The sequence below is a fragment of the Argiope bruennichi genome, chromosome 1 (assembly GCF_947563725.1).
Source record: "Argiope bruennichi chromosome 1, qqArgBrue1.1, whole genome shotgun sequence".
Taxonomy (NCBI): domain Eukaryota; kingdom Metazoa; phylum Arthropoda; class Arachnida; order Araneae; family Araneidae; genus Argiope; species Argiope bruennichi.
In genome coordinates this window covers 66,531,916-67,012,166 of record NC_079151.1, presented here as the reverse complement: position 1 = coordinate 67,012,166, position 480,251 = coordinate 66,531,916, and the positions used below count along the sequence as shown (strand labels likewise).

Here is a 480,251-nt window from a genome sequence, read left to right as displayed (position 1 = left end):
ACTGTAGATAATCATTTATTTCTATTATTTGGAGCAATAAATTAATATTATTTATTTTGCATATACAATTTTTTCGAAGCGTAAAATCTATGCGCATCATAAATTAAATTTTGAAGAAGCATAACAGAATCGTTGATTGTTAAAAGTCTAATTTAATATAAATAGAGAAGAGACGAGCGTCAAGTACACTAATCTCATGTATGCTGAACAGTTTTTATAAGCACACCATGCGAATTCAGAAATGCGAACTGGATTTGTTTTGTAACTTGGGAAAAAGAAGAAAAAAAAGGCCGATCTCTTTTTGGCAGTTTTTATTAAAAGCTCATTTTATAGTTAATTTATTTTGAAATAGTTAATTTTCCATAGTTTTCGAAAAACGTGATAAAAAAATTTAATGGTATTAAATTCGTTTATATTACTGATTAGTCGCCTCATACGATTAACTATTTCTCAGAGAATAATGATTATATTTGGCTTTAGATAAATCTTTTGAATACTTTGACGTCTGTGATGCCTCCAAATTATCGTACGCTAAAAAGTAGTGTTAATTTGATTAGTTGAATTCAGTTATGCTTATTGTGTACACACCTATTCCCAATGAAGATAGTCCTATAACATCATAGTGCTATTAAAAGTGTAAATATCCGGCTCATCTATTTTCTAAATTTAGCGATTTTGTAATTTTTTTTATCTGTCTTTTAATCTACACAAATTAACAAAAGCCTTCTTTAGTTTTCAGCTGTGGAAGAAAATCACATGATTAAATATTTGATGCAACAATGAAAGCGATTTGAATTTCAACGCAAAAATATAAGCTATCGTGGAAGCTAAGCATATATATATATATATATATCAGTTTAATTTTTTTTATTAAAAAAAAAAAAATCTGAGGTGTACTTTACTACCCTCCAAGTGCCAAATTTGGTAGCTGTAGGTCAAAAGATCTGGCCTCTACATATGCACATTTATTTTTATTATTTGTAGAGATAAATATAAAAGACAGATATTATATTATGTTCATATTTATCTTGGAAATGCTATAATGTGTATTAGTTTGTAATGTTCATTATTTAATTAAAAATAACATTTCGCTGTTACATAAAAATTATCTCAAATTTTCTTTCTTTGAGAAGTAGAACGTAAAGATGAAAGGTTGGGGTGCTGCTTTATATAAATTCTTTTTTTTTTAATTATGTCTTGGAAATTGTTCAAAAAAATTTCAGAAAAAGGTGAGAGAGTATTCTTACCAATCAAAAGAGATACTGCTTTAAAATTAAGAAACGGCCAAAGTAAACATTACACTCTCCAACAATTCTTCCGAAAAAATTAACTGAGGTATCTGCCTCTGCGAAGGTCGACTCTCTTCAAAACCAAGAATGTTGTATTAAAAAAATGAACAGGGAGGGTGAAAAAAATGTCCTATCTGGGAAGCTGGCTGCTAGAGAAAAAAAAAGTCCCTCCCAATTTCCGGTTTACCGCAAATGAGAGAGAGCAAAAATAAAAGGAAAGAAAAGCAAAACCAGCCGCAGTGTGTTACTTTCTACTTGAAGAGGAGAGAGGGAGTCGCAACGAAAGAGAAAGAACAAGGTCAAGGTCCCTCACCTTTCGAAGCGAGATCACGGGGATAAAACCGTAATAAAATATGTCGAAAAATAAATAAAAATCTCATCATCAGACGATGATGACCTACCTACCTTTTCCCTCTGCTTCTGCCAAACGATTTCCGCAACCGCGTCGTCCTCTTCTTCCAACGGAATAATGAGTCTGGAGGAAGACCCGTTATCATGGTGGGGGAGGGGAATTTTACTTTTATTTTATTCATTTAATTTTTAGCCGCTCGGTGTTGTGTTTTTCTTTGAATGGGGGGGGGCAGGCTTTGAAAAGGGTGATGAAAGGGTTCTGTCTCACGTGATCGAAGGGCGCGGCCTTCCAAGATTTTCGAATTCCATAAAATGGAGGGGAAATTATAGTCACCAGAAAAGGAAGTCCCCCCCTTTTATTTTTATTAAAAAGAATCATTTTTACTGCTAAGACATTGAATGATCGGGCTGATTTTGATCTCTACCTCTCTCCCAGGTAGAAGAGTGATTAAACCTTGTTTTGCGCTCACATTTTTGCACCTGTGGGTTTGGAATTTTGTTACTAAGTTTCGTTGCTATGGGATCCCAAGTCATCCTACCGGGAAACCAGTTTTCGGGAGACCGAAGCGTCCTTTCATATTTCATCCATCTTCCCGGTGATGGAGCGGTATTAAGTTCTCGGGAATTTGCATGACGTATGCGAGAAACGCCCCGTTTTCTCTCTCCCTCTTCCCCCCATGAACCTCCCCTCCGAACCCCCTTCTATTATTCCGTAGCAGTACGTCAGTGGGGAGGGTCCTAGTATTCGGCGCCATCTGTTATTCAAATTTCTAAATTTCTATTCCATAGTCCTCGATCTGCGAGGAAAATAATTTTAAATTGTTGTAATAAATCAAAATTGTAACGGATGCATAGAATATTTTTCTCATTTGATTGACTTCGAAGTCTAAAAGCTAATTTTTTATATATGTGTTGTTTGTGTTTGAATTGTACTTTCAGATATAATTTAGATATAGTAAAAATGAAAAAAGGTTTTATTATTTCTAAGTGATTTTGGTGTTGCATTTCTTGTTAAAGAACTAAATAAATATTCAGTATTTTTTTTATTTGAAAAGTTATACAATATTCAAGTTGTCCCTTTGATTCAATCTCTAAGAGTTTTAAACAGTAGTGACACCAATATAAGATTATTGCTGACTAAATGAAAAGAATAAAGTATAAGGTATATTACAAGTTTCTGTAGCAACTGAGGCACACAATACATTAAAAACAAGATAACAATCTAGCTTATTTTCATATGTGTATACTAAATTATTAGAGTCGGATGTGCATGATACTATTATTTTCATCCATATATATTAAACTAGTTGACTGAGATTAAATATTTGAAAAAAGTGTTAATTACAGTAAAAAATCGATAACAGAATTATTTGTATCACTTGTTATAATCTCTGTTACAGCAAGGAGTTTCAATTAGGATCAGATTTTATTTTTTTATGTAAATAATTAGACAAACAGATTTCAAAAAAAAAAAAAAAAAAAAAAAAGCACGCTCAACCGTTTTTCTTATAATTAATGATTTCAACTTCTATTAAGTTTCAAGTAAATAGTCTTTTCCTTTGGCATTATATAATGCTGCAGACTGCTGTTACATAGAAGTAATAATTTGAATTTTAAATGGCAGTCCAAGACAATTATTTTCTGATGCGTATTTGTATAAATCTAGATTTAAAATAAATAAATGTTGCATTCATTTTAGATTTGGAGAACTATTTTTTCTTGCATTTTTTTTAACAATTATATTCAATACTAGGGGGCTCCGCCCCCTGCTCGCCAACCCCCAGGAACTGTTAATGCAGTTCCGCTCGGATCACTTCGCGATCCCAGCTCGCTTCAGTCGCTCGCCATCTACTAAACCACTTTAGTCTTGCAACAAATATATTCAGATTCAATTTATTTCAAAATATGATAAAATAATGAAAGAAATAAAAAATGTAAAGCAAAAAGTACCCTCACAAAAAGCACCTGCAACAAAGTTCTTTGTAAACACAAATAACCTTTCATTTAAATACCTATATACATCCACCAAACAAACAAATTTTTTAAAAAAATTGTGCTTTTCTCTCAATTTTTCAAATTTGTGAACTATACCATAGAAACAAAATAAAAAATTTGATATTTACAAAAAAAAAAAACTTTTGCTTTTGTCACAATCGTTTAAATCTGGAAGCTACACACTGCAGAAACAGAATAAAAAATTTGATATTTACAAAAAAAAAAAAAAAAAAAAAAAAAAAAAAACTTGTGCTTTTGTCACAATCGTTCAAATCTGGAAGCTACACACTGCAGAAACAGAAAAAAAATTTGATATTTACAAAAAAAAAAAAAAAAAAGTCTGAAAGCAGCTATATTCAGATTCAGTCCATTTGGAAACTTTCGCTCCGTACACATAAACATTTAACCCTGTCTCGTTCATTACGATTGGATCTTCTTATGAATGATTTTTGAGCATTTGTTAAAAATATTACAAAGGAAGAAGAAATATTAAAATTTTCAATAATTCATGCTGCAATTTTTATAATAACCTATAATGTATTTATCCTGTAATAAATTTACGGATACCCTGAATTAATAATTACTAAAAACAGAGTCAATATAGGAGGTGTTTTTTTTTTTAATCTTTTATTCACTTGAAATCAAGGGAGAGTGACAGATTTAATATAGTGCATAGTTAGAAAAAATATAAACAAGTTTTTTTGATATCTTGAGTCACAACAATAAAATCACTGTATAAATTGCAATTAAAGAGAGGGAAGGGAATTAGTTTTGGTGCTATTATTATTCAGTGTTCATCTTATTAATCTATTAACCAATTTCCATTCCCTGCTACTGATTTGTCTATCCAGTTAATAATGGGATTTTGTTTAATGTGTGGTATCTATCTGTGTTTTGTGGTTGGTAAAAAAGCAGTTACAGAGACGTGCGAAAATAAAATAGAAAATGATAGGAAAAAAACTTATGCTGGGTCTTATTCGAAAAGTATAAAAGGAAGTAAGAAATTAGGAAAAATAACCACATTAAAAATATATTTGAACATGAGAAATATTATTTTCTCGAACTTATCGTTGTATGGACGTTTCCAAAATGATGCTTAATAAAAGCTTCTTATTAAAAATGAAGAAGTAAAGATATTACTATAAGCGAAAATATTTTACCTGAAATATCTGTATAAGTAAAATTGTTTAAGCATGCTTTTTAAAACTAAACTGTCTATGAACTTGTTAATTCTATGAATAATTTGTGGCTATCGTATATTTAACCGTGAATAAAAATGAACTAGAATGAGTTTTATTTATAGTTTTAGTTTCATTTTATTTATAGATTTAATTTTTATTAAAAATAAAGAAATTATCGACGAAGTTCTTTATAATTTTGTCAAATCTCATAAAATGCAGATTGTGCTTTTTTTTTTTTCCCCCTCTTTCTTTCTTTATCTATGCAGTTGCATTTCTAACGGTTTACAAACCAAATTTTTAATTTCTATTCAGTTCTGATTAGCAGATAAAGGACGACTGCGATATATAAGAAGCGTTTTGATAGAACTTAAAAATTCAATAATATTTATAAACAAAATATGCAGGCAGTCAATCTATAGTATAATAAACGAAATATTAATAAATATTCATATATATAGGATTGTGGAAAAAATTTTCTTTCGGTGGTTTTTAAAATTTTATTGATACAGCCGTCATTTTCTGAGAAGCTACAAACAATATTTAAAAATTACGCCACAATTGATTTGATAACTGTAACCTTTATCATGTTGTGTGTGCGTGTGTAGTCAGTTAGTTATCTAAGATGAAATCTTATGCGTATACTATCATAAAATATTTTATATTATTATTTTTTTTTATCTATTTATCTATTTTTATCTATTATTTAATACAAAATATCCATTTGGAGTTATTTAAAAGCATTGGTACAAAATGTCGTACCTTTATCACGTTGTAAGCTCTGATCGATTCCATTTTTGTTGCACACCCGACTAGTTTATTAATTCACTGTCGATTGATCGTCATCATTATTACTGCATTAGACAAGCAATAAAAATGCAACGAATATCTTGAATAAATCTTAGAGTACTCTAACTGCTTTCTCTGCTGCTCTCTTGGGATATTTAATTATAGATTTTTATTTTTTTATAAAAGTGGGTTCTGGTTAATTGTCATGAGTTCTACGCTTGTTATTATTATTATCTATTAATAATTTGATGTGGAATATTTCTGTTATTTTTTAATACTTTCACATTGTTATGTATCTGGCAACAGCCAGATTAGAGAAAGGAACTGTTATGTATCTGGCAACAGCCAGATTATAAAAGAACCGTCCAGGCTGTGTGACGCGCGCCTGCTTTTTTGCCTTTTTGTTTCCCGTAGTTCTTAGTTTTGTACTTGTTCGGTGTAGTTGTTGTTATGCTCGTTCGTGCCTGTGCATCTTAATACTAATAAATGTTCTTTGCGTGTATGTAAAACGAATCGTATCGTCTCTCGGTCTACCTAGCATACATGACAAAAGAGTTGGCGACGAGGATGGGATCTTCGAACATTAGTTTTGAATCTTATGATGCGTCTGTGGAAGACTGGTCCAGTTATGTGGAACGTTTAGAATCTTACTTCGTTGTTAATGGGATCGAAGATAAAATGAAAGTCCCTGCTATTTTAAGCCTTATGGGAGCAACAACGTATAAATTGTTAAAGAATCTAGCCACTCCCAACATTCCTTCTGAATTGACTTATCAAGATATCGTAAAATTACTTTCGGAACATTTGAATCCTAAACCACTGGAGATGACAGAACGGTTTCGTTTCTACAAGAGGAAGCAATTTGAAGGTGAGTCCATTGCAAATTATTGTGCCGAATTTCAAAAAACTGTCGATACACTGTAACTTTGGGAACAATTTAAGTACGATGCTTCGTGATAAATTGGTGATGGGTCTCAAAAACGAAAATATACAGAAAAAGCTGTTAGCAGAGGATAAGTTAACATACGAAAAAGCTAAGAGCATTGCATTCGCAATGGAATCTGCTCAGAGAGATGTGCGTGAAATTCAGAATCAAATGGTATCGATAAAAAAATTACATAGTTCGCAAGATAAAACTATCAAAAAAGATTTTTCTAAATTTAAGAAATCTGAACCTACAAAGAAGTTTGATAAATCTCGGAAATGTTACAGATGTGATAGTACTCAACATTTAGCTCACGAATGTAAGCACAAGAACACTCAGTGTAGGAATTGCTTAAAGAACGGGCATTTGGCAAAAGTCTGCCGCTCAAAACGTAACGAAACAGTTAAACAAATAGAATCTTGTTCTGAAACTGTACCAGTTAATAGCGTTAAATCACCACAACATGCAAGGGATAAGATTTTATTAGAAATTTTTGTTGAAGGGAATAAGTGTTTATTTGAATTAGATACTGGTGCTGCTATTAGTTGTATGAATGTGAATGAATTTAAGAAACTTTGTCCGGATGTAGCCATTAAGCCTACCAAATTATTGCTTAGGAATTTCGATAATTCTATGATAACAGCAGCTGGCCAAGCAGTGGTGCAAATTCAATATCAAGATCAAATTAATACAGAAACTATTTATTTGGTACATGCAAAAGTAAATGCAGTTTTTGGTCGTGAATGGTTGAGAAATTTCCAATTAGACTGGAGCTCAATTAAAGCAGTTCGGGTTGGAAATTGTAATTCTCGAACCAATAAATTAAATATCTTGCTTCAAAAGTATGAGAACATTTTTTCTCCGGGTATCGGGAAACTGGAAAAGTTTTGTTGCCGTCTTCAAATGAAACCTAATTACAAACCGGTATTTTTTAAACCTCGACCAGTACCATTTGCTTTAAAAGAAAGAATAGAAACTGAACTTAAGAGGTTAGTTGCAGAAGACATCATTGAGCCGGTGACATATAGTGAGTGGGCTACACCAATTGTTCCTGTTATCAAGCAGAATGGGAACCTACGAATCTGTGGTGATTATAAGGTGACTATCAACCCGGGACTAAAAATTGAGCAATATCCGTTACCCCGTATCGAGGACATTTTTGCTGAACTGGCAGGAGGGGAGTTCTTTACTAAAATCGACTTATCTGAGGCATACCTTCAAATGTTAGTTGATGAGCGGGACCGACATCTATTGACGATCAATACTCACAAGGGTTTGTTCCGTTACAAGAGAATGAATTATGGTATAGCCTTAGCTCCGGCAGTGTGGCAGAGAGCCATTGAACAAGTTTTATCAGGCATCGCGGGGGTACACGTATTTTTAGACGATATTACCGTAACGGGGAGAAATGATCAAGAGCATTTTGAAAGGTTAGAATTAGTATTACAGAGACTAGAAGAATATGGTCTCAGAGTAAATAAGCGGAAAAGTGAATTTTTTAAGAAATCTGTGAATTATTGTGGTCATATAATTGATAAATTCGGCCTCCACAAAACACAAGAAAAAATAGATGCAATTACGAAGGTACCAGTTCCAAAAACTGTATCTGATTTGAAGAGTTTTTTGGGTTTAGTCAATTACTACGGAAAATTTATTCCCAACTTATCTACTCGTGTCGCTCCTTTCAATAAATTACTGCAGAAAGGTACTAAATTTTTGTGGACTGCAGAATGTGAAAAAGCTTTCAAGGCATTGAAACAAGAAATTGCTTCAGACCGAATTTTATGCCATTATGATCCTAAGTTACCTCTTGTATTACAAACTGATGCATCACCAGTTGGAATAGGAGCAGTTTTAAGTCACATTATGCCAGATGGTTCAGAAAAACCAGCAATGTTTGCATCAAGGTCATTGACTAAAACGGAACGTAATTATTCGCAGATAGACAAGGAAGCATTGAGTATCGTATGGGGAGTAAAGAGATTTTATCAATATTTATTTGGTCGACATTTTGATCTCGTAACCGATCATAAACCCCTAGTATCAATTTTCGCACCTAATCGTAGTTTACCATGTCTATCAGCAACACGAATGGTTCATTATGCACTTTTTCTCCAAGCATTCAGTTATACAATCAAGTATCGAAACACAAAGAATCATGGCAATGCAGATGCACTTTCACGGTTACCACTAGCAGTTGACAAGGGCTGTGAGTACTTGACTGAAGCAGACGTGACAAATATTTCGCAAGTTGAATTAATGCCTGTTACAGCAACCGACATAGCTAGAGCTACTAAAACTGATAGGAAATTGTTCGAACTGTATGAAAGTTTAAAATCTGGAACTGAATTACCTGTGCCTTGGAAAGGTAGAGAATCTGAATTTTCATTGCAAAATGGATGCATAATGTATGGTCATAGAGTATGCATTCCTGAAAAGTACCAGAATCAAGTTTTGGAAGAACTTCATGTTGGACATCCTGGAATTGTCAAAATGAAGGCCTTAGCTAGAAGCTACTGCTATTGGCAAGGTATGGATGCCAGTATAGCCAATTTTGTTCAGAACTGTTCAGCTTGTATCGCAACGAGGAACGAACCAGCAAGGATAAATCGACATCCGTGGGAATGGCCAAATGGACCTTGGCAAAGGATACACGTTGACTACGCTGGTCCTTTTATGGGTAAAATGTTTTTTGTAGTCTCTGATGCATATTCGAAGTGGATAGAAGTCATTCCGATGAAAAATATTACAGCTAGTTTTACAATTCATCATCTTCGTATTCTTTTTGCTCATTATGGAATTCCCTTAACTTTGGTTAGTGATAACGGCGTAAGTTTTACTAGTTACGAATTTCGACATTTTTTGAAACTGAATAATATTAAACATATAACTTCAGCACCTTACCATCCTGCTTCGAACGGACAGGCAGAAAGAATAGTGCAGTTGTTCAAAGCTTCGTTGAAATCCAGTAGAGGTGATTCTGGAGATCTAAATGTGAAATTACAAAGATTTTTATTACAGTATAGAATAACTCCACATTCACTCACGGGAGAAACTCCGAGTGCCTTGTTTTTGAAGAGATGTATTCGCACTAGGCTTGATCTTTTTAAACCAAATTTGAGAGACAAAGTTGTTCAGAAACAGAGTTCGAGACTTAACACAGAATCTATCTTGCGTGAGTTTCAGGAAGGGGAGAAAGTAGCCGTAAGAAATTATTCCGGACCTAACAAATGGAAAATTGGAACAATTATAAACCGAGATGGAACTTTGAGTTATAGCATACAAGTTGGAAATGAAATTTGGAAGAGACACGTAGATCAAATAAGGAAATGTGGGAAGTCGATTGAATTATCCCAAGCTGATACTGAAATTCCAATTTACGATAAAGAATTGAATTTTCCAGATGAGCCAGTATCCGATGATGTTGCTGAATCGGAACCGCCTGCACCTGTACCTGAAGTTGTCCCTGAACCTAAGGATGTACCTGTATCTGCCACTCCAAGTGATGAGATGCCACCTGGGCCTGTACCAGATGCTTCCGGAAAGCCGAAAACTGATGTACCACTCCGACGCTCAACCCGAATCAGGAGACCTCCAGAGAGACTGGTCCTGTGACTCTATATTTTGTCGGGGAGGAACTGTTATGTATCTGGCAACAGCCAGATTAGAGAAAGGAACTGTTATGTATCTGGCAACAGCCAGATTATAAAAGAACCGTCCAGGCTGTGTGACGCGCGCCTGCTTTTTTGCCTTTTTGTTTCCCGTAGTTCTTAGTTTTGTACTTGTTCGGTGTAGTTGTTGTTATGCTCGTTCGTGCCTGTGCATCTTAATACTAATAAATGTTCTTTGCGTGTATGTAAAACGAATCGTATCGTCTCTCGGTCTACCTAGCATACATGACACACATAATGTTTCGTCAAATTTTATGCGTCGAATTTTTTTTTATTTCCTTTTATATTTGTGTCATGCATTCTATAATAACTTAAAAAATATTCTACTCATTTTTATTATTATTAAAACTGCGCAGTTAGATTTGATTGAACTGTCAAACCTTAAGTTCTTTTTCATTTGCTTATTTAAGTTCAAAAAGAAGAAGAAAATTGCCACTTTTTTTACATAGTTAAAAAAATAGCAATTGTAACACCGGTGTTTATCTTTCTCTCTAGCTTTCTGAATTTCATACGTGTTTTATTATTGAAATAGCAAAGAAATAGTTTTAGAAATCTGAAAACTAATGTTATTTAAATAATCAACGCAACCCGGGCAAGATAACTTTTCCTCATATGAATCACTCGATTTCAAGATCATCAGTCATTTTCATTTTTTGTTAGCGCTTTTTCATTACTGTTTTACCTGTGCTGCTGGGTTTGGGTCCAACATTCTGGGGAGGATATTCGAATTTCATTTTGCCTACCGCGGACTGAACCTTTCTTTTTTTATGAAGAAGTGGCTTTTTCTCACGCCTCCTGATGGCGTTCTTAATGTCGGGCCACATTAGACCGGTCTCCGGCGCCCATCTAGCGCCTAATGGCCGCCCATGTGGGGCACATTTTTAAGCTCTGCCCATTTTTTCTCCAGCGTCATTATTGTTCTTATTCTCGGTTTTGTATCCTTTCTTTTATGGTCATTAAGGATATCAGGGTTTGGGAAGTATCTCCCTTTAGCATCTCTAAATGAATGTTATGGGATTTTGTTTTCCTATCTATTGATATGCGATGTCCTATTTGCTTATATGCAATATACTAAAATAACAAATTTTACAATTTGTTACTTTCTAATTTATATTTTTTCCCTGCGTGTTATTTTCTTTATATGCATTGCTCAAAAGTACAAATTTTGGAATTCGTAACTTCATCATTCGTATTTGATATCCTTTTGTGAGTTGTGCTTTGTTATATATTCTTCCAAATTAACTCCAACGTTTCTTATTCCAAATATTAAATCAAATCTTGGCTCATATTTATTTTGTTTAGAATAAATTGTGTAATGCATAATTTTTCTATGCAATAAATAAGTTTTATAATATTCTTTTGGACATTTAAATATAGAAGTTAGATTAAAAATCTTGTTTTATAATTATTCTTTCTTTTAAAAATAAAAAAAATCATAGTTATATACCATAAATAGTTTGAATTAAAGCTCTATAATTCTATGAATTCATTTAACATCATTGAAGGTATGTTTTTAAATTCCAACATTATATATATGTATATATATATATATAAATCAGTAAAGGGAATAATTTCTGTCACTTTATTCTTGTATCATGATGTAAATTGACGTCTTTTTACTATCGCTTATTCCCTGTACAAATTATGTCTCCCTGGAAATATATATATATATATATATATATATAGAGAGAGAGAGAGAGAGATTATTTTGACATTGAAATAGAGCTATAGTAGTCCTTGTGATAGATATCAAAAATAGCAACATAAATTTTCTTTTAATTCAGGGCCTAAAAATGATGTTTCATTTTGTTTTTCACCTTCCTTTTTGTACATTCCTATAAAACAGAAGAATGTATATCTTGTAAAATATACAAAAGGGAAGCATACAAATTTTTTAGTTTTTTTTTTATTTAACAAAGATAATAGAATTTTTTCTTAGTCATTGATCAGTCAGTGGATGACAATTCCATTAATGACGAAGCAGGAGTTGAAACTTTCCAAAAAATTCCAATTTCCAAATTTCAACATATCACGTCCAGGGTACACCACGATGTTCAGTCAGTGCATGACAATTCCATTAATGACGAAGCAAGAGTGGAAACTTTCATAGGTTTTATTTTCACATATATATTTACACGGACATTTCTAAGGTACCACATAAACACAAAAGACGGGAGAGAGAGTACGTACATGTCGCCTCGTCGGCGTCTCGAATACATCTGGTTAGGGGAACAGAATTTCCCCTTTTCTCCACCGGAGGGAATCAAAACTCTAACAGTCATATTTATCAAATTGATTATAAATTGATGATATAGCCTAAAATTTTAATTTTAAGTAGGAAATGCTTAAACTTCAATTGATAAATAACTTGCTTGTTGAATCACGCTCTTGCTTTAAGATGTCCATATAAAGTAGCTGAGTAGAAAGTAGAAATATTCAGTTTTTATTTTTTTAATATAATGTAAAGTCTATTGTAACGATTTTATAAATCCAACTTTAGTATGTACTACAGAGTATATTACAGAAATTACATAATATCTTAAAGGTCAATCCATTAAATATTTTTTTTTGTTTCAATTAAAAAATTTAATTTATCACAGTAAGAAAATAAAACTTTAAGCTAAAAGAACGATAATATATTTTTTATATAATAAGTTATGTTATTTTACAACATTGTATTCTTCTGAAATTAAATTCAGTTACTATAGAATTAAAAAAAAATTTATTAATGTATATTTTAAACAAATAAAATATTGAATATACAAAAATAAATCAAATCTTTTTACCTTGATCTGCAACTGAAAAAAATTCCTATTATTCCTACTATTTTTAGCTGAGATGGAAACAATTTCAATTTTATTATTCAGTCATGATATTACTATGGAGAAAACTTTAAAAATGAATTAGGTTTAGACAAGTGATTCGGCAACTAAATTTGCATAATTTAAAAGAACGATTTTTAGATTTGTAAAATTTATTTTTATATAATAATATTGTTTAAAATTTTTGGGGGAAACCGCCGCAAACTTACTTAATTTTAAAATTTCAAAAAAAAAAAAATCGTTCTCATGCTGTTTTTTCCTTTTCTTCATTTTTACCAATTTTAGTATTTGAACGTCAAATGGTTTGGTGTGTAGAGAATCAAGACACAGGCACACATTTTCTAGAGACATAATATGTAGTATTTGGGATGTAAGGTTTTAAAATACAGTTTCGCAACAGTGAACAATAATATTTGAAATTTAACTTCGTATTTGAAAAATAAGTAAAAATAAGGTGGTTGCATTTGATTTACAAAAAAAAGAAAGTAATATCTAATATTGTAACTATTAACCGTCATTCCTTTATCCGATTTAAAATAAGAGCATTCTTAAAAATTAAAAAGTGAATGCCATTTTTTAAAATTGGATGATGGGAAACTTAAAAAGTGGAAGAGCGTTTCAGATTATGATCTTATTTTTCTAATTTAGCTTTTAATGATTTTGTTCGCAGTTTTAGGAATACAGCGCCACATTTAAAACTTTTACAAGATTAGTACAACTTTACTTATAATAAAAACAAATATGTGTGTGTTAGCATTCTACAAGCTACACCATTTGACCTAGAGCTTTTAAACTTGACACATATATGCTTTGGGAGTGGGAATGTGCAATTCGGAGTGATTTTTAAAAAAAATTAATTAATAAGAAATTAGCGAAATTTTGATCCTTTTCGACGATAGCTTTCTAAACTATAACAACACAAAAATGACTTTTAGATTATCTTAAAAATTCAAAAAATTATCTTTTCAATGATACTTATTATTTTTCCGTATAATTTATTGTTATTATTTTTAAACAATTTTTTAAAAATATTTTTAATCTATTTCATACAAAATAAAAATAAATTTAACATGCACTAGCACATTATACTTGTGGAAAAAAAAAAGGCTTTTATAAATGTGTTGCCATAACGTTGATGAAACCTCAAATTAAAAGATTTAAGTTAATTCTCAGTGCAAGCTAAACCTAGAGAAGTTTAAATTTTAGCACGTGTCTGTATGAAATAATATAAATATGAAACATGATATTTTCTAGAAAAATAAATACAACAAAAAAGGTTTCTGTGACGTTTAAAATATTTGTATTGTTAATTCAATAATTCACCACGGTGTGAGACTTTAAAATGAGAGATATGAGTTATATATGAGAGATAGATATGAGTTATATGGCTATTGAAATCTGTATTTAAAATTATTTTGTTAAAGAAGCCACTAATACAAAATTACATAAAATATTTAATTGACTATTTTAATGTCAATTAATTCTGACGTCCAGCTAGTCATCAAGAGGGGCTAGTTATCAATGATATTAATGTATATTGAATGTTCCAATTTTTAAGTCCTAACATTACGTATGTCGATCATAGGAATGGAAACATCGTCATCATCATTGTCTTGTAATAATAATTTTATTTTGAAAGGGGAATTAGTGAGATTGCAGCATGAATTGCATATCTGATTCATTAAAGAAGGAGAAATAGAAGGGAGGGGGAGAAGAAGAAGGAGAAATAGAAAGGGGAGGAAAACGAAAAGAAAAAAAAGAAAGAAAATAAATTTTTAAATCTTTTTGCTTTAGTGATGGAAATTTGAATAATTCTTCACGGATTTTTTTTCCCCGATATATGATGACAAATATGTAAATATTGAAAATATGAACTAAATGTGAAAAAAATTATTGACTCTCAAAAGTATAATTTTGCCTTAAAGCATATTTTGCTGAATCACTCTCTTTTATATGCATTTAGTAAAGTAAAATGGAAAGGAAATTTTTCGATTAAATCTTTAAAAACGATATGCAGAACGAACAAAAGGATGAATTGTGAAATATGAATGAAATAAATCCTTCCCTCGATTTCCGCTATTGACTAATGTTTCGAACCTACGTAAAATGCGTTCGTAATTTTTCAACGTCTCTCTTTTTGTAACAGTCATTCCTAATTATTAGGCAGTGTCAATCAAGCGTTATCTATTTAGTTCACAGCGGCTTGATTAATTACTTTCCGTAATTGATTTCTGCGGGATTAACCCACTATTGAAGCCTTCTTTAGACGGGAAAAGTGAGGAGGAAAATTATTTTTGAAATCGAACACTCGGTGCTTCAAGGTGGCTCATTTAAATTACATTAAACTACCATGGAGGTGTCCAATCAATTGAAATCACAAGGAAATGCTTTTTAAAAATTGCGGACGTGTTTGATGCAATCCCTTTTATATACGCGCCACGCCTCTGGCTCTTTTTGATTCAGAATAGGAGAGAAAAGCTTGAGTCAGTAACTTGAAGAATATTTTAAAAGAGATTAATTTCATTATTTTTTTCCCTCTGTTGACGCCACAAGGTTATATTTTTTAAACATATGATACACCCACTGAGCCTGAATCACTTTAAAATGCAATAAATCTGTGTTGATTTACACAATACGAGTGAAGTGGTGTTAAAAGTGTAAAAGAAACATATTCAGACATAAACAATTCTTATGAATTTTAAAATAATCTTTACATTTCATATTATGTAATAGTTATGATCCATTTTTATAGGAAAAACTTATTTTCATTCTGTTAAATTTAAGAAAATGATTTTTTAAAAAAAGAAAAAAGTTCCTTTCGGCAAGTCAGGTTCCTTTTTGTTTTAAGTGAAATGCTATTTATATTGCTCATATATACACTGACTTATAGTTGAATTTAGCATCGGAGCCGAGACTACCACAAAGGCGTCGTTACTTCGGTGAACTAGGAACCGCAAAACTTAAACGTATATTACAATGTTTTTATCTGAGAGTAGGTTTTTCAACTTTTGGCAACTAAAGCAATGTTTTTGCTTGATTTGAATAATATGAATTTTTTTCACACTCGAATTTTTTTTTTTTTTTTTTTTTTTTTTTGTAAGGAAGAAATTTGAAAGTAGTAAAGTCGCATGAAAAGTTAGTTAATGAAGTATTTGAAAAAGAAAAATAAAGAAATTAAAATGTAAGCAAAATATTTTAATACTTTAAATCGTTTTCTTTAATTGATTCTTCTAAGTTGGCTATATTCGTTATTTGTTCTGTGTGGTATTATTCTCACTCGTTCTATTATTATTATTCTGTGAGTTATAAATTCTTTTTGAAATCTCTTCTCCTTAAAAGAAATGGTGAATAAAATGTTCAGCACCATTCATCACCTGTATTAATATTTTCCCACCTTGCAGAATTTTTCATTTTATTCATGCTGAGTATGAAAATGCTATAATCCTCTAATTATTACCAGCTGTAGTCAGTTTGTATGATATCAGTAAATCGTGTTAGTGTTATGCATTTGATACCTCATACAAATATCAGAGACAGGAATATTTGCTTCCGAAAAGTTTTCAAGGAAACGAGATTATGCACAGCAAATAATATGCTTTTTTTTTTTTTTTTTTTTTTTCATTTTAGTATAGTATTAAGATAGAGATGTATAGGCTGATACTGTAAATATGTCAAAGAAAGTAAAATGTCTGTAGTAGAGCTTAAAAACTGTCAGAAGACTGGCGTTTCAAATGTTGTATATCTAATATTATGTAAATACTAATTTGTACAATCGAATTTTACGAGAGTAAGTATAGCAGAATCTAGATTATCCTCGGGTAATTCAAAACTCAATTAATTATAAATAAAAGTTTAAATTAAAACTTATTTTTTCTCGACAAGGTTTCCCGAAATTGTTTATTTGAAATTATTAAAATAAGTCCGCAAGCACTGGCACTTATTAACATTTTATTGAACTCAAAAATCAATCACAAGCATGAGGATTCGGAAATATTATTTATTTTCTTTAATGACTTTTTACAAGGCTTCGTAATGTGAAAATCGGCTCCGGTGCCGACTTTGATAGTTTTTTTGAAAAATTTGTTCATAAAAAAAAATGTGTGATGAAGTTTGATTTTCTAGAACTTTCAGTACTTTACAGATTTATAGACAGTCGGATAATTAACGTACTATCGTGTTTAAATGAATACAGTCCTTTTCCTTAAGAACCGAACATTGCTATTCAAATAGCAATACTCTCACGGGACATAGTTTCTAAAATACATTGTTTGAATTTTGCACAGTTCTATAGATATTCAGAATTGATGCTGTCGAAGTAATTGCAAAAAAGTTGTCGGCTGCTGTTTACATATTATATTGTTTCTGCAAATTTGTATTTTATGACCAAATAATTTTTTCAAATAACCTGTTAACAGAAACCTGAAAGAGCTTTGCTTGATTGCAACGATTTGTTGTTTGGTGCTATTGTATAAGGAGGTTGTAATGGTATCGATGAAATTCAATCTGAAATTTACTGAATATATATATGTAAACTTTTTAGATAAATTATAAACTTTTTTAGTGCCTTTTAAAAAATAACTAATTAATTTCGTTTAGTTAAATTTATTTACATTCAAATCTTATTTTGAAGCATATCGCATATTTTTGGATTAACGTCAAAATTTTGTCTCGTAATTACTTAATGAGGTCATTACCTAAGCAGGCATTCTCTCTTCAAAATTATAGTCTACTCACGCGGGAATACATAAGACCTTTGAAGTTAGAATTGAACATGCCTCAGGCCTACATATGCGGTAGATCTTCCGTTAAATTCGGTCTTGATTCTGATCCTGAACCCAAAACACTGTCACCACGACCAATACAATACATAAGTTGAATGTGAATTTCCTAATAAAACATCATTATTACATTTTTTTTATACCATTATTAAATGTTAAAAAGACGGGGGGAAAAATCAGAAGGGTGGAAATAAGGCATTATTTATACACATTCGTTGTGAAAGTAGTAGTCTAAAATAATTTGTTCCTGCAAAGTGAATCCGCGGTTTAGTAATATTCCCGAGACATCATAAAAGGGTAAAAGATTTTCTTGTTAAGTCGGGTATGGATTGATACGTTCTGCGATTCTGATAAAATATGTTATATGCATCAGTAAATGTTTAAAAGTTATTGCGCATCCTCAAAAGGAACGGCAAAGAAAAAAGTCTTAGAGGACGCTCCATTATGTAAGAATGAAATGGTGACGAAATTTCTTTTTCTCTTGGTTCCCAAGAGCCAGAATGGCAAATGCCCACAATATATAGAAACCGATGAATATTCATTTATAATTGAAGGCGCTCTAAACAATGCCCGGAATGCTGGACCGCATAAATCCGTCCCTTTCTCTCCGCGGCACATTCCACTTTTCCTTCATAATGACGATCAACTTCAAATATTCCGAAATTGTCTCTCGTTCCTCGCTCGCTCCTCCCTCGCGTTCTGCTTTAACGCGCTGCTTACATACTTGGGCCAGATTTTCGGGAGGGAATATTTTTGGATGTTAGTTTCATAGGAACAAGAGTTAAGATGTAATTCATTCCAGAGATGAGAGATTTCGGAAGGTCTCGTGCCAAAATCTCTTTATTTCATCCTCATGTATAGATGGACGCAATGAATGTGAGAAATCTTAATGCAAGTGTGAATTGCATTGGCGTTTCGTGGTTTTGAAATTCTCATTTCACTCCTAAGTAAAAGATGTGAAGTGATTAAGATAGGTACTTTTTTTTAGTGCAAAATACTGTTTCAGTTTTGTTTGACGTATGGTTAAAGTTTAACTGCTGTTTCATTAATTAGAAAAAGAAAAATGGATGCTATTATGGAAATAGTTTTAGCAATTCAATCTTTATTATACAAAACAATAATCTCCCGCTATACAGTGTTAAATAGAACAGAAGGCTCAATAAGTCAGCTCCTCTAATAGTCCGAGATCTTGTGAAAGGGGAGGATAGAGATGAAAAAGAAAACAAGTAATAGAATATACATTATTCCTTAGCACAATTAAAAAAAAAAAGATTTTGAATTTGATGATTTTGAATCTGATATTTATTATTTGTGATCTAATTTTTTTAAATATAATTTGATATATTTTGTACAGTAAGCATACATTTTGCTATTTATTAAAATACGTTATTTTTAATGAGCGTCACTAATTTACTTTTCCGTTAACGCTAAAGTCTTTGAATATGATATCTATCGGATTACCGACCGTTTACTGTACCTTAAAATCCGACCGAGAATTTTCATTCGAAGTGACCATTAATTAAGATTTTACAACACTTAGAATGTGCAGCCATAGAATCTTTTAAAAAGTAATTCAAGCATTTTATTTGCAATGTAACTCGGCGAATTCGCTACTAAACTTTTTCATGAGCAAGGAGTTCATGTAATTTTTTTTTATTTCATATAGCTCAAGTTGTATTGAAAGAGACAGAAATTTGCGTAACCAAACCATCATGTCGAATTCTCATATTGAAATATACAATTATTAAGCTTTTAGTGTCGAAAACCGGTAAAATAATAGAGGTGTTACTTCCTATACTTTATGATAAAATAAATCTTCAGTTTCATTTACAATGTGTTGTTTTTTCTTGTACTAAAGTTTAATTTTGCCAAAAATAATTATTTATACCATAAAATTACTTCTTAAAAATTTAGAAGCTATATTGTCTGCAATCCATTCGAGGAGATAAGAATATTTAGCTCATATTTTTGTTTAATAAGACTTTTGATGTCTTACGATTACTTGGCAAAAGTTTTAAAAGCTTAGATTTGGGAAAAAAGTATGTATTATTATTTTCATGATATTTGATTGATGAAAGCAGCTTTTGAAGAGAACGTGCACATATCCAGCATGTTTGGGACTGTTACCTTTGTTTGTCATGATTATGGTGAAGAACTGGGTAAGAGGATACATGATTCTAAAGTGAAAAAAGTGCTATTATTTATGATTTCCAAGAATATAAAGATTTTATTTCTGATGATTTTTTTCATAATTGGAAGTTTGGAAAACAATGTTCTTGAAGCTTATAATGTATGATGCATGTAAAGAGATCCCGTACTATTTTAGAGGATTTTTTTCCTCCCCCTCTCCCTTCATTTATTAGGTTGTTATGCGAAAATAAAACAGCTTCTAATTTCTATAAATCTCATTAAAATAAATTACTTTTTCATTTCTTATTATTATTTCATGTAACAGAGAATGTCTTTTAAGTTTTTCTCTGAAAATTCTTTACGAATACTGCTGTTACAATATATCTTTATAGATAAGTAGGTTAACTGCTTAATAAAGATATTTGAAAGTTTATGATCAATCGATATTTAAGCATGCCATGTTAATGATCATGTCCAAATGTCGAAAATCAAATGTGATTTGCTCAATAAACACTTGCTAATTTGACCATAACTAATACTATTAAGAATTGCCACATTCTCTCAATATGTGCGAGAGAATCACAAGTTTGAAAATTTCATTTCTTTTCAAAAAGGCCTCGTTCACTGCCGTTAAGATCGAATTGTGCTATTTTTAATATGCTACTTATTTACAAATATTTCTCGCAACAAATTAGTCTTAACGTTTGTTGTGAAAAGTTTATGGAATATGTTCTCTCGACTCTTTAGGTAATTTAAAATTGCTTAAGTGATTTTAATGATATTTATTGTAACTGACATAATATTTTAGCTCTGGTAATAACATATTTATGATAACTATAATTTCAATAAATGGCGACTGAAAATTTCTCTTAAGATTTCTTTTCTTAAATTGTTTGAACGATTTCTTGATTTTGATTTTTTCGAATAAAAATTTTATTTATTGGGGAGAGTTGAGTAGAAAAAAAAAAGCAAAAAATAAAAGGAAGAAGAAGAAAGAAAGAAAGAAGAAAAGAATGAAAATGAATAATGAATGTAATACTTCGTATTATTAAGTTTTTATTTTGATGTGCACATTATTTCAGGCAGTAATAAATTCTGGCTATCCATTTTAAATGGTTTGTTTCTTTGATCTTTGAGATGAAGATGTTTTTAAAATTGTATTTCCAGAATGTATTAATTCCATTTTATTTTATATGATAATGTAACTTAATCCATTAACAATTTCGTCAAGCCATTTATGCTACCATTATAAAAGACAATTATTTCTGTTATCTGATATTAAGATAATATCGAAATGAAGTTAAAACAGAAATCATTTTTCAAGTACAGTAGAAATCCATTATCAAGATCGGTTTGAGAGGAAAAGGAAAGAAATCCCTGGATAAAAACGATTAAATATAGGGATACACAATTCACAAATAGTGATATTTTAATTTATTATATATAAAAATTGCTGTTTCTAGTATTCATTAAATTAATCGTTATAAACAAATTTCGGTTTTTTCCCCCCTTTAAAAATGATAAATTTTTTCGACCTCCTCGGAAAATGCGTTTCTAAATTATCATAAACATATTTATTATATAAATATAATAAATAATTAATTATAAATATAATAATTAAACAATTATTATATAAATATAATTAATGCCATTGAATAAACCCATCATAATGTAAAATGTTGTACTTTTTCTATGACGAGTATACTCGTCAAAAACAGTTAACTGGTTAATCTGCAATTCTATGGCTGGTGTGGTGTGGAGAGGGAGGTGCCATCTCCGGTGCCGTCCTCGTCATCTGACCATGGTTCAAAATTACGAGGTCCGTCCCAAAATAGCTCTAGCGTTTCTTTAAAACGGGACATTAATATAACTAAACCAAACCAAACTGCAATTCTATGATAGAGTCAAAATTTGACGGAAATTCGAACTTATAATGTATATGGGATGTCATTAAGTTACTTTTTGACAATAATCACTTTAGATCATTTTCCCCCCATCATTACAACTTAAATGCATATTTTTTATATAAAATTTTTTAGCGCTATGCATATCGTTAAAAGCGAGTAAATTTTTAGGATATAAGTGATGTCAACAATTCGCAGTGTAATATATTTCTCTGAAATTATAAATGAAATTATGCTTCTAATGTCAAAAATCAGCATTATGTCAGATTGCATTATTTTTTTCTTTTTGTAGTAGGGATAAAAAATAAAAGTATTTTTATTATGACATTTCTTTAACTAGATGTTATTTCTTCTAATTTTGCAAATTTGTATTGAGTTATCCATCGAAAACTTTAATCAAAATTCTTCTAATTCCGTCAAAAGAACATTGCTGTTTTATTCGAAATGGTTTTCCGCTTGTTATATCTTTCTTGTTTTGCTGTTCCTTTAATTAGAAAATGAAGCAGTTTTACTCTAGGATTTAATAAATATTTTTAAAATAAAATTGCAGTTTTTATTTATTTTGAAAAGCGAAACACTGCACTTGACATTCAGAGGTTTGTCAAATGCATTCATGATGTGACATAAACAGTTTGATTTCATTTTCATCGTTTTTTCTCTTTTTTCGTAATACTCGATTCGAACGTCACTGTTTTTACGTCTTTTCATGAACTTTCATATCTTATCTAAAATTTAATGATCATCAGATTTCTTATTTTTAAAACTAGAAAAAAAAAACAATTTGTTTCGGTTGTTTAACTGTTTGGAATTTTTTGGCAAAAAATTGTCCAAACGTGAAAGCAAGAATTTTATTTGAAAGATGTTTTTAAAAGATTTTTTTTTTTTTTTTTTCGTTCTCTAAATTGTTTTTAAAATTCTTACAGGCACTGGATGACACATCGAATGCAAATACACCTGTAACATTCATTTATTCCAGTTACGGTCATCTGTGTTTAGTCTGCCTTTTCTGAACAAGCAATATTAATTACATTATAATACTGTTTTTCTAGGATTTGTTTAGTTTGGCTTAATGGTTAGCATTGGTTATTTAGTTTAATTACTAGCATTAGTATTAGTTTTGTTTGAGTTAGTCTCTCTGTAGAACATTCCAAACCCATAAAAACATTGCTGTTGTTCTTGAATGTTGCGATTCCGCAGTTTTATTATTACTGTGCGATGTCATCTGTCCTTCCTGCCATTAGATTGCAAACTCTATCTCGTGACGAAAGATCAGGGTTTTTTTTTTTTTTTTTTTTTTTGTTTTTTTCTCTCTCTCTCTCTCTCTCGTTTCTTTGATGATTAGGTTAACGACTGTTTTCTCAAAGAAATGTAATGATCTTTATCTGCCTCTGGTTGTAATGCTTGCAAATTTTCATGCATGCCATACTGTTAAGAACTTTGTCACTTTTAGTCATCGAAAAATGTTGGAAGCAATATATTTTTCATAGAATTAAAAAGTACCAGTAAAAAAATATTTAATTTCCTTTTTCCATGATTAGTTACACTATCAAAGAGCATGATGTCGTTATGATCTTTATAACTGGCGGTAGGCTAATAAAGTCCATATTTGTCATGCTAATAAGAACTTTGTTATTTGGTCATCAAAAATTTTAGAAGAAAGATCTTTATCATTATGCATACATTATTATAAGAGAATCTTTTAATATCCTTTTTTTTTCAGAATTGACATAATTTTGGATTTAGGATTCATATCTTTTTCCCTGTTTTGTCAAACATCTAGTGGCAGATTTAAGTATTTTGTGGCCATACGTAGTGTGCCATTTTAGGCGCACTACATTTTATAAAATGGTCAGTTTAGTTCGATATTTCCACATTTTTTAAGTTAATCAACATCATTTATTTTAGGTTAATTTTTTATTTTAGCAGCTCTATGAAAACTCATATGTTTTTCTTTCTTTATTATAACTGTTAATTGTGCAACATCCATGTTTGTACATTACATTATTTTAACATATACTCAATGTTTATTAATATTATAAAAACGCGTAAGAATCTGATTTATTTATTTCAGCACAGTTCAAATATTTTGTAATTCATAAAATGTTCATTTATTTTATTTTATTTAGTTGGCAATTAGACTAATAAAGTTTTTTAAAAAAAACATAATTGCTTGTGGTGCCCTCTGTCCGACGGAGTTGGGTACCTGTCTAGTCTGAAACCAACCATCATGTACTGTTGAAATGCGCTAACATATTAATTATATGGAAAAACCATGATTAGAAATGTTCTTATTAAATTGTTGCTGTGGCAGATGAGTATTGAAGTAATTCAATATTTTGTAGCAAAATCTTTAGCTGACATGAAAAGTAATCAAAATAATTCCGATTTGCCTGAAATAGGATAAAATTGAGTTTCACTAACATCTAAATGATTGAGTTCGAAATTATTTATAATTAATCAAATATTGAAGCCAAAAATATCGATCAGAAATTGAGAATGAAATATAACACAATTCATCGATGATAAGTTAGTTATCTTTCATTCATGATCAAAATATTTTACATATACAAATGCCATGCATTAGCTAATCATTACTGAGATTCAAACTTCAAGAACAATAAAGTATCTTCCCCCATACACTAGTGAAAGAAACAATGATATCCTTGCACAGATTGTCATCCTTCTGTTTTTATGTTTTACTGGGCAGTTACCATTGTCCACAATCGTCCCACTTGTGTAGATTCTGCAGAATGACTCAGTCGTAAAATTATCTCTGATAAATGTGGAGCAGTTTGATGGCTCTTATCTCTGTCTCTTTGTTGCTATGAGCTTTTTTGAAACGTCGTACGCTGTTGCTTTTGTTCAGTGATTATCTGCATTATTCAATTCAGAATATCTTGATCCTAAAATATAATATGTTTAACGTTAGAATAGCAGAATGACTCTTAACTAACATAACTGGACGAAATAAATTGCTCAATTAAATAAAGGAAAAAGTTTATTTTATTTATGAATATGATATTAAACTCAAGGTGTCAAACTCTATTACAGTAAGGATCAAATAATCAAAATTTCAGTATATGTGTGGGATACAGAAAAATAAAAACTTTAAGGTAATGTCAGCGAGTGAATTTTACATGAAAAATCTTCACAAGCATCTCTAGATTATAATTTGAAATAGGAAAATGTTGCTTGTAAATTATTTAATCGAATTAATTTATTTTGATCAGTTTATTTAATAAGCACAATTCTTTGCTCTTGCCTTACTTTAAAGGACTAAGTTCTAATAATTAAAATAAATTATCGGAAAAGAATGCGTGTAGCCATCATATCTGTCTAAGACTTTAAGAAAACTAATTTGAAAAAAATTATTAATCCGTCAGATTGGCTAAGAGTAGAATGTGTCTCCGTCTTTCAAAAATTTTCGTTTATATAGAAATATAGCTTACTGGGTAGCGAAATATTCTGTGCTATGAAAAAATGATATTCTGATAAAATGATATTCTGTGCTATTGGTGAAAAAATGATTTGTAGATGTAGAATAAGTAGTAATCGGTCATTTGCGAATGGTGTTGTTTTCTATTAATAATTATGAACGATAAAGAATTTTAAAAACTGAATTATGAATTTATTTTATTGAAATATATTGTAGCACATTATATTGCTTGGCCACAAAGATATTCGTGGTAGGTGTTGAGTTTCATATCATCAGTTTAAAGAAAGCCAGTGTGAAGATCTTGACCCCAAAGGGCAAAGAAGAAAATCATTGATTCCTCATCATTATGTACTTAAATTCTCATGACTAATAATGTTATAAAAATTAATGTTTTCTCATTTAAAAAAACTAATTTGTACCATTGTATTAAAATTACTCAAAGAAAAATTATTTCAATATTTTTTTTTTTAATAATTCACCGGTTATGACTAGAAATACTTTAAAATACATTTGAAATTTGCTTAAATATAGCTGCTTCATAATGAAAAATTATCATTAGCATAAATAAAGCTTTTTTTTCCGACTCCAACGAATATTTGAATTATTGTGTTCATTTGGTATATTGCTAGATTAATCTGTATTGCATGACTCATAGTTTGTTGAGTGAACGTTTTTTTTTTTTAAATCAGTTTCTAGCTCGACGAATGAGCGGCGGTTTCATGTGATGGACAAATATCCTTGTAATGCCTATCACATGGAGGCAACACAAATTTAACATTAATGAAGTTAAACCCTGGTTGTAAATCAAACTGGATTAGTTAATAACGATTCACGCCCTTTGTCGAACATAACATAACCAAATATAAAAATGATATTTTTTTCAATATTTATTTTGTTCCATTGTATGTAAATTGCAAAATATTATTAATAATAATGAATACTATAAAATTTGGGAGAAAAAAATACATTAAGGTGTTAATAAATTCGCAACACTGAATTTTCCTCTTCATTAAACGCGTAGATAATTTTAATGTTTTCTCAATCTATGAATAGCTAGTTTTGATTTAATGCTCTAAATAAATTACTGCAAAGACGCAGCGTTCCATTTAAGATAATTTTCACTTCTTATTATTTTATAAATTTATTGGTATTTCCGTTGTATTACCAACGAAAGACTTGCATATTGTTTATCTCTTTTAATAATAAAGGATAATTGTTGTGTCTGTTTGTTGACGTTCTACAGGTTAAATCATTTCACGTAAGATTACCAAAATTTGGCACTTACAAATTTTGGATGGTGAGAATGTGCACCTTGAAGAACTTTTTTTTAAAAATTAGAATTTAATTAATTAAAAAGGAAGCAAAATGTAATTCGTTTTTCCGCGATAACTTTAAAAAATATTTCAGCATTAAAAGGATTTTCCTACACTGTTATAGTTTTTTTTTAAAACCTATTTTTTTATTGAAACCAATTTTTTTTTGGCATATAATTATTTTTCAATATTAAATTAATTTTAAAAAAATAATTTCAGCTTACTTTAATATATTTCATTGTTGAAGTGAAATTGCAAATCGTTTTCACTATTCCTACTAATATTTCATATTTCTTTTGTTAATGATCAAAATATAATGCATCCTCTATGTTGAATGTGTTTCTGTATGAGGCATGTTTTTAATATAATTTTTGATTATTATGGTAATTAAAGCCAAAGTTTAACTTTAGAAACAAGAAATGATGACCATTTTTTAATATTCGTAAATTTTTAAACATTTTTATTAATTACTCTTTTAATTTGACATTTTGCTTTTTCATTGTAGCCTGGGCATTTTTTTAACGAAAAAAGATGAATTTAATTTAAGAAAATTTTATTGAACATTCTGATATATTATGTAAATCATGACATATACTCAACAACTTGCGAACTTCAAAAAGAAATTCTGCTTTCTGTTTTTTTATTTATATATTTTATTTATATTTTTTAATGAGCGTGTTATGATTCAGCAAGCATATTACTTGATTAGTTGAAATTTAATCTTCCTGTTTCAAATTAAAGTACAAATTTTATCCGAGATGGTAGAAAATTAAGGCAGAAATCATTGCACAATGAGAAGAAGGTACAATGCTCTTAAATCTGACTATTACATGTCTTTCAAAATTTGAATTTTGAAATTATTTGTTGAGGAAGTCATTAATAATAAGTTAAACATAAAACATTTAATTGAAATTTTACGTAACCATTCATTCCGGCGAAACAGCTGGTTCGCCGGAAATATAAACTTAAGCTGGTTATAAGCTATAAAGCGCCAGCTGGTAAAATATGAGGTATTTTGAATTTAAACTTACAAAACATATATTTTTATCCGGTCTTTCAAGTTCTCACCCGTAAAAGTAAGATAAAACAAAAATGAATATAATAGGTGATGCCCATTACTAACCCACAATGATAAGAGAGACAAGTCATTCCTTCTGGAGTTGTCATGAAATCTTCTTTGCTTTGAAACAGATCCGCTATGAATATAAAGAAAGGGCGGTGATTTTATCCATATGCTTTTCATTTTGATAGATTTGTAAACTGATGAATGTTATTCCATGTATAAACTACTCTTTGATACGAACTTTTTTTAAAGTTACGAAATTAAATCATTATTCCAATTTAAACAGCTAAAGTCACGGATAAATCAATTATATAAACATTACTTCAAACACAACGGTTGCGATTGTGTGTGTCATGACACTCATTCTTTCCATCAAACATTTCACTCACATTCTAATTTTTATTGCCGAAGCAAACTTGAAATCAATGCGAAGTCATTTTAAAAGAAATCCCGTCTTTCTCTTCCAATTCGTTTTAGTGCAGCAATATTTCATCGACTTCCATTTTGTTTTTACGGCACTTCATTCATTCCCAACAATAGGTCGATCGAGTTGTAGATGCATTTACTTTAGGGAAACAAAAACACTCGAAGCAAGCGGGCAGGGCCCCCTCTCTGCGGAAGACCAATCAACTCGGAACTCGTGAAGAACGCCAAAATGACGCCCCGAGGAAGTCAGGTTCGGTGCCACTTGCCGAAACAGCAGCCAGCGTTAATTCTGAGGGACGATTGCATTTTTCATTGCGATTGCGAAAACCTTTTATTATTATTATTGGTGGTGGCTGCCGAAGAAATGAGCGCAGGGCTACTTGATGTTCTAATCAATGGAAACGTGATCTCAAGCAAAACACTGACTACCTTCCCCTGTACCCTCTGGCGTCATTCCATTCCATCGATTTGGTTTTAGAGAGGAAAGAATATTTTTGGAAAATCATGTCGATTCTTCGGGAAGATCCGAACGTGCAAAAATGTGCAGTGACGAAGATTTTCTCTTGGTCTTCTTGCCCCTGCATTTTGATGGCGTTTTCATTCCAGAAGCACCAATCGTGGCTTATCCTGTCCCTCCCGCAGCCTGTATCTGGAGCGAGCCGCTTTGAATTTTGTCTCGTCAGGAATAGTTAAAATCAGTTTCTTTCTTCGTCTCTTATCTTTCGGCTTTGGGAGTTTTAATAACACGGGCACTTGAATCTTGCCCTTCTTACCTGGTATCTTTTATGAAAGGCACTGGGGCTGGCTTGTTTCGTGGTCGCGCAAATTTTTGAATTAAGTATAACTTAAGTAGTAAGTAAGTAGCTTTATTATAACTTTTTTGTGTTTTGATTGGCAGACGTATTTGATTTGCTGGAAAATATGATACTATTATAAGCCTATATTGTTCATGAAGAAAAGGAGGAAACTGTGGACAAAAGGAGTGTGCATATATGCCAAGATATTCATCGTCTACCCCTATTATATTTTGTATGCTTTAGCATCTGATATCATCTTTCTTTATCATTTACTATCTAGCTTTACTAAAGATTTCTTATTGAAATATAATTAGTTCTCGAAGAATTTCGGAATTTTAAATAATTAATATTTTAACCACTTTTGCATTACCTAAAATGCAGCTTCATTTATTTGTATTCCTTTACAAAATTTTTCAAATTCTTTTGTCTTTTTTTTTCATGTTTTCATGCACAACTTATTGATATTCACTGCACCGAACACTTAGTGATCATATACTTTTTTTCAATTTCCGAGAAATATGATTTAAACTACTTTTCTTTTTTCTTTCTTTAAGACAAAGCTAAATAAATCTTCACACCACGTTGGGAACTGTAATATTTCCATTTAAAAGCATGTCTGTCTGCTTCGTTTATTTTCTTTTCCTACATGAAAAGTGGGGAAAAACCCTCTCTTATACATGCAAACACTTCATGGTAATCTTTTCAAATATGCTAATTATTTTTTGTTCAATTTACAGAAAATGTAATTTATATTTTGGTATTCTGCCTGAGATTGATATTTACAGGGTATATCCATAAAGTTGTGATAACTAGAAAAACCAATTTTGATTTTTGTTGATTTGAGAACACTGTAAATGAAATACGTCCTATTTCCTGAAGAGTTGATGTGTCATAAATTAAAAACTCCTGAAACTATCCTAATCCTATCTTGCATCTAAAATGCACTATTTTTTCCCTGAAAGAATTTTGTGACAAAGCTTCACAGTTATTGGATTTGTATTGGAGAGATTTCTTAATAGTGTAAAGTTATTAAATCTAGATCTGAAGTGATTCAGTTGAAAATGGTCTATAAAGTTAATACGACCAGTTCAACTAATATGACTGCCAGTCAGTAGGATATATAAGCTCTAAAAAGAGCTTGTATATTTTAATGAATCGAGTAAACTTTCCTCTAGACTATTTAGGAATCTTGGTTCCGTTGAAGAAGGATTGCATGTATAAGTCTTTTCTGCTATTAAATTTCATTATCAATGCATCTAGTTTGTTCCCATTGTTAGTAGGGTGTTAAATTAAGAGACTGAAGCTTCTGAAGGTCACCCTATTCCCACTTTTCATTTGAACACTATCTAAAATTGAATTCATAAATGCAGTGAAGAACCAATTACTGATTTACGATTTCGAGATAATTATTGAAAACTTTCCAAAATGTATGTAGTTTGCTCTGAAAAACTGAACAACATCTCCGAAAAATTGAACAAAAACCCAACAATTAAACAACCACTTTGGAAAACATGAAATGTCATTTTTTTAAATAGAATTGTTTTGTAAAAAATAAGTATATTTCAAAATGTGAGTTCTGAAATTGGTTTCTTATTACATAAATGCTTTCAGTGAAAAAATATTTTTTTTTTTCTTTCTTATTTCTGATGTAGTCTAAAAAAAGTTGCATTATTTCTCACACAAGTTTTTAAAATTTATCAGCTAATTAACAGCAAGAAGCTACTTTATATAAACATACAAAAAACATAATGCTTCTGAAGTGAAATACTATTCTGCACATAGGCACTTTGTTGATATTGGACATTTAATGCATACAAAAAGTGAAACTTCCACGTAGTCCGAAAGTTTTTTTGGTAATATTTCAATGTATCCATATGTATTAAAAAAGCCCATTTTCTCATTGTAATTACCTTAAATAAATGTTGGAACTTGTGACTGCTGAAACTTATTAAACGTTATTTGGATTTCTTTAAAAAAATGAGAACACATCAATACAACTGGCCTATCATGCTCTGACTTACACGTCGATCTGACAAGGCCAGGAGAGGACAAAAATACATATCCTTATCAAATATGAATCAAACATTGTGGAGCGAAATTCCGATCCATTATGGTAATAACTCCTTAATTACCTTCCGAAACGTTTTTGGGGGAAGATTACTGTATTAAAATTTTTTGGCTCTTCCACCATTTACATGTTTAAGTTGTCGGCGTAATGATAGCCTTCCATTTCGGGGATTAATAACGTAATCGAGGAGCCTTTAGTGCTTGCACAAAACCAGCTGCTCGAGTGGAAGAAAGTAAATTTTTATTGACAACTTCCTTTTTAGTCGCGGATCTTTATCGATATTTCTCGGACGGGGGCGTGGAACTGCGCTTTCTTTCGAATGGAAGGCAGCGTCTAATTGAGCTGAAAATATTTCCATAAATCAGATGACGGAGAACGTTTCTTCGGGAAGCAGGCCTCGCAATGGATCACAAGTTGAAATTTTCATGTGCAAATTTTTTATATTGTAAAGAACATGATGAAATGCAACTACTATTAGTGAATGAATGCACTTTATAGAATCTTGTTGATTCTCAGAAATATGTATTCACATTGTAATTTTGTCATAATAGTTCTGATTGAATGCTCTTCTTTATTATATACAACGTTTACATAATTTCTTGACAACAGCAGTTATTATGACTGTGTTTCGCGTGTTCATTTAAATACCTTTTTAAAAATTATAAGATTTAGAATAAAATTTTTTGAGCCTTTAAAAAAAAGAATAATTAGATTAAAACCCCCGAGGGTAGTTCTCCTAAACTTTCTCTTAACTCTCCAATAAATGTCTTATTCCTCTCCCCCGTCAAAAAATTGTGAACCATGAGTAAGGCCGTGTATGCCTAGCATAGCATTGGTGAAAAATAGCTAAATATAGATCTTTCACGTTAATCCAACATTTTTCCTAAAACTATCGTGCCAATATGCGTTTTGGACGCTTTTGTCACTCTTGAAAGCAAAATTTGATGTGAAACTGTAGTTGTAGTCCCTAGATCATATATAATCGGTTAAATTTACAGATTTAAGTTATTGTATTTACTTGCATTCGAAAATACAGACCGATTGACAGCCAACTCTTTAATAGATTTGGTTTAAAATTTAATAAGAATATGCATTTTAAATTTAGATGATAAATTTGTGCACCAAAATTTCATTTATATAGCTCTTTTCGTTTGGTAATTATACTGTTACCTTATATTCAAACTTCTGAATGGGTTTTGATCGAACTTAATAGAAATCTACAACTTTGGGCTAAAGTTTATATTAAAATTTTTTATTTCTCCAGCGCATTGCTTTTTTGAGTTATCTTAGTCATACTCAGGCAGGATGCCAAAAATGTGTTTTTCGAACTAGGAAAGGTTGCAACCTGGAAAGTCATCAAAATCACGAGCTTGAATATTTTTTGACAATTACGATATTTCATCTGTACTTCATATGTTAGAAAGTAATAGTGGCACTCTGTGATGATTTTACGTTTGGCTTATTAATTTTACTATCGCGTTGTAAGCTGATATTTTTTATCATATTTCCTATCTGTTCTTGTAAGCACTTATGCCTTTTATTTTTATAATTTATTATTATCTATTTGAGTATTATATATGAGACTATTAAATAAAAAAAACGCCAATAATCACACATTAATAGGCTCAATTTAATCGCTGTTCATCAAAGGTATGTGGTTAATAATATACAAGTTTTAGTATTCTTCATTACATGACATGGCACTAAGTGTTCATGCACGAGACTTTGCGAATACAACTTTAATGCGGAGGTGGACGGATAATATCTTTATTGGAAAGAATACAAGAAAATTTCGGGGAAAACACTCCCGCTAGTTTGATTGATTGCTTAATCTCATGGTATAGTGAAAAAAAAAAAAAAAAACAAGAAAGTATTTTGGAAAAATGCCCTCTCCCTTTGCGGGATTTATTACAAAACTCAAGAAAGCCCACAGTGGCCTAGTGATAAGTCTCAACTTCTAAGTTTTAAGAACCGATTCCACCTAAAGAACCACCACTGTGTAAGCGGGTGTGGTGTATGTTTAATCCGTCGGTGCGAAATGATCTCCCACTGGTTTGGCTCAGAATTTCAGAAAGGAACATGGAGGTGCTGCCTCATCGTCTGACCACGATTCAAAATTACTTACCAGATTTGTATATAAACTGCCTCAAAATAACCTAAATGAACTAAATCAAATGCACCCAACCAAACGAAATTCAGAATGGATATACAATTTTAGTTCAAGACATCATGCCGAATTTCATCCATCAAGTACGCTTTGATAAAATAATAGTATTCACAAACACGCAGACATTATTCATCAAAATCTTGATTCTGTTTGTTTTTTTTTGTTTTTTTTTTTGTATTTTAGAAAGAAAGCCATAAATGGAAAAATAATGAACGGAAACTTGGAAAGAGAGAGAGAATTAGTATTTGTGTCGCCTGAAAAGGTTATTAACGGAATATAATTAGACTTTTAAATTTAGTTTCATACGAAAAATATAGGAAATATTAGGCACAAAAAATAGGAGTAAGGTTTATTACCATTCAGACTTGAATCATTACTAAAGGAAACAAGTGAAAAAAAAAGAAAAAAAAGAACTGTGACTGCAGTATATGTCGTTTAGAATTGTTTTCTAACCCCGTGTTTAAACAAAAACGATTGGAACAGACATGAACATCACAGAATGAGTAGAGAAATAAGTGAATATTTGAAACTTAAAGAAATAATTTATCATTTATAATTAAAAGAAAATATTTAACCTTTTGAAACAAATAAAGGAATGATTTGATATGCTAGGTGTTAACTATAATCGGGGCCAATAAGTAATTTCTAAACCGTCAACGTTAGATATATTGTCCCACATAAAAAAATTTAGATGATATAAAAATTATATTTTACTAGTCACCTTCGATGCTTGGTCTTTCTATTAATAGCTGTATCAATTTAATAATGCCAACCAACTTACATGAATTACATCTTATCACACCAAATGAAAATATCATTTTGAATTACAATCGCACGATAAACATAAAGCATTTGGATTAGGTTCTAGTGGTGTGGGATTAGTTAATACATAACATTTTGCTATAAAATGCACTCTTACTTACAGGATTTTTAAAAAATATATTTAGCCAGATTTATTGTAAAAGTCTTCTCTATAAAAGTGATAAGGAAGAGGTATATTGTTTATTTATGTTGCAGCATGTAAATGTAATTTATTACGAGTAGCATGTAACCGATTTTCACTAACTTTTTTAACTATTAATGTAGTAACTACTGCCATTATTTATGCTGTCAAACTTATGCGATGTCTGGCTTTTCGATTCTACTCCTAAATTAATAATATAACAGATGATATTAATTAATTCATCCTCTGAGATCTTTGCAATAAATTGTGTCATAAGTTAATATTAAAATATGCAATATTTCTAAGAACTTTTTTTTTCTGCATAACTATCAAGTTTCGATCGCCAAAGCTTGAGTATGTATAAGATGGTTGTCTTTCATTTTTTTTTTTATTCTTTAAACTTATTTAATAAAAAAAATGTTTAATTGTATAATACATGAAATATATTCGTCATATGCCAATGAATTACGTTGTATTTATTCCGATTACGCTTGCGCGTCAAAAATAATCCTTTAAAGCTCAAAAAAATTGTCCAGTCTCTTAGAAGTACATATTGTGCTTTTATATATATTATGATAATTTCTGTGTATGAATTAACATAGTATATTAATGTATGGAAATATAATTTTTTTTTAAACTTGGTTTAATGTGGTGTTTGTTTTGTTTTTTTCGGCTGAAGTTATTTGGAGAAATTTTTTAAACGTTTTAATGCCTTATATATATATATATATATATATATATTGATAATGTTATGCAGACAGACTTGTTCAATGAAAATGAGAAATATATTCTGATTTTTCATTCTAAAAATGGAACTGTGTGGTTAAAAATAACTGTATATGAAAAAAAAAAAATTAGAATTCAATTTACATATTTGTGCCTTCCATGTCTGTTTCATGAAACAGCATATTCCACTCTCTCTCACCCTTTCTCTCTTTTTAAGTTCTAGTGTGTTATTTGTTATCAGACCATATTTCAATCCTACGTTGTATGGATCGAAAATTATCTACTTGCAGTTTCAAAATGAAAATTTATTTAAGAAAGCTAATCTTGAAGTCTCTTTAGAAGTCTCTCTTGCCCCCCCCCCCCTCTAATAGGTATAATTTGTCTATATTGTAATGTTTGAAATTTAAAAATTATCATTTTAATAAAGTGAAATAGCATTTTTTATTATAAAATTTTTATGGAATAATATATTAAGATTGATTTTCAATTCAATACAGTTAATCTTTTTATTAGAATGCTGATTTATTGCTCTACTTTTTTTAAAACCCAACTCTCCCCAATAAAGCAGAATTTATAATTATTTCCATTTAATTAACATTATATTGCGCATATTTATGAACACATGTAATATTTTACTTGCTATTGATTGATCTTACTTCCCTTGCTGCAGAGCACTCTTGAATTACTCTTTGCATCCGTAATCATATTGCATCTTCTTCTGCAACTCGTAACGACTTCAAATCAGACGAACGCTCGTTTCCTTTCGTTGTATGGAGTCATTTTTAAAACATAATTTATTCCTCTGTTTTTCTTTCAGACGCAGAAGCAAAACTTTCCCCGAGTCTTTTCTTTGATGCGAAGTAACAAATGCACTGCTTTGTTCTTCCTAGCTGATCATCGTCGAAGCTTTCAGAGTAATCCAGCTTGGATGCATAATTTCCTCTCGGAGTGAAGCTGTTGTTACCATGAGGAATTCTTGGATTTTCGAAAATGCAAGAAAAAAAACTCCATCCCTCTTTCATTAATCTTACAGAAGAAGGTGAATTTAATTGTTGTTTATAAATAAATGAGACATTTTTCTTCTGATCTCTGCGTGCAATATTGTTGCATATGAATATGTACTATCATCAGAAAATAAAGTTCTATAATTGTAATGTTTTACTTCCTACGCAAGTTTGAAATGAAACAGAATGGCAATGCTTTTTATCGTGTCTCTTTATGAAGCATGAGTGCATACATTTGCTTTCTATCATAGTGAACATTTTCCTCCTTTCCCAACGAATCAAATTTTTAAAAAATAAGAGAGCAGCATAAAAGGATGAGGTTTAAAGCTTTATTAGTCTGTCTTTATTCTATTTTTCAAAGTTGCTAGTAATGTTACAGTAACGATACTGTACACGCACACACGCAAAAAAATGTATTGAATATCGTCATACCGTGCTTGAATATCAATCTGATTAGTAAAACATCGAGAATCATTGTAAAATGAGGTAAAAAATATTTTTTAAATTATAGAAAAAATTTACAGAAATAAAATGGAAATCTCCATTTTTTTTAAATTTTTATTTTAAAGTTGTATAAAATGATTTTTATCTTATAATATGCTCCGAGAATATTAAAGAAAAACGTTTTTGTAATTGTCTTTATAGTTAAAAAAAAAACTAATTAAAATTTTGAAAAAATTTTCTTTACTCAGTACTCTTTACCCAGAATGAATGCCTAAAATTTTAGTTCAAAGACCAAAAATCTGCCTATACAGCATTTTGAACAATTTTGTTAGCACGCATGTTATAATTTACATATAGTATGCCAACCTATAAACATCATCATGTTAAAATTTGATTTTCAGTTATGAAGTATGAAATATGGTACCGAAATTATTTGAAAGAATAATTTGATTATCAAATGTATAAACTGCTGTTTTAAAATGAACAATAAAATGTGTGTATTAGGAGTCATAATCATAAGTCAAACGTAACTGCATATGACATCGATATTTAACTAGACTTTATGAGTGCTGCAACTCCCTTATTTCTTGCTGCGATATGTACAATGCAGTCAAAAATTAAATTTTCAGCCAAACTTAACGTGAATCAACATGAAATGATTTCATTATCCTTTTTTAAATCTTATTGTGAGTTTTATTACACACATTGCTTTTGATTTAATATAATTAATTTAGTTTAATTTTTATTTAATGTTACCCACAACGTGGAAACGCATGAAAATAGTGTTAGTAGAACGTATTTTTGAATGATTTTTTTTTTTTTTTTTTTTTTTTTACTTTTCGCATACGAAGTATCGAGGAAGTATTGTAATCGTCAAAAAATTCAAACTTGAGATTTTGACTAATCTATTGATTTCTGACCTCCCTAAGTTTGGAAAACACCTTTTTAGCATTATTTGCTCTCTCTGTGAACACGATAACACAAAAACGCTTTAACCTAGACGGCTGAAATTATTTGGTATATGGACTTACTACCAAATGTGTTGATTTCTCTCAAATTTTGAATGAAATCCATTCTCAGGAGGTCTGTCTGTCTAGCAGTTCGATTACAAGTTTATTCAGTAACTCCAAAACACAAAGAGGTAGATTCAGTGGCAACACCTGATACAAAATTTGGTATCAGGTGTTGCCACTTAAATATAGATTCTTATCAAATTTTGAACCAGATCTGTCGAAGTTTGACTATCTATCTGTCTGTACTTTCGTTTCCATGTCAATGCAATAATTTAAATCAATGAAATTCTGTATGTTATCTTCTAACTACAACTATAATTCTGTGTCAAATTTTGGTTTCATTCGGCAAAAAAGTTTTCAAAATACATATTCGCTTGATAGGTTTAGTAAAAATGTTAGTCATGCTAAAAATCCATATTTTATGACAATTATTCGCTAATACCTTGCAAGGTCTTTGCGGCCTTTATCCAATATCAATAATTTAATCCGGAGGGAGGAGGAAGAGGATATACCCTAATTGGAGATCATGCCGGAAAGTTTTAGAGAGACTATTCCCTCCCTCTGGTTTACATCACTGAAACGAGTTTATATATCACATGCGAGTTTTGTTTTAATTATCCTAGCTAGGGGAGATTCAAAAGTGCTGTCTGACTAATTGTTCCAGGTACAATTTTAAAAACTCTTTTAGACATATTAATCCGTATTTTACAATGTTTTGAAAATGGTTTGATTACTATTATTTGAAGATTTTGTGATGAAATGAATTACAGGTGGTTACGCCTGTCGTTTTATATAATTATAAGAAATGCCCTAAATTTTCAAAGAACTGATATATTCACAAGAGTCTGATATAGCAATTAAAATATTTTTAATCTAAAATTATATTTAACGACATAACATTGATGGACTTAGGCATTTTGCGCCTTAGGTAGTGTGCATAATGAGACTGAACTTTTATTAATTTAATTAAAAAAATAATGGTCAATTTAGTTTCATATTTCAGCTCATTTTAAATTTAATACGATATTAATATTTTACTTATATTATTATATTCTATGACTCTTAACTGGACGGCATCCATGTTTGTACATAATATTATGTAAGCAGATGTTTGGTTCTTATGAATTTTGTTATGATTAAGAGAACTCATTGAAGCAAGTGCTAAACTACCCATTAATACTTGTTAAAATGCTAATAAAGTCGTGATATTGATTTGTAATTCATAGAAAACGTATATTTTTAAATTTATTTATAAGATAATTAGGCTAATTACATCTTTTGAATCAATCTGCATGTGCCCTTCACCTCACCTCGTGGCCTCATTGGAAAATCCACCGGCGCTGAGTCACTATGAATAACTTACATAAGCTGTACGAAACTTTTTTTTTCTCCTGTAAAAAATAAAGGAAGGAAATGATCTATAATAATAAACAAGATTCGGTACTTTATATACTATACGTGCCGTTAAACCGATATATAAACAGGCAAAAATTGGTAATTGTCTAAAAGCTCCAAACCATTAAAGGTTTTTTTTTCTTTTGCAGTACTTTGAAAATTATTTAATCTTATGTTTCCATTTAATTATAAAGACCTGTAATAGGACTTAAATTAAAATTACTCAAATTAAAATTAAGTATACTGTTAAATTTAATTTTACAACATTGTTCTAGTAATATTCCTAACTAATTATCATTTGCAAATTATATTATTTTATAATTTTAAAAAAATGTAGTGCTTAATAATTTAAAAAATGATCGATCCCAATTTTTAAATAATTTAGATTGTGCCAAGAAAAGTTTTATAATTTTTTTCACAATTTTGTTTAAAATTACCTTTAAATTTCAATTGTGCGTGTTTTCATATGCGTTATACTAAAACCAATCACAATTTTTAAAAAGTGATCTGCAATCATGCGTTTTGCTATTTCAATCTGCCAAAATTTGTTATTTAAAACTAATTACATAAATATTAAACTAAAATCGATAAAAAATTTGGTTTTTGAATATTTAAAGGAGGGCAAGGGGCCCCAAGATTGACATTACCTGAGAGCTCTTAGGAGATTTAATCTAGTCTGAAGATATAAGTTGTTAGGGCAGATGATAATTTATTAAGAAGTACCATGTGTTGAAATCCAGTAACTTTTATATAAAATTTTCTGTCATTCTCATTATCCATGGCAAAATACTCTTAAGAAGATATGTAAATACAAACTCTGGTCATTATTGAAATCTTGCGCACAAAGCGACATGAATCATTGAGAAGTGTCCAAAACAGAAAGAGAAAGTTAGAGCCGTTCATAGCTTTAATGCTTATGAAACGGGGAAAAAATCCCACATTTTTAATAGTTTAACAGATTTACTGAGAACAGATTCGGAATGCTAACCGGTACGAAAACTTTATCTTAGTCAAAGTTGCAGAAAGATTTTGAAGGACACTGGAAAAATTAAAAGCTTGTATGACTCTCATTAAAATAGTTTTATCTTTAAAATAAGATAGCAGTATTTTTATATTTAAAATTAGATAACTTGAAAAAGAATCATCTCATTCATATCAAACGTAAATACTGTTAAGAGCTCAAAACATGAATAATTTACCGATTAGTTATATCAAAAGAAACTGACAATACGTAATTTTCCTTCTAATTGAAGTCATCGCATGATTTAACATTGATCCATAAGTTTAAAAGTCACAAAAGCTTAAATTATTTTTAGTTATTATAAAAATCACTACAATTTTGACTTCTACAGTTCCCTAGTTTCCTTGAGAAACTCCCATTATTCTTGCTTGTGCGCGGTTGTGGGCAACTTAGCTAAAACTCTAGGTTTAAAAAAAATGGAAGATGGGGAAAGAAAAAGAAAAAGATTGATCATGTTATTCTTGTCTTATTTGAAAATATGACATTCTCTTGTATTCATTCATAAAAGAATGTCATATTGTAAACATAACATTCTTTTACAATATGTCATCATGTGTCAATGATTTTTTTTGAGTTTTTATTCGTTTATATTGCTAACATTTAACCTTAACTTTCGTGAAAAAAAGCGAAACAATTCTAGAATTGAGTCCTTAACTCCTCGACCTACGAATTTACCGAACTTTCTAACTAGATAGCACAATTCTTCTGAGACATATATTGTTATTTCAATTCCTTTGATAATACAAGGAAATTTGAGATATTAGTGAGTTTTTAAGTGATTTTAGCTTTTAAATCACTTATTCTGCAGATTGAAAATTGAATAATTCGATGCGCATGTCTGACAAATTATTATATGCGAAGGGTTTAAATTTTTTCAACCATGACTCCATTTGTGAACAAAATAAAAGTTATTTTTTTCTTGTTTTCAATTGATGTAATTTTTAAAATACAGCATAAATTAATGACGGATAGAAATTCTTCAAACATTTTAATTTAGATTTAAACTATTTATGAATATTCAACCCAAGATGATTCTTTTAATTATTTCTTGTGATAACTATTGAACGAGTTTAAAGAAGCATTTGCTATCAATATTTTTTCATAGTTCAAGATATTCATCTCTAATGAAATCAGATTTCTGAAAAAGTGATCCAATTTGCGCCGAATTCAACAACAAACAGCCAAATGTTTATATGTCATGTTTTTAGTTGTAATCCTTGGAATCAGTTTACAAATTGGAAAGAATAGAAAGCTAATTTTCGTCTGAAAAAAATCTACTGCTACTATCTAAAATAAATTATACTAATTGCTCATTGAAACAAAATATTTAAATTCTTATTTTTTTGTTCCATTTTTTTTATCAGCTATAAAAAAATGAACCAAATCTGGAAAATGCGTAGGAATTTATTTTATTTTATATACTACGATAATTTTATTTAATGTCATACTTATGATTACACTGATTCGTAATTCGTATAATTATTTAACCTTCATAATTCTTGTTTTTTAAGTAATAAAAATACTGAAAATTCGAGGAAATTTTGCTTTTTTATCGTTTGATGCGTTTTGCTGTTTTTTTTTTGTTTGTTTGTTTATTCTTTTGTTTTGTTCTATTTTGTTTAACAAATACTTATTTTTATACTCTGTATTTTTCTTCTTTGTGTATTTCTAGTTCTCTCTCATTGAAATTTGAATTGTTCTGAATATAAACAATTTCCACAAGTTCTTTATTGCGTAAAAAACTGAAGTAGATATTTTTCTGCCATTACTGTACGTAACTTTGAAAAAAAAAATGGGGATAACAAAATTTGAAATTTCTTTTTCGGCACACTAATTTATATTTCATTTTCCTCGACTCTTATAACCAATTTCTAAAGTATTGTTCTTGGAATTTTCGTCGAAACAATTGCTTTTATAATCACTTTAAAATGCCATACGAGAAGTATCCCAAAAATTTCGCTTTGTTTCTGAAAATAATGGGATAGCAGATAACGCGAATTTGGAAACCAAGGTCGTAAGAAACTGGGCCCTCTATGAAATTCGATGCCCAAAAATAATGGACAGCCACGGAAATAACGGTTCTTGTGGCACACACCCGATAGTCTTGCTCTTTTTCTTTCCTCCTGGTTTGCTATTAAACCATGGAACAAATGAGTTTTAAATTTCTTTTAGGAGCGGCACCGACAACAGTGGATCGGGTGTTTTCATGTAATTATAATTTTTTGTTCCATGGCGACCTCCCTGTTTCTTTGGGGCCTTTATTACAGATAGAAAATCAATCTAGCCCTGAAATCCTCTTCGAAATAAAGATGTCATTTGTCAGAAAATCACTCAAAGTTTCCGTTTTCAAGCTTATTCCTTATTGCGTAATCTATAACGGATTCTGGAACAAAGCTAATAATGTGCAGGTGGATACCTATGTGATGGTTGGCTAGTCACTCATTTTTTGAAAAATAATCGTTAATTCTGAAATCAGCCGTATTAATGAAACAGCAAAAAGTTATTAATATAAGCTCTATACATATATAAGACCGCAACCATTTACCTTAATTCTCTATTATTTTTGTCTAACTTTATTTATATTACAATAAGAATATAGCCTAGATTTGATTTTTTTATTGGACTTTTTTCGTGTTGGACTTGATCACATTAATTCTAATGTAAAAGTAAGCATGTGATGTTCACTGGAACAGCAATGAAGAAAATTATGATTTATTTAAATTTTTGATTCTATGGGAACCGTTCACCAGAATTTTATCATCACTGTAATGAAAAATCATTGTTTAGAAGAAGAAAAAAAATATATCATTAGTCCAAAACACTATAGCATGTTCTTCCCCTCCCCCCTCTTACCTTTAACACTAGCAAACGCATGCGAGTGAAAGATTTAACAAAACAAGATGGAGTTGAATTTCATTGTAGAAAAAAATTTTTTTAATTGATTTTGAAAAATTTATTAAAATGGAGGGAAGATATTGAATGGGAATAAAACAGAATGTTTGAGAAAAGCTTTTTTTTTTTATGCTCATCTAAAAACGTAATTACTTTTTAATATGATAGTGTTTATAAGGTCGGATAATGTAAATTCTACACAAATGTTTTTTAAAAATTTGAATTGGCTTTTAAGTAATTAAAAACTAACCGAAATTTTAATCTTCTTTGATAATTTCACATTTGATTGAACAAGAAAGCCATTTTTTTTATTTGAAAGTTCAAAAAATATGTTTTTTAGTAATACTAATTTAATTCTCGCCAATTTTTTTCTTTTTGATTCCAATGCATTTTTTCATCATATTTTTAAATATATGTTACAGCAATGCTCTTCTATATTTTATGATTGTGCTTTATACTCACTTGCCTTGCTGCGTTATAAAATACATTTTTTGTGCACATTATCACTGCTACATAATTAAGAGTAAATTTTATAAGGAAAATGAAGATGAGGATGCAACCGCTTTTTTGGATTGGAAATTTGAATTTATGTTAAGTTTTTTACTTAAATATCTGCATTTTTAGTAGAATCGTTTTTTGAAATATATATTGATAAAAGTGACAAGAAAATGTGATAAAATTTGTAAAATACATATAATATTTTTATATAAAATTTATATATTACGACATCATGACATTCTCGCCAATTTTACGACGACGTTAAAGACGTACAACAAATGTTGGATACGCCACTATTTAAATAGTGCATTATTTGTTCCATTGCATCTACACCTCTCTTGTGTTTTACTATGAATTGTTTTACTATTACACTTTACATAAGTCATTTAAATAGGAAAAATTTGATATCGCTGAGCTTTTTGCCTGTATAGTACACAGAAAAAATGATCTATATATAAAAACATTTTTCAAGCTTCTTTTGAACAATTCTAAATTATTAAAAGCATGGTTTATGAAAATTAAAAAGTGTTTAAGTCAACATCATTTAATATGTTGAGATCTTTTAAGCACAAAACTTTTTTCAACATACTGTAAATACAGAGGCTCACATTTCCTTTTTCTTTTTTTTTTGGGGGGGGGCGATCTTGCGGTTTTAAAACTTATTTTTAAAAACATTATATAAACATTAAAATAGTTACTTCAACATTTTTTCCAGATAAACTTTCTTTTATCTATAAAAGTTACATACTGTAATAAAAATAAATTCAATATTTTTTTTAATTAATTTTCCGAGAAATTATTAAAAATAATTTCACACAAGTAAAAGAACGCTTAACTAAATTTTTTGGCAGACGATATTTTTTGTTATTTATTTTTATTAAAATGAAGATATATGTTAAATATTATTTACATTGAAATTATTATAACTTTTTGTAAATTTGTTTAGATTTCTATATCTGAAGTGAACATGGCCATGCGCTATAAAGTTACAAAAAATTCTAAGGAATTTAATCATAGAACATTTTAAAGATGATAAAAGAATCAGAGCTATCGGAAAACTTGTCATTCAATTGTGTTTGCTATTATACAGGGTGTTTATAAAGTCCCGGACCCATTTTGATGTTTAATAACTCATAAAATAATAAAGATAGATTTAAATTAATAACATAAATGGTTAAATAGACTCAAAAAGTTTCGTGACCCTTGTCAATGAACTTCCACGTGTGCCCCCTTCTTCGCACGGAGAATATCAAGTCGATAGTCAATTTCACGCCAGGTAGCAGCAAGCATGTCGACATCCACAGAGCCATTTGCGCACTTTATGGCGATTAACAATGCCAGAAACATGAAAGGAGGCTTCATCGGAGAACATTATGCTCTTCAGAAAATCAGCAGCATCTTCTATCCTCCTTAGCATATCTATTGCAAAGGCCATCCTCCTAGGTCTATCGTTCGGTTCCAAAACTTGAACAATTTGAACTTTGTATGCATGCAGTCTTAATTTTTTCTTAATAACCTTGTACACCGTCGAAATTGGCATATCCAATTCTGTTGCCGCTGATCTCACAGATATTCTAGGATTGTGTAAAAATGTCTCTCTGACACGCTCAACATCAAAATCACTTGTGCAAGGACGTCTGGAACGTTTCTTATCTTCGATACTTCCAATTTCTAGAAAATTCTTTTTCCACCGCAAGGTGCTGTTTTTGGATGGAGGATCTTTTTGGTAAATTCTTCTGAAATTTCTCTGTGCTTGCACTATCGATTTCATTTCTATGAACCACCATAAAATCTGTGCTTTCTCTTGTGGTGTATGCATTCTCCTTAATATCCGCTCGAATAAAACATCACATACAAAAGTACTACATAGAACAAACACATCAAAAGTAAACATAACATTGCAATAGTTGACAAAAACAAAAGAGAGAAAAATGCAATTAATAAGCAGACAATATTTAGAAAAATACAGATATTTAGACTGGAAAATGAAATTATCTGAAATTAACCACACACGCAGACGATATTTACAAAAGTAAAAATATTCAAACCTGAAAAGGAAAATATATGAGTTATTCCATCAATAAATGTCATAAGTGTGTTTATATCTTTATTATTTTATGAGTTATTAAACATCAAAATGGGTCCGGGACTTTATAAACACCCTGTATAACGACAGAAACTTCGTAGAACTATTGAAAAATGCATCGAAATCAGGAGCTTCTCACAAATTAAATACCAGGAATCGGAAGTTTATCATACATAAAGATTTTTAAAAAATCCAAGATTTAGTGACAGTTAGTTAGTTAGAAGACAAGAGAACTAGAAAAAAAAATTTCTGTAAAAATAAATCCTAAAATTGTTAGACGAAATATTAGATCATATGGATACAACAGTAGAATTGTCGGATGAAAATTTCTCGTTAATGTAAGAACAAGAAAATTACGCCTGGATTTTGCGTAACTCGTTTTAGGAAAAGATACATCTTTTTTGAAAATCTTCATATTTGTGAATGAATTAAAATTTAATATATTTGAATTTGGGGGGGGGGGGATAATTGTGTGAAAAAAAATCCAACGAAGAACTCAATCCCACAAATCTATTGCCAATTCTCAAACACCGAGGTGGAGGCGTACGGGAAATCATGGTAATTCCACCCAAATTATCGGTAGAAAAAAGCACGAGAAATGGTCTTGGAATGTGTTAGAAGATACATGGTGGAACATATACGTGTTAGAAGATGCCTTTTCACCTTCTAATTTCTCATTTTATTACAGCATTATCGGATATTGAAAGAAATAGAAGTTTTCCTTACGATTTCGGCACTCTAATTTTTAAAATGAAATTCTTTTTTAAAGAATTGTATAAAAACAATTTGCATCAGCAAATATTGTCAGACCTGCATTTTCTATTGCAATAAATCGTTTTTGTAATCAATTTATCCATTTTAAATCAGGATAAGACCTGTCGAATGATAAATTCTGTGTGGAGTGATTTCGTGCAGCATGGAAATTGGCGCTTGAAAATATTCCGCACAAAAAAATGCTTTACTTAATGGCTATTTTGAAATTTTTATATATACTTCGAAATTATATGCAACATATTTCAAATGAGATTTTCCAAAACGGTTCCATATCATTAAAAAAGACGCAAATTAACAACCATAAGCCATGACGCTGATTTAAAGAAGGAAATAGAAAATTATTTTGAGAATTTACAAATAATTTTCGAAAAGCACAAATTAATCAAAAAACGGATTTACGGTTTAGAAGAAACAATAGCAATGAACGCAAAAGTTTGCGCGGTATTACCCCCTATGACGGGTAATACCCGTCATAGGGGATAAATATGGTTTGACTAAATAGAATTGCTTTTACTTCGGATTTAATGATTGCACTAAAAGAATATTGAAAATTGATTAGTGAAAAATCATTACTAAATTTACTAGTACAAAACTCTCTTATGTGAATTCCCTCTTTCTCTCCTAAGTGGTTTGAGGAGGTTTTGCTTTTTCTGGTAAGGAAAATTTAATTTTCATTGAAAATAATATGAACCAAGTATACATTTAACCTGAAAGAAAACTTGAAAATATCTACTAAAAAAGTTGGAATTCAAATCGCATTCAACTTGTATTAAGTTAATGATCTTAAGAATACAGCCTTAAATGTCCGCTTATGGATATTGCATAACTTATCCGAAAGTTATCAAGGCCTTGCTATATTCACCAGATTCAAATCCAATTGAAAATGTGTTGCATGAACTGGAGAAAATAATAATAAATCGTCATACTCCTTCGAAAGAATAATGCTATATTAACAATGGAATGGAACAAAACTGAACATTATTACACACATACATACGCAAAAGAAAAAATCTTGTTGCATCCATGCGAAAATGTATTAAAAGTGTAATTTCAGCTAATGTGATTGTTTTTAACATTTTCTGAGTAAGTTTTTTTTTTTTTTTTTTCAAAAAAGGTATTGACTTTATATTTATTACAAGATTTAGATTTTATTATAGACTATATAAGATTATATGAAAAAATGTGAAGTAAATCCTTTAATATTTAAATCAATTAAGTAAGAGTTTAAAAATAAGAGGTTTAAAGAAATTTAAAACTAAGTTTCAAAAGCACAATAAGTTTCAAAGCAAATGCAAATTATGACAAAGGCTGAATTTTCACACAGCATAAGCCAGTAATAACAATCTTTAACTCCAACTTCAACAATGATTGATATATATATATAAATTTATCTAATTGTATATGTACTAATTGATATAAAGTCATTTAATGAACAAAAAAAAACATATTAAATATCAAATAAATTCTAAAAACATCTTTACAATTTAAATTAAGTTTATTCTAATAATGCTAACGAGCAGAAAGATTCTAAAATTAAAACAAATTTTAAGTACTAATAAAATAACAAAAAAAACCCCTACAGATCTAATATAAGAATTAAAATCATATTATTAAGGGGAAAAAAATGAAGCAATAAAGTTACGAACAGCAGTTGCTTGATACGCAATAAATTCTAAATTGAAATAGCACGGCGCACTTAATTTTTCTCATTTGAGCGTGAATAGATTCTGTCGTGCTGTTCTTTCTTTTAATATGCTCCGATGATTACATTTAATTGTGTCAAGTACTAAATGTTACCTTCCATATTCCATTTGTTTGTTTAGGGAAATAAAGATGAACATATGGAGCAATCATATTATTTCATACCGCAAACGATATTTTAAAAGTTCAAAATTATAATTAAAAATACAAAAGTGATTATTTTAGATATTTTAAATAGTTGGCAACTGATAATATTTTGTATAAATTCTTTTTGTAAATGGCAACTTCAACCTTCTTCTTTGCGATTCGAACAAAATTGATTTTTATAATACGTGTGTTCTATGTTTACAGTGCTTTGTAGAATTAATTTAACACTTCGTCTTCTATATCATAACCCGAATTCTGTCATTTGAAATATTCTAGATCGGGGAAACTGTGTTTAGGAAAATTAAGAAACTTCTCTTGAGGAACTCAAGTATTTTTACTAATTATTATTATTGTCGAATGATTCGAGTTTTGATAAAGCTTTTGAATTGCTTCAGCTGTGGTCTAAATTGGAACTTTCGATTGAATAGTGATTGAATCAGCCAGCACCAACCTCCGGATATTCGAACTCCAGCTGTAAAAATCGTAAATAACTTTGTTTCTGATGAGTCGGCCGAATGCAAAAGATTCATGATGTGAATAACCCATATGGATGCGGTAATTATTATTCTTTATCTTTAATAAACTTTTTAAGGTCAATGACTACGTTGGAAAGCCATTTTTTATTTATTTTTTGCGGAATCATGAAATTTTATTTAATATTTTAAACATTTGAACCGGTTATTTATAAAACTACTTGAATTTTGTTTCCAAGTCTATTTTTTGGTACTTTGGAAGTCGCACTGATTTTTATATTTGCATTTATAGTATGTATTTTAATGCTGTTTTACAGTTTTAGATGCTATTTTCTCAAATTCTAATCTTTGGTAGAATTTCTTACTAAACACTTCAGAAATTAAATTTAATGTATATTTTTTGTTCAGATAATGGCTTAATATTTTCTCTATGTTCTGCAGTTCCTGAATTATAATCTGTTCATCTAGAAATAATTCATACCTGTTTTAATGTTCCACAATGTGAAAAAAAAAAAAAACTTTTTTCAAAAAATCCTCATTATTTTTAGCCTAACCCCAGTGTTTCAAGAATGGATTGAAATACATTTTAAAGTTTAGTTCAGGAATTAGATAATATATTTTTTAAGCTATCAGCACAATTTTAAGCAAATCATTTGATAAACCTCTAAAACTAGAGGTTGTCAATTTATGCTTTATACTTTTTAGCCAAAAAAGCCCCTTATTTTCAATTTTTTTTTAAAAAAAAATGCCATTAAACATGTATAATATTTCTGTCGTTGAAATTTAATGATCATTGATCATTAAATTAAATCATTGAAATTTTAATTTCTGAACAATGCAAAATTTGGGAGATATACATGATACCTATAACATTCTTTCTCAAATCATAAGAGATAAGGGCTTTATATATATATATTGTATTCCCGCAAAAATGGTTTTTTTTTTTTTTTTTTTTGTTCTAATTTGTTGATGCTGTACAATAGTATAATTGTTTTCCCATAAGTCTATGTAATTTTTGAGATGAGCTCGCTTTAATTTTGCTGCTAGGTGTTGCTTAAATTGCCTCTTCGAGCAAAAAAAGGAAAGTTGCTGTTTTTTCTGTGTAGCTGTTAGGATTTAAATGTTCAGGGTTGACAAAGAACTTTACTGGATAACTGTAGAAGTAGAATTGGGCTACGATTTAATAGAACGAAAATTGATTATTAAAATCGAAGAAAGTTTCAGATATTTTTTAAACAAAGAATTTTTTTTTTTTTTTTGTATTTGAATGGACTATCTTAAAGTAGAATATTGATCAAATATCTACATTTGGTTATTTGGGTTTCTTTCTCTCAAAAAATAAGTTAATTAATCTAAATATAGCTAATTAGTCTTAAAATAGTTAATAGTCTTTGCAGCAAAATATAGGTTAATTTTGCTGCAATGAATATATGCGGAGTTAGACGGACGTTGATTTTTTTTTTTCCTAAGACAATCAAAACTAGCCACCTCTGGTAACCAATTGACCCAGTATTGACTTCTTATGCTGTTAATGATTAATTCTGGAATACATTAGAATGATACATTAAAAAAAGGAATTTTATTGAATCAATTTACTGTATATATTACACAATAAAAGCGGAAGAGAAAATCCTATCACGTCCTTGGTTTGGCAAAAAACGCGCTTGACTGTTTTGATGGATGGGATTGAATTCTATTAGGCCTTTTAAAAAGATTGTTACAGATAGTGTATTAAATTGAAAATATTAAAATTATGGGGAACAATTGTACAAAAGGGAACTGATATTATTGAAAATGTAATATTTTGAATCTTAAGATAATACAAAGAATATTTTTAAAAGATAATTATTTTGAAGGATATAAATATCAATTTCCATAGACAAATCATGATTACTTACTTGACAAGATTTAAGTCTATTTTTGCGTTCTATTAAATTTTCTGTTGGAAGTCTATTTCTTGATTTCTTTTATATCATTTTTTCTTCTAACTGAATGTACTTTTTGGTAATGCGACCAAATATCTTCAGAATATTTCTAATAATATTTTGCATTTCCATTAATTAGCTACGTTGGATTCAATGCAACTGTAAAAACGTTCGATACAGTCTGAAATTTGTAAGATGGTTTGTTTACATTAAAATGTTACCATTCGACATTAAGTAATAGTGCGTTAACGTTACATATAATACAGATCGAAAGTATTAAAAGTTCAACTATTTAATTTGAAAATTTCATATGCCAAGGTCTCTTAAATTATGGAAGAAAGAAAACTTACGCTGCGTGTTTAAATTTTGCATTCTTCAGTTTTTGTGAACGAAAATGTTAAGAAAATGATTCTGGTTTTAAGCAATTCTTAAAAATACTATTGCATGGTTATCGTGATTCGAATCTTGGTTTATTAATCACTCATTAAAGCTTCGTATTTATTTTGTAGTTTAGTTGTGAATTTTACAGTTCAAAATGAGGATTGTGAAGGAAGGTTTAAGAAACTATTTTAACCTAGGCGGCTGCACTGGGGGAGGGGGAGAAAAAGAATGCAAGTGTCCGTATCGATTGGAAGGATGCGACGCTCATAAAAGTACGAGTGAATTTGTGGATATGCATGCATAAAGATAAAATATATATGTGTGTTCCAGTCGAACTCCTTTACACCCCATGAACCATGATGAAAAATGCAGCCCAAATATTCACATTCGGCATACTTCGTTTTACTGCTAGCATAGAATTTACAGAAGTGCATGTCTTTATGCAAGCGAATGGAGATAGGCCTGAATTCCAATACGCCTTTGGTACGAATCCTGATGTTATACTTCGAATCATTCACAGAGAGTTCCAAATGGGTTGTAAGGTTGCTGCTTTCTCTACTCAACCTCTTTTTTTTTCTTTTGTTCAAATTTATATATATATATTCGAAATCAACGCATGCGTATTTTACACTCTTTTCTCAAAACAACATATCGTAAAGTGACATAAATGATAAAGCATAGAATATACATTGGGAATAGTTATAAAACTTTATATTTGATGGAATCTATGAATTAATAGCGAAATTTATTTATAAACTGTTTTAGAAGTCTCTCATTAGTGTACTTTCTAAGTGATTCAACGAGAAATTTAAGATGCTGTCATCTAAACCATATGAACTCATCATTCCAGAATTATCAAACGAATTGATGTTATCGCGAGAAATGAATGAATTAATAGTCATAATATTTAAATAATCTCAGAATAAAATTTGTAGTTTAAATGGAGAGCAAGGGATTAAAATGGTTCACTAAGTTAGGATTTTCTCTAAGTTCCCCAGAGAAAGGGTAAAGTCCTGAATTTTTTTTTATAGAACTCTATACATGTGTTCCTGATGCATAAAAGCTTTTCTTTTCTGTCTCTATTTCAAATAATGTACTGTGCCAACAAAATTTTAAAAAACAATCACGTGATTAATTTATTCAATTATATTCAAATAAATTTGAATAAAGGCTTTAAAAAAAATTCCAACTGTAGACTCAATTTCATGTTAGAACGTTAAAAAATTAGCTAATTTATGCACGACTATTTAGCAAGTAATGTGGCTACTTTTTTTAGCATTAACGGCGAGTATTTTTTATCGATTACTAAAGTTGACTGAGTTTTCTTTGTTTCACAAATGGATGAGCTTTGAAAGTTTAAATGCTTGCTATTAATGTTTCTAATGCTAGACATCAGTAAACAGAAGCTTGCGGTTAATATGTTCTTGTTGCATATTGATATATTTATGCACACGATTATCTGCTTTTTTAAAATAAACAATGCATTGAATGTAACATAACTGCAATTAAAAAAAAAAACTTCCGTGTACTTTAATTTTGATTTTTTTTTTTTCCTCGCTGTGAAAAATAGTAATTATCAGAGATCAACAATCAAAGTGTGCAAATATGAAACTTCTGGTACCGCGAATGTGGAGAAATGTTTAAGAAAAATAAAGAAACAACAACAACAACAAAAAAAGTATTGCAATAATGATTTATAATACATTTGAATAGTTATTTATATTTCAAAGAAAAAAATTATCCGTAGTATACAGCCGATAGTTTCTGCTGCTATATTAAAACTAATATGCGCAGCCGGCAGGATTCGAACCTGCGCGGGGAAACCCCAATGGATTTCAAGTCCATCGCCTTAACCACTCGGCCACGACTGCTCATGGTAAAACTGATGACAAAAAGATGCAAGCAATATTTTTTTTTCATTTACTGTACAGGTGATATGATAAAGTGAAGCTTTGTTTTAGATAAATTTATTTATCTTTGCTAAGGCCAAAAATTGGTCCCCCCCCCCCCCCTCCTTCCTGCTATTAAACTCTTACACTTTCTATAAAAATTGGAACAATCTCGATTATTAGTTAAATAATCAGGTCCTATGATCGAAAATCAATTATATATATGAAATTTCTCTCTCTTAGCCTGAAAATATCACCTAGATATCTCAAAGACGAACTAAGGGAGTTTCGAAGCTGACCTCCACCGAAAGTCAGGAGGAAATAGCGGCGAATAATAATAATGGGGGGGAGGGATTTGTATATACTTGCTGTATATACAAAAAGGAAACTCAAAAATGAACTTCAACGGTTAATGTAAAATAATTTGTTTAAGTATTATTTTTTAAGAATGCAATCTTTGTTAAATCTGTTAAGTGTAAAAAAAAGAAAAAAAAAAAAAATAGTAATTTGACGGGGTCAATAGGATGATAGATTAAATGTAAAAAAAAAAAAAAAAAAAAAAAAAGAGTGCAGGGTATATGAGGGAGGAGAACTTTGCTAGTTCTATCAAGGATGCAAAGTCATCTTGTTACAACCTTGCAATTTACGTACAATTCATTATTCGAATGTTTTCTCTGAATATAGCTACATTTTTAACCGACATTGAAAAAGGAGAAAGTTTGAAATTTCTGGAATTTATTTACAAATCAGATTAAAATGATCTCTTATAAAATACATGTTAAAAATTTTATTAAAATTCACATTTTCTATTTTTTTAAATAATTCCATTAGATTCTTTTAAAATTATGTAACGTTGTAAATTTAATTAGCTTTTCCATTCTGTTTCTTTTTTTTTAATAAAAAATAATTGTAGAAAAAAATGTTTCAAGTGAAATATTAGGCAAAATTTTTAAAAGGAGAGAGGAGATCATTTTTAATTCTAAAATATAAAATAAATTATCAAAGAAAGATTTTAATGTTAATTGAAAAGAATTCTCACTGCTTCCTAATATAGCATCGGTGGTTCAGTGGTAGAATGCTCGCCTGCCACGCGGGCGGCCCGGGTTCGATTCCCGGCCGATGCAGTTTTCCTTTTTTTTTTTTTTGCTTGTAAGAGCATTTTCAACCTTATTTCATCATTTGACTTCTATGTTTCGCACAGAAAAAAATGAAAAGTTTAAAACTAGTTATAAGTTGATAATAAAACTAAAAGTATGACTGTTTTTGTAAACAAAAAGTATTTCTTTTTATTTAGATTCATAAATTAACACATTATGACATTGCAGATTGTCATGGAAGTTTTGAGATTAAAGGACCAACTCTAAATATGTAAATTCATTTTATGAAAAAGCGAAATGTTTTCATTTGCTTATTTTTTTTAATGTAAAATTGTTATGTGATAGTATATATTCTTCAGGTTTCAAAATTAGCTTTACATATCGGTAATGAGATGAAATTCTCGAGGGGGAAAAACAATTTTTTTCATTTGAGTCTGTTTTTTTCTACTTATTTTTCTAGTCATCTTATTATCGTCCATAGCATCTTTACTTCATTAATGGAGCTGCTCATAAATTTCAATTTCACATCGCATATCGCAGACCCATTAGCTCAGTTGGTTAGAGCGTCGTGCTAATAACGCGAAGGTCGCGGGTTCGATCCCCTCATGGGCCAGTTGTATTCCTTTTACTGATTTCTATATTTCTCCAGCAATTTAGACGAACATGTACCTACCGCTTGACCTACAGCTACCAAATTTGATACATATTTACCTTGGAGGTCGGTAATGTGCACCTGGGTCCCTTTTTTTTCAATTTTTAATTAGAATTTTAATTATTAATTAAAAACTAACTTTCCCGCCAAAAAAATTCATTTCCCCACCTCCAGATGCCTAAGGCTTCAGTTTTTTTTTTTCCACGCTAATAAAGTTAGGCTTGATATTTTTCGACTGATTATTTCAAACGATGCTGTTTATTTTATTAATGTTTGATGCATTTAAAATTAAATATTGTTAATTAATCGTTCTTTCAGATTCATTCTGAAGTACTTTTGAATTAAAATAAAACAGAATAAAGGCTATTAAAAATTTCTAATCTGTAATGCATAGCGTTACCCTAACTGGAGTAGAAAAATTCACGCATTTGCGTTACCATAACTGGCGTTGAAAATTCACGCATGCGCATTGTGTTCTGATTTTGACAACTATTTTCAACGGATGCGGACTTGATTTTAATTATTTTTAAGTTAGTTGTATACTTTTGTAATTAAATCGTATTTTATAGTAGTTATATATATTTTTTGTATATGCTTATAGTTTTTACATCGTTTTTTAAGTAGTTTTTAAGCCTGTTTTCGACCGATTATTTTAAACGATTTATTTCCTTAGCGTTTGATGAATTTAAAATTAAACATTAATTAATCGATCTGCTCATGATTAATCTGAGAAAATTTTGTTGACAAATTCTTGATATATTACATAAATTAAGAAATTCTTTAGAGCCCATAAGGTTTAAATGCTCAGTGACTCTGTTTTCAGTAATCATATTATATTTAAAAAAAATGCTGTGTTTCAGTGAAAAATATCATTATATTAATTGCAGATTAATCATTTCCACTTTAATTTAAAGCATAAATTCTACGGGAGCTAACAGAAAATTAGATGCATATTACATTATGGCTGAGGGCTTTATAGTATTATGAGTGAATTATATGACTACCAAGATTTGAAGCTTTAAAATATTTTGATGAAGCTATTAAAGTAGGAATTACATAAAATATTTCATTATTAAAATTTTAACGAGTATTAAGATTGGCTAACCGGCTGGTCGCCAAAGGCGGCTAGTTATTAAATATTTCCATGTATAAATGAGAAAATGATACAAAGATATAAAACAATAAAACAGATGTTTTCAAAATGTATAAAACTTTCTCGAGCAGTCGATTCAAAATTCCATTATTTCTTCAAATAAGGAAAATAAAAATTAGAATACTTCTTGCATATAAAGGATGATTGTATTTCATTTACTGGTGTTGCAAAAGTAATTGGCGACGTGATGTTAGATATTAACCATCTTCTTTGTATTACTATTAAATATCTATACAACTATTTGGTTCCTCTCGACATGCCCATAACTAGTCAGTCGGCTGGACAATTATGAACTTTGTTCCCCTCTAGGAAACGTCATATTATTATGATTAAATAAAATTCATAATTATTTCTTTAACACAATTTATATCCTTCTAATATCTATCTATATGCTTTATTATTTCTAGTTATACTTGTTTTTATTCTTTGAGATATAGATGATTCAGGAGAAAATTAATACGATAAACTAAAATAAATTCAAAATTTTTTTTTGAGTAATGATTAATTATTTATGTAGGAAAAAAAAGTCTTAAATAAACTAATTATTTTTAAAATTTTTCGTCCAAGCGAGGAATTATCATTTACTGCTAATAATACCGTAATAACTATTTTGAATAGAATCTTAAGAATAATCTTTCTGTAACCACGGACTAAAAGTTTCAGTTTACAGTTCTGTTAAATTCTTTAATTCTTAATGTGACTATAAAACTCTGAAAATTACTGCCTCATTTCATGACAAGGAAAAGTAACATCATAACTCTTTATGTTCAAATCCAAAATGATTCTTTGTCGTTTTTAAGTGTAATATTTCATGATGAAATGTGATATACTCAACTCGTAGCGTTTAATAAATGTACTTATATACAAAAAAAATGTTTCCAATTTAATGAAATTATTTTGCTTTTATTACATCTGTGGTTAATTTAGTTTACAGTTATTTAATTTAGTTCATATGTTAATTACATTTATGAAAATATATATATGTTTATTTCATTATGTAAAACCTTTTTTATTTAAAGATAAACAGGCGTGGAGGAGGAACATTTAGAGGATATTCAGGAAATAGTCAATTTATTATCTATTATCTAGATTGCTTTGTAAAAATCATGACGATTTCAGCGCAGCGCACGAACTGGGAAGGCAAAAAGCAGGAAGAAGAGATCGTGAGAGAGTATTTTGAATTTATAAAGTTTCAAAAAGGAATTTGCTGATACTGCTTTTTGATCGTTGTGGGAAAATAAAAACTCGCGCAACTCATACGTCGAATAAAGTCAGGGTTGAAGTGATTAAGAAATTATTTTTAGAATGTAAATAATTAAGAATAATTACATGCGTATATTTTAATATTCTGCTGAATCCAATCTGACTAATCTAATATGAATTAAAGATATAAAATATCATCTTGAACAAGCGAATGCTATTAGATTCGATTGAAATCTCTAAAGGAGTGTTAAGATAGTGTTCAAAATTTCAGAATTTCCAACATGACGGAAGATCCAAAATTCTCAATTTCTTCCGCATAACTTTCAGAGAAACCAAATAATATTTATTTTGTATGTATGATTTTATGATAAAGATTTGCATCGTCTCTTTACATGTATGATTGTAGCCGTGTCATATTTCTGTGGAACCTTGCATGGGCATGATTATTGTATCATCTACTTCGTTTAGAATTACCATCGTATTTGATGTAATTAAAGACCTCAAAAATCTAAAAACTTGGTTTTAAATTTTTAGCCCAGTTATAAATGATTAAACCATTTAATATTAAAAATAGTTACTAAAATGTCGGTAGGTGTAATAATTTTAATTATATATATCTATATATATACGCAACAAAAATATAAAATTTTTGATTGGTTTAATTCTTGCACCCCTTCATTTCTATAAGGTTACTTATAATTAGGTACAAAAGAAAAGTTTTTTAAGTCTTTACTTAGAATGATTTGAAATATTTCAAATCATTCTAATTTAATACTTGAAGTCCGTATTTATTTTCCTTTTTATTTCTGTGAATAATTATTCATTGAAAACATAATTGTCAAAGTAATGTAACAAAATATTTTTTTAAAAAAATCGCATATAATATATATGTAATTTCCTTGGATTTGTAGTTTGCAAAATTGACGTTACGTATTTTCTAAACTAAATAATATAGCTCATTCTCATCCTTTATTAAAATTTTATAAATTGAAAATAATACAGTATTTTCCTTGATCACGATTGGTTTACTTGTTGATTAAAAACCGGTAGGAACAGAGTTCTATATATTTTCCTATTCTTCCAAATGAAAGTTGCTGAAAAGGAAAATAATGAAATATGAACAGCAATCTACAGGACTATTAAAATATTTTCTAAACATTTGCCTTATATTAATTTAAATGAATGAGAATTTTTTAAGAGGTTAACAATTCAGTTGGTTCGTTTAATATAAAAAGATGAATATAAAAATCGCTTTATGTATTTTGAATAGAAATTAGTTTGGGATTATCCAGAGCACTTACTTATTTTGTATCTCATCTGCCATCAATAGTATTTACTTAACGCGGGTGACGATTACTACATTGCGATTCATTTAAAAATTTTAGATGCATTTTTAAGTGAGCGACGATTGGATAACTGCTTGGAAAAAGATACACAATGTGTTAATCGCTAATAAGCGCGAGGAACTTTTCAAATACCCATTGCTTCTTTGTTACAATTCTTCAACTGAGGTCAGAAACTAGTGATACTGGCTTTCTAATAAGTTATCCTGCTTAAATTCGAAGACTCTCCACTTTCCAATACTTAATGTGAATATTTAATCATTAAGTTGATGCACAATATTTCGTTAACCCCAATTAAATTCAAATGTTTTAAGGTTTACGAATATGAACTGATGTAATCAAATTACGAGAAAAAAAAACTTTTGTGTAAAATGCCAAATTCATCGCAGCCGGCAGGATTCGAACCTGCGCGGGGAAACCCCAATGGATTTCAAGTCCATCGCCTTAACCACTCGGCCACGACTGCTCAAATTTTTGTTCTTGACAAAAGATATGAGCCATATGATAATTTCTTATGTTTACTCATTGTCCAGGTGATATCGTATCTAACGCTTACTTGAAACAAATCTAGTCCAGACGGAGGACAAATGAATAATTTCGTCTTTTTCCGCATATGAATTCTTATGTCATATTGGACATTGATTTTTGAACTGATTAATATTATATTAAAGTTCAAATGTTATTTTCAGTTCATAACTATTGTAAAAAACTTATAGTATATTGAAGATATCATACATATATTTTAATTCTATATATTATATAAGTATTAGCACAAAAAATGGTGTTTAAAATATAAAACGGAAGTATTTAAGTACTAATATAAACAGATATTTGGAAGCATTCCATCGAAATAAGATGTTCGCTAAAGAGCAAAAAATGTGAGCTACTATATTTTCAAATAAAACCAAGAAAATATTGTATCGTAAATAAAATTCTTCATATATCACATTAACCTCGTTTCATATTTGTATATTTTCTTTGTTTTTGACAAATTTATGATAATCAATAAACATCTTTTGCTTTAAGTTTCCTTGGTCTACCTTCAATGAAATGTGCAATATTTATTGAATCAGTATTAGTGAAACATTTCTTAATTTTTCTAATGTTTGATCAAGCAAAATATACTATTCTTGAAATCTTTCCTTGTATTCTCATATATATTAAGATTGATATTTCCGCAACGATTTGAGAACCTCCACTAGATTATTTTAGAAACTTCCAGGATAATAATATATAAAGTAATAAAAACACTAATGATGTGTGGTACAACTTCCTTTTGTTTTAAGAATAATTTCTGGACAATTTTCAACATTGCTTGAATAATGCATTCATTTCAATCAGAGGAGAAAATGATATGAAAATTCTGTACAGGTTTGGAAACAAGTTCAAGAAAATCATAATGCTTCATCAAATTTTTACTTTTCTCGGATATGAAGTAAACGAAGAGAAAATACAGTAATCGCAAAAAAAAAAAAAAAATCAACTTTCAGGTTTTGCGAAATCTCCACATCTGGAAAATGCACTTTTGGTATTATATCTGTTGCTTGTGAATACGATAACTCAAATATGCTTTTGAACTAGACTGATTCAATGGCATATATGGACTTTGCACCAAATTTGTAGATTTCTCTCAAAGTTTAAACGAAATCCTTAGAGGAAATTTCTCTTTCCGGTTGTCCGAATAAAAGTGATCTCTATAATTACAAAACGTAAAGAGTTGCATAGATTAAAATTTGGTAGACAACTTCAACTTCTAAAATGCATATTCTTATAAAATTTTGAACTAAATCTGTCTTAAGATTGACTATTTGTTGGTTTGTACTTTTTCATGCACGTAAATGCAATAACTTGTAAAATTAATGCAATAATAAAAAATGCAATTATTGCAATGCAATAAATTTGGTATGTGATTTTATGACTATTTCGTTTTGATCCAACGAAAAAAAGGCCTCCAAAATGCATATTCGATTTCCTTGTTCTTTTATATTCATTGGACTGTAGACCGGTAAAATTACCCCACTATATATGATTTGCCAAGATTTCACTGTAAATTCAGTAAAAATGCTAAATTCCCGCCAAAGATCTATATTTCGTAATTATTGTACGTCAATATCATGCAAAGCATTCAAGATCTTACTAAAGATCCACAATTTTATGTGGGGAAAAGGGGAAGTAGAGTAACGCCTTTATGGGAGAATATGTTAGAAAGTTTTGGGGAAACATCTTCAGCTGGTTTTATTAATAAATTTGATTTTTATATTTATAAATAGTCTTTATTTAATTATAGAGATGAAAATGTCTATTTCAATTGTTGCCTAAAGATTTTAGAAGAAAAAATATTTGCGCATTTGACTGAAATCACTTTGCCTTTTCAGAGATGTAAATCTTTTAAGTGAAATTGTAATAAAAATAATTATTGATTTTAAATCTAGTTCATATCTTTTCAGAGATAACGGACAACGGGATAGCCAGTTTTGAAATTCATTTTTTAACTAGTATTTTCTAACTGTTCTAAGTGAATTTCTTTGAATAGCTGTCAGTATTAGATAACATTTCTTCATTAAAATTGTTATTATTTTGTGATTTTCCCCCCTTTGATATGGAATAACTATTGGCCATGTAGACCTTCTAATTAAAATCTAGAAACTGTATAGATTTTGAGAACAATTTCAATCTTATATTTTGAAACTTGTCTTGATAAATCCCCCTCCCCCACTTTACTCTATAAAACAATCTTTTCACAAAAAAAAATTATTTTATGATCTAAATTTTTTAAAAATAAAGCTCATATTCAAAAAAATTCATCCAATTATTTTCAAAACATTTATCTTAATCAAGTTTCGATTTCCTCATCTCTTTGTTTCACAGTATTTTCCAACTTGTGTTTGCATAGTTATTTTTCTAGATCAAAATTCACACGCTATTGCATAATACTTTAAATATCCTTTTTTCATAAATATAGTTTCATGAAAAGAAATAATAATTTATAGTGAAGCGAAGTATATTCAAATTTCATTGATAGTAAAATTTTTCTTTCAAATATTATAATTAATATTCCTAAGAGTGAATTCCTATTAAGTTCCTTCCTTTTTTAATGTTACCATGTCTTTTAAACAAACATTTGGTAAATAAAAACAGAAAAGAGATGTTTGTGATTGCTATTAATTGTTAGTAAATATATATAACGATCGAGATATATCAGCAAAAGAACATTATTTTCTCTTTTAATATATTTCCTTTAGAATTATTCTCTGTTTATTAATCTTTATTTTCAATATTATTTTTTATGCTATTTGAATTATAAGAAATTTGCTGATTTTAATGAAGAATATTATCTGTTAGCTATTTTCTTTAGCTTAACTATTGAAGCTCTATTATTTATTCACATTTTCTTTTTTCATTTCATATTTTTCAGTCTATTTCTCAATCTTCTTACGGGCAAATGTGGTAATTTTGTAAATTGTTTGAGCGCGGACATGATCGGAGATTTCTCTTTGAAAGAAGTTATCTTATTTGATGTTTATTTTAGAAAGAAATTATTTTCTTAGTATTTCAAACATTTTATTCAATATATAACCAACGAAGTTTATTTATTTTCTGTTATTCATCGTTACTCTTTTGCATATTACAACTTTTAATATGAAATATAATTTCCTTTCGGAGAACATCAGATCAAAATCCGAATATTTTCCTTCATTTTTAAGGTTATATAACATAATCTATTTAATACGCAGGCTGAGAGGAACAGAATTTAAATAGTCTAGTGAAAGGACTAATTATCAGCAAAAACGGAGGAAAAAAAGATGTCGGCAAGGGCTAAATTTTAGTTTTGCATTGCAAACAAATAGCCAAAAAGTCTTCTTGGGCAGTTGCTGACTAACATTTATTATCAGGATCAGTAGTAAAAGCTTATATTTGAAATCTAATAATATATACGTCATATATTATTCTGTAAACATCTTATTTTCGTTTTGTACACTAAATCCAATAATAAATTCTTATTAAAATCGTATTTCAAAAAAATGGCAAACAAAGTGCCAATCAAGGAAGCTTTTAAGCATGCATGTACTTGATTCTTCTTCTGCATTTCTGTATATTGTTTAACAGTATTGTATCTATTTACTGATTGGCCTATTCTCATTCATATGATTGTGATGCAAGCTTCTTGTAACCTTCTTAATCCAAAGTTGATTTTAAAGCTGTTTGTCACAGTGTTTTTGACATTTCAGGATCTCTGCTGCTGTTTTATGCCCTTAAATTTATGTAAAAAATTTGCAGCTTTCACATTTTTAACTTATATGAAACTAGCAATTTTAAAGCACATTTATGATGTTATATTAAACTTTTTTCTGCTTTTTTCATTAACTTTCTGTGTCATTTTAATTAAAAGTCTTGCACAAGAAATAAGTATTGTACATATCCAAATTTCGGATTGTTAGAGACTGTATATTACGACCAATATGTTCGGGTTTCAAGTTCGATATTGTTTTTAATATTTTTTATTTACTAACAATAAATGCAAAAACCTAAATATAATTTAACAATTTCAAGAAAATTTGAAAATTACTGCTTCAGAAATCAATAAAAGATTCCATATATCTTTTTCACTCCATCAAAATGAATACTCTGCGATTGTTAAGAAAATATTTTGGTTACAAAAATGAATTAAGAAAAAAAAAAAAGAGCTTTTGTAGATAATAAATGATTTTCAATGTTGTTATTTTTTTAAAATAAGAATATTTTGAATACCAACAAACCAGTATTAATAAATAGTATAGGGGAAAAAAATAACAATGCTTATTCTCAAATGACAAACAACTTCAATTCGTCTTTGTTATTTATAAAGATGAATATGTGTGTTAGTTGGCATTCTACAAGACAAAACAGAACTATCTAGATTAGAACTATCAAAATTTGGTACAATATATTTTGAAAGATGTATTTCAGCACTTACGAGTAATGTTTTTGAAATTTTAATTAAACAACAATTACGCGAAATTTCGACATTCTTTTCATCATAACGTACAAAAATATTATAACACAAATAATTTCTATATCATCTTAAAATTCCAAAAATTCTTTTCAATGATTTCAATTTTGTTGCCAAACGATTTTTTTTTTTTTGATTTTTAAATAATTTTAAGAATATTTGGAACAATTTTTAAAATTTTATTTTTTTATTTAAAGTAAGTCTCTGTATAAAGAATGCATTTCATGTAAATATAATATTATTTACAAATAAAGTTTAAATTTGAAAGTAGAAGTTCCAGTCAAAATCTAAAATCAAAGTTTAGCTGAAATGACAGAATATTAGAGATAACACTTTGTTCCTTATTCAACACCATGAACAGAACTGTCGGTGCAGGGATTCCTAAATTGCACGAGTTTCATCTATCAAAATTTGATGTGTTTAACAAATTGTTTATAAATTTATTTATCGCTATTTAATATTTTTTATATAAATCTAAAAACAATTCATACATCAACTTACTTAATCCAAAAAGAAATTCCAAGTGAACTGGTCGAGACTGTTTGGTGTTATATATCTGAATGAACAACTAACGATATCTAAAATAGGATTTTTATTGCGTTTTCTGTACATAAATTAATTGGTCAGTGGCTATTTTCCAAATAGACAGCTACCTAGAATTGCTGGATTGAAAGAGACGTCTAGTAGATTGATTTTTCAAAAAAAGAAAAAAAAAAAAAAAAAAAATACAAATTTTGCCAATGATAAAAACATATTAGGATAATATTCATACTTTATTAAATGGAATTGGTCAGATTCCTATATGCTTCATTATAGTCACTTAATTATTAGAATATTAATAAAATCACATATCTACATCCATAATATCGTACAAATATGGATGCTGGAAATTCTGGAATTATAATAGATAAATAAAAACAAATGCATATTCATAAAGTTAACAAAAATAAGAAAATATTAGATTATAATAAATCATAGCTTGTTCAAAATGTGCTGAAATGGGAAATAAAATTGTCTTAAGAGGGATACCACAATGTGCATTCCCTAGGGCCGCAAGATACTGGCATCTGCCACTGAAATTAGCTCTTATTCTTATGAATAATTTGCAAAAAATATTCTTGACCTATTTTATAATGTCATTAGCTGCCCTTTTATAAACATTCTTTCTTTTATAAATCTCACAATCTCTTAGGAATGAAGGAAAATTAAAGAAATGTTCTTATAATGTGCATGCGTTTTTCTTTACTATACAAAAATGTAAATTTAAAGGTTTGCCGGACAGGTTTCCGAATACAAATTTATCCTTTTTGAATTTTTGACATCCGAACTTTGTGGCAATTTTCTGCATTTTATGCCTGTAATGATGTTGCTGAAATATATTTATCTAAATTAACATTTATGTATGCGTAACACTTTACGGCTTTCTAAAACGCTATTTGTAGCGAGCATCCGTTTCATAATCACAGCCTATGAATGCAGCTATTCTGGTTTTTATGACTTCCAAGCTCAACAGTATCCGTCCGTAATCTGGAACAAATTGAAAGATCCGAGAACATCCATTTTGCAATTATCTTTGTTTTAATGTCATCGTCTCGCATCTCTTTGACGAAAAACAAAACAGACACTCATCAAAAACAAAACAAAACCAACTTCACATTCCACTTCATTAGGATAACGGATTTTTCCCCCCCTTTCCAGCTTTAACAAGCACGGAAACGAGAGAAGGGGAAAAAAATGGCCCTAGAATATAAAAACATCTGTCGGGTAAGGGGCAAATTTTCCGGTCTGGCTAGTAGAAAGCCACCGTCCTATTTGAAGGGAGGGGAAGATGCTTTTCATCCCCTCTTATTTTTTTTTTTTTTTTGGAAGATCAATAGGTTTAAAAGGAAACTTCCGTTAAGTACAAAAAATTTCATCTTTTCCGTGAGCACTCAGTGAAGGCGAGCATTCCTTTCGTTGCTGGTATTCGGTGGCGGCGTTTGAAATGGGATACGTTGTATTAGTTAATTATCCAAATAATATAAACCAGTGTTCTTTTAAAAGGAAGATGCAATTTGGCCAGTGTTTGAAAAACAGTACTGGTTTGTTTAGTAAATGATAAATGCTAAACACAAACTTCCTTTTTACCTTAGCTTTTTCTCTCTTAATGAATATTAAAAAAAGAAAGAAGTTTGGATAAAATACCATTTGTTCCGTGCAACTATTTTTCAAACTTGATAATATAGATCAAAAGAATATTAGATTGGTGATAAAAATAAGCATGATTATAGTTTTTTTTTTCAAGAATTTTTATGCCCTTCAGTGTTAAATTATAGGAAATTTTCCCCATTTGTAACAACCAAAATCTAATTTTCATATTATGAATGATATTTTCAAATTGTCTGTCAATGAATATATAATCATTGCTTTACGACTGTCGATCTAAATAAATATGATATTCTATTTTTTCATTTCTTTATCATTCTTTGTAATAAGAATAATATATTTGATGATGAAAAATCCCTTTTTAATAATCGTGTTCTATTTTTCCAAGCTCTGAATTATAAATTTTTTTTTCTGTCATTTGTTTTGAAATAACATTCAAGTGTTCTTCGATGGAGCAAAGAGTACTAAAATATTACTTCCTAAGAAAGGATTGTAGCTGGGGGAGTGATTTACACTTTCGGTTTATTTATTTGGTCTTTCCCCACATGAAAGCAAAAAATTTAGCTGTAAATGCAGTAATCCATCAGTTTAGAGAATATTTTCATTGCAAAGTAAATTCAAGGTCATCTTTGTATTGTTGTCAATTCTAAATATTTTGACTATAAAGAAAAAATCTTTAAGCACTATAAAGAAAATTAATAATTTCTTAACAGAGATAATAAATACACATTCTAGAAGTTAAAAAAAAATGTTTATTATTTAGCTTTTATGCAATTGTGATACATTTTTGTCGTATCTGTTTATTTCGTTTTTAATTTCCAAGAATTTCCATATGAGACAAAATGGAAATTTGAAATGTATTATTGATTTTTTGTTGTTATTGTTAAGATATGCAGGCAACAACATTTCATAAACACTAAATTATCTAACATATTAGTCAATGGAAATAATAAGAGATATTTTAAATGTGTGTTAACCATATCACGATTTTATTTATCTATTTAAATTTATCAGTCTCCTTTAAGAACATATGAGAAATACATTTAAGAATAAAACAGAAAAAAGGAGTAAATGCATAAATAACATCTATATGGAGGGAAAAAACGATTAAAATAGGAAGTGTCATAAAAAAAAATTAAACACTCATCTTTTTTTTTTTGAAAGGATAGCTAGATTTTGATTTCAAGTAATTAAAATATATCACTTATCTATCATTTTTACTCATATTTTTAAAAAGTAATCAATACATATCTCCTGAATAATAACCTATAAATTTATTTACCATATAAAATCACACACACACATACATGCTTTGTATGTGCATCAAATATAAATTTAAAAAATACATTTTTTTTATTGCTGTGTTATTAAAAAAAAACACATTTTTAACTAAGAATTGCAATTAATTTAAGCTTACTTAGAATGACCGAATATCGAAAATGCAAGAAATAGAATAATCGAAAAGACGTTTTCCCTTGATATTTGAATTTTAGTTGTCTGGCTGTCATTTAAAATCAAAGATAACTCTAAACTGAAGTACTTATCACTTTTTCAGTTTTCTTGAAAAAGTTATTGATTCGCATCCTCTGAAGAGAGGTATTTCTATTGTTTGTGAAATATACTTTGTCTAGTCAATTTTTTTTCACTTCATTCTTTAAATATTCTTGTCTCACAAAATGACTATCTTTTTTTTTTTTTTTTTTAAGAATGAACTTTATTCTAGGATTTTAGAGAAATTTGTCTTTGCTATTGTCGTGCGTTAATAAAGCTGATATTTCAATCGAAAGCTTTCTATTATTAGCATCATCTAAAATGAAAGGATGTGCACCAAGAAAGGCGTTGTTGAAAAATCAACAGCGATTCAATATAATAGCTGGACGAAATTTATTTTTTCTCGAATTCTTTAGAAGCAATACTTATAAGAGAAATACAACTGTTTAGTACTTATTTGCATTTTGAAATCATATAGACTACAATAAAAATTGCATGAAGGCAGGGTAAGATTTTTTGGATTAGGAGTGGAATGGTTCAGTGAGTAGTGGAATAAAATGGCATTTTATGTTCTAAAACCATCTTGCTCTCTTTATTATTTTTATTATATTCTTTTTTTGACCTTACAATCTTTATCATTTAATATTTTATTACACTTTTTGCATATACTATAAGAGGGTGCACAAATCTGAAGCAATTGTCTGTTGTCCAGAGCTTAAACCTAATATTTTTTTACGATTGGCTAGTGTGTCAACAAAATATACGAATACTTATTGTTTACGTCTTGTACAAGATAATAAAGATTTAGCAACATAGCTTCTTCAAATATGTATATATTGTATTTGGATAAAGGGCCATCTTCACATACTGAGAAGAGTGAAAACAGCGGAAACTTAGAATTTCGCTACTTGTCTTTGGAACTACTACATGGAACTGACTGAAAGTTTTCACAGCGGCGTTTCGGCTGTGAGATGCTCATTTGCATGCCGTTCTATTCAATTATTTCAAAATATAATTTTTATTACAGAATTTTCAAAATATTACATTAAGTATAAAAACACCAAGTTTTTGATTTGTGAAATAGTCTAAGGGTTAAGCAAAAACTATAACAAAATATGTCGATTATGTATAGAGATATGCTGAAAAATGGAAACATTCATTCAATATTAGAATGTCTAAATTTCTTCATCTCATCATTCACCATCATTTTTTTTATGTCAAAGTTTTTTTCATGTATTCGTACTAATTCGCTCAGGATAATTTGAATTTTCATTACAAAGTTGGCATTGCCATTTTTAAAAGAAATAGCAATGCCAGATTATTTTTTTTTTATGTTGGCACACAATTTTATTTTAATGTGGATTGTATAATGAATTGTGCCTTTTGCATAAGCAAAAATTATATACACTTTTTAGAGAACATTTTTCTAAGATTATGGGAGTTTTTGGTTACAATAAGAGATAACTAGTTCAAGAGCAGCTTTTTTGATGAATTGCCCCTGCCGAAATTATTACATATATGCTTCTTAAAATGTCGATGAATAAATACGTTTAAAACTCCTGAAAAGTTTTTCCAAATTGATCTTGAACCTATCCTATAATAGAGGAATATCTTATTCGGTTTCTTATTTTCTCAACAATTGGAGTTCATTTAAATTCTAGAAGGTAATTTTATGGGAAAATTCCATTAAATTTCTTTGTTTTATTTTAACTGAAACGAGTTGTTAGTGATATCAATTTGAAAGGAGAAGCACCCAATATGCTTCAAATATAGGAAGTGTGAAAGATAATATATATATATTTTTAATATACTTGAATTTTTGGACTAACACCTTTCCTCAAAATTTTAGCATTCATCTCAGCACTGCTCTATAATATGTGTTTTAACTGTGTTTCAACTCCAAAGATGACTATAGTGGAAAGGTGGCATGCTTATCCTCAACAGACTTATTTGAATTAAATAAACATATCTAGACTTGAAGATTGAAATTGCTATAAATACAATGAATCCGCAATAGTAGAATTCAATTAAATAATGACACAAAATGTTAGATTGTAGTTGCCAAAAATTTATTCTTTTTTCATTCCTTTTTCTTGAAACTCTTTTAAAAAATCTGTTTTTTTAAAAGGGGGGAGGGGAAGAAGCTGATAACTCAATAAATGCAACTCAACTACAATGAAACATCGTAATTTTCTCTGCAAATTTCAGCTTATCGATAAAAATTTCAATTTTCACATTTCACAATTTTGCATACATTCGGACACTCTTAACTGTTGTATATTCCAAATCAAGTCCAGATTCGTCTTCAAGTGACCTTCTTCAGGACTCATAACATCTGAAATTAAAATTACTTTGTATATAGCAGTTTTACAAAAAAATTTATTTGCATTTATTATTGATTTTTGCATTTGGAATCGAATCGTTTGTAAAATATGAGAGATACGCTTAATTCCAAAACCTCGCTGTTCCTCTGATAAACTATTTTTTAGAGAGAGTACAAAGATTTTATTTCTAACTCACAATTTTCTTGATCCCACATTATTATGAGCTTAAATTTCTATAAAAACATAAACTCGCTTCACAATTTTATTGAAGGTAATTTAGGAAATTTGCATATACAACTTATGGAACCGTATTGCGGCATGTAAAAATAAACAGATGGCTTATGAACGAAGCGCTTGCAATATTCTCTCAATATTGCAACGCTTGCAATATGACAGAATATTGCAAGTGTTTTCTTTGGAACAAAACGTTTGCATTATTGAGAGAACATATATTTTACAATATAATTCTGAATAATAAAATTTTTATCACTTCCATTTTTAAGAATGTTAAGTATATATAATTTTCATCAGTTTAAAGAAAATGCATATAGGCATAGTTATAAACTAGACCCATTTGTCAAACATATTATGAAGGATTTCAATTTTTGAAATATAGTCCTATTTCAGAATATTTTTAAAATTAATTAGCTTTTTGGATTCCCAAACAATATCTTTTTATAATATTATAAAATTTTATTTTTAAATTTAATTTTTTTCAACACTGTAGAATTCATAATAAAATAAAGCAAACTGTGTTGAGTGCAAACCAAAATAAATGGACTCTATGTATTTAAAGATGTTCTATACATTCCAGGATACAAATATAATATTGCTCATTACAATATTTACTAAAAAATTTTTAATGGAAGATCTGAAGAGTCAACTAAATGTCTCAATCCAGGTTACGTACGAAAATGAAATCTTGAAATCCATCTTCTGTTATGCATTATTTCAAAAGATACATTTCAGATAATAGATTTCAAGATTTTTTTTAAAAAAATTCAATGTAATACAGAAGAACAACAAACATTCAAAATTTTGAAGGAAACAGTGTACTTCTAAGAACGAGTTTCCTTATAATATCTTTTCTAAAAAATTTCAAAGTATATATAAATCACTTTTCTTTTCTTTTTTTCCTAAAATTCATTTCTCCTCAATTTCATTTTAAGTTTTATTTCCTTTAACTTTTATGCTTTCAGTATTTAACATGTTGTTAACAATTTATTTCATTCTGAATTCAATTTACTTCTTTAGTTAAAGGAAGAATTCCGATAATATCTTTCATATAAGTTTTCATTATTTTAAAATCTGTCAGTTGTAACCCAGCAAACTTATGATTCAGTATTGTACTAGACAATACTTCTTGAATTTCGTGAATGAATGCGTTATCAAAATTTGTGTCAGTTAAATTCATTTTTTTAAATACGATACACCTCTATTTTTATCAAGTCGAGGTCCCGTGTATATTCTAGATTTGATTATTTAAGGCAGAGGAGAAAAATATTTGCTGACCTCTCTAGAGTAACCCACATAGATTTAATTGATAGTGTAATCAAAATAGTAATACTACTATATTATGTGAATGGATATAAATTTAGTAATAAAAAGTTCAATAATTTATAACAAAATTCAGCACGTATTATAAATTTCAATCTTGGTACAAATATCTATTTATTTACCGTAATATTTAATCTGTAATTCTAAAAAAACATATTAAGAAAAAAACATCCGGTAATTCGCTTTGTAAATAATTTTTTGTTTTAATGAATCAAAGCAAATTTACAAACGTAATCTGAAGTGGAAAAAAGAGTTTATAATGTTAAAATAACATCTGTTGTAAAAATGTGCTGTCTATAGAAACATTAATATGATATAATAACCATTATAATAATTTAATGTATTGATTATAGATTCAGATTGTTTTTCCTAACGGAGTAGACGAAAAATAAATTAGGAAATTGAAATAATAAAGTTCATAGCTGAATTAAAAATAGTAAATGTGAAAAAATGATATGTTAGTATGAATAGCGACTTTAATTTCTTCTTTACCAAGAATTTCAGGAGAGAAAAAAAATTTGATAGCTTTTTATTAGATGTATTATTTATATAAAAGATTAATAATATGTGATACATTGAATAATTTTCAGACTAGAACTTTTTTTCAATTTATCATTAGTTATCTTTAGCTTCTTAATCCTAATGAAATACTTCTCCATATTCCCAATTTTTCATTTATGTAAGAAAATAAAAATAGATAAAGCAATAATAATGGTATATAAAAAGAATTCTATTGAATACAGTAATTTCAAAAGTTTTGCATGCATCAAATTGTTGTCTTTTTTCCTGTTTTTACTTACTTAGAATTAAAATAAACTAAGAGATTTCACACTGTTAATTCCCCATAATTCTAATATGAAACTTGCCTTAAGAATTTCAGTTCATAATTTTATGGATTTTATTTTGACTTTTATTATGGTTTTTCCTTTTTTTTTTTTTTTTTCTGGAATAGCTAACATGAATTTAACTCATCTTTTAGGTATAGCTATAAAATGTTTATTTTTATAATTTCTTAATAAAATGAGTATAAAATGTTCTGGCTATTTTGAACAAAATTTAAAGATGCTGTTATATGAAAGTGTCACAATTTTCTGGATGAAATTTGCTTGGGTATAAAATTCTTGTTTTAATTTTTCTTCGTCGCCTTTTCATTTTAAACAAACAAAAAATATTTTAATAAGATTGCAAGCAGAACACTGAAAAATATAAATCGTATTTTTTATTCAAACGAGTTATTGGTTTATTAAACTGTAAAATTTTAAATTCAAACTGAAGTTCCTTTTTGATATCATTATCATAAAAAAAAATGTAGAAGGTGTGAAATAAGGTGAACCTAAATGGCAGAAGCTAGTTTGACAAATTTTTAAAATGTGTAACACAAAGCCCGAAACTGCATAATATATTTTAAAACCAATGTATTACTTTTTATTACCTAAGATAGAATCAATGGAACTTAAAAATCTTTTGTTCATTCAGTATTTTTTTTATTTTATTTTTGAACGTTCAAAACCATATAATTGTTGAACAGATAGAATTCTAATATAATTTTAATCTCAGTAAAATAAAAATAATATAGACAAATATAATAATTACTCTTTACAAGTATATTATACACCAGTTCTTAAACTGCTTTAATGAAGAAAACCTAAAAGAAATAAGCATTAAAAAAAATAATCATTCCGAGAATTTTTCAAATTAGTTTTCAAGACAATATTGGTCACACAATTGTTTAAATTTCATATGTCCAGAATTATTTAAAATCCTACAACTATGGTTTTTTTTTTTCAAGAAATCCAAGATAATTTAATTATTTAATTTAGCTTTTTAAAAGGATGGGAAGTTAGATCATAAGGATATATTATCATTTTTTTTATTTCATATTGTGTAAATTAAACATATTGAGAACAAAGAATCATATCTTGAATATATATCATCATGATTAAAAATAACCCTTATTTTTATGAAATTTGCTGATTATTTTGCTTTATACTTTAACTAGTAAATACCCTAAATGTATATTACTAATATACTATATCGAATTGAATTTTCCAACTCGTGCTTTTCTCTTTTGAGTTATATTACTAGGATTTTTTTAATTACATTTCCGTTTTTTACAGAAAGAAATACAGTATACTGTTTATTGAATAGTAAATAAAAAAATTTAAAAATACAGTATAAAAGATCAGCTACATTAAATAAGCATGAGGATTAGGAAAAATATTTGTAATAAGAAAACTAAAGTTCTCCCACTATTTATACAATATAATTATAAAAATGAAAATACATTCATATACTGATAAATAAAATGGCAAATAAAATTAAAGCTAATTCACAAATACCTTAAAAGTAAATCGATTTAGTGAAAATATTCGCTATTTAATTGGCTTTCAAACTCACTGGCAGCTAGCTAATCGGTTAAAAATAACACCCAAAATAATAAATTAAATAGCTGCGAAATTTTCCTTCTTTTGCTTCTGTTCATATTAAATGATCTATTGAATGTAGAAAAATATTACAAATAAATTTAGCTGTATGTATTTCATAAAATTTATTTCTCTTATTTTGCCTGAATTCTACGCTTCTTTCGTCCGCTAGATGGCAGTTAATTGTGACGCAGATGTGTCTGCGGGACCCTCAGTCAGCAGAGAATAATGACGAAAGTAAAGAAAAAAAAAGAGGGCATCTCGGGAAAAGAAACGAGCAGAGAAAGATTTATATTTTTACGTTAAGGAAACTGTTTATGTTTTGACCCATAAATATGCATCAGATTTTCAATAATTCCAAATCATGCAAAAATATGTAGCGAATCCTAATAAAAATCGACGGAATTGTAATTTTTTTTAAACAATGCATTTTTAAATAAGATTTATTATAATATCAGCAGAGGCCATTTGAAATATCATAATTTTATAACCTCCTCAAATTATTATTATTACAAAATTATTATATTAAATACAAAAAATTATCTCATTATGATAATTTATTTTTAATACAATAAATATTTCCACTTTTAAAGATTTAGTAAGTTTATTTACTCCCCACAAATTTCCGTAAGCAAAAAATATTAAAACATTTTTTTTAAATTAAGACAAGAAATTTAAAGACCCCAATGAAATATATTCGAGTTGATTTATGAAATGATATTCTGCAGAATTCTATTAAACTGATTGCTTTCCTGACTTGCATTAAGTTGGAGGATTTTTTCTTTATTGCTGTTAAACTTTTTTCTTTCTAGCAATAATTAATATAAAACATGTTTTGATTCAATGATATCAACTGATAAAACTTCGCCTGGCAAAAGAGACTTCATCAGATCTTACAGAAGTTTTAGTGAAAAAGTTTCATCCCTTCGACGAAGCAATCGTAGGACAACTTTCAGAGTGGAACCGATTCTGTGGGGCGGTCGGGCCCCTTTGTGGACGTCTATCGACAAGCGCGTGACCTTAGAAGTTGCCTCTCTTCCCATTAAGATGTCCCAGATTAGCAATGATGGTAGAGATAACACACCGCAAACCAATGTGCTGTAAAATGTAAAAGAAAATTTTTTCAAGCCTCTCCTTGGCAGTGGAGCAGGCGGAGTAATAAAGAGTAATATTCGCGATTTTATTACCGAAACGAAGAAATGTTGCAATAAGTTAGAGGGGCGTTTGTTCGTTCCTCTCCGCTAAGTTGGAATGGCAGCCATGAATATTTACACATCATTACAAAATTTTGCGCGAGAAGATTTTCCCGAGCTCGAATTTGAGCTTGTCCCTTTGCCCGTGCCGCGTATCTTCTGCGAGAGGAAACATCATCATTCATTAAAAGTGCGCCTCTCATTGGCTGATTAAAACCCTATCAAATTGTCTCCGACCAATGGCGAGTCGCCCGCGGTTTAGGCTGACTCCGCCCTCCTCCGTATTGATGCACATCACAATGGGGGGAAAACGCGGGCCTTTGCCCTTAAAGGGAAGTTGGGGGTGGAATCGTTATTTGAAATACGGCTTGTAACTCCCCTCTGAACTTCTATATTTCATTTATTACTTTTAATCAAATGACATTGGGTTCTGAACCGGGTATGGAAGGGCTGCCTTTTCTTAATGTCACGTTTGAAGAAATTTTTCAATGATTTCCTGGACTCCCCCCCCCCCCCTGCAAGGGTGAAATCCAAAACTTGTTCTGGATTCGGCATGCATTCGTTCATTTTATTCTTAACGACTGGAATGAGTTCAAAGTTAAGCTCTAAGCCTTCCAAGATCTTTTTTCGATGTAATCACCCGAAAAATACACAATTTAAGTCTTGACAATAGAAGTTCGGAGTTTTTCATACATAGTTCAAAAGTCAAATACTTGATTAATTGGGGTAAGACATTGTCTGGATGGTCGAAGAAAATATACGGAGCCCACTCTCTTCATTTGAGTATTGCATCGGTTACAGAATAAATACATCTTTGAAAAAGGAAACAAATGATTGCTTGAATTTGTCATTTAAAAATAATAGGCATTTATACAAATTTTCAAAAGTAACATAAATTCTTTTAGTGTAATTCATAATATTTATACATACTATAACTGTTTTGAGTATAAGTGAATGATCGTAAGAAAATTGTAAGCGATGTTTCAAATTAAGCATTCAAAGCAGTTCTTTATCATTTTTCTTAATTTTTCTCTTTATTTTCACCATCTTCAAACAATTATTCTAAGAAATTTTTTTTAAAAAAAATTCCTTAGAATAATTTACGAAGGCAATGAAAATTATACTATATTTAATATTAAGGACGCAAAAATTATTCAAAAGAGATGTCCTGATTAACTTTTTTTTGGCAATTAATACCCTTCAATTATTTTCAGTTATTTCCTAAGTTAACGTTTCACTTTTATTGTTATTTATACGGAGCTGCAGGAATTTATTTATAAAAATATTAAAGTTAAGGAGAAAAAAAACTTTTTTTTGTTTTACTTTTACCGGAATAACTATAATTCCGACCATGCATATAACTATTCCAAGTGGAATACCATCAATTCATGTGATGGTATCCTGCTCAAATAAATGCAATTCAGCAAATAACTCATTATTGTACTAAAATTTAATATTTTATTTATAAAATAAAAAATATTCATTCAGCAAATAGTACTTAATAAATCCGCAAGTTACTGTTGTTTCACATTCATGTTCAGCAAGCATATTGAAATGTTGCTAGAAATAATATAGGCGAAACATAAATAACGCCAAAACCAAAAAGCAAAGCATGTACGAACACATTTGTTGATATAATCATTAACTTACCACATTCATGTTCTTGCTCAAGAAGTGATTGTCTGTTTTATTTGCACCATTTAAATTGAAAGAGAGCTTGTCCTTTTTTTCTGAATTAATGGATTGTAATTATAATTTTTTAAAAAATTAAACCATTTATATTGATTTAAAAATTACATTTAAGGTTAACTATTAAGAATCTTGGAAATTAAAAAAAAATATTGAAAAAATTTTGATCAGCAAATATTATTCATAATTCCTATGCGTGTATCACTACTATTGCAATTGATGCACCAATTTCCAAGTTTTGAGAAACATTGTGGCAACGAATTTCTATTTGAAGTTTTAAAATTTGCTAACTATTCACATTTGATGAATATTTTTCCTTTTATTCAATAGAAAATCAAAATAATTAGTGAAATATATTTTTTATTACAATTAAGATTTCTGAAAATTAAAACATAAAAGCTATGATACATAAAATAATGTAATTTTTTTCTTCATATTTCTAAAAAATTGTTACATAATATTCAATTAACACTTAGAAGCTTTCTTTCAAATTTTTTTAAAAATTAAAACTTGATATATTTCATTACTTAACCAACCTTAAACTTAACAACTTAAATTCGAATCGAATTCCAATTCAAAGTTTAGACTTGGAATTTGGAATTAACATTATTTGGTCATTCTTGCCACAGGGAAAATCTAGAAATTGACGTCAAAACCAAATTTATTCATTTATATTTTTTAAAAAAAGTCACATAATACTAATATCTCCTTTTAAAGAAATAAATCTGTTTGAAAAATCTATTGTTGATTGAAATAATACGTTTTGTGTGCTTTATTGTTATTTTAATTTGTTGATTGTTTTTGGGATTATACAAATGTCACATAAGCAGCTTTCCCTTTAATATCTATAATGATAAAAACTACCGATAGCAGTAAAATATATTGTAGTCTATTACAAGACTTTTGAGAGCACTCATTCTTTTTAATCTGATAAATGATATATTGATGAATCAAATCCATAAGAAAATCTATTTTATTAATGCCAATTAATCATTCATTATCATTTTTTATGGGATATAGATAACGAAAGAACTTTTTTTAAATTATGTATTTTTTTTCATTCATTATCTAATAAACAATTACTTTCAGTTTGGCCGTTCACTGGATGGATATACGCAATCATGACAAAGTTAAACAAATTTTGTATACCATATTATTTTGTAAGAATTCACTAAAATATATATAATCTGAAATGTGTTTTGAAAATATTTTGTATGTTAGCTTATTTAATTTTACATTTTTATTCTCTTTTAGTATATTTTTTGTCATCAATTAGTAAAAACTAAAATTTAAATTAAAAAAAACCTACTGTTGCAATATAAAGTCAATTTCCATAATAGTTGCAGGAAAGTTATATACTTCAGTGATAATGCATTGACTTATATAAAGATTGGATTTTTAAATAAGTAGCGAGATGATTGTAAAATTATTTCTCATTTATTATGGAAGGAATAGTTGAAAGCGTTTCTGTACCAATGACAATATATATATATAGCGAATAACTATATATAACTGAAAACATTCCCCGAAATGTTAAATCAGTTTTATCAATATATCAGTTTTTATTAGCACATTTTTGAAAAATGTATTCATTAAATATGGATTTATTGATCAAAGACGAAATTAATTATTCAATTTCTATGAAGCATATTACCTACAAAATTATGAAAGAAATAAACATATTTGGTAATTTTTTTTAATTCTTCTTATACGAAGTAAGCAATTATAATTTTTGTACAATTAAAATATGTATTATATGATATCATAGGCAAATATTTCATGAATAAAATAGATTGGTACTTTAAGTGGATAATTCATCAGAAACGATTTAAAATTTGTTTACGTAATTCCATTAAATCTTGTGTAATTTGATTTGAAATTTTCTAATACTAGACATCAGAAAATTTTCAACGAAAAATAACAATTAACGAATAGAAGTAATCATCGAACTCTTAATAAACGTAAGCAATATTTTTTAACTTTTTTTACATTTGCATTTGTTTCCAATCCTATTTAAAAAATAATATTAAAAATTTCATTTTAATTTTTGCTTAACTTTTCGCATTGCATTTGAATCTTACCTATGTAATCCATTTAATTTGCGAATTATAAATTATTACATGGTATTTTTAGCAAAAACTAACTAATTAAAATTTTTTTATTAAATGTTGCTTCAGACATGCAAAGAAATAAAATAATAACTACGAATAACATCAATAAATATTGTGCCGTGAATCAGGATTCATCTGTAAAATATTTCAAAAAAGTTTCAGATATATAGACTGCTATCTCCCTCATCTCTTCTACATGTTATCGTTAACTAATAATTTTATAAATTTCACGTACGGTTTCAGATACGATTACAAATTATTTCAGGTTGTAATTGTAACAAGAAAGTACACGCATTCCAATATTTACAAAATAATAAATATTCTGATAGTTATTTCTTGGTTAAAAAAAAATTATATGCCTCTCCTGGTTGAATCGCATCAATTCAAGAATGAATCGTGGCCTGATATCTACCATACAATACCTATGCAAAGCAAAATATTTATTGAATTTCTGAAAGAAAGAGACAAAGATTACAAGTGGAATATAAATTTCTACATTCTAAATTATACTTCATTAACATTACCTTACGGCTATTATTTTACTTATATTTTAAATGCACTGCATTTTTTGAAAGGTTACTAAACAGGAAATTAAGAACTTTAAAACTCTATTCGTTGTTCAGGAAATGGGCGGTTTTAGAAATGGTAAAGAGAAAAAAAAAAAATTCTGAGAATTTAGCTTCATTAAAGGAAATTTCAAAAGTCAATTAAAAAAAAGAATGGAAACGTATTTGAAGCAATTATAAACTTTTTCATTGCAATAATTTCCATGATACAGAATTTGATGGAAAAAATAAATCTATTTTAAACCAGGTAAGGAAGTACCACACAGTGAAGTTTTTTAATCATGCTTTTAGAAGTCGGATTCCATAATTTTAAATTGAAAATGTTCATAAGTATTTTTAAAAAATGAAAAATTAAATTAATACATACACATAAATTTCTTTAAAGAATAAGCTAAGTGTTGCATTTTCCAAGGATGGAACAGAATTAAAAAAAAAAAAAAAAAAAAGGAAAAAAAGAGAATATAAATATGAGTTCATATTTTAATACTAAAAAAAGCGATTCCTACTTGAACTAAAAAATATATATATTTTTTTCTACGGATGATAGAAATTCTTTGTGCGCTACATTATATAGAAAAAGCTATATGCAAAATGAAAAATAAATAACTGCATGACGGCATAAAAAGAAATGTAAAAACTTGTATATACTATACATTTTGATCGTATTTACTTTTCAATCATCTACTTGTAGATAGCCATTTTGAATTTTATCTGCTTATATAAATTTTTCAATTTCTTTTTCGGTAAGAGAATTATTATAAACCGCATTTCCTTGTAGCCACTATTTTTGTTGTTTACCTCCAAGATATGAAATATATTGATTTTAACCCGAATATCTATGATGCTTTAGGCAAATAAAAGCTCTTTAATCTCACATTTTAAAATTCGAAATATTCTCAAACGTACTTTATATTTGCTGCGAATATTTGCACTTAATATTACACTTTAGAACATTTTCCCCTTTTGTCCAAATATAACTCTTAAGAAAGAAAATAAGCGTTTTATGAATGATAATGTATAATAGGTATCTGATCATAAACATCACAAATAAAAATAATATGAAGCTATTATTAACAAATTATAATTTTTTTTCTTTATAAACATGTGTTATTAAACTTTAAAATATAACAGAATGAAGTAATATTTGACCAAGCTTTAATCTAAATGATAAATTGAAATACATTCATATTTTGAATAAAAATCAAATAATTAATGACGATTTTCTTTACAAAATAGAAAAAATATTTACCTCTTGTAAAATAATGAAAACTTGCATTGTCATTCTTTATAAGGCTATTCTTTTAGTTTCTTAACTTTAATACATTTCTTTAATTAAAACTAGATTCCTTTTCTACAAAACAATTTCATTTGCAGGGAAATAATGAAGCCAACAATTTAAACATACGAATTAATTCGTATAAAAGGAATATTCTATATTATATTTGTACACCAAACTACACAGTTAATATTTGGATACAATACATTCTCCTTCTATATACATTCTTATCAAGATAATAAAATTCTTTGTTTTTCATTGAATCGGGATGATATCATCATCATTAAAATTGATAATGTATAAATGGAATACATACTATGAATAAATAGAAATAAAATCCGACATGTAAAAGCCATTTTGATCAAAATCACAGATACACTAACAGAAAAGCAAAAGTACTTTTACCTTACTTATCGTCACTGCAGCTTACACCAAACTAAGACACATGGTAAACGTTAATTTTAAGATATTTTCAAACAAAAACAGAGACAAGGGAATATAGTATGTTCGCTACAAACAGGATAATATAAATTTGTCTGGAGTGAACCCTCCACAACCTCTGTCCCCTTTTTTCCATTTTGGACTCGCTGTTCCCCCACTTCCCCCTCGCGAGGGAAGGATGTGCGAAGGGGCAAAAAAAACCCGGGGTTGTGCGAGTTCAGTGCCCCTTTTATCCTTTCACCCCGCTCATAATAATAATAAAAATGACCTTGAAACTCCCCCCGCTGGAGGAAGCAACAGCCGTCCTTTCCAAGGATGTACCACCGCCAGGAAAACATTTTTAGAGAAGGGCAGTTTGAATTTGGGGTTAGAATGACACTTAAAAACCGCCATTTTTTCTCCACTACCTTCCGTAAGTTTTGCAGGCAACCTTATTGTTCAATTGAAGTCAGCGTTAATATTATTCCGTTAATGAAGACCTCTGTTCAATATTTTTTGAAAAATACATTTTTATAAGCATGCCAAAGAAATTTTGAATAAAAATGGCATTTGCAGCAAAATAAAATAAAAAAAACTAATCATATCCCTTAATAATATTATTTAGATTCTAATTTCCATCAATCAGAATAATCGGAATTTCCAAAGCAAAATTTTTCGAAACCATTATAAGAATCATAAATCCGAAAAAGTTAAATTTATTTAGCTTATCGATTCTTTTTACAAGCCAAATATCTTTAATTCAATATTAAATGCATGTTGATATTTTTACAATTGCTTATTAAAATTTGTAACATTATGCTATTAACATATGTTTTTTCATAACATTTAGACGTAAATCAAATTTAGCTTACTAAAAAGTTAATTTTTGACTTAATTTGGGATTGTGGATTCTCTTTTAAATTGTTTATTATTTTGCCATGTTCTGAAAATAAGAGTAATTTAACATCTGAAAAAAAATATCTGAACTTTATGTCGTTTAACAATTTAAAAAAATCTTAAGAGCAATATAAAAAATACAGAAAAAATATTGCTAATTGTAAAATAACATAAAATTAAAAAAGGTAATTGAAATGTTGTATTATTTGATTAAGTATTTTTACGTTATGTAACAAAAAATAATCGTGTATTAAATGAACTTTATCACTCTGTAAAACAAATTATTGCTAACATATATTTTTTTGTTCTATTTTTCATTCACAATATTTTGTATTTTAAAACTCACGCTAATCACGATTTTAATAATGTGCCTTGCATATGCCGTTTTTGCATATGTGGCATAACGGATTTTTCACTTAGAATAGCTTTTCGCTAAGTATATTTTGAAACAAAATAAAATACCTAGATATCTTTCACTTTCCGTGTTGAATTTTTATTTTTGGTTCAATTTAATTGTTAAAAATTAAATAAGAAATTCTTCGTCACTGCATTTAAGATTATTAATTTTTTTAATGAAATCATTCATAAATGCATGGCATATCTAATTATGCCTTTTCAGAAATAACTATTTTTGCTATATGTGATGTCCACTGCAAAATGGTTAGAGAATATAAAAAGTAAATCTGTATTTCCTTTTTGTCAAATTAAACGTTTTCCCATGAAAAGTTCATTTAATTTCTGTGTTTGATTGCTACAAAGCACAAGTATGAATAATAATATATTACTATAATGACTCAAAACTAAGATTAATTGAATTGCTTGATGCAGTAACAAACTCGTAATTGAAAGTTAATTACTTAAAATTAAAATGCTTATAATTCCAAAACGAAAACAAATGTTAAGAATAAAAAAATGCCGGTGTGTACTATTAAAATGCTCATTATTTATTCATTTATTTCATTTCAATCTAAAAGTAATTCTAGTCTCAATTCAAATCTTACAACTTTGACAAAAGGAATTGCGAGTAAAATATACGCTTATGCATACATATTAAATTTTGTTATAAGAAGTAATGGTATTAATAAATTCAAAGATTAATTATATAATTTATTAAAAATCGGGGGAAAAATTCTACAAACGAGTCTAAAAATTTTCGATTTCTGAACTATTAAAAATCTTCACCCTAAAACAATGTAAATTTGCTTGTATTAAAACGACGAAACGTGACAATTTCTGCTTTGTTTCTCCATTTTGTGTCAATTTACATTGTGTCTTGCTATCTCACTTTAAAAGTAATATTGTTTCTGTCCGAAACTTGCCTATTATTTCCTATTATTTTGCCTATTTGCCTATTATTTTTTGGTTGGCTACATATATTTGATAAAACTTTGAGTTTTAACTGTACGTGTATCGTTACAATTTATCCTTTTTAATACTTGGCTATTAAAGAGTTGTTGAAGTTTTACAAACCTGAAGGATAAAAAGGAACTATCAGAAACTTCCAATTTTATCTTTAGTCGCATTATTTCTCTAATTTCACTTGAATGAAACTGGATCTCTTTTCATAAAATTTTACACAAGGAAAGTAATGACGCGCAATAAAAACAAAATTCAAGTAGAGTATTTTCATACTTTCTTTCGGTTAGTAATAGAAATCTATTAAAATTAATCATATATATCTTGTTCCTGATAATCATATACTTGGAAATTTTTCCAAAGAAAGTGCATAAAAATATTTTGGAAAAGTCTCTCAATTAAATATTAAGTTGCCAAGATGAAAGAGGGATTATGAAATTCGGTCTAAATATGAGGGTATCAGTTCGTTTTACGCAAATAGCTTCTCGGTTACTTAATTCATATCCATTATTAGCAACCATATAAAATATATTGAATCATTTTGCTAAATTATATTTCTTTTAAAAGTTGGTTAATATTATGTGCCATGCTTTATCATTATATAACCAAAGAACCTTCATAGGATTCAATGCTTGTCATATAAGAAATAAGTATTATTTTATTTAATTATATCTTTGTGTGATGCAATTTTTTAATACATATGGCATTGTCTTTGAAATATTGTTTGAAACACTTTTTCAATACAATAACATAATTACAAAGTTACTGAATACATTTTTGTTTTCACAATATCTTTCTAAATCGCCATCATTTGATATATTCCTGATAATTAACCGTAAATAGAATTACAAATATCTCCTTAAATTATTCCTAAAATATTAATTTATTATTATCATCAAGGCAGTTAGAGGAATTATCCATGATTGTATTTTTAATCAACTATGTATTTTTATAGGAAGCATTAAAATTGATATTTTTTGCTTAGGCATATACTAGCTCTATAAAAATGTAATAATTCAAAGTATTTGAGAAGCAAAAATAACATTTCTATTTGATAAAATACAATTTTTTGAATTCAAAACTCGCAATAATTTTGGGAATTGAAAGAAGCTATAACAGAATTAATCAATAACCAATTCTCTTATCCATTGCCAACTTATTTAGGCAGTGCAACCTCTTTTAAGCAGCCGCAACAGAACCTAACCGATGCTGGAAAAATCTTTTTGCAGCATTGGCTCAAAGATTTATCCAGATACAGTAAAACTTCAGTTATCCGAATCATTTTAGGGGGGGGGGGTAAGCAAACAATTTTCTTTTTACTTGTAAACATAAGACAGCAAAACAACCACCTTTGATACTTTTAAGCAATGATATTTTAATACATCATGTAAAGTACACAAAATGTAACACTGTTTTTGTAGTTCATACGTTAACACATGTCATTTTTATCTTTTAAGAAATATTTGTTTCGTCAACCAATCAGTTATCCGGATATTTGATTATTTGGCCGTGTCCATTTAATCCGGATAAATGGATATTGCTGTTATTGAATATCTTTTTTCAATCTTTACTTGATTGTGATACAATATATACTATCTGCATACATTGTATCATGTATACAATACATGATTGTGCAAGTATATATACTTGATTGTGATACAATTTATACTATCTGTATACATTGTATCATTTCCATGCATTCATTGCTGTATATATTTTATCAAATTCTACATAGATGTTGTAGTCTCTCCAAATTTTCCCACCACACCTAAGCAAGGACGTTAAATCCGCGGTATCAGATTTAACTGCAAATTAGGTCTCAAACGCCAATATCCTAATTCTAAGGTTACCGTGACTCTTATCTGTGTATCTGTTAACTGCAATTAAACTAATTAATTAAAAATCACTCGGATTATTTAAAATTAAAACACATATATGCAATTCAGAAAAACAAAATCAAGAAAACATTTTTTAAAAAACTACCTTACATATTATCTTATAAAAGCAATGCGTTTCATAGTATAATTATATATAATTATACTAAGAAGATATTCTAGTATAATTATATTAGAATTATATATTAGATTACTACAATTATACTAAGACTGCTAACAAGAGTGTCGACGATTTTGAAAATTCCAATGTTCTGTGAATGAAGTTTCAGATCATTATGTGCTGATATAGATGAACATTGCTCTGCAAATTGTATAATGATGTAGTAACCACTGTTTACTTCTATTTAATTTCTTGGTCAACATATTGTTCTTGTTTCTGTCGTTTTTTCCCTCTTTCCCATCATGCTTCGCCCCTTTTGTTGCTCATGTTTGATTATATCATCGCCAAGACAGGGCATGATGAAGACAGAATGGCTCTAGATATAATATCAGCATATATATATATTCTGGAGTTTTTCAACTATTTTTTATTCTTCAGAATTTTAAGAAAATAGCACAATTTATTATCTAGATGCTTTGTTAAAGCTTGGCACAGAGTACCGAATAGGAAGAAAGAAAGCGAAAATAAAAAGTGTGAAAGTATTTTGAATTTATCTAAATGCAAAAAGAAACAGTGTTGAAACAATGTTTTGTTTCTGTGAGAAAATAACTTACGTAGTTTAGAAGGTAAAGTAAAATCGGAGTTCCAGTGATTAGAAAATTATTTATAGAACATAGATAATTAGAAATAATTGACATATTTTGATTATAAATATTTGATATTTCCAGTTATAAATTTTTTTACTACATTTGATCCTGAAATGCCGTTTGTTTTTAAACACTGAGATATTTTAACTCGTATTTTTATTATTAATGTTAACTGAGAGATCTAAATCGTTTGAATACATTCTACCATTATAGACATTTCTTTTTGAATGAAATTTATTTTATTATAAAATTGAAATCTTTTCGATATATACTTAATCAAGTGTCACAAAGATGATTTCCATCTCTATTCATGCCAAATACCTTGCTTTGGTCAAGTCAATCAAGAGATAAGCAGAATATCTGAAATAAGAAACATTTTGAAAATATAATATTTATTGGAAATTACAGCAACAAAATATCTTATTGCATTTAAAATATTTATAATAACATGCAGTCATTATTACCATTGGGCATACTTAATGTGAGAGCCCACAGCAATTAACACATGCATTCTGAGAGTCAATAAATCGTATTATTTCAGATTTTTTTTCTCCAATTTGCGGCTTATTATTTGCTTTTATTTTCTAAAAATAATTTAGCGGAAAAAATGTCAGTTGATAATGTAATATCCATAAAAAAAATGTTTCTTTTGCAATAAAGTGCTGCTTGATTAAATTTTATTGCAGTTCTAACACAAGAGGAAAAACTAAAATATAATTTTCTTTAATAAAAATATTTTTTGCAATTTTTTTTTAATCTTTAAACTTTAAAGCCCATTAAAATGCTTAAAATTGTAAAAAAAAATATTTTAAAAACTTTACGATGGTGTAGAGAAATGCCTATGTGATAATATATCTTACAAATAAAAAAAGGAATAATTGTTGAATGTGATTCTCCACTTAAAATAATGAAGAAATCTCATTAACACACTAGCTTTTGGAATCGATTCTTCTCTCTCTCTCTGTCTAAAAAAATAGATCCTAATTGGCTATATATAAGAATAGTGTAACATTACAAAAATTTTTATGCATTTTTTTTTATCATTTAAAGGAGGGTAATTCTGGCTCAGTTTTGTCTAATTAACAAATTCCTTGCCTTCAGTTTAAATGTATTCAAATGAAATGTAATACTACTGAGAAAATACATATCGTTTTGTTTTTTTAAAAGAAAAAGCATAAAGATATTTCATTTTCTTAGAAATATATTATTTGAGAGCTTAATCCAGCTTAGGCATAACCATTCTTTCTGGAAAAGGATATTTTATAGGAGATGAAAACTCCTAAGCCATAGGTATTCAAAATAGAAAAATAAATGCAATATTATGTTTTTCTATAGCTTTGCATAATGCATAAAACGATGAGGTATTGTTCCATGAATTCCCAAAAGAATTTAAAAATATATTTATATGCAAAAAAATTATTTGATTTTCGTAATTTGATTTAAAGATAACTAGATAATTTCTAGCTTGGACAGGCTTAGACTTGTTTAGCAATTTATAGTGTCTGGTTCAATTACAATATTCCAGAACAACAATTCAAAATAAAATGTAGTAAAATGTATTATAGAACTGCTACGATGCGCTGGCCATAGAGCACGAATGTATGCATAAGGTATCCGTATAATCAAAAGTAGACTTATAGAAGATATTCTTAGATTTTTTTTTTAAATCACTGTAGATCTGTTGGAAATCCAAAGAATTTAAGGTGACTTCAGTTATTGCATAATTTGTATCTCGACAGATTTAAGATCGTTTTATATTGTTTCATTCATTTCCTCTTCTGCACTTCATAACTTCACACGAATCATTTGCAGTTGTTATTCATTTTTTTTAAAAATGATAATGTTTTTATTATTTGTAACTTACCCCATCCGACAAGCATGAACGTACAAAAATCTTTCATAATACTCTACAAAGCAGACTTTTGGATCTGGAGATACCAAATTTGGTTTTCTTAATTATTTTTTGGATAGTAGGCGTACATTAAAAAAGGATCTTTCAAACTTTAACTAAATTTTTAATTAAAAGTTAAGGTTTTTCCTGAATTCGTATTATTATATTTTACAAAAACTATTTTACAACACTTTAATTTAAAATATACTCTTTTCAATGATACCAATTTCATTTCCGTTCATTTTTTAAAAATTAAAAAAAAATATTTATACTTTTACGTATATATACTTTTACTATATATACTTTTTTAATATACTTTTTGTTGCTTTACTTACTTGATGAGTGTTATGATGATATTAGTGAATTTTTTTATGTGCACGTTACCGCTGCTTTATACGCAATTAAGGATAGATTTTAAAAATAGATACATTTACTATGCTATTTTTTTTCTGGCTAGAAGCTCGAATCTCCCCATCTCTCTTTTCTACGTCTTCACTTATACTCACTAAAGATTGTTGCTCTCTAACACCTGTAATGATTGCCCTCCTTTTCTTGGTTATTCTGTTTTTATGTAGCGTAGTATAGCTCAAAATGACTCTTGCACCAATAAGCTGAGTATTTTTATGAATACTCGCGTTAAATATACACATAAAATGTTGCTTTATAACACAGTAATAGAAATGCCATCTATTTGCACTTACTTACTATGCAGGCGATATTTTTGAGGCTACTTGTATTTTACGGATATTTTTTTTATGAAAAAATATCAAAATTCTCACGTCCTAATTCTTTGTGGACTTAGTCCTAATTTCTTCTCGTTTCTATTGTTTCTAAGAAGGTCAGTTATCTGTTAGTCAATATTGACATTCTTTTGAAATTATAAGAAACATATCTACATCCGTTAACAGAACAAGCAAACTTAAATTCCTTCTTAAACAGTTCATTATTTTTATAAAAAGTTGTGCTTGATTTCAGATTCGAATTATAAATAAATTTTAAATTTTACACAAAGGATCAAAGTAATAAAATAACAGGAATAAATATATTTAAAAACAGAAAATCAAGATTCATTTGTTGTCTTGATTAAGTAAGTCAAGACAAAAATTCCTAGCAAATGAACAAAACAAAAAAACAATACTTTGATTTTGTATCACAAACATAATGGCAAATAATTAATTAAAATGGAAACAGAAAAATATGTTTAAATATTTCTACATAAAATAGCACGAATGAAAATGTAATAAGTTATTAAATATTCTATTAAAAACTATATATATATTTTTTTCATTTTGCTAATACAATTTTCCTTCTTTTGGTTAAGTTAACATCACCGCATTTGATTTTCAAAAAAAAACAAAAAAAAAAACACAAACAAACTGTGCTACCAGATTGTAATTCCTGTAATTCAATTTCTTAAGAGCTCCGCAAATCTTCATTCTATCCCTTCAGAATAATTAAACACTGAAACAAATTAGGCAGTAACAGATTAAAAAAAACATTTTCTCTTCTGAAATAACTTATTGTGGATGAAACAAGGATTTCCAGCATTGGATTTTTCTTTTCTTTCTCTAGGAAGGGCGCATTTTTATTCCATGAAAAATGCTGTCATCTCATCGTTGTAAAAATCAATAAGTTTCTGATTTTTTTGAAAGAGAAACTATTTGCATACTTTTGGAACTTTCAGTATGAAAGTTCAGAAATACACTTAAAGGAAATATATTATAAAAGGTTAAAATAGTTGAAGATAATTCTCAATATTGCTTGTTATAGTTCGTTTCTTTCTTATTATTTTTATTTTAGAAATTTTGTGGCGAACAATACGATATCATACTATTACTTTAAATATTTTGTGAACATGAATGTATTTTACAGTTAATATAAAATATCTTTAAAAATGTAATGTTTTTTCTATACCCGAAATTTACCTCTATTACTTGGTGAATTTTTCCGAATTTAAAGACTTTTTAATGTGTTACTTAAAAAAAAATTGCTACATTTTTTTTCAATGAACCAGCATATCACCATTTTAATGCAAACAGTCCTCTTTTATGATTCATTTCGAATCTTTTTCGTTATATGAAAAAAAAAACAGCTTCTATAGTTTTGAAAAATTTACAATAAATACATAGGTACAGAAAAATTCATTTTAAAATTATGGTGTTACGAATAATATTTATGGGAGATGAATTTATAATGCGGATTTAAATCATTCATCTAAAGTAGCCAAGACAGTACACTGATTCTGCAATAATAAATTCTTTTCATTCAATTTTTTAAAAAAAATAATAGCATAGGAAGAACAGATTTTTTTCCTTGGAGCAAAGATGCGCGAAAGTGTTTAGCAGTTTTAGGCTAATATGGAAAATAAATAAATTTCAACTTTTTGCTGCTTGTAATGAAGGTTTATTACTTAGTTCTAGTTTCCTAAAGTTATTGTACTTTGGCATACATAATTATCATTACAATTTAGTGGTAGCATACATGCATTTACATAGTAACTTGTCCATTAGGCTGTTTGAACCGTTGTGTTATAATTAAGAAACGAGTTTTTTCGACAGTACTAAATATTTATTTATACTGAATAATTCACAGAAAATTTTAATATTTTTTTCATTTATTTAACAGAATAACTTTTCTTAAGATTCAAAAATATTATACATTTTTTTAGTGCAATTAGAATAAAATACATCCGCATGCTCTTTCCGTTTATACTAATGAAATGGCCTTCTGAAGTAGTCGTTAAAATTGATTTTTTTAAATAAATTTTCTGTATTAAAACTTTGAATGCTCTAGAAGAATGTTCTGAATTAGAAGAACTTCTCATTTAATTTTTATGCATCACTTATTGTCATCAAAAAGTTTAAATTAAATGTTTTTATAAGAAAATGTTGTTGCTATTTTTCGTATAAAAATATAAACATTGCATAGTTCGATATATTTAATTTAACAAAAAATTTGTTGCGTATTTTATCCTAAGCAATTTGTTGAATTAAAACTATTTTTTTTGACTAAGTTTTATAAAAACTTCTTACTCCATATGCAGAATTTTGCGCGATGGTTGAGACGAACTGCTAATTTTTTTTTATATATATCTCATATAAGAGAAATAAACGTATTGTGTGTTTATTAATCTTTTTTTGCATGTACGTAACTATAATTCTTTGGAATAATAAAAACAGTAATAGTGAACTTTTTCGTGGTAATCGAATTAATATTTCATTCGTTTTCATGTGCTGTATCACATAACAATGAACAACATTTATCTGTAAGCCTGTTATTCATTTAAATGATATACTCGAAATTTGAGTACATGCATAGTTTTGATAATTCAGAAAATAACATATTTAGTATATTAAAAAAAAAAAAAGGAGGATGAAGACTTTATTTTCTGTTCAAGAAAAAAAAAATCTTCAGCTTAGAAAAAGAAACCAAGTAACAAACAAAACAGTAAAACAAGAAAAGTTAATTTATAATAATATTTAATGTAGTGAAACTTCTTTAGTACATCGTTTTGGTCGATACCCGGTTTATTCTTATTTCTAACAATATTAAGAAATACAATCACATTGTCGAAAGTATTTGATAATACTTCGCCTACTCTGATGTTATGTCACGTCGATCTTTGCTTTTTGAATTCAAATAAAAACTGTTGCATTCGTTTTTTACATGTGACAGAGCTAGAGGAGGGCAGATTTTTATATAAACAGACTCCAACTTTTCTTAGTCTTATTTGGAGTGGTTAACAATCTATTGACAGATGGTGTAGAGAGGAATTATACCATAAGAAGAAAATAGTTGTCGGTGTTCTTTTCGTTAAAAAAAAGGTATTGCATAAATTCTATTCTCAGTGAATTAATTAGGTACCAAATTCAAACAATAAGGCAATCTCAACAAAACAAAATTAAAATTCAAGCAAAAAAAAAAAAAATTGATTGTTTTTTGGAAACTCGCATGAAGCAAAGATTATTGAAGTAGCGGTAATCATTTTAATTCATATTAGTTGTAATAAATTCACTATATTCACTACTGATAGCTGAATTTTATCATTATTTTCCTTGACTCAAAGCAAAGCAAAACAAAATACTTAAGAATGGTTTTTCTCAACCGTATGGGTATTGCAATAAAAATGTTTAATTATCTTTAAATATTGTTCAACTATTTAAACTTTGAATTTTTTTTTAACTTCAAAATGGTTTAAAATTATTTAATATTATCTGATTTTATAATTATAATAACTAAAGTGTTCATAAAATCATTTTGAAAGTAGACCTGCATTAACACATCGCAACACATCGAAAAATATTTATCATATTTTGGTCAAAAATTCGACGTAATTTTGAGACATTTCCTGAACGACGTATTAAAGAGGTTTTACTGAAATTGCAAATATAAATTCAGGTTTTGTGAAATTGCTCAACACATTTGTCTTCAAAGAAATTTCAACATCGATGCTGTTATTTATATTTGTCGGATGATACTTTCTGCTTTCCTTTAACTTACTGGTCTCAAACCTTTTCTCTTTTTTATTTGCTACACACTTCTGGCCATCCTTTATACAGTTACTTACTGGCCATCACGGTCGTTTCATGAAATGCCTATCGCAGGTGTAAATAAAATAAATGACGACAGTAGACAGCTAAATGGTATCAGACGACTGCTAAGTAAGATAAAAGACTGTGAAATAAGCAGGTTTGGGATGCTTCTAATAAATTTCATTTGCAAATCAAGCAGCTGCACTGCAAGAACAGCGCTAAATATTTTCCTGGAGGAAAACAACAGTAAGATAAAACGGTATGCGTTTCGAAGAAAGTAGTTGCAAGACTTTCAAACAAATTGCTGGTTTGATATCCTAATCCTTGATTTCATTTTGGCCATTAATAAAAGAAAGCATTTTCATGTTTTTACAAAAGGTATTGGTATCATTTTACCATGTTAATAGAATACCATAAAAAAAAGGTTAATTTTTGAAATTTTTTTGAAAATGTATTAAAAAAATGCCATTTCTGGTTTTGAGCATGAAATTGAAAACTTAGCTCGACCTAAACTGAAAAAAAATATCGATTTTTTTTAATCATTAAAATTTAACATTTCATTCAATGCATTCGTATTTCCATTTTTCATTCACATTTCAAAATGAATATCAAGCTAAAATTAAAATAACTATCTCCTAATATGATATCTAAGCAAATTAATTTAATTACGTATTGTAACGTGCTTATTTTACGTGCTTTATTTTTTTGAGGAGGGGAGGTCTTCTATTATAATTAAAACGGACTAAAAAGTAAAAAATAATTTATTCTAGTTCCACACAGATTTATAACTCTATTCGGATTCTTATCCCCATACAGATTACTCTGAAAATTTGTGATTGGGAAATATCGATTTTAAACTAATTCTTTAATTTTTTTACTAATTAAATTTAGTTTTTAATTTAAACTGACTTTAAATTAATTTAGTTACAGCCAATGAAAAAATATGTGCCAAACAAACAAGAAAGCAAGTTAATATTGCATTGTCATCCTCTTTTGAGCTATGTTTAAAGTTTCGAGACTAGCCCATCGGGAAATTACTTTGAAATCGATTACAAAATCGTGATAAAATATTATTGCTTTTTCTTATGAGAAGGAATGTTTTTTATAATAAAGTACACAAAAAAATTTTACAGTAATTATTTATACTTTTTTCTTATCAGAATTTATTACTTGAATGAAAGAAAAAAAAAGTTGTGTCCTACAACGTTATCGTTGCAGACTTTTATTCTATTTAATAATACTTTTATTATTATTTAGCATCATCAATATCCTTCATTAATATTCACATTTGTTAACAACATCCAATGTTGTTTCTATTTGTATCAGTTTCATGCAAATTTCTGCAAGGATTGGTGCTTATTGAGTTTAAGTAAAAATAATTGCGAATTGATTAAATGGAAGTAAAACTGACTGTAAATTAAATACCTGTGATTTCAAATTGTAAAGGAACCGTTGTTTAAGGGTAAGAAAAATTTAAAAATTTTTCAGGTGTTCTATTTAACAATAGAATAACTGTTCGGTTCCTCTCATAAATGACAAAATGAGCAAAACGCATCGATTTTTTTAAATTTTTTAATTAAATAATTTTTATTTACTTATATATATTTTTTATTTTTTGAAGAAAAAGATGATATAGGTGAAATGTTTTTGGAATTTGATGAAGGCACACTTCCTGGAAATGAAATTATGTTATTTGGAAATGCTAATGAATTATTTATTAGAAACTGAATGCGTATTTTTAAATATCGCCAATGAAAACAATAACATTAAAAATATGTAAATAGTGGCAGATAGAGTGAGAAGGCTTTGAAGTACTAAAAAAATGAAAAAAATCCATCATTGGACTTGGATTGATGGAATTCTTTGAGAAAATATACAATATCTGTGGTTAACCTCAAACATCAAGCTTTCAAAAATCAGGTCAAACGGAATCGTAAAATACAATGCTATGATGAAAAAAGAAAGATTGCATTTTCATTGGTAATAGCGACCAGATTGTGAAGAACATAAGAGAGTAATTGTAAAGACAATAAAACTTTACAATTTTGTACTAAATATAAACAATGTGTTTACTGAGAATGCATATTCAAGGCGCTTTGTATCTACGAAAAATTCTTTGACAATGAATTCAAAACTTTCATACAATTGTAACTACCTATTATTTAGAATTTTTTTTTCTCTATTTTTCTCCTAAAATTGGCACACTAAAATTGTTGAACTTTTTAGTTTAGAATTATTTAAAGTTATTAATCGATAAAGTTATGATATTATTCTAATTTTCTAATAATCATAATCTCAATAAATATAATTATCAAAACTGAACAAAGCAAATTTTTCTCTCTGAAACTTGTTTCTTATTTTCATAACAGCAAATAGAAGAATCATTTGAATGCTTTTTATGTTAATGTAGCAATTCATTCAATATGTAGTTGTGCACTTATGTTGGATAAATTCAGCGACCGTGATCCCTTTTAATTTCATCAATTTTTTGTAATTTATTAAACAGACGAATTAATTTTTAAAAAAATCGAAGCTTTCATTTTTATTGATAAAAGTTCTAGATATTAATTTTAATTTCTGAGTGCTTTTCAATTCTTTCTGAATTCTTTTATTCATTTTCACAGGTATGAATGAAACTCCTCCGTTCTGAAATGATTGCAAAAAAATACGATTTAGAATTATGTTATACAAATGTGCCAATGAATAATTCAAAATTTAAAATTACAGCTGGAATGGAAAAACACTTAGCTTTCAACAATCTAAAAACGTTTTCCAGTTGGCTGTTATGCGTGTATTCAATTGAGTTCAACTAGTGTTAAAACAAATGCGCAAAGAATTTCACAATCGAATTAAATGAACTGGTGTCTGTTTATGTTATTAAGTTCTTGGAGTATCCTATACTCATTTCTGAAAGATAACATTAAATAAAAATGTTTGAACAATGCTATATTGGTCCTAAATCTGTAGTAATAACAAGGATGAATACGTGTACGTCCGTATTGTGTATGTTGGCGCTTTATAAATCATATTAATTGACTTTTCTAAAATTTTAATTAAAAATTAAGATAAATTTTTGCATTTTCCCGTGACAGCTCTTGAATATATTATTGCAGTAAAATGAATTGTAGGGCAATAATATATTTTTTTCAAAATTTTAAAAAAAAATGTCTTTGTAAATATTTTTATCGTTTTATCAGACATTAAGGATTAAGGTTAAAAAATGGCGAAGAAGGATTCCATTTAATATCTATGTAGTTTACAAAACGAATAAAAAAAAAAAGTAAAGTTACAAAACCACGCAAGTAAGGTTTTTAAAGAGCAGTCAATAGTAAAACAAAAAAAAACAGTAAACGTTAAAGTTTACAGTAAAGTTACAAAGTTTCCACGAAATTCAGACGACAGATGAACGCACAATTTATATAATTTTGGTTTTTGATAGCGTTATGACGTCATAGGATTGCTTTCCATTGCAAAGATTCATGTACACATTAAAGGAATATATGTAATGCAATTAAGATAACACAATTTTAATGTTTAAAAATTTGACGGAATCGTGGGCATGACATTATATCGAAACGATTCGAACGAAATTAAATGCAGTATCCTCCACGAACTACTGATCGTTAAAAGTGACTAGTCGTAAATAAACGCCATCTGGCAATGATTAATAGCATCTGCAATGGCTTGCAACAGTTAAATGCTGGGTTTTTGTTAAAATTTATTTATACCGTGGAACGTAAATGCCAGCCGCATAAAAATGTAGAATCTGCGAATAAGCATACTTCTTTAACGTGCTTCAGCATTTTTCAGGTTAATTTACTACATGGGGCATGAAAATGCAACTACCTGAAATCATCTCCTCCTCCCTCTCCCTTTTTCAATCTGCAATTCTGAATTTCATTTCGAACCGTGTGCTTCATTTTAAAAGAATTTCATGTGCGTAGACCATGGCTTGAGTATGTTATGTTTCTTAATATGGCAAGAGCTACAAAAAAAAAAAAAAATGTTACATTATAAAATACAAAACAGTGACATTAATGAAATTTTAAAAGATTCACTTGGTAAAACATTGAATGCAACAAAAATGCTGAAGCATGATATTTTGAAAAACTTCAATTAAATGCGGTAAAAAACAGTTGTTTTTGCTTTACAAAATCGAGATGGAACATAGTATTTTGTTTACATACAAGGAACTGCCTGTCATGATAGCGTTTCAAAAAGCCTTTATTAAAATCAAATTCAGTTTCCTGATTTCATCTTTTTCGGATAATTATACACCAATCATGCCACGCTGTTTCAAAATTTCGAGACATTCGGTGAGCATCTCTGCATCTCTTTTCACAGCATCAAGGTCATACAAATAAAAACCGCAATTAAATTTTCTGCAAGGAAAGTGCAATTTTACAATGAAAAGAAAACGTAACCCTAGAAAACGTTTTTTTTTTTTTTGAAAATGTACGGAGATAAAAAAAATAAGGGGTGAGCCACATAAATCATCAACTTGGGTAATAAATTAGAGACTTTTTCTTCTGTTGTTGCTGCGCGATGTATATAAATTGTTTCCTTCGAACTCGTCACAAACAGAGTATTTTGGCAGATGCAATATATTACGTAAATTATTATTCCCGACGGCTGGAGTATAATCACTTCGTACCAAGAACTATCCATCAACGTTTTCTTGTTCATTGTGCGTCCAAGGAAACTCAAATTTGATTGGGATATAAGCCTTTGTTATTCTAAGAGGCCATTCTAATAACCATCTTCCGAAACAATGACGTCACTCTTTCACACATATCGACACACAACTCACTTTTAATGAAATGGAAAGAGAAAAAAAAAAAAAGGTACGCCAAATTTGTTTGGAAAAGACAATTTTGCCTTCGCTCAAGGTTAAGTGACGCTAGTTAATCAACAAAACACACACGTTATTTTAAAAAGTTAATTGATTTTATTTACTGACTTTCTGTCGAAGAAATTGAAATCTTGACAATGCTCATAAATTACTCCAAAAACACGGCGTGATATTATTTAGAGGAATCAAAATACTTTGATCACTCGTTTCAGAAACCAAAATTGAGTTTCTTTAGTATTTTTTTAAATATATCTTACTACGATGATACTTAACTGTCATTTGATAGGTAATATGCCTGTCATTTTTTAAAAATAAATTTATAAATTTTATTTCTGAAAGAATTAAAAACTGTATTTTTGACTTTTGTTAATTTTTTTAAGCGGAGGGGGGGGGGTAGGGAACTAATAATGAATGGAGCAAGTGAATCGAAATTATTGTTTTTAAAAATTTCTGAAGGGGAAATAGTATTTTTCTTTAAAGTTAGTCCGAAAAATAATGCAATAATAAATTTTAAAGTGTAATTCATAAAAAATTGTTTTCGGAACTGGATGTTGCCTTTTTTTAAAAATAAATTCGAGTAAGTCTCAATTTGAAGATTTCTTATGGGGAAAATTTTTATAAATTTATAGAGAACATATTTCTGCAGCGATAGACATTTACAATTTTACTGTGCGGTAGTTTCAAAATAAAAAACAATTTCCGGATTTTTTTTTTTTTTTTTTTTTCGTGACGGACTATACGTGATTCCCTTGAGTCTTTTGAGCTTATATTTTAAGGTAATCAAATATGTAAATATGTAAGTAAAAAGAAAATCAACAGGAAACCAATATTAAAAGTAAGACATAGGAGAAAGTAATATGAGAAATTTTTATCATTTTTTAAATCCAGCTAAAATTAATCTGTAGACTCGTGAGTATATGATTTGAAAGACGATGGTTGACTGAAAAGTTTGTATTAGTACTTATATATGATATGAAATGATGTAAACCCAATTCACTACTCAGTTATCTAATTTAATCATTTTAAGAATGGCTTCCAACTTAAAAATTTTCATGGTAACATTCTTTTACGGAAACAAGAATAAAAAATCTAGTTTTCTTTCATAGCTTTTTTTTTTTTTCCATTTTTATATTCGGCATCACGAATTACTAATTTATTAATCAATCCTTTTGAGGTATGCAGTCTTTATATTTTTATATACAATTCAAAATTTTAATATAATTTGGGGTTGTAAAGTATTTTTTAAAAAAATTGTAAATAATGTTGTGAACTTACTTTTCTTTTTCCCTGTTAAAATTTAATTTGAGCAAGAGAGCAGAGATGGACTCATTTAAACAAGTAGCTCAATAGATTGAACTAACTCTAAACAAAACTGGTTTCCATTTCTTTTCGTTCTTTTCTCTTTATTGCAGAAGGGAAAGCTATATTTAATTGATATTTTAACCACAAAATGCGCACGAAACGGAATATTGGCTTCGAAATTGCAGATAATGAACTACAATTTCAAAGCCAATACTATTTTTGTTACTGTTCTTCCCATATGGATGTTTAAGAAATTTTATTTCTGCCTTAGACAAATGGGGAATAATGATTGAGTTTCTGTAGCTTTCAAAAACTGCTTGCGAAACTGGTTTCTTACAAGCCAAAGAAATTGTATATAAGCTAAGCTGCAAGCATTAATAATAACAACCATTCACGTTTCCAAGTTCAAATAGCATATCATGTGTTTAGAATGTATAGCTATTATATAACCTTTCAATTAGATTAAAGTTGTTGTGTTGTACGCTGCAGCTATTCTACATTAAATATTGTTTTTGTAGCTTATAAATGATGTGTAGATAATAATTTGAAATTATAAAGGCTTCGTTGTTTTTGTTCTATAAGTAAAAATAATGCAAGTAGGCAAGACAGAAAAAATAATGATAGCAGACAGAGAGAGAAGGAAATATTAATTGTTTGAATACATTTCCTGTTCGCTACAGCTTAAGGTCAACAAGTGTTAATGACGCGCTACTGATATATATGATATACATTTCTCTCAAAGTTGCAACAAAATATAATCTAGAGAAGACAGATCGTTATTTAATTAGTTTACAGTATTCATTTCGCATTTAAATCCAAATACGAATTGCTAACAAGTACGAGTAATAATAGGCTTAAATTATCATTGCATAAAACATGAGGGTAAAATGCATGTAATTCGAAAAGTTTTATTATTATTATTATTTAACATTGAAGGTTAAGCTCTGTCATTGTATTCATGCTGTAATTTTTTTTTTTTACTGAGAACAAGTATTACATTATAAAATAATTATCAGTATTAAATAATTATTTGTATAACTTACACTAAATTATTGCGAAATTATCATACGAATCCAGTGTATAATGCGTGCTTAATTAGAATTAATGTTAAGGTTATAATTAAAAAAATTCTCTCGTAGAATGTTTCAATGGTATTTTAATAAATTAATTTAATTTCAATGACATTTTCTTACCTTAAATCGTTATAAGCTTCGGGCACCTTTCTTTTCTTTCAGTTTCTACATTAAATGCAAGTTTTGCTCTTGTTTGTAATCTGTACTCATCCATTTTAATCAACCTACATTAAAATCTAGTTCTTTTTTACCATCCAACTTCAAATTTTATGTAACCAAATATTGTAGAAAAAATATATTATAGCTTTATTCTTGCTGCTATTGTTTCGACTTTCCGTTGACTTATCCAATACAATTTGCATTCACACGCTAAGTTGCCTTGCAATCAATTGGCGAATCGACTATTTTGAGTTCCTGGATATTCATCGGGCTGATTACTATTATCCATAACACTTTTGTACAATAATGAGGAATGCAAGTGTACATTGCTTAAAAAATCGAATGGGAAGGTTGAGAATTAAATTCACGTGATCAAATACTGAACCTAAAATGTCTTATTATCGTACCATTTTCTTACATTCTTTGAGTTTTCCAGTTTTCTTCCGACACCCAAGAGAAACAGTTTGACTGATAAGCCATTTTTCTGATAAAGAACACATCAATACATTTGGTCGGGAAAGGAATTTTTTTGAGAACTGATGATGTCATTTGGCTATCGAAACGAATGCTGCTAAAAAATGGTATATCGAAAGCTGTGACGTTCTGAAATAAATGTTTTTGTTTATTCTCTAAATCTTATATTCTAAAGTATGAACACTGACTACATGCGGAAAAGAACTCAAAACGTTGCATTTGTTTTTTAACATTTTAATTATCTGAAACAAATGCCCTGAATGTCTTTTAATTGTTTATTTGATTTACAGATGTTCTGTTAGTTGAATGCAAGAATCCTTCCAATGAAGATCAATGTCATGACACTATCCCACTATTAAAAACGTTAATGTTCTTTTCATTCCTCTTCTAACTTTCGCGGTCGAGTAAATTCATTTTCTTATTCGTCTTGTAAACTTAACAGAGATTAAACAGAATTCTACTTCTTCGGTTTTTAACAACGGAAGAAAATCGCGCGATTAAATATAATGAACCAAGTAAATGGTTTGAATTTCCAGGAAACAATATAATTTATTGTTAGAAATTAAACTAAAAATATTTTTTAAAAACTACCAAAATTCAGGAAAAAATTTGCTTATAAATAAAATTTGTATCTTTAAAAATTAAATTTTTAAAATTTTGAAATGGCATACAAATTTTTTTGTGTACAATTATTTGTTTGGAAGTTATTACGTAAAACTCCTGCTAAAATTCTACTTAATTTTTAATTAATTAGAATTTAAAAAATCGCTTAAGTACACATTTTTAATTCTCAGCATTATATATGCTCCTAAATTGGCATCTGTAGGTCAACTGGTTTGGCCAGTACACACACATTCATATCTTTTATTAGTATAGATTTGAAAACTGTTATTAGAATTACCGACAAGTAACGAAGGAGTAAAGGATTTATACTGTAAAAATCCAATTAAGATGGAGACCTCTGTTAGACATATTAAATTAGAAGAGAGACTCGAACACGACTGTAGGTTCCCTACTACATAATGTATTCTTACATTATTAGTGGCCATAATATGAAATTAAGTAAAAATTTCATGAAAACTACTTTAAAATTAATTTTTTTTTAATTTTAAGAAATAAATGTAAAAATTTATAGTTCAAAATATATTATTTTATTTTAGTAAAATATTTAAATCTTTAATTCTGCTAAAGGGCAGAAAATAATTGGTTCTTAAAATCGGTATCAAGAAGAAAAAAAACCTTTATATTCTTTCCTAAATAGCAATATATTTAATAACAGTATATTAAAATTTCCATGATTCAGATGTAAAAGTCTAAAAACCATTTTTAAAATTAATAATCTAAAAATAAGTCAGTTGATCAAGGCAATTTTTTAAAAAAAATTATAAGCTATAGTCGGCAGCCCCACTGAATTAGAGCATATATGTTTCTTGTAGATTTTGCAAGAACTATTAATAAATAGAATAGTCAAAATTACTTTTTATTCAATTATGAAAGCATGCGACGGATAAGTATTAGTGTGAGAATATGTTCAAATGTATGTCATAATATTTCCGTAAAATGCGAGAATTAGATATTCCATCAACAATTGCTTCATTATAATGGGCAAATATAATTCAATAACTACTGCGTAAATTTTATTTGAATAATTATTGGAAACAAAACTAAAAATAAATAGTGCAACTGAAGCTGAATCTCTTATATCTATCTTACCAATGTTTTAACTCGTATATTTTATATTGCAATATAAGTACTTAGAGCCTGTTTTGAATCGCAGATTTGAGAACAAATGAATACTTTCTTAAACTTTAAATACAGAGATATTTTGGGAAGGGTAGAAGAGTGAAGTATAAGAAATGAACTTCAGTAATAGCAGATGACGGCCATTTTCACTATTTAATTTATATCAAATACAAAGAGATTGACTTCTCAAAATTTCCACAACGGAAACTGAATATTTTAAACTAGAAAACCCTCAATTCCGTTTCGTTTACTTAGAGGAAAGTGATCTGATAAGATATGCTTTTCTAACAAGAGATATTCTGTATATTCTATTCTATATGCGAGCTTTGAGCATTGTGAACTACTAGTTCCAGATTTTGTTGAATAACTGTGTTAAACACAATATAATCTATAGAAAGTCGATTGAAGCTCCAGCAAAAATAAGATGAACGTATTTAAACGAATGAGAGATTATTTTTGATTTCCATTTTGTTAAGAACAAGCAGTAAACTTATTTTCACTAATTTTTTTCTTCGCATTCAGCATTACATGAACTTTTATACTCATGCGTGATTTTATCATTTTCTTCTGTCTTTACTGTTCTCGTATGCGAAGTATACAAAAAGTAAACATTGTAAATGACAAAAAAAAAAAAAAAAAATCACATTTCCACATTTTAGATATTGTTAACACATTTTTGGAATTATGTCTATCTGTCCGTGGACACTATAACTTAAGAACGCTTTAAGTGAAACAAACGGAACGAATTGATATCGACTTCAAATTTACAGATGTTTATCAAATTTTGAGCGATATCCATTAAGATGAAATTTGTTTGTCCGGCTGTCCGAATATAAGTTAATACAATAACTACAAAACAAAGACAGCTAGTTAAATAAAGTTTGGTACATAGATTTTACATTTTAATTTGTAGATCCACATCAATTTTGAAACCAAATCCGTCAAAGGATTGATTTTTTGTCAGTCTGTATTTTCAGAAACATGTAAATTCGATAAATCAAAAACGTGATGAAATTTGTTATGTGACTTTGTGGCATCCATTGTAGTTCGGGGCTAGATTTTGATTTTAATAGATTTGAAAAAAAAAGTGGAAAATACACATTTTTTATTATTTTATATTAATCGCATCCAGCAATACATCGCCAAAAAAATCGTCAAAAACCACATCTAATGGGTTCATACGCAACGATAGCATACGATTTATAATACACAAGTACATTTATTATAGAGTGTGCGAGAAAGTTTCAGGCAGACCGTTCCCTCTGGTTTTGACATTTTCGTGATGTGTTTTTGAAAACAATACAGTGCCTCATTAGAGATGCAACAAAATTCCTATTTTGAGATAAGTCATATTATCATAACTCATTAAAATCACATCGCCAAAAGAGAGAGAAAAAAAAACTAGAAATGCAAAATTATTAAGAAAAGGTTTAAAATTACCAGTACTGAGAAAAAGGATGAAAATGAGAAGACACTCAAGCGCAGGCAAAACATGTGTTGGGGAGGATTTCCTTACAGGATTCTGATAACGAGTCTCATCCTGAATATGTGTTTTGTCCAGTTTTTTTCTGAGGACACTTATGGGGAGATGTGGTCAAGTTGCAAGCTATAGCCAGGTGGTCTCGTAAGGATTGCAATTAAAATAGAAGGTTCAGAATTAGTGTACAATTTTTATGCTCCTGTTTAAATATTTTTGCAGTACTGTCTTTCTATGAATATAAAAATAATTAAATTTATTTCAACTTACACTGAGAAGTTTCATAACTTTTTCTTTCGATTCCTTTTCTTGGTAATGTTTGAATTGATAAACATTTCACTTGGCCTTTACAAGTCACTATAATGCCAAGTTTGGGTACCCTACTTAGTACATTAGATAATTTTATTTTTGATAATTATCTTTATTAAATTTCTCAATGTAATAGTTTTTTTTCTAAATATGTTTCTTTTTTATTGTGAATGTCCGATATGAGACACTATCACATATTAATAATACCTGGTGACTGTCCAAGGCAACATTTTCTTATAACAGATCATTCTTTCTTATGACAAATTTCATAAAATTATTTTTTGGTTATATTTGAAAAGAATTTTGACTAAAAACCATAAACACTTCCAAACAGCTTTTGTAACCATTTTGAAAACTGAAAAGTTCACCAGGGGAATCAAAACAGCAATTTTTGAAAAAGTATTCATATTGAATAGTTTACTATTTATAGAAAATCTCTCTCTCGTATAATAACCCCAAACAGAACTATTTTCTTTTCATTTTCCAACCTCTTGGAAACATCCAAGCTTGATACTACATGGATGAAATTACCTGAAAGAGCTTTCGACTTGGTGGCGGATTTAGAAGTGTTGCGACCCTAGACAATGGTCACTTATGAGACTCCTTTTTTTTTAATAAAATGGTCAGTTTCAGTTCCATATTTCCATTTTAGCATATTTATTTTAGGCTAATATTTTTATTTTATTAGTTTTTTTTAAAAAAGGGCCTTTTTTTAATTATCTAAACTACCTGGCATCTACATCTGCAAGCAATATTATTGAAGCAGATGTTTGATTTTGTGATGATTCTAATACTAAGTTAGCGAAATGAAGCAGAATTGATTCAATTGATCAATTATACTGGATAAAATATTAATATTATTCTAATATTTTATCACTCATAAAATTTGTATATTTTACAAACTGTTTTATTTGGCAATTAGGAAAATGTTTTTTTAATCACCTGCTTGTAGCCTCTTTTCATCGTAGCAGCCCCAGGCGGCTACCTAATCTGCTTTATTGGAAATCGGCACTGATTAGACCGTACATCTAAAGGCCGCGTATGGAAGGGAAAAAAATTTAGGGCACACTGTTATACAATTGTTGAGGTCCAACTACTTTGACCTCAGGTACTTAACTAATCATGAGTATCTTTCAATTATGCAACATTCATTTTAACCTATAAAATAAGTATGCTCAAAAACCAATGATATAACAAATAATTCATGGAATATTTTTAAAAAATAAATTCATCGTGTTTATTAGTTCAGCTCATTTTTCCTGCCGATGAATCGTGCCCCTCCGTCTTGCCTTCCTTAATCGCAGGGCTTCATTTAGGGTTGGGCTAAATTAGCAGATGGTAAAAACATATCCCGCAAGCGAGGAGGCTCTTATCATTTATTATTTATCTCTTGATTGATTGTGTTTCCTTGTCGAGAATTGCATTTCGTTCTCTTTTTTACTCGAGCAATTAAGTTCCAGTTAATTAGCGGCGGACACGAAGAATTTGATCCTAAAGAGAATATTATCGCATTACGAAAAGGCACTTTTTGAGGGTAACCTTTAATGTGGATCCTTTGGGCCACACATTTTACGCAGCGTTTGATAGCTTTTAGATCGGGCGAATTTCAAATAAATCCCGAATGCTCGTGCATCTTCCAAATGTGCTCAATATTTTATTAAGCTAACTTGAACTAAACCTCAAAACATTTTCTTAATGGATCTTAAGATCAAATAGCATCAAAATTGCATTTGAACACACCAAAAATTTCGTGAATTGAAATGCAAGAATTGGATGTGGAAATTCAATTATCCACTTTATAAGTAGGGTAAATATATATAACTGATTGTTAGGGCTTTCCGTTGACAATAGAATATTTTAACAAATTTAGAGCTCTTAATTATCAATTTATGAAGTAATTTGACTAATGATTGTTTCACAGAGGTAAGCGCAATCTTCAAATTAATTTGATAAACATTAATTTTTTATTGCATAATATTTGCAATCCAGAAATATTAATTTTTATAGTTCTTGACTAAAAATTCATAATTTATTCGGACTAAAAAATGTAGTTCAGAAGAATAAAACGATTGTAATCGTCGTTTTATTACTATATTTAAAAGTATATATTATACATATAATATGTATATCTCCATTATGTATAATTGAAAATTAGCTACGCTTTAAAAATAACTTCCTAATTTTTCGATCTCCGTCTTTAGTTAACTTCAGACTTTTGATTTCAATTCTCAATAAATTATTTTAAATTTTAAAATTTAGAACATAAAATAAAATGTTATTTCAATTCTTCAAATGTCATAGGAAAAATTTCAAAAACGAGAGTGTCAAACAATACAAGATGAATAAATGCGCAATACAACTTTGAAGATACTGGAACAATTCTCTTTTCACTTTCTTGATAAGGAGCAGGATTTTTGTCTTTTTTGTAATTTTTGCGTATGCTTGAAGATTTTTGTGACGATTTTTTTTTCTTTTTTGTTATAGAAAATATTGCAATTTCACACCTTCTGTAGTATTTGAACTCACCAGATTTTGAAGACAGCTAACAGAAAAGTATTTCACTTATATTTGTAAAATAAACTTTTAACTTTGAAGATTAAATCACTTTTGATGAACTCCTTTCTCATATAATTTTTCGTTGATATTAATATACTTTTTTTGATACGATGGAAAACAGCCGAAATGATATTTTGAGTATAGGCAACTTAATTTAAAATCTTTACAGATGAATTTGCCGAAAACTGAAAACAATTTGAAGTTACTGATGAGGATCGAATAATTCAAAAATATTAGCAAGCGCAATTAAGACAATGGATTCAACATTACTATTTTTTTCTCGTCATAAACATAATCCTTGCGGCCTTTTCTAAAACTTGGATTGAAGAAGCAATCTTTAAGTCTTGCGTTTTTTTTTATTCTTTAAAATTTTGTAGACATTGTCCAATTTTTAGCTTTTGTCAAGATTTTTTTGTCCAAGTCGTGACGAAAGAACGGCGAACCAAGTAAGCAGGCAATAAGTATGAAAGAAAACGATATAAAATATTCGAAAGAAATATATATAAGATATTCGAAAGAAATATATATAAGATATTCGAAAGAAATATATATTTTTAAGGAATTTGCAAACCTCGGCGTTTTGATTCCCTGGGAAAATTAAACAACTCTTACAATTAACAACTCTGAAGTTAAAGTTAAAACGAAAACGGAGTTCGAATCTTTATTATTTGTGCTACGGATATTCTGTTTTAAGCAATATTTTTGCAGCAAGTCGATAAATTTCCTATGCTGAGCTTGGTGAATTAAAAGGTTTTTGGTTCAGGCAGTCAGTAATACAGTGGTCTGGTTGACACTTGTTTACCGAGACGCAACGAACGTACGAATATATGGCGAACCTATGGACTTTAGTCATAAATAGTACATAGCGCGTGGTTAAATTTTAAATTGAAGGAAGCTCAGTTAATATTAGTATGATAGAAAGTTGAAGTTCCTGAAAAATACCAAACTTGCAAACTGAATGGATCACGAATCACTCATGAGCCATTTCAGGAAATTGTTTATACAGTGAATCCAGCGTAACTCCTGCGTATTAGATGAAACCATCCAGACATCATTTGTTTAATTGTAGGTGAGCATACTATCAATTATGTTTCCGAGAGAGGAATGCTATATCATTCTGAGATATTTTCTAAAAGCATTATGTTGGAATTTTTTTATATAATTGAAAATAAAAAAAGCTAAAAAAATTTTAATGATACCATTTAAATGATCGTGAAATGTTTCCATAATTCTAATAACTCTTAAAAGATTACAGAACAAATTTTAAAGGATATTTCTCACTATTCTTTTCATTGTTGTCATGAAACTCAATTTCATTCTGTCTAATCGCATTATTGTAACCATTGTTTAAGCAATGGCCAACTACTCGTTTTTCTTTGACGCATTGACCTTTACGAAGATTTTCGTTTGCTTATAGTTGGATCTTATACACTTTTTAAAACTTATTTTTCAATTCAAATCCGTTGAATGAAGTTTTTTTAATTCATTTGAATAGTAACGTATATGAAATATTTACTTGCACCAACTTCGATTTGGTCTGTTTTATAATGTAAAGGAGTTTTGATATATATTTAATTAGGAAGCTTAAATTTCATTTTAATTTCGCGATTTTTATAATTCGGGTTCTTTTGCTATTAAACAATTGCTTTGAAAAAAATTTGAAGAAACATTAATTTTTCGTCAAATTTAATATTTAAATATTTTTTTCAAAAAAAAATTTTTTTTTAAATCACGTTTTATATATATATTTTTTTCGTAATACCGTTTTTGGAAATTTATTTATATTATCAAGTTATTTCGTTTAGTTCAGAGGTTCCCAAACTTTTTTTTCTCGTGGACCACTTTCTAAGTTTTACTATTTTCGGTAGACCCCCTGCTGCTACATTTCTACTGTATTCCCAAAACTCCTAAAAAATATCACCCTAAATTGGGGGTGTTAAGAAGAAAAAAAAAGTAGCACATTTTCTTGTGTCCTATTTATTAAAATAATACTTGTAGTTATACAAAATTATAAACCTTTATTATTACAAACAATCAACAATTAACAAAAAATCAATAATGAACTCTGAAATGTAAATCAACAATAAAAAATAGTCATACTTTTAATGAGACGGATGTACTTGATGAATTGACAGCAAATTATCAATATTTGGCTTCAGTTTTGTAAGAAGTAATCTCAAATCTCCCCGTTCTGTGATGTTCAACCTGCTACTTTTTTTTTGTTAACAGGTTGGTAACGGCACTAAAACTTCTTTTGACAAGATATGATGAGGGAAGAGCTATCAAAAATTTTCTCGCAATTTCCCACAGCCCAGGATATTTTTAAGAGATTTCTGCCTGTAGCCAAAATGTTTGATAGCCTTTTTTAAATTTCACCTTCAGTTCCTCTTTGGTGCTGAGCTCAAGTAGCTCCTCTTGTAATACCACATTCCGTTTCATCACATGGGGTTATGATCCATGGTTTTATTTCCATTGTCAGAATATCTTCAAATCTATTTTTGAAGTCATCGCAAGTCAATGCAAGCACAGCGCAAGTCGCATTTCATCCATTTGCAGGTCTAAACAAGCATCCCGGACGAACGGGCGCACGGGCGGCACTTTGCAAGTTTCGACATGTGGTGTACACTTGTACTATTATCTATTGTTCTATTCAATTCTGTGTTTAAACTGTCTCGAATATTTTTGAGTACCTAACTAGTGAATGATGCTACCTGCCTACGTTGATAGGTAGGCCAAAATATTTGTTCTTTATTATGAAAACCGGAAAATTTTTCGTGGACCCCCACTTACAACTTGTGAACCCCTGTTTTCTTTTCACATCTACGTGGACCCCTGTGTGATCTCCTATGGACCCCTGGGGGTCCACCTGGACCACTTTGGGAACCTATGGTTTAGTTTTTCAAAGCATTATTCTTTCATTCAGTTATGTCTAATCATGTAAATATTCTGCAACTTTTCAACTATAAATTTTTAATAGTAAAGTTTGCTGCATGTTAACATTTAAGTCAAAACAATATCTAATAAATTCTTTATTTGAAAGATAATGAAAATAGTAAATACTTTTTCACATAAATTAAGACTGATAAAAATGAAAAATATGAATTTAATTATAAAAATAAGTGCAAGAAATTAATATTAACAATAAAAAACGAAATTCATATAAAAATTGAGTATTTCTGTTGATTTCATGTAGATATTACTGAAGTAGTATTTTCATAATCAAATAACAATTTTTTTTAATTAACTTATACAAAATAGATAATGCCTTGGTTTGCAGATTTCACCTTTTAAGTTGGCGGGAAAGTGCATCCACATTTGCATTTGAATTGAAAATCGCCAAACAACCGACAAGATTAAGTTAGGAGCGAACTGTTCGTGAACCGCTTTCAACAAAAGTTTTTTTAAAATCCTATACGTTTTCGAATGACTACTGAAACCGATCAGCGCTTTGAGCTAACCTGATATAAAATACCTTGAATTTATTTTTACTTGCAGTTATGATAAAGCTTTAAAAACTACTACCGGTTTTAAAATAAAGGTTTGTGTAAACTTCCGAATATAGAAACTTCTTAGATGCATTTATGACTGTTTATATTTTGTTTTTGCATGCTTTTCAATGTATTATTTAAGTTTTTTCAAACCAAGTTAAATATCGCAGAAACATTATTCAGATTTTTTTTCCCAAACGTAATTGATTATAAATAAAATTTCCTCACAATTGCAAATATACATTTTAATATTGCAATCAATGTTTGTATGATCACTTACAAAAAAAATTGTGCAATGGAATTTTATAATTTTTGCATTACGAAAAAAACATTTTACCAGTTAGTTAAGCATATTAAATTTTAAAATATAAAACATTTTGGACCACTCATATTTCTATAAATATTTATTGTTAGATTAAACTAAAATCCCAATTATTATGACTTTTTTAAAATTAAAGTACTACATTAGTATTTTAATACAATTCATCTTTTCCTAAGTATAAAATTCTATGTTAGTATTCGAAAAAAGGAGTGGAATCTTTATTCCTGAAAATGTGATTTTAAGTGAGTTTTTATTTCAAAAAATTTTCTGTCCTGAAGATGAATCAAATATTTTTTTTTAATTTGAAGTCATTCAATTCTTAAAATACTTACATTTTTCAATAATGTTTCAAAGTAAATAATTATAAATGACACAGTTATCTTATAATTCGTTTTTCTTAAATAATATTGTGCAAGAAATTGCAGCTGTTCTCTGACAGCATTGAATTTTCATACCAATGTTTACACATAGCTCGACATAACAAACATGGAAATTACTGTTACGGATCGAATTCTTTTATCCTTCAGCCTTGATTCTGCTAAAACTGCTATAGAAAGCTGAAAGTATATGTGAAACAAGTAATCTTATATTTAATAATCATCATATTATATTTAATGCTTTAGTAATCATATATTAATAATCATTTTTTTAAAAAGCGTACCAGATCTTACATCACTCTTTCGGTCATTATTTTCACTAGTGTTTCACTGTATTTTCAAAATACAAGTTATAAAAATGCGTTTCATACATTGAGTGAATAGTCAGATAAGTTCAAAGTTTCTATATTAACTCTACGGACGAAAATTTCATCTCCACATAAATCAAAATAGTATCTGCTAAATAAAGTCGAGTTGTTGAGCGCTTATACATCAAACAAGTAGTTCAGCTGAATATGGTCAAGCGTTAGAAAACGCCGTTTGTATCAAAATGATACAAATAAATCGAAAATAATTTTTTAGATTCAAACCACTTACCGGTTTGCCTATTATGATGTTTTCAAAATGGAGAAAACCAGCAGTGATTTTCGAAAAATTAATCCTCGACTCGACAACAAGGCGTCGGAAGGCAGATTTTTTGAATAGGCAGACTAGGCAGCTGCCTGTTATTAGATTAGATTAACTGTCTAATCTAATAATCACCTAGTATTTAATAAGATCGCTAGAGTTAAAGGAGGGGTGGGTTAGTGGAAAATTATTATTAGTTAAGTTGGTAAATAAATCAATTTGGAAAAAATATAAATTCTATGAATTATAAAGTATTTGGATAAAAATGCTTTATAAAGTATAATTATTCATATTCCTATCTGCTTATTTTGTTTACTTGGTGTTTATAAATACTATGAAAAACTGAGCGTCTGCTAAAATAATATTATGTATAAACGTAATTCTGAGCAGTCATGGGCGATGTACATACATTAACAAAAATATCCTGTTACAAAACTATTAAAATAAAATTTAACGTAAAATGAATCAAACTGTTGGTTAAATGTGTTGAGAGGAGAATTAAATTGGCCTGTTTATTGAAAACAGAAGCCACATAATGTGTATCGCCTAGAATTGCAAAATGCCTAAATCCGCCACTGAATTGAAAATGGGAATGTTAAACATAATGCTGAACATTTCAGAAAGTCACCAAGAAACTGAACTTTGAATTAAAAATATATTCAAAGGCTTCAAGAGGAATATAGTCACTTTTGGTACATCAATTTTCGTTGAGAAGACAGGTGGTGTGCCTTTCATTCACTATACGAAAATATAATTTCGCTATGCAAAAATATAGTTCATTCAAGTCCTTGCTAATTGAAACAATTAGTCATCAAAATATTTGGAAACCTTTAATATCATATATGAACATCAATCTAATAATTAATAAACGGTTGTTTTATGCTCAGTCATGCTTTAACTATACATGCGCCAAAAGTTCTGCAACAAAAAAAAAAAAAAAAAAAAAAAATGTTCTTCCCTGAATAAATATTTCTAAATTAGAATTGTTAACATTGTTTCCCTATATGAAAAGATTGAAAAAAAATTGTGGGAATTCCGTGAATTTTCTAGCAGGAGAGCATGTACACCTACCAGTTATTAAATGGAGTTCCGGCAACTTATCCTTTCGACGAAATAGCCAAAATTAAAAACCAAATTGTCGATGGGAGACTGTTTCACAATGCTACTGATTGGAAGTTTGCATGTTTATCTTCCACAGGATGTTCTAACAAATGTTGAGCGATTACTATGCAATACTCAATGCGAAATCCAATGAGAAAAGAGGAAATAAAGCAATCATGTGTCGGAGAGCTCTTTCATAAGCGGCAATATTTATTTTTTAGGGAAAAGGCAGGATACATTTTTATGAGAAAAAGAATTCGTTAGTAAAAAATTGGCGGAAAACCAAACCATGAAAAAACAAGGAAAATGGCAATTTATGAATCGCGAAAACAATTTGTGTCACTTTTTATCTTTTCAGTTCAGAATTATTGATTACTCTTTTTCTGTGATGGCATATTCATTTTCTGAAACGTAGGCCCAAACGGAGTATTTTTTTCTCCCGCTTTCTCTTTGTTCTATTCGACGACGTCAAACAGTTAATCTCTTCCACCCTAACTATTAAAAATATTTCATCTCATTTTGCTGTGATCTACATCTTTTGAATGCGCTTTTGGCCTTCTATGAATTTATTTATTAAAGAATACAGAAAATTATGGAAATATCCTTTAGATATATTATCGGGTTGGGTGGAAGACATTTTTTTTAGTTTGAATATTAAAAACAAAAATTTATTTTGTAACATTGTTATTAATTTTATAAATTCAATCATGTGCTTCATAAAGTTTGCTGATTTATTAGCAAATTTCCTTGGTAATGTCATGAAAATTAATATTTAATTAGTAATAAGGATATTTGGCTGCAGTAGTGTTTTCCGAAACGAAATTAAATATATATATTTTAAGATATCTTTTTAACTTGATAATGTTTATAGGCTTGGCGTACTGCCTGCAAATTTTGCCACGAAAAAAAGGAAGGAAAAAAAAAAAAAAAAAGCGAAATGTTCTAGTTCAGACCGATCGATGTAGAGCTGCCAAATTTAGTAAGTAGTTACGTCGTAGACAATAATAGATGCTCATTAGATGCGTTTTTTTTTTTCTTTTCGAAATTTTAACTTGATCTTTTTATTAAAAACCTATCAATAGTTCATCACAAACTTTTTCTCTCAATAATTTTGAAGCATATGATTATATAAAAGCTCGCTTCACAGATTTTTTAAACTCAAAACATGAAATTTACAATAATACCAATTTTAATTCTGTATATTTTCTTCCCCTAATTTTAAGACATTTTAAAATATATTTAAAAACTTTACATAATATAGTAAGTTATAATATGTGTTATTAGTACTTTTCTGTGTTTAAATCTTTGATTTTTTTTTTTTTTTTTTGTCACACGACTTTCAACAAAGTTTGATCCATTTTTTTTTCTTTGCGTGCGCCCGTTATCTCTGGTATGTAATAAAGAGTAAAATTTAAAAATAAAATAAAAATGAGCGAATCAGGCCAAAAACGGTATAATGTTATGATGCTTTGAACCAGAAGTTTGAATCTCCTTTGATTTTTTTTCCAAGCACATTACGGGGTGAATTCTTATACAATAAAATTATTTGCTGTTATCTTAGAAGTCTGATGTACCAGGGGCGACATTCATTTCAATACCGCATTACAACTCACACTCAATTAGCTACACTTTAATGCAAGGAAATGGAAAATCGGATTATGGTTGATACCTAATTGTGTCAATATGTCCATTTAACCTTTATTATTTTTACTTCTACTGACAAAGTATGCTTTTACAGAACTTTACCGAGATAATGAAAATAATAGTTTCATCCGTTATTATTGGGCATTGTTACTATATTAAACATCAAAGTGATAGTACCTATTTCATGAATTAATAATTTGTACTAATATTGTACTAAATTTTCGTTAGTAATTCTATAGCATACAGAAATATTAAGCGATATGGAATTATAAGCTTATTCAAAGCCATATTAATGAAGTTTTAAGTTGGCTTGAGCCAAATGCTTGTTTAAGTACAGACCGACAGAAAAATCCCTTAGATGTTAGCTTTGTGAACCAAATTTTATTGATTTAGCTCTTTTTTGTAATTATTGTGTTAATTTATCTTCAGACAGATTATCGACAGCCAAATAGACATTTTTCGAACGGATTTCGTTTGATTCGATAGAAAACTAAAAATATGGTGTGAAGACCGTATACCAAATTTAATCTGTCTAGTCAAATATTTTGAGTTATTTTTGTCACGGATAAATAGAGACATAATGCCAAAAATGAGTTTTTCGAATTCAGGGATTTCTATAAAGTGAAGAATCGCCAAAATATCGAGTTAGAATTTTTTTGACAATTGCAATATATTTCATATAAGAGGAAATAAAAATATGATGAGTGCTTATAAATTCTTGAAATTTGAAATGATATATAAAGAAGCGACAAGTGTAAAAAAAAAACAAAAAAAAAACTCTTTAATTTATTGTATAGTGCATGGATATGTTTTTCTTTCTATACATTGTAAATATTTTAATGCAATTAACAAAGATGCAGTGTGCATAATGTATACAAAAATAAAATATAAAATAGTTGAGATTTAGCTATTTTTTAAATCCTTTTTTTTTAACTTAAAGATTAAAGAGCAAGTATGGGTTGATAATATTTTAAAATAATCGCCACCATATTTAGTGTAGATTAGAACAGCTAAAAAAACAAAAACAAAAAATGTAAATATGTGTTTGCTCCATAAAGTTCCATTTTTCAAAAACAGGAGATTATAGATAGTTTATGAAAAATTTTGCCAATAAAACTCCAGTCTGAGAGTTGTAGATCTGAAATTAATTTTTCAACTGTTGAACCATTAGAGGTAATAGAAAATTGAATAAATAAAAGGTTTCAAAAATGGATTAAAAGGGTTTTCGTAAACAAAACGAAATATTCTAAATATTAACAGTTTCGAACATAAATATCTCAACAATTATAAATTATTAGAGTTATTGGCAGAGCTACTCCTAGAAACTAGCCATTTTCGATTTACTTTAGAATCTATCTAAGGCTTAGATATTGGCTTTCATATTAAAATTTAAAATTTTTTAAAACAAGTAAATATTTCATATCGTCATAAGTTTTGCGAAACTCATAAATAAAGTAAAATCTAATCATTCAAGTCTGGTGCAATTTGACTGAACTTTGGCCTCGGACTATAAATATTTTCCATTTTTTCGCTGATTTTCATACACTTTTCATTTATATTTATTTCGGACTCGTGATATATTCTTTTAATCGATTATTTTACCTTAGGATTTTTCTTACTAGAGCAAAATAAAATAAAGGTTTGAGTTTTCAAAACCACAATGTAAATGAATGATCCTCTTTTAAACGACAAGTTTAAACATGGATCGTTTTAAAGAAATTTTTAATGTGCACATTTTGATAACAATAGAAGCTACAAATTATATATATATATAAACAAAGCGTCTTTTTAAAAATCTGCTTATTATTTCACTGCTAAATGTATTAAAACAAGTTTCTGGAACTAAATACTATGATTTTGGAAACAGACAAACAAATAAATGATCTTAAAAATCTTTAAGGAAATAATTTCACTCGTATAAGAAGTAATAAACTGATACATTAAGCAAGATTTTATGAATGTGTAGGTAGGTGAAAAGGTTACAATTCAATTTACGTCAGAGCTGATGCAGGAAAAAATTTACAAAAAAATTTTTTTTAAAGAAAGTTGTGTCAAATCCATGAAACACGAAGGAATTTTTCGCATTTGATTACAGGCTAAATTGAAAAAGACAAGCACCATGATGAATGGCAGAGAAAATTAATACCCAGCACATATGCATGTGGATAGCCTCCTTTCAGCAATTGCATGAACAGAACTTCAAAAACATGTTCCATACAATCCGTTGGAATTCTATGCATCTGCCACCTTATGAAGAAGAACTTAATCAAATTTCTAATTGAATCGATAAATTGCTTCTGTAATGACGGATGATGTGCGGGTCCGCATGTCTCTTGCTGGAGATTTTTCGCTTCTCATCATGGCAACGGAATTTGCCAAAAGTGGTAAAAAGAAGCTATAATCTAATTTTCCATGTTTTGCATCGGTGGACGCCTTAATGAATTGAAAGTAAATTCTCGAGTGTCATCGTGCGTTAATTAAGAGAAGAGCTTGATGGCAGTAAAAAGGTTGGAATGGAGAAAAAATCGGTCCGATTTTGACATACTTCTAATGCAACTTCATTTCCAGCAAGGAATTACTCTCCTCATTTCAATCTAATTTTAAGTTCCATACTGACGAAAAGTAATTGACATTGGAGGAATAAAATTAAGACAACTTTTCTCAATGCATAAGTAATGAACATGGACACATAAAGCAGAGAATCTGTTGCTCCAGCGTGCATTGATGGATAGAATGTGTAATATCTTTTCACTCATTTGGCAGTGAGTGGTTTCACTCTAATAGTCCTCAGGGAATGAAGTGGAATGGAGAAAATTATAGTTTAGTAAGGTAATTTTAAAAGTAAATAAAATATTTTATTTCTCTTATCGATATAAATATACAAAAATCATACTTGAGTCTTTTTTTTTTTTTGAAGTTAAAATTTCTAATCTTTATTTGAAAAGAAATTTTTGAAATCAACGACCGTAAATGATGTTACACAAAGATATCATGTCGATAGCATAGAACAAGGATATAATTTTCGTGTCCGCACATTTTTGTGAAGTTGTAATTCGGTTAAATAATATTTTTTTTTTTTACTAAATTTTAATTCATTTTAAACAGTTCTTTATTAGTTTTCATTCTAAAGCCACGGGACATGGAAATGCTCAACATTAAATTTCTGCATCACAAGCTAAAGGTTTACCTTCAAATGCTGTCGAATTCTGCTTCCAATTTTGAATCTCGAAAACAATTACATAGGTATTTTCCTATTAGTAGTGAGGATAACTAATAGCCAATTTGTCAACACATTAAAAAATTTACTAAACAATTTCATTAGATGATTTTCAAAAAAATTATAATTCTTTTAATGTGTTTGATTTAACCCATTCACTGCCAGCGAAATTTATAAACGCTTAATTTTACAGCAATTTCTTACGAGATATCTCGTAAATGGCAATGAATGGGTTAATCCTTGAAAATTCATACTTTGGATCAAAAGAGAAGTTCTTTTTTTCAACTGTACGTCATGTATTAAAAATTATTCTTATGTGACCATTAGCTAGTATTATATATTCTTTCGCAATTGTATCTACGTATGTTCAGGAATAATAATAATAAAAAAAAAAATCTGAAATAATAATAGCACCATATCATTACAAGTTTGAAATTCAGCATTCAGAAGTTTATCTTGGAATTTTACAGAATGCCAAAACGGGCCGACAGTGTATGAAAAGATTAATATTTCATACACTTTCTAGGTATTCTATAGAATTTCAAATGACAAACCGGTAAAGTATGGAATAGTTTATTTACTGACCCTTGTTTTTTTTATTTTTATGGAAATAAAATTAAGTGCATTTTAAAATAAAATCATTTCCTTTCTTGATACAACAAGTATGATTATATTAGATATTTCCATATTAGTAATAAGTAATATAATTAAAAGTAATTTGTATTAGTATTTTTTCTTTAATAAGAGAGGTATAAATTTTGTTTTTTACAGTTTTAATTTTTACTTGTGTTAATAAAAATTTGTTAATTGCACTACATTATTTTATCAAAATAACCTTTGTATTAAATAGAATTGAATGTCTTTCAGATTATAGCTTTTCACGATTTTTTTTTTCATATATTGGTTAAATAGCATTTGTCATTTCATTTCTTTGCATTATACACCGTGCTTAGGAAAAGTATAAAGTAATTCTCCTATTTCATACTTCGCCTAAAAACGCCAGGAATTCTATAAAATTCCCAAATACTCTATAGAATGCCGGCATTTCATATGTTGTAGGTAACCTATTTATGTAATGTAATTCATAACACCATTGAAAAGAGGGGGGGGGGGAGGACTGACTCAATTAGCATACATTCAGATAATTTCTGCGGGAAACGCAAAACAAAATAACATATCGATGGAAATGTTTCTCAGAGTAAGAATTTTTATATAAAAGTATTCCGACTAAGGTGAAACTTAGGGCATTTAGCAATTCACCCTTATAAAATAAACACGCAGCCGGCAGGATTCGAACCTGCGCGGGGAAACCCCAATGGATTTCAAGTCCATCGCCTTAACCACTCGGCCACGACTGCTTCGAATAAGCCCATAAAAATTTCTGACACAATGATAATTTCTAGTGTTTATTCATTGTCCAGGTGAGCTGAAAGAGATAAAATTGTATATCTTTTATGATCAAGAAAACCGACAATTTATACCTCATTTTTTTTTCCCCCATTTGAAATCTTATTTTTTTTATTTTAGAAAATGAACTGCTAGCTAAATGTCACAGATTAGCAATAAAAAATCAATTTTCAATTTTTATTGTGAACAATTAATGCTTAATGAACAATGAAGGATTTCTGGTTTATAATAAAATTTTCTTCATTGCTTTTGTAATATCTGGAAAGCGAGAGGAAAAATTACTTTTTAGTTTGTATTTTTGTGATCATTATCAATTCTTTTCAAAGAGCACTATATTAAAAACAGAAATATACAGCTTGCTGTGGTTAAAAAGTAACTAATGACAAAATTATGAATGTTCTGTCCAATATATGTACTTCAAACGAAATTGTGTATGAAGATTTCTTCTTTAATTATTATCGAAAATGAATAGATTTACAAGATCTTCATAATATTACAATGTTTTAAAGTAAAATAATTTTTTAGCATTTGTTATTTTGAATTAAAATAATTTTGTATTCTAACAAATGTTATTTTTCGAATGATTCGCTTTTACAGTTATAAAAACTTTAATGCAAGATAATTTGAAAATGTTATTAATCTCATTAACCATATCAAATATAACAAAAAATGCAAAGATTGTTATCTCATGTAATTTCCATTAATATAATTGAGAAATTTATAAATGTAATAATTTTTTTATTGTTTATTTATTCAACTATTTGTAATTTATGGAAATTCAATTAGCTATTTTTTAATTTTATTTTTGATGGATTCTTGTTGATTTCTTAAATATAGAAAACCGTTTTCGATACAATACAGAAGAACTGTTATTAAAGCATTACTATTATTTATATTGTTATTAAAATTGACAACGAAAAAGAATAATGGTAATCATTTTTTGATAAGTAGCGCATATTCCCCAAATGCCATTTAAACAGACCAAAAACTTGAGTTATGGCAAAGTATCCAATCGAATATATAATCAAGTAAAAATCTCAATGTATTTAAAAAAATAAAATGAAAACTTTTTCTGGCAACATGCGTTATCAACAAATTATCTACCGAACCGTAGTTTTAAAAAGTTCGTTATTTTTGCTAGCGTGCTTTCTACAATCTAACATGACTTTCTAAAATGAAAAGCACTCTTCTTTTTTCAATCGAAGTTTTATTTCAGGATTAGAAACATTATTTTTGCTAATGCCTGTTTAATATTTGTGAAAGAAAAACAATAACAGCAGAAGGAAAGTAAAGTTTGCAATTCAACTTTTTTAGAAAACGGATATTAGTTTTTCAATATCGAAATATTTTGAGGCGATGAAACATCAGAAGGATTTTAATTGATTTACAAATTTCAGCTCTCTGGTGCGTTTATTAGCAGCTTTTTCATTTTATTTCTTCTTAAACCAAAATATAAATATTGGTCATAGAAGCTTTTTCGTCGAAATTTGAAAAAAGGTTTGGAAAACTGACTGTTCAGAATTTTAATTTATACTTTAATGAATTTCGAGAAAAAATTAATAACTATTTAAATCACAAATTTTTGATATCAAAGTTAGAAACATAATTTATTTTCCTATCAAGTATTCAGCTTTGGGTCTTGGAAAAGCTAATAAACGGCAAGATATATTTGAAATCGTCACATTAGTAAATTGTGTTTAAAAAAATATGTTAAAATATGAAATAGAAATTAAATGAAACTTGTAAAATATAATTGTGCTTTGCATGACTCGTACAAGTGCGCAAACATTCAAAAAAGTACACATTTTAATACCCTGATATATAAAATATTATTTTTTATAGGTTAAATGATAATAAAGAATTGGAAATAGTCTTCCCGAAACTTCCTCGCATACTTTCCCAATAAAGGTCTAAAACCTCTCCTTACTCATAAAATTGAGGACTTTGGATACGATCGCGAACACTTTCACTGCGTTGGTGAAAGATAATTACGAAATATAGATTCTTTAGTGTGATTAAGCAATTTCACTTGAATATATTGCACAAATTAGTAATTTGAATGCCTTTTTTGCCTGTCGATTGAAATTGACAGATTTGTTTCAAAATACGATACGAATCTATAATTTAAATGCTAAAATTGTGAACCAAATTTCATTTTCCGACACTTTTCATTTCGTAATTATTCTTATCGTCTCACCATCAAGCTCTCCTCTATCACTTAAAGCTGGAAAGCATCATGTGATTATGACTCAACATGGCGCCATATAGGATATAGGAGCTCCCACATATATAAAGAAAATTTCTCGAAATTCAGATAAGTTAGTTGCCTGTTGTCTATCTTTGGAGATATTTTCCTTTTCCTTATTGTGAATTTATCATTTATAATAAAATCTGAAGCGAACTTTTATGAGGATTAAAATTCAAATTTAAAGGTAACTAACTACTTTGTATGATAAAACCATATTGAAAAATATTAGGTAATTATTTCAAATTCAGAACTTTCATTTTCAAAATATATCCAAAAATAAAATTTTAAAAAATGAAAATTCTTCGCTGAGAGAGTATAAATTGTAAAGATTATTTTTTTAATGTTTAATTTCTGAATCTTGAATATTGGACGCAGTTATGACTTAAAGAACCCTGGCATGCAATTATTTTACTATACTATATTTATCTATGGGCAATTCACTTTTCAATGTTGAAATTCTAATTCTTTGAGTATCTACTATATATAAGCAGATATGATTAATTTATTTTGAAAGAATGTATTAAAATTTTGTTTGCAATAATTTTTTTATTCAAAAGCAACTGCATATCAAACTACGTGTTTTGAAGATAATGCCTAAAAGCGTGTAATTTTAACACAATTGTGTGTATGCAATGGAATGCCTTTTTTTTCTTTTTTTTTATATTTACATATTATATCTTGTTCCAGATTAATTCGCAAGCTACCAAGATATGTTGCTAAAATTGTTAGGTTTTGTATACTAGTTCCTTTAGCGACCAACAGTTATTTTAATTTCAATGAAATCATTTAGGTAAAACTTTGTCTATGATACAGTCGAATTGTCAGATATTAAATATTATTTTAATTACCTTAGATTTGTTTTGGTAACCATTTAACCATTTAGTAGGCAATAACAATCCCATTATATCATATATCTTATTTGTTATAATAAAAAAAATCCCATACCATATTTGTTATAATAAAAAAATAAATATTGAGTTTGTCTATTTTCTAACATTTGATGTATTGTAGCGTGTTTTTTTATTCGTCTTGAACAGAATCTTTCTTCTCCAGCTTTTAACAATTGAAGAAAATCACACAATAAAACAAACATATTTAGAATAACAATATTATAGATTGTTGGAAATTAGAAAAAAACTATTTTTTAAAAAAAATAACAAAAATTTAGAAAACTTCTCATAATTTAAAATTGTATTACTGAAACGAGAAACTTTAAATTGTAAGATAGCGTAAAATTCCTTTTTTGCAATAATGCTACAGGAAGAATTTTTTGCCGAATGCTACAATTTCGCTACAGGAAGTTATCGCGTAAAAACATCAAATTTCAGCTTAATTTTAAAATATTTTTTTTAAAATCACTCCAAGGTGCACAGTTCTGTATCCCAAGATAAATATGTGACAAATTTGGTAGCTGTAGGTCAAATGGTCTGGTCTGTAGTGACACCTACATAGAGACAGACAGACTGGCAGACAGACAGAGAAACTCATTCACCTTTATTGTTAGTAGAGGTGAAGCTTGATTATTTTACCGCAATCCTAAGGTCGACAAAATAGTTATATCAGAAATTCGCTACAGGGTGTAATTCCCTATATATATAATATAGAACACGCTGCATATACATTAACGCTAAGTCGATGAAACCACAGAATACTTGGAAAATTGCAGAGATTTCCTCAGTTAAAACATTATTTCTTTCACAAACAAAAATAATTGCTTCAAGCAAAACTAAATTGTTTTAATCTAACAAAGCTTTGTTTGAACTTCATTAGAAACATTAAATATATATTTTTTCTTTTAAATTCGGATATATAATCAGTGAGTGCAATGTTTCAAAATACAACCAAGAGAAAGGCGACCGCTTTTGACCGTTCCTCGGGACTGAGTCATTTTCTGGAAGTTGAGAGTTCCAAGATATGGACTCGGTGAACAACTGAAGACAGGTGAGAAGATGAATGGTCGCGGAAAGAATCGATAATAGTACTTTCGGAAAGGGGGCGGCGGAAAGAGACAAAAGTATATTCGATACGCGAGAGGGAATCGAACAGCATATCAAAAGAACGTTTTCTTGGAAAATCACCGATGCATCACCTGGAAGCATCTGTTTTTGGGCGGAGAGATGAGTCGGAAGTGACGATTAAAATAATACCGAAAAAAAAATGAATTTAAAATAAATCTCAGGTGAAAGAAAAACACAAGATTGAACTCTGGAGACAAACATGAAAGTTTTATTACATAGCGCAAATAATCTTATTTTTTTTCTTGCACTCCCTTCCCGTTCATCAAAATGCCATTGAATACCAGTTGTATTTGCTCATACGAGGACTGGGGGAATAAAATATTTTTGATATTTTACTGCTTACCTTTTACTTAACACTTGAGGAATTTTATATTTTTCAGCTTATAGTCCATTAAAGCATGAATTTGAAATAATAACAAGAATACGCATCTAATACTTAATCAGAAGAAAATGTATGCAAATCTGTCAATATTCTAGCATAAATTATTTTCCATTTCAGTAGATGGATTTAACAAGCCATGACATTTGTTTCCCCCCTCTACTTTCTGAACTTTTAGTAATAATAATAAAAAGTGCTGTTCTGAAATGAAGAGAGGAAGTTACGTGCACTGGATGCAACTTATAAAGCGTCACTAAGCCTAGTTTATTTATAGCGTGCAATGTTAATTTCAAATGCATGAACATATCCAACCATCAACATTTTTTGCAAAATAAAAATCGATTAAAGTGGTTAAATTTCCAGTAATTTGCTTTCAAAGAGTTTGGTGAAACATATGATTTTGTAAGCGTAAAAATGAAATAAAGCTCCTTATTCAATTAAAAATTTTTTTTATTAATTTGGCATTTGCAAAGTAAAGATAATATAAAACAATATGTGATGTTCAGAATTCAATCTTTTTTTTTTTTTTTTTTTTAACTTATGTTAAAAATAAAAGTAAGATTGGCGTCTGAGACCAATACTTCCTAAACAAAAGCAGTTTTGATATTCAACGGAATATTGCTGATTAGAATTTCCATTACTTAAAATTTTTACAAAAATTAAGAGATTAGCAACGGAACGAAAATTAAGTATTTTGCAACACAGCTTTGTCTATTATTAAAGATGAATTATCAGTAGATAAAATCATTTAGAAGCTAAAAATTAATTAAATACGGCTAATAATTAATACGGCATTTTGGCTAATAATTAATTAAATACGTTCAAATTCAATTTCGATTTATTTTCTTTTTTAATTTTGCAGCCATCAGTTACAAATAAAACTTTTTAATGTTTAAATACATATATATCTGTCTTAAGAAGATTTGGGAGACACTATGTTAAATACTAAGCATTCTTTATTAAAACGTCATCAAATGAAAAAACGCTCATCCAAAAAAAAAAAAAAAAAAAAAAAAATGAGAGCATCCAACGCCTTTCTTATGATTTGGAATTGGTGGCAAGTCATCGAACGACTCACTTGCCGACCATCCCAAGAAGGTGCGCCCGCTTTGATGTGCACCGTTGCTTTTCGATTTCGGAAACTGCACTCTCCTCGTCTCAGCCATTAGACAGCGTCTCGTGTCCAAAAGGTGGCGTGCCGCGGCCTCCAGAAGGCGGATACTGATTCTGAGAAAAGATCGAGTTGGATATGTAAACAAATACCTGCAGATAGTCATTGTCTGAGCTTTCCGCCACGCTCCGATGACCACCTGTGATCCCGACCACGCGCTGGTGCGCGACTATCGCCAGATAGCTGCCGGATAATCTGTCCGGACAGCCGAAGATATACAAAGATACACATCTCTGGACGTGGATGAGGCTCGGCATTATTATGTGCCTCGTCGTCCGTGGAAGGAATGCTATTTTATTGCCCCGACCTCTTTTCCCTCTCCTTCCAGAGTTCAGACACAGGTGGATTATTTTGAAATTAAAAATAGAGTGGCGTAAAGGCTTTTGAAGTTTAGCATCCTCCACGGGGATATATTTAGTAGCAACCTCGACTTAACGTTGCATTCCTACGTGATGGAACTCGGAAATCATGTCTTCAACATACTTCGCTATTTAAACATATATATATATATATATATATTACTTACTTTCTCTTTAAAAAATATATTTTTCTTAAGGACAAACATTTTAAAAACTTGTATTATTAGCTCATTGCATATATATTCTCTATAATACAAACCAATTTTAAATCATCAATTTTTCCAAATGACTGTCAAATTCTAAAAGCTTTAATAACCTGATTATGCCTAATATAGATGAATTGGATCTTAGAAAAGTAGAAATAATAAATACTTATTTGAATATTCATTTTGAAGGGGTGAGAAACCCTAAATCTAACAATATTCTGGATTCCCTCCTCATAGCAGTTTATACCATTGAGTTTGTTATATGCATAACAAACTCAATTTTTTTACTCACACGATACTTGAATATAGTTTTAAAAAATTTCAGTTTAAAGACAAATATTGTGAAAGAAATACAAAAAGAGAAAATGTCAGCATAAGAGCTTCTACTCTAAGTCGACAATCTCTTTCAAAATGCGGATATGAGATATCTTGGGAATCTATGTAAAAAAATTGCTGTTTAAACTTCATTTTGTGTCATTCACATAATATAGAATTTTCTAATCCAAACAACGAAAAAATATGCATAATTTTTGTACATTCGAAAGTCAATTATTTTAATTACTCGTTTATTCCGGATTATCAAAATTTCTGTTTTGATAAGTAACTGTTCAAATGAATTAAAAGTCTGCGCCTGAATTCATGGTTTCCTTTCTTGCGTAAGCATACAGAAGTTAAAATAACGTTGCATTATACAAACGAAACCCTATTTTCAGAATAAAAGACCAGTGTATGGTTTGAATGGATGGAAGCAACTATTATTTTTTAAAAGAACAAATAAGTAACGACAAAATTTAAAAAAGAAGCGCACTATTACAAAATGTATAAACAATACAAAAATAATACAGTAGAAAAATGAAAAATACATGATAGATAATTAATAAAAAAAAAAAGGAGAAGAGGAGGGAGAATGTTAGGTTGTTGAATTTAAAAGTAAGTTGAAAAAGATTCGTGTTCAATGATGCTCATTTACAGCAAAATTAGTCGCATCCCACATGAAACGCATTGGAAGTCTATTATTTTCTATTGAGAATTTAGACAAGCTCGAAGACTTTTAGCAATCATCTTGTAGCATCGTGCATTAGAATTGAAATAACAGAAATATGTGCTAAATAATTTTTTTTTTTTTCATTTTCACGTATACAAAGTATATGTAATCTAGTCATTTTAATTGTAAAAATTTGGATTCAACAATTTCATCAATATAAATGCTTAAATTATGAAATTACTAAAATTCCTTGCATTGGTATTATTGAAACCTTCCATAAACCTAAGACGAACAAGTATATATGAAAGAATATAGAAAGATGTATAGAATATATAGAAGGATTAACAATGATACAGAAAGCCACAACTAAACTATTTAGATACTTTGATTTCGCTGCTTGTATGATCACTAGTATGTCACATACCCCTGATCTGTACACTCTCAATTTGTGTGCCTGTTTGTTATAACATCAAAAAAAATTTTTTTAACTAAAAATATTAAGAAAATCCTTGTAATTTATAGCCGAAATTCTGTCTCCTAAGTCTTCATGCATTATGATTAAATGTGAAGTTGATATTTGCAATCCTCAGTTTTCTACCACATGATACGTGAGTATTGTAAACGCTCTGGATTGATTTTTCTCAATAATCATATGCTTATTGGCAGACATCTGAATACTCTGGATTCTCAGATTTCTGGACAGCTTACTGGAGTTTTTATTAAAATTAACTTTTACCAAATACTAACCTTAGCATAACAATTACCAGTATGGGTGCTATGAAACTGGGCATAACAGTAACAATTCATTTAAAGCTATTAAATATTTTTGCTATTAAATATTTATATATTGCTTCTGAACACTTGGTTATACAGATACAAACGGTATCAGAAATTTGATAAGTTAATTACATTTTAGACATCTGCAGAGCTACTTATAATAATCGCATTGAATTTCATGACCCTTCTAAGAAGAGGAGATGCCCTCTTTAATAAAATTGGAATTTATAAATAATTATGTATAATTTTACTAATATAATGAAGATCATTATAACGGTAACAGTGTGTAGTTATTGTGAGACAGGAAATAATTTGCCTGACTAAAACAAAGGGAACATTGCTTTTCCTAGGCTTACGAACATTTCTATATATATATTTTTTTTTATTGGTCATATTGACGTAGCTAGAATAAAACAGAAAATTGTTTTATATAAGAAATTTTACAAGGGAAACAAAATAATTTTTAAGCCAAGAGGAACAACTTGACTAGTAAAATCATCGTATTAACTTATGGATTTCAAATTGCTAACATTAAATTTTAGTCAAGGAGTCTGATAAGGACAATATTTGTAGATGTATCGTCGATAATATGAACAGGCAGAAATAAGTGTCTTTACCCATGGTCGAAGATTGGAACATAACGAGTAACTCTTAACCATCCTTGCCCAAACATGTAGTTTCCCTTGTTCTGAAGGCTGCGAGCGACTCTTTATCTAATATCTGTTTCGCGTGCATCGACTTCTCTCTGATAAAAGCAATATTCCTTTTTCTCCTCCTCTTTTAATGTCACGGGGCTTTATTTTTATGTTTTTGAAACACGAAGGCTGGGCGAAGGTGGAATCGAATGCTTGTCAGAGCCTACGGGTTAATGATCCCTGCCCATGCTGGCAATTGTCATCTCTGACAGGGAAAAAGGAGGCAGGACAGATGCACGTGAATTTCCTTTTGGTTGCACGACAAAATACAATAATATGCAGATATGCTGCCTAATCAAACTACTTTTTTAACTTGAAGTCAGTGGAAGAAGTCCTATATTCGGAAGAATCGGGGAAATTAAACTACTTCACATTTTTTTGAGCAATGGAACCCAGCACAAAAGTTTAAAATGCTTTTTCTTTGGCATGAAGTTAATTCATGTTTATATGATGTTCATCAACTTAATTGCGCCAATTTAATTATGCAATCCATGCCGAGGTTTGCGAAGTTAGAAAAGCATCAAATGACATTTCGCTGTGTGATTTTGTGATTATGACATCGTATGAATTCACTCTTATTGGCATTTTGAAATTTATATCTCTATATTTCTGTGACTAGCGTAACCAAACCACGATGCAGGAAAAGATCGGATGATTCGAACTTCTTTGAAATGAATTCTCTCGACTTATAAGATTTCTATTTTTTCTTTCTTTCTTTTTCTTTTTACAAGCCATACTACATTATTCTTTTGAATACTTTTTTAATGAATTTCGATTAAAAAAATACATAATACTGCTTATCTAGGGATTTTAAAAATAAGGAAATATTTAAAAAAAAAGTTATATTGCTACATCTTTGTTTAAATATACGCAACTTTAATTTTATATTTATTTTATAATAGAATTTTTTAAATTTTAATTTAGAGATTAAATAATTTTTAATTAAATTTAGAGAGATGTCTTAGGATTATAACTTCTTATTCATTCTGGTAAGTAGTTTAAGTATAATAGCATTAATAAGCTAGAGGATATTTTTTTTTTGTTTTGAAACTAACAGCTTTTCAATTTTTTTCATATAAATTTATAAATTAAATAACTTCAAATCCTTTTTATAAATGTTACTTATAACTCATCCAAAAAAAAAAAAAAATATTTAGAAAGATTAGAAATTTTAAGGCGACAATTTTTTCTAAGCTCTATTGCTTTCCTACAAATGGTGAATTTATTTTGTGGAAGAATAGAGCTAAGCATATGTTCTCTAAAAACTTACCCCAAAATTGGAAAAAAAAAAAAAAGAATCAATATCTAAAAACTTTTTTTTGTTAAGGATTAATAAAACGTTTTTTATAGTTTTTGTTCTAGTTTGAATAATATCTACTTCCCAAAATAGTAGCTACCGAAATATTTCATGTCTTAAAAATAAAATTGTCAAGTTTTACTTTTAGAAAATTTAGCAATTTAAATCTGATTTAATAACTGAAACAAATTTTTATTTGGCGAATCAACATCTCATTTTGTCGTCTTTATTTCTTTACTTCATACTCTCAAGCGAAGAAACGGATTTAATTCGATATTTATTTAACTGTTTTTTAAAAATATTAGCGCTTGCAATTCGTTATAGTAAAATTTACCCATTAATATAATTTAATATGTAATTATTTTTGTGATGCATACCTCAAAATGAAAACAAATATTTCTCTTTTTCAAAAATTTCTAAAAAAATAAAATGTTAAAAAATTTAACTAGATTTAAACTCAACAACTGCTGCATCTTAAAAACATTAGAAGACATAATTGGTAAAATACACGAGCAATTATAAAATATCATTTTTGCCTAACATTTATTTTGAATTAATGGCATTAGTTCAATGAATTATGCATTTTGATGCTATCGTGAGATCATTAAATTTTGGCTCGCATTTAAATATCTAAGGAATTTAACACGTTTCAATGCTCTGCTAGTAGATTAGATACAATTTCGTAAAATCCTAAGATCCATTACCGTGAAAGAAACGCATCTTCGTGTAATGCTCATTATTTAAACTGCAATTCCTTGAATTTTTAAAATGGTTTTCGTTTAATGTAAAAATATGAATTGAATTATATTTTGATTAATGTGATTATAAAAAAAATCATAAATTACGCCAGAAAATGTTTTGTATTTCTTGAAATTATGTAGCTCAGAGAATGATGCCTGAAATCATTCTCTGAGCTACATCTGCTTTTGAAAACGCAAAAATATGCAATGATTTATTTTATCTCCGTTTTTTGTTTTTTAAATAAAAAAAAATTTTAAAAAACTTGTGCATCTGCAATTCTATTTCAAGTTCAAAAGCAAATTTTTGATCTTCCTTCATACAAACAGCATTAAAATAATTCAGCTAAATACGAACATAAATAATGCTTTTAATAGTAGTAGCATATTTATGTATAATTTGTAAAGTTACAGCTGTGCTAAACATGCAGCGTGTTATCTATGCTAATTATGCGGTATTTCTTAGAAATACCTGAATATATTTAAAGCTATAAAAAAAGTAATCCTTCCTTTCTAAAAAACGATTGAATAATTTTCAGTTAGATTCTAATTAATATTATTAGAAACATTTTTTAAATTGTTATATAATTAGATAGCTTTTTATTTCATAAAATTCAAAATTATTGGAACTTTTCAAACGTGATAGAACATCAGACTTTAATAAAAAAATCTAATTGTTTCGAAATTCTAACTGAATTCCTAATTATTTAATAATTCGTAATATAACTATGATAAATTCGATGTCTATAAAGTATTCAACAATTCTGAAATATTTTTATTCGAAAATTAAATTGGATAGCACTTTTTGATCTAGCCTTCCATTTATTGCATTCTAATTTAACCCTTCCTAGGGCCGTGGGAAGTATGCTTCCCACCAAATTTATCAATCTTTGTATGAAATTATGTAGGTTGGCATAAGTTCTGACAAATTCTTTTAGTCAAATTTATTTAAAAGCATTTAGAAAAATTTAAATTAAAAGCATTAATATCATGTAGTTAATTCCGATACAATATGGTAAATATTTTCGTCTTTAAACGTTTACCGGAGAGGTTTATTTGCCATATTTAAACAAAAAATCAAATTGAGCGAAGATATTTATTTATTTAAGTCTAAGCAATAAAATAAATCATTTATTTTTTTGCTTCTTATTAGACGGCTATATTGTTTGCTCGTACTTTGCTTGAAAAATATTATCTGTTTGCTCCGAATATGAATGAGATTTTGAAATCATAATTTCATTAGCAATTTTTTTTTATACACAGAAATTGAAACAAAATAAAAAGATGGTACTTAGCCAAATTTATTTTCTTAAGCGAAGACAATCTCGATTAGAAAAAAAAATCAATTTTATATGTTATTTTCATTTATATTGCATAAACAATGAATCTGAATTGATTTCTTCAAGTTTTTCTCATTACAAAACTTCCACTTCTAAACGGTGGTTTGTTAGTCAATTTTTCTAATCAGAAATTGTTTATTATTACCTTTATTTCGAAACAAACAATTTATTGCTGAAGTGGGATGTGTTAGGCCTGTTGGAATTCCAGGTATTGAAATTTCTGTAAATCCTTCTAAAAGAATTAAGCGTTGATATGTACTTGGATTTATCATTACATTTTCAAATAATATAATTTTGAATATTTATGATCATTATCATTACTATAATTTATTATATTATATAATTAAATAACTATTTTACTTTTTACTTTCTATAATTAGTTTAATTTCGGTGAACCTTTATAATCAGCAATTTTATTTTTATGCTTTAAATATACGTAATGCAATGTTATCAAAAACCTTCTCTGCATGAAAAAAATATAATTGGCTCTTTTTCTTTTCTTTCTTTTTTTTTTTTTTTTTTTTTAGAAAAATTACTTTATGTATTGATATTGAATAAAAAATTCTTTCTTTTCTACAACCTATTTAATAAATTCTGAATCATAAAAAAGTTAATTGAATACAAATTTTAAATAGAACAGAATATAAATGATATATATAAAATAAACATTAAAAAGAATTTTATTGGAGTCTTCTTTATTTCTCTCTCTCTCTCTATAATAAAGAGAGAAAGAACTCTAAAATATTTATTGTCGAATGATAACAATCAAATGTAAATAAACCATCGTACGAATTTTAGACTACTTCATCGAACGTTTTTTACAACTACATTGAATTCAACGCTTCGCTTAGCTAATTAATGGATCTATAAAATATAATTAGGAATATTCTAGAGATGATTCGACGTGTTATCAAAAAGTATATTCAATGGGAGGAATATATATATATATATATATATAAAATAAAGAAATAGATTTCAAATAGAGAATTTACTCCAGCCCAAAAATAGACTTAATCGTCACCAGAAAGTAATCGTTATGACATGACTACGGAAATCAATTTTTATATCTTCCAATATAATATCTTAAGACTCAAACAATTATGTTTTTAATGATATAAATTTTTATTTCTGTACAATTTTTCCTCTAATTTTAATATTTTAATATCAGTTTGATACTCTATCTGTAATAATGTTTTTAAAGGTTACGATGGAATTCAAGCTCAATCGAAAACATTCAATCGCGTGTTTTTACCAATCATAAATATAGTAGTAGAATTTTCAATTCCGCTTTTATATCGTTATATATACGCCTTTTAATATGCTGCAAACTCATTCAATTGAATTCGATTTTTCAATCATATGAAATAAAAATGTAAAATATTTTTTAATGTATTCCTTGTTACTGATTTTGCATCCTAAAAAATCAATCTGGACGATCAAACTGGTCTCCAAAGGCAGCTATTATTAAATATTTCAAATTCTTCATATTCAACTTTAATGAGCTGGTGTACGCTATTTACACTTTACTTGTAATCTATCCTATGTAGATTCACATATAATGTATCAGATTAACTTTATAAACATCGCTGTCAACACTTTTGAATTCTACTCGTCAATAGAAATAATCCAATTAATCTTTTCGCTCAAATTTTGCGCAGATCACCAGTTTAATGCAATTACTGATATTTTATCAGAACTATTTCATTATTGCTTAGAAAAACAGTATCATTATTCATTGGAAGTAATTAAAAGAATTAATTAAAAAAATTTTAAAAACACAATTCTTTAATTCCTGTGCTAAAAGGTCGAAATGTATGACTATTATGATTTGTCAATTTATAATTTAATATCATAAATTTTATGGAAACTTCATATCGATATTTTCAGAAATTTTTTCTCAAATGACATCATTCGTATGGAATCAAAATTCAATTCAATTAATCTATTAATTGATAATTAAATTTTAAAAATGCTGAAATAATGTACTATAATTAAAAATAGAAGTGTACAAAATTTCGAACCTCAAAAACATTTGGAAATGAATGAAAATTCGATTACAAAACATCTTTATGGACATAAAGCAAGTTAAAGTGTATAAAAATAATAAAAGTGTTCCATTTCGGATTATGTGGAATATCTAGACTTGATATTCAAAACAAAATATATAACGGTTTCAAATACTTAACTGTTTCACACGGAATATTTGTTGAAAAAAGAGCTTTAGGGCACAATATATTTACTCTGTTGAGACAAATTTTTTTTAACACATCACGTAATCAGTTATCCCGAGGAAATATAAGCGAGCATTTTTTTCCCATGATTTTTAGAGAATGTGAAGATTTAAATGAAATTGTAAGTAATGCTTAGGAATTGTCAAGAATTCAGCCTGCAAATATTCTCATTTCATTTTCCAACAAAAAGTGACAATCTCAAAATTTTTTTTTGGTATTTACCATTTTGTTTGGGCAGTGGATGCCGCTTAATATGATCATGATTAATGTAATCAGACGTTTTATATTATCAAATTTCTCTGGTCCCAAATCGACATATCCAAATATGCACAAATATTCTGTTTTAATAATTACCGATCCTTCATTTTTAGCAACGTTAACGATTGACGTCTGTAAAAAATTTCTCGTTCTTCTATCAAAGAAACTTCTACGAATCATTTTCCGAGTGGGAGAGATTTCGTATTCTTTTATCTGAACTAGAGAGGTCAAGATTAGTTTAAAAAGATAGCTGTGCTGCTAATTTTTGGTCTAAATATGAACAGCCCTAAACCATTGCTATTTGCAACTGAATTACGAAAGCAAAATGGATCAAAGAAAAGGAATTCATTTAAGTGTTAAAGATAAAATTGAAATTTTTAATAGGTATGAAAGTTCATCTGAAATGAATCAACACAAAGCTGGAGGGCAGTTGGAAATTTCAAAGCCTCTTCTTTGTAAAATTTTCAAAAATCTTTAGCTTTTTGAGAGCAAGACAGAGTAATAAATATTGACAATTTTGACAAGGACGGCAGTGTTGAAAAAAAATCCTTCAACGAAGCCGGAATGAGTTAAACTCTTGATATTTTGAAAGCGGCATATTTCAACAAGTTTTAAAAACAGTGCAAGTACGAACATTAAATAAGTAAACTTTTAAAAAATAACTGGCTATTTTTTATGATTTTTTTAATTGTTATTTTTTAAATTAATTATAGATAGCCCTGAGATAAGCGTTTTTGTACTTTTTTTTTAATATAATAAAAATATAGTTCATAAAAATATAAATTCAATCATAGTTACACAAAATTCTTACTTCCTGAAGTGATCGGATTAAGCAGTAGTTATTGTATAATTTAATTATTATTTTTTATTTATTCTTATTCTTTATTACAGATTTGCTTTCAAAATTTTTCTTAAAATTTATTTTATTTACAATAATTACGAATCTTTTTACAGCAAACTTTTTAACAGAACCATTGCCTGTAAATTATCCTGCTTTAACTATCGACATGACTTGCGTTAAAATATTTTTAATCTTTCAGTCTCTTTAACATGGTAGCATTAGAAGAACTATAAAATAAGCTGACTACAGTGGAATCTCCTTAACTGAGCATAATTTATTCTTGAATTTTACACATAAGGCGAAACACATGTTAAGTAAAACAATTTTCTCAGTTCAATAGGAATCCATGCAAAAAAAAAAAAAAAAAATTCCACTTCGGGGGGAAAAAAAAAAATACTCAAACAAATTTATACTATGTAATTATGCGTACTTTTTTCGCAGGAAAGTTGTCTATAGCGACGCTATTTGTCTTTAGCAATGCTTGAAAATTTGGCGAAAATGAGTCACGGCATTATCATTAATTAAATTTGTAGTCTGTATAGCTGCTACTTCATTAAGGCGATGCTTCACAGTGTACGATAATTTTAATAATAATTAAATGTGCGATAATTTTAAGCAATAATTTTCCATGCTTTCAGTTTCTCCCTTATTGCAGTGGAAGGTTGATGCTCTTTTACATCTATTATTCCATCTTCTTCTGACCAAATTTTATAACCAACGTTTTGTTGTTACAGAAAATATGGTTCTTCGGTAGTTCTGGATATGTTCTTCAGCCAGCTCCTAACTGTTGTTATTATCCATCTCTAGTCTCATAATCTTGGCTAAAAATACACTCTCGTCGATTAAGACTACATGGGCCCTTGCTAAAACCTTCGTGTAGCATTCCACAACGTTGTCCTGCCAAAACTTCTTCTACGGAGACATAAGGATTCTCCTCAAACAAGCGCTCAAACAGATTGAGTTAAATGTGATGTCAGCATGTGATGTCACGTCTTCTCGTCACTTTCTGCGAAACATCGCTCATTAAGAAAATCCCGTTTATTATGCGAATTACTGGTTATAAGAGCTGTTCATTAAGCGAGGTCTGGCTATATTAAAATTTCTTTTTGTTCTTAATATATCGCTTAAAACTGGGGAAAAATTGATCTACAAAACCTATCCTATTTCAATAGCAAAATGGCAACATTATTTGTTAAAATATCATGGTATAAAAAACGCCATAGATAATTCAGCATGGATGGTAATGGAGGTTCTTTATTTGTAAGCAGATAAAGACTTATTTTCGTGCGTCTGAAAGCAAAAACAAGAAACTTCACGAGAACAATATAAAAATTTAAAAAAAAAAAAAATCTCCTTAGAGTGCTCTATAGCTCTTGGAATTCGAGATGACGTAAGAGGAACGAAAAAAAAGCATCCCCTCGATCTCTAACAATTCATATTTCATTTCCCTAACAGATTTTTACAAACACGCGGCGATATTTACCTATCTTGCATCCGGCCCGAGGCTACTGCGATCGCAAAAACAGGGGAAGAACGCGCTTGCGTACAGATTAGAGAGGAAAGCGAAAGAAAAGCAGATGGGTTTTATCATTCCGCTGAGATCCGAACGATTTCGACTCGGGCTTCTGGCCGAGCCGGTAGCACAAACAGATCCTCTTCCTGTTCTTACGCGCGCGCGAGAGTGTGTATGTGTGAAGCTGTAGATCGAAGGCTGCGAGATTTTTTATTTTGCTATTTCTGTTTGTTGATTTTAGAAATATATCCAGAAATTTCTTTTGAAATCCTTAGAAGTTACCAGAATTCTTTTGCAAAGAAACCGATGTATGACCGACATTTTTCTTTTATAGCAAAAATAAATAGGATGTTGGTAAACACAGAAAAAAAAATCCTCCAATTATTTTTTTTAAAAAATTGAGTATTAAAATTTTTTTTTTGTTTTCTTTCTTGTATTTTATTGAAATGTTGGCTTCTGTTTCAGAAGCATGCAATTAAATTAAGAAACTTTTATGAAAATATTCTTCTTATGATGATTAAATCATACTGAAGTCATAAAAAAGGAAATTTTTTTAAATGTTTAGAAAAATTCATCATTTTTAAAAGCACATATTTTTCTTTCTCGCATTAAAGAGTGTATTCTACATTAATCAGATAAATCAGATAGACACACAACACACACAGGGTTTTGGCCTTACCTCCTTTATTTATTTATTTATTTTTCACTTAAAATGAATCGCCTGAATTTTGCAAGTTTCATCATAAATATTAAATTCAGCTCTTAAAATTAGAAATAAAGATATGAAATTATTTTTTAAAATCATTCTTTAGATAAAGACAGTGGCGGATTTCCAATCAGACAATCTAGGCAGCTGCCTCATGCCACTGAATTGAAATGGGGACCTCAGATAGTCTACTTGTGAAATAAATTCGTAAAAAATACTCCATGATTTATAAAATATTAGAGATGCGATAGATGTTTACATTGAATCATTAAGATCACAACTAATGAAATTGAAGTATAGTTAATTATTTATTTATGCATTTAATTTGTTATATTATATTCCACATGACAAGCTTGCAAAATAATAATTTTTAATCTTGAATTTACTTGATATTTACTATTTTTTATGATCTATCATAATAAAATAGTTTTCTGAAATCAATTAATAATCATGGTTTATTTTACACTCTTTTATTACTTAAGACTTCTTTCTCATGGTATGAATATTAACAAAAGCTAAATTTATATAACATATTCACAAAATTTCAAAAATAGAAAAAAATAATATAAAATGAGCCATTAACATGTTGATAAATTGAAAAATTTGTAAAAATATGAAAATAAATTGATAAGTTATTAACAAAAGACCCTCATAATAAATACTGGCCGGGTTAACAAAATGCTGGTCTACTAAATATGTCATTACGAGGAATAAATTATTATCTATTTTTGCAAATATATTATAATTATTATCAATGTGTCAAAAGCCATCTTCTCTGACAATAGGAAATCGTTGTTGCGTTTTCCCATCCCACTATAAATAACAGTGTATGAAATGAAATTCCTCAGATTTTAAATTTTGGAGATAATTAAAAGTCAAATTTTTACCTCAAAATATAAGTGATGTCTTAGAGTAATAGTGAGAAAATGAATTTCGAAATGTTTGAAATCAAAATAAGAAAAGATAAATGAATAAAGGATATTATGCATTTTATAATATCTTATTCCATAGAAAAAATGTGTAAATAAGCGATTCTGCATTTCGTATTTTATAGAAAGGTATTTAAACAAGAGATATTATAAAAAGAAAGTCTTGATTTAAGATTTGATTTGACAAATCATTATGATAAAACAATTAAGCTGTGACTTTTTTGATATTAAAGATATAAAATGAATTTTTCTATTCAAGAAAAATAGAAAATATATGGAGTAATGAATTTTTTTATTGATTCTCTGTCTATTCTTGACTTTTATATTCTTACAGATATTAGAATATTTATGCAAAAAGATAATACTCATTCAAGATTCGCTAGTTATTTTCGCAGCGCTTAGGGACTTTTTTTTCCTTTGTTAGTATTTTCAAATTTAGATCCTCCCTCCCTTTTTCTTTCTTTGTTGAATTCTAAGAATTAATACAGAATTCCGGATATTTATTGTGACGGATGAATTAAATTTTTTCAAGAAATTAATTTTTAAAATTTAATATGCGCAATTTTTTAAAAATGAAGTATTGGTAATTGAATCTGATAACCACAAGTTATTGCTTGCAGATAAAATCGAACTGTCATTTAAAATATTACTCAAAATTTTTTTCCTCTTTTTTGTTCAAAATTTAATTAAAAAAAACACCTTCAGATGTAATTAAAATTGGAAATTAAACATTATTAATTTAATTTAACTCGACATTGTATTTTAGACTGACATGTAACATATTAATTCCTTCCTTAATTATATAATTTGCTCAACTATGTATTTAAATGTTTAGAGAAAGTTTATATGAATTCCATAAACAATTCATGGGAAACTGGAGATGTTTATGGATTCTAAATTATTTTTTGACGAATTATAACGTATGTCAATGATTTAATTTCAGATTATTATTTGATGGACGGGTGACGTTCAAGCGCCATGTTAAGTTTAGCTGCTAACCATAAAAAAGTTACTCGAAGATAATTCCGAAATACTTAAACTATAGGATGAATAATTTTAATATTCTAATCTCTATAAAATCCCATAAAACAAGCAGGTTCTTGGAGCATTATTTAAGGATAACTGCAGGAATTAAGGCATCCAAATACAGTTATTCGCTACCAAGTAAAGAATAATACATTTTTTAAATGGGCATTTTAAAACCAATGCTTTAACATAATGGGTCAACATTGAAAACAATAGTTATGGTTATATAACAAAATGAGAATATTTCTTCTTGGAAATTCCGGCAAAAGAGAAAATAATTTTGACAGCAATATACATGATACACAATGTATAGTCACAAATCTCAATGTTAATTCAATAATAAGCTACATAGTACCTTCAATTGGATCATAGGAAATAAAGTACAAGGTCAGTTTTCCAAAGTTCTCATGCCGGGTCAAATGATAAATTTTCAATATAAATGTTGTTTGATCAATGAAATCACTGCAAAATAGATTAAAAAAAAATTTAGAATTCATTTTCAATACACACACATACACACACGCACACGCACACACACACATATATATAATATACATTCATTACATACAGAACATATAAGTTGAATATATTTTAATATATATATACATAATAACAGAATTCTGTTCCTTATTTGCTCATTTAATAAATTTCAAAGAAATATATTATTAGAATCAATAAAATAGTAAGAGAATTAATTCCAAAACTCAGTAGATAGCTTCCGGAATTCACTTTGCAGTGTGTTCTTCTGGATTAGCAACATTCTCAAAAGTATTTAAAAATGAAATACTCCAGCTTTCATGCAGTTTTTTTTTTTAAGAGAAGGAAATAAAATGGTTTTACAAGTAACACTTAAATTGTTTAGCAAGCATCTGGCTTCATAAATGTGTTAGAAAAAAATTAAAAAAAAAAAAAAAAAAATTTCGAAAGTTAAAACGCTTTTTTTTAAAAAAAGTTTACCTCTTTCTTTGATACTTGATTTAATTCTTTCACATTTTGAGCCTTAAAATGGCAATACATGGCACATTTATATTGTAGAATGCAGATTTTATTGGATCAGCATTATCATATGCCTTTTAGGAGAGTAGAGGAATGGATAGTTGCCTTATTTTTATGATTTTAGGACTATTTTTTTTGCTTTTTCCATGCGATTCAGTTGAATTTAAACAATTTGTATCTCCGCGAAATCACATATTTGAAGATTTCTTTAAATATCCAAATAAAAAGTTTTTTTTTAAACTTCCTATGTCATAAAATGCAATAATAATTCCAAATAATTTTTAAAATAACCTTCGTTTTTCTAATAAGATTTTAATTTAAAAATTACAAATGTTTATTGCAGTGTCCGAGGTATTTCATTAAATAGGCAGTTGACGATGAGTCTGTCAAATTGATTTTTTTTTCTTATACAAACATTAATTTAGAATGTCAACAATCCTAAAAAAATGACCTACAGTAATTTTATAAGCAAGATGTTTTAGGGTTTCTTTAATGCTTAACGATTTCTCAATAAAATGATTTAAACAGTTTTGGAGTTTTAACTAAAATGACATATATAATTTTCCTTCATTCATTCTTATTACAGAAATTAATAACAGAAGAAAAAAAAAACATATTTGAAGTAATGAACAAAACTTTCTCTGATAACTTTTCCAAAAGCAACTCATTTGGAATCGGTTACAAATATTCTTAATCCCTATGCACTTAATTTCAATTTTGAAGATTTTTAGACTATGACCTGAAACGTGTGTTTCGTCTAGATTTTTTTTAAATTAATAATTCATGATGTTAGCTGAAAATTTTTGAGAGAGTATGTAAATACTTTTTATAGCTAAAGATACCTTTTTCTCCCAATCCTCCTTCCCCCACATCCTGATGAAATAATAATCGGAAAAGTGTTAGTTAATATTAAATATTTTATTCAGGTTAAGCAGCTGAAGTAGGAAACAAGTATCTGAACTATCGACCGAATATTTGCCATTCGAGATAACTGCATTTTCACTTCGAATTTATTAGATTATATATTAAAACCATCATATTTTGAAGCCCTTGATTTTCTCCTATTTGATCCTAGTAATCGAATTAAAGATTGTAATTAGTTGTTGAAATTTGATTTCATATAGATAATCGGTTGTCTCACATTTCTAAATTCCACTCACAATATGACACCTGTAGTTCAATAAACTTAACATACGAATATAATAGAGAGAGATATCATTGTTTATCATCATTTTTTGCTTGAGAAGAGCGACATTATAACATATCACCACTTTCTTTGAAGATGAAACACTTCTGGATGAACGTCCAAGTCAGCAAATTTGCAGACATCCCTAATTAAAGTTAAAGCTCACGTGATGTTAGTTTAGTATTTTTTTATTCGATCGTTATTGCAATATCGAACTATAATAAATACTATAACAGTTTCGATTCAGGTACAGCGCATTATCATTTTTACTTTCTCAAACTAGTAGTATCGAGAAAATTTAGTAATCATAAAAATATTTCGAACTCGAGATTTTGTCCAATCTCCAGACTTATCTTTGGACAAAAAGAAAAATCTGGAGATTGGACAAAATCTCCACGTTTTAGACTTCTCTGAGTTCGAAAACAACATCTTTGGAAAATATTCATCTGTCCTCTATATGTTTAATAAAGATAACTCAAAAACGCTTTGAACTAGAAGGCTGAAATTTGGTATACGGTCTGTACACCAAATTTGAAGATTTCTATCAAATTTTGAGAAAAATCTGTTCTAAAGAAGTCCGGCTGTTCGAATATAACACGATATTCACAAAACGAAAAGAGTTAAATAAGATTCGGTACACAGATTTATCATCTACAGTGTAGATATCTGTCAAATTTTGAACCAAATCCAATAATGGGTTGACTTTCTGGTGGTTTGTATTTTCAGGAACATGTAAACACTATGCTTCAAAAACGCCATGATTTAAATAAATCAAATTTGATATGATATTTTGTGACTGCAAGAGCAGTTTTGTATCAAACTTTTGTTTCAATCGGTTGGAAAAAAAAAACGTGTCTAAAACAGAAATTCGATGTTTGGATATTAAAGTATGCTAGGGATTAATCGCCAAACGAATTACGAATAATTCACGACAAAAGTTAATATTTCGTAACTATTGTACGCCAATGCCACGTAAGGCGTTCTCTGGTAGGATAAGTGCATTAGAGAGTATGCGAGAAAGTTTTGAGAAGACCAGTCCCGCTGATTTACATTTGTTAAACACTGACTAAAATATGTGCAAGTAATGACATCGTAAACTATAACTTCAAATGACAGCAGTCAGCCTTTGGTGACCTCTGAAACCCTTACAGAACTTCATCAAACGTTAATTAGTGCAAATGCCCTGACCAATCTCATATTTAGAAAAAAATCAAGTTCAGTGAGTGACATTTATGCAATTCATCTTTTCATAACAGCTGAATGCTAAGTTAATGACCTACACATCGGCTTAGGCAGGTACAACACGTTCACACCAAAGTTAACTTCGGCCTTTCTATTGGGCAATCTGTTAAAGAAGCAAATTTTCTTGGAAGATGGATGAGCAGATTGTCTGTGAGCTAGTTGAGCGTGCAATGCAAAGTGATAATGCCATCTGGAAATTCAAGATTCTGCATCGGAAAGATCTGTTATGCTGGTAAAAAGGGTGCGTGATGATCAACGGATGTGGCTTCTTCCTAGCCTAATTCGCGGACATCCTGTGGTACTCGTGAAAAAGAAGGGATCGAGTATCCGGGCACGCAAGGGCCACTTGTTATTTGTAATACAATGTCCAGTTGTCTCACTCCAATCATTCGGGTGAAGTATAAAAAATTACACTTGAGATACGCTCTGTATTTAAATTAGAACTCAGATTTTTTTCATGCAAGTTATAAAGCATGAAATTGAGCAATAATTCTCTCCCTCTCTCTAGTTTTTTTTTTTTTTTTTTTGTAATGCAAGTTACAAAGCATGAAATTGAACAATAATTCAGATATAGCTCATTAAGTATAAAGATATTAAGCGTCATTATTTTCCTTCCCTGGCACCAAATATGATAAAAATTGGAAAATTATACCTGAATTATCATTCACAATTGTGCTGTTTTATCTCAATGCACTTGAAAATATAAAATGCTGAAGATATAATAATAACAAAATACTGTGATAAGAATTCAACCATTTATAAAGCTTGCTGTGAATGCAATTGTACAACAAAAGAGTTTAAGTTTGCACTAGTTATGGTATTTGTACTGTTCAATATCATTTATCTCTCAGTGGCTAATTCATTGATAGGATAGATTAACTTTTACAAAGGTAACTAAGCAAAAATCGCATGATGTTGAATAGTACAATAGTAATTAGATGCCAAAGATACTTTGCACATTCCATAGCAAGATCTTTAAGCCACCATGCAATTTATGAGAGAAAGACTTGAGCCCACGATACTTTTTTGGGGGGTGGGGACATTAAATTATCCAAGTAACTGAACTCTATTTATTTTGTTTTTCAAAATAAAACTGCAAACATTCCTTGATATTTTAGAAGAATCAGATACCAAGTGAAGTATTGTTATGCACACAGAAAAATCTCACACCACCATCTTTAAGAAAGGACATTTCGATGACTCTTTTGCACTCCTTGAGCCCTTCGAAGAGCTTCTTGAGAAGTAACTAAAATTAACTATCTAAGTCTCATTATAAATAGTAAACTAAAGCTCAATCAACAAATGAAAAAAATCCAGTGTAAAATTTATATACAGATTTCTATAATAGGCAGATTCTTAAACCGCTCAAATCTGATAAAGTGCTTGTACTCAAACAAATTTTAAGACCCCTAATGTATGCAACATGAATCTGAAGAATCGTTCCGCCAACAAATAAGATGAAAGCTGAAGTTATCAATTCAAAATTGAATACTTAGAATAATAACTAACTCATGTTGGCTCATTAGAAACCTGTAATCCGCTCAGATTTCAAATTTCAATCGGTTGAAAAATCTATAACCGGCACTTCTTTGGAAGGATTAAATATCAGCTAGCTGCCTTTGGCGCCGAGCCTATTCACACATATTATTGATATTTTAAGCTGTTAAATATCAAACATGGATTGCATTTCTTTTAATAATTTCACCTTGTTACTTGATAAAACTGAAGATCATGAATTTATTTGAATCAATCTACTACAAATTATTCTGCGTTCAAATAAAAAAAAAATGCATTTATTACAAAATAAGTAAAATACTACTTCAGAATCAATGTCCAAGGAAAGAAGATTTTTTGAAAATATTGCTGTAAATTGTGTATTAAATTAAATTTAAAAAAATTATTAAAGATAAAGAAAAAAATACATAGAATCGAATTTGATATCATTAGACAGGAAATGTTTTAAGTTAATGCAGAAATCTTTTTTTATAAAATAATAATTTAAGAAAATACAAAAATCAATTACCATAGGCAAGTCATAGTGATTATGTATTCTCGCATCATTTTTGTTGGTTACAGCTATGATATTTTTCTTTTCTTTTATATTTTATATATCTTTTGTTCTTTCCTTTAATGGAAGGGAAGTTTCAAAGCCCTCCTCTTAGCATTTTTAATGATATTTTTCTTTTATATTTTATATATCTTTTGTTCTTTCCTTTAATGGAAGGGAAGTTTCAAAGTCCTCCTCTTAGCATTTTTAATGATATTTTTCTTTTATATTTTATATATCTTTTGTTCTTTCCTTTAATGGAAGGGAAGTTTCAAAGCCCTCCTCTTAGCATTTCTAATGATATTTTTCTTTTATATTTTATATATCTTTTGTTCTTTCCTTTAATGGGAGGAAAGTTTCAAAGCCCTCCTCTTAGCATTTCTAATAATATTTTGCACCTCCAATAATTAGCTAAGGGAAATGTTGAATGAAGTGTAGCTGTAAAATTAGACAATGAAGCAGTAGGGTATTTCTTTACATTTGACTGCTGCAATTAAAAATAAGTAGTAAGAATGATTTCTGTGCTACATACGTTCACGTTATATATAACAAAACAATCTTTCTCAAAATATTTTATATTTTTATATAAAACACATGTGGTTCATTTTTCCTTCCGATATGTGAGATTTCTCCACACAAAACTGAAAATTTCTCCACTCAATTTCGACAAACTGAATAAATTTATTTCAATTCTTATGTCTCCGCATAATTTAATATATTCAATGTACATTAAAATTCTGAATTATTTTTATTATCATGTGAGAACCAAACATTATCATTGTTTTGGTTAGAGGGTTTTGAAACTCGAAATCGCGTAGGCAATGAATATTGAAGCTAGAAATCCCATAGGCAATGGATAAAGCACAAATGGAAATTTTCATCATCATCTTTTAATCGCATATATCTTAATACCTGCTTTTACCAGTATTGCTTTATTATTACGCATAATTCTTTGACAGCAGATGCGTTTTTAAAAGATTGGCGTGACATCATAGCAGTTATTTCATCTCAAAATCGGTCGAGCTCCAAAACTTTGTTTGCCAGTTGGAAAAATTGAAAATGAAAGTTTAAAAAAATTATCATTATATATCTATATCTATCTATCTATATATATATATATATATAATATACAGAGAGAGAGGGGGATAGAGAAGTCTCGTGATTATTTTAAACCGATTTAAACTGGTTAATGACTTAAATTAATTAGGACAAATAATGACTTAAAAATAATAATGCTCTCACATGATAACTTGAAATCGTAGATTTCATTTAAATTTTTCTCCAGTTTTGTATATTTCTATTTTCATAATATGACTTGTTCGAAGGTAGGCTTTCATCAGTTTTCTAAGAGGTATTCTCAATATATCCACCAGATGGCACTAGAGTGTTTGGTGACTTAATTAAATTAGGATATTTACAAACTCCTTTTTGGTTTTGAATGAATTTGATGATATTCTTATTTGTGTTTGTTAACACTTTTTTAAAAGTTTAAAGAAAATAAAATTATTTTTTTCAACTCTAAGATGTTTTAGATGCTATGCCCAATTCAGTACCTAAATATTCAAACAAATTGTTGGCATTATTTTACTTGTAGGCTGTTAAAACATGTAATTAATATTGATTTTTATTTCCCCCTATTAAAGTAACTATTTCAATGGAAGCAAAAAAAAAAAAAATGTTAAAAAAAAATATATATATATTGATTTTTTTTTTTTTTTTGCATTTTCCATAATGATTCTTTTGTAGAATATTTAAATCAATGACGGAGATAACTTTTTTAAATAAAGGAAGTTGGTACTTCTTTTATAATGATGACAACCAAATGTTGGCGTTTGCCAGATAATTAAAACAATAACTAAATGTTTTTTTTAATTATCTGGTGTGTTGAACGTATTATAACACGAGAAAATGATAGTTTTGGAAATAAAAATGTTTACTATAGCAACTGTATGAATCCTGCAGCTTTTTTAAATAACATTTTCTTTTTCTTTTCTTCGATTTATTCCTATATATAGTATGACTATATATAAAATATATAATATAGTATAAATATGATATAAAAATTCTCTATACAAATATGTTTGTCAATCTGAGAATATGTAAACATTCTTATTGAAAAAAAAGAGAAGTAGATAAATTTGATATGTAGATACAACATTAAATTTGTAGAGATATATTTATTTCTAGATTACTAGTTTTGTGTTGTTTGTTTTCTTTGATGCTTCAAATGGATGAAAGGCTACAATTTTTATCTCTCAGTCTGTATGTAAGTGAATACAATAGCTGTTAATTTTCTAACGAGGTAGGAAAATGTGATATGTGGTTAAATCAAAATTCCAGAATTGCCTGAAATTTTACATCATTATAAAATATTGATCCAAAATGCACGCTCGCTTCTGTTGATTATACGACATCGCCTTAGTAATACACAATGCCCAATACTGTCGAAGTATAGAGAAAGTTGTGGGGAGAACACTCCGGTTAAATAATCGAGGGAAGACCTATAGCTCGCTTTCAGTCACAGCCACATCCATCTCTCACTGATTGATATTCACCGCCAATTTCCAACTCGAGTTCTCAAACCCACCTCATATGCGACGTTCCCCCAAAGAACGGCTTCTTCCTCTACCTTTTCCTGAAAACTCGGCTCCTTTCAAATTTCTCCATCCTACCAAGAGTATTTCCTACGACTTCCTACGGTGATGTGAATATGCTGGGTCCCTCACGTGAAGCCAGACCTGTGCTTTTGTGCGCAGCCCAGCAACTAATGGAAAAGGAGACGGGGGTATTTGCGCTCCACTGTGTACCAGAGCTGGCGCCGACCCCCATACTGCGTCAATCCCTGGTTCCCCGCGCATCAATCATGCTACGCACGAGTTGTTATTAATAGCGTCCATAATTGACGGAGGTTCCTACCCTCCCCCCTTTCCGAGCTTAATTATAAGGCAGTGGGATACAATCCGTTGGCCAGGTGGACAGGGGGGAACAGCGATTTTTGGAACAGCTTTGAATCTTAAGACCTCCCCCCCCCCTTCTTGCCATCTCTTTGTGCATCATTTCAGATTTATAAGCTCGTTTTGAAGATATGCAGTTGTTTAACCCTCTCTTAGCCGAATTCGTACGTTTCGAGTTTGGACAACTCACAAATCAATTAGAACTGCTTGTTTCCACCAATGTTTGTTGTAGATCAAAATTACGAAAGGCACTGGTTGTTCAACATAATGTTTATTACTGGCTTTCTGGAAGTTTATGCTTTATTTGCTACAAATATTTTGAATGAAAGTCTAGAAAAGTTGTTATTGTTATTGAGAATGATGTATTTAAGCATTGTGTATTCAATATTTATTAAAAATTTTAAAATCAAAAGCACGTGGATAAACTGTTGCCTAAAATATTGTTTTTGATGTCTACATTTTGTAGAAAATATTCAAATGTTTTAAAACTAAAATACAACGATTGTGGGTAATAATTGATATCAGCAATTTTATGTGTAAACTGGAATTTTAATTGTATTTATTGCAACAAAAAATTAGACCAATTTAAATATAAAACTGCCTGCGCTAACACTGCTTGAAATTCATTGTTGACAAAAAATATTGCATTGGATATAATTAAATCAACCTCGATAATAAAAAAAGGACTCTTTCTTTATAATGGCAAGGTCATTAAATTTTATTTCTGAAATACAATAGTATGCTGGCACAGAAGGTAATAAAGAGTTTTTCAGAATTAAAATTAAAATTTTTTTTTTTTTGGAATCCTGTTGACAAAATAGGCCAAAAGCAATAAAAAGTAGAAAATTAGCTGTAATTTGAACGTTATGTGAGTGTAAAAATAATTATTTCTGAACAATATTTTTTTTATATAAATATCATACATTTTATGTGTCCTCCAATATAAACCAATTAATTATTTTTCAACCAATTTGCAAGAAATCTATTTTGACTTAAAAACCTTTATTTCAAAATGCATAATCAATGACAAATAAAGGGGAGGAAAATAGAAAAGAAGCTAATCAGCAGCTTTTCTAATGCAAATCATAAAACTAATTATAATAAAATATTTTAAGTGGGAAAAGATTTGAGATTAATCATCGATTAAATATTTTTTTTTTCCTTCTTCATTTTTGAATAACATTTATTTTACTATAATTATAATTGTCCTGTTACGCTGAAAAATTTTATAATATTTATATAGGCTGTTTACTACAATAGTTACTGATTTTCCAATTGTCCTTGTTTTTCAAAAGTTTAGGTTCAATGAATATACAACCTTGTATAAAAGCATATTTTTAATTTTCGGCAGAAAATTGCTATGTTAAAATATAAACTCGCAATTACCTGGAAATAATATATATTTATAATATAATATGAATTAAAACAAATATTGTTTTTTTTTGCCATAAATTATCCATCAAATATTTACTTCAAATAAAATTCAGTTTAATCAAAAAAAAAAAAAAAAGTCAAATTACTTTATATGAAAGGTACTGAATGATTTACAATACAAGATTTCCTCTTTTTTTTTTTTTTTTTTTTTTAAGTGAAGAACGAATTAACTATATCATTGATAAGAATAATTACAGAAGAAAACTACACGTTTATTATAAATTTAAAGGTACATGGATTTCCTTTTAAAATAATGAATGATTTTCTTATAAGTTACTAAGTTTTAAAAATAAATAAGTTTTGTCGAGAATTCTGCTTTGTATGTTTCAAACAAATCATTTATATGTCTAATTGGTAGTAACTGCTATAAAATAAATTGATGCTATTAACTTTACCATAATACAAAAATTTTATTAAAAAAAATTACTTTAGGTTGCACTTGAATTTCGTGTTTTTAAAATAATACTGCAAAGTCAATGGGAAAGAGAGAGAGATCAAAAGAAAAAAAGAGAAAGAGAGATCAAAACGTATTTTTAAAAAAACTAATTGAAAACTCATTATTGTCCACAATGATACTGACAATTTTTTTTAGATTTAACTTTTCTTTTTAAATTTGGTTTTAAATTAGAATGCAGAAAATTTTATTTTAGAAAAAAAAGATCGCATTATGTTAGCTTTCGTGCCATTGAGCACTTAAGCCAAAACCATCAATTATCGTGCATTTAATCCGAAGTAAAATTCCCCAAAGTGATATGTTTAATTAAAATACGTTTTATTAAGTGTGATTTTGAAAAAATATACGGAAGCAAAAATATTTTTAAACAAAAATAATATCTCATTAAATTAAATGTAGAAATGAAGAGTTGTCGTAGGTCCTATGTTGCTTAACAGCCTTTCTCATATGTTGTTCTCTGCAAATGAATAGCACTTTTGGGAGGGGGAATTAAATGCTGACTTTATTTTTTTAAATTGTGAAAAAAAAACACGAAAATATTTTAATGGAACTAAATAATTGGCTAATCATATGAAATACATATCAAATACATGTTTCGATTATAGAGGCGGACACCAGTCCATGCTCTTAACATTTATACTCTTTCTATTTATCTATCTGATTGAAAGGATATTGCTGTTTTTGGATGCTAAATGTTACGATTAATTTTAGGTCAATGGAAAGCCAGCAAGGATAAGTTTTCTCATTAGTATCTAACACTTTATTACAAAAATTTTGCACAATTTTTTTTCTCTTATAATACACTAGCGTAAGTGATTTCGTAATTTTTTTAATACATATCATGCAATTTGAGTTAGTTTATTGTAGTCCTATTAGCACAACAACGATTTTTGCAATATTAATAACATTATTGTTCGGCATTCAGAATATCGGACAATATTTTGCGCTAACATAGAATGAAAAAAAAATTAATGTGAAGATTGAGTCTCTTATTGTCAACCAGTTGGGTCCAAAATTTGATACAGATGTGTAATTTTTTTTAGAAATATGACTACATAAAAAATTTCATTTATGAAATTAATATTAATTTATGCTTACGCTTTGCGAGTTATCATATTCATAAACAGAACACATGAATGAAAAGATGGAGGAATACGGAACCTTTGACGGTACAGAAATGGATGTCGAATTGCAATTCTGATGATAAAACAACATGTCAAATTTCGTCTATAGGGTTCGTCATATTTATACATTATCCTCAGATACATGGTAGACAGATTTCATATAATTTACAATTTTGGTGTTAAGTTAATAATGTAGTAGAAATAATTTTAAAAAAATCATCACGATCTTAAATCTTTTAAACTGTTAGTTGATCGATTTTTTTTAATATAATAAATATAATATAATTTAATATAATAAATAATATAATAAATATTTAAATATATAAATTGCAGAAATCAACTGTTTATCTATACTTATAATAAAGTTCAATGTGTGTGTGTGTGAATGTCTGTGTGTTGGCGCTCTACAGGCCAGACCGTTCGACCAACAGCTACGAAATTTGGCACGTGTATACCTTGGAGGCCGAGAATGTGCACCTCGGGGTTATTTTTTCGAATTTATAATTAAAATTTTATTTATTTAAAAAATAAGCGAAATTGTAGCGTGTTTCTGCTATAACTTCCGAAAATACTACAGCACAAAAAAGATTTTTACATCAAGTTAAAGATCAAAAATTTATCTTTTAAATGATACCAATGTTTTAACCTCAAAATTAAATTTCTATTTTTAATTAATTTTTAAATAAATAATTTAACTATATTTTTCAACAATTTTTTTCGTACAAAATAAAAATAAAATTTAAGCTGCACGAGCACGTTTCGCATTCATGGGGAAAAAATTAGCTTTTTTCAAAGTGTTGCCATCACATCGATTAAAGCTCCATTTAAAAATAAATTAAATCTTTTTGGAAATGGAATCTGCAAAAATATGATTTTCGTCACGTGTCTGTAGGAAATGAAACAAATATGAAATATTATTTTTTTCTAAAAAATAAATTCAAGAACAATTATTTTATGATCTTTTACACTATCTGTATTATTAATCCAATAAATCAGTTTTATTTTAAGGCAAGTTTTGTTTAATATGAACAGGATATCCATTCAAATCAGGGCCACACTGCTAATTTGTAAACCTTTAGTAATAGACACAGATCTGCTAAAATGGTCTAAATGGAAAATGATTATATTTTATGTAACTTGATCCAATAAATACTCTAATATATAACGAATTTTTGATTTTACATAAAGCTTCTGCTGTGGAAATCACGTTTACAAAATGTTCTTGAAACACTAATATTTTAAATAAAGAATTAATTTCCAATCAACAAAATCAATCACTTAAACTGACTGATTTATAAAAATTTGAATATCACTATTCAAAAAAAAAAAAAAAAAAAAAAAAAAAGGATAATTTTAGATTTTCTATTGATCGTTTTAAAGAAAATACGCCAATCAGCGCGCAGGTTTCTCAAGATTAATTGGCCTTAGATTATGAAAATGTTGAGTTTTTCTAAATTTTTAACATTCAAAACTTCATAAATCAGTCTTAGTTAATCGTGGAAAATAGAAACATTCATTCATTTATTTAAAATTTGGTGTGTCCAGAATATTTCTCAGAAAATGATACCTTACTGCATAAAATTTAGACTTTATAATTTTTGAAATATATTTATAGGTCGGAACAAAATATTATTATTGATTTCATTTCAATCCTTTTGAAAGCAAAACTAAAAACTGAATTTTATGCTGAATCTGAGAAATTTTTGTTGAATTATTCTTTGAGATATTACGCAAATTATGAAAAATATTTTGTAGTTCACATAAGACTTAAATACCGAACGATTCTGTTTGCAGTACTCATATTCAATAATAATAATAATAAATAAATAACAACAAAAATGATAAATAAAATAAAACGCTTGGTTTCATTAAAAAATATCTTTACATTAATTGCAATTTCAGCATTTCCACTTTAAATTAAAGTTGAAGTTTTACCGGAAATGACAACAAATTAGCAAAATATATATAGTAAATTGAACGAAACTATCTAAACAACAGTATAAGTTTGGTATGACTATCAAAATTTGAAGATTAAAAATGTTTTGTTTGAGTAGCTATTAAGAGACAAGTTACTTAAAATATTTAATTGAAAATTGTAGCGAGCGGTGATACTGGTGAACCGGCTGGTCGCCAAAGGCGGCTAGTTGAATAATAATTTTATGTGTAGTTCCCACAACTGTAGATGAAAATTGTTCAAAAGTATTTATGTATTGATAAGTAAATTTATTTAAATTTCTTTTTTGATTGTAGCAAACTACTTGAATGAATTATTGTACTTTCCCATTTATATGTATACTTTGAATTGCAAGGTGCCTTTGTTACCCGAAACAGGCAGGAAATTCTAAAACTTTAAACAACCTTTCTCTCTATATATAGTACATACTTCCATAGTCAGAATCTTAATTTAAAAAAAAAAGACTTCGATTATAGAAAAGAAAAGGTGTTTTAATGCAACAAACAATTGACCATTTTTTGACTATTTGACATTTTTTTGACAATTGACCATTTGACCATTGATGGAGAAATCTACTTCTCTTTGAATAATAATTTTATATGTTGATCTTCCTACTGTAAACGAAAATTTTTACAGAAACATTTATTTGTCGATTTGTTTTCCTTTTTGGCTATTTTCCTATTATCCGCCATTTTTGTTTATCCACAGTTGCTGCAACCTTCCATATGCTGTTTATATATCCATTTATATACCAAAAGATTTCAATTTTTAAAAAATTATATTTAGTCAGTTATTTCATAATGTGATTATTTTAGAAATCTAGAAAATTTTCGAAGCAATTTCAAGGCCGTCCTCTTATTTAACTGCATAATTTTCAGTATAAATTCATTATAAAATCTTTATTATAGTGTTCTCATTCCGCTAGAAAAGCCTTGAAAAATGTCCTTGTCTTGCTTCTGAAGAAGCTTTCATACAAAATACTTTACCCTTACGCAAATAAATTGTTTTGGATTTTTTTTTTAAATAGAAGTATTTTAGTTGAATTACTATCTATATGTATAAATTGCATGGAGTCACTTTTGAAATGTGCCAATATAAAATATTCTTTATTCCCTATCTAAATGTGGTACAGATTTAAGTTCAATTAATTCTGAGAAATATCATATAGCTGCGGCTTATAAATGTGCTTATTATCAAACACTTCACCTTATAAAATTTTTTTCCTCCAGTCACATAGCCTTCAAATGAAACTGAAAAAGAACGATTCTCATAAAACTAACATAATTAACTGAAGGCAATTCAAAGGGAGAAAGTCGCAGCGTTCTGTGCAGCCGCGATGAATGGTGTCAAGAACGAAATCTTCTGTGAGAAAAGTTGATTAGCCGAGTTGAGATGCTTGAGTGCTTCTCAGTCGATAAGGGCCTATTAAAAAAGTGAAGATAAAGAGAGAGAAAAAAATCTCCACTAGAAATAAAAAAACAAAAAAAGATTGGAATCATCTTCTCCAATGTTAAATCGATATTTTTTTTGCCGAGAGTCTTTTTTTTTTTTTTTTTTTTTGGTTTTTAAGTTAGTTAAAAGCAAAGATTATTTTTTAAAAGGAAAGAAAGAAGGGGGAAAAAGGGGCAGTCAAATATTTTTGCCTCGAAATGATGAGAGGAAATGCGCAGTGCTTCTAAAAATATTTTCGAAAAATAGTAATTTTTTTTCTTTCTTTTTAATTCTAAATGCTAATTTGTATAAAGTTAAAAAAAAAAAACACGCACACCAGTTTCTAATATTTGTTAAAAATTCTTGGAGTTCAATGACAGGTACATAATAACAAAATTGAAAAACTTTATATTTAAGAATTAAAAGTTTTTCTTTTCAAAATGTAGCTACAAAATTATTCCAGTAAAATTATGATTTAGAACAGTTCTAAATCATAATTTCGAAATATCGAATAATATCATAATATCGAAAAGAAATGTCATTTCAACTACTCACAGAGAAAATTAAAAAAATATTTAATGAAGACAAAACATTTTAGTTGCTGAAGCTGAGCAATAATTCAGTTTATTTTTCTTTTTACTGGGACTAAGTTTTTAAACTACATTTTATAAATTAATATGCTTTTTTCCCCTCCTTTTAAAATTAAACTTTTCGGATTGTATGAGTGATAAATTAAAACATAATGCTCTCTTAAAATATCTACCGATTTTTTTTTTCTGTATTTTGAATTTGCATTTATTTATTATTTTTCGAATCGTTCAATCAAAATATTTTTTGTTCTACATCTTATCTGTAATATCTCTGGCTAATTGTAAATTCGCATTTCGAAAGGCATTATGGACTGAATTTTCCGTAAGCGTTTACCTAGGAGCAATTATACTACTGGTGTATGATATCATATGTGTTCCTACGTTTTTTATTAAATCAAAAGAACAAGAATTCCTTGAAATCGAACATATTTCGATTGAAATATAGAGTACTTCTATCTTTCCAAACAAGTCAATAATGCAAAAATCTAAATTTAAAAATGCTTTTTACTTTACAAATATAAAAGTTTTATTCAATACTATTTAAATGGCCATAATATTTGCCTTCCCCATTTGAATTGTCAATTACTCTATTAATGATTTTAATAGTCTACGATTTATTCATTCATTGTTAAAAGAGTCTTCTTGCATAAAAAAAAATGCATATTAATTGTTCACCAGTATAGTGCCAATCTATTAATCTGTAACATCTATATCTATTATAATTCGTACGTTCAGCATTTATAATAAAAAACTGAAATTGCATCCATGGTATGCAATGATGACAAATTTTGTGTTTGTATGCATTACAGCAGTGGTTCTTAACCTTTTTAAGCCGCGACCCAAATTTGAGAAATATTTGAGAAAAAGTCAAAATTTTTTCATTGCTTTATTTTAGATTGTATTTTTAAAAAATCTTCAATCCTACGATGATGATTTTTTTTAACTTAGAAATTTTTTATTTATTTTTTTAATAATAAAGATAAACAAAAGTACTTTTCGATCCAAGGAAAATTTAATTAATAATCAAGTGTTTTTAATAATTTTTATTGACCAAATTAAAATAAATTTATAACTTTTTGAAAATAATTGACATTTTAACTTATTCCTAAAAAAAAAGAAATATCAATACATATGTTAAGTCTTTTAAATTTTAAATGCAAGTCATACAGTTTTAATGAGAACCTTGTGCTTGAATACATTTTGAAAGATCTTCAAACCTTGGTTGAATGCTTGTCAAGGAGCATCTTGTATCTATTTCAGGATTTAACTTGTTCCGGTAATTGTTTTTGATTACACACAGAGCCGAAAAACCAGCCTCACACATATATGTTGTTGCAAAGGGCAATAATACTTTTAGGGCTTCTTTAACAATTATTGGCTTTTCGGTTTTTAATTTTAACCAGAAAGCACATAAAGATTCAGTTTTTTTGTAGAAATTGTATCGAAGTGCTTGGTTACTTTGTGTTTCTATTAATTGTTCTTGAAATTGATTAATATTAACAAATTTCTCATGCAAATCACTTACATCAAAATTAAATGGCATTCGAACCCAATTATATTTGAAAACATCGTCTGCAGGGAAATATCTGCAGGGAATATTTTTTGATCTTGTTAATCACATTCATTTTCGATTGTTGATATTTATTCAAGTCGTCATTTCTAAAATGTCTGAAATTTGGTGTATTACTAACTTTTTTGGTTCGACTCAGCGCGACCCAAGAAATATGCTTCGCGACCCAATTTTGGGTCGCGACCCATAGGTTAAGAACCGCTGCATTACAGAATAAGTAGCAATACATATAAAGTGCGTAATATATCCGTTAAAAAATGCTTTCAATATACTTTTATATTTTTCCATCATTGAAATAAGGAAGCTAAAATGTATGCATTTGTATTGTTATTTTTCAGTCAGTGACTTTATATTTAAGATATGTACACAAGTAGCTACTAAAAGTTAAATTTAAGATCATTTTATAATTTCTTTTAAAATTCTTCTGCAGTATTACAAGAAAAGGCAGGGCCAAATTAAGCCTTGAGATTGTCTTTAGGTATTGAAAATTTGGAGGCATCTTTCCCTCCCTTATTTTCTACAAATATTTTTTTATTTAATTTTAATTTCTACAAATATAAGTTTTTATGTGACAGATGCTAAAATAATAAAACTTTAATTTATAGGTCACCTTAAAGAGAGTTGGTATTAATGTCTAGAGTGTAAAATTTTTTAACTTTAAATTTCAGAATTATTTTAAGCAAAATGATAAAAGAAATTACAAAAATTTTGAATCCAATCTAAGAACTCAATCAATGGCGCAACTTCAGAGTAGCAAGATTAGAAATATGTTCTGGCGCCTCGGTCTTAGGGCGCTCCACTTGAGTTAAAAGAATTGCATTTATTGACGCTACTACTGTTCCGTTAGAACTCAATATTCCTGTTAGAATTTGAAATCTATTAAAGTCAACTAAAAATATTATAAAGATTGATAAATCATCTTGAAAGATAAAGTATTATTATTCTTGGTAATAGGGATGAATTTTTAAATTACATCATCTAAATATTTTTATAGTTCCTTATACTTTTTAATACAAAGTTTAGAAACATGATTTGAACAAAACAGGAAACATGAACATGAAACAAGACATAGAAAAAAAAAAGAATCCTTTAAAATAATGTTCGAAAACTGAAACATGATTTCAATTAGTTCGAGTGCAAATCTTGTAAATCAAATGAAAACTCACAATTCAATTATCTTGAAAATATAGGTTACAAAAATCCTAAGATTTTCAAATTTGTGGAAATCCTATCTCATCCTTTGTTGTTATATACTTTGCCTATTTCATAATCTGACCTTGAAAATAAGGATATATCCTACTATGAATATTTTATTTTTCAATAAAAGTAATCTATGCACAAGTGCAAGATGACTATTAAATACAAATATTGAATAATTTTACTTCACATATATAAAAAAGAAAATGATAAATGCACCAGTATAATGAACATTATAAATAAAAGTTCAGGCTAGGCCAGCGCCTGGTCCCGGTTCTAACAAAAAAATTTTCAAATGCATCTTAAAATCTAAAGTATTTCCATAATCATGAAGAAGGAATAAAAATGTGTTTTCTATTTAACCATTTCTATCTCCCTTTTTTTAAAAGTACAACTATTTTAAATATATAAATAGATATAATATTGCATGGCAAATTTTTTGCATTTTATTTGCACTTAAAGATAATATAATTTGGTTTGTGAAAATCAGAAAATCGTGTAAGCGGAATGTCGCGTGCAAATTGTAATTTCAAGCTAACCCTAATGCATTTATAAAAAATGCAAGTGTTATTATAACATTCCGGAGAAAACGAAGTTTTTCACTGTCAAATGGCAATTGGTTTCTTCTGATGGCAAATCATATTGTAGAATAGAGTTGTAATGGAAAAAAAAGCAGAATAATCTAATGCTATCTGTGGTTATCATAAATAAGGAAAAAATCACCAAGAGGGCTACTTTTTTCTATAAAATTATAAACAGATGTGTTAAAAATTCTGCAAAAAAGCTCAATAGTTTTCTTTCAAGACTTTAAACTGTTTTATTATGGGAATAATTATATAGATATCGAATAAATTTAAGAAATCATAACAGACACACACTCCAAAAATTCTTTGAATATTCGTGATTTCGTCCACAATTTTTAAAAAAACATCAAGATTTCCCCCCCTTTTTTTCAAAACAGGACAAAATAAACAGCGAAGAAAACCGCATGTTTGCTATCTTATAAAAATAGACGTCTTCGACTCATTTCGTAAACCTTGTTATCTTTTAGGCAGCTCAGAAAGGGTGTAAAACAATTCCTTTCTTCTTCACCGTTCGTTACCCAACTGGCGGCGATGTCAATCGGAGGCTGGCGCGAAAAGATTGATTTGGCGCTGCTCGTTGGCGATCGATGGTAATTCTGCAATTTCCTCTCTCGCTGTTTGCTCAGCTTCCAATTCAATTGAATAAATGCATCCCGGAGCTTTGGAGGATAACCATGTTCTATTTTCGTTGAGTCCCTGCGGACGAGTCTCGTGCAGAGTTTTATTAAACTGAGTTTGCACTGGCTTTTGATCGATACTCTTCTGATTGACGCAAGTGATGAAAATTAAAGAATTCCGAGCTCTTTGGCTGATGCCTTGGCTTAAAGACGAGCCTCTCGTCGCTTCAGAAAGAGAATTTATCAAAGTTACTCATTTAAAATCCCGACTCAGCATGCGTATTAGGAGAGGAAATCTATTTAGTATTCTTTTATTGGATGTTGCGCATTTATCAGACTCCGACTCGCTGACTTGGGGACTTATTATGTCCTAGATTTTTAGATAAATCACAGAAGAGGTGCAGCGTATGAAAATTTATACCTCGCGAAAGACGAGAACCAACAATAACAAGTTTCGAATTAATTACTAACTTTATTTCGCAGTTTCGAATTTTGAAAATTTTCCCCTCCCATAAAAAAAAAGTATTAATTACACGTGCGTAATTCTAGATCAGGTACGATTTCTTTGAACAATTTCTAACTAGCGAGGAAAGATAATTACCGTGGATAGTATAGTGTTCAACTACACCGTTGTGGAGAGCTGAACTCTTTTACTTGGAACCTATATTTGCTCGCTTTTCGCATAGACTTAAATAATTTATATTGTTTTCAAATGAAAGAGTAATTTTGTAAAATAACAAAGCTTCGAGAAACATTTGAAATTGTTTTACCTGAACATAATTCGACAAGTATAAATGAATTTGCCTACATTTCAAGCCTATTTCGTTTTCGATCTTTAAAGGCATGATTAAGTTTATCTTAATCATCATTTAATTTATCTTTCGTCATGGAACTTCATATGTTTCATTACATTTATAAAATAAAATGAGACAAAACTCACTAATATTTAGTAAAATAAAAAAAAATATATCGCATAACTTTTCTGAGTGAATATTTATCAGTAAGAAATCGCGAATATTCTTAAAATATTTGAGTTTATAGTTGAAAAAATAAATTTTTCTCCGAAGTTATTTGGAAAAAATAGTAATAATGAGATGTTAAATATTTGTTTCGAAAATTTGGACAATAAAAACTTGAATTGACAAAATATTTGAATTTAGTCGTGTATTACTTATTGCCGATATAAGTAAATATTAGTTTCTTTCAGCTCGTGCAGAAAATTGTAAATTCTGTTAAATTAGGACTCCCCTGCACTTTAGAAGATGTTTTAAAACATACGCTTGATGAACAATAAATAATTGATAGTGTCTATGCATGTTGATTGATTTTAATTTTCCTTTTTGTATTGAATTTCTTTTTTCTCAGAAGCATTCAACCTTTTTTTTTTTTTAAGCCAAGTATTGTAAATTTATTTATCTCTCTTTAAAATTAACCTCTTGTTTTGTGAAAGGTTTCAGATTTTTCAAATCACCATTTTCTTAAAGTCTATAAAGTCCAAATTTTATACAATCCTTCGGTTTCATAATTAAAAAGACATTCCGTAAAATATTCTTGATTATTTAATTTTTAAAATGTTTTAATTTGTACAAGCAAATCTGATCCAACTATGAAGTATTCTAAATGACGAACATTCCTCTGTTAAATGCCAATGCTAACCAAAAATTCGCTATTTCAACTTTAGCTAACATGAAACAAGTGAAAGAAAAATGTTCCTTTCGAACATTTGAAAATATTGAGAACTTGCAACAAGCAATTTTAAACAATTCAACTAAAGATTATCGGTACTATAACTACTACAACGAATTTCTTGATCAGTATATTAAATAATCATTTTTCTGAAAAAATATTTCATTTTTTTTTAGTTTTATTTTGAAACTGATATATTATATATATAATATACGTAGATGGTTAAGTAGATGAAATATGAAAAAAATTTCATCTTTGTATATGGATGTGTATGAATTTTAATTAATTATATCTAAAGGTTACGGAAATAGCTGTTTAAAAGAAGAGTATGTAACAAAGAATTATAATTTTTTTCAAAGATATCTAGAAATAAGCATATTAAATAACACACGAAATGAAATTATTTCGACGCCGATTGAAATATAACGAACTCCTCTGACGGCTCAACTTTCTCTCTCTCTCAAATAAAATTTCTTTTTCGAGAAATAATTTTTTCATTTGCCTTTATTTATTCCTTTTATTTATTTATTTTTCCTTGCTATAGGATGGATGCATTGCACATTAGTTCAATTTACACTCTCCGCCAAATTTCCACATCAATTATTTGTTCACATATCTCTACAAATAAATCTACAACCTAATCTTTGCTGTGTGAATCCAACAACTCATTGACATCGTTTTTCTATCAGCTTCCAAGTGTGCTTGGCTGAATTGGCAACTTTTTCTGTCACGTAATCGACTATATCAGTTTCTAGAGGATTTTTCATTAGCTAATTTTTGGGAAAGAATGAAAAACTTATGAGTTATATATATATATATGCATTTGCATTATGTTTTAAAATGGGAATTTCTCGATGTGGGAAAATGAAACTTTGAGTACTCCCAAGTCGAGATAGTGTTGTACTCAGTTATAACCTTGTCAACGTATCAATATAAAAGATATGAAATTTAAATTTCTTTCCCTATACAAATATATTTATGAAATTTTTCAAAATTCCAATCAGTAAATCTCTTTTTCAAAGCATAGCTCAGGCAATCATATTTCTAAGCAACTCTGTCTGGCTATTTGATACAAATGAGACATTATTGAATGGTGAAGTTGTTTAGATAAAGAAAAGAATATTTGATAAAGGTAAAGAAATTTTGATTTATTGAACGCGAAAGACAGTTACAATTGCTCACTATGACTTTCAGTATAATTACGTTTCTGCTTCTTCAAGAATCAGTTGCTTTGACAGAAATATTCAAAGGAACAATGCATACCAGACGGCAAGAGAGTATTCGTCTATATAAAAACGCGGAGTGCTTCGAGGAAGAGTCAACTATTGACAGCCCATCTGGTACAAAATTCGACGATCAGCAAACGAAATTTCAAAGAATGTTGCAACAAAAGTTTTCCGAAAGATATTAAGTTCCACACAAATAAGTTTAATTTTCAACAGATCATAGCTGGGAATAAAGAGAATTTTAAACTGAAGACATATTTTCTGAAAACATTTATCAACAACTTTATATTTACAATTAAAAGTTTTATACTTTTAATTTTAGAATACTAAAATATAATTAATTTACGAAATTAAAAAAGTAAAAGAAAAATGATGGAAACACACTTATTGGTACTGTTCCATACTTTATAAACTTCACGATGAAATGAGAAACGAATGCCATTCCGAGTAATGATAGGTAATTCTTTTCAAACAATTACAAATTTAGAATACATGTTATTGCTCAACGTTTCAACGTAGCCTTTCGAAATTTTGTCTAAACAGATCAAAGTTCAAAAATGAAGAAGAGCGGAGAGGTTGCATGCCCATAAACAAATTGTTCATAACTTCGTTGAATGAACAATAAGACAGCTCTAGAAAGTTACGAAACATTCCAAACGTCACAACTTCTAAGTCCTCACCTCAATATCTATATTTCTGTAATCGCATATCTAGGAGGGGGAGGGGAGAACTCAGACCACACAGTTCAGTCCAGCTGCCAGGACGCTAAGTACTTTTATTGCTATAATATTTGGTTAAGCATCGTAGATGTAACACATAGCCCTTTCGGCTACCTTCCCTTTCCACCTTTTCCTGGTAAGATCCTCTGCTCATTATACCATGCATAGAGAGACTTCCGAAGATGCACCCAGTCCGAGGCAAGGCTAGCGGGCCATTAGCTACGACCCCCCACACATCACTGGCAGTTGATGTTAGAGCCGAGGGGGACTGGCCGTACATTAGCCTTAATTTCCTACCAGGCGAAGCCATATATCCCCCACTAAAACGCCGTCGAGTCCCATTCCGAACGATACTGGAGTCAGTAAATTTATTCCGGAGGCCATGCGAGGGCCAATCGATGGTTCACAAAAGGAAATTTTAATAAGATAATTTTAGAAATCCCTGTGCCCATTCAGTTCGCGGAGAATGAGACACTAACAGCTTCGCTGTGCTATAGGCTCTTATATATCAAGTAAAGATACCCGAAAGATGGCAGACAAGGGAAGGAAGAGAGTTCAGAGTCAAGTTTGGGGGGATTTAGAGAGAGCGCCCGAGTTCTGCCAGAGTGTGTTTGGCAAAGGATGGCTGCCAGCTTCCAAAGACTCCACTAAATTTCGCGAGTAAGTTGGGTTGGCGACAGATGCACAACGCAAGTTTAAACCGCCGCTAACTCACTAGGGTCTAGGAGAGAGTTTTACTTTTGTAGCTCCATATTTCATTTAAAATTATTGAATTTAATTTTTGATCGAAAGTTGTGAAAACAGATATTCTTGCTTATCATCAACAAATGTAAAATGGTTCTCTTTTATTTATATTTTAAAATGGATGACAGGAAATAATATTTTCCAATAAATGAAATCTCTCCATCTGATCTAAAATAAAAATACTTTCAGGAATCAAAATTCCAATGAATTTCTTATTTTTATAACAAAGATGAGAATTTAGCTGGAGGAATTCTAGTAATAGTTTTAAAGAATATATAAAGTCCAAAATGCAATTACGATTTAAAGGTGTTTCTCTACTTAGGAAACATAAACAAAAACAAAATGAAATTTATAAATAAAACAATTTGAAAATTTAGCAATCTTGCTAAAAGTGGGAAACTCAACCCAGAGCGTTGAATGATTTAACAAGAATATTATAATGCCATTTCTTTTCATAATATTTAAATTTTTTACCCTCCATTACCAGTATTGCGTTTAGTTTTCGTATCTAATAATTTAAAAGGTATGAATTATTTCACAAAAAATAGATTTTGCATCATTCAGCACGCTATTTACAGTTAGTATTTAAACATTATCACGTTAATCTATACTTATATAAAGTTCAATGTGTATGTATGTGTGTGTGGGGGGGGGGCTCTACAGGCAAGACCGTTCGACCTGCAGCTACCAAACTTGGCACATGCATACCTTGGAGGTCGGGAATATGCACCTGGGGTCCCCTTTTTTGAATTTTTAATTAGAATTTTAATTATTGATTAAAAACTAACTTTCCCGCCCAAAAAATCTTTTTATTTCCACACCGCCAAATGAGTAAGGCTTCAGTTTTTTTCCCCCACGCTAAAGAGGATAGGCTTAAGAAATTTTTGGCAAATTATTTCAAAAGATTCTGTTTATTTTCTTAATGTTTGATGCGTTTAAAATTAAACATTGTTAATTAATCGATCTTTCAGATTCATTCTGAAGGACTTTTGAATTAAAATAAAACAGAATAAAAGAAATTAAAAATGTCTAATCTGCATAGCGTTACCCCAACTGGAGTAGAAAATTCACGCATTTGCGTTACCGTAACTGGCGTTGAAAATTCACGCATGCGCATTGTGTTCTGATTTTTGAAAACTATTTTCAACGGATGCGGACTTGATTTAAATTATTTTTAGGTTAGTTGTATGCTTTTGTAATTAAATTGTATTTATGTTAGTTATATATTTTTTTGTATATGCTTATAGTTTTAAGTACATCGTTTTTTTAAGTAGTTTTTGAAAGCCTGTTTTCGACCGATAATTTTAAACGATTCTGTTTATTTTCTTAGTGTTTGATGCATTTAAAATTAAACATTGTTAATGAATCGATCTGCTCATGATGAATCTGAGAAAATTTTGTTGACAAATTCGTGATATATTACATAAATTAAGAAAGATATTCTTTAGTGCCCATAAGGTTTAAATGCTCAGTGACTCTGTTTTCAGTAATCATATTATAAAAAAAATGCTGTGTTTCAGTAAAAAATATTATTATATTAATTGCAGATTAATCATTTCCACTTTAATTTAAAGCATAAATTCTACGGGAGCTAACAGAAAATTAGAGAGATACATATTACGTTATAGCTGAAGGCCTATAATATTATGAGTGAATTATATGACTAATAAAATTTGTTTTAACTAATAAAATAATGTTAATTAATTGTTTTAACTAATGTTGTTAATTAATGTTTTAACTAAATAATAATAAATAATGTTAATTAATAAATAAGGTTTTAATAAATAATGTTAATTAATAAATAAGGTTTTAATAAATAATGTTAATTAATGTTTTAACTAAATGTTGTTAATTTGTTTTAACTAAATGTTGTTAATTTGTTTTAACTAATAAAATAATGTTAATTTGTTTTAACTAATAAAATAAGTTTTAACTAATAATAAAATGACTAATAAAATAAAGTTTTAAAATATTTTAATGAAGAAGCAATTAAAATGGGAGTTCCATAAAATATTTAATTATTAAAATTTTAACGTGCATTAAGATTGGCGAACCGGCTGGTCGCCAAAGGCGGCTAGTATCTTAATAAAGTGACCAATCAAGAAAAACCTGTTTTATCTCAAATCTATAATGAAAATGAAAAAAAAAAGTCAGGTATTTAAAAAGGGCTTTTTATGTGTTTTCCGAAAATATTATTTATTTAACGCTTTCCCCTTATTTAACAAGCTTTATTGAAGATATATTTTCATTAATTTTTGAAAGTATAAATTGCAAAGAATTTCAATAGAATATATGAATATATAGGAATGATGCAATACGATATATAATTGAAAAAACTAATTCAAAAGAAAATATGATTGGAGGCACATTAAGAAAGTTATTCATTTCAGATAATTCGCGCCAAGTGATTAAAAATTATTTAATTTGGACTCTGTTGCGCTATACTTGGCGTTGAAAACAAGCTACCTTTGGTTATATAGTGTCAAAAAATGTAAAACTACAAATAATATACATAGAAGGGCGGAAGAATAGCAAGAAAGAGCAAATGACTGTGGCTGCGGAAGTTATTATCTACTAGTACAGATCACTAAATTAGGGTAAAAAAGTGAACTCAGTGGCGTAGCCTAAAAGGGCAAGGAGGGGCGGGTTATGATGCCCTGGATATCATTGTTAAAGGGCGTTGCGGAAACAAAATATTAAATTTTTCTTTCCTGCTTTTTAAGCCAAACTTATCACAAGGTCCATGAGACATTTACCTTTAATACATCACGTACGGAATATAAAAAAATAAGAATATCTTGAATAAGGCGTCGAGCGTATTCTTATTTTAGGTGCTTCATAAAAAATAAGCATTAAGATGAAGAATATATTGGACTGGTTAACAATTATTAATTTCTAGAAAAAGAATTGCATTCTAATTTGACAGCCATTCAGAAAAGCCAAAAGTTCAAAAATTCCTTATTTCTGACTTGCACGTATTTAAAGAATGACTGGAAACTGGCCTTTGTTCTTTATAGAATGCAGCATCAACTCCAGCTATAATTTAGGCATCTTATGAGTCTCATATCAGAACACTATAAATTAAATTTTTTAATATAACAATAAACCTTAAAATACCAACAAATCGAAACTTAAAACTTCCAATTCATGCTTGGCTGAATTGGGTCTCAAACTACGACGATTGTTTTGTTGGATTTTTCAACAATAAAATATCATTCCACTGTTAAATGCCGTTCTTCGGAAATAATTAAAAGTCATCTTCACTTAACACATCCTTAAGGAAGTTTATTATCGTTCAACAACTCTTATCTTTTGTTCTGTTATCAATTACTATGCATCACCCACCTTCGAGTCGACACCAAACTTCAACCTTCTTGTGCAGCAACAAATCCCCCAACAACTTCGCTTGCAGAAGAAGGTACCAAAGAGCTCCCTGCGAATTTCGGCCTCAAAGTGAAATCGTGACTGTTTTGTTAATTTGCAAGCTAAGTCATTACTCAGAATTTCCGCAACTTGGCTGAATTTTTAAGACAGTTTATGATTTTGGCTTTAACAATGCATCAAGCTACATTCTCTTACGTATCTTTGCTAAATTATACATGAAATCTGAATTGACGGAAGTTATTTAAATTTTATTCGACTAGGTTTTGACGAGTAATGAAAGTAGTTGGTATCGAATGAATAAACTTTCAGAATTGTAGCTGGAAATTTTTGTGCTTTACGCATTATCACTAATTTATCCCCGATTTATACATAAATTATGTCTCCATATTTTATGTGTAAATGTCTTACATATGTCTGAAATTTATTAGATTTCAACTATTGATGGGCTCAATTTATGACTATTTAGTGTTATCTTTCTACATAATAATCGAATTCTCAGTCTGTATGTCTGTACATTAAAAAAAATGCTAGTTTATAAGTATGAATATAAGTAAATATATTGATTTTTATTTATTAATTCTTCATTCGTAGTATTCGAAGTATTCATTCTGTATGTCTCGTATTCATTCAGTAATTCTAACGGATTTTAGTGAATTTTTTTGTATGATCTCTGGTTTCGGTTTTAGAGAATTATATATAATTTTCTCTTTAAGTTCAAATTTTAAATAAAAATTTTGCGTTTTTGCTTTCATTCTGGCTTATTTCTGGGGAAAGACGGGCACCCTGCACTCGCCAGCTACTTTTATCTTCCCTTTGGCAGTTTGATTTAATTCCACTCCCCCTTTCCATCAATCGGCATCATCATCAGCAGAATGCAACTTACATTCAGACATCAGGGCGTAAAGATAGGTCGTGCAATTAGTCGACAAACAGCGAAGGTCCACCATTTCCCCGGCAACGTCCGGCTCGCTCGATAACAACAGAATCCGGGGGAGTGCCTGGACAATATCCATCTCGGCCGGATTGTGTTTCCTAGATATTTCTCTCTCGATAAGAGATGTCCGCAGGGGGGGGGGTCAGAGGGAGGAGGGCCGAGTGATGTCGGCGCCGAGCCTTCATTAAGGCACGTTCTTCGCTAATTTAGGCCTGATTGGGAGGTAGTCTGTCTTGTGGCGTGTGACGTATTAGGGCCCTGTCGTTTCCTCTCCATCATGTCTCTGGAAACGCTGAAGGACAGAGAGTGGGTATCCATGTTACCACCAACGTAATTCTTCATGTCTCGTTGATTTCCTGAAGCTCCACCGCTATTGGAAGCTTTGAAGAATATCTCATTGCAAAATACAACAGCCAGATTGGCCAGCGCACTGTTGATGAAGTTGAAAATTGCCTTTTATTTGTGCCACAGGCAACCCGTTGCTCCATGTGTACTAATTCTTGAGTTTCTTCCAATGTCTTTAAGAATTTGAAATGTATAGTATGTTTGGCAAAGTTCACTAATGTGTTTTAGAAATAAAGCTTCGGGTATAATTGAGGGATTCAATTAGGTTAGATTGTGTCAAAAAATAAATCTGTTAATCTAAGAATTAACTTAATTTGTAACAATTGCGAAACTAACTTTCAACTTTCTGTCCCTAAAGATACTAATTTTTGAAGGTGCTCAGTATTGAGGGTGAACCTCAAAATTTTATGACTATGGCAGATGATTAGGGCAGCTTCTTGCTTTCCAGGCTTCCATATCATTGTGAAGAAGTTTCATCTACAATGAAAGATTGGGCATCAATTAGATGGTTTTTTTGGTGTATTTTGATCTTGAATCCCTGATTATGAAACCAAAACTTTGCCGCAGTGGCCCTCAGTCACGTGAAAATCAAATACGACTCCTTTTTCATCAATTAGGATTTTCAAGTAGTTTATTAATGACTGAAAAATCTATATTAAATGGATTTTCAATTCATTAAAACCAAAAAGAAACATCAATTAATGCAAATATAAGACAGCTGTTTACTATCTTCAATCTACTTATTACACGACAACCAGATCTACCATATGTTTGGCGTAATATGACCAAATACGGTTCTTGGGTCAAAAAAATTCAAACACAAACCAATCTACCACCTTGTGTTTTTTAAAGATTTATGGATGTAGTCATATTAAGTTGAGAATTTATTCATTATTATTATTTGTATTTCTGAAGCTACGCTTGAAGTTAAAGGAAATGAGAAATATAATTAAAGCAAGAATTTAATCCCCATCCTTGAATTACGTAGAATTGTGAAAATAATTATGGTACTGTTTACCGCCTGTGATTTGAAAACTTGATTAAATATCCCAATTAATTATCAACAAAGTTATGATTGTTAAAATACAAATTTCAAATGGATTAAAAGTTCGGAATGGATTTCGAACACAATAGAAAATGTATATTCAATTAAATTAGTAAAATAATGAAGCAAAATAACAGATAATGCTCTGAAGGCAATCCACTGTATAACTTTAAATTGTAAAAAAGTTATTACTAAGTAATTAAGTACTTCATATAAAACGTTTCAAGCCATAATTTTAAAATTGCAAAACTTAAAATTTTTCAAATTAAACCCCAGTTTAATGAGATACATAGTAAATATTTGAAACATAATTTGAAAGAAGAACTATAATTTAAAATAGCTTAATTTGTGACGACAATTTCTTCTATTAATTATGAAAATTTGCTTAAGTATGAATTTAGATTCAGTAAAAGGTCATATTCTTTTTATCTCAATTTCACAATGTGAATACACCATTTATACCCTTATAAAACACTTATCAGAGTGTTATTTGTTCTTATTATTTATTTATTTAATCCAATATTAATATTAAAACTACATATAATAATATTTCTGAATTTTTTTTTTAAAATATGAACTATTTTTTCTTGCAAATTAGTCATCGAATGTAGCGAAATCGTTTGCTGCGAAAAACAAAAATCGATTTTGAATTCAAAAACAAATTCCGAAAAATATTTTTCGCCGAAAATTAAAACTTGGTGAGATAAACAATTTTTGTTTATGAAATTAATGAAAAAATAACTGTACTCATTAAAATATTAATTTGCTGCAATATCGGCTTAATGAAAATTATTTATTTTATCTTATTTTATTCGCTCCCTATTAGAATCTGAAAACAGCATATTAATATGAAAAATAATTTCTTTTAATAATTTATTTCACTACGCTTCACTGTCGATAAGCCAAAGAAACATAATTCAATTAGCACTAAAATGCTGCCCTTTCGTTTTATTAAATTCGTAAATTAAAAGTATTCTCTTAAATGGGTAATAAAATATTATTTTTTAAAGTATTGGAGCAAATTAAAGATTATCAATTTTAAAGTAGCATCACATGAAAAGTTTTTTTTTTTTTTTTTTGTTTTGTTTTTTAAATCATACAGCTTTAAAAATATACAAAAAAAAAAGAATGTTAAATTTTAGAATGCAGTTTTATTTAATTCGAGCGTTGATAAACTTTTTTGCAAAAGAGGATTTAGCTTTTTAATTAGACTCGATCCCAAGTGCTTTCTTCCACTAATTAGGAAAAATTTGCTCAATATACTTAACAGATTTAAATTTTTTTAGTTTTCATGCTTTATTATCTTATTCGTATCACGGAGATATCTCTAGATTTATTTCTCGTGTACTGGAAGCATTTAAAGAAAATCCTTTTGTTTATAATCACTAGGTATGCTTCTTAGAAATAAATGCTCATTAAATAAATGCATTTCGATAGTGCCGGCCATTTTCCGATTGAAAAGAAAAATTATGCAAGCTATACCTGTCTTTCCCCTCCCCCCTTTTTTTGCCTACCTTATTTAAAACCATTCGAAAGGCCAATTTTAAATTAAAAAAATATTTTAGTTGTGTAAGCGAATGTTTATTTATTTAAAGTTCGTTGGCTTTTTAAAAAGTATTTAAATGAAGGCACAATATATATTTCACAAATGCACACACACACACGATTTATGACAAATTTCTTTTTATATGTCGTTTTTCAAAAAAGAAAAGTGATATTTGCAGACATATTGAATATGAAATAAAATGTTATTTGAAAACACTGTAACTGTGAATTAAATGTTATATTATAGTTATTTTACTTAAGGATAAAATTTTATCTAAAAGTATTGTATCTTATTAAGAGTTTAAACTTTTTTTTCAAAAGATTCGGAAATCCAACATCATTTCAAGATTTTCTGTACTTCATACTGAAATACTACAGTAGGAATTGTCATTTAAAAGAAAATGCTACTGTAATAATATAAAAGAGGAGCAAGATATTTTTTAATTCACAATAGTATCCCTTATAAATGTATGCAAATAATGCAGGTATACATTGCTGTGCTATACGAAACGGAGAAAGGATGCAAAAAGAATTGTATATAAATATTAATATACTGAGAAAAAATACTAGTATTTTCTGCAAACAAAAACTATGTTACTAATTGTTAACAGACAAAGAAACATCTCAAATAAAAACATTTACTAAAAGTGAGATTCACTAATATTCATTAAAGAATCCTTTCTTCGTACCATTACTAAATAGTATTAATTAAGGGTGTTTTCTTTTTAGCAAAATTATATAATATATAATGTTGTAGATTTTTTTAAAAAGATATTATGTGTTCCTTATTTTAAAGAGAAAGAGAGACTCGTACTTAATGCTGAATATCGTAGCATAATTTATTTTATTTTTTAAATTTTCTTCTAATTATATAGTAGCGACAACTTGTATACATAAAAAAATGCATTTGATAGTGGGCCTAAGTATAAATCTATTAATTAAAAAATGTGAAGTATCGTTGAAAATTCTTTTAAAAATAATTATTAACACTATAGAGATAAAAACTATTCGGAAATAAAATGGATTCCCTGAACAGCTTATTTTTGTACTTTAAAGGGGGTGAAAAATGATTTTTTTGAGCAAATGCTGCTCCGAAAGTATTGATAAAATATCTTAACATTTCATTGAATTTTTAATAAAAAATTTTTTAAATAAATCTTTTTGTAGTGAGCACTTACTACCCAAGAAATAATTAAGTGCCCTGTTGGTGACTCTAAATGAAGCCATTCGTCTTGTAATGCGTTTTCAACGGTACTTTCATCAAGCATATTGTAGTTTATGTTTAGTATATTAGATAATAAAAATTATCGTATTAAAAAACGGCTTCTGAAATCGCCTGCTTTTAGTCTGTATAAACTTCTTCATAAAACATGATACACTTGTGCTCTCTAAAACTTATGTTTCATTTACTGAAAGAAAAATGCTGCGAGCTTCCGTTAGAGTCTCAATTTCAAAACTGGTGTGTCCCAAGATTCAATTCCTCTGAAGATCCAACATGAAGCACGTTAAAATGTTGAGAATCAAATGCCTTTCCACAGATTGGGTGAAATCGGCTCAAGTATCATTCCTGTCATCTGATCATTGCTTAAAATAACGAGATCTGTCACCACACATCCCTCACCCAGCGTCAAAGCAGAAGATTAATCAAATTAATCTTTCATTGAAAATGGTATGAGGGAAAAATTTTGCCTGATGGGTGTATGGTAGAAAATCCAACATTTCGTTAAGGAATAATGGTGCTTTATTCGATGAAAACAGAAATACACAGTAACAAAACACATCTGAAGCGCACAAGAAAACAGCGCTTATAGTAATAGTAGAACATAGACAGTTAATCGCTATTAAACAACAGAAACAACAAAAAGCCATCAGAGAGCTCACAGGAGATCAGCACTGAAAAGAAAGGTTACGCTCATCTATTCGCTTGAGCTCAGTTATTCTTTGTCTACTGAGTCTCATTCATATGTTTTTGCTTTTTTTATTTCTCATAATAGAGCGTCCCAATGTTCTAGAAAGGTTATCGTATCACCGCTCCTAATCGATATCTCGCCAAAATTTCAGTAGTTTCATAAAATTTTATTTTGAACGTCAGAGTCAGCAAATTCATCGCCAAATTGACAAATGCTCACCAAGTTTGTCTCCAAGTCCAAAGGAGTGAAGACCTGATATCTATATCTATTCGGCAGACATTACAATATCTATAAAATTCTTTATCAGAAGACTTTACGCAGGGAAGCAATGTTACAAATTCTTAATAGTATCTTCTATTTAGGAAATACAGCTGCAGCGGCTCGACAATATTTTTACTTATATTTTGGAAAAGAGCGTATAATGTACGTTGAAATTTTCGTAACCATTAACAAGCATCCCCCCCCCCATTTAGTACAAAAAAATAAAACGTCACTTTCATGACATACATGAAAATAAATAAATAATAATGATAAAAAAGAAACATTCATTTTTAGTTGTGAAAGATTCAGCTCATCCCCCTTCGTTTTCTAAAATTTATATATTTAAGATAGATTGTGTTCCTTGTTAAGCGATGACATCTTTTATCCTGAATTATTTTTTGTATTGTATATGCAGTGAGGGGTTTGATACAAATACTGTATATACCATGGGATATTTTTTTTTTTTTTTTTAGTTTTAAAATAAAGAAAAATCAATTTTTCTAAGATAATAGTTTTGAAAGGTTTGGTCATCAATTCCTATATTTAAATCATAATAGTTATCCATCTAGCAACAGTTAAGCCTATTTTCGGGCTCTATTGAACTTTTTATTTGAAGCCTATTTCTTGATTTCTTTTATATCTTGTTTCTTCTGATTGCAGGTAGTTTTTAGGCATATCAAATCCTCTCCAGAGCATTTCTAATAATATTTTGCAGCCACATTAATTATAGAAGCGCTGAAAGAAGTACAGTTCTAAAAACATTCAATGAAGTAATTTGCATAGAGATTGAATAAAATTTCACTGTGTCCGTTCGGCAATGAGTAATAAAAGTGATTTCTGTGCCACTTGCGTTAGCATTATATATATATATATATATATATATATATATATATATATATATATATATATATATATATATATATATATATATATATATATATACTATGGTGTCAGACTCGCTTTAAAAGAGCCTACAGGAAACCATCGGATTTTTTTTATCAAAAAAAAAAAAAAAATCGGGTTCACTTTTTACTTGCAAACATAATGGCTTTGCCACATCGATAGCAAAAGGTTTCAGACACATTTATGTATAATATCGGTTTATTATATTTAACAATATTTAAAATATAGAAAATATTTATGTAATTTATATAGTTAAATACAAAGAAACTTTTTTTAAAATCTAATAAAAAGACCGAGTTAAAATAATTGATTGCATTTTTGGCTTTTAATAAAAAAAATACCACAAGAATTTTAATTACATGTTTTGCTTCCTTTTCAGTGAAATCTTTTTTTTTTCTCCCTCTAAAGAAAAAATATTTTTTTTCTTGTTTAATAAAACTTTTTTTTCAAAAATTGATAATTTTTTTTTTCTTTATTTAGTTAAACACTAACAGAATTTAAATAATTTAATGAAATAGAATCTCGCTGTTCTTCCACTTTGTTTTTCTTTCTTGATTTTTATGTCGTCGCTTTGAATGTCTGTTTTTTTTAATGGGAATTATAGAGGAGTACTTTTTCTTACGGAGTTTTTTTTTTATTCGTCAAATTTTGAATTTATGGTCTTTTTGTACTTCATTTAATTATCTGTTTTGTTCTTTCTGATATTAGAAATGTTTTGCTCAATAATATAAAAATAAAGCGATTATTCATTTACAAATCATTTAGTGTGGAAAACATATTTTTAATAACCAAATATTAATTTCAGGGCTTTATTTAAGATTACAGTAATTAATATTTGTGGAATAATTGTTATATAACTAACGAAGAGAAATATTTTTGACACGTTCAAAAGTTTCGATTAAGCACCCGCGGAACTAGGAAATCCGATCTCTTTCATTCAATTCGACAACGAAACAATATTTAACAGTATGTTACTACTACAGAGAATGACAAACACTCCTACTCAAACTTAATACAATGAGAATGGACAAAATGAGCCCTTCTGTGTTTCTCCCCCCTCTCCCCAATCCGAACGAATACCTCCACAGTTACTAACGCGTTCATACACACGGAAAACAGAACTGGGAACTAGGCATCACAGCTGCATTGGCACATACCAAAGAATCGGTGACCAATACATTGCGTTTGCAAAGACAACGGACTCCTTGTTTGGGCCAAAGCCACTTCAACAATGCAATGGCTCTCGATGCACCTTCGCAAGCACACAGATTGCGCGCTGTGCTGACTCTAATGTTGAATTACTAAAGCAGCCGGCTGACGGTTAATTTATGCCGGACAATTCATGCACCGGTGGGATGAAGGAGGGGGGGGGACGAGTGCATAAATCCTGCTCAAATGGAGTCTGGAACTGATGCCAGTGGTGCGGCCTCTCTCTGCTGCAGGAATCCCAGAGTGCCCCAGCGATGGCGGGAATTTATGCAGACTGAAATTTCCATACCGGAATCTCCCAAACACCATTAAGACCGCTTCCCCCCTCGATATTATGACTTACAGCCACGACCTGTTAATGAAGAAATTGATTGCTGCAAGCAGCTTCTCGATCATTTGCATCCTAGGATTCGGAACACGTTGTTGAAATTGTTAAACGCATCGATAACAACTGTTGCCATACCTTTTCTTAGCAGTTAGGTACACACACCTACAAGAAGTGTCGAGTTTCTGTGTTTGGGAACTGGAGCGATCCTCCAGAAATAGGATTAAAGACAAAGTTTATCAGCGATCAAGTATATAAACAGATATTGGGTTTATTCCTCCGTTTGAATCAGTTTATGCAAATGTAATCGAGCATTTACTTGCATTTTACCGATTCAGTGTCATCTTATAATACAAAATTTCAAATTTCACTTACCAAATTTTATTGCAATGCTTATAGAAGTGTCGAAAACGTTTAACGTTTAAAAACTTAGAATTCCGCTTTTGCCATGTATTGATTGATTGATTGATTCGTTCGATTAGCCTTAATTTTGATATCAGTTTATATTCGATAGAGCCATTTGAGACAAAGAATCTAATACGTGGTTAGATGACGAGAGTGAGACACAAGGCTTTAGTCCGAATCTTTCATACCACAGAAAAAACGCTTCTGTGGTTTCAATAATTTGCTAAACAGACAAAGAATTATTTCTCCAAATCGATCGCAAATTGCAGTCCTTCGATTATGAATTTGAAATTTCACCAATCTTATGCATTTTTCATGATTTAAGATTGAGAGTCTTAAATTCTTCCGAAAATCTATCGTGTAAGGCCAACCAGATAAATTTGAATCTATTATGGTTCGAATGTTACAAAATGGAGAAAATTTGGAGATCATTTTTAAGTGACATGGGTTCAAAGTTTAGTCTTGTTATTTGACCCTATTCGAGAATCACCTGTTTCTGTGAAATACAGTTGAGTATTAACAAAATGCATTTGCCAACCGGTAATGCTGAAATTTCTTAGGATTTATCGCAATATAAAAGCTTTTCTATACAGTGTTGAAGAGATAATTCAGCATCACCTGCGCCTAATACTAAAAGCTTAGACTTTTAAAAAAGTCAGGCCGCAATTTTAAGCATCCTAAATTTGCTAAGATGCAATCCATCCACTGATGATGAAGCTAATTTAAAGAATATTCTTCAATTTTTATTTTGAAAATCTCGTTGCTGAATTGTTAAAACAAAATAATAACTTTTAATAAAACATTTCACAAATAGGGACGACTTTTACATTTGAGAATTAGAATACATTGCTTCTAGTAGATTTCACACAGATTGAGAAAAAAGTTTGAAAACAACAAAAGGCGATATTTTGTCATCAGATTATAGAATCACTTGATCTTGAACCATGCATTAAACTACTTAATGTTTATCATTTAAATCTAATCACATTGATATTTATTCAAGTTTACCCAATCAAGTTTACATATCTTATGTTTTTAGACAGAACTTGATATTACGTAACTTCACGTAAAGGCATCTTTCTTTAAAACTATTTCACTTGATTCTAGATGTAATTATATATTACTAGCTGCCTTTGGCGACCAACTTGTTCCTTAGATTACTGTCTTTTTAATCTGTCATAGAATGCACTTTTTTGAAGTTCATCTTGTTATTGGATACGAACTGAAGAACTGAATTCAGTTGAATTAATTAAAATTAAAAAATGTATCTATTATGATTATAAAAGAGGAAGGAAAAAATTCTAATACTGAGTTAATGATTGGCAAAAGCACGCGATTGAATGTCACGATGCATGAGTTTGAATTCCAACAAAACATTTGAAAACGTGTGTCAAATTAGCCTAAACAATGTTGTTAAAACTAAGAGATTTTTTACTTATTTAATGAAATTAATTTCACTTCCGTAATTTTTTGAATCTGAAAATGATATAAAGATAATTTTTGTGAAATAACTGTTTTGGAAGATATTAATGTCACTTTTCAGCGATTACTCGTCTGGTGATGGTTAAGCCTATTTTTGCTCTCGATTAAACTTCATGTTTGAAACTTGTTTTTTGGTCTCTTTCCTCTAACTAAATTGACAATTTTGTTGACACGGCGAATCCTTTGTAAAACATTTAATAATATTTTGCAGCTCCATCAATTAATTAAGCGATATGCTGAATTTAATGCAGATGTAAATATATTCAATGAAACAGTCTAAAATTCGTACGATATTTTGTTTACATTCGACTGTTGCCACTCGAAAATAAATAATAAGGGTGATTTCTGTGCTGCGATTATTATCGGACAAATTTGAAAGATATTGTATACTTTAGTAATGTGCAGAAAACTTAGTTGAAAGATATGACTAAAATCTTTGGTTGAAAATTTCAAAGAGATTATAATAGTTAAATGAAAACTTATCTGATCTCAACACTTACTTAATGAGCTAAAACGATAGACCTTAATATTCAAGTCCGAAAAAGAAAAACACTAATTATAAAATACTAATTCTTAGAAAATAAAGATATATAATATTTGCTTCTTCTTTTTAGTCTTTTCATGAAAAACTATTTTTCTTCAATCACACACACACACACACACACAACTAACTGTAATATTCAGAAAGAATTTCTCTTTCTTTATACACAGTTTAACAATCAAAAGAAAGGAAAAGGATTATACATAGTTATAAGAATAGTTTTGGATAAATTCTTTTTACTGAAATATTCACTCAGAATTATTTTATTGATTTCTATTTTTTTTATCATTTTTTATTTGATTTGTTAGCATTATTTTATTTTATTATTTTAGAATCTTTAATTTATCACACACAATTCACACTTTATCACACTTTAATTTATCAATCACAATTATTTTAGAATCTTTAATTTAAAGAATACTTTGACATTTCGTCCTTTTCCCAGAAACTAATAGAATAGTTTCTGTTTTGATAAATGATTACTCTATTTAAAAATGTAACACAATCAATTTTCAGCTGTTTAATTTAAAAATTCTGTATTATTATTATTGTTGTTATTTTTCTTAATCGACCTTGAAACTCATCAATATGCTCATATATTGAGGTAATAAAAGATTTCCTATACGAAGCAATTGGATAATATTATACTACTACATCTTATAAGATGTAGTGTATTTTGTTAACCAATTTTAGAAGAATTTGCAAGTTATTTAAATGGAACTATATAATTTTTTATTACAATTTTTTGACTAATTTTTTACTTTACTATTTAATTCAGAATTTTTGAAAAGATAAAAAAAATAACATACATACTTATTTTTAATCAAGAAACAAATTAAATATAATCATCATCATACACTACACTACACTACACTACACCACACCACACCACACCATACGAGCATCTCAATGATTTAAAATACTAGAAGCACAACAGGGTGCAACCGTAACTACATGGCAGCAAAATGGATTACCGCTTTCAAATTCCAGTTTCACCATTTCGAAACAAACCCAAGAATTTCGTTTTTGCTTCGTTTGTAAACTGTGCTGAATAAGGCGTTTCGTTTCTGAAATATGGGAATTTCAGGGAAAACGTTGTTTCCTTGAAAATGAGGAGGTTACAGAGTTCGGGAATTCTCAGAAACTATTCTTTGTACATATTCTATCACGTTCGGAAAATGAAGAAGAAGAAGAACGGAGAGGGAAGGGAGGGAAAAAAACAAATATTAAAAATAAAGCACGCTTGAGTGCAGGTTTGCATTCCTAACAAATGCACTTTTTTTTAGTTATTTGTGGTTCTATTCGTTAAACTTTTGAGAACAATACAAAAAAAAAAATTAATTGAATAACGATATTCTTAAAAATCTTTTCAAGAACAGTTATTATATAGATCTCATGATGTATTAAATAAGAATCTCTAAATCAAAATTAAATGAGTATAAATCTGTCTACTTTCCAAGGAAAAACAAAATCTTCAATCAATTTATAACTATAAAGCATTTCAGTTATTATTTAAATAATTTCTTAAATAAAAAAATATAAAAATAAATGCAGTTTATAAAAAACACTTTATTATTTTATGAAAATGAAAATTTTTTTTAAAAATTATTTTATTATTTTTGCTGTCTTTTATTTATAAATAATTATTATAAGTATTATAGAATCTTGTAATTAATTTTTCTCAAATTACTATTACCATCTTTCCATCTAATCAAAATTTAATGAAATTAATGATTAATTTATTATTAAGTTCTGAAAATATTGCTTTAGAATATCATTACTTACACTTTTTTTAAACTCAAGCGCATCAGTAAATGACTGAAAATCCGATTTAAAGAATTTCCTCTTTACAACCATGAGACATGCCAAGTTAAATAAAAATGTTTAAACAAATAAGAAGAAGAAATTTAAATTGTCTTAATGATCGGCAATGATTTGCAAATAATAGTACTCGTGTCTAACTCTTTCGCTTAGAAAGAATGAATTTTTTTTACATTCTGTTATTATATCTGTATTTTTATTCTATGATTGTTTCTAATAATTTTTCTGTTTGTTGTATTTTCTCCAACGATTTTATTACAAGAAATATAACAAAAAATTTAATGATCTTCGTTTTTAATTCAATCCTAGATTCCAATATAAGGAGTTGAGATATACATAAAGATAGTGGTGGCACTTTTGAAGAAAGCTAAAAATTAGGCAACGTTGAAAGGTAAATGATTTCAATGTATTTTAAAAATTATTCAATTAGAAAAATTAGTCAATTTTTTTTCTAGTTCCCTTTTGTCAGATTCTCATTCAACAGGAAATATGCCCAGTTTATTTCAAAAAAAAATATTTTTTTTCTCTTTGAAACAAATAATATATACTGCTTTTTCAGTCGGCGATTTCATTTACCCGTAAATAAGATTAGTATCCAAGTGTAAAAACAAGACAACTAAAACATATATCGACGTAAATCGTTTAAATCTATTAATTAGATAATTTTTTATGGAATACTTTATTCCAGTGTTTGACTTATGGGAAAACTTTATATTAGGAATATTTTTTTATGGGAAATTTATTTTCACTCTAAATATACTTCCAATCCAAGATGAAATATTTTTTACTATGAATAGATTCATAAAAGATGACGATAATATCAGCTAGTAGTTATTTAAGTAATAATGTAATGTAACATATTTTGAACAATCGAATCACCTTCAAGCTAATCTTAAAAATGTTTCTTTATAATGAAGTTTCTAAAACTGATACGTGTGTTCTTTACAAGTTATTTTTGATTGATCTCACTTTATTTCATACTCCTCGACATTAAAAATAGGTATATAAAAAATCATGTTTCTTTCGAATGGCTCAATAATAATTCAAGAAAATAATTTCCTTCAGCGTTCCTACTTTTTATGTAATCGTCTCTTGTTCAGCAAAATTCCAATAGTTTTTCTTTGAAAAATTTATTTTTTCAAAACATATTTGTACTTTCAATAAACAAATTTATTTTTTTCTTTATATAAAATCTAATCTTAAAACTAATATAGAAAATGCTTCATTAGATATCTCAGTTTATATGTAGTGTCAATTCTTAGAATTTATTTTTCATCTTTCCATAATAATTATACGTAAAAATGAAGGGGTGAGGAGAAAAGTTGTTTGTAATTTAAAATGTCTAGAGTGCAATCAAATGCTAATTTAAGAAAAATACAGGAATATTTTCAATGAACTTATTTTCATTGATAAATGTATTAAAAATTGTAGATAATTACATTTAATCATATTTTAAATCACTAAATATTGTCGAAAGATAATAATGTATAACAGTAAATGTTTCATTACGAATGCACTTTATTTTTAATTTATTAGTTACCTGACACATTTCTAAAACACGGAGCAAATTTTGCTAATGATGATGTTAGCGATCACTTTTCTTATATGAAAAGTGAAATTCCAGCACTTGGCAAAAATGAAATCGATGGCATACCAGTTATATCAAAAACCTTGAATATACACGAAAAACTGATCAATAATTATTTTAACAAATTATTTCAATTAAAGGTTTAGAAAAAGTGCCACTTTATTAAAAAATATTTTCTATGATGTATTTTATTCATTAGAAAAGAAATAAAATAAAACTAAAAAATTATTATAATGGCAGTATAAAATAATTTTTAAATGTACATTGAATAATTTTTCATGTAACATTACTGTATATTGAGCAAACATCTATATCACTTGATATTTAAATTCGAAAATATATATCTAAAAAACAGCGAAGTAGTTTTGCTCCACTAAGCGTAAATTCTTGTAATTTTTGCTTACTTTCAGGGATTAAAACCATGTATTGATAAAGAGGATATTTTTTAAAGTCACACACAAAAAATAATCGTTTGACTCAATAATCATTGTTATTTTCAAGAATTATAAAATGGGAGATAGATTTCCCCCCCCCCTTAACATTTATTATGTAACTCCAATTTTTTGGCATCTATCAACATTCTTACGTCCAGAGGTTAAGAACTTTGAGTTCACGTACTCCATGATCTACTCCTCACATTGATATAATCTTCTTCTTTTTTTTTTTATGTTGATGGACACAATTGCAGAAAGTAGATTATTTTTAATACAGTACATCAATAAATAGAATAAAATAAGTATTATATTATTTTTTTTAAAAAATCGATATATTACGTATTAAAAAATTAAACTTTGCCTAAAAATATGTTTTCCAAGGCTTTTTAAAATTTTTTCACATAAATTTTTTATGCATTATGATTTATTTCCATATTAGCTGACTGTATATTAAAAAGTTATCAAAATATTAAATAACATTATAATCTATTCTAGAATGTCGAAATATTATTAAGTTTTTTAAAGTTTTGAGAGTTAACGAAGTGTAAGTTTACTAAAACTGAGAAGGAGTAATAAATTTTCAGATATAAAATCAAGGAACATTATGTAGCTTGCTTTCACATCTTCGAACATTTCAATGCCATTTGAATACCTTACCTGAATTCAAATTCTTTAACTTCCTTCTCAAAATGTTCCCTACAATCTGAAGAACATTTTCTCGATTTGGGGAAACACAAGAATCACGAGTGAAGATTTCTTGTGTAAGATTATGGATATTTCTGAGAAAACTTCCTATTGTTTTTGCATCATATCCTTGCATGATGCATCGGAATAGAAAAAGAAAAGTAGGTATATTTTCGGTTTTTCTAGATCTATGCAGATGATCTTTCTGGACTGTATCAGTAGCAATATCATTATGGTAAAAATAACAGAAACATGCAAAAAGAATTCACCGAAGCATATATTATTTGTTATGGACAAATAAAATCGCTGTTTTGATACTTAAGGAAAAAAGAATTCCATCAAAACATATATGAATTATTAGTATTAATTTCGTAAATATATGATATCTTGATAATATATATATAAAATAGATTTCAAAGTAGGAAAACACATAATTTAAGTCATTGAAATTATATATACATACAGAAAAAGAATTTAAAATCATATTTTGCATATATTTTTTTAACGTTTATATATATATTTTCATGTACATTCTATTTTTATTGCTAAAAATATATTAATATAACAAATAAAAAAATTCGAATTTATCCGCCATTATTAATGGCTGATAAGTTTTATTTCGATCTATTAGAAATGTAACATTTCTTATAATTATTATTTATAATAATTTTATAATTTATATTTTATTTAACAATAATTATACTTTATATTTTATTATGTTATATTCTTATATTTTATACATTATATAACAGCCGTTATAATAACAGAATAGTTTTTTGGAATTCTAAGGCCAATTTAAAATTTCATTGCATCATAAAATCAGTGACTAGGTCATGGTGCGGTTGAGAGGGGGGGGGGGGTACTTGGAATTACAAAAGAAAAAAAATTAAAGCTATTAATTTGAAAGTTTGGATCATAATTGAATATTTTCCCAACAGATAGTAAACAATCGTAATTAATTACTGCTGCACCGAAGTAGCATTTTGTTCCTTTCAGCTGTTTCTTCTACACATGTTGATTGCTCTTTGATAAAAACACGAATTTTTGTGGTTTGATTATTGTCATCTTCACATCTTTGCATAATGAAATTATTCAGGAGATAAGGAAAAGTATTATACATATAATTCTTGACAAAACTGTAATATTTTCAACTGAGTTCAGAATCACTTACTTATTAAAATTTAATAATACCGAGTAGTATGCTGGTGCATAAATATGGATTTAGTTGGATTCAATGTAAAAGTGAGTTCAAATTGAATTTCTGAAAATATCAAAGTGATATGTTTACTTTTTATCATTAAATAGTTTAGCCACTTTTCACATCAAGACTATCATTTCATAAAAAAAAAAAAAAAAAAAAAAAATCTTTCAAATTGTGAGAGGTCTCACAGGGACAGAAAATAAGCATATTTTATAGCTGATACAAAAGAAACAAGTAATATAAAAAATTTTAAAAGTCAATTTCTACTTTCGCAAGAATTGAACTCGCATTCTTCACCTTCACGTGAAAAATACTGAAATCCTTGCATTTTACCAATTGAACTACTGCCTGTTGATTTCAATTTTCACTACAAACTGCTAAAACTCTATTTAAAGTATTACAAATTAATTAAATTTAATTAATGAATTAATATTTGAAAAAAATTGTATTAACATCAAGTGTCCTCCACTACAAGTTTTAAAAAAATGCATTTGAACTTGAGTGAAAGTATTTTATTAACGACTGAAAATTTGAACAAGATATATAAATTTATATATAGGGAAAGTGTGAACTCATAGTAGGAATTGAAAAAACGTTTGAATGATGTAAGATCAGGAGATATGTAACAAACAGTAGAAATCCTTTGTGATGTCATTGTTGATTTCAATACACAATTCTTAAATTTTTGGAAATGGCCTCGATAAAATGACAGTTTGTCTTACAAGCAATGCGATATAAAAATAACAATTAATCTAATAAAAAGGGAATTGGTTTCGGTTCCAGTATAAAATAAACTTTTCAAACACTATTGTTATTACTACTTTAGGACTCAACAGAAAATTATAAAAGTGTAATGAGATATTTCATTTAGAATTATAAAACTGTGATTCGAATTTAATACAAAAAATACAGAATATTTGCATAGCTAAAATGCAATTTAATGTTTAATTTCCTGTTTACACAGCTTAGCTGAAGTCAGCTTAATTGCTAACATCATGTAAAATATATCATGTATATCTAATCAATTGAGAGTTACTTGAAGACAAATTTTATTAACTTTTATAATATTAAACTATTTATTTATAACTTAATAATCATAAAAATCAATAATTATAATATTTATAATATTATAACTATAAATTATATATGTGTTATAAGTTTTCACTTTAAGTCTCAGAAAAAAATTCCAGAAGTAATAAAAATTAGATTATCAGCACAATTAATACTTTTAAAGCAATCTTTGGTCAGAAATTTAAAAAAAAGTTATATTTTGGGTCGGATTAACTTCAGTTTATAGTATGCATAAATTTTGCAATCTGGCAAACACCTGAAATTATATTAGATCATCACAAGTAGAAATTATAATGCTTTTAGTTGACAATCACGTTGCATTTTATTTGTGCTGTATAAATCTAATATAGTGAAACATGGCTATAAAGTTTTTTTAAATTTCAAAAGTACAATTTTGGACATTTATTTCACTACGCATGCCGATGTTATGAAGATAGATGATAAATTTCACACATTGCTTCTTTTAAAGATAGAATTTTGCAATAAAAATCATCAGACATTAGGGGTGAAAAAAAAATTGAACATAAAATATTACCGTAATAAAATATTTTCGTTGCCAGTATAGCAGGAAATACTTTAGATTAATTTAATTCAATTAGAATAATGATGAGTTTGAAATAACATGAAGGGTTTTCTGGCATGGACCGCTTAATTCTAAACCATGGACAGAAGATAAGGACCGTACCTAAATTGGCACCCTATTTTCATAAATATATAGATGAAGAGTCGGGGGATAAAAAAGGGATGAAGGTATGAAACTAGTTACAATAATTCAAAGGATGCTGACTTAGTATAGCACATCAACATAGTAGTTAAAAGTTAATTCAATCACTCTTAAAGTTGAAATATAACTGCAACATTCGACGGAACAATAGTTTATTATTTATTATCGAATTGTTTATTCGAGACTCATAAATAATTCGCATAAATTACAATCTCTGAATGGCAGTTTTTCTTCTTCTTTTACCTTATACTCTTTATATCGAAAAATCAATGTATTTTTAATATTTTCGTATAAATATCTCATAGTTTCATGATTTCTCTGTATAACAAAATAGTATTCATATTTCTAAATTTTTATTTCCTGTTTTTGTCGTCATATAATTTCTTACTTCTTATTCTGATGGACATAGAATAAGAAGTAAGTTATAAGCTCTATAGTTAATCATTACTATAGAGACTGTCTACGTCATTGTAGTGTTTGCATCGAATGTATATATATTACTGTCAAGGTTCCCGTATCTAATAACTTTCGAATAATGAATGCGATGACTAAAAACGATGTAATTTATCGTTGGATTGTGTAGCTTCTACAATTAGCTATTTGTAGACATACACGCGGAGATAATTAGGCAGAATCTTCCATTCAATTATATGTTGTTATCTTCTTACAAAGTTGTCTGGTTGGTTTCCGCAAATTCTGAGTAAAGATTTCTTAAATGCAAGCTGCATTATTTTATTTCTATTTTTAATCCATTCGGTCTTCACATCTCTATTTCGTGTATTTGTTACCTGCTTTCTGAATTTATTTTTATTAAATTCAGATAAAATTACATGATAGCTAATCTTTTTTTGATGAACTGCAGTGTAGTAGTAATAATTTATTTCGTTAAGCCACAATGCTTGTATTATGCATAGATTAGTTTTAATTTTAACAATATAATTGCTTCTGATGTAACACTTCCACTACAGCAATACTGTCAATTAACCCTTTGTACTCGGAAAAGTAATTCGATGCAAAAGTATTCATTAACATAAGGACTTGCTTATTGCTATGAAAAAAAATTATATATTTATTATAGTTTTAAGTTAGATTTTGCCGAAAAATTATTCTGCATATTCTTACCATTCTTTAGGTATTTTTTAAAGATCAAAATTAAAAAAATAATAATAAATAAAACGTTAAAATGATACGCCGTTTTGAATGGCGAGTGAGGGGCACCATCCGAGAGCAAAGAGTTAAAAAATTATGTGAATTATATTATACTATTCTGTAACAATTTCTTTCATTGTACTACTTTTCGAACTTACTGAGCTATGAAAAACCTGATAATAATTTGTGAAAACCTAGTAAAATGAGTGATTAAATATAAAATAAAAAATCTTTGAGATTTAAAAATAATGACATTTAATGACAAATTCTAGCAGAGCCTTCTAAAAGGTCAAAGAATTGTATAAAAAATTAGTCCTACTGCAGATCGGTCTATTCGGCCAGAATAGTGGCTTTTCTGGTTGTTTAACTGTTTAATGAATACATTTATTTAATATCTCATCTTTGTTGTTTAATAAGATTTCAAAATATGCATGAAAAATTATATATATATGGGAAAATAAATTCACCTTTTTCTAAGGTTCTTTTCAAAATAAAGGATTTTGGTATTAAGAGAAAAATTTAACTGCCTGCGTAAGGCAAATTGCACAAACAAAAAAATCAACGGAAGAAAAGCTGCAAGATATAATCAAGGTTGGTACATGCAAGAGGTTACTAACCGTGAATAACTAAGTCTCATGGTTGAGAAATTTCATTATAAATGAGTCAGGAAGTTGAGATGAATTTTTATAAATGTTTAAACAAGTAGGAATAATAACACTCAGCATTATTCCCGCCGATGTTGCACATTATCTCAAACACATCATCTAAATTCACACTTGGACGACATGATCGGGACATTCTTTCACGCATATTGCGTATTCTTCATCTTAATGAACATTCCTATGCCTGTCTTGCTCTTAAAGATCCCTCTAAACAGAAGCTGTAATTTCAAATTTTATGATTTGCATTTTCATCTATATTATTTTAGAAGACTTGTGTCTATTTCTTTATTTTTCTAAAATTTTGAATATAAAAGTGGAAAAGTTCAGCAGCCTGCTATCTGCATTTAAAGTTGATTATATAAGCTTCACTGCAGTGTGTCTTTTGGACAAGTTATATAATTTGATCATAAAAACTTCATTGCAGTGTATCTATTGCATATATTATATAATTTTATTATCAGAAAAAAAAAGTTTCGTTTTCAGGCATGATAAAAATGAATCAAATACAAGTGGAAGGTCGTACATAAAGTTGATGGAGAAATTAAAAATTGGAATACACCATTTTATACAATAAGATTAAATACCTATTAATAGACACACTTATAAATGAGACATTGGCAAACTGGAAAATTTGATCTTATCATTTTTTATTTCTGAAATTTAATACTTTTAATTATAGCAAATTTAAAAATCAATAGGAATTTTTAAACCCTATTTTTAAAAGCAGTTGAAAAATTATAAATAAAATTAAATTCTTTACAAAAATATCAACTGATATCCAAGTACTACTTGTAATTAATAACAAAAAAAATATCTGCATTAAAGATACTAAGAAGTTTTTTAAAAAACACCAAATTCTATTGTTAGAATGAAAAGACAAAATGAAATATCTTCTTTAAAATGTATGAATTTGAAGACGTTTGTAGAAAATATAAAAGAATGCAGTGAAAATTTTTGAAAGATTTATTATGTAATAAAATTTATTCGACAAGCTGGTAGAATATCAATATTGTTGACTACTTAGATCCATTAAAAATTTGAAGTATTGAAACTTGAGTCATAATTAAAGCATTTAAGCATTCCAGAAGAAATAAAAACAATTTTTAAAAAGCAGCATTTAAAAAGTGAAATATTGCTTTACTTAGAGTTTGATAAAACTAAGAAATTATTTTGAATTTTTTCAAAATAGCAGAAACTATTTAACGATTACAAAATGTGTATAAAATTAATTTTTAAAAATTGAATAAAAATAAGGACAATATAGTACAAAAATGAAAATTTGGAGTCATCGAAAAGCTAATTTTTCAAAATTTAAAATTATGTATTAAAAAAAATGTGAAATGATATTTTCAAAATATTTAATGATCAAATATTTAAAATGTACTTAAATTTTAATCAACTCTGGGTTTGCATAAAGGGTTCACATATGTCTTGTATATATATATATTTAGTTATTATTATAATTCAAATATACTTACTCATTATCTATATCTGTATGTTTACATAGATAGATATTTCTTATTATTAATTTTATCGACAACTATAATTATTATTGATATTGGGAAATATTTAATCTTCTGTGCATCATTCTTTTACTGAAATTTAGATATTATAACGTTTTCACCTTTTATTTACATGGAATTATTATCAGTGAAGAATAACTACATTTAATTTGATGTTTTCAAGCCCCTAACTAACATCAATATTTTTTTTAATTGAATATCGAAAATTATTTTGAAACAAGGGCGATAACTATTTTTAAATGATAATTTATAATAGGAATATGATTAAGTGTCTAAAAATTAAACAATTTCTAAACCAACTTTAAAAAAAAAAAAATCGGACTATAAATTTAAAATAACCTTTAAAAACAAAAGTTATTTCTATATGTTTTAACAAATATAAGATGCAACTTTGTTCAAGGGAAATCTTTAAAAACATTTTTAATCGTATTATTTATTAATTTTGTTTACAACCAAGAAGCAAACTGGGTGTAGTAAAAATGAACTTTATGTAGAAAACTTCATAAAGTTGAATCATCTGTTGGGAGACAATAATGACTGTTAGTGCTATTTTTCCATTCATTATGCTGAATGCTTATGAAAATATCAATTTTATTTTATTATTCTTGTAGCTCTGAATATCACTTCGAAATGCAATTTTCATTGTATTGAATATAAGGTGATTCCAATCCCAAACATAGAAATATATCTTGTGTCCATTTGAATTCATAGACTGGCGAAATTTCATTATCCATAATTCGCGCAAATGGCAAGAGAAATTTTATTAGTATTTTTATTTTAGCAAAATAATTGAAACATTAAGAATTGAAAGGAATTGGTAATAATAATGATAAAAAAAACCAAGTCTAAATTATTTGATATCTAGAATAAAACACAGAATGAAAAATCAAATAAATTTAATGCTAGAATCAAGTGCAAAATATATTTAGAATATGATTTCTAAGTTGTGAGGCAACAACTTTATTCTCTTTAAGAGACCTCTTATTTCATATTCTTCAATATTTAAAAGGAAGAATAATTTTTTTTAAATCGTCTTTTTTACTTTTATTAATCAGTGTTTAACCCCCCCCCCCCTCCCGAATTTCAGATATGTGGCAAAATTCTTATAAAGAAAATAGGGCTTTTAATTTGTTTTCCAATTGGGGGAGGATGCAAGAAAAAGAAAATTCAGAAGCCCTGATTTAGAAATGTCTTATCCCGTTAAGTAACGGTACAAAAATAAATTTACTTGCTAAACAAAGCAGATTCATCACTTCAAAACATTTCTTGCATGAATTTACGAATGTCGAAATTTTTAAATGGAGAAATGAAGTAGTGATTTTTATTTGACTTCTTTAAAACCTTATTTATAATATTCTCGAAATACTAAAAAAGAAATTATAAAATTAAATAAAAAGTAAATCCTTTTATCTAGGTAAATTAAAACATATTAAACTATTTCTAATGGAAAGATGATATTCGAAAAGAAGGTTTAGCCCTATTTTATTTCTGATAGAAGTGAAAAGTGCTTTCAAAAGGATCATTTGTACTATACATGGAAGAGCCATTAAAATAATCCTTCTAATCAGAGTTTAATGATTTTCTATAAAACTTTTATGGTTGGTGTACAATTTTTCAATATAATACAAGAAAATCTAAGTTCTAGGTCTACAAGCAAAGTCGATTTATTTTTAGAGTTACATCAAATGCATTTCAGAGTTAAAAGGAAAGTAAAATGATTAATACAGATTTTTTTTTAAACAAACAAACAAAAAAAATTCTTGGAAAGAATAGTTTATAATAACTTTGAGGAAAAAGTCATTGGAGAAAGATCATTAATAATCTTTTTAAAACTGGCAAATTTGTGATGTTTTCACAACAAAATTCCATAATCAATACTTTAGATGTTTTATCTTTTGATTCAAAATTTATATTAAACAAAAGCAGCAATCAGTTTATATGCTATGCAAAATCCCCTCACCCCCCAAAAAATTTTTCTCTTCAAAAAAATTATTGTACATTTTTTCTCAAAAAAAAAAAAAAAACAATAGCGTAAGAAATTAAAGGTAACAAAATCAGTACTTCAAACTAACATTCCACCCTCCTAAATCAGTATTAAATATTATAATCTTGAAAAAGGAGCTTTGTTGGTTAGAAAAAAAAAAACTATTAAAAAAATGTTTGTTTTTGTTCAAAAGAACTACAGGAAGAAATTTTTATTTTTATCCAATAAAATGTCGCACTTCTTTTCTTTACATGGAAAAATTTTGTCGTTAATAAAATATTAACTGTTTAATTAATCAACGCGAAGCCTTTACTAAAATTTTTGTTATGTTTTATAACATTCATAAGCAGAAGTTGAAGGAAATCTAAACAGTATTTTGAATTTCTACAGTATTCAAACTATTTATAAGTTTTACTTAAATTTATATATATATATTAAAATAGTTTCTATCGATGCATTTTGCTTTCAAAATACTCCTATGCGAATGGTAAAAGGAAATCTAATAATTTTGATAACAATTCTTTCAAATTTTTCTTTATTAATTTCATTATATCGCCTATGTAAAATATTTGAAAGCAAGATCTTTTAAATCTTAAAAATCTCTTTAATCAATAAAAATTTAAGAATTTTCAATTAGTTTAATGCTGAATGATAAAACTTGTAAAAAATATTTCCTTGTAACTTGATTTTCGCTCCGAGCAGTTTGTATATAAGTGTGATTTCGAAATATAAGTGCACCGGTATAGATATGAAGCCACTGCTGAATTTAACAGGTGCAATAGATGATAAGAAAAGTAATGTTTTACGGATTTTGTGTTGTATGAATTGAGTGATAAATATTCTAAAGCTAAAATTTTTCAGGTTTTTTTTCAGACTAACTTACAAATATTAGATTTATTAGAAATGTTCTTATTATACCTCGAATGAAATTTTGAGAGAGTAGCAAATATTTTCCAATAGTGTACTTTTTATTTATGTATTTTGAAAATAATAAATTAATAATAAGTATTACAATAATAATATATCTTGGATAGTTTAAAATTCAGAATAACGTGCTTTTGAAGAGCTAAAAATTGATATTTCTTTAAGATTTAAGAACTATAATTTATATCCGGTTCTCAAGTAAATAAAACAACATGATTCTTGATATTTTTTCTTCTTCTTCCAAATACCATAATATCAATTTCATAATTTTTGTATTTTGAAAGCAGTTGACTCTCTAGAAAGTTTCTGCAATATAATTGAATTAAAATGAAACCCATCGTTAAAGGAGTAAGAAAAAATACAGGCGGAAAAAAAAATGTACCCACCAGGTTTCGAACCTGGGACCTTCCGCGTGTTAGGCGGATGTGATAACCACTACACCATGGGTACATAATGCCTGCGTTACAAAATAGTCAAATAAAATATATTCTTCATACTATAAAAGACAAACTATTTTTAACTTTGATGCGAAGATTTTTTTAAAAAAATTTTTACAATTATAAAATGGATTTTTTTAACATTTTTTTACAATGACTAGTAATTTTTAAATCGGACGTGTTTAAAGTTTTATTTTCTTGTTTTTATAATTAATTGTCAGTTCTCGTTAGTATTTTGCCCGTCATATTGTTATTTCTCATAAAATTTGATTATTATGCAATGTGGTTATCCATTTATTCTTCATATTCGAACAGTAACCTTTATGTATCAAAATTATAACTTTGGCTTGTAAAAAATATACAAGCGCCCAACGTGGGGCTCGAACCCACGACCCCGAGATTAAGAGTCTCGTGCTCTACCGACTGAGCTAGCCGGGCTGCTGAAGAGAGATACTAATCTTTAAGTGTTAACTCCAAGATAGCTTTTGATTTCTCGTAATGGAAAAGAGGAAATACTTAATATATGTATAAAGCACCATGCTGCGAGATTTACAAAAAAGTGGAAAAAAAAAATCTGACTAATTTTGGTATTTTTTGAATTTTCCAGGTCTGTGATATTTGGTGATCCCTCTTTTATCCTTCCCCCCAACCTGCTCAATCTATTTTAATATATATTATACCTATATTATTATACTAATCTCTTTTTTCTTCTTTTTACTGTGATGTGTGACTATCTATAGATGCATTTTGTTGCATATTTGGCCACAACAATAAAATAAACAGTTAATAAAATGATAACTGATGCGACAATAATTATGGCATTTACTATATTCTCCAACTGATTGGATGCAGTATTTATGCTACTGGCGCATACTACTACATCGTTTCCCAAATTGGAAACATTGATATTTACATTAAAAACTAAAATCATTCTAACAACTCGGTTTTTTTCCCCACTTCACTGTGCTTTCTTTTTATTTTTCTTATTGATATGCATATTCGTAAATGTATTTTTTATCATAAATAAAATTGTAAAAAATCGCTCACTGTCGTCTGATATGTTATATCGCCATATATAGAGAGGAAGAGTATAGTAAAACTTTCGTTTCTTGAATTCAATTTTTTTCTAATATTGGGATAATGCTAAAGCATGTTGCACTATCAAATAGACAAACTAGATAAATGTCTTTGAATTCCATAACTCTGGGCCACCAAATTATTATTATTTCCATATTTTCACTATAATTTAATTTAGCACTTACACACTGGATATACAAGAATTATGCATTCGAATTCAGTCATATTAGAGCATTTCTTTTTATTTTTAATTTTTGTTTTTAAATTCATTTGCAGATCAGCCAAACTTGCTTTTTTTTTGTTCGTCATTGGCTGATTGACTTAGGAAATGCTCTGTCAAACTATGCATAAGAGAATTTAAATTGAGTAAAAATTGTTTTGCGTTTTTTTTTTTTATCATTTTTGTTTAAAATTATTTTTAATTAAAATTTTTTATTTTGTTCATGAGACACCAAGCCAATTCTCTTGAAGCTTGTTCGTAAGGAAATGGTCTATTGTTTTACTTTGTCTAAATATTTGCTACTTAAAAATCGCTCAAATGAAGATTTAATTAAAATCGATATTTCAAAAAGACAATACTTACAATAATACCCAATACAGAAAGGGGGGGGGACTTAATTGCCTAAAACAACAATGGCAAAGCCGTAGTATTTCTTTTATTTCATAAATAGGGAAGAGAAACGTTTTTCACCCAAAGTTATTTAGCTTTGTAAAAGAGTTGCATAGTGAGAAAATTATATTGATTTTTTATTTCTTTACTAATTGTAAGAATAAAAAAAAAATCTTTTATTCGCTAATTTTGATTAAACACTTTGAAAAAAAAAACCGCTTTCGAATCGATTTCAAACTTTTTTTGCATGAAGAATACATTTAAGACAAAAATTATTGTATAACTATTTGTGAATTTTAAACCATAAACAATGTATAATTGATTTACAAAATATAAAAATTCTATTTCATAGTCTTTTTAAAATTATGTATGCATTAAATGCAAGTTGCGTTTTAAATATCGTTATTTATATGCTACAAATCATTATTCCGTAGCTGTTTATTGCGGAAGTGTTGAAATAGATAGCAATATTGCTTTAAAACATTTTTAATTATTTGAAAACCTTTTTTAAAATTTATTTACGCAGCATAATTTATACAAGCGGTGTTAATGCATTCATCAAAGAATTCTGAATATGGCGGTGATAAACCTGGGTGATTTATTTTTCGAATATTCGAAGTTATATTGCGTAGAATATTCTTTTTGGCATATCCTATTAGTATTATTGGCATATCATATTTATATTAATTAAGGAGCGTTTAAACATTATACGTTTCGTAAATAACATACTTTATTTAATCAGTTCAAATCTTTATGTAGCTTTGATCTCATAAGCTAATCTTTTACATAGTTACGCATTTTTACTGTATCTGAACATTTTTTTAAAAATTTGCTTTAAATTTCTTTATAACAAAATATTTATTTGCTCCTAATGACTTTCCTTAAGTAGTGGATATTTTTCCGAGTTTTACGTCTTTGAAAAATATAATCTGAAACTATTTTTCGATCATCCTGCTATTTTTCGAATGATAAAAATTTAGAAAATTTTTATTCGTGTATTAATGATTTATATTCTAAATTAAGCCGATACAATATTTTCTTCTGTTTATTCTTCCTTAAGCCTAGATAAATTCTAAAACAGAAATTCATGTTGCATAAAATAAATTTCTGATAATCATAAACCTATTTTGATTTTTACAGCATCGAATTATTCTTAAAATCAAAATAGGCTTAGGTTTTTTTCATAAACTTAAGTAATTCAAAGAATGTTGTGATATTTCTCATTTTAGTATACGATAGTGATATGAAACAACACCATATGATGTCATGAATATGATAAATTGTAGTAAAATATTGTTCAGCATATTTACTCTATAACGAAACTTTGTTTTAATGACAAGAAATAATGATTCTATTGGAAGAAAAATTTAAATCGAAATTCAAAATTTCTTCAAATTTGTTTCAAAAAAAGAAATTCAGAAGAAAAGTCTAGATTTAATAAAATTATAAACAAAAAATTTCCCAATTTGACCAATTATCAAATCTGATGTGCACAGAGTGCAAACTAAGATGAGCCCCCCCCCCTTTTTTTTTTCTTTTTTCTTTTAAACAACTTACCTAAATTCCGATTTCGTACGCATATTTATCATTTGCAACACTGAGCACGAAACAACCTCCTTTTTCTACAAAGAAGGTATTCTTCGAATAACCTGAACAATAGTAGTGGAAGTTTTCCTATCTGAAAACCGCAGAACTCTTGTTTATGTTTACGTGTAAAGGACGGTGGGAGAGAAAGGGGAAGAGAGAAGAAAAGAAATTCTTAAAGAAGATAAAGAATAAGGAAAAAAAGAGGGGGGAGAGAGGCGTTCCTCTTCCCCTACGGCATAATCGTCTGCCCCTATCCTCTGGAGATCGTTGCCAGAGAGAAGGAGTCGCTCTCCGGTTGTCAAATGCTGTCTCCCTCACCTGTCGTTGGTCGTCAAACATAAATGCTCACATGTCGAAACTGCTGAAGACGCCATTCCTGGCTTTAATTCTGATCAATGAGCATTATTGAAACTGCCAGATTCTTCCTGCGCGGAACGATCACACGCCAGTTTCGGTTGAAAAGCAACAAAGACCACCCTCCTTTCATCTAATCAAGACAAATCCGCTTTGTTATGCGGACCCGAGTCGCTGCAGTTCCTTAAGGCAAACTCGGAGGATAGTTCGCTCCATCAAACCTCGCATTTGTCACCAAGGTTAGGTCAACCGATTAGAATTCTAGTTGTTTAATATAAGTTTTCTAACGTTTTCCAGTTTTAAAAATCGACAATGGACGAAAAAGTTACAGCCCAAAATGTAAACGAAACGGATAGAATTCCAAGTAATTACCATTTTCAGAATTTTTCAAAGTCATTTAGAATATAATACAACCGAAATTCATGAATGCTTATTTTTTTTCTAACATTCCACTTCCAGCGAAAAAATGAAACCATTTTATTAAATATGTAACAATTTTGATATTAATGGACAGACTTAGTATTTTATTTTAAATCCATAATGTATGATTTTTTTTTTATTTCTCAAAATAAAAAATTGTGAAAACTTAGAAACACACACTCACGCACGCACGCACGCACACACACACACACACACACATTCAGAAATATCAAACTTTTAATTTTCAGCAAACTTTAGTACAGAAGATATTTCGTTTTGTTTAATCATTCGCTATTTATTTTGATGTCATTAGATGATTTGAAAAAGAATTTTTTGGAATTTTAAAAATAATTCTTTCATGTTCCTTTATGCATTTTAAAATTAACCTCAAACATATTATTAAATTATCTTGAGTTGCATAATTTTAGCATAAATAATAGGTGAAACCGCACTTCTTTATTATTTTACGAAAAATACCATTTAAAGCAATTATCACTTTTATTAAAATTTTAAATAAAAAAAATTGATTAAACAAATTTTGGAAAAATGGCAACATGAATATTCCAAATATTATAAATTTAATAGTTCAAGTGAAAAAAAATTAAACACATTTATCCAAAACGCATAAAACAAAGATATATTTAGTTAAGCATTTAAAATTAAAAAAGATATTCCTTTCATTTAAAAGAAGCACAATGTTGGCGAGAGAAATTTATAAATCATGAGCATCATATAATGCTATCTCAAAAGTTTTTCGAATAATGGTAAATTATCTAAAATAATATGATTTTCACAAAAATTAAAGATTATAAGGGACGCTGAATAGAAAACGAAACGGAATAAAATTTAGAAACTGATAACATTTTCTTAAAAACAGAATGCCTCCAATTGATATAAAGTATTACCGCAGAAAAATTATAATACGACACGGAAAAAGATTTCATACCGATTACTGATGAGAATTTCTTTAAAAGATACTGTTCCTATTATAAATGCATAAGAATACTTGTTCTTTTCTAATTTTTAGAACCATCTATCTTTTCTGTGTTAGTTCTTTGACAAAGCATAACATAGTATTTTTAGGAGCCAAGTAGTTTTATTATACCTATATAAAATTAGAAATCATGCAATTTAAAGGAATAATATAAAGGAATATAATAAAATTTAAATCATAAATATAAAATTTTAATTAAGTAATTTAGTCGAATAATTTCATCATTAGACTGAACTAATGCTACAAGAAGAACCAATAGCTTTCCTAAGGTCAACTAGACATTTGAGAGGCTAGGAGTAGTCCAGTTCTGAGTTACCATATGCGTAGACCAGAAACTATTATAAAATTATAAAATCTCGTCGAAGAAATAATAATAAATTATGTTCACCTGTATAAAAATTAATCCTAATATATTATAATTACAAGATTTAATATTTAAAATGGATGCCTTCTATGTTTAAAATGCATTTGATAGATGCATAGATTTATGTATTTGAATATTTCGAATTGAAACCAATTCACTTTTAAAACTTTTTTTCACTTCAAAAACTGAACCAATTCACTTTTATCTTTGTACAGAATTTTTTGTTTGCTCAATGTAAGTATATTAAATAATTTTCTTTGACATTATAGAGGATTCATATATTTATATCCTAACTTTTCTTATCTGTGATGCAATACTCACTAAACAATTTCTGGACATTAATTTCCTAACAATTTAATTTAATTTCTGGAATCTACTCCATATTTGTGATTTGGCCTTCAAAAATTCAAATAATGGTGTTGAACTTGGTACAAGTGAATAACAAGGAAGCACTTTAAAATGCTATAATGCAATCAACAAAAGAGTTTAAATTTAGTTCCGAAAGACAGAATAATTTGGAGAAAATGTAATTGTCACTAAATTTTAAATACCTGTGTAATTACTTGTCATCATGGATACTATTAAAGTAGTAATCGCAACTAAAGCATATATTTCTGTTAATATTTTTTCCCCATCATCGGATTAATTTGTTTTGTTGATCACTTCTCTTTGAAATCAAAACTTTTTTTTTTCTAATTTATCAAACAGGATAACATCAGTTATCGAAGTTTAGCGATTCTGATATCATTTATGTGCGTACTCGAAATGCACTTTCCAAAATATATGAAAGGTTGCAAACGTTATTTTAATAATTTATTTCTTATATAGCAATCTTTTTTATATAGCAAAATTTTTCTTCTTTTTATTTATTAAAGATATTATCTAAATTTTGTGAATAAAATATCAATTAGAATTTGAATTGTGATGGTATTTGTTTTTAATCTATTCATTTCCGAAACATGCAAACATGCATGTTTCAACTATCAAAAACATCTTTTGTTTATTATTATGGTAGATGTTTTAACTAATCTTATCGATACATATCACTTCAAATTAATAATTTATATGTCCTCTTTCATTATTTAGAATCAGCACTTGTTTTTAATGATAATTTAAACAAAAATCACGAACGTGCAATTAACATTAAAGCATTAGTTTTGACAGGCACCATCCGTCTCTAAGCACATACTGTCAAACATGGAAAGATTTCAAAACCAGAACTAGAATTATTTCCAACGTTGATCCTAATCAGTAATTATAAAATGCTGAGAAAACGTGTAAGGAATTAATTGGCAAACAAATTAAATAGACGAAAGCACATCTAAAATACCGTTGCATGAACCAAAATTACTCTACTAAATGTGGCATAATACATCAATTCACAAAAAAAAAAAAAAAAAAAAAAAAAAAAAATATGAAATCATCATTTTTTTTGTATAAAATTTTATTCCTTACCAATTTTGAAATAAAAAAAATATGCTTTTAAACCAACTTTGACACTGTACATGTTATTTTTTAAAAAAAATAATTTTATTACTTCATAAAGGGAATATAATTATCATTCATTTCTATGCTTAATATATTCTTGAAAAATATTTAGCTCAGAAATTAAAAATATATAATAAAAAAATGAATAAGAAATTATCACTAAGTAATTTCTTTAAAACGTTTATTGGTTTGGGATATTCCAAAGTCACGTGATATTTTTAAATGTCAGAAAAGTGTAAGCATTCAAGATGGATTCCTTATTACAAATGAATCCATCTTCAATACAAAATAAAAATTTATTTAAAAACTATTTAGGTCGCTTTAGAATATGTTACAGATGAAAAAAAAAGGCCTTTGGATGGACATCAATTAAATATTATTTAACTGATGAGCAATATATATATAATATCAATTGAAAAGCAAAACAACAACAATAATAGCAGTTAAATATGCATTTAAAAATGTTTATGAATTAATACAAATTTAAAACATTATTTATCATTATATATTATTAAAAATATCTTCGACTAAAGTATGATTATAAATCCGCTTTATTTTAAAAATCAAAACTGTGATTTTTTTTGATAAAATATTTCCCAAACTTTCATATTAATGATTAATTTATAGTTGTAACACGAGACGAATGCAAAAAATAAAACCCCATGAAGATACGAATATTTACTTAAGCTTAATTAATTGGTTCAATTTAAGTTGATTACTAATGAGTTCTATACATTTTAATTATAATATTGCACTGATTCGAGAAAAAGATTATTAATAGTATTAATGAGATTTTCAAACAAATCTATTCAGAGAAACATTGTGTTTTTTTGTATTTAATTATGAGTTTCTATTTAAGCAAATGTTCATTTGAACTGAAAATTTTCTTTTGATATTTTCTAGTTACTTTATTGTAGCATAGAAAATAAAATTTATTGTAATCATTAAGAAAATTCGTAAAAGTTTAGAACACAATAAAAATTTAAAAAAGAAAAAAAAACCCGATAGCATTTGAATAATTTGAATCACTTCCAACTTTATATATCATAAATCAAAATGCTATGTAATAAAAAAAATTATCTGTTCCTTTACTGATATAACTTTGCATTTTCCTTTTTCTTTTCTTTTCTTTTTTTTTTTTTTTAATTTTTGTTCAAGCTACTTTTTGTTATTTGATTTGCTTTTAGTTATAATGAATTAAAAAACTACGTTATGCATTCATGCGCTTTTAACTAAGTGCTAATACAATAATTTTTTGATTGGCAAGGGGTTTAAAATGTCATTTCTTAAAAAGTATACAGGTATTTAAAATTTAATAATCTTTTCAGCATAACCCAAAATTTCGGTTTTTATTTTTGCAATTAGAAAAAGCTCTGATTACAATCATGTGCGGCAAATTTGCAATTATCATTTGTACTCGAGTGATTTAGCGACAGTAATCTAACTGTTGGAATAAAGATTAGTTTAATCTAGAAATATTTCTTTATAACGTTAGTTTTCTTCAATCGATAAGATACAAAAGTAGAAATTTTGCGATAAATGAAGCTATATTCAAATACTTTTCATCTATATAAATTAATATCTGCAAAATACAAATTGAATAAAACGTAAAAATTCTTTTGATTTCTAAATCATTTTTAGCATAGAAAATATTTAAGAATTAAGAGGGAGAAAAAAGTCACTTAGGCATTTTGTTTTGTCATCTTAAACCATGAAAATTTCAAATTTCATAACAAGAATTAAAATTTTCTCAGCACAAAAAAAGAGATAAAGAAATGCCATATTTTTTTTTTTTTAAAAACAAATATCTAAATTGGATATATAAGAAGAAAAACATTACTAGTTCGAAAATTTCAATTCGAGGTATCAAGTTTTAAATTTGGACAGGTACTTTTTTTCAAATTAAAATCAATTAGAATCTGAAGCAAAATAGGTGCCAATAAAGGACAGCTGGTCTCAAATTACTCAATGTTTAGATTTATATTCAGTGAACCAATTACAAAAAAGGGAATTTGAACTTATGTAATACTTTTCTTCACTAATGGAATTTCTTTTCCTTTACAAAAAACAAATCCTTAATAATAATTTATTTCCTTCCCATATTATAAAATTCAGAATTTTTTACTACAAAGAAGAAAAAAAGGTACTTTACTGAAAATTAAAAAAAAAAAAAAAATGAACCGGCATGCAAAAGATTTCTAATACGCCTGCAATTGCGTGCTTTGCTCGTTCATGTGCAGACCTGAAAGATTTTTTGTGCCGATAAACAATTTCCTCTCTTTGATAGCTACATATAAATTACAGGTATAACTTCGATACGGTTTTCGATAATCTTAATGTTCAGTTTTGCTTTTTAGATATTCTAATATGCCGATCATTAAATACACAGGAAAAACTCTTTGTATGCAAATACTAATTACATTTGAATAACACACCGATGAATTAGCATATCTCGTGCCAGCTAAAATAGCTATCGCCGCTTCGTGTGACAAACATATAAGTATACATTAATTCAATCAGATAGCACGCGATTTCTATCCCAAAGCAATAGAAATAAAATGAGAGGACGGACAACAAAGGGACAGAAGGCATCTATGATTATTTTTTTTTCCATTCAAGTGAAACTGTTCAAGAAACAAGATAAGTATTATGTGAATCTAGCTCTAAATATTTCCCCTTTATATTTTCTGGTAGTTTTCTGCGTTATTTTCTGGTAGTATTCCTCTTTGACCGTGACTGTGTGTCAGACAGTTCATGCCTGCTACGATGCCATGAAAGGATACTTTTTTTCCTTCTTTTTCTAGCCTCAATTTTTCCAAGTGAGCTAAAATAAATTCATTAACCTTCATTTGCATTTCAGAATTCATTGCACGAACCATAATTATTTCACGTCAGTGCTTCAGTGGGCTACTTCAGCATTGTTTACTTTTTTTTCATATAATTTTTATTTAATTTGGCATGCTTCATGTATATAAAGATAGAATTTTGTTATTGACATTCATTTCCTGATCCATTGACATTTTGAATTTTGAATAGTTTTCATATTCTAAGCAACAATACAATATTTAATATATTCATTTAATTATCACTTTATAGAATGATAAATTTTAATTTTAATACAACGTTCTATAATAGCTGATCATTAAATATACAGGAAGAATTCTTTGTATGTAAATATTAATTACATTTGAATGTAACTTTGGTGAATTAGCAGATCTCGTGTCAACTAAAATATTTGAGGAATTTTATTTTGGGATTCCGCAATATTTATAACAATGAATTAAAAATTTAAGTGTGTAAGGGGGGAAAAAGTTAATTTTTAGTAAAATAATAGAAGTACCTCACAACTATAAATTTTTTTATCAAATATATTATCACGTATAACAAGAAAAAGTAGCTTAGAAAAAGTCAAATAGTTCCTTTTCAACTAGCTCTAACTGTAGACAAATAAAGTCAAGTTTTTATTCATTAAAAAATGTATTTTAATCATAAACAATTAGAATCTAGTAAAAATCCATTTATGGTTTCATTGTTTTTTAATAATAAAACTTTGAAATTTTTAGAATGATTATTTGCTTAGTTATTTTTATGTATATAAATCCACTAATGTACGAAAGTATTTGTTCAATCATTTGTCTTTGAGTTACAGGAAGAAATGTGATCCATCTCAAAAATTATAGATATGATTCCCATGTATTAAAATACTTTTCGCTTATAGTCCTCCTTCCAAAATCAAATATCGTACACTTAATTTGTTTTTTAAAAATCTGATTTAGTACTTTGCAGTTTTTGTCAAGTATTTATTTCCTTTTGCATGCATTTTTTAGAGTATAAAATTTTCTCAATCCTTTTTTGTAATTTCGCCTTTGCGGAAAATTTAAAGTGCTTTTTAAATAACGATGAAAAGTTTTTTGCAAGATAAATTGGTTCAGAAGTCAATTTAAGTCATAGAAACATTTTAAGAATAGTTTTTAGTTATATAGAAATACGTAATTAGAAAATATTTTTTTAGATATTCTTTCATTAATCTTGAAAATGTTTGAATGCGATTAGATATTTGCCTTTTCTTTAATAAAAACTAAAAATGAAATCAAAATTTCCATACTTTTATAGGGTGTCTTTCTTATTCCTCCATTCTCAGTGCTTGGTATATATTGATTTAATTTCAGCTGGATTTTTTTTTATAAAGTCCGCTTTTCTTTCTTGTAACGAAATCTTGGGATAAACTTCATAAGTATTACTTTTACTTGGAATAAATTTAAACGAATTGCAATAAAAAATGAATCATTGATTTGTAACTGTAGATAATTTCCAAATTTTGTTCATAGAAACTATGAAACATCAAGAGAGTTTTAATTAAAATTGCTTGACAGTTGATATAATAGTTAATTTTTCAACTGTATTTCCCTATATGGAAAAGATCGTTTTATCCTAAATGACGTCATTACTACGGAAAGAAAATATTCCAGATATTTTATGTCGTTTCATCCACTTACCTGCGGGTACCAATTGCAATGTTTAATTACGTTTTGTGTCATTCTTTCAAATTTTTAATAAACACAGGGTAAAAAATTAGTTTCGATGTTTTTTGAGAATTGCGTGGTATTACCAATAGTTTCTTAAAAATTATTTGATGCAAAAGATTTCTCATTTTAATTAAAAACAAGGTTGCAGATTATAAGAGGATTTTATACATAAAATTATCTTTTACAGACATGAAAATATTGGCAATAGAAAATATATATCTAAAATACAATTAAAAAATCCAAGTAAAAAAATGTGATACATCGTTTTTAAAAATAAATGATGATTTGATGATTCATACATCATGATAGTAGATATATTCTACTGTATATTCTATATTCTATACATTCTATATATATTCTACTGTTTTGAAAATGTTTCTCTGTAATGAATTCTTTGAGATAAAACATTAATTTTTCAAAATTTGCAAACATTTTTTTAGTGCATGCATTAATACATGCATTAGACATATTTCATGTCTAATGCATGTATTAATGCATGCACATCTAAGAGTAGGATTCCATGTAGCTTTTTTTTATTATGCTTCAATGATTACTTCATTCCCTTGAAATATATTAATAATATATATTATAATACAGGAATAACTTCAAATATTATTTTGAGTTTCTATGTAAGAATTTCTCTCCCGTTTAAGTTTCTCTATTCTGTTTCGTGCTTTTAAGAAGTCTTTTGTAATTAATGAAACATATTGCCGAATTGTATGTAAATTTTATAAAATATTGTAATTTAAACCTGGAATTGGGCATTTAAAATTCAATTTGGTCACGAGATTATCAAATATAGCAATTTTTTGAAATTATAAACTAATAAATAAAATAATTTTTTTAGATGGAATGTTCAAGACTACACATTAGGTTTAAAGCTTATAGTAGTAATTAATTTTCATTATTGCTTGAAAATATATAATTATTAATATTTTAAAGAAATATCTGTGAAATTTATTATTAGCATATTATTAGGGATTCCTCAAAGGTGTAAATAGAATGATTTTATACAGGAATTTCTGAAAAGTATATATTTCGATTATTTGCTTATAATATTTAATGTCCAAAGCTGACAGATATCGAAATGAGTATTGTTTTTAAAGAAGAATAAAAATACCCAGACTTGGAAATCTATGAGAGCTAGTATAATCTCTAAAAAAATTCGAGTAGAAATAATTTCCATTAGAATAAATTACATTACTTTGCCTAAACTGAATAAAAAAATATTAATTTTTCCTACATTCAAATTTAAATCTTATTGAGTTTCCAGTGCCTTTATTTTTATATTAAAAAATTTCATTACTACAAAGTCATCCGGAAAAAAAAATGCTGTAACATGAAGAAACTGGTATACAAAGATTTTTATACAAATATTTCTGGATGCTAAGGAATAAATTTTTTATAGAATTAACAATCATTGTTCTTTTTAAATATAATAAAATTAATATAAAAAATCTATTTGAAAAAAATAATATTTTAGTTAATTTTTCAAAGACTGCAAAATTTTATTAAATATATTCATCCAAGATTGTAGTTTTCTCTTCAACATCACTATTTAAGAAATATTATTTTACAGCGAAATCAATTTAAATTTAAGCATTAATAATTTATTTAAAAAAATAATTTGATTCTTTCATTTTAAATGTTACTCAGCCCAGTTTAGACATCTTGCGTAATATATTAAATACAAATTCCGTTGAATTATAAAAAATAATTTAATGAATTTTTGTCATTCTTTTGGTATTTAATTTTTATAAAATTAGAATAGCTTTATATTTTCAAAGACGATGTTTTAAATTATTAAAGACGATGAAAAATTAAAGGAAAATTTTCGAGACAAATATTTCTCAATAGGATTTTAAATAAGCTATTCTTGAAATTTCTTAGTTGGGATGTTATAAAAACTCTTACTCGAAATTACCAATTTCGTCAAGCGAATAAATACAGCATGTCTTTCACTTAGGCAAATTCTGACATTAGTGAAAAATTATTAATTTCGCAAATCAAAGAAATCAAATAAATATTTCTTGCTTTGATTTTTGCTTGCCTCTTTATGAATAAGGGCCTAATTAAATGCAAATTTTTATATGAAAGTCCTTTCTGATTCATCTAAGAAATTCCATCATAAAAGACACAATCTTAAATGAATATGATAGCTTCATATGGAAAGTAATAAACTGTTTTATCGATTACAGTTTTCTCGAAACATTAACATGACTTTTCAAGTTGTTTCTCTCGTGTAGTATCTAAAGAAATGTCGATAACTTGTAAAACATATTTGAAGTTGTTAGTGTTAGCATATAATAAATGGCCTCAGATTAAAAAAAAAAAAGGAAGAAAGAAAAAGTTTTGTAAAAATTCCGAAAAATAAATGTTTTATAATTAATACATTTATGCTTTTATTATTAGATAAAATAAATAAAATTTTCTGTTGGAATTGGCGGATTTTTTTTTTTTTATGGAGAATCGTGAAACATTGTGCATTCTAGTACATATTTATTCCTATATCAGTTGAATTGCTTTAAAGTGTAAAAATCATAGCTCTACATTTTTATTTAATCCGAATTGGGTCATGATAATAACTCCTCAATGCCAATGAAAAGGATTAATGTACGAGAAAACATCGATTTTACTCTTCAAATGTTTCGATTTCACTTTTTACCAGTACTATTTTGCAAGAATAAATCGTCTTTCAGTGAAAATATTTAGTGTTTATTTGGAATTCGACATATTTTCAACATATAAATAAAATCATTATTTGAGCAACGGCACCATAAGCAAATATATAAATAAATAAAAGAAAAGGAGCTGATAAAAAAATATATCCAGTGAGAGAAAAAAAAGAACAGAATAAGCTCATGAAGTATACTAAAACGTTTTTCATTTAAAGTCATATTAAATATCACACAAAACTACTCTTTACACAGTGCCTACAATATTACAAGCAAGTGAAACACTTAAAATAAAAAAGAAGCTTCCATATTCAAATTCGGTTAAAATGCAGAAGCCTGGAAGAGCACGCAGCGAGAAAACCAAAGAAAACGCACGAGACATCTTGAAATTGAAAGGGAAACAGATTCTTCAATGTCAAAAGAATTTTATTCAAGAAATGTTTTAAAAAGCGGCTGGGGGCTGTTCACCTCCCCTCTCCATCCCTTTTCTTTCCTTAGACCATACCTTTTGTGGAAGAATTTCAGTCAAGGGGAAAGGGGAAGTTGAAGAAAACAGAAATGCAAAATAGAAAAACAGGGTTTATAGTCAAGGAAACCGTATTCTTTGCACTTATGTGCGTAGATACAAGAATAGATCCAATTCGCCTATCTTTATCAGATGCGAGAATGCATATAGAATCCATGCATATTCATAGGTGAACGCATGAATAAGCAGATAAACGTATTGCGAATTTATTTATGTCACATATAGGATGAGAGATAAAATGGGAGAAAAGAAAAATTAATTTTAATAAAGAATAATTGTGATAGATGATAAAATAAATTTTTAAAAAAATGTGTGCTTAAATACATATGCATTATTTCTGATTGTCTATTTTCTTTTAATATCACATATGCATTATTTCTCACTCTCTATCTTTTATATCACAGAATCTATTATAAAATAGGGAACATTACAGATTTTAAAAAGAAACGTGTGTGTGTAAAGTATTTACATCAATAGATTTTTCTTCTAATTAAGGGACCAGGAACCTGAAAAAAATATAATCAATGGGAATACAAATAAAATACTATAAAATCAAAGCAAAAGGAAATACTGTAACATTACATTGCTGACGATTTTAAAGAAATTCAAAAATAGTATCACAAATAAATTAAAATTAGCATCTCACGATAGCATTTCTCAAAACATCAAATGTTTCTAAACAAGTATTTCTATTATGTGTTTAAGAAATTACCAACAGATTATCTCAAATAAATATAACTAATCAAAACAAAATAACTTTATTTATGAGTTTCGATACATACATATATGAGAAATCTATTTAGACTTCTATATAGTGATATGATAAACCACTTTTAGTAAAATTATAATATTTCATTAAATTTTAATGGATAATTATGCTTATACTGATGAATTTACAGTTGTTAATTTTTAGTGTTGAATCTATATTGTGATTCCAGTCGTTATGTTTTTTATTAGAAATTAATACTACTCTTAACAATGGTTAAATTATTGATAATAAGGATATTGAACAATCGAATGATGTTTTATCCGTTTTAATACTTATTTTTTCAATCAAATACAACATTCAGTTTATCAAATATTAATGCAAAATTCAAGTTTAATGGGGTTTTTTAAAAATAATTTTCTTCAGTAAACTTTTTGAGGATCTTTTCTAAACAGAAATACTATATAGTTTTCATTTCCATTTCAGAAAGTACTATTTATAAAACCTAATGTTTTCAAATTCGATTGCAATAAAATTCAATAAAGTATATTTTTTTCTAAAAGTGTATGCTTCAACAACACTGTATTAAAAAAAATAAGTAACATTTCAAATTATTTATATATTAATTAGAAAAAACGAAATTTGAAATTTCTATGAATACTTATTGCATATTCTTACATAGTTTATTTAATCATAATCTGAGCCTTATTTATAGTTTATATTCGTGATATATGACTTCGCTAAGTACAAACGTAGCTGTATACTCTTTGTGTAAATAGAATTTATATGGTCGTAACAATATTTTTAAAAAGATGTATATTGAATTACATATAATAAATAAAGTAAACAAAACCTGTATATTATTCGTTACTCTTATAAATTATCTAATTATTTGCAAAATATAAGATTTAACAAATGGAAGTAAATATATTGCATTTCTATTTCAAATAAATTAGACTTTAGTAGCAGTAATATACTCAGATATATTCAGCGGATATAATAAATCTAAGAATATAATAACTATCCATTAGCATAAAAAAACATGTCGTGGAAATATGCTTGATGTACAGAATAAAATTAAAACTGTATTAGTTTTTGAGGAAAATTTTACTGAGGAAATAATATTAATCATGTAAAAAATTATACATATATATTTTTGAATAATTTTCCCTTTTTTTTTTAAAGAAAATTAATTTTTGTTTCTTTTTTAATATTTATTTTTTATTGTGATGCGCAAAAGCTCAGATTCAACATCATTTACATTTAAACAAAGCAGTTTACCATGGATAATTCGAGCATAATAATGAACAATCCAATGAATTAGAAATTGTGGCTTCTTTTCAAAAGTTTATTTTATCGTACTGGAAAAGAAACATTTTATATTCCGGAGAAGGAATCATTGTATCCAGCCGATTAAATATTTCCTCAGCAAGAAATATCTCATAAACTGGAGTCAGAGCACTTTCACAATAGCAGCATTTGTTACTTAAAATCGTTTTCTGAGAAAGGAAAAAATACACATTTAATAGTATCCAACTATGGATGTGATTTAATTCTTCTATTGTCATTGTTTGGGATAGAAAGAAGGGGCCTTTTTTCCCCCTAACCTCACATTAATCATTTCATTTCTTTTCACTTAGGAGAATCATTTATATATTCTTTCTGCCGTCTTCTTCCATTATTTTCATCGCGCTTCTTATTTCGAATATCTCTCATTTTTTTTCCCATCCCATTCTAAGCAACATTTTCTTCGGATTTGATATATATGGCGTAATATATGGGTATGGGTGTTGAAATAATTCAAAAAACTTTCTTTTAATGTTCTTTACAGAAGTGATGATGCGATATGAAGTTAAAAACGTGTTCTTTTAAGTCGCAGTCTTTACATTTGTATGGTTCTATTTATTGAAATCAGAACAAATAATAATAATACTTTCAAATACACAGGTATTTAATTCGGCGAGCTAAAGTATTTAAAAATGTAGCAGGAAATATCAGGAAATAAAAGAAAAAATTTTGAAATGATTTTAATCTTTTTAATCTGTAGATAGTGTTCCTGAAGACTTGATTTTTTCAGTCTGAGTCTTCAACAATTATAAAATAAATTTAAAAAATTTCATGAGAAATATGACGGGTGATTTTTTTAATTAAATTTCGATTAGTTAAAACTGGAACATTAGTTATCATTCCCTAATGCTCCATTTTCTAATTTAACTTCTTAGTCGTGGCAAAAATGTTCAAGTCGAAATATGGTCACGAAAATCTGTTAATTTTGACAAAAAATCTTAATTGGTAAAAAATTTAAGAGGCTTTGTTATAAATGAATTCTACAACTTTTAAAACACGTCAATTATTATTATTTCTACGTTACGACAAAATTTCTTTTCCCGCATTTTAGTGCGATTTCCTGAAAAGATTCAATACACAGATTATGCGTCTTATGAACCAAATATCTCACTATAGTCGTGAAAGTCATAAAGTAACTGCCGAAACTCATTCTGGAGTATTCTTTCCGTTTATAATCTATGACAAGGATGCCACACCACAACGAATACCTTTGCATAAAACTTTTATAGCTTAATTTTTAATTCCTAACTAATCTCTGTCTTTACAAATAATGAAATGAAGGACGTTGTGTGCATCATATCTGCCTGATGATGCTCTATAGGCCAGATTGTTTGATCCCAAATATATGTGTATCAAGTCTGGCACAAGTATACTTTGGAGGGTGAAAGCGTGCATCTTCGATTGAATTTTTTAAATTTTAGAATTTTTATATGATAACTTCTAAAAACATTACAGCATAAAGACAATTTCCTTTAAAATTAAAGAAAAACTCCCTTTTCAATAGTATCAGTTCGGATTTTTGGTGCAAATTTTTCCCAATCTCTCTGATTACATTGATTGGACAATTTTTAACATATAATATCATTTTTAATAGCAAACTTTTTTTCTGTTTCGAGAGCTTTTGTTTATTATCTGTTTCATTTACATAAGGAATAAAAAAAATTAAGTTACATTACCACTAAAGACATTGAGAATTAGTTTACCCAAGCAATAGCCTTTTGAAGTCATAGGATTTGACACTGCACAAAGATTTAAGCGCCTAATAAAGTGAGAAAAATAAGGTTATTAAAAAAAATGGCTTCAAAGTTTATTACAATTCCATGCTTAAATATTACTTGTGTGATAATCACGAATTTCTAATCATGCATAAGAGACTGAATTGAAATTAAACACATTTTTTAGCAAATCAGCTGATCGTCAAAGGTGGAAAGTTATGCATAATAATTAATAACCAATCTCAGAATTTACAAATAACCATTCTTTTTTTACACCGGCGTTTTATATCCTCCAAGAAGGCAGCAAATATTTTAGGAATCGGTTTATTCCATTATACAAATGTAAGTAATCGATATCTAAATGATGTTCATATTTGAAGATTAAATTCGATGAAGATGAGATATTTGAATATACGAATATTTGCCAGGAAGGTTTGAAACACACAATTGTTATAAGAAATATTCTGCATGCTAACTTACCGGTGGTGGAAATTATTTTTACTTATGAATATTTAAAAAAAAAAAAAAAAAAAAAAAAATGTGACCTTTCAATGATTATTGACATTCACCTAGGGACAGTTTTAAAAGTACTCACTGAGAACAAGAAACTCATCGGTATAGGTAAAAATCATCAAATGGGCGAGGGGCACAAAATATCAGGAGAGAAATACTAACTTTGCCGTTCTCCATTTTCGTTTTCTATGATATGTTTTCAAAATAAATTTACGTTTCTGTAAACATTATTATAATTTTCCTATGGCGGGGTGGGAGCTACACAAAAATCATAAATTCATTTATAATATCCATAATCATATGATATCCATTATAAATCCATAAATTTATCTGTGTCCATTGAGCATTTGAGTTTGATACTTTTTTCATATTGATATGTTCTATATTTGCTTGCATTGACACAAAGGTGCTTTAGATTTTAATTCAAGAACAGTTAGACAACTTTTTACAATGACTAAACTTAGATTTTTTTTTTATAACTTGTAGAATTGTAAATGCTAATAGAATATTTAATGCTGTAGACAATTTAATCAAATTATCTTCTAAAGAAGTCTCGATACACAATTTTAAAAATGGAGAAATCGATGTAGGGTTGAAGCAAATATGGAGTCTTTTTTGTGGTGAACTATGGTGATTGACCGAAATTATAGGTCTCTTTATCTTTATCTTATCTTTATATATCTACATAACACAGGAAACAGCAATGCTTAAAATTAAATACCCTTCACAAATTTTTTATCATTGCTTGATTCTAAAGTTAAACATCGACTGCAAGTAGAACAAAAATTTAAAACTTTTATTAAAAGCAAGTTTTTTACTGAAACCTACTGAATTGATGCACTGAATTTAAATAAAAAGAAAGATCTACTCAGTTGAGACTAAAACTGAATGAATTATGGAAATTTTAAAATTACTATCTTATAAAAATGCACGATTTTTGACCACTCCATCAACCGTCTCGAAGAAGATACGCCAAACAGTGCCCAGAGTTTCCCCAAGGCTGATTGGCCTAAGATTATGATAATGTTGATTGCTCTAAAATTATATTCGAAACTTCAGAATTCAGTCAGATTTGATCGCAAGAGATAGAAACGCTTTGCTTCTTTATTTTTTACTTAAAAATTGGAGAGTCAAAAACATTTCACAGAATTATGTTCACCAAAGAATTATGTAAAATTTAGACTTCTTAGATTTTTGAAGTATAATTATTGGCCGAAACAAAATATTATCATTTACGTTATTGAATTCCTTTTGAAAGTAAAAATAAAAACTGAATTTTATGATGAATCACAGAAGTTTTTATTAAATAATTTTCCGAAATGATGCATAAATTATGAAAATTAAATAATTTGAAGGTTAAAATAAAGTTTCTATAATAACTGAAGATTTCATGCCGAATGATTCTGTTTTCTGTACACATATTTTTATAAATCATGTTTGGTTTCAGCGAAAACTTTTTTTTGTATTAATTGAAGTGTAATCATTTTCAGTTTAATTTGAAGTTCAAATTTTACCGGAACTGACAGAAAAATAAGAGAGATACATAGTACAATAAACAGAACGGCTTAAAGTTTCTATAATAGCAAGAGTTATACGATTTTCAAAATTTGAAGGTTAAAAATATTTTGTTAAAGAAGTTATTGAGAAACCAAGTTACGCAAAACATTTGATTGAAAACTTTAGTGAGCATTCACTCTGGCGAACTATTTGATCGCCAAATGTAGCTAGTAACAAATAAATAAGCAAACAGGATGAAATGTTAGTAACAACAATGAACACGATTTGAGTTTCAGTTCAATAATGATTTATATTGCTATGTAATACGCTAAAAATATTTTTAAATTAATCAAAAATAGATTATAGAAAAAAAAATTAGTATCATTTAATTGATAGTAATCTGAAATTTTAAATAATAGATTTTTTTTTTGTTTTTTTGCCATACATTTTCGGAAGATGCCTCGAGGAATAAAAATTTCTAGAAAATCATTTCGAAGTGCACATTCTCAACATCCAAAGAATATATACGCCAAATTTAGTAGTTTCAGATCGAAAAGCCTGACTTGTAGAGCGCCAACATATATCTATACTTATATAAAGCTCAATGTGTGTGTGTGTTGGCGCTCTACAGGCCAGGCCATTTGACCTACATCTACCAAATTTGGTACATGTTTACCTTAGAGGTCGGGAATGTGCACCTGGGGTCCCTTTTTTGAATTTTTAATTAGAATTTTAATTATTAATTAAAAATTAACTTTCCCGCCAAAAAATCTTCCATTTTCCTCATTGCCAAAGGAATAAGGCTTTAGTTTTTTTTTTCCCAACAGTACTGAGGCTAGGGTTAATTTTCGGCCGATTATCACAAACGATTCTGTTTATATTCTTTTAAAATTAAACATTGTTAATTAATCGATCTTTCAGATTCATTCTGAAGTACTTTTGAATTAAAATAACACAGAAGAAAGGAAATTAAAAATGTCTAATCTGCATAGTGTTACCCCAACTGGCGTAGAAAAATTCAGGCATTTGCGTTACCGTAACTGGCATTGAAAATTCACGCATGCGAATTGTGTTCTGATTGTTGACAATATTATCAACAGATGATTCTTGATTTAAATTATTTTTAGGTTAGTTGCATGCTTTTGTAATTAAATTGTATTTGTGTTAGTTATATATTTTTTGTATATGCTTATAGTTTTAAGTACATCGTTTTTTCAGTAGTTTTTTTAAACCTTTTTTCGACCGATTATTTTAAACGATTAATTTTATTTTCTTAATGTTTGATGCATTTAAAATTAAACATTGTTAATTAATCGATCTGTTCATGATGAATCTGAGAAAATTTTGTTGACAAATTCTTGAGATATTACATAAATTAAGAAAGATATTCTTTAGAGCCTATAAAGTTTAAACGCTCAGTGACTCTGTTATCAGTAATCATATTATAAAAAAATGCTTTGTTTCAGTAAAAAATATTATTATATTAATTGCAGATTAATTCTTTCCACTTTAATTTAAAGCATAAATTCTACAGGAGCTAACAGAAAATTAGAGAGATACATATTACGTTATGACTGAAGACCTTTATAATATTATGAGTGAATTATATGACTATCAAAATGTGAAGTTTTAAAATATTTTGATGAAGAATCTATTAAAGTAAGAATTGCGAAAAATATTTAATTATTAAAATTTAAACGATCATTAAGATTGGCGAACCAGCTGGTCGCCAAAGGCGGCTAGTATATATATATAACACATTTTTCTTCATTATTAGTAAAGAGAGAGAAATATTTATAGGTTTATATTTTTGATTTCACATTACACGTTTATCACGTGCATGCGAAAATTCAGTTCATCGATTCTTCACATTTAAATTTTCGAAGAGACGAATAGGCGTACTTTATATTAATACCAAGTTAATGTAGCGTCTGTATAGGTTGCAATGTTGAGAACCTTATTCTGATTCTCTGATCACTGTTAAGAATATAACAAGACATAATCAAAATAAATGCATTCATCTAAATGATGCCTTATCCTACAATACGGCATCATCATTGTTTCAAGTTTCATATACATGTATGCTTTCATTTAAATAATACAATGAACTAATTTTTTTTTTTTTTTTTTTACGACAAAGCACATTCTAATTAAATCCAGAATAGAATAATCCGTATAATTCTTTATTAATTAAAATAGAATAATCTTTCATACGGTTATTTTAATTAATACATATTAATTAGAATATTCCTCATGAAAGGCATACCGATTGCAAATATATAGCAAAATCATTTAAATCGGTACGACCGATCGTGCTAAAAGGAAATTCGAGTATGAAAATGTCTTTTTGAAAAACGAAATCTGCATTCAAGCAGCATATTTCAAATGTTGCATTCATTGAAGCAATAAAAACATTAAACTAGTGAACAAGCAAACTATAATTACTAACGATTCGCATAATTATTCGATTTTTATTTATGCGGTAACCTCAATAAGTTTTCAAGTATTTTAAGCAATGTTTTTTCTGTGTAAATGATCAGACAACTAATACAAAATACCGGTTTAAGAAATAAATTATCTATAGTGTCAACCTCAATGCCCAGACAAAACAAAAATTAATAAATTTAGCTGTGGAGCATAAAGAAAGAAAGCTATTGCAAAACTTCGAAATTTTCTTCACATAAAATATGATGCCATTTTATTAAATTTTTTTCGTATAAAAATGGGAGTTTTTTATTTTCATATAAATATAAACAAGTCATTTTTAATTAGAAGCGAATTTTCGAGTGACATACTTATTGAATGGAGACGAATTAAAGTATTTTCTTGTCTAGTATAAACAAAAGTTAGATACATTTTTTTTTTTTTTTTTTTTTTTTTTGCGTAGAATTTGTAAATACTACACATTAGAAAAATAATTTTTAATTTTCAAAATTAAATTGCATTACATTGTATTCATTAAAATGCAATTCATTCAAGTGCAATTATAAAATTTTCAAACCATTTGAATGAATGCAGTTCAAAAATGCAATTTTTATTGTAAATAATTAATGAACCAACAAATATAAAACATAAAACTAATAATAAAACAAAATAAATTTAATAAACAAATATTAAGAAAAAAATGAAGCTATATTAACTGATAACCACGAAAAATCACAAATAAAACGTATTAAATAAATTATTATCATTTTAAATTTGGTGGAAGTAGTAGTAAGTACTTACATGGTAATCGAAGACAGAAAGTATAAACATCTCATTATTTCTGCTCTTTAAAATGCAAATAATTCTTTGTTTGGCTCAAAAAGCAATTTTCTTTCTCTCAAAAATAGAAGAAACTTAACATAAAAAACTAAAGCCCATTTCATATGTTTTTCCAATGTGGAAAATTACCAATTATGCTATTGTCTATTACTACGGTCTCAGACTTTTATTACAGTCATTCCTAACAATCTAATAAATAAAACTACTTTTTAAAAAAATGCTCAAATATAAACACAGCAGAGCTCCAATTATGCAAGTAGCTTTGGGAAGAAAGAAATTCGCAAACAAAATCTTACTGATCAAAAAAGGAAAACAACTGACTTTGATTCATACCTTTATGCACTGATTTTTTAATTTAGTATATTATATAAAACAACATTTTACATTGTGGTCATTGAATTAACACGATATAAGCAAGTTCATTTCTCTTAGAAATAATTTTTACGTCACTTATCTGAGTAGCTTTTGTCCCTGATAACTAGAACTCTGCTACAATGAGTTTTTTTTAAAATAATTTATTTATTGTTCTCGAAATAAGAAATATTCTTTGTAAATTATTTTCCGAAGATTATCCGTTGTATTTCGATAATTATATTATATAATCATTAGGATTTATGATTTAGTATTGTAAACACATACCAGTAAATGGATCCTCAAATAGTGGCATTCTACTATATCAGTTTCTCTATGAATTATGCAAGAATAAAGATATTTTGAGATGGATTCAATATATATATATAATAACGTATGTGGCGCTGCAATTGATTTTATTACTTATTATCGAATGGCAACAATCAAATGTAAACAAATTACCGTATAAACGTTTCAGATTGCTTTATTGAACATTTTTATATATGCACTTAATACTTTTTTAGTTAATTAAAAGACACGCTAAAAAATTTTTAGAAATGCTCAGAAAAAGGAAGTGACATCCAGAACTGCATGCAGTCATAGAGAAGAAGGTGTAAAATAAATAATCAAGTTGATAAAATGGGCATCAAATAGAAAGTTTAATGTAACGCAAAGTTAAGCCTAACCATTGTTGAAGGGTAAATGCTACAATTTTCCTATGGAAATGGATGCTACGATCTCCCAAAAATATTTATCTCCGAAAACTGATTTTCACATTATCCAAAATCTCGAAAAATACCCTTTTTAATTACATCAGTTTGATTTTCGCATTTTTTTTATTATTATTTTTACTACATTTTTAAAAATCAATTTTACGTACAATCTTTAAGAATTAATGCTGAAATCCGAACTCATCTGTCAAAACATTTAATCGCATTTTTTTCCAACAATAAGATAAAAATTTGCTTTCTTTTTATACATCGGCTTCGAAGTAGAATTTTCACATCCGCTTTTATTTCCTAGCATATATATTTTTTAATTTGGAAGCGCAATAATTGTAGCAGGCTGTTTTAATTAAACTCGTATTTTTTAATCGTATCAAATAACAAGGTAAAGTATTTTTTTTAAATAAAATTGCATTTTATATCAATCAATAATCTGAGCGAAGAAGCTAATCGTTTAAAACTTCTTCTTTGTAATAATTTTGTTTATCCAGAACAAGAGATCTCAAATTTTTACCGTTGCGACCCACTTTTGAGAAACCAAATACACAGCCATCCACTTCCTGCGCCGAATAATTTTTTTTTTTCAGAGATGAACAACACACGTTCATTCTGAAGGAAATTTTATAAATCAAAGAGGAAATTTTTTGGAGACAAAAACATTTATTATTAAATATAATTTTGCCAAAAATATTTCTAATGAAGATTTCAAGTTCACATCACCGTTTTGCAAATTGCAGAAAGATGCATACAATTTAAAATCTTGCCGTGACCCACCAAAAATTGACTCGCGATCTATAGTTACGGAACTGATCCCAAGTTCCAATCCACTGAGTACTTTGAATACAACACATATTTAAAAAAGTTAGTTGTCAACACTGCATATATATATATATATATATATATATATATATATATATATATATATATATATATATATATATATATATATATATATATATATATATATATATATATATATATATATATATAATAAAGATATTGCTTCGTTATCATTATGAATGTGTAAATCAGCATGGAAAACAGTTTTTTTTTCCCCAGAGGTTTGTCAATATGTATTTGGAAAATTAGAAAATTTTTTAATTTTCCTGATCAGCTTGTTTTTTTTAATTTTATTTTTTTTAATAAAAGCAAAATAGATAATGCTTTTATTAATTTTAAGAAAACCATAATAAACCTTAAACTGATCAAATTTGATTTTAATTAGTTATCAAAATAAATAATAAAACTTAGAAATAAAAGTCGTGTCATAAAAAGCACGAGAAATTCCTACACATTAGAAGGATTGTAAAAGTAGGAAATATCGCAAATTGTTATCAAATAAAATGTTAAACTAGATAACAAACTCTTTGATATAAGTATTGTTCATTAAAAATTGTCAACAATAAATTTAATAATGGTGTCATCTCTTTTTGCAGTTGTAAACTTTTCTTCCGTTAACATTCTTTAAAAATTCAACAGATGAAGTGACAAAAAAGGTCAAGTTTACAGAAACATATATTTCCTGAAATAAAGTTTTAAATAATGTTACAAAAACAACAATTCTATGCACAGAGGAAAGAATGTAGTTTTCTTATTGCTACAAAAACATCCACTTTCTTTTGTTCTTCCTTTCATCAGAAACTGTCATGAATAAAAAGGAAAGATGTTGTTTACCAAGATTTTAAAGATGACATTTGATAGCTGACTTATGAAGATAAGCACTAAAGTTTATCAGAAAAAAAATTCTTCATTGGTAACTGTGATGTTATATAAAAAACTTAAATAAATTCTGAATTATAGGTAAGCAACAATATCTGAAAGAAGGGAATTTAACTACAAGAATTTGTAATAATAAACTAATGCAAGAAATTAAATAAGCCCAAACTAACCTATTTTTAATTGTTAGGCCTATTACATAAATTTAAGAAAAGAGCTTATTTTTAATTCCATTAATTTTAACTAGCGAAATTATTTTCATAATTTTAGGTTAAAATTATTTTTAATCATATCTTAGCTTAAAAGATCGAAGGAAAGATTACAATTAGCATTAAAAAATATTCTTGCTCCGAAATTTTATTTTTTTAAAAAAGTTAATATGTAAAAGAAAATTTATTATTTGTCGAAACACGTACAAAAACAAGCATTCAACTCATCCATAACTATAATAATTGCTTCGAATATTTGCAGAAGACCATTTACATTTCAGTTGGTTTTAAAGGTTAAAACTTTAGAGTGCTGGTTGCTTAACCTTATTCATTTTAAGAGAATTAAATACCTATTATAAGAATTAAATATGAAAATGGCATACATACATTTATAAAAGATAAAAATTGAAGTAAAAGTGAAACCTATAACAACTGTTGCAGCTGTAGCTTTGAAATACATTATCCAATTAAGATTTGTCTGAGAAGAATTGAAGGAAATTTTGCTCCGTCAAGATCTATAAGTTATGAATAATGAAGTGGCTTTTCACTCTGTAGGAAATAATTAAAAATAGATGAGTTGAAGGCTAAACTTTTACTTCGTTCATTTCTATGGGAGAACAGTAATATTTATTATGTTAACTTATCTTTGGCTATTATTTTGACTCAAATTCCTACACATTTCTCAAATGCACTATAATTTAACTTAAAATATTCTGAAAGGATAAAATTAGGAATTGAATTTTCTTAAGGATGAATTTTGGTTGGGTAAGATTTAATGGATAAACGTATATTTAATGATTGTCAGTCTTTCTTTAACAAATAAACTTAAGAATAAATGAATATTTTAAATTTAGAAATAGTTATTTATTTGATTTTTAATGCGTAAGAAATCATAAGATTTTAACGGTGAAAATATTGATATTATTCAAAGATTTAATGATCTTTCTGATTTCTTCTTTCGTAAAGACGCTTTTTTTACTAACAAAACAAACTGACTCGTTAAAAAAAAAAAAAGATCCCAGTACTTTTACACTGGCATACATCATTCAAAGAAAGTAGTTCATTTTTAATTGTTATTGTAATTATTCTCTGCATTGTGGATGTTTAAAATTGAAGTGACTTAGTTGCACTGCTTCAGCAATGAAATATGTCACTTAAAAGCTGAATTTCTTGGAGATTTTTTGAAACCATTATAAATATATATTTATATATTCCGACTTATTATTCTGTATTCTTTTAAATAGTATATTTTCGAATACTTTTAATCATTCATAATCAAATTTTTACTAATAATATCTATTCTGTTATTGAATTTTTACAATTAATTCATATTTGTTGATATTTAAGACACTTTGATTGCAATAATTATATTTTTAGATCCGAAATACACGTGCATAAATATTATCGAAACAAATTAAGAATTTGTTTAATGTAGAATAAAAATGTAACTTTTTTTTAAAGAAAATTACTTTACATATTTATTACATTAAAAAATCTATTATGTTTTACATGACTTTTAATGAATCATAGAGGGCAAAACAAAAATAATTTAATATTAAATACCAAAATGTGATAAAGCATAAATGATCAAAATAAAATATTTTCTAAAAATTACGTAATATTAATAATATCTTTAAATATTATATAAAAATCTTTCAGATTAAAATGTATGATACGAGTTTTGCCTTGGATATGCTCCTGACACTACTGCACTTTTAATTAAAATTACTAAAACATAGTAGCGATTTTTAAATACATATCTACTTAATAAAAGGTTTTTATTAACTGAGATAAAGAACCCAATAATTTTTGATAATTTCATTCCTTGCTATCTCTGAACATATCCTGAATCAATTTTAAAACAATTTAATACATAACGCTTTATGTCGACTGCTTTATGAATTTTGTTTACCTTATCTGAAAAAAAAAAATCCTTTTAAAAAAACTTCATTAAACTACTGAATTCAGTCATTTTATTGGACATTTAAGGCAATGATTTCAATGTTATTTTCTCCACTTATCTAATATGCAATTAATATTTCTTAAAAAGCAAAACATGACCATGGAACTACTAGCATAATTAAGCATAGATTAATGCTTATTTCTTTTATTACTTTGTTGTTTAAAAAATATAGAAATTACCGTTAAGAGTTTTAGATCAATTCGATTAAAATCTGATGCAGGTAATTAAAGGCATTTTTATATACGAAAACACCAGAGGGCAGGTTAATGTTTTAATTAATCATAAAGATTCATTCATAAGGTTGCTGGAACGTATCCAAATTTTGCAGCATTTGATTAATCAATGAAAGGAGATAGAAATTGCCCTTATGAATAATAATCGATCCACCTCTGCTAAATATAAAATCAATAAACAAGATAATCTAAACAGTTAAACGTGATGGATTAACAAAGATTATTTGGTAAAAAAATACGAAAAGGAAAGTTATATCACAAACCAATATATATCATATTCGTGTCACCCAACATATTAAGAAAATGCAAACATTATTTAAAACAACATTTTCCTTTATTCATTATATTTTTGTAAATATCTGGAATATTAATGTTTAATAATGCAGATAGTCAAGTCTTTAATATTTAAATAAAGAAAGTAATTAAGATTTGTTATTTTTACTTGAATATTTCATGTTGTAATGTAAAAAATTCCTTTAAGGACATTTAATTTAAGTTAACTCTATGCATTTCCCGTTAGATTGAAAATTTATTCCATTGTTAAATAAATCTGAAAGTATCTGAAGAAAAATTACCTAATGGATTAATCGTTTTCTCTGTATTTCTGTTCGTTATTATAATTTTCAGCAATGACGATACTTTCCTCGAAAACTATCGAAGATTCTTGATGTTATTGAGTTTGAAATTTATTTATTCTAAACTAAAAAGGACTTAAGTAAAATATTACGTGTTGTATTTCTGACAATGTGAAATTCTACAAATTAATTAGCAATTTTATAAAAGGAATTCTTAAGTATTAATACAATTAAATCAAATGATTTTATTAAATGTAATACAAAATGTAGGACAATTTGAAGTATCATAAGCTGTAAATATAATTTATGTAGATCTAGGTATAAAAATCATATTGCCTAATTTCTCTCTCCCTTTAAATCATATATATATATATATATATAATATATATATATATATATATATAATGTATAATTCTGAAAGCCACAGAAATACTACATATGAATATTATCCTCCATAAATACAAACAGAAGCGAAAAAAAAAAACGTTAATGGAATCATACTATAAAATGTTCAGTATTAGTACACCAGGTTGCCAAACACACATCAGTCTTGAAAGAACTTCCAAAATCGGAGAGAGGGGGGACTCTATTTGCTTCTTCTATTACTGTGCCAGCCACTCTTCGACATAAGCAGTGCACCCCCAACCGTCTGCTGCGTGCCCCACTTTTGTTGTTGACTATAGATTTTTTTTTTCTTCCTCTTGCAATGGGGGCAAAAACCCCGACTCTACCTCCCGAAGAATGGGCAAGGCCCATCGCTGCGGGAGAAGGTCGAGTCCGCCGATCATGGTCGCTTTTACAGTTCTGTTTTCCGTCGCGTTTGTGATAAGAAAAAGCCGAAAAATCTCTCCTCCTGCCGTTTTTGAGTCGAGTGCTGCACAAACCTTCTCTCTGCCCGTACCGTCTTCTCTCCAGATATTGCGTAGTGCAGTGAAGTTTACTCAACGGTTCGAAATCAAAAACAGATGTCGAATTCGTCGAGGCACTGACTTGAATTTTACGCTCAGCTCGGCAGTGGTAGTTTTCCTTTTCGATATAAATGGATAAATATGCATACGGGATGTTTTATATTGGCTCACATTTTTGTGCAAGCGAAAAACCTGCGCTCAGGAAAGCGAGAGAAGGAGAGAAAAAAAATGTATTCCGCATTCTTCTTTCGTTGCTTTGGAACGAACAAGAAAAAGGAATATTATTATTATTACCATAATTTTTTTTCTGTCTTCTATATTTTTCAACTGGTATTCAACCACAGTTGTTTTGTGAAGAGGATTTTACCTCATCTTCCGTTGAATTTGAAATAAGCTTTCAGTTACTCGCCCCAAAGGATTGATGAGCGTTTTTCCAAATAGCATTTAGCCCACTCACAAAAGGATATGATTCACATTAGGAGTAGTTGAATGGAGTTTTTATTTTTAAGGTAACAACGGTGTGAAGAGGTTTTATTTATTTATATTTCCCATTCAAAAATGATCCTTGAAAGTGATAAATAAATAAAAATTGCTTTCTAAATGAAGCCCACTGCATCAGTTGATTTTCCAAGGTGAAATATTTTAGAGTGTGAGGTTCTTTTTAGAAAAGATTGTCAATAATGAAAAATTGAATTATTTCTATAAATACTTCAGTCGATTCAATTTATTTGATTTAAGGGTGGGCTTTTAACTCAAAAAATATAAACATAGATGGATCTTATAATTTCAGAAAAGCAAAATTTTAATACAGAACCATTGGACTCAAAGTTAGCATACATGCATTAATGCATAAATATATAATATATAATGCTTAAATTTTATAAATGCATACATTTTTATTCACTAAAAACGTGAAAATGTGATAAATAATATGTATGCTCGAAAAATTCATGTTCGTAAGAATAATGCAAAGATTACTAGATAAAATTACTTAATAAAATTTCAGTTTCCTTTATTCAGTGTTAAGGATATGACAAATGTTTTAAATCAATATATTCGAAATGAATAACATCATTAAGATTGCTGAAAAATGCAAACAACTTTTTGATCAAATTATAAATCAAATAGTTGCCACAATTAACATATATATTTTTGCTATATTGCTTCTAATAATTTGATTCAATTGAAATTTAATTTTTATATTAACACAGATTTCATTGGGTTTTTTTTATGAAGCTCAATGAGAACAAAATGAAACTGAATTTACAAAATTTATCCTATTTATCGTTCAAATATTAATCTTGTAAAAATGCAATGTTTATTGTCAAAGGGTGTATAATCGTAACAAAATATATTTGTTAAAAATTTGTAACTATTTTAATGTTACATAAGTATAACTATGTTTGCATCCTAAAGTTAATAATATAATATTTCAATATTTGCTGTTTACAGGGATAGAATAAACATAATGATTTAAAATAATTTAATAATTTCACAACAATAAAGACAGAGACAAGCAAATTTATTAGACGGAAAATCCTATGAAGAGATTAGCTGACACATAATTTTTTAAATTTTCTTTATAAAAAAAATTTCTATGATTTTTTTTATTTTTTATTTATTCAAGCTTTGTTCTACATATTGTTTTGATCTTAATAAATTTTGAAGTTGCAATACCACAAGAATGTCGCAAAAAATCTGGAGTTCTTTTAGTATTAATAAGGTGGCTTGCAAATAAGACACAACCTGAAGATTCTGGAAATACATAGTAACATTTCAGAAAAATAATATACAATTAATGATACGATTATATGTAAATGATAATAACACATCAAAATAAAAATTTCCTATAAAACAAACAAATAATTCATAGAAAATTATTTATCAAAAAATTAAAATAAATTAGAATATTTTAAAATATATTTTGATAAATTTTCCAATACTGTTTGACAAATTAAAGAATCTCGTATAAACTCTACTAGTTTGTATAAAAAATCAAATGAAGTTTGAAAATTAATTCATGAGATTAAGTCGGATCAATAAGTTATATTCGTCTAAAATGATTCGTATTTTTAACACATAATTAATCTAGTAGTTTTTATTTTAGACTTATTTGGAAATAATAAAGGAAAGAGAAGATTTTTTTTTACATTGCTGTATATCATTTTCCTTGAGTCGAGATTATATGATAGTTATTATTTTTAAAAATATTAATTAATATGCGAAAGTAATTAAAATCAGTAAAAAAAGATTTATCGCCATTAGAAAAAAAGGACACTGATTTTTAATTAATGTGGGAATGATTAAGATAATCATGAAATGAATAGCAAAAGCTTTCAAAAGTCGTAATAAATATCAATTTCAGGAAAACATTTTTCAATCTGCTAGGAAAAACTGACATACTTCTTTTTCAATATACGAATAAAATAAAATTTTGTCATCATTTTTTTTACTTTAATGATATTAATTTAAAGCAAAAATAAACTGAACTGTTTCTTGGTTTCAATCATTGACGTTATATTTAAGAGTGCATAATAAAAATTTCAAAAATATTTAAATAATCAAATTATACTAATTACATCGAATATACTGAAAATACACAATTTTCTATAAAATATCTAGTGTAAGACATGAATTGAATCACAAATTTTTCATTAAATAACTGCTTTATTTGCTTTATCGTATCAAATTTGAAATTCAAAGAAAATGTCAAAAGGGAAATTCAGTGACTTGTTACAGAATGTACGTGTTATAGTATTATATGTGCAAAGATTGTAAAGTTTTAATAATCACTTCATATTAATTACATTCGAAAACCAGTAGGTTATAAACCATCTTCTGCAGAAAAAATAACTCTAAATTTTGATTCATTAAATAATAAATTTCTTTGAATCAAAATTACTCAGAGTAATCAAACATTACTCAGAGTAATGTTTTTAAACAGTATCTTTCAAATAGGGGGGAAAAATAGTTTATCCATTTTCTTTTCAAATAGAAAAAAAAAAATGGAAGAAATATTTTTTTAAAAATCATTTTTTAATGCTTAATAAACAATAAAAAAAGTTAAAAAATTTTGGAAAAATATTTTTTTAAAAAAAGGTTAATTCATGCTTTAAATTACATATGATGCATAAATTACAAAAATTAACATCTTGAATTTTAAATTACAATTTCTACGAAAAGCAAATTTTAAGAAATTTTTTTCTAAAAGTATTTAAAAGGTATTCGTTATTCCATTTTTAAACAATTAGGAGCGAGTGCTTCGAGTTTTAGAAATAAACCCATTTCCAGTTATTGTTTTCAACTAATTAAAATGTAAAACATTTTTTCTGAAAATTCCAGCGAGGTAGTACTTAATACTACTAATTCTTCTATGTGACACACTTTATAATTAATTTGCATTTAATAAGACTAGACAAATACTTCCAATATAAGGGGGGGGGAGTGCTATTAAAAATGCTTTAAGTTTCCCTTGATAGTCTTGTTAAGTTTTTTTTTCATGGTAACAAATTTCATTCAAATTGAACAAAAATCCTCATAAAAGTGATATTATAAAGGATAAGAAAAAGAAAAAAATGTGAAAGCATCGGGGTTGCTCAAAATATATGTATTTTTCTTATGTAGATAATTTGACTATAGCATGTATTGAAGTCTATAACAATCACTAAGGTTCAAGATATGGAATGTATAAATAATATGTGCATGACTGTATAAAAGAAAAAATGTTAAAATAATGAAAATATCGAAATAAATGTGAATACATTCGAAATGAATTATTTGAAAACATTATAAATATATTTTTTAATTTTTTCATAAAAATTGAATGAAAAACACTTACGAAACAAAAATATATCGGCTAAAAACAAAAAGAGTTCTTTAAACCGTAAGGGTAATAGTTTTTTTTTATTTTTCCTTCCTTTTTTTGAAGAGTGGTGGGATGGGTTAAAAATTGATTAAAGAAAAAATGTCAAGCTTAGACAATCCAAATGATGTGTTCAAAATTTTGAAACTAATATAAAATAGGTTATGTGGTCCTGAATTAAGAAATAAGCTATATTTCTATACAATCTTTAAATACTGAGCTTCTTTTAATAAATAATACAGCATTTCGATTTTTTTCACATTATTAAGCACTAAAACAACTGTAAAATATTTTATTATTTAAAACAATTCGTTCTTCACTTCCTGATTCTTCTCAGATCAGGAAGTGAAGAATATACTGATTGAGAAATTATTATACCAAATCTGAGCTAAGAATATGCATTAGATTTTAATTTCTGAGAATGTTAGTAAAAGATTTTATCAAAATCTCAAAATAAAAAAGATGCGTTTTAAAGATGCAAAATAGCACTAAAATAAAGATTATACTAATATAAAAATGAATATAACTTTACAAAAACTGAATGTGAACACAAAATTCGAATGGTTTTAGAAAAAAAATGTTCAGAAATTTAAGAATGTTGAACAAAATTTTTACCAAAAATTGAATTTTTTCAATGTTACTTATTATAGAGTGGGAAAGTCTAATGATATAAGAATCAAAACGATATCTTTAATGAATTTAGATTTTATTTTAGGAAAAGTAATAAAAATACGCTTTTAAAGTGCTTTAAATGTCTTAACTGATTAACCAAGTGAAAAAAAATTACTTCTTGAAAAATTTAAGCAATTAAAAATTAAAAACCTGCCTGACAGAAATTGGATATTTTGGACTTTATCTGTTTGAGAAATTTGAGCTATTGCTGTTTAACGATGAATTATGAATTCAGCTGCATATTTGCTGATACCAAAAAATCAAACTTGTTAACAAAATACTTCATTCTTAATACGAATAACTTTAATAACGATAAAATGCGATTTAAAAACGAGGATTAAATAAAAGCTTTAGTTTGCTCTTCTTCGAAATGAAAATACAAATTTATTAAAGACGCACATAATAACTGTACAACACAAATATGACGAGGATTATATCGACTTTATTTTTTTTACGAATTTTAGCTGCACTTTATAAAATATATAATCCTGAATTGCCAAACAAATGAGAATATATGCAATGTATTACCATGCAATGTTTCCTCTAAGGAAATAATTAAATAAGCCGCTTATTACATAGGGTAGAAAGGAAATAAAAGAAAAAGGAAGAGTTGGCATTTGTTACCACTTGCGGTAGATAGTAACAACAAAAATCGACATCTTTTAAAAATAAAATTCCTTTCACAAAGTAGAGGCGATTTTAAGACTGTTGAAATTTTAGAAGGAAATAATTCAACAAATCTCTAAGGAATAGAAATGCGATGAATATTAAAATAATCCTGCAAAAAAGTTAAAAGCTACGCCAATTATCAACTCGTTAATAGGTCATCCTAAGACTAGACAAAAAAAAAAAAAAAAAAATCTTTTATTTATGCTGAATCTAAAATTTAAGCCGAAAGATGGAAAAGGAAGGTATGCATGCATAAAACATAGAACAACCATCGAGGTAATTCTCCTTAACTGAAGCTATTTATTTTTACATAAAAATAATTATAGGGGAAAAAATCAGCGATATTTAATATATTACAATTGTATTCTTAAATTAGATTAGTTGTCATTTAATTAATTATGTTTAATATTCTGTCGAATATCATGAGTATATGAGAATCCAAAAAGAAACAAACTATTTCCTTTTAAACACATGACACTTCTTTTATTTTTACATCCAAATATATTTTATTGTTTGAAACTATTGAGAAATCCATATCAAACTTTTAATTTATAAAATAAACTGCTTAAAAGAACAATAATTTTTAGCATAGGTCATTCCTGTAAGTTCTTAATGCTTAAAAAATACATTTATATTAACTGAACTCTCGGATTCAAAGTTAATATTTGTGTATAAATTGAATATAATGGAGGTCAACGTTCTTCATACCACTTTTTTAATAAGAATAAAAAGCAAATTTCAATTTTCCCCCTTACTTTTTTCTTTATCAACATTCTTTCTTCAGTTGTGCTTTTCTTTCTTTCTTTTTTTTTTCTTCTTCTTCTTCTTTTTTTTTTTTTTTTTTTTTTTTTAGCTGAGAGTGGATATAAAATGTACTTCGAAACATTATTGCTAATATTTTAAACTCGATTAACTTTTAATATTACGTAGTTTAATCATTATTTTTTTTATTCAACACATTGTTAGATTTTTGCAGCTTTATAGATATCTTGTATTTAATTAAAGAATTTATAAAAATGCATTATTATGGAAAAACAAATAAAGAAATTAAAACATGCTAAAATGGTAGATGAAAAAATATATAAAATATACATTTTTTAAAAGTAACTCAAACATGAAATAAACTATCATAACCTCTTTAAGTTTGTATTGCGGTTTCTTACTTTTTTCTATCACTTATTTTTCACATATAAAGATATTTTTAGAATTTATTTATTTCAAGTATGGGCACGTTTATTTGATTATATTTTTACCTTGCGCATTTATGTGTTGAAATTGGAAACATTCTTAGCTATTAAATTTATAAATAAGCAACTTATAATAATCATTGAACTAACTCTTTTAAGATGTAAGGAAATTTTAAAACTACTTGTCAGTTTTCTTCTAGAAAAGTATTCTGTAAGGATCAAATAAATATTAAATTTTTCAGTTTTTTCCCTTTTAATTAAAGAAAATAATAATTCCTGAATGACTGCTATTTGTAATGCTTCTATGCAAAGGAATGATCTAACTTATGGCATTCTTTTAAATAAAAATAAAATGGAACAATCTAATGACTCTTTAAAAGTGATAAAAAATTGTTATAAAAGGAAGACAATAGTGAAATATTTTGAAAGTTCTATTTTAGCATCGCATTCTTATTTAGAACAACTATGTAAATTTATTTCCTACATTTCATCATTAATATTTTTTCCTGACTTTTTATAAGTAATAAGTAATTTTATAAGTAACTCAAGAAATAGCTTGAAATGAGAAAAAAACTTTAAAAATAAGGAAAAATATACATATATCGTATTTACAGAAAACCACTAGCAATGCATAAGTTGCAATTAATTAGAAAATCATAATCTATTGTAAAACAAAGAAACAATACTATTAAAATAATGCTTACTGGTTATTAATACATAAAGTGAAGCAATACAGCGACAGAGAGCATTTCCTAATTTGAATATTTATAGGTTTTATAAAAGCAACTTTAAAGACTCTGCTGACAAATTAAAATATAAGCGCTGGAAAAAGGTATAATTATAGATGATTAATTTTTCGGGGGATATGTTCGCACATTTCTAAATATAGAAAATAAGTAGGAGAAACAATATATATATATATATATATATTTTTAAAAAAATCCAGGTATCTTTTGCTTTATCAATTTAATTAATATTTCGTTCAAACAATTTTTTAAAGAAAATTCTCTTAATATATTGCAATAAAACTATGATGTTTCAAAATAAATCTCACTTTGGTATGTAATTCTTAAAAAGAATGTATTCTGACTCCAGCGAGATAAGTACAAATATTTGAATAAAAATTATTATTAATGTAATTAAAATTAGCACCATAAAAATTAATTTCTCATATTCTATATGAAAAAAACTCTCTTTGTAAGCAGAACTAGTGAATGAATTTAATGCTAATATTCACTAAGGATATTTAAAACAATAACACAGAAACAGAAGCGCGTGTATTCTATCATTTAAAGCTAAAATGCGTATAAATATCCTTGAAAGAACTTATTAAAAATAAGATTTAAAGAGAATGCATAACATAGTTTCTAATTAAAAGAAATAAAGAGAAAGGAAAATTGATTTGAATGAAATACGATTGAAATTAATACCTTGTGGCTATTTCAAGAATTTCGCATAAAATCTTTTCCCTTCATTTTTGAATCTAATAATCATAATAAAATAATAAAATTTAGATTTTATTTAATAAATATTTAGAAAAATTGTCCAAGACGCTTAATTTAATATTTTTTGAGAAAAAGTAAATCAGCAACTAATATTTTCAGCGAAATACTTTACTTCGTAATTTTATTTCATCCTTATGTAATTAGAAAACCAAATTTCGTTGCAGATTAGGATTAAGGAAATAGCATCAGTTTCTATTCTAAACAAGATACGTTGCATGATTTAATGTGAATTAAATGATATAATAAGAATATTCCGAATTTTTTTATGTAATATATCATGATTCACAAACTTCTTAAAATGTCTATAATTGGATCTTTGCTTGTTACCATAATTATTCCTTTAAATTTAAATTAAAATATATTTACTAGAAAACTTAATTATGTATATAATATATCAAGGAAGCTATTTGCAAGTGCACACATACAAAATTAATTCCTTTTCATTTTCAAAATTAATATGAATTACAAGTTGCACTATCATATGAGATTTATCTTTGCCTTACCTTTGAATGTCACAAAAATTTTAAATAATGTCTACAAGTCATATTTCATGGCATATGAAGGGGTATGAAGTGTTGTAACAAACCAGAAAAGATTTTTTTTTTTTTTTTTTTTTTTTGTATTTTGTTCTCAACTGCCAAATTTGAGGTTCTGTAAGCTAGTTGCTTAGTATAACGATTTGTGTAATAACGAATTCACTGTTAGTATTTTATCACACGTTGTTTCTTAATTTTTTCATGAAAAACAAAATTTTTCAATCGATTCCACACTTTTTAATGCTTTAGAAGTTCGAAAATTTGTTCATTTGTGTATTCTTAATGACGATATACTTTTTCATATTTTCAAAACTTACTGATCATTTAATCAACTTTTGAACCGAAACAAACCGTTTTAGAAAAGATATTTTCAAGATTCTATGACATTTATAGTAAGGGGTTATAAATAAAAGACGAAAAAGCTGACAATAATTAAAATAAAGATAATTTATACTTTTTAGTATTCTATTAAAAGTATGTTTAACAAATGTTCTTATTTATATAGTCTTTAAAGTCCATTCCTTCCTTCAAGGCACAATCACACATGTACCCATATATCATTTCATTTAAACTTTTATTGTTGTAAATGCAATGCAGAAATGTATAAATAAAAATGTGTTTTCCCATTTTGTTCAATCTTCTGCCGTTCTACAAAGCCACTCTCGTTTCCATTCACATCTACTAGTTCACATTTTAGAATGTTCTTATTTACTTCTCTTATTTCTCAGTTAACAAAGCTTCCACTTCTTTCCTTCCACTCTTCGTTATCTTGCTCGTTTTGAAATATTTCGATCATTTATGGCAAAGACATTTGGAGTAGTACTTAGTGAAATTTTTCTGTTCTTTCATTTGATTGACATGAATTCAGTTTTTATTGCTTTTTAATAGCATTAGTTTACCGAAATTGTTTTAAATTCGTATATGAGAAGTATACTAATAATTATAGATATTGCGTTCATATTGCATTCAAATTTTTCACATATTGAATCATTTTACGATAGCACATTCTTTCCTATACTATACAGTTTTATTTTGAAACATTTTCTGTTATTTTTATTTATTTATTTTTGAATTGCAAATTGTACACTTTAGTATACAAGCAGAAAATAATATAAATTTTTTAAACATTATATCATTAAGTGTCATCAGATCGCTGGCAGATATTATTACCGATATATGTACAACAAGAAGGAATAAGCAAATAATATTTTAAGCAAATAATTGTAAGCAAATAATATTTTAAGAATACTGCAGAAAATTTAAATTTGGGATTCACTCAAGCAATCACTCATAAAGAAATGGAGTATTAAACTATTAGCTGGAACCTAAAAAAACAATTAAATTCGTAATCACCGATATGTAACAGATTTTTCTCAGTGATATTAATTAACGAGAGTATAAAGTTGATGCTGACTGTAAAGACGATGAATGAATTTTTCTATAAAGAGTCCTAATACTTTTTTTCTCTCCATACATCGAGAATAAATACAATTTAAGCAATTCTGGATCGCTTTATAGACTTCAAACCATTTTAAAATATGACACAGATAATTATTTGCGAGAAATGTTCGAAAGATTTTCTTTTATAACAATGAAACTCACTATGGACCTTTTAAAGCATGGCTATATTTCAGAAGAAATATCAGTTCCTTTTACCGGTACGAAAAAAAAATATTGAAAGTTTTACTAAATATAATATATAATAAAAACACAAATAACTATACAACGAATCTCACAGAAAAAAAAAATCGCACAAAATCCCTTTCATGATAAAACTTAGCTTCTGATAAACACTGTTTATATGATTTTAAAATGTTGCGATTCTTTTGAAGGAGGGGGGGGGGAGGATGGGAGACAACAGTTTTAAATGTAACCTTGTTTATTAGAGCGCTACATATGAAAAGATGTTTGCACTGTATTAGATACAAAAACTTGCATGTTCCATGAAGAATTCCCCAAATGAGAAGATAAAAATAATAATTAAGAATAAAACAGTAGTAATTTAGATTAAAAAATTTCCTTATTTTTAATTAACACTAACTATTTACTATATGGCGAAAATACAATACATTACAAAAATTCAATGTTTCATATCAACAATCACACGGACAGGCTAAAGTTACGATGGTGTAAGAAGTCATTTAAAAACAAATTATTTTAAAACTGCTACTATTGCAAATGCAATATTCTATTACCCCATGTTAAATTTGGGATTTAAGAAATTTCTAAAATGTTAATATTACAACGTTTTTGCTTCCGAATAATATAGTAGCTTTTGTAATACGTTAAGTTCTGGAAAAATAAATAAAATGTGGAGCACATCAAAATAACTTTAGTACATCCATATAAGGAATTCTTAAAAGAAATTAATAGAGTAACTAAAAGATTGTTACAACAAAACAATGGAAAATTAGAATGTATAAAGATAGATGGAATGCTGATAAAATAGAGTCAGTTTCATTCACACAATATTAGCTTGCTTCATATGATCTGTAAAATCCATTAAAGGGAGAAAAAAAAAGTGACATCAAAGCATAAGTAAAGCTATATGCAGTTACATTATTGTATGTAGTTATATTAATGTGTGAACATGTCTTCACGTGAAATGACTTCAATATAAATATTTTGCTGAGAAGATTCAGAATTGTCATGTTAGAATGTTCAGAATTATTATGTTGGAATGATCAAAATTATCATGTTACTACCATGTTCAAAGTTTGACAAGAAAAGTAAATAAACGATTATATGAAGAAATAATGTATGCCTATCTTGTGATTAATTATTTACTAATCATTTTGTTATAAAATAATAATTATGTATTCGTATACATAATGGAAAAAATATTAATAATGATGTTTAGAAATAATGGAAAAATAGACACAAAAAAAATTATCAAAGTGTTAGGAAAATGAATAAATGTGAATATCATATTTATTAAATTTCTGAAGATAACATTTAAGTTGATAATTGTGAACGAACAAATATAATGCATGAACTATATTTTTTTTAAAAAAGTTATGGAACTTTTTCACTCTTATTTGACATGAATGTTGAAAAATTTCGAAGAACAGTTACAAATTTTTCCATCGACCAATATTAAAATTCTTTCAGCCATATCTAGGAAATCGCATTTTATTTATTTAAAGAAATATTTGAAATCACATAGAATTCAATATACATATAATTCATATTGTTTAATTTTGTAAGTAATTTAAACTTCTTTTCGTTGTAATTTCATCTTTCAATAACGCTTCTATAAACAATCTTCTTAAACATTACTTAAACAAAATAAATTTAATTTGAAAATTTTTCATATATTTGTTAGTTTACTAGAGATTTTGGTTTTGTAATATTTAAGTTATATAACAAACTAAAGTTCGCTTACAGCCTTGCAAAGGTATGCATTATTTTTTAAAATACATATTACGTTACAATGAAAATATTTATATCTAGGTTGCAGTTGGGAAAAAAAAATTAATTTCAAGCAAGCAGACATCTGTTTACAAAACTGTAATTTCGCCTGCAATGCAGACAGTTTATTCGAGCGGAGAAACGTATACTCTTAAATCCTTCAAAATGTACACTCATTTATTATTATCATAGGTGACGATATTTTGTTTTTGTATTCTATCTCAAAACGAGCGGCGGATAAAGCAACAAAAATCAAAGGAAGCGCTTTACTTGATTTGAGGTCGCCCCGAAAATGAGACGACAAGTGATAATACATCAAAAACAGTTAACGGAATAGAACATGCTTTAATTCAATTGCTGTATAATCACGGAACGATATCTTTCTCACTTGACGATGAAAAAAAAAATCGTCTGAAACATTACTCTTTAATTAAGAAGTTACGGCGAATCGAGAATTTTCTACGAATAATTTTTTCAATCTTCACTTCCGCTTTCACTGTAACCGATTCACGAGTGTAAAATTCTGTAAGGATAATAAGATAAAAGCTTCCACAATGATACATAAATTTTAATTACATCAAACGATTTGAGCCTGAATAAATCTTTTATTCTTTTATTGTTTCTTCATTTTAAATGAATTCGTTGTCTTAACATTCATTAAATAAATTGCCGTGATTTGTTTTGCACTGTAATCTCATTAAATAATATTGACACCAATAATAATAAAAAAAAAATTTTAAATTTGAGGAAATTATGCTGCTTTTCAACCTGAGTATTTAAAACGATATATAAAAAATCTATGAAAGCGAAAATTTTATAATTTTCCAATGTGCTAGAAATTATGGAGTGATTTTGGTTGTTGCTGAGACACAATTGAAATAAATAAGGTTTATATTCATGATGTAAAATTTGCCATAAAAGTATTTAAATAAACGAATACAACTGATAATATCATTTCACTAAAAATACATTCATGATATTTCAGCTAAAATAGTTTCTAGAGTGTTCTTAAAATGAAAAGAGGAGCTACTTGCCTTAAAAATTTATATATTTTTCTTCTGAAGCTCTTTTAGGCATTTTCTTCGATTGACATAAAGAAAAATATCTTTTTAGACATTTAGACAGTTTTTGCAATAAATCTCTTCATTTCTCAAATTTCAAATTAATAATAGTAATTAATTAATTAAAATAATAAAAGCTGATAAAATACGGAATTTGCAAAAAATATTTCAAATAAATATTATCAATTTTAACCATTTATATACAGCATAGAATTATATATTTTAAAAAAAATTTTAGATTAATATTTGGCATACTTTATAAACACACCATCTATTTCCATAAATTTATGGATACCAACTTTCATTCAAAATTTAATTATTTTCAAAATTTTAATCTTTTTTGGTTTGAATAATTAAATTTCCGTTTCTCACATCAACGAAAACTACCAAGAAATTCATTCCACTTAGTAGATATAAATTATAAGCTTGAATCCCATTTTATTTTGGTTCTATAGTTTCTTCATGGAACAAGATTATTCGGGGCTGCAGCGATTATCCATTGAGCGATGAATCTTCAAAACATGCAGAAACGAATCTTGGACATTTTGGCGAAAAGTTCACTGTTTTGAGAAGATGAGATCCAGTTTGCTTTCAATTCATTTCATTCTGAAGAATGGCATTTCTTGTGACTTTGATTTATTAGCATCGATTCTCTTTATTCCATTCTCTGTTTTCTTGATGATTGCTTCCTAAGCATTGCATTTATTTAGGATGGCAGACGGATTAGCATCTCTTTTCGTTTGAGATGTTACCCAAATTGAATTCTTATTCTTTTCATTACTGTGTAAAATGGACACAATAATTGGCGGAATCTTACAGAATTGTTATAAGGCAAAATTTATTTCGAACAAAAGTAGCGCGGTATGTCCAGTGATTCAAAATTAAATGTTTAATCTTTTTTAACAGTGATATAAACAGTTAGTTATCTGTAAAATTAAACTTGTATACTAATACAGAATAGATGTCAATTAGTACAATAAACGATTTATACTTATAATAAATATATTTCTACTTATAATAAAAGAGATTGTGTGCTTGCCTATGTGAGTGTTTGAGCTCTACATACCTACAGCTGCTAAATTTGCAATAGACAAAATATAGAGGTTGAAAATATGCACCTTGTAGCAATTTTTTTTTTGAAATTTTAATTAAAAAATCAAGCAATATTTGATTTTTTTTCACGATATCTCCCAAAAATGTGACAGCACTTTTACACCACCTTGAAATTCAAAGAAAAAAAAATCTTTTAATTTCTTTTTGATGATATAAATTTAATGATCAGGACAATTTTTACAGAATTTGGTCATTATTTAATGTTGAACAATAGATTACATTGTTTTTCTGAAATTCAAATAATTTTAATTGCTTCATCAAATATTTAATCGTGCGATTTTCTTCTATTATTGAAAACTAAGAACTTAGGAGTTTATTTAATATCTGAGTATTTTATACGACAAATAAAAAAGTACAGTATCATGAAGATAGAAGATAGATGCTTAGGGCAATTACGTTTTTATGATGCCAATCAATTTAACTCTACTAGGAATGATTCATATATACAATGAACAGAACAGGTGTTTTTTAAGACAACACGGCTTTAATTTCTATCACAATTTGATGCTTTTCCTCGGGGGAAAATAAACACAACTAAAATTCCAATGAATCAGGTGCTCACCAAACACAACTAGTTGTTAATAAATATTATATGAAGATGAAACATAAGTCATAAATGCATAGGTATTAAAAGATATCGACATTTAATACGAATGAATATTCAGCCCTACTTAAAAATGTCTTTTAAACAGTTTGATCCCAATTTGCTTATATGTGCTATAAAAATATATAAAATATAATAATAGTGAAGATAAAATAATACTGTCACGGGGTGAAGAATTGCTGTACTGCAAAAATTCGAAATTAAGACATATAAGATTGCAAAATTTTTTATCCCAATTTATTCATTTTACTTGAATAATTCACATAGAAGATTATTTAAAATATTAATTACTACATGAATGACAGATTTACTTACCACAAGGAATGATCATGAGGAAAATTCCATAATGCTAGCCAAATATAAGTTCTAAAACTATATTATGCAATTCTAGAAAACGCCAACATAGCGAAACTGATCAGAATGATTGACATTTACGAACTAAATATCAGAAGCAATGCAGAACATTGAAAAGGTGGAATATTTAGAGTAGGAGGAGAAAACATTATGCATTTTGTAAAAGGTTTCATCACAATAACACTATTTATCTGATTGTATCATTCACATTTCTAATGGCCAAGTTTTATTTGATGAACTAAACCAGCTCATGCTTTCAATACAAATTTATTCCCATATTTCAAAACTCATTTGAATCCTAAGTCACATATTTCCCTGTGTAAACTCTTGGACAATATATAAATCAGAATAGTCTTTATAATAAGAAAAACAATTATTTTTATTTATTCATTTAAGATATTTTGTAGTCATACTTTAGAAGGAAAAAAAAAAAAAAAAAAAAAAAGAAATTTGCTACTCTAAAATTTCTTCGAAAATTTGTTTCTATTACAAAATATAGTTTTAAAAAACACACATAAACTCTTTAATTTATGTGACGAAATTTTAAAGGCAAAGATAGAAACATGTTGAATCAATAAAGTTTACATAATAAAATATTAAAATATAAAAGCCTATTTAAAATATTCCAAAATAATGTGAAAAAGACCGTCCCCCTTTTTTCCGTACATTTTAATCTATTTAAGCAAAAAAAAAAAAAAAAAAAAAAAATCCTATTATTTTTTTCTACATTTTTCAATTAGATTTTCAAAGCCATTCCATTCTTTAATACAATGTTAATTTCACTAATTTCCATGGGTATTGCAGAAAAAAAAGAAAAGAGAATGTGAGAAACTAAATGCTTTCCATTGGACGGTTTTATTAGAAATGAAGAAGTTCAAACGGAATTTTCTCTTCTTTACAAAAAATCTTGTCCAATCTGCCAAGGAGAGACGTGACGAAAGCCCCACAAAAATACATCCACAAGCTTCCTGTAGCTTAATATGCTAAGAATTACACATATTACATAGATAATTATTAGGTCAATGCGATTAATTAGTTTTTATTTATACAAATCAGACTTTTAAATCTTTAATTTGGATGAACACTACAGTTAGTATGAATTATAACCGATGATTAATCATAACTAACTGAATTTATTTCACCGAGCTAAACATATAGATGCATATAACACACGTTCATAGGTGTCTAAAATATAAATAAGGAACAAAACCATTAAAAATATATACTTAAAGGGATATACATGCATACATAAGTCTAGATATTTTATACTATACATAAAAACATACATATAATAAAGAACACATTTTTTTAAAATTCTCATTTTTCAATTTAAAAAAAGTGAAAAATTATTAAAATATGATTCTATTTAATGATATTTCAATGAAATGTCATTCTGTTTATTAATGTATGCCAAAATTTGGTAGTCTTGTATTGTATCGTAGTATATTTGCATACGGATGCGTTCTTTGTTCATAATTCATATGATGATCAGTCATAAAAGTTATAATTGAGGAGTGTAAATAAGACATTTTATTTATCACTAAACAGCGGTATGAAATTTAGTTTTAAAAAAGTATTTTAATAAACAAAACCTTTTTCATGGAACTGTACATTCGATTACATGGAAATGTTATTCGAACTCCTGGGTTGAATCGAATAGGAACCTTCTTCACAAAGAATCACAAACTTTCTTCAGCTTAACGCTTTAACCGCCTTCTTTGCTTTCCAGAGTAATTTATAAATATAATTCAAAATTAGTGATAAAAATTATATTGTGATATAGAAGTGTGAAGAATTCGATGCGATACAACAAAAGTTATAATGCATCGTAAAGAAATAAAACAAAAATATTGAATGTTTTTTCTTACCGCCTTTTTGCACCTATATTAATTTTTTTTATTTTTTATAAGACTGCGTCGTTTAATATCCCCATTTACCTATTGAAGTTTTTTTGTATGTACTTTCCACGTCAAGTGATGTCTTGTGTTTTAAAAATGTATAATTTTTTTTCTTCGTGATGCGTTAAAATTATCTTAGAGAATATCTTCAGTGCTCTTTCATTTTCTGTTCGTTTTCTATAAAATAAAAGTGCACTTCTTTTAGCGGTGGTTAATTTTAGCCATCAAGTTAAAACATTTTACAAATCCACAGTAATTCCCCGAGGATAACAATACAGTTAAAAATCGCTACATTTAACTAAGGATTAACTAAAATTAAATTTCGCTACGCTTCACGTAAATGATGGATAAATAAAATTCGTAATCAAGGCTCAATAAATATATCTTATTTAATTTAATCTAGGTTCTGCTGAAGTAAAAAATATTTTGTTGAGGAGGATTATAAATTAAAATAAGAAAAAATAATCCTACTCTTCATCTAAACGGAATAAATTAACAGTTTATTTTAATATACTTTATCTTTAAAACAAAAGTCAAACATTTCGTGGATTGCAATATAAACTAATCAGTAGAATTGTCCACGATATTGAAAATATTATCATCGATATTATTACTCCTTGACTCAGAAAATGTCAGAATAGTCTCGTTTTATTATTATTATTATTATTCGACTTTATGGTAAATTACTCCAGAGAATCAAGAACTTAATGATATTTTGTTATTTGAATAAGTTGTATTTTTTCAGTTAGTTATTCGTCTAATTTATATTTTTTAAGCCGATTAACTTTGTTCATTTCGGAACTAAATACAGAAAATTTTCTGGTCAAATAAAGTGCATAAAATGAATGGCAAAATTTGTTATGTATGAATAATAAATAAAAAATTGTATACTTTCCACTATATTCCATAATGCTTTTTCACACAATTCGGCAATGTATTCGTACTTTCTACGATTTTGCCCTACTTAATAGATTATTTATTTACTGTTATGCATTAAGTGAGTATGAATAAAAAGGTTTAAATGATAGTATTATTATTTTTTTTCTTTGACTTATTAAATCTATATTGTTTTGCTATCAAACCCACTCTGTAATTGCTATTGTTTACTTCTTCTGAATTTTATTCATATTATATTTCGCAGTTTTTTATTCATGGGCAACAAATTAATTCAGGTATTCCTGTATGTAGAAATGAAATGAATGCAGAAAGAATATAATAATTTTCTCTCGATTAAAATTGTATTCTAATTCTGTAACCACTATAGTTTTTTTAACAACAGAGATGCTGTATTGTGTATTCAAAGACTTGCTATGTAATCGTTTCTTCATATTTTATTTTCTCTTATGTACTATTCAACGATTAACTGAATTTAATTATTAAATTTACTCAGATTGAAATTGATATTTAATGAACTTCAGAAAAAATATACAATTTTTCGTCTGTAGAAGTAAGTTTTTTTTTCAATGAAAATTTTCTATTTTCTCATGCATAGATTGTTTGAAATATTAAATATTAATTTAACTAACAGAGATATTGAAAGTGGAATATATTTACACTTAAAATTACCAGATGCTTCAAAAAAAAAAAAAAATCCTAAATATTGACACGGTATGAAGAACAGTGCAGCCAAAATTCAGTGTTATTTTTTTTGTTTGTTTTTTAAAATATAGATCCAAACATTGAAATGCAGTACTGTTAGCTCCTCTTGATTGCTTCCAGGTATTTTAAAATGTGAATGTGTATAAGCGAATAGTGCCTATCAAAATGTGTATAAGCGAACAGTGCCTATCAAAACTTTATAATCTCGAATTGAGATTTTTGGACATATGCTACAACTTTTTCTCACCTATTCAATTAAATCGTTTTAATTATTCGAGTGTTAATAGTTCTACTTTATTTTTACTAATATTGCAAAATAAACTTTAAAATAACATCAATTTGAAGGTAATGGAAGATGACTCTATTATGTTTCAAAAATAATGTCCATTATAAGTTTTATTTTCAAATACTATCGTAAGAGAACTGCAACGAAATACTTTTTGTACTATAATTTGATTTGAACTAATTTTATGCAGTGTTATAAAATATTAAAATCTGAAGGAACCATCTGTGCTGAAAGTTAAAAATTATAGCAGGTTTTATTTTGCTTTGAAAAGGATTTCACTGTTTCTCCATCCGTAAACTAAAAGTTTGGTATTTAGAACCGCAAATAAGACTGCAATAGAATCAATAGCGTCAATAGTTTGAAAAGAGACAACTCTCTTCAACTGAGTGACAATTGCAGTTTGAATATCATATTCATTACTGTATAAATTGCACATAAAAGACTGATTCACATCTTTGTCTGATACATGTTTCAGAAATGCATACAATTTGAATCGTTATTTGTAAAAAGAAACTGATGAATAAGCTAATAATTATTGCAAATTTATTTTGGAGTTATTGAAATGAATGAAATAGCTGAAAAGATGTACAATAATTTTAAGCTGAATTTCAGGCTTGGTGCTTCTAATCTTGGATATTTATTAGTGCTTTTAGATATGAAGTGCTTAAAACACTTTTAAATAAATTATTGTTGTTCAATCTGATCAATAAAATTCCAGAAGTTGAAATCATACCTATTAAAAAATGTTCATGAATTTTTGGAGTCTAAGAGATTAAAAAGTTTCTTGTGTACAAGAAACCGGAAAAGAATATTTTATGTTTGAATTTTTTTTTCTGTTATACAGGTTAAAATTTGTATTTTAACAATAAACTAGATATCACATACTGGTATTGAAAATGAAATTATTTAATTAAAAATAACGAGTATAGATTTTAATTTCAATTTGCTTGTTTATCTCAATAATGAGTGTTTTACAAAAAGGAAATTATTTTTTTTAAAATTTTTTTTAAATCCAAGAGTTGAATTGAATATTGGACAAATTTTTCTTTAAAGATTTTTAGTTATATAAACAACAGTAAAGTAATTTTGAAATAACAAGAATGAAAAAATAAAAAAATTTAATTTGAAGGATGATTAAAATAATGATTGCACCCCAAATACTTCTTTAAGTATTTTGTTTTACATTTAAGCCATGAAAAAGCAATGAGAGTTCTTATATTTATGAATTTGATGTTATTCTGTAATTTTATATTTTATGTCTGATTTTAATCACAACTTTATTTCTGAATTAAATGTACAATTCAATAAAATGGTCCCTTAACATTATATATATATATATATAAAATTCTATTATATACAAAATATCATTCGTATTTTTATCTCATCATTATCACATTTCAGAAAGTATTTTGTATTTTTATAAATTTCTCCATAACTGACCAAATTTTTAATTGTTTAATCTCTACGAAATAAAACAAATAAAAAATATGCAATTTTTTCAATAATCGTAAGCGAGTTTCCGAGTGATTTGAATTCTAAAAACAACAATCAACAATAATCTTTTAAGAATTATATTTGTAAAGTTTGATCATGTTTGCTAGTCAATTTCAATTTAATTACATTACGTTTTAATAGTAAATTTAATTTTTTTCATCTCCAGACATTATTCAAATTGGGTCAATTGTGCTAACTTATTTCAAAATACCAATTCACCGTCATTTTGGGAATTAAAAAACAATCCCAATTGATAGATTTTGATAAATTTAGCTTTAAAAGTATTATCTGGTTTAAAGAAGAAGAAAATTTGCCACTATAGAAATAACAAAGAATGCCTATACTATAATACTTTTAACAAAATAATTAGCATATAATAGTTTGAATTCGAAAATAAAATTTTCAAGATATTCTTGAACTTCTATCTCAACATTTCGAAATTCTCCATTCATTCTTTGCAAATCACACGTGTAGTATATTTGCTTCACTTGAATATTTTATTTTAGTAGCACGCCATGTGTATGAGTTCACATATGCTTATAAAAGTGCATCCAATAAATTTGTGCGTTTACAATGGAGAGAATTAAATAAATGGAAACAACAAATATTAAATTTACAAGTTTTTCTTAAAGATCTAATTAGTAATTAAAATTTTATATTATAACTTCTTAAAATGTTTCTAATTCATACATTTCTGAAGAGGAGTTAAATTTCCTCAATTTCTCTTTAGTATTTGGAACTCTTTGCAAAGATAATATTCATATGATACAGAATATGCAATTCTATACTTTTGAAATTATAGTGTACAACAGTTTACAGTAATATATCTGAGGTTTTATAATTTAATGCTGAGAGAATCGTTAATTCGCATCTATTTTTATTGACGAAACCCTTCAGTAAAATATAAATCAAATCAAATTTAAAGAAGTTAATGATAATTATGCTCAGTTTATTATTGAATTCCATAAAATTAACACCATAATAAATAAGTGTATAAAGCAATCATGAAAAATTTTTTAAAAAATTATATATAAAAAAGTTTATATGTAAACTGAAATTGAAATTCCGAATATGTAATAAGATATTTTAAGATAATACAGCAAATGCTACTGATACAATCACTTGAAGGTTAAAATGTTAGTTTAAATTTTCACTAAGAAAGGGCTTTAGTATCAAAAAAAGGTAATTACAAAATATCACAGCTATGCGCTGGACTGAATAAGTCATCTATTCTATGGATGAGAAAATTTGTGTTTGCTTTTCTTTCAAGGGTGGTGTTCTAATTTTAATTTCAAGACTTAACTCTCTTATTAAATTGAATTGATGAAATGTTATACATTATTCAATCTGACAAGATTTTTAATGCTCATTACAATATGCGATGATTTTTCTTAAACCATTTATGGTCCTGCCGAATTGCGAGAGATTTCATAAACTTGGTATTAGAAAAATAAGGTCATTGATGCTTACTGCACGTTGTTATCCCATCAAAGTTCAAGAACCTCCGCCCCTCCCCTTTTTTAAGCTTTATTCAGTCTTACCACGTGTATATTTGGGATGATTTTTTTTTTTTATTTGAACTCTTTTAAAGAGAAATAAATAGATCTTCGTTATAAAAACTAAAAAGTTATGTCTTTTTATAATTGAAAGAAATCACAACAAAAATAGATATCCTTAAAAAAATAGAGAAAATTTTTTGAATTATTTTTTTTAAAGTTTGTTCTGCGAAATTTTTAATTTGGAAATGAAAATAAAAAATGAAAACAAATTTTTTTAACGAATATATAGTACCAATAATAATGTGTTTCTCATTTTTTTTTCGACATTATTCTAAGCATCATAATTTTAGTTTGAAATAAGTTTGGCCTTTCTATCATCAGAACTAGTAGCGATTTAGAAAGCTTATGGCTTTTCTTATAATAAGCTGGTGAATTTATTTTCATATTTCAACGCATTTTTAACTCAATGATTTATTTTAGGTTAATCTATTTTTTTTTTTTACTTTATTAACTTTGTAAATGTATTTTTTTTAAATTTATTATGACTTTAGATTGCTCGGTATCCACGTTTGCACACAATATTATTGAAGCAGTTTCTCGGTGTTTATAAAAATTCTCATAACAAAGCGAGCATAGTGAAACATATTTGAACCCTACCCATTATATTTGATAACGTAGTATCCTAATATTTTATAATTAATAGGTTTTATATTTTTTACAAATTTATCTATTAGGCAACAAGGAAAATAAAGATTTTTAATTGACTTGTTGCGGGCCCCCTCTGAATTTAGTGGCGTTATGTATTTGCTTATGTATCCACCACTTCTTAGGATACTTTATATAAATATAAAAAGTTTGAATTGTATAAAGTTATAATCACAAATAAAGTTACCTAAATTTTTGGTCTGGATTTCTTATTCTGGCCAGCAAGAAAAAGTAAATAAGTCGCTTCAGTAGACATTGAGGATAAGATTTTTGATAAATAATATACAGAGATTTTCAGATCCCTTGGTTTATTTTAGAATTCATACGAACTAGTATCAATTTTACTACAAAACAAGCATATATTTAAATATATTTAAGCATATATTAAATATAATATTTAAATAAATGGGTTTTTTTTGTATAATTTTAATAAAAACAAATTGAAAAGACAATAATCACTTCTACATCCCCCAACTCTAAAGGAGAATAGACATTCAAGTTAACAAGCATCAACATACAATGTACACAAATTTCATTACGAATTTGTTTTATTGCTAGAAAAAATCGCTATAAAAGTTTTTGTTGCAAAAATTATTTTTTGAATAAAAACAGTTTATTCCTAAAAAAAAAAAATGTTCATGCATTATTTAGAAAATAATTTACGCTTTTAAATTTCAGAGAAAAAATATTAAAATAATTGTCTTTAACAAATAATTTATTACAATGTCGAAAGCAACTTCAATGTGTTCAACAAATTTTAATTTAAAATATTTTATTTTATGAAAAGGTGAAATGAAATGATAATAAATTGAAATGCGCGCATGTATTTATATTATTGAATTGCTATGCTGATTCTTATCACAAAATGTTGTTCAATATATTTCTTGAATTCCAAACATAATATTTCAAATCAATAAACTGAATTTTAACCCTTATCCCAATGGTACTTAAAAGTATCGTGTAAATCATGCACACATCTTCGTAACATGATTATTTTTTTTCTGTCGGATAAAAAAAAAAACATGAACGAAGAATCATGAATAATAAAAGAACGCTAACAGCGTCCAGTAAATGTCAGTTATTAAAAAAAATTAATTAATTAATTACATTAACTAATTATGTTAATTAAATAAAAAAAATGTTTCCTCTTCCCTAGATTTATTCTATTAAAATTTATCTAGTAAAAAAATAAAATTGAAAAATTGATGATAAATTGAGGATTCTTTAAATAAGAGGTTAAGTAACATCTAAACCTTCTCTTCTTTAAGATTTCTTCCCTTTGTATACACAAATAAAAGGGCTCAGTTTATAAAATATTCTTGCTTAAACCAGAAATGACTGAATTAAAATCGTACTCGTATCATTGTTTTCATTTCTAAGCGAGTATGTCAGAATCTTATAAGTTACAATAATTTTAGAAAAATTCAAAAGTGGTAGCAGCATTAACTTTGCATGAACATAACAGTTTCTTTTTACACTCTACATTTTCATCAAATTTCATTCATTTCACGATTTCAAACTATGAGTCATTATTTCGTTTCCTAGCCATTTGGATTTACTGTACTTAATAAACGAAGTCTTAGGGTTGAGTATTTTTCGTGTATATATTTGCATGGTGAATTCATTAAGTGGTCTAAACTAATACATATAATACTTTCCCTAATTTTATTATATTTAACAAACACTAAACTGGAATAAGTTATTTTTCCTCTTTTTTTCATACGTTTATTACTAATATAATTTGAATTATACATAATATATTATTTTTATCATGCATAATTTAATATTTGAAACAATTATAAGTTGTTTTTAATCAATAGACAATTATGAACAATTTCCTATTTTCACAACTTTTGGACAATTTAATAATTTTAGAAAAAGTATTCAAAGAGCCTTATTTATATTAGTTTAGTTTAAATATTTTAAGGTGATCACGTTCAATTCCTAAATTACATAAGTATAAGAATAAATTTTGTCAAGTTTAAATCTCATACGCTATCTAATAAAAAAAAAACAAAGGCAAATCATTAACAGATGATAATAGAATTTTCTTGTACATATTTTAATATATGGCTATTAGTTTACTGTATAAGAATTAGAATTAATATTTATTTTGATATTTTTAGAAAACTGCTTTGGAGCTGAAATCAAATTAATATAGTTCTATAACGTCTTTATAAACTGGCGATTATATAAATTAATTTTGTAAAATGATTAGTTCAATAAAAATTTATCAAATGAAAAACAATATCAACAGGCATTCATATCGCACAATCTATATGAACATTTAAAAAAATGATTTCAACAAAGTTAAGACCTGTTTGGGCATGAGTTTTACAATTTCAATATAAGACAGATGCTAAAAGTTTTTAAAATTCATCTAACAAAATGATGATTATTAATTGATTTACTTTGAAGCATTTAAAAATATATATTTAATCTTGTTAGGAAAACTCAAATCATTCTACAGAAAAAGAATTTATTTAATTAGAATAAGAATTAATTTTATTAGAAGAATAAATTTTAAAATTATTTCTACAAATTCGCCTCCAATAAAATTTTACATCTTAAAGCGTCCTTTATTAAAATAACTGAAATTACCATCATTGCAATATGCCTTATTTACTGAATTTTTCGAAATACAAGGAAAATTGAATATCTCTCAAAATGAATATATCAGCTATGCTACGACCTTTTAGGAAAAGTCAAAGTAAGCAGTTAGTCACTTACCTAGGACACGAAATTAATCAATAAATTACAAGATTCTCGATAAGAGAGAGAATATTTTGGGAAGAAAATAATCTATTCCCTTTCTTCGGCCTCTCTCCTTATATCATACTTAGAAAAGTCACAAAATAAAAGCACGCCTCTCTTTTTCTGCCTTTATGTTCATTTATTTTTTTACTCTCTTTTAAAAAGAGGTAATCATTCTTTTAAAGCAATAAGCACAAGAAAATTTACTCTTTACCAAAAACGCTTTATCCAATTAATTAAATAACGATGATAATCATAACCTTGAAAAATATTTAAGATATGTTCACTTTCAGAAATTCATTTCAATATTTGCTAGTTACATTATTGTTTACACTAATTTAATAAACCCGGATAAATATTTGGTTCTTTAATAATATTAAAGTCTTAAATATTTTTATTTTTAAAAATTCCTTAAATTTATTTTTACATAACAATTTCTCATCATTTCCAATAATTCTAAACAATATTTGAAAAGTCTTACCTGTTTTTCAAATTACAAAACAATAAATTATCAAAATGACGCAGAAGTCAGGAAAAATGACAAAAATAATACTTCATTACAGGCAAAAAAATAAAATAAATAAATAAATAAAAAAAATAAAAAATTGACATTTCTTAACCTGCTTTGGTGAATGACGTATAAACATAACAAAACTGTTTATTAATATCAATAATTCAGATAAAAATCAAATAATTCAACAGATATAGAATGCAATTCTTACTCAATGAAAGAGCAATATTATCATCATTTTTTTAAATATATTTTTTGTAGAATTATTTTTAAGGAATAGCGTTAACAGGTTCAATTTGTTCAATTATGAACATAAATTTGCGAAGTCGATAATAGATTTTAATCTTATTTCGGAATGACCGAAATCGAATTGTCACGAGAAAGTAATGTAAGCAATAGCTAATAGTATATTTATAGGGAGTTGAGAAATAATAAAATACGATTGTAAACAAAATCGGCTTTAACTGGAAAAATTATATTTTAATTTGTTATAAGTATTGAAAAACATAAATAATGTAAAATATTATTCAAACGCTTGGTCATAAATCCTAGGATGTTAACAAGGAGTAAAAATGTAAAAAGATTTCATGTTATAAAATTATTTTCATAAATCCTTACATACATTTATAAAGTTCATCTGCAATGGAACTTTTTATTAAATTCTAAGTGAAAACGAAGAATTAATTAATAATTAATAAACTTTTCGTCTAAACAAGTTTCTATTTCTACCAAACAGAAATATCAGAGAAGAAATCATTTTAATATTTCTAAATTTAGTTAATATTTAGATAACTAGAATTGTTAAGTATATGAACTAGATTAAATATTTAAAACAAGTATATGAACTAGATTAAATATTTAAAACAAGTATATGAACTAGATTAAATATTTAAAACAAGTATATGAACTAGATTAAATATTTAAAACAAGTATATGAACTAGATTAAATATTTTAAACAGTTCACATGCAAAGCTCAATCACAGAATTTAAATAAACTATGACTTTTACTTAGAGAAACAAATTTGTCTGCAACAATCAAAAATATTTACTATGTTCAGGATTTTTAAATTTTTTATTAATTACACTATGCTGTTGGCAAATTCGTCTTTCAATTTAAATTTAAAAGCACGAATATAAGTTTAAGTTATGCAATAAGACAAATTTAAAGAATAGTAAATTATAAATCGATCGATTTTGCAATAAGCATTCACATGTAATAATGCATACTATCGATTCATTAGATTATTTAATTAATTTTGATCAATTCAGAGAATCGAGATTCTTATTAAAAATATTTCTTTGTGAAATACGTAACTCTTACAGTCGACAATAACATCTCTCTTCCGTAAATTTGCAGTGACAACTGCAAAGTAAGAAGAAAATAAAAGTTTTCTTAACGATATAGAAATCAATTCATTTTTTTTCTCCTGGACAATTATCTGCTGCCGAGAAAATATTTCCGAGATAAAACGCGAGAAAATTCGACATTTCTATGTGCTGAATAAATTAAAGGAATTGCTTAAATAGCGATACCACAAGTCAACGTTTTTTAACTTCCTTTTCTACCGAAATAAACTTATCGCAAAATTAAATCTCAACTAATACACTTATAAATAAAAATTGGAAGGAATCTGTAAGATATCATACCGAAGCCCAATATTCTTCCGTTCTTAGACAAACCGAAACTAAATTAATGTTGGCTTGACATTTAAATATAAAAAGGAAGCCAAGATTTCTTTGGTGAGCAATAAACGTTAAATAAGAGACAGTGAAAACGAAATTGACATCGCAATTATTACAGTTAGTTAACCAATAACAATATTGGCTAACAAACCGTAAGAAATCTTTTAAAAATAGCAAGGAAAATCACAGATTAAAATAATTAGTTCTGAAATGACATGACTTTCCAATATGTAAGTTAGTTGCAATTTTTAGATGTATATATATCAGCTGTTTAAATTTCAGTAAAGAAACAAGATAATATACTACAAATATTTTTAATGCATTTCTATTATACAATATTCACAAAAGGCTAAAATGCATTAATAAATTTGAGATACTTGTTTAAGTTTCATGTTCCGCAAACTACAACAGTTTTGATGTACAGCAGTAACTTGCAATATTAAGGTTTTCAGCAAAATCAATTTTGACAAAATATAAGATTTCTGAAGACCATGTTCTATCATAAGTATCCATTTGGGAACGGCACGTTTGAGATCAATGTTTTGTTCATGCCAGGGTTTCACCATAAATAATACTTATGTATTATATGTCCCACACAATTGTGGATGTAAGTTTTACAGTTTTGAAGGTTCGAAATTTATATATATATAGAATATAAACTAATTCGATCAATGGAAACATATTTTGTAACTAACACTAAGCCGGTTTAATTCTCTGTGCAGAAAAAAAAAATATTAAAAAACAGTATTAATATTAACTTTCAGAGAATTTATGCTAAACTTATAAAAGTTTGTACTATGAATTTTTTTCGATCTTTATATTTTCGGAAATAAATAAAAACATTAAAAAGAAATTCATAATCAGCAAAAGACAATTTTCATAATCAATCTAAATCTTCATGTAAAATATGTAGGAGTTACGAGTATTTTCTTTAATAGTAAAACATAGTATTATTGTATGCAAAAACAGAGCATTTTCATTCTAGTAAGCAGATAATCCTATGTAAGTCATTATTTAATATCATGACTTCTCAAATTGTGGTTCATATACCACTATTTGTACATGAACCACGTACATTTCCTGTTCTTTTGTGGTATAATTTTTACATAAAAGATTTAAATGAATTTTCAAAACGAATCCAAAATTAAAAGCTAAAACTCCACTTTAAACATTTTATTTTATAATTACACACATATCATACTTAAATTTTTTGGTACACAAGATAGTACATATATATTTCAGTCTCATTAATGTGGCATAAAATCTGAAAAGTTTGAGAATTTCTATCATAGAAAGTTTTATTGTTTTCCTTTGAGGCCTCGAACTGAGTAAAAAGAGTTTAAATAATTTCTTCGCATTTTAAATTCAGTATTCATTGAATGAAAATGCCACGCTGCTACTGAACTAAGTTTAAAAATTTTCAATTAACATACTAGAAATTTCATTGAATGCATTATAAAAGAGACAATAAGAGGTACCATAATGAAGTATTATACCAGTCACATTATTTTACATTTAGTCTAATCCAAATAATACTATATTTCATTAGAAAATGTTTTACCAAATAAAACATATATTTAATAATAATAAAACACAAAAAATTAAGCATTTTAGTAATATTGATAGTTTCTTAGAGCTTGCACTAAAGTGAAATTTTACTGAAGAAGACCATATTTCATACTGCACACACTAGCTTGAAATGTTATTTCTATAAAATGAGTACACATTATATAAACTTATATTATTTCAAATATTTTCACACTCTACGATATGCAGCACTAAATTAAAGAACTTTCTTTTATATTGCGTAACAAAATAACAATGCGAAAGACTCGGGAATCTCGAAGCAATTAATAAAATCCTATAGCTGGAAAGTCTCTTCTGTAATTATACGCAAGTCTAATTCATGATTCCTTCAGTAATATTGTTGAAATTCGTACTATATTTTTAAATATACGACCGGAAAATAAAATAATTTCAGATTATTTAGTATTATTACATTAATGAAATTATGTTACCACAGATAAGGCAACAACATATATCTTCCTTTCCTGTGCTTATTTAAATTTAGTTCAGCAAATGATTCTAAGTTTATCTAGTAAAGTTAAATAATAAAGTTTAAAAGTAATAAAAAAAAGTCAAGCAATAAGCAATTTGTTAACGAAATAAGCAAATTACCTCTTATAAAAATATACCATACCGTACAATATATCATGCTGTTAAGTTTTTCAGCAAATTGCAACTGAAATAAATCAGGCAGTAAGCGTGTGATTCCGAATAGAGAGTAATAAATATAATTTACATAAGGAAAGGATTGTAGAAAGCTACAATGTGAGAGACCTGCTTATCTTTTTCTATGCTGTCCTGCTTTTACTGATTATCAATGTACGTTGGGGAAAAAGGAGAGAAAAAAGTCGATTTCTTTTCTTATTTATAAAAAGGAAGCGCCCAGAAGTGAAGTGAAAAATGAACATTAACTTTTTGCAGCAGATTGTATCATAGAATATCACAAAATAGATAACGATTTGTATAAATAATAGAAAGAAAATAAAACATTTCGTTAAAAAAATGAATTTCTTCAGAAAAAAGAAGAAGACCCCCCCCACACACACACACCAGTTTAACAAATTTTAAATACTAATACTTACGACTTTATAACCGTTTGCATAATGTAAATGTTTTTTGATGCATCTCTATAAAATAGTATTATTACCCCCCCCCCTAAACACACACACATCTTAATCTCAGTTTTAAAAATATACATGTAAGAACCTTTCAGTGGTTTCGTATTCAATATTGATTCTTTGGGAAGGAATTTCGAACTCAGTTTATATTTTTCTATACTAATCAATTAAAAAATAGTTTGCCCAAATTAAATGAAACTTTTGACATGAAATTGTAATTTGATGTCATTTCTTTTAAGTATAACTGAACTTTTTCTCACATGAAAGTGTTTATGTTTTCATATGAAGTCTCTGTAATCTATCTCTAAATTCTGTGATGCAACATGCAAAAGTAAAAATCGTGCAAAATATTTCTAAATATGCATGATTAAAAATCGTGCAAAACATTTTTAACCATGATAAATAAACCATGCAAAGCAGATAATTGGGTACAAAGCTACCAAATTTTCAGACAGTTACATTTTGAATAGTAGATTCTCGCTAATTAAACGTTTTTAGTGTTTCCTTCAATATTTTCGGACCATATTGATGGATTAAAATCATTTTAATACTTTTTCGAAATTCAGCAGCTCTTAAAGTGATATCAGCTGGATTTCCACACAAGATTTAAAAGATTTTTTTCGAAATATTTTTATGTACATTTTACAAATTACTTAAAAACATATTTAAGGCATATTCTTCATTGTTTAATACAGAATTTATATTCAGGGGCATTTAAACAATATTAAATATATTTTTTGGTGAGTATGCTTCTATATAATTTAGATTGAATTTTAAAAATAAAATAGACTAATCAGATGGATAATCTAATTAAACATTATGAATAACAAAATTATTAAGCAAAAATAATTAACAAAATTACTAAACAAAGATAACTGAACATCTTATGTTACGATGTTTCAGATTAAAAGTTCGAATCTCCTTTTCTTTTCAAAATAGATATAGAATAACGTAATTAATAAAAACAGATCTCTCATACTTTAAAAGGCATTTAGCATAATACAAACGCATACATCAAACAATAATAATAACATAATCATTAAAAATATAAAATTTTCTACTTTTAACGTGAATTTAAATCTCATTAAATTTGGAAGAGTTTTGATGACTATTTTTGGGAATATTTAGATAAAACTACCATATTAAATCAGTAATTTCTAATCAAATTTGCATTAATGAACAATTTTATTGACATCAATAAGAAGTAGAGAAGGTCGAATATTTCATCCATTAAATCATTTCAAAAGATATAAAAAGGCTATTTAAATTATAAGTTTGCATATTATTTATTATATGTGAACATTCATTTTGAATGCTATATTTGGTACCTTCTATTTATGCATTTAATGGCCCGTTAAGAAACGACTAATGAAATAAATTAATTTTATGACAGGATTACTTAGTATTACTTACTCGAAAAAGTTGTCTTTTACGTTGGCATGATTCGTAGTCAGATATGAAAATTATTTTTGAATTTTTTAATCGTAAAAAGAATTTAGAACACTACAGATTATATCATATCGATGAAAAATAAAAATAATCGCAATAACAACTGAAAATTTGTTCTGACGAATATTTCAAACGTTGCCATTGAAGCATTTATATAAAAAAAAATAGTTCTTTTTAATTAATTTCAATATATGCAGCAGACGATAAATGAAAACTATGAAATCAATAAAATAATTTAAATACAAAGAAATTAATTAGCAGAATTCTATTTTTAAAATTACCTCGTTGCTTAAAAAAATATTTTAACTTAATTATATTCATAAATAAAAATCACTATCCAATATTTACGCAGTATATCTTATATTTCTCAAACATTTTATGAACAATAATAATTCATAAACAATGGATCTTTTTTTTTATCGTCTGCTCAATGGCGCGATAAATAATGAAAGATTTTAGTGCTGACTTTGCTAAAGATTATTTTTTAAATACACATATTTTCTGTATTTAAGGTTGGGGGGAAGCTATTGAAAAAAACAACAACAACAACTTATAACTGACGGCAATTTTACACATTCAGATTGTCATGCAAGGCCTAACACAATTCCGACAGATCCTTTTTTGTTGTCTAACTAGAGAGTACAGTCAATGGAAAGAAAGGTGAAATTCAATATTGGAAATGCAATATCTCAAGAGCCCTGCCACTCATTCAACTACATTGCAGAAAAGAGGCATGAAATTATGGTTAAAATATGACCTGTCATCTTTACGAAGAAAGAACTTATTATAGATTCCAGGAGAATGAGTAAGTGACAAGGTTTAGTTTACTGAAGCATTTGTCTCTCGATCCAAAATAAAAGCGTTGCATTCAGTTATGATGTCAAAATTTATTTGTTTTGGTGGAACCGGATTTTTAGATCTAAGTACTTCTAAGCAGTAGAGTATAGGGAATAAAAAAACTTTTTTTAAATGATAAATTTGCCCTAGAAGAACAAAGTAAACATATGTGTTCAATACTGTTTACAAAGCGTAACTGTTCATGAGATTGGTAATAAACATGGTAAAAAGAGAAATTTCCTGTCTAGTAATCTACAGCAAACATTCAAAATTACATAACAATTCTTAATCATGCTATGCCCAGATGTTTTGTACATTGAGACTTTTATGATAATTGAGTTAATTTGCATCCGAAAGTTTAATATATATGAATCAAAGAAAATAAAGTAAATTTTCCCCTAAAACAAACGCAATTTTGTTTAAAATTCAAGATAACCAGGAAACATCGTTTGATGGCCAATACTATAATTATTAATAGCAATAAATTATCACACAGCTTTGACTAACTAACTTCATTCTCACTTTTATCATAACTGGATTGTTATGTATAATTGTACAATGTTTTTTTCTTCTTCTGAATTTAGTGAAAATAAATAAAAATTATACTTAATCTTCATACCATAATAAACAATTTATAATGAGTTTTGAAATGAAATTCTTCATTTATTCCAAAGTTTCCAATGATCTGTTTTTGGAAATTGATTGCTTGAAGAATATAACTTTAATACAGTAATATGTGTTATTCATATACAATTGCATTGAAGGAAAGATTTCAAGGTCACATTTTATCATAATGCAAGAGACGACCCTCATTTAATTATGACTTCCTACTGTAAAAAGAAAAATGGAAACCGAATTTTCATTTTAGAATTTAAAAACATTTTAAGAATCACAGAAGCGTGACAACCACTGAGCAATAAAAAGCAAATCATAAAGTATTGTGTATAAAACTATTTCTGTTTTTCTCTCTGTTACGTAAGGTATTCTAGAAAAAATACAGAAAAAAAAATCAAACAATGAAAAGTATTTAAAAGAAAATACGAGATTATAAAAAACGAATTTTGAAATTAAAAACGAAAAATTTAGAATGTGAAACAAATATAAATTATGGGAATAATATCTGTTTAAACGTTAATTTCGTTAGTTATAAAAGTGACTTTCAAGTAATTAAGTTTAAGAAATTAGCCTAGTATGCAAGATATTAACCTTTATTTAAAATTAATTCACTTGTTTTGGTAATTTGCAACCTAAGAAATAAATCATTAATTATCATTTTATGATTTATTTTTCATTCCTGATCTACTTACAATTCCATGGTTTATTTCTTTAAAAAAGAATGAGAGAATATTCAATATTTTTTTTTAAATCTCGTTTGATTTAATGATATAAATGGTATGAGTTTAAAATAATATCGTAACGTAACAAATTCTAAATTAAGACTCTAAAACAAAAACCATTGCAAATTTGTATTTTTTACTGAATAAGATGTATCAGAAATATTTGATAGTGAATCAAATTCAAAACGATTTGAATTGAAAATTTAGTGTTTGTTGCATTCTTATTGTAACAATTGGAAAAATCATGACACCTTATCAGATATTCAATAGTATTAATTTGTATACGAGTTTAATGATTAAATTTTTAGTTTCTTCAAAGAAATTTTTTTTGTAATATATTATACATTAAAATAATCTTATATATATATTTAGCTTAAATGTATATTTATAACTGTATTTCACTTTCCTATATTTGTATTTAAAATTTTATACATATTTTTAAATAGCATAAAAAGAAAATTATACATTACAGATGACAAAACAATGAAGGAAGGTGAAAATATATATATAAATGTATACATTTCTATTATTAATGATTTTAAGATGATTAATTTTTATCCTCAAAAAATTATTGGAATAAATAAATTTCATCTTCTAATTTTGAGATTTGAGACTTCATAATATTTCCATAATGATTTTAAAAAATTGATACATCTATAAAATTTATTTATAAACAATTTATTATGAACATGCATTAACACATTACTAAAATTTTCGTAACACAGAATTGTTTTTAAAATAATCCACTCTCATTACTACAAAAGTGATTGTAAAATTAAATTATAATTTGGTGAATCAGATTAGATTATGGTACTGAATAAATTAAACTCGATGAAGGTCGCACTTAGCAAAATTTTCATTCTTTTAGATGGGGGAAGATCCTATGATTTATCTTGATGGCATACACGCGAATATTTAAAACCTTCACCGGTATTCTAAATAATATTTTAAAAATAAGGTGATGGTTTGAAAAGTAGAGATTAGAATATGCATCGACTCACCTATATCCGAAGGGGTTTTGCGTGGGCGTTTTAATCAGAATTTGTTCATATTACATCGGGTGATTTTTATATTTGGTTCCAATAGAAATCTCACACTTAGCTATGCAGAAAAAACACAACAGTACACTCTTTTCCAAGTAAATATCCATAGAGTTTAAATTTTCATATCCAAAGATAACACGAGCTTCTCGTAGCGCGACACTCTTGGTAAAGGGACTCTACTCAGCAGACATTTTCTATCAAAAATCGTCGTTCTAAACCATCCTTGTAACTAAAGCCTACGGACAGAAAACTAGTACAGGGTCATTACTCTGGGCTTCCGTATAGGTGATCAAAAAAATACCCAAACCCGATCACGTCAACAGCTGTTTCCTTTCCATACTTTGTCCTGAGGGGTCGTTGTACCCCAGCATAGGGGTTCTCCTTGGCCCAGGTAGGCACCGACGATTGCCTTTTGCATTCAAAGATGCTGAGGCACACGATGCGCCTATTCACTAGGGGTTGTTGTCGCGAGACCTCATTCCGCTCAAATAGGCTTTTCCCTCTTCAATTTTTTCTTTTTTTTATTAAAATAGTAGGAAGTACAATGAACGCATTCTTACTAGGCGCATGCCGGATATTAAAGGCAGCAAGCTGGTAGATAAAAAAAAAGTGCAACCTAGGATTAATAAGTTCATGCCCCCACGTGGCCTGGCGGTCTTCAAAGGGTTTCGTAAATTGCTAATCACCAGGTATTGGCAAAGAACTCAGAGGCATCGAACTCTATGAATGGTTCATGAAATTATGCAAACCGATGTATTTATTAAGAAGGGTTAACTGCTCACAAACACACACACACACAAAAACCCTACACATAATGATACAGACATGAAAGTGTATTGCACTCCAATATTTTGAATCCTCTTCATTTTAATTCTACGGTATATATCTCTACAATATAAAATTCTTAAATATAAGCACTAGAAAAATATAGAAAAAAATCCATGAGACCAATATACGTTTATTTCAGCAAAATAATTTAAAAAATATATATATTAATGCCCTACTATTATAAGTGATACTAGAAATGCATAGATATTTTTCGCGCAAGAAAATAATTTTTTGTGTGTAGCTACACTATCTCTCTCTTTTAAATCACCGTATTTTCCTTACTTTATCTTATTTTTTAACTTAAACATTCAAAAGCATTTTGAAGTGGTGTTCAAATGAATGTTCAATAAAATGTATTCGTAAGAAATGAATATATGCAATGCGATTTTTAAATAATGAAAAAGATTCATCAAATAAAAGTTTATCTCTTGTTATTTTGGCATTTTATAAATACAGATGAGAAAATTATGCAATTATAGAAACTGGGAACATTCTAGAATGTATTCATAGAGATTACCTTCAAAAATAGTAAATATTTTTTCACCTTATAGAGTGAAACTTAAAAACAAAAGATTATTTAAATATTTATAGTTTGAAAGTGATATATTAAAATTGCAGTAATAGTAATGGAGAGTGATTCCTATTGTTCAAAGAAGCAATCAAGCATATGTTAACTCATAATTGTTTATCTGTTACTAAGTTTTAAAAAGGAAAACGTTCCAAAAAGTTGTAAAATTTTAATTGCTTTAATTTCAATGATCCATTTCAAATTTCCCATTACAAATCATTAATATTAATTCGAAAATGGAATGTTATATTTCTGAAGAGTAAAAAACTCTTTAGAAATATAACATTCCATTTTCAATAATATAAATTTTGTAAAATTTTAGATTGAATAAAAAACAAATGTGCAACATTTACCACCATCACATAGTTTAAGATTAATAAAAATCGGTATAATTAATTTAAACAAAACATTTGTTCTCATTTACTTATGATCGAGAATAAGAGCTGTTGCATTTGAACATATTTAATTCTATTTCCACTAAAACAACTTAACTTTCAATTAACACTAAACTCCACTAAATTAATCAATCAGTCAACCTACTTCTAAAAAACTAAAACTCAATCAATCAATGACTAATATATTAATAGCATAGTGTAATTAAAAAAAATGTTTATGCATCTAATGCTTATGCTTGCAGTCAATTCAGTATTTAAAATATAGCATAACATTTTTTAGCTCTTTTGTTTAAAAAAAAAAAAGTATTTCATATCTAAAACTCAAATCTTGGACAAAGTTACTAGCACTTAACATTGAAGTTCGATATTTACATGTTTTCTCAAACAGCCATAATGTTAAAATGTAGTTTTGTATAAAAGGGTAATTCAAGTGAACTAGACGAATGTTCTACTAGATAAAATCACTAGACAGCACAACAAATCCAGATATCAGAAAGAAAACTACATTAATTTTACTTCTTTTATTACCAAAAAAGCTTACACAATGAATGCGAGGTTAAAATTTCATTCAAAAGATGGCGCTACTTCAGTTTTATCTTTTTCCCCATGTTCCTGGCATATCAACTATACTCTACATTATACTGAGATTAAACGAGAAGAAAAAGATTCGTAAGAACTGATGAAAATATTTTAGAAACTTTTTGAATGATATGTTCTTAAATTAATAAAAAAGTAACTGAAAGATGAATGGGATAAAATCTAAAACTAAGGCATTATTGACAGAAGCTTTAAGAAAGGGAATATGAAAATGCGAATATATCTATGGGGATCGCATTCTGTCATTATTATAGTAAATAACTTGTTGCCTTAATAAGGAAGACATCTCTGCCGTGATGTGGTGTACAGTGTTTCTAATTTTAATCCCGATTGTATATCGAACGTGCATTTCCAATATGCACTGTGCAATCATTACAGCATAGAATTGTACTTGAAAGGCCTTATCCACCCGAGCATAATTACCTTTTTGGCAATAACAAATAACCATATTCCTGGGGGCTTGCTATTAGAAATACGGTCGGTTATGTTAATAGGGGGGCCTATCTGGTGCACCAATCGAACTCCAAAACAGGAATCGACCTCCAATTACGTTTGGCGCGCGGAATAAAAGTGATTTAGGTGTAGACATTTTGCAGGGGTTATTACGGGGCGAGCGATGAGTGGCTGAGTTTGAAATTGCCTCATGCCGACGTCATTTATGAGGTATTTCCTGGTCCTGGGTTGCCATAGGGTGAGAGTTCTCGCCAAGAAGCCGCCGGATTGGATTTTCGAACGGCGCACGCACATCGAGAAAAATGTTGCGAAACTTAATTAAATTGCACTGGAAACAATGAAGTGGGTGGCACTTAATAATGGACAATGTAATCTCGAGTTTTATTTGAGCGCTCCGTTTTGTTTCGAAAGCTCCAACTCTGCGATTATAATTAAAGCCACGAGCTTGCTACTATCAAGTATGGTTATAATAATTGTTCGCGACATAATTAGCGACAGTTGTTTTGTGAATCTTACTCGCATATTACGCGTGAACATTAGACATATTTCGAAGTATTGGCTCGACGCCCAGAATGTCTACGCTTCCATCAAATTTTATAATCCAACTATTAAACAACTACGCAAGTTACAACTATGGCATTTAAAGATCATGAGAAAATCACTTGTTAACTATTCTAATTTTATCTTACCAAAAACAATATTTTTACCCTACAACTTTTACAAAACAACGAACTTAAATGATTATCATTTCTCTATGAAGTATTTATTCGTAAGTCAACAGAAGAATACTTAGATTTAAAAGAAAAGATCAAATAGTGCATCCATCTGAGAATGTAAGCTTCCTTTTATTAACTATTTAATAATTATTTCGTGAATATATTACTTTTTAAATGAAGATTTTTTCAAACAAGTTGGTTATGTATAAAATGTTGGTATTTATATATAAAAAAATCCAACATCTCCTCTCCAATTATATACAAAAACAGTAAAAAAAAAAAGGGTAAATTCCAAGGAACTATTTTTATCAACGTCTGTACAATTATGGGGAACTTAAACTGTGATTTATGGGCATTTAAGACAGATGAGACATCAACAATTACAAAGATCCCCTAAAGCCTTAAGACTCGGGACGAATTTGTCATTACGAAAAACAAATGCTGCACTGGAAAAGTGTCAAATAAGACAGCAACCCTCCCGAATAAAAAGCGCCAAAGAATGGGCCAGAGAAACAATATTTCCTATCTCTAAGGGATTATCACCCTTTTCAAAACAGCCAAGTCGCCAAAGAGAAAGGATAGAGACCGCCAAGCGGGCGGGCAGTCGCCGACTTCCGTCAGCTTGTCATCAATGGGTGCGACTGCTGCCGAAGTTTCTATTGGTCGGCTCTCATCCTCATCAAAATGCTGTTATCCAAAATTCGGGAGGGGAATGCGTGCTTGGGATGGAATTAAACTTCCCAGCCGAGGAACAACTGCATGAGTCGATACCACTCGGGGCACTCAAATACAGTGTATTTCCCATTGCATCGATTGTAAGACTTCGCTTGAATGGCATTTGTGATGACTGTTAATATTATGCAACCGTTGCTTTTATCTTTGCGTATCTGCATCAATCATTACAGAGCGTACACAAATAACTTCGACTCTGTCGATGCATCAAGAAGTTAGTTGGCAGAAAGAAGAAAAGAATAAAGCATTTTATGCGCGTAGGCTTCGGAAACATTTGTTCGATATGAAAATGTATGTTAAATTATGTTATGTTAAATGTATGTTGGAACCTGTTTCTGCATTGCATAACATTAGCATTGCAGTCAAATTTGAAATAGGAATACTGAAAAGTTATTTGAGAAATTAAATAATATCAAAGGAGACAAAAGACTTAAATGAAAATGCATAAAATGAATCCATAACTTTTATTAAAACTGAAATAAATTACAATACACAAATAAAATAAAAAATATCAAAAAGCAATGATTACAGCCCAGTATCTTCAGTTTATAATTCTTAATAGCATATTCCATTAGATCACAAAAGAAAAAAATAATTTTCGAATTTATTTTCATTTTCAAATACAAAAATTATTTACAAATTTGAGGCAAATAGTATACTTATTACCATATATTTTATCGGATAACTTAAACTGTTACAGAACATGGTTTTATAAATTTTTTCTAAAAGTAATTAATAATAATAAATTTAATTAATTTTTAATTCATGCAATTTTTTAAAAATCTCGAATAATAATTTAATTCTAAATTATTATCCATAATTTTTTAAATTATTATAAATATTTTCTTAAAATCATGAAATGCAATTTGTGAATTTACATAAACTAGAAAAACAAACTTGTAATTGAGCTTTAATCATTGATTTTGCTAGAAATATATAAAATGAAAAGGTTTACATGCTTCAAGGTCATCGATTTTCCATCTTGATATCCAACACAATACCTGAAAAACAAATGTATCTAAAATTACTATACAAAAGACAATACAGGAATTTTTAGCATTTCAGTTCTTAAAAATCGAAAAAAGCATTCATTCCCTAAAACAAAATTAGTCCTAGATTTCCAGACACCCAATTGCCAACTTCAATTACACTAAAAAAATTATATATCAATGCCAATATCTATGTATATCCCTATATATACATAACACTAATATAGTAGTACAGAAATACTTATTGTCGAATGGCAACAATCAAATGCAAACAAATCGTTATACGAACGTATCAGGCTGCGTCAATGAACATTTTTATAGTTAAACTTAATTCAACATTTCGCTGATAATTAGAGTAGTAAAATATTATTAGAAAAGCTCTGGATAAGGCCCGTTATACCCTCCAAAACTGCATTTAAAACAGAGGAAACTAAATATAAAAGAAATCATGAAACAGACATGAAACGGAAAGTTTAACTGAGCATGAAAATATACTTAGACGTCATCAAATTATTATTTACTAAGATGATTACATCTTCCATATATATTATCTCAGGAAAGTAGTTTTTGTATTAATTTCAAACTAACTAAATAAATAAATAAAAAACCTTTTTTTATGAAGTTGCTTCCGTTTATGTATAATTGTTTTCTGCATTTTAAAATAAAAAAACGTTTTACCTTACATTTAATAGACAATCTGGTACAATGTTTTTAATATTATGATGAAATTCAAATGCACTCATCAAAGCATTCAATCGCGTGCTTTTGTTAATATTAGAATTAAGATAAAAAATGCTTGCTTTGAACACTAAGTCTGAAATAGTATTTTCTCTTCCACTTTTATTTCGTAGTATATATGTTTTTTTAATTTACACCTACAGTAATTTGTAGTACACAGATATAAGAAATTTTTTTGAAATTTGTCAAAACCAAATCTTTACGTGCATTGGTTCTTTGTTCCTTTCCTTATGGTAATATCTATGTCCAGAAGTTTAAGATCTATAAATCATTATTCTTTGAATGATGATTTATACATTATTCAAAGTATTTATATTTTATTTATACATTATTCTATTACAATAAACATAGAAATCACGATAAATCTAATCCTATTATTATGTGACTCATTAACATTATAATCTTACTTCAATATTCTATATCCACAAATACCAAAAAAAAAAGAAAAAAAAGAACTGTTTTTACTTAAATATTACAAATTAAAATAAAATTAATTCTACAATAATCATTTTAAATAGCAAAACTATACGAATTACTAGTAATGCCCCCCATTCATATTATACATTTATATCTTTGAAATTGAGTACATATCTTAAGATTAATGTGATAAATCGGTAATTATTAATACTAACCAATTATTAATTATGACATATTAATAATTATAATCATAACATATAATAAATTGAAGTCGCAATTATCGTCGTGAACGCTTATTTCAACTTCTCAATATTTGTTAGCAAAAGTTGTTGAGAAAACAATTTTGTCTTGAAAAACTGCAATATTTGTTGTGCATCTACTTTAAATTAAATTTATTTTTATTTATGCTCCTTTTTACATTTTTTTTTAAATACAAAAGCTGCGAAAAAGAATTCTTGGAAAATGGAATCGAAAAAAAAAAAAAAAAAAATGCAAGTGATCCCAGTACCCCAGATCCATACACTTAAAACACGTGAATTTATAATGCACGCACTGCTGTATTAATACTGCATTGTCAAATATTGATATTTTATTAAAATTAAAAAGCACATTGCCATCCATTAGAGTTAATTTTGGAAAAATAAAGAAACGGAGAAAGAAAGACAACTGTGGTTCAGATCTATTTTCTCGTCTGGGATATTCGAGACAGGAAATTCTAGGATTTCTACATTTTGAAAAAAAAAAAAAAAAAGGGGGGGGGGGTAAACCAATTACATAATCAAGGGTTAAATGCTGATTACATCAGCACAGAAACGATCATCCATTAAGTTAAAAAAAAAAAAATAACACCAACCAACCAAAGCAAGGCGAATCAATTTCCACCTGTTGCACTCCCGTTGCAATAATAATAAAAATGAACAAAACTTTTCTCACACGTGGCCACAGCAAGAAAATATAGGTGAGATAAAAAAAAAAAAAAAAAAAAAAAACACCCCGTGAAAGAGACGGGGGAAGGGGGGAGGAGCGGCGGAAGGTAAAGCTACAGCGATCAAGAAGAGAAACGCTTCGGACGAAAAGTACCATTGTACATAATAAGCGGCTTCTGCATGACGCACACCACTACGGAGATAAGAGATCCCTGGAAATAAAATAAAAATAATAAAAGCAATAAAGAAAAGAAAGAAAAACGGGAAAATCTAAGCAGGGCTAAGGGGGAAAGAACTCCGGTAGAATGTTTCTCTGGAAGAATATTACGGCGGACACACACACACTTGACATCTATGCGGAGGCTACTGAAACTTTCAGTTTTTATTTTATACCGCCGGAATCACCTTTTATTTTTTTTTTCTCTCTTTCTTTTCTGCGAGTCTTTTATTCTTCTTGGATGGAAATCGGGGACGGTGCAAAAATGCAAATATGGACCTTTTGAAAAAAATCAGATATCTGGTCAGATTTGAATTTCATCAATTCAGTTCAAGGTACGCATTTTTGCCTTGGTTGTTGTTGTTTATAGCGCATCAACGATTCGGGTACAGCAGTTTTTAACAATACAATTCCTGATCCCACGCGGAGTTGGTAAGATTAAGACATTTAGTTTCCCCGTTTTAAATTTCTAGCAATAATAAAAGAGAATATATATCTTTCTGCGTATGTTGGCGGTCACCTACCCAGACCATTTCACCTTAGAATTACCAAATCTACACATATAAACTTTGGAAAGTGAGAATGTGAAGCAGGAAGTGTTTTTTAATGCAGTTTGAAATTTAATTAATTAAAAATTAAGAGAGATTATCAGCAATAATTTACGAAAATATGTTGCATAAAAATGATTTTTACATCTTTATAATGTCGTTCAATTTTTTTAAAGCAATCTAAAGAATAATTTTAAATATTTTTATTTAGACTAAAACCGTTTTCACTGATTCATGAAATATTTAATCAAGAAATTTTTTGTGTTGAAAGCTAAGAAAAAGCCCTCTAATTATCTGAATAGTTTACATAATGCATCAGAGAGAAATAACAATACTATAAACGATAACGTACAACTTTAAATGGATTACCAGATACTTAAGACTATAATGGCACTGTGATTTTATTTTATAATGCTATTTGAAATTTAAGTAATTAAAAATTTAGCAAAATTGTGGCATTTTTCAGCAAAAACTTCCGAAAATATTAATGTCCCCAAACGATTTTTACAACTTTTTAATTTCGGATTCCCCCCCCCCCAATAGTTCGAAGAAAAATATAACCTGATTCTATATATACAATAAAAAGAAGAGGCGTAAGACTATGGAATAAATAAATAATAATAAAACATCACTTTAAAATGTTTTCACCATTTTAAGAAAAAAATTTCTTTTTTAAGAAAATCAGAAACATTAAGAGAACTAATGGAAATGAAACACAATTAATATTCTGACGAATCAACTGGTCGCCAAAGGGAGTTAATTTTAAAATTCATTTCTCTTCATAGATGCACAATTACGAAAAAGAGCCCTTTCATTTATACATGTGACAGAAACTTGCTAAGAAACATTTCCCATTTAAATATCATATTCATATTAAGAAAATTTTAAAAGTGGCATTAAATTCGAAATATTAACTGTGAAATTTTACTTTTTCACGATGGACCAACGGAAGCTTATAAACAAGTAGCCACCACAAGCCCAATTGTCTTCAAGATAAGCAGCTGAAAGCCGAAGCCAGTGGCCAATGTACTGAAGTAAACTTATATCAATATGTATGAAATTTCTAGATTTAAGTCTTACATTGATTAATATACTTAATAATCGAGAAACAAAAAGAATCCTTGCTCTTGCTTAGCACTATTTCTTAAACATGATTTACGAAAATTGACAGTAATAATAAAACAAGTCATTATTCTGTTGTTGCTATCAATACTTTATTTATTTATTAAGTAATGTAATTTAAGAAAGCATCTATAAAAAACTATTTATAAATAAACATTTTTTTTATAAAATACAAATTTAATGTAATATATTTGTCATAAACTTAACATAGTCTTCATCGGAAACAATATATAAAAGTTGCATCTAAAATTCATAGCCGTTTCCAAACTTTTAAAAAGACGTTATGTATTCTTAAGTTCCAATGTACTCTCGTAAATAAAGTAAGTAATGCAATTTTTCTAAATATATATGTTACCATGAAAGATCGATACAGGAAAATGTAGACATTCTCCGGTAAATGTTGGCACTATCATCGGGTGAATGTCAATGACAACAAAATGAATGTTGACATTTACCGAAAAATGTCGACACCCCGTATTTCATGATAACGTATACATAAAAAGAAATAAAAAAATATAAAGTGCAAAACGAAAAATATTGTTAAGAATGAATGAAAGACAAAATCGGACTTTTTTCCCCATTTTAATTGCGACTAATATTTTATTTTCAGATGAGCCCGAGTTTCAAATTTGTTGTTAAATTTCGTTCGAAGTTATCTAAAAGATATTTTAAGCATATTACACATAGAATTAATAAGCGATTTTTTCTAAACCAATGTTTAAACCTCAAAAAGTTTATATTTTTCAGAGAATACAAGAATTTAAGAATGTATAAAAATATTAGATTAAATACAATTATTATCGAATTACGATTTTTAAAAAATAGAAAGCCTTATAACGTCCAATACAGTTATTACTATACTAAATGGATATAAAAAGATATTATTATACTTTGATTCCCCAATAATGCATTTAAAAAAATTAAAAACTAATATTTTTGTGAAGTATTCGAAGTAATAATTAATTGTCAAAGTAATTGGTATTGAAAACTGACGTTCATATTATGAAGGAAAAAGCAAGGTCTAGTTTTTAAACTGAAGACTGAAATACAAAGTAGTAGAAATAAGCAGAAATATATATATATAAATTTCATTATTACCTTTTTCAAAAATGTATTATTTGTTGTCCAAGTCAAGCCGTCTGTACTAACTTAAAGGAGAGAACGGGCGGACCTACAAGAAAATAAAAATATATTTTCACTTATAGAAAAGAAACTATGAATTTAGTCATGCGAGATGATTCATGATTTTTAATTCAGCATTAATCATTATGAAAAATAACAGCGAATATAAAAAGTCAATGAATCAAAGATATTAATCTCTAGTATATTTGCTCAAAATATATATTTATAAAAAAAATAAACAACAAAATTCAATTAAAAAACAAGTTTCAAAAATATTTGACTAGCAAGATGCAGGATGGATAAACTTAACAACAATTTAATGAATTATATTTAATAGCGTTTGTGATTTTTACAGAATACCGATTTTTATTTTCTTTATCTTTCCCATACGCACGGCTTTCATCTAACACTTAAATCTGAAATATCTTTTAAAAAAATGGAAACTAGTACGGGAACGCGCCAATTTTTGTAGTTGCCATATTTAAATCAGTTTTTACAAAGTATATTTAATTACTCAGAAAGTCCCCCATTAAATTTAAACTAATTTTATTTTATCAATGCCTTTTGCATATATAAACATTAAAACAAAATTCTTAAATAGAGGATATGGTATTTAAATAGCGTTTGAAGACTACAGCAGTAGTAATTTAATAATTAATGTTTTTTTTTCATGTAATCAATTAATTGAAAACACTACGAAAAAAATAAGAAGTAACTAACATTCAACACTTATATACGCGAATATTTTTTTAAGGTAGGTAAACTAAAAAGTCAAATTTTTTCTCTCATAAATATGATTTTTTTTAAAAAAAAATTTCTTGATGATTGAACACGCTTCTTTATAAAACTATTAGAATTTTTTGTTTTATTTTTATATTTTCATTTACATACGTTTTGATGCTATTTTCTCAAATTTTAATCTTTGATAGAAATTTCTGAGGGAAACCTCATATATAACATTTTGGTATAATATTCATATGTTCATCAATTCCTTAACTAGAGAATATGTAATCTATTTATTTAGAAATATTTTATAGCTGTTTTAGTGTTCCGCAATGTGACCCCCTTCCCAAAAAAACAAAACAAAAAACAATGAAAATTTCGTATTATTCATTAGTTGAATCCCAGTATTTAAAGAATGGATAGAAATACAACTTATTTTTTAGTTCATGAACGACAATTTATTTCTAAAACTATCTACAATATTTTAAGCAAATAATTGGATATATCTCTAAACTAAATTTCTGCTTTATACATCTTTTGAGCCGACACCAGTACTTTTTTTTCAATTTTTCAAAAAACATTTGCCACTTTAATGGTATATTTTAATTTCATAGATGTTTTTTCAATCTTTTATATGCAAAATATTAAAAAGTATAATTAATTTCAAACATTTTTAAAAATTCATTCAGAACGTAGTCACATATCTTAACTACGTTAAACAGAAATGTACGCGAAATACCATAAACAGTTGCAAAACTGTAAGCAAATAAATAGGTAGATTAGTTAATATATGTTGAATAACTTCAATGGCAATGGTTTAAACAAACTGTCCCCCCTTTAAATGTTATTAATTAAATGGAAACTTTAAGAAACAAAATTTTAGAACACAAAGATACAACAATCCATTTCTTTTTCCTCGCTAGTAACATAAATAATAATAAAATAAATAAAAACCCTTTTCTCTCTCAATGTTAAAAAATAAATTTTGATAGATAACTATTCAAAACAAAATTTCTTAGTAATAATAATAACTGTAAAAAATACCGCGCTTATATTATTTTGATCTACTTGATAATCATTATAAATATTGCAATGCTGTCCTTAATGTTTTATAAGTTTGATCCTTAATGTTTTATAAGTCAGATTTGATAAAAATAAATATCATTTAGTTCTACGAATTGAATTAATTTCAAAGCACATTTTGCAACATTAGTCCTATTTTATAAGAAATTAAAAATACACACATATATGAAAGGTCATCTTTTTTCAGTAGCTCTTATAGAAAAATTGTAGATTTAATTAAAAGCCTTGAGCATATGCATTCTAACAATATACATAGAAATTTTCCATCTTGTGTTCCAAATTATTATATAAAGTATGGAAAGGATATACATTCTCGTAAAAAGGCAAAATATCGAAAGCTGAGAAATATCCAGCACAGATGTCGGGGGATCTAATCATTGTTATTTAGGAGTACAAATATTCTGATTAATAAAAGCATTTAATTTTGTTTTTCACAAAAAAAAAGAGAGAGAGAGAGAGAGAGAGAAAGTGAAAGAGAGTTCACCGTTCTTAAAAAATGTTAGGTTAAAAATTTTCAAGGTGCCATGTTAAAATAACCCCAAGCTACATAAGCGAAAAATGAGAAGTACTTATAACCTTTAAACGTACGGAATTTGCGTTTTACTTTAAATAGAATGTATTTAATGGGGACAGTTTTTTCCTTAAGTCTTTTTTTAAAGAGAATTTAATTAGTGCCGATATAAAATGAGGGAAATCTAATCTGGCAATAAATAAATAAAAATGAAAAAATATTTTGGCATTTTCTAAAAAAAAATATGCATGAAAATTTACCTATATACAAATATGCTTTGCATTATTTAGAAAAAAATATATTCATTTAATCACGTTTTGTATTTGATTTGCGTTAAAAATAAAATAATTTGCATAAAAATTGTTCCCATAATTTAAATATATTTATTTATTGATATGCATCTTTAGCGCATTATTTGAATTTTCTAATATTTCGTAATAAGATCATTTCCGAATCGTTTTGATTTAAAAAGAGAGCAAAATTCTTTCAATATTTTCTTTCATCACGTTCATGGAAAATGAAGAGACTAAAACGCATGCGACGACAATCAACGCTTGTAAACATATGAGTTACAAAGTAGACGAAAATAGAGGTTTCGAAATTGCGATATTCTCTCGATAAGTGATAGTGTATTCTATCATGTTTAAAAAATATATATATAATGATATCTGCATTTGTTAAAACATGATTTATAAAAACTAACTGCATTAAAATAAACAGAAAAATAATGTCTCTGCCAGCCAAAAATCAACATTTATACCATATTTTTTTCAAAAAATTACTATCATAATTCTGTGTTTGATATTTATCAAGGTAGTTCTTGTTTACAAAAAAGATAAAACGATTTTTTTTTTTTTTTGGTTTGATAACTTTCTATCTTCCTTTTCCATTAAGAAATTAAATATTTTCTTTACTTTAATAAATTAGACATGTACTGTAATTTAAAACGTGTCCAAGTAATAGAATTGAGTAGCATATATTACCACATAAAAGGATTACCACTGAAATCAAACTTTAGATATTTAAAATTTGAAATTAAAAATCAGTATTTTTATATTTATATGTTTTTTTAATAAACTAACACAAAAATCTTATCACTACTTCTACACTAAAAAATAAAATGTAATTTCAAGGATCTTCGGATGATTCATCCAAATCAGAAATTTAAAAAGTTTAATGTTCATTTCTCTTATGTTATATCTTATTCGATTTTCTATGACCAAAATCATTTCCGTAAACCTAAAATGGAAAAAGGGAATAAAATTTTAAAGTTTGAAAAAAGGAAGATAATTCAATTTGAGAATTTTGAATTGATAATTCATAAATTAATCTGTTTAGGATTTAAAATTTCCAAATGATAAACTACAGATAGTTATTGGAGATTTTGTATATCCATATTATATATATATATAAAGAAGGAGAGCAATGAGCAAAAGCAAGTTTTTCCATCAAAAAGCAAAGAAAGTATCCGGGGTTTCTGATTAAACTAACTGCAAAGTAAACATTCTTAATAATACAAACGTTTCTTTGTTAATGAGTTATTCATTTTCATTGCTGAAAAACGCATTTGTATAAAATCAAAAAGAAATTAATTCTTGAAATTAAATTTATGTTTCTAAATTTCAGTCACGTTTTACAAATTGTAATGAAAAGTAATAAATAAAGAAAACTATCAGTTAAAGAGCAGCAGTAATAATTATCAGAAATTGTAAATGTCAGCCTTTTTTGCCTTTATTTCCTTAACTATTGTATTACTTTCCAAATGAGTATGAAAAAACTTTTTTAAAAAGAAAATTATACGAGCTTTAGTGAATTAAATGTAGACACATCTATTTGAAATATATCGCGTTCAAAAGGTAAGAAAACAATTTTAAATCTAAAATTACTGCAACAGGAAATACAGATAATTTCCGCATAAAATGGTTTCGCTCCAGTACGAATCGAAAATTACAGGGTAAACTCTTTTTACAACACGGTTTTCATCAACATGGTTCAAGTATAAAGGAACTCTTCACATAATACAGAATATAATAAGATCATTTAAATGAAGAGGGTTATTTTTAAAGGAAAAATAATTGCTGAAGTGCTTTAATTGGCAAGAATAATATCTGGAATATATATCAATATAATCCAAGGAGTGATTGCATAAAAAAAAAAGTTATATATTTTAATCTCAAAAGCATACAGATAATGCGTAGACTAAACGGCTGAACAGTTTATATATCCTAAATGAAGACTGTTTAACTAAAAGAACGACTAAGTGAAAAAGAAATCTTCAAGAATATGTAGGATGAATTGACGATACATTGTCAAAAAGAAATCGCCTTATCTGATGGTGCTAAGTTACGATTAAGAAAATATTTTTATTACATATTAATATTTAATTTTTTTCATCAAAATTATTTTAATGAACATATTTTTCTGAAGATAAAAATATAAAAGTATATGTAATGGTATAATATCGCCTCTCTTTTTTAAATTTTAGACATTTAAATACTCTCTTTTGTAATAATTTTTTTTATTACATAATATGTATTCACACAAATGACATCTTTTAAAAACTTTAAACTGTATTATATGGGAAATTACCCCCGCATGTTATAGTGATTTTTGGAACTTTATAGTTCAAGCAGTCGATTCATTAAATTAATAGAGCAGAAAAAGCATGACGCATATTTTAGAATTTAAATACAGTAAATCTTTATACATAATGGAAATAAAAAACATTCAATGCTAATTTTGAATCTTACAAATTTAACAAAAGCCATGGAAGAAAATTTTTTTAAAAGGCGTAGTTTTTGGGTAGTAAATAAAAAAAAAAAAAAAAAAAAAAAGATTCTCATTGAATGATAGAGAGTTGCATTTATATATTATGTTATATACTAGAAAATTCCATGTAATTATTAACGTACTAGCATATATACAAAGAGACGTACAAATAAAGGGAAAAAATCTAACAATTCTGTATCATTTGTTGAGCATCATTGTTTTTTAACTCAATTTTTTCCCCTTAACCGATTACTCACGTTACAGCACAAAAGATATGCCTGGTACGAATCAAGGACTAGAACAATGGCCCTAAATCAGCCATAACACTTCTGGAAATTAGCTGCCATGTAAAAGTTCATTGATTTGTTTTGGATTTAAGGTTTTTCAATAAAATTAATACAAAAATAATTAAATTTATATAAATTATCAAGAAAACAAACGAATAAAGTGAATAGAATGTAATGTAAAGTGAATAGGAACCCACGTTCAATATCGCACGAAATATGAAAACAAAGTTTTCTTCAAAGGTCTGCGTGAGTATAAGATACAGTTCTTTAGTACATTCAAGTGACTGTTTTAAAACATATTACTGAATCTTGATTCAAAATAATATAGTAGTACAATATAATGTTTATGCATTTACTTTAATGTGATTTACTCAAAAATAGTGCACTAAGAAATTTAATTTTAGAAGTCCTTATGCGATGCGTAATCAAAATCAAAAGATGACGCGTTTACACGTCACACACAATATATATGACCACTTAAAAAATTACGTAAAAAAACAGAATAAAGGGAATAAGATTTCATTTTTATGAGAAAAAAAAATTAAACGTCAACTGCATTAAAATGAAGATTTGGATTGACTTGTATACACGTCGAACGCAACTAATTGGTTAATTGCAGACATGCATTTAATAGAATTTTCATGACATGAAAAATTACAACTTTTTCTTTTAGTGAACAACGTGTAATGTTAACTACGTAGAACGATCTTTCCGGAGTAATCATATACATATAGTTTTTCTTTCTCGAATTTTTATCACAGAAAATAAAAAGATGTAATTCTCATTGTTGAAAATAATGTGATTTCTATTTATTTTATTACAATAGGCGAAAATTAAAAAGATTTTTTTATGACAATAGTTTTCTTTGAATTTTCCTCTGTTTTCAGAAAATTTTAAAATATTATGTAGAGAAAATCTGCTCTTTTCAATCTCCAAACTTTTTCGAATTTCAAATTTATTGATCGAAACCAATTTACTTTCTAATTTTTTTTTTTCTTCGACGGTTTTTTGCAATGCACTAACGAATACTTATGACATTTTTTTTAAATATAGAAATGCCTAGGAATTAATCAGAACAAAGGAAAAAGACTGAGCAAACATATCACTGAATGTTAAACGTATCAAATCAATAAATATACATTTATAAAAATGATATTGTATTTTCTGACAAAATTACCGCATATCGAACTCAAATGTTCCTTCTGTACTTATAATTTTAATTGCAAGAACACCTTACTGTAAGAACCATTGCGAATTACGAACGCAATTACGAATTACGATTAAAGTTTTGTTCATTAGGAACAAAAACTTTATTATCTATGGAAAATAATACTATAAGAATGTTTTAAATACTTGAAATTTACTTTCATAAAACATAAAGTTTATGTAATAGTAAGTTTTAAAAATCAGCACATTTTTTAGATGTTTACTATGATTTACGCATAGTGGGTAAAATCTTGAATAAAGAATTTTATTTGTGGGGATCGCGTTATTTACTTTTGGAATTTTTATGAGTAGATGAGCCGCATAGTAAGAAAAATAGGAACATTTTTTTTAATATGAAGAGTTGTGCAAGGAAGAAATTAAATTATTTTTGGTGTTAAACATGAGATAGAATTATTATTATACTGAATGAATACTGTACCTATACGAAGTTCTAAAAAATGGAATAAATATAACGTAACTTTTTGTTAGAATAACTATAAAAAGAAAAAAAAGTTAATTATTTTAAAAACCAATTTAATTTTTTAAGTAATTAAAAATAAAAAAAGAATTCAATTTTAACTTATTACATTTAATTTAAAATAATCATTTAATGTTCAGCCAAATATCCTCAATCATTTCAAATCTGAAAAAAGAGAAAGGAAACCAAAGATAAAGGGATTTTCTATCATTTGCTAATATTTTAAGCGGAAAAAAATGCTGGATATATTTTAATTTCGATAAAAAATTGATTAAAACAAACATTTTTAATTCAATTCGTAAGTCCATAACGAATTCCAAACCTTTCAACGTAACATCCGAAATAAAATAATTATTCAACGTTAAAATATATAGTAATAAGCACAGCTAGATATGGTTATTTTGCTGTAAATAATCTTTCTAGAAAGAAGGAAAATTCAGATGTGTTTTATAAAAGCTCAAGTAACGATTCCAAGTAAATAATAATAATGGGAAAAAAAAAAAAAAAAAAAAAAAAAACAAGAAGCTCACTCATTAGTTCTTAAGAGTCATTAAAGACAATATTTCAATTTATTTTATAAGAAGGCATCGCTTGCTAGTGAAGAGCTCTTTAATTAGGGTACTTAATCATGAATTTAAAAGAAATTTGGAAATCTTATGTACAGTAATTCTTTAAAAGAATGTGCTCTGAAAACGCATCATAAGATTTTTGAAATGCAAACAGGGTAAATGGAGGAATTCTGAGAACTCTATCCAAAACTCAGTACTCAGAAAATGGGAAGAAAAATAGTTCATTAGGAAATTACGCCTACAATCCGCTTTTGAAGAGAACCACATTGATTAACCAATGAAGTAGTAAAGACAAAAGGAAACTGTTCCGGTATCTTTTCAGAAAATATTAAGATACAAATACGAAACTAATAAGCAAAAAGGGGGAAAAACAGAATTTTTTTTTTTTTAATTCCTCTTTAAGATCTTTTTTTAGCTGCAACAAAGAAGTATACAATGCTGTATCTGTATACTATCAAGTAAATAACTGATTATCAGTTATAAATATTTTTTTAAAAATCAGTCAAGATTGTAACATTTTTAACCTTAAATTTAGTAAATAGATTTTTATATACTTACTAAAGCCTCAAAACTGTATAAATAAAAAATAAACAATGATTATTAAAAGACGAATAACTAAATAATTATATTTTTGATAGTGTTATCAATTATACATAAAACCTTACTATTAACTTGTTTAGTGCATTAGAGGAAGTCTCTAGATGAAATCAGCGTCGTGAAGCAAAAGTCAATTCAGTGTAAAATTAGAAAATCAAGGAAACACAACCCAATTGGCACAAGAAATAAACTAAATTGGTCAAAAACTTTTTAAATATTTACTCTATTCTCTTTTTTATAGCAATGCAAAAAAACTGGAAGTGAAACAGATAATGATTTGCCGAAATCAGAGAAGTTCTGATAAATATAGTGAAAATTTGACTCGATGATTTTTTGTCGGAAATATCTTAGGCGTAATAATATGGTAAGAATTTAATAAGAGAATAGACGGAAGAATATGGATGGAACACTTTGATTAAATTAGGAAATCAAGTACCTATAATGTATGAAACTCTAAATGGTATAGCCTTTTTCGCACGTTTAGTTTTAAAAAGTGACTTGAAAAAGCTAATACAGACAAAAATAAATAAATAAATAAATAATTTCAAGAAAATAAAGTAGGCTTTTCGTTTTTTCCCTATTATTAATTGTATAAATAGCATGGTATAGCATTAATCATGTTAATTATAACATAATTAATTTACTTTTAAGACTGAAATATAAGTATAACGCAAACTAATTTTTTTTAAAAAAAACCCTAAATAATTTATAGAATAGAGAAAACAATTCATAAATAAATACCTGCGTAATTACAACATGATGAAGCCAAACTGCATTGCTTCATCATGTTGTAATAGCACAACATGATGAAGCAATATATGCCGTACTGCACTCTTCATAATAATTTACAAAACTAAAATAAAAACATCCGAGAAACCTGTACCAAACTAATTTTTTTGAAACTTCTATTTTATAGAAATCTGCATGGAATCTTTAAATTGAGAAAGTGCGTTAAATTAATTGACAAATCCTTTTTCTAAATATAATGTATTTTAAACATTTGTAGTCTTTAATTTGAATTTTCTATAAAAATGCAAAAACTGTTAACTATAAAGTTAATAGTGACTAAAATAAATATATTGATCTAAACATAAAATATTAAGTTGCTTACAGTGCCGGTTATAGCGTTCCTAAAAAGCTATTAAAAGTATTTTATTCTAATAAATTATCACTTCTTTCCTTGAAAATGGTATAATATGTGATTTTTAACAAGTAATATTGCTTCGTATCTATCTATTTTCATTCTACAAACATTTTTACCAAGTGAAAATGCTAAATATCAAATGCACAAGATTCGCAGCATTCATGTTTGCTCACGAATAAATATGCATGATTGCGTTTGGCATATTTATATATACTGTAGTATATACAAAATGCAAAGTAAGAGAATGTTTGCAGGAATATATTTGATATAATTCCAAACTTTATTTACTTCACACTTAAAGGAGAAAAACAATATTTTATTTTATCAGTTTTCATTAAAACAAAATTTTATTATAAATAAAAATAGATTCCATGTAATAATCGAACGCTAGTAATCTACGACTTGTTTTGATCCTATATTAATATAAAAAAAAATAACTAAATGAATTTAGGGTTAGAAAGAGTTATGCGATGTTCAGACATTTTCAAAAGTTACTATCTGAAGTTCAATGTTATTATCAAAATCATGTACATGAACTTCCGCATTCTGATCTAGTTAAGAACCAGATTATTCAAAATTCAACTATTAGTTACAACTTCACGTCGCAAGTTGCAGTTACAGCATAATAAACAAAAATTATATCATAAAAAAACAATCACCTAACAATATTTAATGGTAGGTCAGTACAGCATATTTTAGCAGGGATAGGAATGATTTTAGATAAGAGGAAAGACAGTGAATGTCGCCACTTGCATACTGAAGCGGAAATCGTTAGAGATATTAAACAATTAAATGGAAATTTAGTGATATGATTCATTATTTGGCGACATTAATTACGGCGATCTGACATTCCAGAGTAGCCACCAACATACCAATTTTCTATTGCCTGTATTTCCTTTAAAAAATAGTTAATGACTGGAAAAGCATAGCGTATTCGAATTAAATGTCCTACATCTCTCCATGTCACATTCATTAATAATATTTTATATAATAAAAGATATAATAGAATCTAAGATATAAACATAAATATATATAAAATAAATTTAAGTTTTTTTTTTTTTTTAAACTCATTATTAACTGGGATCTGCAATGATCAGGACAAAAAATCGAAATTGGAAGTTTTAAAACTCAAGTGTAAAAATGCGACTTGCTTGTATTCCATTAATTTGATGAACACATGCTGCCTGAAATCACTAATAATCTCTCGTATCATGCAGTCATCTGTTTAGCCATTTTATTCGTTCTTATGCTGGAAGGTTCTGTTTGCAGATCTCTTCCCTTAATCCCTTCAAAGTTATACGGATAATAGGAATTCAGATGACTGAAATTCTATAAAAATTATTAATTTGGGTGGGGAAGAAAGGGAAAAAACGCTTTATTCTTGATTCATTGGCTTTCCTTGTTATTTTTGAATTATAATTAATAGTTCATTGTCTTTCATTCTTGTCCAAGACACACACACCTGCTAACCAGTCACCCAGTTTAGGTATCAGGGATTTACGGCGACACGAAATGAGGCTCAAAGCAACTAATCATTAACTATTTTTTTTAACTCACATAGCGAAAATATTTGGATATTTCCTTAATATTACAGAAGAATTCAATATCACTATAATGAAAACAATTACAATTATTATGAAGTACTAAAACAATACTTTATAACAGAAGTTCTATCATTAAACCATTGGAATCTTTTACAGTAGAAGATAACTACGCGATTCATTTTTAATTTCACAGTTTAATTTTTGATGAGATTTTGTGTGTTAAATTGTCACATTTCTTCTTAAGCACATCTTACTTCACTGATACATTTTAATTACATTTCTGACTCAGCAGATTTTTCAATTACTATTGAAAACCTTAGAATGAAATTAATTTTAAAAAGATCTACCACGATTTAACACTTTTCATTCAAATTTCATTTATTTTATGACATATTACAAAGAATCCTGTATAACTATCCCTATCAATTCCCAGCGATCCTCTTTGCTTCATTCTCTTTTCCCTAGAATTAAATATTTAACTAAGATTTAATCCTTTTACGCGGAAATAAATAAATAAACGCATTCATTAACATGCAAATTTTATTTTTGTTGAATAACAGACGTAAAATTTTTAAGTATAATAAGCATTTATGTGGAATTAAATTTATATAGCTCTTTAATGTAAATGCTGTATTTTCTTATTTTCTGTTCTTAAACGTCATGAAATACAGTTTTTCAAAGTAAAGGAATGGCAACTGGAACAAACTTAAGGCGCCCTTATTTAAATTATTTGAAGAGACACAAGATTACTTGAACAGTAGCTGAAACAGAAAATGAAGCAATTATTAAATTCTGGCAGTGAACCAATTAAAAAAAAATTACTCCATTTAAAATTATTAATACTGCGAACTGCAGACATAATTATTGCCATTTGCAAATACAACAATGATTTTCCTCAGCATAATTAAATTAGTGTTTAAAAGTTAACGAAATTAATAATAAAATTTTACAGTAAACAATAATGCACAAAATTAAGAGCAGAACTTATTTAAAATTTCGTATGCTGAATGAATACGATTGGATAAATACGGGAAATATGTAGACAGGAACAACCGATTTTTCGGTTAATTAATATAGAGATAAATCGAAATTCATTTACAAAAAAATTTCTTTTTCCATCGTATTGAGGGAATGTAGCAGAGTTAAATCAGGGCAAAAGGTCAACAACATCAAAATGTTCTATATTTCTCATTTTTTCCAGAGAATAAAATAAATTATAAATTCTGTGTTACAAATGCAAATGAAAGATTCATTTTCTTAGTAAATAAAGAGTGGACAGTCATCCAAAATATATAAAAGATATGTTTATAAAAATATATTCGTCAAACACACATGTCCGCTGCATATAGTGGAACTAATTCGAAATTGTTCTTCAAATTCCTCTTAACAGAATGTTCACATATCTACAGTTCAAAAACATTTTGGTTAATTCGAATTAATATAAGAAATAGATTTATTTCTGTATTGTTTTCATTAGCTCAGTATTTCGTAATTTATGTCCTCGATAATCATAAGTGGAATACTTTTTAACGCTCTTAATTCACTCGTGAACTTTGCTACAGTATAAAGCAGCATCTAATGAACAAAAAAAGAATACAAAATTCAAATCTTGAGAGCATTTTTAGTTTCAACATTAAGTTTTCTTTGCGAGTATTCATTTTTAAATCTATTTTTTTGCACTGGAACTTGTGAATGAATTGAAAATGGCCAGGTTGCACTGTAAGTAAGTGCTGTGTACAGTAAAAGATAGAAATGTAAATAATGATAATAAATAAATAAAAAATCAATCATTAATATAAATAATTTTTAATTGCAATAATAATCCATTTCTATTATCAGAAAAAGGTTTAATTTGCATAAGTTCTCTGCATATGAAAAACTGTTAATTTCTGCAAGAAATAAATTACAACTTCCCTTTCTAAACACAAATTCAGTCATTTAAAGTATTTTCTCATAGCTTGCTCATAAAGGCTGAAAAGATAATATATAATTCTGCTGTACAGCTGCATACAAAAAATTATAATTTCTCATATAGTTTTACATCGCATTTGAAGATACTTTAACGGTATTTAATAGCTTTAAGAAAAGTCACATACAGCACAATATTCAAAATAAAAATACCTGACATTAAATTAATAAAAAATAATAAGACTTAATTAAAAACTTCCGTTATTTAAGTATTAGATGGTTAAATATCATTGGTAAGGTTGGAAGGAGGGTTTCGGATATTTTCATATATATTCTCCAAAATTCTTCATATATATTCTCCAAAGTGGCCATTAAATGCATATATATTGGAGATTCATTGTTGCTAAAAATTATAACATATTAGAAGAATATTCTAAAAAAGTCTTTTGTGATTTTAGAAAATAAAAACCATAAAAGATTATTATAATTAATTTTAGCTAAAACTAGATACCTCTTTCATCTTTTAACTTTTGTATTCAGAAATATTTCAAAATTAATAATTTTTTTCTCAACATCTGTGATTTTCTGCATTATTAAAAATTATACAATGTGTTTTTATTCTTAAAACTGCGAATAAATAATAATTTTAAATGCTTTTTCAAAAAGCAAAACTGACTTCAGATGATATGTGGCATGATTAACAGGAGGGCTTACTACTGTGTATTTTCCATTAATGTCGCTTGATACAAGGATATTCATTTATAACTGAATTTTATATTCGACGGCACTTTATACATTAACTATGAGCATAATGAAAAAAAAATTGCAATATGGTACTTGAATTTCCACAAAAGAATACGTGAAAACTAATTGAGATTTTAATTTTAAATATTACAAAAGTGTTTATAATTCTAGAGACAATTCTACTCTTTCAAGACTCGAAAATTTCAATAAAATATAAAAAATGGAAATTTCGCAAATTTATTATGGACTTCATGATTTAAAAAAAATATTTTCATCAAAATTTAATACTGAATAAAAACGTTCGTGCGCATTAAAAAAGGAAATATAACTATATACAAAATAAAGTCTTTGTATATAATTATAATTAATAATTTGCTGAAACTGAAGCTTTAAAATATTGCACTTTGAAAGCTTAAAATGATATTATAGCTATCAATATAATTTTAATAAAATGAATTAAAATGAAGCAAATAGACAGACAGAAGAAGATTAGAATAGATTCTTGTCAGAAATGTTAAATAAAAAATGGCAAAAAAAAAGCCTGTTTTAATCTTAAGTTAAAATAGAATAGATTAAAAAAAATTGTAAACTTACCAGTAAAAAAAATAAATAAATAAACATAAGTATACACAAATCCATAAATCATTTATGTATAAATTCTTATATAAAGGTGAATCTTAAAAATCATACCTGCATTATTTAGAGAAGGAAAAAAAAATCTACTAGAGACTTATTTAGATCAAAAACAGGCAAATCTACTTTAGACTATAACATAAACCAGGCCTTATCATATCTGCATTATTCAGGTAAGAAACGTAGGAGTCTACTACAGACTATGAAGTGAAACTTTAATTTACAATAGCTACATTATTATTTTTAAATGATAAAATAAAAAACTAAAATCATTATGGACTATAATATAGAATAATCATTCTCATTCTATACCTACTGTCACACATTTTTGACTGTTTCACCTTAAGAATTTGTAGTCCATTAAACTTTTTCAACTTACATATTAAAAGATATAATTTCCACAAAATACAGATAAATGGACACAAAACATCTGCAAACATCACAAGAATAAATATATGAAGAATAAAAAGAAACAATTCGATGCTTGTTATCGGAAAACACTTCTCAAACATGAAGATAAATTATCTCATACAAAAATATAAATACAAAAATTTCAAAAATGTAAACACATGCCAAAAAGAAAAAGGAAGAAGAAGCCGGATAGCATATGAACTCGATTAAAGCAGCAAAACTATCCTGAATTAGTCGATGATGGTAGTTTAGAAACAAAGTAATTGACGGTATGGTTGAGAAGTATAAATATAATGACCACGCTTAGAACAAAAGAATGACAATATCAATTGCATCTAACATGCGCGCAAACAACTTAAGCCTGTTATTAAGGAGGAAACATAACAAGAAGATGGGAACAAAGACGATTAAAAAAAAATAACCTAGTTACTAGCTAAAGGTATATAACAAACAAAATTACAATAAAGGCAACAAAAATCGTGTGAAGCTAAAGTTTTAGAATACAAAAATGACATTCGTACAGCTGAAGGAGAATGCTTTGTAGGGTATTAATAATAAAACAAGAATTTTACTTGGTTTTTAAACAAATATAAAATCCGTATTTAAACAAATATAAAATCCGTATATTTATTTCAATATATTCAATTCAAGAATCATCATCTCTGAAGGCAAATATTCGTTTTTGAAGCGATTGGCTTAGAAATGAATTAACACGCCCATTTATAGCGGATAAATATCAGAGGGAAAAATGTCTTCTAATGAAAAAAATGACAATCAATGCTCCAAACATAATTGCAGTAAGTTCCAAAATCTGTTTAACTCTGGTTTTAGATCCTAGAAAAAATTCACATTAGCAGATGTGCCTCTATTATATGAAATTGGTGAATTATGATTTTTCACTAGTTTTTAGATTTATTAAATTAAGAAACTCGAAATAAAATAATATGAAAAATTGGCACATATTTATCTTTTAGAAATTTTAAAGACCAGATTAAATAAATTACCATAAAAATACTTGATAAAAAATTATACTTTTATTTACTTAACTTTTTAAAGGATACAATTTAACTTTCAATAATTATTTTATCAGAGAGTAATATTTCAGTAAAATATTTTGTCCTAAAAGTGAACTAAAGTGGAAAGTTCCAACACACACACACACAAAAAAAAGCAATTGTTCAGAAAATCAATTTATATTATCAGTTAAAGACTTTTTTTCTTTTTTGTTCCAAATGTTTATTTTTGAGAAGAAAAAAAATATTAGTATGTTTTGTAAAATATAAACAATGAAATAAATAAAAGAAAATTTCTACATTATCAGTTTTTATTATCGGTAAAAAATATCTCTTCATCAGCTTATTATTTCTCTTTTCGTTCAATAAAATGACGATGTTATGTTCAGATTTATTAGATATTCTTTACACAAGGAAAACAGATATTAAAAATTACGATGTGTATGATGAGTATCCAATATCTAATTTCTATTATTATTTAAACTAAAATGTAGCACACAGAAACATGCATTCTTTTATCTAAGGTTACCTTCAAGCACACCGGAATAAAAATTGCAGAAATGTAAGTAAGATTTAAATATAAAGAAAGGTCCTCTACCTAAAAACTCAGACAGCGAATGATTTAGTCTTTATGCATCATTTACATTTCTATACTGCCGATGAGATATGCTTTTGTGTAAACCCGCTTGTTGTTCAAAAAGCTAATAATCAAATTCTTGTCCCTCTCCATCATTTTTTCCCCTTCCTATTTATGGAAAACAGCAAAAATCATTAACATTTTTGTTTAATTCCTCCACATACCTATACTACTGACACTTTCAAATGCAAAAATGCACTGATAATAAGGTGAATAAATGAAAATTTAATAGATGAAAATGGAAAAATTAATTTCATATAGGTTTTGAAAAATTAGAGAAAACATTTGAGACAGCATTTGTCAAGAATTAGTAATACTGTGGAATCAATAGAGAATATGCATTGCTCAATATTCGCAATTTCTTTATCAGGTTGCGACCTAAATAGAGTTGAATAGAACAATGCTTAGTTCCAAAAAAATCTTTCAGCAACCTTAATTTTTTTTAAAGATTCTATTATACATATCCGGTAAAAATTGTAAATAAATTACATTTAAATAATTTTGTTCAAAATTGCTCAATAGCGATTTTAAATTATTTCTCTTCTTATCTAATACTATTCGGAAACTAATTTTCGTATTAATTTTCTATATTCAAGGCAGATTCAAAAAGTTTTCGTACTCTAAGATCGTGATCATTTTTCACCCATTTGAAAAGGAAAATGTTCGAATAGAGCTATTCTCTGCGATTCCGCTTAAGAATCGTGACTCACAATTAAAGAACTTTCCTTTAATACGCAAAATGCAACCTCAATTATTTTTGCAATAAAACTTATAATTTGCAATATAATTGTTTCTATTTCATATCTTATTTTTTTAGGTGTCATTCATATAATGTCTTATGAATCTTTGACTCAAGTGGCCACACACACGAAAGGGTATATTACATCAAAGTAATGAACAAATAATTTTTTGGGGATGCTATTAAAAAAAATTAAACCTTGTTAACGACAAAGACACAGTTTCTTTATTCAATTATAATATGCAATTCTTAAAATGGATTTATGAAAATAAACTCATTGGAAACTTTATAAAAATGATTATAAAGTAATAAATCTATTTAAACATTATCAGTTACCTAGATTTCATTAATAACTGCTATTTCGCTTACACAAAAAACAACAATTGCAGAAAAAAATTGATGCCAATTCGGAAAAACTTCTATTTGTTTATACAGGCTGGCGTATTTAATAACCAGTTTTCTTGCAAAGATAAAAACTGAGAAAATATAATGTAAAAAAAAAAGAAGAAAAATAAAACATTTCATTCAGAAGTAAATATATGAGTAGATTTATTTATTTAATTGAGAAGAATTGTTCACATAAATAAGCTTTAAACCAAGCAATCATACTTTAACGCTAAAACTTAAATCAAATATATTTTCATTACAGAATGCGAGCATGGGTATTTGAAAATGTATTATCGATACAGTTATTTAAAAAAAAAAACTACTACATCTTTATTTTTTTAACTGTTAAGATGTAATATTCATAAGAATATTTCAGGAAATAAATCAAAAAATTTGAAAAGAAACGCACGAGCTCATAGTTTAGTTTATTATTAAGTTTACTTAAGTACAAAATCAATGATATATATATATATATATTTTATTTTATTCAATTCAAAAATTCAGTTTTAACTTTTTTTAATGCTTTTGTTTTCTTGAACCTTGTAAAATCTAAATTGTCATTTTCTAGTTAACATCCGATATTTTTTAACATTTCTTGCAATTTAAAATTAAAGAAAAGAGGCATTTTAAGACAAAGCATTGGATTTCCTAAACTATTACTACCTCGGAATGAATTTAACTACATAAATGCTAGAATTACATTATTTTTTAATTTCCAGGTATCGCAAATAAATTATACTGCTCTTTTATCTTGGACATGCAAGTAGTAAAAATATTGATGAGTGGCTACATTGATTAATTCAGTATAAATATTAACTTTAATTCCCAAATGGATATGAAGATTTGGATTCGCAATGTTTCGAAAAAGTTAAAGATAACTATTGAATATTCAAACAAAACTTTTCTATTTTAAGTATGCATTCAAAATTACTGTACTGAGAAAGAACTCCCTTCACCATCACACAATAAATACTTTTTTCATAGCTCATACCATTCATTACAGTGTGTACAGATAAATAAATGAATGCCATTCATGAGCAATGCATTTCTAGAAAATTTAAGAATCTGAATTACTTGCCCTTGGCTTTACTTATCTAACAATAGAAAAATATCCTAGACAATATTTTATCGAAAAATTATATAAATTTTAATTTCTCCTTTTTATTTTATTCATTTAATGCTGCCGAATTTTAAAATTCAAAACACCAAGAATAAATTTCTCATGAGAAAACGTTATTCTATTTTTATGATTTCGCCTATCATAGTTCAAGGAGCAATAAACAATAAGCAAATTCAGGAATGAAATTCTATAATAATCTTTGATACAACAATAACAACAACAATAAGAAATTCAATAGAACGAAACATAAGCGTATTTGATAAATTCAGAAGTACGTATTCATATATATATAATCATGCAAAAGTATTAATTTCGATTTTTTTACACAAAAATTTCTGTGCGTTTATCAATTCAATGAACATTTTAAAATTGAATTTGTATAGATAAAAAGCAATGATTACTGTTATTAGTATCACTAAATTTCAAACCATAATTAATTAATTACAACAACACAGTTTCACTAAAATTACACTCTCTTTTAATATTACACTGAAATTACAATTCATTTTTTTATTATCGGTTCTACATTTCATAATAACTATATGAAGACAGTATATAAAGAAATATATCTAATTTTTTAAAGTCAAAAATATTGCTAACTTTAAGAAATATGTATAAAAAATATATATACGATGATTCAGACATTTTGCATCAGTTAAAAAGTAAGTTTAACATACAACTCTAAATAAAATAAATATTCTGACAAGATAATTCAAGATCAAGAAATGGCACTTACGGCTGTAATGAAAAAAATTCCTTTTTTTTAACCAAAGGTATTTCAGCTCAGTAGGTAGAAGAAAACAATAAATAATTTGAAGAAAAATCTTAAAATCCGAGAGAAAAAGCAGTTCGCAGGCCCAACGTCTACCAGCGTAAACAACAAAGCAGAATGTGAATTCACAACCGCTGGGGCAGAGGCCTCTACGAAAGGGAAAGGGGCCTTGTAAAGGAACAGGTTTCCCGTACGGGAGGGTCCCGTCAAGGCCGTGGTGTCAGTGAATGCAACTCGGGGCCATGTCAGGGGCTTTTATTTTACTGAAGTTGATGGCTTTTCAACTCAGGACACCTGCCCACGGACGGGGGCCTCAAAGAAGGGAAAACCAGCAGCCCAAAGGCTGGAACAAGAACACGCGAAAGCATTCCACACATCTTGGAAGAAAATTCGTTTTGTAGAAGTAGGAACGTACCGTTTCCGACGACAAATGCGGTATTTATTTGAATTTCGTTCATAATACTGTGAAAAATAATATAATTTGATGTATTGTTTATTGCGTTAATTCGAACAAAAGTGATTTTCTATTATGCATATTATTATATTTCATGACAGGCATGAATTAGAAAAAAAATATCTCTACAATTTCTGAATTTTATAAAATAAAGCTGCATTATTTCCATTTCGTCATGCATAGCTCGTTGTTGAAAATAACTAACAAAAATGAATCGATATAAAATATGGCGGGTATCTGAACAATATCGTAATTTTAGAGAGTCAATTATATTTCTACCTTATTATAGAGGGGAATGGGAAGGAAAAAACAAATGGAACTATTGAAAACATTCAATACCCATACACTTTTATAGTTTAACAGAAAAAAAAATTTATAATTTTCTGGCTCAAGATTAACGGATAATATAACTTTAAATTTCAGATATATGCGGAATATATCTGTGGAGAAAAACCATTTGAATTCCACATTTTCTAATTTGTCATTTTCTTAAAAAATAATTATCATTATTCAAATCATTGTTATATCCTTGCATCCGTTGATGATATTATTTACTTATATTTGCTAAGTGATTAAAAATAATTGACATAAAAAATTTTAAAAAAAGAATATGCTTATAATAATAATAATATAAAAAAAAAACATATGCATGTAGACAATATAAAAAAAGCCCCACAACAATAGTGAAAAAGAGAAGTTTGAAAGTTTAAAAATCAAATCAAGAATGCCAATGAGAAGCGAATAAGAAAAAATATTTTCATTCTTTACTTGAAATTTTAAATTATTACTTTTATATTTTAAACAAACATCACGGATTCGAATCCACGATTTCCAAAATGGTTTCATCCATTCCTCATTATTCTTGATGTTAAGGATAGCTGATGAATCCAAAACGCAGTTATCACCTTCAATTACAATTAAATTAAGTGAAGAGCACATTAATTTACTATTGAATCCAAAATACTGAAAATATTAACGATTGCAATTAAAAACTTTTCTATTAAAAATATTTCAATAAACAAACATCAACCTATTATCATCATCATTCTATTAAAACAACCAATAAACAAAATACAGTGAAAAATTTCTTTTGGTTCAGAAAACGATTTTTTAAAGACTGGCTGTTTTTTTTAAATAACTTTTCACTGAATGCCTAGAATCTTAATCTTTATTTTAGAATTCAAATCCACAAAAAATTCGTAATTCTAGAAAAAAAACAATATGTTAAAGATATTAATAAGTAAGACTATATAGTCCAGCACTCCACATATTTGGTTTATGAAATTTTAGATCATAATATTGGAAATATAATTGGATGCTTATGTGTACATGTGAAACATTTATATCTATTCAAACAATAAAAAGAAAATCGAATTCAAAATATTAGGAATAAATTTTTATAATGGATTTAAGTATCAGATGAGGCATACAAAGAAATGAATTATAGCAAATATATGATATCTATTTAAGTTAGAGCTGAATCTTTTAATTTTATTCGCATTGAATTTTAGTTTTTCTATCACTATCTATATTAGTTTTATTATCATATTACATTTATATCCCCCATTGACATTTGTATAAAAGAATTTATTTTACCAGTTCTTGAAAATTTAAACTCATTTTAAATGAAAAATGCCTTTTTAGTTTTTTTTTAACTGAAAGTTTATTATTTTAGAGTTATCTTGTTAGTTGCGAGTCTTATAAAAAGGAGAAAAAAATACTGTAGTCTTTTGTAATAACACGAAAAGAACTAATTATATATAGAATAAAATCAATACACTTCTTTTTCTAGCTGAGATTATATATAGATGGGTCGTTACATCCTACTAGTTCCTGTAAAATCAATGCAGAACTAAGAGAAGAATAGAAATGACATATTTTTAGTTGAACATTTGTGAAACACTTTGAATAAAATTCAGATTACCCTTACAATAAAAAAATATTTAGAATAGAAATTAGTAAACACTGAAACAGCAAAGCACACATTATTCACTGAATGCAAAAGTTTGTAAGTTATAAGCAAATAAAAACTCTAAAATACAAAAATGTTTAGAATAAAAGCATTTTTATAAAAGCTTTAGAAATATATTATTTGAATTTTCTTTGCGACTAGTTTATTAAAAAAATTCCAACCGTGAAAAATGGAAAGCAAAGGAATAAAAGATGAAATATTTATCGATGATTTATAATAGGACTTACAAATTTTTTTCCTACCTGTTCCATAATTGTACAATCAGTTGCAAATACAATATAAAAAATTGAAAGTAGATTCGAACCTTTTATCATAGCATGATAATGCTTTAGGCTTCATTCGTTTGTCTTTATATAATTTTATTTTAAATTGTTCTTTATCACAACACGCATAGAAAACATGTATTTCATATGATTGCAACCTTCTTGTGTTTAAACGCAGTAACTCAAACAATGCAAAATATTGTGAAATATATTTATAATATTTTTTTAAAAATTAGCAAAAGAATTGTGCGCAAATAAAAGTAATAGATTTAAAAGCACGGTTTTTCGAATTATAAAATGGATAAAAATTAATTTTGTGCAATTATATTCTTTGAAGCTCCAAAGGAAAAACATATGATTGGCGCAATATAGTCTATTTTGGATTCTTGCGCCATTAAACTTAAATCAACCAACCAGCCAAAGGAAAAACGTTAGCAATTTCTTCTATTAATTTTAAATTACAAATTTAATTAAAATTTTGAGAAATCTCTTGCTTACTGAGCACCTACTGCTGAAGAAATAATTACATGTCAAATTTCATCGCTATAGGTCCAGTTGAACGTTTTGTAGTAGTTTGTAGAATGCTTATTAACTTTCCACAAATCGCAATTTATATCTTATCCAGTTTTAGCATAATTCATGTAAGTAAACTATGAATTTCTGACAAAAATCTTATAAGTTCTAAAACAAATTTGGCGGTAAGTTGAATTAATGCAATCTTAAGTATTTTTTTTTGTTGTTACTTGATATTTTTATATATATATATATATATATATATATATATATATATATATATATATATATATATATAAACAAACAAATCATCAGACTTATTTCAGACTGTTTCATTAAATTTTTTTACAGCTGCACTGATTCAAAGCGTTAAGGGAGCAGCAAAATATTTGGAAATATTTTGGAGATGGCTCGCCATGTCATGCAAAAAAGTACATTCAGTTAAAGGAAAGAAGATACAAAAGAAATTAAGAAAGAGGCTTCAAACAGATAGTTTAATCGAGCGTAACAATAGACTCATCCGTCTTCAAACGGTAACAGTTACGATTTGCTTACAAGAATTGATGTCCATATCTTCCAAACACAATTAACTTTCAAAAATACTCTTTATATTATCTTTATACGAAAAAAATTACCTTTTTAATGATATTTTCATATCCGTAGAATTTCCACCTTAATTTTAATATGCTTTAAATTAAATTTTATACATTATAACAATGTTTTTAAATGCTATGAAGGAATTCAATCATTCGTCAGTTTGCCAATCATTAATTCTGTATGGGGTTTCACTTCCGCTTTTATTTTGTAATAAGCACACTTTTTTTTTTTTTAATTTGCAGTAAACTGATTTAATTTATGATTTTTTTTTCGCAAAATAATAAACTGATACAATTTAAGTCATTACAAGTAATAAGATGATTTTTTTAATGTATTCCACAAATTATTTGACAGTTTTAAAAGTAAATAATTTGGATGAATAAAATAGTCACCAAAGGCAGCTAATACTGAATAATTTAACATGCACATCCATAGAAATATTACAAGAGTATCTGAATTATTGCTGAATCGCATATATAATTCAAAATGATACCAAATCAATTGACTCGTTAAAATATGTAATGAATCCATAGTTAAATAAAATAGTATACATTTAGTGTCAAATAAAATAGTAATTTCTCCGAATCATAAAAAAGAAGTATACAGAAGAAAAGAAAAGAATAGAACAGAAAAAAAAAATCAAAATAACCATATTATGTTAAACTTATTTCAATTTCTTTGGTGAAAAATTTCTAATTAACTACGAAAAAATAGAATGCTAAAAACAAGTCTTAAAAATAATAATGCTATAAACTTGAAAATACATAAGTAAGCAAAAAATAAATAAATAAGTCAAAAAAAAAGTTTCGCCATCAGTTATGTGGAACTCAGTGTCGATACTATTAATTTATTCTATATCTATTTGTTTGAATTACCTAATAAATAAATAAAAACACACCTATGATTTGAAAGGAATAAATACTTTTTATTGAAATAAATGAGGCAAAAAAAATTAGATTTCCTAACTGAAGAATAAAATTAAAAATCCTATATGTATATAGGAAAAGAATTTTTTTTTAATTGGTGATTTTTTTAAAAAAAAAATGAAAATGTATTTTTTAATGATCAGTTTACTAATATTTGAATCAACTATGAAAAAAAAATGAAACACAAAGAATTTTGAGATGAAATACTATGTATTATTATTTGAGAAGACATTACATATTAATTACATCTAACTTAAATTATCATTAATGAAATGTTAAGGATAATAGATTTTTAAGAATTTCACAGACATTTAATCTTAGAGCTAAGTTTCTCAAACTATGGTATTACTATTCATTAATGACATATTATATTATTTTTGGCGATACAATTTTTACACAAAAGATTTAAAAACATATAAAATCACTTCTGGATAAAAAACTTGGCTAAAACGTGTTGCCAACGCGCTCTTTCTTTTTTATGCGTATTTGTGTTTTTCATGTCAGTGCCAAGAATTGCTGGTCTTGGTTCAACACAGTAATTATGAAATCGTCTGCGTAATAATGCGATTTAATTGGAATTTTCTTATCTTATCTTCTTCTTTATTGGAATTACTTATTTATAACTATTATTACTATATAAATGTTTTTCTATTTTTGGCGCTCCTCTCAAATCAGCGATTACGGCGGCGAGTGTATTGGTCATATTCTAGTTAAAGATCTAGGTTAAATTTTAAAACAAATAATAAACTTTTCCAAGAATTTAATTAGGCGAATCGCAATATAACACAGCTCTTATTATAGAGTAAAAATTTCATTGGAATAAAATCGAGTAATACAAATTTAAATTATTTTATTCCTTAAATATAAAAACTCAATTTAGAATGTATTGATATTTATTTATGCCATTCTTTCATGATGGTGCATATATTTGAATTTCTTTTAAATTCATGTGCTGCAAAATTTAAAAAAATTCAGAACTCCAATCTTAGCGAAAAAATAGGCGCTTGTTATAGTGAATTCTTTTTTAAATCCCTATTTGTTTGTTAGATCAGCTGTTCCATAAGACATAATATATCTAATACACCTAAAATATCTTACAGAGCAGCATTTCTGTACTTTGAGATGGTTATATTTTAACATCAGAATTTTTGGTTGTTGGGGTCTCAAAAGATTACTGATCTAAATGTTCCAGGTGTTTTCTTACAATTACCACAGATTTCTTAACTAAAATGATGCATTTATAAGGCGATACTGGTATCAAATTTGTATTATATATTTTTTAAATTATAAGTAATTATCATATTCATGTTATTATTATCAATGGTTTTTAAAAACGAATAACAGCGTACTAATTAATGCCTAACAACATGGGTTTCGAATCGTAACTGATATGTATCTTCTTCCCCTCCCAATATTTATGATTTACACGACATTTTTATAACCTCATACTTATTTTTGACCATACCTTAATCTGCCAAGCTTATCTATCGTTACTTTAACCTAAGATTATCTGTTTAATCAATATTCTTGGATGTTAATTTACTTTTTTTGATTGAGTAATGTATACGAAATTCTTTTTAAGCTGTCGAAGTCATACAATTTTACAAGCATTTAAAAAAACAGCAACATTTCCTGATATACTAAAGAAAAATGTTTTACGACTATAAGGAAAAAAAAAAAAAAAAAAAAAAAAAAAGCTTACTCCGTTGATATAACTGATGAAGCTCGTCAATTATTCAAAACAAAAATTTGATTCGTTGTTAAAATTATTAATTAACCCAAACTTCACCTCCAAGAGACATAATAGAGGAATAAGTTTATCTTATTATTATTTATCCTTGTTTATCTTGCTTATTTATTGAAATGGTAAAATAATTTTAAGAATAGATGGCGAAACTTTGCAAATTAAAATGCTAAAAACTTTACTAATATGGTAAAGGTATATTAAGAAAATATACTTCTTATATTGGAACATATGTTTTAATATGTTAGCAGTTCCAAAAATAATAATATATATGCACTAGCCGTGTTTGCTAAGATTTCTAAAACACTAGTAGAACAATAATAACCATTTTGGATATTACAATATTTATACTAAAACAATGCTTTTTAAATGAGCAATTCTTGTATATACATAAATTTATTTCGTACAATTCGAAAACGGCTCAAACGATTTGGATCAAATTTTATATTTAGATATGTTTTTTTGCTTTTTAAGTTTATTATATAAGTGTCTTTCCTGAAAAAACAAAACAAAAAAAGAAACGTGATTTTACACACACACACTCAAATTATAACTAGTAGAATAAATATATTCAACTTTCGCTTCAAAGTGTGGGCAATACAATATAGTGATCAAAACAATATGAATGAATGACGCGTGTGTTGCGGGTATCCGGTTCGAGTCGCGCATTTTGCTTTTTTTTTATATATATATTTATATTTAATATTTTTGTTTTATATCTATATAGATATAAAACAAAATATGTTTTATATCTATATATATGCCTTTCCTGAAAAAACGTGATTATATAACTAACTATTAGAGCCTTTTTCTATCTGCTCTCATGCTGACAATATCATACAGCGCCATCTCAGACCTGATTTAACCATGAACTGAGTTAAGTTCAAAAATATAAGTGATGATAGATAGACAGTAAAACGAATTTTGTAATTGTTTCGAATAACATGTTAAACTTAGTGCGTTCAAGACATTTATTTATTTAAATGACCAGTTCCTATGTAAATAAGATTTTAAAATATTCATATGCAATCAGTATGTGATTTGTATCCAAATATTTTCTAAATAAATAAAAAATGCCAAGCGAAATTTGGTTTTCTAGATATTTAAACACATATAAGGCATATCCTCCCCCCTACAGAAAGAAAAAAAAAACATAACATGAAAATAAACTTACTGAATTATCACGCTATAAATAGAGGTAAATAGGATTTTTTCCTGTTACAAATTAGAGGAAAATAATTTATATAAGGATAAATAAACAATCTTCGTACACAATGTTATAGTAAAACAAATGTAATGTACCTTATTAATACAGATATTTGTTCTGCCTGGATAGAGTGCTTACAAAACAGTCTTTCAATGCTCATCCCAGAATTGGAATCTATTTGTAAATAGAACCAAATAAGTAAGCCAAGATTAGAGTAAAAATCAGTCACGGTTTTATCTCTAATTGCTGATCATAAATCACTTTATCTGACCATTGGGACGAGTGATATACGACCTGACCTTTCTCTCTTTTCACTCTCACGCTGTCAAACAAGGGAAAGTATCAACACCACATGGCCACGGTGATAAATTTCTTTCAGGACATCCCACAGTCGCAGTTCCCGTCGCCTCGTCACTGACCACAACATACTTCCCTATCGAGTTTCAAGCTCAGCTTCTTATAGTAGCACGCCCATGCACGAAGAAATGGCGAGTTGTTGGCGAAAATTAGGTCCATTTTGGTGCGATTTTCAATCAAAACATTAAAAAAAAATATCCTATTTTATAACAATTTAGTATCAATCTAACAATTGTATAGTAAACTGTACATTCGTGACAGCAAGATAATACATATATTCCTTATGCCTTAATAAAATACTACTCATAAATTCCTTTCAAATTATTGATATTATTCAAATATTCACCATAGTATGCCTTTTATGAAGAGCAATGATTTTGTTTATCGAATTAGGTGTTACAAAATTCATTTAAGAAACATTAGAAAAGCATCCAATTATTTTTACAGTTTACCATGACAACAAAAATTTATTTGAAGTACGTTAGAAAGAGTTATTTTACAACAACATCCTTTTACATGAAATTATACGGTCGAAAAATTATTTTCAACTGCTATAGTAGCCATAGTATTTCCATATACAATAGAGTATATATTTATGTACAGTACATACATATATTTATATTTATACATAGTAATCATATATTCATACTTTTATATTTAGTAATGCCATAGTATTTATATGAAGTACTTTATTAGATCTGATACATAAATTTGTAATCGGGATCTTATAAATAACTAAGTTACGAACCTGAGTATATAGAACCCTTATTTATTAAACGGCATCGTCGTAATGTTTCGGAGTTCCGCGATGTGGCAAAATGGCCACGAGCACCTCCACATCATAATTTGGAATAACTATTAATAATTAATAAGTTTACAGGAAAGAATAAAATTAATCGGACTAATTTAAATGAAAGCATAAAAGCTTTAAAATCCTGAAATGTAGCATTTTTATTTATTTATTTATTTTATATAATCAAATAAATAACAAAACATTTATATTATTTATGGGAAAATGCAATGGAATTACGATTACTTTCTATTGAGGACTTGTTTATTTAATTTTTGCTTATTTAGTACTGAAAAAACTTCCAGAAACAATTTTGCGCATATAATTATCGAAATATTAACAGTTCTGAAAAATTTAATCTTTCAAAGTGGCAACGGTGCGACTGATTCTTGATCTTTTAATAGATGGAATAGAATGGCATTTTGGAAACAAATACTAAGTTTGACTCATTCAAATGAAACAGCGTTTTTCTTCAGGAAATTGAAATTCAGCTGGACTTTTTGACATAAATAAGAACATTAGATATCTTTGATATTGACATAAAAAAATCAAATTTCGATATGATTTTTCAGTTTTAATTACAATAAATAATTGAATGACAAAATATGTAATTTATGCATTATACATTTAGCTCCTATTTTTAAAAATATTTATAAAAAAATAAATTAAAACAAAGCACAATTCAGAACAAAAATTTTATTTTCGTAAAAAGTTATTTTTAAAATTTTCTTAATTTTTTAATAATATGTCAACATTGTAAGGTCTAACAAAAACTTGATTTTGAGACAAATATATCACTAATTTCAAAAGTATACTTTTCAATTACAATACAACTTTCATAGCGTAATATTTTAAATATATTTTTCTCCAATATTTCATTTATGAAATTTTTAGCCATGTACCATTTAAAACTTATCATATAAGCATAACAGATATACCATGAATGTATGTTTCTCAGATGCTTTAATTTCTTAAAAAAATTGTACTGCACAAAGAGACAATATCTGATATTGATAGCGCATTGTTTCGATCTCTACAAACTCTAGTTTATGATCAATGATTATATTAATCTTAATCGGAAACCATCAATAAAACAAAACCCATAATATTTGAAATAAACATGAGTAGATTTTGTTTTAGCTATGTTAATGTGTCATTTGAAAGTAAGACTAGAACTATTTTGGAACAGAAATAAAAAATAAGAAGGAAAAAAATCTCCAGAACAAGACAAAAATTAATGCTTCACTTTCAGAATAATTAGTAATGATTTCTATAATGAATCGGTACTTTAAAATGCACCTTGCTTTTAATCAAAGTTGTGCAGTTTTATGCATTTCTCGGTAAAAGCAGCAACAGTGCTTTTGTAAACAACGCTTTATTGATAATACTAAGAAATGAAGAGTAAATGAACGAATAATATGACAGCAGCCAAGTAGGCACTTTTTTTTTTTTTGCTTCAGATCTATATATGCGGAACGATAGAGATCATTAGCTTTTTAGTGGAAGATTGCTAGTGAATTAATGGGTATAAAACTGATGTATTTTTCGACATTTTGACATACTCATGTTCTGTATCTGATTATTGTAAAAACACAAGATCCAAGAAAATTTGTTCTACAATCCAGGAAAGTTTACAGATATGATTTTGGGTGTCTAATAGAATGCGATATTTTAAGAAAATATGACATCGTTTTCATAATTTTTTTAACATATTGAATGTCTATTGCACTTAGTAAAAAATTTACAAGAGTTCGCCTCTTTATATTGTTCTTAATTTCATTAATTTTAATCGCAGAATGTCCGAAATGAATAGAAAATACTGACAAATTTATTAATAGATCAGAAAAACTTGTATAAACGGAACATTTGCATGCTTAACATAACATTCGAATTTCTCCTTCCTATCATTTTCATAAATGGTTAGAAAATTAATGTAAGCATATAATACTAGTCGGTAACATAGTGAGAATGAACCAAAATAATCAGAAAAGAAAAAATTGAATATCATAATAATTTCTACTATAAGTGAAGGCGGCCATCAATTAAAATGTATGAAATAACAACATTACTAATATATATTTTTTAAAAAAACTTTCATTACAATGCAAATTAAATGTAAAACACTGCTTTTTGCAAAATGAGCTACTATTTATTATTATTATTAAAAGGAGGGAAACAGGGTTGATGAACTTGACGTTTCCAAATATCTTTTTTTTTTCTTCAAAATTACGAATTCAAGGCAGTTCCCAGTATTTAGCAATTCCAACTTTAAATCACAAGAATATAACAGAACCAGCAACTCAATGAATCTAAATGATCATCATAATACAAATCGGAAGTTATTTATATTCGCCACCCATGATAACTTTTAAAATTAAATCGAAAAAACAAAAAAATTACTGTTTAATAGACCATTAAAAAATACATCTACAAAATTTACAGTTCGTGTGTAATTCATATTAATAGCTCAGTAAACGGCACGGAATCTGCACACCTGGGCACCGACCCGCTGGCAACACTTCGGCGATCGTTCGGGTCAATTACAGAACACCAAAAACTCGTGGGTTTGATCTTTCCAACTGAGATAAAACATTTTGTTCGAAACATGTTTCCAGGTGTTTAGCTTTAATGTTGGCGCCACAAACTGAAATTTAATTCCTTTATTCATTTTTTTTGTCATCTATAAAATGCCAAATAATTTAATTATGCAAAAGGGAAGAGGGAAAAAAAGTATTTTTTTGCCCGCATTTAAACCGTCGCGTTAAAGCTGTAATAACCGCGAGTGAAATAATTAACAAGAAACTGGTAATAAATGAAAGCATTCTTTATTTTTGTTGCTACTTTCACATTCATTACAGATTTTTCTCTAACAAAAACTAAACATGAAGGAAAAGAAGACTTCGTATCTTTTATTTTGTAGCGTGTTTGAATACATTGGGAATGATTTATAATATAAAAAATATAAAAATATTTATAATATAAAAAAATTTATTCGCCGAAATTAAATAAGAATAATACATTTTTTACTTTAATCTCAAAATAAGCTTCTTTCACATTTTATACAAATCATCAGTAATGAAATAAAAAAATAGTACAACTCAATTCACCCTTATTATTTTCAAAATATTATACATCAGTCATGAAATAAAAACGAATAATACAACTCACCTTTATTATTTTCAAAATCTTATAATTTTAATGTATCAGCACATGAAACGAATAAAAGAAATATTAGCATGCAGGTAAATGTGCGTGGTGAAAATAATTCTGCTGACTGTGAGCTTTCCAATATAAATAACGTATTAAGTAAGAAAATTAAATATTACAGAACAATTCATTATTAAAAATTTCGTAGGTCACCGATCGCAGAACAGATCCAAAATGATGAATTACAGAATCTTAGTTCAAAAGGTGATAACAATTTACCTAAGCTAAAATAAAATTGTATATACTTTTTAAAGAAAGTGGTATTTGATTTTAGTTTCTAATGATATCATAGTAAATTTAATTTATTTCCTTAAAACTTCTTTCTCTTTAGTTTAGTTAATATATTAACAGTTATTTGCAACAATAACTTAAACTTTGAAATGAACAGGAATGAAGAAGATCTAAACCCATGAACATGCAAAATATTTAATAGGAATAACTGCATATGCATCCGATCATTATTTTTCGGCAGTTATTATAAGTAATTTTCTAATATAAAATATCTGATATAAACCGTTGAAAAAAAATAGACAACTTCATCGCTTTTAGCATTAGTTAATATTTTCAAAAATAATAAAAACAATACGAGTAATAAACAAACCATAATAAATAATTTCTCAGATACGAATAAAATATTATGAATATAATATTTTTCTGTTTCAAACATAGGCACACCACTCTACTGGGCCAGGTCCACTCTACAGGTCTACCTATAACTGCACTATGCATTGAAATATGTGGATTGTCTATTTAACACTGAGCTATGGGGATCTGACAATTTTGGGTATTGGTTTGTAACTAAAACAGCACTTCCCGCACTTCTTTAGCCACAAAGTGGAGATCAAAATTACTGATAATTAATTGGAAAGCAAACTGGTATCATTCGTTCAACCACATCCAGTAGTGCCATCTTCATTATATTAGTACGAAATAAAAAAATGACAATTAGAACGAGGCGTATTGGAATTTTGATACTACTTCGATTGTGAAAATAATTTAATATCCTAATAGGTGAGAAATACTACGTTCAAAGAACTATGAAAATTCATGGCTAGGAGTATCATAGACTGTTGTTTCGATCAAAACACAGGATAACCGAAGCGGAGCTAGAGCAATTCCGTTAGCTCTGATAATATAATATTTCTAATCCGACTTGTGTATCAATTTTGTTTAATATTTTCCTGTATATTAAATCCTCAGAGAAGAATTTAATTGTTCAATGATGAAGACATACACATTGTTGTTGGGAAGCAAAATTGTGATATATAAAGAAATAAAAAATTTAGAATTAAAAAAGTCATTTTTTTATTTTCGCCTTTACTCTCTTAAAATTATTATAGAGTGAAGATATTTTTAAACATTCAAATTATTCCAAATATCCAGGGAAAGAAATAAGTTGGAAGACTGAAGCAGCAACACAATAAAATAATTAATCAGGATAAAAACCAATTATGGAAGCACCCTCAGAGATTCGTATTTATGAAATCATTTAATTTGTGCATCTTAAACACAAAAACTAGAAAAATTCAACAACATGAAGGTGAAATATTTTTCGTAAAACCTCTGAAAGCAGATTAAAGTTAAAAATAATATTATACAATTTAAACAATTACGATGCATTTAAATACATGAAAATGAGTTTTATATCAAGCTTTTGTAGTTAACTAATCCCTTGCACATAACCGAATTTGAAATAATACGATTTATGATTGCTGATATTAACGCCGTCAATCAAAAAGATAAAAAGATTTAAAAAATAGAGATATATAACATATATGAAAATAACAGATAAACCCGTCGCTTCTTGAGATGAAAATTTTTTCATGTATATTTATAAGTAAACAAATTGGTATTCCATTAATTATCATGGAGCTTTCCTTACATTTATCGTTATCGTCCAGAATTCGTACGTAAAAAGCTGAAATAAATATGTTATGTAATTGATTTTTATCACAAATGTTTGAGTTTTAAAAATGTGTTCGGCAAATACAAACATTACATTTTATTTAATATAAATGGAACAAAATTAAAGCATTACATATTGTAGAACTTCTATATATCGGACTTAAAAAACTCTAGAACTGAAGTTCGATATGCAGAAATGCATATTGGTTTCCATATATATTGCCAAATGTTCAATTGCTGCCAAAAAGAAATTATTAATTTTTTTAAAGGCTAAAGAAAATTTAAAATGAATAAAGAATCATTTTTTAATTGTCAATATGTACTAATGAAAATTTCGTCCTTTTCATGTTAGGACTTTATTTATCATCCTTCTTTCTTCGTTTTTTATTAAATTGTTCTCTTTGATATTTTAAATTTTCCATTGACGGATCATATTCATTTAAAAAATGCAAAGCTAAATTGATTTTTAAATTTTTGTACGTTTATGGTAATTCTATTCTATACACAGAAACCTATTTTCAATAGAAAATTCAAAGTTTTTGAAAAAAAATATAGAGAGATTCAAAATACACAGGTTTTCCATATACGGACATTAAGCTCCTTCATAAACATGTTTTTGGATAACATTAAATTATTATATTTTCATAATTTCAAAATCGGAAATCTGGGAAAAACTAAAATCTTTACAAAGAAATAAAATGAAAATTCATAAAAAATAAAAAACGTTGACTATTTAAATTTCAAAAATCTCTTGAAGATTTGTTTTAAAAAATAATCTGATATCCCTAATTTCAACTTATCATGTGAGAACATTTTTGTTTTGAAGTATAAGTTAAGTTTACCGAGAATTGGATGTTTAACCATAGTCGGTCACAAGAAATGCATCGACGCATTAGGAGAAATATTTTGAAAAAAATAGATAGGAGTTTCCTGCTATAATCTTTCTGCAGAAGTGATTTCAATAATGTGATTAAAGTTAAAAGGAGAAAGTTATAATTCAGAATCTATAACTTCCAAGTATTTTGAATTTTGAATTTTATTTAATATCTTGCGTTTTCTATGGCTAAGATTCCACGTCAATAATTCCTATATTCGATAATCTTCGATGATCCATGATCGTTATATTTACATCTGGCCATTTCCCCCCCCCTCCCCCCTAAATCAGAACTCCCATTCCAAAAGAATATCATGTTCTCACATGATAAAAAGGGCATAAATGAGATATTTTGCTAATTGCTTTACTAATTTTTTTTTTACCAAATAATAAATTAATTTGAATAAATTTCGAAAGAAAATGGTTTAGAATCTAACTTACAAAGAATTAATATCAGTTAATCGTTTCTAATATGAGTTAGTTATTAAAAAATGGAAAACAAGAATTTTGGGCATTTGATACAAATTCGATTATCAATTAATCAAATAATCCGGCACAGACAGCGAATATCGCCAGTGTCCCCAGCTAGTATAGAAATTTTTCATTGTATGCAGAACAAAAACTGAGAATATAAAACTTTTTCTATCCAATTTTTTTGAAAATTAATATTTTATATTATGAGAAATTTTGTTATGAGAAAAAATTCGAGATAAGCAATGAAAATGAAGAAATGTCCTGTCTCATCGTAAAACATCTAGATAACTTAATGAAAACATGTATATAATATATTTATCTAAATACTGGTTTTTAAATTTTATCCACGAAAAAAAAAAAAAAAAAAAAAAAAAACCCTTCAAAAACGCGGATATTATGTGATTTACCAAAATAACTGTGAATTCATTTTGTGGTTTAATACAACTTTTCAGTCACTAATAACAATTCTAAATCTTTTATCTATATCAAAATGCCAACACTTCCTTTTGAAAAATTCTATTCCTTTACACCACAGCATTCAAATCCTAAATAATTCACCATTTTTCGCTTCTAAACGACCGTTTTAAATAAACTGTTAAGCCTAACTGCATCTATATACATATATGTCCTTCCACTCTTACTAACATGAATAAAAGAACGAAAACGAACTTAAGAATCGGAACCGATACATTCAATATACAATTTCAAAACATTAGTAAGTTGATGAATATTCAGAATATCTACTTCAAAATGCATTTTCTTAAATTGATATTTCAAAAAAGAAGAAGTTAAAAAAAAAGTTTATATACACATTTTTGTTTAACTCGGATGGATGGATGAATGCGATTCCGACATGTAGGACTAAAAAATAATAATAATAATGCATGGGGACGAAAAAAAAACAAAAAAGTTGGAGCAACCTGGAGTCGTGCCAAGAAAGATCGCTCTGCAGGAGAAGTCATTGAATTCACTCTCACACACGGCACTTTCTCCTTTAGATCAACACGCCGCACAGCCGGGAAGGATCAGTTTAAACTAATTTAATGGAAAAGAAAGGGGGAGCACGAAAAAAAAGAAGGGGGGAAACGAAAAAGGAAAAGAATGGTAAGAAAAGAAAATAGAAGAAACTCCGCGTAATACGTAACGAAGTATAACGTAACTATGATATAACATTCTACTAAAAGCCTGGCTCTACTCCGTTGCGCTAGTCGAGGTTTGAAAGAAAACCAGTTAATTTTTTTTCATAAATATTTTTAAAAATTTCATGGTAAAAACATTAAAATCTGATTAAAATGCTATCGAATTTTAACGAATGTTCATTCATGTGTCATTAACAATATATAATATCAACATATGTCATTAACGATATATACAATATGTCATTATTAACAATATAAAAATTATTTTAAAGGGATAGAGGAAAATGGAGAAAGGGAATGTAAATTTAAAAAAATAATTTTGGTTAAATATTTGTTAATTGTTATTAATTGGTCGAAAATATTTATTTAAAATGTTAAAAGAAATAATTTATTTCTTTAAAATGATGATCGATTATTATAATAACTGCCAAACGATTATAATATATTTTCATTTTTTACATTCACTTCATGATTTATAATTTTTCATCTTCTGTATTCCTATTTTCAGCAGATGGGTAATACTGAAAGTATGACAGAACTTATGGTGTTAATTGAAACGGAAATATTTCCATTTTCTATTTCATTAAAACTACATGCCGTTATAATTAAAAATCGCATCTTATTAATTCAATGTTATTAACTAGTTGAAAACATTTAAAATGTAAACAGAAATATAGTGTATTTATTTCTTTAAAATAATGATTGATTATTATAATAACTGCCAAACGATCAGAATACATTTTCATTTTTCTAACATTCACGTAATGATTTGTTATTTTTTATTTTCCGTATCCCAGCAGATGAGTAACACTGAAATTATAATAGAGAACTAGATAAAACGGAAATATTTATATTTTTTTTTCATTGAAGCTATATCTCGTTATCATTAAAAATAGCATTCTATTTACGATTAATATTTTTTTCTTCATATGAAAGATAACATATCTTTTTATAGACTATTTCTCCAACTCTGAAAGTCAAAATTATTTCATTCACTTTTTAATAAATATTATAAAATTACAAATATCAAAATGATAACAATTATTATTCATTGCATCATCATCATTTTTCAAATATATTTCAAAAAATTATCAATCTAAAAAATTCAAAATTCAAATTTCTGTTTTGGATATAATTTACTGATTAAGCTTTATAAAAATGCCACAAAAAGGGCACTTTTTATTCACATAAAACCTGCGATAAATAAATTCCATTTGGCGCTTCACTGCACCAAAACCTTTCTCACAGAAAAGAAAAAAATTTTTTAAAATATTTGATATTCAATTCAAGCCTTTCAATATTCGCTAATCATCCTTCAACAAGTAATAATGAACTTCAACAGATATGTATATTCGTTACACGTACATCAAAAATGCTTTGATGCTTGTTAAATGTGAGCAGGTGAATTGTAATCCACATACAAATTCTATGCATATGTGAAGGTTCTTGAACATTAACATACTAAGTTGCAACTTTGTTTCTTGTTATTTGCATCAAAATCGCATTTATTTGTTCCTAGTTATCTATTTTAAATTTCATTTGACAAATTCTGTATTTGCATGCCAGAACCATCATAATTAGTGCGTTATCGGTCTATTGTTTCCATTATATTTGCCTCAATATCTATAGAACAAATCATAAAACTATTTTACTTCATACCTAATAATTTTACACATATACAGCAGTTACAGTCACAGATTCGGTTTATTTTCCCACAAAAAGATGATGCGAAACTCCGATATCTGAAGGATGTTTAGATGTTCAGACTATAAAAGTATGTTTCAAATCATTAAGCCGATGACAAATGGATGCATTTGATTTCAGAAGAAAAATAGAAAAAGAATGATAGATAGAAAAATATAGAAATTCTGATAGAAAAAATAATATACAAACAGAAAGGGTTCAGGCTACTGATAATTATAAATATCTAAAAATAATACAATATATCCAATAAATTATTATAATTTTCAAAGAATTACCAAAATCAAACACACAATTTCTACATATTTTTAAGAAGCAATCTAGAAACTTACAAATACTGATTTAGAAAGAATCTACCAAAACTTTAGTCAATACGATCAATATTATTTGATTAATTTTTTTTATGGTTTATTATAGTATTTTCATTAGGATAAATCTTTCGGTGTTTCTTTCAAAAATATCTAATCAAGTAGATGAAGAAAAGAGCCTGTTTCTATATTCACTATATTTATCTTTTTTTTCACTTTATTTACTTTTCATTTTATTGCTTCTTCTATGTTATTTTACGTAACTTTATTTCTCATTTATTTTATTCTTAAATTTAAACAGGCATATAATTTTAATTTATCTGGTGTAAGAACAAATAAATTTTCAATTTAAGAAAATGTCTCCCTTTATGACCATTGTAATTTATTTGAAATTGTACGAATCCAGCTTACAATATTAGAACTGCATATGGAAAATTAAAACATGTAAGTAGTTAAACGAATTATTGATATGGTATTTAAACAAAATAGCAGAACAAAAACACATAAATCTTGATTTAATTGAAATATTGAGAAATTATACGTTTTTCAAACACACTTTTCCGCATTCGACGTGTGTAATATGTTTTTATTTTCGACGAAGGGCAACTAAACGGCGGATAGTATGACAACAAAAATCTTTCAATCAATCTAAATAAAGTTTTTTTAATAGTAGGATATTTATGAAGAAATTCAAATATAATTAAGGCATGAATTATAAATTCTTTTGAATAAATCATGTAGATTTTCTATTATGTAAATTATTAGTGATATTGTAGCTAAATTACTTTGAAAAATGTTGTTTAGTTCTGAAATTAAAAATGCCAGATTTAAAATAATATGAAAACTTCTTATTCTAATTCTTCTATTCTAACTTCTAAAACTCAATACTGAAAATAGTGACCACAAAATAGTGAATAGATGGAAACTATCTCGACTATACGAAAGAAAAAACTTCGCACAAATATTTCAGTGCAAAATTTAGCACTCAAAGTAATTTTTTATAATTATTTTTATTAATTTTCGAGATTGATATAAACATAACAATAAGATTATGGAATGATTCCAATAATTTGAAATATAAATCTTACGAAATGAAACAAAAAAAAAATTACATAGACTTATAACGCTGTTATTTAATATAGTAATATAAACTGCAGTAGCTACTTATTTAAAAAGAGAAGCTTTCATTTATTTTTCAAGACAAATTATAGGAAAAATATTGTAAATGAGTAATTTCCAAATACACATTTCTATCGAAGGTACATTGAGCATCATTAATACATGAATAGAGCATTCTACAAAATGCTTACGCTAAGTATATATATATATATATACGTTTTATATGACATACCCTAGGTAATGTTTAGAAAATTCATACATGATAAATACTTTTTGGGAAAGTAAAATAATAATAACTTATCGGAAAGACGCATTTCTAAACGTTAAACACAATAAGAAAGATATGGTATATTATAGAATAAAGAGAGGGGAAAAAAAAAAAAAAAAAAAAAAAAAAAGGAAAATATTTTTTAAGCATATACTTTTTGTTGTTAAAAAGTAGAAAGAAATGACATCACAAGAGCACAATCAATGTCCATACATAAAATATTAAAACGAAAGAACGTTCGTACGTTGAACTGTCATTTCACAGAATGGCTGAAAATGTACATTGAAATGTTAAGTGTATATTTTACCGATAATGCATTTTCGATAACGTAGGCACGATTCAGAAAAGGCTCATTTGTACTTTAGATATGCATTTTGCAGAATGACTGAACGTGTACATGTTACCAATATTGCATTTTTGGTAACATATATCAAATAAAGATTTCATATAAATGATGTGGAGGCTAAAACTACTCCTACTTGCAAACTTAACAACTTAAACAACTAAATAAGTAACTAAATAAATAAATAAGTAAACTTCTAAACAACTTAAATAGGTTCATTATTAACCATAATTCAAAGGAAATTTTACTAATTAAAATGCATTTTTAAAGCAATATTATAATTTAATGGACAAAATCTTACTACTACTAAAAATTCACCATTTTTAACAAGTAGTGACTATATTCATTTATTAGGCCACAAATTTTGCTCTCAATTTTAAATTATTGTAATTTATATTTATATACAAGATAATCTTTTGAAAACTATAATAATAATCAAATTAATATTATTCTAACTATTTTGGCCCCATTATTTGTAAATAAACAGATTAAACGATAGGTGTAAATATGCATTTTCCTTAATTTTCTAAACATATATATATATAATTAATTAAATAGTTTGATTTAGTAGTTTTAATAAATTAATAGCTTTTACGCTAAAAATATGAGATACTTTTTGAATTCCGAAAAAAAAAATGTAAAAAATATCGAAGGAATAAAGACAAATTTTTTAAAAAAATTACAAACGGTAAAGTTATAAACTCATTTACGAAAACCTAAAAACATTTTCATTCATTCCATCCCTGAAATGGCAAAATCGTTTGAAAAATGAGAGGAATTGCACGATTTTTGGAATTCTGTGGTTTTTGTAAGAAACGTAAGGGGGAAATAATAATAATTTCCACATCTTTCGCACTTCAAAGAATAAAGAGAACACAGATATAAACGAATGTTAAAGAACTGGAAAACTTTTTTTTTCAAAATTTTTAAGGAAACATATCGTATTAAAGAGAAAAAAGATATCCATAAATCCACTTATATCTATCTCTATCAATAATAAAGCAGAATATGTATGCATGTGTTGGCGCTTGATAGGGTAAACCGTTAGACCTATAGCTAGCTACTAATTTTGGCACATATGAAGATGGATTGTGGGTATGTACGTCTTGAAGCGATTTTTTTAGGAAATTTTCAATAGAATTTTATTGAATAAAAAATTAAGCTGAATTTTTCAGTTTTTCCACGGTAACTTCCGAAAATATTACTATAAGGAAATGAATTTTATACCGTTTTAAATATTAAAAATTCGCCTTTTTAATGATACCGATTTAATAGTCGTGGAAATTATTCCCGAATTTTGGCAATTTTTAAAAAATAGTTTTTTATCATGTGAGGGCATGATGTTGTTTTGGTTAGTGTGTGTGTGTGGGGGGGGGGTGGAGCTCGAAATCGCGTAGGCAATGAATAAAGCATAAATGGCAATTTTCATCATCTTTTAATCGAAATTTTTTTAACCTGCTTTTACCAGTATTGTATTATTATTATGCATGCTTCTTTGACTTAGGTGCGTTTATAAAATGTTGACGTAGAACTATGACATCATAGCTGTTATTTCATCTCAAAATCGGTCGAGCTCCAAAACTTCGTTTGACAGCTAAAAAAATGGAAAATGAAAGTTTAAAAAAATTATATATATATATATATATATATATATATATATATATATATATATATATATATATATATATATATATATATATATATATATATATATATATATGGATAGAAACCGATAGAGAAGTCTCGTGATTGTTTCAAACCGGTTTAAACTGGTTAATGACTTAATAAATTCAGACAAATAATGACTTAATATATAATAATGTTCTCAAATGATAACTTAAAATTTGCGATCGTAGATTTCATTTTTTTTTTTAAATTCTCAACAACAGATTATATTGTTGCTCTAAATAAAAACCATTTTCATTCTTTCATCCAATATTGGTTATCCATGGTTTTCTTTATGAGTTAATGAAGGATTTTGTTGAATACCTATGTGCAAATAATAAAGTGAAGTTATAATACCGCTAAATTTAGAATATAGAAGAATTGGACATAATATTGTTATGATAGGGAACTTGCCATAACTAAAAAAATGTCCATATAGACAATGAACTGAGTATATGGAAGTATACGGAACCATGGACAAGAAATTATGTTTGAAAGATTTAAATTAAATATATCCAGTATCACAGGCGAATCAGCTGGTTACCAGAATCGACTAGTTAATCAATAAGATAAGATTTTAAATTTATCAGAAAAAGGAAATAAATTACAATTTATTGCCTCCAAAAACATAGGTAAACTGTATTTGTTACTTTGACAATCTAGGGAAACTATAGGTTTTTAAACTAATATTTCAAATAATAATTCAATTCATTCAATAATTTATTTCAATTCAAATTGCTAATTTTCTTTAAAAATGAAGACACTCGGTGCAATCATGTAATTTCTTCACAAAAAGATCAAAACAAATTTACCTAAAACAATAATATATTTTGTGCATTTGCAAATATTTTATTATTTATGCTCAATTATTGTTAGATTTTCATTTACTTATATGTAAATAAAATGCATATAAATTTAGGATACATATATCAGAAAGAAATCAATTTCTTTTATTACTTAGAACTATAACTTCAACATGTTATCGAAAAGAAATTTTTTACTTTAATAAAATAAATAAATACATTTGAGCAAAATCCTTAAAAGAGAAACAGTTGAAGTATATAAAGAACATTACAACTACAAAGGTTTTTGATTTAAATATGGCCTTTATTTGACAATAGCAAATGCTAAAACGTTAAAATCCTCAAACTTCTTAAATTTTCCAAAAGTATTCATTAGATTTCAGCTTCTATAATCCACACTCGTTTCGACTAACATCTTGGGGAAAAAATTAATATTTAATATTAATATCACAAAAATAAGATTTATATAATATGGATATAAAAAAATCGCTAATAGGTATAGAATAAATGATCAAATATTTGACTAGCAAACTAAAATTTAATGGATAACAAATCGAAATTATAAGGGAAGAAGCATAACAAGATAAATCCAATCTCAATGTTTGCTTTATTTAATTACAAGTAACCCAAATGTTTCTCAATTATTTAGCGCCACAAAGAATAGATTTTCAGATATGCTAAATAAATACTTTGAAAATTTAAACACCTACCAGTTAATTCATTAAATAAATGCAAAATAACGTTTCGAATGTTTATTTCGTTTGGGTAATAAGATTATGATCTTCAACAATATAAATTCTTCAATAAATTATTTAATTAACAATGAGAAAAAAATTTAGGGAGATTTTTCTAGACGCGGTTTCTTAAGAGATTGGTTTCATGTTTAATTTAAATAATGAAATGACACATATGGATCGATAACTTTTAATCCGAAATAACATTTTATTATTTTAATATAAATGAAAGTCATACTGGCTAAGCATGTATATTTGAATGTATGTCCCCTTTCATCTCCTAAATAACTGTGCTCCTTTCAATGAAATTTTGTACATTTATTCTATAAGACAATATTAAGAATATTGCCAATTTGTTAATTGGTTTGTTGCCCAAAATTAATTAAATATTCCATTAATTGTAACTTTGTCATTTTTCTGCAGTAATTTTAGAGCATTTAATACAATCTTAAAACCCAGTGACACTAAATTCCTTTATGTGGAATATTTTTTAATTGTTATTAATCATTTTAAAATTTAACAGAGAGGATTTCATATATCATAAAAATAAGATGCTGATCAACTTTTTAAAATTGCGATTTCATATCTTTTAGAATTTTTTTATTGGTTTAAAATAGTTATTTAATGATGTATAATGGAAGTGAAAGATAAAACCGATATGCTCTTCATCTTCAAACGATTATAAGTGACCAAAGCCCAAGAGTAATCAAATGGTGTGGTATAAGTGTGTATTATAATAATTTATACAAAATTGTTTTCATAAAAAATATTATACTCGGAAGTATTATAATTCTGATCAAAGTGGAGTATATAATAACAACAGAATAAAAAATAGGAAAATAAAAATGTAACAAATGGCAAGTTATTATTTATTGACACCAAAACACTGCGACTTGTTGGAGTTCTTTACCACTGGGCATTACTAATGGTGAAAATATGTGATGTTGCAAATACTGTTACTTTATAAATATTGAAGTGCCATATTTATATTAATAGAAAGACATTAATTATCATTATATTATCAAAGGGAATTTATTATTCATATCAAAATAATAGAATTAAACGATGCCTAAAACTTTTTAACTCTAATGTTTATTCTAATTTGTTTTTCCCTCCTTAGAACACCAATAGTAAATAATAAATCTTTTTAGTGTTTCCACATTAATTTCAGAACAGTTTAAGTAAGTGCAATAAAAAATTTATATCATTCCAAATCCATTTGGAGAAGGAGCTCCCAAGTTTCTACAAGGAGAATGATTTCTAATTATAAGAATTATATAGTTTTTTTTAATTTTAATTTATCACAAAGGAATTTTGATTCTTTGTAAAATTGCGAATAGCTTATTTGGCTTTCAAATTCATAAATACAGCATTTTGTCCAAAATACAAAAAAGATTTTATCCAATTTACTGAATGTACTCAAATTTGAGCATAACTTTTGAATCATTCCAATTTCTCTCTTAAAATTAGAGTACTTTATTTTCGAATACAAAGATGCAGGAAATTATAAAAATTATTGTGTAATATTTTCCCCCCCTAAAACATATCCATTTACAAATGTACCATAAGTACACAGAGTAGCAAAAAAGAGAAATTTGTCTTAATCTGAGCAGATCTTAAGATCTGACCACTTTCTGGCTAAAATAATACAACAAAAACAGAAGTAAAAGAAAATGAAGTTCGGTATAATATCTATACTCTCCTTATGAAGAAGGAGTGAAAATTTTTTACATTAAGCTTTATTATTTTCTTCAACTTCAAACAGTTATTTTCGCAACAAAATTATAAATTAATCAGGAATGCGACACAAGAACAATAAATGTATGGCTCTTACATTTCTGTTATCTAATCCATCACGCACTTATAATTAAATATATAATTAATGGTTCTTCGCAATTACTTTCGCTAATTGAAATTGACGTACATGCCAAAAAGTATGCGACATAAATGTTAGATACTGTCGGAGCTTTGAAGAATACATTTAAAGTGTCATCAATGATATTGAGAGTTTTTCTGGTAACTAGATATCACTTACACGCATTTAATGACAGAAAAATGTATGATTTTGCATGATATAATTCCTTTTCATTACAAATACCGCTAATATTTGGTAACGTCTCTTATCACATATTACTTTTATTATTGTATTCAGAAAAGAAATGAAAGGAAGTAAATTATTAGCATCTTCAGTATGCCGAAAGGATGGAATATATCGAATTAATTGTTAACATTTTTTTGTCATAAAATGTATCATATGTAACATTTTTTGTCATAAAACGTATCATATGTAACATTTTGCCCGAATATTTGCAAAATTTTTTCCACAAAATTTTGTATTTTAACCGAAGTATTTGTCAGTATTTTAACCGAAATACTGAATATGATAAATTTGTATTTGTTTAATAACAAAGAAAAAAAATCGCAAATAAATGAAATTTTAAAAAAATTTGTAAAGTTCTCAAAATTATTAGAAAAGCCCAATAAATTATATTATACTTTTAAAAATTAAAGAATTATTTTCTAAAATTTTACTGATGATACTTAAATTTACTGATTAAATTTAAATTTTACTGATACTTAAATGCTTTCTTAAATATATATTCAAGAAAATATTTTGTCTTTAAAGTAGTATGTTGAAATAATAATCAGCTTTAAGTTCAAAAGTAGTAAAAAAAGAAGAAAGAAAGAAATTTCAAGCATTTTGAAATAAGAATTTGTAAATATTTTGGAATTAACATTCTCTAAAAATTTTATAAGAAATACCTTTGAAACCGAGTTTAGCTGGCAGGGTTTGTGCGTGTGTGTGTGTAAAATTGCGTTTATTTCAGTAAAGGCACTTATATAGATAAACTTAAAAAGCAAAACCTTATCTAAATATAAAATTAGAGCCTTTTCCTAGATACATGAAATAAATTTTATATTATATATATATATATATATATAAGTTATGTTTAAGTTATAAGATGCATCTTGTATTATTGATAATGTTGAGTTAAAGTGTGCAATTAAAACAAATATCTTATGGAAAAAAAAAAAATCTCGTTACATATCTATTTAACTGAAATACAGCGAGAAGAATATTTTAGAGTTCAATAAGTAGCGATTTTCCGATTAGACAGCTGCCTAAACCAGTAGTCTGATGAGGAACATTAACAAATCCATTAGAAATATATAGAAATATATTAATAATTTAATTGCTAAATAAAGAAATTAATAAAACTGCAAAATCTATGAAGCATAAATTAAAAAGATAATGTCAACATTTTGCAAAATATAACTGATCAGATTTCCATCTATTTCTTTGATTGTATTCTTTTAAAAGCAATGAGCGTCTGCTCGAATAATAACGAATACCGCATAGTAAAAAATCAGGAATAATTATAAAAAAAAACACATGCTTTTATTTAAAATCACTTAAATACAAAAATTTTTTGAAAATTAATCATTAACATGATGTTAAATTAAAAATTACGAAAGTAAATTCATCAGTTTTATAAATAAGGGCTTTATATTGTGCACTGTTTAAAGCCACAATATGTCTATATCCACCTCTGAGCTTAACAACTTTTCAAAAATAAACGATCAACATATATGGAGAAAATTAAATTGATAAAAGAACTTTCGCAGATAGTCCATATACAGCAGGGAGAAAGCAAAGTTAAAAATGGAATAAATGACAACATATTTTGGATATTGGCGAAAGACGGTCTATCGCCAATATCCAACTAGTACTCACAATTTTAACCTGTGTGGATTCCAGAATTACGCAGCAGCGCATTCGATCCATAAGATGTGAGAAATATTGATTTTCTTTTATTTATAATAGTTCTTTATTGAAACTGGTCATATAATGAAAAAATAGATTCTACAGTGATTTTATGATATAAATATCATGCATTCCGAATATGGTTATTTGTAATTTTAACATTCCTAAGCTTCTTTTCAGTAAAATATTGAATATATGAAATTGAGAAAATTGAAATATATGAAAAACCAGTAAATTATTTCCTATAAATTAAAAAAAAAAAGTAAAGTAAATGAGAAATAGCTGTTTCATTCAATTGCATTCGATTCCGCAGGGCGGATTCTGTGTCCGGGGCAATGCTAAATTTTCCCAACCATCCTCGCGGGAGAGGGGGGAGGAGACAGAGAAATAGAAATACTTCGTGGACGCGCGTTCCAACTGTGTTCGTGAAAGATGGAGGGGGGGGGGGTTTGAAAAGGGGTAGTACAATAAAGAACGGGAATTGTGAATAAATACCTCTGGAAGAGAAGAGGTAGGGGAAGCAAGAGTTGGGGGGGGCAGGAACTCAGAAGAAGCGAGTACAGAAAAGGAAGGAACATTCACTCATATGCCCGTGAACTTCTTTGCAGAAGGGGGTCCGGATGGAGAAAGTAACAGAAGAGCGGCGCGCGTTGCAGGGGGGTATGGCTCCGGGGGAGGCACCGCCCACACCTCCGACGCGCATTGGCTGCGGCGTAGGGGGCGGGCACACGCGGGAGGTTCCTTGTCGACATTTTCGCCCTCACATCTGCAGCACGTGCACACTGCAGGATGAGGGAATTTTGTTAGATAGAGAATGGGTGGGTAGGGGGCTTATGGAACTTTTCCATTCTTTCCCACACAACCCTCCCCCTTTTAAACTACAGAAGAGGGAGGGGGGGCGTGCAGAATGTGCACCGTAGGAAAGGGGGAGGAATGCATCTCTGTGAAAGCGCGTTGGCATAAAAGACGGCATCTTATTCGCTGGAAACTTAATTTCGAAATATTCAAATGAGCAAGACTTCCAGAAAAACACATTTATGCTGACACATGCCATAGATAAGCCTCGCGACAATAGAAGTGTATTGATATTTTCTCATATGTATGATATATAAAGCCCAAACACCTAGTTTCCTAGAGCATTAAACTATTTGAGATCGATATCTGCTCCAAGAAAAGAATGGGGATGGCACTTAATATCGCATTGTGCTGTAGAAAAAAAAAGCAACAGTGCAAAGTATAGTCATAAGGAAGCAAGTATTACATAATGCAAGTTTCAATTATATTTTAGGCACACAAAAATTGAAAATAATAATGATAATAATGTTGCGATCTAATAATACTTTAATTACACGCAGATTCTGATAACTACTTTGACTTAACATTATGAAACGTCCAAATTTGCACCAACAACAAATAGTTGTATTAATTAATCTTCAGATTTAGCAAACAAAATCTGACTGATATTTTTTAAATTTTTCAATGAATAATAATAAGATAGAATATTTTCTCCACCTTTGGAATATAAAACCAAGATTTTTTTAAATTAATATATGTATACATTAAATATTCTACGTCTATACGTTACACAGCTTAAAATCAAACGTAAAATCTTGAATCTTAACAGAATTCATAAGAATTCCTGATTTTATGAACGTCAATTTCTTATCCTTTATTTAAATCAAATAAATATTTACTGTGAATGTTTTACATACCTTTTATTCGAAAATCGTATTACAAATATTAATTACCAATAATTCTATAATAGTATCAATGCAATTTGAGAGAAACAATAATATTAAAAAAAGAATACAAATGTGCAGTCTTCTTTTTTAAAAAAAATAATTTAAGTAATTAACCAAATAACTACAGAAAATTTTATCCGTTATCAACAATAAAATAATCATAGCGAATTCAAAGCGATGATATATACACAACAAGAAAAATTAACTCACCTTGCATAATTTCATAAGGTAGATCTGATGTAGATACAACTAGATTGTAACTTGCGTGAAGCTTCTACCTCCAGCGATACTGCAGTAGCCTTTCTTCAGAGTGACTAATGCTGGCAGTAACAAAGCATTTCCTGTAGATAAAATGAAATTCAGCTATAGAAATTAAAATAATAATAATATAAATAAATTATTTAACTGAAGATGCAGAAAATAGAAGAGTATAGTACAAACTTTTCCATAAATTATATGTTTGCGGGCATTTACTTTGAAAATAAAGAAGGAAATCAGGCCATTACAGATAGGCGAAGCAGATTCGTTTTCGCTTTTCTGTAGCTGCTTTGTTGTTGCCTTACAGCTTCCTCAGCGGAAACTGGTTTCTTCCTTAAATACATGTAATTTTTATTTATAAGATTATTTGTAGAAATAGAGATTTTTATGACTTGCACTTTTCTCCTAAATAGCTTTATTGTGCAATCCGCACCAATGGATAGTTACTGAGGAAGTTAATATTGTTCAAAGTCTTTAATGTAATAAGGCGCCAGTATTATTTATAATCTATATCCTGACCTCAAGTTAGGAGAAGAATAATGGCTTGTATAAATTTTAGATTCAGACATCAGATTTTAGAATATTAGTAAGAAAAATTAATAACGATTAAATTTTTTAGGTATATTTAACAATTTTCTATCGTTTATCATTGACTAATGCTCGACACTCTTAAGTTGTTTTCTATTTGTAAATACTGTAGATGAGGGTTTAAAGAGCTTTTAACCTGTTGGAATGAGAGAACTAAATAATTCTGCAGATGAAATTGAGTTAAGCGAAGTCGTAATCTGGAGGATTAAATCTGAAGAATTCTTGTTATTATAAATCGATTGAGAAATAATCCTTGAATAATAATCTTTATTTCATATTACACATACTGTAACACAATATGTAATGTTCGTAATAGCAAAAATATAGGCTTGGATTTGAACGTCATATGTATTAAAACTTCTCCATATACACCACTATCAATCATAAAAATAGTTATTTAATTAGAGTATCTACAAGTTCCTTTTGCACACTAATGTTTATATCAGAAGTAGAAGACAACACTGAACGAATCAAAAGATCTTATACTTGTAGGAAGAAATATAAATGTCCACAGGTAAAAACTGGTTTTGAAAAAAATAAGTAAATTTCTTCAAACAATTCGTGAATTATTTGAAGTTGGTTTGTCTTGCGCTGACCCAAATTTATTTTACGTTGGTATATGCCTTTCTCGTGCTTGGGAACTAAACATTGGGGGTTCCACGTTAGGCTGACCACCTAACCGGGATAAATGCCTGGCATTCCAAGGCCCTCGGTCAAGAAAGCAAATATGGGGACTGAAGGTCTTGACTAGGGATTGCAATACCGGACCAAAATTTCAATATCGGTATTCGGTATTTTTTAAATCTTAATACCGGGATACCGGTGTTAGAAATTTTAGAAAAAGAAAGAAAACACAGGTGTTTCTTTGTTTTATTTGCCAGTTTTGTTAGAGAGTGTAAATATCACAAAAAAATAATTTGTAACTTATAAATTATAACAGTATATAATCACAAAAAAGTAAAAAAAACGTCTTATTTATTTAAATCACAAAAAAAAAAAAAGTGTAAATATCACTATTCAGTCTGTGATGCTATTACAAATTTTTGAAATGTGATCTTAAAAAACATAATGCATCCATTGTACTGTCATTAGGCCTGAAAAGTAATTTTGTGTAAAAATGACCAGCTGTCGAAAACGCTCTTTCGGCATCTACGCTAGTTGATGGTACTGTTAGCAATGCGCGATATACTTTTTCCCAAGTATTTACCTCTAAATTCCACATCTTCAAACAAATCGATTTCTCGTCGGATGGTTTTGGATATAGCTGATTTCTGTATTGTATTTTGGTTCGTTGAATTTTTTTTATTTATCACTAAATCTAATATTTGTTCAAGAGACAATTCCTTTTCACTATCGACAGTAGTGACATCATAATCTTCGATAACTGAACCGAATTCTTCTGAATGTGGATAGGTTTGTGGGAAAAAACTTTTAAGAAAATTTACTCTAAACTTAATCAGATTTGAATTGGTTATTTTCTTTTCTTCTTTCTCATTTTTAAAATCATTATAATTATATAAATACCATAAGACATTTTCTATTTCGGTATCTTCTTCAACAATTACATTGTCATTATCTTCATTGTCAATATCACTCACTCTTACTCTTTTCAAAGTTGGAATCCGAAATTTCTATATCCTCAGTATTTGGATCCTTCTGTTCTTTATTTTTTTGGTATAATACATCTATTACTCCTAATTGAAATCCATGAGCATAGCACAACTGCTGATTTGCACCAATCAACTTTCCAACTTTTTTAATAATTGTTGTCCCATCAGTCGTTATGGATACAATATTTTCTTTCAGGGATAATCCATGTTTCGCTGATTTAGATTTAAGCAATTAATTTAGCCATTAATTAGTTAATTAATTTCTCCCGTTAGGGAGACATAAAAACAAAAACGTATACTATTTTGCTATGTTCGCGATACCTGAACATATAATGGAGACAATTTTAAAAATTTCTAGTAAATAATGAAAAACCGGTTTATAAACTTGTGAATACCGGTATTACAAAATTGTACAAATGGCTCAAAATACCGGTATTCAGTATTGCAATTCCTAGTCTTGACCCATACCCTTGGGCTGTCGTGCCACTGCGTTTAGTTAATGTCTTTTACTTTTAACTAGCCGTCTTTGGCGATTAGCTGATATGTCAGAATTAACTATCACCAAAATTTTTAATGAAATATTTTATGTAATGGTTTTAATAACTTTTTCAGTAAAATATTTTTAAGCTATAAATTTCGACAGATATATAAATCCATGATATTTTACAAGCCTTACGCCGTTTTGTTCATTTTACTATACATTATCCTTATTTTCTGTCAGCTCATTTACAATTCGTAAAAAAATGGATACATTCTTGTATTTCTAGCCTTTTAACAAAGTAACTTTATTTCTAACTTAAAACATTGTAAAATTTGGCACTTCTCTTATGTTAATAGCATTTAAATATAAATTTGAATCTTTCACAGATTCTTCTCAGAATTAATTAAATATATCACTTGCTTCCCTAAAATCAGCTTTGTGAAATGATTTATGTAAAGGACAGAAGTTTAATTTCACCATTTTGCAAGTTTCATTTTTTTTCGTTGATATCGTTAGTAATTCGGATTGCAAAACAAAAACGAAAAAAATATCTGCAAATTTAATACTGTCTTTTAGCAATAACTTTGGTGTACTTTCAGAATTCTTATATTATCATTTGTGATGTGTTTAATGTTCGTTCGAAATTCTTACTATCTTTATATTCTTTTTTGAAAATATGTTTAAACTATTTTTTAAAACTGATTAAATATAGGGAAAAGATTTTATACGATAAAATATTATTGATAAAATAGAAAAGATAATTTTTTATTAAACGATCCAGTGTAATGCCAACACATACACAAACATACATTCGTCTTCATTGTACTTTTTTTTTTTTTTCATTTTTACTACTATTTTTTTTTTAATCTTTTACAACTTTTTAAAATCATTTCTTGCAAAATTTCATTGACATACTGTTCTCACATACTCTCTTCTATATACTGCAAGAAATAAAATGAAAAGTTACTTTACAAACTCCCCCCTCCTCTCCGAGAAACAGCAATCTTACCCGAGGACGAATACAGAAGAAATTTTGCCCCCTTTCCTTCAAGAGATTTATGATTTTTATTTGAAAACAAGCCGATTGTTGCCATCGGCAAAAGGGAAATTAACTTCTTTTTTGTCATCATGTATCTTAGCGTTTTATACAGATATTAAATACAGGTGTACGGATGAAGTTTACAGTTTGCCTTGCAAAACGGCTGTAATAAGATACAGATCGCATCCACTGATAATAAATATAAATAAAAACTATTATGGCTGTAGATTGGAAGGGAAAAATATATAAATAACATATAGATTTTAAAAATAATTTATAACTGTTTAATAAAAGTCTAGTCGTTTCATATTAAGAAAACTGCTATAGCTCCTAGTTAAAAAGAGAATAGCATATATATGCATGATTACCCTCTCCAATCCAAACTCTTTACATAAAATTAATATCTAATGAATGGAAGAAAGGAGTTTAAAAGAAAATCTTCATCTCCCAAATATCCTTAAACCGAAATTTTACTCTGTAAATAAATGTAAAGTAAAAGAATATAAATAAAATAATAATAAACTTAAATGTATCGACTATTATATAAATTTCATCATTTGACCTGAAACTGTTATTGTGCAATTAATGCTTCAGAATGAAGTATGCATCTTCGCATAACGAAAAAAACAGGGTCATCATCGTTAATTTAGGTCGACTTTTTGGTCTTTTTAAAAATATCAACAATCTTGAATATTTGCAGATGTGAGAGATATTGGGACTTGTATAAAGCATTTTGGCTTTAAAAACTGCCTCTTTTTTTCCGTGAAAGACAGTTTAATAATAAAACGCAGTACATTTTCAGTTATGTTACATTTTCTGTTTCTGTTTTTCAGATACATATTTGACTTACATTTTTGGAATTAAATAATTACGACGTAGTGTACATTACAAATGGAGAATTCTTCCCAATTGCTATCCATCGCAACAAACCAAAGAAGCAATCATTTCTAAAATCCAAAGTAAATTCCATAAATGTTAGCATGGATAACTCAAAAGTGTCCTAAATCTGCTTAGATATTTATTGTTGTGATTAAATAACGCACAAATTTCTTTTCTCCTGATTTTTCTCGTGCGGTACCAAATCTGCAGAAGAAATCTTTTCTAAAAATGGAAATAAAATGATTTTACAGAGATTAAAGATAGAAATTTTTATTTCCTAATTATTTTGTTACTGAGTAATAAAGTAAGCCACGGTTTGTAACACACATAGTTCCTTGCTATTTGATTTTACAACAACTGGGCTTCTGGGATACTTAAAAACTGCAGAAGAAAAATGAATGCCGCACTTCTAAAAATGTAAAGAACACATTTATATACTTGAACTCAGAAAATTATATAGTACCCTTAGTGCATAGCTTTATTGTATAGCAATGTGAATAAACACACAAAGGGCAGTAAAAAAATAACTGCTGTGTCATAAGAGCAAATGGGAGAGGGGGGAGGACCTCTCAATCTACTTTGAACCAACAAATATTTTTTGAAAAGAATTTTGATCGGAAATGTAACTTACGAACAATTCCGTTCAATTTCCATTGCTTCAAAATAATTCAGGATTAATTTTTTTTTTTTAAATGAACTGCAGACACATGCAGAAACAACTCCACTTTCATCTTTGCATATTTTACTGTATGTTATCTGTTTATCATTATGTATGTTGCTTATCTACCCTGAATACAAATTGTACATCTTAACTTGATTAAATATTACCTCAAAAAGAAAGCTCTCGATTTTTATTTCACACAATTTTAGCAAAAAAAAAAAAAAAAGCATTATAAATGTGTGAATTCTAGTCCAGCAAATGTATAAAACATCAAATTGACTTTTAAAATTCAGATACCTTTTTTAAATAAACTTTTCAGAAATGTAACAGTAGAAATATTAATCTGATCAGCGGTACCTATTCAGCAAAATGATAGCAACAAAGGAAATTCTATGCAAATCAGAGATTTATATAAGACTAAAATAAAACATTACAAAAAGAGAAGAATTCTTTCAATCTGACAGCCACCGATTACAAGAAATTCTTAAGTCCTTTGTTTATTACTAACGATATATACTTCCTAGATTCATAGAAATTATCCATAACAGGATATAAAAACTAAATCATAATGATTTGAAAAATGCATTCTTTTTCAGTTTAAACATAGAAGCTATCAATACATTTACAAAGTTATCAAAAAACATAACTTTAAATTCATTGGTATGCTTCCGATACTTGACTACCAAACTGTTTATTAGATTCGCAATGCTTCAATGCAATATATTTGATGGGAGGATAGCTTAAAATGCGTACCAAAGTTATCGTGCAATAAAGTAGGATGAAATATTCTTATTCAGATAAAATTATACAAAATTATATCATGATTCCTTTAAATACAGGTGATGATAGAATAACAAAATATGGTATTTTTAAACTTTTCATGCGTAAATCGGTGATCAAAGCAATTTCGGAATCTTGTTCGGCTTTTATTTTCATATTTGCACAATCAATCAATCCATTTCACGTTGCATCGGCTAACACATAAAGCATAGCTAAAACAGCATGACGAAGACATTCTTGCTATATGAATAATGCTAAGAGAAGGAATACTATGAATCTGCTAAACGAAATGGAAGATAAATAGGACCCCGTATGGGCCCAAGTAACCAAGCTAAAAATATTTCGGATTCAAGTAAAGTGGAAAGAAAATTTAAGGTTCGTACTAAAGTAGTTTAAATGCAGTATTCAAACAAATATTCAATACAATCAGTTGAATATTTCAACTTCCAAATACTTTTACACATATATTATTTTCAGCTTCAAAGTAGTATGGTGAAAATCATATGTATTTTAAAATAATTTCTTTTGAACGATGCGATAATAAAGCTGATACAGCTTTACAGTTTTGATATCAAGATTATTTCATTCATCTTGACATCAAAACTGATCTATCTATTCACCTCTTACTCATATAGTACTCGCAAATATATGAGTAGATGAACACTCAACACATTGATGGATTTGGTCAACAATTTGATAAAGACAGAATTTTCTGTAAAGCAGTAAAAAAATTTTAGAAAAAAGGAACAAATTAAGAGACAAGTCTTTTCGGATCTGAATTGAGATGAAATATTTCAACAGTAAAACTCAAGTTCATACTTAAAACAGTAAAACTCAAGTTCATACTTAAAGCTTATGCCCAGTTAACGACTACACAAAACGTCAATGCTCTTAATCAGGGACAGGTCGAAGCGAAGAAAAACCAAGCTTTAAATAGAATTCTAAAAAATATATAAACGATAAAAAGGAAATAAAATTGCAATAACAATAGTAATAATGTTTAAAAACAACTATAAAAAAGGCTGGAAACATGACGAAAACAAAGGATACAAAAATAAAAAGTGCAAATTTTTTTTCTTCTTGGGACCGTTTAATTTTTCTTTGTCGAAGAAATGCATTCTTTATGTTTATTAAAAGTTTATATATAAACTTATAACACAAACTCAAGTTCAAAGTTATTATTCATTCAAATGAAATCGAATATTCATAGTAGTTATATATAGTAGTTAGTTATCACATTTCTAGCATCTGTTAGTCTATTCACGATGAAACATTACTCGTTTATAACGCATAAGAAAGAACATTGATGTGTCTCATTTACAAATATTAATAATCTTTTCTTATAGATCATACTCCATCAGTGTAATCTGGATAGGATCTCTATCTTTCAAAGGGATATTCTTTAGAAAGCAAGAAAATTGAGAAATGCAGAATATTTAAAACAAAGGGTTGCATAATTTGAACAAAGCATTATTAGCCTGTGATATCTATTGTATGGGATCAACATACAGATCTTATATATCAACAATCCAAATACATTCAAAAAGGTGCAAAGGCGTATATCTCAAGACATATAGCTTAACTATTAATGTGTTCAATATTTTGGATTCCAAAAAACCATCTTAACAACTTTTCTGGAAAGATTTTTGCTCCTAATCTTATACAGTTATGGACACCTAAAATCATACTGTAAAATATTTCCATTATTCAAAAAAAAAAAAAAAAAAAAAATGTAAGTAATAAATATGCTCAATAATCTTTATTTCGTTTCTAAAGGAAATGTCAGCCTATTAAATAAAAACTGGCCGATTTGAACTCACAAGTGCGAACTTTTTCGTTTGATTTAATAATTTTCCACTCACAAATTGTAATACACACAATGGAATTTTTTTTCCCATTTATACTTCATTTTGATATTAATAAGGAAGAAAATGTAAACAATATTTTTTCTATTTTTTGAAAAACCTTTCATAATATATAAATAGTTAAAATTACTCATTAATCTTAATAATAGAACATTTTCAGGACATTTCGCAATTGTTATAAGCAAGAAAGTACTGAGGATACATTTTTCGCAGGCCCATATAAGATTCATGTTAAAATTTATCAGTCTTTAATGGAGTCTTCCTTGGTTGAAAAATATTCTTAAGAAAGTCCAAAACAATCTCAACAAACAGCATTTACTTAATTTTAAGACTTTCAAAAAGAAATAGAGCCATAGATTTCTTACTTTTTCCCCCCATTAAATGATACGTGTTTCTCTCTCAAATATATCCTTGGTAAAACATTCCATATTTCCGAAGGCAAACATTTGAAGATAATAAATGCGCCTACTTCACAAATTTAATAACGCTGACATGGGAAAAGGCTGGCATGACCTATGCTGACATGGGAGTAGAATCTTAGTTTCGAGGATCAAAGACGCGCGATTTCGAATTCTAATTCCTTTTTTATGCATGCATATAATCGAGTGCATTAAATTTGGTTCACAGAAAACGATTCTTATTCTATGACCTCGGACACTATCTTAAATCAAAATTTATCAGTATGAAAACAAAATATATAAGACTTGTTGCCCCCTACGGCATAGAATCCTAGACGTTAAACAAAATAACCAGTGGCAATGGTCTCCTAAAACCTTTCTCGCATACTCTTTAATAAACTTGGCAAGCCAGAGAATACTTTGCATGGGATTGGTGTTCAATAGTTACAAAACATTACATTTTGGCGGGAATTTAGCATCTTTACTGAATCTATCGTGTGATTCTTACCGAGTTATTTGGCGATTAATCCTTGGCATGCCGTTAATAGTATCCGAAAATCGAATTTGTGCTCTAGACGCGTTTTACCCAACCGACTGAAACAAAAAGTTGACACAAAACTGCAATTGTAAAAAAAATCACATACAAAATTTCCCATATTTAAATTATTGCATTTTTGAATGATCGCGTTTACATGTTTCCGAAAGTACAAACCGATAGCTATTCAACCCTTTCTTAGATTTGGGACAACATTTGACAGATTTCTAGACCATAGATTTTAAATCTGAGTAGCGAATCTTATCTCTCTAGCTCTCTTCGTTTCGTAGTTGTGTTATATTCGAACAGCCAGACAGATGAACTTCCTTTGAACAGATTTTACTTAAAATTTGATGGAAATCAAACCAAATCTGCAAATTTGGTGCAAAGATTACAAAGCAAATTTCAGCTGTCTAGCTCAGAGTGTTTTTGAATTATTTTTGTCACAGATAGATAGACGGACTTTACCAAAAATGTGTTTTTCTAACTCAGGCAGGTCTAAACATTGGAGATTCGTCGATATCTCGAGTTTGAATTTTTTTGTAGATTACTATACTTTCTACACCTACTACTATATTTTCTACTACTACTACTATATTTTCTACTACTACTACTATATTTTCTACTACTACTACTATATTTTCTACTACTACTACTATACTTTCTACTTTTTACCATGTATACGAGGAAGTAAAAAGAGGATACGCTGTTGATTTTTGAAAGAAAAATAACTTAGAGAAGGTTTTTAGACCAATAAAACAAAGCAACGCGTGGAAAATTGTATATAATCAGGATTTTTTTTTTAAAAAAAATATGGCGAATCCAACAATGTCAAAATACTAACAGCATCTCGTATTAGATTACTGAGACATATATCCAGATATGATGTAGTAGCTCCAACTTTAAAAAAAAAGTCTTTTCAAGAACAGAGAGAAAGCGACGAAGAGGAAAACCAAGCAAAAGATAGCTGCAGAGTGTTGAAAAGAATCTGAAGCAGATATGCAAACCAATATCTACTCATAAAAAAATCACAACTAATGCAGCGAAGATAAAATAAAAGAATGAAAAGAATCTGAAGCAGGTATGCAAACCAGTATCTACTTATAAAAAATCATAACCTACGTCTATAATTCAGTGAAGATAAAATTTCCTGTTTCACTTTTGTAGTATATGACTGCTAAATGTTGGAATAGAGTCTGGAATAAATACTGGTTGCGTTAACGAGTATTCATTTTATTCGAAATACCTTATTTTTCCGTCACAATTTTTTTCTGTTTTGTTAACTTAAGTGTGTTTTAAAAGTAAGACTAAGCTTGCTAACTTAGCTTATAAAAGAAACTTTTTTCTCCGTAGCTCATTAAACAGTATATTATTGCAGCCATAAAGAAAGGATAAACACATTCCTCAGTAACGATGCTGAGCTCACCAAGCGACTGGACGCCTGCACATTGCAAACAGCCTTTATAAGAAAGGTTAGGTAATAAAGTTGTTAATTCAAATTATGTCATACCTGAGAAATATTTAGCCAGGATATCCAGCAAAATTCAAAGAGAGAGGAAAAGGAAAGAATTCTTTCATTCTATTTTATTTATTTTTTTCATTCTGTACTTCGTAGCTAATTTCGAAATCCCCTATGTAATAAAAATTATTTCTAATTTGACTAAGAAATTTATAGAAAATTTTGCCGAAAATGGACTTCAAACAAGTTTTTCAACAGCTACCTAGTACTTAACAGCACAATTTCTAAAAGCATAAATTGTAACAAAAATTGTAAATGTTTTTTATTTAATGGTGTAAATAGAATATATATATATATATATAAGGAAGGGGGGTGAACCAAATTTTTTCATAATATTTATTAAAATAAAAGACGAAATAATGATGATACGATAATATGAATCTGCGATTGCATATTTTGTAAAAGATACAAGCCTTTAATTTAATAATCTTCTTGGCGGTAGGCCAAATTTAAAGAAAATTTTACGAATTAAAGAAGTGTCTTCCATCTAATTAAAAATACTTTTTCTTTTTTTCAAAATAATTATTTCATTTACAATTAAAACAAAAATTATTTCATGGGAAAAAAAATCTTTAATCCTGACTTTTAAGCATAATTTCCACTCTTCATGAGACTTAAGCGATTGCTAGTCTTAGAATAGTCATTGTTCCCATATAACGAGGATCCATCCACTCAAGTGGAATCCAATAACGTCATTTAAGTTAGAGGTTTTAACTATCCTTTCTTGGTCAATAATATATTTTTTTCAAAAGAATTTTCCATACAAAACTTCTTTTCTATTCAAAACGCAACAGAAAAAATCAACAGAAATCACTAACCAACTGTAAAGTTGCAAAAATGTAATGTGAAAAGTAAGGGTGAAAAAGTTAACTGTCATAATTATCATCATCAGTTACAGCAGGCACAAATCATGATTAAAAATTAGGAAAAAATAAGAATCATTGTAAAGATCTTTCTGTGATTTTCGTTATCTGAAAGCAAAATTGTTTTTTTGTTATAAGTATTTTCAAAGTTAATTGTTTAAAATTGCATTTAACAGGACTTTTAACCTAATCGTGGATCAATAGCTAACAACTTTTAAAAAATTTATTCAATAAAGTATTTTTTTCATGATTCAAAAGTGAGTGGAACTCAGATTATTACTTTTTCCTCTATGTTTATTCCTTTTTATCTTTTTTCTTGAATTTTCTTCTTACTTGAGATTCAATGATATTCGAAAATGAATTGAAGTATGGAGGAAGAATGTGTGTGTTTTTGTATGTGTCTTTGGTACTTCACAAGTCAGACGTTTGAATTAGAATAACCACAATTTATACATATAAATTTTGGAAGGTAAAAGTGCACTTCGGAGCGATTTTCTGAAATTTTAATTATAAGTCTACTTATCTAAAAATTTAGCAAAATTTTGCGTTATAACATCCGAAAATGTAACAGCACAACATTGATTTTTGCATCATCTTAAAATTCAGAAAATTATCTTTTCACGGATACTAATTTAGTAAAATTCTATAGTGTAAATTTAATTAACAAAGAAATTTATAAGTATATTTCACAATAATATTGTTATTATTGTGAATGAAATCCAAATTATTTTCATTGTTGCTCTAGTATTTCGCCCTGGTATTTTCTTATGAAGTTGATGATAATGATATGAATATTCGGCTTATTTTTCCATATTGAATAGATTTCTATTTAGAATATTTATTTAATAAAATGTTTGAATATTGTGGTAAGTACAGATAAAGCTAGATATCTAAAGTAAGCAATAGTGAAATTTATTTTTAAATTTGCACATTTTTAAGCATTTATATATTATTATTTTAGCTTGGTGTTTTGTTTTCTAATTCTATGGGTGTTTTTTAATAGAATTAGGTACATTTTTGCCGAATCATTTTCAGATATATTACATATTTCATGACATATATTATGTAGTACATACAAAACTTCAATGTTGAATACTTCTTCTTCTTGTCCTTTTAATAGAAACGTGCTTACATTTAAGTTTGTTTCTAGATTAGATGAAGTTTAATCATGTCCTATTTAAAATTAATTACAAATTTTAAGTACAATGATAGAAAAAAACGAGAGGCGTATAGCATGACGAACATAATTTATAAGACTTTTAAAATAGTACGAGTTATAATGATTATTAGGAGAAGCTTTTAAAACTTATGTTATGAAGAAAAGATTGAAATTTTGGCTAAATAAAAATGCCGGAGAATCAACTGGTCACGAATGGTGGCTAGCATAAAATAAAATCAAAAGTTGTAAAAATAAATAAAAATAAAACTATAGATATTCAGCTTTTAAGAAACTGACATGAAGTTGCGTAACGCAAAAGTTTAGACAAAAATTTAATTAAACCTAAATTAACATAATCTAAAAGCTCTCCAGTTAATTAGTGCATAAATTAATAATTCTAGAGAATAAATTAAAACTTCCATAGTTTGGAACTTGATTTTATACCATAAAATTTTAAGTCTTCTTAAATTTATTTACAGAAGAATGCTTTAATATAGCACAGAAGAATTGCTTAACACTTTACAACAAACGATGCCCCAAGATTCTCGATTTCAAATCAGGAAGGACTACATGCTAATAAAGAACATTTATATTTTGGGAATTAAACTGCATTTTGGTGTTATTTGCATAGTGAATAAAGATCTTGTCTCGCGGAAATTCCCTTTAAGGGCCATCTTGAAGTTCGGCAAGTGGCAACATGCTATTCTCCAAGGTCTAAAAATAACAATGTGATGTTTGGTGACAGTAAAGCTCAGAGACATTCTAAGAGAATAAGAGAACAGTTCAAACCATCACTTATATATAATTCTTTTTTAAGTACAGATATTCTTAGCATAAGTTTGAATGCTGCTTTGCCTCTTAAGATATATTATTTAGAATTTATTTGGAGTTAAACCATTACAATATAGGTCACAGTTTCGGGACTTATTGTCTTTACAAATTATATTGGACGTACTACCCGTTTACAGGCTGCATCTGTGTATCTTATATTTTAATATCAATAGCCCTGATAACCTTTGAATTTCATAATGAGGTTATAACCTTTGATTTCATAATGATCGGGTGCTCACCAGTCTTTGGATCCTTTGTAACACGTCACTTCGCAGATCTCCGGTTCGCTTCGTATTTGTTTCCGCCAGACAAAATTCAATAAATAGCTTTCTTGGGGCGATTCGTATTTGGTAAAATTTCTAAGACGAGTTTATATATAACTTCAAATTCTATACTCTAATAATCTCCATCGTCCGACTTTCTTTAGTTCCAGGCATTTTGAATATGCATAGCCAATTTAACAGCAAGAAATCTATTGCGCAATATTTTATGCTTCAAATTTATGTATTCACATTAAAATCCAAAGAGACATTTCATGTGTTTAATTACTTTTGAAACAATTTCTGTTTCCATTCAAAATTTGAATATTAAAGTAAATAAAAGAAATGTGATTTGATTATATCATTTTCTAACAGATTCATAATCCACAGAAAATTTGTTTTGATTCTAATATAAGAAATTCTTAATAGTATTGCTGATTGACGTCACTATTTAAACTTTTACCTCGCGTTCTAGTAAATCAAGCTGCATAATCAAGCATTTACATAGATATTACAAGTTCTTTTTTTTATACTCTGTACTACACATTTTGATTAACTTTTTCAATGTGAACATTAATTATAAATAAACAATGAAAAACATTTGATTTTTCGCATCTAATTTTTTAAAAATAACAATAGGCTGGAGCCCTTATTTCATTTCGCAATTTACAATAATAAAAATAAATAAAAATCAGCTGAACCAGACCATAATTTTTTTATTCAAAACTCTAATTACATTCCAAGAAAAAATTTCTAGAAACTGAAACTTCCTTTTTTTCTTACTGAAGCTATTATATCTCAATTATCGTTTACGCGAAATATTTAACGTGTTCAATTAGACAATGATATATCCCGATTGATTTATAATAATACCAAGTAGCGTGAAAGGACACCTTTAACATTATTCAGATAACAAATATTGGCACATCAAAAACAGTATCAGAAAATGCCGTTGAAAATCATCTAAATAAATTTATTATCCAAAAATGATCGGCATATTATGCTATTTCCTATACCCACACAACACTTCACAATTGATACAGTAAAAATTTTCTTCAAATTTACAACATAAACATTGGTTATCAATAGGCCGAAATTTAAGGAAGAATAAAATACAAAGAGTTTCATTAAATAGTTGTTCAGATATTTAATAATAATTTATCATAGTATATTTAGTAGATTAAGTTGGACCTTATTTATAACGACTTTTTATAGATTGCAAAATTATAGAATTACAATGGCAGGAAATCAGTGAAAATTGAAATGGCTATTATTATGTGGTTACCATTACATTGAGTAAAATAATCTTGAATGTAGCTTTAATTATTTCGATGTAACTTATATATTTGTAAAAAAATTAGTATTAATCCACCTCGATATTCAGAGAATTAAAACTCTGTATTTAAAGCGAAAGTTGCTTAAATTGTCGGTGCACTTTCTATAAACATAACACATAATAACCTCATCCGAGTCGCACATATTTCTGCATACTGCAAAATTGGGCTATGAAAAATTATAACTTCAAAGAAATTCCTTGATCATGTAATTTAGACAACATAGTTCTAAAACATCCTTCAACTTTTACTGATAAACATAGCTCTAAGGAAGCAATTCTACTTAAAATATTGAAACAATTTGATATCTCGCAATGAAGAAGGGGCAGGAGAAACTGAAAGTGATTTTGATAAGCAAACGAGAATTTTAGTCGATGAGTGCTTTGGTTATAAACTTTGTTACTATATTGTGTGTAATCACTTGAAAGTTTTGAATTTTAATTTAATGTGGAAGGTATCGAATTGCGACAATCTAAGCATTTAATTTAAATATGAAATCCATTTCGAGAAACATATTTAAAGACATTTTATAACTATTTTGGAGGAGATGATGAGTGATAGAATATTGTAAAAAAAATTAACACTAAGTTCCAATAAACCACACTATAGCATAACACTAAGTTCTATTTTGAGTTATTAGATTGTGTTTATAATGAGGAAAGTATAATTAAACAAGCATGTATCCCAACGCAGAATCTTTCATATTTTATTTCACAATAAATTATTATAGCATTGATTATATTAATTAGAAACTTAACTAATTGAAACAGTCAATAAGCGCTTTGTTTTGAAAAGAGTCTGCAAAAGGTTTCGCCATATTATTTTCATAATTAATACACTATATAAAGTCGAATTAAAATCAATTAGAATTAAGATCAGCAAATATAGACATTTGAAACATTTATATTACAATAAATGTAACAACGAATAAGTTTTGTATAGAACGACAGCATACTCATTCCCATATTAATATCGTGTTTATGGACATCAAATGTAATGTTGATACACATTTACATTCTTTATAATATTGTGATTAAGACTATATTGTGCTTTATTCATAATTTTAAAAAAAGGGCCGTGACTTCAAAGTTAGAACAAATTAATAACAGTGTTTTCGTTCTTCCGCAACATGGCACGATTTACATTTAACTTCAGCATAAAGCTAAGAGAATACAGTTTTTGAATCTCTTCTCTTTGAACAAACGGGCCCTGAATCCAACAGCCATCTACAATTTTTATGAAAAAGTAAGTAAAGTAAACAAAAAGCTTTAAGTAAGTAAAAGTTTGGAAACTTAACTATCCAAATTATTGAGTTTCACATATACATACGATATGATAAACAATCTAATTGATAAATTCGTTCAAAATTTGACACTATATATTATTAAGCTGGTAAAACCAACACCAAGTTTAATCCATTTAGATTGTGGAGTTTTAGAGAAATTTTATAGTAATAATAATAATTACATAAATGTCAAACTGAGTTCTTGTATATGGATTTCACCAAACATTTGATAGAAATGTAAAATTTTAATGTAAATATATATAAAAATGTATATTGTTCAGCTTCCTTCGTACAGAGTTATCCAATTAAGTAAAAAAAAAAAAAAATTAAGCATCTATAAAGGATAGCACAATGGAAATTTTTGGGGACTTTAATATTTTTCTGCGCCGTCCCACTACAAATCGTGATCTACAATAAGAAACATTGTCTAAGACAAATTTGAAACCAATTGAAAAACAGAAAGTATTTTGCAGGAAGGGTATTTCAGAATAAAAATAATTTCTCTCTTATTACCATATACTTATTATTTTCTCTTAATCTCATATATAATTAAGAAGAATGTCTGTGTATGTTGGTGTTCTACAAGCTAGACTGCTTGACTGGAACTACTAAATTTCGCATTATGCAATAATATTTGAAGGACAGAAATGTCACCTCTAAGAGATTTTTAAAGAACATTTAAGTAGAATTCTAATTAATTAAAAATTAAGCTAGATTTCAGCATTTCCCAAAAAATATTATAGCTTAAAAATAATTTTTGGTTCTGTTTGAAATTCAAAAAATAATCTACTTAACCATACCACATTAATTGCCAATCAATTATTTTTTCCCCTGCACATTAAAAACAAATTTTTGTAAATAATTTTTGTGCGATTTTTTTTTATTGTTGGAATTAAAGTAAGAATGATTATGTTTATTATCTGCACAATTTGCAAAAGAAAATGAAGAAAGAGTATGGCGGAAATCAATGTGCTATTAGAAAATACACTGCCCGCATAGTAATGCTTTTATCGGATTTATGATCTAATGACACTGGTTTCCATTAGGAAAGTTCATGTGCACAAAGCATAGAACAGATTCACACCTGTTAAATAAGTAGTTATTAACACGGAATTAATGATTATCACAATTTAAAGCTTAAAAATACTTTGTTGAGATAATTATGGACAAATTATACATAAAAGATTACACTGCAGTTAAGCATGACCAATATTCCCAGGAAGTAATTATTAATAATTATAATCACATAGAATAAAAATATTTATTCGAGATATCATTAATTACTGCTCTTAGATTATCTTATTATATAATTCAGACCCAAAAAGTGTATTTGCCTGAAATGCAGTAGAAACTGGACGGTTTTTAAAATTTTGATCCAAATAACTGCAGTTTTGAAATTGATTAAGTCAAATAAATGGACCAAAGCATCAAAAAATAATTTCAAAACCTTACACAAAATATTTTGATACTACGAGATATTCTTTTTATGCTGAAAGTTAATATTTGCATACATGCACCTTTCTTAACCACTGACAAATAAACACTAAATTCTTCAATATGCTGTTACAAATATATTTATTTCACAATGCAATTGTAATTACTAATTCCAATTAAGCCTTATAGTTTTTAGTTATAATCGCTTATTCAAAAGTAGCAGATACATTTTTGAAAATTATAAAATCTTTGCAATTTACAACATATGAATCATAAATTTAGCCAATAGAACACCAACACACAGACATGTATCTTCTTTTATAATTATTATCCACTAGTCGCCTTTGATAACCATTGATACATTGGGAATGCTGGTTATGTTTCAATTAGATCTCGGTTTCAATTAAATCTCATATACATATTTTGATGTTCCTGAATCCATCAATAGCGTATATTTCAACATCAAATTGTGTATGATATTAATGCCGTGTTATTTTAATAGCTGTACACCCTTCTATTTATTGAGTACATGAACCTTAATAATAGAATCGAGCCTATCCATTAAAAACTTAAGTGTCTGGGTAATGTTTTTCAGTTTCATGCTGTCTTTTCCGGAAATTAATTTCACTTTCTGGTTCTTCATGTAAACTGTAAATAGCAGATTCTTTCTTCCTTAGCTTTCAACAAAGGAAGAAAGTCAAGTGAATAAATATTCGATGAAAGAGTAAAAAGCGATAAGTTTTATTCCAAAAATAAAATCTATGGAAAGAAAAACTGAACAAAATTATTAAAAGGAAATACAGCAAAAAATATTTTTTAAGGAATTGCTGAAATTCAAGAAGAAATTAACTGACAATTAGGTTATTGTCATCAAAAAGACAATAAAAAAATTAAACGGTGCAGCAGTCAATTTCGTACAATAATATTTTTGGGAATTACCATAATAAAAAACAAAAACTTTTTCAATTTTCATTTTGATTCCAAAAAAGTAGATTCAAAATTCAAATTCACATTCCCAAAGTTTATTTGTGCGAAATTAGAAGCTTCCAAGTCAAAGCGACATTTTCTGTAAAATACCAATTTACGTACTTCTTTCTTAATAATAGAGGTGATAAAGATTCCATGTTTGTAGGACATATGCAATTAACTGCTGTAAGAAAAAACTATTCAAACTTCAATTTCCATTCAAAAACAATTTTATGTAAAGTCATAAAAAATACATTTCCGCCAAGTAAATATATTTATAATTATTTTAATTCTATAATATATCCATTGTTCACAATTTGTAGAATAGACAGACATTACAAAAAAGGCCTCATACAGAAAATAACGATATAATCTATATATCGATATAAGATATATAAATTACAATATAACCACATTCAGAAAGCATACATAATACAAAAATGATGCCTGTTTCCATAACTATATGAATTTAGGTTCGAATGAATTATTTACATAGGTGAAATTTGCGCCATCCAGATCTCGCCAGATTCCAAAGTACCTTATTATTATCATCAGTATTTTAAAATTCAAAAAAAATTAAATAATAGTGATAATAATAAGATTATAAAAAACAATTAGCAGTCTAAAAATGGACAGCAAAAAGGAAATATTATTGTATTATTCCCTTTTTAAAGATGGCTGCGAAGTGTTTGCAATAACCGAAATCTTAAAACAATTTTGCTTTCTTTTTACATATTAAAAACAAATGCATGCTAATTTCTACGAATTAAAAGAATTGCCACTCTTAAATTAATTTATATTTCATTTAAGGATTTATCTCTTTGTAGTCAGGCACACACAATGAATAATTACGGATTATTGTGGCCACGATATATCTGAAATTCAATTTATTGTTCTTTGAAGAATCTGAAATTTTTAGATGTAAGAAATGCAGGCTCATTACATTTCTTATATTACGTTCATGAAAAAAATATATCACTCAAACGCATATCAAACTTTTAAACATTATAAAAGTGAAATGCATTCTACTTAAGGCATATGTAGAATTTTAATGTATATAAAGATCACAGCGGCTCATACGTTCCGCATCTCCACCTAAAACACAAGCAACAAGCCTGAATTCAATCAAACTTTTCATGCTTATCATATAAGACAAATCAAGGAATACGTTTGACTTTTAAAAGTGAAAAAATTTATTAAATATTAATTTCATTAAAAATTAGTCAAAATTTTGCTGTTTCACCGCAAATTGGCGCTAATTAATCCACCAGGTGTATTTTTACACATCCAAGAATATTTAATTTAATTTTTCAAAATTTAATTAATAATTAAATAGATGCTGACGATTCTGAAATCAGGAAACTTTTAGATACTTTGTTGCTAGGCAATGACGAGATTTTTTTTAAAGTTTTAAAAGAATTCTAAAATTTATATAATTAGATAAAAAAATTACTGCTCTTAAAAATCTCCTGTCATTTAAAATTGCAATTAAGCTTAAATTATTATTCTGACTCTTTTACATGATATCTTCAGCAATTATTATTTTTACATCATATTAAAGGTTTTTCAATGATACAAATTTCATTATTGTATTACTTAGCTTAATAAACTTTAATCATTAATCATCAATTGTAATGATATTTTTTTACTGTTGTAGAAAAAGAATGCATACGAAGAACTGTTGCCAGAAAATATTAGATGAATTCTGGAAACAACATTAAAAACGAAAAGTTTATAAGTAGACGATTAACAAATTAAATCAGAAACAATTATTGATTTGGTTTACTTTCATGTTTTTCATAAATAAAAAAAAATATTATAGGCTTAATTGCCTCAAAACATTCCTTATACTTCAATATTTGTGAGCAAAATTTGAAATATTAATATAAATATAATTATCCGCGACATTTGGTTTAATTCATTTTTTTTTAATCAAAAAAAAACATTTAGATAATAAAAGGATTTAGTGTATTACAATATTTTATACACCGCTATTTTTTAGATTAAAAACAATAAATACATAGGTATTTTGTTCCCAAGCAACACCGGTATTTCAGCTATTATACACCAGGTTTGAAAAACCTATTGTAAAGCACGAATTTTGTAATGAAACAACTACTTTCATTGATTTGATAAAAATCTCGCAGACATTGCAAAATATGATCTCAAACAAATAAATAATTCTGAAAGGATTAAGCAGTGAGGAATTTTAAAAAATAGGTACTCACTTGTCTTATACAGAGACAGAAAAGGCTGATAGTCAAATTTTGGTATAAATTATTCATATAAAAAAAATGGAAAATAAACATACCCATATTGAAAAAATTGACAAAATTTACTTTTATTTGTTACCAGGGGCAGATTGTAGAAATTAATTTATATAGGTGATATTATGACAGAAAGTACAATAACTTCAAATTGATAGGAATGGATGGATGGATAAATGGATAAGATAGTTTTGGAAATTGTGAAACCAAATTCCTACCAAAAAGATGTATATATAAATTTTAAGGGCTAGGAAATCTACTTAGCGCCTTATTGAAAAGGACTTAAAATAATTTAATGACTAGCCAGACAGTTTATAAAATTCTTTACAATCGATGATCTGTCTTAATCCTGATAATAGTTTCTAATCTCTAACATCTGTTAATATAGGCACATCAAGTTCTATTTTAATACTTTCATGGCAAGGAGAAAAAATCATTGTCTACAAACTGCTTTGGATCGTTCTGAGCTTTAAATGCTTCAAAAATATAGACAAAAAAAAAAAAAATTAACGAAAGAACTCTTTTTAAAATACTAAGAAATCAACGAGGACAGTAATTTTGTGAATTGACGTAATGAAATATAAAGTTTAATAAACTTCTAACCATTATATATCTGACTAACTTCGATAATGAAATACTTTGGAAATATTTGTGTATGTATAATAGATTCTTATTACACATTATAGAATTTTACAGTATGGTAGTTTTCAGGTCATTTTAAATGACAACCATCCTCGAATAACATAGTATTATCATACAGTTAACAAAACCATTTTGCTTTCTCTTCCGATGATAACAGGAATTCTCTGGCCTATTTATCATGCCAATCCTGAAAGTAAAACCAAAAAATTTTTTCAACTATTTCCGAAGGCTAGTTCAAAAGTAATTATCGAATGGAGCAGACTTGATGGATGTTGAAAGCTTTTGTTCATCTGCATTAACAAATTTAAGATAATCCTTCATAAATCCAGAATCCAGACGACAAAGCATGTAAGAGATTCACATTTTAGTAAAAATCAAACATATTCTTCATTATTAATTGTCTTATTAAATATTTTGAAGAATCTCAGAACAGGAGAGACATTTCCAATTTCCCAAAACTTTTTAGTACTTGTGGTATTCCGGATTTGATGTATTTTATTAAATTTAAATTCTATCTCAATCTTTGTGTGAGCTGTTGGGAACGAACGTTGGGTGAAAATAGATGCTTGGATCTAATTTTCCAGGTATTCTGAACATATCAAATAAAGGCAGTATATATTTCATTAGAGACATCAGACTTCTCGTGCACTAAGGACATACACAGATATTTGGAGAAATCAGATATCAGATTGTTCATATTCTGATCCCGAAGACTTTGAAGCGAATTCGCAACATTCCAAAATATGAGATTTTGAAAATATATTTGAAAAAAAAAATTACTCTTCAGAAAATTACTCTAATTACTAAATTAATACTAATTATTCTTACTAATAAAAAAGTACTTACTCATAACTAATTACTTTTTTATTTGAAGAAAAAAATTACTGCTATAAAGCAAAAAATAGAGGCTCATGCCACAAAGTGCTTTCTCAATAACATTTGGGACTACATCTTAAACATTAAATATGCCAATAAAATTTTATATATTGCATATCAACAACTCCCCCCCCGTCCCCAAAAAACCCCGAAAGAAATAGGAAAAGAAAGGGAGAGAGCTGAACTGTATCCTATCTTACAGACAACAATGATCCTTCACATTTATTTAGCTATGAAAGTTAAAATCATCCTAGTCTTACATGTGTTCAAACGTTAAATTTTCTGACGTCTAATAACTGTCATTATAAATCCAGATTGTTGTTCGACAAATAAGATACAAAGATATTTACACATTTTTATAATGATTTCGATCACGAATATAAAGAAAGCAAATGTTCTGGAATAAAAATCCCTGGCTTACTTATTATTTGAAATTAGAAATATCAGCTACTACTTATAAATTTGTTTTTCTTTCAAAATGTCGCATGTAATCAAGATATGGATTGAAGGCAATGATTTTGCGTTTTCCAAAGATAAATAATTTTATTTCATAATTCAAAAGCATTGTTGAAATGCGTGATATTAAAATTTCTAAGGACAAAACACGCAACATTATTTATCAATAATAATGTTGCGTAATGGAAAGAAAAATAATGACAATCATTACCTCTACATTGAAAGAAGACGCCAAACAAATAACAGAAAAATACGAATTTCTTCAATTATTTCTAAAGTGTAATCGCTAATAAGAAAAGAAAATCTGCCGACGTAGACATCAACTGCTATGTATTTAATTACATCTATAGCAACAATAAACTAAGATTTACAACTTAAAAAGGGTAAAAAATATATAATGTTCACAAGCTTTTGCCGAGATTTTGGATGAATGCAGAGCAGTTTGTAGAAACCTATATGAAAACTATATTTAACAAGACAAAAATGGAAATACATTGTGACCCTTGATGACGCATGGTTTTACCTAAATGAATGCCACAAAAATAGGTTTATTTGCTTTCAAAAACGAAAAGGAAAAATGTGTGAACTTCTTTTCGTTAATGCAAAGAAAGTTTCAGTATTGGTGGGGATTATCTCAGAATTTCCCTACAATGGGAAATTAATATAAGAGTCGGCGAGGATATCAATGTAAACTCTGCATACTATCAAGAGGAAGTTTTACGCTCATTATTTACAAAAGAAATTTCAAATCCCAATGAAATTCAAGACAAAGTCACAAACCATACTTCGAAAAATACCACTGCATTCCTAGAAAAAATGAGGATTGATTCAAGAATTGTATGTATACCTTTTTAATATATTCCTGCGTAGACCCCTGATATTTCACCTATGGAGTATTGTGCTTTTAATCTATTGAACATAATTCCTTCTAAGCGCAAACCCACTACTACAATTGATGGATTTTGAAAAGTAGTTGAAGAGGAATAGAAATCAATGCCTATGGAAATTTTACGAAAAATCCTTCTATCGTGGAAATCAGATGCAGAATTACAGTCCAGAAAAAAGGTTATCAGATCGAAATTTTTTTAAAAAAATAGTCTTTATATTTTAGGCATTAACTTAACAGCTCCGAAAAGGTTTATCCCCCATTCTAAAAATACACCCTCTGTAAATGTGTAAGAAGTCAAATTTCACGACTTGTTTGCCCGCTTTTATATAAAAGAGAATATTGTAAGACAGGATAAAATGATATCTATGTCATAGACAATAATAGGCATGATAGTTTAAAGCATTAGGATCTTACAAGCTTCAAAATGTAAATTTTGCAGTCATTAAGTTAAGTTAATCGAGGAAAAATTGACGAAGAAAAATTTTTGATAGCTAGCCATTGCCATTATAAAACAGGATTACTATTGGATCAATGCGATAAAAATTCTTTTTTTTTTTTAAATTCCTTTTCAGAAAGACTGTAGCTAGGAATATCATAGTGAAATATACTAAATTTATCAAAATCAATAAAAAAATAATGATAAACTTGCTAATTCTTGATCCAAGTAAATAATAAATGATCACTTTCAATGGCACTATCGTCTTTTACCCTTTTCGTATATGAAGAGAATAACAAAGAAGAGAAACTGTATTACAATTGTGAAAAAATTCGATCTAGAGATTATCGTGAAAAAATTCGATCTAGAGATTATCGTGAAAAAATTCGATCTAGAGATTACGGTGAAACTGCATGTTCTAAACCACCCCAAGCACATTTTTTTTTTTTTTTTTTGTCCAAAATAATACATCAGTATACAATTCTGAGTTCAATAGGCCAACGCACATTCAATTCTCTTTAAGATATTATAAAATAAAATATCTAGCGGGCCAGACAGATTACGTAAATATACGAGAAAATTGGAAAAGCAAACTCAAGCCATTGAATTTTGAGAGACACCGGAGTTCAACACACCCTCATACATTTAAAATGTAACGATATATTTATTAAACGGAGCCCTTTAATCACCAATATAACCTTGCAATATTTAACGAAGTTTGTTAAATTTAATACATTGTCGCTAATGTAATTTATTTTCCGTCTCTTTTTTTTTCTTCCTTCAAATTTTTCATTTTCTACGATTATGTAAGTGCCTTTCTTTTTCTTTTAATTAATAAGTCGCATTTGATGACTAGCTTGTCCTCTCTTACATAAAATTATTTTATATATATTCCTATTATAATTCGATTATGATGAAATTATTGTGTTTTCGGAATTTTTTATTAAAAAAAATTGAATGCATTTTATTTTCTTCGAATTTTATTTTCTCTAGCACTTTAACTAAACGAACTAATATTCAAAATTTAAAAAAAAAGTAGTGCAGTGATAATGGATCTATTACATTTTGGGTAGAACTCCAAAATTCAAACCATACGAAATTCGAGTAACATAGACAGTAGTTAAACTAGCTTAAATATAACGTTGAATTCGTTAAAAATGTTTAACTTAAGGTATAATTTCAGCTTTTGAAGTGAATTTTATTGAAATTAAATTCAAATTATTAATTAGATAAATTAGATTCTAATTATTAATAACTGTTGATCCCACCGATAAAAGCAAATGGCAATCAGAGAACTTCCAAGTCAATCAGATTTCCAGCTGACTGATCTTAAAATTATTATATAATGATACCGAATAAAATCAAATATTAAATCAACTTTGCTTAAGTTGGAAATTTCTTAAATATATATATGTTGTCTTTTCTGTCGATCACCAATTCTAATAAAACAACTAAAATAGAATTGAAATATTTATATCCATTATGAGTTGGGGATAAATGAATGGAATAGTTTTTACGAAGAAATAAAGAATATGGAATTAAAGTTAGAATGACCCAAGATAGAAAGGAATACATCATTAGAAAGTCAAAATTTCAGATTCTGATAAACCTTAACATTACAAAGTTTTAACAGAAAAAAAAATGATGATGAAATCATGTAACTTTGCATTTCTTATTCATATAAGCAGTAAAAAATTAGCACTGGAATAACATTTAAAAGGAATTCTGCTAATTTATTTCCAGCTTTTTGTTGTCACTTTAATATTTTTAATATACTTATATCATGAGCATTGCATTTGCTATAAACTATTTTTTGGAACTTCGGAATAATTACTGCCGATTAACCATTAAAATCAATAAATATGATTTCATTAAATGGATCCTAAAATTTCTTCATTGAAAATTGAGCTCGGTTATTCCACATGCTAGATATAAGCAAGATTTGCCCCATACCTGGGAAATGCACACAACTTTCTAATTTTAATTTTTAATGCTTGAGATAGTACAATATCTTTCAAATTCTCAATAGGTTTACAGAATAAATTTAGATTTTGCTTCAAATTCATGGCAATGAGTTTAATAAACGAATCTTAACAATGTAGTCAAAAAAATAAACCAATTTTATGATGCCAAATTTTTAACATATCCAAAAATAATTTATAGTGTAAAATATAAATAATTGTTTAATAAATTTTAAATCAACATTAAATGATTGATGTTGCTTAAATTATATATGTTTAGATAAATCATAAATTATATGCAACATAATTTTCTGAATTGTAAAAATAATTTTAATGATACTTGATTTTGTGATGCAAATATTATACATATCGTATGTTACATTCATGATTTAATGTAATATAAAAATGCATGCAATTGTATATATGTAAGCGTAGCGAAGGATTAGAAATTGAGGAGTCTATCAAATACAAAAAAATTTACCTGTGATATAAATATCATAAATTACTAACAATATACTAAGTACTGTAGTATTTTTAAAATACGTAAAATTTTAATAATATAATTTAATATACATAATAATATTACATTTATTTCAAATTTCTTTTCATTTAAGAAGGAAACTCACCAGAATTAAAAGCAGATATTGTTAAAGCTAATTCTGGTAGCTTGAAAAGACAGTTTAAATATAAAATAAAATATCTTAAAAACTTTTTTTGAATCTTTCATTTTTGCAAATTTAAATCAGGAATTTTAAGGAAATTTTTATCTTTTTCTAAACAAATATTAATAGTTCTTAAAGATCAAGATTTAATTCTTTCTAGACTGCTGGATTGAATCGAGTTAAAACGTAGAAGCTAAATATTAATCAAGTGAAATGTCCTGCATTTTTTTCGTTGGGTTTTTATTAATTAACTAAAAGAATTGTTGTTTCAAAAATCAAAGAAATGTCAAATCGTATAGTAATAACATCGTCTGTAGAGTCAAAACGTGATAAAATGGGGTAACATACATATAATAAAATATTCATAACACAGTAAATCTCTACATATCGAACTTTTTATAAAAAACTTGAATTTTCAATTGAGAAATAGTATATGAACACAAAGCAAAATTTCTATATATCGAATAAAAATATTCGCATAATGTATGTATATTCATTGCAGTCAAAAAAGAGCCAATCATATAGTTCACAAAAAGAAATGTAAATTATAAGAAAGAAACAGTTCCACTGATTCTAACTGCAACAAAAATTTTTTTAAAAAAAAAGGCAGTTGATGACGAAAAAGCAATAAATACTTGGCGAATGACTATATGTTATCCTTAGCTTCCGTTTAACGAATCCTTTTCCTAACTGGGAATGGAATTTTTACTTTATATTCAGTTTAACCTTAGACTTTTTATGGGGCTTTTTAATGGAAAACTTGTGGTATAAAAGAAAAGACTGACTTAATAAAAGACGAAGAAAACTAGATGGGGGGGGGGGGGGGGAATGCAATAAAAGAGGAACGAAACTTCGACAAGTACAGCATTAAAAATTTTGAAGGAAAAAAAAAATCAATATCATTTGTAAATTTCTTAAAATAAATTACTTTAATTTTTTAAAAATCTTCTTTAACCTTGCAAAACGTTACTGATGCATAAAATTTTAGAAAAAAAGAACGATAAATTTTCAATATGCATTTCTGCAAACTGAAATTCCTTTCGATATATATCGATTCCTTTTTTTTTTTTTTTTTGAGGGAGGGGGGGATTTTCAAGTTCGACTGAAAGAGGTTCAACTTATATATATGACCCCGTCTTTGAAACGAGATTAACCATTTGTTGTTGTAAATTTCAGCACATGATTTTCATTTCAGAAAAACTGCAAAAATTCAGAAATAGCAAATTACATTTTAAATTCACTTCAGAAAACGAATTATTTATTGTTAATAGCGGCTGTCTATCTAGTTATTCCGATACAATGGCAGAAACCGCAATTTAAACTATACCAACAATATTCTTCACCATGTATATATCAAATCAGCATACATTTTGTAATTATTCTTACAAGTCTTATGACGTACTAGTCTAGAGGTATAGAGGAATACAGATATTCCAAACTATAATTTTACCGTGAAATAAAAGAAAAATTTCTATCCTACTATAATGAATAGATTTATCAACTGAAGCATTAGAATACTAGCTTGTATTTATGTAGGAAATTTCATTAAGTTTGAAAATAGTTGATACAATAATGCAAAATTTCACAAATTATACCTAAACCTATACACATATTTTGTGCTCGAAATGATGCAAAAATTGATTTTTTAAGCTTTGGATTTCAGCATTTCTCCTGTTTATGAAATGGGAAATACTTAAGTTTCCTTTATACACAAAAAGTGTTGAAACAAATTTAGTATGTATATATTTTTATGACTTCCATTTGGGACATACAATACTAATCGATTTGCAATAATACATTTTTAATAAATATTGCCTATCTATAAATTTATCTTAATATAAATTAAATTTCTATCCCTTTATGCGACATCAATAACTGCCATTTATAATATATGAAATCGTGATTATTTTGTTGAAATTTTATGTTTTTTACAAGCCTAAGACAAACATTTCCAAAAAAAAAAAAAAAAAAGTGCAAATTATAAACAGTTAAGTAATTACTGAAACATGACATTAATAACTCAGTTGTGTGAATATGAGGAGATCCAAAATTAGCAGAAAAAAATTGACTAGTTTCACCAAATACCAACACAACACATATAGGATATTGTTATCAGATTTCGTCATTTCGTTTTCCAACTCAAATTATTTACATCTATTTCTAGACATTTCAATTAGTTATACTGTTAAAGTATTTCAATGAGAAAGCTTTTTTTATATTAGAATATAAGATAATCACGAATATGTGGGTATGCTTACATATGCTTACGAATATATGCTTATATCTTCCACTTCACATGAACTGAAGTGCACCGCATTTCTCGCAAATGAAAATAAACGATTCGAAATTGCATAAAATTTAAATTTTCAAACATTACGGTAGAAATTTTTTTTAAAAAAATCACCCGTTTTAAGATAATTTTTTTAAGGAAAACAAAATGATATTCTTAAAACTTTACTAAGAATAACAGCAACTGAATATCTGATAAGTAAATATCACAGAAATAATGCAAAAGTCTTTTCACATTACGATGCAATTATGCTATGTCCTATACTGAAGATATCAATGTAAAAATTAAACATTCTTCTGGTGAATTAGCAACACATTCATTAATGGAATAGTTACAGTGGAAAGATTGGTAGCTGAATGGTTGTATTAAAAGTTCAAAGAGCAATCCACCACTAATGATAACATAAAATCAATGCCCTCACACCAACTATAATTAATGAGATGAAAAATCTATATGAAAACCTAAAAATCCAGATCCTAGTGTACATTATTTACATTTAACTTACCGAACATGCTATTCCTGTGAATCGCAATATCCTGATTATCGCTAGTTGAATTATTCCAACAATCAAAAAGAGGACACTTTTTTGGATAACAGACTCAAAGTAGGCTATATTTTTCGAGATTACAAAATGTTATCAAGCACAACGCGTAGAGTGAAGCTCGTCCTCATCGACGGGCGGCAGAAGTGTCAAATGTACCGCAACACCTGATATAAAACTCTTTGGCACTGGAAACCTGTATATAAAAAAAAAAGGATGCGCTTTTTTACGGAAACAACAATAACTTTTTCATGGCCAACAAGAGGCAACGTCGAGGTTTTACTGAGGATTAAACCGGAAGAGAAGAGAAATCGGAACAAAAGCTAGGAAAATCGAGGTAAGAAAACAAGAGAAAAAGGGTCTTTCCCGGATCGGAAGGAAAAGGGTGGACGAACGAAATCCAAGGGCACAGGGTGAAAGTTTTTTTTTTTTTTTTTTTTTTTTATACTTGGTTCAGCGAAATAGCAGAAAAGGGAAAGTGATGCCCCCTTCTTCCGTTCCAATATAAAAGGATTGAAGTTCGAGGATCGGTCTGAAAAAACAGCTGAGATTTCTGGTTTCCGTCTCGCGGGGTGACATTGGATGATCGCCAAGGTTGAAGCTTTATTTTATTAGCTTAATATTATTTTTTTTCCCTTCAGGACACAGTATCGTCTACGGATATCCGGTTGAAATTTCAATTTTTGGAATTAATACCGCACAGAATGACAGAAAGCAATACGAGAAGAGAATACAAATGCAAAATCATAATTTTTTATCATTAATAATAAGACTGCAGGGAAACATCCAAATCTTTCTAACAACACAACAACCCGTACACTTTTCGATAGTCTATCACTATCATATCTTTCAGACTCCAGATCTCCACTGTTGTTTTGTTTTTTGTTTTTGCATCTGTGATTATTTTTCAAAATTCGACATTTCTCCTCTCTCTCTCTCTCTTGTCTCAGCCTACACACAAACTTTTAAATTAAGGACCTCAAATTATTCGTTAAAATTGGAAGAAACATAGAAATGTAAGGATTTTTTTTCTTCTTATTTTAGATTATAATGATTATGTGTCATTTTGTAAGGTTCAGTTATTCACAACAATGAAAAATAATGCAAAATTATTTTTTTTTTGTTAAATAAATCTTTACTACAAAAAGATGAATAAATTTATTTAAAATGAAAACATATATAATAGATTTAAGCAATCTTTAGCTAGAATGTCTTTATCTATCAAATTAAAGATAGTTAAATATTTGGAAAGACAAGAAACAGAAGCAATTACAAAAAACGATGCAATAGAAACTACGTTATTTCACACACACACACACAAAAAGATTAATAAAGGAATTGTTAAGAATTAAAGTATTCCGAATGAATCCAAAATAGTATAAAATAAATTTCTTGAATATTTCTACAACTAATTATGTACTTAAATCTCGCTATCCCTTATCTTATTAAATGTCGACTATAATTAATTGACAACTCTAGTAGAAACGAGCTTAAAAATATACTACAGTAAATTAATAAATTATCGTTTAAAAATATTTTATATGAGTGATTCTAATATAGAAAAGTAAAACAGATTCAATTTCATATTGATTTTCATATATTTGAAATATTGATCAAAGAAATAATTTACCATTAATAAACTAATATTAATGGGACATGATTTTTATTAGTAAAATTAGTATTAGTAAATTGAAATAAATTAGCAAAAGATATTCGTCGAATCGCTTTGTACTATTAAATGATTCGATAGGTCAATGTTAAAAATTATGGAAAATCAGAACTACAAATACAAATGCTCAAGAAAAGATGTAGGGTATTCTAACAATAATTCAGTATAAAGGATAATCGTAACTATCACACGCAGAAGAAAAAAAAAATTGATGATTGATGAAAAATTTAAATTTAATACCTGCAATATTAAACACACAGCATTAACAATAATCATTAGGCCTTAATATATTAATATTTATCTTCTGTACTTCCGTAATTTGATATTTCAATCAAATACAACGCATTCATTGGATAAGTCTTTTAATACACTTTAATTCAAACGTGTGAATTAGAGAGATTCTAGATTGGCAGCAATTCGGTGAAAGTTAATTGATTATCGATGCCATAAATTTAAAACAAAAAAAATTACAAGATATATAAAAAATTTATAGAGAGCAGTTTTGAATTTAATTAAATAGATTTACAATACATTTTTTTCTATTGCAGATTTAATGAATTTAAATAAAGAATGAATGGTTTTTTTATAATTATATTTAATAAAATTATATATATACTTTTTTCCTATAAATGTTAGAGAATTGAAACTCCAGAGAAAAAGAAAATTCTATAGAAATGAATATGTTTTATAAACATGGCATCATTGACTGTCAGACTTTTGAAGAATTGTTAAAATAAGTTTGATTTAAATAATAAAAGAAAAAAAATTACTTCTTTGAATGCTTTCAAAATAATCATAAAAAATGCATGAAAATTAAAATAAAAATTTACTCAAGAATTATTCAAAAGTATTCATAATTTGGGAATAGAAGCTTTCAATATTTTTTAATGATTAGGCATTTTAGGTAAATATTACTTATCCTTTAAATTGCATCTTCATGACGATTATATAACATTTAAATAATTAAAACATAAACAAGATAAATTCATATAAAAAACAATTTGAACACAATAAAATGTCATTATAGTACATTTTTATTACAAAAAATAGAGAAAAAAAAAAAGAGAGAGAGAGGGAGAAAGAGAGATGCACTGAGCATAAGATACACATTTGAAATATTTTCTTATTAAAAAGAAACTGTTAAAAGAATAACCAGAGTGATCTGAACAAATCCGAGAAAGGAGCGGAGAAATCTGATATTTTATCAGAAATGCAATTAGGAATTTTAGCGTTTATGGCACAACATAAATATTTAGGTAATAAAATAATTAAGAAACAATAACAACAACAAAAAATTCTGGTTTGTGATTAGCACATTATGTTTACCAGATAGTTACTTTTCCAAAACAGATTTTCTTTTTCTTCTTTTTTGCGTAATTTTTATATCCTGCTTTTATAATTTTAATCATTATGCATAGCTATTGCTCATTATTAATATTGTCTTTGACACCAATTCCATAAATAAGCTTCAAATAAGCGTAATTAATAACAAAATAAACAAATTTATAAAAAAATGTGAATAATAAAATAAATAATTAACAATATTATATTTAACAGTAATGGAATTTTATTACATTATTGTGTAAAAGATGACACTCGCATTAAAATAATTCTGAAAAATATGGGTGGTCATAATATATTGTATTTAAAATAATTGCATTTCATTTTTCAAATTGTACTGCAATATACAGTATTCTTTAATACAGTGCTTTATAGTAACAATGCATACAATATTTTTCATTAGTGTGCTTAATATTTAAAGACTAAATGTAAAGCACTATTAAAAAATAGGGATTACTTAATCAGTGACACTGGCGTAATTTCTATCACATGCCTAGTTAAATATTTCCTTCCTGGTTGTTTTTGCATTTATATTTTTTTAATTAATAAGCCTGCTTATGTTACATTAAGAAATCGATAATAGTCTAATAAAAAACTCTACTCATATTTTAATTTTAACACTTTAAAATTATAATCATTTTTGTTGTTGTAATTCTGATATGAAATAAAATCAGTATAATAAAATTTAAGGTACCTTTCGATCAATGGCACCCAGAGCAGACTGAATCCCGATCGAATACTAAACATATTCTTTTAAAGATTCCGAAAACAAATATCTTTTGAAAAGAATTCACCAAACATTTTATTTATTACTTCCAGTCTCAAATTCAAAAAATATATATTCAATCATTTATGGCTATAACTCTTAGTATAATATAAATTCTTTCCCACATACTTTTTATGTAGAATCTGTAAAATTCAGCTAAAACCTTTACTTCTTTCTAATAGAATATATTTTCACTCAGTGAAAAATTAAGTATGTATATATACATACTAAATCGATTTATTCAAAAATCTAAATTTGGAACTAAAGAACACAGTAACAGAGAATTTCATCTTTAGTAAGATTTATTTATCATATTAAAAAAGTATCATAATAAATTATGCATAATTAATAAAGACATTGTTTTAAATAAAATGATGATGATTAAAAAATTACCATTTTAATACTAAGAATTTGAATAAATAAGTTAACGTAATAAATACACAATATTCAAATTGTAAATACAATTTTGCATTAAAATCTCGAAATAAACAATGCGAAAATGCTCGAAGTTATTTTAAAAAAGCGAGAAAATTCTGATTACATTTTTTATTGAATAGTGTACAGTTGTAAAGTCCAGGAATGAATAAAATCTTTAAAAAAATTAGTTACTAATAAATACAGTGAACCCAAAGTACGGGCGTATTTAATTAATGAATAAAAACGATGTATTAAAATTCTTAGCTTTTATTTCTGATGAATCAAAATAATTTTGTTAACAGAAAGTTGAAAGAACCAGAAAAAAATTCGTATCGCCGAAGAATTCAAATAAACCAAATATGATTGTATTAAACAAGATGCCTGCGAAAAAAAAGTTCATATAAATATCTACAAAAAAATTGACGACATAGCATAATAATAAAAGTAAATCTAGAGGTAGATTAGCAAAAATTAACTCTAAATAAATAAGGTTTGCTAATCTTTATTTAATCTAATTTAGCAACGTACTCTCAACGTCAATTTCGTATTTTTTATCACTAAAAATAAGTTTTTATTAAAATCATACATCTAACCTTGGTTTAAAAATACTTCAGGCACCCGTTTTAAATACGAAGAATTCACTTCCAGACAGCACATATTCGTAGTCTGTAAAGATATTAAAAAAATCCATTTAGAAAACTTTTTAAGAATAAAAATAAATTGATGTTATGTAATAAAAAGAATACAAGAAATTAAAAATGTATAAGCAATTAAGAATAATAAGCAAATATAATGATAAATTCAAATATTTCTACATTAAAAATATGCAGATTCAGAAGGGAGCACTTAAAAAAAATTAGTACCAGACAAATTGTTATTATTGAAGCCTGATTCACTATCTTTAATATCTTGTACGCTCTTTGTAAATTTGAGAAAAAAACATATATTACATGGACAAGACAGAAGAATTTCCCAAATAATTTTGCTTGTTACAGAAAATTTAATCTTTTTTTTTTTTTTTTTCGTTACATTTAAAATATAGGTATCATCACTTTTTAAATGAATTTCAAATTAGCCTTCGTATTATAATTTCATATCTTTTTTAAAGCTATAGATAGATAACTGAAACACTCAATTAACATAGGAACAATTTCTTCAAACCATCCAGTTTCAGACAGTTAATGTCAAATAAGAAGTGGATGTTTACTTAAGGGGAGAGAACGAATTTATGAACTTCCAGCATGTCAAGATATAGAGTAGAACACACATCTGCCAGTATTGACATGAAACCCGAGATAGGGGGAGTCTTGTCTGCACCTATGTAAATACGATAATGGACGGCTATTCTTCAGACAGCAATAGCTGGGAACATAAATATACTTCGAGGTTTATCTTAAGTAAAGCAGGAAATTCCAAATTTTACGGCCAATCCCACAAAAGGAAGTTTAGTATGAGCATTTTATATATCTTATCCATACAAGACACAAAAGAAATATAATAACGTATATATTATAAAAGCACCGTAAAAAGGATTTTTCTATCTTTCTTTTTTTTCCCTCAATACGTTCAAAAAATGACATCAATCTTTTTATTTCAAATTAAGTTGATACCCAAGAATCTTTTTATAGATATTACATAGTTCATTCATAGTTTATTACATTTACACTATTAAGTCACACACAATGATTTTCAAACTCGAAAAATTTGAAAAATTGCATTTCTAAATTAGTATTGAATAAAAATGAAGACAGATGATAAGTCATTGTGAAATATAAATATATATTTTATTAATATGTTATAAGAATATTTTATTATTTAAAAAAGAACTGCATTTTATTAAAATTTAAAATCTTTTTTTTTTTTTTTTTTTTTTTTCCCCTTCTTTTACTTCTGCCTGGTAAAATGAGGACAAGTTACTTTCCAATATTGGACAGAATACATCACAAATTTCAATATGGAAATTTTTTGGCATGATTTAACAGAGGAGGGGGGAATTATTTTGTATTTACGAGTAATAAATTTTCCAAGCAGATAGTTATTAATATTGAAATTTCCTTCTCAATTCATTTTAAATGTAACTTGGGACTATAAATAATTACTAATGCTTCATAAATTGAAATGATTTAGTATAGACTAGATATATGGAAGAGGATGAAATGAAACATCATATAATTCAATTATAAGCCATTATTTATACAAACAAATCTAAAAAAAAACACAAGTTATTTAATAATAAAATTTATTTATATCTCTTTAGAGCCTAGAATTAATTTTAAATATAAAGTACTCTATGATTTATCTACGGTTTAAAATCGCATTTTTCAGAAAATCTCAAAAAAATCCTCTGATTTATATAAAAAGATATGTTCAAAATTAATGAATATCCGTGATTGTTTAACCTAAAATGCTGTTAAAAAAAAGTAGTGTGTAATACAATAAAAAAATCTTTTTCTTTCTTTTTATTAATTTGTAAAAAAGTAAACAAAAAACAAGCAAGTACAAAAATGTATTGCTTACTAAGTTTAAACTGCATGTGTAGGAAAGTAAAGCATATATAAAATATTGTTGATTCGGGTTGTAGAAAAAAAAAAAAAAATTGATTCAGGTCTTTTTTTAGTATTTTGCAGATTATCCACGGTTCCCACAACACCCAATGCCGCAGATACGCGGAAATTTACTACGATTTGATGATAAAAAGGAAGCACATTTGCTGAATTTAAAATTTGACTAAGAAAATGTTAATTTTCAGGAAACATGAGTAACGCAATTATGATAAATATAGATAGTTACAGATATAAAACTTTTTAAAAAAATGACGGTTTCAGCATAAAAACTCAATTGAACATCTAATAGTCTAATAACAAGACACATATATTCATCAACATTTCACAAGCTAAAATATTTCCAGAAAAATATTTTGCATTCAAAAATTAAATGTTTGCGCTCAATGCTTCTGAAAAATAGAAAAATTGCCAATGTTTATGATTTATATAACCTAATAACGCTCAAATTTCATGGCAACAAATAAAACAAGTTAATTTTTTCATCGACATTCGTGGTATCTTAAGATTATTTCAAATATCGCATTTACAATTATTTTACGATATTTAAAAAAATAACATTACGCGTACGAAATAGTTCAGCAGAGATTCTATAAAAAAAATTTATTTAATTAGTATGCTGAAAACATACTACAACAGAAATGTAATCTTAATATGAGAAGACACAATTTGAAGACACATCTGACTCCGTTGCCGAGACATATTACAATTCTAAACTCACAAGCATTTAAAGCTTCTTAAATTCTCGTTTTCAAGACGCCCTATCTAGAATATTATTTTTGTTTGTAAGCAGAGACGACAGCAGAAATATTTCCAGACTCAAATATTGTTCCATTCGTCCTGTATATTATCTACACATATCTTTTTTTTTTTTTTTTTTTTTTACATATATCTACGAATTTTAAAAATAATAATTTTTTTCTCTGCAAAAATTATACTCACTTTTACTATTCATTACCTAAGTCCAAATCTGAGAAAAAAATAATTTTCAATGCAAAGCTGATAAAAAAGTAATGATGATGCATTATAACATCCATCCAAGAACTAGATCTTTATCAATAGTTACGTAGAATAACTTAGAATAACATAACACTAAAAAATATATTTACACTAAATTTTCCCCAAATCTAAGTACTAAAATGTATGTTTAAAATGTTGCGACGCATAAAAATTTATTTAGAAATAATGAAATTTTTGTTTTCTCTTGTATAGTTGTTTCTGTTCTGATTTCATTATCCATAAAAATAAAACTGAAACAACTTTTTCCTCTCCTTCCCTGTAGCAATCCGAATAACTGAATAGATTTCCTTCATCCCCCCCTCCCTCTTTTCTTTTTTAAATACTGTGAAGCATAAGACAAGTTTCGGAATAATCAGGTTAAAAGTCAATGTTTTATTAATTAAAAAATGCGTTTCCTTCGCACATTCGCGGTTTTTTGCCACAAATAATATGACGGCGCCTCAAGGTTTGTAATATAAAATAGCCAAAACCATAAAAAAAAGAGATATACTTAAATAAGATTTATTTTACCTTATAAATAAAAATGTTTTAAATTTCTTTTTATTTACAAACTAATTCAAAACTTGAATACTAGCTAATAATGGTCGATGGAACCGAATTTTCCGTTGCTTTAATATTTAAGCAACCATTCACAATGTAATTAAACAAACACAAATAAACTGCATATCATTGTTTAAAAATTATTAATAAATCATGGAAAATATTAGTTCTCAAAGTGTTTCAAAAATCGTTAGGAACAACCCATAATTTACAAAGAAATTATAGAGATATTTATACCTTGGGTTAGGCATTCTTATTTTAATTAAAAATAAAGTTGCAGACGATAGAAGAGTTTTGTGAGTTATAATATTTTATGCAAAACAATCTTTTACATTAGAAATAAATTATTTTAAAAGTGTTCGTTTACAGAAACATTGAGATTCCATCAACTATTATCGTTAAATACAGTGAAAATCAGTCAGTTAATTATATCAATTATAAAATTCAGGAGCAAATACATATATTAATATATTTCTAGAAATCTTTCAAGTAATATAATATCAAAACTAATCCTTACTGAAACTATAATTGGAAGATTATGAAAACACGTTATAATTAAGTTCTTACTATAATATATATAAATATTGCACAGAAATACATCTAAGCTCAAAGGGAAAAGTTCGCAATCCATGCTGACATTTTGTGAAAATAAAGATGGTGACAAAAAAGAATAAAGTCGATGTAATTATCATGAGGAATGATCAAGAATTTTATTCATTTATTTTTTCAAACTGCTTTAAAATATCTAAACAATATTCCACAAAATTAATACATGTATTTTAAAAATAACTCGAGTACCATAAGTTAACGTTGTAATATTACGATAACATAATATTTATACCTCTAATTCTTTTTAATGAACTTTTTAAAATAATTTTTCACTCACACATGCACGAATATATTGCATATATTATAAAATCCATAAATTCCCTGGTATGTTTTTTACAGTAAAATAATTTTCTGAAATATTATTATGATTATTATTTTAAGTTTTACTATGAATAATAGGAAATACTATATAGCAATTTCCAGAGTAAATTGTTTTTAAATTCGAAAACTTCTAAAAATACAATTTTTTTACATTTCATTATATGGACCGCAGTGATGTTTACAAATTTGGCGATTCCCATGCCAATTTCTTTTTGTTATAATATGCTGAGCAAAAATAATCATATGATTTTTTAAAAAAATTATTTTTTTATCAAATACATGTACGAAGTCGTTTGAATCACGGATGCATCTAGCGACCTCTACAAACTTCCTTTACCGTTGGGGCCTAGCAATGCATACGTGATTCGCATTCAGCGATTCAAGCTTGTAAAATTATTACAAGCGCACAAACAATTATAAGCGTTCATTGTTTTGTCTAGTAGAGTAAATTTATAGAGTAGATAAGGTTAGTACCAGTAATAGGAGAAGATGTATATCTTGCTATAAAAAGTTATCAGAAAAACATAATAGAAAATATGCAACATCTAAGGCCATACAAAGACAATGGAAATGCATTCAATGCCTAAAATTGTGCCATGTTCGTTGCTTCACATGAATGCGTCACTCTACTTTTTAGTTTATTTAAAAATTTCAACTTTTTCTTTTAAATCAGTTTGTCATTTTTTTATAATTTTCACAAAATAAAATTATAATTGGACATATATGTATTGATATATATTAAAAATAAAATTAATATTTCGATCCGTTGATATTTTGTAGATTCATTTGTTGATAATTCAGCGAGCCAACTTTGCTTTCTCAAACTAAAGAAGTACTTCGTAAGAATATGAAAAACAAGTGAGTTAGTAGAGTATAACAGAACTGTCAGCACGAAGGAAATATAATTCATTAGACGGTCAACGTGTTACATTCTTTTTACTTAGTTACGATTTGGTGATGTATCTTAAAAACATAAAATAAATATTCAATAAACAGTTTAAAATGTGGATTAACAGAAAATTTTAATTTACTTTTGTGAGCTTTCCATTGAGGTATTGTTAATTCTAAAAATTCATTAGAATGCTAAATAATAATCAAATTCAATAAATATCTGCTAATGATACAAGAGTTTCTTGTAAACAGATTTTCAGAGTGATGTGATGAACGGTATCGATGTATATGCGCACAATAGCGGGTTTAACATTCCGTGGCCCCAGAGAATGCACTTTTGAAGCCTAATAAATGGATCGTTTTACTGCACATTGTAGCATATTTTTTACTTGATTCGCATGCTGCTAATTTATTTTAAGTTATTTCTTTATTTCAGAAACTGTGCAACAGTGTTTTTAATCCTTTATTTATTTATCACCATTCGTGACTGGGTAGAATCTACGTTTGTACATAGTATTGATTAAGGTGACGCGCTGAGTTTAAAAATGCTATAATAAATAAAAGAACATAATACAGCAAATAGAAACATATTGAAATAGATTGTGTCAATATTACCCTAATATTCAATAATTCACAGAATTTGAAATTTCAACAAATTTAATCATTTAATAATTCGGCTACTAAAATTTTATAATAGATCTGAATGCGGCCTAGTTAGTCTAGTTGAAAATCCGTCATTGAATGCACATGGAATATTTTTTAAATAAAACAAAACAAAAAGAAATTATTCATTAAATATTGAAAATATTATTCATTTTCATCCTCGGTCTATTAATTTTTAACAAACATACCAGATAAACCATTATTATCAAATTCCATTATTTATGCTTCAAACTAAAAAATTAATTAAGGTACTGTTTTTTTAATTTATAATTTCAGAAATGAAGTATCTTCAGGTATCTTTAAAAATGAAGTCAGATTTCAAAAAAGCCATGATTAAGGAAATTTGAATCAGTATACATAGTGTTTTATCGAAGACGATACACAGGATTTAATATCGCAATATTTTTCAAAAGCATCTATGTTAACGAATTCTGAAAACAATATCTATTCCACTTTCAGTAAAACAACTCTACAACAAGAATTTACCTTTTTATATACATATATAAATTCTGTGCTACAAGCACCTATTCCTGAATAGTGAATCGCATACCCTTGAAATATTAATTAAGCATAGTTAAACGAACTATAATTTCAAAGTACTGTTTTTTTTAATTGTTTCAAAAAATTGACGGAATAATAATAAGCTTCATAAACACATGTTATTCAAAACAATACGAATGTTCAGATTGAGAATGTTTATTTAATAATATAATTATATATTTCATGCTATATATTAATACTTTTAAATCGTTTTCAGTATTAAATTTCCGTTAATAATAATAACAGAGAATTAATTTAAACACAAATAAATAAAGCAAAATATATTTGTACAAGTTAAAAAACTAAAAACATCATTGTATTTCTTCAATGCAGTGATTTCTGTAATCCATTTTCAAAAAGATGTTTAGAAAACATTAAACGGGAAAATTGGGTACGGATATGGGGTGAAGAAAAGTCGATTACTCACATTCTGAAATATATTTCATAATATTTATGATATATAGAACATTCTGTGCAACAAACATAGGTTTTACTATTAAATTGCATTTGTCTTAAATGGAATTCCACTATTAAGAGCTTTAATATTTTAATCCACAATATTTTTAAACATAATAGCTCAGAAATAAGAACTAATAAGTGTTAAGCTGATTGTAATTATCGTTTTATTAACTTGGTTTTTACAAATCAGCTGTTGTAAAGTAAAGAAAAAAAATCTTTAATAAACTATAGAAATTTTTTTTTTCACATTTAACAGAGAAGCAATATTGAATTCATAAAACAATTAGAAAAATAAGCTGACACAAAACTCTTTGCCTTTCATTACAATAATTTTTTTTAGTTCTGCCAGTTTCCCAGCTAATCTTGAATATTTTCAAAACTATAGCCCTTTATTCATTACAGTTTAAATGGGAAATTTATTACAGAGTAATGGAACCTAATGATAGTTTTTGATTTCCCTTTTGATAAAATATCAGCATTAACACTTCTTTACTGAGAAACCAAACGCGTAGCCATTTTCTCTTTCTCTCTTTTTTTAATGTAGAGTAAGAGTATAAAATAATTAAACAACAGTTATTAAATATAAAAAAAAAACATTTTTGACATACAGATGATAATGCATGTTCGTTTGTAATATAATGAAAGTGACTGTCTGCTGACGATCTACAGAGCAAATCCCTCGAATTAAAGCAAATTAAATTTGACAGAAATATACTTTGGGACGATAAGAATGCACATACTGGAGTGATTTTTTTAAATTTAAAATTTAAGTAATTGAAAACCAGTCATAGCTTTGGAGCAACATCACAACGACTTCAAAAATATTATTACACTGGAAGAATTTTCACGCCATCTTAAAATTACGTTTGAGTGATACTAATATAGATTTCATGCAATTTTTTATGATTTTTATTTTTTTAAAAAAAACATCTGTATACAATTTGGAATAATACTTTTAAAAAGTAATGTATTGATATTATTAATTAGGAATTCGGATTTTTATTTTTACGAATTGCATTGAAATAAAATCAGAAATAAATAAAAAATTCAACGAGTTTTAATGTAAAATCAACTTTTGAAGGTGTAAATATATATAACTTTTATGGAAGATTGATCATTTCACAAATATTTACAGTTTGAACAAATGAAATAAATAATAAAACAAGTTTCTAAATTTTACTCATTATGTTCATTTCGCATCTTCAATTACATTTGTCCTTCAGAGAGAGTGTCTCAAATCAATTATCAGTAAACATAGTTTCGTAGGGAAAAAAAAAAAAAAAAAAAAAAAAGAAAAGAAAATTACTGTATCATTTTAAAAAGTGAGAAATTGACATCGAATTATTTCTAATACTGAAGAGTATCCACTGCCATAATTTGGATTAACTTTGCGTGATTTTCAAGAACTCAAAATATGTTGAGATTAATACATAAAAAAAAAAGAAAAAAGATCTTCTAAGCTTTCTTTTCCTGTTTGGTTTATTAGCAAAAAACACTAATAGCAAAATTTGATTTATATAATAATTTAATTAAAAAAATTTCTAAATTTTAATGTGTTGTTTTGTTTTAATTTTGAATAAATAAAGTATTAATTTATAAGTAAAAATTTCATTAGAACTTGTAATGGCACATCATCGATTTCGAATGTTATACAAACATGCATATTAGTTTCAAAGCTATTCCCGCAAATATAAATCACTAAACACGTTATCAAAAATAAAGAAGGTAGCTCTGCTCCGATATCTAATAACAGTGCATCATATTTATTTCCTTAATCACGTTATAAAAGGTCATCTTTAAGAGTATTATTTATATTATAATTTCGGAAGGCATAGCATCACATTTTTTCCTATTCCTCAATAATTTTATTAGGCAGCTATTTTAGTTGGGTCTTAGGCGCAAACATACCGTAGCCTACAAAATTTTATTATAATTTTAAGCCAGATCAATCTTTGATAATAAAAGTGAATGAATGCATACATATCTCAACGTATTTCATTCTTCTTTCAGTTTGACATTTTTCTTATATTCGTTTATTTGCGGTTTTGTTGCGTCTGTAAGCATAGCTCTTTTTTTATGACACAATTTAAATTACGAAACATAAGTTAAACAAAAACAATACCTAAATGTTTTAATGATCAAATTAATTCTTAAGCTTCCGCTAGCACATTAATTGAAAGAGCCAGTTCTCCTTTTAATTTAAAATTTATATTTTGGAAGATGAAAAAAAAAAAAAAAAAAATGGCGATTAGGCAATTGCACGAGAACAATTTACAGTTAATACAGACTTATCGTGGCAAGATTGCTTTTTTGAAGAAAAGCAAAAAAAAAAAAAAAAAAAAAAGTATATAGGTAGCTTATTTTATATATTTTTATTATATTTTATATGTATTTTTATTTTATAGTGGTAGTATATTTTTATAAAGTTGTATGTATAATATACTCACTCAAGTTTTATATAACTTGATCAATGAATTTCGAAAAACATAGACACATATTTAACTAATGTAAAACAAAAACAATATTTCAGACGAGGAAGATGGTCACTCAAGCCAGCTAGCATGCAATAATTAAAATGCATTAATAACGAAGAAATTTATCTTATGCGAATAATCTAAACTGATCGAAATTCATAAATGCGATTATAATATTTTTTGACAACGATTTATCTTTACAGATAGATATGAAGTGTTCACTTTAAGATATATGGATCGAAATTCTTGAATGTAAGATCAGTCTTTTTTAAAAATAACATATTCCTAATTCATGTTTAGCTTCATTCAATATCCGAAAATTAATTAGCTGAAAAAATATGAATGTTTTCTTGAAAAATGTTTTGAATTATAATCTCATTAATCAAGAAATTCCTATTTAGTTTCAAGAATTCGACAAATTTTTTTGCAGTTGCAATTTTAAGCAACAATACTAAAATTAACAATGTAAGAAACATGAAGCAATACAATAAAATATCTTTTTTTTTTAAAGAAATCACTAGCAAAACTGGAAAATTTGATTATTCTTCACAAACAAATAACATTGAATCTATAATTATGTTGCCTTGCTACACAACAAGACTATGCGTCCGTCACAACAGAAAGCAAAAATGGGAAACAACAAACTGAGACACATTTTTACAAGAAACAAAGAACACAAAAATAACCCAACAACAAAAACAAAAAAAAGAGACTGTCTGAAACGAAAATGGGTAAGATGGAGTGGGGGTGGGTTCCCAAACACATATGATGACCGAGTGAAAGACGCAAATGGCCGTCAAAAAAAAAAGTAAAAGAAAAGAAAAAAAAATTGGGGTTAGGATTTGTAGTGAGAGGAAGAGCAAGTCCAAGGTCATCGGGGGAAGAAAAGGATAAGGTTGTGGGTAGAGAAACGCGGGAATGAATGATGGGAATAAGAAAAGAGAGAAAAAACCAATGTCACTGAATCGATCGCAAGCAAGCAATGTGTATGTATGATGGACGGGTGCATGCTTTCTATGCATCCATCCATCCAGCCCCTCACGGTGGTGGGCGTGTCTTTTTGGGCAAAACACGACAACTGCGCAAAGGGAATTCTCAAGCACCAGGACCAAGCGATTGGAGGAGCAGTCGAATGTATTCATTCGGAGCCGCGCAAAATGAGAGCTCGCAACGGTGAAGAATAGTTTCTTCGCGGTACGTAACTCCCTAGGAAACGGGGAACGATAAGATCGGGACGAAGCCGACGCAGAACGTCGATGCTCATAAATATGGAACTAACTGAAGCAAATCTACCGCTATATCGTATTTTAGCATTTACTAATCAGGTTTCTTAAATTTGAAGCATTTCAAGAATTACTGGCACACCGAAATACACAAATCAAACTTAATTTTCTTTTCTTTTTTACGCTACAAAAATTAGTGCCATTTCCTTAAAAAATTATAAATCTCCAAAAAATAATAAAAGTTTATTACTGATAAATTTAATTGGATTTTAAACTTCGTAATTTCACACAAAACCGAAAAAATTTCAATAATTTATTTTCATGAATAGCATTTCTATCAAGTATATGAAAAATATTCTGATTTATAGTAAAATATGTCACTTTAAGATATTAATACTAAGATTTTTTTTTTATTAAACATAAGTGAATAATAAAAACTATGAAATCAGGCAGGAAACAACATGTAATGAAAATTCATGTTCATCATCATCATAACTAATTTCAATCAAAAATTCTTTATTTTAAATGGGAAAATCACATCACAAAATTGATTATTTTACACATTTTTTACATTAAGTGTAAATTTTGATACTTTCCTATGATGTGACATATCATATTTCCCATTTTAAAAAACAATGGTTACTCAAAACTCTGCTGCAAAAACAAAGTACCCATAATGTTATTTAAATTTATGTACATTTTAACGGCACAAGTAACAGATTTATATATTAGTAGAGATATGATTAAAATCATCAATTAAAAATATGTTATCTAACAATAATTTAATGTTATTTATCTTATACTTTTTTTGTTTCAAGTTCAATGATGGTTACACAATTTTTATACTAACAAAACAAGATCCTCCTCAATCAAGTATATAAAATTAGATGCATTTATAAAGACATTTGATTTTAACTATATCCTTCTCTTTCTAAAATAATTTATACTAACAGAAGGAATAAGAAGTATCAAATGTATTGCAATTTTAAATACAACAGAAGCAAAAAATTTCATTATATAAGTTAAGAGTTTACACTTCATCTTTATAAATTAAAATTATGAAATTGCTATAAAAATAATACAATTGAAATTACCTCCAGAAGATATTTAAAAATAAAAAATATTTATGACTGCATAAAATGCAGATATAATTATGAAAATAAATTGGTAATCTACGTTGTTCAATGTAAATAACTTGTCATAAAATATAAATTTTTAAGTATAAAATAATTAATAAAATGAAACTAAAATTGGTAGTTTAAATTTTATGATTATTTCAATGTAAATATAATAACCACATATAAAAAAAGTTTTGTATTTTTTAAATCTCAAACCGATAAAAATGAAACTGTCCCAAATCTCATGCTATAATAAAAATTCTGGTTAATGGAAGGAAGGAACCACTCAGTTTAAAAATTCAAATCATTTATATTTTATAAAAATTTAAATGAAGATTGAAAAGTGTTTTAGAGTATACTGAAACTATTTTTATAGTAGATTATAGAAAATAAAGCTTTTCTATCAGCTATCAAGAAACCAATAAAAATCTAAATTTGTTCATATACTTTAAACTGAATTTGGAAGATACAAAGAAAATTAAATAACATTATTAATGTAGCATGAAATACATCCTTCCTGTTAAATTTTATTGAAACAGAAATAATTCACTGGTTTGTCCTGTTTGAAATTTCTAATAAACAATTCTGAAATATTAAACGATGAACCTTTCGCAAAATTAATTGTTTGAGTTAATGTGAGTAAAAATTAAGTCAAAAAATTAAAGCAAACAAGAATTTTGAAATGAATATTTTTTTTATAGAAGTGAATTGATAAGCAATATTTTGGAAATTAAAAGAAATCAAGACCACACTGATAGGAAAGAATAAAACAAAATTTTTATTGAAATGTAAGTTTATATATACATTAGCATGCTTTTTACAAACATATTTCAATAAGCATTCATGCAATTACATCAATTTCGAAATGGAAGAAATGTCTATATTATACTGTAGTGAAAAAAAGAAATAATCCAGTAATTTTTATATAAGAAAAACAGTAATTAGTATATTTCGATTTCATTACAAAACAAAATTTATTTTCTATATAAGAAATCAAGTAAGAAAAAATGAAAAAGAAAAGAATGATGAAGATGAAATTAAACTCATAAATATCAAGAAACCACAATCTTTCCACTATTCCATCAGGGGTGGCTTGTGTAAAAGCACTGCAATCCCCAACATTTATTTTCAGTACATAAATTAAATCACTAATTTAATCAGTTTGAAAGTAATATTTAAATCCATCAATAATCTAATGCTATTTACCCTTCAGCACTTTCAATCTTCAGGGGGAAAACATTTGGAATAACGGATTTGTTTATGAAAAAAAAGTATGTCTTAATAAACATGAGGGTGAAAAAATCCGATTACTTTTTATTTTATATATACAGCGAAATAAAATTGTTACTTTTTTCTATTACAGCCTTCTGCTTAACAAAGAAGTGTAAAAATGGTGCTCCTAAAACATTAAAAATAAAGTGCTTTTTAAGCATTTCTCTATTAACCACACATTGGTAAGGCACATAGAAAAATCTGAATGACCAGACCATCACAATAGCATTGACGGTAATTGAAAGTTGAGTCTTAAAGGCTATCACCGGCCACGTGGGAAATACGCCCCATCATCGGTAAGGGGTAGCCGACCTTACGCTATTTCTGTACCCATCCGAGTGGCCAAAATCAACCACCATAATGGAAGTTTCTCATCCTCATATATGAGGTGCCATCCGCCCCCTCTTCCAATAAGTGGCGTTTCTTCACTAAGAAAAAATATGTGAAAATAAATAAAAAAATTATGATAATTCTTAATTCCTGATAAAAATATTTTTTTATTATACGAAATTATACTTTTTTCCTTTTTTCAGCATTTCAAATCATTTTTTTCTTTTTGATAATTTTTGCTTAAAATGTGGAATCTGACAAACGGTATTTTCAAAATTCTTGTAACCCCTCCCTAATATTAATCGGCCTGCTTCTTTTTAGGATTATGATTCAATTTAAGCCCCAACTAGGATAATTCATACTCAAATTATCATAATAGACTTATTAGAAATAAAACAGAATAATTTGATTGGTATTTTTTCTCCTATCTTAGTTATTCTCCTATAATTACACCAGAATCATAATTATGCTTTTCAGTATTAAGAAAAAGAAATATAATCTAAGTTAAGTATAAATAAGGAAAGAAATATAATCAACTGCAATGGTTTCAAAAGATTAAATTGGTGCAAATATGTATCATTGCTTAGTGATAGATTAAACTGGCACTTAACACTATGCCTCCAGTGACAACACATTGGTGTCATGCCGAAAATTATCAAAGACATAAGATGAAACCACATTGGTGTCACAGGAATTTTTATTTACTTTATTAGCTTTTATTTTAATTAATTTATATTGTAAAAATTATGATATCCCGAAAACTTCAAAAAACTGCTAGCGATCGGTGACTAAACAAGAAATTCCGATCAGATGTGCGGATGATAAAGCATTAACAAAAAAAATATCGCTTACTTCAATTTAAAAAATTCCTTAAGAGGAATAAATAATAAATTTTTTTAACTACATATTACTGTCTAGTTTTTTGAAATGAGTATGCATAGAAAAAAAATCTGAAATATTATTACTAATCGTTTAAGAAAAATTAATTCTCCCACCCTTACTATCACGAAATAGGAAAACTGTGATTAAGTGGTGTAGCTTTTAAACAATGTTCATCACCCCAAAGATTATATTACACAAACCACCACTGAATATGATGATGAAGCATAAATAACTATACAATTTTACATAATTGAAAGAGCTATAAGCTTTGTCAAAGAAATTTCACTACAAAATAATAAAGAAAAATTAACTTTTCAAATTCTTTTAATTATAGAAATTAAGTGATAACACAACTGTTAGCTTCACTGCAGGCTTTATCATACCATGTTACCTTTTATTCGTTTTTAACAGTTATCATTCGCTCACAATAATATTCAAAATAAATGCATTTTAAGATGGGCATTTCATTTAAAATACACTCAGAGTAATTTAGCCAGTGTCATTTAGAAATGCTTATGATTTTAATATCTGAAAACCAAATAATCCCCCCACCCCTGAAAAATTAAGAGACTGGCTTTAGATGCACAGAACATAATAACTTTAACACATTTGCTACTATGAAGAATTACCTTCTTTTTACACAGTAATGAACACACACACACACACACCAATTAATGTATAATGTTTTAATATGATAAACATAATCCAGTCAAAAAGTTGTCAATGACAAGTTTTTTTTTCTTCTTTAATGTATGTGTGTATGCTTGGAAATGAATTATTTATGACATTTTAAGACTAATAAAAACTAAAAGAAGGTCTTACAATTTCTTGAAAGTCAAAAAATATGACCTCAAAGATAGAAATCAAATGGATCAATATCTAGGGAATAAGATTGCCAAAGTAATACAATACAAAAATGATTTCAGGTAATAACTAGCATTCCCATCTCACTATTCATGGCTTGGGTCATTTTTTGATGACAGAAGAGAAGTTCCATAAAAATACAGTAGATTTCACCACATTAATATCAATTTTTTTAAATTAAAAAAAAAAAAGAAATATTTGATTGAATGATAAAATGGAAAGCATTTTGGAAAAAAAAAAAAGAAAGAAAGAAAGAAATCCCTTGACTGTGTAATTTTCTAGAGTACCTAATTAAATTATTCTCTTTTACTTTGGGAATACTTTGTCATACAGATTCAATTAAGAATCCATACAATATGTAAGATGTTAATAAACTACTGATCATTTTCATAATAAATTATAAAATCTATGAATGACATAATTTTTTCTTAAAAGTTTAAAAAGTCACAATTCAATGCATAAAGGCAGCTCAATCATTATAAATAAGGATTAACAATTTCCCTTTATAGCTTCTCTTATCAAGGATCAGTGGTGGCATCTAGTGAGACTCTGAGTAATTATCTCAGAACAAAATTATAGATTAATTAAATGTCAGCTGCATGCACATATAATTACTCATTAAAGAAACAGAAAATTTTATAATTAACTGGACAGATATCACATAATATGACTTTGAAGAATTGCGAAGACTATAAATTTTATCATAAAAGTTTCCTTTAAATAGCCATAACACTTGGCTTTCAGAAATTACAATTATCATTTCACATCTTTTATAAAAATAAACATTAATAGAGTTGAACTGCCTAATGACACTGGAATATTCTAAAATTTTCTGAAATCATTATGTGCATTTTCTTCAGTTTTTAATTTAATGAAATATAATTTTAATAACACATTATTTTAAAAAATCACCTGAAAAAATGCAACTATAAAAAATAACCCTACTAATTACCTACCAAAACCCTACTAATACCAACAAGTGTATTTAAATATACAAGTCTTCAATTAATGTTCTATTTAAATACAAGATTAAAAAAATTACTTTTTAATAGATTTATTATAAAGTACAACTGTGTTATTTCTAATTTTTGCAACAATTTTTGCTAATATATAAATATCTATTTTGATATTCAAGTTGTTGAAAATGCTATAAATATTTTCTTTAATTTTGAATTATTTTTACATCTTTTAATATAAGCTAGTTTATTTAAAGAAATGTTAGAAAAAAACTTTAAAACAAGCAATATATTTTTGTGATTTAAAAATTTAAAATAGAAAATAAAATAAAATTAAACTGAAAATATATAATATTTCCCTGCTATTCAAAATTCAGCTACAGTTAAACAACAGTTCAAAGCTTGTATTTTCACTGAAAAAAAAAATATATTACCTAAATCTAAAAAGTATATTTTGAGAAATTTATAACATATTTTGAAGTTAGTCTATATATACATTGTCTAAAAATAAAAATAAAATATTAATTTTCATACAAACATTCACATGTATTTTTTTTCATCGGTTTCAAAATTGTTTGGCTATATTTTTTATTATATATATTAAACATACTTTTCTCTAAGCTGAAAAAGCTAACCATTCTATGCTTTATTCTCCAATTTCTATTAACTTATATTTGAAAATTTCTACTGTTGATTCAGATCTAACATACTTGAAAGTTTCCAACCACTCAGCAAGTAACTTGAAGATATAAAAAATTATATATAATTTTTTTTTTACCTGAAAGAGATATAGTAACATGCAGACCATTAAACAATTATTAATACAAAAAGTATTAATAGTTAATGCTAAGTTATATTGATGAGGCATGACAAATTTGTATAGATCATAAATAGAAGGTTGACTATCATAAACACTTAAAGTACTTAAAAAACTTAGGATTTATATTTTTATAGAAGGTTTAATATTTATTTTTGAAATGTTGCATTCTGTATATAAATAATAATAATTGACTAAAGTTCAGAAAGTACTAATTTAAATAAGAATAATAAATTCTTTACAATAATCTATCTTTATATTATAAATTCTTTACAATAGAGTCTAATCTATATATTTTGATAAAATTTACATGTAATAATCTAGATATTGGCAGAGGGGCAGAAATATGACTCCCCCCCCTTTTGCATACTATGTGGCTTTCTTCAGCAATAAGGTTTCAAATTATTTATGTTGCAAGAATAAGTTATTGTAAATAACTAATGCAATTTAAAAAAAAAAAAAATACTCAATATGTTTAACAATGCTTAATGATCTTAAGCAGATACCAAGTAAAATCAACAAAATATTTTAAAATAAAAATGAGGAAAATATCACAGAAAGAAAATTAAAGAAAAGTATAATTTCATAAAACATATCAAAGGATAGAAAACAAATACAAATTATCATAACTTTTTTTTTTTTTTTGGCAATCTGTTATATTTTCAGTAGCTTAATATAATAAATTCTGCAAGATGAAGATATGGAATTTAAATTCATTTCAAATTTCACTCAGATTTTATCAATTCAGTATATCAGTTGTAAAAAGAATGTTTGGTCTATTATTTAAGCTTATTATACAATGGTTTCAATGAATTTGTATAAAAAAAAGCTTTTAACAACTTCTATAGCATATTTTTTAAAAAAAATTTATTAACAAATTTATTCATGATCCATAAATCACAAAAACTGGAGACAATATAAACTGTTGTTTAAACATCCTTTGTTATTTTCTAGTCATATATTCATCAGGGAAAAGAATGTTTACTATAAATCTGCACTACTATACGAGAGTATATTAAGCTTTTAACTACACAACTATTTAGGAAAGAGAGGCAGATTAACATTCTAGAAAAATATTTTCTTTAAACTAAAAAAAAAAACAAAAAAAAACATTTAAATAAAGGACCAATATTCATCATTGACAAAATTCATTTAAAGCAAAACTCAAGAATAATGTACTTTTGAAGTATCATAATTTATGGACACCAAAAATAGTTTTACATCCAGTTTCTACTTGAGCCACATAAATAAATATTAGTACCATATTCTACACCTCAATATGATATTCAATTAAATATGAAATTTACTATAATATTCAACAGTTTCAACTAAATACTGAAAAATTTCAGTAATTTTAAAAAAGAAGCACTAGATATTTTTCTACTAATTAATAATCTTAAGTATATTGGATTCAAAATAATATATGGAATGAAAGATAATTCCTTTCTCATAATATATTCCAAGTGCAGTGATAGGGAAGAATAAAAACAAATTTTGCTAGTAGATCAATTATGTAAAATTAAGATAGATCTCAATAATAATAATAACCCTTTCTCCTTCAACAAAAAAGAAAATAGTATTTAACTCATTATTAAAGCAAATATTTTATTTTATATATAAGAAAAAATATAAAATATAAAATTAAAAGATATTGTAATACATTTTTTTTTTCTTCTATACAAAATTTGTAATGATATATTTTTTAAAAAGATTTCAGTAATATTAGTGATTTGTTTGCATTACAGCAATAATAAGAAAAAATATTACAAATTTTGATATTTTTATTTGTAATGAGAATAATTTTTTCAATATCTACTGGCACAAAACTATTGTAAAATTTCATTCTTTAATCTAAAAAAAAAAATCTAATGCTTATGCAGTTTTTCCTCTTAATATTAAACATTTATCTGTAATTCAAATCAGTAAAACCAGATGAATTAACAACATATCAGTTACATTTTATTGTTTAAAGGCATTAAAATTAATGTGTTATAATCCATTTTTAAAAAAAGAATTTTTATATATAATGCATTCTTGCATGCAGCTATAAAATTCAGCAACATGGTATGAAAAATGTCTCATAGGTTTAAAAAAAAAGGGGGCAAAACTGTAGTTTCTAAAAACAAAGGCACAATTTCAAAGAGAAGAATTATATAATTTATTACCATTTCATTAAAAATTGTACAAAAATAAGCAAAATAAAAAGATAGCAGCTGCATCATACAATATAATCAATAGTCTAAAATATTTCAAAATACAAAAATAAGAGCACGACTTTTAAAAGCATCATATAAAAAATACTAATTAATTCATGCATAGTAAGTATTATTTAACTTAAATGCAACCAAAAATAATAACTATTTACTTCTTCCACAAATGAAATACTACAGTAAATGTAAATTTTTAATAATTAATTTCCATATATCCAATATTTTGAATAATAATATTCAATCATATAATTAAAATTTCAAATAAATCATGGTAAACATATCTAACTAAAAAAGATTAAAATATATGAAAGGAACTTTTTTTTATATATAAAATAGGGACATTTTTAAATACATTTTCACATGAGACTTGCTTTATTTGTTTAATTATATAACAAGCAAATTCCTTTGTTAACTTAAATTTTAACATATTGTGTTTGCATTTAATCATAACTGAAGTATAAATGTACGATTATTAATTAAATAATATAATGCAATGAAGTTCATAAAATTAATATTACAACAACTTATATATCCTACACCAACTCTCATTATGATTTATTACAAAAGTGAATGAATAATTATATTTATTAACATATCTAAAATATTCACAAATGATGTATTGAATGTCTCTCATTTATTTTTTGCTCGAAATTTGTAGAAGTGTTATTTATGTACAAGAAACCTAAATTAATTTAAAAAATGAATTCACACAATAATTTTTCCTTATCAATATCATAAAATACTGGAAACAAGGGTGAATCAAGAAATAAAAAGAGCATATAGTAACTATAAGTTATTTTAAAACTAGCAATATAAGTAAAAAATAAAAATAAAAAAAATATATCATTACCTCCCCACTCAAAAATTTTTAGAGAAAGAAATTTTTCAAGCATTTTGAAATATTCTTTTTTCAATGACTTCCTAGCATTATTCTGTAATTAAAAATTTCTTCAATATGTAATAAAAAAATTTTTAGATTACTTATAACAATGGTTCCTTAGCTACAGATAGTAACTTCAAGAAAATGTGTAAATGGAAAAAATATAACTTCAAAGTTTTAGAAATTAGAATCTCTTTATTCAATACAAATAAATAAAAGTAACTCGAATTAAATATTTTTTTAAAATTTACTAATAATTGTGTATTAACTACATTTCAGTAATTAATAGCCAAAAATATCAGGCTAATAGGTATTTTCATAATATTCACATATTTCATTCCTTACCATATAATCATATATTTCCTTCCTTAAGTTCACCAATGGCATGCAGTTAATATACAAGAACCCATTTATATCAAATTACTCATTTATATTAAAGAAATCACCACATTACTATGATGATATAATTTCACTGATTCCATAACTTCAATTTTATTCCCTATATTGCTATCAGAAAAACTTAAAAAAAAACATGGATGCTCACATTTCTAAGATTTCATAGATGTAAACATTACTTAAATTATTTTATTTTAGAAGATTAAAAAACATTGGATTAGCTCCCATTAAATTTTTTAAATATTGAAAAGTACTATCTATCCAATTTCATAATATCTATTTAAAAATTTGTATTTTATAAATTTTACCACTACATGCAATAACTAGAGTTTATAAAAACTTGAAGGATGGGAACTATAGCGATGTTAAATAGATGATACCATGTTTATAAAAATCAATACAAAATATAAAATTTGGAAAATCTAAGGAAATCAAATAAGAAAACTCGCATGCAAGAAAATGATTAACAGGAAGACGTATAATAATTTAATATGATTTTCATGTTTATAAAATGCCATAAAAATGTATATAAAAACAATTTTCGAATCGGAAAACAATAAATTAATTTCAAACAAAATATTCACGAATACAATGGTCAAAGCAAAAATCCTAAATTAAGAGGGAAAACAAAACATAAATTAAAGATATTTTTTTAGAGAAAAATTCACCGGTCTCTGATTTCGAAAATGTTTAATATAAAAATAATCAAACATAATACAACAAATTTTATTTAATTTATGATTAATAATTCTCATATTAAAACTATCAAACCACTAAAAGATAATTTGAAGTCAACCAAAAAACTTATATTTACGGAATACACAATTTATAAGTTTATATGTATATAATTATTTTAAAACGTCAGATTCATAACAATATTAATAATTCCACAATAATTTATTCTGCAGCCGGATATATTTACATGTTTCACAAACATATAACTGAATTCGATTCAGTTCATGAACTCCAGCATGCCAAACACAATCAAATCGAGATTCAATGTCATCACATTTCCAATATACAAGGTCAGCCAACAACATTCCAGAGAATTCGTCTGGCTAAGCGAGACAGCCAATCGTCATTTTGATGCTTTACAAAAATACGCAATGAAACAATTTAATATCCACACTAAAATAATTTCATGAAGCTCGTAAAATCGCATTATTTACATCACTTAGCAAAAACACGTTCTTTTCCTTGATTATTACGTCATCAACAAATTAATAAATCTTACCTCAAAAATGACAAATATTTATATAATCGATTCCAAGATGGCGAAGGTCATGATTCCTTACACTTTTTAATAACAAACAAATCTATTTTTTTGCAATCAATAAAATCGGAATATGCCTGAGTTCCAGGTAATATCCGACAGGAAATTACCATAATCATTGCAAGTTTTTATCACTTATAATCCAATATATTATTTAAAATAGAACTACGTATAAAATCCATCCATAGAAAAAAAAAAATGTCCGTCTTAGAAAACACGTGACATCATAGGTAAGTGGATTCCGCTTGGAGATTGGTTAGAGGATTGCTTTCCTGGCGATTATTCTCAGTTGATAACGCGTAAATAGCTTTTTATTCCACACCACTTGAGGACATTTTTTCTCACGACGATAAAACATTTTTACAGGATGCTACCGCCATCTATTGACTAAAAAAAATTTTTTTTCCGTCATAAGGGGTGGGAATATGTCTCACCTTTTTAATAGGATTTTGTTTTTGCAGCATCTTTTTTTTTTTTTTTTTCATAATATAGAAATAATTGCGTGGATGCAGAATTTTACAATTTTTTTCATTTTAAATCTTAGAAATTTCTTAATTTAAGCTCATTTGTATTGATTTACTTAATTTTTATATGTAAAATTAAAAGTCCAAAAACAATAAATATTTCTGGAATTTTAACATCATTAATACAAATTATGCTTTTTTTAATATTATTTAAGCTTAATAATAAAAGTTTCAGTATTTTTATTTTTCATCTATATTTATATTAATTTTTATAATTAAATAAAAATGTAAACAATTGATATCGTCCAACACATTTTGGAATTTTTAAAAAAGTACTATAATAAAATCATCATCATGCCTAATAGAAAAGGGGAGGAGGAGTTTTTGAACTCAAAATGGAAAAGTCTTTAACTATTAGGAAACTAGTTATAAAAAAAAAGTGTTATCAACAGTGACGTAAGAAAGGGGTATGCTCTGAAGAAGTGATAAAAATTTGCTGATTTTGTATTAATGCACTATTAAATTACATAAAATATGACGTTAAAAATTTTATAACAGCCTTTACAAGATCTAATTGCAACAAACTGCGAGTAAACAATGTGATGCCGTAATGATTTATTAATACTGTGGAGTGGATAGAAAGAAAGTTTAAGAGTTATTAATCTCTTTCTTAACTTTATATATATAGATTTTTGTTGCATTATGTGAGAAGTGTTTTTCGAAACACAAAATTAAGAATTATCATAGATCTGCTATGAATTCTCTAGCTTTGCCATTTTTTCAAATAAAAAATAGTATAGCCTAAAAGTATCTTGCTAAAGATATTTCAAAATTTGCAGAAGAAAAGGGTAGAAAGAAGAAATTCTAAGTATCATACTAAAGTACGATTTTTTGCATTAGAGACTCGAGTGCATAAAGTATGAACTATTGAATTTTCATTCAATTTCATTATTAAAATAATGCATGCGTTAAGTATTGTCACTATAAAAAAATATTTCTTACATTGAATATTAAAATTGGCTTATTAACTTTGTTTTCATTATTAAAATAATGCATGATGCGTTAAGTATTGTCACTATAAAAAAAGATTTCTTACATTGAATATTAAAATTGGCTTATTAACTTTGTTTTCATTCTTAAAACAATTTGTCGGTAAACTGGACAGGCATCAAAGCACCCAAGTCATTGACCACTGCTGATCCTCTTTGAACTTCAACGAAAATGTCGAAACAACGTAAAATTCAGCTGTATGTTAGCCGAATAGGAAGAAGCTTGCTGTGAGAACAATTGAACCTTGTGTGTGTGTTTTTCTACCGGATATTCTTTATACTTTACTTGATCATTAATAATCATTTAAAAAAAAGCTGTGTTAACAAATATATTAAAAAGCAATCAGTCACAGGCGGAAAACAAAATATGAAATGGAAAGAACGATTATTATTATTTTTTTATATCATATAATACAATGGGAAAGAACAAGATCATTTAGAAGTAGACAGACTGTATAAATTTATCTTATCATTTATGAAGTTCAGTTGATGGTATTTACTTCAAAACAAAAATTGAATTTTAAGTTAAATTACAATTTCAGTCAATATGCAAAAAAGTAATATTTTCATATATTAGTTTTTAAAAATCATTAAATTCTTATCGCAAGAATGAAAAGAACTCGACTTGAAATAGTTTTTATGAATACAAGAAAAACAAATGTCTGAATTATAGATATCATGGAGTTAAAAAGGATTAAAGTTGGTAGTTAAAACGCAAATCTAAAAGAAAATTTCTGTTGTTGCGATTTAACAAATATAATTTTTCAGCCAGTGTGAGAATTACATTTTCGCATTGGTGAAAAATGAAGAAGGACATTAAAAGAATATTTGAAATATAACATGGCGTACTAGAAATTGAAAATGATAAAACATAAGAGCAACATTTTACTAGTTCAATACAGAAAGTAAGAAATTCAAACAGTTTTATAAGTAATGTTTACAATAGACATATAGCTGAGCGAGCATGTTAAAAGGCATGCGTATTACGAAATAAGAACGAAAGTTAAAAATCTGCTTGAAAGTTAATTTAAAAAATTTTTCAAACTTTCCAAACAGTTTTCCAAAACACAACTTTCAACAAACTACAACAAAAACTTACTTGTCTTTTTTCTTCCCGTCTTACGATGATGCATGACATGAACTCCACTCCGTATGAAATGTCACATACCATATCTTATTTCGAACAATTTTTTACTAGATTTTATAAGAAATTTGACTTAAGAATATAGTTTAAAGTATTTGAAATCAAAAGGAAAGACATTTTCAATTATGCCTAAGAATTGCTTTCGGAATAAACGAAGGAAGTTAGATTCAAAAGTAATTACTTTTAATAATATGAAACGGGCAAAAAGATATTATTTTTCCAAAACCATTTACCATTTTTCCACGTTTGATTTAGATATTGAATAGTAAAATTGCATCTCAATCAAGTTGTGAAATAGAGTTCTTAGTCAAGCGGGTTGCTCTTCGTAAATTTAGATCGTTAACCTCTTTATTAAAAATTTTTGTATTTCAGTATAACAAAATTTGCTACTTAAAACTTACTGATACAAATATTAAATTAAAACTAATAAAAAAATATCTAAATTCAGAAGTTAAGGAGGGGGGTGGAGGGAAACGCACAAGACTTGTATCGCCTAAAAGACCCAAGGAAGTCTAAACTGACCCTGGCTGTGTGATTGCTACATACTTCAGAAGAAACTGATTTCCAAACATATAGTAATTTAGTATGTAGATTTGTTCGATATTTTTCGATCGAATCGACAAAAAAACGGCAGTTAACACGAATAAACAGCAGTTTCTGACCAATGACGAAATTCTAAACTTTATTTTTCAATTTTTTAAAAAATATTTTTTTTATTGAATACTTTCTTGTAGCTTGTAAAAATATGTGAAACTATTGGAATACTTTTAATGTGTTATAATTTTCTTTTTGTTCGATGAATACCCCTCCCCCTTTTGCATATATAAAATGTTTTTGTTTGTATCTGAAGTTAATAAATTTTTATGAGTTTATGCAACTGGAATTTTCACTAAAAATTTTTTTCTGTCTCTCTGGTAAGGATTTTGACTATTTTCGGATTTCTTTTTAAAAAAGATAATGATGTTTAAGGCAAAAACTTAGTACATCGTACAAAAATATTTAGGAAAATTCAAAATTCTTGTAAATTACATGAGTTTTAAATGAAAAGCATATATATATATTCTATCTTTGTTCAAAACTTGAAAGGTGTTTAAATTTACAATGATTCATTATTTTGCTTATATTTTGGCGGTGGAGATGGTCGCCTCGTGCCTTAAAATCTATAGGGAGCCTCAACATCTATTTCGATAAATATCGCAATGCTGAGCTGATGGCAAATTTAACTGTTCACAATATCCCCTTCTGTCCGAATCTCGGAATTTATCCTTTTACTTTTTCTTTAAAGAAAAGGTACGTAAGAAAGGAAATGATTGATTAAAAAACAACTAAAAGAAATGTTGGGGTGGAAAAAATACTAATGGGAATATTAAAAAAGAGAACATAAATAATTTCGAAAGCCGTATTCAAGGAGTTTTTAAGCTATAAATGTGACAGGTAAACTATATTATTAAATTAACAATCTATTTAAAATAATAAGGGAAAACATTAAATAGTCGCCGCACCTTAACTACTGGTTCGATTTCGCCAATTTCTATTTCATATGAAATATTGTGATGGATAAGTCATCAGTGATGCCTCTCTTTCCCTACTACTCCCATTTCGAACATTATTGAAAAATAAAAGTATAACTCAGCCCACCGATTATGTCAGCTTATGTTTATTGTGCAATAATGCTTTCAAATATTTTAAATTTTTTTTGTGGTAAAATACAGTTTACATAGCTAAATTATTACTATTTGTATTGTGCTTGAACCACTGCCTCGGAAGGCAACTATTATTTTTTAAACTATTAGCGTGAAAAGAATATTGATTGGTCTTTTGTTTAACTGAACGGGATTAATTTTGAGTAGTAATCATTTAAATTAATTATCGAATTCTGCTACTACAGTGCTAGTTTTCATTTCTGCTAGAATCAGAATTGCCGGTATTAATTAGATTCTTTTTTTTTTTTTTTCCTTCTTGTTATGTTTCTTTTTTTTTTTTTTTTTTTTTTTTTTTATTGCTCAAACCGAGCACTTCCCTTTCAGAGCCGGATAGTTCAATTTCGTTCGTTCACTTAACGTCGAATCACTTAAATTAGTGAGAATAATATCGCACCTTTTTTTAATTAGTGGAAAGAATCTAAATGCAATAAGTTACAAATGGTAATTTAATATTTAAGTTAAAAAATTTTTAATTGCTCTTTGTTTATTTTTTTCCAAATTAAAATCTTGGGAAAATCTATTTGTAGGAAAGCCATTTAAATCTAGAAAAAGCTAATTTGCCATAAAATTCGAGAGAAATGGTTTTCTGTTTTAAAATAGAATTATTTGAGGAATAGTGTGAGTCAACTGTCTTGCTTGTTTATTTAAAATGGTATTATCGAAAAATTATACGCAAATTATTCAATTAAAAGCAAGAAAATTGATATTTTGCTGCTTTTCAATATATTTTTCTATGTTTACAAAATTTTACTCTCCTTTTTTTTTTTTTTTTTTTTTTTTTTCATTTCTTCTATTACCTATCAAAAGTATAAATTTAATCTAATTCAATATGCGCTTTTCTACATCTCTCAAAAATGTAATTTTATTTATTTGCCATTAATATTTCTATAATTTTCTTTCAAAAATGTTTATTTACCTTTATTTTCTTTATCAGAAAATACGCCAAAATGTAGAAAATGCTATTCCGTCTTCAGGTTATTGGAAGTTGACAGTGTTAATTTTAGCTCGAACAGAAAGAATATAAAATTTTCCTTTAGTAGTCCTCTGTTTATAATAAAATTATTATAATTCATTAAACATTTAGCAATTTATGAACTCAGGCCCATTTTTATTTTCTTTTATAACGAAATACATCAAGAGAAGATATTTTCATCGTCAAATTCGAACCCATCATTTAGACAAATCACAACATCCCAGACTTCCTCAAATTGGTAAGGACAGTTTGGGAATTATGTCTGTTTATATGAATAATACGATAACTCAAAAATGCCTTGAGCTATATAGATGAAATTTGGTCCTCATCGAATTTGTAGATTTCTATCAAATTTTAACGAAATCTATTGACTTAAATCTATCTGCCTGTCTGTCCGAGAACAAGTGAACACGAAAACGTAAATAGTTTTATGAATAAAATTTAGTACACAAAATAAGCATCTAAAAGTTAAATACTTATTGGATTTAGAATTAAATCTTTCAAAGAATTGAACATCTGTTGCTCTGTACTTCTGAATGCATTAAACGCGATAGCAATGACTCCGATGAGAATAATTTGGTATTTGGTCTTGATATTTAAACTGTAATTCTGTGTTAATTTTTTTTCTTAATCAGTTGAATAAAAAGGTATTCACAACGCAAGGGCAAAAAAGGGCATTTCAGTTTCTACACTATATTAAAACTCTCATATGTAGGAGTCTGAAAATAAAAAAATGTAACACTTTTGGTGTTCATGGCCTAGCCCAAATCCACGATTTTTTTTTTTTTTTTTTTTTGGAGAGGGGGACATCTTTAGTAAAGAGTATACTAGAAAGTCTCTAGCTGACACTCTCGCAGATAAAATTGAATAAGTTTCCATTTTTTTAAAATTAAATAAAGAAAAACAAAAATTATATATTTATTAAGAATATTTTTTTAAATTTTTGTTCCTATTTCATATAAAATTCGAGTACGTTGATGTGTCCATTCGATTTAGAAGAACACAAATATCAAAGGAAATCACTATTACTTTATTTTTTTAAAAAAAGTGTAATTTAAAAAATAAAAATGAAGGGCAGTAAAGAGTTATATCTTATTTTTATCTGTTCGATTATATACATGTAGAGACATGTTAAGTCTGGCTCGAAAAACAGGCCTCTACTAACCGGATTATATATCAAATCAAATATCTCAGACGGGTCCTAGGGGAAAGACCGGTTGAGATTAGGGTTTATACAAAAACCAACTTTTTGAAAACCCGGTTTTCAAATTCGATATTTCTAAAAAAAACCGGTTTTAGTCGGTTTTCGAATTTTTGTCAAAAAAAAATTGAATAGGGAAAAATAAAATATTTTTCCCTATTCTATTTTTTTATTTTATTTTAATTTATATAAAGTAACAAAAAACGAAATCAATATCAAAGTCAAAATATAAAAAACAAAATTAAAGATTACATATACATATACTTACACAAAATAACGAAAACTCAAACAAAAATTTCAAATAATATTTATATTATTTTCACTAATTTTAATTTCTCCTAAGAAAATAGGATTTTAAAAAATATAAAATATCCACTGAACGGTGGTTAAGTCTCGTTCTTATTTTGGACACAATATTGCCTGAAATTGAAAATACTCGTTCACTAGTTACTGAGTTTGGCATCAAATTACAAATCTAAGTTTTTTGTTCTTTTATTCGTTTGTTCAAATAATGAAAATTCAGCTTTTAGAGTCTTTGGGTTTGTAAGTTTTTCTTCAGGGCCTTCAAGAAATTAAACAATTATATTATATCCGACAATTATTTTATGAATTGCTTTAAAATGATTATGTAAATTGCTCGTAGATGATCCTTTGCAGCTCAACATTTTATTACAATGATTTCAGATTGCCTTGTCTATCCCGAACTTTTTGAAATTATCCCAAACTTCCGACTAACTTCCCAAACTTTATCTAAAAATGAAATTAAAGTTATTGAATAAATATTTTCGACGTTTATTTTACAATTTTATTATTTTAACTATTAATATTAATGCAATTTAAAATAATCTAATCTATACATTTTCTAGGAATTTTGAAAAAAATAAACACTTCTTAATCTAATTCCGATGCTTGCTAAAGACATAATTTATGTTAAAACGTTGCGAAAGAAAATATGGAATATTTTAACACCCTGTGTTTTATTTAAAATTCCAATTTTATTTTAATTGAATATTTCGTATTGATATGGCTAGTTCAAGTGGTGTAGTAAAAAAACTTTCAGGAGTGGTACGAAGAAAATTTTATATGATATCATTAAATACCGTGATCAGGAAGCAGAAAACGGGGAATTATTTATTCCTTTCACACGTTCTTCGAAACGAGCCAGTCAAATTGCTGACATTTCTATTAGCACCGACTTCATACCGATAGACAAAACATCCGACGAGAAGCAAGAGATGAACTTTATCAAACTTTTGTTTCATCTAGAAAAAAAAAGTGAAAAGGGATGTTCATGAAAAACATAAATTGACGAATTCGAGGCGCAACTGTGCGGTGCACAAGCACTGGCCACCGCAACTTGCAACGTAGAAAAAATGTGTTTGCTGCTCGTTGCATAGAACGAATAGCAAATCAAATAAGTTCAAAATTAATTTTTACATAATAATATGAATTCTTAAAACCGGTTTTCTTAATTTAAAAACCGGTTTTCGAATGTGATAAATTTACTATAAAAAACCGGGTTTGAAAACCGTCAAACCCTAGTTGAGATGAATGCTTAGAGATGGCTCATATTAAGAGAATCACACACTAATTTAACATAAACGTATTTAATGAACTGGACGAACGGCTGGGTCGCTTTACATCGATGAACGCTATTACAATACTGAATACAGTTTTAATGGCGGGAATCAGATTGCTTCTTATTGGCTGTTGAGTGATGACGCGAGCGCCTCCAGGATGACGCTCCGTGCACCACATACATATGTATCCAAGATGAAGAAACTGAGCTAATATATATATTGTAATAATTTCTTAATCGATCGTGCTCCGATTTCACTGTATTTGTTATTTCACAGCTGTATAAGCTCTTATTTTCTCGCGGAATTTAGCGATAGCATACTGTTTTCTAAAACTTCATAAATTCAGAATACTTTCTCACTTTCCTATTTTCTGCCTTCAAATTCGTACGCTACAACTTGCTCACCAGAGTTTGGACAAGTAAGTAATCTTGATATAAGAATTGTACTATTTCCTTGAAATTATGAAGAGTAAAAGTCATTAAGGAACTCCATGACTAATTTAGACCATAGTAAAATAATCTCTTATTTCGTGATCCAATTCCACTTTCGGTTTAATTAATTCCTCTGTAAAAAATAATGCGCCATCAGAACTGCGTTTCAAATGAAAGTGATACTTCGGTACCCTTGAAAAGGTGTCAAAGGTCATTCCCTCGACGCGTGGCTGGACATCCTATGTTATATAAGGCTAGTGATCATCTGTTCGTCCCTTTTTTGCCTCTGCTTTACTTTTGTGTTTGTACCGCGCTGCGTCTTATAAAATAATCATATTTGTCTCCCGGGTGAGAAAAGAGAGAATAAAACGAAATTAAAAATATAACATCTCGTCTATGTCTTCAACCTGCACTACTTCAACCAAAAATTATGTTATATATATATATCAAAATACAAAATTCGTTGGTGTAGAAACAACATTAAAAAAATGACACTGTATATAAATATATGTTTCATATGCCGATAATAGATATATTCTCTGTGCAAATTAGAAATTAAAATAGATCCCAAATAGATGATACATTTTATTTAGGACATTTATTATTATTTTACTTTCTATAATAATATACAGGCATTTGATTTATTGAAGTGTTTTTAGTTGAATTTTAAATTTTAAATCTCCAATGAAATGAAAGTATTAAGTGATTTAAAATTCAAAATTCAACTAAAAACACTTCAATAAATCAAATGCCTGTATATTATTATAGAAAGTAAAATAATAATAAATGTCCTAAATAAAATGTATTATCTATTTAGGAGAAGTAAGTTCATAAGTCAAGGAGTTAATATTGGTTTGACCATCATTCCAGGATGATTTTAATAAGTTTTTAAATTGTATATTTATTTCTCTATTGAAGATTTTATTATTTTATATAGATAAAAGTATGGCATATGGTCTGGCTCAGCATGGACAAGAATTGAACCAATAAACCAAACAAACCAACAAATCACCAATTCCTATGTGTGTATCATCGGTAACCACCTATTGGACAGTGTCTGCTGTGAAAAAAGATTAAATGGAAGGTCAGGTTAATCAGATTTATTGGGAGGCATTTCAAACCTATATAGTGGTCCCAGATGATGTATCACAGATAATTTTGGGGAAATATGTGATATTATTTGGACTTAATAAGGCTAGGTCACCTCAATTTACGATCTATTATGGTTCAATTTGTTTTTGTGGAGACAGTTCAGGGAACTCGCATGTGAGACACTCTTTGATAGTATTGGGAAATGTTGTGTTGAGTTGTAAGATTTTTGTGCTGAATGGATGTGAATTCTAGATCGGTATAGGATTTGTCTACTGGTAAATCAGCCTTTTTTTCATGCTTATGTGTACTTGATAATTCAAAAACATAACAACACAGATAGGTGAATTTTAATGTACAGTTTTACACCAATGAGTTTTTCTAATTTTGGATTGAATTCGCTCAATGGCATCGACAATTAGCCTGTTTGCTCATATTTTTGAGCCCATAATTGCTTAAAATTGCAATAAAACAGATTAATGAAATCAACGCCAAATTGTAAATCTGAATCAAAGCTTGACGCAATCGATCAAACGGAAACCAAATCTTTATGGTTGTTTCTTCTCCTGAGTGTGAAGCTTAGAAAACAAAAAACAAACTTTAATCTATCGAAAAAAAAAAAAAAAAAAAGACATTCCAAAATTTATTTTCTGTTTTCTTTGTTATCCTAAAAGTCACCTAATTTTTATATGTGCGATGACGCTAAAAATGAAAATCTGAACTCTCGTGACGGTCAAGGCTTCTTCCTCCACATAATGGCGGAAGAAGGGTAGCATATTTATTAGAAAGTACGCGAAAAATTCCAGGAGGCCACTCTCTCTGATTGAAGTCAAACATAATCAGAGGGCAAAAAATAATACCAAAGCTATTTACTAATGAAGGCGAAAAATGCTTCTCATTCCTTGATATCCACTTACCTTCCCCACGCCGTTGGAACGCCTGGTGTGAAGCTTTGCGGGGTGGACACACTCTTTGTTAATCGAACGATTCTGGAAATGTCAAATGTCATGCTTAGCCTTTTAAAAAAGCTAACTTTCATTCTTTTACCATATTGTTAGCTGTCTCATAATTCTGACCTAGAGCGGTAACAATTTTCTTTAAAATATTATCATTCGAGATGTCACGCGTTTCTTATCTGTAACTTTAATTTTGGGCATAAAAGAAGTAACTAATAATGGATAGCTTAAATTACTATATATGACAATAGTTTTGGTCTGACTATGAAAGTATAAGCTTAACCTTCTCTGTAAATTTAATATCAAAATGTGAGATATATTAATTATTTTGACTTTATGTGGTAATACTAAAAAAAATATGTTTATTTTATTAGCTTAAGTTGGATTATCTGAAATAAAATCTATTTAACTTTCCTGCCTTTACAATTTACATTTTGAATATGTAATTTATTCAGAATCTTTTGAGCCATTTTCTTCGAGTCTTTAACAGAATATAAAAACATTGAAACATCGAGTCTTTAACAACATAAAAACTTTTTCTCGCATGACACGCCACTACAGCTATTTTTTAAGAACACGTGGCTGTTATCTTTTTTTTTTTATTCCAACAAAGATTCTTTCTTTCGATTCCTTTTTTTCTTCTAAAGTACTTTAAACTGATAATAAAGTTCTTATCTCACTGATAATTCAAATGTATTAATTTAATTGTTCCAAATCTTCTTTTATCAGTTTGAATACTGAGATAAATATTTTGCTCTGAAAATGTTGGAGGATAAAAATACTTACTTCCAACAATTTGTAGCTTGATTCTTGAAAGTGGATAAACAATTATTAACGTAAAGCATTATGTATACCTTTACTTACAATTAAGATGAATGTGTATTTGTATTTCGGCTCTATAGACCAGATTGTTTGACCTAAAACTTCCAAACTTATAGACTTTGGTGAGCGGAAATGTACACCTCTAAGAGATTTTTAAAAAAATTTCATTAGAATTTTAATAAATTAAAAATTGAGCGAAATTTTGGTATTTTCTACGATAACTTTCTAAATAATAGCACAAAAAGGATTTTTATATCATCTTAAAATTCAAAAAATTATCCTCTCAATGATACCTATTATTCTGACGTATAGTTTCATTTTGCAATTTTAATAAATTTTAAAAAAATATTTTAAGCATATTTACCAATAATGTATTTCGTCTTTACTTATAATAAAGATGAATGTGTATTTGTATTTGCATATGTGCGTGCGTATGTGTTAGTGCTCTACAGGTCAGATCATTTCACCTAGAGCTACCAAACTTGGCACAAATATAGTTTGGAGGATGGAATGTGAGAAGTTCATACCGCTAATGGGGTCAATTCACGGTCACGTGTCAGGTACCAAACAAACCGCTTCTGTTCAATTTTCAACCGTTCTGCGCATGTCGGGATGTCTGCCGATAACGTTGATGAAACTATTCTTTAGTAAATGTTACGCTAGCCAATCAATTATTAAAAACTTCTGATTTTTTTTTAAAGATATTATTTTGGATTATTTTCCCCAAATTCTCGTAGTTATATAATTTTATTTCTTATATCAAAATTTTAATTAGTATTTTCAATGGAATTATTGTTTTTGCATAATTAATTAACGTCGCTTTTTAATTCGTTTGGTGCTGCTTCATTCTTTCCTTTCCCATATCCTTTTAGCCCTCCTTTTTTTATCCAAAGGATACATTTTGACAAATGACTATGGCAGTGTTTTTGAAAAATTACATGTGTTCTTTTTTTACATATTATTTAAATATTATTGAATGTTGAATCTTATAAATATAGTTATTTTTAAAAATAAATTATTACTCTTAGATAAGTTAATATTTTAAAGCTTACTAATAAAATTATTACATTTTTTTTCTTATGTAATAATTTTTATTAATATTGAGACTTTGATGTTTTCAGTTTGCTTAGAGGAAAGTACATGAAATTCAAATTAGTATATATTGAATAAATTATGTTTACAATTTCAAATTATGAAATATAAAAAGTGTAGATACTTTTTTTTTTAAATCTACGCAACTTATGAATCAGTTATTTCATTTTAATTTATAGAGATCATTAAAGGAAAACAAATAAAATTACATTTTCATATTTTTTATTTACACATTACAAAAACAAAATATATATATCGATAAATTTTTTTGATAATTATTTGAAAAAATGTGATCAAATGGCAATAGGATATAAAGATGAATTAGAAGAAACACTTTTATACTTTTATAGAATTTTATAATTCAAAATTGATATGTTAAAAAAATAGAAAAAAAAAAGTAAAACATGCATGTAGCAATGAAGTTGGGAATAAAAATTATATAATAAATGCTGATATGGAAATTGATTTTCAATGAAAAGACCTGTATTTATTAAAACAGAAATCAGTGAGGTGCACAATGATATAACATGATATTATGATAACAGTCAATTTCAGTTTAAATACTATAAACTATTGACATTTCATTTTTGACAATAGAAAAGTTGTTTGATACTGATATAAATTCACTTTGAATCCATCACAAATCTGCAAATGTAATTAGAAAACTAGTAATAATGCTTTCTGGAGCCATCCATTTTGCTCTTTTGTTATTAGACATGATTACCCAGCAATAACTGAATAACATGAATTACTAAAAGATAAAGAAAACTTTAAGGTTCATAATAAAAAAGTAAAACTTCATAATACCTTTTATTATAATGCCAAAAACTAAAAATCAAATGCAAAAATTATTTGATGCTAATTAATGGTTTTTATACTTAACTAATTTATATATTTAATTAAATGACATGTGTTTTCAAAACTTAAATATATATATTTCTTATATATAGCATTCAATTTATCAAATTAAGAGCATTTTTAATAAAATACATCAATTATATATATATTATAACAGTCAATAAGAAAATTCAATTTTCAGTAGTTAGTAAAGATTTTACTTATTAAATAAATCTTTAAGAAATTTATTCACTTCCACCTAAGTTTAGCATTATAGCAGTTGTTATTTTTGCAGCAGGAGTTTGTTTACTTACATTAATTAAATTTAGATAAGATTTTTAAGAAAATGCAATGTAATATTCATGTAAACATTTTTAAACCTTCTAAGCATATTCAAAATTATCAGAAATTTCATCAAATGTGAATAAAGTGAATTAGAAATGCTCTCACGATTTTGTTTGATTGTTTTTGTTGGCAAATCGCTTACCAAATTCTTTTTTTTTTTTTCGAAGAATTTTTCTAAAAAATTACTGCAACATTTGCGATTACTGGAATTCCATTTACGATTTAATAAATGAACACACACTGAATGAATTCTTCAAAATGATCGAAGCATATCACCAACTTTGAAGGCTTGAAAAAATCTATACCAAAGGTACCAACCCTAGGCAGGATTGTTGAAAGGAAAATAAGAAAACATTTTATCATGACAGTCACTCTTTTGTGTTTCGTATTAGAGCATCCATCAGCACATCAGTATTTCCTTTTTTAACACATAATAAGAAGAAAGAAAATTAATCAAAAATTATAACTTCAAATGTAAACAAAACAAATCCGCTTCATACTCGGCGGAGAAAGTAAATGGCAGACTAATCGACGAAAGCGGTGCGGATGAAACTTAAATGCCATGCGCGGATAGCTCATGACATGTGACTTTTACGTCACATGAATTGACCCCATTATCACTTACTTATTGCATAGTATTTGGTATTGAGTAATTAATCCCATTGAACTTCAGGCCAAAATTTTGTTTCACAAAATTTCAAAATATTTTCATGTAAAGTTAAGTATGGAATTATTTGTTTTATTTTTTTAAAAACGCAAAATTTGATCATTGTCTTCATTTAATTTCAATATTCCTGAATTTTTCATTTGTTATTTTTTTATTATTCAGCATAAAAGTAAAGATATTATCCAGTATTTTTTATGTTTTATTTAAAAGATTTTCTCTAATTTGGTTTACAACAAATATGTCTATTTTTAAATTTCAGTTTCTGTGATTAAATTGATACATTTCTGTTTATAAAACTTATTAAAAATGTTTTATAATATTAGATTTTTTTACCACTGATTCTAAATCAATCATGAAATCATTCGAATCATCATTTGTTTGCTAATTATTCATGAAATATTGCTTAGTAACTATCATTTCCTATATTTAATATTAATCTTTAAAAAATTCAGGCCAAACAAATAAAGGTAGATTGCAACATTAAAAAACAGTATTACACGCTCTTTCATTATTTTAGTGAAATAAACTGTTGATATTGTAAACTAATATAAATGATCATGTTTGCCAAATATTTATAAATAGTTATATATATATATATATATATATATATATATATATATATATATATATAAATTTAAAATCACAGCTAGTTCATCAATAAAATTAATTGTATTAATTTCGTAATGGAACAATGAAATACTTCTGATCTAAACTTTAACAATGAAGACTTCAGTTTCAGATCACGTTTAGAAATTATGCAACTGTATATTTATATATGATTGAAAAGATGACTTTTTGGGTTTTAAGATGATGCAAAATAAGTTTTTATGTTATAATATTTTCAGAAGTTATCATTAAGATAAGTGAAATGTTGTTCAATTTTTTATTAATTAAAATCCCGAAAGACTACCAGGTGCAAGTTCTCATCAAGCTTATCCTATTTAAGTAAATTTTGATAAAATTAAGTGAAACAATTTGGTTTGTAATGTGCCAATGGACAAATGGATTACTGAAATGTAAATTTCCGTTTGTAGAATTAGTAAAGATAATTGCATAATATATATTAAATACTAATGGCTCTTTGTCCTGAAAGACATCATAATGGAATATTACTAAAATATTTTTAAACAATTTGTAAATTGTTTCAAAAATTTTAATGAAATTTTCTCAAGTAATGTTTGATATATTAATTCTTTAACTACTTCGAAAGAGTTTGAATGAGAAATTTGTACAATTATTTCTGGGAAAATTTTGAATTTTACCGATATTCTTGGAAGTCCTGAAAGAGTACATTTCGATTTATCGATTCGTATTCTATAGAAATATACATTTCGATTTATCGATATTTTGATTTATCAACCATCGTATTTTAAAACATCATTTCAGATGCTTTTGCACATTGTAACGATATTTTTGTTAACAATTGCCTTTATAATTTCTACATTTTTAATTCTTAAAAATATTTAATTAATATATTATTCAAAAATGTTTTGTCTATACAGTAGACTCCCGATTATCCGCGGACGGGTTATCCGCGCCTGCCGCACTAAGTTTTTTTTTTTTTTTGCTTCCAAGCAAAGAGAAAATGCTTCCAAAGCAAGAAGCAAACATAAATGACTGATTTCTTCAAAAAGCTGTACTTTTACAGTTATGCTTTTGTAATTACATAATACATTACAGTATTAAAACAGTACATATGTATTAATTTTTCTGTGTATCCTTGACGCCTCTCGTAAGCACAAAGCACTTTTCTGTTTCCATTAACAAAATGCATTTTAAGTTAGTTTTGAGTGATATACTAAAATTTTAAGCGTTAGTTAAACATTTCCTGCTGTTTATTTTACGTTTTATTCTACATAAAACGATTTTTCAAAGCTGGAATGACTGTTTTCTCTTTTGCTATACGCGTTTTTAGCTTTTTTCGGATTATCCGCGATTTTTGTTATCCGCGGTGGCCGCGCCACCCAATTCCGCTGATAATCGGGAGTGTACTGTAATTATTTAATTTTTATTTCAACTCCTCTCCTCCCCCTCGTCATAATATTTTTTTTTTGGGGGGGGGACAGGGTTTGGGAGAATATAAGGATTGCAGTTTAAAAAAAGACGGAGGAGCGCAGCTTTGGTATTTGCCCCAGGCGCCATTCTATACAGATACGCCTCTATGCAGAAATTGTCATTTTAGCTTAGTTATTTTTCAAGTTACCGTCATATTGAGGCAGGAATAGTCAGTTAAGAACATCATTCCAAAATAGACGGTGCCGTGAATTCTTCAACATAATTACTGGCATCCATTCATATAACATTCGTCGATTACATGGACAGTTACAATCAGACATGATCAGCGCCTAGAGGTTTACAGTTGGGTCAGATTTTTCTTTCCTCAGAAATATAATTCAGACAGTTAAATGTCGCTTTAATCGATATTAAAGCATCAACTGTCAAAAGACATTTCATTTCTCTCCCCCCCCAAAAAAAATATTCGTACGATCGTTAACAACAATAACAAAATGGGATATGCCTGTAATCATGTTATTTATCTTCGCAACATTGGTATTGATGGAATTATTCGTGAGGACAGGTTTATTCAGATCGAAAAACTGATTAATCCAATTAATTAGCATAAATATTTAAATAGAGCTTAAAATTTTTCCCTTTAAGGAATCTGAGATTTTTTAATAACTTTATTCCTTTTCTAATGTGTATTGAATTTTGTTCTAAAATTTACAGAAATTTTTCAGATACAAAAAATTTTGTTTGCTGAAAACTCCGTCGAAAAGAGCCAGCCCGCTAAGGGCTATATATTATTAAATCTCATCTTGTTAGAAGCAAAGCAAATTTTTTCCCCGACATTTCGAAAAATTTATCAAACATGATTTAGATTTATCTTTAATATGAACTTCCATTTTCAAATTCCAATTAATATATTACTTTTATTGGAAATTTGAGTACTTTATTAGTTTTCAAAATATCTTAGAGCCCACTTCTATGGTTGATCTCACCCTAAGGGCAATTCAGAAACCGTCAGAAATTTTTATTGTGAATGACATGTTAAATTAAAGTTTTAAAGGAAATGCAATTTCTTTGCAAAAAAAACTAATGCGTGAAGTGGCATTTTAAACCAATGAATTTATCAGGCTTTATTTTAAGAAGGAAATGCAATTTACAGGTCAAAACAATTATTAATTGGATAGGAAATTCGCTGAAAATTTTTTAATTAATAATGAGGTTATTAGACGTTTTGTTTTAAACAGATTCCACTAATATTTTAATAAGACCAATAGAATAAATAAATGTTATGATTCTAAATCACAAAAATAAAAATTAATTTCTGGGAAAAAAAGTCGATTAACGTCATCTGATAGAAAGAACCGTACACGGACGATATTCATGGGGATGAAGCCTATTATGATTAGAATTTTTTTTTTTACTTCCTTATATGTTAAAACAAAGCAATGCAATCTTCAAATAAGTTGGGTTCGAGAAATGGAATTTCATCTTTTAGACCTCTTTGAAATCGGGGGGGGGGGCTTTTTTTTTCCAGATAATGTCCACCTGTCTGTGCAAATGAAAACAAATTAAAGTGATGAAATTTGGTATGTGATCTTGCTATCAAATTCGCAGATTTATATCAAATTTTTAATGATATTTATTAGCAGGAAGTTTTTCTGTCTGTCTATCTGGCCGTGTGCAAGTGAATGCAAAAACTACTAAGCTCAAAATACTGCTTAAATAAAATGTTACACACTGTTTTAACACTTGGAAAATAGCTTTATATCACATTTTGAACCAAATCCGTCAACATATTGCCGTTTGTTGCTCTGTAAACTCCCAACCATATCCACTTGCTGAAAGCAAAGACTTAGATAAATGAAATTTGGTATAAGATATTGTCAATAAATATAATTCTGTATCAAATTTCAGTTTCTATCGGTCGGAGACAAGCACCCAAATTGCGTACTCAATTTTATGACTATGGTCAAAAAAGCAAAGCAATAAGAGAAACAAGGCATTCGTCCAATCACATAATACGTGCAGCAATAAGAGAAACAACAATACGTAAGCAATAAGAGAAGCAAAATTAGTAATTCTCTTATTGCATACTATCAACAATAAGAGAAAGCGACCTCAGCAAAACAAAGCAAAGAGGAGGTTTTGCAATCACAGAAAATTTGACCTCGAGATTTTCACGTTTCAGACATCTCTGAGCCCAAATGATATATTTTTGGAATGACATAAATTTTTGTGAACACCGTAGCTCAAAAATGCATTGATCTAGAGTGATGAAATTTAACATGTAGTTTTAACAACAAATATGTAGATTTCTGACAAAATTTATATGAAATCTGTTGAAGGAACATCTGTCTGTCCAATGTGCACATTTTAACGAAGAACCCAGAGTTAGTCCGGAAGGTATTTATTTAAGTTCTGGAGAAAAAGAAAAATATACATGTCGTAGCGTAAAAACCGGATAAATTGCATTCATCTTTAGGAGCAGAAAGCAAAAATTTTGATAAATTTTGGTCTGAATACAGTATGCTTTAATACTATGCTATGTCGAAAAAAACCTCTGATTCTGTTTTACTTCACTACTATAACTAAGCGAAATTACTTACTATGGCTATATAAAATGAATCCTAGTTGCTGTAAATGTAAAGTAATTCTATAGAGTTAGCACAAGCTTACATTTTTAAGATATCTTTTTTACCACAATTTCGATACACTTAATATTTAATTCGAGAATGAATAATCTTCATATGACAACTGAATGAAGGACTTTCTTACCGATATTGCCTTAATACTTCAAACCCTTAACTGTCATGGTCCTGTACTATACAGGTCTTCATTTACAATGTATAAACTAAAGTTAAATTATTCAAAGAATCTATAATTTTTAAAAAATTGAAATAACACGCACAAATAATTCAAGTGTTTTGTGGATTCTTAACTGAATCAGTAGAATAGTAGATAACCATAATATTATATGTCATCTATTAAGATAGGAGAAAAGCTAAATATTCTTAAAGCTACTATAATTAACAAATTAGTTGATCTATGAACATTTTGTCCTGAATTTGTATGTTAATAAGGGTATTTTTCTTCGATGCTTTAACTCTTATTAAATATACAGTTAAACTTTTACTAAAAATACCATTATCTAGTTATTTGGAGGTATCTATTTCGCTACGGGATTTATCGAGAATGTGGTCATCAGCATACAAATTTCATTACTCACCTACTTTCTTGAACAAATTCTTTTTGAAATAATGTTATTGAGAACCTCTTCATCCGATTTTTGTCATTTAGATTGGAGTTTTTTTAACTGATAAATTCTACGAAAGAAAAGCTACGAGGAACCAAATTTGGAAAACCATATTCTCAAGATATATAAGTTTATTACACCCAGAATATTGCCTGCGATATAAGAACTTTTGTAAGCTGAAAAAAAGGCAATTCAGGGAAATGTCATCATGAAATGAATTTTCATACAAGTTTTACAGATTGATTATTAAAATTGTTATTGAAATAACATTCGACTTGTAATGAAATGAAGTTGTTATTTTAATCATATTCTTTACATCATAAGCTCTGCAATTTTTCAATTATGTTTTAGAGTATAAGCTTTTTTAGAGTATAAGTTCTATTATATATTATGAGGCAATTTCCACGAAAACGGAAAATGACAGTTTTTATTTGTTTCCAAAGTTTTATTTTTTCTAAAAAGAATCATTGTTCTTTGAAATCGAATTTTCATTGAAATAGAAAATTCGATTTCATTTACTTTAAGCAGCTATTATTCTGGCAGATACAGTCTTTGAGAAACTGCATAGATTTAACTTCCCCACAAACATGGACACTTTAAAAATTAAGCATTAGAATGGCTAAAAACTAACTATGTAAATTAAAATTAACTCAATGCAACATTTTACTGATGATGCATAACGCAATAATCGAATGTGACAGCGAAAACAGAAGAGGGAAAAAAATCATCAGTTTTAACCGAATTCCATGCGAAAACGGAACAACAGTAGAAATACATAAATTATAATTTATTATGTAATTTTAATTTCCACTGAAAGAAAGCTTATGCGACTGAAGCAGGATGAAAAAGATATGTATGCAAATCCCTCCCTCCTATATATTTTAAACCTAATTTTGACATTTCTTTTTTGAGCATGATTTATGAGGCTGAAGGGATAATTTTACACTCTTCTAATAACAAAAGAAAATTCGTATGTATATGTAAAATTTGTGCTTTATTAAAATAACGATAGCTTGCAGATGCATAAAAATATATATTTAATATCAGTTTAACGTAAGTATACACAGACACAGTTGCTAAAATCGCGGTGAATATTATGAAATAGACTTAAAAATACTTTTACAATTCTATTAAAATTTTTAAAAAATTATGTGCAAATAAAACTAATGTCACTCAAAATATAACTTTTTGAATTTTAAAGTGAAGTAATAATATGCTCCGAAGTTATTTAAGAAAAATTAAAAATCTTGATTAAGTTTTAATCATAAAATCTAATTAAAATAAAAAAACATTATTAGAGAGTACTTACTATTCTGCCAAATTTGATACCACAAGGTCCAATAATTTGTCTTGTAAAGCACTTTGAATTATTTTTTTTAATCTTTCATGAAGTAAGGTGGAATTTCCAGATAATATGCCAGCTTATAAATATTATTATGTTAAAACTCGCGTAGTATAATATTTATCCAATTTTGATTTATTTAATTGCTCCTTGTTTCCCTTAGTTCGTTAAATACTTGAGAGAGAACCAACTACGTTTAAAAAAAAAAAAAAAAAGATAAAATCACAGTTGTATGCGAAATTTTGATTTTATGTAATTGGAAATATCATTATTTAATATCTATTAAAATAATGCAATTAATTTGATCTAATAACGGAAACTCTCAAATTCGCTCTTTCACTTTAAGAACCATTACTTGTTTTTAAAATATTCAACATTTATCAAGCATTTAACTTGATTTCTCTGTTCTGTCTTTGTCGGCTTGGCTACATCACTCAGTGCGTTTTGTGCATAACAATTTTTGCTCTATACAATTTGCAAAAAAAAATTGTTAACATTAAAAACATTTTTAAGTTAATAAAATCAAAAGTAAACATTCTACTTTGGAATTAATGTCCAAAAAAATCATTTTTTAAAATCATAACTTTAACACTGACAAAAAAGAAAGGAGTGAAAAATTTGATGAAAGAATAAAAATTGATATGGATTTCATCGCAAAAATTAAAAAGTATTGATAAAAATTGTGTTTAAAATTAATTTAAACAGTTATTAGAATTAGAAATAACATTATGATGAAAAGAAATTGGTTTAATTTTTCTGAATTTGAAGAATGGTGCAAAGGCAATTTTTTATGTGACAATACATCCCGGAATTTATGTATAAAAATAGTAAATTTCGATTAATTTTTAATTAATTAAGCATCTAATTAAGATTTTGAAAGACCTTTTATTAATGAGCACCTGCTACCAGGGGTAGATTTAGGCATTTTGTGTCCCTTTCCAATACACTCTTTTAGTAAATTCTCAATTTATTTTCATATTTCAAGAACTTTTTTACTTAATCAACGCGTGAATGATTTATTTAAGTCATTTTTTTTTATTTTAGTAATTTAATGAATACATATGTTTTTATTTATTTAATTTAGTATTAATTACTTTAAAATAACTAAAAATAAAATTGTTTCAAGATTTATTATAATTATAAATTAATCATTTCCTTACTTACACACATACGTATTAATGGATTATTATGGAGGTTCATAACGAAATAATAAATTTCAAACAAATAAAACATTCAGAAATCATAATTATATAGAACCTGCCAAATGAAATATTTTGCAGTCCAGTCAATGAACAATAAAAATTCAATATTTTATAAAAGTAATTATTTATATTTTATTTAATGATTTTAATAAACCAATACACATTTTGTAATTCTAATATTTATGATTAAAAAAAAATGTGCTTTTCTCACAAATTTATTTTGTTGTCAATTAGGCTAATAAAATTTTTTAATCGACTTGCCGTAGGAATTCCGCCGTCACCTGTTATCCAAGAAATAACTAGCGAGTTTGGTATAGTGCTAAGCTTAACGGTCGAATTACAATTTTTATATGTAAAAGCAAGACTGAATTAGACTCTTTAGAGGCAGCTTGGGGAATGAAAATTTCGTTTCTTCCCCTTGTCCCTTTTTCTTTCCAACCAATACTTTTATATGGATTTTAATATAATCTTGATATAAGTAATTTCAAATGATAAATTTTAACAAACTTAAATGGCGAAATACTTAATTGTAAATAAAAAATTGGTTTCAGTATATTATGTATAAAAAAATGCGTAATTAAAATTTAAAAGTAATTTTAGACAGATAGTAAAAAAAAAATATGAGAAAAGTTTTTCTAATACAGCCTGATTAAAATTTGATAATGGACATATTTTAAAAACTGTAAAATATCAAAACTTTTTTTTAAATTATAAAATGGAAAAAAAAAAAAAAAAAAAAAAAAAACTTGCGATTGGTTATTAATCAGGGTTACTTGAATAACGTACCAACATTGGTTTATGCAATACTTGAATTAATAAAAAGAATACTAGAAAAAGTTGTATCGCATGACTTTTATAATTAAAAATGAAAGCACAAAATTAAATAATTTTCAAAATATCACCAAAAATTTAGAGGGTTCTGGACTTCTCTAAACTTGTAGGAACCTAGATTAATCTTCTTTAATAATCTGGCTCTGCACGAGTATATCCAGTATTGTCATATTACGAAGCTAGTGATAAAAAGAATGAATGAATTGGATGAATTGTATCACTTTTTTAATTTAAATTAATGTTCACAAATCAAATGTATTTAATATGAAACTTTTTCGTAAATGTTATACTTCATTTTACATAAATACAGTTAGTTTATAAAAATTATATACTTTTCATAAACCAAGAAAAATTGCTATTATTTTTTTATTTTTTCGCATTGTAAATGATTGAAATATTACTTAATCATTTGAATTATTTTTGAGAAAATAATATTTTATTTTTTAAATTTAAAAAAAATATTTTTAATGGTGACATATTAGATTAAAGTAACTACAAATATAGCAAATAATTAATTATGTACACCTATTTATTTGTCTTACGTTGAAAATTACTGTGTGAAATTATTGATCATTGATATCTATACAAATTATTGAAATTCAGGAGTCGATTTTATAGGTTGGGCATAATGGATCTAAATACAAATTAATTAGACAGCAAAAATCAAAATTCTATAAATATTTTTTTTATTTTTCGTTATTAATATTTACAGCGAAATTTTGGAATGATAGTTCATTGTGTGCGTATGTGTATACACAAACACACATAAAGATTTGGAAAAGATTTTCAAAAGAAAGGAGCGCTAGTTTTTTTTTAAATACTGTTTGGAATTAATTAATTGAATTCAGATGATAAATGATTGAATTGCGAATCTTGTAGTTTTATGTCACTAACATACTGAGCTATTAGGAATTTGTTTTTTCCTTTTAGTATACGAAATCACGCCCTTTTTTTTTTCCGCCTTTAGAAGATATCATTTTCCTCTTTAAGATAATATTTGAATACCATAAGACAGCAGGTAACAGTCTTTTCACCAAGTCTTTCACTATTTTTTGTATAGTTTCGTAACTAGTCTCAGTCCACGTGAGTATATTGTATAACAGGTAACAACCTTGAGTTCATGATTCCATTTACCGATTAAGTAAAAATTCGCCAATCATCAGCTTGAAAATTTAGCGATAACGCACGTGGGTGTGTCTTGCTTAACCGCGCATGGTCATTTTCCATTCTTCTCTCAGCTTTCAAATGTAAACAAATAATACTGCGTGTGTTTATGATGCTGTGACTCAATATTTTCAATTTTCTTAAAAGTATGGAATTAATTTTCTTAGGTAAAGTATGCGTATTTACATTACGAAAAATTATACCCATTTGTTTCTGCTAACTATTGAAGAAATTATCCATTTGAATGCTGTGTGGTAACTAAAGGTGAAATTCGATGTTATGTAATCCATAAGCCACTAGCAAAAATCTTTGGTCTCTTAGTGACATTTTAATAATTTCTTTTATGTAATGGAAGTTTAGTCGAGGATTATTGCTTTCGTTTATTTATTTTTATCTTCGATATAAGACACAGTAATTGTTATTTATAAAATTACAGAAGAATTTTTTAAAAGAATACAATTTTTGTAAAAACAATTTATTAAAAGTAGTTGTATGTTTATCTGACTAATACAGTAAGAAAGTGTATATGTATGTAACTTTTCATCATTTGTAAGAATTAGTGATAATTTTTCATGAAAAAAATTTTTCTTGTAGTAATTCAATTTTAAATATGTTTTTTGTTCAAATGTAGAATAAATAAAGTATAGAATTTCTTTCGAATATTGATTTTTTAATTCTTACTTTGATATATAATACGAATTTAATATAATGATATATAATACGAATTATGTCTGATAGTAATTTATATGTATTAGTTATATACTTAGAGAGCTATTAATCACAATCAAACCGTGGCTGGATGTTTTCCTTTTTATAACATTATTTTTATTGTTGTTGGTATTCTTAAGTGATATTTTATATTTAATATTAATAATTTAATTAAAATCAAAAATTTATTTTGCTTCAATGTATGATTAATGGTTAATAAAAAAAGGTAAATCTGTGGAAGAATTTCTGAAAAGTTTGCAATTTCCAACTGTACTTAATCCCAGTATCATTATCAGAACTTTCAGGAAAGTTTTTCTCAATAATTAACATATTTATGAGAAAAAAAAACATTAATCAGTAAGTACAAAGTTGAAACGGCAATGCATTTAAAATGGCAATAAAATACATTTGTAATCTTCTATCCTTATTAAAGTGACCATAAAAACATCAGATAATTTTTTTCCTTTTATCATTTAGCAGACATGTTTATTTTTAATATTACTTCTAGTGTAACTTCTTTTATGTCAAAACAAAATTACATTGTCATATTTAAATGCTTTTGGACCTCTGCATTAATAACTAAAATTTCACTAAAAGTTCTGCAACCTGCTAACTATTATAAACATTTTCTTAGAGTTTTTGTTTTAACTTCTAGAAAAAGAGGTAACTTTACAAATTTATCAAAAGCCAACTTAGAGTTTTAATTTTTATTGCATGTTTATATCTTAAAGAAATATTTTAAATAAAAATAGATGTAATTCCTAATTATTTACACTCATTAATATTAAAGAATTTCATGAAGCAAGTTTTATTATAGTCATTGATTTATTAAATCATTATTTTATGCCACAATTAAAAAGGAAGTCTTTGTACTGTTGACTAACCTTATTATTATTCATATACAGTTGTTAAACATATTTAAATTTTAACTACAAAAGAAATTATTAGTATGCTTTCTTTGGCAATTTATTGCTGATACATGGTTAATTGTCATAAATTTAGAATCTTTAGTGATTTTTTTTTTTCATAATTAATCATTGGGGTACATTTAATATCTAAATACCAATAAAAGTTTTTATCTTTGCTTTGTGAATGAGATCCTAATTCAAGTTGTGTTAGTTATACAATAATTGTTAAATAATCTGATTATACCTCATTTTACTATATTTTATGTAGAATGAAATTTTGAAAAAAGAATTCTTCAGAATAAATCTTTAAAAAAAATGAAATAAAATTAACATTTTTTATGAACATTTCATCTTGAAATAAATGCTGTATAATTTGGTTCGAGAATATAATCCAAATATAACACTGTATAATCCAGTGTTTCAGTTTTTGAAAAGAATTTTAAAAAAAATTGAGATTATTCTGGGATATGTGGCCATTTTAGTTTTAATTATTATTTAAAATGCCCTGATGTCTAAAAAATTCAATAAGATTTTGCATTTTTATAATATATTTAAATTATTTTTTTCCTTTCATTTTAAATGATATTTATATCCATGGTACTCATTTTTATAATCATAACAATGATTTTAAATTCTGTAGCCATATTTTTTACTCATTTATAATTTAATTTTTTTTTTTTTTAAGAATAAATTTCAGCATTTGTGTTGTCCTATAAAAACATTTCCTACAAGTTTTTTTTAATTCTGTTTTAGATATGAATACAAACTATGTAAAGGCATTGATATGTTGGCTGCATAAACCATGTGCTGCAATTGAAAATTTATATTAAGAAAATTAAATAATCCTGTAGAATTGGTCAGTATACTATCTATACATCTTTGCAATTTCTCATAATTGTTTTATTACACTATAATGGCAAATATTTTCTTAAGAAAGATGTATGATTATTACATATAAGAATTCTAAATATTATTTAATATATTGAGTTCCAAACATTATTGAGTCGAATGTATTGTGCTAGCAAATAATTACAAAGAAGATACTTGATTATAAATGCTATTTGGCTAATTTTGCTGATTTTTGATAGCCCTCTTTTTTTATTAAGGAATTGTGCTTAGTTGTAGAAGTTGTAAAAAATGTTTTTTAAGCTTTATTTAATTATTATTATATTTTTCAGATTTCTTTCTCTTAAAATCGTTACAATGAATATTGGTGACTGGATTTATCTGTGTATGCTTTTGCTTTCTACCTCATTTGGATTTTTTGTGCGCAAAGTGAGAAGTACTCAGCAAAAGAAATTAATATGTACAATTTTAGGATTTTCTGTGCTTCTTATATTATCAGGAAGTTATATTTTGCATCCTATTTTACTTACTGTTATTAATGCAGCAATTGTTCTATGTGCAAATAAAAGGTAAGTTCTTTCCTTTCTTTTAAACATAATCAATAGCATAATAGTTTATAACAGAAATTTCTTGTTTAAAAATTGTTTGCTATTTAAAAAAAAATATATTGTATGTTATTTTAAAGCATGTAGTTTATGAAATGGGAAAAAGGTGTATTATTTCCTGAATATTTTAGAATTAACAATCTTGTCATAAAGTAGAAATTACTAAAAAAGTTTATAGAAATGAATATTCTAGATCAATATTCAATTAAAAATATATATAAAAAATTATCTGTTTATTCCATTGTTTCTTTTTCCACTTCTATTCCACTAAAAGGTAGGGCACTTTTTTAAATTCATGAATTTTTAGTTTTTATATAGAAAATGCATAAAAACTGAACTATTTTATATTACTTTCTATATCATGCTTTGAGATATTGTTAACGATGTCACTTATGTATAAGCATTAAAGAAAGATTTCAGGTTCCTTATTTTAACTTAAATTTAATTTTTTTGTGACGATAATTAATTCATTTTCTGTATAAGCTTAGTTAATTTAAAGTAAAGGTTGTCCTACTTTTATTCCAAAACTTTATATATATATATATATATATATATATATATATATATATATATATATATATATATATATATATATATATATATATATATATATATATATATATATATTCTGACAAGATGACTATATGCATATGTATATAAATATATAAATTAGTATTAGTTTATAATGGAATCTATTACATTTCATGCAACATCTTTTCAGCATAAAATATGTTTGATAAGGCAATAACTGCATTTATAGTCACATAATATTTATCAATTATAAAAAGTATATTCATAACTATTTGTTTAAATTTTGAAAGATTTATTATTCAAGAAGAATTAACAAGAAATCATATCAACATTTACTCATATAAATCCACTTCTACAATTTATTCAGTTTGCAAAATTCCATATCATTTTTTTTTCCCTTCAAAGAAAACAAACTTTTTTAGAGTTTCTCATTTCTTTTATTTTATGCTGCTCAATAACTGAATATTTAAATTATTACCACTAACATATTCATGGAATTGTCATTTTCTCCTACGACATTTGAATCTCTTCATGGATTTATTTGAAATAAGGGCTGTTTTAAGTATAAATATTCAAAGAAAGATATTTTTAAAGCTTATATTCTTTTTTATTGCTTTTAGAATTTAATATCATATAATATTCATTTCATTTTGTATATTTTTGATATTTTTTTATTCTTTCAGGTTTTGTCATGTTATTAGTTTTTTGTTCTGTTTTTCTTACCTGTTATTTCTCCGAACTTCAGAATATTTTGGAATTCCTTCACCTCCAGAGATCACTTGCACGGCTGTGATGATTATGGTTTTAAAAGTAAATACTATACATTAATTTATTTTTAAAAAGTTTAATGCTATGTTTTTTGCAAATATTTCCGTATGAAAAAAATTTGCAATTAGCCACCATACTTTTTCACTAGCATTACATCAACCAAAATTTGTGCCAATATAGAAAGATTCGGCAGATAAACTTGCATTACCAGTATCCCTTTGTGACTTTTTTAAGTAATATATCAGTATTTGATAACTGCTGTATTAACAAAGTTGATTTTCATCCATATTTTTATGTTTGATAACGAAAAAAAAATTACTTAAATTTTTTATGAACCTGCTAACCAGGTAATTAATTTATTTTCAATTCATTTTGCATTGAAATATTTCGTCATACCCATTTAACAGGTTAAATGTAAAATAAATCTAATTCAATGGAAACTTGTTTAATATGCGTAATTTATTCAAGAGCTTTGGTTGTAATGCAAAACATTTCACAAGTGAAACTTTTTTTCCCATAGGAATACATGTGATATAGGATAGTGCATTCCATTTCGAAAAAAAAAAAATTAAATAAATTTATAATTATGTAATTTTACATCTATAATGTATGCTGTTTTTACAAGAAAGTTGTCTAAAGGTATTGTCTTTGGTTACATTTCAAAATTCATTGAAATGAAATACAGTGTTATTGTTAAGTGAATTTGTAGTTTGCATAGCCTGATTAAGGTGATGCCTCTTAACTTATGATGTAATAATTTTCTCTGCTTTCATCATTTTTATTTCATTAAATGATTATTGCTCTTGAGACTATTATTTTCCCTTCTTTTGACCAAATCTCCCTCAAATTTTGATATCATATAAAATCAAGACTCCATAAAGGCTCCACTTTCAGTAGGTCTGGCTGTGTTCTTCCAACATTGATATAAATCTCTATTCATATAATCCTAGCCAGAGACACAATTGCACTGATTAAGATTTTAAAGGCATTTGCTTGACTTCCTTGGAGTCCCATTTGACAGTGCTATCTAACCAAAAATTCATCCATGCAGAAATAAAATTGTCTTCAAACAGGTCGATATCCAAATGCTAAATACAAATTGATATCTGAGATGCATTTCAATCCTGTATGTGACTTCTTAATATCTCCTTATTTCTCATTCTGTGAGATATCACTCATTAAGTGAGTCATTTATTTTTTAACATTTTCATTTTGTTTGTTATAGGAATTGCTCATTATGGTAGGTGCTTGTTAAAGAATGATTGTATTCATTTTTAAGTATAAAAACAAGTATTGATTTGAGAATGCATAGTTACCATATTAGTTATTTGTTGTAATTAAAGTTAATGAGTATTTTATTGACATTCTAAAGTTCATATTATTATAATCATCATCTAGCTTTCTTTTATTCTATAATTTGAAAAAAAAATGTAATAATATACTGGGTTTCTAATATTATAATTAATTTAAAATCATCTTTTTTTTTTTTTTTTTCTTTTTTTTAAGTTTAGTGCATTATTTTAGAGACAAAACAAATTTGGTTCTAAATGAAAAATAGCAGACTTTTTTTTTTAAATAAAACTTTTATGGAATTAAATTAAAAACTTGTTATTTTCAAATTCACAGACAAAATACAACTCTTAAGTTTAAAATTAAGTCAAAAGGGAGAAATGCTTTTGCTTTTAACTTGATAGTAATAAATGGTAAAATTAAAATAAAAGATCGCTTCCAAAATTCATTTATTATAAGGTTAAGCACCTTAAAAAAATATCAGATTTTATGTTGCAGAAGAAAAAAAATTCGTATTTATTAGAAATTATTATAAATCCATTCAGATTGCGATATTCAAAGATCACTGATAGTGTGCCAATTATTTTGTATAAACAATATTCTAATTTTGCATCCTGATAATGCAGAAAAACTAACTAAATGGATACAATTTTTAATAAGCTTGTTCTTTTTTAATGCTTTTAAATCATATTTACATAAAAAAACAAGGTGTTTTTCAATAAATTTGAAATTTTATGAAGTATTATAATTTTTGAATGTTAATTACTTCTGCATCTTTTACATATAATGTGTCATCATATAATTTTATATAATAAGAATGTTTTGGTTGATGGCATATTAATACTTAATTTTCAGAAAGAATAATTTAAAATTATTTATGAAATAGTTTTTAAATTAATTTTCTTCATATTATTATTCATATTGATTCTCAATTAAAAGCTGTTTTTAATTTGAAAATATTTTAATGACTATTATGATGTGTTTTAATATATCACAATATGTATTTATATGTTGAATATATAATATATATTTATATTATATTATTATATATGATATGTAATATATATTTATATTATATATAATATATATGCATCCAATATGTATTTGCCTTTAGGAAAATGTGATTTTATATTATGTTATACTGATTTCTCTTAGATGGTTGGTTTGGCATATGAAGTAAATATTCATTCATTGAAACTTGAATCTGTGGATGAAAATGATAAATTAAAAGAAAAATATTCAAGAATAAATCCATCCTTTTTTGATATAATTCAGTATTCATTTTGCTACGCTGGTATTCTTGTTGGTAAGATTCCTCTTGTTATTTCAAATACTTTCATGAAATCCTATATTTATTTTAATCATGTGTCATAAAATATTTTGTGTTTCACAAAATGTTGCAAACTTTCTTTTGTAATAGAAATGTTAATATTTGTCATCAATATGTAAGTAGGCAAAAATAACATCAATAAAATAATTAATTTTGCTAGAAGAGCATGTGAAAATATTGCCGTGCAAAATGCGTTATACCTGTAAATCAATGCCTAATTTTGCAGTATCATTAATTTTTTTTGTCTTATATGTTATAATGCTGAGTTATGAAATGTTTTAAATAATTAAGTAAGGAAATATTTCATATTCACTAATTTAGTAAAATTATCAAATATTAATGTTTAAGATCTATAATCTGAAACGAAGAGTTATAAGTTCAGCATATGCAGATAAAACCATCAAAATAGGAATTTTTATTATAATAAAAAAGTGAATTATTTCAAATTACTATTGACTTTTACTCTGCCTCCATTTTTTTTTTTTTTATTATTATTAATGCAAGCATAGAATATTTTCTTGTCACTAGTCAAACTTTTATGTATTAATGCCTGCAGTAGTTTTAAGGATTTAGAAATATGCAATACAACAAAAATATTTAAACAAACATATAACATCTATTAAATCAAAATTATTATTTTCTGTATAAGATGCTACATTAGATTTACTTTAATAACAGTAAAACAACAGAATTTTAGCATTAGTACAAGAATTCAAACCAAAAAATGTACTCAAAAATATATTTATTTTCATCCATAAAAAATAATTACCTGAATAGTTAATTTTTCAGAAGAAAATACAGAAAGCATTTAAATAATATATAGCAGAAAAAAAGAATTATGAACAAATTTTAAATCCTGTAATTAGAAATGGACTGTTAATTATTTGCTGTCCTAGTAACAACATAAAAATGTTTTTCCTTATTTTTGCAACATTTTGCTATATATCTATGAGTGGCAATTCATGCTATTATTTTCCATGACTCTTTCTTCCAAATTGAGATTTAATGGTTTTGCATTTTGAATTATGATTATAGGATATGATTAGTGAATGTTTTTCTTTTTCTTTATTTACATAAAACTTAAGAAAAAAAAATGCTGTAGGAAATCTCACTGCTTAATGAGAGAATGTGGAATTATTAATATTTTTCTGAAAAATGAAAAATTGAATTTTTATTTCCCAATTCAATTTTTTCCTTTTATTATTTGAATTTTTGTTAGATTTATATTTTTCTTGATGAAATTCTGTTTAAACTGTAAATGTTTTAATTTAAAATATTTTAAAGATATTTTGCTTATTGCAGGTCCGTATTACAAATATCGAACATATGATGATCTATTTCATAAACCTTATAGTTCACATGTTTCGCACACAGCATTTTTGAAAAAACGAATCTTAGTTGTGCCTGTGTATTCATGTTTGTATCTGTTATCAGACTATTTCTTCCCACTTTCAGTAAGTGCATTGTAATTTTTTTTTTTCACTATCTAAACTTGCAGAAATTTAATTTTAATATTAATTTCATTGTTTTTTTATGCATTTTTAGCTTGCATCTTCTGCTGAAATTTGGGAGCTTCCATTTTTATACAGAGTTTTTTATGTGTGGCCATGGTTTTTTAGTTTCCGAATGCGAATCTATGTAGCTTTTGTGTTAGGTGAATGCATTTGCATCAATCTTGGCTTAGGTGCTTATCCAGAGAAAAGTGCCACTCAACCAGGAGCTGGACCAACTAATTTAATAGCCTTGAAAGAAATGTATGTATCTAAACTTATATTTTAAAGAATGATACAACACATCTAAGGAAGCTGAAATCATCATTCAATACATGGTTGTAATTCAAGTAGTGAAGCATTGTAAGGATTTTCTTGTGATAGTTATGTGGATTTGATATTATTTCCATTAATTTTTTTGAGTTATATTACTAACATTGAGTGGCTGAAATGGGAACCCATTTCATCATGCGTAGTCATTTTCTGTAGAGCCATAAAGATTCTGCCTTATGATGACAATCCAGTCAATGCTAATGATGAATGTGTAAACTGCCATATGAGAATTGCTTGTTATTTTTGCCAAAATACACTGAGAATTCCTTGATAATGTTTCCCTGTGTCAGTGTTAGAATTATAACTTTTGACAATCTCGTTAGTCCTCCACAAAATGTTTCTTAAATTCAATTTTCTTTCATTCTTCCACTTCCATTTTATTTTTTGAATACATCAGCTACTCCTTTAAGTTTACATCCCTTTAATTATAACCATATATTGCATGATGATTTATGTATATCTAAATATACTTTATATTCTTTAAATTTTAATGTGCCAAAAGTTTTGAAATATTTCGTACATAATTTAAGAATTGCTTTGTAATCATAGTAAATTAGAAAAAATTGATTATCTGTCACATTCACCTGCAATATGAACCCTCTATTTAGAGAAATTTATCATTTCATTATTAAAATGGCCATATACATATTTAAATGTGTTATTTTGTAAAAATAAAAAATAAAAAAATGAGCATTTCTTTTCTATTTTGTATTTATCACTTAGCATCTATAAAGAATTGTAATACCATATTTAATTATTCTAATTTATGAAATGTTTTTTTAAATTAATATCTAATATGAAATTTTGTTGATAATTTAGAACCTATTCTTTAGATCATGAAATTCATTTTTTAATATTCTAAGTTATTGATTTTGTTTTTAAAGTAACAATAATCATTGACATGGTGTTTAAGAAAAGAAAATCTTATTTTTCTTATCTTCATTCATTTGGGAAGATGCTTTGATGAACTACTGACAAACATTTATTACATAGTACAGAAAAATTGAATTCATAATTCATTTTATAAATAAGATTATACTTAATTTTATAACTAAGATTTTAGAGGATAAGTAAAATAATTCAGTGTTCTTCATCTGAATTAAGATTAACTTTTAATGCCAGATTTTAAAAAAATAAAAAGAATTTTAAATTTATATTGCTGTATTTATTATTTAAATGTAATTTTTAATATTAAACTTTATTATAACTTTCTAGTTTTTATTCTCTTTCTATTCAGTTGTTATTTAAAGAAACCCCCCCCGAAAAAGATGTATTTTTTGTAAATAGTTGTTAAAAAAAACCCCTGGATAAAATATGGCAGAAATCAATTGTACGGGTTACTAAGTTCATAACATTAAAAGTGATATTTAGTTATCTTATGTTAGAACTTATTAACTAAAAAAAATTAAATATAGACATTGCTACTTTCTTAATATTTGCCAAGTATTATCATTAAACTTTATGGAGAGCTCTCAATAACTTTTGATTAAAAATTAATATGATTACATTTCTTTTTTAACTAATTCTGTGTTACTGATTTTTGACTATTAAATAACTCAATTGTGATTGAATAAGTAAATCATGTTCTTGCTGTTCCTTTTTTTAAAGACAGATTGGCTAAATGGAGATCAAATATTTTTTTAAATTTTTTCCTGGGATAATAGAGAAATTGCACCCCTGTCGTTCCATATAAGTGATGATTTACTTTATAATATATATAAGCAGCAATTTCCTTCAATGTAAATGTACCATGGACTCATTATAAATAATTTCTTATGAGTAATATTAAAAATGCCAGTAATTTCATACTGGGGATTAATTATCCATTGTAGATAAAAATAAAAAATATAACATTTTATTTAAATTTCTGAGTAATATTATGTTTAATTCTTGCAGTGATAATGATCCCAAATTGCTGAATACCATTCCTTACAATTTTGAGACCATTAGGTGTATGAATGAAATGGCTAGCGAGTTTAAGCCTACAATACGTGAAGGAATCAGATACTGGAATATGACTGTTCAGTATTGGCTAGCTATGTACATCTACAGAAAGACTGCAGCTACAAAAACTGTCAAGTAGGAAAATTAATTTTAAACAAATCTATAATAATTTTATTTGCATTTCATAAAATCTTTTTTTCAATCAGATTAATTGCTTCTTTGGCCATAAAAAATATTAAAAATTAATTTGGCCAAATAAATAATTTATTGTGATGTATGTCTTTTTGCTATAATTATGCTTTATAAAAATAACTACTCTCCCTTTCTCTTTTCTTTGATTTGTATATTAATATTTTATAAGATGCTTGTAGAAAAAATATAATTTTAGATCTTTTAATGGCAATTCAAAACTTTCTTGCATAGTTGCTTTTATTTTCATTTTTTTTTTGTTGCAATGGCTTTTATGGTTGAATTGACATAATTTTTTTCCTTTTATTGCTATTTGCATATAGTTTATAATTTCAAAATAGATATATATCTTCTGCTAGATTTTAAAGTTAAATAGCTACATTCGCACTGTTAAGTTAAACTGTATATAATATTTATCAAATTTATTTCAAATATAATTTCCTATATCATTGTTTAAAGATGTAAGTTAATTTTTAAAACTATTTTGAGCATAAATACTCTGAAGTCACAGTGAATTTTAAGCGTATTGATTGCTTAACTCAAATTTATTGTTTATTATTAAGATCAGATTTTCTGAATTTAAATCAAACTAATCTAGAATTCAGGCCATATAGCGGAAGACACTAATTCCTGAAAGGAGAAAGAAAAGTATGAAACTGAACAACAATAAAAATCTAATGCATGTGCATACAAATAGATAGATAAATAGATAAGTATTTAGAGGATCAGAAAGCCAAATGAAAAAAAATAATAATAAATAAACTTATATATATATATATTTATTAAAAGAGCATACAAAAAAACCACTGGTGTAATATGTATTTTTTATGAAGTACTATTTTATTAAGTCATTTGTATTATAAATAAGATATACCTTTAAATTTTTTCTGATGATAAAGTATCTATGTTTTAAATTAATAATTTATTGATTCTTTATTTAATTTTCAAGTATGGGAATGTGTTTTCTACTATCTTCATCATTTTTTCACCCATAGTTTAGTTATGTGCTATTAAAAATTCAAATTTTAAAAAGAAGATCTATTCTTGTTGATTTACGTCAAAGAAAGAAAGAATATAGATTTTGCTTAGGCTTCTCTAGTGTTTTATAATAATATTTTGTCAGATTCATCGTTAATGTACTTTACTTTTGCTTAATTTTTACAAATCCATTTTTTGATATCTTTAATTTTATTCTTAGCCAAATCACAAATGTTGTCAGATTTTATGTGTTTAGACATAAGCTTTGCAAATTTAAATTAATGGATTTAATTTAATTATAATTTAATGTTGTGTGCAAAATTCCATAAATTTTTTAATTTCTTTTTCTGAGAATCATGTAATTTGTGTTTGTATTTTTATCTAATATGCTTATCTTAAATATAAATGTATGAAACATGAATATTATTAACTTAATTTTAAATTTAATTTTTAAAGCATTCATGAATATAATCATTGACAATAATTAATCTATTTATAAAATATATTTCAGAAAAAAATATTTTTAAAAATTGAAACTTGAGCTCTAAACCACCTGATAATTATATAGCTAGTGTATAGTTGCTGTTAAATTTTGAATTGCATTGCTAATTTAATTGCCTGTAAAGAAATTTATGAAATATACTTAATTTTATAAAATGCAATTTTTAAATATTCCTAGAATGTGTAAAAAGAAATAATATCTGTTGCTACTTTATCATGTATGTGTTGCTATTTCAATAAGTTGTTTTCGTTTCAAAATGTGAAAATATGAAAAGAAATGAATATTTTTCTTGTTTAATGATCATTTGAGGAGAATAGTTTTAAATTTCTAACTTCCGTTTTTATAATTTTAATTTTATCTCTCAAACTTTAATTGTATGTATTAAAAAATTTATTCATGAAATTGTTATTTATTTTTTAAGTGATTTCATTTATTTATTATTTTTAGGACTGTTGTAACAATGTTTGTAAGTGCCATATGGCATGGTGTTCATCCAGGATATTACTTGTCATTGTTAGGAGGCACACCTTTATTGCTCATTTCTGAAATAGAGATTGAAAAAGCTTTCCGCAAACATGCATCTGAAACTCAACAGAAGATTTATGATTTCGTGTGGTATTTTGTAAAAATGCAATCTGTGTCTTATATGGGAATTGCATTTATTTTATTAGATATCAAAGCTATATTGCATTATTGGAGCTCTATATATTACTTTGGTCATGTTTTTACAATATGCATGTTTGTTATAGCTATTATTAAAAATAAATTTTCGAAAAAAATCAATAAGAAAGATAAAAAGCTTTCGATAGAGCTTACTGATTCAAAGTTATCATAACAGATAAGTTTATACTTGTTTCTGTCTACAGAAGATGTAGTTTTTATTAATCAGATGCTAAATTTTAACTACGCTATTAAGAGGTTAGAATTTGAAAAGCAATTTTAAATAATATTAGCATTTCATCTTTATAGTGATGTGCTTAGTTGAGAGCAATTTAGGCACTGTTTTGTTTTATATTTTATTTATTTTTAATTGACTCTTAATATCCTATCAGTTGGGTAAAAATAGGGTGGAGTATTCTTTTCTCTTCCATTTAGTCTCATATGTTCAAAAGTATTTTTCAAACTGGTGCTTGAGCATTGATTCCCCCCCCCCTCCCCCAGCTATCTTCTTAATGTATAATTATAGATTTTTTTTAATTTAATTTAATTGGAAAGAAAAAAACACAGTAAAGCTTTGTTATTTTTCTAATAAGTAAAAAGTACTTCATTATGCTTTTCATTTTATATATGGAACATGTGATGATGCATAGAGTATTTTAAAAGTACAAAGTAAATAAAGTTTCTAAATTTTTATCTGACCAAACGCAAAAATTTATTTTATCTTTATTAAGAATGTTTTAAAAAGAAGTTTTAATTAACAAACTTTATTTCATTACCTTTTGAAATGTATTTTATTACTCGCCATTATTGAATATTTCTTTATAATTTATGGCAAATTCATTTCATTAATTCATATTTCTTCTTGCATTTTATTTTTTCTTATCATCATTCTTTTGTGTTACATATTAGATTGTAAAGAATGCTAATTTTTAGAATGCTTTAGGAGGAACTGTACCAAAGATATTTGGTTTTAATGAACATGATTGCATTGTTATCATTATGTCTTATATGGATTTAATTTCTATTAAAAGTTGAAATTAATTGGAGATTTTCGAAAATGTGATATAATTTTTTTTTTTAATGAAATCTGCTCAAAGTTATTTTAAGAAATGATTCTTGTAACTACCTAGTGTATTGCCTTATTCTGAATTGATAATTATATCACAGTTGGCATTATAAAATGGATACAAAAAGTAAACTGTAGGAAAGCTTCATTTGGTCTTTACACCTCCTTCTGTTTTATCACATAATAAAATTTTTAATGCATGCATAATATTTAATTTTTAAATTCTGAGTTATATTTCAGAATGTGATATTGTAAGTGATTTGTTTTGCAACTGAACTTATATATTTAAATTTTTAAGTGATAAATATATCTTGCACCAAGATGGAAGACAAGCAAAAGGGGATATTGTGTAGGTTATAATAATAATTATTGATAAAATGCGTTTCTCTTTCTGAAGCATTTGATAGAATTATTTAAAATTCGAATTCCAAGAACCTGATTAATTTATTATAACAGAAATAATCAAAATACCATTTTAAGATTAGGTCAAAAATAGAATTGAAATACATTATTTATATTTATATTTTGAAAATGGGATGAATTAATGTTGACAGGAAGTATAAAAACATCAATTTGTTAATCGATTAGTGATATAAATTTTGTTATTCAATTAGATAAGAAAATAATTAATGACACACACATATATGCATGGCTTCAGTATTTCAATAAACATCTAGCTCATTGAGGTGAACAATATTACAATCATTTTTTACTTCATTTTTAAATTACAGATATAAAAAAAAGTGTGTCTAAATTAATTGTTTTAATTAACAACACAACTTTTTTTTTTTGCTGTCAAGAATTTTTGCAATTTCTAAATGATTTTATTGTTTTAATTGAATTATTTTAAAATTGAGATTTCAAATTTGTAGTTATTTGGCATTATATGCAATTTAATTGAATTTTTATAAAAGGTTTCATAGATTTTTATAAATAGGAATTGCAGTCAATTTTGACCCATTTCATTTTTGTTTGATTCATTCATCCAGACATGCTAGTTTTACAATGATATATAACATTAAATTTAATTTTAATATGAACACACAAACCTTTGAATTTTTTACTCTATCTTCTTTGTTTCTTACTCTATTTAAAATAAGCTCACTCTATTCAGTACAAGCTCAATATCACTTTAGTGAGGGAATCAGATGCCATAGTTTAAATTATTTTTATACTATATTTATATAATTTACATAAATAAGAAAGTTTCCAAAAGAAATAGTATTATAGTTTTATCACTAAATAGATTGGTTGATGTATTAAGTATAAAAATAAGTCAGATGAAATGAAAAAGAAAATATTTTATAATTTTTTTTTTGTAAGGTGTGCCATTTTTTTCAATGGTGCAACATTTTGCTAAGTCATTTAAAATAATCTTTCCATAGTACAAATATTACTCTTTCAAAATAAAAAGTAAGCAGAAATACGTTTTTGTAAATCATTTGAAAGATGATGATATTGTATTTGTACTATTCAAACAGTTTTTGTTGCTTTCTGATAAATATCAAACTTTATTTATAAATATATGATTTTTAATCATTCATGATTTGTCAATTTATCATACTTATTTACTTTTATGTTCACATTTTACTCTCACATTTATATAAAATTTCTTAACTGTATCATATTTATCATTTATAATTTTCAGATAAATGCATGCATCATATAATTACTTTGTTTGCATGTGAGTTGTTTATGCTAAAAAGGAAAACTTTTTTATGTCTCAGGTTTTATGCTATTTTGCTAATTATTTGTGTACTCAAATCAATTCAATCTTGTATTATACTTTTTATTTCAAAACCATGTGAATGTCATGATTTGTAATTACAATGCTGTTTAAACATTTTCTGGAGATATTTGTGTAAGATTTTTATCTGCAGATTCTGCTTAGTGGATAAAACTGCCATTAACATAGCTTAGTGCACAACAATAGAATATTGTTGCTTTTAATTTTAGTTGTCAGTGTTTTGATATTATGTGATATATAAATTTGTCCGTTGTAAAAATTATTGATCTAAAAATTTAATGTTATACTATATACATATCTTTATAATATAAAGCTTCATCATACATGGAAATAAATGCTTTTCAGCAATATTTTTTATTGAGAGCAGCCGTAAGATATAGGTCTGATCATACTTAGATAAAGAAATGTAACGAGTGGTGATATGAGCTGCAGCACTATAATTATTTTAATACTTTCATATTCGCTTCTCATGATATTTGCTTACTTTTCTATATTGAAATTCTGATAGAAAGCATAAAAAAAACTGATAGAAAATATGTAAAAAAGTAGAAAATACATGGAAAAAACTTTAAAGCTATTACAAGTTAGTAGCTTCAAAAATTACTCAATGTGTGTGATAAAATAACATGAGAGTTTACTTAACATCTGTCTTTCAAAATAAGATCTAAAAAATGCTGGAGTATGTGTGGCACCTAAGCTAATTAAATTTTTTCTAATTCTCTCCCCCCTTCCTTACTTGTTTTTATTTAATTTATTATTATTTTTTTTTAACATTTCACTTTAATATTCCCATATAATTTACTGAATTGTGTCTTTTTTTGTTTTTATTGAAATATATATATTGTTACAGATTTGTTAGTTAAAAATAAATTATTTGAATAAAGATGATTATAAGGAAGAAAATTCATTATCCTTAGATATAAATAAAGTAGTTTTGAAACATAAAGGGAATAAAAATGATGTGAAAAATGCATTTTTGGCTAAGTTGAAATTTTTCTGTATATGAATCATTTGATTTAAATTAGTGTTCAGAAGTGACGGATGATGCATTGACAACGATGGAATGATAGTGAAAGAACTGATAGATATGTGTCTGCAGGATTGTCGTGTCAATAATTGCTTGAAAGAATTTTTTGAATGCCACTAGTTTGAGTATGTATCGTAATATCAAATGTTGGTTATTTAATCCTATGACTGCAGAATGCTTTAAATCGCTATTTAATATAATGTTTGCAAATACGCTAAAATATTTTTTAAACGTAGCTAGCTGTTACCACATACTACCCAATAATTGCAGGATACAGTTAAAATCTATAATTGCAGAAGATAAACTTGCTAGTTAGTGAAAATCGATGGATGTAGCAGAAAACAGATTGATTGACCAACCCGCGGAAATCGCGAGATAAGCAGTAGAAAGGTTAATACGTTTAAAATATTCAAAATTTAATATCTGACGCTGTGAATTGCGGCTGAATAGGAAGGTAAAGTTTAAAGATGGGTAAAAAATTTTGCAACCTGACAAGCTGCCAGTTATTCACTTCATGTAATGATACTTCCTTCAGGGATTTCATTGTCAAATAAATTCTAAAGATAAATATACTATTTCATTCAGTATTTTGTATTATGAATTCATTATTTTATTCTGTATATGATGAAATTAATAGTTGGTAAAATATATGTACAGTCAAACCTCTATATATTGAATCCCAAGAATCCTGATGTCGGAAATTCTGTTTTTAGGAATTTCAGTACATAAAAACATAGCAATTTCTTTACTACAAAACAGATATTTATAATTAATTTTTTGAAACAAAAGAAGATTAAAATTTTAATCTGCCAAAGATATTTATTTTTAAAAAATGCGCTGATAAGAGCGTTTTTCAAAATAATTGAAATTGTTTATTGCAATTCATACTTTTTTTTGACCATGTCTTAATTTTTCATCTTGATTACTACATCTTTTATTAAGCTGAACTTTTTTTATACTCATTTAAAGATTTCAGTGTAAAGTCATTTTCAGTATAAGAAATCTAAAGCTTAATTGGATTTAAGATAAAAATTTTACTCCAAGTTAGGAAAGGAGCTGAAATCTAAGAAATAATGTTTGAATTATTAGAGAGGGATTAAAATTTTATTGTTTTTTTTAACTGATGAAATCCATTAGCTTATTTTAACTGCTATCGGGGCCCGACTTAGCCTAATTGTTGCCCGGGGCAAAAACTTCTTAGGGGGTCCCCCTTTGTCTTTGAAAAGCAATGCTATTTTAACTAATTTATTACATTTAAAACAACATGCTGATATCAAAGCCTTCAGTAAAGTACAATAAAAAACTATTTTTTCAAAACAACTAAGGCATTTCTGCATATTACTTCATAGATACATCAAAATAAAGTATTCTTTACTGTTACAGAACATTATAGGCATTTCTGCATATTACTTCATAGATACATCAAAATAAAGTATTCTTTACTGTTACAGAACATTATATGAAACATTGCCCCTGCCTTAGTCAGGATCTGACTGCTAGAATACAATTTTTTATACAATTATTTTTGTTCGTTATAATTCTATTTAAGATAAAGAAACCATTTTTTTCTATTGAAATTCTGAGATTCATGAAAAGTTCAATATATATATAGATAGATAGATTTTTGAGTTTTGAAAATTCGTTATATGAGGAAACTAGATTGTATATTGGTACACAATATTTGGTAAAAAAATATTGTGTACCAATAAAAAAAATTGTTCCCTGAAGTTTAAAAAAAACAACAAAAAAACAATGTAAATTTTACAAAAAATTTTTACATTAAGAGAAGCTTTTTAGATTATGTTATAACAATCTGTAAAGTGAGGCGAATATTCTTATTTTTCTATATATTAACTGTACAGTTTTGTACATATGATGAATTGCTATAGAAACTTTCAAGATCTATTTGTTTTACAAATTATTCAGTGTTAAACATAATGAATTCATCATTTTCATTTCAATTATTGTATCCTTTTTTATTTATTAATCATATAATCTTCTGATTGATTGATTATTGTAATAATATATCGGCAGGATTATAAGCCTAGTATTATATTTAATTTTTTTATATAATGTTTGGTTTCCATATATGCTTGGAAATATCAGGGGAAAAAAAGCTGTTTGGTTTGTTACTTTTTTTAAAAATATGCTTTTATGCAACCTAATGAAGAAGAATGTTCTAAAGTTCTTCTTTTACTCCAATATTCTTAATTAATGCTTATATTATATTCAAAAGTCAGCTTTATAACATATATCACTGTATATAGCTAGTACAATACTTATATGAAACAATTATCACCATACTGTTGGAATTGTATATTTTATAAGCTGCACATTTGATTCCAATCATATTTTTGTTTAACTACAAATATCTTATAGTATTATTGATAATTTATTTTTTGTAAAATATTGCCGCTATATATTGTGATACTTAAGATTTTTTCCATTTGTCATTACTTATTAATTTTAAACCAATCCTTATTTAAATCCAAAAAAAATTATTAATGTTCTTAAATGATTGATTTTTTGATAATATTTTTAATTATTTCAGTTATAAGCAGTTTTGATCATTTAACAAATTTATCCCTTAATAATTTTCATTACTGAGATCCAAGCTTGAATTATATCTTTTTAAACAGAGGCATAACTCTTAGAGGTCAGAATTGACAAACTCTAATAGTAATAGATATAGTAAATAAATATATAGACAATTCCATCTACTCTTCAAGATAACTAAATAAATGCATTAATAAAATCTCTGTGATGCTGAATAGCAGAAAAACAATTTTTTTTTAAGACTCGAAAAGAAATCTTTGTCTAAGATAGAATGTAAATCTACTAATTATTAAAAAATATACTCATTTTGTGTCATCTTGCTTTTCTGATATAGTATTGCTTTAATGTTATTTTTAACCATTTCTATCACAAAAACCAGTGCTAAGCATTTATTTCCTAAATTAATAAAATGCTATTTGAAGAATTCGTACTGTACAAAACAAATTATGTAATCTTGTTGTATTGCCATTTAACATCCTTTGGCTGCATTTTAAAGTAATAAATACTTTTGATAAAATAAAAGTTCAAAGTAAACATTTTTGAAAATAATGATAAGATATTGCTAATTTACAAAAAAAAAAAAATTTCAAAAATATAATTTAAATAAAAATTAAATAAATACTGAATTATTTTTTTAAAAAATCATATTCTTTAAAATCAATTAATACTATTATAAAGAATGATTAAGCATTTCAAATATATAAAGTTCTTTTATAGTTATTTGTTATAGCGATGTAATTTTACACAAAGTCTTGTATTTTAATAGATTATTTGCTATAGTAAAATGCAAAATAACTTTTATGTGCTTCAACTTTTGTAAACAAATTGATTTTATTGTCTTCAATACTGAAAGGCTTTCTTTGTATTAATGTTTAATAGTTGATATTTTGTCATTATGTTAATTCTTATTTAATGGTCAAAGCCATATTGATTTCAATTATTTTCACTATAATAGATAACATTTTAGATATATGATGATTAGGATTTGATTTTCTGGAACTGTTATACTAGTTTTCCCATCACAATTTTCTCCTATGTGGCTTTGTGTAAGATTTTAATCCCAGCCTCAAGGAACTCTGCATGATTATTTAAATAAAAACCAGTAGGTGTTATGCACTTAAATTTCTTTAACGATTTTACTGTAGACATTTTTTTAAGTGATTAATTTATTGTATTTCGCTGTTGTAGTTTTTCCACAGCAATTTTACTGGAATTGTCTGCAACTGTAAGCTAGTCAGTTCTGTTACTCAGTTTCAGTGTATGCCTGAGTTTACATTAATAGCAAAAGATAATCTCTTTAACTAGATATGAATGCATCGGCATAGTTCAGAAATTATACATGAATGTATGTTCAGGATGGAGCATTCTCGCCTTCATTCCGTACTCAAATGAAAGTTATGTAATATGTCTGTTATTTGTTATGAATATAGAAAATAATCTATGATTGAAAATAAATTGCTGTTTTTTATGGAAGCGTCTTTGTATTTTAATTATAATTTTGCTTTTCGCATTTGCCCAATAGCGGATTAAGCTAGTTCAACATGTGAGTGTTATAAATTAAATTTCCGTATTGCTTAGTGATGATTTATGCATAATGATTTGATTTTAAATCTACATCACATTTTTGTAAGTTATAAAAAGATGCATACGCATTCAAGATCTTCTCACGACCCACAGTTTTTGAATTTCTGATTTAGAACTTAATATTATCCATTAAACCAGCGGGAGTGTTCTCGCCCAAACTTTTCCGCAGATTCTCTTATAGACTTTTCATGCCAAAGAGCGTCTTGCATGGCACTGGCGTATTATAGGTAAGAGATATTTTTGGCATGAATTTAGCATTTTTTACGAAATCTTATTTGGCAAGAAGTTTTTTTTTTTTTTTTTTTGGCAATTAATACCTGGCATACCGTTAATAGTATCCAAAAATCGAATTTATATTTTAAACACGTTTTTTTTCAACCGATTGAAACAAAGATTTGACACAAAACTGCACTTGTAACACTCATACCAAATTTGATATATTTTAGTTATTGCATTTTTGAACTATCGCGTTTACACGTTTCTGAAAGTACAGACCGGCAGATAACCCATTGTTGGATTTCGCTCAAAATTTGAGAGGTGTGCATGCTATTGTTAAGGATTTTTCTTCACCGCCGGTTTCTTTTGATAGTGGGTGTATGGTGTGAGAACACAATCAGCAGGCCTCAGTAGAAAACGATGACGTTTATTTACACGAAGAACACGAGTGAACAAAGACGACAAATATTTACATCCGAGACGAAAACAGGACAGCACACTACAGTAAACAGTAGCCCACAAGTAGTAATTGTCCAAATCACACGAAGTGGCCAGACAGAATCCAGCAGGAGAGGGGATCCTCGGAGCTTCGCTCTACGGTCTCTCCAACGGCTGAACTTCTCACTGTCTCTTCTCGCTTTAGCTGCTGACTCACTACTTCTCACAATTGGATACTACACAAAAGATACGACGCTGCTTCCACAGTAGACAACAGAATTCGGCTCACATCAATTCAGCAATAGCTCCACACAACGCTGGCAATCCGCCGTTGCTTCGTTATCCTCTCGAAGACTCGTTACTTATCGGCGACTCCGACTACAATTACCGGCAGCTTGAGACTATAGATGCATAATCCACGATTTTTTGAATAACAAATAATTTTGCTATTGTTATTTTTAAATATTTGTTCCAAATATCTGTTATTTCAATCATATTATTAATTAAAAATTATTACTTAATATTAAATATAAAATTTATTAATTGTAGTTAATACTTAATTTGCTAATTTAAGTAACGTGTGATTGAATTAATTTATCTATTTCAGCTAACTTCTTAAATTTGAATTTTTTTTCAAAACTATTTATTTTATTTCTTTATTGGAGTAAACCATTTTCTGAAAAATTTGAATTAAATATATGTGTTATTTCTTTAAATTCTTTACTTTAGTTCTATATTCTACCAATAGATGGCGCCAACAGTAAACGGAATGTATGCAAAGTCAAGTCACAAGTAATTAAAAAGGATTTGCATGGAATAATGCATCATCAAATGCGAATATCGGAAAGTCAAGGTCACTCTCATGAAGTGGAGCGGCGACTTCGCACTTTCCAGTGAAGTCACCACTCCGATAAATTTCAGTGATATGCAATTCAATGATACGATAATTCCAATAACCGGTCCGTTCACTTTTCAATCCATTCACAGATATTTCCTTTTCTGTTTCGTTCGAGAGCTTTCATTGGACAGATCGTATCGATTGTTACTTTCCAGTGAAGTCACCGCTCCGGTACATTTCAGTGATATTGTATCGATTGTTACTTTCTATCGTGATCCAAAACCTATATTCGAAATATCACCAGTTAGATCGCATCAAGGATTTGAATCACACCCCTCTTTGAAAAGTATTGATCACTGGTGTTTGTGACTTTTTGATATTGGTTACGTAATAACCGCTCGAAAAATATTCGTCATCCCTACTTGAGTCTGCCATCCTTTTAGAGTTCTCAGAAGGCGGGGCTAGAAGCTTCTAGACAATCAGGCGTATCTCGGTTCCTAATGGACGGATCGACAAAATTCTCGACGTTTCGAGCGTTATCCATTTTGTCGCCAAGTTTGTTGCCAAGCTTTGGAACCACTGGCTCGGCATCCGGCAGCATCCAATACAAATGACTATAAATCAGTACTTCCAATGATAGAACCAACCATGCTGGGAAGCAGCATCACAATTTTGTAACACTATGTATGTTAAATCTGTGTACTGAATCTTATCTATCTAGCTGTCTTCATTTTAAAGTTATCGTGTTAACTTATATTCGAACAACCAGACGAACTTCTGAACAGTTTTTACTCAAAATTGTACAGAAATCTGCAAATTTAGTGTGAAGACTGTATACTGTTACTTATACTTTTTATTATACTCAAAGCGTTTTTGAATTATCTTTGTCATAGATACAGATGAACATTTTCCGAAAATGTGTTTTTCGAACTCGAGAAGACATGAAGATTCGCTAAAATCTCGAGTTCGAGTTTTTTAATGATTACTATACTTTCTGTATACTACGCATACGAGAGAGTTAAAAAAAATTTAAATTATAAGTTGAAATAAAAATATGCGCGTAGATAAGGACATTATGAATTGATACTAATAAAACTTAATTAAAACGTTATCTTTTTTAAGCATTATGAATGATTATTAAATCACACTAAGATGCATACGGCCAGCTGACAGACAAGATTCCTTTGATAGATTTTATGCAGAATTTGATATCGATTTATAATCTTGGAGATAAGACTTTATACCGAATATTATTTCTCTAATTATTTTGTGTTTTGAATTTTCAGATTCTTTTACAAATGATGAGACATACTTAATTTCCAAAAGAAAAAAAGTGAAAAGAAAAAGCTCTAAAACATGGAAATTTCTCAAAATGTGTATAAAAAATTATCAAATCAAACTTTTAATAATTACAAATCTTTCTTTTTACATTACAAATTTTTAAAACCAAGAAATGATAATTTAATTACTAAATTTTCCTATAACTGTTCTGTTATGCTTTTCAGTTGATGTATTTTAACTTTCAGCATCTTTTTCACAACCTGAAATTGAGACCTACAATGTAATTTTGAATTACAATAATACTAGTCGTCTTTGGCTCTCACCTTAATTTCCGGGGATATTGTCTATATTTAATTGTAGTTAAATCGTTCAAATATAGTATTTCATGCCTATGATTTCGCCAAATGTTAGGACATGAAAGCCATATGCATATGTTCTGTTCAATGAATTCTTGAAACTTTCTAATAGAGAACTGTTCCGTGCAATGACGAATTTTGACACTTTGAAACCACAGACTAAATTATTCCAAGGCCCTCTTCTAAGTAAATTGTAATGATAAGAAAGTATTGCGAACTGAACTTATTTAGGCTTTTAAATTCGTCTTTATGCTTCTTATATTTATGTGATATCTCTCTACTTCTCTCTCGCTATATATATGTATCAAATAAGTAAAGCCGTTGTCCTTTAGTTTTTAATTTTTTTTATTTTATTCATTCAAAAGGATAAAATGACAGTGATTTCGTCCTGTCTTTGCGCATTTTTTAATTGAAATGAACGTTACAGTGTCCAAGCATTCAAATTTTGGAATTAAAAAAAAAGAAAGAAAGAAAGAAAAAAAGGGGGGGGGGAATAAATATAATTATTTTTGACAAATACATCCATTTTTAAAAAAACAACTTATTCGCTTAAAAAATTTCTTGAGTTCATATATCCCCATTTACGACGATGGAAAATACTTAGAGTCGCCACATCCATATAGGAAATGAAGGCTTGTACTCTTCCTTGTAGCATCAGGCTTTCAAACAGCTCCTATTTTCCATTATGGGCCACAGGCTCCAGCGTCATAGACATTTCAGACGAGATAAGCATTTCCCCGTTTTTTTAAATTCTCTTTTTGTGTTTGAAAAAGGACGATTTATTTAAAAAGTTAAATATAAATTTAGATTGCCCTTTTATAATTTCTATTTTTTTGATCGACGCACTATATATAGTTTCAACGGCATTGTCAACCGGTGGAGGTATGGGTGTTTCATGCCAAGCTTCAGAAACAGGTTAGAGATGTATTGTATAATCCAAGATTTTTTTGAATAACAAATATTTGTTCCAATTAACTATTATTTTAATCACACTTTTAATTAAAAATTATTAATTAGTATTAGTAACAATTTTTTTAATTATAATTAATATTTTATTTAGATAATTTAAGTAATATGGGATTGACTTAAATTATCGATTTAAGCTAAAGTTTTAATTTTGATTTTTTTTTCAAAACCATTTATTTAATTCATTTATTGGAGTAAATATTTTCTGAAAAAATTAAAACAAAAAAATATTATTTCTTTAAAATTTTCCCTTTAGTTCTATATTCTACCAATAGATGGCGGCTGCAAAATGCATGCCAATAGAAGGTTACTTCACAGGCAGTTAAAAATTATCTCTATGGGATACTCATATTGTCAAGCGAGAAGTCACTGAAGTCAAGAAACCACTGATACTACTGAATAAGCAATAACTTCATTTCCTGTGAATAGCACCAATTACAGTGATGTGCGGTTTCGAATGATTTCAATGATTCTGAAATTCTAAGAATAACTGGTCCGTCCACTTTTCAAACTATTAACAGATTTCTCGGCGGCATCCTTGCATAGGGGTAGCGCATCTTCCCCGTGATATGGGCGTCCCGGGTTCGAATCCCTGTTCGGGCATGGTTGTTCTTCATCTGCGTTCTATCTGTGAGGTGTGTGAATGTGTCTCCTTGTAAAAAGGGGTTGTGCAAGCGAATGTGTGAGTTTCTTCTTCATATGAGCTAGAAGTCAAACTTCTGCCCTCGGGTGCTCAAGGGTCTTTACCTCAGACGCTACTACACCCTCTTTCCGTGGTAACGCGGACACGTCATCATCAACAGAATCCTCCCTTCCCTTTATGACCTCAATTATGGGGATGGAAGAATAGTTTCCCTTAGGTTGAAAGTTCTATTTCTGGTGTTTCCTCTTCTATTTTCCCTTCTTTACACCCCTTCTTTCGGTGGTATTGGTCTGAGGCGATTTCTGACGGCAAATATCTCTGTGGGAATCTTAGTTCCCTAACATTGATTTATATGTAGTTTCTTTAATCAATTCTATGGGAGCTCAGAAGGATGAACTTGAGTGAAAATGTTTAGCGGACCAGATGAAACATATGCCAGAAAAAAATGCAATTAAATAACATGATTTTTAATGAGTTTTATTACGAGTGGCATCAGAAACGTTTTAACTCATTTTATGAAAAGGATATATATATATATATATATATATTTAGTAAATGATTGAAGGAAAACTTTTTTCATTTATCATTTGTTGATATTGATAAAATCTGATATTCCGGGAATATAAATCTCTTAGATGGTATACCTCTTCTACCTTTAAATTCAAGTGAATTAAATTATTAACTAATTTAAATTTTGGTTTGAATGGCTTTCAATTTTTAGAAATCTGCATGGGAACAATAAATATGGAAAATATTATCGTATTTAATTCATCATATTTATTAAAGTTTTCTAAATGCAAAAACCAAACTTGGAAATTATTTAACTTTTATATTAGGTTTGCGTAAACTAATTTTATGTGCTACGTGAGTTACACAAGAGTATTTTATAGACTCAGCTTGATTTTTACATTCTTAAGGAATAAACAAGTTTTAGATAATTTTTACTAATACTGTTATAATACGTTTTTATTTATAAATTGAATATTTCAACCGTTAAACAACAAGACAGATTTTTTAGAAAATTATATAGATAGAATTAGATTCAATCGAGCCTCTATTGAATTACCTTGTTAACGATAAAATACACAAAGGGAGGAGGAGAACTTTACAAATTTCGATCTTTAAAATCATGACTTTGTTGAACAGTATTTTGAAATTCTAGGTTTTTTTTTAAATATGAAATTATTAATTATATATAATTATTATTTATATTATCGAAATACAATATTAACGTTAGTATTAAATTTTTTAAACTCCTGAAACCATATAGTTTTGAGGCCAAAGACACGACATTTTATTGTCTTATTTATGCACGATACCAATTTGTAAAAAAATTTATATGGAACATAGCTAAGAATCTTATAAAAGAATTTTTTTTTAAATGAAGCATTTATTTTAACATTTAACTGTGTTAATTTGAAGATACTTTTATTTTGCTAATAAATATTTTGTAATTAATGAAATTTTATGATTTTTTAAATTTACTGTATCTTTGTTTCTCTTATTAAAACTTTCTCTAGAAAAATAAAATAAAGTTCCAATAAAAATAATGTGTAGACATTATACAAACTGGAATATAGTTGACTGACAATCAAAAGGCGGGTAACAACCATCCCGCTAGCCAGAACTATTTGTGAGGGCATCAGTGGGTGCAGGAACAGAAGTGCATCAGTGGTCAAGGGACTTTCCCTATGCATGATTGAACTCTGGTGCGAGAGCTTCAATTGGACAGATCATATCGATTACTACTTTCTATCGTGATCCAAGACCTGTAATCGAAATAACACCTCTCTTTGAAAATAATTGATCACTGGTATTTGTGACTTTTTGATATTGGTTATGTAATAACCGCTCGTAAAATATTCGTCATCCCTAGCCTGCGTCGACATTTCTGAAAGAAAGAAGTGCTATCGACTGATCCCTGATCCTCCAGGGAGAGGAAAGAAAATCCTAGAAACACAAAACATTCTTCTCTTGTGTTCTCAGGATCCCATCCCTTTAACGGGAATAAAGGGAAAAGAAGAAATCTGTGAATGGGTAAAAAGTGAACGGACCGGTTATTTTTGGAATTATCGTATCATTGAATCGCATATCACTGAAATTTATCGGAGCGATGACTTCATGGAAAGTGTGAAGTCATCGCGCCGCTTAATGGTAGAGAACTTGACTTTCCGATATTCGCATTTGATTATGCAATATTCCATAAAGATCATTTTTAATTACCTGTGACATGACTTTTTGATGGCATTCATTCTGTTCACTCTGCTGGCGCCATCTATTAGTAGAACTTAGAACTTTATAAAATTTTTTAAAGAAATAGTTGAATTAAAGCTGAATTTATTTTAATTCAACTTTTTCAGAGAATGCTTTACTCCAACAAATAAATTACATAAATAGTTTTGAAAAATAAAAATCAAATTTAAAAAGTAAGCTAAAATAGATAAATTACTTAAATTAGTAAATTAAGCATTAATTACAATTAATAAATTTTATATTTAATACTAATAAATAATTTTTAATTAATAATATGATTGAAATAACAAATATTTTAAAATAAAAATAGCAAAATTATTTTTTATTCCAAAAAATTCGTGGATTATGCATTTCTATTAGTGGTAAGACCGACACTTCTCATTGAGCTACAGGTGGCCAAAGATAAAATAAATAAACAAGTTTTTCTGGAACCAATTTCTGACAGATAATTCAGTATCTGATAACTGCATAAGATTGGAACTATTTTCCAAAAATTGTTAAAGACTCAGAATAATTAAATTAAGTAACATGGAAGATAACATAAACATGGAAAATAAATTACATAGCGGGTTTTTTCATCCGGTAATAAGAAAATATCAAGAATCTTCGACGATTTTATCCCCATCAAACTTAATGTATCCAGTATTTATTATGTAAGGGTGAATGGATGTCATTATTAATATTGTTTTTACTTTTGAAGCTGAATGCTATATATTAAAAATTTGCAACATTTGAATTACTTTAACATAAAATGGCATTTATTACTATTTTATATGAATTTAAAATGTGGTGCTTGATTTATGCCCGAAATTAATATATTGGCATTTGAAAATCAAAGTTTTGTTTTTCCTCTTTGTTTTTCAGCTCTTTTGGTTGAAAAATTTTAATCTACCATTTATATGTCTAGCTTTCATTATTAAATTTTGCCATTAAGAAAAAAAAAAAAAGTGTCTTCTTACAATCATTTGAAAACTCTATTATTTTCAAATAAGTTATTTAAATGCTGTCATTTCTGCTTTATGCTAAAAAAATAACTGTAACATTTTAAATTCAAAGTAGTTCATTATTAATCAATGTGGGTATGTTATTTTGAAAATAATACTTAAATCATATTTTTCATTTAGATGCATTATTTATTTTAATGGAAATTATATAAGATAAAACTGTCTCATGTAGCACATAATTTGCTTTAATCTCAAAAATTATTTCATTTAATATTTAATACTTATGAAATTTGGAAATTCATTTGAATGTTGTGCGTTCAAAAATATGTTCATACACTCAGAGACTTATCTAATGAATTATAATTTAGAATAAATTATTTTGTATTCAAATTATCTAAATTAAAAATAAATTTTATTTTGTTGAATAAATCTTACTATACTTATTTCATTTTTTTTACAAATTGTATTATTATCTTCAAAATAATTTATATAACTCATTTGAGAAATAACTGCCCAAATAAATTATAAAATTATATTGATTTATTATTTTATCTATCTATTAATACTTATCTATTGTTGAATTAATTATTTATATGCTTTAGAAATTTTTTGTAATGAAATTATTTATTTATATAGATCTGATGTTGATGGGGAACAAGAAATACCTAGCATGCCTGGTGTGTTTAGATATGGGGAAAATAAGCTAATTACTGCTCTGAAACCTTTGGTAGAAAGAGGGTTAACTTCAGTATTATTGTTTGGTGTTATAGATTCTTCATTAAAGGTAAGTTTAATTAAAAAAAATATTTCAAATTAATTTACATAATTTTATCTTCCTTTTAATATAATATTTAACTTATAATTCTAAGTACTATAATTCTATTTGTTATTTTTGGTATTTTTCTTTTCAATCAATTACTGCCAGATAGTTTGCTAAATAAATTTCCTGCTGCAACAGAGATTTCCTAAGTACACCTACCTTAGTATGCAAATGTAGAGTTATCATTGGCATATAATGCTTCTGTTTTTAGCAAAATTTATTAATCATGACTAAAAAATCAATCCATTAAAAAAAATGATATTTTGCACAAACAGTTACACTTGCCTTCAGTTAAAGATGATTTAAAAGAAAAGTGCATATTTTGTAATCATAAAGAATAATTGATTTCATAATAGTGGTGAATAACAATAAAGTTTCATTAGCAGTGCTATATTTACCTATAAACTATAGTAACTGATGCTTAAAACTCCAATTTTTTGGAAAAAGGGGGAAAGTTACAAAAAGAATCACCTGAATGAGTATGTGTTATTTATATTAAATGTAAATGAACTTATCAAGGGTTCCATATCCGAAATAGTTTCAGGCATCATCTTGTATCTGAACTGTTCATCGAAAAGATAATAATCATTCTGACAAGGCAAATTAATGCTCTTAAATAACAGATTTATTTTGATCCTCTATGTTAAATAAAAATTCTTGATTTCATATTTAACAAAATGAAAGATAAATCTATTGACATCAAAAACATCAATTAAAAAAAATTCTGTGTTTTAAAAACTTCTATTCATTATTTAAAGAATATGTTGTCAGAAGTATGCATTTCTCCATAGAAAATTTCCTTTTTATTCTTATTTTGTATGGTGAAAAATTTTACTTTTACATTTTTTTATTTAATGAGAAATAGATTTAATTATTAATACTATAGCCAAAATTCTGTGTAAGGAACTCAGGAATTAGCAATTTTTTTTCATTACTGCAAATTTTCTTACGAGTCCATTCTAAATTCATGTTTAATTAGAATTATTTGGCATGATTTATTTGTTGATTACACATTAATGAATGCATATTTATGAATCAATCATAGTATGAAAATAATTTCTCTTTATGTTAACATGATCTATTCTATTATTTTAACTCTAGAGAAATAAAATGATTCAAATTTCTTTTTTTCTTTTATTAAATTTTTTCTACCCAGTTTAGAAATTTTAGAATTATTCACATATCAGGCTTTCAAGCAAAGCAACTTAATGGTTTTGTTTTACCATCAGTAATATGTGCTTCTCTATGAACTATATCACCTAAAAATGGATTTATCAAAAAAATGTATTTGTAAAAGTAAATATATTAATTATATTTTTGCTCTCTGACTGTTATAAAATTTTTCAACACCATAGTATCATGCCACCAACGTTTTTAGTCATAACTCGAATTTCAGACTTATAATACTTAAGGTTATAGTCAGAATACTTTTAAATGTTTAGTTTAATGCATTATGCACTAACAAAACAATTACATCGATTTTTTTAACACTGCTTTGAGTAAATTTTATTAACTTATAAAAAACAATCTTTTTGTAGCATTGCTATAATACTTATTAACATATTTTGTAAATATATTAATTCATTAAAATATAATTTTTGCCAATTGTTCAACTTACTAAATTTTTTTCTTAGCATATAATAGAGATTTGGTACTGTCTATTTTTATTTGTTGGTTATTAAAAACAAGACCAGAAGTTATTTTTTTATTTCATTCTAGTCATTTTTGATGATCAACTGGTTTTGCTTAAATATTGATTATTTAATTTCTATTAAATCTCTTATGCACAGTTTGAAATTCATGATTTCTACAGCAAAGTATTTTTCATCATCGTATTGTGATATGCATCAGAAGTTATTTTAACAGATTTACACTTATTCTGTTTATTATATATGTGAACCTTCCTTTTGAATTCCTAAGTTTTGTAACATCATTGTACGATTAAAAATATAGTTGTCCAGGAATAATTGTCTAGTTGCGCACTGTCTTTCGTAGTATTGTAATTTTTCTTTTTAATTCCTCCTGTGAACTAAAGACAGGATCAATCCTTCGACTATACATTTATTTGAAATGACTTTTGTATTTGAAGTGCATTTAATTTTTTGAACAGGTGAAGGCAGTAGCTTTTAAGTACAAATTTTAAGTTCAAATACAATATTAAAATTGCATTTATATAATATTGTTTTTAAGAAACAATTCTTGCTTGATTCTTACAGATTAGTACAAATTTTATCAGATACATTTTCAGTATATACAGGAAATTCTATATTGATTGTTTTAAATGAATTATCTTTTATTTTCATAGGATGCAAAAGCATGTGTTGCGGATACAATTAAAAATCCAGTTTTGCCTGCTATAGCACTGTTAAGAAAAACTTATCCTGATTTGCTGATTGCATGCGATGTGTGCCTTTGTGGATATACTGATCATGGTCACTGTGGTATGCTTTAGTAATTTTATGTTGATATTTTTTCATAGATAATAAATTAGGTTGAAGGTAGCTGCCATTTTCGTATTTTGATTTTATTTTTAATTTTAAATGCATGGAATAATTTGTTTTGTTTGAATAATTTGTTTCTCATCAAAATGATAAATCTGAACATTTGGATTGAATTCCTTTTTTACATATTGTATAGATATTTTTTAGATATCTGTTTTCATATCAGATTTGCGCTGAAAATATAATACTATATTTTGATACTATATATTAGTCAGTTGTATGGTACATTATGAATTTGACATTCTGGTTGAAAGATCCTCATGTTCTTATGATGTGGAAGTTTGAAGAATGTGATGCTATTAATTGAAGATGAAAAGAATTAATTATACTTGTTATTAATATGATTATAAAATTATGAGCCTTCATATAAATTCTCAATGAAATTCAAGCTATTCAAAATCTGAACAAAAGCTATTGAGTATTAAATAAGCTCTTTACTTTCAACGCAAAGTAGAAAATGAACAAAAGAAAAAAAAAGTGGATTCATTTACGAAAAGCTAACATCTAATTCTGTTTATTCAGAATCTATACGAAGATTATTCCAATCTGTTCACAATCTATATGATGAATCTTCGGAATTTTGAAATTTTTAAAGTGCACATGTTGAAAAAACCCCCAGTATATTGCTATTTATAAACTTTCTGTTTGATGTATTACAATGGAAGAGTTTGGTTTGACAGCACTTCTGATGAATTTTTTTATATTATTTTTTTAAAAAGGCAGTATTTTAATATTAATAAAATAATAATTTCATATGTTTTTTATTATAGCTAGTTGTAATATATTGTATTGACAAGGCAATGCATTTTTTTTCTTATTTAAAAAATATATATTTGAGGTTCAGATATTTCAAATCGTGTAATTAATATTTTTTCTTATTTATCTTCTGCCATTGATGTGCTCAGTAAAAAAAAAAGTATGTATTGTTTGGCAATGTATTTTAAAACCTCTGTGCTTTTTTGTATGCATTAGGATGAGTTTAATTCGGCAAAATAGGGGTGAGGAAATTTTACATTTAACAATAAAATAAATTCCGGAAGTAGCGCACATCCTTTCATGTGTCATCCCTTAGGGAGATAAAACCATCAAAAAGTGGTTGTCTCAGAATATTAAAATGAACAATATTATAATGCAATATGTACTTATAAAAAAAAGTAACATTTTTAATGGAGAATGATATATTTGTTATAACTACATTCCTGTTAGAATTTTTCTTATATTGAAACTTCCTTACTTCCTGTTTTAAAGAAAATTTTAATATTATTCTGTTAATCAAAATAATATATATCATGCAATGCAAATGTTACTGGAGAAGAGAATAAGAAAAAGAATGTGTTAATGCAAATCTTAAATTTTTTTATTTGTATAGAAAAATATTAATTGGGATATTTGACTTGTTGAAAAATGACAATAGTGATACGAATTTTCACTTACCATATATTTTCGTGTATAAGCCAAAAATTTTTGGAACTTTGCCCAAAGCTAGTTATATTTGGAGCCACTTATCATTCAAAAAAGGTAGGTAAGTACATTTTCATTAGCTGAGCATAAACAGTAAATCGGTAAATCTTGACAATTTTATTTTTATAGTTTATATTTTGTAAAATTTATATATAATGAAAGTTAATTTTAAATGAGATGAAATGTTCTTTTTTGTAAAAAAGAAATGTTTTATTTTCAAATTGTTTATTATTGCTCGCTTGTTTTGTTAGATGGAAGATTTACATGGAGAAATACTGAGCAATCATGCTATCAGAATTTTCCACAAATGGGATCACTTGTAGTTTGAAATTATCTCTATAGGAATTTCTCTTCCTGGTCATCTTTCAAACAAGCAATAAATAAATAAAATGGCACAGAAAATAAGAGTAGTTCAAATATAACAGATTGTATACAAGACAGCAAATAAATGGAAAAGCTTGTCACTTGAGATGGAGTTACTAGACTTAAAATTATCATGATTGTCTTCTGGCATTTTTACTTTATAGTGACTTGATTGGAGAACATTCCATATATTTTATCTGATGGTAGTATATTTTGAAGATGCAGATTTTTTTTAAATTTCTATTTCGGCTTAATATATATGAGTTTTGAATTTTTAGTAAATTTGTGAAGAAAAAAAACGGCATTCTTGGCTTACATTTGGAAATTTAGTACTGTAGTTTTCTTTTTGTTGATGTTCATTTATACTTTTAATATATTTCTGATTCTAAATTAAAAGTTTTGTTGTAGAAGAAAATGTTGATAGTTTTTTGTTTTTTTATTACCTTCTTTCAGGTATACTCACAGAAGATGGAGTTATTGATAATGAAGCCAGTTTGAAGAGAATAGCACAAGTAGCCTTAGGATATGCAAGATCTGGTAAATTCTACAAATCATTTTAAAGTTAAACCTTATTCTTTTGTTGAAATTGAATTTAAAAGAAATTATTATTTGGCTATTTGTTTACAAATATTTGATTTTGCTATAAGTAACTGCAAAAGGAAAGGATATTGTTGCAGCTTATTTAGTATTTTATATATATATATATATATATATATATACAGAATTCAGAATTCATTAAATTCATTGTTGTTAATTTTCGCAATTTACAGTTAAATAAATTGTCATTATTTGTTTTTTTAAATGAAATTTTGAATTAATTCTTTTAAAATTATTCGATAAATGGGAACTATTTTCTACAAAATGTGTTTTTCTGGTGCTTTTAATTTTTTAATCATGCAGTTAATCCTTCTAGGTGTTAAGGAATATGGATGCCAGATTTCGTTTGAATTCGTCACGGAATGTGGTGTTGTATAAGGTTCAAACAAATAAACACATATATATAGTTTGCGTTATGTATTGTACAGAAATTTTAAATGTCTAAAATATAACTGCCATAACTAATAATATAACTTAAATCTTGCTTAAGGTTGTCATGTTGTGGCTCCTTCTGATATGATGGATGGCAGAGTAAAAGCCATAAAGGATTTGCTACATTCTTCAGGTTATGGAAGTACTGTTTCTGTTTTAAGTTATGCTGCAAAATTTGCTTCAAAGTTTTATGGTCCTTTTAGGTAATTGAATATTTTATTGCACTGTTTTATATTTGGAGATAATTGAAAAGTAAAAAAATATTTCATACTCTTTAAAATTATTTAAAGCAAATCTTTCAGCAGTAATTCTGTAGGTTGAATATTATATATATATAAACAGAGAAGCATATTTAAGGAAAATAAAATGTTAAAATAAATCTAAACCTTTCTAAAATTTAGGCAAATAATTAATTGAAAAAAATATTGTTCTGTTGGGCAAAAATAAATCTTAAAAATATTGCATACATGTCATAAAATCACATTTCTTTAAAATTGTTTTTACCATTTTCTATTAGACAATATTTAGGTTTTTTTTAAAAAGAAATTTAAATCAAATGGATATTTTTTTGACAAAATAATGAATTCTGAAATTACATAGAATAATAATATGAAATAACAAATAACTGCATGAAATGCAAACTATACTTTAGACATAGGGAGACAAACATTGATAAAATAAATAGCACTTAAATTAATTTATATATGTATCAAAATAAGAATGAAATAAGAGCTAGCCTATTCATTTTTTTTTTCCTGCTATCTCATCTTAATCGTGACATGGCTTGTGATGATTTGTAATGATTGCTTTCAGAACTCATCTAATTTTAATGTCTGTAATTTTTTTAAACCTTAGAAGACATTATTTCTTTCATAAATATAGATAGTTACACATACTGTTAAAACTTCTCAAACATAAATTTTGTTAATATAACAGAGTTGACTTATATGAATAGTAAAGGAATTAAAGCCGAGGCAAACCTTTTATTTGATTGCTTGGACTTTACTAAGGTGTTTTGCACTATTGCCAGTTTCATATGCTAGATTTTGATTATTTATTCTGTTATGTATATAATAATCATAAGGTAAAAATATAACTTTTTGAATTTAAATTTTAGAAATGAAAACCTTACTAAAAATGCAATTAATATAACATAAATTTCGATTTTCAGAGATGCTGCTGATTCAGCTCCAGCCTTTGGAGACAGACGACAGTATCAGCTTCCTCCTGGCAGTAAAGGGCTAGCATTGAGAGCTGTGGTATATTTTTATAGTAATATATAATATAGGGTGCCTCTAATTTGTAATAGGTGGTATACATCATGCATTTAAGAAAATAATTGCTTGTTCTACCGTTTTGGGGGGTGCACTGTTTGTTCGGTATCTTGCATATATTTCGTTTATATTTTTGAAATGTATGGAAATACGTATCATTGGATATAAATCTTCCTTTTTTATCCAGATTCCTATCCAGCAATATTGTGTATTTTAGCCAACTTTTTTTACCCTTTCGATTCTCTTTTCATAGACCGTTAGAATTTATTGCTAAAACATATTTGTAAGTAAAAAAATCTTTTGATAACTATTTTCTGCATGGTATTCTTTAAATCCTTTAGGTACACAAGGTTTTCTATCAATAAAATCAAGAATATTTTCCTTCTTCCAAATGATGTTTCACAATGTGTTCTAAAATAAGCATAAGAAAATATTTTATTCATGCAATTCAATTTCTTTACAAAACTATTCAATTACCCAATATTGCATATGTGATTATTCTCTTGCATGATATGCTTTTAAATTTTGAGTTCTTCTCAAATGTTTGAAATATGGAGAGTTCTTATTGTTTTATCTAATATAAAAAGCGATTGAAAATATTAGGAAAGATAGTAAATGATAAAAATGAGCTTGAATGACATACAAATCTGTTATAAATTTTTACAATTTTCAGTTATGCATGTTTTACTGATGAAACACATTAATTTATGAAGCATTTCATCCTATTTTACCTCTTGTAATGGGAATGTTTCTAATAAGTGCATTGTGCTGATTGCCACAGAATAGCTTACATTCTCATAAACTTTTCATTCTCTCTCAAACAAATGTCTTCGTTCAAATTTGCAAATATTTTTAGATATTGCAAGTGTTTCTTTCAGACTGTTTCTCGTAAAATCTTGCCACAACACATCCATTGCTGTCTCCTACTCAATACATAAGATACATGTTTGCCATTTTACTAATAAATAATTGTATTTCCTTCAGAAGTAGTGTGAATTTGAAATTGATTAGCACTGAAATTTAATTAAATTGCCGAAGAAGGTGCCTACTGTATGCTTTTCCAGTTTTCATATTCTTATTCTCATATGATCCTTGCTTTTTTCTGTTTCTTACATCCTCTAACAGTTTGTTTATTGAATTTTGAATAACTTTTTCTGCAAATTAACACACAATGATAAATATTTTTGAAAATTCTAGGATTTCATTATGGTTTATGTGAGAGAAAAATTACAGTATTCTGCAAAGAAAAATATTCTTTCCTTGAGAAATTTTAAATTTGATACTCAAATATAGTAATATGTATTTAAGGTTCCAAGCATAATGCTACTAAAAACTAAATATTGCTATTTGAATAATTTTTTTTTTCTCTTTCTGGTCACTATATGTAACTTTTTCATTTAAAACTAAAGGAATTTGTAAGTATTTCTTTTATCATGGTAATTTTCATTTGACAATGTAATTGATTTATAATTATTGATCTATTTTTTTCAAGCATTTTTTTAAATATAAATATCACAATTAACTGTGTTTCATTTTAGTGTTTTGAAAAAGCTAAATAAACCAGTTTCTTAGAATGATTCCTTTAAAATAATTGGGTTTCAAAGGCTGAAATTAAATTTAAAAATGAATGATTTAAAAAAATATAGATCAAAATATCTTTTGCTAATAAGTAACACCTTAAAATAATAGAATTAAAAAATATTATATGATTTGTCAAAGTTATTTTGATTCATGACTAAGAGAAAAAATTGGTATCATTGCGAAAATTGCGCAGGTTTTAAATTAATGATTTCGATATTTCATGATAAGATTTGAAAAGAAAAATCCAAAATTTGCACAATTTTAATATTTATATAAAAATATTATATATATAAAAATTCAGTAGCAGATAGTTAACTATATATATATGCAAATTAAAATTTTACTATATATATTCTATATATTTCATTATATATTTGAAGTCGCGTGACATTCAAGAAGGAGCTGACATGATTATGGTGAAGCCTGGTCTTGCTTATTTAGATATAGCAAATGAAGTTAAAAGGAAGGTAATTTTCTACAAATATTTTAATTATTTTATGTTTAAAGTAGAATTCTTACTCTTTATGCAGTTTTTTTTTGTTTGTTTGTTTGAAAGCATAATAAGTATAATGATGATATATACCCGACTCAAACAACATAAAAAATCCAGTAAATTTCAACAGTTGAAAAGAATGTGTATTAGAAAAGCAACTATAAAGCCAGTTTTGTTTCTTCTTATAGCCTTTGAACTTTTAAAACATTACATTTAGAAATAATTTCAGTGAAAATATAAAAGGAACTAGGCATAACTAGAATATAACTTGAATACACTAGAATAATAAGCAGATCATATAAAATAACAAGACTTAAATTTCTATTACAATTTGATATTTGAAAACATTTTGTCGAGAGAATCAAACATATCATTTATAGATAAAAAGATTTAATTGATATTAAACAATATTTGTGGCAAACTAGTTGATTGTCTAAGGCATCTAAATAATAAAGAATGCTAAAGTTTAAATGAATGTAAAGGTATGTAGAAATTATTAGTATATTTTTATTATAACGATTTTTTAATACCAAATTTATCAGCTAAATCTACAGCAATGGAACCTATACAAACTTTAATTAAAAGTTAAATTACTATTAATAATTACTGGTCATTGTTAGCAATAACTAAATAATCATATTGACCATACAATAAAGGATAAAATATTAATTTAGCTCCTTGATGTTCTAAATGAAGTCATATTTTATTTATTTGAATCAAAAGGGAAGTTTTGAGTTCGTACAACTTTAATCTCTTGAATTTAAAAACTGAAATATCACAACATCATTTATTTGAAAAATTAAAAAAACACGAGGTTCTTTGAAAATTGGATTTTAATTTCATTTAAGATTAATTTCAAAGAAACAAAGCAAAATATTTTATGACTAGTTTTTTTACTTTATTAGTTTGTTTCATAGAAAAGTGATATAAAATATTACTCAATTATTAGGATTTCATAATGTTTATTTGTTTCTTATAGCACTCAGAGTATCCACTATTCATGTACCAGGTATCTGGCGAGTATGCCATGCTTATTCATGCTGCTAAAGCTGGTGTTTTTTTGTTGAAAGATGCTGCTTTAGAAAGTCTCACATCAATGAGGCGTGCAGGTAATATTAATTGATCTTATAAAATAACATTTTTAATTTTGTGTTATGAAAAAATAAATAAATAAATAATTTTTTTTACAATAAAGAATATAATATTTTTATAAATAATCAGTAGTTAAGGTTTAATGAATAGTTTAATAAAATTAATCTAAAGCAAGAATTTTTAAACTTATTTTTGCATACCCATTTAAGTCTATGATATTTTTTTTCTCGTATTTACAAGATTTTATTTTCTCAGCAAAAACATCTTTTATAGTTTTTAGAAATATTCATATGAATAAATTACAAGCTGTATTAAACTGATAGATTGTACAATCTTTTTCAAAACTTTTTGGTCATATTTACAGAGTATTTAGAAGCAAGTATCCTTTATCATATTTAGAGCTACCATAGATTTGCAACCCCTTCCCATTAAATAGGGAAAGAAGTAAAATTTCTGTTGCTTTGAGTGCAGAACTTATTTGTTTAATCAGGATGTTATCTAGGGTTATAAAGTTTTAACTCCAAAATTTCATGGATATATATATTACGAGTTTTCTAAATTATTCTTGTATATTTTTACACATTAATATTACTATTTATTTTTATTGTGGATTGTTGTTTCTATACAAAATGAAAAAATGATAATGAATTTGATTCTTTAAAACAGCATGGACTCTTTTAAAGAAATAAAAATTTAACAATTTACCACTAGACATTTTTTTATTAATCCATATATTTGTTTATTATCAGCTTAGATAACAAACAACTAGAGTAAAACTTTAATATTTTGTTTGAAAAAGCAAACATAAGTTTACTACAATAATGGATTTTAAATATTAAATGAAATGCAACATCTGTCTGTACATCTAAAATTTATATTCGATAATATGGGGTCAATTGATTTAAAGTTAAAATTTTGTAATTTAAAAAAAATCTTGTTTTAAAGAATAACAATAATTTCACTTATAAATTTCTGGAGTTCATCGAGTTAGGAAGTTTATAATATGTATATTTGTAGTAAGTGATAATTAGGAGTTAAGAGTTATTGAAATAAAAATCTAGAGATCCTTTGATAGTTCTAGTCATCATACAATTATAAATCTGAGCTCAATATTGGAATTTAAAAGTTAACTATAGTCTGTGAATTTTCTTTTGGCTATTCAAGGTCATATTTTCTACCTCGTTATTGGTTGTTTGATACCAGTAATGCGGTAGAAAATGTAACCTTGAACCACCTACAGAAAATACACAAACTATAGTATATCATTTTAGCTTTTATTTGAACTGAATAGTGGTTGAGTCTTGCTTTGCAATCCAGTGGTTAATTTTGCTGTTTATAAACAAATGATATAAAATACACAGTGTTTCCGAGATGTGATTTTCACATCATTTATCTTTTTTATTATTGAAAAATTTATGGCTCAAATATTGTTGCAAAAAAAATCATAAAAATTTAATAGGATCCCAATGTGCCGATACACAAATGTTTCTTTCTCAGACCAATAAAGAAAAGTTTTGGAAGGGGGAAAAATAACATTAAGTTAAATTTTACTTACAAACATTACATTAAGCAAAAATGAAATATAGTAATTTCATGTAGAATTTTTTTTTTGCTTTCATACTTTTGATTTTTTCATTATATTTTTTATTTGCTATATCATGAAAAATCATTTGTATAGAAATTATAATTTACACATTTATATTTATTTAATGGTGATGCTGACGGTAGAAAGGGAGACAAAGCAAGAAGCTCCAGTGTGCGACACAATTGCCCATACATTGAAAGCAATGAGTAAAACAAACACAATGAGATTATATCTATTATAAGATATAAAGTAGAGGAATGCATTTATGAGATTAATTTTACATGTTTATACTGAATTTACTGAAAAAAATCTGATACAAAAGATAATTTTTATAATATTTGTTAAGCTTGTGTCAGTTTCGATTTGGGGAGTTCAAATAAATCTTTTCCTCTAAGACCATTCCATTAGCCACCGCCTATCAGATTTGCTTTGTCACAGATTGGCAAAATTGGCAGCTGTTTAAATGTATTATTACACAGTAATACATGCTTTACATTATTACAGATCACTTATCCACTGTAAATAAATTTTTATTTATTCTTTACTTTATTTTCTTCAATCAATCGTTTTAAAACTATTATTAGTTGTTTCTATTATATATAATCAGTTTTTCTATTTATATTTTGTGCAGATTTATTCGGCAATAGATTTACTTTTTCAGAATAAATTGGTGCATAAAAAAAAAGGCATTTATCCGTTGGATTGATTTAGTTGAAAATTTGGCAAAAGTCAATGCTTTAGAGCAGTGTTTCCCAAACTTTTGACATATGTGTCCCCCTCCCCTTTTATAATTTTCGTAATGCTGAATACCCCTCTTCAAAAAAAAAATGTATTTTAATAACAATCAAAAATATATTTATTTTTTTCTTTTTTTGTGACATACACAAAATAATAAGAAAAGAGAAATAAAATTATTCATAATAAAATATGAATAAAAGTTATATTGTCAGTAACATTTATTTGGATCAATGAGAAAGACAAAATTGTTTGTGTTGAGAGTCTGTTTTTTTTTTTTTTTTTTTTTTATAACTCAATCTCTACATATGCTGAAAAAGCAACTTTACATAAATATGAAGTTGGAAAAGGCAAGATGTTTTTCTGATAAGACCGGATGCATATTTTATATTTGTAACCTGAACAATGTTAAAGGACTCTCCCTATGTTTAATTTTCAAAAATACGTCTGAAGCCAATTACAACAATTACTCTTCTTCTGCATGCATCAAATCTTCTAGCATGGATGTTAAGTCAATGTTAAATAGATCTCTTATCCATTCAATATTTTTGTTTAAATCAGGGAAATAGTTTCTCAAGGCCACTTGCTAACTCTCCAAATGCTGTGTTTTGTATTTCAGAGTATCAGCATCAATTTTAGTAATAGAACTTGTTATAAACTCATGAAGAGAGGGAAATGAGTCTACTTCTCCACTACCAACTCTCTTTTGCCATAAATTTAGTTTTGCGATGGCAGCGTTCACTTGAACATGAAACAATGAAATTTCTTTGCCTTGTAACGATAAGTTGAGGCAATTTAAAACAGAGAATATATCTGCTAAATACGATAGTTTACAAAGCTATTTCCAGTCATGTAAACAATTTCTCAACTCAAATCTATCATTAAGAAAACATTGAAGTTCATGTCTAAGTTCAAACAATCTATTCAGAATCGTTCCTCGAGATACGCAACGAACATCAGTATAAAAAAGAAGCTGGGTATGACTACTTCCCATTTCTTCACATATTTGTGAAAAAAGTCGTGCATTCAAAGGATGGCTTTTAATGTAGTTAACAGTTTTCACGCTTTCATCTAGAACGTTCTGTAGTTCAGCTGTAATATCACATGATTAAACCTGTGATTAACCAGCAAGGCAAAGAATGACTAATTTTCCCCCTTCTCCACTTTTGTAAAAAGCACGGTGCAGTGCACCAAAATCCGGTGTAACCAGACTTTATAAGACTAAACAGGCACTTCCATTTAACCACTGCTGCAAACAATTAAGCCAAAGCGACGGGGAGTACTTAACCCTGTCCGTGGTAAAAATCAAAGGTTTCTCCGATTTTGGTCAAGTGGGGAGGGACAGTGAACCACAGATGATTGGACCTTCTTTCATTTTGGACAGAGTCGCGTGATTTTCCGGGGGTTGACTTTCGCCTTAATTGTACCCCCATCAAGCTCTTACTGTAACCCTGGGAGTATGTGTACCACACTTTGGGAAACACTGCTTTAGAGGATAAAATTGTATATCAAATTTTATTTACTGGTTTTGTATTGTGTTTACATGCATGGCTACATATGGCCCAATGAATTTGTTCCAAAATTTGATATAGGTATATTCTAAGTTTTAAATTTTTGCATGAAATTTTTTCAAAATGCAAAGAGCTTGATGAATAACGTGTTCCTCAGACTGCAGACTTCCCTTGAATTGATTTTGTTCCAAGATTTGATCTAAAAATTGTAGATAAAATTTGATACATCTTGCTGAAAGCATTTTGAATTATCTTGATAGAGAGGCATAGTTTAAAAAATGTGTTTTTCAGGCAAATGGGGATCTAAAGCATGGAGAGTCATTTAAAATATCTAAATTTTTTTTATTACAATATTTTCTTGTTGTATATAAGAAATTTAAAAATGAAGTTAAGTTCAAAATTTCATCATTGCTTAGCATTAAAATATTTTTAAATTTCCTTATTTCAGTATATTAAATCAAATGTATTCAATTATTTATTAAATAAAAAATAATAAAAATCAAAAGAAATTGATATTGGTAAAATTGTGACTTTATGATGGTGAGAACTATTTCTTGTGGGATTTGCTCTGCAAATAACAAAATTCCACTTAAATTTTTTGTTTTTGAAAATTTGACAATATTCTCTTTTTTGTCTTAAATTAATAATTGTGCAAAGTTTAGTTGAATTTGGCCAAATTGTTTAGAAGGAGATACATACATACACGTCATAAACTTTAATAGCTATGTGAGTGTGTGTGGGCATTTATTGATGATTTTGAAAACATGGAAAAGTATTTACAAAGAAACCAAGACAAGGAGTTTGAAAACAGATGAGTATTTTTAATGAATTTAAAGCATACGCTAATAACAAACAAATAAATTCTGGTTATGTTTCTTAAAAATAAATTTTGTTCGACAGTTAATAAACTGGAGAAAAAAACACAGTCCGAAATGATTTGTAATCACATAAGTAAAATTGTTTACATATAGTTAATTTTGTTGAAACACATTTAATAATCTCTTAGAAATAAATGTAATGACAAATGAAGTTTTAATCAAATACTGAAAGCAGAAATCTTACCATAAACATGAAGTATTTTTGTTGAGACTTTATGAATTGTAAATGCTGAAATAAAAACATTAATTATTAAATAATTATTTTATTGATAAATGATTTATTGATTTATATCCTATTTTTTTTAGGTGTTGATGTCATTATTACATACTTTGTGCCTAATTTATTACTGGAATGGCTATAATTACAGGATGATCAAAATAATTCCTAATGTATTAAAAATCACATCGATTTGATAATTTGCAAAGATATTTTTATATATTGTGCTTATTTAGGATTTTTAAATATTTATATATAATTCAACATGTGTCAAAAATATGGTTTACAGGTAAAGATTTTTAATCTAAAAAATTTAATAATCATGAAAACAATTTAAATAAACAGAAATAATTGCTTCCAATTTTATTAGAGTCTGAAAATTCTTCCAAATTATAAATAACTGTTTTATTTATAAAGTGGCAAGATTTTACTTAAAGTATATAAAATAATATATGCTTTGCTGTCAAATTTAGACATAAATGAAAAAAAAAAAAAATAAAGAATGAATCTCAAACTAAGATTTTAAAATGGTTTTTGTTTTAAATAAGGTTTAAAAAAAATTAATTTGTTGAAAAGTAGAAACCATGTCATTTACAAGTGATATTTTAATACAAAAAATAGTATTCAAATACCATACTTGTATAATTGAAATGTTTTGCATAATGTGAAAAGGAATGACTGAAATTCCACAAATGATTTATGTAAACTAAAAATAAAAACCATTTAAAATTTTTTCCTTAATTTATTTAAAATTTTTAAAACAAATATTTTAAACTGTCTCTAAATTAAAAAGAAACAGAAAGAACTTAGTAATATGTAATAAAATGCATTACACAAAAAAAATTGACATTTCTCTTTTTTGATTAATAAAAAATTGGATTTAAATCATATTTTAATTTTTTAAAAATTCTTTATTGCTTTTAATAATTTTGAACTTAATATTTTCCAAAAATTTCTACTTAATTCGATTAATTCTTACTTTGAATACATTTGCTTCAGCTCCTTTATTTCCTTATATTCTTTGAGTCGATTTTGAATTATTCTTGCAGCTCGATCCATTCTTTTTAGGTTCATTGTTGTTTCAACAAAACGAGACCCTTTTAATTCAGGAAACATCTTTTCATATTCTAGTTGCATCCTTTCACTAACTTTGCGAAATTCTTCTGTATCTTCAACAGTTTCAAACTTAACTTTCATAATACCCTAAATAAATACTCTAATTTCATTCATAATAAAAACAATTACATTATTTTTACTATTCTCAAATTGTGCTTGATATGAAAAATTCAATTTCATAATCTTTAAGTTTAGTGACATAATACTTGAGTAAAACCTTTACTAAAATACAAGTATAAAATCTTTAATTAGAAATAAAATCCAAATAAAAAAGTTTTTAAACTTCTAAAATTTAGATAAAATAATAAAATACCTTTAATACATCCAAACAATGTACTTTGTTGCCAAGTGCTATTGGTAAGTCCATGAATACAAGTGCGACTTGATTGGGCTTAGCTACTCTCAATTCAGTATTTAATCCATCTAGGAAAGCAGATAATTTTTCATATGGAATGAACTGTGTTGCTGTAGGATCATACTGCTTCCAGTCTTTGTAAAAGCTTATAAGGTTGTCCTCTTTAAATACAAATTTTTCTTCAGCAATAGCTTCTTTATAATTATCCAAAATGACAGCAACAAATATATTTGTAATAACATGATTTGTCAAGAAAATGTAGGTTAAGAGATAAAAGGAAGTAATAACCTGCGAAAAGAAATTGAGAACAATTTTGTTTAAGAATCCATCTTAAAAATGTAAATAAAAAATTAGTTTATTAATAAAACCCCTTTTAAAATCTAAATACACCTGAACATTTTTCCTGTTTATTTATAATACATGAAACATACATGATTTGACATATTTTTAAAATTTTTTTATCTCTTTAATTATTGTATGGTCAAAGAATGGCTCTTGTGTTGATAAAACCACAAACCAAACCAAACTAGTAATTGTATTTGTACAAATGTAGCTATTTTGATTTTTAATTTTTATCTAATTAAATATAATTAGAAATATAATTTTAACTTTCATGGGATGTGATTTAATAAAAAAAGCAAAGTCAAAATATTATATATAGATAAGATTAAATTATTAAGAATATTTATTTAATATACTTGAAAAAATAAAAATTTTAAAATTACTTTCAAAAACACATAACAGCAATATCCTATATTTAGCTATAAATTGCATTTTTACAAATTAATTTATCCTACAAAAAAAGTATAATGTTTAATCAAAGAAATACCTAATATATGGCATTTCATAAAATTCGATAGATTACTGTTTAGATTCATGTAAAATTGTGCAAAAATAATTGAATGTACTTTTTTTTTATTCACTTGGCAGTCAAATGCATAAATAAATAAAACTGATACAGCATTAAAAATTTTGTTCATCAAATTAAAATAATATAATTTTGCAAATTTTGTTTAAAAAATAAGTTAAATTTTTTAAATAGAATAATTGATTAATAGAATAATCATTTTAATAGATTTAATTGATTTTACTTTATTTCCACATTCCTTGGGGATTTTATCTGGATCACAGAATGGATATTCAACTGTCAGCTCTCTATAAACCGAATCCCAATCCTCAGCAGTAGAAAGACGAAAAAGAAGAATTGCACTGTTTATCAAAGTCTCAAAATTTACAAAATCATCAATAAAAAAATGGTGTTTTATATGTCCAAAAAGTGACATACCGAGAATGGAATAAATGAAAATTACTAGACACATCAATACACTTAAATGCAAAAGTGAGGTGAATGAACCTGCAATTGCATATGTGAGGAGTCGAAGATCAGTAAAAAAGTCTGCTAAATGTAATAAATGAAAGACCTGCAAAATTCGGAATGCATAAACAAAAGAGAGCAAATTAGCTGAGGTTCTTAGTACTTGCTGAACTATCTCACCTGAAATAAAAAAGAATATCACAACAGGGAGAAGTGAATAATAATACTCTGCATAATTGATGAATTGCATTATGCAACTAAAATTGAATTCTAAATAATGTTATCAAAATATTTAATTTTGAAAATTATATTTTGATAATTGATTTCTTTGTAAATTGCAAACTGAATTTAAACCAGTAAAAATTATTTAATTTTACCTAATTTTCTTTCTGTCTTTAATTTTAAATCTTATTATTGTTTATTCGAGTTACATAATAAAATCTTTATACAGCCAACTGCTAAAATTACTTTCTTACATTAATTTTGCTTATTTCTGGTAAGAAATTTTCCCATTGATAAGTACAAAGCATCATATTTTTCTATTCTAGGTCTTTTAAAAGAATATTTTAATTTTATTGCCAATAAATTCTATATTCAAACTTTTAGAAATAATGTACATATTATATACATAAAATTATAAGTTGACTGAAGGTGTAGCAATCATTTAAATGAGTTGTAATAGTTATAATTCAGAATTTTTTTCTTCTTTAAATTTGGAATTATTGTTATTTATATAAGAGTATAGTGGATATTTCCAAAAAGTATTTTAGATAAGTTAAAGCCATGGCCATTACTAAAACTATTAATTAAACTGTGCTAAGTGGTATGGATCAGAATAAATTTTCAGTTGGAGAAAAATTATAAGAGAACCTCACTTCAAGTTTTATGTTTTTGAAATGGGATTTTCATGATAATTATTAAGTAAATGTGCTTTATCTTTGAAATTAAGAGGCATGAGAAAGATTTAATTTTAAAGTTATAAGTAAACTTAATTGGATCATATATTTATAATAAGTTATTTTTAAGCTGAATAAATTAATTGAAAAATTATTTAAAAAGAATTAATAAATTCACATTTCAATGCTTTTTGTCAATATATATATATATATATATATATATATATATATATATATATATATATATATATCTGTCTCTCTCTCTATATATATCTGTCTCTCTCTCTATATATATCTTATAAATCTGTCTTGTCCTAGAATAAGTTATGTTTTTTCTACTATACTAGGAGGTATTTGCAATCATGATAAGATGAACTCTGCTCTTAGGTTTATCTATTGTTCCTATTTAGAAAGATAAGCTAAAATCGATCACATTTTCATAGATCGCATTCTGTTGGGGTTATTTTAGATCCTACAAGATGTATGTGCCTCATCATATTTTACAGAATTTATTCAACTTCAGTAAAAATAATGAAATTTTACAGTTTTGTTCATTAATTCTATTTAATTTTATTGTATTTTGTTTATTTTAATGAAATTTCAAAATTAATTACATATTTGGTACTATTTTGTTATTAAAAACAGCACAAATATAGTAATATTATTTATAATTCAAGTTACTGAAAAGGTAATTATTCTGTCTTATTGAATTGAGCTATTGTACATTGGTTGGAAGGCAAGACAACTGATCTGAAAGAGACAAATTTTAAGAGAAATATTTTGTTTTGTTACTTTATAGTTCTTATGTTTTCAGGCCTTAAATTAGAATTTCATTGAATTCAGTGGATACTAATTTCAATCTAAATACTATAAAAGTAGAATTCTAATTAAAAATATAAATTCCATTTAGAATGCTTTTGGAATTAATTTTAAAATTAAATGAAACAATAATGGATATCAGTTAAAAAGAATTATTAAATATAAACTTACCAATTATGTCTAAAATTAAAATGACAAGACTAAAAGTATTCCAGTATTCTTTAAAATAATATTTTCTGAGTCCAATTATTTTTATCAGGAATTCTATGATATATATAGAAGTAAATACAGCTTCCCAAATTTTGCGAATATGTGCAATAAATTCAAGTTTAGCTTGAAATTGTATAGCAACAACTGTAGCATTTGCACATATGACAACAAAGATAATCAGTCTAAACCTAAGGGAAAATTCAAAGCAGTATTAAAAACTCAGTATTATAGATTTTACACATTAGAAGCAGCATGATGTATTTTCAGTATGTCATCTTATATCTTAAATATTTCTGATTAAATGTGTCATATGGATATTAGTAATCGCCCATTTATTGCAAACTTGAGAGCCAAAATAATATTTAAATTGTAATCAGTTATTGTCATGTAAGGATGACCCGTCATTGCCCATGGTATTTAATAAAATATTTCTACTAATAATAAAGAAGAATGTGTGTTTAGCAAATTGTTTGGACCTAGAACAACCAAATTTGATGCAAATATATTATAAAAAGTGGAAATGAATCAATTTTTCTTATAATTTTAATAAACTAAAAATTAAATCAGATTTTGCATTTTAAAATGATAACTTCCACAAATATTTTTTGCAAAAAAAAAAAAAAAAGTTTTGTATAGCTTAAAAATTTTTTCTTTCTAGTGATACCAATTTAATTGTCTTGTAATTTTTTTTTCTAAACTTAGACAAATACATTTTTTTTTTTTTGCATAATTTTCAGCACAAGATTTCACTATTGAACTGAAATTCAAATCATTTTTGTTGTTTTGTCAAATATTTCAATGTGTGATTTTCTTCAACTGTTGAAAATTAAAGATGATTATCCGTGTGATTTACACAAGGAATAAAAAAGTGAAGTAAAAGTTATCAAAATTATGTTTGAAAAGCACTTAGATGTCAAAGAAATTGACTCTATTGGGATGGTTCAACATACAATGAGCAGAATAAGAATTAGACTAATAAAATAACATGACTTTGATGTCTGTCGCAATCTGATACTTACACAATCTTATCTATATTTTTCAAAGGGGGAAAAAAAATGTTACACACAAATATACTAATTGTAATTTAAAACAACCAGTATTCCTGATGATCTAGTTGATTGCCAAAGATAGCTAGATAACTAATAAAATAATAACTGGTGTGCCATATGGCGTGAACTTTATTAAAGAAAAACAAGATTCATAATCCAAAATATAATTTAAGAATTAATATTAATAAAGGATCAGTTATTTTGTAGTTGCTTCAATTTTGCATTGAGTTTTATTAGATTTTAATTGTATAATATGATTTAAAAAAAGCCAACTAAATTTATTTTTACTATAATTTCTGAAAATAAAAAAATGCCATAATTAAAATAAAGAAAATACATGTTTTGTGAATTTACAAATAACTGAACTAGTATTAAATTCACCATATCTTTAAAATGAAAATAAAATCCCAACAAACTTTTTGCCTTTTGTACATCATAATCTATTAAATATAAGAAATCTGATTTTGAACATATATAAAAAATAAATTACGTTAACTTTTAATGATTCTTTTTCCTTTGAAATTTATTTTAACAATATGAAGATGACAAACAATACAGGGAAATTAATTTCTGCTTTTTCTCCAAAAAGAAAGCAAAAATTATCTCCTTGATTTATTGATTGGCATTATTTTATAATACTGAAACATTATATTTTGAGCTCTCTTTGCTGAAAATTTATGAAGCTCAAAAAGTGAGATTTGAGATTGAAGTAAGATTTTTTTTACAAAAAAAATTAGTTTTTCTAATGCTATATCCAGAAAAAAACATTTCTTAAAATTTGAATTTTTCTGAAAATAGTTCAGAAAAATTCAAATTTTAAGAAATGTTTTTTTCTGGATATAGCAACAACATTTGCATGCTGCTAAATGCTACTTCATTGAGTTTAATTCAATTAAAAATAATATTTTAGTTGATTCATAAAATTTTAAAAACAAATATTTAGTTTAACAATGAGATTTTTATATTGGAGTGAATTTAATGAATAAAAGAAGTCCAATGTATTTTTTAACTAATTAATTTTTTTTTGAATCAACAATTTTCTCTAAGAATCAAAAAGCTTTTCTGCTACTAAAAATTGAAAAAAATTCAAGTTGAAAAAAATTATGATTTTATAGAAAAATTTGATTGTTAAGGAAATGGAAATTTAATTTAGACATAATGGGAGTGGAAAAATGTTAACTGCTAATAGTTATTAAATTTTTAATTAGTTAGCCCAAGTTTAATTTAGTTAAATTAATAACTTATTTTGAGGCTGTATTGGGGAGATCACAATTTTAAATTAGGATCAAATAGTAAAGATATTGTCTGTTTTCCCACTATGTCAAACTGGTACGTATTGAATCCAATGGAGTCCACCTACTACTGATGTGGGAGGATATTTGATTTGATTTCACGTAATATGCACCATGATAAGATGTATGATTAATCTTTGGTCACACTGGATCCTGTATTCACAATTCTTTAAATAGCAAAAATAATAATAGTAAAACTCAACTAAAGAATCATTTGTATCAAAAATGGGTCATTTCCTCTAATTAAATAAAATTATTAAGAATTTTAATATTAGGATGTTCATTTCATTGCAAATGAATATTATTTGTAAAGATAGACACTCTTCAGATACAATATATTATATTATTGAATTACAGGCTTTAGATCGTTTTTGATCACACATTTGAAATTTATAGCAATATTTAATATACATCAGTGATTTTTTTAAAAAAATCTGTTAATTTTCAATATAGCTTTTAGTTAATGCATATAATTAATAAAAAAAAAATACTTACCACCAGCTTGTAGAAATTATATAAAAAAACTGAGAAAATTTATCCGTAGGAGGTTCAACAAGAACACTGGGTGATCTTCTACTAAATTTAATCATAGCACGATAATAGACTTTTTGAGTTTTAGTTAACAATATTTCAATATCACCACCTTCCATCTGAAAATATATTAATCTACATTAATTTTAATTCTAAAATATAATTTTTGTTTGTAAAGGATATAATAGTTTGTTAGAAGGACACTGTTTCACATCAAGGACAGTAAAAGAAAATTGTTTTTAGGCCATGACAGTTTGAAATATTAATGCGAGAATCAAGTTACATTAATTAAAACTTGCCTTACTCAAATTTCATTTATTTAAATGCATTAGGTTTTCATAATCTATGGGTAAAAATTCCAGAATTAAGTGAAGGAATTTTAAATTTGCAAACAGATACATTGCAGATAAACATATTAAACTATATTTCTTTTTGTCTGTCATCGATTAAAGCCAATGTGACACAAACCCAGTTCGGGCAGATTTCAGAAATTTTTTAAAACCTAACCCATTATTGAGATAGATCATTGAAAGTTATTTTACATTTATATTTAAAGAAATTTAATTGCTTAATTTTTTTACAAAATTGATTTTAAGTATTAAATAATAATAATAAAAAAACAACAACTATATGTCCTATAAAATGGAATTCTAGATGAGAAACTTTGAATGTATATATATATATAAAACATTTGTTTTTAAATAACAAAAGCCACAGAAAAATCGTCACAATAATTTTTACTTTAATCATCATTGTGAATGCTCTGGCAGTTGATAATAATTATGATATCTAAATTAATTCTTCCAATCCCATTTTTTTCATTCTTTCTCTTGTATGTACAATAATTTCAATTTATTTACATTTCATAAATAGTTAATTTCTAATTACTTGAACTCAGGTTTTAGTTTATTTCTGACTGGCATAGATTCTTATTTCTTCTTGCTGACAGAATGCAACGTTGTTTTAGCGAATTCCCTTCTAAAACTATATAAAATGTTTATATGCTTTGTTTCTATACTTTCTACTTTCTTAGACTGATAAATCTGTACTTAGTTATGGTTCTAAGAAAAAAATGTTTTCATCTTGAAAATTGATTTCTTTAATTATAAAGAAAAGGAATAAAAAAAGCAATTTCTATTAACCCAAATTTGCTTTCCTTTCTTAAGAATAACCATTATATATATATTAAAAATGTCGTAAGAATTACTTGTCAGTCATCATATTTATCTATAATTATAGAACTAACATCTATGTATATTATTAATCTATAATTACAGAGCAAATTATAGAACTATAAATCATTATATCAGAGCACAAATGCAGCATGCATACTGAAATCAAAACAAATAAAATTTACAAAAATTGAAGCAATTGTTATAATTATAATACCATTTGTTAAATACATATTTAATAAAAAAAAAAACTTTAAATCTATCATTTTCTCTAATAAAATATATTCTTGGGGAGAATAATATTGCAAATTGCTTATCATTGTAAATAACTGTTTCAGTTATAATTTAAAATACAGGATATAAAATTTGCTTAAAATAGTGATTAAACAGACATTTAAAGAGAAATAATCATGATACTGATAGGATACAAATAATATATATATCTATGAAATAATAAAGATCTTTTATAATAAGCAGGAGAATTTCTTTGATTGTAGTATTGTTATTTATGACATGAACGGAAAGCATAGAAATCTTTCACAACATTTAAAGGAATATGAAGCTATTCCTCTTGCAGAGCAGTTTATTATTCTGACAATGTATCTAAAAATGCAATTCAAACATCAAATTTGGATTCTTTATTTCTCTGAAACTATTCAAATTAAGGAACTGAGAGGGTCTTATAGGATATCTATTTCATGATCTTTGAACTTTATAAAACCAATTTAGAAGTGCAATTAAATTTCATGACTGCAATCGAGCGAAGGATGGACATGATTTCTTAGAATGATCTAGTTATGAGAGCCTTGAATATTTCCACAAAATACAAAACAACAAATAATATAAGACTATGTCAATGTATCATTCTTGTACCAATTTTTCCTTGATGTTTTTTTAAATATTTTTCTGTTATAAATGTACTTGGTGATTTTCAAAATGTAAGCCAGATGTAAGAGATAAGTGGCTCAGTCTTTGGCATCAATGAATTCAAGTGAGAAGAGAGGCAATCAAAAAGTCAGCAATGGTTTATAAACTGTCACACATGTTTACAATAAACAATTTCTTTTTGAAAATTGGTTAAAATGGTGTTCAGGAAGTAATTGATCATCTTGAATGTTATATAACATCGGAAATGTACAGTCACCTAAATTTTTTGGAATTGTTGATGCTTATGGATCTGTACACATTGCTGTTACCTACTATTTTTAGCAGTCAGATTTGATTTTGCCCACTATTGTGTTTTGAAGAGAAGATTTAACTGTCATTCACTCTGGCATGGTAGATACAACTATGCTTCTTATTTCATCACAAAATATTTCGATTTTTTTTCATCATTAAAATTTTATTACATCTTTTTGAAAGTCTTTGAGATATAACATTATAGTATGTTTCAGAAAATAGGATGGAATGCATGCAGCATCTATTACAGTTGTTAATATATAGATTATTTCTTTTATAGTTCTCAGGCAGCATATTTAGTCCAGTGGCGCTACAGATATGAAAACAGCATACTTTTTCATAGGTGCTAGTATTATTTTATATGCCACCTGTTTATTTAAATTATAATGGAATTCTAACATAGAAGTAATAACTAATAGAGCTAAATTAGTGTAATAATAATGAAATAGGAGATTTTCAAAAAATACTAACTTCTTTCCTCATATATTTGAAGGTATTTACAACAACACCAAGAAAAAGATTAAGACTAAAGAAACCACCAACAAAGACAAAGATAACAGCAAAAATATAGTATTCTTTTTTATAATCTTTTTCTGGTGCTAAATCGGGCCCTCGAAAATCTACCATAAGTCGCACTAAAGAATCCCATCCAGTAAACATAGCCTATAAATAAAAATACATTCATATATGCATATACAATTGTTAATATTGTTTTGAATAGTTACCATTAAGAAAATAGTATTCAGATACTAACTAATCTGTGTACATTTATTACTAAATAATCTTTTACATATTTGATTTACTAAATGGCACACCAAAAAACTTAAAATAATGAATTATAAATAATATGGAAAACGATTAAAAGAATACTTATGTTCAATTTCCACTTTCAAGATTAAATTTTGAAAGAGATTTCATGTAATTATTTTTATGATCGGTGAGTTTTTTTCTGTAATATTAATAAATCTACATCTCTCAATTTCTTTCAAGGAAATGTATAGTTTTTATTTAAATAATTTTTTATCTTAAATTATGGTTGACGCTTTCAGATAGTTATGAAACATCTTAAGGGTACACTATTTTCTTCAATCAAATTTCATGAAGAATCTATTTTAAATTAGTTTAAAATTCTTTTCTTCTTTCATTTGATGATATTCTATATCTATTTTTCTAAAAAAATTATATAACTTTTTAGTATATTGGATATAGGAAGAAAAATTTTAGTAAAATTCATGCATTCAAGTGAACAATAATAATTCTTATTAATTATCAATGATTAGATAGATTCCACAAATATGATTATGCAACAACAATGATCTTCTTATAAATCCCCATAATTTTGCCTTTGAAAAATTATAAAGACTGGCTTATTAGTAATTTTTTAGTTAAATTATGTGAATTAGTTTAATGTTTCCATGAATCAGTTCAATGTGTAAATTTTCATTTAAAATGAAATTTCTTTAGAACTTTGTTTCATTTGATATATCAACACTAATTGTTACTATGAAAAATGTTATAAAAGGCAGAAATGAAATAGACCACTAAATTTAGTGGACATATTTTTGATTGAAGGATTGAAAGAAAATTTGCAGTTTTTTTAATAGTATTTATATTCTAGAACCCCCCCCACATTAATTTAATATTTAATATTTTCATGCGATGTTTTGATGACTGAAAATATTATTAAATTCTTGAACTTGCTAATCCCTTAAAATATAATTTCTACATATAAATATCTTTTTTTTTTTCCATTTTTGTGGCAGTTGCATTTCTAAGAATTTGACCTAAAAATAAAATTTTCTCCATGTTAAGATTTATTTCCTGCTTTTTAAAGGTTGTTTAAAGATATTTGACGATCACAAACTGTCAAGGGGCAACTAAAGAGCTACAGGAATTTTTTACTGTTGATTCAAATTCCATATTCACTAACTTTAAAGTTAGTAAATGAGACAAAAAAAATATTTGCTATTCATGCATTGAATACCATAGACTTTGTAAGATGATGGTCTTATAATATTTTTCATAGTTGCTCTTGCATAATCAGATATGCAGAATCTATTTGGTTAAAAACAAGAATTAGTGTGTTCATTTAAATGCTCATTCATGTTCATTAAAAAATTTTGCTTAAATTTTTTTATGTGGAATTTGAATGTATGACAATATTTTCTATTATCTCAGAAAACATATATTAGACTTATCATCTGAATACAAGTGGCGGATTTAAAGCTAATGCTTTATATATTTTATCTTCAGAGCCTTGTTTGTGCATTATTAATTTCAATAATCCCTTAATACTCATAGTTTCTCAATATTGTCATAATAGAGGAATAAAATGTAGTTACATTAGAATAGAAAATTTATTTATGTAGAAAACAGGCTTTTATGTTAAAACTGTAATTTTAGTAGATGCTTTTATAAACAAATGATAGTTTATAAAAGCACCACAATTTCCATGATATTTATTTTAACTTTTTGAGTTGGAGTATGTATTTTTGCATCAGAATGGGGAATTTATTAAAAAAATATGTTGTAACATAAATAAATTAATGCACTTTTTGTTACTATATGGCTTTAATAGAGTATATTTAATAAGTATATTTATTAAATTGTAAAAAAATTTGATTTAAAAATCATAATACTTTTTTTTATTGAACAACAGAATTAAAATCATAGTTAAATTTTATGAAATGAGTAAAAGTATTAAATCATTGATTTATACATAAAACAATATTGCCCAGTTCCACAGTCATTTTAAATCTTTCTATTAGAGAATCAATGAACAGATACCCCCCCCCCCCCTAATAAATATGTTAACTACGAAATATGAATATAGAGCAGGCCCAAACAAAAGAAGAACCCGGCACAAAGTTGACTTGTAAAGCTTTGAAGTAAATTTCACACAACAAAATAATTTTATTGTGTTTTATTTCCTACATTGCGTAGATTGGTCTATTAAAGATTAAAGAATATATAAAAACTAAAAATAACAAAGTTGTTTTTATACATTTAACATTATAGCAAATAAATAATCATTAATAAATCGTAAACAACAGCTTCATAAATACAAGTTGGTAAAATAATTATCAGAATAAGGTTACAATACATGACTTTCATTTCATTCTTTTACATGTTTTAAAAGCAATTTTTAAAAAATTATTTTTAATCTTAAAAGAGATTTTTCAGCAGATTCAATAATAACAAAATAAAACATAATTTTCAGGAAAACAATAGAATATACATACAAATTAAATAAATTGTTTTTAAATATTTATATTTATTCTGATCAATATTTATATTGATTCTAATGGGTAAAGGTAAAATTCAATGGCAAATTTTAATTTTATTTAATAAAACAATCAACATTTTCTTGTATATTATTTGTCCATAGCATGATTAACTTAGTTACTGAGATAAAAACTAAAAGTCCTTTAGCGGTATGTGATGTACGAAGGATAGAACCTGGGACCTTGTGGTTAGCAGTCCAGTAACTTAACCAGGATACAAAAGCGTACGCTCGTGCAGCGTAGTTGTTAACTGGCTTATATGCTATTCACCACAGTCCCTTGATTATAATAATTTTTTAATTTTTTAAAGAAAAATAGTGGTACTTTCAATTATGGCGTGAATTATGAAATCAATACTAGCTATCAGTAAGCTATGTGAGACTAAAACTTCCAACTTTATTTTAAATTAGCAGCCAAAATGTAGGATAATATTCAAATTGATGTATATTTGGATTTCAACAAGGAGAATGAAAGCATTTTTTTTTTCCAAATCAGTAAGCAGTGTAGGCCCTTGTGAGCTTTCAACTCCCTTAGTGTCTTAATTAGAAATAACAATTCATATGCATTGATTGTAGATTAATAACTAACTTCTAAGTCATGGACTTGCAACTGGAAAAATATTTTGTATGAATAATCCACTGTAATAGACTGAAGAAAGGCAAATAGGAGAAAAAAAAAATTATGCATTTTTAAAACTGGTCAAATATTCTTCTGACCTTTAAGAAATGAAAGCCAAAAAGTTCTGCCAGAATCCTTACCACCTAAAAATTCACAAAAGTTCACTTGCTCATAAAACAAGTTAAAAATATGATTATTCGTAAAATATTACTGTGTAATGATTATTTTACTAAATAGAAATAATAAAATTGGCAAGGGGCAAAAATTTTGATTTGGCAATTTTTTTAAAAACTCAAACAGCATAAAAAACTACCTCTTATTCAAATTATACTTTTCCAAACTATAAATATATATATTGCTATTAATATATATGGTAGAGACTCTATACATTAATAGCAATAGCTTACATCTGTTTTTAAAATGACTGAAAAATAAAAACAGAATTTAACAGCTTCAATTTTTTTTTTCATATAACAATATAGCCCTTATTTTTTATAGTTAGAATTCATATAAAAAATTATGAATTGAAATAATGCCAGTCTAAATTAAAAGGTCAAGAGGTTGGCATTTCAATTTCTGATACAAGATTAATCTTGAGAGATACTAAATTTCTTCAGAAGTCATAATATTTCTAAAATATGAAATACTGTATTACTCCCCATTCAGCTCCTCATTTTAATGTTTTATCATCGTTTACAATAATTCTTTATAAGATATTTAGAGCATTTTTGTCTATGATTCTCCACAATTTACACTGTTATACATCTGTCCTTAAAAAAAGATAAAGAGGAGTGATACTATATATATTGAAAATTAGTTTTATTACTGAATATAATGGTTGATACATACCAATTGAAACAATGACAGATAGCTGTTTCCAATATGATCAAAATTAAAAACTGAATTACTCCAAAAATAACCATTCTTAATGCATTCAGATTTATTCATTGCTTGCTCTTCAATTGGTTGATTGTTGCGATCTACACATCTATAGAAGTTTCCAGCAAAAAAATGTATACCCATTATGGCAAATGGCAGCCATATGACCATGACTACAAGTAAAGTATGGAAAATGCCAGGGATAGACAAAACAAGGGCTCCAATGATTAGCTAAAAATTGAAATATATCTATATATAAATAAATTAAATGTAAGTTATACTTATAATTTGTGTATTAGCAATATATATTAATAATTGCATTATAGATGACGATTATTACTTCAGATTTTTCAAAAATATATTTTGATTAATTTTATTCCTTTAAATATGTAAATTCTTTTGTATGTTTACCAGAATATTTTCAGCTTGACATCATTGTTGATGTATCTTAAAAATGTATTTTTAGATAAAATCTGCCCCTAAAATTATTTTAATCTAATTATAGGAACAGATATAAATAACTTAAAATACGAGCCAATTCAAAGTTAAGAATATCTTTGTGCTTAACTAATGCATACAGCATAAATTTCTAAAATACAATGATGAAAATTCTTAAATATTTTCAAAAGCCACAGCCAATTCTCATCAATAAAAGCAATATTTAGTTGAAAAGATTAGAAATCTATCACAGAAAAGACAAAATGTACCTTTATATCATGCCATCTATAGAGTAATCTTAAACATCTTAGTGATCTAAAAACAGTTAAGCTGTTGACCATATGGCGAGTTTGTGAGAGGTAAAGATATAAATCTTGCACTACTGATACCTATAAAGATATAAAACAAATATAATTATTAAAATACAAAATATATAATCATAGAAAAATAACAGAACAGTTAAGAAAAAATATATTTGGAAAATTTAATTTGAGTTTTTTTTTTCTGTAAATAAAAGGTGTGGTTTATGTTTTTAGCAATATACTCCTGAAGGAAACCATAGTGAAATTAAACATTTTCTTGATTAACTCTCCATATATGTTTATCATCATTAAAATAGTTACTCATAGATTAGTTACTATTCATATTTTGAAAGAATATTCTCTTTTTGAAAATTCTTTATTACTTCTTAGAAAAGAATATTCAATTATCTCACTAATAATAAAGGAGAAAGTATATATGTCTGTGTTGGCATTCAGCAGTACAGACTGCTTGCCCAGGAATCATAAAATTAGGTCAGACATACATTGAATGGTAAAAATGTGAATATAAAACATTAGAGTGTGGTATTTTCCTGCAATAATTTCTGAAAATATTATTGTGCAACCAATTAATTAAAAACTTATTAACGAATTCTTGTATAATTTTGAAAATTGTCATTTTAAAGCTAATTAAAAACAAGGCAATTTGTTATATATATATATATATATATATATTTGCATAATTTCTATTAAAATTTTTTATTATTGCAACAAAATTCGATCCACTTTGATTGTACCATTAAGTATTTAATCACATGATTTTTACCCTTTGTTGAAAGCCAAGGAATAAAGATTCTGATAATTATCTTGCAGTTTATATAAGGGATCAGAGAGTTTAATTATAATACTGTAAAAGGAAATGGGCAATAGAAGATATATTACCTAGACAGTTGCACTTTTAATAACATTAGGATGTTGTATGACTTGACTCTATCAGGAAGGTTTATTTACACAATGAGTGGATCAAGTATAAGGCAAATAAAATTGTTTAAATAAAATAATTTCCGATGCTTATTGCAATATGATAAAGAGAAAATCATGAACATTCAGCTATGCATAAAAGATTTGATTGAAATTAAACACAATCAATATTCCTGGTAAATCAGCTGGTAACCAAAGACAGATAGTATTTTAATATAAGTTATGCATATATGCTGGTATAACAAAAATATATTACAATTGATGCAAATGTATAAAAGATAAAATATCAAAAAATAAAAGAGGTTGGGATATAATTATTTCATTACATGAATTTATGCTGGAAATAGGCCCTTGTGGCCAGTCCCATTTGTACTCAAGAACAATTTTCAATTTCAGGCACTGAAGGATTTTTCAAAAACTTGTAAATTACAAGACCAATACTAAGTAGGTTTGGTTGACTATCCATTTGGTGATTATCCTCAATTTCCATAAATTCAGAAACTAGTTTTATCATCCTTCACAATGAAATCAGTCACTTTAAAAAAAGGAAACATAGGATTCCAAGATCTCATTACTATTTCGCACAGAAGCATTGCCTTAAATGTGGAAGTGTGTGCCCCATCCAATATGATATTTACCGCGACCATTTTTTAGAACATTGGAAGAGAATTAAAGGCCCTTATTTTTTCTCTAAACGAATACAAGTAAAAAAAAAAATAAGTGGTCAAGTTAATGAAAAGAGCAATTTCTCATTGATCTATGATTTCAGAAGGTGAAGTTTTCTGCCCATGATGAGAATAAAAAGATTATATCCACACATAACTAATTTTAAAAAAATACAAAAACATAAATCAATTAAATGAAATACTACCCCCAATAATCTTACAGCTAAAAAGAAAAAAATAATCTATTATTGGAGGCATTTAAGAGATAATAAATATAACATTGAATTGACTCTTAAAGGGGCCAATATTCTGAGTTTTTTCAGAGCTGATGCATAGTGAACATGAACAAATTGAATAATTTTTGATCACTCATCAAAAGAAATGCATTTACTAGAAATTTCATTTCCTGTGCCATGAGATGGAAGTTTCAAATACTTCAACAAATCATTCATTTACAAAAATGCTAAACGAGTTTTTGATCTGCCTTTATAAGGTGACAATGTAATAATTTGCATATTCATAATTTCATAGAATATAAAAAGTAACTAACATCATATCTTAACTCTATTTCCATGAAAGAATTATTAGAAAATTGTATACAAAATATAATAAATATACATTAAAATGTCACTAGAACAGAATAAATTGATAAACACATGGCACTTTTAGATTAAAAAAAATCTGCAGAATGTTGAAACAAATTTATACAACTTTCTTTACTTTATTAAGTTTCTATTGCATATTATGATATAGTGATGTATGAAGCTAATAAGGACAAAGTTGATAAAATATTTTAGAAAGCCAGATATGAAAGAAGCAATTTTACATTTTCTATGCTTAAATAATTTGATGTTTATTACATATTTGGCAGATTATAACTGTTCTCTTAACAATAATACATTTATGGCTTTATCTCTAAAGCAATAGTTAACTCAAAAAATAAGTTTTAACATATATAGTAAAAAAATAAAATGAAAATAAATATAAAGTTCATATGTTATTTTGATTATATTATAAAACACTTCATTTGTTTACAAAAATACTAATTCACAAATAGGGATTGCAATACCGGACCAAAATTTCAATACCGGTATACGATATTTTTTAGATCTTAATACCGGGATACCGGTATTAGAAATTTTAGAAAAAGGAAGAAAGCACAGGTGTTTCTTTGTTTTATTTGCCAGTTTTATAAGAGAGTGTAAATATCACAAAAAATAATATGTAACTTATAAATTATAACAGTATATAAAGAATCACAAAAAAGTAAAGGAACAACTTATTTATTTAAATCCCCAAAAAAGTGTAAATATCACTATTCAGTCTGTGGTACTATTACAAATTTTTGAAATGTGATCTTAAAAAACATAATGTATCAATTGTACTGTCATTAAGCCTGAAAAGTAATTTTGTGTAAAAAATACCAGCTGTCGAAAACGCTCTTTCGGCATCTACGCTAGTTGGTGATACTGTTAGCAATGCACGATATATTTTTCCAAGTATTTACCTGTAAATCCCTCATCTTCAAAAAAATCAATTTCTCGTTGGAGGATTTTGGATATAGCTAATTTCTGTATTGTATTTTGGTTCGTTGCAATTTTTTTGTTTATCGCTAATTCTAATTTTTGTTCAAGAGACAATTCCTTTTCACTATCGACATTAGTGTTATCATAATCTTCGATAACTGAACCGAATTCTTCTGAATGTAAATAGGTTTGTGGGTAAAAAATTTTAAGAAAATTTACTATAAACTTAATCAGATTTGAATTGATTATTTCCTTTTCTTCATTTTCATTTTTAAAATCATTATAATTATGTAAATACCATAAGACATTTTCTATTTTGGTATGCCTTTCTTCTGTGCGATTTTTCAATGTAATACATAATTCTTCAGATAGTGATGTATGCTGTTCTTTCATGACTGCAACATGAAATTTATTGTTGCATTAGCTGTTAATAAATTAAAATCTCTCCGACATAATGCCTCTATAGTCAGTTTTATTGGAAGTAGAGCTGATATAGTTCTGGATATCAAGTCGAATTCACTATCTGAAAAATTACTTTACATGTATAAGTCGATTAATGCTTTTTGGATTAGTTTTCTAAATTTCCAAAATCGTTCCATCATTAGGAGTAAACTGTTCCAACGTGTCTTAGAATCTATTATTAACATATATTCTGTTTTATTTTCAGTTAGTATATATTTTTGTAATATGGCATTTTTTGTAGGAGAACGTTTAAATATCTTAACAATTTTTTGAACTTTATAAATTATAGGAAGCAATTCTTGATGGGTTAATATTTCAACCTCATTAGCAATATCTTCTTCAATAATTATATTGTCATTATCTTCATTGTCAATGTCACTCTTACTCTCTTCAATGTCGGAATCCGAAGTTTCTATATCCACAGTATTTGGAATCCACTGTTCTTTATTTTTTTGGTATAATACATCTATTACTCCTAATTGAATTCCATGAGCATAGCACAATTGCTGATTTGCAGCAATCAACTTTCTAACTTTTTTCATAACTGTTGCTCCATCAGTCGTTATGGATACAATATCTGCTTTCAGGGATAATCCATGTTTCGCTAATTTAGATTTAAGCAATTAATTAAGCCTTTAATTAGCTAATTAATTTCGCCCGTTAGGGAGACATAAAAACAAAAACGTATACTATTTTGCTATGTTGGCAATCCCTGAACATATAATGGAGACAATTTTAAAAATTTCTAGTAAATACCGAAAAACCGGTATTTAAACTTGCAAATACCGGCATTACAAAATTGTACAAATGGCTCAAAATACCGGTATTCGGTATCCCGGTATTGCAATCCCTATTCACAAATGATGTAGTTTTATATTTTTAAATATTGCTCATAGATTCTTAGAATAATAACTATAAAACTGATGTATAAAAGCTCTAAATTATACTGTAGGAGAATATTACAATTTTTAAAATTATTTGTTTAGATACAATGAAAGAAAAAAGAATTATAGGCAACTTACAACAATTATAAAGAAATCAAATAGTGTCCAAGCACTTGTGAAATAATTCACGATTCCATTTCCAAACCATCGCAACAGCATCTCAAGTATAAATAAAACAGTAAATATAATATTAAAAATTGTGATATATTGATTCATTTCATAATCTTCCTCATTTTTAGTATTATGAAGCACCTATAAAAAGATAAAATAAAAGCCAAAAATGAAGCAAATATCCATTTTTATTTTTTTAAAAAGTCTTTTTATTTAAAAAATTAATCAAATACAATTTTCTCTTAAATATAAGCATAATCTTTTGTAGATGTAGCACTAATGAATTTAAATAACAAAGATATAGTTTTCATTATATTCCATTCCAGTGATTCAACATTATAAAATAAGTAACTGTTAAAGATAATGCTTTTTGAATTTAATCATTTATTGCCTGTAAATGATTCTGATTCAAAAACATTAAAAATTATAAATGGAAAAAAACACACACACACACAGTAAAGTTTCCTTTTATGCTGAAATATTTTTCTTAATTATTCTTTTTCTATGTTGTGCCTTTGAAGATATAATAGTAATAAAAAGCAATGAAATAACACAAATATTAGATTAAGTAACTTACATTTGTAAAAATATCTTAAACATAAGAGAAATGGCATAATTTCAATTCCTAAACATTAAAGTAGGAATTCATTTGCAAATAATTCAAATAACTATTGATTTGCAAATAATCAAATAAAGATTTGATCATTATCTTTACTCACTTTGGCTTTAACATTTCCCGTACTTTTTGCAGATTATGTCATAGTTTGGCTGTTAATTGGTTGATTGCTTTCTTACTAATTCAATCTAATGTTGAGTATTGCAATTTGATTTTTCAGATTAAAAGAAAAAAGAAATGTTTGACACAATAAATGTAAAAATTTAATGGTCAAACCTAATGGAATGAATTGTTTTAAAATGGTTTATTGATAAAAAGGAATATAAGTCTTACCATAACAAGGCAGCTGCTAATTATAATTATGTTCACAATAACTTCAAACTTGTAACTCTGTATAAACTTTTTAACAAGCTGTAATTTATTCCTGAAAGGAATATAAAAGAAATTGTCATAAATTTTAATTTTCATATTGACATATCAAACGATACTTTTGTTTGTTGGTGTTCTTGAGGAAAAGACAGTTAAACGTACAGTTACCATTTTGTGGCTGAACTTCTTTGAAGAGCAATAAAATATAGCTCTGTGGCATTTAAAAAAAATTAGATTTTAAATTAATTTCAAAAACTTTGTTTCCAAAGTTAATTGAAATATTTCTATTATTAGTTTTACATAAAGGGTATCCTAAAAAAGCAGAATAAGCATTTATTTACTTAAATATTGCAACTACATTTATACTTTCAGTTTCTGAATTTTTTTGCAATTTGTCAGTTTGGCTATCTTTTGACAAAATTTGAAAGTTTAATCAAATGTAATATTTCGTAATTTCATGATGTTTGGATAAATATAATTTAGCATTAAAAATTTGTATAATTTATTTCACAACTTGATATTTTTATGAATATTCATTGACATTTAATTGAAATAATTTATTTGTCAAAAGACTATGGATCTGTGTTATTTATCATGAAACTGACAAAACTATGATATTCCTTTAGAAAAATAATATCGGTTCTTTTTTCATTGAATGTAATACTTGTATTCATCAGTACTGTATATATCAGTTTCCTCACATATTTAAAGATTGGACATTTTCATGTTGATGAAAAAATTATTCATATAATGTCATTCATGTAATATTTGTCTAAGACTTTAAATTGTATTTTTTTTTTTTTTTTACTTTGTAGGAATTACATTACAACAAGTGTTGTATTTATATTGCGATTGTGTCCAGAATAAGTGTCACTGTAAATGTTTTTTCTTGGAAAAAGAATTTAATTTTAAATGTTTGATTAAACATGGATATCAGTGTCAATTTTTTCACTTTGATTGAATTACATTAAAGCAAGGGTTGTTTTTGTATTGTAGTTGTCCAATAAATAGGTTATTTTAGTTTTTTTTTTTTTTTCATTTCACAAGCATTTTATTTTAAATATTTGTTTAAACAAAATCTGGAGATTTTCAGATACTACTGTTTCATTCAAAACATAAAAGTAATAGAGTTTGTTCTTGAAGTCATCGATCCTGAAATTGCAGCCATAACAATTCCTTTTATAATATGCATAATTTACAGTTAATAATGGAATAATAGAAAGAAGATTTTGCAAGTCCATTGAACAAACATAAGTTTCTGGATTACTTTTTGAAAATATTGTACTTTTTTTCATGCAGTCCCTGGTTAACTCTGCTTTTTTTTAAATGCAAATCATGATTAGTTTTCAAACTAACCATTTCAGGATTACAATATTTAAGTTTGGAAATGTTACACTTAAGCATGGGTTTTTTCTTATGTTCATGAAAGTGCAAATTAAATTTACTCTTAAATACATGTCTATTGTGCCTCAGTTAACAACAATGACACACACACACACACACACACACACACACACACACACACACATAAAAAAAAAGCTTCTGTGATGGCATAAAAAAGTTATTAGAATAATCTATTTCATTTCCAAACTGGAAATATATATTAATTTCTATTCTTATAGATGAAGGGAAAAATATATCTTACTTCTGCTTGGTTTCTGAATAAAATTCATCTGAAGTTCTTTTTGATGAAATTCCAGAGTTTTTTTTATCACCATAATCATTAATATTTGATTTTTCCTAAAAGACAATTTAAATAATTTTTCTTATCATTTACAAACAAACAACATTAAAAATGAAATGAAAAAGGTTTAAAATTCAAAGCTAACTCATTTTATACAATAAAAGTTTGTAAATACCTTCTTATGAAAGAATGCAGGAATGTATTTCCATACATATTTACTATAACGCTTGAAATTAAATTTCTATAATGAAATAATAATGAGAAATTCAATTAGTCAACTTATTATTGTACTTATTTAGCAAATAACTGTTTAAAAAAACATTACATTTTTTTTTTAGTAATTATAATAAACATTAAAATTGTGAAAGTTTGACTAACTTTTTCTGGAAAAAAAGGAAACCTTCTCTGAATGCCTAAATCACTGAATGATCTCAGGAGCAATGCAGCAAACACACTGATTATAACAAGATTGCCTATAAGATAGTAAGTGATGAAAATTATTGGACATAAAACAGAGTTAGATGATTCATGCATACAATTCCATAGACTGTTAATCCATTCGCCAGTAAATATCCAAAGAACCATGAAAAGAGATTCTTCAAATGTTCTAAAAGACCATCTAGAACAAAACAATATATTTTAATTTTAAATACTGATATAATGAAATATTGAATAATGAAGCATTTATAACTAAAGCCTTTCCTTTCCAAAATTATTGAAATATTAATTCTTGCATTTAATAATTTAACTATCATCTATTTTGTTAATAAATTTGTTTAAAAATAATCTTCTTTGGGTTTTTTTTAAACCCTTTTTTCGTACTCTTTTGAAGTGCTTCCATGAAATTTTAACTTATATGTATACAAATAAATAAAATATATATTCTGAAACAAACTGACAACAAATATTCATTTAATCATTTACATAGCAACAAATGACACAAAGTTAAATAATTTTTGATAGCAAATTTGTGATTAATATATCATTATTCATTACTAAAGAATAACTAAGAATTAATGGAAAGAAAACTGAGTAACTGGAAGAGAAAATGCAGTCTCACTTTGACCATCTCTTAAAATAATATTTTTCACCTTTTAAACTAGTTAATATTAAACAAAATATAGTTTTTTTAAAAAAATTGCAATTTGAGCTTAGCCTTAAGATTTTCAGCATCTCTAAAAAGAGTTTTATATTAAACAATGAACATTCTATGCACAGGAAATCTAGAGGCAAATTGAAAGCAAAAATTCCTGGTAAGCAGAAAAAGTGAAAATATCTGAGTACTATAGAGTCATATGTGTACAGGCATTCCTATATTAAATGGCAGCTAAAGTAATACATACACTATGTAGCCCACAATTTATTTTAGAAAATTAAATAGAATTTACATTCTCATTTATATTTCCTTGATTAATTTAAATTTTATATTTTTAAATTTAAGATTACCTTAAAGTGGTTGTATAAGGATATAAAGGTCCAAGCACACGATTTCCAATTATCGCAAACACAAATATTAACAAAAATACCACAATTATTAGTCGAACAATGCGCCCCAAAGAATTCACAATTACAGTTGAAATTCTTTGAAGAGGAAACCAAGCTTTTTGAAACTTCAATAAATTCAACTAAAAATAGAACAAACAGATAAAAGTTTGTATTTAAACAAATGATCAGAGTAACTGGTTAATAGAACAATGTGTCCATTTTTGTATTTTAATGATAAAAATTTTTATGTTTACTCTATGCAATCTTTTTAATTATATTTAGTGCAGTTAAGTGAAATTTATTCTCTTATTTACTAAACTTTTCATGTATAATTAGAGAGAGAAAGAGAGAAAGCATTATATAAAAAAATTAGTGTTTTTTTTGGACAAACATTCAAATAATTTTTTAATCTAGTAATTTGTATTGTAATTTCATAATGGGACAATGAAGAGAAAAAATAAAATGGTGTGAAAGAAAATATATTTTTAGTTTACAAACATTTTACACAATCAAGTTTAAAATTAAAATATACTATGTTAAAATAATGACCACTAAAGAATCATAATGAAGATACAAATAAATATCGTTTTAACTTACATAAAAACATTTTAATGGATTTTTAAAATTTTATGTAAAAAGGAATATTTATGTCAGTAAAAGGGAATATTTATGATAGACTAAATGCTCATTGTTTTTTTTTAAACCATATATAAGTTTATTTTTTACATAGAATTTTTTCTTTGCTATTAAGATAAGGTTTTCCTTCCTATAAAAAATATTTTCATAATTTTATTCACAGATAAAGTTTTTGTGAGTGAGAAATGAGTTAATTCTATTTGAAAAATTCTATTGAATTCAGCATTTTTTTCTGTCAAAATTAGTTCATTTAATTTTTTTGTGTGTGTTTATACAAGTTTTAAAATCAGCATAATTAAAATATAATGCTTTTAAAATTTGATATGATAAATTTTGAATAAATGAAATTATTAGTGAAACAGCAATTATTAATTTCAGAATCTATAAAAAACAATTCTTAATGTCTTCCATAATAGATTTGAAAACTTTAAAGCCTTCTAAAGACATTCAACATAACATTGCACTTCTTGGTTTTGCTTTTAACTATTACAGAAGCACTTTTATTAAAAATTTAAATAAACTGCATTTAATAAATAATACAGAACTATCTCGACTTAGCAACAGCACACCCTGAATAACCAGAATGATTAAAATGCCACAGATAATATTATTGGTATTGCAATCTGCTAAAAAAGTCTCCATGACGAACAGTCCAAGCATAAATCTCTCACAAAGAGATACTTCCTAATTAATTGGGACCATTTATCAATCTTAAGATACAACTCTTCTCCCCCAAAGTGAAGTGAGAATTTTCATACGGTTTTGGGAAAATTCTCATACCAGCATTTTAGATACTTCCTACAAGGAAAGTACAATATTTCCATAAAACAGCTTTAAATTGCTCCAAATTAAAAATGTTTAATTTAAAATTATATTAATTTTTTTCCTTACGAACAGAAAGGTTGCTTATTATTTGATGCCCCAATAAGAAGCCTACTGTTCTGTTACAAGTTTAAAATATTTTTCAATTAGCCATTTATTTATATAATGTTTAATAAATTAATTTTCAACAAACCAGTTTAAACAATCGAAATCCAGTAGTATGCTTCAGAGAAAGTGTAGAAATACTCATAATACCAAGAATTACAATAGTTAGATCCAATAAATTCCAAATGCTAAGAAAGTAATGAGGGCCAATTGCAATGAGCCAAATTAGTATTTCCACAGAAAATATAGCAATACAGACCTGTAAAAAAATAAGCCAAATCTAGATAAAAAAATAATAGTTTTAATACTAATTGGGAAATTAACAGAGCATTGAAATATGAAGGATATACTATAACTTATGTTTGGTGAACAAATTAAAACACACATCTCAAAACTGTAAAATGGAAAGGATAATTTATTTGCATTATATCTCTGAATTGATTGTTATTTTTCATAGGCAAAAAATCAAAACAATTGTTTGGAATAAAAGTGAGATAAAATGAAAATAGTCTATTAAGATTGTATACATACATCTACAAATACAATAACAGAAAATATCCATTAAAAATAAAAACTACTAATTTGAAAATAAAATGTAATGTCTTCGTGATTTCAGATAGCACATTAAATAGCAAAAATTCTAAAATTAAACTAAAATAATAAATTATAAGATAATAAATCGTGTTACTATCATTATATTTAGAATAATAATGAAAACCAAAGAACCAGTCATCCTCCTTACCAACTAGTTTGATTTTGTCATTTTTTAAAAAATTACACATGGAAATTTGATTGAAACCTATTTTAAAGTATTCCTTGAGTTTATCCTCAATAAGGAAATGCAAAAAAAGCAAAGCAAGTAGTATTTTTAGCATTCCTATTCATAGTATCGCTTACCTAGTCAGTCATCATGACTTCTGATTTTGGTGATATGGAATTATTGGCATCCTTGGCAATGTGGAAGACATATTAAATGACTTTAAATAAGAGTTCATGACCTCTAGATATGTCATCAGTGTTGCTTGCTCACTGCCACTTTCCCTTTTTGAGAAGAAATGATAAAATATTACTTCAATGTATATTATCTGCAGTGAAAAGCCATGACTGAGTTAACCAAACCCCAAACTTGCTATCTCCCATTTTTTTTTCATATGAAAGTTTATGGCATCAAGATATAGCTTCAATGGTTGTCTACTCTCCATTTTTGACAGTAATAATAATAATAAAAACATTATTTCATTGCATATTTATAGAAAAAAGTTCAGCAGAGTTCTCCAGCCAGAGCTATTGCATTAATTTCAAAATTTTTTGTTTCATTTGAATGCTTATAACCCCTAGGTATATCAAATGTCCACCTCTTTCCACAAAATTTTAAGAAATAATGCGAAATAAAATTTTGACAAAACCTTCATTCTAATCATTGGACCAATTTGCAAATTTTCATTGTCAACTTGAAAATTTCGTGATTTTGAAATATAGCTAATCAATAAAAATCCTGGTTATATTCTATCATTATGGTGCAAGTACAGTTTAAAATGACACTTTTGTTAATTTTTATTTAGATTATTACTATTTATTATACTTTTGATTTGATGAGATGTAGTTCACTAAAGTTGATTGGCATAAACGAATTAAATTAATGGTATAAGAACATGTGCCAGTTTAGATAGATTGCTATCTTGCTAAAATCTAAGATCCAATAATCACAGATTTGACAATGAATGCTGCAATAAAAAATCTCAGGAACAATTGAAGAGTACAAAATTTTTTTTTTCTACTACACCTTAAATGTAAATATATAGTAATATTCAAAGCAAACAATAAAAGCCCGGAATTTTATTACAAAGCAATTTTATAATAAGCAATGTTTTTCTCTGTCCATAGTGTTCACTCACTAAGTAAAAACTAATTATTAAAATTAGATTGAAACACATAGTGATCCACTAAAAGAAGAAAATGCAACGCTGAATGTCAGCATTGCATAAGGTAATGGATGATTATATTATGGATCAATTCAATCATGATCATCAGATTTGATGAAATACATCATATAAAAAATAAATACATTCTTAAATTATGAGAGCATAATAATGATAGAGCATTCTGATTTTAGCTATGCTTGTAAAGCTGGTCAAATTAATTTGCAAAATCAATTAAAATTATTTTGGATGTTAAAAGCCCTATTTAAATTTTATTTAGTAATATTTCTCAAAAATGAATTCAGAGGGACAGGCAATTTTTTTGATGACATATATAGAATTCATGGTTTTTCATATGATATAAAAGATTTTTACCTACAGAGTAAGTATAGTGAAGTAGTGCTTTTGAGATTTCCTTCGAAAATGAAGAGCGGCTAAGATATGGGAATATCTAAAGGGCACGAGCTATCATAAAAATAAATTTTCACAAAATTGGTACAGTAATTGAGGCCATTGGGACCAGTTCTTTAGCATTTTCGATCATTTTGAATATATAGATGATAGATAATAGCAAGTCACAGAAGGATATTAGTCTTTTAGAATTTTTATTGGTGTGAAAATAGCACAATTGTTCATTTTGGGAATGTATTAAATATGAAATTATTATTCAAAGTCAGCACAATTAAATCAACTTTTTTTTTCACATTAAATTCTCTGAACATATTTAGAGTCATTATAAATAACTACATTTAAATAAAAAATTTTAAAAAAACAATTGCCCTAATTTAAAAATAACCAAATTCATTCTTTACCATATTTCCAATATCCAGAATTTCACCAACTTTTGGGGACATATTTGCATGTTCTGAGGCAAGAAAGATTGCATTTATACAAACTGTAAGTAGAATAAACCAACGAAATGGAGAGCTTTCACTAATTGCTTTAACTTTTTCAGTGAAATTTATCCATCTATTTAAAACTGAAAAAAGAAATAAAATTTAGTTTATAAAATTTCGAAAAAAATTAAAATTTTCTTTATTTTTGCTTTATTACTACAAATACTTGGAAATATTTTTATTTGTAAAGTCTGCATAATTTTTCTTTAAACGTACAATCATTAGGAAAGAGATAAATTTAAACATTGAAATTTCACAAACGTAATCTTGAAATCCTTTTTTTTTTTTTTTTAATTTTTTTATAAACAGACAAACCATCCTTTGAAAACAAAATTTTTTAAATGAAGAGAATAAAAAATTTTGAGTTTTAAGATGTTTAATGAAATAATTCTTTTTTGACAATTGAAAATTACTTCCTCTTTTTTTTTTTTAAATTTTGGAAAAATTATATTTGTTATTTAAAAAAAAAAAAAAAATCAAGAAAAAGGATCACCTGCTTTCTAACTCGTGTATAATGACATTTAATGAATTGTCAAGAGAAAATCTATATTTGATTAAAGAAACAAATAAATTATCAACTGTAAGAACTAATAGAACATTTTTACTAACTGTAAATGAGCATATGCATGTATATATGTGTTGGTGCCTTACAGGACTGATTATTGGATGTAGAAATTCAGAATAAACATATTTTGAAGACTGAAAATGTCCACCATTTAGATTTAGTTAGAATTTCCAAATATAGATAATTAAATAAAATTTTGACATTTAAACCTGATAACTTCAGAAAATAATAAAGCACAAAAATTACTTTAATACCGCCTGGAGATTTTCTGTCAATAAATACATTTTTTTCTATTGCAACAGTTAAATTGTATTACAATCTTTTCCCAAATTTTAATAACATTTAAAAAATATTTTAAGATACAATTCACAATATTTTGATGAAATAACTATTATAATGAAATTCAAATCATTTTCATTGTCACTATAAATATTTTATTTCCCTTCCAACTCAGATATGAAGATTTTGCTTTTGTTCCTCCCTCATAGTGTGCAGATTTCTTTTTAAAATATGATTTCAATATAATATATTTTTCAAAATTTTTTATCAAAATTATAGATCACATTTAACTTGAGCAATGAAGAAAATTTTTGATGGTTTCCAAATACCATTATTCTTTTTTTTTTTCTTCTTTCCAATAGTTAAAAATGTTTTGAAAATATTTTAAGATACATTTTACAATACTTTTCATTATTATAATGAAATTCAAATCATTTTTATTGTCACTATAAATATTTTATCCCCTCCCCCTCAACACAGATATGAAGATTTTGCTCTTCTTCCTTCCTCATATTGTGTAGATTTCTTTTTAAAATATGATTTAGATATAAGATTTTAAAAAAAAAAAGTTTTGTCAAAATTATAGATCACATTTAACTTGAGCAATGAGGAAAATTTTCGATAGTTTCCAAATACCATTATTCCATTTATTATATAATGGGTGTATATAAATATGTTATCAGTCTTAAAATTATAAATTTTGCTTTATTATTGTATTTTTTTATTGAATCAATAAGTAAAAAGTCTCCAAGATATTATAAATATCATGAAACATATATTATATAAAAAACTGTGAAGCTGAATGATTTCTCTTATATATTTTATGAACAAATTTCATTTCAATAATTAAATTATTATATTAGTAAAAGTTTAAACATTTTGCATTTTGGATGAAAGCTTACTTTTAAGATAAGATGATAAATCGAGAAAATTCTCAGATGAACAAGCACAATGAAGTAAAAGGTTTCTAAAGTAGTACAAGATTATACAGTGTATCAAAATTTGGAATTTAAAAATTCTTTGCTATGGGAACCAATGAGATCAAGCTATGAATATATGTTTATTGATTTTTTTACCCTATACAGCCTTTAAACTAACCAATTGTTGTATATAGTAGCAAATATCAAAAGTTGCTCATGCAAAATTTAATGATTATAGTTCATTAAAAAATTGTAGAGAAGGTTTATTATCAAGACATTGTATTAACATTCTGAAATAGGCATGATGCTATGCTTGGAAATCATTGTGCTATACTTAATACAATAAGAAAAAAGTAATTTTAAATTATCATAGCCTCGAATTTTTATAATGGCACAATATGATATAGATTGATCAAAGAATAGAAGCTCTAAGGAATAAAAATTGAAAGCTTATGAAATATATTAAGATTTACACACTTTCCACATGGTAAATTAGTTAAAACCTATAAGTACATATTATTCTACATAATTCAATTATACAGAATACTTCAAATGAAAAAAAAAAAGCATCTGGAAACATTATTTTGAATTTAAAATTTGAAAGGAATTAATGATTGTATTTTTAGCAAATAACAGATGATCTTAATGGCTCCATGTGGTGTAATTTATAATAAATCATTATAAATGTAAATTCTTTTTTAACATTTGTAATCTTATAAATGTTATTTTAAAAATAATGAACGCCTTTAAAATTTCCTAACCTCCTTAAACAGAACTGAATATTTCATTTTGTTTAAATGTGTAAAACACATGAATTATTTTAATTTAATAATCGAGTAGCACTATTACACAAACAACATTCAAAGTTAGAGACTTTTTTAGTATAAAAAAAAGAACTTAAAAATATTTTTTTTAGATTATGAACTTAAAAAAAAAGCACAAAACAAACTTGTTTGTCTTTCATTCTGAATATTTCTTGCACTTTTTGGAATAAAAATAACCTAAAAAAAAAAGAAAATCTTTCACATTACATGAAAGCATTATATAAGAACATTTAAAATTTGAAATTCCCTTTAAGAAATCCCAAAAAGTATTATAGTAGAAAAATTATTTTTACAGCACTTTCAAATCCACAACATTACTTTTCAGTTGTGTCAAATTTTTTCCATATAATTTCTCTTTCTATTTTTAATTAATTAAAAAATATTAAATAATTTTAATTTTTAATAAAATATAATAAGTATATTTTACAACTCTATGTTTCATTGTTGAAGTGAACTCAAATTGTTTGTATTATTCCTAATAATATTTAATCTAAACTTCCCCCTTCCCCATAGTTGCGACCAAGACATGAAGATTCCATATTGAGCAGATTTCAATAAAATTTTCAACATTTTTCTTGCACTTAAAATTGAAGTTTAAATTCATAAATAAATAATGTTGAAATTTTTTAAAAGTGCACCTACTTTTGAACATTGATGCTTCTACCTATAATGAAACTGGATATATAGCTGAAATTTGGATTATACAAAATTGACCATGTTGTGCTAAGGCAAGTAATTGGATATATAAAGATACAGATAGAAAAGTAGGGAAATGCATAGAAAAGAAAAGACAGTGGGTAAGACTTCTAAAATAGTAAGAGCTATATGTCTATTAAAAAAAGAAGTCTAAAAAATGTTTGCTGTAAAAGCCATTAAGACCAAGTGACTCAAAATATTATATTGGAATTTTTGGCAACCATTAATCCTGGCAAGCCAACTAATAGTCAGAATTAAAAACAAACAAAAGATTAGTTGAATGAAGAAAAATTTTTGCCATAAGGAAAAATAAAGAAGTAGAAAGAAATGCTTGAAAGATATTTGCCAATATTTAATATAATGATGAATAAAAACAAATTGCAACAAATGCATTTTCATGTTTTAAATTTAACATCATACATAATTACAATTAATCTAAAAATAACATTTTTTTTAAAGCCTGAAATTATATTTTTGAAATATTTCTGTAACTAATTTTAAAATGAATGAAAAAAAAATTACTATGGCTATTCCAACTAAGGTCTGAGGTAAGATCCCCTTTATAAATTATATTTTGTACATATATAAGTAAAGACTGTGCTTTTTAAGAAGAAAAAGAAAATCCAAACTTGAGAAAAAAAAATGATCATAATTTCAAGGCTGCAATCAAGAGAAGTGGGCAAGATTGGTCCTCAGCAAGAGTGCCAGGCAAAAGAAAAGGACGCAGAAATGATCACTGATAAAGAGCGATTGATATGATTTGCAGTATAAATTTTTCCAAAAAAATTAATATGTTTTTTGGTTGATTAAAAATTGCAGATGCACTAAAAACTTTTTTAAAAAAATGCAAGCAATTTATACTTGACTTCCCACAATGAAACATTTAATCTTTTTTTGTAAATACTATCTTTTTCATGAATAACTTAATTAAAATTTTCAAAGAATATATCATTATAATTAAACATTCCTCTCAAATTAGAAAAATTACTTATTTATGTAAAAAAAATTATAGAAAGATGATTTTCTGCAGAAAAGGGGTTGAGCAACAATAAAATATAGAGGGAATGAAACCAACAAAAATGCAGCATATGGAAGAAAGGGTTCAGAAATAGTAATTCTGCTAAGAGAGCAGGGTCATCTCAGGATGACTCTGTATGATTTCATTTTCACTGTCCAAACCTTTAATCAAGATTTTTCAAAATTATTTTACTAAGCAGTTTTCATTATAGCTCATATTCTTTTCAGTAACTGAAGTATCAGAAGAGCGATAAGATATTGTTTTAATTTAAATAAAAAAAACCAAGGAAAAATTAGAGAGAGAGAGAGAGAGAGATCCCATTTAACCGATTGTCTTCCTTCCCCCAAAAAGCTGATGTTATTTTAATACAACCAGACATAATTTTTAATTTTTGAATTTGAATAAAAGTCCAAGAAGTTCAGAAGTAAAACATGGCATGAAAATTTCTACAAAGCACATAATATTATATCTGGACATTAATTGTGTGACTTTCTTTACTTTATAATTAGATTTCTCTATTATCTAATTAATTTTAGAAATGCATTGCTGAATTCATTCAATTAAGAGTCCTAAACACATTTACAATGTTTAGAGATTAAATATTATTTCTTATTGAATTATTTATTAAAAAGAAAATGCATATTATAGGGAAAAAAAAAAAACTGTTTCAGAGTGCATTACAAAATGAACAGGACACACATGCATACACACACAAACTATAAATAATAAATAACAAGAACATTACAAAACATATTAGGAATTTATTATGTTCATACAAACAATCTAAAAAAACACACTAAAAGTTTTCAAGTCTAAACCCTAAAAACATTAAAAAAATGTACAAGATATTAAAAATTAAATATATTAAATCTCAAAAACATTAAATTGCAACAGAAATTAAAAAGAATATAATCAATTTTCAAAACATTAAACTTCAAACTGCCAAATTAAGCAATGATAAAGGCATAAACAAACATATTAAAAATTAAAAGTAATCAGTTCTAAAATAAAAACTTTAAAAACATGAAAAACTTAAAAGCTGCCGACATTTGATTTTAAAAGCACCAAACTTTCTTGAATATACTATAAAATTCATTTTAATGGGAATTTTAACATAATTAAATTTTTATCTATATAATTCAATTTACAAATGCGATATCAAGCTTTGATTCTAAATATTTTGGTTAATATAATAGTGTCACGTAGATACTTTAGTGTGGAACGCAATGACACACACAAGAAGTAGAGCTAAACCAATTTATTAACTCAACTCTGAACACAGTAACTGACAAATCTTCTGTTTTTATACTAGCAGGGAAAGTTCCAGAATACTTTTCTGGAGACAGTAAGAGAAGTACAGAACACTTGTCTGGTAAACTACAGAAATGTCCAGAATCTTCTGGAACATAAAATAAAGGGAAACATAAAATCAAGGAATTAAATATTTACACAAATCTGTGAATTGCATTGTCTCTAGCGGAATTCGAACTTACGATCTCTTGATTAAGAGATCAGTGCTATGATCATTCGGCCATGGAGAGTCAACTGCCTCTTTTCAATGCGGTAGTAATGCATTAATGAATGATTTAATTTTAGATTATAAGTTTAACAGTTCAGTGATTAAATGCACAAACCATAGTTAAGTGATTAAATACAGAGCATCTTACTTTTTAAAAAAACACTGAACTTCAGCAAAATTCAACTAAGATGGGGAAAAAAAAAAAAAAAAAAAAAAAAGATAAACATAGCTTAAGAGGTCTGAAGTCAAATTTTTCTTGACATGTATGTGACTGAAATGCAAGCCTAAAGTTCCTTCCTCTTTATATCTTAAAATTAAAATTTTTTTCTTTCTTTAAGAACCTTTTCTTTATTTTAATACTTGTAAGAGTACTTTTTTTACTAAAGAAAAAATATTGAAAAAAACTATTTTACTGAGTACATTTAAAATATAGAGAAAAATGATAAAATATAGTCATGGTAATCAATTATAAATATTTTTGAAAGATTCATAAAAAGTATTTAATCACTCACCCTATTTTGAGCATGCTTTTTTTCAATTTTTTGCTGAATACTCTGAGATAAATTCATTAAATTTTTTAACATTTCCCAAGTTTGTTGGACAGCTTCCCGATGGCTTAACAAATCATCTCTTTCTCTAAATACTTTCCTTAAAGTTTCTCTGTTAGTTGGCAAAGGGTATAATGATAATTGACTGATATCAAACTGGAAATAAGTATGATATGTGTATGCTGATACTTTTTGATATTTAGCCTACAAATATAATACAAATTAAAAAGAATTTTAATTTCAATATATACTTTAATGATAATATCATATTTCTTTTATTAAAAGTAAAAAATTCTAGTATTCTAAATTTTAAAAATGCATATTTTGTTCATTATTCCATACAATTGTTAATAGGTGATAAACATAATATTAACTTTCTTTATATGAATAAAATCTGGAAAAATCCCCTGAAAAATAATAGCGGAATTACAAAATCATATAACACAGAATAATAAATACACACATTTTGTGCTTAAATATGAAGAATAGTATAAAGTATTATATCTGTATCAGCATATTTCACTATGTGTAGATCATTCCAAGTTTCTAACAAAGAGAACTATTAAGGATTATTTTAATATAAAATAATAAATATAAAATTAAATATATTTTTTATTATTTAAAAGAAATGTCGATTAAAAGTGTTAAAGTTAATATCTTACCAATTCAAAGTGAAAAAATTAACAGATTTTTATTCTTTTGAGCTTTATTCCTGCATTTCTTTATCAGTATATATCACTACTTACTACTCATAAATAGACATGGGAACACAACTTCATTTTATAAACATACAAAAAAACAGTGCATTTCATTCACTGATAAAATGCAAATCAGTTTTCTTCCATTCTTTATGGGCAACTTAGTGCTCTATGAAAATGCTTTTGTTTATCAAAGATTTCACTGCCTGAAGTCATGTATACATTTATATTTGTGTTATAGATGGGAAACACAAATTGCAGAACATTATCTAAAAGTTCATTAATATCTTTGATTTTTATTACTGTAGAACTTTTTTAAGTTATAATTCATTGCATATCTTGTGGCTTCTTATATGAATTGAAATTTGAAATGAGGTATAGTTATAAGAATTATTATTCCTTTGAATGTCTTTAAGAAGTAAGTAACTTAAGAATTATAGAAAATTGATATTAGAAAGCAAAGAACAAAGTTAATTTATTTAAACTGGGATTGAAAAATTTAATATTTATCAATCAACTGTATTAAATGGATTACTAAAATCAATAAACAAAATTACAAATAATAATAAAATATTATTACATTTACACACATACACACATATTAATAATATATATAATATCAATATTAAATGCTTAGCAAATAATATTATGATGCTTAAATTTTTTTTATTGCATTTGTCATTATATACAATAATTATAATTACAGCCAGATTTCTAATGAAATTTGAGAAGAAATTTCTATAAAAATGTTAAGCACTTAAAAAATATCAGTAAATTTATGCAAACAAAAAGAGCCCTTCTCTTATTAGAAAATATGTTTGTTATCCATAAATTATTAAGGGAAATAATTACAAAATAAATTCCTAATTTTTCTGGAATTTGCCATATTTTGTGACATTATATGAGTTGACAAGTAAAAATTCTTGCATATTACAATGACAGAGATTATCATCCAATTTAAAAGCAGCAATTGTTAATAAAATATTATGGCAATGGATTTTTTTAAACTTTGATCTCATATTTTTTGCTGCTGACGATTGTTAAAAATGTTTTTTTCCCCCCTTCTTACAATGCTGAAAGCGATATTTTTTTCCCAAGGAATGCATGATCAGCTGCATTCAATGCCAAATAAAAAGCCGTTTATACTTTGAAATTTGTAAATATGTCCCTAAATGCATCGTTTTAGGAGCAATACAAAAAAACTATTCGAAGGAATGAGCTGAAATTTTGCATACCCCCATAAAATGATCTTTATGTCAAAATTTAAATATGATATAATTTTTAAAATTTTAAATTTTAATTTTGTAATTTTTTTTATGTGTTAAAAATTACTTTTCATGTTAAATATGTATGCAAAATGTGAAGCTTATAATTTCAGCTATAATAGCTTATAATTTCATAACAAAACGAGTTAAGGTCAATAACTTTATATGTTTTTAAAATATGAATAAAAGTTCAAAATTTAAACATTAGAAAGTCAAAATTTTGTTAGCTCTAATTTCCAAACAAATAGATCTTTATTTTTTCGGAATAATTTTTGATGTCGTTTTAAAATTTGATGAGAAAAATGGATGCTGCCATTGGAAATTGCCATTTAATTGGATGTCACCATTTAAATATATAGAGGGCCCATACAAAATATTTAATTAAAAACATCTTTGAGCTTTCAAATGACACCTTTTTTTATAATTGTACGATAAGCGGTGATAAAATAAAGATGGGTGGCTCCTTTTTTTCCTGCGACTGTATATTATATATATATATATATATATAATATACACTGTATATTATATACTGTATATTATATATATATATATATATATATATATATATATATATATATATATATATATATATATATATATATATATATATATATATATATATATATATATATATACACACACACACTTGTTACAAAATTTATATTATTGAAAATCTGAAGTTTTTAGCAAGTGCAAAAAGTTTGAATTAGTCATCAACAATTGAAAAATTTTCTCTGTATTTTAAACATATTTGCAGAAATTAACTATCGTTTGCAAATATTATTTCAATTAGATGTAAAAGGAAGAGCATTTCATGATAGGAAGTACAAATTTATCGTTTGATATTTCAATTATAACTATTAATTGGAGTAAAAGGAAATTTATCATCAATTTTTAAAAAAAAATATTCTTTAGTATTTGTATATTAAGTGCATGTTATGTGCAAACTTCAGGATTAACCACATGTTACTGGCAAACATAGTCAATAGACAAACATGATTATCTGAATAATAGCAATTTAATGTTGATATTTTATTGCTAAAATAATTTTTTTGAATAAAAGATATTTTATAATAATTTATCAGTTGTTTTATTCATTGTGTAATTTTTGAAAAATTATATTTACAAAGAAGAGCATTCTTATAGGCAAGCACTACACACACTGGTATGAGAAGTTGCCTTAAAAGTAAGCAGTGTTTGCTTCCTAGGAGGTTTTAGAAATGTTAGTGTCACTCAATGTATCAATCACTGACATTGGATCAAGAGGAATTGGCACACATACAGCTCAGACAGATTATTCGTCAACCACATTGCCCAATGTTATGTGTTGCTACAGATCAATCTTCTAATTCATCCTGGGTGCCAAGGCAGGACGAGGACAATTCCTTGTTGTTGTGATAAAAAGAAGGATTTTGTACAAGAAAATAACTTTTTAAGTCTGTAGCTTGTTCGATTTTCAGATTATTATTTCTATACCAAATAATTCACATGATTGATTTAAGATGGAGGATTTCATCATCATAGAGAGCAGATAGTAAAGTCTCTAGCATTGTTTGAAACTTTGGAAATGAGTTCCAAGCAGAACTAATTCAGATTGCTCACTTTTTCAAAGGTTGTTTTCTACTTCCTTTCTGAGTGAAGAATTTGCTAGATACACCACTATGACTAACTTGTTACAGAACAACAAGAAGAATTTTTGGTCACTACAGCTTAAAGAAGTTTAGGATTTAATGTCTATGTGCAATGCTATGAGAATCGTTATAAAGTAAATTCAAAGAATTCGACAAATTTTTGTTAAATAAGCATAAAATGAACAACATAAGAAAGATATTTGAAATATGAATGAATCCAGCTTTACTTTAGATTATAATTCTCAAAATGCTATTATTTAGAGGCAGAACAAGTACTATAATCATTTCATTCAGTCACATTTAGAATATTTTTTTGGAAAACACACTGATTTGCATGTGATCATTGGAAAGACTTTGAATGATTTAAGTTATCAAGATAAAATTGTCAAACCAATATGATAGACCTTAATTCTAAAGTTATCAATCGTAGATTATCCAGAGCATAATGTTTGGCCATATGAAGCTGGAATAATTAACTAATATTTTTGGATTAAAATAGTGGACAAATGGAATGGTAATCTGGTTTATTTAGCTTAAATTTTACAAAATGTTTTCAAGATTACTTTGAAATTACTACTTTAACATTTTTCTGTATTAAGATTTTCTATACTAACAAGATTGATTAAAATATGAACATTAATGCCAATTCATGTATTTTACAACTTAATTCTTAGCACAGAAAAGTAATATTAAACATTGCTTAACCTTTCAATTTAGAGTAATTTTATAAATAATAATACAAAATAATTTTAAAATTTATTACCTTTGTAAAAACCAAAAGTGATAAAAATTTTTAACTATATAATTTTGTTTTGTTTTCTTTTGTCTTTCATAAAGTAAAAGACATGCAATATATAGCAAATAGATATATAAAAAATATTAATTAAATTTTATCAACTCATATCAATATTCAAATAAATTATCTAAAAAGTTATTTGTATCTCAAATTTTGGATGTCTGAATATTTTATGGAAATATGTTGAATATTACCTCATATGCAGAAACCATAGCTTCATAAGTACTTATCACAACAATTAGCATCAAATTTAGGAGGCAAAACGAACCAAAAAATATAACAGGAACAAAAAAGATAGAAGACAAAGGACCAGTAGCTTTCAGAATCTGAAATATCAAAATAAATTTTTTAGTTTCATAGTTGGATTATCTAATCAAATCAGTTAAGGCTTTAGTGCAAAAATGCAAAATTTTTAGCAATTGCTACATATGAATAAGAGAGAATTGATGTAATTATTAAAATTAATTTTTCTTAGAAAAGTTGCAACATGAAATTCCAAAAAATTAAATTATTTATCATAAAACAAAGATATAGGAGATAATAAAGGGAAAAAAAAAAAAACTCTGAATGTATCACAAATTATTTCTTTTCATAGTTTTTTTTTCCATGAAAAGAAAATATTAAAATTTTAGAAAGGAATCTAGGCTCTCCAATTAGGCAGTAGCAAATATGGAACTGAAGAGTTTCCAGCATAGTGGTTATTTCTTACTTCTCAGGAGTGAACATTAAAGTTTCAAGATCAAGTTTTGAAAGAGGTTATATCATTGCCAATGATGGCTATCAGGACTCAATTAATGTCTTCATGCTATGACTATCATTGAACAATCCTGGATTTTAATTAGCAGGGCAGAGGTAATTCCAAGTATGGTTATTTATCCAGGGTTTAAAAATTTAATCTTTATTAGCAAAAAATTGGTCCACGATACAATTAATAATTATTTTGATAAACTTACTACATAGATTGACATTCCATTTTAACACAACTGTTTTCCAACAGCTTTCAGTAAATTAAACAGATGAAAACAGTAAAATTTATCCTATCCAGAGCAATTGTTTATTTCAATGAAACAATTTTTTTTTTAAAAAATCAGCAAGATTGGCAACAGATAGAATTCAGATACATTACTATGCACTATAAACTGAACATTACATGCATTATTATACATTACTATGCATTATATGCACTATAAACTGAAAAATAATTATTCATTATGACTCAATTTTAATGAGACAAAAAAATTTTATATAAAAAAATGAATTTTTCTAATTAAAAAAACTAAATATAAAAGGCACATACTTAATGTCCGATTTTGCAATAAAAATTAATAAATTAATATTTATATATCGCTAGATTTTTGTAAAATGACTAATTAGATAATACAATACTAACATTATTAGCTGCCTTTGGCTACAAACTTGTCATGGATAATTTTGATTTTTCGAAAGAAAACACCAAAAAATTCACCATTTTTTCATGCAGGCAAGAAATTAAAATATCCTGTTATACATTAATAGATGAAAAAAGTGAAACAGTAAAGTCAGTAAAATATATACTTAATATTTATAGAATACAAGCTGAAATTACAAAGAATTTATAAGACAATAACATATTAAATGGATTTATTGAAAAAATAAAATTAAAAACTAAATCATAATACTGCTTTAATTTCCTAATGGTATAATTAGGACAGTTCAATTTATCTTAATTATATTAAATCCCAGTTTAAAATACTGCTAGGGTTATTTTGAGGTGAATGGAATTCATAGTTTTGAAATACAATCAGATGACAAGGATGTCACCTGAGCTGACATCCATTCTTCGTTCCCCACTACACCAGAAGAGGCCATGTAGCCCTGACGAATTGAACGGGCATCAGACTAGCTTATATGACTGTTCTTCGGTAGAATCTGATCTTGATCTTAGATCCTCTTGGTCTCAAAGTAGTGATCTTACCTTCAGGCCACCATGGCTTCATAATTAGGTTGGATCAGACAGAGTACATGGCTTGTATCCCATTAGTAAGGAATGCAAAACTAAGGAATCATTTACATTAAAAATATATATATATTGCTATGAATCTGCAACATTGCCACCTCGCTCAATTAGCCTTATTAGAAGAGAGATTTTTTCATACATTTTAATGGATGTCAGGCCAATGACCTCCTCCTGTGACAAAAAAAAAAAGAAGAAAAAGAAAGCTCTTGAAAATGCAAGAATCATGGCAATATCCTTTTATGAGCCAAAATGTGTATAACTTTTTAGAATCGCCTGTACCTATTGTAGAGACTGAAAAAACTTGGGAGAACTACAGCAACTCAGTTAATGAATTCTCTCTTTAGTGTGTAATTGCACAGATACCTTTTTCTCTATTGTGTTGTGCTTTTTTAGATATGCTGCTGGCAAGTGGGTTATTGATTTCTTCAAGTGCTGCCTTTATGTACATCTCTGCTGCATTATACTCCTCATGTTTCTGGTGAGATAAAACATCATTATCCAGCTAATTGGGCTTCTCATTGTACATATACTTGACTGATAATTAGTAACAATATATATTTTTTAAACTCCAGATTTTCAAAACTTAAAATAGTTTCAACACAGCCTTTCATTACAAATCAGAGACCTACTCTAACCTGATTTCTCACAGCAAATTAAAGAATAGTATTTATTATGCTAAAGAGATCTGATGATCAAAAACCTAATCTAGGGAAGAGTCATCATCATTATATCCTTTTCAAGGATTTGAGTCTTGGAAAGAAGGGCTCTCATCTTTTGACTTTTATGAAAAAGTGAAAATAATATATCAATTAATTCCATTAATGGGAAAAGTCCCAGGATTTTTCATATT

At 27.2% G+C, this 480,251-nt stretch overlaps 4 protein-coding genes, 2 long non-coding RNA genes, 7 other non-coding genes and 1 pseudogene across 16 annotated transcripts; 5 read left to right on the top strand and 9 right to left on the bottom strand.

Moving 5' to 3' along the window:
- Window positions 1-6,003: 6,003 nt before the first annotated feature.
- LOC129972911 (uncharacterized protein K02A2.6-like) lies at window positions 6,004-10,142 on the top strand (annotated as a pseudogene).
- Window positions 10,143-52,314: 42,172 nt separating this feature from the next.
- Window positions 52,315-52,396, bottom strand: Trnas-uga (transfer RNA serine (anticodon UGA)). Its single transcript has one exon. It is a non-coding gene; the product is annotated as a tRNA-Ser (tRNA).
- A 1,071-nt stretch (window positions 52,397-53,467) lies between these two features.
- On the top strand, window positions 53,468-53,538 carry Trnag-gcc (transfer RNA glycine (anticodon GCC)). Its single transcript has one exon. It is a non-coding gene; the product is annotated as a tRNA-Gly (tRNA).
- Window positions 53,539-54,050: 512 nt separating this feature from the next.
- Window positions 54,051-54,124, top strand: Trnai-aau (transfer RNA isoleucine (anticodon AAU)). Its single transcript has one exon. It is a non-coding gene; the product is annotated as a tRNA-Ile (tRNA).
- A 4,122-nt stretch (window positions 54,125-58,246) lies between these two features.
- Window positions 58,247-58,328, bottom strand: Trnas-uga (transfer RNA serine (anticodon UGA)). The gene has a single exon. It is a non-coding gene; the product is annotated as a tRNA-Ser (tRNA).
- Window positions 58,329-68,581: 10,253 nt separating this feature from the next.
- On the bottom strand, window positions 68,582-254,961 carry LOC129980028 (uncharacterized). 3 transcript variants are annotated; one of them, XR_008785231.1, is made up of 5 exons: window positions 254,511-254,961; window positions 137,565-137,671; window positions 95,212-95,350; window positions 85,215-85,302; window positions 68,582-68,823 (listed from the first exon to the last, which is right to left on the bottom strand). It is a non-coding gene; the product is annotated as an uncharacterized LOC129980028 (long non-coding RNA). The 3 variants fall into 3 exon arrangements; XR_008785232.1 differs by lacking the exon at window positions 254,511-254,961 and adding an exon at window positions 176,067-176,192; XR_008785233.1 differs by lacking the exons at window positions 95,212-95,350; window positions 254,511-254,961 and adding an exon at window positions 176,067-176,192.
- Trnas-uga (transfer RNA serine (anticodon UGA)) lies at window positions 117,363-117,444 on the bottom strand. The gene has a single exon. It is a non-coding gene; the product is annotated as a tRNA-Ser (tRNA).
- On the bottom strand, window positions 189,396-189,468 carry Trnav-aac (transfer RNA valine (anticodon AAC)). Its single transcript has one exon. It is a non-coding gene; the product is annotated as a tRNA-Val (tRNA).
- Trnak-cuu (transfer RNA lysine (anticodon CUU)) lies at window positions 189,821-189,893 on the bottom strand. The gene has a single exon. It is a non-coding gene; the product is annotated as a tRNA-Lys (tRNA).
- A 4,418-nt stretch (window positions 254,962-259,379) lies between the features above and the next one.
- Window positions 259,380-369,609, bottom strand: LOC129976019 (uncharacterized). The gene is made up of 5 exons (XR_008785066.1): window positions 369,285-369,609; window positions 347,618-347,690; window positions 313,277-313,407; window positions 264,897-264,969; window positions 259,380-259,842 (listed from the first exon to the last, which is right to left on the bottom strand). It is a non-coding gene; the product is annotated as an uncharacterized LOC129976019 (long non-coding RNA).
- Window positions 369,610-393,488: 23,879 nt separating this feature from the next.
- Window positions 393,489-414,426, top strand: LOC129989443 (lysophospholipid acyltransferase 7-like). Of its 2 annotated transcripts, none has more exons than XM_056098029.1 (9): window positions 393,489-393,642; window positions 395,845-395,947; window positions 396,270-396,506; window positions 397,757-397,883; window positions 400,287-400,437; window positions 401,764-401,915; window positions 402,007-402,215; window positions 404,181-404,363; window positions 406,345-414,426. In XM_056098029.1, the coding sequence occupies exons 3-9, from the start codon at window positions 396,295-396,297 to the stop codon at window positions 406,730-406,732; spliced, it is 1,422 nt and encodes a 473-aa protein (XP_055954004.1). In that variant the 5' UTR covers window positions 393,489-393,642; window positions 395,845-395,947; window positions 396,270-396,294; the 3' UTR covers window positions 406,733-414,426. The 2 variants fall into 2 exon arrangements, with proteins under 2 accessions (XP_055954004.1, XP_055954058.1); XM_056098083.1 differs by lacking the exon at window positions 393,489-393,642 and adding an exon at window positions 393,717-393,739.
- Window positions 414,427-421,913: 7,487 nt separating this feature from the next.
- Window positions 421,914-438,744, top strand: LOC129962332 (delta-aminolevulinic acid dehydratase-like). The gene is made up of 9 exons (XM_056076079.1): window positions 421,914-422,181; window positions 423,109-423,256; window positions 425,598-425,733; window positions 428,071-428,154; window positions 428,705-428,849; window positions 429,818-429,905; window positions 431,882-431,968; window positions 432,974-433,103; window positions 438,102-438,744. The coding sequence occupies exons 1-9, from the start codon at window positions 422,057-422,059 to the stop codon at window positions 438,155-438,157; spliced, it is 999 nt and encodes a 332-aa protein (XP_055932054.1). The 5' UTR covers window positions 421,914-422,056; the 3' UTR covers window positions 438,158-438,744.
- LOC129962340 (sodium channel protein 1 brain-like) lies at window positions 437,872-441,006 on the bottom strand. Its single transcript, XM_056076090.1, has 4 exons — window positions 440,575-441,006; window positions 439,442-439,771; window positions 438,992-439,215; window positions 437,872-438,024 (listed from the first exon to the last, which is right to left on the bottom strand). The coding sequence occupies exons 1-4, from the start codon at window positions 440,800-440,802 to the stop codon at window positions 438,009-438,011; spliced, it is 798 nt and encodes a 265-aa protein (XP_055932065.1). The 5' UTR covers window positions 440,803-441,006; the 3' UTR covers window positions 437,872-438,008.
- LOC129972905 (sodium channel protein type 1 subunit alpha-like) lies at window positions 440,970-479,253 on the bottom strand. Its single transcript, XM_056087219.1, has 17 exons — window positions 479,206-479,253; window positions 477,600-477,731; window positions 472,980-473,219; window positions 469,360-469,411; window positions 466,563-466,729; window positions 462,230-462,408; window positions 461,162-461,402; window positions 460,959-461,024; window positions 460,745-460,839; window positions 459,064-459,154; window positions 458,082-458,255; window positions 453,435-453,554; window positions 452,698-452,958; window positions 448,418-448,609; window positions 445,560-445,714; window positions 442,803-442,911; window positions 440,970-440,978 (listed from the first exon to the last, which is right to left on the bottom strand). Exons 1-17 carry the CDS (start codon window positions 479,251-479,253, stop codon window positions 440,970-440,972), a joined length of 2,331 nt encoding a protein of 776 aa, XP_055943194.1.
- Between the last annotated feature and the right edge of the window lie 998 nt (window positions 479,254-480,251).

Coding starts and splice junctions, on each gene's coding strand:
- LOC129989443 (XM_056098029.1), top strand. CDS start 396,295: ATGAATATTGGTGACTGGATTTATCTGTGTATGCTTTTGCTTTCTACC. Junction 402,216..404,180: donor TTAATAGCCTTGAAAGAAAT/GTATGTATCTAA, acceptor TAATTCTTGCAG/TGATAATGATCCCAAATTGC. Junction 404,364..406,344: donor GCAGCTACAAAAACTGTCAA/GTAGGAAAATTA, acceptor TATTATTTTTAG/GACTGTTGTAACAATGTTTG.
- LOC129962340 (XM_056076090.1), bottom strand. CDS start 440,802: ATGTGTCTAGTAATTTTCATTTATTCCATTCTCGGTATGTCACTTTTT. Junction 439,772..440,574: donor CCAAGGAATGTGGAAATAAA/GTAAAATCAATT, acceptor TTCTTTTCGCAG/GTTATTACTTCCTTTTATCT. Junction 439,216..439,441: donor ATTGTTTGGATGTATTAAAG/GTATTTTATTAT, acceptor GTATTTATTTAG/GGTATTATGAAAGTTAAGTT.
- LOC129972905 (XM_056087219.1), bottom strand. CDS start 479,253: ATGGCCTCTTCTGGTGTAGTGGGGAACGAAGAATGGATGTCAGCTCAG. Junction 448,610..452,697: donor ATCTGTCATTGTTTCAATTG/GTATGTATCAAC, acceptor TTTTATTTATAG/GCTATGTTTACTGGATGGGA. Junction 442,912..445,559: donor ATAATTTCTACAAGCTGGTG/GTAAGTATTTTT, acceptor ATTTTCCCTTAG/GTTTAGACTGATTATCTTTG.
- LOC129962332 (XM_056076079.1), top strand. CDS start 422,057: ATGGAAGATAACATAAACATGGAAAATAAATTACATAGCGGGTTTTTT. Junction 422,182..423,108: donor ATGTATCCAGTATTTATTAT/GTAAGGGTGAAT, acceptor TTATTTATATAG/ATCTGATGTTGATGGGGAAC. Junction 428,155..428,704: donor CTTAGGATATGCAAGATCTG/GTAAATTCTACA, acceptor ATCTTGCTTAAG/GTTGTCATGTTGTGGCTCCT.